Source organism: Pipistrellus kuhlii, unplaced genomic scaffold (assembly GCF_014108245.1).
Source record: "Pipistrellus kuhlii isolate mPipKuh1 unplaced genomic scaffold, mPipKuh1.p scaffold_m20_p_39, whole genome shotgun sequence".
Classification (NCBI taxonomy): Eukaryota; Metazoa; Chordata; class Mammalia; order Chiroptera; family Vespertilionidae; genus Pipistrellus; species Pipistrellus kuhlii.
The window spans coordinates 3,564,867-4,114,838 of NW_023425539.1; the positions used below are offsets into that span (position 1 = coordinate 3,564,867).

General features: G+C 49.2%; 28 protein-coding genes, 5 long non-coding RNA genes, 4 other non-coding genes and 1 pseudogene across 101 annotated transcripts in view; 19 read left to right on the forward strand and 19 right to left on the reverse strand.

Annotated features, from left to right (window-relative positions):
* The first annotated feature begins 796 nt into the window (after window positions 1-796).
* Window positions 797-46,702, forward strand: SEZ6 (seizure related 6 homolog). 3 transcript variants are annotated; one of them, XM_036408606.2, is made up of 17 exons: window positions 798-1,061; window positions 22,381-23,037; window positions 23,494-23,627; window positions 33,533-33,728; window positions 38,243-38,428; window positions 40,707-40,875; window positions 41,026-41,192; window positions 41,765-41,959; window positions 42,207-42,345; window positions 42,457-42,653; window positions 43,248-43,442; window positions 44,130-44,321; window positions 44,428-44,625; window positions 44,903-44,941; window positions 45,166-45,283; window positions 45,366-45,468; window positions 45,634-46,702. In XM_036408606.2, exons 1-17 carry the CDS (start codon window positions 1,007-1,009, stop codon window positions 45,664-45,666), a joined length of 2,973 nt encoding a protein of 990 aa, XP_036264499.1. In that variant the 5' UTR covers window positions 798-1,006; the 3' UTR covers window positions 45,667-46,702. The 3 variants fall into 3 exon arrangements, with proteins under 3 accessions (XP_036264497.1, XP_036264499.1, XP_036264500.1); XM_036408607.2 differs by having other exon boundaries at window positions 45,650-46,702; XM_036408604.2 differs by lacking the exon at window positions 45,634-46,702 and having other exon boundaries at window positions 797-1,061; window positions 45,366-45,540.
* Window positions 46,703-50,035: 3,333 nt separating this feature from the next.
* PHF12 (PHD finger protein 12) lies at window positions 50,036-93,919 on the forward strand. 6 transcript variants are annotated; one of them, XM_045571074.1, is made up of 15 exons: window positions 50,036-50,188; window positions 51,414-51,595; window positions 73,037-73,109; window positions 75,939-76,332; window positions 77,851-77,971; window positions 79,216-79,348; window positions 81,198-81,362; window positions 85,512-85,670; window positions 86,278-87,076; window positions 88,246-88,371; window positions 89,064-89,207; window positions 90,091-90,189; window positions 91,132-91,214; window positions 92,171-92,309; window positions 92,657-93,919. In XM_045571074.1, the coding sequence occupies exons 1-15, from the start codon at window positions 50,051-50,053 to the stop codon at window positions 92,989-92,991; spliced, it is 3,090 nt and encodes a 1,029-aa protein (XP_045427030.1). In that variant the 5' UTR covers window positions 50,036-50,050; the 3' UTR covers window positions 92,992-93,919. The 6 variants fall into 6 exon arrangements, with proteins under 6 accessions (XP_045427030.1, XP_036264488.1, XP_036264495.1 ...); XM_036408595.2 differs by having other exon boundaries at window positions 50,103-50,761; XM_036408601.2 differs by lacking the exon at window positions 50,036-50,188 and adding an exon at window positions 73,229-73,320 and having other exon boundaries at window positions 51,540-51,595.
* Window positions 93,920-97,846: 3,927 nt separating this feature from the next.
* On the forward strand, window positions 97,847-102,686 carry DHRS13 (dehydrogenase/reductase 13). The gene is made up of 5 exons (XM_036408619.2): window positions 97,847-98,127; window positions 98,217-98,335; window positions 99,897-100,020; window positions 100,220-100,531; window positions 102,049-102,686. Exons 1-5 carry the CDS (start codon window positions 98,001-98,003, stop codon window positions 102,498-102,500), a joined length of 1,134 nt encoding a protein of 377 aa, XP_036264512.1. The 5' UTR covers window positions 97,847-98,000; the 3' UTR covers window positions 102,501-102,686.
* A 561-nt stretch (window positions 102,687-103,247) lies between these two features.
* Window positions 103,248-120,592, forward strand: FLOT2 (flotillin 2). Of its 8 annotated transcripts, XM_036408609.2 has the most exons (13): window positions 103,248-103,418; window positions 109,984-110,065; window positions 113,342-113,432; window positions 115,552-115,642; window positions 115,879-115,946; window positions 116,632-116,755; window positions 117,185-117,303; window positions 117,592-117,705; window positions 117,810-117,929; window positions 118,018-118,232; window positions 118,624-118,807; window positions 119,082-119,231; window positions 119,345-120,592. In XM_036408609.2, exons 1-13 carry the CDS (start codon window positions 103,370-103,372, stop codon window positions 119,381-119,383), a joined length of 1,446 nt encoding a protein of 481 aa, XP_036264502.1. In that variant the 5' UTR covers window positions 103,248-103,369; the 3' UTR covers window positions 119,384-120,592. The 8 variants fall into 8 exon arrangements, with proteins under 8 accessions (XP_036264502.1, XP_036264504.1, XP_036264503.1 ...); XM_036408611.2 differs by lacking the exons at window positions 115,552-115,642; window positions 115,879-115,946 and having other exon boundaries at window positions 103,250-103,418; XM_036408610.2 differs by lacking the exons at window positions 113,342-113,432; window positions 115,879-115,946 and having other exon boundaries at window positions 103,251-103,418.
* LOC123651138 lies at window positions 113,350-114,688 on the reverse strand. Its single transcript, XR_006739635.1, has 2 exons — window positions 114,416-114,688; window positions 113,350-114,166 (listed from the first exon to the last, which is right to left on the reverse strand). It is a non-coding gene; the product is annotated as an uncharacterized LOC123651138 (long non-coding RNA).
* Window positions 120,593-140,386: 19,794 nt separating the features above from the next.
* ERAL1 (Era like 12S mitochondrial rRNA chaperone 1) lies at window positions 140,387-145,185 on the reverse strand. Of its 3 annotated transcripts, none has more exons than XR_006739636.1 (11): window positions 144,865-145,183; window positions 143,798-143,925; window positions 143,605-143,682; window positions 143,152-143,198; window positions 142,926-142,987; window positions 142,646-142,758; window positions 142,306-142,554; window positions 142,019-142,168; window positions 141,824-141,904; window positions 141,479-141,709; window positions 140,387-140,398 (listed from the first exon to the last, which is right to left on the reverse strand). XR_006739636.1 is itself a non-coding variant. In XM_045571076.1 (11 exons), exons 1-10 carry the CDS (start codon window positions 145,151-145,153, stop codon window positions 141,456-141,458), a joined length of 1,167 nt encoding a protein of 388 aa, XP_045427032.1. In that variant the 5' UTR covers window positions 145,154-145,185; the 3' UTR covers window positions 140,900-141,250; window positions 141,427-141,455. The 3 variants fall into 3 exon arrangements, 2 of the variants coding, with proteins under 2 accessions (XP_045427032.1, XP_036264511.1); XM_045571076.1 differs by lacking the exon at window positions 140,387-140,398 and adding an exon at window positions 140,900-141,250 and having other exon boundaries at window positions 141,427-141,483; window positions 141,882-141,904; window positions 144,865-145,185; XM_036408618.2 differs by lacking the exon at window positions 140,387-140,398 and having other exon boundaries at window positions 141,451-141,709.
* A 7,263-nt stretch (window positions 145,186-152,448) lies between these two features.
* FAM222B (family with sequence similarity 222 member B) lies at window positions 152,449-207,192 on the forward strand. Of its 3 annotated transcripts, none has more exons than XM_036408742.2 (3): window positions 152,449-152,581; window positions 197,097-197,218; window positions 205,107-207,191. In XM_036408742.2, the coding sequence occupies exons 2-3, from the start codon at window positions 197,137-197,139 to the stop codon at window positions 206,711-206,713; spliced, it is 1,689 nt and encodes a 562-aa protein (XP_036264635.1). In that variant the 5' UTR covers window positions 152,449-152,581; window positions 197,097-197,136; the 3' UTR covers window positions 206,714-207,191. The 3 variants fall into 3 exon arrangements, with proteins under 3 accessions (XP_036264635.1, XP_036264636.1, XP_036264638.1); XM_036408743.2 differs by lacking the exon at window positions 152,449-152,581 and adding an exon at window positions 169,960-170,195 and having other exon boundaries at window positions 205,107-207,192; XM_036408745.2 differs by lacking the exon at window positions 152,449-152,581 and having other exon boundaries at window positions 197,095-197,218; window positions 205,219-207,192.
* LOC118702618 lies at window positions 163,213-163,319 on the reverse strand. The gene has a single exon (XR_004982780.1). It is a non-coding gene; the product is annotated as a U6 spliceosomal RNA (small nuclear RNA).
* Window positions 206,924-208,327, reverse strand: LOC123651139. The gene is made up of 2 exons (XR_006739637.1): window positions 207,599-208,327; window positions 206,924-207,199 (listed from the first exon to the last, which is right to left on the reverse strand). It is a non-coding gene; the product is annotated as an uncharacterized LOC123651139 (long non-coding RNA).
* A 4,373-nt stretch (window positions 208,328-212,700) lies between these two features.
* Window positions 212,701-219,135, reverse strand: TRAF4 (TNF receptor associated factor 4). The gene is made up of 7 exons (XM_036408748.2): window positions 218,877-219,135; window positions 215,403-215,454; window positions 214,770-214,874; window positions 214,543-214,704; window positions 214,296-214,457; window positions 214,064-214,219; window positions 212,701-213,804 (listed from the first exon to the last, which is right to left on the reverse strand). Exons 1-7 carry the CDS (start codon window positions 219,017-219,019, stop codon window positions 213,172-213,174), a joined length of 1,413 nt encoding a protein of 470 aa, XP_036264641.1. The 5' UTR covers window positions 219,020-219,135; the 3' UTR covers window positions 212,701-213,171.
* A 594-nt stretch (window positions 219,136-219,729) lies between these two features.
* On the reverse strand, window positions 219,730-229,236 carry NEK8 (NIMA related kinase 8). 5 transcript variants are annotated; one of them, XR_006739638.1, is made up of 16 exons: window positions 229,106-229,185; window positions 227,215-227,493; window positions 226,743-226,975; window positions 226,390-226,521; window positions 224,958-225,166; window positions 224,723-224,802; window positions 224,459-224,640; window positions 224,222-224,372; window positions 223,489-223,565; window positions 223,047-223,164; window positions 222,001-222,151; window positions 221,541-221,704; window positions 221,286-221,444; window positions 220,941-221,099; window positions 220,270-220,361; window positions 219,730-220,110 (listed from the first exon to the last, which is right to left on the reverse strand). XR_006739638.1 is itself a non-coding variant. In XM_036408741.2 (15 exons), exons 1-15 carry the CDS (start codon window positions 229,150-229,152, stop codon window positions 220,333-220,335), a joined length of 2,097 nt encoding a protein of 698 aa, XP_036264634.1. In that variant the 5' UTR covers window positions 229,153-229,236; the 3' UTR covers window positions 219,730-220,332. The 5 variants fall into 5 exon arrangements, 4 of the variants coding, with proteins under 4 accessions (XP_036264634.1, XP_045427035.1, XP_045427033.1 ...); XM_036408741.2 differs by having other exon boundaries at window positions 219,730-220,361; window positions 227,215-227,420; window positions 229,106-229,236; XM_045571079.1 differs by having other exon boundaries at window positions 219,730-220,361; window positions 227,215-227,545; window positions 229,106-229,225.
* A 1,427-nt stretch (window positions 229,237-230,663) lies between these two features.
* On the forward strand, window positions 230,664-233,338 carry TLCD1 (TLC domain containing 1). The gene is made up of 4 exons (XM_036408764.2): window positions 230,664-231,757; window positions 232,066-232,148; window positions 232,240-232,322; window positions 232,610-233,338. Exons 1-4 carry the CDS (start codon window positions 231,564-231,566, stop codon window positions 232,991-232,993), a joined length of 744 nt encoding a protein of 247 aa, XP_036264657.1. The 5' UTR covers window positions 230,664-231,563; the 3' UTR covers window positions 232,994-233,338.
* A 217-nt stretch (window positions 233,339-233,555) lies between these two features.
* RPL23A (ribosomal protein L23a) lies at window positions 233,556-236,736 on the reverse strand. 2 transcript variants are annotated; one of them, XM_036408770.1, is made up of 5 exons: window positions 236,583-236,736; window positions 235,841-236,024; window positions 234,344-234,520; window positions 233,824-233,893; window positions 233,556-233,596 (listed from the first exon to the last, which is right to left on the reverse strand). In XM_036408770.1, the coding sequence occupies exons 1-5, from the start codon at window positions 236,605-236,607 to the stop codon at window positions 233,582-233,584; spliced, it is 471 nt and encodes a 156-aa protein (XP_036264663.1). In that variant the 5' UTR covers window positions 236,608-236,736; the 3' UTR covers window positions 233,556-233,581. The 2 variants fall into 2 exon arrangements, with proteins under 2 accessions (XP_036264663.1, XP_036264662.1); XM_036408769.2 differs by having other exon boundaries at window positions 233,556-233,893.
* On the reverse strand, window positions 233,709-233,781 carry LOC118702621. The gene has a single exon (XR_004982783.1). It is a non-coding gene; the product is annotated as a small nucleolar RNA Z17 (small nucleolar RNA).
* Window positions 234,589-234,659, reverse strand: LOC118702620. The gene has a single exon (XR_004982782.1). It is a non-coding gene; the product is annotated as a small nucleolar RNA Z17 (small nucleolar RNA).
* LOC118702619 lies at window positions 236,103-236,169 on the reverse strand. The gene has a single exon (XR_004982781.1). It is a non-coding gene; the product is annotated as a small nucleolar RNA SNORD42 (small nucleolar RNA).
* Window positions 236,737-237,640: 904 nt separating the features above from the next.
* RAB34 (RAB34, member RAS oncogene family) lies at window positions 237,641-242,567 on the forward strand. 4 transcript variants are annotated; one of them, XM_045571081.1, is made up of 11 exons: window positions 237,641-237,765; window positions 238,653-238,877; window positions 239,105-239,196; window positions 240,811-240,879; window positions 240,982-241,083; window positions 241,191-241,255; window positions 241,365-241,416; window positions 241,607-241,688; window positions 241,762-241,852; window positions 241,981-242,088; window positions 242,171-242,567. In XM_045571081.1, the coding sequence occupies exons 2-11, from the start codon at window positions 238,824-238,826 to the stop codon at window positions 242,236-242,238; spliced, it is 783 nt and encodes a 260-aa protein (XP_045427037.1). In that variant the 5' UTR covers window positions 237,641-237,765; window positions 238,653-238,823; the 3' UTR covers window positions 242,239-242,567. The 4 variants fall into 4 exon arrangements, with proteins under 4 accessions (XP_045427037.1, XP_036264653.1, XP_036264654.1 ...); XM_036408760.2 differs by lacking the exon at window positions 237,641-237,765 and adding an exon at window positions 237,856-237,979; XM_036408761.2 differs by lacking the exon at window positions 237,641-237,765 and adding an exon at window positions 237,857-237,979 and having other exon boundaries at window positions 240,814-240,879.
* Window positions 242,568-245,990: 3,423 nt separating this feature from the next.
* PROCA1 (protein interacting with cyclin A1) lies at window positions 245,991-254,549 on the forward strand. 6 transcript variants are annotated; one of them, XM_045571083.1, is made up of 5 exons: window positions 245,991-246,438; window positions 250,945-251,031; window positions 253,065-253,221; window positions 253,504-253,749; window positions 253,836-254,549. In XM_045571083.1, the coding sequence occupies exons 1-5, from the start codon at window positions 246,351-246,353 to the stop codon at window positions 254,497-254,499; spliced, it is 1,242 nt and encodes a 413-aa protein (XP_045427039.1). In that variant the 5' UTR covers window positions 245,991-246,350; the 3' UTR covers window positions 254,500-254,549. The 6 variants fall into 6 exon arrangements, with proteins under 6 accessions (XP_045427039.1, XP_045427040.1, XP_045427042.1 ...); XM_045571084.1 differs by having other exon boundaries at window positions 246,004-246,438; window positions 253,080-253,221; XM_045571086.1 differs by having other exon boundaries at window positions 246,004-246,438; window positions 253,091-253,221.
* Window positions 254,550-256,879: 2,330 nt separating this feature from the next.
* SUPT6H (SPT6 homolog, histone chaperone and transcription elongation factor) lies at window positions 256,880-288,403 on the reverse strand. 3 transcript variants are annotated; one of them, XM_036408728.2, is made up of 38 exons: window positions 288,253-288,403; window positions 286,178-286,180; window positions 281,918-282,056; window positions 281,057-281,209; window positions 280,880-280,956; window positions 280,326-280,518; window positions 280,004-280,088; window positions 278,976-279,249; window positions 278,484-278,585; window positions 278,111-278,227; window positions 277,689-277,778; window positions 277,356-277,498; window positions 275,526-275,674; window positions 275,277-275,375; window positions 274,669-274,798; window positions 274,435-274,585; window positions 274,116-274,270; window positions 273,537-273,732; window positions 272,828-272,967; window positions 272,591-272,708; window positions 270,855-270,931; window positions 270,487-270,622; window positions 270,072-270,209; window positions 269,826-269,993; window positions 268,322-268,449; window positions 267,000-267,207; window positions 266,381-266,528; window positions 265,358-265,500; window positions 264,381-264,521; window positions 263,158-263,353; window positions 262,530-262,768; window positions 261,338-261,451; window positions 261,044-261,168; window positions 259,094-259,206; window positions 258,771-258,848; window positions 258,512-258,678; window positions 257,928-258,115; window positions 256,880-257,677 (listed from the first exon to the last, which is right to left on the reverse strand). In XM_036408728.2, exons 3-38 carry the CDS (start codon window positions 282,024-282,026, stop codon window positions 257,491-257,493), a joined length of 5,175 nt encoding a protein of 1,724 aa, XP_036264621.1. In that variant the 5' UTR covers window positions 282,027-282,056; window positions 286,178-286,180; window positions 288,253-288,403; the 3' UTR covers window positions 256,880-257,490. The 3 variants fall into 3 exon arrangements, with proteins under 3 accessions (XP_036264621.1, XP_036264622.1, XP_045427046.1); XM_036408729.2 differs by lacking the exon at window positions 286,178-286,180 and adding an exon at window positions 283,861-283,863 and having other exon boundaries at window positions 288,253-288,390; XM_045571090.1 differs by lacking the exon at window positions 286,178-286,180 and having other exon boundaries at window positions 288,253-288,397.
* A 157-nt stretch (window positions 288,404-288,560) lies between these two features.
* SDF2 (stromal cell derived factor 2) lies at window positions 288,561-296,762 on the forward strand. 2 transcript variants are annotated; one of them, XM_036408767.2, is made up of 4 exons: window positions 288,561-288,851; window positions 289,301-289,333; window positions 293,009-293,205; window positions 296,081-296,762. In XM_036408767.2, exons 1-4 carry the CDS (start codon window positions 288,701-288,703, stop codon window positions 296,366-296,368), a joined length of 669 nt encoding a protein of 222 aa, XP_036264660.1. In that variant the 5' UTR covers window positions 288,561-288,700; the 3' UTR covers window positions 296,369-296,762. The 2 variants fall into 2 exon arrangements, with proteins under 2 accessions (XP_036264660.1, XP_036264661.1); XM_036408768.2 differs by lacking the exon at window positions 289,301-289,333.
* Window positions 296,763-297,967: 1,205 nt separating this feature from the next.
* On the reverse strand, window positions 297,968-321,626 carry LOC123651140. The gene is made up of 3 exons (XR_006739639.1): window positions 321,583-321,626; window positions 305,714-305,721; window positions 297,968-298,094 (listed from the first exon to the last, which is right to left on the reverse strand). It is a non-coding gene; the product is annotated as an uncharacterized LOC123651140 (long non-coding RNA).
* On the forward strand, window positions 300,730-330,957 carry KIAA0100 (KIAA0100 ortholog). 11 transcript variants are annotated; one of them, XM_036408717.2, is made up of 39 exons: window positions 300,731-300,896; window positions 301,679-301,802; window positions 302,279-302,328; window positions 302,650-302,797; window positions 302,976-303,094; window positions 303,346-303,406; window positions 303,593-303,782; window positions 305,161-305,284; window positions 305,432-305,556; window positions 305,800-305,867; window positions 305,972-306,117; window positions 306,765-306,883; window positions 306,978-307,141; window positions 307,287-307,545; window positions 308,038-308,243; window positions 309,604-310,699; window positions 311,120-311,311; window positions 311,448-311,650; window positions 311,798-311,916; window positions 312,027-312,247; window positions 312,747-312,937; window positions 313,078-313,177; window positions 313,313-313,515; window positions 314,394-314,688; window positions 318,510-318,667; window positions 319,164-319,370; window positions 324,092-324,191; window positions 324,426-324,608; window positions 324,966-325,087; window positions 325,806-325,961; window positions 326,046-326,167; window positions 326,973-327,153; window positions 328,075-328,161; window positions 328,362-328,472; window positions 328,612-328,747; window positions 328,857-328,987; window positions 329,170-329,271; window positions 329,542-329,676; window positions 330,134-330,957. In XM_036408717.2, the coding sequence occupies exons 1-39, from the start codon at window positions 300,829-300,831 to the stop codon at window positions 330,314-330,316; spliced, it is 6,705 nt and encodes a 2,234-aa protein (XP_036264610.1). In that variant the 5' UTR covers window positions 300,731-300,828; the 3' UTR covers window positions 330,317-330,957. The 11 variants fall into 11 exon arrangements, 9 of the variants coding, with proteins under 9 accessions (XP_036264611.1, XP_036264614.1, XP_036264615.1 ...); XM_036408719.2 differs by lacking the exon at window positions 330,134-330,957 and adding an exon at window positions 329,787-330,060 and having other exon boundaries at window positions 329,542-329,749; XM_036408718.2 differs by lacking the exon at window positions 329,542-329,676 and having other exon boundaries at window positions 300,730-300,896.
* A 32-nt stretch (window positions 330,958-330,989) lies between these two features.
* RSKR (ribosomal protein S6 kinase related) lies at window positions 330,990-338,680 on the forward strand. 5 transcript variants are annotated; one of them, XM_036408749.2, is made up of 12 exons: window positions 330,990-331,443; window positions 331,831-332,070; window positions 332,169-332,252; window positions 332,384-332,452; window positions 335,409-335,478; window positions 335,699-335,803; window positions 335,983-336,029; window positions 336,278-336,305; window positions 336,419-336,508; window positions 336,596-336,684; window positions 336,799-336,909; window positions 337,365-338,680. In XM_036408749.2, the coding sequence occupies exons 1-12, from the start codon at window positions 331,318-331,320 to the stop codon at window positions 337,584-337,586; spliced, it is 1,281 nt and encodes a 426-aa protein (XP_036264642.1). In that variant the 5' UTR covers window positions 330,990-331,317; the 3' UTR covers window positions 337,587-338,680. The 5 variants fall into 5 exon arrangements, with proteins under 5 accessions (XP_036264642.1, XP_045427052.1, XP_045427053.1 ...); XM_036408752.2 differs by having other exon boundaries at window positions 330,993-331,443; window positions 335,983-336,023; XM_045571096.1 differs by lacking the exon at window positions 335,699-335,803.
* A 2,516-nt stretch (window positions 338,681-341,196) lies between these two features.
* Window positions 341,197-356,780, forward strand: SPAG5 (sperm associated antigen 5). Of its 5 annotated transcripts, XM_036408734.2 has the most exons (25): window positions 341,198-341,365; window positions 341,538-341,663; window positions 343,528-343,883; window positions 344,145-344,885; window positions 344,992-345,175; window positions 348,780-348,854; window positions 349,365-349,457; window positions 349,540-349,674; window positions 349,870-349,989; window positions 350,337-350,429; window positions 350,532-350,645; window positions 350,989-351,082; window positions 351,232-351,379; window positions 351,459-351,561; window positions 351,755-351,888; window positions 352,069-352,207; window positions 354,377-354,488; window positions 354,646-354,732; window positions 354,980-355,100; window positions 355,203-355,314; window positions 355,703-355,783; window positions 355,941-356,096; window positions 356,177-356,251; window positions 356,382-356,462; window positions 356,584-356,780. In XM_036408734.2, exons 1-25 carry the CDS (start codon window positions 341,321-341,323, stop codon window positions 356,653-356,655), a joined length of 3,597 nt encoding a protein of 1,198 aa, XP_036264627.1. In that variant the 5' UTR covers window positions 341,198-341,320; the 3' UTR covers window positions 356,656-356,780. The 5 variants fall into 5 exon arrangements, with proteins under 5 accessions (XP_045427050.1, XP_045427049.1, XP_045427051.1 ...); XM_045571094.1 differs by having other exon boundaries at window positions 341,197-341,365; window positions 343,528-344,885; window positions 350,406-350,429; XM_045571093.1 differs by having other exon boundaries at window positions 341,197-341,365; window positions 343,528-344,885; window positions 349,368-349,457.
* Window positions 356,781-357,374: 594 nt separating this feature from the next.
* On the forward strand, window positions 357,375-361,723 carry ALDOC (aldolase, fructose-bisphosphate C). Its single transcript, XM_036408759.1, has 9 exons — window positions 357,375-357,534; window positions 358,617-358,738; window positions 358,821-359,032; window positions 359,143-359,197; window positions 359,292-359,452; window positions 359,565-359,648; window positions 360,594-360,768; window positions 360,897-361,096; window positions 361,234-361,723. Exons 2-9 carry the CDS (start codon window positions 358,627-358,629, stop codon window positions 361,327-361,329), a joined length of 1,095 nt encoding a protein of 364 aa, XP_036264652.1. The 5' UTR covers window positions 357,375-357,534; window positions 358,617-358,626; the 3' UTR covers window positions 361,330-361,723.
* On the reverse strand, window positions 360,224-360,640 carry LOC118702614. Its single transcript, XR_004982776.1, has 2 exons — window positions 360,568-360,640; window positions 360,224-360,328 (listed from the first exon to the last, which is right to left on the reverse strand). It is a non-coding gene; the product is annotated as an uncharacterized LOC118702614 (long non-coding RNA).
* A 3,211-nt stretch (window positions 361,724-364,934) lies between the features above and the next one.
* On the forward strand, window positions 364,935-375,963 carry PIGS (phosphatidylinositol glycan anchor biosynthesis class S). Its single transcript, XM_036408747.2, has 12 exons — window positions 364,935-365,037; window positions 365,320-365,459; window positions 365,546-365,657; window positions 367,596-367,685; window positions 367,963-368,054; window positions 369,378-369,585; window positions 369,858-370,000; window positions 370,711-370,825; window positions 371,958-372,103; window positions 372,949-373,049; window positions 374,101-374,311; window positions 374,656-375,963. Exons 1-12 carry the CDS (start codon window positions 365,004-365,006, stop codon window positions 374,929-374,931), a joined length of 1,668 nt encoding a protein of 555 aa, XP_036264640.1. The 5' UTR covers window positions 364,935-365,003; the 3' UTR covers window positions 374,932-375,963.
* Window positions 375,964-376,744: 781 nt separating this feature from the next.
* On the forward strand, window positions 376,745-382,499 carry UNC119 (unc-119 lipid binding chaperone). Its single transcript, XM_036408766.2, has 5 exons — window positions 376,745-377,041; window positions 380,516-380,629; window positions 381,109-381,211; window positions 381,372-381,544; window positions 381,795-382,499. Exons 1-5 carry the CDS (start codon window positions 376,816-376,818, stop codon window positions 381,905-381,907), a joined length of 729 nt encoding a protein of 242 aa, XP_036264659.1. The 5' UTR covers window positions 376,745-376,815; the 3' UTR covers window positions 381,908-382,499.
* Window positions 382,500-386,144: 3,645 nt separating this feature from the next.
* Window positions 386,145-409,772, reverse strand: FOXN1 (forkhead box N1). 6 transcript variants are annotated; one of them, XM_036408571.2, is made up of 9 exons: window positions 407,674-409,768; window positions 400,563-400,714; window positions 399,703-400,158; window positions 397,321-397,431; window positions 395,381-395,511; window positions 393,959-394,055; window positions 390,365-390,572; window positions 389,697-390,188; window positions 386,145-387,660 (listed from the first exon to the last, which is right to left on the reverse strand). In XM_036408571.2, exons 1-9 carry the CDS (start codon window positions 407,852-407,854, stop codon window positions 387,341-387,343), a joined length of 2,148 nt encoding a protein of 715 aa, XP_036264464.2. In that variant the 5' UTR covers window positions 407,855-409,768; the 3' UTR covers window positions 386,145-387,340. The 6 variants fall into 6 exon arrangements, with proteins under 6 accessions (XP_036264464.2, XP_036264463.2, XP_036264468.2 ...); XM_036408570.2 differs by having other exon boundaries at window positions 399,703-400,161; window positions 407,674-409,767; XM_036408575.2 differs by lacking the exon at window positions 393,959-394,055 and having other exon boundaries at window positions 389,697-389,919; window positions 390,368-390,572; window positions 399,703-400,161; window positions 407,674-409,772.
* Window positions 409,773-424,362: 14,590 nt separating this feature from the next.
* On the reverse strand, window positions 424,363-448,794 carry SLC13A2 (solute carrier family 13 member 2). Its single transcript, XM_036408568.2, has 12 exons — window positions 448,621-448,794; window positions 432,693-432,821; window positions 431,798-431,934; window positions 431,480-431,685; window positions 430,741-430,921; window positions 430,505-430,627; window positions 428,143-428,361; window positions 427,816-427,904; window positions 427,424-427,545; window positions 426,172-426,333; window positions 425,409-425,546; window positions 424,363-424,906 (listed from the first exon to the last, which is right to left on the reverse strand). The coding sequence occupies exons 1-12, from the start codon at window positions 448,720-448,722 to the stop codon at window positions 424,748-424,750; spliced, it is 1,767 nt and encodes a 588-aa protein (XP_036264461.1). The 5' UTR covers window positions 448,723-448,794; the 3' UTR covers window positions 424,363-424,747.
* An 18,498-nt stretch (window positions 448,795-467,292) lies between these two features.
* LOC118702543 lies at window positions 467,293-467,745 on the forward strand (annotated as a pseudogene).
* A 17,258-nt stretch (window positions 467,746-485,003) lies between these two features.
* Window positions 485,004-498,695, forward strand: SLC46A1 (solute carrier family 46 member 1). 2 transcript variants are annotated; one of them, XM_036408549.2, is made up of 5 exons: window positions 485,006-485,290; window positions 485,935-486,787; window positions 490,107-490,190; window positions 491,957-492,113; window positions 498,504-498,695. In XM_036408549.2, the coding sequence occupies exons 1-5, from the start codon at window positions 485,054-485,056 to the stop codon at window positions 498,559-498,561; spliced, it is 1,389 nt and encodes a 462-aa protein (XP_036264442.1). In that variant the 5' UTR covers window positions 485,006-485,053; the 3' UTR covers window positions 498,562-498,695. The 2 variants fall into 2 exon arrangements, with proteins under 2 accessions (XP_036264443.1, XP_036264442.1); XM_036408550.2 differs by lacking the exon at window positions 490,107-490,190 and having other exon boundaries at window positions 485,004-485,290.
* Window positions 490,898-498,300, reverse strand: LOC118702540. Its single transcript, XR_004982756.2, has 3 exons — window positions 498,024-498,300; window positions 491,228-492,170; window positions 490,898-491,025 (listed from the first exon to the last, which is right to left on the reverse strand). It is a non-coding gene; the product is annotated as an uncharacterized LOC118702540 (long non-coding RNA).
* A 2,142-nt stretch (window positions 498,696-500,837) lies between the features above and the next one.
* SARM1 (sterile alpha and TIR motif containing 1) lies at window positions 500,838-519,831 on the reverse strand. Its single transcript, XM_036408544.2, has 9 exons — window positions 518,665-519,831; window positions 511,898-512,516; window positions 509,766-509,978; window positions 509,368-509,459; window positions 509,037-509,272; window positions 506,166-506,268; window positions 505,900-506,089; window positions 503,215-503,336; window positions 500,838-503,131 (listed from the first exon to the last, which is right to left on the reverse strand). Exons 1-9 carry the CDS (start codon window positions 519,132-519,134, stop codon window positions 503,002-503,004), a joined length of 2,175 nt encoding a protein of 724 aa, XP_036264437.1. The 5' UTR covers window positions 519,135-519,831; the 3' UTR covers window positions 500,838-503,001.
* Window positions 519,832-521,685: 1,854 nt separating this feature from the next.
* Window positions 521,686-524,659, forward strand: VTN (vitronectin). Its single transcript, XM_036408548.2, has 8 exons — window positions 521,686-521,850; window positions 521,944-522,063; window positions 522,143-522,481; window positions 522,562-522,701; window positions 522,965-523,121; window positions 523,296-523,448; window positions 523,876-524,226; window positions 524,467-524,659. Exons 1-8 carry the CDS (start codon window positions 521,787-521,789, stop codon window positions 524,580-524,582), a joined length of 1,440 nt encoding a protein of 479 aa, XP_036264441.1. The 5' UTR covers window positions 521,686-521,786; the 3' UTR covers window positions 524,583-524,659.
* Window positions 524,660-525,703: 1,044 nt separating this feature from the next.
* Window positions 525,704-532,021, reverse strand: TMEM199 (transmembrane protein 199). Of its 3 annotated transcripts, XM_036408558.2 has the most exons (7): window positions 531,777-532,021; window positions 530,467-530,540; window positions 530,072-530,161; window positions 528,926-528,968; window positions 528,606-528,718; window positions 527,850-528,055; window positions 525,704-526,111 (listed from the first exon to the last, which is right to left on the reverse strand). In XM_036408558.2, exons 1-6 carry the CDS (start codon window positions 531,982-531,984, stop codon window positions 527,897-527,899), a joined length of 687 nt encoding a protein of 228 aa, XP_036264451.1. In that variant the 5' UTR covers window positions 531,985-532,021; the 3' UTR covers window positions 525,704-526,111; window positions 527,850-527,896. The 3 variants fall into 3 exon arrangements, with proteins under 3 accessions (XP_036264451.1, XP_036264452.1, XP_036264450.1); XM_036408559.2 differs by lacking the exon at window positions 525,704-526,111 and having other exon boundaries at window positions 526,644-527,992; XM_036408557.2 differs by lacking the exon at window positions 525,704-526,111 and having other exon boundaries at window positions 526,644-528,055.
* Window positions 532,022-532,098: 77 nt separating this feature from the next.
* On the forward strand, window positions 532,099-545,324 carry POLDIP2 (DNA polymerase delta interacting protein 2). Of its 2 annotated transcripts, XM_036408551.2 has the most exons (11): window positions 532,101-532,347; window positions 533,718-533,799; window positions 535,510-535,607; window positions 537,238-537,334; window positions 537,502-537,577; window positions 537,999-538,106; window positions 539,913-540,049; window positions 542,498-542,524; window positions 542,722-542,847; window positions 544,046-544,125; window positions 544,871-545,324. In XM_036408551.2, exons 1-11 carry the CDS (start codon window positions 532,190-532,192, stop codon window positions 544,983-544,985), a joined length of 1,104 nt encoding a protein of 367 aa, XP_036264444.1. In that variant the 5' UTR covers window positions 532,101-532,189; the 3' UTR covers window positions 544,986-545,324. The 2 variants fall into 2 exon arrangements, with proteins under 2 accessions (XP_045427056.1, XP_036264444.1); XM_045571100.1 differs by lacking the exons at window positions 542,498-542,524; window positions 542,722-542,847 and having other exon boundaries at window positions 532,099-532,347.
* A 2,945-nt stretch (window positions 545,325-548,269) lies between these two features.
* TNFAIP1 (TNF alpha induced protein 1) overlaps window positions 548,270-549,972 on the reverse strand; it is a 9,124-nt gene continuing 7,421 nt past the window's right edge. For all 4 annotated transcript variants that reach the window (XM_036408552.2, XM_036408554.2, XM_036408556.2 and 1 more), the window contains one exon: window positions 548,270-548,979. In XM_036408552.2, coding sequence (XP_036264445.1) covers window positions 548,743-548,979 — 237 coding nt within the window. In that variant the 3' untranslated portion in view covers window positions 548,270-548,742. The remainder of the gene's footprint in view (window positions 548,980-549,972) is intronic.

Below are 549,972 nucleotides of genomic sequence, written 5' to 3' on the forward strand. Positions count from 1 at the left end.
TTCTCCATGTCCTTGAATGGTACAGTGTTCTGGCTACCCTCCTGAGCCTCCTTCAAGTCTCTATGTCAAATAGCCCTAGGAACCTGGGCAGGCGTAGGCACAAAGGTTTGGCTCTCACGTGCTGGAACGTGTCTTCTCTGATCCTGTCAGGGTGGGGAGTTGTCAAGGCAGGGTCCTGGAGATCCAGGGCTGCATGGGGACTCAGGGACACTACCTTCAGCTGCCCACAGCTTGGCCCAGGTCGCCTCCTGCCAAATGAAGAATGTCTTCCCAGGACACAAGTACCACTGGCTTTTAACTATAATATCAGGATAATTAAGCTTTTCTGTGAGCACAGTTTGCTGCTGATGCAGCTGCCTGGAGCCCTGGCATTTATTGAGCGCAAAGTAATAATTTATTGTCCTTTGTACGTTCAAAGCCATCTTCATTATCGGCCCAGGACTGAGCTGTCACAAGGCGTGCGGGCCTCGCCACGCTGCCTCACTCGCGGTCTTCTTCCCTGGTCACCCTCGGTACTCTCAGGTACCAGGAGGAGGAGAGGTGGGGAGTGTGGGGAAGAGGATGCTCGCTTGTGGAGAATCAAGTTAGAACCCCATCTCTTTGGCAGGCTGCTAATGAGGGAAAGGGTGACTGGGCTTGGCTGGGCGTGGGCAGCGCGGAAGGGCGGGGCCGCGTGCCCACATTAGCAGGGCAGCGCTTCCCCGGAGCTGGAAGCAGCGGTGCCCTGTGCTCCCGCCGCTGGGTCTTCTGCGCCTTTGCTTGAGACTTTACGGTAAGCCGCTCCTCTCGCGCCCCCGCCCCCAGGCCCGCTCGGCGATCCCCGGCGCCGACGCCAGGCGCTGGCCGTGGTGCTGATTCTGTCAGGCGCTGGCGGCGGCAGCGACGGCGGCGGCCCCGCTCCCTCTCCCCGCCGGACCCCGCTCTGTGCCCCGCGCCGCCCCGCGCCCCACCGAGCCCCCCGCCCTCCCGCCGCGGCCCGGACCCGGGCGCGGCTGCCACCAACACCATGCTCCCGGCAGCCCTGCTGCTCCTGCCCTCGCTGCTGGCGCTTCTGGCTCACGGTAAGGGACCCCGGCGTCCGGCCGCAGGACGGGGACGAGGACGGGTCCCGGGGTGGGAAGGGAGGACTGTCCGGCGCCCTGCTCCGCGCCTCTGGCTGTTCCGCCGGCTGCGCTGCCCCCGCGCCGGCCAAGCCGGGCGGGGCGCGGGCTCAGCGGGCTCCGCGGGCGGGAAGCTGCCGCGGCTCCCGCCATTCGCGCCGGGCCGAGACCTCGCCTTTAATCATCTTCCCGGATCTAATGGGATTTCTCTGCTGCAATTCATCACGCCACCCCCACCCCGCACTCACTCTCGCGCTCACCCGCGCGCTGCCTCGCCACTCCGGGGAGGGAGGCCACGGGGCGCTGGGGCTGGACGGTCCTGCTCGCGGCCGCGGTCCCGCCTTTCCCGCCGCCCTCCAAACTTCGCTCTTCTTTGCCGCCGGTTCCATAGGCCCTCGCGCCCCTCATGGTCGAGGGACCGGACGGGATGGCGGCCGGACCCGGAGTTGGGACGTCGCTCACTTCCCTCGGTCTCGCCGCTGCCACGCCGGAGTCGGAATCTCGTGTGCAATTCCAGGGAAAGTCGGCGGCTCTGGGCCCGGCAACCGGCTTCGCGCTGGGCCCTGGGCTGCGGCGGCTGAGGTCCTGGGATAGACACTTTGTCCTCCCCAGGTCCTTCCCGCGCGCTCATGCACGCGCGCGCACGTGAAAACACACACACACACACACACACACACACACACACACACACACACACGTCCAGAGTTCTTCCTCCTTTCAGGCCAGCCCTCGGGCTCAGCTCCCTCCCACCCTATGTGGGAAGACTCTGCCTCCCACCCTACCGCCCCAGGCCCCACCAGCAGTGCAGTTCGATTTCCAACTTGGTCTGTCCGGGGTTGAGGGAGTGTTGGGGAGAGGTGGGGGTTCTGTGCCTTTGGGAAGAAAGGGTTCCGAATCTACAGGGGACCAGCTGCCTGGGCTTACACAAGCGCTCACCAAAGCTACCGACGCCCAGGTCTTTCTTCCACTGCATCCGGGTGGGCTGGGACCTTGCTTGAAGTTGGGACCTGCTGCCTTTCCCGGTATGGTTTGTAGGACGAGGGAGAACGTAGAGGCTTCTAAACCTCCATGCTCAGTCTTTCCAAGCCACTTTGGAGGTCAGGGCAGCCGGCTGGGGTCAGAGTCAGCCCCTGGATGGCAATTTTCTTCACTCTGCGGCCCCAGGGCACAGAAACCCTCCTCTGAGCCTCTGGCTCCAGTTGCATTCTGCCTGGCATTGGGCGGGTGTCCTCACCCCACACCTTAGCTGGCCTCGCAGGGTGCATACTTGGTGCCCAGAATTCAGAACCTGTGTGTTCGTATTAAGGGGGTTGTAGCCCCTTAAGCCCCACCCCATCTGGGGCAGACCGGGAGGGGAAGCCAGCATCCTAGCCCAGCTATCCCAGGAGTTAGGACCTGTCTTGGGATCCCACCGGACTGTCGTTGGACAGCTCTCCTGGGGCACAGGGCCGGTGTGTGCCCCCTCCCCTGCGTGTAGTCCGGAGCCTTGTGTGTGGGTGTGTCAGTCTGAGTGTGAATGTAATCGAGGCCCAGCGTGTCTGGAGTAGAGGGCCCAAGGGTGTCTGTGCTCCAGGAGGTCTGCATGTTGGGTGAGAGCTCGGCTGTGAGCAGGTGTGAGGAGTGTGTAAGAATGCCAGTGTGCAGTGCAGCCTCTGCCAGGGAGCTCTCTCGCTGCAGGGCTGGGTGAGATTGCCTGCGGGTCTCCAGGAGAATGGCTGGTGTGGCCAGGAGTCCAGGGAGCCCTCCTGAGGGTGAGGAGTGAGGGGTGAGAGTCCACTCTGTGGCTGAGGGTCTGTGTACCACTGGTCAGTGTCCCTCCCTGACCCATCCTGACCTTTCTAATACCTGCGGGGCCACCTGCCCACGGGATATGTACGTAGGGGCACATCTTTATTTTCCCTCCTTAAGGGAGACGAGGAAGCAGCCCTGCAGTGCCCTGCCTGAGGAGAGAGGGCTTGCACCTGGGCTGCCCTGGCGCCCTCTTCCCTCCCAGCAGGTGTGAGGTCCCAGGTGGTGAGCTACTATAATAAGTCGTCTCATTGGGGTCAGTGTATTGGGCTGTCTCTGAGCTCCTGGGGCTGCAGTCAAGAGAAGGCTGAAGGGCTGTGAGCCTTTGTGAGCCTTTGCTGCCCAGGCGGTGCATCCGCAGCCTCGTGGCCTCAAGAAGGGCCCTTAGAGCTTTGCTCTCACAGAGACCAAGGTACGCTGACCCTGGGATACGGCCAGGAACAGCCCAGAATCAGGAGGTGGAGCGGGCAGGGAAAGAGGTCTCCGGGCCTGGCTCAATCTGATCAATTCAGTCCCCTATTCCACACCTTCCCCCACCCCCACGCCAAAGCTGCCGGGCTAATTGTTCCCAGCCGGGAGGGTGTCAGGGGCTATTGGTCACACTCCCAACCTGTGAGAAGGGCCCGGAAGATCCTGCCACAAGTAGGAGGAAAGCGGTGCAGGAGGGGCAGCACCGTGCAGGTGCCCGCGCCAGGGCCTGCTGTGTCAGTTTCATGATTTTTAATGAGTAATTACCTTTAGTCATTCTCCTAATTTTTGAATATCAATAAAGTTAATTAGACGCTGCATGTGTGAATGTGGCCTGGGGAGATTGCCAAGGTGGTAGTGGCAGAGACAGGGCTGTCGTTGAGTCTCCAGGGGCAGAGGCCGCCTCCGTGGCTGTGTGACCTTAAAAGGGATGCTCTACCTCTCTGAACTCTGAGTGCCTGGTGGAAAGAGGGAGGGAGGAGACGACAAGGAGGGGCTGCTCACTCTGCCAAGAACTTGGAGCATGATGTACGGAGGGGGAGAGAGAAGGGGAGGAAGAGGGCTTGGCATCCAGCACCACAAGGGTTAACACACCCGGGCTGCCTTAACCTAAAATGGTAATTGCTGCTTCCTGCAGACTCCGTGCTGGGCTCAGGGTTCTGAAAGAACATTCCTGAATCTGGGGGGCTGCAGCCAAAGCCAATACCAGCCCTGCTCCCGGGCCCCCAGACTGGCATTTTGGAGGCAAAAAAGTGGGTGCTGGCGACAAGACTGCATGGGAGCCAATCGAGTTTCCACACAGAGCCCCAGAGGTTGACATGGTGGGCAGGAGGCTCTCCTGTGCTTCTGAGGAGACTGGAGGACCTAGAAACTGCCACGGACGGAGGGGAATTATGGGTTGATTTTTTTGCCCCTCACAGGCCTAAGCTCTTCAGGCTTGGCAAGCCCTGGCAGCGGTCCCAGCGTCCTCAGCGGGGTGGCAGCTTAAAATGCCTTGGGGACACCATGGGGAGCTAATGGGGATCGAAGAGACACAGGGGCTGGGCTTAATTAGAAACTGGGCTTAATTAGAGCGTCTCTACCCCTCCCACCATGGCTGCCTGAACGGTGGAGGGCATATCAGAAAGCCTGCTTCCTTAGCCCCTCCTCCCACCCTGCCCTACGTGCCCAATCCCTCCAGTCTCCTCCCACCCTCCTTGTCCCCAACTCTCCAAGCCCTTTCAGGCCCAGTTGCCAGGCTGTGCTCAGCTCAAGGATGCTGCGCCCCCACCTGGGCAGAACTATCAGAGCAAGGCACCCCACCCAGCAAACAAGAAAGACTGTGGAAAAGAGCCTTTACAGGTGGAGGTTACTTTAGTGAAGGGAACTCTCAGCCCAGACGGTTAAGAGTCCAAGCTCTCTGTGTGACCTCAGGCATGCCTGGGTCCTCTCTGTGTCTCTACTAAATACATTTTTATTGATTTCAGAGAGGAAAAGAAAGGGAGAGAGATAGAAATATTGATGATGAGAGAGAATCACAGATCGGCTGCCTCCTGCACTCCCTACACTGGGGATCGAGCCTGCAACCCTGGGCATATGCCCTGACCAGGAATCAAACCTTGACCTCCTAGTTCATAGGTTGATGCTCAACCAATTGAGCCACGCCAGCTGGCCTATGGGTCTCTACTTTCTGCAACATCCAGTGTAAGGCTGCACCACTCTGGTGGTTGCCACGACTGAGATCGCACCAGGGCCTCCACGGGCTGTCAAGTCATGCAGATTTCTGGGTTCTCAGCTTCCTCTCAGGGATGAAGAGCCAGGATCTGTATGTAAGAGGCTGGGGGAGGCAGAAAGAAATGCTGCCCAGCCTGGCATTAGCTTGGAGGTGGACAACAGACACTAGGAGGTCTTCAAGGTCTCTTCCAGACTAATCCTAGCAGGAAGCTGACTCACCCAGCCAGACCAATCAGTTCCCCAAACTAGCCATGTTCTCAACAGCCCTGGGCTCTTGCCTGGAATTCTTTTCTCCCCCTGGGCCAACCTGCCTCACTCCACCTCCTACTATAGGTCTTGGCTTAGTAGGCACTTCATGTAATTCTTTAGCACATATGAACCATCTGTGACATGGTTTTCAAAGGAAGCCTCGCCTGACCTCCAGTTGGGTTAGGGGGCTCCTGTGCTCCCACCATCCCCTGGCTTCCCCCATGAAGGTACTCATCGTGTTGGGTCATGAGCACATAATTGCTTGATGCTCCGCTCCAGGCCACCACGTCTGTTTTGCTCTCCCCCCTCCATCCTGGGGCAGCTCCAGAATTCCTATTTGGGAGAAGTTTAGGGTCAGCTGCCCACTTAGAAAGGAGTGAGCAGTGGGTGTGTGGCAGCTGAGACTGCCTCTTGAAGCTGAATTTGCATAACAACCACACTATTTTTACATGGATTTCCTAACGGTTGACCAATTATCCCTACTGGCAATTATAGCCTTTACTTAGTTTTTTTCCTCCACAAATTAAGGTGTCACACCATCAGCCTGAAGTGGCCTGGAGACGGGGTGCTGATGGCCATTCTGAGAGGACTAACACCTCCCGCAGCCACTTCTTACTGCTACCATTGCTCATGTCCCCAGTGGCAGCATCTGGCAGACATTAAATACATATTGAATAAACTCATGAGAGTTGCATGGTGGCAGAGTTAAGCCTGAAGTCCAGCTCTCTTGACTCCCCTCTCCAATCCCTACCCACGACCTTTGGGATGCCCTGTATGAACTTAAGGACGGAGGTAAGGGGAAGGCAACCCCATGCCATCTGGCTTCATAGCCCCCTCATTTAGCTCAGCTTCACACACCCTCACAGAGCTTGGAAGGACCTGCATAAAACCATGGGGACAGCTCTGAGCCAGTCCTGCTCATGAAGGAAAGGTGGGGGTTAATATATTATTCAGGGCCACACTTCATGCCCACAAATCTTTCACATCTCCTAAAAGAACAGTCCCTGGGGTCCACCCATCTAGGGTTCATTCACTTCACAAACATATATTCAGATGTGAGGTGTGGCCCAGAACACCCAGGAGCCAAACCTTCCACACTCTTTTTCTATTTAATACAACAAGAGACAAGTTATCCCCCACTTTACAGATGGGAAAACAGAGTTTCAGAGAGATTAAGTCAGTTATTCTGGGTCCCAAGCCAATAAGACTCCTCCAAATTGCCTGCCCATTTTTTAAAAACCTGGCTTTAGCCAGTTGGTACCTACACCCAACTGCCAGCCTGAGGCAGAGCCTCAGGCAGTAGAGGCAAATGGGAACCCGGGAGAGTATCACTATCCTAATAATGACAATAACAGCAATAATAAAATAGCAGCAACCATCATAGCAAACATTCACTGGGCATTTACTATGGGCCAAGCACTGTACTAAGTGCTTTACATACATTCATTCATTTAGTCCTCATATCATTCTACGAGATAGAAGCTATTATCTGCATTTTATAGGCCAGTTCAAGCCCATGCTGCCAGACAGACCCAGGACATAAATGGCCCCTAACTTTCTTCCAGCACATTTCTGGTGATGACAGTGGCTTATCTTCTTGATGTCTACCCTCAGTCCTTACTGCTGTAGATTAGAGACATGTTATCTTGCTCAGTCCTTAGTAGCAAAGCAATAAAACTTCCTTCTGACACTTGGAGACCAGGGTAGAGCACAGGGCTGGGAGTCAGGTGAACCCTAAATCTTGATCCAGAGGTCAGTGACCTTGGGTGACTCATCCTCTCACCCTTCGGGAGCCTTTGGAGAATGATAGGCCCAGTCACTCTAGTCTTGGCATCCTGGGCTGCCCCCCCTCCCCTTAACCCCCTTCAGCCCCCCTCAGCCCCAGTCCCGAGATGAGAAGACCCAAGCTTGCCTGAAGCTCAGCTCCTGGATGGGCTAGGTGCCAAGCCTGCCTACCTATACCCAACTGCCAACCCTGGCATAGAAGGGCTGATCGATGCCGAAGCCGCCGGCAGTGTTGTTGGCCATTGATTGTTGAGATTTCTCGGCGGGCTCCGGAGCAAACAAACCTGCCACTTTTCCAACAACAATCCAGGACTCCGGCTGCAGAGTCTGCAGTCTTGCTGGCAGGCAGGCTGGCGGGAAGGGATGGGGGTGGGAGGTCCTGGCTGGCCCAGCAGGGACCAGGGGCTCTGCCAGGAGACAAAAAGGAACTGAGTGGGTGTGGGAAGGGGGACAACAGAGAGATTGGGTGAGGACGCTAGAGTGACCCCTAGGCCCTGTATATGCCTTGTGCATCTGTCATTTTTTGCTCAGGCATTTTTCCATACCTAGCATGCTGCTCTGAACCCTTTGGCTTATTTCGGTTCTCCCGTGCTCTCTTTTCCTGAGCATTCAGCCCAGAGAGCTTTCTCTGCCCCCTGGACACTAAATAGTTCCCATCAGGAACTTAGCCTGTCCATCCTTCATCCATCCATCCTTTCCACTCTATTCAGCACCTAACAGGTACTCTCATAGGCAGGAAAACAACATAATCTCTGCCCTTCAGAAACTCAGGCTAGCCAGGGAGCTGCCTTCTTCTTCTTCTCCTCCTCCTCCTCCTCCTCCTCCTCCTCCTCCTTCTTCTTCTTCTTCTTCTTCTTCTTCTTCTTCTTTTTTTAATATATTTTATTGATTTTTTACAGAGAAGAAGGGAGAGGGATAGGGAGTTAGAAATATCGATAAGAGAGAAAATCGTCGATCAGCTGCCTCTTAAGAGCACACCCCCTACTGGGGATGAGCCCGCAACCATGGTACGTGCTCTTGAGCAAAATTGAACCTGTCACCTTTCAGTCCACAGGCCAATGCTCTATCCACTGAGACAAACCGGTTTCGGCAGGAGCTGCCTTCTTAATAAGCTCAGCTGTGACTGCCTCCCCAGCTAGACCTAGGACCCTCTGATTTTAATTAAATGAGATGCCAATAGCACCTACAAGGTCCAGACACTCACCTTCCTAAGAACAAGAGATTTCTTGCCAAGAAGAGATTTCTGGGCCTCAGTTGTTGTTTTTTATCTCTAGCAAGAGGTCTCACTTTTTGGTCTTTGAGGGCCCAGCAAGCCTCTGGGATCCCTGGGCCTACATTCCCACAGCTCTTCCCTTCTCTGCAGAGTCTAGATGTTTCTTAATCCCCCAACAAGGCAGAGCAGGTGCAGGGTCCTATTGCCACCAAGCCACATGTGCTGCAGAATCCATACAATGGGCCTCTCCCTCCACCAGTGCAGTCCCCAGGGGCCCAGCCTGTACCCTGGCATCATCCTCAGCATCTCCTCCAGTACCCCACTCCTCCCTTCCCCACAAGCTCCTCTCTCTACTCTCAGGACCCTCCTTCCAGCTGGTCATCGGGCTGAGAGGGCAGAACTGTGAAATGTGCCTGAGCCACAGATCACCACCTCCCACAGATGCTCATTTGTATGCTGTTTTACCCCGCTTTGCATGTTGGATCCTTATTAAAGGCACAGAGGCAGGCCCTGCCCCTCCACACTCCCAGTCCAGAGTTTCCTCCTCTCCATAGTTTCTTCCTCCCTCCCTCCCAGACCAGCAGCTGAGCACCAGTTCCTTTGTCCCCCTAGCAGCCACCTGCTGAGTATCTGGCCTGGGTCCCACCAGCCAGCAGGTGCCTAGGGAGATCCAGAGCCTGGGAGGGTGCAGTGTGGGGAGCCAAGTTGTGGGTCAGGAGGAGGGTGTAGCCCCATAGGAAGGATATAATTAAAAGTGTACTGGTCAAGTATTATATGAAATGCTTAAAGGTTTTCTTTAAGAAGAGGAGGAGGAAGAAAAAATATAAAAATTATGATCAACAAATACATATACATCAACAAGTGAATCTAAAAATCAAGTGAATTAAAAATCTGAGGAACAGAATAAACTGGTGAATATAATAGAATCAGAGGCAAAGAAAGAGAATGGATTAATAATTATCAGGGGGAAAGGAATGTGGGGTTGCAGGAAGAGACTGGATTAAAATCGTACACCGAGCCAAAGCCGGTTTGGCTCAGTGGTAGAGCGTCGGTCTGCGAACTGAAGGGTCCTGGGTTCGATTCCAGTCAGGGGCATGTACATTGGTTGTGGGCACATCCCCGGTAGGGGGTGTGCAAGAGGTGACTGATCGATGGCTCTCTCTCATCGATGTTTCTAACTCTCTATCTTTCTCCCTTCCTCTCTGTAAAAAATCAATAAAATATTTTTTTTTTAAATAAATAAATAAATAAAATCGTACACCGATGGATGAGGACAATGGTGCGGGGAGGAGGGAGCAGGTAAGGGCAGAGGGTGGGGTGGGAACCGGGTGGAAGGGAGCTATGGGGGGGAAAGGAGAAACAATTGTAATAATCTGAGCAATAAAGATTTATTTTAAAAAATAAAATAAAAATGAATAAAAATAAAATAAAAGAGTACTGGTCAGGGAGCCAGAACCCCAGGGTTTCAACCCAATATTGGCTCTTACTGGCTGAGTGATTTGGGGCAAGCTGTGTCTCCTTCCCGTGCCTCAGCTTCCTTGGGTTTCGTGGTACCTGCCCCACCTCTTCCATAGAATAGCATCAAGAGCAAAGGAAATCAGAAGGGTTGGTACTGGAAAGAAGCCAGAAGGCCTGTTTGAAGGGTGGATCCTCCAGCAGCCAGCGCTGTCCATCAGCAGGAGGGGCTGCTTTTCGGGTAGTTGCTGGAGGGGCTGGATCAGAAGCTGGAAGAGCCCAAGGCTGGACAGTGGAGTCAGCTGGTCCAGGTCTGACCAGGAAGGTGAGACTAGAAGTGCAGAGCGATGAAGGTTGGGTTCGGGGTCTTTCTAAAGGCCTCCTCCTGCCTCATTGCTCTTATGGGCATTGTCTTAGACATCATTTACATCCAGCAAGGGTGGTTTGAAACATCTGGTCTGGCAGCTGGCAGGCTCCCTCCTGTCCTATTTTCTGGCTGATCAGAGGAAATGGAGTAGATGGAGGAGTCACCTTCTTCTGAGAACAGAAGAGCCCATAGCAACTTCAGGCAAAGGAACCAAACAAAGCACGCACGAGAGGTCAAGAAATCATTTGTGCATTTGCTTATTCAGCCCTCTTTGTCCTTCTTCCTTCACTGCCCACTCAGTTCTTGCCAATCTACTGGCAGAGCCCATCCCTGCCCTACTGGGTCTGGCCACCCCCCTCCCACGTCCCTCTTTCCCCCCACTGCCTGCCAGCCCAGGCTCGGAAGACGCCTGCTGATCAGGTTGAGGTGGTGCTCGTGAAGCCCCAGCCACCGGAGTGGTGCCCCGAGTCTAGTCCCTGTTGCATCAGCAATGCTGATGCTGCCTCTGGTGCCCCTGGTCCTTCCCTGCTCTGGGCCTCAAGCAGAAGAGTCCAGAAGAGACTGGGAAGGGGAAGGGGACCTAGCACTCTCACCTCAAGGTGTCCACACACCAAGACTGGCAGGGTCGTTGGAGGTCAAAGCAAGGTTAGGGTAAGAGAGAAGACTGAAGGGTTGGAGGTACACCAACTGGGCCTATTTGGGGTTCCTAGGGGTCTCAGGGAGAAGCCCCAGATATGCAGGTAGACATGTCTGTGCACATCTCTGCCCTGCTTGTCCACCTATTCCTGGGGTGTCTGTGTCCACATGTCCCTACATATTGTGCCCTCTGTCTCCGTATCTTGGGACTGTGGTCCTTGGTGTAAGCACAGCAGGCCCCAGCACAGGCCTGTCTGTCCCTCTCCCAGAGCGCCTTCCTCTCTTCTTCTCCACTCTTAGGCTCTACTGATCCTTCAAGGAGACTCATAGCTGGAGCTGCCACTGCTATTTTTAGCAGCTCTGCACCCCTCCCCTCCCCCACTCAGACTTGCAGGGGAAATGGGGTTGTGGACAGGCCAAGCCGGGGGAGCCTCACAGGCTGAGGTGCTGGGCAGGTAAGGCCCTTTCCCCTCAGTCTAACAAGGCCATGGTGGCAAGGGGATCCTGGGATTGACTTCAGGCGCGGGGCCCACACTCTGGGGCAGGGTAGGCTTCCTTCTACTTACTTACCTGAGACGGGAGAAGGTCCCAGGCTGTCCTCCCTCTGCCACCTCCAAGTCCCTAAGGACAGAGCTCAGGCCTCCAGTGACTGTTCCCCAGGCCATTTGGAAGTAAGGCCAGACCTCCTGGGTCTCCCCCATGGAAGCTGGAGAGGCAGAAAAGGGCCCAAAGTGTCAGGAAGTCAGGGGGAGGGAGGCATACCTGGATGAGACTCCCACCTCACCCCGCCCAAGGACCTCTAGTACCGCCCTGGCACTTTCCAGAGGGGTTTCTGATTCTTGCTAAGGCTCAACTTTGCCAAAAGGCCACCCTTTAGAACTCCTTACTCTCCAGACTCTTAGGGCTTTTGGGTTCCACTCCATCACTGTCCCAGCTGATCTGAAAACCGACACCAGCTGGAGGGTTAGGGTATAGCAGTACAAGGAGCCTGAACCTAGAGACCAAGAAGGAAGCAGCCCTGGCCCCCTCAGAGTCGGTGTTTGCCCTATGGGCTTAAGCTGCCCTTGCTTTCAGAGGACTTTTGTTCCTGCCTCTGTCCTCCTATCTGTCTTAAGGCTCTGCAGGGCAGGGACAGCTCCAGGTCAGTCTCCTGGGCTAATGGTTGCCCAGCTAGACCTCTTCTCTCAGCTCTCTGATCCTATTTCTCTATCTGTGGGATGGGGAAGATTAATCAGATAGTGTGGACCAGCAGAGCCTGGCACACAGTAGGTACTGGAAAATGTTTAATCTCTCCCTAGTTCTTTTTCTCATACCTCCATCCCCCACCTCCCATCTCATGCCGCCCCAAGCACATGCATATATATGTACACTTGCATACTTGCATGTATGCACCCACACAGCCACGCCCACCAGATGCTCAGCAAACCCTGACTAGCAGGTAAAGATGAGACTGGGGTCTAGTGCCATACAGAAGTAAGGCAGCAAGTCAACAGAGCACAGTCCCCCACCTTGCCAGGACCCTCCACCCTTAGCATTACCTAGCATGAGGCTCCATTAGCCCCTGCAGTTGGACACTGATAACAGAGGAGCTGTGGCTCTCTGTCCACCCACCCAAAGACTTTCTAAAATACCTGAGTAAAAAGCCAGACAGCCTGGCCAGCATGGCTAAGTGGTTGAGCGTCTACCTGTGAACCAGGAGATCATGATTCAATTATCAGTCAGGGCACATGCCTGGGTTGCAAGATCAATCCCCAGCAGGAGACCTGAAGGAGGCAGCCCATCAATGATTCTCTCTCATCATTGATGTTTCTATCTCTCTCTCTGCCTCTCCCTTCCTTTCTGAAATCAATAAAAAAAAATATATGGGGGGAGCCAAAACCAGTTGGCTCAGTGGGTAGAGCATCAGCCTGTGGGCTGAAGGGTCCCGGGTTCGATTCCAGTCAGGGGCATGTACCTTGGTTGCAGGCATATCCCCGGTGGGGGGTGTGCAAGAGGCAGCTGATCGATGACTCCTCTCATCGATGTTTCTAACTCTCTATCCCTATCTCTTCCTCTCTGTAAAAAATCAATAAAATATATATTTTTAAAAATATATGAAGGCAAATCTTGGGACTACCAGATTGGTCATTCATCTCAGATGTGGACACAGGTGCTGGGACAACCTCAATGGGAGCTGGCTTTTGAACTTCAGGGTGGGGGCTGGGAGGAGGCAGCAGCTCAGAGCTGCTGATCAGGAGCCCAAGATGGTACCTGATCTCAAGCCCTAACACCTTATGGCCCTGTCTTGCTGGGCTCAGTGACTGGGAAGGACTGTCCTTGGCAGATGCTTAGAGCTGGGCAGAGATAAGAGGATGGAAGGGATGGTTGCTCCTCCTTAAATCACTCCCTGCTCCCAACTTCATTACTGGGCTGGACTGAGCCAGCCCTGGTCCTAGCTCCAGGGAGAATGCAGCTCCTGCTTTCACAGCCTTCCTCATCCCAGCTGACATTTCCAAGATTTTTCATTCAGAGAAATATGATCCCTGCTGCTGACAAGGTGGTGGCAGGAGCTGTTGGTGCTAAGGGAGGACTGACCTGAGCACCAGCTCAGGGGCCTTATCTGTCCCCTGATTGACCACGCTACTGAGAGCTGGCATAATTGGTGGAGCATGGTAAATTGATTAGTTACCTTGTGAGTGAGGGAGGCGGTGCCAAAGGAGGCCCCCACTGTTCCACTCCTTTCAGCCTTCCCAAGGGTGGGGGTCGATTCCACTATCCCCACCTCCGCTGCCAGCTCCTTTCTCTTCCCAACCCCCACTCCAAGCCTCCAGCTCCTGTACCACTTGCCCAGACGCAGGAACTGTGGGCAGGCCGAGCCGGGACCCCCAAGTCCCCAGGGCCAGCAGGCAGGCAGGAGGGGGAACACACGCAGGCTGCAGGGGAAGGTGCAGAGCGCAGCAGGTGACTCTGTAGCAGAGGCCTCATTAATCACCTCTCCAGACCCCAGCTCTGCAGCGGCAAAACTATATTAGATTTTAAATTGGAAAGCGGAGAACGTGGCAGTTAGCTGGGAATTCCCTCTACTCCGGGCCCCTGGTCACAGCCTCGTGGGAGGGAGGGGCAGTAGGGAGAAAAAGGCAGGCCCAGCCATAGCTCAGTGCTGTGTTCTTCTTCCCCTCCATGCACCCAGAGCCTGAGGGATTGTCCAGGCCACATGGCTCCAGGAAAGATCAGGTTGGAGTCCAAGAAGGCATCAGAGTGAAAAGGAAGAAGCAGAGCAGTTGCCTTGGGAAAAGGGACATCCTTTCTGGGAGCTTTTCTGGCCTTGAGGACTGTGTGAAGCCATGTTCCAAGGTGTGGTGAACATGGGCAAAGACAAATGGTAATGACTTGTTGGGACCTACTAGTACACACACACACACACACACACACACACACACACAAACACACACACACACACACACACGTGCTCATGTGCACACACAGGCCCACATGCTCACATGCACACACACATCTCTATATATAAAAGCCCAGTGACCGAATGACAGAACAACCGGAACAACCAATCGACCAGTCACTATGATGTGCACTGACCACCAGGGGGCAGATGCTCAATGCAGGAGCTGCTTCCTGGTGGTTAGTGTGCTCCCACAATGATAGCACTGCTCTACTAACCAGGATAAGCAGCTGCTCCCATAGTAGGAGCAGGCGATTGGCTGACCTGGATGAGTGGCTGCTCCCCACAGGCCATACCCACCAGTGCACAAGTCTGTGCACTGGGGCCTCTATTGTTAATATGAAGCAGCAGCTCCGTGTGGTAGAAATATTGAGTTCAGCCTGTGAAACAGGCAGACCCAGTTCAAACCCCTTATTTACCACTTTTCTCCTATATGAACTAGGACCATCAACTTTGTTTCTCAGTCTCAGTTCCTTCATATGTAAAGCGTAAAATATGGCCCTCACCAGTGGGGTTCAGTTGGTTGGGTGTATATTGGGTGCTGTCCCATGCACAAAAAGATTGCATATTCAATTCCTGGTCAGGGCACATGCCCAGAGTGTGGGCTCCATCCCTGGAGGCAGGAGGCAGCCAATTAATGTTATGTCAATCTATTTATCTATCTATCTATCTATCTATCTATCTATTTCTATCCCCCTCTCCTGTTCCCTCTCTCTAAAAATAAACACTATTCTTTTTTAATGTTTTAATGGAAGACAGCTCTCTCGAAGGTCCATGCCTGGCCTATAGCAGGTAAATGGGAGTGTGTCCCCCACCCTGGCCAGAGCAGGCCCAGTTGCTCTTGACAGCAGAGAGATAGTGGCAAGTCAGTGGAGCACATCAGGAGTCATCAGGGAGCAGCCACACACCGTGGGCCAAATCACACAAGGCCAAGCATTCCTGGCTGTCCTTCCCCCTTAAAGTCCTCCTACACTGGCTCTGGCTGAGCTCCCCAAATTGCCCATCAAATACCCATCCCTCAGCATACCGGTGCTCAGCCACGACTGGGAAGCGAACATCATTGGTAGATGCCACTAATCCTCCCTAAGGAGTGAGTGGCTGGTGGGCCCAGCTGCCTGGGGCCTTTATGAAACATCTAAAGTCCCAGGGCTCCTTCTCACCTTCCCCTCGCCAACCCAAGTGCCCAGTTTTCCCAGGTCCAAAGGAGGGGAGCAGACACCACCACCCTAACTTAACTCCTCCCTGGGAACCCCCACTCCAGGCTCTTCCCTTTGAGAGGTGGCAAACACTGCAAGCAGTGAGAGGTCTTGTTATGGGGCTGAGCTTTCCATTTTGGTAACCGCTAACTGCATGTGGCTACTTAAGTATAAATTCATTAACATGAAATAAAAATTTAAATCTGTTTCTCAGTCTCACTAGCCACATTTCAAGTGCTCAATAGTCATGTGTGGCTGCTGGGTCTCACATTGGACACAGATATAAAACATGCCCACCCTCGCAGAGAGTTCTGTTAGACAGCGGCACGCTGGGGCTGGCCAACCTCTGGCTTTAAACATAATATATCAAAACTGGCAACCTGGGAACTGGGTCCCCCGTTTCCTCACCTATAAAACGGGATAATAAAAGTTCATATCTCAGAGTTATAGTGAGGATTAAATGGATTAATTCTGGTAAAGCACTTAGAATGGTTCTATTAGTGTGGTAAATTCTCAGTAAATAGCAGCATTCAATATTTTTACTCACTGAGCTGTTTGTGGCTCCTGGGATCCTATAATATGAGAGCTGGCAGGGCTCTTAGATACTTAATCCATTCTACGGTTGGGGAAATAGAGGCTCAGGCTGGGGAAGTGATTTGCACAAAGGGACCTAGTAAAGGGGCAGGACCAGGACCAGTGGGCTGCTTCCTGCCTGTTACCCACTACCCTCACCCATGCCTCCATCTGGCAAGGAAACCCCATTCCTGAAGACGCCAAAGTCCAGGGTTATCCACCTCCCACCGCAGCACAATGAGGGAGATGGCTGCCCTGGCAGCTCAGGAAGCAGTGTCCTCTCTGTCCCTGGAGATATATGCCCATGGTTGATAGCCAGCCCAGAGCACTGGAGAGCTCATGCTTCAGAGCAGTTGGACCAGATGTTCTCTGAGCACCAATATCCTAAGTCCCAGCCATGCCCCATGTTTGCTGTGTGACCTGGGACGCAGTTGCCACCTGCATAAATGAGGGAGGGATGAGATGCTCACAGAGACTATAAGGATTCAGATTCTAGGATCAACTACTTCCTTGCTGGGAGCCTGGCCAAGCCGAGATGCCCCATTCATAGCTGCACTGCATATTTGACTGGCTGCCAGGGGCTCACCAAGAGAGGGTAGTAAGAGGTTGTGCTGGGAGGTGGTCAGAGGCAGGGGAAGGGAGGGTAGTTGGGGCCAGGGGACCAGTCAGCTAATGCCAGCAGACACTCTTCATCAGTTGCCAGCTGGGGCTATCCTGGGACACTGCTGTAGATAGCTGCCTATCTTCTCCCTGCAGGACCCGCCCCTGCCCATCCCTATCTACCCTGCTGGCTAAGGGCGGGTGCATGGGGGAGTAGAGAGCCTGCCTAATGTGCAGAAGGGCCAAATCCCAGCTTGGAAGCTGTGTGCCTTGAGTCCACCCTTCACTGTGCCTACCACCAAGAGTCAGCTATTGTGGCCAGAGATGGAGGAAAAGAGAGATGCCTCAGGCTGGGTCCTTGTCCAACAATGCAAGCTGTGCATGGGCTGAGGTTCCGTCAGGAGGTCGGGAGAAGGAGCTATTGTCACTCAGCGGACCAGGCAGGGATGGCTCCCCAGAGCGGGGTTAGGGGGTGGGCCTGATAGGATGGGGAGAGTTTGAAGGGGCATATTGAGCAAATGGGCCAGAAAGAGGAAGAGACGATCCCTTTGAGTGTATCTCTGTGCCCACTCTAGTAACTGCCCCTCCAGGACACGATCAGGACTTCCTTCCCCATCACCCTGAGATGCAGAGCTCCCAGCACAAGTGCTTCAGCTGGTGGTGGCCAGGCTGGTGGGCAGAGAGTAGGAGGCCCCAGGAGCTACAGCTGAGGGCCAGTGGGGGCAGTGCTCAGAGCTGAGCTGTGGAGCTGCCCACATCTGGGTTCTGCTCCCAGACTGGCCACTCATTAACGGTGCGACCTCAGACAAGTTAATTAACCACTCTGGGCCTCAGTGTCCTTATCTCTAGGGACCTCCCTGGGGTAAGGAGAGGAGAAGAGAGGGCATGTTAGGGTCCTGAGGGCATCGTCCACTCAGTTAGCACTGAGTAGTAGCAACTGTCACCAGCCCCAGCTGCCTGGCTTCAGACCACAGGAATGTGTCCATTCTGGCTCTGCTGGATCTTCTAGGGAACCTTAGAGAAGCCACATCTCAGCCCCGGGTCTCAGTTTCTCCATTTGTCATAAGAGCCTTATGTTATTGCCTTCCCTGTTGATATAAGTAGTCAAGCAGCAACAAACCTACCTCAGATGCAGAGACGCTGTAGGGATAGTTTTTCCAGTAGAAGTGGAATTAGAAACCTCTAGAACTGGACATCGCCTAGGGCTTCAGAGATCCAATTTGGCCCCACCAGCCTCCAGCTGGGACCCCTCAAGGCCAGTATGTGGGGCTGCCCAGTGAAACCCTCACTGCAGAGACCAGGCCCTGGCTCTGGGGAACTCAGGCACTCTCACTCCCAGGGCCCTTTTCCCCTCCCTTGGGCTCTAGGATAATGGGGGTTCTGCTGGGGCCAGGCCCTCACTAATCCCCTATTAAAACTTCAAAGGGGCCAAGAAACCTCTAGAATAAACTCATTAACTTTTATGGGCTAATAAATGGATCCCATTAAATTCTCATTCTCCCTGTGCTGGGCCAGCTTAACCTCCAGAACCCAGCTGGGTGGGCTCCTTGCCCACTGCATCCCCCCCAGGCTCCCCTGTGCCTACTTGCTGTCCTGCCGCCCTCACCCCATCCCAGAGCTGATGCCACCACAAGGAGGGAACCAAGTCTGACCTCAGAGCTCTGGCTTCTGCTCCTGTGTCTACCTCCAAGGGCCAGCTGCTCAGGCCCTGGAAGGGGAATACCTGGCACCCCTTGCAGAGGACGGGGTGGGGCTGGCAGATGAGAGCATAGATGATCCGCACCAAACTCAAGATGTCCCCAGTGCACCGATGAAGAAACAGGTCAGTCAGCGAGTGAGGATTGGAACCTGAGGCTTTTCTGACTGGGAGGTGCAGAAAGATCTGCAGGAAAACAGCCCCGTGGGGACAGCCCCATTGGCCCTGAGATGGCATCCGTAAACTGTTGCCTGGTCCACACAGACCAATTCCAGCTTCACTGCACTGTGACCCTTGGCAGCCTCCTGGGCCTCACTGAGCCTCGGTTTCCCCAACTATAAGACAGTGACAATAACGCCTACCTAGCAGGATGCTCTGAAGAACAGTCCCCCCCAAACATTCACTAGACACCCCTCCTCCCGTTCTAATCTGAGTCTGTCAGGGCATAGAACACGCGGGCCCTCAGCTCTACATTTCCCCAGCTGGGCCCTGGGAGGAGGGGCAGAGCAAGAGGCCTTCCCTGGGAAGCCCAAGCTGGGACTGTGGGGGAGGGGCATCCAATCCCCAGAGGGGTGGCATGGGGGGGGGGGGGGGGAGTGGCAGGGCCAGGAGGCAGGAGAGGGAGAATCCACCGGGGAAGCATCCTGAATGGCTCATTAGTGCCGATGAAAGCCTTTTTTCATTTCGTCTAAATACTTTAAACAGGGCTCCCTCCGATGTCTATTTGCATAGCTTAAGAGCTAATGCAGAGGGAGGGCCCGGGAGTCTGCAGGGCCACTCCAGGGCTGGGGCCAGAGAGAAGCTCTGGGCAGCCTCTGCATCCACGATGGTGGGGAATGGGGAGTGGTATTTCCCAGCCCCAGCCCTAGGATGCTGCCAACCCGGGGAAGGGGGGAAGGGGGGAAGGGGGAGGTACATTTCTGTGTTCAGGCTCTGGGTGGATGGTGGATCGGGCAGTTGGGGACCCTCATGGGGACTGTCTTGCTGTGGGCGGCCCCCCACAGACATGCAGGCCTTGAAGGTGGCTGCATTTTGCAGGGGTGGCACCACATTGTCCTCCACATTCCAGCCACGCAATAAAGAACATGGATCCCAAGAGGAGAGGCTTCCCCCTGGGCCAGAAGCCTGCCTCTCAGTGTTACCCTGGCAGGGGGCTGCCCAGCCTCGCAGCACTATGGCCTCTTCCTTGGTGCCCCCAGGAAACTGCAATTTAGAGCTTCAGGGTCTCACAAAACCCCTCTGAAGCACCCGCTTTATAGCCAAGGACAAAAAAAAACTCGCCAGGTTCGCATGGTGTTTAAGTGGCAGAGTTGACATTTGAAGGAACCCGGGTAGGTGAGACTCTGTGCCTCAGACTGTGGAGCAGTGCTGTTGGGTCTCTGGTTTGCGTCCCCGACTCAGATGTGCTTCGGGAATGGGGTGGGGCCTCCCTGGGTCGCAGCCTCGCTTGGCTGTGACTCAGCTCGGGTTCCAGATGCCTGAGGCTGTGGCCCCAGCTCCACTTCTAACCCGTAGGAACCCTGGGACAAGTCCATTCCTCTCTCTAAGCCTTCGCTTCCTCCACTGGCTGCAATGTTCTCTGCTGGGTAGCTCTAGTCTCTTCTGCGAGGCAGGCTGGTGTGGAAAGACTGATGCTTTGAAGCCAGATCAGTGCGGGTTCAAATCCCAGCTACATCACTGTGTCGAGAGGCAAGTCCTCACTCACCTCTCCAAGCTTCAGGCTCTTTGTCTGTAATGTGGGACTAAGATCCTCATCTGCCGAAACTGGTTTGGCTCAGTGGATAGAGCGTTGGCCTGAGGACTGAAAGGTCCCAGGTTCTATTCCAGTCAAGGGCATGTACCTTGGATGCGGGCACATCCCCGGTGGGGGTGTGCAAGAGGCAGCTGATCAATGATTCTCTCTCATTGATGTTTCTAATTCTCTGTCCCTCTCTCTTCCTCTCTGTAAGAAATCAATAAAATATATATTTTTTTTAAATTCTCATCTCACAGAGGTGTAGTGTCCATTAAATAATACAGGTCTGGGAACAGCCTGACTCAGTGTGTGGCACACAATAGGTACCTGATGAGACTGGGCATCCGGGTCCCTGACATCTCCTGCATCACACACTCTCCGCCTTTGTCAGTCTCTGCACCTTTGAACTCGGTCAGCCCAGGCAGAGAGACCGTGGGGTGGGGTGAGGGGAGTAGGGAGGGGGAGTGTCACAGGGCCTCAGGCTTCCATTGCAGTTAACCAGGGCGTCTGAAGATGCCCTCTTCCCAGAAATGGCTTGTCTCCCCGAGATTATCGTACGGTCTCTGACAGTGGGTGGCACCCTCTGGGACCAAGTGGCAGCTGATTGCAGAATCAATTTGCCCGTTTGATATGCTATCTCAATCCCATTTAACCAAGTGCTCCGTGCCCCCAGATAACACAATCAGTGCAATCGACAGTGACGGGAGGTGCCCATTAGCTCTGCTCCATTGCCCAGCACCCACCTGGCAGCCAGCGGGAGGAGCTGTGTCCACTCTGGACCCTTCCTGAGAGAAAGGATCTCTTTGCACTCGCCCAGGGAAGAATCCCACAAGTACTGATCCTGGGAGCCATAGGCCACGTCTTTAAGTGGGCAACCCTGGAGGCTTCTCCTCCTCCTGCCACGCTGAGATCACCTCAGCTCACCTGGCAACGGCCATGTGACATCTGCGGGGGTAGGTGAAAACAGCCCCGGCATGGCACTGCCTAGACCTCCCATCACCGGCTCAGATGAAAGACACAGGGCACTGGCAACCATCTGCTCCAGGGGGTCTGGGCCTGGCCGGACGTCCACTTTGGGCACCGTGTTGACAGGGCCTGGCACAGAATGCCTAGGCACAGATGGGCGGCTTTCGTGGGCGTCTCGGGAGATAGGGGTTGGTCCTGGTTTCTCCGGGCTTTAAGGCACCGAAAACCCAGAGGAACGGAGAGCCCTCTGACCTGTACCCACCTTCCTCACCCCGATTTCCTCCCTCCTCTCATTTGTCTGACACATCGGAGCTGCCATAGACTCCTGAACAGAATGTAAGCCATCTGCCGCTTCCTCACGCCTGCCAATCCATGGGGTGGGTGTGAGCCTGTGGAATGACACCCGCCACCAGACATGCAGAGGAGCCAACGTTCTCCTTGCAAACTATCTCGCCCTGCCTGTTTCCATTCAAGTCTTCCTGCGGCCATTTTGAGACACGTTAGAATCAGAATTTTCTCCCAGCTTTCTCAGAGCTGGCAAAATGATAGATAGATAGATAGATAGATAGATAGAAATAGATAGAGATATGTGGATATATATAGTGAGAGAGAGAGAGAAAAGAAATGACTGAGAAGTGAGAGAAATGGGACAATGAGACAATGAAACACATGACGGAATCTATAATAATAAAAGCGCAATATGCTAATTAGACCGTAATATGCTAATTAGGCCTTCTGGACCAAGCCAGGGCTGCAGCCGCGTTGGCTGCGAGGGAGGGATCCAGGCAGCAGACCCCAGCTTTGAAGGCCTACTCTTGCACGGATTTCATGCATCGGGCCTCTAGTCTAAAATAAAATTCCAAATATATCAAGGTTTGTTGTGCTAGTGACCAGCAGCTTCACTGAGAACAAAAAAATGAACTGTTATCGCAGGCAGAAGAGTCACTGTGTGGGGATGGCACTCTTGCTAAGGGTATCATCTCAGGTCACCCGACCGATATGACTTTGAGCAAGTCACCTCCTTTCTTTGGCTGTTTGCTCATCAGTCCGATAAGCCTGGCAGCTACATTAGGCATGGCAGATACTTATTTGTCATCGGTCTGAGGAATCAAGCATGGCTGCCTGGAGTGCTGTGTTGAGAAGGATTCTGAGCTGAAACTGAGAACGGGAAATAGTGCAATAATAGACAGTAATGTCCACTGCTAGTGCTGGAGGGGAGAGGATATCTCCTGTCCGTTCTTGAAGTATGTGATATCATCTCATGTCCACCTCTAAAATGCTGCAGTTCCGTGATTCTCCATGGTGAGCACACTCCACAAGATGAGTCTCCTACTGCTGGACTGAGTGTGATGCTGCTCTCCAGGGGGCAGGGGGCGAACCTCTGATCATCCATTGTTATTTCAGGACTCTCCTCGGAGGCCCCAACCATGGGGGAAGGCCAGGCCCCAGGCATTGAGGAGACGGATGGGGAGTGGACAGTAGCCCCCACACCTGAACAGCCAGAACGAGGCATCCACTTTGTCACAACCGCCCCCACCCTGAAGCTGCTCAACCACCACCCCCTGCTCGAAGAGTTCCTGCAAGAGGGGCTGGAGACAGGCGAGGAGCTGAGGCCGGCGCTGCCTGATCCACCTACGCCACAGACCCCAAGTCCCCTTCCCCGCCTGGCCAACCAGGACAGCCGCCCGGTCTTCACCAGCCCTACTCCAGCTATAGCTGCAGCACCCACTCAGCCCCTGTCCAGGGAAGGACCCTGGAGCCTGGAGTCAGAGCCCCCTGAGCTTCATGTCACAGCTCCCCTCCCTGCAGGGCCCAGCATGGCAGTGCCCACCACAGGCCCAGGGGAGAAGCTGGGTACTACACCCCCTAGCAGAGCATGGACTCCAACCCAAGAGGGTCCTGGAGACATGGGCAGGCCATGGGCTCCAGAGGTCATGTCCCGGACCACGGGGCTTGGGAGTGAGGGGACCATCACCACCTCCACGGCTTCAGGGGATGATGAGGAGACCACCACCACCACCACCATCATCACCACCACCATCACCACAGTCCAGCCACCAGGTCAGCTACTTGCTGGCTTGCAGATCTGGATATGGGGGAGCTGTGGGGCCCTAAATTCCTCTCTGCACCACTGGGCCAGTTTGCCTTGCCCTCTAATACCAAGGGCCAGGATGCAGGAGGCATGCAGATTGGAACCAGATAGACCTGGGTTCAAATCCTGATTGGAAGCAACTACACCAGGCCCTTGGAACTTTAACCTCTCTGAGCCTCATTTGTAAAATGGCAGTAAGAATACCTGCCTCATTGAGCCACTGTGAGAACTGGGATAAGATTGTACACAAAAGGTGCTCAAGAGAAGGTGGTCCCTTTCTTTCCATAGGGGAATAGAGATCCCAAGAGGTGGGCTTCACACACACACACACACACACACACACACACACACACACACAGATCAGCCTTGGCTGCACCCACTTCTCCAGGGCTGGGCTTAGCCTTGTGTCTCCTCCTGCCTCTCAGGCCCTTGTAGCTGGAATTTCTCAGGACCAGAGGGCTTTCTGGACTCCCCCCCGGCTCCCAGTTCACCCCCTGATGTCGGCCTGGACTGTTTCTACTACATCTCTGTCTACCCTGGCTACGGGGTGGAAATCAAGGTGAGTGACCTGGATTGGGTAGGGGCAGAGCTGGGGCTAGTTTGTTATCTTTCCAGTAAGATACCTGCTATGGGAGAAAGGGGGGTGCTCAAGGGCATCAGTTGGAGGGAAGGGCCCTGGGGCCAAGGCTAGGCGATTGGCCTAAAGTAGGGGTGTCGAACTCAATCAGAGAAGGGGCCAAAATCTAAAATCCAGCCTAAATCGCGAGCCGAATGGTTTACTGAACAGTCATAAACTGTCATTGTGATGGAAACGCAGCGGAGTGCAGTGATGACAGCGCAGTGCGGGCCACATTGCAAGGCCTGGCGGGACGGATTTGGCCCGCGGGCCTTGTGTTTGACACATGTGGCCTAAAGCATGGTTGGGTTCTGGACCAGTAAGCAAAGAGGCTACTGCTCCCCTCAGCGATGTCCTAGGCTAAGAGGGGCTGTGGTGTGCCCCTCCTCTTCCCACAGGGGTTTGGTCGGGGGCTTGGGAGAACCTGAGGAAGGGGCTCTTGCCGCAGTGGACAGGGCGTTGGGTGTCTGAATCTGTGTAACTGAGGAGAGAGAATACAAGGCTACTCGGTCATTCACTCATTTACTCACTCGTTCATTCCTTCAGCAAATACTCCTTGAGCAGCGCCTCTGGGTGCAGAAGTGTGGAAGACAAACATGGCCACACAATCAGAGAGGTGACCAGTTGGCTAGGGAGTCAGACCCACAGCCCCAGCCTCTTGCTCCCACCTCCCTGGCCCATCTCATCCCTTTTAAACCCCAAACTCTCTCTTAACCCCAAAACCTGAGCCTGCAGGTCCTCATGAATGTGCCAAAGGCTCCTTGACCTCCACATGCCCCAAACCCAGCTCTTCCTTTTTGTTCCTTCAACCTGCTTAGCATCCCACGCTTTCCTCAGAGACTGACCCCTGATAAGAACCTGGAGCAGGCCAACTACCGCACAATGTGGATGGCATCCCCGGGACAACGTGAGGTCAACTTGGCCCTTCCCTCTCCCTCTTCCCTGAGTCCCATCAACTCACACCCAAGTTCTATCACCATGACACTCCCCACAACCTCCAGGCCCCCTCCATCCCACAATCACTACCTGCTCCAACTCCACCAGCCCTCCCCCACGTGATGTGGTGACCGCCTCACTGGTCACCCCATTCACGCTTGTCCTTACTATCCCTCGTTCACCTACATGGCGGTCACTTCTCTCAAACAAAATTAATCCCACCCCCACACCTCCCAGGTTCCTCTGAGTCCAGGCCAGGCCTCTGGGCCCATCTTGAACCACTTCCTCTCTTGTTCTCTACTCCCCCTTTTCTCTAAACAACTTGCTACTGACTGAATGGGCCAAGCCCGCTGACCCCTCAAGCCCCAACTGTACATGCTGGTCCCTCTGCCTGGGAGAGCCATCCTGCTATCCCCTCCCTTAGGATTCAACCCTGGCATCCCTTTCTCTGGGACTTCTCTCCTGATCCCCAAAGCCTGGGGCATCCCCCATCCCATGTCTTATTACTCTGCCTCCTATCCATCTGTTTACGCCTGCCCATCTCCGCAGCTAGATTGTGAGTGCCTTGGGCAGTGCCTTGGAGTAAGGGGCCCAGAATGTGTCCTCCACATACTAACTGAGTGATGGATAGTTGGAAGAAGGAAAGAAGAAAGGAAGGAAGGAAGGAAGGAAGGAAGGAAGGAAGGAAGGAAGGAAGGAAGGAAGGAAGGAAGGAAGGGACTGTTGAAGGCAGTCAGGAAGGTAACTGAGGAGCACAGGGAAGGGGCAGAGGAAGAGTCCAGGGAATTGGGCACTACCTGGTCCCCACTTCCAGCCACCTCCCCATCCACTCCAAAGCCCTTAGATACGGGCCTACAGGCAGCTACACTTATCCTGGGGTAGCACCCCCAGCCCTCCCCTGGGGATGTCGGGTCCAGGTCTATGAGACAGGCCCTGTGGAGGAGGGACCGTCTCTCACCACTGATGGACCCCTTCCCTTCTTTTTTCAAAAATATTTTTTTTATTGATTTCAGAGAGAGAAAGGGAAAGGGAGAGAGAGATAGAAGCATCAATGATGAGAATCATTGATCAGCTGCCTCCTGCATAGCCCCTTCTGGGGATCAAGCCCACAACCCAGGCATGAAATCAAACTGTGACCTCCAGGTTCATGGGTTGACATGCAACCACTGAGCCACACCGGCTGGGCCCTCCCCTTATTTCTGTAACTGTTTGCTCCCGCTCCGCAGAACACTGTGCCCCTCACTCTGGGCTGACTGGGAGGGTAATTAGGAACAGTCACCATCCCCCAAGCCATTAGCACTCAGTGCCGCTTAATTAAGGTAATTAATGTAAAATCATCACTTAATGAGAGGTGGCACTGGCTGTGGCTCACCAGGTGGAAGGCACCAGCTGCAGGTGTGGGGAAGGGGGCAGGAGGGGCTGATGCCAGGCTGGGTGCCCCCCTGCAGGCCTAGGCTGGCTCTACCTGACCCCCAAGCCTACCATCCCCACTGAAGCCCACTGGGCCAGGCTGGGCTCAGTCCTGAGACCCTCCACAAAGGAGCAAGCTGTTGGCTCTGCCTGCCCCAGCTTTGGCCCAGGCACAAGCCCCACCCTAGATGCCCACCCCCTCATGTAAGCCCTGTGACTGTTGTTTGCTGCTGCCTCATTTTTTTTCATCAGAATGCAAAAGCCGTTACCAGGCAACCTTGAGAGGAAGACCTGCCACAGCCCTGGATTGCCATCAGGAAATGTGGAAGGCAAACGCCCCGCCCTCCGCCTCCACAGCGAGGGGAGAGCCTTGATGGCCCGAGACAGAGCCTGAGGCCTAGGCTGGGAGGGTCGGAGGGAAAGGGATAGAATCAGCCAGAATGAAGCAGGATATAAAGTTGTTCCTGCCTGGCCAGTGTGCTCAGGGGTTAGAGCATCGGCCTGTACACCGAAAGGTCACGATTTCAATTCCCAGTCAAGGGCACATACCTGGGTTGAAGGTTTGATCCTTGGCTCTGGCTGGGGCATGTGCGGGAGGCAATCAATCTATGGGTCTCTCTCACATCAACCTTTCTCTCTCTCTCTCTCTCTTTCCTCCCTCCCGCCCTCTCCTCCTCTCTCTAAAAAAATAAAAATAAATCAATGGAAAAACATCCTTGGGTGATATTGAGCCCCTGCCATGTGACCACAACCTTAGCTAAAGGCTGGGGCCCTGAGCAAGACCCTTTCAATGTCCTTCTCATGAGAATAGCCTCGGGGTTCCAGAATCCCTGACAGCCCAGTTTGGACCACAGCCCCTCCTAACCTGCTCATGACCAGCCCCACACCTCCCTTCAGGGCACTGCAGATATCTGTGCTAGCTAAGGCCAGGGTCTGAGCTGCCCACAGCACAGAGGACAGCTCAGAGAAGTCTTGCCCGCTTCAGCAGGGGTTCGGGCACTGGGCTAGGCTCTTTCTTGAGAGATCCAGAGAAGTCCTTTTATGATGAGTGGGCACAAGCCCATTCAGGTCCCATCCCTTCCAAGCAGTCATTCTCCCCCGAGGGCTCCAGGTCTTTCTGGGCCTGGCACATGCCTCTGACTGTGCTTGGCATTCCAAGAGCTCTCCCACTGCCAGCCTCCATCCTGGCTTGGTTGCTCCCTATACCATCTGGAGCCTGGGCACAGCTGCCCGCTGTCCCTGCCCCAGTGCCCCAGGTGGCCCCATTGGAACACACTTCTCTCCTGCCAGGCCAGCTGCCAGTTTAATGGCCAAAGCACCCAGTTCTTCCCTGACATATCAAGAGGTGTTATTTCTGACAACCTCCTCTTTCATGAAAGGCCCATTTGAGGGGGGCTAGAGGGGTACAGGCAGCTCTAGCCCCTCCGCCCACCCTTAGAGCAGACCCTGCCCCGTAAGAGTTTATGAAAGAGAATCAGTTCAGACAGAGCACAGAGGCTGCTGCGGGCTCCAGAACTGGAATTGAATTTCCAGTCCTACCCAGCTCTGCAGCCCATCTTGGTGACTGGGCTAAGCTCCTGACCTTCTCCGGACTTCAGCCGGAGATTGAAACAGAAGGCCCCTCCCAGCTACTCAGTCTGAGTCTGGCTCCTTTCCTTGGCTCAGAAAGCTCCCGCATGGGCCATACTGGGCAGTGGCACCTCAGGCCCTTCACCCTGCTTCCAGGCAGCTACAGAACCTGGGCAGGGTAGGGTGGCTCCCAGGCACAGTGCTTCCGAGGCAGAGCCCTGGCAGGCCGGCGGGCGGGGTGGGTAGACAGCCAGCTATCATCATGGCAATGGCATGGTCTTACCAGAGGAGGGTGCAGGTCTCCTCAAGAAAGGGAAAGAGGCCTGCTAATGCTACGCCCACTCTGTGCTGAGCCCCTTGCAGGCGGCACCTAACTGAATCCTTACAGCCTCAGGAAGTGGCAGGATTATCCTATTTCACGGGTGAGACTGGGACTCAGAGAAGTCATGTAACTTTCCCAAGGACCTTTCAACTTATCAGTGATAGTGCTTGGATTGATCCCGGGACTCAAGAACCCGTCCTTCCACTAGCCCAGGAGTTTGGCCTGGGTGTGTGATAGAAGTGACGGGATTCCCACGTGTCCTGGTTCGGCAGGGTTCCAGAGGTATTCTGAACGGGCCAATCAACTCAGGACCCTGCCACCAAGCAGGGCCAGAGGATTTACCACGTTCACCCGGATCTGAGGCACCATCATGATAGATTAAATAGAGAAGGTAGACCGGAGACCAGGATGGCAGGACACAGGCTTTATTGGAAGGAAGGGTACCCCTGCCGGCTGTTTCCACGGAGAGGTGGGGAAGAGAGCGAGCGAGGGGCTTACAAGCACCTTTAAGGATAGAAGGCGGGGCTTAGGGCACTCAGCACACGCTGATTGATTAGGGACCTAGGGACTTAGGAATGGTGTGGGGTATTTGGCAGGTGCTGATTGGTGGTTCAGAGCTCAGGAATGTCTGGCTGCAGGTGGGGTTTATGTCTGTCCATCAACTGAGGGAAGGGAGGATCTATCAGTGTGGCAAATCCAAAGAGGGGGTTCAGGCTGGGACAGTAGGGGAGGGGGGGAGGGGGTGCTCCATCTTTGACCCCTTCTCTCAGCCCAGCCCTGCCAGCTCCTTTAGGACACCTACATGGAATTCTCCCAGATTGGAGGAGGGGCTGGGGTGCTGTGCCTGAAGACAAAGCCCTGGACCAGGAATCAGGAGCCCTGGCCTGGAGTCCTGGTTTTGTCCTGGAATTACTGTGGGACCCAAAGAGGAGCTCTCAACTTCTCTGATTACAAGTTTCCCTCAGCTCTGGAGTTGGAGTAAACACAGCCTGACCTGCTTCCCTTACTGAGATTTGGTGAGATCTGAAAGGATACTGGGTGTGAACGAGCTTTTGAACTCACGGTGGAAATTGTGATTATACTATTGGCATGAAAGAGCACGTGAATCTTGTGCCAGGCCATGTGTTTGAGGGAGCTGTGTGCATGCAAGCGGGCCTATGTCAGAGTATACACGTGTGTGTCAGTGGCCAGGAGAGTGTAATGGTGCAGGGGCTGTGGTCAGTTGCAGGGGATGGGAGGCTCAGGTGCTAGGAATGGGGCTCACATACACGTCATCCTTGAGCTCATCCACCTATGCATGGTTGTACTAGGGCAACTGTGTGCAAAGCCTGGTGGCACCATCCCACCTCTGAGTCACACCCTGAGGGCCCGTTCTGGAGACCCGACTGGTAGCTTCTATGGGAACAGGTCAGGCCAAGGGACTGGGGATGGCAAAGGACAACCTGTGTCCTCAGCACATCCCATCCAGGAAAGAATCAGTCTCCTCAAAGTGGCTATATTTCCTTCCTTGAACTGACCCTTTGGTCAGTGTTAATCTGGAGTCCTATGGGAATTTCCCTCATCTCCCTCTGCTTCTCTCTGCCCCCTGCTTGGCCCCCAGCTCTCCTCTTGTCACTGGCTAGGAGTGTGAAAAGAGAGTCCTTGTGAGCAGAACTGACATTTCAATCTGTCTCCCAAGTTCTTCAGAAGCCTGCAAATTGCATCAAGGCTTCATCACCATCCTTGTCCAACACCCAGGCCAGTCTGGCTCCTGTCAGGCCTGGCCCTCAAACAAGCGACAAATTACATTCCAGCTACTGCAGCGGGCCTGCACGTAGGTGTCTGAAACCTCAGGGACCAGACAGTCTCTGGCCAAGAAAGGGGTGCTTTGTGGATGTGATCCCCAGGGAACCCAGTGGCCTGGAAGGGAAATTGACACAGGATCGGGTAACCTGCTGCCACTCATTCATTCATTTATTCATTCATTCATTATACTTTTCCTAGGCATCTACTCCTTGCCAAGCCTGTGCTGGACACTGGAACTATCAAGATGAACCAGCCAAGCCCTTGCCCTCAAGGAGTTAAAAATCTCTGGGGAGACAGATACTTAAAAAGGCAATAACCCAGGCCCTCTCAATTCCATGCACTCATCACAACCGTCACCACCACACTGGGCTAGGAGCCAGGCCAGCTTAAGGGGGCATTGCCTTCCCCAGACCAGAGGCCTCAGCTCCCAGTGTTCCCAGCTTGACAGGCTTCTGAGAGGAAGAATGGCTGGTGGGAACACAAATCTCAGCATCTTGGAAAAAGCCAAGTCAGGCCAAGTTCCAACTCCCTGCTGTACCTGGCAGGCCTGGGGCCTGGGAATAAAGATGTCTGCAAGTCTATCTGCGGCAACAGTCCCATGAGGTCCGGAGGAAAGGAGCTGCCTTTTCCTCCAGCAAAGCAAGACTCTGCTGTGTAACACTTGTGTGTGATCTTTTGCAAGTTCCTTAGCCTTTCTGTTTACTTTATGGAGATTTTACCACCTACCTGATACCTGTGGGGAGGCTGAAATAATATCCATAAATAGTACAGGCTTGGCATGTTATGGGTGCTCTGTAAATGGTAATTATTGTTGTTGCAATGATGCTGTTGCTGCTAGCAAAACCAGCAGGGTCAGGAGCTGGAAGCTAGAGGTCAAAAGGGTGTTTATGGGAACTGGGAGAAAATGCTAATTCGTTTCTACTTCTCTGCCTTTGCTTCCAGAGTAATTTCTCAGTAGAGATGTCCTCCCTTCCTCCTCCTCCTCTTCTTTCTTCCAGTCCATCCCCCTCACCCCCCACCACCACCACCCCGCGCTCCCTCCCCCTCCCCTCTCAGTCCCACCTGCTCTGTGCGCTTTCCCTCTGCCTGCAACTCCTCCACTTCCCCCCTAGAGGATTCCTGCTGCACGTGTTCAGTGCCACTTAAGGCAGAATTATATGCTGCCTGGCATCTCTCGATAATTACAGATTCCACGTGTGTGAGTCTTGTTTGCCCAACTCTGGAATCACAAAATCTCCAAGTTTGAAGGGGCCTCCTCCAGCCTCCGCCTGCCGCAGGAATTCCCTGAGGAATGTCACCAGCAGATGGCCAGGCAGCCTCCACCCAAATGTGCCATGGCGGACAGCTCCTGGCGGAGGAGGCACTTCTGCCCAGCACCCTCTCTTATCATTCTCTTCAGCCCCAAAGACCCTCCAGGTCTTTTCTCCCAGCCAGGGGCGTCCTCAGGGCACATCTGTTCTCAGAACCCACAGTCTGAGGGGCCCAGAGCCTAATGTGGCCGTCTCTGGACATGGCTGTGTTCAGCCTCCTCTGGCTTCTCAGTTCACAGGACTCTGGGGAGGACTGTACCTCCAGCAGCCCACACATTCCCTCTCTCCACCCACCTTGATTGAGAATGCCAGTGAGGAGGAGTTGTGACCCAAAATGCCACCCTGGGTAGAGGACAGGTGGGGAGAGCCCAGAGCAAAGGAACTGACTGGCCTGGCTTGAGAGGCAGCGGGTGATGGCCCCGAGATCTGAAGGGAAGAAGGGAAAGCAGTCCCTGGGCAGGGTCCTGCGTAGGCAAATACCCAGAGGGCAGGTGTGAGGCAAAGCCTGTGGCTGCGGTGCAGGTATGTGAGGCTGGCAAAGCCCCCGGGGCCAACTGCGAGCTGGCAAGTTTGGACCTTGTCCTCTGAAGTCACAGACAGGGTTTGGGTGGGAGAGAGACATGATCTGATCTGAGGCAGCCGAGACCTGGCAAATGAGTTGGGGATAGGAGGTGTGAAGGCCATTGTCTAGGTGAGAAACAATAGGGGAGATCTGAGCCAAGACAGTTACAAAGGGAGGAGAGGAGAAACCAACCGGAATATTTGGAAGGTAAGACTGGGAGGGACCTGGTGACTCACTGGACACCACTTAACTAGCCCACGTGGTTAACCCTTGCAGGCCCTACCTCAGAGCAACATGGTAGGGAGCCTGGAGATCCTGTAGGTGAGTGTTTCTGAATCACCTGGGGATCTTGTTAAAATGAAGAGTATGATTTAGTAGATCGGAGGTGGGGTCTAAGATTCTGCATTTTTTACAAGCTCCCAGGTCATGCTGATGCTGCTGGACCACATTTTGAGTAGCAAAGGCCATTTTATAAGATGAGGAACTGAAGCTCAAATGGTCAACGTACTTGTCCAAGATTACGTGGTTAGGGTGAGGTCCTAGATTTCTGGGCTCCCAATCCAGTGCTCCTTGTACCAGGCCACCCTGCTACTTCCCCTCTGGGTAGAGGCTGTGCTAGTCCATGTTTGTTTGACTGAACGGAGGCTGGGGCCTAGAAGGATGCTCCAGGGATTAAGGACTTGAGGACTGGAGTGGTGGCAGAGCGACCTGTGACAGCCAGAGCGAAGGATTGGAAAAAGAGGTTACTGAGAATAGAAGAGAGAATAGAATGGTGGTGACATGAGGAGGCTCATGGTATAAAGCCAGGGGTCAGCAGGGGCCACATTGGGCAGGGCCTTGAGGGCCACAGCAAGGAGTTTGAACCAGACACTATGGGCTTTGTGGGCTCATTGGAGAGCCACCAGGGGATTTAAACACAGAAGCACCATGATTGGCAACGGGATGAGACTATGACCTGGCTGTAGTTCAGAAACATTGATGTGGAGGGTGGAGTGGGTTAAGCCCTGCAGACGGAGAGGCTGGCCAGGAGGCTGCTGCAATGATCTAGGTGAGAACAATAGTGAAGTACCAGGGAAGTGGCAGTGGGGATGAAGGGTAGTGAACAGATTTGGATCCACATGACAGGACTGAATGACTGATTGGATGTGGGAGATGAGGAAAGAGGCAAGGTGCCAGTTACTGAGTTGGGCTTGCAGGTGGATGGGGAGGTCATCCTGAGATGGGGAGCCAGGGGAACGGCTGGCTGGGGGAAGAGGGTGGCTCAGTATGATGCAGATTGGATGTGGGGTGCCTATGAGGCACCTAACAGAGGAAGTCCTGGGGAAGCTGAGCACATGATCTGACAGTTAAGACTTCACAATGCCATCCTGGCTAGGTAGCTCATTTGGTTAGAGCGCCATCCTGATATGCCAAGGTTATGGGTTCAATCCCCTGTCTGGGTGCATACAAGAATCAACCAATGAATGCATAAATAAGTGAAATAGCAAATCTCTCTCCCGTTCCCCTCTCAAATCAATTTTAAAAATAAAAATAAAAATAGTACCTCACAATGTTGGCCAGGCTTTCAGACACCATCTAGTTCAATGCACCTACTCCATCCCCACTTTACAGATGAGAAAACTGAGCCCAGAGAAATGAAAGTACAGGAAGCAGCAGGTGTAGCTGAAGAGCTTTGAGACAAACATGCTTACAAATCTTGATTCTGCTAATAATCTCTGTGTGACCTTGGATAACTTGCTTACTATCTCTGAACTTCAGGTCCCATCCCACAAGATTACTGAGAAGGTAAAATGACCTCCTTCTGTACTAAAGTGCCCAGCTCAGACCCTGGGGGCACCAATGCCCAAGGGACACTGAGGATTGGCCAGGCCCAGGGCCTGCAGGAACCGACAGGCAGTAAGACTCAGCAGGACAAAGCCTGACTGCTCTGCTTTGCTGTCTCTTCCATCGGCAGGTCCGGAACATCAGCCTGCGGGAAGGGGAGACGGTGACTGTGGAGGGCTTGGGAGGACCTGACCCATTGCTTCTGGCCAACCAGTCCTTCCTGCTGAGGGGCCAAGTCATCCGAAGCCCCACCCACCAAGCATCCCTGAGGTTCCAGAGCCTCCCACCACCTGCAGGGCCTGGCACATTCCATTTCCACTACCAAGGTAGGCCCAGGCAGCAGAGGAAGAACCAGCCCAGACTGGCTGCCTTCCTGGGGTCTCTGGTGCTATGACAGCATGGGGGCATGGGGAACAGGGAGAGGCTAGTAACATACAGCACAGACGCCTGGTGGAGCTGCACACAATTGGAGGTGAGTATTGCACATCTGACCCTTCCAGAACCTTCCCTCCTCCACCTGCAGAGAAGTGGTCTGGAAGGGAAACTAACACAGGATCAGGTAACCCCCAGGTGTGCCTACTGCCACTCATTCATTCATTTATTCATTCATTCATTATACTTTTCCTAGGCATCTACTCTTTGCCAAGCCTGGCAGTATCAAGATGAACCAGCCAAGCCCTTGCCCTCAAGGAGTTAAAAATCTCTGGGGAGGCAGACACTTAAAAAGGCAATAACATTATAAGCTTTGCCAAAATGCAAAGGGGTCAAGGTCAGGGACCATGTGGAAGTGCTTAGCTACTGGCCTGGCCTTCCTGAGCTGTATAACCCACCCTAGCCCTGGCCCATGCCCCAGTCAGCTCAGAACTGGAAAGACCGTTGAGACAAACATGCTTACAAATCTTAATTCTGCTAATAATCTCTGTGTGAGCTTAGAGAACTTGCTTACTATCCCTGAACTTCAGGTCCCATCTCACGAGATTACTGTGAGGAAATAGAGAAGTGGCATTGTGTAATGGTGACATCACAGACCAGGCAGATCTGTGTTTGAATCTCTTCCCCGCTGGCTATTGACTTTGGACAGAACCTCTTTAACTTTCCTTTTCCTCTGTTGTGAGATGAGAATAAGAAGCTCCACATTAAAGTCAATGATAAAGATTAAACAAAAACGGTGCATGTCCAGTGCTTAGCCCATGCTCCACGAAGGAACCAGAAACATTTTAAAGAGCTAGCAGGATGGAAAGGGAGAAGGGGCTTGGAACTGTACCCCTTCCCATAGGCATCCCTCCCAGCACCCCCTTCCCCAGGCAAAGTCTTCTTTTTTTTCTTTTTTAATATATTTTATTGATATTTTTTTACAGAGAGGAAGAGAGAGATCAGCTGCCTCTTGCACACCCCCTACGGAGGATGTGCCTGCAACCAAGGTACATGCCCTTGACCAGAATAGAACCTGGGACCTTTCAGTCCACAGGCTGATGCTCTATCCACTGAGCCAAACCGGTTTCGGCAAGACAAAGTCTTCTTGATCTCTTGTGCTGCTGCAGGAGGATAGCGGGTTTAGATTGGGGCATGCTAATGGGGAAATAATTGGTGTGAACAGTTACAGGATTGCTTTGAATTGTCACGGACCACTTCCTTGGCCCTGTGGGGGGCCGCAGCCGAGGGAGGAGGGCAGGCCCTCCTCTGACGATGCAGATGATGCAGACGATGCAGACGCTTGGAACCCACCTGAGGAGCACTCACCCCTTCCGGACTTGACCACCCAAACTGGGAGAACAGCCTGGCGTGGCAGCAGGGGTTTGGTGGTGGGGCTGGCCAGGGGGTTGGCAGAAGCAAGAGGCCAGCTGAGGAAAGGGTGAGCATCTAGGCAGCCCAGTCAGCCTCCCTCATGGCTCATCAATCCTCCTAAACAGCAGGCATAATTTCACACCATGGTAACCTTCTCTCCTGCTGCAAATTCCTTTGCGCAAAAACCCCGGACCTCCCCTCTGTTGGGCCAAAGGTGGCTGAAAGGCAGCAAGTTGGAGGCCCTTCAGGGGGAGCAGACCCACGGAGGGGCTGGGAGAGCTAGCCCAGTGCTGCCTCCTTCTCAGCTCCCAGAAGCCCTCCCTCCTCAGCCCAGTTTTTGTCAATGATCAGCTCTTTCCCTAATGAGTGTAATTCCCCTAATTATAGACTGTAATTAGCCCTGATCCCAGAGATGGGAACAGGAAGAGCATGTGCTCACACGTGTGTCTCCCTGGGCTGGAGAAAGAGGGTGCCAGCAGAGGGGGTAAGGGACCCCATACCAACACTCCTGCTGGACCTGTCCAAGATGATACTGGAGATCACAGAGATGGGGTCCCACAAAGGCCTCCACTGCAGAACCACGTCCCAGCTCCCCTCCCACAGCCTCAGGCAGGGTGAGCAGGCAGGGAGCCCTGCCAGGCATCCCCCTCCTCCCTCCTGAGCATTCCTGGCACCGGACTTGGCTCCAGAAACAGACACCAGGGAGAAAATAGCTCAACAGATTGCAGTGGTGAAGGCACTCCAGGAGCCGTCGTCATGGCAACAGGAGGAAGCTCGTCCTGCAAAGTGGCACTTTACCCACTGTCAAGTCCGGGGGCTTTGTCATCCGCCCCCAGCATCCTGCTCTCACCTCATCCCAGCCCAATTTCCTAGTCTGTGAGACAGGGGGCCCTCCCTTCCCAGAGTTGTGACAAGAACTCACAGAGAAGATGTAAGTGATGAGCATGGCCTCTGGCTCATGGCCTAGAACTCCCCGAGTACCACGCCCTCCGCTCTGGGTAAAGCGCCCCACACCCTTTTCCCCATCCCACCCTGGCCTAGAGTTTCTTCCCACATCATTGTGAGTGGCTGCCCTGAACTGCCCAGGTCAGCCTTGTCTTGTTCCGCTCAGGTTTCCTGACTCCTAAGCCCAGGTCTCTGTTTCCCTGACTCCTAAGTCAGGGGAAGTAGGTGGGAGAGGGGAGATGCAAAGCAAGTGGGCTCTATAGCTAGGAGCCTCAAGGGCCCACGCTACCACCTATTGGCCGTGTGATCAGGGCAAGTCCCTCAGTCTCTCCAAACCTTAGTTTTCCTCAGCTGAAAACGGATTAATACCCCTACCTTGCCTGCCTTCCTCCTAAGCATGTTGTAGACATCAAGTAAGAAGAGTATGAAGATATTTTAAGAGCTGGAAGGTGAATGCCAATGTGAGGTGTTTTTATGAATCAAGATTATAAACAACAGCAGGCTGGTGTGTTCAGTATTTGTTCTGTGCCAGGCACTGCACATCTGTCCTCTCATGTAACCTCTCATGAAACAACATTGTATGTAATATTCTAGATAAATGGATGGACAGACAAGGAAATGGGCACAGAGAAGTTAGGTAACTTGCCCAAGGTAGCACAGCAAGTGTAGAGCCTAGGTTCAAATCCAGGCCGTCTGACCCCAGAGCTCACTTCCTAAGCCCTGCCCTGTACTGTCTGCCAATCACAAGTAACCAATCATTGGCCATTCTCTTAAGAACCCTGTGAAAGGTCAGCCAGCATGGTTCAGTGGTTAAGCATTGACCTGGAAACCAAGAGGTCAGGGTTCGATTCCTGGTCAGGCACATGCCTGGGTTGTGGGCTCGATCCCTAGTGTGGGGTATGCAGGAGGCAACCGATCAATGATTCTCCTTCACCATTGATGTTTCTATCTCTCTCTTCCTCTCCTCTTTTCCTCTCTGAAATCAATAAAAAATATTTTTTTTTAAAGGAACCCTGTGAGAGAGGGAAGAGTAGGTATCATCCTCCCCCTTTCAAGACCTAAGACCAGAACAGGTGGGAAAAAAATCACTAAATTTGATTCTGGACCCTGGTCAGCCCAGAGGCAGCTCCTTTTCCTATTCACACAAAGGCACACAGAGGCTAGCGGAGTCCCTGCCTGGACCCCTCTTTCCATCCACCTGGTGCCATCAGTAGGGTCACCCTCCCATCCCAAGACCTAGGAGTGGTCAGTCCCCATCCCTTCCCCTGCCCCCCAGGGGTCTGCAGACTCTGTAGCCCAAGGCTTTCCTTTCAGCCTTTCTCCTTGACCCCTCCAGATCTCCCTCCCCACCTCAGACCCAAGCCCTGATCCCCATTTTAGCTACCACCCCAGCTTGGCCCCAAGTTGGAATTGACCAGGTTGTTCTGTAGGATTTGCTGCCACCATTTGGTTGTATTTGGTATGACAAATCTAAAAGCTACCACGTTTCCTGGGGCACCTTGTCCCTCCCCCAACTTCCTGGAAGGCGTGCCTTACCTCCTCACCCTTGCCTATCCTGTTTTTTTAAAAAGCGCACTACCTTGCCACTGAACTTTTTAGCATTTCTCAGTGAACATTGGGAAAGTTTTTACTGTCTGGCTTCAGTCTTTCCTGCTGCCATTCATATTTGTCCCCTATGGGAAAAAATAATATAAATACATTAGTATAGGCTTTTCACTGTTTCAATGCTTTCACACCTTCAAGTCTTTCAGTAATATTTTTTGAAGATGTACGACCAACTGGATTCCAGGGATGACAAGCTGAATAAAAACTACCCCATTTATTCTCACAATAACCCTGTAGGTGGGCTTTCACCTCATCTAATAAATGAGGACACTGTGACACCGATAGGCCAGGTAACCTGCCTGAAGTGTTAGGAACCTCGGAGCCCTAGCTGCTGGGAAAGGGTCAGTCTCTTTTCCGGAAACTCCTGATGCTTCCTCTGGCCCCAAGTGACACCACCAGGCAGGCTGGCACTGACCCCTTTTGCCCTGGCTGGGACCCAACAACCCCTCAACACACACACACACACACACACACACACACAATGTCACCCAATCTTTCTCTGCAGCCTATCTCCTGAGCTGCCACTTTCCCCGACGTCCAGCTTACGGAGCTGTGACCGTCACTAGCCTCCATCCAGGAGGCAGTGCCCGCTTCCATTGTGCCACTGGCTACCAGCTGAAGGGTGCCAGGCTCCTTACCTGTCTCAACGCCACTCGGCCCTTCTGGGATTCCCGGGAGCCCATCTGCATTGGTGAGTGGCCCCAGGGGACTCAGAGCTGAATGGGGGAGTGAGATTGGGGGAGGGGGGGGGTCAGCTCTGTGCTCTGTTGCTACGTAGTACCGTCACAGGCTCCCCATAAGGAAGCCAGAAAATGGTTTCACGTGCCATTGGAAATCATCCAACCCACACTTAGCGAGCACCTACTCCATAGAGGCACCCCAGGTAGAGAGACCGGAATTCAGCAGGGAGCGTGCCCTCAACGAGCCACCCTTCCAGGAAATGGGGGAAGAAGAAAGCATGTGAGTCATCAACTCTCACAGCAGGAAGTAAAAAATACCAATGAAGAGACAGACGTGACCTGGAAGGAGAGAGAGCAGCCACTCTTAGCTGGGCATTGACAAGTGGCACTGAAGGTCTGACATTTCAGTGGACAGTGACACAGAGGAGAGTGAAGGGAGTGTTTGAGGCCTGAGGCTTGTGAAGAAGACAGAAGGAGCGGGGCGCCTTGAATATCAGCCCAATTGCTGGGGTGGGAGCTGTTTAAGGTTTTGGAGAGGAGGAGAGAGGAGCTCAGAACTATTCCCCGGGAAAGCCAATCAGGTGGTGTCCAGAGGCTGGGAGGCCAGCCAGGCAAGCGGGTTTGAACTTAGAGACTTTGGAAATAAAGAGTAGGGAAGAGATTCCAGAGACACGGATGAGAGAAAGGCCGGGAGTGCAAGGAGCGACTCCCAAGTGCTGCTGGCAGGAAAAAGATGGAGTGTTTAGTTTGCAATAGGAAAGGCAGTTTGAGCTCTTTTCCTTTTTTTTTTTTCTTAGCATGGGCTTTTGAACCTTATTTCCTTCTATACACTCTTCCTGGCATAAGCAGAGGTGAGTGAGCCAGGCATGGGCTGGCCAGTGAGACCAGCAAGCAGCTTGGCATGTCAGGGCAGACACAGCTGGGATGGGACAAAGTAGAGAGCAGAGGGCAGGCTTCTCCAAAATGAGGAAGGAGTCGAAGCAAGCTTCTCAAGGAGGTGGCATGGAAGGATGACAAGAATGTTAGCCTGGGAGGAGGGGTGGATTCCTGGGCAGCACGTGCAGGGGTGGACTTGGTGAGCTGTGTCTAAAGAAGGGGGGAATAAGGAGAGGCTGAGGCCAAGTCCAGAGATCAGCTTCATAAAGGGCTGAATGTCATCTTAGCTTAGCCTCTGTCCGGGGGTCACGGGGAGCCACAGAGGAATTTAAGTGTAGGGCGGGGCACGGTCAGATGGGAAGGAGAGCAAGCAAAAGGTGGCTGTGCCCTCTCTGCAGAGAAGCGGAGGAGACCTTCACCACAACCCCCTCTCCACGCGGCCTACTCAGTGAGAGCACTCTGCTGTCTTAAACATTTAGAGACCAAGGCCCTGTGTCTTGGCAGCGGCAGGGTCCGAAGTGCTCTGTCCGGGAGAGGAAAGTGCTGCCTGAACCAGCCACGCTCCTCTGGCCTGAGACACCTTCACTGGCCCCTCTTGGCAGCTGGGCGTCTGTGGCCAAGGCACTGAGCAGTCCTTGGGGATGGGGACAAGTGAGCTGCTCAGCCGCTCCTTGCTAAAGAGGACAATCCCAGGCCGGAGGAGGCAGTGCTGGAAAGGCCCTCAAGGGTTAGCCCAGGAATGACGGTGGCAGTGATGCTATTTCACAAAGTGTTCGAGGCCATCACCTGACTAGTCGTGTCTAATCAGGGCACAGAATTTGGAGGTGAATGGCATGCACACCATGTTTGTCAACCCTGATCTAGAACTACCCCCCTGTTTACACTGACAATCATTTGATTCAACAAATACTGAATACCAACTGTGCCTGGCCTGAGAAGATGGGCCCCTCCCCCAGGGGATCCTAGTTAAGGGACATACACAAACAGTAACTGGTTTTAGGAAGTGGCATGAGGTAGTAGTAGATACACCCAAGAAGGTTGGAGCCTGGGTAAGAGGCTTTCATAAAGTCCACCTGGGGGCAGTCAGGGAAGGCCTCCCGGAGGAGTTAGCAGAGAAGGAAAATGACTCACCCAGGGCCACACAGCCAGGCCATGGCAGAGCTACCACATTCCAGGGAGTTGTATGTATATGGATAGTCCCAGAGATGTGAACGGTTAGGAGGCAGATTTCGGAGTCCAGGCTGCCTGGAGCTGCAGGATTACAGGGGCAAAGGATTGACCTTCAGCACCACGAAGGCAAAGATGGCTGCTGCCCCACGCACAGGGCATGGAGCTGGGGAAAGCAGGAAGGCTTGGTAGGCTGCCAGGGATCCAGCCAGGGGCCGTGCCCACAGTTCTGGCCTTGTCTCCCAGCTGCCTGTGGCGGAGTGATCCGCAATGCCACCACCGGCCGCATCGTCTCGCCTGGCTTCCCGGGCAACTACAGCAACAACCTCACCTGCCACTGGCTGCTGGAGGCTCCCGAGAGCCAGCGGCTGCACTTGCACTTTGAGAAGGTTTCCCTGGCAGAGGATGACGACCGGTGAGGGGATGTCCTGGAGGGAGGGGAGCACCTGGCTTGGTAATACCCTTCTGGAGGGACAGTAGTACACAAGCATGGGTCACACCCCACACGAGTCACACCCCACACGGGTCAGCAACCAGCCACACAGCTGCCACTCTACTGACCCAGGCTCATCATCCGCAATGGGGACAACGTGGAGGCCCCGCCCCTGTATGATTCCTACGAGGTGGAGTATCTGCCCATTGAGGGCCTGCTCAGCTCCGGCCGACACTTCTTCGTGGAGCTCAGCACCGACAGCAGCGGGGCAGCTGCAGGCATGGCCCTGCGCTATGAGGGTGAGCCTGATGGGGCCTGCCCAGGGGTGAGGGGCTAGAGTGGGGGTTTGGGCCCAGGGTCTCTTCTCTCATACCCTCCCCCTCCATGCCATCATCACCTCCTTCCAACTCAGCCCTTGCTCACCTGGCACCAAGGCCCTCTCTCTCTTCATCCCTTCCTTCAAGTCCAGGATTCCTACTCCATCTGCAGGAGACCCCTGCCTGGACCCAGGCCCTCTGGTCCAAGTGAATGAATTCTCTAGAATTTTAAGAGCAAAAAAGACCCAATTCTTGGGGAAGGAGAATTGCTACGAGACATTCTAGAACTACTCATGCATGCATGCATGCATGCATGCATTCAAAGCTTGAGTGCCTTCTATGTATTAAGCACAAAATTAGGTGCTAGAAATATAACGGTGATCAAGAAAGCCTCGTGAGCATAATAGGGATGGTGCTCTGGGCTGTTCCTGCCCCCTGCTCCAAGCCCAGAATAGACATTTGTAGTCAGAATGGGGAAAGCCTAGGAAGGGAAGTAGGAGGACATTTGCCCCGTTTGTCCCAGTGAAGGCTGAGCTGGGCTCTGTGGTTTGCAGCCTTCCAGCAGGGCCATTGCTATGAGCCCTTTGTCAAATACGGCAACTTCAGCAGCAGTGCGCCCTCCTACCCTGTGGGCACCACCGTGGAGTTCAGCTGCGACCCTGGCTATACCCTAGAGCAAGGCTCCATCATCATTGAGTGTGTTGACCCCCATGACCCTCAGTGGAATGAGACAGAGCCAGCCTGCCGAGGTTAGTAGGCACAAGCAGAGATGGGCCTGCCATGGGCAGGGAGCAGGGTGGGCACCGGGGAGCCAGCCACAGAACCTGGAGCCACAGGGCCCCAGGGACTTGTCATTCAAGCTTCCCCGAGGGAACGGTGGGGACTCCCAGCAATGGGTAGGCACTCCTGTGGGCAGATGGCAGCTCCAGGACATGGCACTGGGGGGTGGGGGGAATGCGGAGGGGATGTGCCTCCCGGGCCTCCCCTGCCTTCCAGCTGTGTGCAGTGGGGAGATCACAGACTCAGCTGGCGTGGTGCTCTCCCCCAACTGGCCGGAGCCCTATGGCCGAGGACAAGACTGCATCTGGGGCGTGCACGTGGAGGAAGACAAGCGCATCATGCTGGACGTCCGAGTGTAAGTGCCCACTGGGCTCGGCCACGCCAGCTCCTAAGCCATGGAGACATCTCTTGCCCAGCCCATCCTGGGGCCCCCAGGCCCACCCTCCCTGACAGTCCTACTCCATAGGCTGCGCATAGGCCCTGGTGATGTACTTACCTTCTATGACGGGGATGACCTGACAGCCCGGGTTCTGGGCCAGTATTCTGGGCCCCGAGGCCACTTCAAGCTCTTTACCTCCATGGCCGATGTCACCATCCAGTTCCAGTCAGACCCTGGGACCTCGGTGCTGGGCTACCAGCAAGGCTTCGTCATCCACTTCTTTGGTGAGTTTGCCTTTGCCCCACCCTGTGCCTGAGGGAGGAGGGATGCTAGAATGCAGACCCCAAAGCATGCAATTCAGAGAGGCCAGGGTGATGAGGAGCCTGAATGCTGTTGTCTGACAAGGCAAAGCTCAAAATATTCTGGGCATCACCTGAAGTTCGCCTTGCTCTCCGTCTTCCCCCAAGGCCCCGTGGGAGAAAGGGACCTTCTGTTGCAGCAAGAGGGATTGGGTGGGCAGCAGGCAGAACTTCCTAACAAAAATAGGGAACTAAGGGAAAGTATTCCATCCTACCTTTCTGATCATCTTTAATAGAAGTAACAATTTTCCCACTTTACCCGGCCTATCTCTCAGGACCGAGAAACTGGCCAACAAGTATTTGGAGCTAAGGTCAAAGCCAAGGTGATAAACCAGGAATCAAGGAGACAGTCATGTCAGGGACGAGGAAGGAGGGGCACTTGAGTGGGGAGAGTGAATCACTGAGCCGGCCCAGGCCAGGCCCAGGACAGAGTGGCAGGAGTCGAGTGTCCTCAGGAGGAGGGAGGCCAGCACTCTGGGACTGGCGGAGGGTCTACATCTTTTGCCCCTGTGCCCCTAGAGGTGCCCCGCAATGACACGTGTCCAGAGCTGCCTGAGATCCCCAATGGCTGGAAGAGCCCGTCACAGCCTGAGCTGGTGCATGGCACTGTCGTCACTTACCAGTGCTACCCTGGCTACCAGGTGGTGGGGTCCAGTATCCTTATGTGCCAGTGGGACCTAACCTGGAGTGAGGACCTGCCCTCCTGCCAGAGGGGTGAGTGTACCTGTTCCCCACATGCTCCTCCCAATGCAACTACAAACCTCTCTCTCAGACTATGAACCAGACTCCAACTGTTATCAGCTGGTATCCTTGAAGTTCTTCCACCTCTCATAGCCTCAGTTTCCTCATCTGTGAAATGGGACAATACCTTTCCATAGAGTTATCTACAAAGTACTCCAAGTATTTTGTTCCTGGTAGCTGGCCAATCAGTGTTTGTTGTCATTGTTTTAATCTTCATTGTTGAAAGTATTACATATGTCCCCTTTTTCCCCCATTGACTCCTTCCAACCCACCCCTCCCCCCACCCCAGGCCTTCACCACCCTATTGTCTGTGTCCAAGAGTTAAGCATATATGCATACAAGTTGTTTGCTTGATCATCTCTCCCACCTTCCCTCCAAGACTCCTCTCTCTGTTCCTTGCTTCCACATCTCTGGATCCTCTCTGCTCATCAGTTTATTTTGTTAATTAAATTCCATCCATCAGTGTCAGTTGATTCTCATGGATTGGAAGGGGACAGAGGTGGGGCCCCACAAGCAAAACGGTAGTGACAGATAACTGGAGGGTGAAGCTACCTGGCATGAAGATGTTGGCCGCCTGGCACAAAGCCCAGGAGGACTGGCTTTTGCTGCGTTCTTCTTGAGCTACTTCCTCCCCATCCCCCTCCCCCCACACACCCCTAGTAACTTCCTGCCGTGACCCTGGGGATGTGGAGCACAGCCGACGCCTCGTATCTAGCCCCAAGTTCCCCGTGGGAGCCACGGTGCAGTATATCTGTGACCAGGGTTTCGTGCTGACGGGCAGTGCCATCCTCACCTGCCATGACCGCCAAGCCAGCAGCCCCAAGTGGAGCGACCGGGCCCCCAAATGTCTCCGTAAGTGTCACATGGGTAGGAGGGGAAGCCTCTGGTAGGCGATAAAAGATGCTGCCTCCGGAGGCTAGGGGCTTGGCACCCTCACTAGGCTCCGCCTGCTTTGCAGTGGAACAGCTCAAGCCATGCCACAGCCTCAGTGCCCCCGAGAACGGTGCCTGCAGTCCTGAAAAGCAGCTACACCCAGTGGGGGCTACTGTCCACTTCTCATGTGCCCCTGGCTACGTGCTGAAGGGCCAGGCCAGCATCAAATGTGTACCTGGGAACCCCTCACACTGGAGTGACCCTCCACCCATCTGCAGGGCTGGTGAGTGACCTGCCCCGCTAAGCCCCCCTGCCTGGCCCATAGGGTTGCTCTGGCAAAGATGTCAAATGCTGAGAACCAGAGCCCACTGCCCACATTCCCTTCATATTACCCTTGGTCTCCCCAGTCTCTGCCCGATCTTCCTGACCTGGTGACACCAAGACAAATGCTGGGGTGGGCTCTCCTGGACAAAGCCTTCCCATGACCAGCCCACTCCCTGCCTTAGTGGTTAGGCCTGTTGGACTCAATCACTGCCCTTGGCCCTCCCCTCTTGTTCCAGCCTCTCTGGATGGGTTCTACAGCGGCCGCAGCCTGGATGGTGAGCCCCTGCGCTCGAGGGCCAGGAAAGTAGTCTCTTCCGCTGGTTCTGATAGATCCCAGGCCATTGGGTTCCCCAAGGAGGGTGGATTGGAAAAGAGAGAGGTCTGGGACTAGCAGGGGGAAAAGAAGGAGCTGTTGGCTGGATTTCCCTGGGCAGAGGGGCAGGGCTGTGAGCTCTAAGTGACCAGACCTCTGCTCCAATCCCACCCTCTGTGCTTTCAGTTGCCAAGGCACCTGCTGCCTCCAGCACCCTGGATGCTGCCCACATGGCAGCTGCCATCTTCCTGCCACTGGTGGCAATGGCGCTCTTGGTGGGAGGTGTATACCTCTACTTTTGCAGGTGAGTCTGGCTCCCATTCCTATCCTGCACACCTGCCTCACTCCTGCCCCGCACTCTACGCACAGGCTTCTCTGTCCCACAGGCTCCAGGGGAAAAACCCCATGCAGCTGCCCAGAACACGACCCCGCGCCTATGACCGGATCACCGTGGAGTCAGCATTTGACAACCCAACCTACGAGACTGGAGTAAGTACCCAGGCCAGCCCTGACACCCTACCCAGCACCCGATGCTATGCTCCCCTGGGCAGGTCCCCCTGAGGGCCCTTATCCAGTCCTCTTGCTCTTTTCCTTTTCCTCGGGAAGGTGGATTGCGGGCTGGCAAACTTTATGCAAGTTTCCAACTCCCAGCAGTCTCTTTCCTTTGCAGGAGACGAGAGAATATGAAGTGTCCATCTAGGTGCAGGGAAGCCAGCTCAGCCCTGCATCACAGCCCAGCAGCGGAGCCCCCAGCTTCCTGCTGCCCCTCCACCTCCTGTACATACCACCTGGGAAGAGACACCACTAATCTCTCACGAAGTTGTGCCCTTCTCCACCTGCAATGCCCACCAGGACCTATTTTCTTGGCACCACTGCCCAAGAGGGCCCTTCCTTGGGTCCAAGTCAGGGGGCATCTGCCTCTGGGCAGAACACAGCTGGAGCATATGCATCAAGAACCAGCATTTCGCCTGACCCTCCTTCACGCCCTGCACCTCGAGACTGGAATTCAGAGGCAGAATGGAAGCGCCTTTCTCCACGTGACACCGTCCAGCCCTGGCATAGAGCACTGTGCAGCGGCGTGAGTGTGATGGCAGAAACTGCGCCACGGTGCTCCTCACAGGGCCAGCACCAGTGGCCAAAACTGCTCTCAATAGTGACCTCTGGGTGGTCCCGGCCCATGCCAATGTCTGCCCCTTGAGAAAGCCACTAGTCCTTCTCTAAAGCCCCAGGAATGGACAGACAGTTCTGCCCCTGTCCCTTCCCAGTGGAGGCAACAATTCTCGGGGATCGTGTGGGGCTTAGAGACCTTACCCAAGCTAAGGTTGGGGTTCCTTGGGTACTCATGCTCCACACCAAAGCAGGAAGCCCCCCTGCTCCCCTACCCTGAGGAGAGAAAGACCTCCTCCTGATGGCCAGTCTGGCTGTTAAACATCCCCTTTCCCATGAATCCCTTCTCCAACTCCAACCACTTGCCAGACTCTCTCCCTGGTCACCATTTTGGGGTAAGGGGAGTGGGCAGGCATAATCTGGAGAGGTGTAGAAGTCAAGGAATTTGGCACGGAGCAGGGGGTCAGCGGCCCAGGAGCTGGTTATAGGCCACTTTGTATATGTAATGTATCATATGCAGTCTGGCCTCCAGCCAGAAAATAATCTTCTATTTCTGTTGTTTCCTTATTAAAATGGTGTTTTGGAAAAAAAAAAAAAAAAGCAGTGGCCATGTGGATGGTGCTTTTTTGAAGGGAAAGGAGGTGGGAGATAAATGGGATGTGGGCTTCAGGAACATAAGGCATGCTGGACAGCAACTAATAATCCTGGCTGATATGGTTCAGTGGTTACGCATCAATCTCTAAACCTGGAAGTCACGGTTCAGTTCCCCATCGGAGAATATGCCCGGATTGCGGACTCAATCCCTTGTGTGGGGGTGTGCAGGAGACAATAATTCTCTCTCATCGTTGGTGTTTCTCCCTCTCTCTTCCTCTCTGAAATCAATACATATATAAACAATTATAGGTGCTACAGAGTTCACTGTCCCAACAAGGTCAGTGCAATGGATGACAGTGAAATATGAAGTCCAGGTGTGAAAATCCAAGAACCCAATTGTTCATCCACCTCAAAGCCTCATTCCCCCTCTTTTCCAGATCTAGAACTACAGGGCAGCAAACACCCAAGCTCCTTCTCAATGTCACTGTATTGCTGACAAGGCTCAGGAAGCCTGACACATACATCTCTTCTTCCTCTTCTTTCCCAGCTAGTAAGACTTAGGAAATTGGAACAGGAACCAGAGACAACTCCTAAATATGAGGCTCTAGTCTGCCTTGGCCTCAGAAAACATCCAGACTGTCAGGAGCAGGAACAATGCAGCTTAGAGGTTTGGCTCCTACTTTAGCAAAAGCACCAGACTCCAGAAAGAAGTGGCTGGATGGGATCTGCTTACGTTAGCCAAGCTGGGTCCCTTCCAGCCCCTGTGCCCATTACCTGTGGCCCCAAGCACCTCCTGAAATGAAAGTGTTTGCCCAGCCTTGATCCACAGCACGCACGTCCATACTTAGTGTGTGCTCTGCATGGCTGCCTCCAGAATAAGAGCAAAAAACAAGCAGCAGGGAATTAGGGGAACTCAGAAGCCAAAAGACAAATCTCTGAAGGAAATAACAACAGCAACCAGCACCTTCTGCTTCTACAGTCTTCCAAAAGAGAAGTCTTAACCACTTATGGCTGACCACCTCTTGGCTCTAGCACAGGCCACCTTGAAGAATGGGGTAGCTGTCCAGGCAGAGTGCAGTGCCTAGATTAGCCAAAAGAGGTCACTTCTGATGGTATCTGTATCCCACCTGCTCTCTCTCTCTCTCCCCTCAATCCTCCTTGAATAACCATGGCTGGCGCTCTCTAAGGTGGCACCAACTCCTGGCCGGGTTGGGCTGACCTCACTCACTCCAAGTTCAAAGAAGAAGGTCTGTGTCCCTATCCAGTGTTGCTCATTGAAGGGCATGGGTCCACCTGCGCACTGAAGGGCATGGATTTGATTCCCAGTCAAGGGCACCTACATGGGTTGTGGGTTTGATTCCCTGCACGCAGGAAGCAACCAAGCAATGTGTGTCTCTCTCACATCAATGTTTTTCTCTCTCTCCCACTCCTCCCTCCCTTCTTTCCACTCTCTCTAAAAAGCAATGGGAAAAAATATACTCGGGTGAGGATTAACAAAAAAGTAGGAGGAGGAAGAACAGGAGGTGGAGGAGTGTGGAGTGATTATTTCTCCTGGCACTTGTCAACAGAGACAAGTATCATTTCCCTCATTAGCTCACAGCCTGTTCCAATTCTCAACTGCAAATGATGGTGTTGATCAAAGTAAAGCTTTGCTTATTGGGCTTGTGCCAGTGGCTTACTTATCTGTCCCATAATGCCTTCAAGCTGACACAGCAACACAACTAGGTCCTGAGCAGTAGGAAGGAATCCAGTAAGAGAGAGCATATGAGGCTCCAACTTCTGAGGACATGAAATATATCCCCAGAAAAGATGAAATCTGGCCACTTCCATGCACCTAACTCAGCCCTCCTCTCTCTGAGGGCCACATCTCTGGCCCACAGCCACTATAATTGGCTTTCTGAAGTTGGTAGAGAGCAATGATAAGGCCCATGACCTTATAATTCTTCCCAGGCACCAAGAGGATCATCAGAAACCAAAGACCACACACTGACATACCAACCCATCTAACTCATCCTCCTTACTATTTTAAAAGAAGGAACAGCAGCAACTCCTTACAGGCAGTGTCCTGGCCTGGGAATCAAGAAAGCTGTGTCATTCTATAAACTGAACTAAGCAAATCACTACTCCCTTCTGTGCATATGGAAATTAGGGGATTAATACAGATGGTCTTTAAGCCCTTTCCAGTTCTCCGCTTCTGGCAATGGTCAGTATACCTCCGCAGTGAGCATTCCCAGCGACCTGGGGACAGTGCCATCTAAACTAGTGTCAAACACAATGATGCCACTCCCTTCTTCACCGCTTCATCTACAGTCGACAGGATAACTGGCCATCTCTGAAAGAAATACCAGGAGGAAGGGCGGGCACCGGAGACGTAGCATGAAGCCCTTTTCACAGAACTCGAAATGAGGCTTTCAGACTACAAATAATCCAGCATGCAGAACTGCAGCTCCCAAAAGAAGTCCTTCCTAGAAGGCAAATCACTCTTCCCCGAGTCCATCCTACCGTACAGTGCATCGCACGCACACAGAACTACGGCTCCCACAATCCACCAGAGCCATCGCGAGCATTTCTCCCAGGGTGCAATGCGCTCCCGTTAGCCTTTTGGACCCCTTGCGCATTGCAAACTGGGAGCTGAAGTCCACTGTAGGCAGGTAGCTGGGCGTTGTCAACATCATAAACTCTTGGCTTTTGGCTTTCTCTTTAAGAGCATTTCTGAGGGACAGAGATCAAAAGAGTGTACTAACAGGCATGCAAAATTCCCCATGGTGTTACCACTATGCAAGGCAGAGATGCTGAGACTAAAATTAGCTGTGAGGAACGGGAGGGAAGTGATAACAGGAGCCATCCAACCCGACACCAAAAGCATCGTTTTCCGTCGCGATGGCTTTTCTTTTCTCTTTACGAATATGGCGCCTTGTCCAGCCACACCTAACGCTGGGACCAAACAATCCAGCGCAACATCCCTAGGAGTACTGCTGTCACCAACAGCCTACCAGCTCCAACCAGCACCACACCTTATCCTTCCTGTGCATGCCTGAGAGTTCCAAGGACATGATAGTTTATGTCCCATTACCAACATGGCGAAAGGAGAAGCATTCTTGTTAGGGCCTGCAGGTGACAATACGCCTGCGTGAGCGCTAGCTGTGTTGTTGCAGGCGGGAGAGGAACAGCCTCAACACGCCTGCGCAGGAACAGAGTAGTCTTGATCCAGCTACAAACCCCAATGGATGAACCGTGCTCATGTTTCTGCGGCTGCGCTGTGACCCTTACGCGCTCTCCCAGGCGCCTGCGCGATACCTCAGGTCCCGCCCTTTTATCTCAGTGCGCAGGCGCAGGGGGGAAAAAGCCAGGGTTTCGGCGCTTCAGAAGAATGCCAGCGCGGCTGCGCGCTGGGGGGTACCCCCTCATTGCGGCTGCGCCGGAGCCCGGCCGCCGGCTGTCACTGCGGTTGCGCGCGGCGAGCAGCGATCCCCGGGCGCCTGCGCGGGTGGCTTTGCGGGCGCTCGCGGTAAGTTTGCGCCAAGTGCGCGGCAGCCGGGACGCAGACGGCGGCGGCGGCGAGAGGCGGAGCCCGGGGACCACCCCTCATCACCCTCCCCGCAGTCACCTCACGTACCACAACCTCACCTAACCTCTCACCCCCCCTCCGATCCCCCAACCCCGGGATGGCAGCGCCCGCCAGCCTTCCCTGCCGGACCAGCGGTCGCCAGCGCCGGCTCTAGCTTGCGGGACTAGGCCCCACCGAGGCCTGACCCCCGGAGCCGGGACCCACCGTGCAGTCAGCCACTGGGCCGGGGCTGAGGGGCCGCTCCCCCCTCACGGCCCGTAGGGAGGACGCTGCCATCCCGGGGACTGGGGGCCGGGGGGTGGGGGGGAGCCAGGGCGAGGAAGTCGGGACCTGTGTTGAGAAAAAAGAAGGGGACCGGGGTCAGGAGCGCCCCCTCCTCCCGCTTCCCCCTCCCCCCGGGGTTGGGGGGGGCCCGAGCAGAAAGCGCCCGGCCCGGGAGGTGGATGAATGTGGGAGAAAATGGAGACCAAGACGATCGTGTACGACTTGGACACGTCAGGGGGGCTGATGGAGGTAAGAGTAGCCCTCCTCATCCCCTTCCCCCAACGCCGGGAGGGAACCTCCGCCCTCCGCCCCACAAAGCCAGTCCTGAGCTCGCAGCGCAAGTGGGCCGGGGGGAGGAGGGGAGTTCTTTCCACCCAGACTCTCCCATCTTTGCAATGTGAGGGGGCCAAGCTCAGCCTCCGAGGACGTTTGCAGCAGTTTATCCACCCGCCGCCCTCGATTTGCTCTTCCCGAGGCACCAACCCGCTCCCATCTCGTTGCACCGGCGGGCTTCCCCACCCCCTTCTCGTCGGCCCCTTTGTGCTTCCCCCAGCACGTCCGGGTACCCGGCTTCAGGCCTCTCCAGAGCCCAGCTCCGAGTCCCCCACTGTCCATACAAGGAAGTGTGGCGAGCTGGGAACCGCGCACCCTTCTCCCCATCCCCCTACCCTGATTCTCCCCATTTGGAAGAAGCTGCTCTCCTTGTTGTGCTGCAGGAACACGGTTAGGGGGTGGGCTCCCCCTGGTTCCGGGGGGCTGAGAGGTTCTGGGAGCAGCCTGGATGGGAGGAAGAAGGACAAAAGGGGGGAGAGGGGTGGGTGACGGAGAAGCCGCGCCGGAGGGGCGACGGACAGCCCGGGAGCTCCGAGTGTGCACACACGCCGTTTGTATGTGTGTGCAGCAAATCCAAGCCCTGCTGGCACCCCCCAAGACGGACGAGGCCGAAAAGCGGAGTCGCAAGCCCGAGAAGGAGCCCCGGAGAAGCGGCAGGGCCACCAACCACGACAGCTGCGATAGCTGCAAAGAAGGTGGCGACCTCCTGTGCTGTGACCATTGCCCTGCCGCCTTCCACCTTCAGTGCTGGTAAGGCCTGCGGACGCCTTTTGGAGCCCCGTGGTGGGCCCTGGTTGGCGCATTCCTTCACCCGGCCTACCCCCTGCCTGCCAAATAACGGGCGCCTGTAGCCGCTAGATGACTTTCTGTCGCCGCCGGGGCGAGCGCCTCCTGGCCCCAGGTGTATGCGGGGCTCTGGCCGTTTGCGGGGGAGGAAGGGGAGGAGCGGCGATGGGGTCGGGACCCCGAGATGGGGATGGGGAGGAGAAGGGAGAACCCCATCTGAGACTGCAAGTGGCCAGGGAGCGGGGACTGATCCTGCCGGGCACGGCTGGCCGGGGCCGGGAGGAAGGGGAGGAGCTCCGGGCCCTGTGCCGCTCGCTTGCCCGCGCGCCCGCCGCCCTCGGGCTCGGGCCAGGCCGGGCCGGGCTCTCCCCGGGGTGGGTGCGCGGAACCCTCGGCCGCCAGAGATGCCCGGGTCCAGAGCCCGGGACCCGACGTCCGGGCGTTTGCGGCTGTAGCAGGAATCATGGAGGGTGTCTTTGAGTCCGCCTCTTCTGTCTCTCTGTTTACAATATGGCGACCTGTCTTTAAATTATATTTTTATTCTCAGCGCCATTTTGGCTGCATATATGATTTGCAAACGCCTCCCGGGGAACAGTGGGGTTAGCCCCCGACTCCTTTCTGCGGAAGCTCCTCGGAGGCCGAGGCTGGGATCTCACCGCGTTGGTCCCTTTTCTCTGCTGCCGCCTGCCCCCTGTTGCCTCTCGGAGCTGCCTCCTTCTTCCCCGCCCCGTGCGGCCGCCTCTTAGGAAATCGGGCCCTGTTAGACAATTAAAATTGCCCTTGGGCGCCGATTTCTCTTATCCGCTCTGGATCGGCGAGCCCTTCACTGCAAAATTACTTGCTGCTGGGGCTGGATTGTATGCGGTGGCTCCGCAAGGACATTTTTAAGGAGCGGAGGGATGGAAAGCTGTGCGCTTTTTTACACCACCACCCCCTTACTGAGCTCGAGGGGAGGGGAGAGATCAGGGGAAGAGAGGGAGGGACCTGGGTTGATGGCCTGATGCTGGATCCTCCTCAGCAGCTCAGCCCTGAACAATCAGGCCAAGGAGAGTTTATACTCCAGCTTCTGCCTGGAGAAATCACCTCTGCCCACGACAAAAAATCCCATATTTGCTCACGGAACCCAGATTGGGTCTCATTCTGGTTTTCAGCAACAGTTGACCGAATTGGGTGATTGTGGAAGGAGACAGGCTGCAGAGAGAGGGGGAAGGAGAGGGTCTGTTTGTTCCCACCCATTTTTTCATGTTGTCTTGTTTAAAAACATTTTTTTTAATGAGGTTTTTCCTTAAGTACTGTACACAGTTCCATTCAAATTCCTTCTCTCCGTTTGTGGACTAGCACCTATTGTATATTTACACTAATTGCAGGTTTTGGAACACCTATTAAACAGATGATTGATACTGGGCAAATTAAGTCTGTGGTCAGAAGGTATGTAGGAAGCTCCAGTTACTGTTCCCAAGATACTTTTGTCCAGGAGGGCACCCCATCTTAGCTTGTAATGTTGCAGAAACAAAAATGATTACCCTGGAGGAAGCTTTGCTGCTAGCTTTAAATTTTTTATTATGAAATGACTAATACCAGTAGGAAGGGTTTGTGAGTTTTATCCTTTTTATCCTATAAGTTGTAATTCACCTGGAGGGGAAAAAAATCTCTGCAAGTTTCCTGTTCTGTTATTGCTAATGGAAACAATTTGTACCTAAATAAGATGAGTTTTTTACAAATTATTCCCAGTTGCTTACTTTTTTTTTATTGTGCTTACTTGATATATACACCAGGACTGAATTGTAGATTGTTTGATTTTAAATATAGCTTAATGTTTTACCTAAGTTCTTAAAGTTAGTGTTAACCATATTGAGGGAAATTTGGTAAGCTCTTTATTGTTTTTAGTCTCATTTGTTTAATAAAACTGAAATTGTTTATTAGAAGCTTCAGGCATGGAAAAGTGTAATGTTTTGCCTGGCATTGGACTTTTTAAACTCTAAAATCTAACCTCTGAATCTTTTAATAAGATGAGTCTAAGTCTTGTCAAGTTGTACAATTAACAGTTTCTGCTTCAGCTGGGAGGAGAGGGGGAAGGACTTTTTTTTTTAGCTGTTGGTGAGACTCAGGCTTGCCCAGACTGCATTTCATTGAATACTTTTTATAAGACCATGAATGGGGACTGATAATCAGAGATTTGAGAATCCTAGTAAATGAGACAGGGCATGTTTCACATCCCCAGTTGCGCTTTTAAGATGCTGGTACTAAATGTATCATTAACTTATCTTGAGTTATTATATAAATCACAAAACATTCTAGATAACGGTACAAAAGCAGGAAGCCTTCTTTTAAGTGTGGCTTATCCCATTTTCCTGCCTCCTACCCTGGGCCCTTTCCAGCACAAGTGAAGTCCTTCATTAGCCATCTCAACCAAAGTGGACAGATAGATCAAGAAATTAGTGGTCTCAGATAATTTTTTGATTCCTGAGTGTGCTCTCATTGCTTTTTTGTACCATGTGGGAGTGAGGTTAGACGATATGGTTATATTTTCCCTTGCTTCCCTTTTTAACTAGCTAAGACTGGGTTATTTAGATAAACATAGGGTGATAATTTTCCTCATGTATAGAAAGTACAAGAGTGAAGATGGAGTTTTGCAAACCCTGTAGGTCATAACTGCAGTGCTGCTGTGGGTCTCCATTCAACTCTCTGAGACAAGTCCTTTTTCAGTCTCTCTAGTGTGCCTTGCCAGCTTGCCTCACCGTGAACCCGATCTAGTCAAATGTTCCAGAAGTGATTCTAGGCAAGCTTTACCTCCTGGGTTTAGTGACAGACACAACCACCAGGGATTTTTCTAAGATAAACTACTGGAGGAAATGACTGGTCAAATAAGCTGTTTTAATTGTCTTGTCTTGTCTCAGGGTCAGAGCTTTATATGAAGAATAGTCCTTTTCCCAATTAGACTAGGAGTCCTATTTGAGGTTTTCTGTAATGATCTGGCTGAGGAAATGAATTTCCCTGTACTCGGCACCATTAACTCACTAAAGAATTAAACTTGAGGAGCTAAGGATGTTTTCATATTTGTTTAAGTGATATTGTAATCATTTTATCCAAGTTTAACTGGTTATAAATTATTCAGAGTGGTAGCAGGGGTTACTAAACCTGCCCCTGGAGAATTGGAAAGCGGTATGTTTTTAAGTGTTCCCTGGTGAGCCTGACCTTTATTATGATTGTCATGCCATAAGCTGAGCCTTCTGAAAATACTGGTCTTGGTGGACTGGTCCCTAGAACATCAGTGAAAAAATATTAGAATAACTGATGGGGCTTTATTTGCCACTGACCCATCTTTCTGTTTGAGATGGATAGAATTATTCTTACTGATAAAGTGAGTAACATAGGGCATTGATAATGAGGCTGACTAGAAACTGGATGGTTTCCTCTGATTGCTTTCTCATGGCATTTTGCTCCAGACTGAGGGACCAAAATGGTCTGATTAAGAAGTGCATCCACCTCAGCAGACCTCAGCATGGTTGCTTCCCGTCAGACAGATTTCTGTAGCATTTGCCTCCGCATGTTATATTTGGAATTGTTGGCCGCTTTCCTCTCTCTGGTGTTGGCAGCAAGATCTAAAATGAGGTTTTCGAAGAATGAGAGTAAAAAGGTCTCTGTGCACAGGCAAAACTAAGCTCAGCTTGGAGTTTTGCATATTTAATTTTCAGTGAGTCACAACAAAAAAGGTTTTGCTCTTAGAGTAGAAAGCTGCCTTACAGAAAATATTTGCCATGTGAACTTTAAGGAGCTGGTTTTTCTGATTTTGTTGTATTTAGCTCCTCATTAGGATAGTGTCAGGCAAGAGATTAATTAAAATACATTTATGTTAACATTATCTTATGAATCTGTTGTTTCTGACATCGTAAGTGCTTAGAAGCCTGGCACTGAAGAATTGGAGGTGACAGCATCAGGACTGCCTCCCCTTAGCCTATCCCCTCAATAGTAAAATGATTGAACAATAAACTAATTTGGTTTTATGTGTATTTTATGTTTTTACTTTTGCATTTGCTAAGTTGCATTGGAAGCTGAGTTTGTAGTATTGTTAAGTGGTCCACTCAGACAGGGAGGGTCCATTGCCAATCAACTTCAACTCAATATCACATGTATGCTTTGTAAACCTATGGTGGGGCTCAGGGACTAATTCTTGTTACATGAGTGCTTTAACCCAAGGATAAAAGATAACCACTGTTTAAAAATATAAAAATAATATTTGGTATGAGTTGTTTGCTCACAACTGTTTGTGACCCAAATGGCTTTCATTGAGAAAGCCATGGGAAGTATTAAAAGTGGGAAAGTAAGTAATACTCCTCAATTATATGCAAATGTGTAAAGATATGTTTTAGGTACAGCCTTTATTTTTAATATGGAGATGGATTTGTGTTTATTTTAAATTCTTAAGTATATCTCCAAAAGAATTTGTTGAAAGACAAATCATATGCCGGGACTGATTTGGCTCAGTGGATAGAGCATCGGCCTGCGGACTGAAACGTCCCAGGTTCGATTCTGGTCAAGGGCATGTACCTTGATTGTGGGCACATCCCCAGTGGGGGGGGTGCAAGAGGTAGCTGGTCGGTGTTTCTCTCTCATCGTCGTTTCTAACTCTGTCCCACTCAATTTCTCTCTGTGTAAAATCAATAAAATATGTTTAAAAAAAGGGAAAAAAAGAAAAAGACAAATCATAAAATGCCCCCAATATGCCGAGATTGCAGGTTTGATCTTCAGTGAGGGAAAATACAAGAAGCAACTAATGAATGCATACTAAATTAATGGAACAACAAATCTCTCCTCTCTCTTAATCTCTCTCAAATCAATAAATAAATTTTTAAATAAAGTAAAATAAAAAATTATTTTATTTGGACTGAAAAGGGATTCAAATAGTCCTGTGTTAAATGAAGCAGTGATTTTTATTAAGCTCTGAATGAAATTGCAAGTGATACTCAAAAGAGCTCAGTGGGTTTTCAAGGTTCATCCTTGTAGGATTTATCAGTACTTTCAATGGCTGAATATTATTCCATGTGTGGATATGATACATTTTATTTATTCATTCATTAGTTGGTGGAAATGTGGGTTTCCACTTTTTGCTATCATGAATAATGATGCTATAAAACATTCATGTGCACATTTTTTGTGTGAACACTGCTTTCATTTCTCTTAGGTGTGTATATTGAGGAGTGGAATTGCTAAGTCACTCTTATGTTTAACCTTTGAAGAACTGCCAGACTATTCTCCAAAGTGGTTGCACCATTTTACATTCCCACCAGCACTGTATGAGGGTCCCAGTTTCTCCACATCTTTTCCAACCCTTGTTATTATCTGTCTTCCAGTGGGTAAAGCCATCCAGTGTATACAACGTGCTATGTCATTGAGATTGAGATTTGCATTTTCCTGCTGGCTAATGAGTTGAACATCTTTTCATGTGCTTATTGGCCATTTGTATATTTTCTTGGAATAATGTCTGTTCAGATCCTTTGTCCAAGTTTAATTGGGTTGTGTTTTCTTATTATTGAGTTGTAAGGGATATATATATATATATAATATATTCTAGATACCAGTCCCTTATCAGATACATGATTTGCATGTATTTTCTCCCAATTTATGGGTTGTCTTTTTATTCAACTTTTAAGTCTTACCGAGAAAAAGATGGTAGATTTAATTACACGTTAGTGTCTATGCCTGTTTAATCTATGTAATGACAGTGAGTAAAGGGTTTCTTCTGTGAACTGCAGTCAAGATGGCACGTCTCAGTGGAGAGAACCTTACAATGTGCTTTGGTGTTTTGCTGCTTCAACTTTTCTGAGTGACCCTTCTCAACAAAGAAGTCTAAGGCTGGAAGTTAACCTAGAGGAAATATAAAAAAATCCACCACCTGCCTTAAGCAGGATGCCCACCCAGCACCCACAGCCACAATAGAAAATGTCTATGTGTAGACACTTCTCATACTTGGGGGCTCCTAAGGAAGATTCTAATTGCCTCGGTATGATTGGTAACAGGTTGGGGTGGAAATAACTCCAGATCAATAAATGAGCTGTCTTTTAAACCAGTTAACAAGGACAAAATGATTTTTGTACACTGGTGAACTCACCTGTTTATATATGTCTTTATGTAAGCCCAGGTAGCAATAAATAGGGAGAGACTATTTGCCTGCAGGTTTTATATAACTTGTAAAAAGAAACCGTCTGCTTTGATGTTCCCCAGAGGATTTTGTTGCTACCTAGAAATGCAGGTGTCCCGCTAATTAACAGAAATGGGTACATCTTTTCTTCTCCAAGTGACAGGGCCATAGAATATAGATGAAGCTGAATGTTGTTTGCTTTTGATTATAGGTAAGAATGTTGAAATCCATCTCTGAACTGGCACATATGCAACAATTCCTTGGGTGTGCAGTTAAGCAGGTCACCCTAGTAGAATATTCTGGTTGGGATTATGATGGACTTATTATGATAATGCAGCACAAGCTCCCGGAAATGCATTATTTTAAGGTACCAGAGTTTTAAGTCACCAGAGCACGGCTGGGGGAAAGTTTGTTTTTCCACCTCCACCGTGCTTTTCCTTCTACTTAGAGTCCCCAGTGAGCACAACATGGCCAGCTGCAGTGCCGTTGAATGAGTGACACTTATAAGAGCACCTCTGCATAATGCTATCCTCCCAAGAGATAGGACAAGAGTACAGCTGTCCCCCTGCCAGTTTCCTGAAAGAGGAGGACATTGTATTCAGTGCAAGTCCTAGACCAAATTTCAGAAAGGCACTTTGGTATTGCGGATTTGTCACCATGCCCAGGACGCATGCACAGGTCACTGGCTGGCTGCTTTTCCCATGACTCGAGAACAGTTAAGAATAAGGTGACTTCTTTTTCTGCTTACCTCTTATGGATATCAAAATCCTTATCTTTTAATCCTGAGGTTATTTCTAAACCTAGGTCTCAGCAAATAAGAATAAAGATGAAGTTTTAGCTGGCACATTTGTGTGGGAGGCAAAAGACGCTGAAGGAAACAATAGACACTGATAATAGGAGAAATCATTGATTTTACCCATCGGCAAAGAGAAACTTGGCTACTATATAGAGCTGTTGGTGAATCACAGTAAGCAAATACCAAGTACACCTTGCAGATTAATAAAATTATCTAAGTAATAAACACTCAACTCATTCAAAGAGCTCCTTTCCCTTTTCCTTAGTAGTGTACTAAATGCTCACTAAACTACAGTTTCTGGCTTACAGTGGTACAGTGGTCAACTTATGATTGTTGTGTACTTTATATAGTGCAAAAGCAATGCACATTCAGTAGAAACCAGGTAGGCTATGGTTGGGTTTATTAAATGCATTTTTGACTTATAATAGCTTCAACTTAAAATGGGTTTATTGGGATTTAATCCCATTATTAAGTCAAGGAGCATCTGTACTTGAAAGCCAGAGGCTAACCCATTTTTCTCTGCTCACCAGTGCATAATATAAATGAGAATATGCAAAGATAAACACTGTTTGGGGAACAGAAATTATGTCTGGGTTCTTCCAACTGGATGGTATCTTTGTTAATACAGACACACAGTGCCCTAGCCAGTTTGGCTCAGTGGTTAGGGTGTCGGCCTAAGGACTGAAGAGTCCTGCATTAGATTCTGGTCAAGGGCACATGCCCGGGTTGCTGGCTCGATCCCCAGTAGGGGGCGTGCAGGAGACAGCCAGTCAATGATTCTCATCATTAATGTTTCTATCTCTCTCTCCCTCTACCTTCCTCTCTGAAATCCATTAAAAAAAATATAAACACAAAGTGACCCTTCCTTTCCCTCTTAATTACATTTGCTTTCCTGTATGTTTTTTTTTTTTTTTTTTTTTTTTTTTTTTTTTTTTTTTAATATATTTTATTGATTTTGTACAGAGAGGAAGGGAGAGAGATAGAGAGTTAGAAACATCGATGAGAGAGAGTCATCGATCAGTTGCCTCTTGCACACCCCCTACTGGGGATATGCCCGCAACCAAGGTACATGCCCTTGACCGGAATCGAACCCGGGTCCCTTCAGTCCCCAAGCCGACGCTCTATCCATTGAGCTAAACCGGTCCCGGCACATTTGCTTTCCTGTATGTTAATGGCTTTGGTGTTTAATCTTTGCCCTTCCTTTGTTTTCTGACAAATTGTACAGCATATCTCTCAGAAAATGTTTCCCAGTCTTGAAAGGACAAAAGACAGAGAGTGACTGCAGGGCAGAGGAAAACTCCATGCCTAAACCAAGCCATCAGTCCACTGATTTAGGCTCTGCATGAGGCGCTCTTTGAAATAATCTTGAGTGAGCAAAAAAGGACTCTGCAGGGTTTGAATTTAACCATAACCCAAAGACATCACTTCATCTTTAGACCAGGCGGGGAAGGGGGAGGGGGGGTACAGACAGGACCCGCTCAGAACTACTAGCAAGCTTGAGTCCAGAGTGGAATCCTGTTTTGGGCAATACAAGCACATTTACAGGCTTTTATCCAACTGTGATATTCAGAGGGATGTTGAGTATTATTTTTCTCATGTCTGCAAGAAGCTAATGAAATGTACAGCACTTCAAGTGCATTTAGACAAATCTCGACATTACAAACCTGGGCATTGTGGAGCTACTCCTGTTCTGCTTTCCACCAGTTATGGGCTCCTGTGACAAGCTGGTAGCTTTTTAGTTCCCATGTTTATTAGACATGGGAATTAAATCAGTAGAGTTTTACTGTTTTAACGAAACTCTGGAAACATTGGAGAGAAACTCTGCAGTGTACTTTTTCCATTGAATTTATACACATTTAAGGGTGTATAATTTTCATAATGTATTTTAACCAATAATTGGTTATTGGTTAAAATACATCAATTATTGGTTAAAATACATTATGAAAATTATACACCCTTAAATGTGTATAAACCTGTAACTTTTCATAGATCTATACATAAGTTTACTACATTCAACTTTCTTTGATCTTGCTTGCCATTTTTTGAAAGAGCATTTTAAATTAGGGAGAATTCTGTCACTAATTTTAGCCTTTTTGTGAATATTCTTTTGCTTTTTCTATCCCTTTGTTTTGCTTTTTTTATCCCTCTGTAGCCCTTATGGTTTTGCCTGGCACAGATGACACTTCGCAATTCTAACTTAATTCTAATGCCTAATTTTATAATATCTGACATCTCTGAGTGCTGGCTGTAGATTGTAGGTGTTGGGGATGTAAGCTGAATAGTAAGAAAAGTGTCTGCAGTTTAAGTTATGGGAAGAGTTCATGTCAAAGGCTTGTGTGCTTACTGCATACAAGCTTTTCTCAAATCTTATCATTTTTGTGCACACATTCAGATCTTCAGGATGATCGTTTTTTGATTAGGGACCATCTGAGAAGAAAACTGGGCCAAAGGGAAAAGTCCTGGTGCTCTCTCTCTGAGAAGTATGTTCAGCTCCTAAATAGGTCGCTGTGGGTATAACTGGAAGGCTTCAGCAGCCCAAGGCAGCACTTAGCTGTGGCATCAAACCACGACAGCACAGTTTGACAGCATGCCCAGGAGATTACTTCTCCAGTCATGGAGGGCGGGGGAAGCGGTCAGGTTTATGAGGAGAATTGGGGGAGGGGAGAAAGTAGTGGTCAAAGAAGGAAGGAATAACCTCTGTGCTGTTTTGGCCCAAATAATAGCATTATTTTCTCTCCTTTTTTTTTTTAAATAGAAAACCCTGTCAGTAAATGAAGCAGAAATCCTCCTTAGGGAAAAGTAGCTGGGTCTTAAGTAGAAACCTGCTCTCTATATACAAAGTGAGCAAAAGTAGGCTCCCAGTTTCTATGGAAAATAATACAATAATTAATAAATAATAATACAAGAATAAACGTTCGCATATTCACAACTGTAAACCTACTTTTGCCCCACCCTGTATTTAGTAGGATTTCAAATAAAGACATTGTTCATATTTTCTTAGTTTTCCCAGCCTTTATAGAATTTTAGGTTCAATATCTGTAAGAAGTAAATTGGTCCAGATTCCCTGAGCTATGTCTGTAAGAATAGTGGGGCCTGAGTATTACCTTGTTCTTGATAGACCACTAAAATTTGGCCACAGAACAGTGCTCAGTTTTGTTGGTTCCTCTGTTCCTCTTTCCAATGGAATGTTCCCTAGAAGTGTTACGCAGTGACTGTTGAGGCCAGAATGTTGGCTCTTCCAGAACAGGTGGGCTCCTACAGCTATCATGAGGTGGATGAATAGAGCCCATTTAAAAAATGTTTGTAGCAAGCCCGTTTTCCATTCTAGAGAAGCCAGGATTGCAAGAATAGGCAAACTAGTAATAATAGGTCAGGCCCTGTAAGCACCCGGGCTCAGCTTAGAGAGAAGTTAGCAGAAGCAAACACTTGGTGTAACTATTGGTGCTCTACCCTCCCTCCCTCCTCCTTTCCTTGCACTAGCTTATAACCCTCTTCTCCAGGTGTCCTTCACTGGGAGGATGTCACAGGCCAGCTTTACTTAGAAGGCGATAAAATTTGGGAGCACAGTCAGCTAGTTTGAAAGGATTGTAGCCTGTGGAAATGACGCAACTAGCTAAGTTTCTCAATGGGGTGTTTGTAATGGCCTGGCACTTCATTGGTCTTTTTGTTAACATTGCTACTGAGGCTTTGCATGAAAACCAGCAGTCCTTGTACTTTTTACTTTGTGGCGCTAGCTGTATTTGAGTCAGTAGCTGGGATGAAGGAGGGTAAGATATTAAGGTTCAGGGACAATCCTCCCACCCCCATGAACTTTCTCTGTGCTTTCATCTCCCCAGTATCCTTCGGTGTGACCATCTCTCCTGCCTTTGAAAGGCATGCCATACTTGAAGATGAAAGCTGGTGACCACACAAGTGTCAGGAAGCCTACTATTTCTGCTGCCATTTACGTTTCATTAAATTTTGTCCCCTCAAAACCTAAACCAGCTGAAACCGGTTTGGCTCAGTGGATAGACTGTAGGGGTGTCGAACTCAATCAGAGAAGGGGCCAAAATCTAAAATCCAGCCTAAATCGCGGGCCGAATGGTTTACTGAACAGTCATAAACTGTCATTGTGATGGAAACGCAGCGGAGTGCAGTGATGACAGCGCGGTGCGGGCCACATTGCAAGGCCTGGCGGGACGGATTTGGCCCGCGGGCCTTGTGTTTGACACATGTGGGATAGAGCATCAGCCTGCGGACTGAAAGGTCCCAGGTTCGATTCTGGTCAAGGGCATGTACCTTGGTTGCGGATACATCCCCAGTAGGGGGTGTGCAAGAGGCAGCATATCAATGTTTCTCTCTCATCGGTGTTTCTAACTCTCTATCCCTCTCTTTTCCTCTCTGTAAAAAATCAATAATATATATATATATATATATATATATATATATATATATATATTTATTAAAAAAACTAAACCATTAAATTTGAGTATACTAGTATTAATCCAGCTTTCAATTTACATTTTAAAGTTAAACTTTACCCAGAGCCTCTTAGCTTTTGCAGAACAGTAGCTGGTTTCAGTTTGTAAAAGGCTTGTTTTCTGTGCTCCTAGGTCCCTTTATAGATCAAGATGTCTGTTCGGAGCCCAGCCAGTGTTGCTCAGTGGTTGAGCACTGGCCTATGAACCAGGAGGCCATGATTCGATTCCTGGTCAGGGCACATGCCTGGTCTGTGGGCTAGTCCCCAGTGGGGGGTCATACAGAAGGCAGCTGATCCATGGTTCTCTTCATTAATGTTTCTTTCTCTCCCTCTCCCTTCCTCTCTGAAATCAATATTTTTTTAAAATTTTAGAATAAACTAAAAAAAGAGGGGTGCTGGGAGGCTGAAACCTGATTATGGTTCTGCTAGTAGTCACCTTTATTCCCATTTTGGCTGGTACCAACACATTTCTGTAGCTAGCAGAGGGCAGCGGGGCCAGTTAGAGGGAGTAGTCCTGTTCTGCACATGCATGGTATTGTCTTTTGCAGTTGGTATTACACAATGCCACTAAATATAATTGTAGGATTTTTATCTGGTAGAGGACCTCGGATGAATGGAATCCATGAACTATGAAATTAAAAATCAAAACTGTTTAGTGCTATTATTTGCTTGCTGAATACCCCACCACCATCAAAAAAGGGAGGTGGTGCCCTAGCCAGTTTGGCTCAGTGGCTAGAGCATTGGCCTGCATACTGAAGGGTCCTGGATTCGATTCTGGTCAAGGGCACATGCCTAGGTTGTGGGCTTGATCCCCATGGGCTTGATCCCCAGTGGGGAGCATGCAGGAGGCAGCCAATCAATGATTCTCATCATTGATGTTTCTCTTTCCCTCTCCCTTCCTCTCTGAAATCAATAAAAAATAAATTTCTTTTTAAAAGGAGGTGGTATACAGATAATAGTAGGGGACCAGTGAGATCTTTCTTAATTTAACTGATGTTTTATTTCAACTCTAACTGCCATATGTGGCTTGAGAGCTTCTGTTGCTTGGTGAATGATGGGTTCTGACAGGAGGGACTCCAGCAGTTCATGTAACTGACCTCTTTTAGAATACAACCCGAATGGAAGGCTGTTGGTATATTGTGTAGATTTGTTGTCTACATAGTGTTCCTATTAAGTATTTGTGTTAAATAATATTTTGTCAGTCTGGGAAGATAAAATGTAGTGTGTTTTTTTTAAAAAATATTTTTCACTATTTGCTTCCTTTTGTCCTAAGACATACACTAAAGTTTTTATTTTTTTTATTTTTTATTTTTTAAATATATTTTATTGATTTTGTACAGAGAGGAAGGGAGAGAGATAGAGAGTTAGAAACATCGATGAGAGAGAGTCATCGATCAGCTGCCTCTTGCATACCCCCACTGGGGATATGCCCGCAACCAAGGTACCGAACCCGGAATCGAACCCGGGACCCTTCAGTCCCCAAGCCGACGCTCTATCCATTGAGCCAAACCGGTCCCGGCATACACTAAAGTTTTTAATTTGATTAAGTGATATTGTCTTTCTGGCTGCCTTTGGCTCAAGTTTTAAAATGTCAGTGTCACTTAGCTAGATGGACAGTAACCTAATATATTTTTTTTAAAAAAAAAAAACAACGCAACACCAATCTTATCTGCAAGTTATAATGTAAAAAATAGGTCTTTGAAATAAGAGGCAGTCTTTCTGCTTCCCTATCTTCCTTTCTTCCTCCACCTCTCCCTTCCCCCCTTTGTTCTTTTGTTCCCTTCTCCCTTCCAGTTCCATATTGAAAAACTGCTTGCATTGGATGGATAATTAACGCAGAGCAACAGGTCCCGCTGGAGGGGACTAAATCTGAAGTAAATGTTAATATTGAGCAGGTTCACGTGTTTTAATAAGCAAGGGAGATGAGTGAGGTTAGACTCAGATCAGCCATACTAACGTATGACTTGAAATAGGTCCTCTTAATTAGAGAGCCAAGAACCATGACAACTACCAATATCTTCCACCTGCAGTGGTGAGCCGCAGCCTCATTAAGGAATGAAAGAGGCATTCTGAATTAAAATAGGCTCTGTCGGTTTGGCTGTAGTGGAGTCATCTGGCTGTAGGCTTTGAATATTTGACGCAGAGGGCTCTGTCAGTGCAGGCTTTACAGTTAACTGAGAGGTGTGTATGTGGTTTTCTCTCCAATAACTCCTGAAGTAGACCTATGTAGACACCCTTATCAACAATGGAAACAAGTCATTTATATTTGTTTATGGGAGTCTAGATCACGTGTCAAACACAAGGCCCGAGGGCCAAATCCGTCCCGCCAGGCCTTGCAGTGTGGCCCGCACCGCACTGTCATCACTGCACTCCGCTGCGTTTCCATCACAGTGACAGTTTATGACTGTTCAGTAAACCATTCGGCCCGGCGATTTAGGCTGGATTTTAGATTTTGGCCCCTTCTCTGATTGAGTTCGACACCCCTAGAGATGCTAGAGTCCTACTGCAGAGGTTGGCTTTAAGAGTTTTACTTTTGGCCGAAACCCGTTTGGCTCAGTTATAGAGCCTCGGTCTGCGGACTGAAAGGTCCCAGGTTCGATTCCGGTCAAGGGCATGTACATTGGTTGCGGGCACATCCCCGGTAGGGATTGTGCAAGAGGCAGCTGGTCGATGTTTCTCTCTCATCGACGTTTCTAACTCTCTCTCCCTTCCTCTCTGTAAAAAATCAATAAAATATATTTAAAAAAAAAAGTTTTACTTTTGAAAAATTAATGTTCTTGACCAGCTTTCTAGTTGGTTGGTGAATCTGTAGATATTACTGTTAATAGTTTATAGATTTCTTAGGCCTTACAGAGAACCACACTAAACTCTGAGACACATATACTTTAATTGTACAATGTCTGAAAATTTAGAGTTCTATTGTTACGAACTATTTTATAGCTAACAATGTCTTTAAGATCAAGTAGTGGTTACAGTGGACAGGCACTTTCTAGCCAGGACTTGCAGTCCAGTGCTTTTCAACAAGTGATCTGGAAGGGAATATCCACAGGCAGTGAAGGTGGGAAGGCATTCTGCAGAAGCTCCTTCCTCACAGGTCACTCTTCTCTGCCGTGGAGAAGAGTGCCTATCTCAAAGGACTATATAGGCTATATTCTCTTTCTTTTTTTTAACAGATTGATAAAAATGATGACTCTCTCCCATCGATGTTTCTAACTCTCTATCCCTCTCCCTTTCTCTCTGTACAAAATCAATAAAATATATTTTAAAAAAATAATAATAAGCAGCACAATCTACAATAGCCAGAATATGGAAACAGCCTAGGTGCCCGTCAGCAGATGACTGGATCCCAAAACTATGGTACATCTACACAATGGAGTACTATGCTGCCATAAAAAAGAAGGAATTCTCATCATTTGCAGCAACCTGGATGGAATTGGAGAACATCATGCTGAGTGAAATAAGCCAATCAATGAAAGAGAAACACCACATGACCTCACTCATTTGTGGATAATAAAGAGCATTATAAACGGATGAACCAAAAGATGTATATAGAGACAGTATATATCAACAAGCAGACTGTCAAATTACAGCGGGGAGGGGAGGAAGATCTGGGGAATTATTAGATCAACCGAAGGACTTTTATACATGCATACATGTACAACCAATGGACATAAAACTCTGGGGAGGGAGGGGATGTGTTGGAGGAAGAGAGGGGGGCAAAAAAAAATCAATAAAATATATTTAATAAAAAAAAAAAGAAAGTGAATTATGAAATTCAGACCAGTACACCTAGTAGGCAGTTAATAAATGTTCTTAAAAATAAAATAAATAAATAATAAAATAAAATAAAAATATATATTAAAAAAAAGAACTAGAAAACTGTGACTTGGGTTCTAATTCTGCTGCTTATTGGCTACATGGCTTTAGATGAGTCAGTTTCCTCGCCTGTGCAATGGGAATAATAATTAGTTCTCACAGTATGGTGGTGAAAAGCAAATAAGAGCATCTGTGAAAACATTTTGTGAACCTTGATACACTGTCTAGATGTAATATCACTGTTATTTCTAGCTTTAGTGATTAGGAAGCATTGTCCTTACAAGCAGCTCTGGCTCATTATAGTATTTTCATGGTTTTCACTGCTTGCAGAAACTCGGATAGAATAATTTCACCTTACGTTTAGCTTTTAACTATTTTCTTTAGTAGAAAATGGCTCTTGGCACCCTATCTTCGTTGATATATGAGGATGAAAAGGAGCTGGGACAGAACCTTGTTTTTCTTGACAAGCATATCATTGATTTTAAAGAATCTGACATACATGTATAGGTATTCCTTGTTTTATTGTACCCCTCTTTCTTGCACTTCGATACTGTGCTTGTTTTTTTATAAAATGAAGGTAAAACCAGCAGCAAAAACACGGCAACTTGTTGAAGGTTCAAATAATGGTTAGCATATTTTTTAACAATAAAATACTTTTTAATTAATATATGTATGTAGTGGTTTGGTGTTGTTTTTTTTTTTTTTTCTAAACTATGCTATTGCACCCTTAATAGCCCTGGCTGGGGTAGCTCAGTTGGTTAGAGTGTCATCCTGATATGCCAATGTTGTGAGTTCAATCCCTGATCAGGGTTTATACAAGAATCAACCAGTGAATGCATAGATAAGTGAAACAACAAAATCAGTGTTTCTCTCTCCCCTTTCTTCCTCTCTCTAAAATCTAAGTTAAAAAAAAAAAAAATAAAGACTATAGTATAAGGTAAATATAACTGCTATATGTACTGGGGAACCAAAAATTTGCATGACTCTCTTTATTGTGATACTCATTTTATTTATTTTTTAATAGCAGCATTATTGTGATATTCATTTTATTGCAGTGGTCTGTAATTGAACCCACAATATCTCCAAGGTATGCCTGTAATTATTTCAAAGTTGTACACTAAACTTAGGGGCACATCATTCTTATGGGTGTAGGAGCTTAAGGTGGGTGGATGAGGTGGGGAACTCCTCAGGATGTGTACATGAGTCCCCTGAGGCAGAATTTCCTTTCTCTCTGGAATCCTTTCCTTGTTGATAATATTTAATGTGGAACAGAACAAGTTTATTTGCAAAGCAGCCTTTTTCTGGAACTAGTTCCTGAGCTTTTTATCCCAATGACAGTCTGTCTTTCCTGGAGGCATTTCATGAATCCTTTTCCTTTTGAATTGAAAAACTGCCATCTAAATTGCTTGAAAGGAATTGCTAGTAGCAAAGAGGAATCATGAGAAAGCTTTATGATGGGCAATTCCTGTGTTTCAGCTATGCCTGTGATGACCATTTTCTAGAAACATAGACCTTCCTTCCTTTTCAGTCACATCTTAGGTATTATTACCATCTCTCTAGATAACCACATTTTCAAATGTATTTCAAGATGCATGTTCTGTCTCTTAAGAAAGCAGCAAAATCCCAGCAAGGCCTTATTGTTTTAAGTGTTCTATATTAATCTTGGAAATAACCCTCTAACTTCCCTGCATACTCCCTAAGCTCACAGTCCTCACCCCATCCTTTAGGGCAGACAAGAGGAGCCTGTGGCCATAATCTAGAATTCTGAAAAATGTGTGTTCTTAAACTTGGTATCTCTAAAAGTGATCTTTTAGAAACCAACCTAGAGCTACTTTTAAAAGTCTCTTAATAGAAATTTTAAGCATTTTACCCTGAATTAAAATATTTTAAACATTTTACCCTGGCCAGTTTGGCTTTGGATAGAGCGTTGACCTGCAGACTGAAGGTTCCAGGTTCTATTCCGGTCAAGGGCACGTGCCTGGTTGCAGGACTTGATCCCCAGTAAGGGGGTGTGCAGGGGGCAGCTGACAAATGGCTCTTTTTCCTTCTCCCTTCCTCAATAAAAATATATATATTTTAATTTAAACTGATTGCATAAAAATTAAACACACAGACACAAAAGAGAGAGAGAGAGAGAGAGAGAGAGAGAGAGAGAGAGAGAGAGGGGGGAACCAGAGAGAGAGAGAGAGAGAGAGAGAGGAACCAGGCCCTGGCCAGATAGCTCAATTGGTTAGAGCAATGGTTGGCAAACTGCGGCTCTGTTGACTAATGAGTTTGCTGAACACTGCTAGGGAAAAACACTTAAAAAACATTTTAATAGTGTACTAATGTCTTTAACCTGAAGTCAAAACTTCTGGGTAAGGGTAATACCTTATGCAGTGGTTGGCAAACTCATTAGGCAACAGAGCAGCAAACCTCGGCTCGTGAGCCACAGTTTGCCAACTACTGGGTTAGAGCATTGCCCAGATACACCAAGGTTTTGGGTTTGATCCCCTGACTGGGATTAACCCATCTTCTATATATGTAAAAGGCTAATATGCAAAATAACACCTCAGGAGTTCAACCAGGAGACCAGGAGTTTGATCGCTCACTCTGACTTGCGTTGACCACCAGGGGTCGGCACTGAATGAAGGAATGCCCTAGCCAGCAGTGGCAGCTGGAAAGCTCAATCGGCCCTGATTGCTGGCCAGGCCTAGGAACCCTGCCTGTGCATGAATTTTGTGCACCGGGCCTCTAGTGAATGCATAAATAAAGAGATGTTTCTCTCTCTCTTCTTCTCTCTCTCTCTCTCTCTCTCTCTCTCTCCCTTTCTCTCTCTTTAAAAATCAGTTTTATTTATGGATATAGACAACAGTGTGGTGATTGGGAGGGGGTGTGGAGAGGACATAGAGGGGATAAATGGTGATGGAAAACAAATAAAATAAAATAAAATAAAATAAAATAAAATAAAATACCTCCAAGTTCCAAGAATAATGGAAGGTCACTAAACTTAGTTTCTATAATAAATTGAAAATGTTTTGGCTCAAAAAAAAAAAAATCAGTTTAAAAAAAAAGAAATAAGAAAGCACCTGGCCAGGTGGCTCAGTTGGTTGGAGCATCATCCCATACACCTAAGTTTGCAAGTTTGATTCTTGTAACCTGGTTAGGGCACATACCTAGGTTTTGGGTTTGATCCCTAGGTTGGGACAGGTACAGGAGGCAGCCAATCAACATTTCTCTCTCTCTTTCCCCGTGTGTGTGTGTGTGTGTGTGTGTGTGTGTGTGTGTCCCCGTATGTATATACATACACACACACACATATATATCCATCCATCTTCAGGTGAAGCTATAAAATAGAAATAAGATACTAAATTATTTAAAGGAGACTTTAATAAGTAGGGTGCATAGTTCATCGTGTAGTTGAGATTTCAAGTGTGGATTTTGATGTCGTCTTGTTGTTTTGTGTCTTAGAAAACATAAATAATTTTATATGCAATTTAACCACAAAATAAGTACTTGTCCAATTGCATTGCCTTGCCTCATGACTTTGGAGGGGTTACCTTCACTTTCTAGAAGCCCATTCTTTTAATGTTCTTCAATCCTTAAAACTTTATTGAGTACCTGCTGTGTGCCAGGCATTGTGCAGAGTGTGGAAATACAAAGATGAACGAGGCATAGAGAAGGGACTTAGGTACTTAACAGTTTCAATGTGGCACAAAACTGCTATAGAGAATCAGGAACTGTCAGAGAAGGCTTCCTGGAGGTAACACCTGACTTCAGCCCGTATAACAGATGAGTCCACCAGGTGAAAGGATGTGGCTTTAGTGGTTGTGAGCAGTGGCTCTGGAATGAGCAGACAGAGTTGAGAAACAGTATAGGCTGTGTAGGGGGCCACCAGACTTAATGGAGCTGGAGAAGGAGGCAGGGTTCTAGTCATGGAGTCTTACCTACAACACAGGAGCTTGAACTTCATCCTGTAATGGATGGGGTGATATTGAAGGGCATTTTAATTTAGAGAGTGATATAATCAGAATTGTGTTTTAAATATATCATTCTGCCAGCAGGGTTGGAAATAGATTAGGGGAAGCATGAAGGACCAGGAGGCCATTCACATCTTGGTAAAAAGACATAAGCCTGTACCATCCTGCCTTGCCCTTCTCTGTTTTACATGTGGGGTAGGGTATCTTGGCTCAAAGCCAGTAGGCAAATGAAAAGAAATGATGAAAAACAGAATCAGAAGTGACAGCCTTTTCAGGGTTAATTTTAATATAACAGCTGCTGAAGCATAGCAGAGTCTGTAGACCTTTGCAAATTACATGTGTGCATTTCATTAGTTTGGGTGTAGTCTATGTAGAAATGCATTGGAGAGAATAAAGTAGACATTACAGATGATGTTCACCTGTGGCCCTGCAGGGATTAAAGACCTATCCCCACAGGCCAACGTGCCTCCAGTTTTCCACTTCCTGATAAGGGTCCTCCTGTGATTCCACCAAGGTAACAGGGAAGAAAGGGAGTAATGGGGCTTGCTGGGCATCCTGACATACACAGAGCAAGGAAAATTTGCCCACCAAAGGCTATTAGGTAGAAAAGATAAAGCAGGATAGCATTAAGCCCAGGACTTAAAGGAAAGGTCCTTATACATTCAATCTTCGAGTGGGTGTTGTGTGTGTTTTTGTAGTTTTCTCAGATTCTTTTAAGAAAAATTTCCTACTTGCCATTCCAAGTAAAATACCTTCAGGAACCAACTGTAAGAATTTCTTAAGCATAAATGTAGCCTGTTCTATATAGCAGTGGTTTTCAAACTTTGATATTGAGCATAAATTGCTAAGCCCTATCCCCAAAATTTATGATTCAGTGGGTCTGGAGTGAGGTCTCAGAATTTTATTTTCTAATAAGTTCCCAAATGATGCTGCCAGTCTGGAAACCACACTTTGAGAACAACTACTGTATAGGCATTATAAATATGAGCCTCCCAAGGACTTAATAAAGTCTCATATGGATCTTGGTGTAACCTTAATGGAAATCAATGACCTTGGAGAATCAGTAAGGCTAGCCCTACACAGTTTTAATTTTGATTCAGTATTGACTTAATTGAGTAGTTACTATGTACACATCTTACAAAGACACAAAGAGGGATGAGATTCAACCCTTGTCTTGGTCACTCTAATAAAAGAAATGGGAGAACTATCACATAAGGGAAAGCATGAGAAGTGCCAGAAGTGACCCAAAGCCATGTAGCCAGGGTCTAGGACGTTTGAGTAATCCCAGAAAGACACATGGAGGAGCTGTCCCCAGTATGCCATTGTTGCCTGACAAACTGCCCCAAAACTCCGTGGCTTAAAACACACACTACCGTGTTTCCCCAAAAATAAGACATAGCGCATGGAAAGATAAGACATCCCCTGAAAATAAGACCTAGGGCAACTTTGGGAGAAAAAATTAATATAAAACACTATCTTATTTTCAGGGAAACAGGGTAGTTATTATCTCTCACAAACCTTTGGGTTATTGGGCTCAGCTGGGTGGTTTTCTGTTATATGTGCTGTTGTCTGGTACTGCAGTCATTTGGAAGTTCATCTGGGCTGGCATAGTCCAAGATGACTCAGTCACACGGCAGTAGTGGTGCTGGCTGTTGGCTTGGATTTCAGCAGGAGCTGTTCATTGGAGTGCCTGTGTGGCCCCCCCACAGCACAACATCAGGGCTCTGAGATAGAACATTCCAGGCATGTAAACATGGAATCTTCAGGTCTCCTAAGAACTCTGCTACATTCTGTTGGTCAAAACAAGAAACAAGAACAAGCCCCAATTCAAGAGGAAGGAAATAGACTACTTCTGGATGGAAGGAGTATCAGAGAATTTGTAATGATCTTTAATCTACCATAGGCAAATTGTAGCAGGCCTTACAGGCATACAGGCATGGCTTTCTAGGGGGAGAGTGTTCTAGAGAAAGAAATTATATCTTTCCCTGTAAGCCCAGTATTAATAGTCTGGATTTGGCTTCTCTTTCTAAGATGAGGGAGGGGCTCACTCTTTAGGTTACTGTAAAGGATGCCAAGTAAGCATTTTGAAAGATGTGAGAGTCCAAGCAGTGCTGTAGGGCTGGCCAAAATAGAAGTTGAGGGACATGCGGCTTTGTGCCAGACCTAGGAAGGCTTTTTCCACTGCTTCAAAGGATTAGTTAGTCACTTAGTCTTGCCCTTGTCTTTTCCCCCGCAGTAACCCTCCACTGAGTGAAGAGATGTTGCCTCCTGGGGAGTGGATGTGTCACCGGTGCACTGTTCGTCGAAAGGTAATAATGCTGTTTTCTAAAGGCTTTGCTCAGAATGCTGGATCTAGAGTACTGATATTCTAGAGCTAAGATGGCCTAGCCCTGAAGGTGTTTTTGTCCCTTCTTCTTGTCTCTTCCAGCCCTGGAATCACCCACATTCTCCTCATGGTGACTGTTTGGAATCCAATAGGGCCTAAAATCCAAACATGGGCTGCTGATATGGGCAGAAGAGGTGTGTTAATTTACTAAGCCATGTATCATTCACTAGTGACAGGAGTAGTTTGATCTTGTAGACCTCCTGTAGGTGGCCTGAATGTGGCAACTATATCCATGGCTAAAAGTGGTTGAAGAAAAAACAAGCTGCTTTTCCAGCTTGATGGAAAAAAGGGTTTCTCTTACCCCAAGACAAATAAGTTACTAGTAACCAAAGGCTTAGCCAGGTGTATGGGGTAGGGGGACTTTGAACTCACTTGTACCCCAAATTGCCTAATCTCTCTTTAGTTTCCCTTACCTTGGCTTCAATAACTCATTACTGGCTTTGAGAACATTATTTTCTACATTGAGAGAACTGCTGTGGAATGCAAAAGCTAAATTCTCCTTTATCAAAAAAGGAAGTAGGTGTGTTTCCACTCAGATTAAGAGAGAGCCAATCCTCAAATTATAGACTGGATTACACTTGGCAAATTATAAAGCCACACACACACTAATTATACGCCAAATAACTTGCTTTTGTTGTGACATCACTTCTGTTTTCCCTCCCTGTATACATGATGTCACAATGAGTGATGACTTCCTTGGTTGCAGAAACAGGATGAGATGATTCAGAGATTGTGGTTTATGTGTGTAACAGTTTTCAACCTTTAAGAGGAAGGTAAACAGTTAGCTAGACATTCTTTTTCAGTGTGTTCACAAGGGTTCCTGTTAAAAAGCAAGCTAGGGCTAACTCAGCCACCTACCACAGTTGTAGTTTGATTTCTCCTAAAATCCACAAAACAGGCTGTCCCCCAGCCTGCTCACCTCCCCAGATCTCTTCCTGTGCATACTTGGTTAGATTAGAGCAGGGCCAGTTAGAGATACCTGCCAGCCAGGAAGCCTTTCAGAAACTTGCCACTCAAAGAAGCTGGATGCAAAAGGTTTAGGAACAGTGGAGGGAGAAGAGGTAAAGCCAGGAAAAGAGGGTAGAGGAGAGAAACTGTTGTTTCAGTTCCCATCATCTCCTGGGTATTTTATGTGCCTTATCTTATTTAATCCTTGTAGCCATTTGTGGGTGTTACAAATGGTGTTAGTGTCTCCATTTTAGAAAGGAAGAAACTGAGGCTTATAAATGCAGAAAAACTTTCCCAAAGAAAAGGAATTGACAGAGCCAAGATAGGAACTAAATCCTGTCTCATTCCAACACTCTATTACCTCTTCATCAATTTTCTAGAAGCAGAAATACTTGCTAGAGATTATAGCACACTTTTTTCCTAACATAGTATGTATTTTCTGAAATTTCACTCTGACCTTCTCTCAGATGGCCCTCTTTGCCTACCAGAGCCAAACCTGTCTTTTCCACCACCACCACCAGTTCCAGGCTTTGGCCCTCTGTAGTTACACTGAAGTGGATTGAAATGATACATCCTCTGAGCCTCATCAACCTCCAATGTTCAGGTCCTATTCCTAGTGGAGGCTAGATTCTCCCAACTCAGAGCCATCCCTTTCATATATATGACCCTCTTGATCATCACCATGTCTCTGAGAAAAGAAGAAAAGTTTTACTGGATTAATTTTACAGATAGAGAAATTCCTGCCCACCAGCCTGAGTCACCCAATGTCATAGGAAATCAGTGGCAGAACTGGGACAAGACCCCAGGTCTTCTGACTGGAGACCAATGTAAAACTTTCATTTGACCACTCAATTTGGAGTCCTGGAGGAAAGTGTATTGTCAGTCATCTAGTCCTACAGAGTACATTTAGTCTCCTTCCACTTCTCCACCTTCCCATTCAAAGAAGTATCACTTTCAGAGTTCTAGTTAAATTTGAAACATTGAAAGCCACCATGATGATTAGAGTCTCTACCCTTCACACACACTCCTTCCACAGTTACCTTCCAGGCCAGCACCTAGTGTCCCTAGATAGGGAGCTATGCTTGCCTATTTTACATATTACCTTTGTTCTTGCAGACTGTTATATATATATAATTTTTTTTAATTTTATTTCAGAGAGGAAGGGAAAGGGGGAGAGAGAGAGAGAGAGAGAGAGAGAGAGAGAGAGAGAGAGAAACATCAATGATGAGAGAATCTTTGATCGGCTGCCTCCTGCAGGCCCCACACTGGGATTGAGCCCACATCCTGGGCATGTGCTCTGGCTGGGAATCAAAACATAGGTCGATGCTCAGCCACTGAACCATACCGGCTGGACCAAACTTTATTTATTTTGACCAGTTAAAACCATTCATTAGGTCAGGCTGCCTCTCCAAGGCAAACTACAGTAATCTTATTGGTTCCCACTGTTGTTCTCACTGTCCTCAGTCTCACTGAGCTTGTTCTCACTGTGTTAATTGTTTATTCCTTTACCCTCTACTTGTATAGAGATATTCTGTATCATATGATGACTTAGAGGAAATGATTTGTGATTTATATAATAGTTTCTAATTTCCATGCCTTTTGGTGATTCCCTGCTACAATAGTTTTGCCAGCTTTAGTTCAGCTATAATTTTGTCATCTTCAACAGGACTGTGTGCCAAGTCCCCAGGTGGATGAATCTGTGACTTTCATAATTTTGGTTTATAGTCTAATAGGATTTTATAGCCCCTATTTCTTTCTCTTTTGTGGTACTTTATATGATGGGCCCTCCTGTTCATTTGCACAGAAACGAGAACAGAAAAAGGAGCTGGGCCATGTTAACGGACTGGTGGACAAATCTGGCAAACGGACTACATCCCCCAGCAGTGACACGGACTTGTTGGACAGATCAGCTAGCAAAACTGAACTCAAGGCTATGGCCCATGCCCGGATCCTGGAGAGAAGAGCCAGCCGGCCTGGCACACCCACGTCCAATGCCAGCACAGAGACCCCCACCTCTGAGCAGAACGACGTTGATGAGGACATCATTGACGTGGATGAGGAGCCAGTGGCAGTAGAGCCTGACTATGTGCAGCCCCAGCTAAGGCGGCCTTTTGAGCTGCTGATTGCTGCCGCCATGGAGCGGAACCCCACCCAATTCCAGTTGCCCAATGAACTGACTTGTACCACTGCACTACCAGGTTAGCCAAACCATTATATCTCCTCCCCCACTCCACCTTCCGAAGGATTATTTCCAGCCAAAGAGGAGTGCTACCTATGGCATCACTGTATATCTACTGTCGCATATTGTTCTTGGTTCTTCCTGGAAAGATCTTTGAAGGTTTTAGTTTTTATAGTGCTTATTCAATTTTCTATTTCCACCCTTCCCAGTATCACTTTTTTAAAAAAGGTAATGTATTCACATTGTTCAGAAATCAAAAAAATATAAAAAGGCATACATTGAAAAATTTCCCTCCTACTTCTGCCTACCATTTGCCTAATTTCCACCTTCCTACCCCTCACAGATAACCACTGTTTTGTTCTTGTGTGTTTCTTCTAGAATTGCTTTGTGTATGTATAAGCAAATATAGATATATGCTCATTATTTCCCCCTTAAATAGCATACTTAATATACTGTTCTACACATTGCTTTTTTTTAACTTCACATTGTGCTCAGGATAGAGATCTTTCCATATGAATATAGACATTACTCAGTTTCTCTTAATGATTGTATAATGATCTATCATATAGAGGCCCTATAATTTATTTAATTTCCTGTTGATAAACATTCAAGTTTTTTCTAAACTTTTGTTTCTGTAGATAGTGCTTCAACAGATAATTCTGAAATATATCATTGTATACTTGTGGGTGTGTGTCTATAGGATAAATTCTTAATAATATAATTGCTGAGTTAAAACTTTATAGTTGTGGGATATTTTGTTTTGTTTTGTTTTTAAGACAAATTACTTTCTCTTTTTTTAGTATATTTTTTACTAATTTCAGAAAGGAAAGGAAGGAAGAGGAAGATAGAAACATCAATGATGAGAATCATTGATTGGCTGCCTCCTGCACCCCACACTGGGATGAAGTCCACAGCCCAGGCATGTGCCCTGAGCAGGAATCAAACCATGACCTCCTGGTTCATAGGTCAGCGCTCAACCACTGAGCCATGCCAACTGGGCTGTATTTATAGTTTTGATAGATACTACTAAATTACCTTCCTTATGTTTTATTTGTTTGTTTAATCGAGTTATGGCTTCTTCTTGATACCATGAAGCTTCTAGATCTTATTTTTCTTTCAGATGGGGTGAAATTGGCACACTTAAGAAACCTACTGGTCAGTAGGATGCAGAATCAAAGCTTTTCTGATTTCTGTTAAAATGCAGTAAAATTGCAGTTTTCCTTATCTACCTCCATAGAACAGGCTTTTTGACCTATTTATCTTTCATAGGCTTCTGGCCACCTCATGTTTACAAAACCTTTAGAGGTATTGTGCCACAGAACAGTGGCTTCTGATCAAGGTTCTGACTTATGTCTCAGTCTCCCTTCTAATTCTTTTTCTCACTTGAAACCAGACCAGGGGGAGGCCAGAAAGAGATCCATGTCTAGGCCACAGCACATGCTTTTGTTAAGAGATTTTTCACTTACTGTTGTGTCCCTATCTGAGGCCAGGAACTCTGTACCTAGAGAAAGTTCAGCATCACCAATTTCTCTTCTAGGTTCTAGCAAGAGAAGAAGAAAGGAGGAAACCACAGGTAAAAACGTTAAGAAGACACCGCATGAGTTAGATCATAATGGTCTCGTTCCCTTACCGGTCAAAGTCTGCTTCACGTGTAACAGGTATTTTTCCTCCATACTAAGGGGCTTTTCCTCATATTCAGCAAATGATGTATTTTCTCTTTTTTCATCACCTCTTTTAAACCATGTATGTTACATGTACATAATCCATATTTTGATCATCTGAAAGCAGAGACTGAGTGACTGATTAGAGCCTTGAATATTTTAACAAATATTATAAACTGTAGAGGCAAAACAAGAGAAGTTGAAATTAAACTAAAGTATGAAATATTTAGACTACCTATCGGGAAGAATTCTAGCCAGCAGCAACACAAGTCCCTGGAAATAACAAATAATTTTTAATACGCTAAAGTTTGGTTTAAAAGTAGTACAGGTATCCAGGGTATGTATTAGACTGGATGACTTCTAAAAGCCTCTAGGTTGCCCCAGTTGTAGCTTCCCTGTGATACTGGTTTTCTTCAAATAGGATCTTCTCAGTGACAGGAACCAGCTGCTACTGGAGGTGAACTTGTTGTTTAGATATGTTAGAAGGACAGGATAACAGGAGGGAAAAAATGTGAAAATGAAATGTTTCACACCACTATAGGGGACTAGATAGAGTGGCAGGACTCTGAGCCCAAACTGTGGCTCCAGTGAATTTTGAGGACCCAAGGGGTATCATGGTTACAAAACATAATTGGCATTTGCTTAAGCCCCCTCCCTTTAGTTATGCTTACATTGATACATTACAAAATCATTTTCCCAGCACAACTCTCTCTCTCTCTCTCTCTCTCTCTCTCTCTCTCTCTCTCTCTCTCTCTCTCTTTCTCTCTCTCTCTCTCTCTCTCTCTCTCTCTGGTTGTCAGTTTCTCTGAGTGCTTCACGCAGAAGAAAAAGTTCTTATTGTAGTAGATTTTAGAAAGGTTGCTAGTATTTTTTGTTGTTTAATGAAGTAGATGCTTTTTTTTTTTTTTTTTTTTTTTTTTTTTTTTTTTTTTTTAAGGAGTAGAAAGATCAAGTAGAGTTGGCTGTCTTCCCCCAATGGGTACAATGATCATTCATGCTCCAACAGCCACATTAGCATACTCCACATAAACATTCACTTCCTGACAAGATACAGTTCTCTTAGAGGAGAGAATAATGGAGAGCCGCGTGGTAGCCCCCAACTTCATCCATCTTTCTAATCGTGAATGTAACTGAGTCATTGGGGGAGGAGGATGTGGGAGAATGTTGTTAGGATTAAGGAGGGGAGGTTGTTTTGAGTTCTCCCATCTTGCCACAGAAATGGCCTAATCTCTTTTTTGCAGGAGTTGTCGCGTGGCCCCTCTCATCCAGTGTGACTATTGCCCCCTCCTGTTCCACATGGACTGCCTTGAGCCACCACTCACTGCCATGCCCCTGGGCAGATGGATGTGTCCAAATCACATCGAACATGTGGTGGTAAGTTCAGCAGTGTCTCTTCAGTCCTCTGTGGGCACAGTGGAGAGTGGACTGATTCAGTAGAAAGCATAATAAGGTCAGCTTTGTACGAGAATTCACTATAATCTCTCCCTTCCTGGTTTCTGCAGACCATTCTACTCAATTCCAATTATTTTGACATATGTTAGCTGTGCATTTTGCCTTTTATCACAATGCCTTATTTTAGCTTCACAGACAGATTCAACCCACTAGCATTTGGTTATTCATTAATATTTTCCTCCAGAGTGAATCAAGCAGATGTTATCGCCCTAAACTGGGGTATATTAGATCCAACACTATGGAAATAAGTGCTCTCACAGTAGTTGCTTCCATATTTTCCTGCCTCTTGTTTTTAGAGGGAACAAAGAAAATTTTAAGATATTTATTCTTATATCTCAAGAATTAAATAACTGTGCAGTAACTTTAGAGAATTGGCATGGATATATGATATTCCAGACAGTCAACCATTTATTGAACACCTGATCTTTTCTAGGCTCCAAATGAGGTTCTTACCCTTCTCTTACTTTAATTCTTGCCATAACACTTATAGGTATTGAGTAACTAAAGTGTTGAATGAATGTTGTTAGAGTATCATTTATTTCCCAGAAGTCTTGGGTTACATTTTCCAGACTGCTTTCTGGGGCCAAACAGAACTGTAGTTTGCTATTTCCAAAGACATTTAAGACATTTCCTTATAGGCACTTAGAATAGTGACTCATAGATTGAATAGGAGAGAGCTTCAGGAGAAGCAGGTCCCTCATAAGAACAGCCTTTCCAAATTAAAAAATGTTATTGCATAAGACATCACCTATCAAATGATGATAATCATGGAATGACTGTTGGCCCTCAACATGGCAATGTGCTTCCCTCTTTACACTGAGGGAGCCTCAGTTATAGACTTGCACATATGAAAGAAAATAGTTGCTTTGTCCTTTTATTTAGCTAATGCTGTTCAGAAAGATTTATCTAGAAGGAAGCTTCTCTCTGGGGCTCAGTGTGTGTGTCTTGTTTTGCCTCTTTACTGAGCCAAAAAAAAAAAGCAACCATGAGCAGTTTACCCAAATATGAATCTTAAAGGCCACCTTTCCAGCAGATGAGAAATTGTTAATTGGGTAATATTTTATTAGCCACTTAGGGCTTTTTCCTCTTTTACTAATTAGGAAGCTGCCACATATTTTTTTTCCTTTTGAATTAAAGTGTATGGGACCAGTTGTAGAAAAGGAAATGTGACATAATTTCTGTGTGCTGCTGCACAAACTACCTTTTCTCCCTTTGGCCCCTTAAAGCAGTCCAAGTTTCCTGCCTCCTAAAGAACAAGACTGGGATGCCAGAGGGTTTGCTCCCTAGTTATATGGAGGAGGAATAGGGCAGGGCACACAGGATTTGGGTGCTCATCCCAGCTGTCAGCCAAACTCCTATATAGGAAATAGTCCTGCTTCCTGTGGGAGAGGTTCTCTTGCTAGGAATGAAGTCTGAGTCTCCTGAGGGCCAAGGCCTGCATCTCCTCAGAAACCTGTACACTAAAAGAAAAAGAAAAGAAGCATGTAAACTTACAGAGGGTGGTCTGAGCTGGACAGAAGACTGTCAGAGGCTGAATTTGGAAGGTCACTTCTTAGATAATTCACTATTTCCTGCCACTCTAGGGAATAGAAACATACCAGTTGCTCCTTGCTGGACTGGTCAGGACTGAGGGAGAAAGTCTTATACAACACTGACAAGAGTGTTGACATACCAACCCCTGATAGACAATCCCATGTAGTCCATTTATAGTTAGTTGGGAGACGGATGTCTTTTGAGGTTCACCACAGGAGTGTTTCTGCTTTGATTCTAGCTGAGCCAAAAGAATATGACACTGAGCAATCGGTGCCAGGTGTTTGACCGTTTCCAGGACACCATTTCACAGCACGTCGTCAAAGTGGACTTCCTGAACCGAATTCACAAGAAGCACCCTCCTAACCGCCGCGTGCTCCAGTCGGTCAAAAGAAGAAGCTTGAAGGTGAGTCCCAACCTGGTTCAGGCAGGATGGTGGGTTCTGATTCCTTCATGGGATAGACAGAGGGCCCTGGTCCCACTCCACAGAGAGGGAAAATGAAGGCTTGTCTGTGATATCGGCTATACATTTTAATACTTGAGGAGGGTGGTCGGGATTATGAATGCCAAACCCCATAGTAGGCATTCAAACTGCAGGTCTCTAGTTCTCCTGAGGATAAACACTCTTTAGCCCCTTCCACCAAATGTGGTTGTGCTCTGCTGTTACTGCCCCTCACCTGGCACTCAGTGCCATCTGTTTCTGTTAGATGGCCCCTTTCCTAGAGCTGTCTGAGGTGAAGGTAGGGTGATTAAGCAGAGGGCCATGTGGAAAGTGAGTAATCCCAAAGTGAGGAATTTAAGAGGGAAAAATGTCTAAAGGAAAGTTAAATCTCTTTTCCCAGGCTGCTGTTAATATATTAGCAATACATTTTATGTACTTAGCAGTTATTAAAGTGTGTCCACAGAGATTGACAGAAATTTTCTGTGTTGAAGAGTATTTGGTGGTGTTGAAGCTGGTTCTTATAAATCATTCAGTCCCCTCATTCATTTAACTTAAAGAACCCAACACTATATATAAACTGTTTTTCTTTTGAAATAATCCCAGATTGTCCTATGTATCAATAGGAATCAGCAGTTCTCAAATAGGCCACTTGGGGGCAGCCATACTTTAAATCACACCACTCCAGCCCTGGCTGATGGTGCAGCTCAATTGGTTGTCCCATGCACTGAAAGGTTGTCGCTTCTATTCCTGGTCCAGGCACATAGCTAGGTTGCGGCTACAGGAGGCAACCAATTGCCGTTTTTCTCATACATATTCAGCCAGGTCCCCCACTCCCCCCCACCCTGTCCCTCCCTTAACCTCGCTCTAAAATTAGTAAAAACAGCCCTAGCCAGTTTTATGGATAGAGCATCGGCCTGCGGATCAAAGTGTCCTGGATTCAGTTCCAGTCAAGGGCACATACCTCGGTTGCAGGCTTCTCCCTGGCCCAGGCCCTGGTCAGGGTTTGTGCAGGAGGCAAACAATAGATGTGTTTCTCACATTGGTATTTCTCTCTTTCCCTCTCTCTGCCACTCTCTCTAAAAATCAATAGAAAAATATCCTCGGGTGAGGATTTAAAAATAATAATAAATAAAATTAGTAAAAACATATCCTCTGGTGAGGATTTTTTTTTTCTTTTAATCATACGCATTTCCAGTGGGTGTCAGCACCAGCAAAATGTTAATTGTTGAAAGTTGGATAACAAACTCTTAACTGTGTAAATATTTATACTTCAGTGGAAACACAAGTTTTCCAAAATTAAATTAGGTGTTTTCAGATGAGGGTAAGATATATTACAGGTGAACAAGCCTCATACCTTAGTTAAACAAATCTAGGAAAAATCTGTGCTATAATTCACCATATAGGTATGGAAGAGAGCCTGGCTACCGAAATGAACAGGCCAATAGGCCTTGATAAAACCCTGTCGTTTATAATGTTTCCTTTTTTAAATGTTTCCCTATTCTTGAAGAAAATCCAAGGGCACAAATTTTCTGAAAAGCATTTTGTAATTGGACAATTTGAGAGTGAAATAAGGACAGGGAGCCCTAGCTGGGTGGCTCAGTCAGTTAGAGCTTCCTGCCTACATCAAAAGGTTGCAGTTTCAATTCCATTCAGGCCACATTCCTAGCTTGTGGGCTCAATCTCTGGTTGGGGCATATACGCGAGGCTACTGATCAGTGTTTCTCTCTCTCTCTCTCTCTCTCTCTCTCTCTCTCTCTCTCTCTCTCTTTCTCTCTCCCCTCTGCCCTCTCTAAAATCAATAAAACAGCCGAAACCAGTTTGGCTCAGTGGTAGAGCGTCAGTCTGCGGACTGAAAGGTCCCTGGTTCGATTCTGGTCAAGGGCATGTACCTTGGTTGCGGGCACATCCCCGGTAGGGGGTGTGCAAGAGGCAACTGGTCGATGTTTCTCTCTCAAGGACGTTTCTAGCTCTCTATCTCTCTCCCTTCCTCCCTTCCTCTCTGTAAAAAATCAATAAAATATATTTTAAAAAAATAAAATAAAATATGCCAAGACCGGTTTGGCTCAGTGGATAGAGCATCAGCCTGCGGACTGAAGGGTCCCAGGTTCGATTCCGGTCAAGGGCATGTACCTTGGTTGCGGGCACATCCCCGGTGGGGGGTGTGTAGGAGGCAGCTGATCGATGTCTCTCATAGATGTTTCTAACTCTCTCTCTCTCCCTTCCTCTCTGTAAAAAATCAATAAAATATATTTTTTTTTAAAAATAAAAATAAATAAAATAAATAAAGTCAATAAAACATATCCTCAAATGAGGGTTTATAATAATAATAAAATAAGCCCTAGCTGGTTTGGCTCAGTGAATAGAGTGTCAGCCTGTGGACTGAAGGGTCCCAGGTTTGATTCTGGTCAAGGGCACATGCCCAGGTTGTGGGCTTAATCCCCAGAAGGGGGCGTGCAGAAGTCAGCCAATCAATGATTCTCATCGTTAATGTTTCTCTCTCTCCCCCTTCATTCCTCTCTGAAATCAATAAAGATAAATAAAATTATATTAAAATAACAATAATAAAATAAGGACAGGCACCCATTTGGGGCTTTTTCTTCCCTTATCCTCCCTAAGAACCTGCTCACGAAATCTCTTGGTTCTCCCAAAATATTTAACAAATCTACCAGATGCTTTTACATCTCTGCCTTAGGTACTGCTTCCCTACCCTATTCCCCCTTGGTCCGCCTGGAAGTTCCTTCTTAACTGCCTTCCTATAAAATCTCTGATCCCAAGTTTCTGTCCCCCAGGTAGAAACAAACACTTTTCTCCAGGTTTGTTTGTGTTTTTCTTTTGGTTTGTTTTCTTTTTATAATTTCTTTATTAAGGTATTACATGTGTCCTTATTCCCCATTTCCCCCCTGGACCCCCCTCCCCCATTCATGCCCTTACCCCCCTGTTGTCTGTGTTCATTGGTTAGGCTTATATGCATGCATACAAGTCCTTTGGTTGATCTCTCCTCTTACCTTCACCCTCCCCTACCTTCCCTTAGGTTTTTACATTCTGATCCATGATTCTCCTTCTCCATGTTTGTTTGTTTTTAAAATACATTTTATTGATTTTTACAGAGAGGAAGGGAGAGGGATAGAGAGTCAGAAACATCGATGAGAGAGAAACATCTATCAGCCACCTCCTACACATACCCCACTGGGGATGTACCCACAACCCAGGTCCATGCCCGTGACCGGAATGGAACCAGGGACCCTTCAGTCCCCAGGCCGACGCTCTATCCACTGAGCCAAGCGAGTTAGGGCCTTCTCCATGTTTTTAATAGCTATTTAGACATGCCTTTATTCTAGGATATATTACATTGTATTATAATTTTTCTGTGTTTATCTTCCCTACTAGACTGTGCGCTCCTTGAGGGCAAGTCTTGAGTTTTGTTCATCTGGATCTCTAGGAATTGGCACAGTGCCCAGACTCAGGAGATGCTCAATAAATGTTGGTTGAATGCATGAATGATTCTTTGCTTGTGTAGCTCTTTCATTCTTACATGATGTGATTCAGAGTGTGTCTTCTGTTTGTGCAACAAAGAGGTCTTCAATTGTTTTATGAGTCATGAATGAATGAAGAAAACTGACATTGAATGAGTGATTATCTGGAGCCAGACCTCATGCTGAGCATGTTACTGTGACTGTGACCTCATTTTAACTTTTTATCTCTTCAGATCTTGTTTACTTATTTTCCAAACTTGATCTTAAGCAATCAGAACCCAGGATACCAGTCTGGAGCCCTGATGGTGTCAGTCTTCCACTTTGTAGACCAAAGCAGAAGGCAGTATGCAGTGATTTCTGGCTTCCTCAGTCCTTAGACCTCAATGAAGAAAAGTGGAGGGCATGCCTGCTGGTTCCAGTTTTGTGCCTTCTCAAGCTAGTGTGCATATGTGTTAGGCAAAGAGATGGTGGCATGGAGCAGTTGCTGCCTACCAAGCCACCTTATCCTCAATGAACCCCAGAGTGGATGATGGTCCCCTGGGCATCAGCACCAAGGACAGAAAAGCATGGTCAGAGCAGAATCAACTGGTCATGTTGGCACCATCTCCCTCTCCTTCCTCCTTCTATCTGTTCTGAACAGGTTCCTGATGCTATAAAATCTCAATACCAGTTTCCACCCCCACTCATTGCACCCGCGGCCATTCGGGATGGGGAGCTGATCTGCAATGGGATCCCTGAGGAATCACAGATGCACCTTTTGAACTCTGAGCACTTAGCCACCCAGGCAGAGCAGCAAGAGGTGAGTGAAGGCAGGGCTGGGATTCCAAATCTAATCTTCCATCCCACTGCAGCTGTTATGGAAATAGCCTCAGTGTCATTCCCATCCCCATCTTGTACAACCCCACCCACCCTTACTCTCACCCCCCAAGAGTTGAATATTTCAGGGAGAACCTCTGGCTCAGATCTTGAGGCAAGTAAGAGAACTACAAAGTCAACTGGTCTGCTTCTCTCCATCGGTCTCCCAGTGCACTATGAGATGGGCAAAACTGTCTTGTAGAAAGACCTCAGTAGACCCATAGAGAGGCTAGGTGATAGTGCTGGACACACAGCTGATGTTTAGGGTACTTGCTGAATATTGGTCACAAGGTGAGCCTTAGGGGCAAAACCAGGACGGGAATCCCAAGCTCTGCTGACCAGGGTGTTGTCTGCTGAGTGTACCAACAAGTCTTGCTTGGGAATGGAAATGGAATCCTATCAGGAGTCAAGCACACCCTTTCTGGGCATTCGCAATGGGACCTCGGAAACAGTGTTTATCAGCTCTGCTGTAGCCCTGGCCACTGTGGCAGGAAGGACCAGCGCCTCCCAGGCCTCTTACCCTCCTCTCCTCTCCTCTCCTTCCATTACAGTGGCTCTGTAGTGTTGTTGCGCTCCAGTGCAGCATATTGAAACATTTATCTGCTAAGCAGATGCCTTCGCATTGGGACTCTGAACAGACAGAGAAGGCTGATATTAAGCCTGTTATTGTGACTGACAGCTCAATCACCACCTCCCTGCAAACAGCTGACAAGGCACCTACTCCACCTTCCCACTATCCCCTGTCGTGCCCCTCAGGGATTAGCACCCAGAATTCCCTGAGCTGCTCTCCACCCCATCAACCCCCGGCCCTAGAGGACATCAGCTGCAGTTCTTGTGCGGAAAAATCCAAGAAAGCCCCCTGTGGGACTGCCAACGGGCCAGTGAACACAGAGGTGAAAGCCAATGGCCCACACCTCTACAGCAGCCCCCCTGATTGCACGGACCCCCGGCGACTTCCAGGCGCCAGCACCCCCCTACCAGGCCTCTCACACCGGCAAGGCTGGCCCCGGCCCCTCACACCACCAGCGGCTGGGGGGCTTCAGAACCACACCGTCGGCATCATTGTGAAGACAGAGAATGCCACTGGCCCCAGCTCTTGCCCCCAGAGGAGTTTGGTTCCTGTCCCAAGCCTGCCCCCTTCCATTCCCAGCTCTTGTGCCAGCATCGAGAACACCAGCACTTTGCAAAGAAAGACTGTCCAATCACAGACAGGACCTCCGTTGACAGATTCAAGGCCACTGGGCTCACCCCCAAATGCCACCCGGGTGCTCACTCCCCCCCAAGCAGCAGGAGACAGTATCTTGGCCACGGGAGCCAGCCAAAGTTTCTGCTCACCAGCACCATCTTCAGGTAAGTGCTACTCAGCCTGAGGGTGATTTGGAGTAATTTTATGCTCTTCCTGACAAATAAGCTTTCAAAAAACATCTGTGAATATTTCAGAGTGCTTTGATCTCTGTATTATTTGTCCTTCCCCCATTTCTGTGAGGAAAGAGAAAGTACATGTTAACTTGTCTTAATCTATTCAATGGGACTGCTTAGGCTCTGGACGCTTAAGTGATTTCTTTAAGGTGATCTAACAAGTCAGTGGCAGGATTGGAACTATAGCCTGGGTCTCTTGATTCCACCTTCCCATTGGTCTTCTGCCTGTTTTGTCCCATCACCCTAGAGAAAGGCAGCATGTGCTCTGAAACCATTGTGATCAGCCTGAGGCTCTGAGTGACAACCTCTGGTTCACTTTCCACACCAGAGGTTAGATTCTCAGAGCCAGGTTATTTTGAAGGAACTTTCATGTCAGGAACACTGCCTTTAGAATTGCTGCAGAGCGGGATGGCCATAGAGGTAATTCTGGCCCAAAAGCTTGCCCTCATGTCCATACTTGACCTAGTGTGGACCTGCACTCTCAGCTAGCTCCAGTCAGCACTCAGGACCTCGAGGTTGCTGACCCCAGCATCTGAACCAGGTGTCAGATGCTGCTGAAACCCTCTGTGGGCTCTCCTGTCTCAATGGAAGCTGGCCTCCCTAGCCAGCTGGAAGTCTTGGTAACGAGGTGTCTGTGACTTCTCTGCATGGGGCCCCTGATCCCAAGGTGGCCCCTCTTCTCAGGCTTTTTTCCTGGCTCTGTTTATTTCAGTACCAACCTGGGTAGATTCTGCACCTGTGAGTCAGAATTCAGTAGGCAGGGGTTTTAGGGTCAGGCTCCACTTATTTAAATGAGTAGAGGTAGCAAGAAGGTAGTCATGGCTCAGAAAATGAAGTTACCCCACCACATTCCCCAGAGCAGTAGATTTCACTGGTTCTCAGTTCTCTGGAGCCTTCTGCATGCCTGGGTGCATTGTCGTTCCATCTGCCCTTCCTCACCACACGTTTTTAGCTCTAGGAGTTCCAGAGCCTATGGGGTGAGAATCGAGAAGGGAACATCACCTTGGGTCCGAAATCCAGACCTGTCTCGGCAGTGGGGGATTGTACCGGTGGGTTTCCCTCAGGCGACGTAAGTAACAGTCTTCCTGCTCCGTCCCCAGATGGCAAGGTCAGCCCCGGCACGTTATCCATAGGAAGCGCTTTAACCGTACCCTCTTTCCCAGCCAACTCTACTGCCATGGTGGACCTCACCAACTCACTTCGAGCATTTATGGATGTCAATGGAGGTGAGTGAATGAGCTGCTGCTCCGCCACTAGCTGCTGTGGTGAAAGTGCTGTCCCTATGCAGCATTCAGCTCATCTCAAAAAGGGGCAGACGGGATGGGATGCCTGATCTCAGAGCTGGAGAGGGGAGTGGTGCAGGAAAGAAAGCCCCTTCTGTCTCTGTCTTATGCATATACACATAATCAAAGGTGAAGAGAACAGAGCCAAGCTGGCCAGTGAGAAAAGAAGATAATCACCGTAGGCAGATTGTTGGAGACCGGGCAGATCACCTGGACTTGCAGAATAAAATCAGGAGGCATCTCGCTCCCAAAATCAAGGAGAAGCAGTGCAGAACTTGATCTCTGTAAACAGAGAATGGTAGAAATCCAAGCTCCAATATCAGACGCCCAGGCCCTTCCCCCTGCACAGGCAAATGGTTTATCTTGCTCTACCTTTCTAGGACCACTTTACCTAAAATCCAGCTACCCAGTGGCAGGAGGCATCTGTATAGTCTGCACTGGGGCTCTCTCACTGCAAATGACTAGTGAGGTGCCCAGCCAAGATCCTTGTATCACTTTGTGCTATTAAAAAAAAGAAGAAGAAAAGCTCTTGGCTGGATTTTAGAATTGCTGCACTATTTGCTCGGTAACCTTAGCCTACTTCTCATTCCATTTCCTCCTCAGCTGCTTTTTTAATCTTTCTCTTTGGTTAATAGAAATCGAGATAAATATGCTGGACGAGAAGCTGATCAAGTTTCTGGCCTTGCAGAGAATACATCAGCTTTTCCCCTCCCGGGTCCAAACTTCACCGGGCAGTGTCGGGGCACATCCACTGGCTTCTGGAGGGCACCACACAGAAGGTGCGCATGCACACCTGCCCCACACCCCGCCGTCAGACCTCTGTGTGAACGGCCGTCTCCCCTCCGTGGAAATCTCAGCTTTCAGTGTGTGCCTTCAGTGGGCTTAATAAAGCACCATGGCTCTTTTTTTCTCAGAAAATATACAAAATGGCACCCACAGCTTTCAGCTCAGACTCCAGGAAGTGCACTGTAACTTTCATACATATCCACTTTGAGACTCAGAAAGCAGCTACAAGTGCCTTTGGGTGTATGTAGTGTTTTCTGCTCAATTGCTGTCAAATATTCAAGTTAGAAGAATTTCTCACCAGGTGAGAAACAGAATAACAGTTGGGCTGGCCTCCTGGAAACTCTTCCCAAGAGGTTAACTCTGCTCAGGATACCCCTTTGAACATTAGCTGTTAAAAGTTTGGTCCCCAGACCAGCAGCAACAGCAGCATCTACGAACTTGTTAGAAATGCAGAGCTTTGGCGCGACCTTATCGTTATCTGCATTTTAACAAGATTCTAGGCAATTCATATGCACCTTAAGTCTGTGCCCTTTTTTGCACAACCTCCCTATAGGATCAGCTAGTTTTCCCTGACAAATCAACCAGCAGCTAAGAGCTCATAAAGGACTGTCATCTTTAAATTCTGTGACCATTGTCAAAGCTCTTGTCCTTCTTACCCATGTGAGGACTGCTGTGTGTGGGACAGAGAGCCTCACCCTGAAGCAGCCCAGTGTTAGATGTGAACTGGTAAAGGTCACTCATCCAGTGGGATTGTGTTCTTCAGGCGATGCGCCAAAGGTCTGGGTTCTGTTACTGTTTGAGCCATAGGTTCTGTTGGTTGGCATTCAGTGCCAGGCTCTGAGTTTCTGAATAACCCTATCCTTGTTTGTCTTGTAGTGCAAAGAAAGGAAGTACAGGCCCGAGCTGTGTTCTACCCTCTCTTAGGGTTGGGAGGAGCTGTGAACATGTGTTACCGAACCCTCTACATCGGGACAGGTGAGCCAGCTGGGAGGTGCTGAGTCTGTTCAGCCCTAAAGACTAATACTCTTACCCTCAAGGCTAGAAAGGGGCAGATGGTTTTAACTTGATGGATGTCCCAACCAGAGGGGCTAAGAAAGGAGGCCATCCGCTGTTTGTCTTCCCTGTTCTCAGGCCTGTTCTTGATTTGTGTCCAGTGTGACATCAGGAGAGGTAAAAGTTCTGACTGCTGCTCAGTGAGGCATTTAAGCACTGCAAGAAAATATCCAAGGAGAGAGCAAACTTTTCTCCCTGGAGGTCTTGGAAAAAGTTATGGGGCTCACATTTACCTGAGCTTTAGTTAGCCCTCTAACTTGTACAGAAGTACAGACAGATTAGCCCCCAGCCTAGGCATTTCCCTTCTTTCAGGTGATATGATTTATAGGCCCTGCACCCCATTTTGTGTTTTCTTGAAAACATCCCATCCTCGCCCTAGCCATTTTGGCTCAGTGGATAGAACATTAGCCTGTGGACTGATGCTCCAGTCAAGGGCACATGCCCAGGGTTGTGGGCTCAGTCCTCGGTAGGGGGCATGCAGGAGGCACCCAGTCAATGATTCTCTCATCATTGATGTTTCTATTTCTCTTCCTTTCTCTCTGAAATCAATAAAAAGTATACTTTAAAAAATCAAAAGGAAATATTACATCCTCTTCAGTAGCTCACTGTACCAGTCTGGGCAGCAGCCATATGTTCTAAAGCAGATCAGCTGGCAACAACAACTGTTCTTTAGCAAGAGGTTGAAAAGACATCAGCTTTAGTTTAAAAATACAAGGAGAGGGCCCTGAGCTACTTGTCCCTCGGGGTCTCCTAGTGCCTCCCAGAAGCTAACGCCCTCCCCCATCACCACCACCACCTTCCCCACACATGCATCTAACAATTTGTTCTCTGCCCGCCTTCTCCTCTATTCATGTCACCTTGCAGGAGCTGACATGGACGTGTGCCTTACAAACTATGGTCACTGTAACTACGTGTCCGGGAAACACGCCTGCATATTCTACGATGAGGTGAGGGCTGTTGATGGGGTAGAGGGAGCTCTCCCCACCTGAGGCCACTCCCAGGCACTGGGTTTTTGTTCAGTGCCCTGGGTGAGAAGAAGGGGATTGGGCGTCTTCTCCTTTTCCCTCCCCGTCACCTGGGGAGGAGAGGAGTCTTGGTGTGAAAAGGGCATTCTACCATGGCCATCTGCTCCCCAGGAGCAGAGCTACCCTATCCCCTGAGGTTGGTCACAGGCTCAGCTGAGGTGGGGGAGGGGTGGGGCTAAGCAGGGCAAGGGAATCCCTCTTAGTGCAACCCTGTGAGTTTCGTCATCTCATGTGCCCGTGATTTTAGCAGGATCCGGTGCTGAGGAGGCAAAAAAGGAGTGAGGAGAGGGAGGGTCTAAAAAGGAAGGATTCCCTGAAGGGGTGAATCTTTTTTGTTTATGTTTATATGTTTTTGTTTTTTATTTTGAGAGTATATTAAAGCCGGAGACAGTGAAACAAGGAAGGGCTTAGGACAGAAGAAGCTACAGGAGAGAGCCTAGGCGAATCTGCTTTGGCTCTGGAAAGTCAGAGAAAAGAGGGCCTTAGAGAGCGGTTCAGGGGGTTAGCCTGGGACATGGTTTTAACTTGATGGATGTCCCAACCAGAGGGGCTAAGAAAGGAGACCGTCCGCTGTTTGTCTTCCCTGTTCTCAGGCCCTTTTAACTGACACTGCCCATTGCGCCCCTGGTTGCAGATCTCGGGGTCCGTTAGAGTTTAGGAGATGCGTGCCTGTGGGAGAAGGAGAGGGGAGAGGAAAAGGCAGGAGCTTGCTCCTGGGAGGGAGAGCCCCAAACAAAAAGTACAGGGAAGGGAGCCCGATGGGGAAAGAAAGCGAGTCCCCAGGTAGAGCAGCACAGCCTTCTCCATGTGTCCTCTCTCCCCTTAGCCCAGGCCCCACGCAGCAGACCACACATCTTACCTTCCCTCCTCCTCCTCAGAATACCAAACATTATGAGCTGTTAAACTACAGTGAGCACGGGACAACGGTGGACAACGTGCTGTATTCATGTGACTTCTCCGAGAAGACCCCGCCAACCCCCCCAAACAGTATTGTTGCCAAAGTGCAGAGTGTCATCAGTAAGTTGGAGCAGAGGCCTGTGGCCATGAAGCCTGCCATTTTTGGACACATTTTCTAAGGCTCTGTCATGGTGGCTCAGGCTTGCTGCCAGTGATGTGCTGTCTCTTGCCTTCCCGGTTGCATTGGCCACGTGCTTACTCCTGGGCCCAGGGAGGGCCACGGAGAACCCAGTGCTGTGCACCCACTTACGTGTACAGCACTTCAGACTTGACCAGTCCTTTCTGAGCATCCCTCACCCCAGTCACGCAGCATTTAAAACGGGGAGGTACAGAGGGCCTCTGGCAAACAGCCCAGATGATCGGACTGCTCACTGTTCTTCTCCGGTGACCATCCCCTTTTTCCCCAGGGCGCCGCCGGCACCAGAAACAGGACGAAGAGCCAAGCGAGGAGGCACCCATGATGAGTTCCCAGGCCCAGGGGCCACAACGGAGACCCTGCAACTGCAAAGCCAGCAGCTCGAGCTTGATTGGGGGCAGTGGGGCCGGCTGGGAAGGCACGGCCTTACTGCACCATGGCAGCTACATCAAGCTGGGGTGTCTGCAGTTTGTCTTCAGCATCACCGAGTTTGCGACCAAACAGCCCAAAGGCGATGCCAGTCTGTTGCAAGATGGGGTCTTGGCCGAGAAGCTCTCTCTCAAGCCCCACCAGGGCCCTGTGTTGCGCTCCAACTCCGTTCCCTAGGACTGGTGGCCACCCCATCACCCGCCTCACCCACCCAAGACTCCTGCAATGCAAAAATGTACACAAACCAAGCCCGGGTTTTTTCTATACTCCACCAGAAACCCTTCAACTACAATCTTTGCATGACATGAAGAAAACCTTTTGACTGTTTTTTAAAATCCTTTTTCTTTTCTCAAGTTCTAGGGGGCATTTGCACATATATTTGTACTCAACATTTCATGGAAAAGCGGCAGACCCGAGCTGAGGAACAGCGTGGGCAGGGAGGGGAAGGCCAATGGTCTGGACTCTTCCTCCAACACAAAACCGTTCTCCACCCAGCTGCTCCCTCCCCCTCGCCCGCCGTTGTAAAATAATCAGAAACTTGTTCTATTTTGTGGCAGTGACAATAGTTTTATATTAAAAGAAAAAATACAGTTTTCATACAGCAAAATCTATACAATATCATTGTTTTATTTAATATAAAAATCGCTACCCACCCTCCTTCCATGGTTCCCACCCTCCAAGTTATTTTCCCTTTCTGCAGCGGTTGCACTACAGGTAGCTACTGTGTATTATGGACAAATGAGAAATGAATCCTTTTTCTGGCTGTCCATCTATTTTATTTCGAATAAGGAAAAGTGTATTTGGATTTTGTGTAAATACATCTAGTGATGACATTTTTTCAATGTTTTTAAAAACCGTGTACAGTACTACATGTGGTAGAGCGTTTTCTTCAAATTGTCTATTGTAGCAAAAACGTTTTTTGTCGTAAACCTGTTTTGTCTCCTTTTTTTGTTCTCTTGCCACTTCTCTCCTCTTCCTCCCACCCTTGGCTCCCTCCTCTTCTCCTACCCCACAACTAGTACCAATGTACATAGTAATTGTAATGTTTTAGACTTTACAGAAACTTTCCTGTATTCTGTATATAAAAAAACAAAAATACTTCAAATTATGTTTTCTGCCTGTCTGTCCTACCTGTCATCATCCTTGGAAGGGACCCTCGCTGAGATCTTGGTCCCACAGTCTCACTGAACAAGGCACATTCCTCAAGGGAAATCTGGGCGGGGGGGGGGGGGGGGGGGTATTGTAGGAAAGTGAGCCTACGGAGCATGGGGAGCATCTGCTAAGGGGAGCTGTTGTATGACTTTGTGGGTGACTCAGAGTTTAGAGGGTTTGATTATTTGACATGATCAGATTCTGTACGGTTTTAAGAATGTTCAGGCTCCTGCTCCTATTGGCTCCAAAACCAAGGCATTAAAACAAGCTGGCAGGAGTGAGGCCTCTGCATTCTGGTCTAAAAGCTTTAATCGAGAGAGTTGAGGCTGCCTTTAGTTCCAATTATCTGCTCTCATGCTTTATTCATCTATTCTGGGAAGTCATAACACCTGGTTTTTTGTTTTTGTTTTTTTTTTTAATATATTTTATTGATTTTATACAGAGAGGAAGGGAGAGAGATAGAGAGTTAGAAACATCGATGAGAGAGAGTCATCGATCAGCTGCCTCCTGCACACCCCCTACTGGGGATATGCCCGCAACCAAGGTACATGCCCTTGACCGGAATCGAACCCGGGTCCCCTCAGTCCCCAAGCCAACACTCTATCCATTGAGCCAAACCGGTCCCGGCAACACCTGGTTTTGTCCTTTCCCTGTCACCTTAGCTGGGCATGGAGCAAGTCAAGTACCACTCGCCCCACTGTGCCTGGATCTTGGTCTGGCTCACTTACTATGAGCACTTAAAGCAGATGTGGCCCCTGTGTCTTAGAATGTAGTGTGGAGCAGTTTGTTGCTTCAGACATCTCTGGGGAAACGTGAAAAATGAGAAGTCCAGTCTCTATCCCGGCTGTGCCACAGTTTATATGACTGCATTCACCACTCCCCAGCAGCAATTCCTCAGGAGACACCATCGAGAGCATTACCTTAATTCTAATCCCTGAGCCCTCATTAAACCAAATCCCATCCTTTCCTCTGAAGGCCTTAATGAGAAACTTTACCAGGAAGTTTTTCCTAAAGACAGTCTCCCAGCCCTTGCCAGATGGCTCCATTGGTTAGAGCATTGTCCTGGTACATCAAGATTTCAGGTTTGATCCCAGGTCAAGGCACATACAAGAAACAACCAACAAATGCATAAATAAATGGGACAATAAATCAGTGTTTCTCTACCTCCCTCTGTCTCTCCCTAAAAAGTCAATAAATAGCCTGGCTAGCATGGCTCAGTGGTTGAGTGTCAATCTATGAACCAGGAGATCACAGTCCAATTCCTGGTCAGGGCACATGCCAGTGTTGTGGGCTCAATCCCCAGTAGGAGGTAGCCAATTAATGATTCTCATCATTGATCTTTCTATCTCTCTGAAATCAATCAAAATATATGAAAAAGGCCGAGACTGGTTTGGCTCAATGGATAAAGCGTCGGCTTGGGGACTGAAGGGACCCGGGTTCGATTCCGGTCAGGGGCATGTACCTTGGTTGCGGGCATATCCCCAGTAGAGGGTGTGAAAGAGGCAGCTGATCCATGGCTCTCTCTCATCGATGTTTCTAGCTTTCTATCTCCCTCTCTGTACAAAGTCAATAAAATATAAAATAAAAATATATATATATATATATGAAAAAGGAAAGTCAATAAATTAAAGACAGTCTCTGACTTAGCTGAAGAGCATCTATGTGTCTGTCCCAACACTATTCAAGTTAGGTGGCCTGTTGGCCTGTCAGGATCTTGTTTCAGGGATGGAGAAGGCATTTGTGTTCTTAATATTTCATCCCCATAAATGGAGCAGATTGACAATTCTTGGGGAGAGGGGAGGAGGGTGTGGAAAGAGATTGGACAAAGATCTGATATGCATGTATGCAGTACCTATGGACGTGGGAAGTGGGATGGCAAGGACCTGGGGTGGGGTGGGAACCGGATGGAGGGGAGATATGGGGGGGGGGGGCAGGAACACCTGTAATCTGAACAATAAAGATTTTTTAAAATATATTCCATCCCCAGCCTCATCCCACAGCACCTACAGTTGAACTGTGAATCCACAGTGCGGCTAAATAGGAAACGCCTGAATCTGAGATCTTTTCCAGGCTTCCACCTACCTGTCTAGCTTTGCCCCTGCCCTAATGGGCCTCCTGAACTCCCTACAAGAAGAAACATATCTGTTCAACTCCATCTTTCCAAGGCTAACCACACTGCTGGCACACCATAAGTGCCAAACAATGGATACTAAATTGTACTGGATTTCTCAGACAAGGTCCTTTCTCTGGCAAGTCACCTGGCCAGGAGCGCCCTTACCCTTGCCTCCCTAGCTGTTCCCACCCACCTTGACATCAAAGTCACTTCTCCCATTGAGTGATGGAGTTTCTTTACCCATTTCTACCACCTGTGAGAACCATTCTGTGGAGAATTTCTTCCTGGAAGTCAGATAAATATTACACTCTCTTCCTACTTCCCTTCAGAATTGGAGGGGGTGAGGAGCAGAGACAGACAGATACAGACAGCTAAGGAAAATGAATCCTGACAGCCCTTAACTGATGTGCCATGCTGAACACTGTATCACCTCCTTTGCCTCCAATGGGGAAAATCCGAGGAGCTGAGGAGGAGTTATGAGGATATGAATGAAGGACTTGTTTATGGAGGATAAGGGATCCAGGATGGAAGTTGCTTTCAGATATAAGAGTGTTCATGTATGAAGGCTTCTTCAGAGGGAACCATTCTTACACACTGCCACTCAGAGGGCTCACACACACCCTGTTAGCCTTCCTGCAAGCCTTCAGTTATAGGGCACCACACAAAGGACACATTTTATATTCATTCAAAGGTACATTTTATATTCATTCAAACACACACACACACAGACTACAGATGCATGCACATGCCTGGAGGGGCTCTCGGCAACATGGACACAAACACATAAAAGATGCACACACAAAAAGGACCCAGCCCTGGCCGGGTAGCTGTTGATTAGAACGTGGTACCCATATGCCAAGGTGTACATGGGTTCCATCACTGGTCAAAGGGGAGTCAACCAATGAGTACAAGAATGAGTGGAACAACAAATCGATGTTTTTCTCCCTCCCTCTCCTTCTAAAAGGAGGGCGGCCCTGGCAGGCCAGGCTCAGTGAATAGAGTGTAGGCCCACGGACTGAAGAATCCTGGGTTGGATTCCAGTCAAGGACACATACCTTGGTCGCAGGCTCCATTCCTGTCCCTGGTGGGAGTGCTTGGGGGAGGCAACCAATTGATGTGTCTCTGTCACATCCATGTTTCTCTCTGTGTCTCTCCCCTCCCTTCCACTCTCTAAAAAAGTCAATGGGCCAAAACCGGTTTGGCTCAGTGGATAGAGCGTCAATCTGCAGACTGGAAAGCCCCAGGTTCGATTCCAGTCAAGGGCATGTATTGTACATTGGTTGGGGGCACATCCCCGGCAGGGAGCGTGCAGGAGGCAGCTGGTTGATGTTTCTCTCTCATTGATGTTTCTAGCTTTCTATCCCTCCCCCTTCCTCTCTGTGAAAAATCAATAAAATATATATTTTTTAAAGTCAATGGAAAAAACAAATAAAATAGAAAAATTAACATAAACAATAAATAAAAGGAAGTAAAATTAACATAAACAATAAATAAAAGGAAGCGGGGGAGGAGGGATCACAGAGGATCCAGAGGCACAACCTGAAGCGTGTTCCCAGAGCCCATGGGTTCATTAGCCAGCCAGAAAATTCATTCACACGCGGTATGTGGCTGCATGTACAGACCTAGAGGGCACCCACACCGGCGCAGGCACACACCTAGAGGGCGCTCCCAGGGCCCACAGGCACACACGCACCTCGGTGTTCACACACACACACATCCAGAGGGCACGGACGCCTGCCTAGGGGGCGCTCGCAGGGCCCACGCACGCTCACACCCCTGCCCGCCCGCCGCCAGTCTTCCCCGCCGCCTCCGCCTTCCGGGATCCTCGCGGCGCCCTTCGCAGCCGGTGCGGGGCCGGTGGGCGGCTGCCAGGCGGCGGCCCAGGCGGCCGGGCCTGGGCGGGAGCCGGAGGCGCGGCGGCATGGAGGCGCTGCTGCTGGGCGCGGGGCTGCTGCTGGGCGCCTACGTGCTGCTCTACTACAACCTGGTGAAGGCCCCGCCCTGCGGCGGCGGCGGGAGCCTGCGGGGCCGCACGGCGGTGGTGACGGGTGAGTGCGGGCCGGGGGCGGGCGCGGGGCCGGGGCGGCGGGGGCGCCGGCCGCCGGCTCAGCTGGGCTCCCGCCGCCCTCCTCCGCAGGCGCCAACAGCGGCATCGGGAAGATGACGGCCCTGGAGCTGGCGCGCCGGGGAGCGCGCGTGGTGCTGGCCTGCCGGAGCCGGGAGCGCGGAGAGGCGGCGGCCTTTGACCTTCGCCAGGTGCTGGGGGGGAGAGGAGGGGGGCGGCGAACAGAGGACCGAGACTTCGGGAGACGGTGGGGTGAGCAGAGGAGCTCCGGGTGATCCAGTTCAGAGAGGAGAGTTCGTCTCGGTTCCTTTAGTGCAAAGGGGCGTGCACCTGTGCTCTGAGGGAGGGGAACAGACCCTAGCTGGGGAGGGACTTCCTGAATTGCCTTTTTTTATTATTATTATTATTTTTATTCCAGAGAGGAAGGGAGAGGGATAGAGAGTTAGAAACTCTCTATGGATCAGCTGCCTCCTGCACACCCCCTACTGGGGATGTACCTGCAACCAAGGCACATGCCCTGAACGGGAATAGAACCTGGGAACCTAGAGTCGATCCTGACGCTCCATCCACTGAGCCAAACCGGTTTCGCCAGTAATAGCTGTTTTAAGATGTGTAAGAACTAGTAGAAGTTGCATTAATGAAAAACACTAGGGAAGGGAACTTCCCTATGCAAAGGCCCTGGGCTAATTTAAGAAACTGGGGACACATCGCACTGGGTTGGGAGGGAATGAGGCTGGAGCATCGGGAAGTTCTGAAGGAAGAAGCAAAATGAAGGGGTCAGGGCCAGGTTTAGGAGGCCCTTACGGACCTCATTGAGGGGCTGATTTTATAGGATGGGCAGTAGAGATCCAATGAAGGGCCTTCAGCAGGCACCAACCTTTGGTGGCAGTGTGATGCCTAGACTGGAGGGGGCAAGAGGTTTGAAAGGAGACCAACAGGAAGTCTACTGTAGATTTTAGAGTAAGATAGAGGGAACAATAATAATAACATAGTAATAGCAAGTACCCACAGAGTGCTGTGTGCCAAGAACTATTCTAAGCATTTTACGTATATTAACTCATTTATATTAACTCATTTATATTAACTCACAACTCTATGATATACAGGCACTAGTATTCTTCCCATTTCACAGTGAGAGAACCGAGACAGATTATCAAGAGAGATTATCTTGCCCAAGGTCACACGTGAGTAAAAAGCTTAGTCAAGATTTACATACATCCTGCCCTGGCCGGTTGCTAAGTGGTTAGAGCGTTGGCCTGTGGTTTCGATTCCCGGTCAAGGGTGTGTGCCTCAGTGGCAGGTTCAATCCTGGTTGGGGCAAGCAGGAGGCAGTGAGTCAATGTGTCTCTCTTGCATCAAGGTTTCTCTCTCTTTCTCACCCCTCCCTTCCTCTCTCTCTAAAAATCAATGGAAAAAAATACCCTCACCTCTTGGGTGAGGATTTAAAAAAAAAAAAATCCAGAGTCTACACTCTTATTCATATTACTCTAATGCATAGGGGCAGATCTTAGTAATACCCTGTTTCCCCGAAAATAAGACAGTGTCTTATATTAATTTTTTCTCCCAAAGTTGCGCTAGGTCTTATTTTCAGGGGATGTCTTATCTTTCCATGCACTAGGTCTTATTTTTGGAGGATGTCTTATTTTCGGGGAAACACAGGTAGTAGGAGGTAGACTCTCAGAATTTGGTGCCTGGGGATAGGGGAGAGGAGAGAGGTATCTGGTAACAAGCCCAGCCCTTGCCGCTCCACAGGAGAGTGGGAACAATGAAGTCATCTTCATGGCCTTGGACTTGGCCAGTCTGGCCTCAGTGCGGTCCTTCGCTACTGCCTTCCTGAGGTCTGAGCCGCGGCTGGACATCCTCATCCACAATGCTGGTGAGATGCAGGCCCTAAGGGGGGCGGGGAGTGAAGGGGGTTGTTGGAGGGGCAGCCATCCCTTCCAGCCAGCCAGGCATTGCTGGGGGTCAGTGGATATGTGGGAAGGATGTCCCCAACTCCATCTCACAGATCAGGGCCACCAAGGCCTAGGGGGGTTCACTCCGGAGCAATTGCTCACACCTCGTCCCTGCCCCAGGGATCAGTTCCTGCGGACAGACCCGGGAGCCCTTTAACCTGCTTCTGCGAGTAAACCACATCGGCCCCTTCCTGCTGACACACCTGCTGCTGCCCCGGCTGAAGGCCTGCACCCCCAGCCGCGTGGTGGTGGTGGCCTCCGCTGCCCACCGGCGAGGGCGCCTGGACTTCGCGCGCCTGGACCGCCCGGTGGTGGGCTGGCAGCAGGAGCTGCGAGCATATGCCGACAGCAAGCTGGCCAACGTGTTGTTTGCCAGGGAGCTCGCCACACAGCTTGAAGGCACTGGCGTCACCTGCTATGCAGCTCACCCAGGTGAGGCCTGGCTCTTTGGCTGTTTTGATTCCCTCTCCCCATCCCTGCCTCCTTCTTGCTCCCCCAGCCTCTCATTGAGCTGCAGGATCTCAGAGCAGGAAGGAAGTGTGGTCCGAGGAGAGACCTGCTCTTTGCTGATCTTGAAACCAGGCTCTTTTTGTCTGGGTTCTTGCTCTCCTCCCACAAGGTTGGATGCTGACTGCTGGGTAGGGTATGGCCATGAATAAGGCCCAGGTTCTCAGCCCAAGGAGCCATCTGTATGACTGAACTGACTATACTATGATGATAATAGCTAATAGAGGCCCAAAGGAGATGAGAGAATGGGCCATGTGGCTTTCTGGGGAGAACAGTGTAAAGAACAGAGCAAATAGCAACTTCTGCCCCATGCAGAAGTGCCTGCTGGGCTTGAGAAAGACCAGGGAGCCGGGTGTGGCCAGGGGAAAGTGGCCCGCGGTGTGGTACAGAGATGGGCTGGGCCATCAGGGTCTGAGGTTTGGCTTTTACTCAGAATGAGTTAATAAATAAGACCTACCCTTCCTTCAGGGAGCAGGTTCCTGGAGAACAAAATCTGCCCTGCCCACATTACCATGCTGCATTCTAGATAGTCATTGCCTGTGGCTAATTAGTAATTACAAGCATGACAATAATAATCACAACTAGTAATTATAGTAGTGAAAATAATCATCACCACAACTAATCTTTATCAAGCCTTTATTACCCTCCATATCTCCAGTGTCCCAAAGTGTGGCTGGTCTACCATAGGAGTTAATAAATGTTTGCTGGTAATGTTGTGGGGTCAAACCTTGGGTTCAAAATAAGACCACCAGAGGCTGATGATTGATTTTTTTTAAAAAAAAGCAGGCAAGGGTTTATTGAAAAACTGGCCAGGACGCAGCGGGAGCACCACACAGGTGGGCCCCACATGACCGCACTGATCCAGGTGTAGGCAATCCCTTTTAAAGCTTCAAACCACAGGAACTTCCCTTTGTTCTAAATTCTAAAGGCTGGGATCATTGGAATGTGGCCCTATCTTGCCCATAATACAAAAACAGAACTCAGAGGTTAATCTCGAAAAGTTATCTATAGTTTCTACCCCTGAAGCTACTGAGTCGGTGGGAGTCCATCTCCTGTAACTACCCTCTTGTTTAAGCAAGTAATCGAAGGTCGAAATCAGATTGCAAGGTTAAAATTCAAACAGCAGTTTTTACCCAAGTTTGATTGCTACCATATTTCAGTTAAACAAAGGAAGATGGAGACAGGATTGTCCCTCACAGGGGACACCACATGAGCTCAATCTGGGAGGTGGGGATGTGCGAGGAGTTTGGATGGAGGAGAGGCGTGTTGTTGGAAATGAGTGAGGTCGCCTTGTAAGGGCCCTGAATGCCCAGTAAACACTACCCTGGTTCCCCTGGAACGGGAGCCTGTTCCCCCCACTCTCTTCCAGCCCTTTCCTCACAGCTCTGACCCTGGGCCCTCACCCACTGTACTCCCCACTCCTTCCTTTCTCCTGTGCACAGGGCCTGTGAACTCGGACCTGTTCCTGCGTCATGTTCCCGGATGGCTGCGCCCACTTTTGCACCCACTGGCTTGGCTGGTGCTCCGGACCCCTGGAGGGGGTGCCCAGACGCCCCTGTACTGCGCTCTCCAGGAGGGCATTGAGCCCCTTAGTGGAAGATACTTTGCCAACTGCCGTGTGGAGGAGGTGCCTCCGGCTGCCAGAGACGACCGGGCAGCTCACCGGCTGTGGGAGGCCAGCAAGAGGCTGGCAGGGCTTGGACTGGGAGAGGATGCCAAGTCTGATGAAGACCCCCACCCTGAGGACTCAGGGACCCCATCTTCTCGGAGCAGCCCCCACCCTGAGGAGCCCCCAGTTTCTGAACCCCATCCCAGCCCGCAGAGCTCACCAGACTTGTCTAAGGTCACACACCGAATTTGGGTTAAAGCTGCACCTGAGCCCCAGGCCTCTTAATCCCTCGCTGGATGCTTGGTATGGCACTTGGTGGCTGTGAAACACCTAGCTGTGTGCGGGTCCATGGCCTGGCCATCGAGGAGTTTGCAGTTTTTACCTCCTTGGTTACTTTTGGGGTGTCAAGGTGTGACCTGGACAGCTCTTTTCCTAGTGGAAGAAAATATACTAGGTGACTTTCTTCCTGAGTTTGAGAAGTAAGCCAAGTTGAAGGAGAAGCTGTGTGTGTGTGTAGTGTGCCAGACACTGCTTCTCAGGAATTTACATGTCTTATTTGTAAGGTGCACCCTCAGCGATGCTCAGTAGCCTGGATGAAGGCCAGGGAATCTGTCACTTGGTGTACTGCCAATACTGGGAATTACTGAACTGATAGCAACCTCGTAGCTGGATGATCGGATCATCCCCGTTTTGCATAAAGGTTAGGCAACAGGGGTAAGGGACTCGCCCAAGGTCTCCCAGCCGGGAAGAGCAGGAACTAAAACTTGAACCCAGGTCTGGCTCCAGGGCCAGCTGCTGTAAGGTGTGTGGATGCCGGAGCGGTGAGGCAGCGCAGGGCAGGGTGGTTGTTATCTGGGCGCCTGGTGGGAGCGGAGGGGTGCTTTCCGGGTGCGTTAAGGCCGGCCCCCGCCATCCCGACCCGACCCGCGTGCAATAAAGCGCGTTGCCTTTCGCAGCCGCTCACCGCGCCGGCCCCGCCCCCGCCGCCCCACTTCCGGCGGCGCCGCGGCCGCGAGGGGGCGCTGGCGGGCAGGCCGGGGGCGGCGCGCTTGGCTGGGCGCGGCCCACGGTGCGGCGGGAGCGGAGTGCGGGCTGCCACCGCCGTCCTCCCGGTCTCCGCCGCCCCTGGGGCCTCCCGTCCCGCCGGCGGCGCCATGGGCAACTGCCACACGGTGGGGCCCAACGAGGCGCTGGTGGTTTCAGGTGAGGGGGCCGCGGGGGAGGTGGGGCTGGGGCGCCCCTGCGGGCGGTGTGGGGGGTCGGGTGGCGCTGTGCCTGGAAAGGTGGGTGCGCAGGGGGGGTCTCGCGCTGGGGAACGCGGGGAAGAGCAGACCAGGGAAGGCCCCCGAGGGGGGAGGGCAGTGCCGCGGTCAAGACCCCGAGAATCGGGCCTGAGTCTGCTGCGCTCCGGGCGCCCGGCCCCCGAGACCTTCCCATAGAATTCCTCCCCCCGCACACACACACACACCCCGTACTCACAGCTCCGGGGCTCGGCGCCCCCAGGGCTCCTCCCCCACAGCGTGTTGTCCCCATGTTGATCCCCTCCTTTCTCCGCCTCCCCTCCAGGCACGTGTGTCCCCCCGCCGTGGCCGGGGGGGGGGGGGGGGGAGAAGGGGGGGGCGGGGGCGGGCGGAGATCCCGAACTGGAGCGGTGGGGTTCCGGGAGGGAGAGCTTTGGCCGGATTCCAGCGCCCGGGACTCGGGGTGGGTGGGCCGCGCGCTCTGGAGAGCAGGTGCCTCCGTGGGGAGCGGCCCTGGGACACGTCGCTTCTCCGGCGCTCGGAGGCCCGTTAATCCGCAGCAGGCTGGGGCTTGCTGGGATTTCCTGGCATCGAGCTGGGTGTGGCCTCTACAGGTTGAGAAATCGGGTTCTGGTTTGTGCTGTTCCCTGTTGCAAAAATGCTGCAGGCTCCAGAATTTCTGTGCGCCTAGGTGGGGCCTGGAGACTCTGCAGTATGAGGGGAGGGGAGAGGTATCTTGTCTGAAGGCTGCCTGTTACATTGTATATGTGTGGGCTTCTTGGAAGGTGGCTGAAGCAGCCCTGGATGGCAGGTGCCAGGGAGGGTCCGCGGTTCCTGACAGCTTGGAGGAGGCCTCATGTCTTACTTTCCACTCTCAGTGCCCATTTTAAGCCTGTGCACAGAGTTTTACAGCTGTCTGCAGAAGGAGGTAGAGCGAGGAGGCTAAGCCAGGTGTTACAGCTGCCCACCTTGGGGAAAGATTAATAAACCCACTGGAAACTTTTACCCCGGAACCTGGCTTCTGGCACAGTCTGGATCTTAAAATCAATCTCTTCACTGGGATAGGAAATCCCTGCTCTCGCTGATCAGGCTCTTATTCCTGTGGGGGGAAATACGATACTTCACTTTCCTATAGACCTGAGATAGCCTTGAGGTCAGGAGGGAGATCCCCAGAGAACACTGGGGCCAAATGTTTTTATTGATTTCAAAGAGGAAGGGAGAGGGGGAGAGAGATAGAAACGTCCATGATGAGAATCATTGATTGGCTGCCTCCTGCACGCCCCCTACTGGAAATCAAGCCCAGGACCCTTGGGTCCGCAGGCTGACACTCTGTCCACTGAGCCAAAGCTGCTAGGGCGACTGTATGTTTTTATTGGTTTTTAAAGGCAGAGGGATAGAGGGAAACCTCAATGAGAGAGAAACAGAAACTTCATAGATCGTCTGCCTCCTATACGCCTCCTACTGGATATCCAGCCCACAACCTGGTATGTGTGCTGACGGGAAGTCAGGCTGGTGACCTTAGTTCATGGATTGATGCCCAACCACTGATCCCCACCAGCAGGACTTCCTTTTTTTTTTTTTTTTTTTTTCCCCTCGTTTTTTTTTTTTAAGAAAGAAAAATATCAACTTGTTGTTCCACCCATTTATGCATACACTGGTTGATTCTTGTCTGTACCCTGACTGGGAACTGAACCCACAGCCTTGGCTTATGGGGACAATCCTTTCACCAACTGAGCTACTTTGTTTCTCTTGTGAGTTTCTTTCTGGAAGCCTGGTCTCTGAGCCACGGAGACAAAAGCTCCAATCTTCGGAGAGGGGAACCCTGAGATAGGCTGCTCCGTACCTTCCAGTTGTCAGAAACGAGGTCCTCTTGCCAGAGGCTGATGCAATGCTAATATGGAAGCTGTTTTAGGGGGGGGGGGGAGGCTGTGCTGAGACTTCAGGGTGCTGGAGTCAAGGAAGGGTGCAAGAGAAGAGGGAAAGATGATGCCCAGCATAATAGTACCTTGGGATTTGAAGGGACCAAACTGGGATGCAGCTCTCTCTCGCACATGGACTCCCAGGAGAACAGAGGGACTCCTCCCAGCCCGCCTGCCTGGTTACCTGGCCTGTACCTCAGTCCAGGAGCATCTCACCACGCCCAGTTTCAGAAGGAGGAGGCTGATGTATCTCCTGGTCATCTTCTTCACCTGAGCAGTCTGGAGGTTCTTCTGATTGTCTAACCTTTCTCCTCCATTCTGTAATATAAAACCTTGGACTCTTTCTATTTTGGGATTTTTGAAAGGGGAATCCAGATACCGTACATAATTCTCTCATCTCCATAATAGGTCAGAGTTTCTTAACCTGGAATTGTGGATAGAACGTAGACGTCTGTACATTTATATTTAGTGTCTCCTATGATTATGAATGTCGGTGACAGTCCATAATGGTATTAGCAGATATTTTCCTACTACACTGCATTTGTCGTAATACCTTAACCATCATCTATGGCCCAGCTGGCATGGCTGAGTAGTTGAGTGTCGACCTTTGAACCAGGAGGTCGAGGTTCGGTTTCAGGTCAGGGCACATACCCGGATTTCTGGGCTGGATTCCCAGTGTGGAGCATGCAGGAGGCAGCCGATCAATGACTCTATCATTGATGTTTCTTTTTATTTTATTGATTATGGTATCACATAATTGTCCTCATCCCCCCATTCCCATCCCAAACCCCTCCCCACATATGCGCCCACCCCCCTGTTATCCATGGCCACTGGCTAGGCCCATGTGCATGCACACAAGTCCTTTGGTTGATCTCTTCCCCCTTACCCCCACCTTCACCTACTTTCCCTCTGAGGTTTAAGAGTCTGATCACTGCTTCTCTTTCTCTGGGTCTGTTTTTGTTCATCAGTTTATGTTGTTCATTATTTCCTCTAGATGTGTGAGATCATGTGATCCAAGAAATACCCTTGTAAGAACCAAAACTGAGACAAGCCATAATGGTTATGCTGAGAGGCAAGTGAATCAGTCTGTAGTGAGTTCCTTTCTGGGCCAACCGTTCTTTTGAGTCCCGATTTCAATGTCAAACAGTTCCTTATGTGTACATGTCAGCCGTGATATTTCAGATCTGGTTGGTGGGCATCTTTTTTTTTTTTTTCCCATCATTGATGTTTTTATCTCTCCCTTTCTCTTTGATATCAATAAAAGTATTTTTTAAATCATTTATGTTCATCACTACTTTGAAATTAAGCCAATTATAGATCTACCATAGACCTTATTTTATGTATTACATGTCCCACTATACCACATATTTGGTGGTTTTAATATTTGTACAGCTTTTAACATAATTTGTTTCTTATGAATTTTATTTTATACATTTATGAACACTCCAGCATTGCTGGACTCCTAAGGATGTTTGTGGCTAAAAAAAAAGGCTAACCTAGGAAGAAGAAGGTGGGAGAGGGGAGGAAGGAGGATAGGAAGGGAAGGGTTTTCCTGAGAGGGCAGCATGTGTCTGGGGAGGGGCTAAGAGTGGGGCGGAGGTGATCTAGGTGTGTCTTGTTATTCTTCAGCGTGGAGAAGGATAGACAAAGAAAGCAAGTGGGCTTAGAAAAAGTGAGATCACATTAGGGAGAACTTTCGGGTCTCAGAAGCGGGAATGACAGGCGAGGAAGGGACCCCTAATGTCCTCTTTTGGGACTGGTGCTCAGGCCCGGCGTGAGCAGGAGGCGGGAGGAAGATGCCGTCCAGAGAGGAGGCTGCTGGGGACGGGGCAGTCTGGCAACCCCAGCTTCCTGTTGTTGCTACTTCCCCCGGGAACCTGGCCATGGTGCTCTTGGCCAAGGCCCAGCCTGAGCTGTGTGGCAGCCTGCTCCCAAGGTCAAAGACTGAGTTAAAGGTAAAGGGTGAACACTCCCCTAACCGTCACCCCAGACCTCCCCCCAGCCCACTCCACCACCACTCCCTCCTCCCCCAGCACAAGGAGAAGCGCCCTGGAGCTGGTGGAGGCAGCCAGGCCGAGCCCCCAGCAGCCAGAAGAAGTGAAACAAGCTGTGATTTTTGAACTTCTTCCAACTTCATTGGATCCTGAGACGGTTTAGGTTTCAGATTGACTGCTTGTCCTTACAGGCCTCCCATTCCCCACTCCCCAGGGCAGAGAAGCCTGCAGTGGCTGCCACTGGGCAGCGGCCCTGTGAACAGGTGTTTGCACCACAAAGAAACAGAGACCCAAGTCCTCTTCCTACCACTACTCACACGGGGGCTGATCTTCGCTCCCTGGACCTCGGGCCCAGCTCCCTGCCCACTGTGCACAGCAGCGGCCCCAGGAAACCGATGTGGCCGTTTTGTGCTCAGTCTCAGAGGCCAGCTCACGAACCTGCAGGCCCTCCGCACTCCTGGAGACTGTCCCTTCACCTCCACTCATCCGACACTTCTCTCCAGTGAGGTTCTCTCCGTTGTGTCTGTTTGGTCGCTTCACGACTCACCCAAACCTGGACTGTAAAGCTACACCATATGGCATCCAGTAGCCACAAATGGCTACTTCAGTGTAATTAGTTAAATTAAAATTCATTTCCTCGGTCGGAGCAGCCACATTTCAAATGCCCAGTAGCCCCCTGAGGCCAGGGCTGCTGCTGTTCACAGCGCAGCTCCAGAACCTTCCCCTTGCACAGGAAGTTCTCCGGGAGCTACCCCTGGACCACGGCACAAGGCGTCTGAGCCCGGCATCTTCCTCCGTATGCAAAGGAGTGCTTCCAAAATGCAAATATAATTTTATATTTATAAAACTGAAAATAGGGTGTTGGTTTTTTAATTTATTGATTTTTGAGAGAGGGGGGAGGGAGGGGAGAAAGAGAGGGAAACATCGATTTGTTGTTCCACTCTTTTATACATTCACTGGTTGATTCTTATAAGGTTGCTGGGGATTGAACCCGCAACCTTGGCATATAGGGACTACACTGTAACCAAATGAGCTACCCGGCCAGGGCTTGTTGCTCCCCAGTTTAAATCTCTGTGTGGCCATCTCTGTCTGTCTGTCTGTCTGTCTCTCTCTCTCTCACACACACACACACACACACACACACTTGGCCTGATACCTGAGACACTGTGATCTGCCCTCCCCCCCCTCCAGCTTGTCCCTTGCTGTGGTTCCTCATAGACACTGTTACTCAGCTACAGGGAACTATCCCTGACCCTTGACCTTGGGAGGCAAATACCCTAAGGCTTTCCTTAAAACCCCAGTTTGTGAACATGGAAATGAAGGCATCCACTGACTTTTTTTCCCCCCGAATCATATTTCCTTTGTGTGTTTTTTAAATAAACAATCAGATGTCCTTTGAGTCATGTTTCCTGTACATTTCTTTTCACTACAACCGAACTGCCCTTCCAGCTTTTATGCAAATCTTCTTGAACTTGAGTAATTGTGGCCTTTGCCGGAGGGCTCACAACAAGAATTTCAGGACTCGGTTTTCCCGCTTTCTGTGCAGTGAGCAGGCCGAGCATGTCCACGGCATGAGTCTGGGTCCCGGCCAGATCCGCATTCTGTTTGGTGGTTCGTAGTTTCCAGGAGCACTTTCTTTTTAGACCTTTTCCCTTTATTTCACTCTTTCCATTGGTGCCATGAGTTGGCCTTTGTTTTGAGGTCTTGCCTTCTCTCTCTGCTCCACCAGAGGAACAAAGTCACTCTGAACCCCTGGGAACACAGGAGCAGCCTCACCGACATGTGTCTGCCAGGCTTGAGAAAGGCTCCCACCGGGGGGCGGGGGGGGGGGATGGAAAGATATGTACACGTATAATGCCTTAATTAAAATAAAAAATAAAAAAAACTCCCACCATGGCTGGAGTCTGCCTTCCCTCCCTGTCTGCACCTGCCCTGATAATAGGTGGATTGCATGGTATAACAGTCTAAAAAAAAAACAGCCGAGACTGGTTTGGCTCAGTGGATAGAGCGTTGGTCTGCAGACTGAGGGGTCCCAGGTTCGATTCCAGTCGGGGGGCATGTACATTGATTGTGGGCGCATCCCCAGTGGGGGGTGTGGTGGGCAGGAGGTGGCTGGTCGATGTTTCTCTCTCATCAGTGTTTCTGGCTCTCTATCCCTCTCTCTTCCTCTCTGTGAAAAATCAATAAAATATTAAATAATAACAATAAATAATAAGTAGGTCCCTCCTCCTAGTCTTCTCTCCTTCAAGACAGGACCTATCACCTTCATTTCTGTATTCCTAGCAGAGAAAATGCTTGCTAAACGAATGGCTGACTGAAAGATGAAAGCTTTTGCTGCTCACCCCTGCCCATGAGCCTCTCCTGTTCTCTGACAGCACATGTGTTCCGATCTACTCACTAGATATCCTCCTTTTTATGCAAACGGCCTATTGAGCTACCTAGATTCCAAGACCCTTACGGGCAGGTCTCCCATTTATGTGTAACCTCAGCACCTGGCACTCAAAATGCGATTTAAGTGTCTGAGCAGGTAAAGGCCCGGGGCTGCTGTCGGAGGGGTTGGGGATAGACAGACCCAGGAGCGGATGGACCAGCGGCGTTTTGCTTTGTTCCCCAGGGGGCTGCTGCGGTTCGGACTATAAGCAGTACGTGTTTGGCGGCTGGGCCTGGGCCTGGTGGTGTATCTCTGACACTAAGAGGTAAGGACCCGGGGGCTCAGGGAAGCTGGCATCCTGGTGGGCAAGGGAGAGGGGGTTTCCAGCTTTCCCCTATCTCCCCGCAGATCAGCTAGAGCACCTGCCACTTGCCACAGGTCATTCTGGGGGCGGGGGCCTCCGGAGAAGCAGGCAGGATGGGTGGCACAGGGACGCTGGAGGTCTGTCCACGGGCACCTCCTCCTTAGGGGGCGCACTTTTCTCCACTGGAGGCCTCGCTTCTGGCCCAGAGAATCCAGGGTCCTGCCCAGCCGGAACCCCAATGCCCTGATTTTAGCTCAAAAGTTATTTGTGAAGCTTTCATTCTAACACCCTGCTCAGAGGGGGTCTAGGGAGGGAGAGAAGGCTGAAGAGACCCCTAACATGCACCCTCACCTTTACGGGCCCCGCGAAATGCAGGCAAGGGCTAAGTAGCGGAGAATACATGTCCAGTCTGAAGTGGCTCTCCGGTAGCAGTGGGTTAGAGACAGGAGTGGAGAGCTCAGGAATTAGTGCCAGGGTGGGCCGGCCAGGTCTGGACTTCCTAAACCAGTGTGGGAAGCTAGAGGAAGAGACAGTCCAGCTCCCCACAGGGACTATCATAAGGCCATGCCTTCTGGCTCCTCCAGAGCCCCTGGCAGGGCCAGATCCAACCTGGACCTTCCCTGCTACCCTCACTGCCCACCCAGGAGGAGGAGGAGGCATGCCAGCCACCTTCCCGCCCTCACCCCCTCCTGGCTGTGGGAGGTCAGGGGAGGGACCCAGATCCCTCCAGGCCAGGACCCAGACCAGAGGGCAGCAGAGCTGTGAAGGTCCGGGCATGTGGGGGCCGGGGGTGTCATCCTGAAGGCGACGTGATGGAGATTCCAGTGGAATTCCCTCTCCGTCCCAGCCCCACCAGGCAGCAGATAGAAGCCGCATGGTCGGTCGGTCAGTGCCTGTGGTTCCGGGGAGGCTGAAAGTGTCAGCTGGGGTCCGGGGCATGGGAAGCACGTCACAGTTTTTAACTTCACTGATTGCCCTGCACCCCCTCGCACTTCCCCATCTCTCCCCTCACTTTGCTCTGCCTGAGTGGGATCCCCAGGCCAAAAGCGTCAGGGAGCAGTCAATACGGGTCACGGCTTCCTCTCAGGAGGCTCATGGGCACTTTGGAGTGGGCCAAATGCCCTGTCAGAAACCAGGGGTTGTCCTCTCCAGAGACACCGCCACCCCGTGTGCCCTGCAGTCCTGGGACCACAGAGTGTCCTGTCCCAGCACCTCAGTGTACAGCGAGGCCCAGAGAATTCGCAGCTTGCCCGGAGATGGGTCCTGCATGGGCAGCCACTGCTAGAGCAACACTCTGCGCTCTTTGTCCACACTCTCGGCCCCCCCCACTCCCCCACACTTCCTGCTCCTGGGATCAGAGCCCCGAGACTGAGCCAGGCTTCTCCGACGGCAGGTTTGGCAGTGAGGGTGGGAGACCTTGTGCTTTGTCCTAGGAAACCATCTCACACAGCCAGGCTCCGCGTTCTCCCTCTGCTCCCACTTGCTGGGCAGTCTCAGTCTGCAGCCCCTCTCCTTCTTGGGCCCTGTTCTGGGGTGCCTCTTTCCCCAACCCCTAGCCTGCTGGGGGGACATCCCTACAAGCCCAGGCCTTCATTTCCCTAGACCAGGAGGAGCCTCTCGGCTCAGAGGAGAGGCTGCTAACCAGCCTGGACCCTCAGCCTCCTTTTCGAGGTGCTTTCCACAGCTGTCCTGATGTCACCCTCTCTGGGGTCAGCTGTCTTCCCCAAGCTCTGTGAAGTCCCTCTGCTCTTTGCTGCCACGTCCCATATCACCCTCATGCGGGCGGCTCTCTCCTTACCTGAGCGATTCCTCCACCTCTGGCATCTGAGCTGCAGCCTCCTGCCTTCCCTCCTTCCCTCCCTCCTTCCTTCCCTTCCTGCTATCCCCCCTCTCCTCCTTCCCCAGAGGAGAGCTTGGTGGTTTCCCGTCTGAGCCAGGTCAAGAGCTCTCTCCGGCCTTAGGGTGCCAGTGGTGGGAGCCTGAAAAAGGCAGCCTTTGCACATCTGCATGGCCAGCGCCCCCAGGGCGGCATGTGAGAGTTGAGGTGAGGGTTTCCTATCACCCCAAACTACTCGCTTTTGCTCCTTCAGCCTCAGACTCTGTCCTCCCTTCCGCTGGTTCAAGGCAACCTTCCACGCTGTCCACAGACTGACCTCTGCCTCGACCACGTTCCCGTGCACATTCGCACGCACACGCTGCCCTGGGGAGGCCCCAGGAGCCCAAAGGGGAGGGCCCTGTGGCTTAGATGCTCCTTGTTTTCTCACCATGAGTCTTCTCTGCCTGTGCCCAGCATTGGGAATGCCAAAGTGAGCTGCTCGTTGTCCCTGTGAATATTCCGGCAGGGGCACACTTTCTCCGCCAGCCTTCCTTGACACCTGCACCCCCAAATCAGAAAATCCAAATTTTTCTTTGGACTTTTCTGGCCCTGAATTTTATTATTCTTTAAATCCTCACCTAAGGATATTTCTTCCATTGATTTTTCAGACAGAGTAAAAGGGAGGAGGGGGTAGGGGAGAGAGAGAGAGAGAGAGAGAAGAGAGAGAGAGAAGAGAGAGCAATTGGTTCCCTCCTGCACACACCCCAACTGGGGTGGGGATCAAACCCACAACTGAGGTACATGCCTTTGACCAGGAATTGAACTCGAGACCCTTTCGTCTGAGCCGTGGGTCAGTACGCTAACCATTTAGCAACCGGCCAGGGTCCTAAATTGCCTTCTTAGTGATCTGTAGTAGCACAGACCTTGAGCTTGTGTGCCCCAAGCAGGATTGGGTATTTGCTATGGCTCGTCAAGCCCCAGAATGACCTCCCTCCCCCAGTTTCTGGAAACACGGGTTTCCCTGTGTTTGGAGCGTGGAGCTGGCTAAGTCTCCTTGATCATGCCAGAGGTCTCCCGGGGAGCAGGTGGGGAGCAGCCCAGGTGCCCGGTGCACAGGCCTCCTGACCCCAGGTCATAGGTCCAGGGCATCAGCAGGCTCCCTTCCCAGCCCTGCAGCAGCTCCTTGGAAGAGCATGGGGGCCAGAGAAGAGACCCAGAGGCGTCAGGCCAGCCAGTGGGTGTCTTTGGCCGCCTACAGCCCTAGGCTGAGCTGGCAGTGGGGGGCTGAGGTGTGGAGAGCTACCCTGCCCCCAGGCATCAGGCATCGGTGCTTATCTGGTAACCACTGTGTGTGTTTGCTGTGTCCCCTCCTACCCCTTCCTGCCCCTACCTCTCCCTACCTGCCCCCGGCTGCTCCTCAGACTGTCTCTGGAGGTTATGACCATCCTGTGTCGCTGTGAGAATATTGAGACGTCGGAGGGGGTCCCGCTATTCGTAACAGGGGTTGCACAGGTAATAACCCACCTGCTTCCTCCTCTGTGTCTAACCTTCTCTCTTCCTGCCCTGTGGGGCCTGGCAGGCAGGACAGATGGGCTGCCCTCCTGAGAGCGGGCCTCTCTCCTCTGTTCCCACCTCCGCTGGTCTGAGCACCAGGACAGAGCCCTGTAGGTCCCCCGCGCCCGCGCCCTCGCCCGCGCCCACGGGGCTGCTCGTGGGGAAAGAACAGAGGGTTCCGGAAGCTCTGTCAGTCTGCCAGTCAGTGTCCTTGGATGGAAGCCTAAATTGGGAGTGAGCTGAGGCAGGAGACACAGCCCTTACGTGACAGAGCTGGGCTGTCCGGGCTGGGAGGGTCAGTCCTGTCGCCGCTGATGGAGTCCTGGTCCTCCGGGAGGTACCTCAGAGCCCCTTGCTAGCCTCTTCTCCGGGCTGACGCCCTGTGTCAAGCCCTCGCCCCCCTATTGCGAGGCCAGAAGGTAGGTCTCATGGGGAGATCTGTTCACCCAGCCCCTTTGACCCCTTCAGGCTTCTTGACAGGCCCGAGCAAAAGAGCCTCGGCCATTCCCGGCCCCCGATGCTTTGCGGAGAGGCCCTTGAGCAGAGCGCTTGTCACCAGGCTGTTTTCCCGTCCGCGGAATGGATGGGAGAACCGGGTCCTCGCGGTGCCAGGCAGGGATATCGGAAAGGCAAGTGGAACACTAGGAGGGCACGCTGGGGACTTGGGGGAAAGAGTGCTAGAGAAACCCAAGCTTTATTTTTTTAATATTCTAATTAAAATATGAATAAAATATTTTCAATATTTTTAATTGATTTTTTAACAGAGAGGAAGGGAGAGGGATAGAGAGCCAGAAACATCAATGAGAGAGAAACATCGACCCGCTGCCTCCTGCACACCCCCCACAACCAAGGCACATGCCCTTGACCGGAATCGAACCCAGGACCCTTCAGTCCGCAGGCCAACGCTCTATCCACTGAGCCAAACCGGTTTCAGTAGAAACCCAAGCTTTATGATGAATATAGTGTTTACTCTGAAAAGCAGGTAGCCTGGTGTCTCCCTCTTCGTGGCCACGGAGCTGCAGCTGATGGAATTCATCCCTTGGCCAGGGCGTTTAGTAGCCGCAAGTGCTCTCTCTGTCACGTGCAGTTCCATCCCCTTCCCTCTGCGCGATGTTGCCCTTCAGCCTTTTCAGGCAAAAACTGCACCACTGCTCCCTTCCTCACCCCCCAGCCCCCACCCCCACCCCCGCCATCTCTAATTGGGAAGGGGACCGCCCCTTATAGCCAGGGCCGGCCGGGCTTCAGCACAGAGGCCTGGGAGCTCAGAGCCCTTTAGGCAGGGCCCTGGCCGCCTCATCTCCTGTCTAAAGCGGCCCGCCTGCCTCCAGATCCACTGCTCTGCTTGAGATAACTGCAGGTGCCTACGTCCTTTTCAAACGGGTGACGTGGACCCTTGAGGCCTCAGACAGTCTGGGTAGAACGAGCCTTTCTAGCACTTCTTGGCCAGGAAGCTCTAGTGTGGCCTGTTCCCAATTTGACCCCCTGGGCCCAACCCCAGAGGGTAAGCATCACCTCGTCGTCCGCTGGCAGGCGGAGAGGCCAGGCAGGCTTCCCTGGCCAGGGGCGGGTGCAGGATCCCCTCGTCATGGCCCAGCAGCGGGTACCCCCAGCCAGGCAGACCGGGGTGTCCTGGAGTGTGAGCACACCCAGGGAGCAGGTGAGGGCCCCATGAACAGCCTACACAGCACAGCCTGGAGGACCAGCTCCTACCTGCTCTCCCGGGATGTACACACACAGCTGCTCCCGGACCCTCCCCACCCTTCCACCAGCCCAGACCACCACCACCTCTTCTCTGCTTCCTTCTTCCACTCTGAGCCGGGCTGATGCCAGCAGAGGCAGCACACACACGGAGAGCACACTCACAGACCCCTGGAGGCACCTGCATCCCCCTGCCCTGCTTCCCCACCCCCACCCCCTACACACACGTCCAGCCACGACCCCTGGGGGGTCCTCCCCACCCATCTCTGCAGCAGGACCGCTGGCCAGTCCCAGCCGGAGCAGTGAGGCGTTGCACTCCTCCCCCACACCCAGGCCCTGGGCCCCCGGACCCATGCCCCTGTTTTGCATTTCTTGGCAGGATTTCCCTAGAGATTATGACGTTGCAGCCCCGCTGCGAGGACGTAGAGACGGCCGAGGGGGTAGCTTTAACTGTGACGGGTGTCGCCCAGGTATAGTAACTCAGCAGCCCCGCGCATGACCGTTGAGCTGCCTCATCCTGTGCTGGGATTCGGGGGGAGGAGAAGACAACAGCCAGGGGCGTTCTCTCTCCAGCACCACTGCCCCCGCCCCCCCCCCCGCCCCCTTCCACAAGAGGGTCATCGCCACTGGAGCCACTGGAACGTGCTGTGCTCTCCCGGCCCCTTGGCCACCCAGCAGGACTAACAGACACCCCTTTTCTCCTCAGCGGGCCCGCGAGGGACGGAAGCAGTGCGGAGGGCTCCTGGCGCACTAACCCAACCCCGTTCTTTGCAGGTGTCCGAACTGCCAAGCCCCAGAAGCCAGGCCCTTCCCCGTTCCCTGGGTAGGGGGCTGGCGGGGTGGGGACCAGAGGATGAGGTCATGTCAGGCAGGCCCTGGAGTCGGAGACTGTTATGTTCCCCACTTGGTGCCTGGGTGAGGGGCTTCCTGCCCTAGTCCCCCTCTCAGCCTCACGGAGCGGAGGTTCGGCCGTGCTGTGGGCCTCCGGTGTGGGGGTGTTGGCTTATTATCTCAGGAAGGGTCTGGGTGGCACCCCCTGGGCCCACCCCTGCCCTGTCTAGGCTCTCCTTCCTAGTGTGTCTGTCTCTGTCCCTACTGTTCGTTGTCCTTTTGGCATTCTCTGCCCCTCAGTCTTCAGGTCTCCCGCCCGTGGGGAGCCTGCAAGGGAGGAATTGGCTAACGGGGGACAAGCACGTGGCCTGGAATGGGGAGGGGACACGGCCCACGTGCCCAGGAGGGAGGCCACATCCGGGCCTGGGCTGCCAGGAAGGATGAAATCTCTCAATGTGAGCATCCTTGTGTGCCCTCCCCACTGGAAGCCTCAGACAGACTCCACCCCCGCCCCCAGATCAGGTCTGAAGAAGGAGGGGCGGGACATGGCCGCCCTCCTCCACACTGGGTCTGGGGCCTCCGTCCGCTCCCTGCATCCTGGCTCAGGCCCCTTTGTGCCCACTGGCAGGTGAAGATCATGACGGAGAAGGAGCTTCTGGCCGTGGCCTGCGAGCAGTTCCTGGGCAAGAACGTGCAGGACATCAAGAACGTCGTCCTGCAGACCCTGGAGGGGCACCTGCGCTCCATCCTCGGTGAGCCCCTGCCCAGCCCAGGGACCCCTCTGCTGCCCCGGAGGAGCCTCGCAGGGCCCCATACCAGGCCCAGGGAGAAGTGCAGGAGGGGGCAGGGGTCTGTCAGACCACCAAGGTTTCTAGATGAAAAGCTGAAACATTTTCCCTCGAGTATTTCCTTTGAGTGAAGGGGAGGGCATTGAGTGAAGGGGGTGAGAGGGGGAGGGGCTGCCAGTCTGATCAGGCACCTAGTGCTGCTTAGAACACTTTTCTTCACCCAGCCTGGACTCTGCAGAAGGAGGCTTGGCGCTAAGCAGTTGAGAAGAAACCAGGAAGACCGAGCTCAGAGTGCACAGCCCTGCATATGCTCAGACCTCTCCTTGCATGCCTCCTCCCTTTCCTAGCTGGCTAGGTCCCTGGGGAGCCAGCCCATGATCCTTCTGCCCCCAGGGACCCTGACTGTGGAGCAGATTTATCAGGACCGGGACCAGTTTGCCAAGCTGGTGCGGGAGGTGGCAGCCCCTGACGTCGGCCGCATGGGCATCGAGATCCTCAGCTTTACCATTAAGGTAAAACTGTAGCCCCCTAAGTCTGGGAGTGGGGGACTTGGCAGGAGGGGAACCTTTGTGCTTATAACTGTCCCTAGGGAGCCTTGGCCAGGTAGCCTGGTCATTAGAGCGTTGTCCCCATATGCCAAGGTCACGGATCCGATCTCTCAGGACACATACAAGAAGCAACCAATGAATGCATAAATAAGTGGAACAACAAATCAATGTTTCTCTATCAAATCAATAAAAAATAAAAATAAAAGCTTAAAAACTGTTCTAGGGATGACTTCCTCTACCTTCCCTCCCCAGGATGTGTATGACAAAGTGGACTATCTGAGCTCCCTGGGCAAGACGCAGACTGCTGTGGTACAGAGAGATGCTGACATCGGGGTGGCCGAGGCCGAGCGAGATGCAGGCATCCGGGTATGTGGGTTCTCCTTCCCGCCCCCAGGGACCGGGAACTGGGGATGGGGGGGGGGACCATGGTTTCTCAGAGGACCCTCAGCACATGCCCCTCCTGATCCCAGGAAGCCGAGTGCAAGAGGGAGATGCTGGACGTGAAGTTCATGGCAGACACCAAAATCGCCGACTCCAAGCGAGCCTTCGAGCTGCAGAAGTCGGCCTTCAGTGAGGAAGTCAACATCAAGGTGAGGAGCCACAGGGCCCCTGGGTTGGGGCTTAGGACTCCAGACGTGGCAGCTGGCCTCTGACGTGCTAACCACACGTGTGCCGCAGACGGCGGAGGCCCAGCTGGCCTACGAGCTGCAAGGGGCCCGCGAGCAGCAGAAGATCCGGCAAGAAGAGATTGAGATCGAGGTTGTGCAGCGTAAGAAGCAGATCGCAGTGGAGACGCAGGAGATCCTGCGCACAGACAAGGAGCTCATCGCCACTGTGCGCCGGCCCGCCGAGGCGGAGGCACACCGCATGCAGCAGATAGCCGAAGGCGAGAAGTGAGTGCTGCTGGGCGGCGGGGGCTGGCAGCGGGCGGGCAGGCTCCTCTGCTCTCCTGGCCTCAGTGTAGAAGCCAGTGCTCCTCCATCCTGTCGACTCACTGTGAAGAACCTGGCTTTATTGTTAGGATAACCGAATTAGATAAAGGAGGCTCTGAGGGCCTGGAACGGTGCTTGACACAGCATCCTGGTTAACCTCCTCTTCCGATTGCATCTGGAAGCCCATACCTCTCCCTGGCCAGAGCCAGAATGCCAGGGCACCCCCTTCACGGGTCCCCCACCCTGACACCACCTGCCCGAGCAGAGGGCTTGAGGGTTTGCTGGCCCCCAGACAAGGCTCGAGGGACCCCAGGTACTTCTCACTGATCCTGCCGCCCCCGGACTCCCTCAGGGTGAAGCAGGTCCTCTTGGCTCAGGCAGAGGCTGAGAAGATCCGGAAAATCGGTGAGGCGGAGGCGGCGGTCATCGAGGCGATGGGCAAGGCAGAGGCCGAGCGGATGAAGCTCAAGGCGGAGGCCTACCAGAAGTACGGGGACTCGGCCAAGATGGCCATGGTGCTGGAGGCCCTGCCCCAGGTGAGGCTCCCACCCAGGCCGGGACCAGCGGGGCACGTACAGGAATTTCTCGGGGCCTTGTCGGGAACATAGCCACGGGCTGGCCGGAAGAATTAAATGGGGGAGAATTCAGCAGGAGGAGGAGCCCTACAACAGGCATCCAGAGTATGGCTTTCAGAGAAGGGCCACCCAGGCTGCGTGGGGGTTTAGGAGAGATGGGGAGGGGAGAGATGCCGGGCAGGGCAAGTGGACGGAGTCAGAACCAACCAAGCTCTCCTCTCACCCAACCTCCTAGATCGCTGCCAAAGTCGCAGCCCCGTTGACCAAAGTCGATGAGATTGTGGTCCTCACCGGGGACAACAACAAGGTGACATCAGAAGTGAACCGACTGCTGGCCGAGCTGCCTGCCTCCGTGCACGCCCTCACAGGCGTGGACCTATCCAAGGTGTGTGCTTCACTCGCTGTGATGAGTTTGCCCGGGTAGCCTCCTGTACTGGCCTCAGTGGAACGGTCGTGGGCCCCAGAGCCACGACCTCATGGCGTCTCCCATCCTTCCAGATACCCCTGATCCAGAAGGCCACCGGCGTGCAGGTGTGAGGAGCCCACACCCTTCAGCAGCCGCCCGCTCCTCCCTCCAGCGCCTGTGTCAACACTGCAGGAACAACGGGGATGTACTGACTCTGGTGCCTTAGTTGTAGGGACCAGAAGTGCTGCGTGTTCAGGCCTTCTCTGGCTGTCGTCCCTTCTCCTGTCCGTCTCCCTCCTCTTCTCCTTTACCCCACACCCTCACGTTCACTGCCATATTCACCTGGTGTGTCTCTTCCACCCTCATCTTCCTGTACATAGGCCTCTTCCTTTGTCTGTCTTTTTCTCTCCCCCTTCCCGCCCACCCATCCTGTACACACATCATGTAATTTAAGCTGAAGATGTTTATTATAATCACTGTCTGTAAGGGGTGGCCCTGCTGCTCTTCAGAATCCTGGTGCCTTGAAGTTCCCTGTGCATCTTCCCTGTGGCCTTGTCCAGACCTCAGCATGGGTGCAGGGGGTCTGGGTAGAATGGCCACCTGCCCCTCTCCTGGCCTGGTTTTCCAGCCCTAAACCCTCCCCTGGGAAACCCCAGCCTCAGTCACTCTAGCCCCTACAGACCCAGGCCATTGCCCTTCTCTTCACACCTCCCCAGCCCCAGGTCTGCTCTCATCCCTTACCTTCCTACCCCACGCCAGGGGCACAGAAGCAAGGCCTCCTGTCTGTAACAGCTCTCCATGGACTTCTGCCTTAGGAGGCCCCTGCTTGTGCTCAGGGAAGTCCCCCTCATGGACACGTCCCTGCTGGAGTGAGGCTTGGTCCCCACTCTGCTCAGTCTTTCCGGGATCAGGGTCTAGCCCTGTTGGGGACTAGGAAGTTCTGTAGACCCTCTTCCTGCTAGGGCTGCTCTGTTCTGGGTGTGAGGCCAGGCCCTTCCAGTGGGCAAGGCTGTGCCAACCCTGTACAGAATCGAGTGCTGTAGACTGGCCAGACTTCCTACTCCTTGTGCCATCTTTCTTCCTGGCCAGAGTGATAGGATCCCAGCCATGGGAGCAGCCCAGCCCTGTCTCCTTCCTCTAGTGGAGGCAGGGAGGTCCAGGGGCCAAGCACCCAGGGGTGCTGTGATGTCCTACGGTCCCAGTCCCCCACCCCTGGCACGGCCCTGCCCCAGCCTGTGTAGCTGTTCCTGCATGTGGATGCTGCATGTTTGGTCTGGGGCTTGGATGCTGCACTGCCCCACTGCCTGTCCCTTCTGGTGAAATAAAGGTCTGTTATGCCAGTGCCCTATGTTGTGTCTTCTGTGAGGGGAGAGGCTGGGAACCAAGAGCTAACATACCCCACCCATATACACCTTCAGCCTGAAGACTGCGCTTTGTCTGTCTTCCCCACCCTGGCCACTTGGGGGCATCAGCACACTTGCTGTGTCCCCAATGGTATCCTGAGACAGGGCCGCCATTGGCCCAGCTGCTGAGGCCAGACCTGAGCGCTGGGAGGCCGGCTCCATTTCAGGCAGAAGAATAGGGACTCTTCAATAGGGTCCACTGTATCTCTCTGCCCATCCTGAGCCCCACTCAGTAATGGAGTCCACTTCTCAGGCTTAAGAGCATGAACTCTGGAGTTAGGCTGCTTGGTTTAAAAATTTTTTTTTAATATTTTATTGATTTTTTACAGAGAGAAAGGGAGAGAGATAGAGAGTTAGAAACATCAATGAGAGAGAAATGTCTACCAGCTGCCTCCTGCACACCCGCTACTGGGGATGTGCCCGCAACCAAGGTACATGCCCTTGACCAGAATCGAACCTGGGACCCTTGAGTCCGCAGGCTGACGCTCTATCCACTGAGCCAAACAGGTTTCAGCTTGGGTTTAAATTTTAACTCAGTTGTTTAGTATTACCTATGCCATCTTGAACAAGTAACTTCATCTTTCTGGGCTTCAATATTCTTATTCAATTTACAAATTTAATGCTTCCAGGTATTGTCCTAGATGCTGAGGAGATTGCAATGAACAGAACAAATCCATAGCTTTTATAACTTGCACTCAAATGGGGGAAACGAAATAAGAAAAATTACGTATACAGTATGTTACATGGCGGCGTGTACTAAGAAAAAAAATTAAAACTAAAAGAACTAGGAAGTTTGGGGGGGTGTTGAAATTTCAGGATGTTGAAGGAAGACCTATTTGAGAAATAAAGGTTAAAACTACATGTATTGTGAAACAATTTCTCTATACTGCTTATTTTAAATATATTTTATTTATTTTTTACAGAGAGGAAGGGAGAGAGAGAGAGAGCTAGAAACGTCGATGAGAGAAACATCGACCAGCTGCCTCTTGCACACCCCCCACTGGGGATGTGCCCGCAACCAATGTACATGCCCTTGACCAGAATCGAACCCAGGACCTTTCAGTCCCCAGACCGACGCTCTATCCATTGAGCCAAACCGGTTTCGGCTATACTGCTTATTTTAAATTTCAAAGGTGACATCTCTAAGAATAAAACATTTTTCAAATGAAAGGTAAAAGAATAAGCAATGCAGATGTATGAGGGGCAGAGCTTCCCAACCAAAGACCTCCAGGGTGGGATTGTGTCTGTCATGATCGAAGGACAGCAAGGAGGTCAGTGTGTTGGAAGTGGTGAGTGAACGAGCAGCAGGGAGGTGGCAGTAGATGAGGTCAGGATGGAAATGTGGAACCTTCCTGTAACGGCTTATTTGGGTCAATTACTCTCAGACGGGAAACTACTGAAGGTTTTTGAAAGAGGAGTGATGTCCTCTGACATTTAAAAAGGTCATTCTGCGCTAGCCGGTTTGGCTCAGTGGATAGAGTGTCAGCCTGCAGACCAACGGATCCTGGGTTGAATTCCAGTCAAGGGCCCATACCTCGGCTGCAGGCTCCCCCCTGGTCAGGGCTCATGCAGGAAGCAATCAATGTGTCTCTCTCACATTGATGTTTCTGTCTTTCCCTCTCTCTTCCACTCTCCCTAAAAATTAACAGAAAATTAACATTGGGTGAGGATTAACAAAATAATAATAATAATAAATAATAATTAATAAAAAGATCATTCTAAGCACTGTGAAGATTTGTCTTCAAGGAAAAAAGACAATTTTTTTTTAAATGGTGCTAGAACAACTGAGTCTGTATGAAGGGAAAATTTCATCACAACCCCCACCTCACTCTATCAACAAAAACTAGTTTGAGATGGATCATAGACCTAGAGTCAAAACTCAAATCACAAAGCTTATAAAATAATGGGAATGTCTTTATAACCTTGGCATAGGCAAGATTTCTTGGGGGAGGGGGGGAAGAAGACTATTAAAGATGAAATTGATAAATAAGAGCATATAATTGAGTTTGTTCATCAAAAGAAACTTAAGCCCTAGCTGGTTTGGCTCAAAGGATAGAGCGTCGGCCTGTGGACTGAAGGGTCCTAGGTTCGACCCCAGCCAAGGGCTCATGCCTGGGTTGTGGGCTCAATCCTCAGTACAGAGCATGCAGGAAGCAGCCAATCAATGATTCTCTCATCATTGATGTTTCTATTTCTCTCTCTCTCTCTCCCTTCCTCTCTAAAATCAATATATATATATATATATTTTTTTTTTTTTAAAGAAACTTAGGCTGAAACCAGTTTGGCTCAGTGGATAGAGCGTCGGCCTGCAGACTGAAATGTCCCAGGTTCGATTCTGGTCAAGGTCATGTACCTTGGTTGTGGGCACGTCCCCAGTGGGGTGTGCGGGAGGCAGCTGATCGATGATTCTCTCTCATCGATATTTCTAACTCTCTATCTCTATCTCTCTCCCTTCCTCTCTGTAAAAAAAAAAAATCAATAAAATATATTTTTTTTAAAAGAAAGAAAGAAAGAGAGAGAAAGAAAGAAAGAAAGAAACATAAGCCCAGCAGGCTTGCCTCAGTGGCTGAGCTTTGACCTATGAACCAGAGGCTGATAGTTTGGTTCCAATCAGAGCACATGCCTGGTTGCAGGCTCAATCCCCAGTGTGGAGATATAGGAAGCACCCAGTCAATGATTATCTCTCATCATTGATGCTTCTATCGCTCTCTCCCTCTCCCTTCCTCTCTGAAATCAATAAAAAATATATTAAAAATAAATAAGTACAGCCGAAACCGGTTTGGCTCAATGGATAGAGCGTCGGCTTGGAAACCGAAGGGTCCCAGATTCGATTCCGGTCAAGGGCGTGTACCTTGGTTGTAGGCACATCCCCAGTAGGGGGTGTGCAAGAGGCAGTTGATCGATGACTCTCTCTAATCGATTTTCTAACTATCTCTCTCCCTTCCTCTCTGTACAAAATCAATAAAATATATATATTTTTAAATGTTTTTTTAAAAAGAAACTTAAAAAAGCAAGTGCAGTCAGAAAAAAATATTTACAATGCATACATCTGGTAAAGGACTTGCATCCCATAATACCAAAACACCCCAATAAGAACATTGCTCTAAACACCCTCCTGAGAATAGATGAAGAGGGGTGAGCGAGGCAGCAGGGAGACCAGCTGCTTCTCACCAGTATTGCAATAACACAGGTGAATATGATGGCCATTCTGACCAATGCGGGTGGGAAAGAAGCACTCAGAATCTGTATATATTTTGAACTAAGCAGAATTGCTAACATACTGGATATGAGAAAAAATGAAATTTAAAAAAAAATGCCTTCAAGATGCCACATTCATGAATTTGAAGACTCAGTATTGCAAAAATATCAACTCTCCCCAATTGATCTATAGTTTCAATATAATCCCAATCAAAATCCCAAGAGAGTTTTGGGGTTTTTTTTTGACAAATGACTTTTTAAAATATATTTTATTGATTTTTCACAGAGAGGAAGGGAGATGGATAGAGAGCTAGAAACATCAATGAGAGAAAATCATCGACCAGCTGCCTCCTGCACAGCCTCACTGGGGATGTGCCCACAACCAATGTACATGCCCTTGACTGGAATCGAACCTGGGACCTTTCAATCCGCAGGCCGACACTCTATCCACTGAGCCGAACCGGTTTTGGCTCAAGAGGATTTTAGTTGGCAAACTGATTATGGCAGATGCACTTCGAGCCTGCCTACTCTCTTTCCCTCTCTGAGAGTGTACTTCCGCTTTAATAAATTTTGCCGCTGTCACTTGAACTCCTAAAAAACAACAAACCTAATTATGAAAGTTATAGGGAATTGCAAAAGGACCAAGAATAAGCAAGATAAACTTGAAAAAGAGCAAAGTTGGAGGATTTAACTATCAGTATCAAGACTTAAAGTTTTAGTCATTAAGCCCTAGCTGATTTGGCTCAGTGGATAGAGCATCAGCCTGCAGACTGAAGGGTCCCTGGTTTGATTCCAGACTAAGGGCACATGCCCGGGTTGCAGGCTTGATCCCCAGTAGGGGGCATGCAGGAAGCAGCCAATGGGTGATTCTCATTGTTGATGTTTCTCTCTCTCTCTCCCTCTCCTTTCCTCTCTGAAATCAATAAAAACATATTTTTTAGAAGTTTTAGTCATTAAGACAGTGCAATTGATATTGGCACACAGTAGATCAATGGAATAGGAGGGAGAGTCCAAAAACACACTTGTTTTAAGACAAAATTGACAATATAGAGCTATGTGGAAAGAGTAGTCTTTTCAGTAAGATACTGGAGCCGAAACCGGTTTGGCTCAGTGGAGAGCATCGGCCTGCAGACTGGAAGGTCCCAGGTTCGATTCTGGTCAAGGGCATGTACCTTGGTTGTGGGCACGTCCCCAGTGGGGTGTGCGGGAGGCAGCTGATCGATGATTCTCTCTCATCGATGTTCCTAACTCTCTATCCTTCTCCTTTCCTCTCTGTAAATAAATAAATAAAATATATTTTTTAAAAAATAAATAAGATACTGGATATCTGGGGGGGAGGGATGGTTCTTGCCCATGAACCTCACATTGTATACAAAATCAACTCCAGATCAACTCTAGATCTAAACGTGAAAAGTAAAATAACAAAACATGTAGAAAAATAATATCTTTATGACCTTCGGGTAAGCAAAGATTTTTTAAAACAAAATGAAAATCAGTAACTACAAAAGAAAAGATTGATAAGACATTAATCTCCAGGGAGCTTTGCTAAGCAAAAAAAGCTAATCCCAAAATGTGGCATACTATATGATTCCATTTATATAACTTTTTCTTTTTAATTGCAGTAAAATATACAGAATAATAGACAAATGATAGGCTCAAGCCATACCCAGAATGGCCAAAGGGTGTATGAAGATGTGTTTGGAAGATTGTATTTTGCAAAGATAGTGGCAACGATATCTTCGGTTCCACCTGTTCCTCTTACAATGTTACTTTGACTTCCAATTAGAAGCAGAGCCTATGCCACCTTCCCTTGAAACTGAGTGGATTTTGTGACTATTTACGTCATGAAAATATAGTAAATGCTGTGGCTAGACCATGACAATGTAGCTTCTAACCACTAGGGAAGCAGTCTAACTGTGCTGTGAGGAAGCCCGAGCAGATAGACACACAGGCCCTGAGTTATATGAAGAGAGAGAGAGAGAGAGAGAGAGAGAGAGAGAGAGAGAGAGAGAGAGAGATTCCTGGCCAGCCCCCAGCTCTTCCAGCCCCCATCTGACAGACCTCAAGCAGATTGGGCCCAGCCTACCTCCTGAAATCCTGACCCCTGAAATGGTGAGAGCGAGTTTACGTTTCCATGTTTGGGAGGATTTATCACACAGCAATGGGTGATGGAATTCACACGCATAACTTCACTAGTCACCAGGGAAATGCAAATTAAAACCAGGATATCACTACACACCCACCAGAGGGGCTAAAAGGGAGAAGAGTAACAATACCAAGTGTAGATGAGGCTGTGGAGCAATTGGAACTTTCCTGCACTGCTGGTAGAACTGTGTGCCAAGACAACCACTTGGGAAATATGTTTGACAGAATGTGGTTCAGCTGAACTAGCATAGGTCTTGACCCAACCATTCCACTTCCTGCAGAAATATACATACATGGATGCACAAGAGTATTCATAGCAGCATTATGAGTAATGACCCTCAAAGTCAAACAACCAAATGTTTATCAATAGTAGAATGAATACAGTGTAGTATAATCAGGAAATTAAATACTACACAGTAGCCCTGGCTGTGTAGCTCAGTTGATCAGAGTGTTGTCCCAATACACAGGGCTGTGGGCTTGTCCTCCGTCAGGGCACATACAAAAATTAATCAATGAACACATAAGTGGAACAAAAAACTCTGGGTTTCTCTCTCTCTCTCTCATCTCTGTAAAAATCACTCAATAAGTAAAAAAGAAGCCCTAGCGCATCAGCCTGCAGACTGAATGGTCTCAGGTTCACTCAGGTCAAGGGGCACATACCTCAGTTGCAGGTTCCCCTGCCCTGACCCAGGTGCATCCAGGAAGCAACCAATCGATGTGTCTCTCAGATTAATGTATCTCCCTCTCCCTCCCACGCTCTCTAAAATATCCTTGGGTGAGCTGAAACCGGTTTGGCTCAATGGATAGAGCGTCGGCTTGGGGACTGAAGGGTCCCGGGTTCGATTCCGGTCAAGGGCATGTACCTTGGTTGTGGGCATATCCCCAGTAGGGGGTGTGCAAGAGGCAGCTGATCGATGACTCTCTCTCATCGATGTTTCTCACTCTCTATCTCTCTCCCTTCCTCTCTGTAAAAAAAACAATAAAATATATTTATTGATTGATATTTATTTTTTAAATATATTTTATTGATTTTTCACAGAGAGGAAGAGAGAGGAATAGAGAGTTAGAAACATCGATGTGAGAGAATCATCGATCAGCTGCCTCTTGCACACCCCCTACTGAGGATGTGCCCGCAACCAAGGTACATGCCCTTGACCGGAATCGAACCCGGGACCTTTCAGTCCGCAGGCTGACGCTCTATCCACTGAGCCAAACCAGTCCCGGCAAAAAACAATAAAATATATTTTTAAAATAAAAATAAAAAAATAAAATATCCTTGGGTGAGGATTAAAAATAAATAAATAAATAAATAAGAAGTTAAATAAATAAGTACTACACAGTAATGAAAATAAACAAATTACTGATACATAGGATAACTTGAATGAATCTCAAAATGGCCCTAGCCGGTTTGATTCAGTGGAGAGAGCGTCAGCCTGTGGACTGAAGGGTCCTGGGTTTAATTATGGTCAAGGGCACCTGCCCAGGTTATGAGCTTGATCTCCAGTAGGGGGCATGCAGGAGACAGCCGATCAATGATTCTCATCATTGATGCTTCTATCTCTCCCTTCTTCTCTGAGATCAATAAAAATACATTTAAGCCAAAACCGGTTTGGCTCAGTGGATAGAGCGTCGGCCTGCGGACTGAAAGGTCTTGGGTTCGATTCCGGTCAAGGGCATGTACCTTGGTTGTGGGCACATCCCCAGTAGGGGGTGTGCAAGAGGCAGCTGATCGATGTTTCTCTCTCATTGACATTTCTACATTTCTAGCTCTCTATCTCTCTCCCTTCCTCTCTGTAAAAAAATCAATAAAATATATTAAAAAAAGAAAGAAGTCAAGATAGAAGGTCATCTTTGGAGAGAAAGAGGGTCATGACCAAGAGAGGACACAGGCGGCTCCTGGGAATGTGCTGGTAAGTTTTTCTTTCTTGATCTGGGTGGTTCGTACATGGGTGTGTTCACTTTGTCATAATTCACTTCTGAGTTGTGTACTTTTTGAATGTATGCTGTACTTCAAAAAAAGTTAACTCAAAAATAAATTGCCACATGAAATATTACTTGGTCATAAAAAAAAGAATGAATCTTACTATTTGAGACAGCCTGGATGGACTTAGAGAGTATTATGCTAAATGAAATAAATCAGGCAGAGAAAGACAAATACCATATGATCTCACTTATATGTGGAATCTAAAGAGCAAAATAAATAAACAACCAAAATTGAAACAGGCCCAGCCAGTGTGGCTCCGTGGTTGAGCGTTGACCTATGAACCAGGAGGTCACAGTTCAATTCCCAGTCAGGGCACATGCCTGGGTTGTGGGCTCAATCCATAGTGTAGGGCATGCAGGAGGCAGCCGATCAATGATTCTCTCTCATCATTGATGCTTCTATCTCTCTCTCTCTCTTTCTCTCTGAAATCAACAAAAAATTTTTTTTAGCTGAAACCGGTTTGGCTCAGTGGATAGAGCGTCGGCTTGGGGACTGAAAGGTCCTGGGTTCGATTTCGGTCAAGTGCATGTACCTTGGTTGCGGGCATATCCCCAGTAGGAGGTGTGCAAGAGGCGGCTGATCGATGACTCTCTCTCATCGATGTTTCTAGCTCTCTAACTCTCTCCCTTCCTCTCTGTACAAAATCAATAAAATATATTAAAAAATAAATAAATAAATAAATAAATAAATAAATAAATAAATAAATAAATAAAAATATTTTTAAAAAATTGAAACAGCCAAAACCAGTTTGGCTCAGTGGATAGAGAGTCGGCTTGGGGACGGAAGGGTCCCGGGTTCGATTCCAGTCAAGGGCATGTACCTTGGTTGCGGGCACATCCCCAGTGGGGGGTGTGCAAGAGGCAGCTGGTCAATGTTTCTCTCTCATCGACGTTTCTGGCTCTCTATCTCTCTCCCTTCCTCTCTGTACAAAATCAATAAAATATATTTTTAAAAAATTGAAACAGACATATAGATACAGAGAACAGATTGATGGTTGCCAGAGGAGAGAGGGCATAGGGAACTGGATAAAAAAAGATTAACTTGCCAAAACGGGTTTGGCTTAGTGGATAGAGCGTCAGCCTGCGGACTGAAAGGTCCCGGGTTCGGTTCCGGTCAAGGGCATGTGCATTGGTTGTGGGCACATCCCCAGTGGGGGGTGTGCGGGAGGCAGCTGGTCGATGTTTCTCTCTCATTGATGTTTCTAGCTCTCTATCCCTCTCCCTTCCTCTCTGTAAAAAATCAATAAAAATATATTTTTTAAAAATTAAAAAAAAAAAAAAGAAGTACAGCCCAGCAGAAACTGGTTTGGCTCAGTGGATAAAGCGTTGGTCTGTGGACTCAAAGGTCCCAGGTTCGATTCCGGGCAAGGGCATGTACATTGGTTGCAGGCACATTCCCGGTGGGGAGGGGTGCAGGAGGCAGCTGGTTGATGATTCTCTCTCATTGATGTTTCTAGCTCTCTATCCCTCTCCCTTCTTCTCTGTAAAAAATCAATAAAATATATTGAAGAAGAAGAAGAAGAAGAAGAAGAAGAAGAAGAAGAAGAAGAAGAAAAAGGAGAAGAAGAAGAAGAAGAAGAAGAAGAAGAAGAAGAAGAAGAAGAAGAAGAAGAAGAGCCCAGCTGGTGTAGCTCAGTGGTTGAACGTTGCCCTATGAACCAAGAGATCCCCGGTTCAATTCATAGTCAGGGCACATGCCTGAGTTTGGGGTTGATCCCGGGGTGGGGGTGGGGGGAATGTTGGAGGCAGCCGATCTCAGTGATTCTCTCTCTCATTGATGTTTCTCTCTCTCTTCCTTCCTCCTGAAATCAATTAAATAGAGGGAAATGGCTCTCAGGGTTGACTCATGGATTAAATAAGTACAACATATATGTCATTTTAGTAGTCAGTTGGAAGACAAAATTAAAATTTTTAAAAATGCCTGCGAGAAGACTTTATACTAGTAAGCTGGCTACCAAGTAAATACATGCTAACTGCTCACAGAGTGCCATGCTTGAAGCTAATATGAACTCTGTCATTTAGTTATTATAATAACTATATATAACCCCAGGCTCAATTCTTGAACCTCAATCACTGAGCCACACCAGCTGGGCCTCTATTTTATAAAACGAGGAAACTAAAAATAAATAAATAAATAAATAAATAAATAAATAAATAAATAAATAAATAAAAGGAGGAAACTGAGAAGCATGGAAGTGACGGAACTTGCCCAAGGTCACACAGTGTCTGAGCCAATACCAGTACTGGAAGCCATACTCCAAGGCTCTGAGGTTCCTGCTCTTTTTATTATTATTATTATTATTATTATTATTATTTTATTGATTGATGAGAGAGAGAGAGACATTGTTCCACTTATCTATGCACTCGTTGCTTGTTTCTTGCGACCTGACCAGAGATTGAACCCACAACCTTGGCATATCAGGACAAAGCTCTAACCAACTGAGCTACCAGGGCCCTGAGACTCCGACTCTTTTTACTACTTTCTGTTGCCCCTCAGGAAAGGGAGGCCTGGGGAGCTGCGTGGGGTCCAATGAGGAGGTGGGCCTCATTAGCCTACGTGTCAGGGACAATGGCTAACAGAGGAAATGCTCAGAGGGGCCTGGGAAAGGCAGCCTTTTATGCAGGAACCTTGCGGAAGGAGGCCTGAAGGGTGCTGGAGAGGAGAAGGGGCAGTAATTTGGGAGCAGAGGGAGGGGGTGACACACCTGCATTAAAGCCAATGGACTCCGGGAATGGAGCGAACCAGGCCTCCATCCCCAGAGCCTGGAACCAGGAAGGGGGACGGTGGAGTACAGAGCCTCTTTTTTTTTTTTTTTTTTTTTTTTTTTTTAGGATCTAAATTTTTTCCCATTTATTTATTTATTTTATTAAATTATTATCTGTGTACATATACCATTGCCTCCCCCCCATATATGCCCTCCTTCCCCAGAGTTTTTTTTAAAATATATTTTATTGATTTTTTACAGGGAGGAAAAGAGAAGGATAGAGAATTAGAATCATCAATGAGCTGCCTCCTGCATACCCCCCACTGGGGATGTGCCCGCAACCAAGGTACATACCCTTGACCGGAATTGAACCCGGGACCTTTCAGTCCACAGACCGACGCTCTACCACTGAGCCAAACCGGTTTAGGCCCTCCCCAGAGTTTCGTGTCCATTGGTTGTACTTATTACAGAGCCCCTTGTCTAAGCGCTTAGCGCCCTCCCAGGGACCTGGGATGAGGCACAAGAGTGCAGACTGGGCTCCTGGAGGGCACAGGGAATGCTGCTCCCCCACTTCCTTGTGCTCATGGCTCCAACCTTGAGAACTGGGTATGGGGACACAGGGTCCCCCTCCCTTCTCTGTCCTTTCTAACCCCTCTGGGCCTGAGGCCCAGCACAGAGGGGGTTAAAGGCCCTGGAGCCTTTGCCTGACAGTGTGGGGGGCAGGGAACTGTAAAGGAACCTTGCCAGGCCTGATAATCCAGGCAGCCTATCTCTCCTGGCAGCTGTGGCGCAGACAGGTTGTCCTGGCAGGGAGGGTGGGTGGTAAGGGCCTGGCTGATGGCGGGAAGGATTTGAGGAGAGAGGGACATCCAGGCTTCCTGGGGATACTTCCCCATCTAACAGCTACCTTTAGGACTGGGCACGGAGACTGGAGAGGCCAGGGCTGGAGTCTGGCTGGACAGGGGGATTCCCACTGACCCAGGGAACAGGAGCTGGGAGCTAATGAACAGACTTAGGGAGAGGTTAACTGAAAAGGCTCTGTTTCTGACTCAATATATGCCCGGGCAGGTGTGCACTCTCATGTACATCTGCACAGGTGTGCGAGTGAGCACACATGCCCCTGGTACATGCCCCTCTGGGAAAAGCCTCTGCAAAGCCAGGACGTTGAAAACACGGCATTTTAAGCCCATTTTCCTGAGAAGGAAGACAGAACTCCAAGGGGAGAGCCCGGGCCCACACTGCAGGTAGAGCGGAGCCCTGGCTCTGGCAGATCCAGAGCTGTGCTTTCCCCTTCTGGCTCTGAGTCTGTCCTGGCCAGATGGTCTAGAACCGTGGTCGGCAAACTGCGGCTCGCGAGCCACATGCAGTTCTTTGGCCCCCGGACTGTGGCTCTTCCACACAACACCACGGCCTGGGCGAGTCTATTTTGAAGAAGTGCTGTTAGAAGAAGTTTAAGTTTAAAAAATCTGGCTCTCCAAAGAAATTTCAATCGTTGTCCTGTTGATATTTGGCTCTGTTGACTTAATGAGTTTGCCGACCACTGGTCTAGAAGAAAAGCAAGGACTGCTAAGGCACAACCCCTGAACCAGAAAGGCTCAGGCTCTCTCTGCTGGTTCAAGCCCAGGAGGCCTGGGATTGCAGGGCATGTGAGCTCCATGCGAGGGCCTGGCTCACAGCTGCAGAGGTCTGTCAGAGAAAGAGAGGGGATTGTTGTTTGGCTGGAGTTGGCCAAGAGCAGTTTGTGGAAAAGGCTTTAAAAGGAGGCAGTGGAAGCAAGGATGGAATTCTTGCATCCCGCAGTAGCTTCCCACACTTTCTTTCATGGACTCTTCCCAAGGATCTTGTGATTTTGCCATCCCCATTTGAGAGAGGGAGTAAATGTTATACTCAGAAGCACATTACTGTTAAGTGGAAAAACTCAGGTCTGATTCCATTGCCTCAAAGGCCCCACAGAGCCAACGCTGGTTTTGCTCAGTGGTTAGAGTGTCGGCCCACAGACTGAAGGGTCATAGATTCGATTTTGATCAAGGGCAACCTCAGCCGCAGGCTCAGTCCCCAGCCTAGATCAGAGTGCATGTGGGAGGCACCCAATTGATGTGTTTCTCTCACATTGATGTTCCTGTCTTTCCCCCTTCCTTCCACTCTCTAAAAATCAATGGAGAAGGTATCCTCAGGTAAGGATTGACCAAAAATTAATTAAAAGCCCCTCAGAGACACATACACAAAATCAACTTCATTCAGAGCAGGTCTGTGCACAGAACCTGCAGTGGAGTCTGGAGAGTAGAGCTGCCTCTTTTTCTTTCTTTCTTTAAAATTTATTTTTATTGATTTCAGGGAGGAAGGGGAAGAGAGAGAAAGAGAGAGAGAGAGAGAGAGAGAGAGAGAGAGAGAGGGAGAGAAAGAGAGAGAAAGAAACATCAATAATGAGAGAGAATCATTGATCAGCTGCCTCCTGCACACCCCACAGTGGGTATTGAGCCTGCAACCTGGGCATGTCCCCTGACCTCTTGGTTCAGAGGTTGAAGCTCAACCACTGAGCCACACAGGCCAGGCCTGCCTCTTTTTCTGACTTACTGTGTGATTCAGGGCCACACATTTTCTCCAGAAGCCTCAGTATCTCTACTATAAAATTTGCATGCAGCCATCTTTTGGAGACTGGTGGACATTGGCAAAGCCCCCAAGGGCCCCACTGCATCCGGGTTCATTGCTCAACATGTGCACTGGCTCACGGGGCCAGAAGGCATGGAGAGTGTAAAAGCACTTGAGCACACGTTGGCCCTGTCTGCGGGGCTGGCATCTATTCCGTGTGAGGCATCCTCTGAGCACCTCCCAGAACAAAGCCCGCGAAGGGTGCTGGAGCCACAGAAAGTCACCAGACAAGGTGTGGCTCATGGAGCATTAGAGACGAGCAAGGAGCAGTGAATTCTCACAGGGTAACGAGGAAAACAGAGCAGGTCCAAAGTCTGGACCCAGAGGGGCAAGTGTCAGGGCAGGTTAGAAACTTCAGAGGCTGGTCATGATGAAAGGAAATGGAGATTAAGCTGGGATAAAAGGCAGTCGCCAGCACTGTCTCTGACAAACCCCTAGATCTCAAGCTGCCATCTATCGCACGGGAGGAAAGATTAGAAGAGTTTCCAGCTTTTCTTTTTCCACACCTCTTAAGCTGCTAGAAGCTGGCTCTTGCTTTGGGACTCCTGAATCTAAAGCAAAACAGGAGAGCAAGAGCCTCCCAGAACTTCTCAAAGTCCTCAGTTCCAGGATGGGTTTTGCTGCTGATTGGGCTAGGAGTGAGACATTGAATATTATTGAGCCTTTTTTATGTTTGCCAACTTCATGAAACTTAATAAAGCAACCAAGAAGAAATTAAGAGTAATTTTATTATAATAAAAACAAACAAAATGGAGGCATGCCAGCCCTCTCGGGAGTATGCCTGCCTTTCCCTGCCCTTTCTCTCTCCCCCAGGAGCGTTCCTTTTGCTGTTCTCTCTCCTCAGCTCCAAGGGCCCTCTTTTGTCTCAGTAACTTGTTTCCTGAGCCCATTTCTTCTCGGGCTCACTTTTACTACCTCTGTGACTTTCTAAATGAACTTCTTCTTATCATTTTTTTTTTGGGGGGGGAGAGTAATTTTACTCAATCAATAGAAAATTAGTAGTAAATTTACTAGCTAAACCTATTCTTTTTAAAAATATATATTTTATTGATTTTTTACAGAGAGGAAGAGAAGGAGATAGTGAGTTAGAAACATCGATGAGAGCTGAAACCAGTTTGGCTCAGTGGATTGAGCTTCGGTCTGTGGACTGAAAGGTCCTGGGTTCGATTCTGGTCAGGGGCACATACATTGGTTGCAGGCACATCCCCAATGGGGCGGGTGTGTGTGCAGGAGGCAGCTGGTCAATGTTTCTCTCTCATCAATGTTTCTAGCTCTCTATCTCTTTCCCTTCCTCTCTGTAAAAAATCCAATAAAATATATTTTTTAAAAAGAGAAGAAAAAAAAAGAAACATCGATGAGAGAGAATCATTGATCAGCTGCCTCCTGCACACCCCCACCTGGGGATGTGCCCGCAACCAAGGTACATGCCCTTGACCGGAATCGAACCTGGGACCTTTCAGTCCACAGGCTGATATTCTATCCACTGAGCCAAACCAGTTTCAGTTAAACCTATTCTTTTAAAAAATATATATTTTTATTGATTTTCTAGAGCACATGTGTCAAACACAAGGCCCGCGGGCCAAATTCGTCCCGCCAGGCCTTGCAATGTGGCCCGCACCGCGCTGTCATCACTGCACTCCGCTGCGTTTCCATCACAATGACAGTTTATGACTGTTCAGTAAACTATTTGGCCCGCGATTTAGGCTAGATTTTAGATTTTGGCCCCTTCTCTGATTGAGTTCGACACCCCTATTCTAGAGGAAGGAAGCCATGCCTCACTCTGGGGATTGAGCCTGAAAGCCAGGCATGTGCCCTGACTGAACCAGTGAATTTCTGCATGGATGGTGCTCTACGAGCTGAGCCACACCAGCCAGGACTGAACATTTTTTAAAAATATTTTTTTAATTGATTTCAGAGAGAAAGGAAGAGGGAGAGATAGATAGAAACACCAGTCCTGAGAGAAAATCATTGATCGGCTGCCTCCTCCAAGTCCCCCACTGGGGATTGAGCCCATAGCCCAGGCATGTGCCCTTAACCAGAATCGAACCTGGGATCTTTCAGTTTGCAGGCCAACACTCTGTCCACTGAGCCAAACCGGCTAGGGCTGAACAAATATATATTTTTTAATATATATTTTATTGATTTTTAACAGAGAGAAAAGAAGAGAGATAGAGAGCTAGAAACGTCGATGAGAGAGAAACATCGACCAGCTACCTCTTGCACACCCCCTACCGGGGATGTGCCTGCAACCAAGGTACATGCCCTTAACCGGAATCGAACCTGGGACTTTTCAGTCTGCAGACCGATGCTCTACCACTGAGCCAAACTGGCTTCGGCTGAAAAAAATCCAATTTTTAAAAAATATATATTTTATTGGATTTTTTAATGAGCATCCCCATATGTTGTATGTCTATGTGGGCATCATACATGTGTTTTACACATTAAGTGTGTGTCTGTGTATCTGTGGGCATACACTGTTGCCTTTCTGTTCCTCTTAGGGACCTAGGTCCCCTGATGCCGAGAGGTAGAGGGAACACTGAAGGAGTGAATGATTCTTTCCCCTCCTCTGGGCTTCAGTTTCTTCTCCTATATACATGAGGGACCTGAACTCCATGATTTTGAAGGACTATAACTTCATAACTTGCCACATAGTTTAAAGACTTCATTCAAAAGCCTGGTGGGTTTGGCTCAGTGATTAGAGTGTTGGCTCGTTGACCAAAGGGTTGTGGATTCAATTCCTGGTCCAGGGCACATACCTGGGTTGTAGGTTCAATCCCCAGCCCTGGTCAGCAGGAGGCAACCGCCACTGTGTTTCTCTTTCATTGAAGTTCCTCTCACTTTCCTCATCCTCCTCCCTCCCTCCCTCTACTCTCTAAAACAGCGGTTGCCAACCTTTCTGACCTCACAGACCACCACTGGTTGACAACCGCTGCTCTAAAAATCAATAGAAATAATATCCTTGGGTGAAAATTAAAAAAAAAATGTCTAAATAAGAGTCAAGGCCTAAAAGTTGCAATGGAAAGGACTAGAATTAGACTTGAGAAGGACAAGGTCCCAGACTAGTCCTCAGGAGAGCCTTGCAGCTCCTAGTCTAGCTCTTAGGATGCAAGGCTGAACCCAAGGTCCCCACCCCCATGCTAGCCATGCAAAGGGTAGCGTCTCCATCGGACTGGGAGAAAGGAAGGACCCCCGCCCAGACCCCCCTTTAGGGCTGAAGGAGGCACAGGGATTACAAGCAGCCTTCAGGAGATGGCGGGAAGTGTCCTCAGGTCCTACCTCGGCCCCAGCTGGCTACGGATAAGCAGAAAGGCCCCCACCCTGATAACCACACGTCTGCTTATCAGGGCCCCCAGACCACCCCACCCAGGCTCACTCTCCTCCAGTCCACACCCTGAGCACAGCCCCCTCCGCCCCAGCCTGGGGCCGCAGCCACACACCTCTGCTTGGCTGAGATACTGTTCTCCTGTGCCTCCAGGACCCCTGGGTTCTGTCCCTGCTCACCTTTGGAGGTCAAGCACGAGGCTGGACTGTAAATGACAAAGTTTAGCCCTAATGCCTGAGGCCTTTACTCCTCCGAGAAAGGAGCTGAACTCTCTGGGGAGTCTCTGAGTAGAAGGGGTCACAGGACAGGAAAGGGGGTCAGAGAGAGGCAAGAATAGACACAATTCCTCACTTGGTTAGAGCACCTGGATTTACAAAGGCTTCTCACACTTATTTCTCACTTAATTCTTACAACTCCGTGAAGTGGCACTTTGCCCCCAGTCACATGCTCATGGGAGAGAAAAGGAGGGATGAAAACTGACATTGGTTCTCTACAGGGTAGGCTCTCATCTGCGTCTGAAATGAATGCTGTTAAAAACAACAACAAACAAACAAACAACACAAAATTCAACCAAGTAAACTGCAAGGTCCAGTTGGCTTTAAGGGATTCATGAATCCCATCTAGCAACTAGAAAGGCTCTCTGAGGGGGTTGTTATAGGACAAAGAGTAGAGCAAGGGAGCTAGTAACAAAAGAAAGGAATATTCGGGGTCCTTGACTTTTTTAAGGGGAGGGGAGGATGAGAAGGGTTTTTATCATGTGGATTGCCTCTTCTTTCTATGGGGGGAAGGGGGAATGGAGAGGGCTCACATGACAGATTACCTTACTGATGCATGACCCGGAAATTCCAGACTGATTACTGTATTTCTGGGAAAGGTCAAAACTTCAATTATATCAGATAATCTAGGTTTGCTATCATGGGCTTTTAGCACAGTGACATCATTTTGGGCCGGGGATATTCTCTTAAAGTGCTCATATCCATCATCCTGGCAACCAGGAGGTGGGTATGGATCGCTCCCATTTTATATTTGAGGAAACTGAAGCTGAGGGAAACTTGGGTCCAAAGTCACAGAGTTGAATGCAGTAGAGTTGGGACTGTCACTCAAGGCCTGTTACCTCTAAACCTGGGCTCTCTCCATGGCCTTGACCTGCTTTCAAGAATATTTCATGTACCCTGGCCGGGTGGCTCAGTTGACTGGAGTGCTGCTGTCCTGTCAATTCCCAGTCAGGGCACATACCTAGGTTGTGGTTCCAATCCCCATTTGGGCTGTGTATCAGAGGCAACTGATGGATGTTTCTCACATCCATGCTTCTCTCTCTCCCTCTTCCTCTCTAAAAATCAATAAGAAAACATATCCTTGGGTGAGGACTGTAAAAAATAAAAAAATAAAAAACAAATAAGAATCTTCTAGCCTGGCTGGTTGAGCACTGACCTATGAACCAGGAGGTCATAGTTTGATTCCCGGTCAGGGCACATGCCCAGGTTGCAGGCCAATGGGGGTGTGCAGGAAGCAATCAACAATTCTCTCTCGTCATTGGTGTTTCTATCTCTCCCTGTCTGAAATCAATAAGAATAATTTAGCCGAAACCGGTTTGGCTCAGTAGATAGAGCGTCGGCCTGCGGACTGAAAGGTCCCGGGTTCAATTCCGGTCAAGGGCATGTACCTTGGTTGCGGGCACATCCCCGGTAGGGGGTGTGCAAGAGGCAGCTGATCGATGATTCTCTCTCGTCGATGTTTCTAACTCTCTATCCCTCTCTCTACCTCTCTGTAAAAAATCAATAAAATATATTTAAAAAAAAAAAAGAATAATTTAAATTAAAAAAGAATATGCTATAAGCTTTCAGATGTTCAACAACAGGCCTCACCTGTGGCCTTCAGTGAGCCTGTGGGAAGAGGGTGAGGCAGGAATTAACTTGCTTGACCCCCTCCCGTGGGCCGGCACTAGCACTGTGTTAAGTGTTTTACTGGTAGCTAAGCACCTGCTCTCTGTGAACTGGGGGCTGTTATCATTGCTATTTACCAAGGAGAACAGGGACAGTCCAAGAGAGAAAATGACCTGCCTGAGAGAGCCAACACCTGGGCTTAGTCCTTCTGTCTTCTCAGGCCAAAGTTTCTCTCCTCCCCCACATTACATCAGATTCAGTTCCATGTCAGTCATTTGACATGAATGTCTAGTCCCTACTCTGTGGTAGAGATACATTAGTTTATGAATAAGACCCTCATAATTATTTACTTAATGCAAATAATCATACAAATAAATGAGCCCATAACTGGGGGGTTTAACTAACCAGGGAAGACTTCCCAGAAGAGGTGACCTTTAGACATCTGAAGTGGGAACAGGAGCTACTAGACAAGAAAGGAGGGGAGATCATGCCAACCAGGGAAAAACATGCGCCAAGGTTCTGTGGCATCAGGAACTAGGACACCTCCAAGGAACCAGAAGGTTGGGTCTCGCCTCCCACTCCCCATCCTGGCCTCATCTTCCCCTGCAGAGAAGGAGGGTAACTGCCTCCCAGAACACAGACCAGATTGTCTAGGAGAGGAAAGATGGAAGAAGCAGATGTGTGTCCCCCAAGAATGGGTTCTTAATAGAAGCCCTGCTTTGAGGAGTCTCTACCCCAGGAGTCTCATCTTCCCCAGAGGCAGAGAACCAAACACTGCCAGGCTAAGTGCCTTGATCTAAGTGCCCTCTTATGTGGGCTCTCACAAGAGTTTGGGATTCAGCTGCCTTCAAATTTCCCAGCAGGGCACATACCTAGAGGACCTTGCCATGGCTGAGGTGGGCCAGGGGTCTGCCTGCCTAGGTCTAGCCTCCTTGGGCTTAGCACAAAAGTAGACAGGGACTTCGGGACTGAAATTTAGGCCAGAGCATGTCCCAGGAATCTAGAGATCCAGCTGTAAGGATCCTCCCTACCTTACTGAGATTCAACTAACAGTCCCATGAAAACACAAAACAAAACAAAAAACCTCCACCAGCAATTCTCATAAGCCCTGAAAAATGGGGTGAGGCTGCTTTTTCTCCTCCCTGACCTGGCAGATAGGTGACCAGCTTTATGGGATGAGAGTAAAGAGTGGATCCTAGGCTTAGCAAGGTCCATAAGAGCATGTGAGAAAGGGCAAAATAGGGAGAGGGGCCAGGGACCTTCCTTCCAGGTGTTCAGCAGGGAAAGGGTTAAGAGGCAGGGCCTTCGCCAGGGGCAAGTGCCACACCCAGGGGAGGGGCCAACAGATTAAAAGGCGAGCACTTGGGAGTAGAGGCAGGGACAGCGCCTCTTCCTCCCCAGTCTGCAGTTCCTGCCTAGGTGAGTGCCCCTTCTTTGGGTCTGTGGGTTGGTCTAACCAGAGGCGATCTTCTCCCTCATTAAGAGATCTCAGGTTTAACGCTGTGCTGGGTCCCTAAGGCCGATTTCATTCAGGTTCTTGCTCTGCAGCGTTCCCTGGGCCAGTTCCCTTCCCCGTACCCACATGGGAAACTTTTTTTTTTTTTTAATATATTTTTTGATTTTTTACAGAGAGGAAGAGAGAGGGATAGAGAGTTAGAAACATCAATGAGAGAGTCATCGATCAGCTGCCTCCTGCACGACCCCTGCTGGGGATGTGCCTCAACCAAGGTACATGCCCTTGACGGGAATCAAACCCGGGACCCTTCAGTCCGCAGGCTGACCTCTATCCACTGAGCCAAACCGGTTTCGGCGCACATGGGAAGCTCTTGACTACACAATCAAAATGCTAGGCCAGGCGCTGTGGAGCCAGAACAGGGGAGCTCTGTGTGTCCTGACCCGTCCTGCTCTGCCCCCAGGCCCTGGCTTTCCCCGCTGCAGCGCTCTCTCAGCCGCTTCCTGTGACCCCTGCAGGGCCCTGGCTGGGATATCATCGTATACTGTAAGTTTGCAATGAGACACTACAGTATAGATGATGTACTAGTCCGGGCCCCCTCAGCTCTGGAGCCCGATGAGAAGGGCGGAGGATGCCACAAGCCCATCTCGCTCACCGATCGGCCTATCACAGCCTGCCTGCGGACAGGGCACTCGGGAATGGCGAGGAAACCGTTACCATTACTGAGTTTAGTAATGGTAACGGTTCTTTTGCTGCACCCAGAAAACGTGCCAAGAAGAGAACTTGGGACCCTGGAGCAGACGACTGGAAGGGAGGGAGACTCCAGCTCAGACAACAGGGTGGGGGTGAGGGGATGGGTAAGTTTTCTCTTTTCTGTTCTAAAGAAATAAAGGTGAGAAGCAGAAGGCTTGTCTTTTAACTTTATTTGGATCCAAGAATGGGGAGCATGAGGGGTGGGAGGTAACAAGGACTTGGGGGGAACAGGTGGGAGGCACCACCTCACTCGGGACACATGGGTTCTTATGTGACTTCAGGTGGAGGATCTGAGAGGGAGGAAAAGATCTTTCTGGGGGGTGGAGGCGGCTGGGGAGAGGTCAATGGGGGGAAAAGAAGGGGGAAATGTAATACTTTTAACAATAAAGAATTAAAAAAAATAGATCTCTCTGCTACCCACTGGCAACTCGGGGAGAAACTTTGGGCCCAATGACAGGAGGAAGCAGGGTGCCACTGCTCCCACCAACGGGCCAACTTCTAGACCAGGCGTCCTCAAACTTTTTAAAGTGGGGGCCAGATCACGGTCCCTCAGAGAGCTGGAGGGCCGGACTATATGAACTACTAATTCCTACTGTAACACCTCGGGCGGGCCGGATCAGACTCCTCTGCGGGCCGCATGTGGCCCGCGGGCCATAGCTTGAAGACGCCTGTATCTAGACCAAAGTGCCTGTGTCCCCAGTGAGAGGAATTAGCTGGGGACTGAGCTAAGACAGGTTCTAGTCAGTACCATGCCCCCCACTAGTCTCTGCAGGTTCCAGGCAGGGACAATCCTGGTCAGTAGCTCCTGCCAGAAGCATGGGCTGCGAGAGCAGAGGGTGGTCCATCGGAGAGCTTCACAGAGAGGCGGAGCTGAACATCACAGAGGAAGATGTTCATGAGGTCGCGGCCCACCTCATCTGCAATCCTGGAAATCAGGCTCCCCTTTGGACCAATCAGGATCCTCTGAGGGTGGGATAAAAGAGAGGGACCCTGAGCTGGCTATCAGAGCTCCCCATCAGGAAGAGAGCCCCTGCCTAAGAGAGCCTTCCTCTCTCCTCCAAGCCCAGCCCTGCTTACCACATGTGATTCTTTGTGTACCAGAAGCCTCTGTACGATCACCAGCTGCCCACTTGGCCCTTCCTCCCACACAATGGTTTTCTGCACGAGGAAACGTCAGTCAGACAGATCCAAACCCCTGCCCCTCCAGCACCCGGCTGTCTTGCTCTGAGTGCAGCTGGTGGAGAGCCCCAGGTCCTCCCCCCGGGCCTGTACCTGCTGCACGTTGTAGGGCATCTCCAGGGGCAGGTGTTCTAGGAGTTTCTCTCGGATGATGTTGGAGCAGATCTCCTCAGGTGTCTGGCTCGTGAGGACTTCACTGTGGAACTCCCAGGGCCCTGGCCGGGCCCGGGCCAGGAGGTATTGCTGGGGGTACAGAGGGAGAGTAGGTGAGCATCTCAGTTCCAACCAGGACTTTCCTACTCACTCTCGCTTCCAATAGGAACTCCGAGGCTTGACTTCACGTGGTGGAAGCCAAAGGCCAGGCTATGGCCACGACTGACCTTTAGTACTTTCACATCCTCCTGGCTCAGGGCTGACAACATGAAGATCTCTTGGAAGTGGGGCCAGCCAGTCCTCCGAGGGCCTCTCCCAGACTGTGTGTTTGGGTCCTGAGCTGCTGGGCTGGGGCAGCCGGTGCCTGGCCGGGACCCGAAGGCCTGCCTTATCTTGAGCTTCTTGCCATTGACCACCCCTTCGGTGAGGGCGGCCGTGAGCTCCAGGAGAACTGATTTCTTCTTTAGGCAATCTACCTGGGCATGGGGAATGAGCAGAGGGTGTGTGGTCAGCAAGGCGGGGGCCTGGGAGGAAAATAAACGCCTTCATCAGATATGTGGTGCTCACCTTGTTCATGACAAGGATGCTGGGGACTTGGGAGAACTGGGTCAAGCACTGGAGCACTTTGGGGCTGAGCTGGTTCCGAGTCCACTTGTCAGAGACATCCACAAGGACTATGACTGGAAGAAGGTGGAAGGGTGGGGAGAACAAAGATATGACCACTCTTTTCCTCACCCCCCAAGAACTTCCAGGGTATGAGCTCTGGCCAAGCCCCTCTCCCAAACGATCAGGAATGAGAGGCCACAACGGTGAAAGTTGGGCTTCAGATTCCCATCTTGAGCCTAACCCAGATCAGCAGATTCCATGCTCTTCCAGGGATCTTCCAACAAAGAGAGCTCCAGATTGTGCCTGAGGGACAAACGTAGATAAGTCAGGAGGGGCCTTATGACTGATTTACCCCTGATGAGGGATGGGATGTGATAAGGGGCTTTTCCAGCCCCAACGATGGAATTTCCCCATCCACTCTTCAACACGTTCCCCCCCTGCTATAACCTTATTTCCATAACAATTACCTTTTTTTTTCAACAGGGCTGATCAGGCCAGGTGTGTCAAGTAGAATCTAAAATCAGAAAAGAAGGTTTCTCAGACCCCCTGCCCTGAGGAGGAAAGATTATGACTGGAAGTGAGAGAAAGGCCACCCTTCATGCCAGGAGCCTGCTTCCCCTACCTCCTGCCCCCCACTCCTTGGCCAAGCTGACTAGATATTTACCCTCTAACTTTGCTGAGATTGTAGCTGGGATCCAGGAAGATGATGACTGTGATTACACAGAAGATTAGTAGGCAGTGAAGAGAAAATGAGACCTTTCTGACTAGATGCCGGAGGGGAAAGGTACAGAGACAACTGCTCCAGGCCTTAATGAAAGGAGACCCTTTTTCCTCACAGGAGTCTAAACGTCATTTTTTTCAGGCCTAACACTAGGGGAGGTCCTTTTGGCTGCACCCTCTGTCCTGTTGCAGGTACCCACCACCTGAGCTTCTTCCTCCGTGATGACCCCCAGAGCCTGGCAGCGGGTGGTGTGCACCTTCTTGGAGACAGGAAACACCTGACAGAAACAAAGAAGTTCCAAGTGAGGTCCCAGTCCCTTTAAAACAACACATGGAGAGATGAAAAGGGGAGGGGGGAGTGGGGAGAGAGGGGTTGTCAAGGATGTAGCATACTTTTCGGCCCAGCAGCTGGTTGGAGAGCGTTGACTTTCCTGCATTCGGGGCACCCAGAATGGCCACTCGTAGGATGCGGGGATTCGCAGGCATGTTGGGGGGATGAGCCAAGAGGTGATTCTGCTCATCTGTATGTGGGGACAGGAGGGGAATGAGGGAGAGTACAATCTAGATCCTGTCAGGCACAAAGTCCTACCCACCCACAAAGGGAGTAGGGATACAAGATTAGGTTCCAGGTTGAAGCTGAGACGTGGCTTTGAGACTTTGCCCATTAATTAGTTTATATGACTTTATCAACTCCTCTAACTTCTCTAAATTCCTTAGATTTCTCATATGTAAAATGATGATATTAACAATACCTACTTATAACCTTCTTTAGACAATTAGAAATTGTGTAAAACCACTCAGCACAATCCCTGGCACTTAATACTCAATTACTAAAAAACAAACCAACAAACAAAACTCAATTACTGTGTGGAACTACCCTGTGTGGTTGTGCCTGTAAATACATATGTACACGAGAACACAGACCAGATAAAGCCAGACATCCCTCCATCCCTGGCAGTCACACCTTCCTAAGGGAGTAATGAAGGCTCTGAAAGCATTCTGAGCCTTTTTTTTTTTTTATCAGTTTTTTGTGACCTTGCTTTACAATGACCAGTTTATGTGTCCAGACTCCCTACCAGATCTAGTCTATACTACTCCTCTACAATAGAGGGTGCTATTTCCCAGGTGTAGTTCTGTGTCTTGACAAGTACAGAGGGTACTTATTGGATAGAGTCAGCTTCCCACGTGGGGTCAGAGAGCTACAAGTCTGCCTGGCCTGTGGTCCTTCAATCTCGTGTTTTGTGAGTGTTTCTGGTTGTCCCTCTGGCTTCCAAACTCTTAGAACCTAGTATCTCTCCCCTCTGACATCTTTCACTGCTCCTCTCTCGCTAGGTCTTTAGGTTGTTTTCTATAACACAGGGCCAAAACATAATATCCCCAGATTGAGGGTTTTCCCCGATACGGTACTTTCACTGATAAACACCGTGACAGTCTCGGGCAAATCTATCTGAGCCCTTTACCTCTGTTCATGGACACGGCGGGGACGCGAGGAGTCAAGGTTAACGAACTGTCGGGCTGAGAGAGTCCGAGGATGCGATCCAGGGCCGAGTTCGGGCCATAACGCCTAGAAGCTGAGGCCAGGAGGGGGCCAGAGGAAGTGGCGCCTGCAGCACAGGACACGCACCTCCGCTGAAAGCCCAGGAGGGACGGGAACCGGGTCGCCCATTCCCTCGCGGCGACAGGGCCCAGCTGCCAAAGCCCTAACACCGCTGGGAAGAGCGCAGCCCCGCGCCGGCCGGGGGCAGCCATCACAGCCGCAAAGCACTCTGGGAATTGACCGGGAACTCCCCTGCGATTGGCCAGAACGGCAAGGAGGCGAGCGAGTGGAGAGAGCTGGATTGGCCCTCAGAGGGGCGGCACCGGCGACGTGGGGAGGGGGTGCGGGAGAACTACTCAGGAAACTGGCCGAGACCCAGGAAAGGGCGAAGTAATTATTTAGAGTGAGAGCATGATGATCGTTTTTGGAGTCCTATAAACATCGTGTTTTGTTTTGTTTTTTTTCTTTTCTGCCAGCTTTATAAAAGGCCCTTCTAGCACAGTCTCCCGAAAGACTACAACTCCCACAAGGCCATGCGGCAGAAATCGTTCCCCTAGCGCCAGGTTTCACCCAGCTGGAGAAACCCGCGCACCGAAGGAGTCGTGGTGGTGGTGGCGAAGCGGCGGGCACTGACCCACCGGGCTCCGTAAGGGTCGTTTTAGTCCTCTCCAGCCTCAGGCTTGCAGGATCCTCTCCCGATTCCACACTGAACTCGTCTCGCGGTCGGGAGCGGCCTCCGGCCGCCTTCACTTTCACTGTATGCGAGCCTCCTGCGAGGAGTGATGCCTGGGTCGGTGTTCCTGATGAGCAGCTCTCCCGATTTCCCGGCTGGAAACCTCAGCTACCGTCTCCTCCCTGGGGTCCTTCCATTCTGGAGAAAAGGCAGAGAGTCTGCAAAAGGAGAAGAAACTGTTTAGTCATCTAGGCTCCCCCAGACTGCCTTAGCGGCCTGAGGAGCTTGATTTACCTTGGCGGATTTGTGGCCTAAAGCCCTCTTCATCCTTTGGAGTTTCTTAATCAGACTCTCGAAATGGAGAGAGAACTGCTGCGGGAATTGAAGAGGATAGGAATTCATTAAGTATATGCTGTATACAGGCCCTGTCAGGATTCTGAGGATACACCAATAAACAAAACAAAATTCTCCCATCGCTTGCATCCTGGGGGCTGTGTGTGTGTGTGTGTGTGTGTGTGTGTGATGTTGGTGACCTGACCGGAACAGTTCGGTAGAGTGATCTGGATAAAAGCCTAAATGGAATAGGTTTAAGAGAAAATGAGAGGGGAGGAATTGAGGATAGCCAGAATATATATAAAACTCTTCCTAGAGATGCAGAGCAGACGGGAGTGGTAACCGAAGAGGGGAGAAAGGAGTAGGGTTAAGAGAGAGTTTTATTTTTTTTTTAAGATGGGCGATTTTGTTTGTTCATAGCAATGACCTCATAGTAGAGAGGAAAAAATTGATGATACAGGACAGAGAGGAGAGAATGATTGGAAGATGAGAACCAGCTGGCTAGGCTGCTGTTTTAGGAATGGAGGCTGAGTGTCCAGTGAAGCTGAGTGACACAGTATTGACAGAGCCAGGGCAGCCAAATACACTGATGGTTTGCACATGGCACCAGGTTCCAGCTTTCAGGCTGCCTGCTCTATTAGTGGAAGAAACAGCTTTTGGGAACATGATATTCAGCATGTTCTTTGGGCACCCATATGCCCAAAAAGCAAGACGCCGCTAAATACAGGACAGCCAGCACTCAGGAAAATACAAAATCTTTCATGGACAGTAAGGGGAAATGCATTTTCGCTGCAATTAAGGTGAAGGGAATTTCAGGTTAAACAGTGAATGAGGAGTTTAATTTCATAAATGCAAAATTACTCAAGGAACACATATTAAATACTACAGTTCTGGCAATAGACAGTACTATGGAAGAATCCCAGGGAGGATAAAAAATTAGAGGAAATGAGTCAAAGTGTCTTGTTAATTCTCTTCTTTCCCAGAAAATTTCCCTCAACTGACATTGGGGGAGAATTTGGTATTTTGTGAGGTTAGGAGAGGCTAATCAAATGAAACACAGGCTGTCTAGGTTCATATCTCAGTTTGACACAAGTTATGTGATTTTTGGATAAGTATTTAAACTTTTCAGGTGTCAGTTTTCTCACCTGTAACATGAAGATGATAATAAAAATATATGTTCATGTGAATCTAGAATTTAACACAATGCAGGTTGTCAATAAATGTTCATATCTTAAGGCTAAATGTTCTTGCACCTTCAGAAAACTTTTTCCATAAATTTATTTTCTGTATGGACAGTTTATCTTTGTGCTGTGTTCATGTCAGCATTTAAAAAAAAAATGCTTAATCGCTTTCATCTGAAAAGCAAAAAAAAAACAACCCTGATTCAAAATCTTGTTCCAAATAGGTGTCATTTTATTTTACTTAAATAGTGCAGTGACAGTGGAAAGATTTAAGGGGATAGAGTTGGAAGGAGATGGTGCCTATGGCCTCCTCTTCCAACTAGATTAATCCACAGTCCTTGCATATATTGAGGGCTTACTCCTAAGGCTTCAGCCACATTGGCTTTTCATCTCTTAAATATACTAAACTCATTTCTGCCTCAGAGTCTTCAGGGTCTTTGATCTTACCAACCTCCTCATGGCGCCAGTCTACCAAGTCACTCCCAGTCCCATCTTTTTGTCACTTGATTCAAGTGAAATTTTTTCAGCTCAGTTGAATTTTTTTCAGTCCCCAATTGCCTGGTATTCTCTTTTTCTTTTTAAAGAAAAAGACTGTTCCTTTTAGACTGTTCCTTACAAGATTGGTTAAATTTTCTCATAGGACCTTTCTTCCCTCTTGACAAGGTAGTTTATAATATGGTGAATAAGCACACAGGTTATTGAGCCAAACATCCTAGATTTGATTCTCAGCTCCATTATTTATTGCGTGACCTGGGGAAGTAACTTCTATCTACTTCAGTTTCCTCATATTTTAAAATAAGGATAATGGGCCCTGGACGGTTTGGTTCAGTAGATAGAGCATTGGCCTGCGGACTCAAGGGTCCGGGGTTTGATTCTGGTCAAGGGCATGTACCTTGGTTGTGGAGTCCTATAAATACATAGGACTCCAGTAGGGGGTGTGCAGGAGACAGCTGATTCATGTTTCTCATCGATGTTTCTAACTCTCCTCCCTTCCTCTCTGAAAAAAAAAAAAAATTAAAAATAAATAAATAAAATAATGATGATAGTATGCTGTTAGGATTGTTACTATTACAAGAATTGATATGTGTAAAGTGCTTAGAGTAGTGCTTGACACATAGTAACTGCTATGTAAGTGTTTGCTGTTATTGTATGTCCTCTACTAGATTATAAATTCTATGAATGTAAGGAATATATATTTCACCACTGTAGTGCCTGCACTTAGACCAGTGTCTTTTTAAAAAAAATATATTTTATTGATTTTTTACAGAGAGGAAGGGAGAGAGATAGAGAGCTAGAAATGTCGATGAGAGAGAAACATCAACCAGCTGCCTCCTGCACCCCCCCCAATGGGGATGTGCCCACAACCAACACACATGCCCGACTGGAATCAAACCCGGGACCTTTCAGTCTGCAGACCCACACTCTACCACTCTACCACTGAGTCAAACCGGTTTCAGCTAGACCAGTGTCTTGTACAGAGTGGGTACTCAATAGATTTTTGTTCAGTGAGTGAATAAGTTACATCTTCCTCTGGATTGCCTCTTCCTTTGTGGCATCAACATATTTGCAGCAGTTCATATTACATCTTCTTATCTCTAGTCTTAGTGGGGAGGAACAAAAGACTTTCATTTTTGGCTCTGTGTTATGTGCCCGTCCCTGAAACAATCACTATAACTTAGGAAATGTTAGGTGCTAATTTACTTAGGTCTGGGTTCTGTGTTTATCCACATGGTCTGAAAGTGGAATAAGGGTGGTTTCTCTGAATGATTTCATTAGATATAGTGAATGAATACTTGGCAGGAAAAAAAATCCACTATTCTGCCCTTGGTAATAAATTTAATTAGGGAAATGGCTCAGGAGACAGTTATGGTTCAAATATAAGAAGATATGCTGCCCTAGCCAGTTTGGCTCAGTAGATAGAGTGTCTGCCTGCCAACTGAAAGTCCCAGGTTTGATTCCGGTCAAGGGCACATGCCCAGGTTGTGGGCTCGATCCCTAGTAGGGGGTATGCAGGAGGCAGCTAACCAGTGATTCTCTCTCATCATTGATGTTTCTATCTGTCTCTCCTTCTTTCTTCCTCTCTGAAATCAATAAGAATATATTAAAAAAAAAAGAAGTATGCTATTGCTCTGCCAGTGTGACTTAGTGGTTGGACTTTGACCTATGAACAAGGAGGTCATATGTGGAGCATGCAGGAGGCAGCCAATCAATGATTCTCTATAATCATTGATGTTCTATCTCTCCCTCTCCCTTCCTCTCTGAAATAAATAAAAAATATTTAAAAAAAATATTTTATTGATTTTTACAGAGAGGGAGAGGTATAGTTAGAAACATGGATGAGAGAGAAACATCGTTCAGCTGTCTCCTGCACTCCCTTCACTGGGGATGTGCCCGCAACCAATGTACATGCCCCTGACTGGAATCGAACCTGGGACCTTTTAGTCCACAGGCCGATGCTCTATCCACTGAGCCAAACTGGTTTCGGCTAAAAAAAAATTAAAAAAAAAGAAAATACAGATTTCAGCAGATCTTCCTGGGGGCTGTATGTGGTGTTGAGGTTGGGAAAGTATAGTTCCCACAAGCTTCAGGGTCTGCTACGGCCTTCTTTTCAGTCAAGCCAACTTAGCCAGGTTTGGTGAGCCTGAGAGGGGGTGGTGAAGGATTGAAAAAAGACAAACGAGAAAAAAGCTGGGCCTGGGTGGGACGCTGTCCTCTCTGATGGAGAGGCGGCACCATAGCCTGTAAGCTGTGTCTATTTTATAGCCAGATTCCATGAGGCAAAGTAAGGGGTGGTTACAACATTCTCATGGGTTTCAAATCTATTCAATTACATACACCTGAACACTATTACACCCACATCACTGAGACACGTGGGACCACGTGTTCGGACTCTAGGTTCAAGCTTACAGCTATAGCTATTGGCTATAATTGTGCTAGGAGGGCTCTGCCCTCCAGGCTGGGATGTGGCCATGAGAGGACTGTGCCCTCTCATTAGTCTGAGGCTTGAACCTGTCCAAACACTGTAGCCGCTCTCCAAAATCCATTCATCAGAACATAATGTCTATATTAATTCTTCCTCCTTTCTGACTTTGCAATTTCCCTATGGTGCCAAATGTGCTCTCATTTCCAAGGGTAATATATTGCAAGTAATGACAACTCTTCTAAGCCAGAAGCTAGCTTCTGGGATTGATCCAGAGCCATATCCACAGGATGTCCATCACCCTGTTCTGTTACTGTTATATTTTACTCTACATATCCTATATAATAAAAGACTAATATGTAACTTGTCCCCTGGACCAGGAGTTCAACCAGGAGTTCAACTGGGAGTTTGATCAGGAGGAGGGGCTGGCCAGCCAACTCCCCCATGGCCCTTCCCCTGGGCCTGCTGGACTCCACCCATGCAGGAATTTGTGCACTGGGCCTCTAGTGTCAAAGTATAATTGTGTAGGTGGGAGGCAATTCATACATGAGATCTGTACATTTTAAAAATATATTTTTATTAATTTCAGAGAGGAAGGGAGAGGGAGAGATAGAAACATCAATGATGAGAGAGAATTATTGATTGGCTACATCCTGCACACCCCTAGTAAGGCATGTGCCCTGATCTGGAATAAAACCAGTGACTTCTTAGTGCATGGGTGGACACTCAACCACTGAGCAACACTGGTCAGGAAATAAAAACATTTAATACAAAACAAAATATGCAATACATAACTAGTTGGGGGCACTGACCTCTTTCCCCCTTGATCAGGGGAACATCTGGCCTATAGGCCGTACAAGGCTTGTGAAATCATTTGGTCTGGTCCTGCCAAGGCGCTAACAATGGGTTAATTAAATGTTTGACCAAATATAGCAGGTTAGTTTTAACATTCATCCTGGGACCAGGCCTAGAAGTAGAGAGAATTTAACACCATTCACAGAAAAGAAAAAAAAAAAAGGAATTTCTTTTTTCTTCTTAATTTTTTGCCTCCTGACATTATATCTTGGTACCGATCTTTCCAAGCTCTGAATTGTAGAGGGAGACTGGGTTAGAGGTGTGATGGAAGAGTCAGAGTGCTAAGAAGACTTTAGTCTTTTTTTTTTTTTTTAATATATATATATATTTGTATTGATTTCAGAGAGGAAGGAGAGGGAAAGATAGAAACCTCAATGATGAGAATCATTGATCGGCTGCCTCCTGCACGCCCCCTACTGGGGAAAAGATCAAGCCCACAACCCAGGCATATGCCCTTGACTGTAATTGAGCCTGTGAGCCTTCAGTCCGCAGGCCCAAGTTTATCCACTGAGCCAAACCGGCTAAGGTGAAAGCATAGTCTTGCGCCTCTTCTTCCCTTGGACTGTAGTGCATTACCTGTAGCTTTCAAATTTGTGTTGTCGAATTCCAAGGAATCAATTGAGCCTAGACTCTTGTTGGGCGATGCCAAGGCAGCACAGTTGTCTAGGGCCTGATAGTTGGGCCTCCTTAAACTAAAGATCTGTTTGCAAAGGGTTCAGGCTCTACGGTGAGAGCTGGAGAGTAGGGGATAATTAGCCTGCAAGCCCGTCAGTGGCACATATGAGATGCCTAGGAAATTTTCGTCCAATAAATAGTATGTGCTTGATAAATGGACTCCACGTAGGCCAGATGTTCCAGTGTATTCTAGGTGCAGTCGCCTCTTTGACAAGTGTGCTCTGGGATGTCAAAGTTGTCTCTTTAAAAAAAAAAAAATTAAAAATATATATAATTGATTTTTTTTATTATTATTTTTTTTAACAGAGAGGAAGGGTGAGGGAGTTAGAAACATCGATGAGAGAGAAACATCCATCAGCTGCCTCTTGCACGCACCACACCCACCTGGGGAATGTTGTCCGCAACCAAGGTACATGCCCTTGACCTGGAATCGAACCCGGGACCCTTCAGTCCGCAGGCCGACGCTCTATCCACCGAGCCACACCGGTTTCGGCCAAAGGTGCCTCTTATTTAGTTTTCCACGATGCATTCTAGATGTGCTCATCTTGAAAGAAACTTCAACTTATCAGTGCTCCCCTCAGATCACCTGAATCCCGGTCTTCAGGTGCGAGTGGGATCCGGAATCCTGAAAGTGCCATTAGTCTATATAACCCTTAAGAGTCCGAACGTTTAGTAACCTAGGCAAAGTATTTTACAGGCCTCCATCCGGGGGCAGCGGCCCAAGCCCCGAAGCTTAGCAAGTCCTCGAGGCCAGCGGCCATATTTACCTGAAGACCTAGGGCTGCAGGGCATCAGGCACTGAGTGAGGCACCCCCGAAGCGCACTGCGCAGGCGCAGGCGGCCCGCGAAGGCCCCGGCGCTCGAGGCTGCGCATGCGTAGGAGCGGCTGCCGGCGAGTCCCGACGGCGGCGGCGGCGGCGACTGAGGGGCCGGGGCGTGGAGCAGCGGTGGCGGTGGCGGGCGGCAGCGGAGTAGCCATGAGGGCCGGGCCCAGTCACCGACAGTGAGTGGTCGATGGAAGGAGGGGAGGGGCGGCTTGGTGGAAGGATATTCTGACTTGGGGGGGTGGGGGTGGCGGTGAGCTCTGCCTGTCGGAAGGGAAGGGGCGTGGGGGAGGGACAGTTTGAGGTAATGACGGGGGTAATTTGGGGCGCGGGTGGGCAGGTCGCTGATCCAGGACCCGACCGCTTTGTGGAGGAAACGGGGTGCGCGTTGCAAAGGGAAGGAGCTCCCGGGCAGGGCCGGTGCCCCGTGCTCCCCCGTTTGTCATCGTCCCTTCCCCCAGGAGCTTTCTCTGTCGCCTCTCCCTTTCCGCTTCTTTCAGAGAATGGTCGCGGGGGGAGGGGGGTGGAGGATGAAAGCCCTGCCGGAGCTGAGGAAGCCAACTCTGATCCAGGCAGGGAAGGGCCGGGTGGTAGGGGATGGAAACCGGGAGCCCTCTGTTTGAAGCTGGCACGGACCTGGAGAAAAGAGCTAGGGGCTCAGAGTTCGACAGGTTCCAACCCACGTCCACCACGGATTAAAGTTGATAGATCATCGTGGGCAGGTCCCACTTAACATCTCTGAACCTCTGGAAGGTGGAGTGATAGAATGGACTATTGTGAGCATCACGTATGTGATTGAGATTGTAAGAACTAAGCTGATCTGACTAGATCACTGACAATATTACTGGATTTTAGACTTGACTGTCATGAATGGAATGACTAATTTCTTTGTCAAGGTGAAGTGTATTGTTTGTAAAACCTCAGTAGAGCACATATGTGTGTTCTACTTAGTAGGCACAGCAGATCATGTGCAGAAATACCAGTTCTGTGATGTGACAAATTAGTCAGCAGGCTTATGTAGGAAAAATCACCATACTCGGGCATTTTTACAAGCTCCTTGAGAAAGGAAACAGAGAATGGAGGCCCAATATGTTAAATGCTTTCTGAACATAGTTCATTCAGGTTAGTTCCCTCAACACAGTTGGCACTAACGTGTTTTACTATGAGTTGAGAAAACTAGTTTGAGACAACCTGGAAGGGTTGCACAGTGAGGGATGTTTCATATACAGTTGTTATTTTTAAATTATTGAAAACTTTTCTTTGCAAAGGAGTCTGCTTGCCCCAGGTCCCTGTCTCTGTTTTGGAAGTCAGATAAGCATATACTAGAAGCAGCTTTTCAATTCCACTTTCTGTTACTCTGTTACGGGTGGAGTGTCTCAGAGAAAAATAGAGGCAGCTGTACAGGAGCCCAGGAGGCGGCTGAGGGTTCGTTTGATGGGCTGAAGCTGTGTGGTTCTAATTGTTTAGGGTAGGCACACCAGAGGACCGAGTTAAACCGTGTGCTTGCCGAGGAAGAAGATGGCTTTCCGGCCACATCTTTTTGAAAGAGAGGTGAAACTCTTTTCAAAAGAACAAAAAGAGATCTATGCTTGCCCTAACCGGTTTGGCTCAGTGAATAGAGCGTCGGCCTGCAGACTTGAAGGGTAAGGGTCCCAGGTTCGATTCCGGTCAAGGGCATGTACCTTGGTTACTGGGGATGTGCAGGAGGCAGCTGATCGATGTTTCTGACTCTCTATCCCTCTTCCTTCCTGTAAAGAATTAATAAAATATGTTAAAAAAGAAAGAAGAGACCTATGCTTCAGCTTTGTTGGCTCTGAAGATTGAGAGCCTGAAATGGTGAGGCCTCTTGGAAATTAGTGAGTGATGTGCCAAGGTAGGAAGTGGCGGCTGTACTAGATCCTTAAAGATTCACAGATAAGAAAAATGAGTTATTTTATAGGAATGAGGAAAATGAACTCTAGTTGTCTATAACTTCTCTATCTGGTAAAATGTGTTTTGCTTCTCTTTCACAGTCATATATCATTTTTAACTCTTTGCTCTCACAATAAATTTTCCGGCGTATAAGACGACTTTTGAAATGAAAAAAAGTCAACCGAAAATCGGGGGCAAAAGACCAAAATTGCACAAAAATTACCTGCAGATATTGACGGCAAAGTAAGTTTTTTCTTTGAAGTGTGTGTGTGTGGGGGTGTAGTCTTATACAGCGAATATAGGCCTAAACCTATGTTTTAACTGTAAAAATTAGGGGGTCGTCTTATACGCCGGAAAATACGGATAGTTTGAAAAAGCAAGCATAGCCTGGCCCAGTAGTTGAGCATTGACCTATGAACTATGAACCAGGAGGTCACAGTTCAATTCCTGCAAAGGCACATGCCTGGGGTGTGGACTCGACCCTGAGTGTGGGTTGTTTAGAAGGCAGCTGATTAGTGATTCTTTCTCACTTTCATCAATGATGTTTCTCTCTCTCTCCCCCTCTCCCTTCCTCTTGGAAATCCATAAAAACATATTTTAAAAAGTAAAACCTATAAAAAATCAAGCATTTGTTACTGTTGTCATAGGTCATTTACAGAACACAAATTTATTCTGTCTTTGCCTACCACATGGAAGATGAAGTAGAGGTACAAAATGTTAGAACTGGCGTAGCCATCTTATTTTTAATAATTGGACATCTATTTTTAATTTTGGTAATGAATTTTTCTTCTATTGGAAATTTCCATCAATTCAAATAAATTTATAAATGCCATTTGTGTTACGTTAAAATGGTAGAGGTTTGTTCAGCTGTGATGAGAATTTCCTGTCCTTTCTTCCTCCTTCTATTCTCTTTCCTATTTGTGGTTATTTTTATGTAATAGGTGACTTTACTAAATGAGGAGTCTTCCCCTGGGGCAGAGAAAGGTGATGGTCAGTGCTGGGATTGTCTGTTATGTGAGCAGTCTGTCTGAAGTGAGAATGTAAGGGCTTCCCATGCACCCCTGACATAGCAAGGACTAAAATAAAAGGAATAAGGTTTAGTAGTTCATTTTTAGTCTGATAAAATGAATCATTTTTCTTAAAGAAGCATCTTCTGCCTCAGGGAAAACTTATTATTTAAAAATTATATTTCATTTTTTTTATTGTTTAAAGTATTACATATAAAGTATTACATATAGCATTACATATGTCTCCTTTTTCCCCCCATTGACTTTCCCCCCACTGTCACCCCCACACCCCCTGCACATGCTCTCACTCCCAGTGTCTGTGATCATTGGTTATGCTTATATGCATGCATGCATACAAGTCCTTTGGTTGATCTCTTATCCCTACCCCCCCCTTACAATATATTCTTATTGATTTCAGAGAGAGAGGGAGAGGGAGATAGAAACATCAATGATGAGAGAGAATCATTTATCTGCTGCTTCCTGCACGCCCTTTACTGGGAATTGAATCTTCTTTTAAAATTTTTTTACAGAGAGGAAGAGAGAGGGATAGAGAGTTAGAAACATCGATGAGAGAGAATCATCGATCAGCTGCCTCTTGCACACCCCCTACTGGGGATGTGCCCGCAACCAAGGTACATGCCCTTGACCGGAATCGAACCCGAGACCTTTCAGTCCTCAGGCCGACGCTCTATCCACTGAGCCAAACCGGTCCCGGCAATAAAATATATTTTTAAAAAAATGAATGAACTTATGGTTTAGATTAGCCTCCTGAGAAACAGAGTTTGCTTACCAGGGTTTAGCACAGTAGTTGGTATAGAGTAAATGCTTATTAAATATTTGATGAATGGAAAAATGGTAACAGTGTCTATCATGATCAGTGAACATGGGTTCAAATCTTCTGCAACTTTGTGTTTCTTTGAATAAGCTTACTTATATGTTTTTACCTCAGTTTCCTTATCTTTAAATGAAGATTATTTTTTAAAGGATTTTTAAAATTGATTTTTAGAGGGAGAAGAAGGGAGATCGAGAGAAACATAGAAGTGAGAGCCAAATATCTATCAGCTGCCTCCTGCATACCTCCTACTGGGGATTGAGTCTGGAAACCTCTCCCACTCCCTCATGTGTTCTGACTGGAATTGAACTGGAAACCTGTCAGTGCACTGAACGATGCCCAGCCAACAGAGCCACAGTTTGAAGATAATAATTACTTACTTCAGGGGGTTTTTGCAAAGGTTAAGTGTGTTAATACATGTAAAGTGTTTAGAATACTAATTATTAAATGCTAATTATTACTACTATTTATTGGATACACTTTCTCTTTGTGTCCAAATTTATGCCAGCCAAAGATGATTATGATATAGCCCCTGCCCCTTGGGGGTTCACAGTCTAGTGGAAGAAAAAGAAATACTATACAAAGTAATTTTAATATAATACAATACCTTACTTCGTCAAATTTGTGCTGCCAGTGATTGTAAGGCTCACAATTATTTTACATACCACTAAGAAGAAAGAAATGCTGTTAAATGAGACTTGGCATGCCATCAGTTATAAGATGTCTCCCCCCCCCTCGAGAAATGTGGGGGAGGGGAGTGTGTCTTGGGATTGATGAAATACAGTAAGCTTTCTATATCTAGAGGGAGGTTAACTTGTGTGGCGATGAAAGGCTGGGTGTAGCTATTGTTTGAAAAGGCCTTCTGCATTGAACCTGCATGATAGACCTTCACAGTGAACAAAGGAGATGGGGCATTCTAAGCAGACAATAAAGTCTGAAAATGGGAAGGGAGAGGGCATTATTGATGTGTAGCACCATATCAGGACAAGCAGGCAGAGGAAATGAGTTAAGACTTTGGCAGAGTAACATTGTATGATATAATGCAGCAGAGGAGGATAGGAAACTTAGAACAGGAGCCTAATTCTTGGATTTAAACTCAAATATTATAGAATCATCTAAAAAGATGATTCTAGCCCTAACTGGTTTGTGTCAGTGGATAGAGCGTCGCCCTGCGGACTAAAAGGTCCCAGGTTTGATTCCGGTCAAGGGCATGTACCTTAGTTGAGGGCACATCCCTTGGGGGGGGGGTGTGTGCAGGAGGCGGCTGTTGATGTTTCTCTTTCATTGATGTCTCTGGCTCTCTATCCCTCTCCCTTCCTCTCTGTAAAAAAAAATCAATAAAATATATTAAAAAAACAAACAAACTGGAAACTGAATGTCTCTCAACTTAGAATAACCAACTGTGATATGCCCATACAATGGAATACTATTCAGCCATAAAAAGGAACTATTCATATAAATGAATCTCAAATGCATGATGGTAAGTGAAATAAACAAAACTCAAAAGGCTACTCACTGTATGATGGAATTGCTGTGATATTTTGGAAAACTCAAAACAATGGGGCAATGAAGCACAACTCAACGATTACATTTGCTTAAGATAAGTGGAATGTTTGACTGCACATGAGGAAATTTGTGGGTGTAGAGGGGTGGCAATGGAACTCCTCTGTATCTTGATTTGGTTATACAACTTGATGCATTTATGAGAACTCTTAGAACCAAACACTGAAAAATGAATTTTACTGTGTAAAATTAAAAAAGTCTTTATTGAGCCGAAACCGGTTTGGCTCAGTGGTAGAGCGTCCGTCTGTGGACTGAAAGGTCCCAGGTTCGATTCCGGTCAAGGGCATGTACATTGGTTGAGGGCACATCCCCGGTGGGGGCGGTGCAAGAGGCAGCTGGTCGATGTTTCTCTCATCGACATTTCTAGCTCTCTATCCCTCGCTCCTCCTCTCTGTAAAAAATCAATAAAATATATTTAAAAAAAAAGTCTTTATTGAGATTGCTAAGGCACTTGACCTTCTTTTGTGATTCAGTGTCTATTATATTAAATCATGAGTTCCCTCAGTTTCAAAAAATAAAAAAAGTCTAAGGATGCAAGAAGGAGATTTTAAAGAATATCAGAAATGTGATTTCCGCCGAAACCGGTTTGGCTCAGTGGATAGAGCGTTGGTCTGTGAACTGAAAGGTCCCAGGTTCGATTCCGGTCAAGGTTATGTACATTGGTTGTGGGCACATTTCCAATTGGGGTGTGCAGGAGGCGGCTGGTCGATGATTCTCTCTCATTGATGTTTCTAGCTCTCTGTCCCTCTCCCTTCCTCTCTGTGAAAATAAAATATATTTTAAAAAAATGTGATTTCCTAAAATATTTGATTTTTTAGCTTAGTTTTATTTTTTTGGATATATCTTTTCCCCCCATTGATTTTTTTTTTTTTTTTTTTTTTTTTTTTTAGAGAGTGGAAGGGAGGCTAGGGAGAGATGTAGAAAGAGGAGAAAGAGAAACATAGATGTGAGAGAAATACATCAATTAGTTGCCTCCTACATGCACCCCAACCCAGGTGGGGAACAAACCCCCAACTCAGGCAAATGCCCTTGACTAGGAATTGAACCCCAGACCCTTCAGTGCATAGAATGATGCTTTTAAGTATTTACTTAAATGAAAGGACAGCCTATGACACAAAAACCTGTATGTGAATGTTTACAGTAGCTTTATTTGTACTCACCAAAAACTGGAAACTGAATGTTCAACTTAGAATGGTCAAACCAACTGTGATACATTCATACAATGAATACTATTCAACCTAAAAGGGAACTATTCATATATGCAATGACATAAATGAATCTCACATGCATTATGGTAAGTGAAAGAAACCAAACTCAAAAGGCTACTCACTGAGCCATGCTGATATTTTATTTATTTTTATATTTTATTGATTTTTTACTGTGAGGAAGGGAGAGGGACAGAGAGCCAGAAACATCGATGAGAGATAAACATCAACCAGCCACCTCCTGCACATCACCCACTGGGGATGTGCCCAAAACCAATACACATACCATATTTTCCGGCGTATAAGATGATCCCTAATTTTACAGTTAAAACAGGCTTAGGCCTATATTCGCTGTATAAGACTACCCCCCACTTCCGAGGCAACAATGTCTTCCCAAATCTGAAAATCCACACTCACCTGGAAGCTATAATACACAACCTCTAAGAATATTAAGGATGTCTCCTGCCACAATATTCTGAATGTCCAAGTTAATAGACCGCCTCTCTAACTCAGCCAATCCAAGCAGGCTTTTTATGCATGCAAATTATACATGTTCTGTACCCGAAGCTACACTGTGTTCTAGTAAAAAGCCTGCTCAGATTGGCCAGAGTGAGATTGTTTTTAAGAGTTAGGTCCCCTGCCCTAACTGGTTTGGCTCAGTGGCTAGAGCGTCGGCCTGGGGACTGAAAGGTCCCAGGTTCGATTCTGGTCAAGGGCATGTACCTAGGCTGTGGGCACATCCCTAATAGGAGGTGTGCAGGAGGCAGCTGAGAAATATTTCTCTCTCATCGATGTTTCTAACTCTCTCCCTTCCTCTCTCTCTCTCTCTTAAAAAAAAAAAAAAAAATCAATGAAATATATTAAAAAAAAAAAAAAAAAAGAGTTAGGTCCCTGGTCTTGGAAAAGCACCCTGGCTTGACCTTGATCTTGCCATAGATGCATCAGTTTTCTCAGCTGTCAATGAGGATAACAGGACCAGGTTAGCTCAGTGAGTAGTTGTGAGGCATGACTGTTAATGAAAATAATTGTAAAACACTTTGGCAAGTGTGATATAAATGCTAATAGTTCTTTATTGGGATGTTGTGAAAATTAGCAACATCCTGTTTGTTAGAGGCCTTAAATTCCTTTTGAGAAAGGTGATGTATTTTTATAAATATAGTTCAGGATTTGGGAAAAGATATTGCTACCCCAATTTCTAGAATGTAACAATTATGGATTCATAATAAAACAATTTTTTATTAAAGAGAATAATTCCAAAATTTTTTTTATAATATCACTTCGGAGGATTCAAATCACTAGAATTTTTACCATCTTGGTTTTTTGGTTCGTCATGCCAGTTATAATACTGAATGTTTAAAGGACTAGTGGGTTGATTTATTAACTACTAGGGGCCCCATGTATGAAATTTATGCTTTTTTTGGGGGGGGGGCGTTGTTCTTAGCCCAGCATGCACCCTCTCCAATCTTGGATTCCTCTCACAATCCAGGACTGCTGGCTCCCAACTGCTCGCCTGCCTGCCTTCCTGATTGCCCCTAACCACTTCTGCCTACCAGCCTGATCACTCCCTAACCACTTCCCTGACAGCCTGATTGATGCCTAATTGCTCCTCTGCCAGCCTGTTTGCCCCTAACTTCCCTCCCCTGCTGGCCTGGTCTCCCCTAGCTGCTCTCCCCTGCAGGCCTGGTCCCTGGTCGCCCCCAACTTCCCTCCTCTGTCGGCCTGGTCACCCCTAACTGCTCTCCCCTACAGGCTTGATTGCCCCCAACTGCCTTCTCTTGCAGGCCTGGTCCCTCCCAACTGCCCTCCCCTGCTGGCCTAACTGCCTATAACTGCTCTTCCTTGCAGATTGGTCCCTCCAAACTGCCCTCCCCTGCTGGCCATCTTGTGTCCACATGGGGGTAGTCATCTTTGACCACATGGGGCAGCCATCTTATGTGTTGGAGTGATGGTCAATTTGCATAATACTCTTTTATTAGATAGGATAGAGGCCTGGTGCATGGGTGGGGGCCAGGTCGTTTGCCCTGAAGGGTGTCCCGGATCAGGGTGAGGGTTCCTTTGGGGCATTGGGTGGCCTAGGCAAGGGGCCTGTGGTGGTTTGCAGGCCGGCCACGCCCCGCAATGACCTAAGTGGAGGCCCTGGTATCTGGGATTTATTTATCTTCTATAATTGAGACTTTGTAGCCTTGAATGGAGCCAAGTCTCATTCTCGCTCCTTGGCCACAGCCATTTTTGTTGGGATTTATTTATCTTCTATAATTGAAACTTTGTAGTCTTAAGCGGAGGCCAAAGCAGGCCAGGGCTGTGGAAACTTGGCTTCTTCCATGGGGGGTGGGGGGCAAATCAAGCCTCCTTCTCTCTCCATGGCTGCAGCCATTTTTGTTGATATTTATCTTCTTTTTTTTAACCCTTTGCACTCCGCTGTCCCCTCTCAGGGGACATCGGAATTCTAGCATATCACTCGGATGTCCCCTCTCAGGGGACGTTGCAGTTTATTAGTGATTACGGGGAATTGAGTTAATTCAACGCACGTGTCCGCCGCAAAGTAGCATCGAGTAGCTGGTAGCCAATGTCCAGAATGGTTTGGAGTGCAAAGGGTTAAATATATTTTATTGATTTTTTACAGAGAGGAGGAGAGGGGGTGGATAGAGAGCTAGAAACATCGATGAGAGAGTAACATTGATCAGCTGCCTCTTGCACACTGCCTACCAGGGATGTGCCCACAACCAATGTACATGCCCTAGACCGGAATTGAACCAGAGACCTTTCATTCCGCAGACCGACACTCTACCACTGAGCCAAACCGGTTTCGGTAATATTTATCTTCTATAATTAAAACTTTGTAGCCTTAAACAGAGGCCAAGGCAGACCAGGGCAGGCAGAAAGCTTGGCTTCCTCCATTGCGGAGAAAACCCAAGCCTCCTGCTCCCTCCACGGCCACAGCCATATTGGCTGGCTTAATTTGCATACTTGCTCCTGATTGGCTGGTGGTCATGACTGTAGCAGACGTATGGTCAATTTATATATCACTCTTTTATTAGATAGTATATTTAAAGCATCACAGCCAATCAGTAGAACCACTAACAAAAAAAGCATTGAAAAGGGCTTTTTATATTTTAGGCGACACCATATAGACACCTAGGTGATGGTTGTAATTAGGCTTTGACAAGGGACATGGTGCCATTACAAGCAAAGCTAGCACTTCTTGTTCCATACCTGAGTCTAAATATAGAATGGGTGATGTGGTGTACTTAAAAAATGCTTGATATTTGAATCTCATGAACTAAATTTTTCTTAGCTTCTAAAGTGGCATTAACAGAGAAAAATTGGGATGTGATTCTTTTGATGTATAAAACTGATAAAAAACTGAAATGGTTAAGCAGTAGTCTGCTGGCATGCTCAGAACTTGAACTTGTTCAGTTGAGATCTTATGCATTGTATTTTTTATTTTTTTTAAATAATATTTTTATTGATTTTAGAGAGGAAGGGAGAGGGAGAGAGTGATAGAAACATATCAAGCCCATAACCTGGGCATGTGCCCTGACCAGGAATCAAACCGTGACTTCCTGGTTCATAGGTCAATGCTCAACCAGTGGGCCACACCTGCTGGGCTGTATTCTATTTTTTTTTTAAATACATATTTTTATTGATTTCAGGAAGGGAGACAGAGAGAGAGATAGAAACATCAATGATGAGAGAGAACCATTGATTGGCTGCCTTCTGCATGCAGGGCCCCCTCCAGGGATCAGGCTCGGGACCTGGGCATGTGGCCTTGACTGGAATCCAACCTGGGACCCTTCAGTCTGCAGGCTGATGCTCTATCCACTGAGCCAAACTGGCTAGGGCTGTATTGTATTTTCAATAGGGACCTGTGTATTGCTGATTTTAGAACAAAGTGACATGAAGTTCTTAGCTTTACATAGGTTGGAATTGAATTTTTTTTCTGGAATTTAAGTTCTTTCACAATCCATTATCTTTTTGTATCAAGGACAAGTAAAAGTCTTAGGTTTCTTTTCCTCTTTGATGGGAAGACTATACTTGCTTTGCAGTACCGGGCATTATTTGCTTTTATTTTGCATTTGGTGTAAAATAAAGGGGTCCCTGAATGGCCTGCTTCCATAATAAAGACAGTTGAGTAAGCTTCCTTTTTGGAGGTGCATTACTTCTATGGTTGTATATTTAGACTTGACATTACTTACTTCCATCATCTGCCATGTTTATTGTGTACCAGCTTCAGCTGTTTTATGCTCATACCTAAAGATTCATTACATATATATATATATATATATATATATATATATATATATATATATTTTTTTTTTTACGTCATCCTATTGCGCAGGGGCCATGCTAATCTTTTCTGTATCATGCTAATTTTAGTATATTTGCTGGCTGAACTCATATTTTGATTTTAGTTCCTTTGGATTTGGTTTGTAGTTTTCTTGTATGCATTCTACTTAACATTTTTCTTCCCATATTAGGTGTTTCACAAAACTCGTATCTTAAAAAATATTTTTAGGAATGTATTGTTTGTGCTAGGCACCCTTATCTTCTCCCTCCCAACTTTATTAAAGTATAACTGAAAAAATAGTAAGATATTTAAAGTGTATAACACGATTTTATGCACCCATATCTATTTTTGTTTTACTTATTAATCAGTAGCCAAGATTTCTCTGGAAGCTTGCAGATAGCAGTACTATCAAGTCAAAAATACCTTTAGTACTATATGGTAAAAGTACTTTCCACCATTTCCTAACAATGTGGAATATATGTAATATTTGCTCTTGTGTATTTCTTCTATGACTACTAATTAATGCCCTTTGAAAATTTCCTTCTTTGGTTATATCCTTTTTTTAATTGACTTGTAAAAGTTCTTTGTATTTTTGTGGCCATGAACTCTTCTTCGTAAATGTTGTAAAGATTCTTTAAGACTGTGAATAAGAAGTGAGAAAGCAGGTGATTGCATCAACTACTTATTCAACGTGGTATTTGTTTAAAATGTTTGCCTTGGTTATTTGAGCAATAGTAAGCTGCTTCTTTTGTCTCCCTCCTTCCAAAGATGCATAGAAAAGCTCCTTCTGTCTGAAGTAAAGTGTTGGCTCTGTATTGGTTATAATTTGCTTTTCTGGCTGGCAAAGCCTTCTTTTTGTTTTCTGTCTTCTGACAGATTATAGGATTGTGGGGAAACAGTGTCCAGGGCTTTTTCAGGAACTGTGCCATTTTATCTGCAGGAGAAGCCATTGGCTTTGGCACAAGAAGAGAATTGGCTCTTGTTTAAAATTGCCAAATCATACTTGATTCACAGGTTTGCCGTCTCATTTTGTATGTGTTTGAAACTTTTTTAGGATGTTGGCTTTTAGTATTTCTACCATGTATACCTCATCAGTGTGAGAAATTAACAACTTGTTCCTTCTCATCAACTCCCCACCCTGACACCCACAATCCAAACATCCCAAACCATAGCAAATGATGAAACAGTCATTTGAGGATTAGGGAAAAATACACCACACAGATGTTACCATTTCCCTTATGGTGACTTTGACCTTTAATTCTAGTTTATCAGTTAAACCCATGGTCTGCAAACTGCAGCTCACGAGCCACATGCTGCTCTTTGGCTCCTAGAGTGTGGCTTTTCCATAAAAGACCACGGCCTGGGCGAGTCTATTTTAAAGAAGTGGCGTTAGAAAAAGTTTAAGTTTAAAAAGTTTGGCTCTCAAAAGAAATTTCAGCCATTGTACTGTTGATATTTGGCTTTGTTGACTAATGAGTTAAATCCTTCGTCTTTCCAACGTAGGCTTGAATTATTTAGGTGTGTAAATGATTTGCCAACCAACATGTCTCTTTATGCAGGCTTTTCAAAGGCAAGAGTGAAAGTTAATTATCAGAGTACTTCTCTTTCCTAACTTGGAAACTTACTTTGTATAAGGCAGAGTACATTTAGGAAATTTAGATTTACTCATTTACCCTTGACACATTCTTTTTATTTTATTTAAAAAAAATTTTTTTTTTTTTTTTAGCCGAGACCGGTTTGGCTCGGTGGATAGAGCGTTTGGACTGAGGGGTCCCAGGTTCGATTCCGGTCAAGGGCATGTACCTTGTTTGTGGGCACATCCCCAGTAGGGGGCGTGCAGGAAGCAGCTGATAGATGTTTCTAACTCTCTATCCCTCTCCCTTTCTCTCTGTAAAAAAGCAATAAAATATATTAAAAAAATGTTTTTCTTTTAATTGATTTTTGTTTTTAGAGAAAGAGGAAGGGAGAGGTAGAAAGAAACATTGATGAGAAACATTGATTGGCTGCCTCCTGCATGCCCCAACTGGGGATTGAGCCTGCAACCTCAGGCATCTGACCTGACTGTAATCAAACAATGACCTCTTGTTTCCTGGGTTAATGCTCAACCACTGAACCACACCGGCTGGACAGTCACACTTTTTTAGGTGGGTGTAGCATAATTTATTCTGATTTTAAGTGAGAATTTTTATCATCATGTAAGCAGTCTTAACTCCAATTGTATGTTACCTTCAAACTTTTAATATTGTGTAAAATTGATTTTGAAATTTAGCCAACTATATATTTTAGCAAATCTTCCCCACCTAGCCTTAGCTGGTTTTGCTCAGTGCCTCTGCCTGTGAACTGAAAGGTCCCAGGTTCGATTTTGGCCAAGGGCACATGCTCAGGTTGTGGGCTCAATCCCTAGTATGGGGCATGCAGGAGGCAGCCGATTAATGATTTTCTCATCATGTTTCTATCTCTCTCCCTCTCTCCCTTCCTCTCTGAAATCAATAAAAATGTTTTTTAAAAAATCTTTCCCACCCAATAAGGCCTTATATCTTTATTTTCTATAGATAACGGGTGTAGGTTATTTTCATTTAGATTAAGGTAGGGGAGATAGTTAATAGAATAAGCCAGTTTGAATAAGCTGGTTTATCTAGTGTGAATTATTACATGTATGTACATGTAATTTTTTTCCTCCCTCTGCCAGAAATGCTTCTCCTGTCCTGCCTCAAACTGGCAGTCTTACAAAAGTTGAGGTTTGGTTCTCATGTGCATTCTTTTTTATTTTATTATTTTTAAAAATATATTTTTATTGATTTTAAGCAGGCGTCTTCAAACTACGGCCCGCGGGCCACATGCGGCCCGCAGAGGAGTCTGATCCGGCCCGCCAGGTTTTTTGGGCAGTGAGCGCAGCTGAGGTGTTACAGTAGGAATTAGTAGTTCATATAGTCCGGCCCTCCAGCTCTCTGAGGGACCGTGATCTGGTCCCCACTTTAAAAAGTTTGAGGACCCCTGATTTTAAGGAAGGGAGAGGGAGAGAGAAACATCAATAATGAGAATCATTGATTTGCATTTCCTAAACTGGGGATCAAGCCTGAAATCTGGGTGTGTGCCCTTGACCAGAATCGAACCTGGGACTCTTTGGTCCAAAGGCCACCACTCTATCCACTGAACCAAATTGGCCAGGCATTATTATTATTATTATTATTATTATTTATTATTTATTGATTTCAGAGAAAAAGAGAGAGGGAGAGAGAGAGAGAAACATCAATGGTGAGAATCACTGAATGGCTGCCTTCTGCACGCGCCCCTCAAGCCTGCAATCTGGGCATGTGGCCTTGGCTGGAATCGAACCTGGACCTTTCTGTCAGCAGACAGAGGCTCTATCCACTGAGTCAAACTGGCTAGGGCATCACGTGCACTCTTTGTTATAATTTGACCTTTTTTTTTTTTTTTTTTTTTAACTGCTGTGTCTCCTCTTACTAAGTGCCTTAAAGACAGGGACTAGCTTTTTCTTCTCCTCCCTCCTCTTCCTCCTCTTCTTCTTAGTCGTCATCTGCTTCATCTCCTTTTTCTGTGTCATCTTCATCTTGGTTGTTTTCGTTTCCTATCTTTGGGGTCTACTAGAGTTCCTGCTATATAGGAATGAAATAAATATGTTGTGAGTGAATGAATGAAAAACTTGAATTCTTTAAAGACACTATGAATGGATTTTACAGTTCCCTCTAGTGTCTGAAAGAGAAAGTGCAGCCAGTTTAAAAAACTTAAAGGACGCCTTGCTATATTGAAATAATAGTTCAAAGCATTGCCTTTTTTTTTTTTCTAAATATATTTTATTGATTTTTTACAGAGAGGAAGAGAGAGGGATAGAGAGTTAGGAACATCGATGAGAGAAAAACATTGATCAGCTGCTCTTGCGCATCCCCCACTGGGGATGTGCCCGCAACCAGGATACATGCCCTTGACTGGAATTGAACCTGGGACCCTTCAGTCCGCAGACCGATGCTCTATCCACTGAGCCAAACCGGTTTCAGCAAAGCATTGCCTTTTTAATTTTAATTTTTCTAAACTGAAAAGTTTGTTTTTTAAATTGATTTTAGAAATAGGAAGGGAGATGGGGAGAGAGAAACATCAATGATGATAGAGAATCATTAATAGGCTGCCTCCTATATGGCCCTCACCTGGAATTGAGCATGCAACCCATGCATGTGCCCTGACTAGGAATTGAACCATGACCTCCTGGGATGCCCAACTACTGAGCATCACTAGCTGGGCAGCATTAACTTAAAATTTTTTTTTAACAATTGTGGGTTTTCAGGTTTTTATGGGAGAAATGCCTTTTTAATAGTGTTCAGCTTCTTTATAGATCATTATTATGGTTTTGTCTTTGTTATGCAGAGCTACTAAAAACTATATTTATTTGATTGGAGTCAATGAAGTGTCAAAGGCACCTGTTTTTGCTTTTGTGTTTTGTTTTGTTTTTTTGTTAATTCTCACCCGAGGATGTTTTTCCATTGATTTTTAGGGAGAGTGGAAGAGAGATGGAAAGACAGAGAGAAACATCAATATGAGACAAACACATCAATTGGTTGCCTGCTGCATGAGCCGTGACCTGGGTTCAGTCCAGGGAGGAGCCTGCAACCAAAATATGTGCCCTTTGGTCCTCAGGCTGACACTCTATCCACTGAGCCAAACCTGGTAGGGCAGTTTTTTGTTTTGTTTTGTTTTGTTTTCTTGGTATAAATTTCATTAGGGAGCCCTGGCCAGTTTGTTCAGTGATTAGAGTGTATCCTGTGGTTGGATTCCCTCTCCCTCCTTCTCTCCCTCCTTTTCTCCTCCCCCTCCCCCTCTCCCTCTTCCTTTTAACATCTTTTACTGATTATAAAAATAAGACAACCTGGCCGGTATGGCTCGGTGGTTAGTGTTGACTTAGGAACCAGGAGATCACAGTTCAATTCTGGTCAGGGCACATGCCCAGATTTCTAGCTCAATCCCCAGTGTGGGACATGCAGGAGGCAGGCCATCAATGATTCTCTCTCATCATTGATGTTTCTATCTCTTTCTCCTTTCCTCACTGAAATCAATAAAAAAATACATCTTTAAATAAATAAATAAAAATAAGACATATTCAATATAGAAAGTTTAAAAACTATAAAAATAATCTATAATTGTATTAGTCAACAAATCTATTAAAATTATAAAAATGCATATTTTTTATTTTTTAAAAGATCAAATCAAATATTAAAATTTTTTCTCCTTTTTTCTTCCCTTCCCCTCCTATCTTTCTCTCAGTGGTAACAACTGTTGACTTATTAGTGTATGTATACACATCTATATATCTTCTTGGACCCTATAGACATATACCAGGTATACTGGTTAATAATGCGGATTTTTTTCTTCTTCAAAAGATGGAGTTACACATATGTTGATATATATGTGATTTGATATGTATGCTGTTTTGTTGTATTGGCAACCAGCTTCAAAACTTCATATGTCAGCCCTAAGGTTTGGCTCAGTGGATAGAGCGTCAGGTTGCGGACTGAAGAGTCCCAGATTCGATTCTGGCCAAAGGCACATGCCTTGGTTGTGGGCTCAATCCCCAGTGGGGGGCGTGCAGGAGGCAGCTTATCAATGGTTCCTTCTCATCATTGATGTTTCTCTCTCTCTCCCTTCCTTGCTGAAATCAATAAAAATATATTAAAAAAATAAAAGGCTACTAAATTTGAAGTATTTTTGTATTATTATTATTGTAGTACTTGGGGAACTAAAGGGGGATTATAGTGATTTACATATATAATATTAGTTGCCAGAACTCTGGATGAAAATGATCATATTGGTGGTAATAGCTGGCTTTTCCCAATACCCATTTCTCTTGTATCTTAAGTGAGCCCCACTATGCCTAAGAAAATATCCTACAATCCTTAGCATATTTTATTCCAGCAGTGTTATGTCCCTAACGTTGGCATTTGTGATTGATGTATTGATGCAACCTGCCTGCTATGTCGTGGCCTGGCAATTGCTGAGGGTTTTTCACATATTAGGTGGATGGCTTGAACAAGTCTTAAGAGGTTTGTTTCCTGGTTTTACTCAAGAGAGTGGTTAGCTTGGATTTAATTGAATGTAGATGTCTTGTGTCTGAACTGGGTCAACTGTGTGTGTTTGTGGTGTTTCTTTTTTGCAGATGATTTAATATATTCCCTCTTCTCCCACCAACATACCTTCCAGATACATACCTTCCCAATATGCCCCGCACCCCTTAATTGATTGATGTGTGTAGCTGACCTAATAAGCAAACCTAAATCTATACACGGTTATGATTAGAATGAGAAAAGAAGGGCGAGGCATATAGACCTGGGGAGCATTTTTTTTTTTTTTTTTTTTTTACTGTCGTGTGTCACCAGGTGGCTGTTGCTGTGGAAGTCTGAGGCACTCTAGGGTACCGCCTGGGTGGTTAGTGGGCAGGGGAGCGGGAGAAGAGGTGGGGCATCACTTGGCCCAGCTATGGGATACTACACTCCGGGCTTTGAGGTGGGGGTCCTGGGAGATGGGGGCAGCTCTAACAAAGAGGAGCCGGGCCCGGGCCGGGGCCGCAGGTAGTTGGCCTATCCCCGGCAGCTGACCTCCCAGTGGGCCTCCCCAGTTGGCTGCTTTGCGAGTCGCTCTTCTGGCTCCCTGGCTCGCCATTGGTTGTGAGGACGGGAGGGGGCTCTTGGAGGGCCGGGATGGAGTTGAGGGGGCGGGGCTGGCTTCCGGCGGCGAAGCGGGACTAGCGGTCTCAGACTGGGGGAGGGGGTGCCGGCGCACCTCGGAGTGCTGCGCTCGGAGCGCCAGGCACCCGGAGCAGCCGCCCCCTCCCCCGCCAAGACCGCTGGAAGCCCCTTCTCTTTCATCCTCTCGGGCGGGGCGTCCCCGCCCGGAGAGTTGAGCTACCCCAGGCGGGAGGGGCGGAGCCGGAGCCCCACCGAGCGCTGCAGAGCGAACCTCACCTCCCTTCTAGGGTTCAAGGTGTGTGTGTGTGTGTGTGTGTGTGTGTGTGTGTGTGTGTGTGTGTGTGTGTGTGCGCGCGCGCGCGCGTGCGCGCGCGCTTTTACTAACGCAATCCTGACTTCTGCCGACTTAACCTTGAGAAGAAATGGAATGGGAAGTAAGAGCCCCTCATCTCTTTTTACTGATGTCGATGTCGGTCGCGTAGTAAAATAATAGAGGAAAAAAGAGGAGCCTTTCTAATGTGGCATCTGACGCAGTGAACCGCAAAAAAAGAAAGAGAAAAAGCTTAGAGTGTTTTTGGAACTGTACTGCATCCCTGTCTATTAAAAGCTGTCTTCATTTTCCTTCTCGGGACTACCTTAATCAGCAAAAACTGTTTGAAAAGGCAGAAGGTGCTCGTGGGAAGAGGGAGAGCCCCCGACAAATGGTGGTTAAAGGAAATCCTGTTAGTTGTTAGTGATTGATTAACTCTGCTAAAGTCTCTTCCCGAGTACATTTTCCCCGGTCTTGTGTAGTACTAAACCCTGTTGGAGACTCCTAACTAGAGGGAGCAAACTTACCTTGCGGTACTGAAACTTATCTGTTTCTCCACCAGTCTGCTTCTTATATCCATAAGTTCTCAGAGGAATTAGTTTTGGCTATCAAAAACCAAAAAATAGGGCTGGCTTTAGCTCAGCGGTTCCTTCGAGTACAAAAACCAAAAAATACCCAGATGAATTTTAATTCGTTTATTTTTTTAAAGCCCCTTCCTCCCAACTTTATGAATTTTAACGATTGTAGTATTACAATTTAAATTATATTTTTCTCTTTTGAGTTCTTTTGCTTCTACAACTTACGAGTCTCTTCTTTCTGAAGGATGCAGCACTCAGCCTCAGCCAAAATCAGGAATCCTTTATAGATTTTTAATGAAGAAGAAAATGATCAGTTGATGATAGAAAACCTCAAATTTTTTATAGAAGCAAAGGGTGTGAATTTGTGTGTCGTCTGCATGTCTGTGTTGAGTGGCAATTTTATGGTGAACTTGTTTTAACTGGGCATTTTTCACCAAAGGTGTTTAGACCAGATTTATGTTAATGTTGATTAGCTAGAATGTCTGAAGGGATAAATATCAATTTTTTGTCAGCATAAAAAATTTTTTTTAAAAGATCGAATTGCCTTGATTAAACAGTTCATGAATTGGACAGCATCTCATTTAGCAACTAGAAGGACATTCCTGGATAAATATTAATTGAAGTGATTGGGAGTTTATTCTTGAAATTTAGGTTTAATTTTCAGAGACTGTTCTAACTGGAGTTTAGTGTTGACAGAATTGATAAGCTGCAGGTATTTTACAGTTTTGCTAGATTAATGTTTTTTTTTGCATGGAAGTATTGAATCTCTAACCAATAAGGAGCAGTTTAGAAAGCAAGTACAGTATTTTAAAGAATAGGGATGATGAGATAGGAAACTATCTCGTGAAAACTTATTAGGGCCAAAACTGGTTTGGCTCAGTGGATAGAGCGTCAGCCTGCGGACTGAAAGATCCCGGGTTCGATTCCGGTCAAGGGCATGTACCTTGGTTGCAGGCATATCCCCAGTAGGGGGTGTGCAAAAGGCAGCTGATCGATGATTCTCTCTCATCGATGTTTCTAACTCTCTATCCCTCTCTCTTCCTCTCTATAAAAAATCAATAAAGTATATTTTAAACTTCTTGCTCTTTAGGGCAAGAGCTATTTTTTTAAAAAAAATATATTTTATTGATTTTGTACAGAGAGGAAGGGAGAGAGATACAGAGTTAGAAACATCGATGAGAGAGAGTCATCGATCAGCCGCCCCTTGCACACCCCCTTCCGGGGATATGCCCGCAACCAAGGTACATGCCCTTGACCGGAATCGAACCCGGGACCTTTCAGTCCCCAAGCCGACGCTCTATCCACTGAGCCAAACCGGTCCCGGCGATAAAGTATATTTAAAAAAAAACTTATTAGGGATCAGAAAACTTATACTTAAAAAAAAATTCTCAAACTTAGTATAGAATTGTGCAAAAAAAATAGATTCACAGTATACCTTTGTTGGATTTGGGGTTTTTAACTTATTACCAATTTATCCCTTCAAACTCCATGAATAATATTTAAATTGAAAGGCAAAGAAGAGGGGATCCAAGATGGCTGCGCCCAGGTGAACACCTAGCCGCAGCCGCACACAACAATTTCAATAAAATACAACTAAAATATAAAACGGACATTGCCCAGAACTACAGGAAGGTTGACTGACTGGAAATTCTACAGCGAGAAGCAAGGAGAAAACCAGAAGGAGGCGCGGAGGAGCTGGAAAAGCCCAAGGTACGGAGACGTGGCGCGCGGAGAGGACGGAGCCGGAGAGGAGGGAGGCCGAGTGCCTGGCGGGCGTTCCTGAGCGGAAAGGAGAGAAAAGCTCCGACTGTGCTGGGCCCCCAACTGCTCTGAACCCCGGTTCTGGGCCAGACCCCGGGGACTCAGGCTCAGCCATAGGGAGCCGGGCTGTAAGGCGGAACCCCGGGGAGAGGCGAAAGGAGGTCCCGGAGGCGCGCACACTGCGCGCAGAGAAGGGACGGTCGGCTGTGCAGCGGGATTGCCCTGACGGGAAGGAGACTGGGGCTCCAGACTGCTCTGAACGCCACCTCCAACTCCATTTCCAACTGAACTGAACCCCAATACCGGGCTCATTAGGGGAGAGCATAGACTGTTTGGCAGCAGGCGAAAATCGAGGGCACCTTTCTCTCAGAGGCGCTGGCAGCAGCGAGCACTGAAGGACCCGCATAGGGCGGGGCTGACAGAAGCCAAAGCTGCAGGCTCCACCCTGAAACCCCGTCCCATCTGTAACTGCGAAATGCGACAACAAAATAGATCACAAACGAAAGAAATGGAGGACAAAAAGCGTCTGGATATAGAGTTCAAATCTACGCTTATAAGTTTTTTCAAGAATTTCTTAGAAAAGATGGATAAGGGCTACGAGGATATGAAAAGAGATCAACTAGAATTAATAAGGAGTCAACAAGAAATGATAAGGGATCAACAAGAAATAAAGAATACATTGTCTGAAATAAAAAATATTTTACTGAGTCCTAAAAACAGAAGGGAAGATCGCAAGAATCAAGTCAAAGATTTGGAACATAAAGAGCCAGAAGACACTCCTCCACAGAAGCTAGAAGGCAAGAGAATCCAGAAAATTGAAGATAATGTAAGAAACCTCTGGGACAACTTCAAGCGAACCAACATCAGAATTATGGGGGTCCCAGAAGATGAGAGAGAGCAAGATATCGAAAACATACTGAAAGAAATAGTGACAGAAAACTTCCCCTACCTGGTGAAAGAATTAGACTTACAAGTCCAGGAAGCGCACAGAACTCCAAACAAAAGGAATCCAAAGAGGACCACACCGAGACACATCATTATTAAAATTCCAAGAGCAAAAGACAAAGAGAGAATATTAAAAGAAGCAAGAGCAAAGAAGGTAGTAACCTACAAAGGAGCACCTATACGATTGTCAGCTGACTTCTCAACAGAAACCATGCAGGCCAGAAGGGAATGGCAAGAAATATTCAAGGTGATGAATAGCAAGAACCTACAGCCAAAAATAATCTACCCAGCAAAGCTATCACTCAGAATCGAAGGCCAGATAAAGAGCTTCACTAATAAAAAAAAGCTAAAGGAGTTCATCACCACCAAACCAGAATTATATGAATTGCTGAAGGGGGTTCTTTCAGAAGAGAAAGTAAACAAAGATAAAAATTATGAACAACAAATACATAACTATCAACAAGTGAATCTAAAAACCAAGGAAATTAAAAAAATCTGATGAACAATATTAACTGTTGAATATAATAGAATCAGAGGTATGGAAGGGGAGTGAACTGACGATTCTTGGGGTAAAGGGGAGAGGGGGGCGTGGGAAGAGACTGAACATAAACTGTGCACCTATGGATGAGGACAATGGGGAGAGGGGAAAGGGCAGAGGGTGGGATGGGAACCTGGTGGAGGAGAGCAATGGTGGGTGGGGGGAAAGGAACATTTGTAATAATATGAACAATAAAAACTTATTAAAAAAAAAAAAAAAAAAAAAAAAAAAAAAAAAAAAAAAAAAAAAAAAAAAAAAGAAAGGCAAAGAAGATCTCTTACCTAATGTTACTGAGAATGAACCTTTAAAATTCACTGATTGAATCTTTGACAGCCAGCCTGGTACAAAATGAAATACAATTTGGATAAGCTATAGCAAGCTGAGGAAGTGACAAAAACCACTTGGTGGCCATATTAAAGCATATACATTTGCTTCTACCAGAAAACAGGTTGCCATCCTATTTGATATTTATCCTAGGTGGTTTTTTCTTTGTCTACCCATAGGTGATGTTATAATGCACTTAGATCACTTCTTTAAAAAAAAAAAATTATTGCTTTGAGAGAGAGATGAAGGGCGAGAGAATGAGAGAGATAGACAGATACATGGATTTGTTGTCCCACTTATTTATGCATTCATTGGTTGATTCTTGTATGTGCCCTGACCCCGGATAAACCCACAACCTTGATGTATCAGGATGACACTATAACCAACTGGATGAACTACCTGACCAAGGCTACTCACCTACTTTTTATATATTTTATTGATTTTGTACAGAGAGGAAGGGAGAGAGAAACATCGATGAGAGAGAGAGTGTCATCGATCAGCTGCCTCTTGCACACCCCCTACTGGGGATATGCCTGCAACCAAGGTACATGCCCTTGAACCGGAATCGAACCCGGGACCCTTCAGTCCCCAAGCCTACGCTCTACCCATTGAGCCAAACCGGTCTCGGCTCACCTACTTTTTAAATACTTGTTTTCTTGGCTAACTTTTATAATCAGTATTTTGCATGGTGCAGTGATTTCCCCAAAGAAATTTTCCCAAGAGACAAAAGGCTATGTATAGAGCTAATAGGTGTATCTACACTGATCTTCAAATATCACTTAAGGGAGATGGAAATCCGCAGATTTGGTCCTCTGCAAGGAAACATGAAGCTGTGACTCTCCTATTTCTTAAGTTGAAGGGATATGCTGCTGCTGAGGTTAAAGTGGCTGCTTTAATTTTCTTTAGTAGTCTGTTTTTATCCATTCTGCTTATTTTTGTAAATTACAGCTTGGAATGTGTTAAGGGGTCCTATATTTTCTCTAAAGGGAGACTCAACTCAATCCTGCATTCACATCTGAAGTATAAAATGATCCCCTTAAGAAGGTGAAGGAAAGATTGGGCCCTTGGCGTTGTTTGATTCTTATAATAATTAGTTTGAGTGTTACCAGATTTGGAAAGAGAATTATTTAGAAACAATGAAGGTATTCATGTGGAGGTAGTTTGTAGCTGTTCAGCTTTGTCAGGTGTCTGAGAATATTTTGTGTGTTTAAACACCACCCCTCTCCCAGGGGTTGATTCTTGGCAGCTGAGTCTTATGAGGAAGTTGTTTGCTATGAGTCTGAATCTAGAGGGTAGAGGACTTGGTGGAGTCTGCTATCTGTATATGACCCAGATAAGCTTGTGGAATTGGTTGCTGGTGAATTACTGAACTCTTCCTAATGAATGGTTGCTAGGCAAAGTGCATCTCAATCAGTTTAATCCTCAATAGTTTACAGGTCTGCTTTTGTTGAGGGCCTGGACGGTCTTTCTAATTGCCCTTTAAGAATCCTTTTGGATGTGCATATAGTAGTATGTTGCTCAGTGGCTTAAAAAAAAAAAAAAAAAGGACTAGAACAATTTAGGGAGATCACTTTATTCATTTACTTACCTTTTGGTAATCTGGATCAGCATTGTCATTAACATCTCTCCTGGATCAAGTGGTAGTGGATGGGGTTTGCTCTCCAATATTAAGATTCCACTGTGTTTGATTATCTTCTGTTTTGTAACTAGTAAGGCAGTGAACTAACACATTCATTGTTAGTTGGAAACAGGCCAGTGATAACACTGCCCTTGGGCCTAGATGGATGGAAAATAGGACACAGTAAACAATTGAGGGCATAAATAATGAATCTTCCAACTGAGCCCTGGGAGAATGAAGGAGATTATCCTTAGAGCTGTTCAATCTGGCAGTGAAAAGGAAAGAGTCCACTGAATTAATTACCCTGTGTTTGATGCTGCACTTGGGATTGTAAGAGCCATTCAAAACACAGTTGCCTTTTTCTTTAATTTTTAAAAAAATATGTTTTATTCATTTTTCACAGAGAGGAAGAGGGAGGGATAAAGAGATAGAAACATCCATAAGAGAGAGACATCGACCAGCTGCCTCTTGCACCCCCCCACTGGGGATGTGCCCGCAACCAATGTACATGCCCTTGACCAGAATCGAACCTGGGACCCTTGAGTCCACAGACCGACGCTCCATCCACTGAGCCAAACCGGTTTCGGCAAACACAGTTGCCTTTTAAATGTAAACTTTGAACCCATCTTTTTGTTTATTTTGATTTTTTAAAACCAAACACACAAGTTAAATTGTTCATTTATTTTTAGAATCAGGCCATTGCTCTCTCCCCCCAATTCTTTCTATATGTTAGCATTCTAACATACTGGTCAGTTCTTATATTTGGCCAGATCTTAGAATTTTTATTAGCGATTTCATTATCTGTAAATATAAAGGGTAATAGAAGAAAAAAAGAGAAGCCTGAGGTGGTTTAAAGGAATTCTTTGGTACCTTGAGTACATAGTATACTTCTAAATTAAATGTGGGGCTAAAGAGTATCTTACCCAATAATAAAGAAACATGTAAATTGAGTATACCTCTGCTATGCCTACTGCCAATCAAGTGAGAATGCAAATTAACCCAACAAAGATGGCGATTAATTTGCATACAAACCTGGGTCTGGGAACTTCTCGGCACCCAGGACACTCCCAGCCGGCCATCGGGGCAGAGGCTTTAGGCTTGGACAGGGACCGAGCCTGGGATTGGAGGGAAGGGGAAAAAATTCAATGGAAACATATCCTCAGGTGAGGATTAAAAAGAAAAAGAAAATAAGAAATGTCATATCCTGTGAAAGACACATCTTGAAAATGCCTAAAGAAAGTTGTCATTTTTTCATGGTGAAGGGACTGGAGTTCATGTTGATGAAAACACCTTGGTGGCTGCGGTGACTGGCAGTGACTGCAGCAGTGGGGTGATGGGGCTGGCGCCTTCCCCTGATCAGACTGGTCGCCTCCTGCAAATGGAGGCCAGACTGCAGCTTAGGTCCACTCCCAAAGGAGAGGGAGCCTAACCCATCAGTAGGACATCCCCTGAGGGTTCCCAGTTTGTGAGAGGGGGTAGGCTGGGCTGAGGGACCCCTCTCCTGTGCATGAATTTTGTGCACCGGACCCCTAGTAATTATATAACAACTCACAAAAGGTTAAGGTTAAGACAAGAGTTTCTTCAGCCCAAGAATCATTTTCAGTGTTAACATCAGTACTTTTACTTTTGGGTTTTATTCAGTGAATTAAATAAGCAGTCTCTTGTGGTGTCATCTTTTCACTAAGGTAGGCAAAACTAATGCCCTGAGAATGCCTAAATAATAATGAGTTGGCAGTAAAGCCACTGCCAGAGCCAAAGTCTCTGAATTCTTGTCTTTTCTGAATTTCTAATGTATTTAGGTTTTTTTCTTTAAGAACTCCTTTTAGGATTCTTATTTGAAACTATTGTCCCAGTGTACGGATTCGTGTACATTGAAAAGAAATTAATTAGAAGAAATATTTTCATATTGCTATTCACCCTTTCTCTATAATAGCAGCATCAACCAAATTCACGATAGACAATGACAGATCGAAACACATGCATGTGATTGGTGCCAGTGAGAGCTTTATATGTATCCTGCATGCGCCAGTCAAGTTAGCCTTTTGTATATATAGATAAACTTGCTTAATTAGACCTGCTTTCTGATTTAGTTAAACTTTTTTCCAGCCCAGTAAAGCACCCCAACTTCTCTTTCAGGTAATTGTTAGCAACACAGCAGTAAATATCAACATGAAGCAGATTATTATTGTAGATCACGCAGGGAGAACAAAAGGTAAAATATTTAACTGTAGCAGTATTTGACTATATTCTGTGCAGTGAGAATACCTGAAGTAATTTTCAAGTTCCACCATTTCTTCTTTTCAGTGGGGTCGAGTTTCTAAACTTTAAACATCTCCGTTGTCTTGCTTACGAAAAGAAAATAGGATTCTACTCAGTCTCCTATCTACCTACTCCAGGACTTCTCTGAGGATTAAATGAGATGAACACAGGAAAACGCGTCACAAACAATTGTTCTCTCTCTCCTGACAAGCTGGTGAAGGAAATTCAAAGACCAAAATGCTATTAATCAAGAGAGGGAGGAAGGTTCAGGGTGAAGTATTGGAGGAATAAAAGGTAGACATGTAAAAAAAAAAAAAAAAAAGGCCAAATTGGAATGTTGTTATATTTGGTGCCGATGGGTCCCAGGGAGGGATCATTGGATTGTTTAGATCAAATCTGAGGATTGAGTTTGTTAATTTTCAGCCTAGCCTGAAAGGGAAGAAGGTGTCTTTGCCAGCATATGTGCAGAACTCTAGTTAAGGGTTCATTCCCAATCAGATATAATCAGTTCTTCATTATTCATGCAGAAGGACAAACAGGCAAAGTATAGACAGGTAAAAAAAAAAAAAAAAAGAAAAGAAAAAGAAAGATATTCCTAGTCCACATTGTTAAGCAATATTTTTAACTTCCTCTACTTTTTAACTAGGATTTTCTAGCTAAACAAACTGATTAGAGATGTTTCTTTGGTCACTCAAGAGACCAATAAGCAAGATAGCTACACACAAGCTTGGATTTCAGTTAGTTTCTTAATCATCAGAAGTAGTATATAACTCAGTATTGGACCTAGAAAAGTTCAGCTAAGTTTAGTAACCTTGGGACAGTTTGTTTTACTTAATATTTTATTACTTAACCCTTGTTACCTAATTACACTGAGTTCCTATGGTGAATTGAGATCTTCCAAGTAAATCATAAATAAATTACTAGTAGTTCTTGAGACTGGTATATCTTCTTCTTTGGCTTCTTCTGTCCCCACAGTATATGCAAATCATTCATCATGTGGGTGAGCTGTAGATAGCCAAGTCAAAGAACTATTACGAAAATAAACCCCTCTTTTTTTTTTTTTTTTTCTTAAAAAAGCCCCACAAACAAACAGAAACATCAATGATGAGAGAGAATCATTCATCAGATACCTCTTGCACACCCCGGCATATGCCCTGACCAGGAATCAAACCGTGACCTCCTGGTTCATAGATTGACACTCAACCACTGAGCCACACCTGCGGGGCTAACCCTCTTTTCTTTAAAAAAAAATTAAAAAAAAAAAGTTTTTGGTTTAAGGGAAATATAGAGAAAGAGAAACATTGAATTTGCTGCTCCACTAATTTATGGTGTCATTGGTTGCTGCTTATATGTATCCTGACTGGAGGTTAATCCTGAAACCTTGGCATATGGAGATCACAGACAACCAACTGAGCTACCTGGCCAGGTCACCCTCTCTCTAAATAGATTTTAGAGAGAAAGACAGACAGATATTGATTTGTTTTTTTTACTTATTTATTCATTGGTTGATTCTTGGATGTGCCCTGACCAGGAATTGAACCTGAAACCTTGGAGTATCAGGAGGATACTAACCAATTGAGGTACCAGGGCCACAAACCCCTCCTATACTGAGCTGTATATACTCTAATGATGAGGGCTGTTGACCAAAATGAAATCTATTTAGAAGTCAGATTCTGCTCAAAGAAGTACTGTAATAAAACCTAGCTGAAGGTTTTTTTGTTATTCCTGGGATATTTCCCCCTTTTTTTGAAGAGAACGTAAGGGTGGGAGGGTGAGAGAAAGAGAAACATCAATGGAGAGACACATTGATCTGTCGCCTCCTGATTGGGGCAGGGGATTGAAGCTGCAACCCAGGTATGTGCCCATGACTCAGAATCCAATCCATGACCTTTGGGTAGGTGGGGGTCGACGCTCTATAACCACTGAGCACACAGGCCAGGACTGAGGTTTTTATTGATCTTAGAGAGGGAGGAAGGGAGAGGGATAAAGATAGAAACATCGATGACAGAGAAACATTGATTGACTGCCTCTGCATGCCCCCTATTGAGGATTGAGCTGACAGCCCAGGCATGTGCCCTCACCCGGAATCGAACCAATGACCTCTTGGTTAATTCTCAACCACTGAGCCATACCAGCTGGGCTGAGGATTTCTTTTAAGTGCTATTTGGTGGGGAAAATGTTGCCTCTCTCTCAACTGAATTATTACATAGTTTTAAAAGGCAAGGTTTCATGGCCAATTGCTACTTCTTTGCATTCACCAAAGTGATTTGAAGGATCAGTTTCCTATCTAAGTGAAAATCAAATTTTATGCTACTTGCCGAATTGAAATGATTTAGCCAGCATCCCTTTTGCTTTGGAGGAGAAGCATAAGCATTATTAACCATAACTTAAATTTTTTTTTTCTCCCCAAACCTTCTACCATTAGCTTTTCATTTATCACTTGTTATGAAAAGGATAGGACTTAATCTATTTTGAAATGAAAGGGGTCTCAAGACTACAGAAGTTAAAGGGCAGCTTATCTCAGGTCACAGTATGTCAGTGGAAAAGTCACATTTCCTGGGTTCCTGAATGAGCCTCTGAATTACCCAGCTATTCAGCTGGAAATGGTTTACTATTGTGAAGACATTAACTTTTTAGCTGTGAAGGTACTGGTTTGGCTTTTGCTTATCTTATTCTCGTAGAATTTCTCTCATTCAACAGAAAAAAGGACCAGTGGATTAATGAAGAATCTATATCTTGGTTTTAACCTATTCTGCCAGGTGTTACTGTGCATTCACTAAAGTGCTTTACAAAAGATTTTAGTATTTAGGCTTTTAGGTTTTATTCAATCCCTGTGAGGTATGGTGCAGTTAGAATATGATACTGTGTTAGAACATCTCCCCAGAGAGACAAAAGGAACCTTTGCCTATTTCCATAGTCAGAGGCAAAATTAAATTGGAACAATGAAAAAAGATTCTTAAAAATTCAGCAGTTGAATGGTTGTCTTTTCTAGGGTCACAAAGTATCGGGTCTAGTAATAATTAATGTCGTTTTTAAACATTCGTTTAAAATCTTGCTTGGCGTTGACTTGTATTGACATAACCTTCAAACACGTGGTATCTACAGAACGTGTGAAGTGCAATTAACAAGTTTTGCTTGAAAAAATTTGTGTTTGGTTTGGTTTTTGTTGCAAAACTAGGGCTAAGAAGATGGTGGATGAAGAGCATATTCGGCACTGCATGCTTTACGAGTTCCAATTAGGAAGAAAAGCAAGTGAGGCTGCAAAAAACATCTGTAGTGCTCTTGGTCAAGATGCAGTTAGCGCCAGAAAATGCCAGCGTTGGTTTGAGAAATTTCGCGAGGGAAATTTTTCGTTAGATGACAAGAGTGGTCGAGGCTGTGTGTCCAATTTTGATCAAGAAGCTCTTCAAGCTCTTTTGGTGCAAAATCCTCAAATTACCCAACAAGAGCTTGCGACAACTTTAAATTGTTCACAAAAAACAATTTCCAATCAATTGCGTGCACTTGGCAAAGTCCAAAAGTTTGGAAAATGGGTTCCTCATGAGTTGACCGACAACAACCGTAATCAAAGAGTCACAATTTGCAGTTCGCTCCTCTCTCGTCAAAACCATTTGCCGTTTTTAGAGCAAATTGTTACCGGAGATGAAGAATGGGTGCTGAATGTTAATTTGAAAAGGTGGCCTCAATGGTTGGACAAAAATGAGGCTCCGCAGCCCACGCCAAAACCTGACTTGCATGCGAAAAAAGTGATGATGTGTGTTTGGTGGAATTTTTTTTTTTAAAATAAATTTATTGATTTTGTACAGAGAGGAAGGGAGAGAGAGAGAGAGTTAGAAACATCGATGAGAGAGAGTCATCGATCAGCTGCCTCTTGCACACCCCCTACTGGGGATATGCCCACAACCAAGGTACATGCCCTTGACTGGAATCGAACCCGGGACCTTTCAGTCCCCAAGCCGACGCTCTATCCATTGAGCCAAACCAGTCCCGGCATGTTTGGTGGAATTTTAAAGGAATTCTTCATTATGAACTTTTACCATCTAACCAAACCATTACAAGTGCAGTGTATAGTGCCCAATTGGAAAGGTTAGCCCAAGTTTTAAGAGAAAAAGAACCCGCGCTGATTAATCGGAAGGGCGTAATTCTTCACCACAATAACGCACAACCGCATACTGCAAGAATCACTGCTGAAAAACTGTGCCAGTTGGAATGGGAAGTTCTCCCTCAACCTGCATATTCTCCTGATATTGCCCCTTCCGATTACCATTTGTTTCGTTCTTTGCAAAACTTTCTTCTTGGAAAAAAATTTAATAATGAAGAATGCCTCAAAAATGCATTGAGCGAATTTTTTGCATCAAAATCACAAGAATTTTACAACAGAGGGATTAAAATGCTTCCTGAGCGTTGGGCACAAGTAGTAGAAAAGAACGGCAACTATATTGTTGACTAAATTTTGTTGTATTGTTTAAATAAATTCGATTTAAAGTATTAGAAAACGACATTAATTATTACTAGACCTAATACTAACAAAATCAAATCTCTTAGGTAGTGCTCAAAGAAACCCGGGAGCTTGTACATTTAGAAACAGTTCCTCACTGTCTGTGGTTCCCAGCAACAAGTGTCTCCTAGGATTCTACTTACACATACAATTGTGGATGTTGGATCCATGCTACACATATTACCTTTATACTAACATAGTGAATGTAACACTAGAGAAGCATATGAACAAGAGTGATGAAGTAGTAATATTTCCTTGTTGCCAAAAAAATTAAATAAGTTGCAACGAGTTGCTCTTTCAGCAAACTGTATTTAATTTTTGCCTCTTCTCTAGGATGAACAAATATCCTAACTGAAATGTGTTGTGTTTATCATTCATATAGCATGTTTTGGGGAGATTGTTCTGTAGTGCACCTAGAAGTGAGAGGCTGGTACAACTTTAGCCTGCACATCAACTTTGTAGCTCTTTAAAATACTCTATCATCTCCCTCAACACCCTGTCCGTCCGTGTGTGTGTGTGTGTCCCCCCCCACACACACACACACGTCCACACCTACTCATCTCTTGGCTTCCCACAACTGGTTCTGAAAGTTCCATTGCTCAACTATGGAAATGCTATTCTTTTTCAGAGTTGCATCTAACAGCAATCTTTGGTTGTGTTCAGGCTTACATTACTTTGTTGCTTTATTGCTTAAAGAGTTTTTCTGTATTACAGAAACAGGATTCCACTCATTAAAACAAATTGATAAATTGCTTTTTATTAATTGTGCAAGTGTTTAATAGTTAAACTTGAGCCGAAACTGGTTTGGCTCAGTGGATAGAGCGTCGGTCTGCAGACTGAAAGGTCCCAGGTTCGATTCCGGTCAAGGGCATGTACTTTGGTTGCGGGCACATCCCCAGTGGGGAGTGTGCAGGAGGCAGCTAATTGTTGTTTCTCTCTCATCGATGTTTCTATTAATAGCTTCCTATCCCTCTCTTTCCCTTTCTGTAAAAACTCAATAAAATATATATATATATATTTTTTTTAAAAAGTTGAACTTGAATTGAAGAGAAAAAAACCCTATATTTGTTATAGTTCCCTTTTTTAAAAATCTGTTATGTAATTACAAGCTGTGCTGCTCCCCGGCCAGTGTGGTTCAGTGCTTGAGCATAGACCCATGAATCAGGGAGTCACGATTCAGTTCCCAGTCAGGGCACATGCCTGGTTGCCATCTCTATCCCCAACAGTGGGCGTGACAAAGCAGCCAATCAGTAATTCCTCTCATCAGTGATGTTTCTATCTCTCTCTCCCCTTTCCTTCCTCTCTGAAATCAATAAAAACTATTTAAAACAAATATTTTTTAAAAAGCTGTACTGCTGTCTTGCACGTAAACTAGCAGATAAACCATGGAGAAACTACAGTTGCTCAGTGAGGACCACTCTATGCTATTTAAAATTGTTACCCTACCCAGTACTCCTCATCATCTTACAATTCTTTCTTTTCTTTTCTTTTTTTTTTTAATTCTTTGTTGTTCAAAGTATGTCCCTTTTTTCTCCCCATTGTCCTCTCCCAGCCTGCCCCTGCCCTCCAGCTCTGGCCTCCACTCCCTCATTGTGTCCATCTCTCCCCCCAATAGCATTTATTACAGTCTAAGCGTCTCTGCAACTTAACCTGTTCACTAAGTTTATCTTACTTGCCTACTCTACCCCATGTAAAAATGGAAGCACTGTGAAGACAAAGTTTTGTGTTTTTTTTGCTCATTGCTGAGTCCCTATTTCCTGGAGCATTGTCTTGCTACATTGTAGGTGCTCAATAACTACTGGTGTGAATTAATTGGAGAGGTATTCTTTAGTACAGTGGTTGCCAACCAGTGGTCCGAGGACCATTGGTGGCGCGTAAGGTCCAAAAGGTTGGCAACAGCTGCTTTGGTATGTATCTGGGGATTAGAATTGGAGTGCATGGGAAGAGATTATTGTCTTCCTAGAGCTATTAGTAAGTTAGGGATCAGATTACTTAACTAGTTTAAGAGAAAGAAAAAACTCAAGGCACTGGGATTAATTGGTTTATCTTTTAAAAATGATGGGCATTTTATAGTATACATATATGAAGAAACATTATATAAAGATAGAAGACTAGCTTTTATTCACTTTGAAGGGGATAAAGGAAGTTCCTGAACAATGAATATAAAACACTCAGAAGAGGCCCTGACCAGGTAGCTCAGTTGGTTAGAGTATTGTCCCGATAAACCAAGGTTGCAGGTTCAATCCCCCGGTCAGGGCATATACACAAAACAACCATTGAATGCATAAATAGGTGGAGCAACAAATCATTCCCCCTCCCCTCTCAAATCAATATTTAAAAAAAAGACATAGAAGAATTTCCTGACTTTTAAAAAATAAATTTTTATTGATTTCAGAGAGGAAGGGAGAGGGACGGAGGGGAGGAGGGAAGGAGAGAGAGAGAGAGAGAGAGAGAGAGAGAGAGAGAGAGAGAGGAGAAACATCAATGATGAGAGAAAATCATTGGTTGGCTGCCTCCTGCACATCCCCTACTGGGAATCAAGCCCACAACCTGGGCTTGTGCCTTGACTTGGAATCAAACAGTGATCTCCTGGTTCATAGGTTGACGCTGTACCACTGAGCCACATCAGCCAGGCTTTTTCACCTTTTTTTTTTTTTTTTTCTTTTTTTTCTTTTAAATCCTCACCCCAGGATATTATTTTCATTCATTTTTAGAGAGTGGAAGGGAGAGGAAGAGACAGAGAGAAACACCAATGTGAGAGACACACATCGATTGTTTTCCTCCTGTGTGCTCCCAATCAGGGCCAGAGCCTGCATCGGAGGTGCATGCCCTTGAGCAGAATTGAACCTAAGACTCTTCAGTTTGCAGGCCAATGCTCTGTCCACTGAGACAAACCAGCTAGGGCTCATCATTCTTAATGAACAGTCATTGCTTTTGCTTCAGCTTTTCTAATGCTATGCCACTGTTGAACAAGTTCAATTTTGTTCACCTAAAATTGCCTTTCTTCAGACTTTATTAACCTATTCTGATGTCTGGAGTTCAGTGATAAAGCTACTTCCTCTTTTGTGTAACAGCTCTCTTATGACACCCTTATTTGAGATCATCATCTCTCACCTTCAAATTACTATAGCCAATTAACTGACTTTTGCCATTTCTCGTTTGTCTTTGACACATCCAAAAGATTTATTTAAAATAGATATCCAATCACATTACTCTTCTTAAAAATCTGTCCCTATCTCTCCATGGCTTCAGGATGAAATCTGAAATTAGCTAATAATAGTTATAACTACCGTCATTGAGCATAGGCACTGTACTAAGCAATTTATAATTTCACTAGGGGCCCAGTGCACACTTCCGTGCACTGGTGGGGTCCCTCAGCCTGGACTGTACCCTCTCACAATCTGGGATCCCTGGGGGGAGATGTAGTAGTACGTGAAGTAGCAAGCGGCCAGGAGGAGCCCAAGCCCAGGCCAGCGCCACACCACTCCCACTTATACCGGCCCCACTGCGCCTGCTGCTGACACTAGGTAAGTTCGCTGAGTGGCGTTTTCCATGTTGAACGTCTGCCCCCTGGTGATAAGTGCACATCATAATGACCAGTCAAATGGTCAAATAGTCGCTTATGGTTTTATATATATTGATTTAATCATCACAATTACTCTGTAATGTGTTGGGGCTAACTTTTTGCTGATTAAATGGTCATATCATTGAGCTATTATTGTTCTAGTCTGTCCATCTATTGTACATATATAAAAGCCGAGACGACCGAACAGGCTGCATGGGGTGATTAGGCCGGCAGGGGGGTTGTTGTGGGGACCAAATAGCAGGCTGCATGGTGTGACCAGGCTGGTAGAGTGGGGCAGTGAGGGGTGACCATGCCAGCAGGGGGATGCAGTTGGGGCAAACAGGCTGGCAGGGGGGGCAGTTGGAGGTGACCAGGCCAGCAGGGGTGGCAGTTAGGGGCAATCAGGCAGGTAGGCAGTTAAGCAGTTAGGTGCCAGTTGTCCCAAATTGTGAGAGGGATGTTCTATTGCCAGCTTAGGCCCGATTCTAGGGATCGGGCCTAAATTGGCAGTTGGACATCCCCCATGGGGTCCCTGATTGAAGAGGGTGCAGGCTGGGCTGAGACACCCCCCACCCCACCCCCGTGCACAAATTTCATGCACGGGATCTCTAGTCTAATATGAAATAAAAGGCTCTTTATAATTTGGCACATCAAACTCATCCTCCAGGTTTAGTACCAACATCCTACTCTCTATAACAGTCCACTTGTGATTCCGCAAACATGCCATTTAGTTTCACAACTAAAGGCTTTCGTTTTGTTAGTTTTCTGTGCCTAGAGTGCCTATCCCACTCAATTTGTTAAATTCTTTTCTTCCCTTTTTTTTTTCTATTTGTTAAATTCTTGCTTGCCTTCAGTGACCCATAATGTTGTTCTCTCTTCTCTCTCACTGTACTCTGGAAGTATTAATTTTGTTATTTGAGTTTTCAAACAACTTAACTCACTTTTTCTTTTCTTTTGAATTGTATTGATTTCAGAGAGGAAGGAAGGGAGAGGGAGGGAAGGAGGGAGGGAGGGAGGGAGGGAGGGAGGGAGGGAGGGAGAGAGAGAGAGAGAGAGAGAGAGAGAGAGAGAGAGAGAGAGAGAGAGAGAGAAACATTAATGAGAGGTTAAGCCCACAATCCGGGTATGTGCCCGTCTGTGAATTGAACTGTGACATCTTGGTTCGTAAGTCGACGCTCAATCATTAAGCCACACTGGCCAGGCTGTACCTGCTTTTTTCTCTTTTACCTTGTGTCACCTCAGCGAGGTACCTGTCTTCTGCCCTCTTTACAGGTCATTTGTGATACAAAGACCACAAGATAAATGGTCTCCTTAGACTCCACAATACTCTTAGGAGTCTTTTGGTCTGTAGACAGTTAAAAAGCAGAATTTGATACTAAATTTCAGGTAAAAGCGCACAGTTCTTGTCCAGAATTAAAAACAAATAATTTATACAGCCGGAATCTACTAACTCCAAAGTCAATTCAGAAGTGATTTTATCTTTGCTATTGAAACAGATCAGCAATGCCATTTGCCTGTCTAAAATTAGAGGCCCTGGAATCTCATAGAAGAAAGTAAATTATTTTATTTTATTTTTTAAAATATTTTATTTTTTTACAGAGAGGGAGAGAGGGATAGAGAGTTAGAAACATCGATGAGAGAGAGTCACCAATCAGTTGCCTCTTGCACACCCCCTACTGGGGATGTGCCCGCAACCAAGGTACATGCCCTTGACCGGAATGGAACCTGGGACCCCTCAGTCCGCAGGCCTATGCTCTATCCACTGGGCCAAACCAGTTTCTGCAAAGAAAGTAAATTATTAATGTAATTTTAGTTCCTGGCCTTATATAATGTCTTTTTACTACCGCATGCTGGTCGCACAGGGCACACCTAGTACATAGTATTGGGGTATGTAGATAAAGCCACATTACCTTACTTAGGGTGTCGAGAGGACATTTAACAATTCTCAGCAACCCACTGTCTTAATGGACTTGATTATTAAAATTAATTTTTCTCTAAGGAAGCTTTACTTAATGATTTTTCTTCTGGCCCAACATTCTGGGCATTAGCTGGAATTGCTGAGCGATTTACAGTGGAGAGACCATGAAAACAATTTCTTATTTGTCCACAAATTTTAGCAGTTTCATTTGCAGATTGAAGGAGCAGGAAGAGTGGGCTCTTCACCAGTTGCAGCTTCCCTCTGATTAGAGTGTTAGTTCAATTATGCCCAATTAACTTTTATTACAGCTAGTGGTGATAATTACTTGCAAGTCAGTTTTTGGCCAGTTATACCAAGGCTGAAGTATGAACTTGATGGATTTTAGTAACCAGAATAACTGACACGTTTTATACCCTCCCTACACTGCAGTTGATTTCTTTTTCCACACCTCTTTTAGATAGGTCAAAGAATTACAAAAATTAACCTTAAGTTAAAACATATTGTTCTTTTGAAGAGCTGTATAGGATCATATTTTATTTTGTGTTTTATTTTATTTTATTGTTTAAAGTATTACAAATAGTAGTACATATGTCTCCCTTTCTTCCCCCATTGACCTTCCCCTGGCCTTCCCTCCCCCCACATGCCCTTACCCCCCCCTCACCCCCAGTGCCTTGCGTCCATTGGTTATGCTTATATGCATGCATACAGGTCCTTCGATTGATCTCTTACCTCCCCCCTCCCCCAATGCTCCCCAGCCTTCCCACTGTGATTTGTCAATCTGTTTGATGCTTCTCTGCCTCTGTATAATCTATTATCTCTATATATTTTAATACATTTTATTGATATTTTACAGAGAGGAAGGGAGAGGAATAGAGATTACAAGCATCGATGAGAGAGAAACATCGATCAGCTGCTTCCTACAAATCCCCTACTGGGAATGTGTCCGCAACCAAGGTGGTGTCCCTCAGCCCAGCCTCTATCCTCTCCAATCTGGGACCCCTCGAGGGATTTCCGACTGCCCGTTTAGGCCCGATCCCAGTAGGAATCTTCTTAACTTTCAATAGATTGAAGTTGATTTCAACTGGGACTGTTTTTAGATCTCCATGTGACTTGGTGCTGCTTTTATTTCAGATGCTCACCTTAGTGTCCTCTGTTGTTAGGCTTTCTTCCCAAGAACTGATCAATCTCCTGCGATTGTATGGCAATGCATTTTCAGAGCCTGTTTTTGTTAGTATTTATTTAAAGTAAGAAAAGAAAATTCATGGCTGCTTGGAGAAGAGCCATAATATACTTGGTCCTCCTCTAAAACTTCTGTGGTCGCACTAAATAGGAAAGAAGAGGAAAGGATAAGTGATAAATATCATCCTTATACTTCAAAGCTCTTCATTGATTGTTACTGAAAACCTTTCTGCTGTTGAATAACCAAGAACCTGCCCGCCAGCTGCTGTTGGTGTGAAAATGGAGAAGCTAGTTATAGTTGATGCTTTTCAGGAAGTCTGGAGATAAAGCTTATGATGTTATTTGAAACTTTTTGAATAGTAAGAGAAAAAGAGTGTCAAACTCCACTTCACTCCAGAAGATATAACGAGGCTTTCCTTTATAGTATAGGGGAATTTGGAATATAAGGAAGCAAAAGACACCCACCAGAAGAGCAAAAAGATTAAAAAAAAAAGGGGGGGGGCGGAGGGGGAGAGCAAAAAGAAAAAAAGAATCCAAAAACATGAAGACAGTGCAAGGAGCCTCTGGGACAACTTCAAGTGTACCAACATTCGCATTATGGGGATGCCAAAAGGAAAGATTACCCAGCAAAACTCTCATTTTGACTTAAAGGTCAGATAAAAAGCTCCACAGACAAGAAAAAGCTAAAGGAGTTTGTGGCTAACAAACCAATATTACATGAAATGTTGAAGGGTATTCTTTAAGAAGAGGAAGAAGTAAAATATAAAATATGAGCAATAAAATGGCAATAAATACATATCTATCAGCAATTGAATCTAAAAATAAAAATAAGGAATCTAATGAACAAAATTAACTGATGAATAAAATAGAATCAGAGGCATGGAATCTCAGAGAGTGGGGTTGGGGAGCAGAAAGAGATTAACCAAAGATCTTATATACCGTATTTTTTGGACCATAAGACGCACTTTTTTCCCCCCAGAAGTGGGGGGGAAAAGTCCCTGGGTCTTATGGTCCAAATATGGCCTACACATATACTTTAAAAAAAAAGTTTTTTTACTTGCCCGGCTCTGTGTGGTCTCTGTGTGCTTGCCCGGTTCTAAAATGGTTCTAAATGCTGCTGTTTACTTTACAGGGTTGATTACATGTGTTTATGACTGTGATGTTGGGTTTTAATGCACATAAAATATTTTAGGACACTATTTGTTTCAGAATCTTTTCTTCTTCATTTCCCTTCTCTAAAAACTGGTGCGTCTTATGGTCCGGTGCGTCTTATGGTCCGAAAAATATGGTACATACTAGAAGCCCATTGCATGAAAACAATCTTTGGTGTGTTAATTTGCATACTCATTCCTGATTGGCTGGTGGGTGTCATGGGGTACAGTCGATTTTCATATTTCTCTTTTATTAGTGTAGATATGCATTACCTATGGACCTAGACAATAGGGTGGTAAAAGCCTGGGGTAGGGTGGAAACGGGGTAGAGGGGTAAAATGGGAGGGGCATCTTAGATTTGATAGATTGGTAAAGTGATAGTCAACATTTAAATAATGTTCACTACCTGGCTAGTACCAGTATCCTAAGCAGTTGATTATATATATATATTTTTTTTTTTTTAATAAGTTTTTATTGTTCATATTATTACAAATGTTCCTTCCCCCCCCCCCCCATTGCTCTCCTCCACCAGGTTCCCACCCCACCCTCTGCCCTTTCCCCTCTCCCCATTGTCCTCATCCATAGGTGCACAGTTTATGTTCAGTCTCTTCCCACGCCCCCCTCTCCTCTTTTCCCCAAGAATCGTCAGTTCACTCCCCTTCCATACCTCTGATTCTATTATATTCAACAGATAATATTGTTCATCAGATTTTTTTAATTTCCTTGGTTTTTAGATTCACTTGTTGATAGTTACGTATTTGTTGTTCATAATTTTTATCTTTGTTTACTTTCTCTTCTGAAAGAACCCCTTTCAGCAATTCATATAATTCTGGTTTGGTGGTGATGAACTCCTTTAGCTTTTTTTTATTAGTGAAGCTCTTTATCTGGCCTTTGATTCTGAGTGATAGCTTTGCTGGGTAGATTATTTTTGGCTGTAGGTTCTTGCTATTCATCACCTTGAATATTTCTTGCCATTCCCTTCTGGCCTGCATGGTTTCTGTTGAGAAGTCAGCTGACAATCGTATAGGTGCTCCTTTATAGGTTACTACCTTCTTTGCTCTTGCTTCTTTTAATATTCTCTCTTTGTCTTTTGCTCTTGGAATTTTAATAATGATGTGTCTCGGTGTGGTCCTCTTTGGATTCCTTTTGTTTGGAGTTCTGTGCGCTTCCTGGACTTGCAAGTCTAATTCTTTGACCAGGTGGGGGAAGTTTTCTGTCACTATTTCTTTCAGTATGTTTTCGATATCTTGCTCTCTCTCATCTTCTGGGACCCCCATAATTCTGATGTTGGTTCGCTTGAAGTTGTCCCATAGGTTTCTTACATTATCTTCAATTTTCTGGATTCTCTTGCCTTCTAGCTTCTGTGGAGGAGTGTCTTCTGGCTCTTTATGTTCCAAATCTTTTGACTTGATTCTTGCGATCTTCCCTTCTGTTTTTAGGACTCTGTAAAATATTTTTTATTTCAGACAATGTATTCTTTATTTCTTGTTGATCCCTTATCATTTCTTGTTGACTCCTTATTAATTCTAGTTGATCTCTTTTCATATCCTCATAGGCCTTATCCATCTTTTCTAGGAAATTCTTGAAAAACCTTATAAGCGTAGATTTGAACTCTATATCCAGACGCTTTTTGTCCTCCATTTCTTTTGTTTGTGATCTATTTTGTTGTCGCATTTCGCAGTTATAGATGGGACGGGGTTTCAGGGTGGAGCCTGCAGCTTTGGCTTCCGTCAGCCCCGCCCTATGCGGGTCGGTCAGTGCTGGCTGCCGGCGCCTCTGAGAGAAAGGTGCCCTTGATTTTCACCTGCTGCCAAACAGTCTATGCTCTCCTCCAATGAGCCCGGTATTGGGGTTCAGTTCAGTTGGAAGTGGAGTTGGAGGTGGCGTTCAGAGCAGTCTGGAGCCCCAGTCTCCTTCCCGTCAGGGCAATCCCGCGGCACAGCCGACCGTCCCTTCTCTGCGCGCAGTGTGCGCACCGCCGGGACCTCCTTTCGCCGCTTCCCCGGGGTTCCGCCTTACAGCCCGGCTCCCTATGGCTGAGCCTGAGTCCCCGGGGTCTGGCCTAGAACTGGGGTTCAGAGCAGTCGGGGGCCCAGCACAGTCGGGGGCCCAGCACAGTCGGAGTTTTATCTCCTTCCCGCTAGGGAACGCCCGCCGGGCACTCGGCCTCCCTCCTCTCCGGCTCCGTCCTCTCCGCGCCGCCTCCGTACCTTGGGCTTTTCCAGCTCCTCCGCGCCTCCTTCTGGTTTTCTCCTTGCTTCTCACTGTAGAATTTCCAGTCAGTCAACCTTCCTGTAGTTTTGGGCAATGTCCGTTTTATATTTTAGTTGTATTTTATTGAAATTGTTGTGTGCGGCTGCGGCTAGGTGTTCACCTGGGCGCAGCCATCTTGGATCTCCCCTAAGCAGTTGATTATATTAACATTAAACCTATTGAATCCTTATAATTCCAGGAAGCAGGCACATTTTTGTAGATGAAATTAAGTGTCTTGCCGAAACCGGTTTGGCTCAGTGGTAGAGCGTTGGCCTGCGGACTGAAAGGTCCCAAGGTCCCAGGTTCGATTCCGGTCAAGGGCATGTACATTGGTTGTGGGCACATCCCCGATGGGGGGTGTGCAGGAGGCAGCTGGTCAATGTTTCTCTCTCATCAACGTTTCCAGCTCTCTATCTCTCTCCCTTCCTCTCTGTAAAAAATCAATAAAATATATTAAAAGAAAGAAAGAAATTAAGTGTCTTTTCCAAGTCACACAGCTAGTAAGTAGCAGAGCTGTGATTAAAATCCAAAATCTTATCTTAACCACTTTGATATAGTTCTCTTGTTAATCCATATTCCTAAAGGTAATTTGAGCTCCAGTTGACATTTGTCTTTATAGGCATTCCTCAGGTTCAGTTCCAGACCACAGCAATAAAGCAAGTATCACAAAAAAGTAAATTGCATGTTTTTTTTTTGTTTCCTAATGCATATAAAACTTATGCTTACATTATACTGTAGGCTGTTAAGTACACAATAATAGCATTATGTCTAAAAAATGTACATCAATTTAAAAATACTTTATTGCTAAAAAGTGCCAACCATTATTTGAACCTGTTGGAAAATGGCACTAATAAACTTGCTTAATGCAGGGTTGCCACAAATCTTCAAAAAAAATTTTTTAGTTTATTTTAGAGAGGAAGAGAGGGGGAGAGAAACATCAATGTGAGAAAGAAATATTGATTGGCTGCCTTCTGCATGCCCCCTACTGGATATTGAGCCTGTAACCCAGGGTATGTGCCCTACCCAGGAATGAAACCTCAACCTCTGGGTGCACAGGAGGTCGCCCAACTAACTGAGCCACACCAGCCAGGGCCAAACCTTTGATTTGTTGGGAGAGGAGGGGAATATCTGTGAGCCAAAATAGAGCAAAGTGCAATAAAAGTATGTTTATCTGTGGATTTTCCCCTTTGGAAAACTCATAAGACAATGATTTGCCCTTGCTATGCAGTGTTACTTCTTTGGCTCTGTTGGTTTTATGTTCAAGAAATGAAAACTAGCCCTGACCGTTTTGGCTCAGTGGATAGAGCATTGGCCTGTGGACTGAAGGGTCCTGAGTTCGATTCCTGTCGAGGGCATGTACCTTGGTTGTGGGCACATTCCCGGTGGGGAATGTGCAGAAGGCAGCTGATCAATGATTCTCTCTGACGTTTCTGGCTCTCTGTCCCTCTCCCTTCCTCTCTGTAAAAATCAATAAAATATATTTTTTTAAAAAGAAATGAAAGCTAATTCGAATATTATCGTAAACTAGATACAGTAGTCAGTCTCTTGTTTAAGAGGTAGCTTATAGATGACTATCATCGATGTTTGCACACATCAAAATTTAATACATATAAAAGAGATTATGGTGGTCAATTATAGATTGGTTCCTTTTAAAAATTACAGGGAGAGAGTGTTACTTGCAAGACTGCTGAGTGAATGTATTTGTACTTTAATCATTACAGCGTGTCTCAGTTATCCAGATGAAGTACAAGGCCTGGAGGTGGGAGTGTGCTCCGCTCCTTCAAGGACCTGCAAGGAGAACACTGTGGCTAAAAACAGAATCAGCAAAAGGGGACTGGGGGTTAGAAGATGAGGTCAGAGCCCTAGCCAGTTTGGCTCAATGGATAGTGTGTCGGTGTGCGAACCAAAGGTCCTGGGTTTGATTCTGGTCAAGGGCAGGTACCTTGGTTGCAGGGTCCTCCCCAGCCTGGGTCCTAGTCAAGACTCGTGCAACTAATTGATGTGTTTCACATCGATGTTTCTCTCTGTCTTTCCTTCTCTCTTTCACTCTCCCTAAAAATCAATGGAAAAATATTCTCTGGTGAGGATTAATCAAAACAAACAAAAAAAAGCCGAAACCGGTTTGGCTCAGTGGATAGAGCGTCAGCCTGCGGACTGAAAGGTCCCAGGTTTGATTCCGGTCAAGGGCATGTACCTTGGTTGTGGGCACATCCCTAGTAGTGGGTGTGCAAGAGGCAGCTGATCAATGATTCTCTCTCATCGATGTTTCTAACTCTCTATCCCTCTCTCTTCCTCTCTGTAAAAAATCAATAAAATATATTTTTTTAAAAAGAAGATGAGGTCAGAGAGGTAGGATTATGGAAGGCCTTATGGGCATGTTAAGATTTTGTATTTCTACAAAACGGGAAGTTATTGGAGATTTTTGAGCTAATAAGATTTCCAATTTAAAAAATTAATTACTCTGGCTGCTGTGTGGAGAATAGATTGGGTTACAGGAGCAAGTGGGGGTGGGTGGACAGAGACTATGCAGAAGACTATTGTAGTCCAGGCTACAGATGATGAGATGACATATGAAATTATTACCTATTCCAAGAAAGGTTGAGAGACCTAATTAAAACATCACTAGAGTCCTTCATACAGCCCATTTCACAATATTAGTCTCTAGTATTTGTTAATTCCCTTTCCTTGGAGTTTGCGTTCAGCTATATTAGAACCAGAGGAGACAGGTTATTAGGTAGAGATCAGCATTCACAAGGAATGGGATTCTGAGCACTGCAGTCATTTGATCCCAACAGGAGACTTTATTCTTGGCATACTATTCATTCTGTTATCCTACCTACCAGAGGCCTGAAAAGACTGAATCTGTGCCAGAACTCTGGGCGGCTCTGTTCTCATTGAGGCATTCAATCTTTAGTTCTTTCTGCAGTTGCTATCTTAGCCACAGTGAGCAGCCTCTTTTACAAAGTATCTTTTCAGCTACCTGGACTTGCAAGTTGGAGCTCTCTGATACTCATCATGTCAGGGTAATTCCACATACCTGAGAGGGCCCTCTAAGAAAAAGAAGAGCTTTTGTGATCTTTGGTTAACATTTGAGCTTTTCCTCCACATATTATGATGTAAAGCCTTAACATGCCATCTTGACTTCTTGGTTTTTCAGTATGAGAAAAAAATTTCATGTGTGTTAGCACATTATACTTCTTTGGAAAAAACTTGGTCCTTGGTATACAAGTAACTTGCTTAGCATTGTTGACAAGGTTTCCTTCCCTACTCAATGTTTGTTTGCTTGAGTTGTGTATATCTTATTGGTAGACAGCACTGATGAAACAATGCCATCTTGACATAATGTCAGGATTGCCTGTCCTCTAGCCGCCTACTACTTCTTTAATTTCCTTGGGGTGCAATACAATTTTGGGGTGGGGTGGGGTGGGGTCCAGGAGGTCTAATTGTGTCACAGGCAATAGGAAAGGTGAATCACCAGAAACTTACAAACAGAATTTGCTTTAACAGTAGTTAATTGTGTCTCCTAGGATATTTTGCTTTCTCTTCCTTTTAAAAGTGAGTTCAGGTTACTGGAGTGTCACAGTGAAAATTTGGATGCTTTTGCAACTCAAGTACTGTACTGCCTCTGGAAATGACTGACTACCCCGGCTCCAAACCAACCATGTACATAGACTATGCCAGGCCCTATGAGGACAAGGAACTCTGTTCTATTTTCAGAGAGAAATCATTTTCCCCTTCACCTCAGTAAGAATGTGCCCTAGCCTTGCTGCTCCCTTCTTAGCTGGGACACAGATGAGAGCCAGCGTGCCATTCATTTGGCAGCCCCCTGGGCCTTTCCAAAAGCCCATGATAGAGGCAACCTACAGGAAATGGAAATGCTAAATGAGTGCATCTAATGCTTGTAAGCATAAAAGACCTTACAGCCTAAACCGGTTTGGCTCAGTGGATAGAGCGTCTGCCTGTGGACTGAAGGGTCCCAAATTTGATTCAGGTCAGGGCATGTACCTTGGTTGGGGGCACATCCCCAGTGTCTGTACTTTTCATTTAATTATGTGAATAGGTAGATTTTCTTTTCCCCACTCACTCATCTGTGCTGACTGAAATATTTTATCCTTAGTAATAGTTTGGAGCAAATTGTTGCTTCAGATAAGAACATAGATATATTTTCTGCCAACATGCTAATTAAATTGCTTATCTATCTAAACTTGGGCCTGTGCTACTCATATCAGATATCCCTGGTATCTTCCTTGAGTGAGTGGCCTTGTATTCCATGACCTTGTTTTTCTTTGTTCATTACAGTGTGAGTGACTGCCCCATGTTGTGTTGATGCCGGTCTGCCATGCTAGCCTGTCTACCAGGGCCAGGTGACCTGTCCTTTCAGCTTCTTTCTCACACGCAGATGAACACTGGACTTCAGAAATGTAAGTAATCTGGATCCCAGGGAAGAATGTGATCCTTTATTTTGACCCTACATTTGAGCTGTTGCAGAGGGGTACATTGACTGTGGACTTTGATATCTTCAAGATATCCTGCAATACAGACAAAAGAAAGCAATTGCAAAAACTTGTCAGCAATGTGAGATACCTTTGATCAGAGAGATCCTCTAAAATACTAGAATTTCCCAGTGTATATAGCATCTTAATTTTAATTGTTGCTAATAACTCTTTTGCGCGCTATAAGGAATTTTGCAGGAGATATATAATCACCCTTTAAAAAAAAGTATCTCAAATTGAATCCCCACGAGGAATTGAATGAAAATACACAGTTTCTATTACTTATTATATCTCAGAAACAAACTATTTACATTGTTCTGTTGTTTTGAGCTCTCTGAGTACTCTCTACCATGGAAACAGACAATTCCCTTTGGCTTTGCTGTCTGCCTTCTGAGCCAGTGACCTCAGTTCACAGCAAGTAAAGAAGCTTCTGCCTTCAGAGGGATAAAGAGCTAGCTCTCTCAGTCTTTTTGGTATATTCCTGCTAATATACTTGATAGAGCTTTTGAGAATTGTCTGTTAGATTTTTGTCTCAAATTCGCTGAAATTGGGGCTTTGTACTTCATGCTTTCCCAGATTACTACCTTCTATCCTTGAACTGCAGAATGTGCAAGGAATTATTCTATTCCTGGTTCATTACCATGTACAGCATCTTCAAGTGTCAAAATGGCCCTAAATTTGGAATAGACTTTCCTTTTAGAGCAAAAAGGGGAAATCAATGAAACATCTACACTTCCCCTTTACTAGAAAAGGTGCTTCAGCATCTTACCTGAATCCTTTCTGATAGGGTTCTGTACAGGGCCAGATAGCAAAAGTTTTAGGCTTTGTGGGCCGTGGTCTCTGTTGCACCTGCTCAGCTCTGCTATTGTAGGGCAAAGGTAGCTTTAGACAATATGTAAACAATGCATGAGACTGTGTTCCAGTAAAAATTAAAAACAGCAGCTGGATTTTGGCCCACAGACTATAGTTTACTGACCCTGCTCTATGAGATCGTCTTCAGAAGTTAAAATAATCTAGCTTCTGACTTCCTTTCTTTGAGGAAGAGTAAGACTCAGAGCCTGGCTAGTTCTAGGATTGGCCAATGAATCCAACTTGTATAATGACAAAACTGAAGGTAACTGTCTTTCTTCTGCAATAGGCAAGCTCTGCTGTGCCAGCTTTTCCCCCAGCCTTTCTCTTCATAAGTGATGATGGGTGAAGTTGTATGTGTGCTCCCTGGCCACCCAAATCTCCATGCTTACTGCATTGTGACTGATTATGGGTTCCAGAGAACACACTGGAAAGGGGATGTACTTGGAAGCATACAATAAAATGATAAAGAGCAGTTCACTGTCTTCTATATTTCTTAGCTTACTTTGACAGCTTCACCTATAGATGTGATATCAAGGGATGAGCCATTTGAGAGGAAAGGCAAATTGGCAGCTTTATCTTGGATGCTGACATTGAGATCTCCACTTTTCTTTTTCCTCAAAGAAGCTCCTAAGTAGCCTCTGCCAACCACTGTCCCTAGTCTATATTGGAGAATTGAGATATCCTTCTTTCCTGGTTTCAGACTCACCAGTCCACTTGGGGGTCAGTGTATTTTAATTTCTTTGACTCTCTTGTTGCTATCCTTAATTAAATCCACACCTTTGCAGAGGAGAAATCCTATTGGTATTTTTAAGCCTGCTTGCTTTCTTCTCCCATCTCCCAGAAGGTATTTAAAAAAAAAGAAAAATCTTGACTCACAGCTGTTAGTGTTGAATATTTACAGTTAAGGTGAGAGAGGGCATACGCTGTCTTCTTTAGGAGCCAACAACTAAAGAGCTGCTTAGAACACAAGCTTACCAGTTATAGAAACTTTAAAACCAGTTTGTGACTTGTAATTCAGCTTTTCCCTACACCCATTCTTAGAAGGGTCTTCTAAGTTCCTAGAAACCCAGAGCTTGATATCTGGTGGGGTGGGGATGATATACGGATGTTGATAGCTTACTGTGCTTTATGTTGTATGATAAGAGTCAGCTCAAGGCAAGAGAATTGGATCAGGAGTCAGTATATGTGGCTTCTTGGCCCAGCACTATAAGTCACCTGGCTAATCACTTTTCCCCAGGTTTGAGTCACCACATGTATAGATATAGTCACAGGATTGATTCCTTCTAACTCCACATTTTCTCTTCTCGCCTTCCTGTTCGGTGTGTGTAGGAGAATGGAATGTGTTTCCCATCCTAGATGTATAATTTGCCATAGGGAAGGCTGGATTAAAGAAGTCTTGGTTTGGTGTGGGTCCTGTATTTGGTAGAGGTCCAGAGTTAGGGTTAGCTGGAGGCCTTCCTAGAGCTTTTCTAGATTATATGTATTCCGTGATGTTACTTGCTTTGAGAGTCCTAACCATTTTGGAATTCTGTACTTAGAAATTTGTTTTCCTCTGACCCATCTTCTCCTAATCACCCAGAAAAAATGTGTTTTTAAACATTTTTTTAAAATATATTTTATTGACTTTTTACAGAGAGAGGGGAAGAGAGCTAGAAACATCTGAGAGAAACATTGACCAGCTGCCTCCTGCACACCCCCCACCAGGGATGTGCCCACAACCAAGGTACATGCCCTTGACCGGAATCGAACCCGGGATCCTTCAGTCAGCCGGCCGACACTCTATCTACTGAGACAAACCGATTTCAGTGAACATTTTTTCTTTATTAACTCCAAGCTCAGTTTATGGTCAGGTATATAGTAGTGGCTCAATAAATACTTTTGGATGAATGGCTGAAAAGATCAAAAGACCTTGGTTTGCCCTAGCCAGTTTGGCTCAGTGGATAGAGCGTCAGCCTGCAGACTGAAGGACCCCAGGTTCGATTCTGGTCAAGGTCACATGCCTGGGTTATGGTCTCTATCCCCAGTGTGGAGTGTGCAGGAGGCAGCCAATCATTGATTCAATCATCATTGATGTTTCTATCCTTCTCCTTCTCTCTTCCTCTCTAAAATCAATAAAAATATATATATATATATATTTAAAGACCTTAGTTTTCAAATCGTCTTTTAGATAATAATTTTGACCTATTTTATTGCAGTTTTGGAGCTGGAACAAATGTCAAAGTTCTTTTACTGCTTCTTAGTATGTCTATCTGCCCCCTAGTGGAAGGGTCTGGAAATTATTAATTGGCCCAAATGATTGAATAAACTCATAGAAATATCAGCAATATTAACTAATATCTGTTCCATCTGTTGAGTTGCTAACCATGTGCCAGGTACTATCTTGAGTTTTTTATTTTTATTTTATTTTATTTTTTCCATCACCATAAATCTCTTCTATTCCTTCTTCCAACTCCACTCACTCCCCTCCTACATCACCATACTGTTGAACATTTTAAAAATATATATACATTTTTAAAATACTTTTTATTTATTTCAGAGATGAAGGGAGAGGGATAGAGAGATAGAAACATCAACGATGAGAGATAATCATTGATCAATTGTCTTCTGCACACCCTCTACTGAGGATTGAGCCCACAACCCAGGCATGTTCCCTTGACCGGAATTGAACCGGAGACCCTTCAGTCCACAGGCTGACACTCTATCCATTGAACCAAATTGGCTAGGGCCTGTTGAGTATTTTTATATTTTTTTAAATATATTTTTATTGATTTCAGAGAGGAAGGGAGAGGAAGGGAAAGATAGAAACATCAATGATGAAAGAGAATAATGGATCAGCTTCCTCCTGCACGCCCCACACTGGGAACCGAGCCCACAACCCAGGCACGTGCCCCTGGCCAGAATCAAACCAGGACCCTCAGTCCACAGGCTGATGCTCTATTCACAGAGCCAAACCGGCTAGGGTCTGTTGAGTATTTTTATATATGTTGTTATTCATTCCTCAATAATTCTGTATGGGAGACACTCTTATCTTTCTTTTAAGGATGAGGCACAGAGTGTTTGCCACTTGCCAACATGACATTACAGTTCAATGATGGGGCTAGAACTCACACTTGGGTCAGGTTCCAAAGCTTGTATTAGAAATATACTGCTTGTGCCACTCCACCTATAGATAGAGGTTTCTGCTGTATATGCCACCCTTGTCATCTGACCTTCAAAATAGGATACATAGGGAGGTCCCTGTGGGGAAGCTGTATTCAAGCAGATTTCCCCCTAGTCCCAAGAACAGACAAAAGTGCTTTCGGCTACACTTAACTCTCAGACTCAAGTCCAGGGTGTCCTGCAGTTGGAGCTTCCTTTGTCAGGTTACTTTGTCCTATATTTGGACAGACTTAGCCAAAACTGATATCCTTGAATGATAAATATCGACAGTCATTGTTCCTGTCCACAGATTATTTTCCCGTTCATTGGATCTCTTGATCTTAGTAATCCTCTGAAGCAGGACAGTAGATATCATATACCTTTTTGTTATAAATGAGGAATGACCTGAGACTGGGTAGTTAGATGATAAAGTCAGTAGTTGAATCTGGATCTCTCTTTTTTTCTAACCACATATTCCCTACTTTTTATACTGCCTCATGTTTGATTAATGACTCAGTTGGCATTTGATATATAAATAATTTGCTTACAAAGCTGTGGTATCTATGTTAGCTGTGCACAGTGATGTTATAGAAAAAAGAGAGACTTTAGGATGCTTGTGTGTGAGGACTGAGATAAAAAATATTGACAGCTGGCTGGAGTGGCTCGGTGGTTGAGCGTCAACATATGAACCAGGAATTGATGGTTCAATTTCCAGTTAGGGCACATGCCTGGGTTGTGGGCTCAATCCCAGTATGTGGTGTGCAGGAAGCAGCCAATCAATTATTCCCTCCCATCATTGATGTTTTCTTTCCCTTTCTCTCTGAAATCAATTTAAAAAATTTTATTTTTAAAAAGTATTGTAAAGAACTTGACCTTTTAATTAATTAATAATAATATTAATAATAATAATTATTATTATTATTATTTTAGAACTTGACCTTTTTTAAAGGGCTGGGCTTAAGTCTGATAAGTGAAGTGGTTGGTACTGAATTCCCAGAATATGGCCTCTTGTCCAATATACTCATCTCATCCTTGAGATTCTTCCTTAATAAAAATACTGTAGCCTGTGTCTCCCTTCCCCTCCATCCATTACTTCCCTTTGATTCCTGTTCCTTTATTTGACTACCCTCATCCCTGCTGTCACCATCAGTGGAGGCAGGACAAGAAGAACTAATTAGCCTTGACCTGTGGGTGGAAAAACTAATCAATGTCAGTGTCATACTCCTGAATGCGTCCCTTCTGCCTCTGCTAAAAAAACAACAACCTGAGAGTTGGTACTGACTTGAAAAAAGGAACTCTATTGATCTCCGGTCAGGGTACATACAAGAACCAACCAATGAATGCATGAATAAGTGGAACAAATCTATGGCTTGTGCCCTCTCTCTTCATCTTCTTCCTTTTTCCTTCTTTCTTCTTCCTCGCTCCCCCCTCCACCCCACCTTCCTCTCTCTCTCTTTCTCAAAATAAATAAATAAATAAATAAAATTTAAGAAGGAACTCTGTTATTCAACAAGCCTAACTGTATTCCTCTCTCTTGGCCTTCAAGGAGAAAAGCCGACTAACATGGAGGAGAACCCAGGGCAGACCATTATTTCCTGTCTGAACTAAAACTCCATAGCTTCAAACTCCCATTCCTCAGCCCATTTGTTCAGTCAGACAGTCCCCATACTGATGGTACTTAACAAGTATTTGCTACGTATCTGCTCTAGCTAAGACACTGAGCTAGGAGTGTTACATGATTTTGACCAGTCAGACAGACACCTAAGTCCAGTGGTTGGCCAGGCCAGTTTCTAATGGAATTCTGGTACCTTGAGTATAGGAACTATCTCTCAGTGATTCTAGGCTTTTTTATTTTTAATTTTTATTTTTTTGTCTTATTGTCAAGGAGAATGTAAGAAGGGTCAGAAAATGTCTCCACTTTATGGAGACTGAAGCCCATTAACATTTGTATGTGTATAGATGCAATTAAATTCAAAATATCATGGAGTGTGGAGATAGTTTCTGTTTTGGACGCGTGGCAGTTAAGGGAGAGTGGCCTACAAAAAGCAGAACTCAAACTCTGCTCTCAGAGCTTTGACCCTCCTCAGCAGCTAGTGCTGCCTAGTGGATGGGTACGATTTCTGAGCCTCTCTGCCTTCCTCTCCTTCCTACCCCAGTTGTCACCATCACATTCATCATTTTAAGATGTTACAGACATTTCCTTTATGAGTAGAGCATTTATTTGGTAAATAGGGCAGATCCTTAAATATGTTTACCTATCTACTAAGTTCAAGGCATTATTCCAGTATTTGAAAGCATTAACCTTTTCCTTTCTGTACTCTTTTTGCTAAGTTCTACATTCTTGAGTGTGGACCTGAATTATCTGCCCATCCTAGACTTGAGCTTTCTTTTCCTGCTTCCAAGAACAGCAGTTTCTAAGCAGTTGTTGCCAACTAACCAGCAATGCCACCAAAGGATGGCAGCTGTGCCCTCATCTTTAGCACACTCACTAGCCTACTTCTCTTCCAGTTGATGCCCAGTGACATGATTTTCAAATAAGGTCTCCTTGAGCCAAGCCAGCTGAAGTCACAAGCCCAGCATTCAGTCAGCCTAGTCCCTGCTCTGTATGGCTGCCTTACGCAAGAGGAGGAAGTAGGGAGGGAATCTGCTCGCTGAGCCTCGGTTCCCAGCCAAGCCCCCTTCCTTCGCTTTGGGCAGTTTGTGTACTTAGTCACTCAGCAAGCCTTTATTAAGCACCTTCTGTGTAAACTCAGGGAGATCCTCCCTCAGAGTCAGGGATAACAGAGCAGAGACCCCTTGCAGGAGCCTGGCATCCTGAAAGAGCGCTTGTTCTCAAGAACCTTTTCCTTTTTGACTGGAAGCACAACATCCGCTGGAGCCCCCTGATGGGAGGCAACTGGAGCTGGGAACAAAGAGACTGTTAACATTAATGAGGCGCATTGAGTGAGTAATTCTGCAGTCTCCAAAGGAAGTCAGATTTTTCCTCTTTCATTTTGGAAAGTGACAGCTGACAAGGGCCAATACAGACTATTTTTGGCTCTCAGGACTTAAAAGATTCTCTGAATCCTTTCTTCTCAAATTCCCTTTCTGCTGCCCTGTCATTATTGTCACCCCCCTCAAGGAAGTAAAGCCTTTTGATCTTTACCAATCAGGCTGAAAGTAAGCTGTAAACAAAAGTGAACTTGTGACATGGGATGGGAGAGTGATGTTGGCAGCTTATTCCTCTGCTCCTAAAAAAGAAGCATCCTGTCTACTGTGCCAGGATGCCCACCCAATGGGCATGATGCCCCAGCTGCCAGTGCTAAGGAGAAAGCTGATGCCTCACTGGCCACTGCAGATTGAAGAGTAGTCACTCTGGCTGCCCTCTTTACCAGGATGTCCTGGGGAAAGGGACTGAGGGCTCTCACAAGCAGCTCTGCTTAGAATCGGCAGTACCCAGGCCAGCGTGGGCTGGTAGGAACTTGGAGAGAGCTCAGTGTTTAAGAACAACTCTGCGAGAATTGGCCAGATTCTCTCTGCCAGATACTGGACTTTTGAAAGTTGCTCTGCTATTTCTGTCTTTAGTGATGTCATTTGTAAAACAAGCATCATGATGAAGCAGGTACTAAGTATTCGTTGAGATAGCCTGACACTTAGCACAAGGCCTGGCCCATTATAAGTTCTGATGGGGCCTGAGGCTGGGTCTGACTCGAAGGCTAGGGAGACAGCTTAGCCCCTCCCCTCCCCACCTTTTACACCCTCAAAAGGGGAATCCAGAAGGCTGGTTGGCTTGGCACTGATGAGCTCCCTCTCCTTCTTTGCTCTCCTTCCCCTTCTCTCTCTCTAGGGGACACTACACAGAAAATGAGAACTGCTCACTATCCTACCCCAGCCGAATTGGATGCGTATGCTAAGAAGGTCGCAAACAACCCACTGACTATAAAAATCTTCCCCAACAGTGTGAAGGTTCCCCAGCGGAAACACGTTCGTCGTACTGTGAACGGCCTCGACACATCAGCCCAGCGCTACAGCCCCTACCCGACTCAGGCTGCCACCAAGGCAGGCCTGCTTGCCATTGTCAAAGTGCCAGCCAAAAGCATACTCAAGGACTTTGACGGCACCCGAGCCCGGTTGCTCCCTGAGGCCATCATGAACCCCCCAGTGGTGCCCTATGCTACTGTGGCACCCAGCACTTTAGCCCATCCACAGGCCCAGGCTCTGGCCCGCCAGCAGGCCCTGCAGCATGCACAGACCCTGGCCCATGCCCCTCCCCAGACGCTGCAGCACCCTCAGGGTATCCCGCCACCCCAGGCGCTGCCCCATCCTCAGAGCCTCCAGCAGCCTCAGGGCCTGGGCCACCCTCAGCCCATGGCCCAAACCCAGGGCTTGGTCCACCCTCAGGGTCTGTCTCACCAAGGTCTCCAGCATCCCCCCAGTTCCTTGTTGCATGGAGGCCGGAAGATGCCAGACTCAGATGCCCCCCCGAATGTGACTGTGTCTACCTCAACTATCCCCCTTTCAATGGCGGCCACTCTGCAGCACAGCCAGCCCCCGGACCTGAGCAGCATTGTGCACCAGATCAACCAGTTTTGCCAGACGAGGGCAGGCATCAGCACTACCTCAGTGTGTGAGGGCCAGATTGCCAACCCCAGCCCCATTAGTCGCAGTCTGCTCATCAATGCAAGCACCCGGGTGTCGACCCACAGCATCCCCACACCAATGCCTTCATGTGTGGTCAATCCCATGGAGCACACCCATGCGGCCGCAGCCGCATTGCCTGCTGCAGGCCCTGTCAACCTGCCCACAGGCATCTCTCGAGCCCCCACTGGCTATCCTAACGACCTCAAGCCAGTTGCCTGGAACCAGCATCAGCTGGCCCACCTACAACAGATGTGCAGTGAGGCTGGTGGGACGCCGGCCCCTGGTCTGACAGGCAAGCATGCAACAGGACGCGAGTTGGCAGGGCCTGGCTTTGTGGGCAAGGCCCCTGCCTACCCGCAGGAACTCTGCCTGGCACAGTCCTTCCATTTGAAGCCACCCATGGAGAAGCCAACCCCATCCCCACCAGTCAACGGCCTGGCAGCCCCATTGGCCTACCCCAATGGTCACTACTTCCAGCCCCTGTGGAACAACATTCTGCCCACTCCCAATAGCGACAGCTCGGGGTCTCAGGACCTCGCCATGCCGTTCCACGCTGGGCAGCCCACAGGCGCACCCCTGGACTGTGCGGCAGCTGCCGGGGCCCACTACCGAGCAGGGACCGGGGGCGTTCCGGTGGCAAGCCAGAACAGCTTGATGCAAACAGTGGATTACCTAAGTGGGGATTTCCAGCAGGCCTGCTTCCGAGAACAGAGCCTGGCCGTGCTAAGCAAGGCTCATCGAGCCCCTGGCGGCCGAGCCCCAGACCCCCCAGAGAGTCGAAGTCTTCATATTCAGCACCCGGGATATAGATAGGTAGTCCCGGTGCCCTCCGGGAGCTTACGTCCTGCAGCCCTCCTAGGTGTAGTCTTACTTTTGAGTAATTGGATAGTTTCAAATTTTTACTGCTCCAATGTGATCATTCTTAGATTTCTAAGAAAGGGAATTTAGTGGGATCTAATTGGGGACGGGGGGATTCTCTGTGCCCTCATTCTTTCCCCTCCACCAGCCCTAGCAGTTTTTGGGGATTTATGTTAGAACCTAATCCCAATCCCAGGCTTTTTTCTTCGCTGCCTGCCTGTCAGTCCTATTCCAAGTCCATCTCCCTTCCCCCACTTTGCATTTCCCACCAGCCACCTCCAGTCTTTTCCTGCTCTGCCTTTTTCCCTTAGGACTGAAGTGAGCTAAGGGCCCTAGGTGAGGTCACTATAGGTGCCCAGCCTCCTAAGCTAGACCTCTGTCTGTTTTTCTGTCTCTCTTTCTCTAGGACTAAAAAGCCAGGCTTCCCAAGTGCTCTGGAACCTATTTTTTTTTTTTTTTTTTTAAACGTCGTACAAATGTTTATTTTCCTTTTCATACAAAACCCGTCAGAGCGGGACGGGAAGGTGCCGGCCCACCACACACTGGGGGGTCTGCACCCCGTGTACAAACAGGGGTGCCGTCCGGGACCGCGGTGAACCGGCTGTAAAAATAGAAGCTGTAGTGACGGACACAGGGCGCGGGGAGCGGTGTGTGTGGCTCAGGGCAGGGGGGACCCCAATCCCGGGCCGGGCCTGTGGGGCGTCCGGCGGGTCCGGCAGCGTCTGCGCTCCTGGCCGCCCCCTCCGCGTGCCCAAACCCCACTGGGCGCCCCGCCCGGGGGTCCCACCACCGGCCCGGCCGACTGGCCGCCCCCGCGCAGGGCCCCCCGCATGTTGGAACCTAATTTCTTATTCACCGCAAAGACCTCAAATCAAAACTGAACAGTCTTCATCTCTGCTCAGCCTCTCTTCATTCCTTAAGGCGTTTATGTCTACATTGATCCCAGAGCCACTGAGCTGAACCTTGCCACACTTCTCAAGGGCATTCTGCAGACACTTGGCCGTAGCCTTGAGACATGGGAGGGAAAAAGTGTCTTTGTGTTGGTATCTTGGTTTTTTTTATTCCCCTTTCCAGCCTAGAGAAATGCAGTGACCATGCAGCATATCTTAAGATCCTTTTCTCACTGTTGCCACTCATAACTCATCTGCTGCCCTCATTCTCCACCCCCATCCAAAAAACAAGTATAACAAAAAAACTGATCCTACTTGAGGAATTAGGTAGATAAGGGATGATCACATTGGAGTTTGGAATTAACACCAAAAAAAAAAAAAAAAAAAACCTTTTGGTTCTCTACACTGGCTAAGAATATTGCTCTACACTGTAAGTTTTATGTCATGTTTCTGTATGAATGTAGTGTGGATTTGAGTAGCATTGTGTGCGAGTGGCCCCACAGGTACATACACCTTCTAGACACCTCCTTTTGCAGCCCCTCAGTTTGATGAAGAAAGAAAGAAAAACACAAAGCCTTAAGCTCTGAATTCTTCCTTTACCAAATGAGCATGGTTCTAACAGCTGAAGATGGGTGTACATTGGAAACAGCCCCTCTCGCCCCTTGCTCACTCTTCGCTCATACCCACTCCATGCTCAACACATCTAATTCCCAAGAGACAATTAGTTAGCTAGAAATTCAAACTTTTCTGTAACTTTAGATTGTTTTGTACATTTTTTTTGTACCCTCCTATAGTTGGGCTCTGCCTTTTTTTTTTTCTCCCCTTAACCAAATAAGCCCCTTTTCCTCTCTTCTCTGGGGAATGTGAGCTGATGGTCTTATTTAAAATTTGGGGGTTTGTTTACTATCCACTGTTCTTTAGCCAGAATTCTCTAGTGATCTGAATCAATGTGACTGAAGACCAGTTTTTAAATTATGTGTTGGCAAGTTGCCTTATATTTAAAAATAGAAGAAAAAAAAAGCCTGATTGTGTTATGCCAAATGATAGCAACATGAAGTCCTAATTTATTGTTCCTGATTGTTTTCCTGACGTCTGTGCACACTGGTACCTCCCTGTCCCTGAGCCCCCAGGAGCGCCTGATGCTTCTGGTGCAATGCCTTCTCCTGAGGTGTTGGCCACCATCTCACCCAAGGCCCCCTTCCAGTTCTTCCTTCTCTGAGTTCAATCGAAAGAGCACTACTGTCTCCCCCTAACCCTTGCTTGAGCTCCAAACCAGATACTTTTGCTGTGATTTTTTTCCTAATGCCTCTCCCCAAAAGGTGAGCTGCCATTTTAGAAAATTGGACCAGACACCAATGTGGGGGCTTTATATCAAACCTCAAACCCATCTCTTCCTGTGTGGGGGTACAAATCTCTGAAGCTCTCACTCCCACCCCTAATCTGCATGGAAAATGTACTGTGACCCCCCACCTTTGTCCCCAACTGCCCTTGCCTTTGGTGTGAGATGTTTCCTAGTTCACCCTGAGCTCCTCACCCCTCTGCCAGCCAACCCCCAACCAGCAATAAGAGGCCAGACCAGGGCCTCCTATCTATAATCCCTGCCTCCACCCCACACTGCCCCTAGGGAATACTGTTTCCCTGAGCTGTCCACATACTGTAGCATTCACTCTCCATCTCTCATCTTCTCACCTGTGGTGGTTTATGGGTATGATGGGGTTTTTAAGATTATTATAAACGAGTAAAAAGAAAAGTCACCTTTCAAACTTGTCCTATTTGTTTATAGTGGTTTCTAATGTCTCATTTACTGGAAGGGAAGTAATGTCTCATTTTTAAGAGGGGGACCCCTGTTCATCCCACTCAGAATCCCCCCCTTCCCCCAATCCATTATTGAAGAAGAGGTTTTGGGATTGTAATGTAATCAATCCCTAGGAGGTACCCAGGATCTCTTCCCTAGGCAGGACAATTAGGGCCTTGATGGGTTAGTATGTCTTCGTGGAGGTCTGAAGGATACTGCCACTTTCACTCCAAGGATCATAAGTCACTGAAAAATGGGTAACTTGCTAATAAGCTATTTAAGACTAAATGTCCCTCCCTCCACTTCTCCTACCTCCAACAGGAATTCTGAGGGCCTCTGACAGAGGTGGAGGTAATAAGTGCTATAATCTGTAAAATGAAAAGTAACTTTTAAAAAATATATATTTTACTGAATCTTTACAGAGAGGAAGGGAGAGGGATAGAGAGTCAGAAACATCGACCAGCTGCCTCCTGCACACTCCCCACCGGGGATGTGCCCACAAACAAGGTACATGCCCTTGACTGGGATCGAACCTGGGACCCTGAGTCCGCAGGCCGATGCTCTATCCACTGAGCCAAGCCAGTTAGGGCTGAAAAATAACTCTTGGTGAATCTTACGGGTTTAGTATTGGAGAACTTTTCCCTTTTTTGTCTGCAAGGGGGGTGTGGGGGGGAATCTGAGAGCAACTTACAGCCCTAGTTGGTTTGGCTCAATGGATAGAGTATCGGCCTGTGGACTGAAGGGTTCCAGGTTCAGTTCCAGTCAAGGGTACATGCCCAGGTTGTGGGTTTGATCCCCAGTAGGAATCGTACAGGGGACAGCCAATCGATGAGAGGGAATCATTGATTGGGTGCCTCCTGCACATTGGACTGAGCCCACAACCCAGGCATGTGCCCTCAACCAGAATCGAATCCAGGACCCTTGGATCTGCAGGCTGATGCTCTCTCCACTGAGCCAAATCAGCCAGGGCATCATCATTGATGTTTCTATCTCCCTCTCCCTCTCTGAAATCAATTATATATATATATATATATATATGAAAATATGAGATACTTACAGTTGACCCTTGAACAGTGGGGGTGGAGAAGTTAGATGTGCCTCTAAGTACCCCCATTCCTACATAGTCTAAAATGACTCTAGCCCTAGCAAGTTTGGTTCAGTGGATAGAGCATCAGCCTACAGACTGAATGGTCCTAAGTTCGATACCAGTCAAGGACTCATGTCCAGGTTGCAGTCTTGGGGGCGTGCAGAAGGCAGCCTATCAGTGATTCTCATCATTGATATTTTTGTCTCTCCCACTCTGAAGTCAATAAAAAATATCGCTCTATATAAAAGCCTAAGCAACCATGACAGCCGGACAACTGGCTGGTAGCTATGACATGCACTGAGCACCAGGGGGCAAACGCTTACTGCAGGAGCTGTCCCCTGATAGTGCGTTCCCATAGCCAACTCCCAAAGTCCCTCCCGTCACCCACCAGGTGGAGGGACCCACCTGTGCACAAATTTGTGCACTGGGCCTCTAATGTCAAAATGACTCCAAAGACTTTACTAATAACCTGTTGACAGGAAGCCTTACCAACAACAGCCGGTTATGCATATTTTGTATGTTACATGTAGTATATGCTCTATTAAAGTGAGCAAGAAGAAAAATGTTTAAAAACAAAGCAATATATTTACAGTACTTATTGGGGGGGAAATCCATGTATAAGTGGACTTGTGCAGTTCAAACTTGTGTTGCTCAAGGGCCAACTAGATTCCCCGGTCCCCCTTTTGGTTGCTTGAACGTCATCCTGTGCACTGAAGAAGAGTTGCCAGGGCACATACCTGAGTTGTGAGTTTGATCCCCAGTTGGGTCACAAACAGAAGACAACAATCAATTTTCCTCCTCACATTGATGTTTCTTTCTCTAAGTATGTCCTTGGGTGAGGATTAAAAACGAATTAAAAACACAAAAATAAAACCTGGCCTGAGTTCCACAGGGCAACTATGACTGCCTGTAACACCACTGGAATGAGGGCTAGGCCTGAGTATGGAGTTGACTGCAATGCACCATTGTTGCACACAACTCTAAAAAGCACGTTCCCTGGAATGGTGCAGAGACAGCCCAAACTTGATCCATTGTATCTGACTTCTCTTGGAAAGATGGTTCCATCTGTTGCCTGAAGCAAGTGCGTAAGACATTTCTTCTGCTAGAGCAGTGGTCACCAACTGGTGGCCCTAGAACCATTGGTGGTCAGTGAGGTCTGAAAGGTTTAAGGAAACCGATTAGAGCATATGGTTGTCCCTATTAGCTTCCAGAGTCACTGTATCAGGGTGGTTTTTATCTGACGAAGGGGCCACCTTTATTAGGCAGCCAGGACCCGTTTCTTCCTAGATCTGTGAATTTGACCTTTTGAAGGCCAAGCTGGTGCTTGTTTCTCTGTGAACTATAGCCCTTGAACCTTCCCTTGACTAGGTAAGTTTCCATCATTGGGCCTCTTTTCAGGGCCAGCCAAGAGTAAGGCACTTACTTAATGCTGATTAGATCATCTTTATAGTAAATCAAAGTGAGCAGGATTACTCTCAATCCCGCACATAGTTTCACCAGCGAGAGCAAAATGCCTCTCCATACAGCTAAGTAACTTGCCAAAAAGGAAGCAAGGTTAAGGATCCAAATCTAACTATGGCAAAATTAAAAGAAAGCTATATACATCTAGGAATTGCTGGAGCTTGAAACAGAATCCAGGCCCTGCCTCAAACCAGCTGAAGTCAATGCACTCTTTTGTTCCTATTTTTTCTGTTAAATGTGGATAATCATAGGCACCCACTGAGGTGTATATGAAAAGCAAATGAGTATGGATGAGAAAATTCAAGCACTTTATACACCCCTTGTTCAGCTTAGTCTCTGAGTTTGGGCTGGGCTTTGGAGTTAATATTCATCAAGCACTTATTCTGTGTTAGGAACATGCTTTGTCTCATTAAATCTTCAACAGAACTAAAATAGGTGCTGTTATGTTGATAAAACGATTTCACTTGATTTATTAAATGAAATAATGCATGTAGTGCTTAAGTGTCACCACCAGAGGGCAGCAGCAGGATCTCTTCCACACAAAGCCTGGTGCACTTCCCCTGTAGTCCACCAGAGGGAGACCCATCAGGGCAGCTGATTCTAGGGGTAAAGGCAGCAGCCGCCGCCAGTCTGACTGGTCCTTTGCCTTCCCAATTGGGCCCAGCCTTCCAGGGCCCTAACCACCCAGATGAGTCAGACTGGAACAAAATTAATAAATACAATTCAGGATTTATTAAAAATCAGGGCTCCCTGCTGTGCCCTCCTGGCACTAAGTAAATAAATAACCAGAAGACACAGAGGGAAGAGAAATCAGATTTCAAGACATATTCTTTACCCGACTCCCCCTCCCCCCTATGGCTCTTGGGACATAGCACCAGCAGGCACCTCGGTCCAGGTAGAATGTGGCCGGCACCAAGGCATGTCTGCCCTGCCCAGGAGAGGAGACAAGCCCTAGGATCACTTGTTTCCAAGCCCTTGATGACCCCAAGACCTGCTCGGCCAGGGCTGAAGCACCAATAGGAGGCACCTGAGGGTGGTAAGGAAGGGGGGAGGGGAATTAGGGTAACAGAACCTAGGCTGCAGAAGCAGCTGAAAGGGGGTCCTGCCCCCTTCTCCAGGTTCAGCCAGTGCCTGACAGAGGTCGTGTCCCACCCCCCCTTTGTCCTGGAGCCGTCTGTGCTCAGCTGAGGATCTTCCGTGGCAATTCAACTGAGGCACGGATGAAGACTGCATCATCCCGCACATAGTTTCGCTTGCGGATATCCTGGTGGGAGATGAATTTGGGGTAACCAAACCCCAAAGAACTCTCATCCAGGGAGCCCCGCCAAGTGCCTGGTTTTTGGAAATTCTTCCAGTGTGGGTCAGGGTGAAAGGTCTCAGTGACATGCTGTGGCTTAGCCAGCCCAGGGTCGCTCTGATCCAGCAGGGAGAAGGTGACGCGGCGGGCAAAGGGCCACTCCAGGAGATTGTCAAAGGCGCCCGGCAGCACGCGAATGTACAGCGAGAGGTGTGTGCCCTCTCCACTGCCATTGCCGTTGAGGAACGCAGACACCTGCAGCTTGTAGCCATACTTGTGTGTGTAGAAGGCGGGGCTGAAGCACTCCAGGTTGGGCTTGGCTTTGGCCTCCTGTAGCCGGCGCCCATAGCTGCCAATCTTCCAGATGAGCACACCGTCACTGCCCACCGACAGCTCCTCCAGCTCCCGCCGCAGCTCCTGAAGCTCCTGCCGCTGACGGCTCACCAGGGCGCACATCATGGCCAGATGGGGCTTCACACTCTCCTCGACATGCCGCGCCATCGCCAGCTTCGGGCACTGTGTGGGCAAAGCCCGGCCGTGGGGGAAGGGAGGAGAGTGAGCAGGACGGCAGGCCCAGGGTGGAGGGGGGCAGGGGGCAGGGTGGCAGGCACTCGGTTCAGACTGAGGAAGGCTGAGGGCACTGGGAGGATGAGGCTGGCCAGCAGGGGGAAGGATTCAGAGCAGCAGAGCAGGGACGGCCAAGGGCTCAGGCCCCACGCCTAAGTCGGGCTTTACGGGCCAAGAAGGGGGTTGACGGGAAGAAGGGGCGGCTCACCCTGTGCTTGCAGCCGGAGTCTTTGAATGGACACAGCACCAGGGCAGTGCTACAGCTGTCCTTCAGGTGGCCTGGCAGGTCCTCCCTGGCCACGGTGCCCACGCCACACTGGTTGGGGCAGGGCACAGGCAACCTCGGGCACTGGTACTGGTGGCTCTAGGGTGGCAGAGACAGGGTCAGTAGCCGGACTCCCTGCCCCCTGCCCCACAGCCCCGCTCAGGAAGGGCCTCACCTGGATGGTGTCAAAGACGAACTCCTTGGCACAGTAGCTGCAAGGCTGGGTGCGCTTCGGGCACTCGGAGGAGGCATGCTGGGCCAGCAGCCGCCGCATCATGCGGGCACCACACTTGTTCTCGCAGTACACACTCTCCTGGGGACACACGCCCTCGTGGCTCTGTGGGAACGCCAGAGGGGCTGAGTTAGGGGTCCCGGGCTATCCGGTGCCCCACTCCCTCTCCCCTCAGCCGGGCCCCACCCACCTCAAACGCCTCCCCGCTGAAGTCGCAGCCACAGAACTCGCACTTGAGGCGCCGCTTAGGGCAGTCGTGTTGCAGGTGTGCAGGCAGGTCCCGGCGGCTCAGCTTGGTGGGGCAGCGGTTGGGGCAGGGGACTACATTGAAGCTGCAGGTGTTCAGGTGACCCTGGCGGGAAGAGTGGTGGTTAGCGCCCGCCAGGGAGGGGAGTCCCTGCCCCACCGGAGCCTCACCTGTAGGTGACGAAGCGGCCCGCTCCAGCGGCAGCCCTCCTCGCTGTGGATGCAGCGGATGGGCAGGCCCAGCACCTGCACCTCCAGCTCTGGGTCCGGGTAGATCTGGGGACGGGAACGGGGGAACCAGGGCAGGGTCAGAGCCTGCTACAGCCCCCACTTCCTGCCTCCTCATTCCCCTGATGGGCTAGCTCTACCTCAGAATCAGTAACAGCCTCTCCTGGGCTTTATTCCCCTGTGCCCAGCGGTAAGGGGTACCGCGGGCAGTATGTGCTCTATTGCTGGATCCCAGGGTCCCCAATACGCCTGCACATGACAATCAGCCTGCGTAGTTGCAAGCAGCCCTCAAACCCCCTGCTTCCTTCCCTCTGGCAGAGGGGGCCTGGCCCTCAGCCACGGGGAGGGGAGCACTTCTTGTGACACAGAGCAGCTCTGTGTACCCCACAAGCTGGGCATTGTGCCTGCCCTCCAGGGCAAATGCGGGCCTCATTTGCAAACTGGCCTGGTGGGAGGGAACAGGCCACCTTGGTGGGGGCACAGGATTCGGAAGTACTAGGCTGACACTGGCCCTGAGCCTACTGGCTGCCAACCTCCACCACGGGCAAGAGCCTCTGCCTGCCTCTGTGGACCCACCTTGGCATAGTCCAGAGGCAGCTGGTCCTCAGGGCATTTGAAGACTCCTTCACTGAAAAGAGAGGAGACAGGGTCAAGACTCCACACCACAGCCCATGTGGCCCCGTGGTTGGGCGTCGATTTCCCCCAGGGCCCAGGCCAGGGCTGCGGGCTCCATCCCCAGGAGGGGGCGTGCAGCAGGCAGCCAATCAATGATTCTCTGTCATGGCTGTTTCTACCTCTCTATTCCTCTCCCTCTCTCTAAATCAATAAAACATTTTTTAAAATAAAAAAGAATTCTGTGTGTTTAAGAAAGACTCCACTCTATGGGAAGGGAGAACCCCAGGCCCCACCCCCTTAATGAGGGCAGTCTCTTGCCCTCACCAGACCGGTTCTGGGGCAGCCCCACCAGGAGGGGGAGCAGAGTCCTGAGGGTACCGGACCCCAGAAAACCCCAGCTCTGGTCCTGGGAAGGCGAGTTCTGGGCCCAGAGGAGGCGGAGACAGCTGCCTCAGACAGCATTTGGCCAACAGGTGGCAGCTGGCACCCCTCCCCCAGGATGGCAGCTGGACTGGGAAAGAACAGGCTGCCCAGCCATCCCCTCCCCCCAGGCTAGTTTTCACTGGCTGGGCTGAAAGCTGATTGGGGGGAGGGAGGAAAGCAAGGTGAACAGGGATAGGCTGAGATTAAGTGCCAAAGCTTCCCAACCCATATGAGGGTGCCAGCCAAGAACCATGGGCAAAGGTCAGCTTGGGGCCACTTCACCCCATCCCTTCCCTCCTAACGAGGGTGTGTCTCCTAAAGCAAAGAGGAAAGGCTCGCTCCGAGGCACTGTGTTTACACTCCCAACCAGCCCTCCACCAGGTGTCTGAGGGGCTGCCCATCCCCAGTCCTGCAGGTGAGAGAACAAGCCACAGCTGAAGCACACCTGGCTGTGTCTGAGCCCACCGCTCTGGTGGGCGCTGTTTCACGGAACAGCACGCAGAAGAGAGGCCAGGACAAGGAAAACTGTCCATTATAAACGGATGAACCAAAAGATAGATATAGCGACAGTAAAGCAACAAGCAGACTGTCAAATTACAGCAGGGAGGGTAGGGAGATCTGGGGGAGATAATAGATCAACCGAAGGACTTGTATACATGCATATAAGTACAACCAATGGACACAAAACTCTGGGGAGGGGGGTATGTATCGGAGGGGGCGGCAATGTTAAATTACGCACACAGATAATAAATGAATAAAAAAAAAGTGGGGAAAAAGAAAAACTGTCCAGGCAAGCACCGCCAAGACTCCGCTCTAGCACTGCACGCACCCCGAAGCCCGCTGATCCTGCCCGCTGCCTGCCCTCCCCTCCGCCCATCGCCAGCAGGCGGTTAGCACTCGGGAGCCTGTTAGCATGCCTCCTTCCGCCAGTAAGACCTTGCTGACCCTAGCCGGGACCAGTTACACCTGGCAGGGCCTGGGCGGAGCGAGGGCTCACCCAGCAGGACTGAAGGCCCTCAGGCGTGTTTCTGGCAGATGTAAGTCGTGGGAGGCAGGCAGGAATCAGGCCGAAGCGGAGGCCACATGGCAGCCCTGTCCATGTGAACTTTGCAGAACCTGGGCCGTTCATGCCCCAAATGCCCAAAGGATTCCTAGCACCCACCTCCTCTCCTGACCCCACTACGACCTCTGGCCATGCCACCACGCAGATACATGCCCAGGCACTGATGAGCTATGTCTATGCCCACGGGGCAAGCAGCCTTCCTGGACCAGCCTGGCAGGAGCGGGAAAGAGGGGTGGGCCATGGGGGAGGGGGTCTGCTTGGCTGCTTCAGGAATGTGCTGACTTAATGGTTTTGGAGACAGGGAGGGGTCTGAGGCAAGTCCCCAGGCTTCGAGCTGATTAGCCTGGGCAGCTTTGGGCCCAGCCAGGACAAAGGTCCCGTCCGCGCTATGGACACCCTTGCTTGTGTGGTATCCTGCGGTGGTGAGAGGCAGAGCCTGTCCACCACCTCTTCCCTCCTCCCTCCAGGGGCCTCAGCAGCAAAATGCAGGCACTAGGGGAAAGGGGGAGGCAGGGGCAGAGACTGCTTCAGGCTGCGCAGTGGAGGCCCAGGCCCAGGCCCAGGGGAGAAGACAGGAAGGGGGGAGGGGGCTGTGGGAGAGGAAGAGGGGATTTCCGGGAGGAGGAGGGGCAGACGCAGCAGAGGGGCGGTGGAGGGAAAGGGGCCTTGCAACCCCCTCCTGGATCCTTCCTTGAGGCAGTGGGGGTGGGTCAGCTGGGGGGGAGGGGGTGCTCAGCTGGCCTCATCTGGAAACCAGAGGGCTGGGGAAGGGCCTGAGAAGACAATGGGGCTGTGTGTCTGGGGGAGAATGTGTGTACACTGAAGGGAGGAGGGAGGGGGTGGGGGATTGGAGGAGGGGGCAGCACAGCAGCTTGTGCAGGAGCATATGTGAGGGCAGGAGCCGGCCCAGGCAGTGGGGAACGGAAAACAAAGAGCCTGCTGAGATTTCCGCCAGGCTAGGGCTGCAGAGGACAGAGGGAGGGAGGGAGGGACAGCGCACTAAAGGCAGGAGCCCTAGAGATGCTCTCCCGCCCGCACCCTCAGCAAACAGCCTCCTGACACATGGCAGTGGCTGACCAGCCTCTCCTGTGATCTTGGACCTTCCCTGTGACCTCCCCAGGTTGCCCGAGCAGCTCCCGGCTTGGGCAGGAGAGTCGGGACCAGAGGGCGCCCAGAACTCATCGGATGCCAAGAGCCAGGCGACCTGAGTCCTCAGAGAACGGGGGACGGGGTGCGATCCTCCCCCTCCCCCCTAAGATCTATAGGCCACCCCAGGTCCCCAAGACCCCCAGGCAGGAGGGCCACCCAATAGGTTCCTGCTTCATTGGGGTCTGAGCGCCACAGTCCTTCCTCTCTATTGTGTGACCACACACAGCCCGGACTGCACTCCCAGCCTTTAAGACACTGTGCGGCCGTGGCCAGTCACAGCCTTCCTCTCAGTTTCTCGCTCCATCATCTGTGAATCGGGAGGACAGCTGCCGTTCCCGCAGTGTTCGAAAAACCCAGAGGCTGGCTAGAGGGGTGGAAACTCCGGAAGTTTAAGGTGCAGCGCGGGAGGGAGGGTTCTGCCCTCCTCCTCCCACAAGGATCCAAAGTTCAAGGATGAGGCCACCGTGGCTCCCAGGTGAGGGGGGAGGGCCGGCCACGGGTCGGGCCCGGCGTCTTTGCCCCCCGCCGCTCCGCGGGAAGGTCCTGAATTCTCCCGACCGGGCGCGGGAGCCCCTGGCACCCGGAGCCCCGCGGACCCGTGCGTGGGGTTCTCCCTCCGGGCCTGACATCATCGCCGCCCCGTGATGTCACGGCGGCCGCCCGTGAGGTCACCGGCCAAGGCGCAGACAAAGGCGCGGCGTGCCCCCGGGCTGCGCCCCTCCCCATGCGGGGGCCCCCCGCCCCGGGCCGGCCCCGGCCCCAGCCCCGGCCCCGGCCCCGGCCCCGGCCCCGGCCCGCACCTGAGGAACTCCTGCAGGCAGGTGTCGCAGAAGCGGTGGCCGCAGGTGGAGACCTGCACGGGCTCCCGCATGGGCTTCCCGCACAGCGGGCACAGCAGCCGCCGCTTGGGCTTCTCCAGGAACTTGTAGTCGAAGCCGGGCATGGCGGGCGGGCACGGGCGAGCGGGGCCGGGCACGCGGCGGCCCCACAGCCCGCGCCACGCTCGGGCCGCGCTCCCGGCTCCGGGCGGCGCCGACTGTTGGCTGCGGCCGGGCCCGGCCCGCCTGCCCGCGGCCGGAAGAGGGGGCGGAGCCGCGCCCGCGCGGTCCTAGCGCCCGGCCGCGCCGCGCTCCCCTCTCGCCCGGGGACGCGTGGCTCTGCGGTCGGCGCTTTGCCAGGCTTGCCCCCTCCCCGACACGGGGGCTCCTCTTTCCGCTAGAGAAGGGAGATTGTGGCTCCGCTTCCCCCCAGAGCAGGGAGCTGAGGACAGGGGGCGGGGGCGGGGGGGTGGCCCTGACGCTAGATCGCTAGATGGGGCGGAGGGACCCGGGGTACGGGCTGGGCCGCGCCACAAAGGTTTGCTGCTCCCGAGGGTACAGCTCGGGCCCGGGGGCCACGTGTCGCCCTGGAGCCCGGGACTGCGGCTTCCAGGTGCTAGGCAGCCGAAGCCTGGCAACCAGATCTCCGGAGCCCGGCTCCGGAGGAGAGGCAGGGCTGGCGCCGGGCCAGAGGAAACTCAGCCGTCTTAGGCTGCGCCCACATTCCTTCCTTGACCGGGGCCGGCCCTGCAGCGGAGATGGGGGTGGGGGCCCAGTCCAACCCTGGGGTGTTGGGCAGCCACTCCCCGCTCCTGAAGAGACCACACTCCAGGCAGGCAGCTGGTGTTTTTATTGGCACCTCTTCCAGTCATCTGGAAACTGGTCTGGCCAGCCAGTTACCCTTTCCCCCAACCTGTTTTGGAGAAATGGCAGAGGGCAGGGGAGGGGGAGCAGCTCCCTAGCCCGCCCTGCCCCAGGCAGTGCACGGGCGGGCCGCTGGGATGACCACTGGAATGGCCCTCCAGGCAGGCTCCACCTTGACCTGCTCCCCGCGGGCACCGGGGATGCATTTTCTAACCAGGCCGGAGGAGGAGCAGGGCCTGGGTGGCGCCACATCCACCTCCAGCCTTTTTCTGTCCAGCCTCTGAAGACCACCTGCTTCCAAGGGTTAGCGCTGGCTTCCAACTCAAGGCAAGCTGGCCCCTGAGGGCACGGACCGCAGAGAAGAAGGGTGGGAGGGAAAGAGGAGTGTTAGGGGAATAGGGTGGGTGGAGTTTTTCGTATCCAGGGCCAAAAGCAGCGCAGGGGCTTGCTTCATCTTACACCCCAGGACATAATCCAGGGGCACGGATGCAGACAGTCATGCTTCAGGCACCTGTGCTTTTCAAGAACATTAGGAGCAGCAACATCCGGGTGGTCCAGAGGTGTGTCCCGTACCTCAGGGGGGGACTGGCTCATCTGTGACGGCTGGAGAGCACAAGAGAGAAACCTCTGCAGCTTCCCAGAGAAGAGCCTCCAGCAAGCACCCCCCACCACTGCTCCCAGTTCCACACCGGCCCTGGACTCTGCCAGACCAGAATAGAGGCTCAGACTAAACTGGGCAGCCCTGCCGAGACCAGTTTGGCTCAATGGATAGAGCGTCGGCTTGGGGACTGAAAGGTCCCAGGTTCGATTCCGGTCAAGGGCATGTACCTTGGTTGCGGGCACATCCCCAGTGGGGGGTGTGCAAGAGGCAGCTGATCGATGATTCTGAATCTCTCATCGATGTTTCTAACTCTCTCTCTCTCTCTGAAAAATCAATAAAATATATTTAAAAAATAAAAATAAATAAATAAACTGGGCAGCCCTTCAATAAGGCCCCAGAATACCCATCCTGGCCCACCCCAGGCAGGAACGTCGGTTTTATCCCACAGCTTCTGCTTTCATTTACTTGGGGGCTAACGATGTGTTTTGGTGATTTGGGCTGTGGCCACTGGGGATGGGGGTGTGGGCAGGATCCAGCTGGGTTAGCCCCGTGTGGGTGAGGTGGGAAAAGGTGTCACTCACGGCGGACAGCCAGGAGAGTGTTTCCATGGCAACAGGACACAGACGTCACCGTGTAGGGATGTGTCTCATCTAGCTGCACTGGACGAGGGAGCGCCACATCCTCGTCCCTCCTTCCAAGCCGGCCTCGGGCCCCTTTGCCCCAAGAGTACACCTCACCTTCTGCCAACGAGAACCCCAAAGAAGGAAATGGGAGGAGAATACATCTTAGCCAGCAGAGCAGGTGTCCCTCCAGATTGCCCTACCGGCCAAGGAGGCTGCTGAGTTCAGCAGATCTGAGCATGATAACCCCCCAATGCCCATGGCCTGTCCATGCCCATCTCTGCCCCCATAGTGCCCACTAATCACCTGCCCCAATGGCCACCGTGAAGGCGTCCCCACAGGCCACCATCGCTATCTTGATGCCCTGCAGGCCTTGCACTTGACAAGGTGCCCGGCTGCCTCGGCGAGCACTGGTACCCAGTTGACCGTGCTGATTGCTGCCGAAAGTGTAGCAGTCACCAGAGGCTGGAAAGGAGGAAAGGAAGACAAGGGGTGCCTCCACTGAGGTCCCAAAGAGGCGGGAGAGTCCCCTTCCTGCCGCCTTGCCCAGGTCCTCCTCACCCGTCACAGCCGCGGAATGGGCAGTACCGAGGTCCACACTCAGCAGCGTCTCCTGGTCCAGGGGTGCAGAGCACAGGGGTGCGAAGCTCAGCACCTCCTCCACTTGCTGGTGGGGGGCAGGCTCCTCCCCCAGGGAGAGGTGGTCCAGGCCCAGCTTGTTGAACCTAAGGGCCGAGCCAGAAGCCAAGCCCAACGGACACAGAATGTATAGACCAGCGGCCGGCACCCTGTGGTCTGCGGACCACGGACGGTCCGTGAGGTCCGAAAGGTTGGCCACGGCTGGTATAGGCGGTCCTGCCTCCCAGCTATCTGGGCAGGAGCTGCTGTTCCAGGGGAGAGCCCACCACAACCCCAGCCCTCCTCAGGTCTAACCCCTGGTGGGAAGCAGGCGATGACAGACGGAGCATTAACAGCCAAAGGTGGGGAGGGGCAGTCTAGTCATCCCCAGGCACCTCGTTACCTGTTGCTCCCGCAGGCCAGGGCTCGGCCAGGCACAGTGAGGATCATGGAGGAGTCAATGCCACAAACAACCCGCTGGGCTTCCTGTCCCGGGGGCATGGGCACCTGCTGGGGGCAGTTGTAGGACTCCCTGGTGCCTAGTCCCAGCCGGCCTACAAGGAGAAACCAGGACGGGGCGAGTTTGGACTTTAGGGTTGGTGATGCCAGCCCCAGGCGGGAAACTCAGGCGATGAGCTGAGGACCCTGGAGAGGCGGTAATGGTGTGAGTGGAGGCATCCCATCCTCAGCCCCTCTTTGGGTCAAAATCCTACTCCTCCTCTAAGGACCTGTTCGATGTCTCCGCTGCTCCTCCAGGTGAAGTCCCTTGCCATTCCTTCAGTTTCGACACCTCTGGACCTGGGGTGGAGCCCTGATGCTGTCTGTCCTCTGTTTAATGAGGTATCATCCCATCCCTCCCCCACCCGCGTGCCCCACGAGGACAGGATCCCACCTACGTCAGCTCTAGTTTCAGTGCCCAGCCTGATGTCTGACCCGGAGAGAGCCACAGTGAAAAGTGTTGGGCCGAAACCAGTTTGGCTCAGTAGATAGAGCGTCAGCCAAGGGACTGAAGGGTCCTGGGTTCGATTCCAGTCAAGGGCATGTACCTTGGTTGCGGGCACATCCCCAGGTGGGGGCGTGCAAGAGGCAACTGGTCGATGTTTCTCTCTCATCTATGTTTCTAACTCTCTCTCCCTCTCCCTTCCTCTCTGTAAAAAAATCAATAAAGTACATTTAAAAAAGAAAAGTGTTGGGTGAATGAAATCTCCCTCAGAAGTACCTGAAGGAAGTAATATCTTGTTCCTCTTGTCTTAGCACCCAGCACAGGGTGGGCACATAGTGGGTGGGGGTACAGTAAAGATTTGCTGAGTGAATAAGTGAATGGAGTTGGAGAGGAAAGAGGGGGGAGAACACGGGCCTTGGGGTGGAAGGTGGGAATGAGGGGGACAAGTCATGGCCGGGGGCTGCTGTGAGATGGCGCGAGAGGCTGGCACTGGGGAGAGAGCTTACCCCCATCTCCGCGGCCCCAGGCAAACAGTTCTCGCTCAGTGGACAGGGCCAGCACGTGAGAGGCCCCACAGGCCACCTGCACCATCTCATAACCCAGCAGGGCCTCCACAATGGTGGGCTGGAGAGAGAGAGAGAGAGAGAGAGGGGAAACTGGGCAAGGGGCCTGGACCCAACATCCCCCGTCGAGACAAAGTCGGAGGCTCCATATTCTCACGAGATGGCGGTTTCTGTAACTCACCGCCACCGTCACCAGCACTGCAGCCACGGGGAAGCCCGGTCCTTCTGTACTTCCCCTGCTGCTGCCCAGCACAGGTGCAGCCTGGGAGCCAGCGGGGCCTGTGGTTGCTGAAGATTCCCCTGCCCCCACCCTGGGTTTCAGCTCTCAGGCTCCTTGCCATCTCTCTCCCCAACTTCCTCCTCCCCAGGCACGTGCGACACCCACCTGGCTGATGTCGTTGAGGCTGCCATGGCCCAGGCACCCGTTGCTGCCGCTGCCAAAGGTCATGATGATGCCTCGATCTTGGGAGGCGGGCGTTGAGGAAAGGAAAGGGAGAGAGATTAGGCTGTTTTTCCGGATAGACCAGTCCAACCTGGAGTTGGAGAAACAATCAAATATTAGTTGGAGGCCGAGGCTGGAAGAAAGAAATGGAGGACAGAGGCGGACAAGGGTCTCTTTTCCCAAGTGTGTGACTCTGGACAAGTGACTTAGCCTCTGAGCCTTAGTTTTCAGATCTGTCGAATGGGAAACTATGACTACTTTGCCAAGCCTGTCGTGAAGGGCAGAAGAGACTGTGTGAGCAACCCCTGGTACTCAATAACTATCGATAATAGTAGATAGGAGCATTACTATTTTTTAAAATATATTTTTATTAAAAATATATATTTTTATTGATTTTTTTACAGAGGAAGAGAGAGGGATAGAGAGTTAGAAACATCAATGAGAGAGAGACATCCATCAGTTGCCTCCTGCACACCCCATACTTGGGATGTGCCTGCAACCAAGGCACATGCCCCCGACTGGAATTGAACCTGGGACCTTTCAGTCCGCAGGCGGATGCTCTATCCACTGAGCCAAACCGGTTTTGGCGATAGGAGCATTATTAAGTGAGCATTCTGCAAGTGACAGGCAAGGAGAGACGTTGCCCACGGCCCCCTCCCCTCCTCTCCGCACTAACCAGTCAGGCAGGCTGTGAAGAGGTCCCCGCAGGCCACATGCTTGATGGTCACACCTGACTGGCCCTCTAGGAAACGGGAGACGAACTGGGGCTGCTGCTGCTCCACGGCCCCCGGGAGGAGGGCGCCCCCTCCGCCGCCGAGGGGCGGGGCCTGGGGAGCAGATGGCGTGGGGAGGCCCTGAGCACCCCTCCTGAAGGTACGCCCTGCCCCGCTCCTGACTCCCCCACCCCGCTCACCTCCCACAGGATGAGGCGCCCGGAGCGGGTGACCCCAGCCTTCTGGGTGCGCCCGGCGGCCACCTGGACCACCTCCGTGTTGAGCATCGGCAGCCGCAGAGGAGCGCTGAGCCCCCCGCCCCAGGCGTACACGGAGGACAGAGGCGGCGGGATGGCTGGCCGAGCGGGTCCCCGGGGGACGCCTGTGGGGACGGCCATGAGGTCTATGACACTGGTGGGAAGGGCGTGGTGTCTACGGGGCCCCGGAAGGTCGGCTGGACTTACCCCTGCAGCGGGCACTGGCGGTCCTGCTCCCGGAGCTGCCTGGGGCTGCGGGGGGCCCGGTGGCCAGGGACTTCTCTGCCCTGTGGGCCAGACGGACCGCCCCTCAGCACACGGCCTGACCCTCCTTGGTATTCCCCCACACAGGGATGATTTGCCCTGAGATGTCCCAGTCTTACTGAGCTCCCACCGGGTGCCCCCCACTGCCCAGGGCCCCCGCCCAGCTCCCCGCACAGGCCTCCGCATCCGGACGCTGCCCAGGTCGGTGTGGAGGTTGAGGAGGGCGCGCACGCAGAGGGGCTGCGCCATGATGTGGCCGAGCGGCGGCCTCTGAGCTGGCTCCAGGCTGAGCAGACTCAGGACCAGCTGGCGCAGCTCGGGGCTGTACCGGTCCGAGATGGGCGCAAAGGTGCCACTCATGATCTTCAGCACCAGCGCCGGCAGGTTCTGCGGAGGCACCAAGTTTTTTTGTTTGTTTGTTTTGTTTTGTTTTAATATATTTTATTGATTTTTTTACAGAGAGGAAGGGAGAGAGATAGTTAGAAACATCGATGAGAGAGTGAGTCATCGATCAGCTGCCTCTTGCATGCCCCCCACTGGGGATGTGCCCACAACCAAGGTACATGCCCTTGACCGGAATTGAACCCGGGACCCTTCAGTCCACAGGCTGACGTTCTATCCACTGAGCCAAACCGGTTTCGGCAAGGCACCAAGTTTTGGCCAGAGCCTCAGGTCAGGCTCTCAGGTGGTTTCAGCCCAGACCCTCATCTGATGGGCGGTCACAGCCTTGTGCTCAGGAGACTTCAGTCTGGTGAGGGGACTCCCAAAATGACAGGGGACCCAAACCCTGCTTTCAAGAACCTCTGATAGCCGAAACCAGTTTGGCTCAGTGGATAGAGCACTGGTTTTGGACTGAAAGGTCCCAGGTTCGGTTCCGGTCAAGGGTATGTACCTTGGTTGCGGGCACATCCCAGTAGGGGGTTTGCAAGAGGCAGCTGATCGATGTTTCTCTCTCATCAACGTTTCTAGCTCTCTATCTCTCTCCCTTTCTCTCTGTAAGAAAAATCAATAAAAATATATTATTAAAAAAAAAAAAAAAAAAAAAAAAAAAAAAGCTGAAACCGGTTTGGCTCAGTGGTAGAGAGTCGGTCTGCGGACTGAAAGGTCCCGGGTTCGATTCCGGTCAGGGGCATGTATGTTGGTTGCGGGCACATCCCTAGTAGGGGGTGTGCAAGAGGCAGCTGGTCGATGTTTCTCTCTCATTGATGTTTCTAGCTCTCTATCTCTCTCCCTTCCTCTCTGTAAAAATCAATAAAATATATTAAAAAAAAAAAAAAAAATAAAAAAAGGAACTTCTGATAGGGGAACAGCAGCTATGTCCTCTGAAACCCCAGGCTGTGGGGAAAACGTAAGTTTTGCCTTCAGGAGGATCCCCGATCTGATGGGGGAAGTCTGCCCGCAGGAGCCCTCAGTTTAAAGGGAAGACCAAGCCCTACCCTGGGGAATTCACCGTCTGAGGGAGCCCACAGCCCTGCCGTGGGCTAATCCTCCAGTCTGTACAGGGAGCCCTGACTCAGCCACAGGGAAGAATCACGCAAGCAGGTGGAACCGGGGATTTCAGGGGGAGGGAGACAGATTTTCCAGTTGTCCCCTTCGGGGTGGTTACTCACCGCAGCCTCAAAGGCCCTCTTGAGGCTGGCCAGCTCGTAGAGGACGCAGCCCAGGGCCCAGATGTCGCTCTTCTGGTTGTAGGGCTTGCCCTCGCACAGCTCGGGGGAAATGTAGCATGGCGTCCCCACCACCTGCAGGAGGAAAGCTACTATTGCAGCCCAGGGCGGGAAGACAAGGGCCACGTGGAGACCGCTCCCCCCCAAGCAGGCCCAAGTGCTTCCTCCTGCAGGGCCACCCCGGCAGGAGCTACGGGGCCAAGGCCTTGGGGGCGGGGCGGGGCCTAGGGCTGCAGAGTGGGCCGTGGTCCTCAAAACCTCCAGCGCCCTTGCGATTCCCTTCCGCGCCCAGGCACCGTGTAGGCCTTGCTCTTGCTGCTGAGGATCTTGGAGATGCCAAAGTCGCCGATCTTGACGACCATGCGGTGCTTGTCAAGAAGGATGTTCTGGGTCTTGAGGTCGCGGTGCAGGATGAGGTGGGTGTGCACGTGGTGCAGGGCCAGCAGGATCTGCACGAAGAAGTGCAGGATGGTCTCCTCCTCCAGCAGGGAGTTACAGCGCTTCTGGATGAACTCGGCCAGGGTGCCGCCTGCGGCAGCAAGGGCCAGGTCAAGATTCAGTCTTTCCCAAGCCCGAGATTTTCCTTTTATGTAACTGAACACCCGGACAGGGCGAGTGCCTCCCGCCATCGCACTACTTGGATCTGAATTCTAAACCTCTGACCCTCAGCCTAGCTCATTCCAAGGAGGGACACTGGCTACTCCGTGTCTGTCTGTCTCAGAGGTGAGAGGCCCTTGAAGCCGGGCCAGGGAAAGGAATGGGGCCCACCTGGTGCGTATTCCATGGCGATCATGAGGGCCTTGTCCTCCAGGAAGTTCTCGTAGTACTCAATGACGTTGGGGTGGTTGAGCAGCTTGAGGACCTGACACTCATTTTGGGCTGCCTGCCGCTCTTCCTTGGTCATCTGCTCCACCGGGATCTGCTTGATGATCACCAGCTTCTGGTCCGCCTTGCGCAGGCACAGGTGCACAATCCTAAGGGCGCAGAGCACAGCAGTGGGCACCGGCTGAGCCTCCAGCCACACATCAAGCTGGGAAGACCTGGTGACTGGACGGTGACTGGACTTGAGAGGGGAATGGCATGCACACTAAGAGGTCATCTCCCTGCACAGAACACGGAGTTTAGGAATGGGGAAGACTAACACAGACTCCGTGAGACCTTATTTGAAACTCAGTTTCACCACAGGCACAATGAGGCCAAATTAGCCTTCATCTATTTGTTTCCAGACTCTGAAGTCAATTGCCTGGATTCAAATCCTAGCTCCTTCTCTTACTAAATATCTGGCCTTGGATTATGTAACATCATCATCTGGAAAACAGAATTGACTTCAGTATTGTCAAGGTGACCAAATAAGAAAATGCAGCCCTAACCAGTTTGGCTCAGTGGTTAGAGCATCGGCCTGCAGACTGAAGGGTCTCAGGTTAGATTCTGGTCGAGGGCATGTACCTTGGTTGCAGGCACATCCTCAGTAGGAGGTGAGTATGAGGCAGCTGAGCGATGTTTCTCTGGCATTGATGTTTCTAACTCTATTCCTTCCTCTCTATAAAAAAAAAATCAATAAAATATATATTTAAAAAAAAGAAAAGAAAATGCAGCCCAGCTGGCATGGCTCAGTGGCTGAGTGTGGACCTATGAACCAGGAGGTCATGGTTTCATTCCCCGTCAGGGCACATGCCCAGGTTGGAGTTGATCCCCAAGAGGGGCTGTGCAGGAGTCTGGAACCAGGAGGCAACGGATGGATTTTTAAAAAGATATATATTTTATTGATTTTCCACAGAGAGGAAGGAAGAGGGATAGAGAGCTAGAAACATCAACCAGCTGCCTCCTGCACACTGTCTACCGGGGATGTGCCTGAAACCAATGTATATGCCCTTGACCAGAATCAAACCCGTGTCCTTTCAGTCTACAGACCGATGCTTTATCCACTGAGCCAAACCGGTTTTGGCAACAGATGAATGTTTTGCCCTCACTGGATGTTTCTTTTTCCCTCTCCCCTCTGTCTCTAAAAATCAAATATATATATTTTATAAGAATAGCGTTATATATATATATATATATATATATATATATATATATGGATAGCATTCTTTATTTTGCCCACTACCTCCCAACTATACCATGCTTTTCCTCAGTTTCTGAATACTCTGAATTTTCCCCACTTGAGGACCTTCATCTATGCTGCTTCCTCCACCAGAAAAGCGCTGCCTTCACCTTCAGACTATCCCTCATTCCTCCAGTCTTGGCTTGAAACTTCACCTCTCAGAGAACTTTCCCTGACTACCCCAAGTAAGTACTTCCCTGCAATGTCTTGTTTATGATACATTTTTTCTATAGGGAGAAAAGACCACGCCTGTCTTGATCTTAACTGTACACTCATCCAGCGCCGAGAGCCTGACACAGGGCCGGCGCTCAATATTTGTAGAATGAATCAAGTCCGGCATCGAAGACCAGCGCCCTGCGTGGGCGCACACGCTCCCGGGGGCGTGGCCTCCTCCCGAGTCGAGTCCGCCAGCGGGCCCGGGGCCGGAAGCTGGGCGGGGCTTCCCGGAGTGGCCCTCCCGCCTCGGGGCGGGGCTGGCCGGGCGGCGATTTCGCGGACGGAGTTGGGGTTTGTGTTCCCTTCTCCCTGAGTGCTTTCCTCCCCCGAGTCCCGGCTCACCCAAAGGCACCTCTTCCCACCACGCGGATCCGCTCGTACTTCTCCATCTCATGTCTCAGTCACATTTCCGGGACCCCCTACACTCAGACGCAGCGCATGCGCGGGCCCGCCCCTCCGGGGCCACGCCCCAACCCCGGAGCCACGCCCCCCGCTCCGCCAGCTAATTGCCTGGAGCAAGTGGAGCTACAGTACTTGTTGGTTCTGCCTGGTGCCTCCCCTGCAGCAGCCTGGGTCTGCAGGGTTGCTTTCTTGGGGCCCGAGGAAGGAGGGCGATAGGCCATTTCTTGGCGCCCCGAACCCTCCCACCCTCGGGACCGCGTCCGGTCCTCGCAAAGCTTCCTAAGACGGGAGAGGTGCTCTTCGCAGGCCGAGTGGGGATGGGAAGCGAGGACTGACCTCTCTCTGCCCCCTGTTTGCCCACGAGTGACTGTTTTCGGGAAGAAAACAGATTCTCCTTGCTACGCAAACGATACACAATACCAAAACTGAACCGGCGCTCTCGGTCTACCGGGCCCGGGCAGTTTCTTGTTTGCCTAGGGAGGGACGAGGGAAAGCCCGGCCGGTGCACGTTGACCCACCTGCGGGAGGTGTGACGCGGTTTCCAGGCAGCCCAGGCCAGTGAACCGCGCGGTCGTCAGCACCGGAGCCCCCCGCGTCACACACAATGCTGCCGCAGGGGACCCTGCCGCCAACATTCGGCCGGGGAGAGCCTCCTTGAGGGAAGATGGGAGGGAGGTGGACCACCATCTCACTAGTAACAGCCTCAGGGAGAAAAGGAGAGACAGCCGTTTGGCCTATATGGGCTCTAGGCTTCTGCCCAGAGGTCAGTACGATCGTTTAGGGTCTTGACCAGAAATCAGTTTAATTCCAGGTGTCTCCCGGGCACCTCCTGATCTTCATGAGTCAATAACCAGCTCAGTTAAGGAGCCAGAGGATGGTGATTAGCGAAGGGATGGCGTCCCGGTTTCCGAGTGGGTGAGGAATGTGAGTCATGGGGTGTGTACCTCCTGCTGCCATCTCACCCCTCGAAAGGTGTCCGAGCCTGCCCGCGTGGAATGACCACTCTGAGGGCCCCGGGTGGGCCTCTCGCGGACTCAGACCGGTGTTGGCTGCCGGTGAGCAAAGGGGGAAAGAAAGCCGCTCACCTGGGACAACACTCGTGCTCTCACCTAGAAACCGATCGGGCCTTGGTTGACCCAGGAGCCCCACCGGGTTTAATGTGTAACCTTGGAGCCATCAGGGGAGGCAAAGCAAACACCCGAACCTCTCAGCCCCTGGGTATCTGGCGCCTCTGGTTTCTGGCTTTTCGGCCCTCCCGCCGCACCTTTTCCCCCGTCCCCAACTACTACTTTCCTTTCCTCCACTACCCCCCTTCCCTTTTCTCACCCTCAACCCCTCCCTACTCCAGACCCGGCTCTTAGCTGCAGCTCGGTTCGCCAGAGTCCTGGCTGGCTCACCCTCCCCCAAAAGCAACAACCTCATTTCTTGCGGGCGGGGGTGGGGGGTGGGGCTGAAATGGGGGACTGGATCCCAAGCCACGGTGAGTACAGGCTGACATCTAGTGGCCACAAACTGCAACTGCTCCCGGCAGCTGGCCTGAAGAGTAAGGGTCACCCCAGCCGCCTGGGCAAACGGGCCGCCTGCCCCGCTGCGGCCTCCAGGGGGCCGGGGCTGTCGGAAGGAGGTTTGTCACCGCCGCCGGGCCCCAGGCGCCCCGAAGCGGGCGGGGGTGGGGGTGGGGGGGTGGCGATGGGTTAGTCCATAGTTTCTAGGCACCGACTCCGTGCGGGGGGGCGCTGTGGAGGCAGGTAAACACATCCGTCTCCAGCCAGAAACCAGGGATCCAGGGAAAGAACAGGGACGGGGCAGAGATCACGGTCCGAGGCGGGGCGGGGCGGGGCTCGGACCCGGACCCAGGACCCGGGTTTAAAAGTCGTGGGTGTGTGCGGCGGATCGTGCCAGCTCTGCCAAGAAAGGAGTTGAGGGCGGGGAGAGTTGTTGCAATACCCGCCCGAGCGGGGGAGCCGGTGGCCCCGAGGAAAGCGGGGGGCGGGTGAATGAGGCCAGGCGAGCGAGCCGGCGGTCGGGAGGCGCCAGCGAGGGGTGCTTCGGCGGCGGCGGCGCCTCGGGACGGCCCCCCAAGGCGGCGGGAGGGAGGCGGGGCGCGGTAGGCCCTCCGGGAACAGGGGCTCGCGCCCTCCGCTCCGGAAAGGCGCCGGAGGGGCGGGGGCAGGCGGGCGGGGCGGGGCGGGGGCGCGGGCGGTTAGGGGCGGAGGCAGAGGCCCGCGGGGAGGGGACGGGAGGAGCGGAGGGGCCTAGAGGGCTCCGAGAACAACTGTGAGGCTGCCGGCCGGCAGGAGAGGCGCCCGGGGAGGACTGGCCCGAGAGGGAGCCCGTTCCCCAACAGCCCGAGGAGGCCGCCTAGAGGGCGGACAGACCGACGCCGGGGAGGGCCAGCATGCTCCCACTGCTGCACCCCGCCCTGCTGCTGCTCCTGGGCGCCACGCTGACCTTCCGGGCGCTCCGGCGCGCGCTCTGCCGCCTGCCCCTGCCCGCGCACGTGCGCGCCGACCCCCTGCGCACCTGGCGCTGGCACAACCTGCTGGTCTCGTTCGCCCACTCCATCGTGTCGGGGATCTGGGCTCTGCTGTGGTGAGTGGAGGGCCGCGAGGGGGGAGTGAAGGTGACTAGGGGATCCCGCGTTACTTTCCCCATCCTTCACCGGCGGGCTGAGGCCACGCAGTCTCACATGATCCCGTCTGGAAAGCTGTCCAATCCGGAGCCGCAGCGGCCCCAGGGGAAGGGGTTGTCACCTGGGAAAGGGAGACGCCTGGGTTTCAGCCAAGCCCCTCCTTGCTCCCCAGTTAATAGAAGCGAGCCCGGACTCCTCCGGGAGACTGTCAAGTTGAAGGTCCCTGGGAATGGGGAGATGAGCACCTGCCTTCTTCCCTCCCTTTCAGTGTATGGCAAACCCCCGAGATGCTGGTAGAGATTGAGATGGCTTGGTCGCTATCTGGCTATCTGCTCGTTTGCTTCTCCGCAGGTAAGCCTTACCCAGTAAACATTTCACTAGGTGGGGGAACAGGGAGCTTTTTATAATCCCCTTCATGACTTTCCCCCCATCCCTCTGCTAGGTTATTTCATTCACGACACGGTGGACATCGTGGTCAGTGGCCAGGCTCGAGCTTCTTGGGAATACCTGGTCCATCATGTCATGGTGAGAAACGGGTGTGGCATAGCCCTGGCGCTAGCAACTTCAGTCTCAGACCTGCCCATCAACTCCATCTTCCCATGTTGGGATGCTAATCTGTGTCCTTGGTTCACTATGAAGCCCGCAAACCCTAACTTCATCTAGTACCTCAAACACTATAAACTAGTGACCAAAACTTAATCATGTTGAATTCACTGTAAAGTATATCAGAAGCAAATAGGGGAAGACTTCCCAGTCCTCAGATAGCTGAAGTCTTGACATGTATTTCCTAACTTGTTCTCTTTGCCTTCTAGGCCATGGGTGCCTTCATATCTGGCATCTTTTTGGGCCGCTTTGTAGGTGGGGGTGTCCTGACACTGCTGGTAGAGGTCAGCAATATCTTCCTCACCATTCGCATGATGATGAAGATCAACAATGCCCAGCATCTCCTCCTCTACAAGATCAATAAGTATGTCAACTTGGTCATGTACTTCCTCTTCCGCCTGGCCCCTCAGGCCTACCTCACCTACTTCTTCCTGCAATATGTGGGTCAGAGGAGCCTGGGCACCTTCCTGCTGGGTATCCTGATCATGCTGGACATCATGATCCTCATCTACTTTTCCCGCCTCCTCCGCTCGGACTTCTGCCCCGAACGTCTGCCCAGCCCACAACACAAAGACAAGTTCTTGACGGAGTGAGGGGCAGAGCTTGGACTTGAGGCAAGGACAGCAAAGAGCCACGAACAGCCTCATGTATAAACTGAGATGAGCCCCAGTCCTGGGACATCCAGCCTCTCCACCTTTCAAGTTTGAGTCCACTATTGAAAACACTAATGAAAGCACTTCTCTGAAGTCCTTGTCCTTTCTTGGGCAAGGGGTGAGGGAAGCAGACAGACCGGTTGGACATGGTAGATGGGTGTGGGGACAGTGCTACCCAAAAGCCAGTGGACCCATATTGCCCTGAAGTGGATGATGATGAAAACTCTGGGTACTGGTTTCATTCAAAGACTTCTTCCAGTGATAAAGGAAGGGGTTCTTATAAAACTTCTTGTTGTTTGCTTACTCCTATGACACAGGGAAGTTCTATTGTAGTTGTGCAAATATCTACTAGCTGAGCTACAACCGTCAATGTTATAACAAGTATGGTGAAGTGCTAAATGTTTCAACAGGGTAAAGAGGCCAAGTCTTGCTCAAACTCTATTTAGTGTTTGCCCAGCCCAAACAGAAATCAACATAAACAATACAGTGTAAAATTTTTATATTTAGAATTAGGCAGCTGGACTCAGTTTAGATGATTCCAATCTGAAAAACAAAAAGGAGTTTTGTTACTGGAAGTTGAAATGTGAAGATTAAGCTAGAATGTCATGATTAAGAAACAAAACATGGGCTTAGGGTAGGACCTATTAAGGAGAAGGGTGCAGTCAGTCAGTTAAGACTAATCAGCAAAAGTCAGGCTTTGGTCGCTAACAAGACACATCATTTGCACCCAGGGGGGTGGGGTGTTGAGTTTTGTGGCAAAGGAAGCTTACTTTGTTGGCAACATCCAAAGCATCATAGTCAGGAGCCAGTCGAACATATGCCTTCTTCTCGCCATCAGGCCTAGGGTGGAAAGGGCAGCCTTAGTCCCTGCTGTCCTCACTGGCCCTATACCCTCCACCCGCCTTCCAGGGCACTGAGTCCCTTTGTTCATGTCATTCTTTTGCCAGGAGTGGTTTGTCTATCATCTGCACATAGGAAGCAAGGGAAGCCACTAGGCTACAAACAAAGCCAATTCCCTTTTATGGGAAACACCACTGGACATTCAGATCCAGATAAGCTGACATAAATTTTCTCTTACTCTAGGGCCTGTCTAGAGGCAGGAATCAGGAAAATGAGTGTCAACCCCATAAATCAAGTCCTATAGGCAGGACAAGCTATTGATTCCTCAAAGTCCACACTCCATACAAAGGACCATAATTACAGCAGGGGCTGCTCAACCCTGACCCCAAAGCAGCATCAAGGAATTTCATGCTGTTCAGGTTTCCTCGGCTTCTGAGAAGCCCCACTCACCTGATCAGGGTGTTGACCTTGGCCACATCAATGTCATAGAGCTTCTTCACAGCCTGTTTGATCTGGTGCTTGTTGGCCTTGACATCCACAATGAACACAAGTGTATTATTGTCTTCTATCTTCTTCATGGCTGACTCAGTAGTCAGGGGGAACTTGATGATGGCATAGTGGTCAAGCCTGGGGGAGGGAAAATGGGGTCACCTGGCCTGAGCCCAGTTTAAGAATGAGCCCGCATTTGGAGCCCAGGTGCATCAGATGATGAGTAGCAATCATTTCTGTCAGACTTTGGTCGCTGCACATTATCATCATCTGCACCCTGAAATCTAGACCTGGAGCCTCCGCCTGAGAGCAAAACCAGGAGCTCTTTCACCTGCAGGCTTTCATCCTTTAAGTGATTAAATCACCCAAGTCCCCAAACCCCTTCATTCTTTATTTGACCTCGACATTTCTGAATAAAATTTAAGACCTGAGAAGTTAAAACCAAAAAGCACAAAGCTAGAATACAGCATCTTGAAACTCAGGTTAGAATTCCAAAGAATGTTGGAATTCACTACGAAGCTGGGGAGGCCAGCCAGCCATCCATTTTTGAGAGCAACTTACCCTTACAGCAGTTTCCCCTGACATTCAGATAAGCAAGGCGCTGTTCACTTTAACACTACTATCCCATTTTGAAGCTACCCTAAATTCTAGGTCCAAATGGGGGTAAAAAGCCTGTCAAGTGTTTCCTCTACAGCTGGACCCAAACCACTCCCCTACCTTTTTCTCTGGAAGCAGTGGGAGGAGCAGAAACCCATCAGTTTCTACCACCTTGGTTCTACTCTAATTGGTGGTTCCTAAGGTCAGTTATTAACAGCAGCACTCCCCAACCATTACCTGAGTGTAAACATCTGAGTGAATGAAAAGGTGTTTCCATACACTGCTGCAGGCCCTCATGGTCCAATACGAATGAATGAACCTCGCTATAAACCTAGAATCACCACACATCCTCACCTTCAAGGACTCTTCCCTAAAAAGCAATAGGTGCTATGAGGGATGAATTAAATCTGGAACTCCAAACAACGCAAGTCCTATTTTATATTTCCAAGAAAGTGGACTTTAAACCTCTAGCATATAAAGTGATTATGAACCTAACAACTAATTCCTGCCAATGGTATAAAAAGTCTCTTCTTGTTCTTTAAGGCAGTAATCTCCCCACAACCCTATCAACAAGTACCTCAACATGTTTTGAAGAAGCCATGTTCTAAGTTTGGTCAACTTCACATCCGAACATCTTTTCAAGAGGATGGCCAGTGCCCTTCCCTTCCCCTGCTCCCCAGGTGCATTACCTTTGCCTTTCTCTCTCTCTCTCACCCCCCTAAGCTCCAAGGGCCTTTCTGTCTCTGCCACCAAGTTGTTTCCTGAGCTTACACTGCCCAGCTAGTCCACTTCTATTACCTATGTAACTTTCTAAATAAACTTTCTCTTATAATGGGGGCAGGAGGGAGTGGCAATACTGACTTGTTTCTCCTGGGTGCGCTCTTCCGAGGATATTTAGGTTGCCTCCGGAGCCTTAGTGTCTTTGGCCGTCGGAAGGTGGGTGACGTGCGGATCTTCTTTTTTTTGTGGCTGTGGACGCCTTTCAACACTGCTTTCTTTGCCTTCAAAGCCTTTGCTTTGGCTTCGGCTTTGGGAGGGGCAGGGGCTGAGAAAAGAGAATGAGGGATTCAGAAATCGGATCACTTCCGGCCTAAAGGACGGTAGCGGGCGCGCCAAGCCACATGTGCATCAGTGGTTCCTTTGAGGAGACATCACAAGTCTCAGCTTAAAAGTTTTTCCATCATATGCACAGTTATTGGGGCAAAGTTGGAGTAACTCCATGGAACGCGTGCTAGGAGTTTTACGTAGAACATCTCACAGCCACCCCGGGAGGGTATAGAGCCGTATGTAATAAGAGTAAAAAAAAGTAAAGTCAGGAAAGTTGAGAGCACTGATTCCTTACAGGTCTGGAGACATGGAGTGGCGGCCTGTGGGTGCGTGAAGTCCCCACAGTGGCTGTCGGCTCCCTCCCCAACCCCCTTCGGCTGGAGCCCAGCCCATGTGGCTGGGCCCACGCGCGCCGTAGCGTGGCCGGAACGAAACGGGAAGAGCAGCTCCAGAGCTGACACCCCAAGTCTTAGCACAGCCACCGTCCTTTCAGTTTGTTCACCCTGCGGGGGCCCCAGGCCAGCCAGTACTGTTCCTCCCCAACCCCACCACACACCTTCCTTCTTCGCTTTCGGCGCCATCTTCGTGAAAAGGGTTTACGAGACTTACTCTCACGGGCTTATAGAGCTAAGTATCACCGAAACCTCGCGATGTTTTCTACTTAAAGCTGATTGGATAATCTGTAGCGCGGCGCCCTCTGGGAATAGTAGTTAGGTTTAATTTTCTCAAGAGGGACTAAGCATGCGCCATCCCGCCCTTCGTAGGACCTATGCTTCTTGGGAGTTGTAGTTTATTTATCTGCTGTGGCGGTTGGATGGTGTAGCGGACAGTCTGGCCCTGAGCGCTTCCCATCTTCAGGGAAAAGGATTGCAAGTTCCAGGAGACAGTAGCACTGCAAACTGTAATGCATATAATTAGGTTAGCTCAGGGAGAGTGAAGCAAAGTTCTAGAACGTTTAGAGCAGGATTTGTCAGGCCCAACTCCCTCAAACAACATTGTGTAAATTGAGGTCCCGAGAGGATACGTAGCTTATAAATAATGGTGATTTGGTGGCAAAAAAAATAAAAATAAAAATCGAGTCAAGCAGAGGGGAGGAGAAAAGTCCCAGAGGACGTAGAAGGTGGCAACATCTCCTCTCTTTACCCATGACAGTGTGGGTTCATGTGTTTTCCTGACAAGACTCTTGGAGAAATTCCAGCAATATTCCAAACACCCAGCGCACAGGCTTCAGCTTTCGCTAATTCTTCTTGGGAATAATCCCGTTCACAATTCCTTCCCTTTAAGCAGTCTTCCCTTTCGTGCCCATGGTTGCATCCTCAGATTCAGTTCCAGGACACAGAGCAAAGTTTAGTAAAGCTCCAGCTTGCTTCTCTGAGGGTCGCTGTCCTCCTGCCTTCACCTTTCCCTTTCTGTCGTCTCTCTGGCCTCTGGGTACCTGACTTCCCCGCTGACGGTGAGATCTGCTGTGCGTTACCCGGTTCTGTCTCCCACAACTGCAAAATGCAAACGTGGTTCTTGGGACGATTCCAAAGGGGATCGGCGTGAAGAACGCCCCTACCAGAGGGGAGTCCTCGTGTTCTGGAGCAGTGACCTCCCCAAAGGGCGGAGTTCCCGGCCCATCTAGCCCTCTTTTCTCCTCCGTCAAGGCTGGCGGCTTGGTCTTCAGCCTCCGCACCCCTCAGTCTACACCGGGGCCTTCGAGGAAAAGACGCCTCACCTCGGACGTCTCTCTCCCCAAGGTGGGCACCCAGCTCCGCCCCTGGCACCCCTGGTACGCTCCCCCCGCTCCCCTCCCGGGGCTGAAGGGCGAGCGGGGGCAGACTCTATGAGTCACGTCCCGGGCCTGCAGTCGAGGAGGGAAGCACCGCCTCTCCTTGGGCCCCTTCTCTCCCCCTCACCCCTCCTCCCGGCGCCGCCAGATGCTGCGCAGCAGCCACCGATCCCCCATCACAGGTTCGGCTGGGTAAGGGGCCCCGGGGCGGCGCAGCCCCCACACAGGTGCCGGGCAGAGACACCTAGGCCGGGGGTCCCTATCTGGGCAGGTTCCAGCATGTGTGGGGGCGGCCTGGGGCCCCGATGGGGCGTCTGGCGGGGCAGCCTGAGCCAGGGCAGTGCCGCCTGGAGGAGAGGATGGGGAGCCCCGGGCGGGGTGCGAGGCCGGAGCGGCGGGAGAGGGGCTGGGGGCGGCCCTTCTCCAGGAATTTCCGGGGATCGGGTTACAGCGCCGGCGGAGGGGGGGCGGCGCGGGACGCGGGGCCCTGCGGCGGCGGACCGGGCCCCCCGCCCCCGCTCCCGCCGCTCTCGGACTTCGCGTCGCGGTCCCTGCCCGCCCTGACCCCGGGCGGTGAGGCCGCCCCAGCCCCGGGCTGCTCGGTTATGGTGGGGCCGCCTCCGCCCCGAGCTGTCGTCGGGTCTCCGAGGCCTCGGGTGATTGTGGGGAGTATCCGGCCCCGGGTGATCGTAGGGTCTGCGCGGGCCCGGGATCCCCCGGACGGGACTCCCCGCCCCCCTCTGGCGGCGGCCGAGGGCTCTCCCCGCCCCCGAGTGGTCTTCGGGACGCCCCGGGCCCGGGTGATCGTGGGCTCGCCGCAGTCCCGGGCGACCGACCCGTCCCCGTGGCCCGCAGCGCCCGGGGCGTCCCCGAGGCCGCGGGCGGCTCCCGCAGGCTCCCCGTGGCCCCGAGTCATCGTCGGGACTCCGCGGTCGCGGGTGATCGTCGGGTCTCCCCGGGCCCGGGCCGCCGGGGCGGACCAGGCCTCCGCGCCTTCCCGGGACGCCCCCGCAGGCCGCAGGCAGGATGAACCTTCTGGCGCCCGTGCGGAGGGACCGCGTCCTGGCGGAGCTGCCCCAGGTAGGCGCGGCCCCGTGGGGCATCGCTGCGCGGCGTGTGGGCGGGAGGAGCGGCCGGGCCCGTTAGCGCTGGCCCGGCCCCGCCGCCCAGCCGGGCCCGCGGCTCCTGGGTGGTCCCCGCCCCACCCCCAGCCCCGGGCGGGAGGCCGCGGGCCGGGGGCCAGGCCGGGGTGAACCTCCTCCTCCTCCCTCCTCCTCCTCCTCCCTCCTCCTCCTCCCTCCCCGCAGTACCTGAGGAAGGAGGCCGCTCTGCACACGCGCAGAGACTTCCACCCCCGGGTCACCTGCGCCTGCCAGGAGCACCGGACCGGCACCGTGGGGTGAGTTGGAGAGAGACCCCAAAATAAAGACAGCAAGTCCCAGGACACTTTGTAGTCAAAGCAATGGGGCTCCATTTGCTCGCTCTACCAGCTCTATGGTTGGTTATTCCCTTCATTTCCAGCAGGACTGTTGGCCGGAAAGGTGACGGTTCAATTCTGACACAGAGAAGGGGGTGGTCCTCAGTTCACCTTCCACAAACCACCCATCTGAGCCCCAGGTCCAAGGCGGGGGCTGTGCCTACACCTATGAGTCCACCTGTGGGAATAAAAGGGAATACTAACAGCGGTTGCCACTATTTTTTTAAAAATATCTTCTTACTGATTTTGGAGAAGAAGGAAGAGGCGGAGCTAGAAACATCAATGATGAGAGAGAATCACCGATTGGCAGCCCCCTGCACCTTGCATCCCCTCACTAGGGATTGAGCCCACAACCCCAACCTGGGCTCAGGCCGGCATATTACCCACTGAACCAAACCGGCCAGGGAAATAATTGCCACTATTAATATAGTAGTGACTGTGTGCCAGGAAGTGTGTTAAATACTGTTACTTTAAAAAAAAATAATATATTTTATTGATTTTTTTACAGTGAGGAAGGGAGAGGGAGAGAGAGTTAGAAACATCGATGAGAGAGAAACATCGATCAGCTGCCCTGCACACCCCCCACCAGGGACATGCCTGCAACCAACGCACATGCCCCTGACGGGAATCGAACCTGGGACCTTTCAGTGGGACCTTTCAGTCCACAGGCCGACACTCTATCCACTGAGCCAAACCGGTTTCGGCTGGATACTGTTACTTTTATTAAATGAAAAACATCATCATTTTTAAAGATGTATCCTGGCCGGGACCGGTTTGGCTCAATGGATAGAGTGTCGGCCTGTGGATTGAAAGGTCCCGGGTTCGATTCCGGTTGAGGGCATGTATAATACCTTGGTTGCGGGCACATCCCCAGTAGGGGGTGTGCAAGAGGCAGCTGGTCGATGATTCTCTCTCATTGATGTTTCTAACTCTCTATCCCTCTCTCTTCCTCTCTGTGAAAAATCAATAAAATATATATTTTTTAAAAATAATAAATAAATAAAGATGTACCCTGATTTCAGAGATGTACCCTGATTAAAATGTATGTGTGTGGTGTGTGTGTGTGGGAGGCATGTTTTAGAATATAGAACATTTATCTCATTTTAACAACAACCCAATAAAATATGTTCTTTTTTTTAATTTTATCAAACTCATTGGGGTGATATTAGTCAACATGGACATAAGGTTTTAGGTGTGGGTTTCTATGTTACAAGATCCGTGTATCATACCATCTGTTCACTACCCAAAGGAAATATATTCTAAATCTCCACTTAAATGTTGAAACTGAGAGAGACTAAGTAATTTGTCCTAAGGTACGCAGCTAGCAAGTGTGAGAGCTGGGATTCAAGTATATGTCTTTTTTATACGAAAGCACAACACACTCCTAGCCAGCACATCTGTCCAGAAAGCTGCCCAGGAGGCTGGTGCCTGGCAATGGCCTGGGTGTGTCTATCCTGGCAGACCTCTTCGGTTGCACTGGGACTCCCTTGGGTGAAAGACCTAGTGCCCATGCCTCTCGCCGCCCCTTGTGTCCAGCAGGTTTAAGATCTCCAAGGTCATTGTGGTGGGGGACCTGTCGGTGGGGAAGACTTGTCTCATTAACAGGTAAGGGGGTGCTGGAGCTGAACTGGGTTGGGCTGGGCAGGGAAAGGCCAAGGCTAGCCAGATGGGCTGGGCTAAGGACCAGAGCATCCGGTGCCCCCTCAGGTTCTGCAAAGACACCTTTGATAAGAACTACAAGGCCACCATTGGAGTGGACTTTGAGATGGAACGATTTGAGGTGTTGGGCATCCCCTTCAGTCTGCAGCTGTAAGTGCTCCTTCCTCTCTCCCTCTTCCAGCCATTTCTTCCTCTGGCACTTACACCCGCCCTATCCCCTACCCCCATCCCTCTGTTTCACCGCTCCTCCCTCCTAGCTGGGATACCGCTGGACAGGAGAGATTCAAATGCATTGCATCAACCTACTACCGAGGGGCTCAAGGTGAGGGCCTGGGTGAGGTGGGGTAGGTGGCTGCCTCTGACTTAGAGCGGGGGGAATGAGCCAGGCGTGTCTCCCTGTCAACCTGGGACTGCCTCTGCCCCTCTTCCAGCCATCATCATTGTCTTCAACCTGAATGATGTGGCCTCCCTGGAACATACCAAGTACGTGGGGTGCTGACATATATGGGGGAGGGAGACACTGAGAAGAGAGGATTTCAAGAGGAGGAAGGAGGGGTGGTCAGGGGCATGGTAGGGAAGGCAAGAACACATCTAGGAGCGGAGGATAGTTGAGCACCTGAGTGACCGGGGCAGGAGCCTGCCCTCCTCATCTGCTGTCCACCATCTGTGGCAGGCAGTGGCTGGCGGACGCACTCAAGGAGAACGACCCTTCCAGCGTGCTTCTCTTCCTTGTGGGTTCCAAGAAGGACCTGAGTGTGAGTGTGCCAGAGGGGGACCTTCCCGTCTCAGTGAGGGAGCCCTCCCCCCCTGACCTTGACTCCCCTGCAGACGCCCGCTCAGTATGTGCTGATGGAGAGAGACGCGCTCAAGGTGGCCCAAGAGATGAAGGCCGAGTACTGGGCAGTCTCGTCGCTCACGGGTGAGGAAGAGGGCGTTAGGCCTGCTGTGTGGCGTCCCTGCTTCCCTGGCCTCTCACCCCTACACCCCCAGCCGCGCCAGGGACCCCAGGCCGGAAGGGCCCCTGAGCACCCCTCTCCCTTGTGTCAGGTGAAAATGTCCGGGAATTCTTTTTCCGCGTGGCGGCACTGACCTTCGAGGCCAACGTGCTGGCTGAGCTGGAGAGATCAGGGGCCCGGCGCATTGGGGATGTCGTCCGTGAGTTCCCGCCTGGATGAGGGTGGCACAAAGCGTGGGGAACCTGCCCTCCCTGCTTCACTTACTCCTCACTCTTCTTCAGGCATCAACAGTGATGATAACAACCTCTACCTGACTGCCAGCAAGAAGAAGCCCCCATGTTGCTTGTGAGGGGCTGCCTAGCCCCAGGGCACTGTGCCATCTCGACTCGCCTGGAGCTCTGTCCCTGGACAGCTGCACTGACTGTTACCCCAAACCAAAGAGCTGCCCGTTGGTGGCAGTACCCCCAGAGGGGTAGTTGGGACCATGCTAGTCACTTCCTGCCCCTGGGCACCGTACCAAAGACTGGATGCCCCTTGATCCAGCGACTCTCCAGGGTGCCCGGTGGTGGGAGGTGGTGCCTGCCGCTTCTGCTCAACATGCTGGGCCTTCGGGTAGGAGGATGCTTAGTGGTTCCAGCCTCTACTGTGCCTTATGCATTAAAGTCTCTGTTATCAGCAGCCTGGGGGTGAAGTCCTTTGTTGGGACGAGGGCAGGGCTGTCTGGTGATCTTGGGACTGGAGCCTCCTGCCTGGATGCTGGATGTCTCTGGCCCCTGGGCAAGCCTCAGACAGGCGGGGAGCTCAGGGACCATGTTTGGGGGAGTGAGGGGCTGCACTCTCACGGGTGAGATCTGAATTGTTGGCTTTGAGAGCCCTTTCCTTTCATCCTTTCCCCCAAAATGTGTCCTCCTACTTGGTGCTTATACCCAAATTTCCACCATTGTATAATATTCTTTCCTTCCTCCCTTCCTTTCTTCCTTTTCTTCTTCTTTTGCCTCTTCCTGTCTTCCCTTTTATTTATTTTGTTAATCCTCACCCGAGGATATTTCTCCATTGATTTATAGAGAAAGTGGAAAGGCGGGGGGGGGGGGGGGGGGATAAAGAGAAACATCATGTAAGAGAAACATCAATTGGTTGCCTCCCCAACACATTCCCACCAGGGCCAGGATGGAGCCTACAACTGAGGTATATGCCCTTGACTGGAATCGAACCCAGAACCCCTCAATCTGAGGCCAATGTGCTGGCTGAGCTCTAACCGCCGAGGAAAACCAGCTAGGGCCCGCCTTCCCTTTATTTTTTATTTTTTTATATATTTCTTTATTGATTTCAGAGAGGAAGGGAGAGGGAGAGAGAGAAACATCAATGATGACAGAGAGTCATTGATCTGCTGCCTCCTGTATGCCTCCTACTGGGGAAGAGCCTGCAACCCGGGCATGTACTTTTGGCCAGAATCGAACCCAGGACCCTTCAGTTCATAGACTGATGCTCTATCCACTGAGCCATACTGGCTAGGGCCCACCTTCCCTTTAAAAAATACTTATCTGAGAACACAGTGAGAAGTGGATTGTGTTTTTGACACTTTTTGGATTGATCATGAGGCCCAAGGAGGTAGGGGCTGGACTATTATTCAGAAAATATGTTACCTAATACCTAATTATATTAGGGGTATAAACATAAAATTATGAGTGGTACCTTTTTACATCTAAAAGCATAACTAAAGAACTAAATGGAATAAAAAATAAAATGTGGCCCTGACTGGTTTGCTCAGTGGATAGAGCATCAGCCTGTGGAATGAGGGGTCCCAGGTTTGATTCCATGCCTGGGTTTCGGACTTGATCCTCATTGGGAGACATGCAAGAGGCAGCCAATCAATGATTCTATTCATTGATGTTTCTATCTCTCCTTCTCCCTCTCTGAAATCAATGAAGATATATTAAAAAATAAAATGTGTATTTTTCCTTCTTCAAAACCAAAGACACATACTCTACGGAGGACTTGCACTTGAATCCTTACTTGCCTCCTCTTGTGTCCTAGGACACTCATGCAGATCACTTATCCTCTGTGCCTTGCTTTCTTCATCTATAAAACAAGGCTGATAATACTGCTGAGGTTTCATGGATGAAATAAGGCACTACTAAGTACATAGGAAGAGCTCAAAAACCTCAACTAATAATTATTTACAGGAGGAGTGACCAAGAACCCGGCTCATTGTTGACACCTGACTCGGATCTATACATTATTGGAAGCATCTCAGCCGTCTGGACCAACAGTGGAGGGACACGTGGCCTGGCGCCATCCTGGGAGACCATGGGGCGTCCAGATTAGCATGCAGGTCCTGGCTCCCAGGCAGCAAGTGCTCTGTCCATTCTATGCCTGCTTTCATTCCCCGCTCCTCTGTGCTGGGAGGGTTGACTTTTTGCACACCCCCCTTTTGCCCTGGCTTCCCCATCCCCTGCTGTGCCTACAGCTGGAGGTTCTGGGCGGTGGTCCTCCCCAGTCACGTGGCTGGGTCTGGAGGAAAGTGAAGGTTGGCCTCCTGAAGAGCAGCAGCAGGAGGGGCCCTGGGTTTCTCTGGAGAAAACAAAGGTTAAATACCATCCATTCCTTTCCATCCTGTGAGGCATAACCTCACTTTGGAGCCTGAGACCAAGAAAAATTGAGGGGCGTGATGTGTGGAGTGCTGGTTATGGGGCTCTCACCTTCTTTCACACTCTCCTGGAATTGTTTTTTGTTTATCTTTGGGCCCTCATAGGACTGCACTTATCAACTCTTTCCTTGCACTGAGCCTGTAACTGTGTGTGTGTGTGTGTGTGTGTGTGTGTGTGTGTGAAGTCTGTACCACAATACTGTTGTGGAGTGTTTGTGCTGAGTAAATGTGGGGAGCAGGGGCTATGGTTCTGTCTTCTGGATAGCCTCTGTGAGGGGTGTATGCATACTGTATTAGTTTGTGTGTGGTGAGTAGATTTTGTTATGTGTGCTATATGTGTGATACAAGCATGCGCAATGTGCATGCTATCCTGAAGGGTGTGAGGGGTGTATGGTGGAGGGATGTGTGTCGTAGGTTACTATGAATACAGTGGATCCTGCTTCCAGCACTGGGCAAGCCTATGGAGACACATAAGGTTGTGTGACTGAAGTAAGACAAAGCACTAACATAGGAAGAGCTTTATACATAGGAAGAGCTCAAAACCCTTAACTATTATGATAATTTTGGGGGGAAATTGAACAAGACCCTGCCTTTTGTTAAGTTCTTTTAAAAAATTTTTTTTAAATTGATTTTTTACAGAGAGGAAAGGAGATAGAGAGTTAGAAACATCAATCAGCTGCCTCTTGCACACCCACCACTGGGGATGTGCCCGCAACCAAGGTACATGCCCTTGGCCGGAATCGAACCTGGGACCTTTCAGTCTGCAGGCTGATGCTCTATCCACTGAGCCAAACTGGTTTTGGCTAAGATCTTTTTAAAAATATATATATATTTTGTTGATTTTTTTTACAGAGAGGAAGAGAGAGGGATAGAGTTAGAAACATCGATGAGAGAGAAACATTGATTAGCTGCCTCCTGCACACCTACTTGGGATGTGCCCTCAACCAAGGTACATGTCCTTGGCCGGAATCGAACCTGGGACCTTTCAGTCCGAAGGCCGATGCTCTATCCAGTGAGCCAAACCGGTTTCGGCTGTTAAGATCTTTATTGAGGGAAAAAAAAAAAGATCTTTATTGGGCTGCTAGTATTCCTCTGGGTCTGGGTGCCTCATGGGGGCTGGAGGGGAATACTGGTAAGAAGCTCTGGCGGTGGGCGCCACCTTGGGGCTGGGATCGGCCTCCAGCCCTCATCCGAGGACTCTGCTGGCGGAGAGAGGGCAGTGATGGGCCTTCCGCCAGGCCTGGAGGAGCGCGAGAGAGCCTGGAGGGCGGGTTGGAGGGTGGAAGCGGGCCGCCCTGGCCGCGGGGAGGGCGTCACGTGGTAGATTGGGGGCGGAGCTGAGGGCCGGCGGGGTTCGAAGGGACTGGGAGGGGCCGGGAGCGGAGCGAAGTGTGAAGGCGGGAGAATGGATGGGGCGGGGCCAGGGGCGGGGCCAAAGTCTGGGTAGGGGGTAGGAAACAATAAGAGCTGGGGGTAGGTCTGGAGAGGAACTAGGATGGGCCAGAGCGGCCTAGCTAAGGTTTGGGCCTGAGGTGAAAGGTGAGGTGCTGAGGTGAAAGTGGAACCCAGAGGGAAGGAAGAGCCTGGGAGGCGCTGGGTGCCTGCCCCGGATGAAGAGCGTGGCTGAAGCTTAGACTTGGGCTGAGGAGACACCGCAGCTGAGAACGGGGCTGGGACAGGGGGCGGCGGGGTGGCGCCAGCATGAGGCAGAGCTAAGGGGCCGCGCTGAGATTGGGGTTGAAGCCAAGCCGAGGTTCAGGTTTGGACTTACGCGGGGCAGAGCCTTGTAGAGGGGAAGAACCGGGCCGAGAGCGATGTGGATGAGGACGACAATGACCATTGAAAGGTGGACTAAGGAAAAGACTGAGGACAATGCCAGCTTCTGGGATGAGAGCAGCCTTGGTAAGGCGAGGGCGGGGCAGAGGATTAGGGGAGGGCTCCGACCCGCGTCCGAGGCCGAAGGACCCACCGAAGGACCCTGTGAGCCAGGCAAAGGAGGCGGGGTCAAGGGCAGGCGGGGGCGGGGCCAGCGCCTGGGGGCGGGCTCACGGCGAGCCGCGGGCCAATGGTGGAGGACTGGCGTACCGAGGGCCTGCGAATGAGCTCCGGGTCTGGCGGGAGCGGGAGCTGTGACTCCTGTCCGTATGGCCAGGAGCCTTCGCTCGGCAGCAGCCCGGAGCCCGGGCAGTAGCCCGATTAGTGCGGGGCCCGGCTGGAGCCCTCGGCCCAGCGTCCACCCTGTCGCCGGGGCTTGGGAGGACGGTTCTATTGACTCTGAGGGCACGGAACCTGGTGCTCCGAGCGTGACATCACAATCGCGGACAAACGTGGGCGGGGCCGGGGTGGCGTTGCCTAGGAGACGCGTGCACGCTTGGGCGTGCGCTGCTCCCTCCTCTTCCCTCCTTCCCTTCCTTGTTATTTCCCCCCCCACCTTTCTTTTTCCCTCTCGCCTTCCCTCCCTACCTCCCTCATTCATCTGCTCCAGCGTCGAACCTGGAATCCCACGGGAGCTCCTCGCCCGCAGGACGAGGAGGATTTTGTACAAATGAGCATCACCTGTGAGTTTTGAGAGGCTTCTGTACAAATGAACATCTCCTGTGAGTTTTGAGTTAGGTCTCTGCTCCCTGATTAATGCCTTATGGAGAAGGAGGACACACACCTCCCTCTTTCTTTTAAGTCATTACCCTCATTCATTATGAAGTCCCCCCTCCCAACCCCATGTCTAACCTCAATCACTTCGGCTGCAGGAGCTTGGACCCTTGCTTCAGTGGGCGCTCCCTCGTTCTGCCTGTGAAACTAGAGAGCAGATTGCCTCCCTCAGATGTGAGGAGAGTTACTAAGTCCCACCCCTTGGCAAACACGATTGTCAGGATTTAGAGGAAGTTAGTGGAACCTGCATATAGACTTTTTTAAAAAACACATTGAATACAGTAGTAATTAAGAAAATTTGCCGAAACCGGTTTGGCTCAGTGGTGGAGCGTCGGTCTGTGGACTGAAAGGTCCCAGGTTCGATTCCGGTCAAGGGCATGTACCTTGGTTGTCGGCACATCCCCGGTGGGGGGTGTGCAGGAGGCAGCTGGTCGATGTTTCTCTCATCGACGTTTCTAGCTCTCCATCTCTCTCCCTTCCTCTCTGTAAAATATCAAAATATATTTAAAAAAACAAAAAAACAAAATTTTTTATGGATTTCAGAGGGAGAGGGAGATAGAAACATTAACGATGAGAGAGAATCATTGAATAGCTGCCTCCTGCACACCCCCTACCGAGGATGAGTCCTAACCCAGGCATGTGCTCTGAAGGGGAATGACCTTTTGGTTCATAAGTTCATGCTCACCCAGTGAGCCACACTGGCTAGGCTCATGTATTTTTTTTTTCAATCTACCAATATTTACTGAGAATTTCCTTTTTATTTTAATTTTTAATTTTTTTTTACAAAGAGGAAGGGAGAGGGATAGAGTTAAGAAACGTCAATCAGCTGACTCCTGCACACCTCCTACTGGGGACGTGCCCACAACCAAGGTACATGCCCTTGACCAGAATTGAACCTGGTACCCTTTAGTCCACAGGCCGATGCTCTATCCACTGAGCCAAACCAGTTAGGGCTTTCTTTTTCTTTAAATCCTCATGCAAGGATATTTTATTGATTTTATTTTAGAGAAAGAGGAAGAGAGAGAGCAAGAGGGAAATATCGATAGGAGGGAGAAATACTGATTTATTGTTCCACGTATTTATGCATTAATTGGTTGACTTTTGCTGTGCCCTGACCAGGGATGGATCCAAAAATTTGGCATATCAGGATAATTCTCTAATCAACTGAGCTACCCAGCTAGGGCTTACTGAGTGCTTTCTAGATCCCAGGATCTGTAGAAGCAGAAACAGATGAAAAACGGGTCTTGTGCTCAATTTGCCATAAGTGCAGAGGTACCCTGGCAGGGTAAAGGGGTACAAGACATGTGTGACCAATTCTACTTTGATAGATAACATTGTTCTTTCCAAGCTGAGCAGGTATTTCTGGGAGGCAGGAGAGAAGGAATGGAGAAAGGGATGGATGAGTGGGAGGAGCTGATAACTGAGAAATGAACCAGGACCCTGGTTCTGGGGTGGGGACAAGATAAGGACATCATCTTGAAGGCAGTAGAATGCTATTAAAGAAGAGGAACATGGTAGACCAGTTGGCACCTAGAAACTCACTTTGGCTGCATTGTGAGGACTGTATGAGGATAATGAGGCAGGAGGTGGGAGGCCGCAGGAGGCTGCTGCAGTTGTCTTGGTGAGAGATAATGAGGGTGTGAACCAAGTCAGAGGTAGATGTGGGAACAGAAAGGCAAGACAAGACTTGGTCATCAAGTTAGTATAGAAGTGAGGGAGAGGGTGACTCTTAGATTTCTAGCTGTGGTGTCTATTGCTCTCTGAAGTGGAAGATATAAGAGGGAGTGGCTCATGGAGTGTAGGAAGAAGATGGTAGGTTCATGTGGGATATGTTGGTCTAAGATGTTTGGGAACATCCAAGAAGATATTGGCACCTGCTCAGCAGAGCAGTCTGGATTGGAGACCCATCCAGTGTTGTGTTATTTTATCGGTGGATGCTGAAACCATGGAGGTGGATGACATTATCCAAGACAAGTACTCTGAGAAGTAGAGTAAAACAGAAACCTGGTGATCATCAATTTAAGGGGTACAGTAGAGGAGTTAGGCAAGAACTAAAGAGCTTGTCAGAGAAAAAAGAGGAATGAGGTTTGCATGGAAGTCGAAGGAATAGAGCATACAGAAGAGATTCACTGGTTAGCAGGGTCAAGTGAGATAAGACAAAAAGAAGGCCACGCCAGGTGTGGCTATTGGGAAATTGTCTTGGGCTAATCCCATAGAGGGGTGGGGAGGCTGCCACTTGTAGGTGGCTGGAATAGAGGCAGAGGTGAAGATTCTGAGCTCACTGAAGGTAAGGTCTGTGCCTCCTCTGGTGTCTAGTAAAGCTACTCAACATGTCTGTTAAATGAGTAGACAAACTTGGATTGAAAAGGAAGAGGAGTGGGATATAGAGGGAGAAATAGGGTTCATAGAGCTTTGTTTAAAGTTGTTCATAGTCTATAGGGGGAAACAAACCATTAAATTAGGAGATCAAATTCTGGCTGGGACCTAGAGTTCAGGTGCCTTGGGCAGGAGGAAGGGACGCTTCCCCAGGCTGGAGGGGAGCTGACGAGGGTGGGAGCAGCCACAGATAAGGCTGGTGAAATGATCCGCGGGAAGGAACGGCAGCAGGAAAGGAGTTTCCAGGGAAGTGCTGCGGAAAGCAGGAGGAGCTGACCAGGGAACTGTAAAAAGATGAGCAAGTGCCACTGAAGGCTCACTTTAAGTCCCCAAGTTATCAGCTTCCTTTTTAAAAAATATATTTTTATTAATTTCAGAGAGGAAAGGAGAGGGAGAATGAGAAAGAAACACCAATGATGAGATAGGATTACTGTATCCTGCATGCCCCCACCCTGAGGATCAAACCCACAACCTGGACATATGCCCTGACCGGGAATAGAACGGTGACCTACTGGTTCATAGGTTGATGCTCAACCACTGAGCCACCCTGGCTGGGCTCAGCTTCTTTTCTGAAGCAGAACTCAGCTCCCGATGCCCCACAGGAGAAGCTAAGCAGGCTCTCCCCTGTGGCTGTTGATGCAGCTGCTGCCCCGGTTGAAGTTCTGCTGGTGGACAACCCCTGACCCAGCTCCACACATCCCATGACAATTCCTGGAACTGTCTGTCCTTCCTTGTCTAGGTTGGCTCCCTCCTACACTTTAAAAATATATATATTTTATTGATTTTTTACAGAGAAGAAGGAAGAGAGAGAGAGAGCTAGAAACGTCAATGAGAGAGAAACATCGACCAGCTGCCTCCTGCACACCCCCTACCGGGATGTGCCCGCAACCAACGTACATGCCCCTGACCAGAATCGAACCTGGGACCTTTTAGTCCGCAGACCGACGCTCTACTACTGAGCCAAACCGGTTTCAGCTCACTCCTATTCTTTCGCCAGATTCAGCTCCTGTTAAGCTTCTTTCAAGAATCCTATCCTAATCCCAACCTACACTAAGCAGGTCAGACTCACTCAGACCACATGAGGTTGACATGCTTGCCCCTCACCCTCACTGTCTCTAGGTGCCCTTGTTCTCTGCTTCCACAGGCCTCCTTCCCACCATTTCCCTATCAGTGTCGGCATCACACCACAGTCATGAACTATCTACATACCGCCCCTGCGCCTCTTCTCAAATCCTCTCCCAGCCCCTTGAAAGCAGGGACTGTTTTTGTAAATCTGCATCTTGGATGCAGCTGGTCCCTGACACCTGTGGCATCTCAGGAAATCTTTGATGAACGAATAGCAAGGGGAGAGATGCTGCCTGTGGCCACTCTGTTCTCTCTCAGATGTTAACAGGTTACCCAGCTGGGAAAGAGGACATCTGCTGGCTGGAGTGGCGTCTAGCACTGATACATCTATCTTCTCCTCTGAAGGTGAGTCTGGGGGAATCTCTGGCCCCAGAGGTCCCACCACCCCTAATGTGGGAAAGCTGGCACCTAGTGGTAGGCAGAAGGGAGGAAAGCGTTTGGTTCTGAAGGGGTTACCCTGCAGCCCTACCCTACACCACCCCCTACTCATGCCAGAGAGGGCCCGCTTCTGGAGACCACAATCACCCCTTTGTATAACACTTATGGTGCACAAATATCTGACATTTGAACTGAGTCCTCCAACCACCACCATCCCCACTTAAAAAATTAATTTATTGATTTTTTTAGAGAGCGGGGAGGAGGAGAAACATTGATTTGTTGTTCTACTGTTCTATGCTTTCATTGGTTGCTGATGTGATTGAACCTGAAACCTTGTGCAAATCTTGGTATATCAGGACAATGCTGTAACCAACTGGCCAGGGTGCCATCACCCCCATTTTGTGGGCAGAAAAATGAAGGCTTGGAAAAGTAAAGTGACTGGTCCTTAGTAACCCACCTTGTGACAGAGCCAACACTTGGACTCATGCCTATCTGATTTCAAGGACACTTGCCACTATGCTGACCTTTGCCCCAAATGAGCAGTGCTGAAGAAAGCTGAGGGTGTGGTGGTATTCCAAAGTCCTGCCTCACGTACTTATGAAGAAAGGACACGAGAGGAGAGGAAGCAGATAGGGAGGCCACCAAATGGGTCAAGGGTATATGGGGACCTGGGACCCTCGCAGCCTGGTAGGGAGGAATGTGGGGCAAGGCTCAGACCATGCTGCTGTCTACCCATCTCTCAAGTATTTAAGGCCACCTGGCCTTACACCCCCCCCAGCCAGGGTTTTATGAGATCTTGCCCCAGTTCCTCACCCTGTAGGGGCTGGATAAAGATGCAGTCCTCCTGGCCTGTTTGGTGGGGAGTAGCCATCATGGCACCCCATGCCAGACTGCTATGGAAGTCATTGGTGTTCACCCACTTCCCCCTCCCAACCTGGGTCGTCAGAGTCCAGGGGAGACCTGCAGGGAAGGTTCCTTGTCCTGGCCTCTCTGCCTTGATGTGTGAGGTCCTGGGCACGTGGAGGCATTTCCTGGGCTTACCTTTTGGAGGGTGGCCTGGGAGAGATCCATCGGTGGGCTGGCGTCTTAGGCAGGGTCAGAGGTGAGGCAGTACAGTAGAGGCTGGGAGGCTCCAGGGTGTGTCCAGGACTTGCATTCCGTTGAGTAAAAGAGGTGGGAACCTTTCTCCAGGGCTTTCCTGTAATCCCAATTCTCACCCCAGCAGCAGCTCCCTGCTCCCTGGCAAAGCGGACTTGGTATCTGTGCTGCCCACAGGGAAAGGAGGACTCCAGTTGGGGGTGGGTGGTTCAAGTCTGTGGCTCCAAGGACTGGTGAGAGTGGAGTGGAAGTGGGAATTTGATGATTAAAGAGCAGGGAAAGAATCCAGAGCGAGCGAGGGAAAGGGGAGAGATGTGAGAAGAGTGCCTGGAGAGAGGAGGAGCCTGGAGGAGAGGAGGAAAAAGGGAAGGACCAGAGTTAGGAGAAGCAAGGGGGCATGACAGTGGTAGAATAGGCGTTAGTTCCCTCCATGTTTGAGCCACCATGCTGTGGCCATCCTTGGGGCTGGAATAGCATGAGAGGCTGCGAGGGGTCAGATGAAGCGGGGCTGGCAGTGCGCAGGGCAGGCACAGAAACTGAGGATGCTGTATTGCTTGCTCTAATCACTGGGGACTCGCAAGAGCCAGTGGAGGGCTCCAGGGAGATAGGTTCCCACAGAAGGCAGGAGAAGGGAAGAGGCAGGTGTCACAGGCAGCAAGGGGGATTTGGTGAGACATCTTCCTGGGAGTGTGATTCATGCAGTGGATTGGGGAAAGCCTAGTGCTGAGACCTGGTGACTGCGGGGCTGAATGACTACTATGAAGTGGAAACAGCTGTTTGCGGTGTGTGTGTGTGGTGAGGGGAGGAGGGGGTGGTGGCAGGTGAATTTGGTGAAGCATGTACTGAGCAGTAGAAGGAGAGACCCACAGATGTGCTGCTACCGCCACTCGTATGTGACCCAGACTCCGACCCCTCAGGCGAATTCAAGGACACTGACAGATGCTGCTGGAATCACAAGCAGTGCACTGGGCATGTCATCCACCCCTTCACCTCTGATTGTGATTGTGATCACTACAACCTGCACCTGCACTCGCTCAGCCACTGTGACTGTGACTCTAGGTAAGGACCCTCCTCCTTGGGAGATCCACAGCCCAGGAGACTCCAGGGCGGAGCCAGGTCCAAACTTTCACTGCGGTCCCCTGCTGTAGCTGACCAGGCACTGCCAGCCCAACCCCGGCTTTGTAAAGCTGGCTCTGCCCCAAGAGCAATGGGGAGGAGGTCATGGCAGCCTGGGCTGAGCTGCAGTGACTACTTGGAAAGCCTACAGTGCTTCAGGCTTCTGGCTCTGGGCCCCTGGGGAGTCCCGGAAGTGTGGGAGCCAGGCTGAGTTCTGTGTGGCAGGGTGAAGGAGTACGCAGAGAAGGCAAATAGCTCCCAAGATGTAGGTGCAACCTGTTCCCGAGACACAACCTATTCCCGAGACACAACCTATTCCCGAGACGCAACCTGTCCCCGAGATGCAACCTGTTCTCGAGATGCATCCTGTCCCCGAGACATGGGCCCATCCTGTTTCGACTTCATCCAGACCCCTTGCTTTGAGCTCATTCCGGAGGAGGAGGAGTACGTGGAGCGGTACTGGTATGGCTGGTGAGTGCCGGCAGGCTGATGGGGGCGCCGTGGGGCATTGGCCCTCACTTTCTGTCAACCTTCTCTTTCCCTGTCTTCCCTCCCAGGTGCAAAGGCTTCAGGCCTATCTCTGTGGCAGTGATCCACCACCCCCTCCACCACGAATTTAGAGATGACCTAAATGAAGAAGAGGAAGAGGAAGAGGAGGAAGACAGCATACCTCCCATCCCTTCCCAGGTGGGGCCCACTGCCACCCCCGCCACGGACAAAGGCATAGCAATGGGCACGATCACTGGTGCACCAGACTCGGCGGCTCCCATTACCATCTGGCGCTCAGAGAGTCCCACAGGGAAGTCCCAGGGCAGCATGGTTATCAAGAAGGTTACCAAGAAGAAAAAGGAAAAAGAGAAAGATGAGGAGACAGATGAGAAGACAAAGCTGAAGAAAAAAATCAAGAAGGGCAAGTTGACTAAAAAGAAAAGCCCAGTTAAATTGGAATCTTCACCTCCAGACTTGAGCAGATCATTAAGCCCAAGGGAGCTGGTCAGGCTGTCGGAATCCAGCCCAGACAGCCGGGAAGACCTGGAGAGTGAGGACAGTTACAATGACCCCAGGCAGGAGGGGCCCTCCAGCGAGGATATTGTGGAGTCATCACCCAGAAAGAGAGAGAAGAACTCGGGCCAGTGCAAGAAACTTGGGGCAAAACCCTCTCCAATCAAGAAGGTCAACAAGAGGAAATCCCCCCCAGTATCCAGCCCCAATCTCAGTTGAGGCCAGGGCGACCAGGGTGAAGAATAAATGCCATCATGCCTGTCCCAGACCCCCTGCTGCTGTTCTCTCTCTAACATGGCTACTTCTGTGGGGAGGGGACGGGGTCTGGGCATAGCTGGAGCAAAGGGGCTAGGGGCCTCAGCCGTTTCTATAGGGCAGTCGTCTTCCAAGAGGAAGTCCATGGGAAGGAGGTGGAAGGGCAGGGAGGGCCACTGTAACAGCCTGTTTCTTTGTAACACCCGAGGCCCAGGGCAGAAGAGCACATCTGGGTGAGGAGGGAAGGAGGCTTCCCGTCTACTGGAGGCTGGTCTGTGTTAGGGTTAAATCCACTCGGACAGGCGAGATTATCTTTAACGATACCCCTAATAAACTGAACCTTTTAACCTCTGCCACTGTGCCTGCCCTTCCCCTCCTTTAAGTGGCCCTGGAGAAGGTGCTGGTAGCACCAGCTCTGTGGACCTGCTCCTACGAGGCCCTCTTACCTTTTGTGCTAAAGGGAACTGAAGGCCCCCCCCCCCCCCCCCCAACTCTTGCCAAAAGCTGGAGATCTTAAATGAAGAAAAAGTCCAGTGTGGCTCAATTGGTTGAGTGTCATTCCATGCACTGAGAGATCCACCAGTTCGATTGCCTGTCAGGGCACAGGCCATGGTTACAGGCTCATCCCCAGTGGGGGAGTTGCAGGAGGCAGCTGATTGATGCTTCTCCCTTTTTCTTTTCTTTTTTTTTTTTCAGACTCATTTCAATTACATATTAAAATTTTAACATTCTGAACACAAAATGTTATAAAAGGGGAGTGGAGCCCTCATCTCTTTCACAGAAGCCAGCCTGCCCTCTTTATAAGCATTTCCCAGGTAAAGTGGTCCAGCAAACTCATTCACTCAACTCCAGGAATACAGTTGTGACATGTTTACAGTAAAACTAGTTAAAATTTTGCAAATGCTACTGACTTGCCATCCAAATTTACTTTGAGATGGGTCTTACTCAGCGAGCCGTGGGCTCTAGCTGTCTTCCTGCCTGCTTCCTTACTAACCGCTTACATAGTTAACCAACCATGTATGTTCAGGGCAGTTAACAACAATGCCTGAAATGGATGCTTCTCCCTTTTTCACTCTCCCTCTCTCAAATAAAAAAAAGGCAAGGAAGGGAGCTCACCAAGTTTGGGCAGCAGTGGCTTTTTTTGACTTCTCTGCTGAGCCTCAAGCAGAGGAAAAGAGGGAAAGCCTCACTATCCCAGCAAGGACTCAGAGCTATGAGACAAAACCTTTGGGAAGAAACAGGGAGACCACAGTCCAGAATAAAAGGACCAAGGCCTGGGAACTGGCCTGCAACAGCCCAGCTCCCTCTTCCAGGGCCAGTGTTTGTGTGTAGCAGGCAAGTGTGGGCCCATCCTGGGTCAGACACACTTGACTGGTGAAGAAGTACTGCCAGTCATCCAGGCCCAGCTGGCAAAAAGGAAGAGATGTGCAGAGGGGAGAAACCCAGATTTACTTGTGGCCTTTCTCAACTGTGCCAAACAAGTCCACAGGTGCCCCATGACTTATGATGGGTTTACGTCCTGATAAACCCATTGTAAGTTAAAAATATCGTTAGGTCGAAAATGCACTTACCATACCCGAACACCACACCTTAGCTCAGTCTCCTTTAAACGTGCTCAGAATACTTACATTAGCCTATATTTGGGCAAAAGCATCTAGCACAAGCATGTCAAAGTCAAAGGCTAACAGGCCACAGAAATGAGGCATGTGGCCCGTGGGCCAGAGTGTGACATGCTTGCTCTAGCACAATGAACACACTGTTGATCGGTTGTTTACCCAGGTGATAGCTCACTGCTGTGCTGCCCAGTATCATGCAGCATCAGGAGAGTATCCTACTGCCTATCACTGGCCCAGGAAAAGAGCAGAATTAAAAACTTGAAGTACAGTTTCTACTGCATGTATATAGCTTTTGCACCACCGTAAAGTAAAAAAATCTTAAGTTGAATCATTAAGTTGGGGACCATCTGTAACAGGCACAGTGGCTGGCAGTGGCTGTGTGTGAGCGGGAATGATAGCAGCTAACGTTGACTGAGGCCTTGTGAGGTCCCAGGCATTGGGCCAAGCACTTCACACATTCTATCTGTCCTCACAGATGCTCTGATGAGGTAGGTATCACCATCTCCTTTGCAGACAAGCTGGCTTAGAGATAACAGGAGTGCGCTCAAGGTCATAGGACTGGGAAGTGGAACAGGAATGTGATCTCGGGCAATCTGGTGCAGAAGCCACCTGCTTCTGAGTAACTTGCCTTTCTGATGGCCTGGAGCAGGGAGTCGGAAGCCCTCCGAGCTCCAAACTCTGCTTTGAAAGCCACCCCTCAAGGACCAGAGAGGGAGAGAGAGGCTTTGTCAAGTGCTCTGTAGAAACACTGTTTATTCAAATGACAGGCAGGAAGCAGCGGTGGCAGCAGGTGGGTGAGGGTGGCCAGGAGGGGGCTGGGCAGGTTAGCACTGCAACCGTATGTCCCCTACAATCCTGCTTCGATAGCCACCAAGTTGTTGGCATTAAGGTCAGAAACACTTCCCGTCCTCTTCCTCCTGCCACAAACTGAATAAATAGCATCTGTCTCCCCGTAAGAGCTGGGGGAGACTCATGTGCTGAGCTTGCTGCCCGGTCACAGCCCAGAGTCAGGTAAGGGCAGAAGCTCAAAATGGCTTGTAGGGAAGTAGAATACAAAACTGTTCCACTCTTATTCTCATCTTCCTCCTCTTCCTCCCTGCCACACTCCCTTCCCAGCCTGGTCCCAGGAAAGGTGGTCGGTGAGGGCCTGGGATGGGAGAATTGTCGCCTAGCGTACATTGAGCTCAAGTTCAAAAGGCCATCCAGCCTGTCACCCACCCAGGCTGACCACCAAAGAGAACGTCAACTCACGCCACTTTATGGACAGAAAAGGAGAGGCAGGGAAAGAGGCAGGCATCTCCCAGCCTCAGAGGTAATCAGAGTCCTGGGAGCAGGCCCCCTACCGATCCATCTCGTCCAAGAGCGGGGTGGCATCGCCAGCAATAGACATGGGGGTGCTTTCAATCATAGGGCTGGGGGACGGCCGAGGTGTCAGCCGCTGCTTCTGTTTCCGTCGCTCAGCCTCCTTCTCCTGAAGCCACTGCTCCGCCATCTTCCCCCAGTCGATGGCTGCATGGCTGTTGGACCTGGAAGAGAGAAGAGGGCCTTTCAGATTGGAACACTAGAAGGCTCACCAGTCACTGGTGAACATCCACCCTTGCAGAAGTGGACTTCATACCTATGATCAGTAGCTGTGGCCAACTGCCACACTGCCCTCTTCTGTCATCTCCCAGAACGCGTCATGGGAACATCACCTGGGTCACAGCTCTCAGAAGATCCAGAGCACCTGCCCTTACTATTATAATAACCTGCTCCATGTACCACCCATATACTTACTTTGGCTGTTGCTGCCGTTGCCGAGAGCTGGAGGAGGGCTGGGGCTGGGCCTGGGCAGACTGTGGGGTGGTGCTGGCCTGTAGCTGGTGGTACTGAGGTGTGGTGATGGGCTGGCTCGGGGTTGTGTAGGAGTAGCTGGGGGTCATCAGTGGTGTGGCCACTGGCTGCTGGGCTGGCGTTGGGAACACCTGGAGAAGAGTGATCAGTTAAACGGGGATGGGTTTGGGGCATACTTAAGGTTCCCATGACTTTCTGCAAAGCTTTCCAGTTGGCCATCTCCTGAGCAGATAGGAGGCCAATGGAATGGGACCAGGCACAACAATAGGGCCTCCTGGTCCTGACCAGTTGAGGATTCTAGTGGTTTGAGGGGTCCAAAGATCCCAAGGACTTTGCAGAAAGATCAGACCTTCTCTTATTCCCTTTCACCCTCAAATGGGTCTGAGGAGAAGGATGATCTGTTGTAGATAAGGCCCATCTGTGCATAAAGGTGGGCACCGCCAGCAGCCAGTCTATGGACACAGGATGACTGTTCCCTTTGATTTCCCCCCACCCTCCACGAAGAGCTTCCCGTCCAAGCCACGTACGTGGTAAGCGCTACTGCCCCCTCCACTGCCACCATAGCCATACTGGCTGGAGGCCCACTGGGCTGGGGTGGCATTAGGGTTCTGTCCTTGGCCTGTCACAGCAGCAATGGCACTGAACATCTGTGAGGTCATGTTCTGGGGCAAGGCATTCACAGCCCGTGTCAGATCTGTAAGCACAAGGAGGTGGAAGAGGACACATTAGAGGTGCAAGTCCTAGCTTCATCCCTCTGAGTCACAGTCCTAGGCGGGAGCTCCTTACCCGCAAGGTTGAGGTTCGCTGGGGTAGCATTGATAGAAGCAGGTGTCCGCGTCCTGCTGCTGCTACTGGGAGTGATTCCTACAGGAAACAGGCAGAGTCAGTTATGTTTCTGGTTTCATAATTCAGGGAACTGAGGAGGTACTGAGAAAAATTAAGTTATGTAGGCAAGCGGATGGAAGAACTTCCTGATGCTAAGCGGGGCAGTAGAAACAGAGCTGCAGTGACAGCCTGTCCGTCACCCCCTTTCACAGGCTAGTGATGCCCTGGCTCAGAGCCAAGGCATCCTTCCAGCCACAGCCCTGAAGTCAGAGAGCGCAACTCACCCGGCACAGGATCCTGGTAATGATCCTTAAACCATCTGAAAAGTCCATTCACAGTTGGGAAGATTTGGCCCCGGTACCGGAATCCTTCTGGAGTCACCGTTACATACTCTATCCTGGGATTTTGGAAGGAAATACGCATCAGATACCACTTGGGGCCAGCCGTGAGAAAGCGGCCAGAACAGATCTCCATCACGTGAAGTAGTCACACTGGGTGCTAGGGGAAAGAAGAGATGAAAGAGCCGGCCCCTGACCCTGACTTTGGGGAGGGGAGGTGTGCAGAGCAGAGTACAGTCAAGGCCAGGAGTCAGTGGCCCCTGGTGTGCTACATACAGGCTGCCAGAGGAAGCCTTCGGGGGCTGGGCCACCATCCTTGGCCACCGTGTGATGGCAGCACCCTGCAGGTCAGGGTGAAACTGAAGTCACAGGCAGTCAGGGTTGGAAAAGGTCTCCCAAGGCAGCAAAACACAACTCCCCATGAACCGGAATCCAAAAGTACTTCTAGAAGATGGTTAGTCTGCCTTTATTCAACACTGCAGACCAGAGTGTGGAAAAGAGGATGGGCTCTGGGTTCATACCCAGTTCTAGTTCCAGTTTGTCTCTGCCATTCATCCCCTAAATGATTGTCCGAAGTTACTAAATACAAATCTCAGCTTCATGGCCCTAGCTGGTTGGCTCAATGGATAGAGCGTCAGCCTGCGGACTGAGGTGTCCCCAGGTTTGATTCCGGCCAAGGACACATACCCAGGTTGTGGGCTCGATCCCTAGTAGGGGCCATGCAGGAGGCAGCCAATCAATGATTCTCATCACTGATGTTTCTCCCTCCCCCCTTGCTCTCTTCCTCTCTAAAATCAATAAAATATATTTTTTTAAAATCTCAGCTTTATGTGTAAAATGAGTTTAACAGCACTTAAACCCATAGAGTGGGAGTGAAGAATAAATGAGACAGTGCATGTAAAGCACGTACCACACAACACCTAAAATAGACGCGAGCTCAATAAAGGACAGCTGTCTACAGACAATGCTAAGTATGACCAAGTTCTCATATTAAACTGAAACCTGTTTCCTAAGTCATCTACTCAAGTGTTCCTTCAGCCACACAAGGAGTCTGTGCCCTTTTCCACAAGAAGTTATCACATTGCCTCTGCTCCTGGTTAAAGGTCCCGTTTGCTCAACTGTTTCTCATGGGAGTTTCCAACCCCAAAGATCCCTGGCTGTGAACCTCTGAAAACATGATAGGTCAGAAAAGGCTTCTCTGAAATGAGCGCGGTATTTCAGTTGTGCCCAAGACGATGCAGGGTCAAGGGTCCAGAGCTTCTTGTCACCTGGCCGCTGAGTCCCTTACTGATGTTGCCTGTGCTGCGCCTCACGTGCAGGCATAGGGATTAGGGCAGAAATGCATAGGCCTTGGCTAAGGGCCAAAGGGAGGATGGGGGAGTAGAGAAGGCTGAGATGAGCACTGGAGTCCCAGATTAAAGAATACCTAGGAAGGCCAGCCTGTTGGTCAGACAGAAGGAAGCAGAGCAGGTGAATGGTAGGGAGAAGAGATGCTCTCCTGACCTAGCCCTTCTGTGTGAGAAGTCAGCACATTATAGCAACAGCAAGTCACTGTGTACAGAAGCCCTGGCGAGGGTGAAGCAGACAGTGGAAAGGAGAGACCGGTGTGCTGGCCCCCTCTTTGACAGCCAGGTGGATGGAGCACCTGAGGATTTCTATCACTCCTTGCGAGAGGGAGAAGAGGCAAAGGGTTGAGAAAAGCATTTTTCTTAGTGAAACTTTGCCTTCTGCCTCTAAGTCATCATTCTCTTACCCCACCTCCAACCTCCGCTTCTATGCTAAACGGTGAAAGGCAGTTAGGCAGAACCAGAGAGAGTACGACTCCAGGGCCTCCGGCTCCCCTGCTAGCCTGTCTGTGGACCCCAGCGGCAGCACCTTCTCAGCACCAGTGCTCACCTGGGTTTACCCCGGGGCTGGTATCCCAGTAGGAACTTGCCGGGCAGTTCCTTGCAGGCACAGATGAAATAAGGGATGAAGGTGGGCTTCTCCTTCTTAGTTTTGATGAGCAGCTCCTCTAATTTCTGGGGGTAGAATGAGGGGGAGAGGTTGGGATAACAGCATGCTTGGTAGACAATGTCTGGCGCATACATGTCCACCTCCTTCACCAGCTGAGGGACCCCTACACTGAAGGGAAATCATACATTCTGAAGTGACTGGGTGATGTCTTCCCTCAAGGGGCCCTGGGCTCACCTTACGGTCCCCACCGCTGCAGTCCTGATAATACTTGTGGTTCAGAAGGTCCCGGGCAAAGGATGCCATGGGCTGGACATAGCGGGCAACAATCTCATCCAAGTCTTCAAATTCCTGTGGGAAGAAGGTAAAGGGCCATCTGTCATATCTAGATCTGAGACGCCTGGCCCTTCATCAAATCTACTTCAGAATAAAACTCCTGGGAGGGGGTGAACTTCCCAGGCCTGCTGTAGCCTCACTCCACTGCAAAGCCTCTTCAATTTATCCATCTGTTTGAGTTGTGCTCAAATTTAAAGCTTACAAGGCACAAAATCATTTAAGCTTTGATTCTCCCTCATGCTTGGGAACAACAGAGAACTTCATGAAATTTCACCCCATTGAAAAAAGGACAGAGAAATTTGATGTGTGCGCACGTGCTTGTGCCTGCATGTATTTTCTCCTCTTCCACTGGCTCTCTTAAGGTAGTCTATTTTATTATTATTATTATTATTATTATTATTATTTTAAAAACATAGTTTTACTAATTTCAGAAAGGAAGGGAGAGAAATAGAAATATCAATGATGAGAAAGAATCACTAATGAGCTGCCTCCTGCATGCCCCCCACTGGGGAATGAGCCTGAAATGCTGGCACGTGTCCTGACCGGGAATGGAACAGTGACCTCCTGATTCATAGGTCAACACAACCACTGAGCCATGTCAACCAGGCTTTACATAGTCTATTTTAAAATTTGGAGGACAGGGCCGAAACCGGTTTGGCTCAATGGATAGAGCGTCGGCTTGGGGACTGAAAGATCCCGGGTTCGATTCCGGTCAAGGGCATGTACTTCGGTTGTGGGCATATCCCCAGTGGGGTGTGTGCAAGGGGCAGCTGATTGATGACTCTCTCTCATTGATGTTTCTAACTCTCTAGCTCTCTCTCTTCCTCTCTGTAAAAATCAATAAAATAAAAATAAATAAATAAATAAAAATAGAATAAAATAAAATAAAATTTGGAGGACAGGGACGAAGGGGCAAATCTACAAAATTATTATCAAATGACTCATTTCACAACCAACCTCCTATTTGGTGTTCTGTGTAGCTAAAATACATGCATGTGATGCATACAAGTTACTAGTGTTAGGTGAAGTGGCCAGAAATGGCTTGTTTCTGAAGCAGGCATAGGGATGGGAAGTAAGTGGGGCTGGCTCTCACCTCACTGTTGATCCACAAGGTGGCTCCCAGGCTGAAGGCATTTTCCTTGCCCTCTTCCCGCACGTCCACATGCTGGTAGATGCCATCACTGACCTTCCAGGTCACTGTCAGGTGATTTTCACCCTTGCTGCTTGGTCGGATGATGACATCTCCCTGGTCCATGGTCTCCATCATCTTTTCTGCTTGTTTGAAATTTATATTATGGAAGGATGGATGTGCAATTACCCGCTTGATATATGCTGGAGAGGAGAGGAAAGAAGTACAGATCAGGTGATGGAACTGGGGACCAACAGCAATGAGGCAAACCAGGGCTTAATTTCTGGCCCCCTATTAAATTCTGAGACTCTTTCACCCTCTCTGGGCCTAGACTTTCTGATGTAAAGATGTGTTTATTTGGGTTCTAGGGTACTGACTGGAGTCACATGCATTAGCCAAGAAAATGTGACTCAAGCAGACCCTGGTTTCCAGCCCTGCCAACGACTCCTTGTGATGCCTCTGGGCCTCAGCACCTCCAAGCTGAGCACTCACTCCCATCGGGAGGCTGAGCAAGGGAACCTCCATTAGCACGTGCATCCTGAAGAGAGAGGTGCTGAGACCTCGGTGCACAGGCGTGGTAGTGGGCACTCACTGGTCCGCTGTTGTTTCCGTTTCATGTCCTCCTCCTGCTTGTGGTCTGCAGCTTCAGCATCAAAGTCATAGTAGGTATCCTTGGGCAGTTTCCACTCATTGTTCCTGTCCATGAGGTCTGAGGTGCGGCAGGTCAGGTCTGCGCTAAACTTCTCGATGTCAATCTTCATGATGCGGCAGTGAACAGTCATTCCCACCTAGATCCACAGAACATGTGAGCTGTAAGGGACAAAGATGATCTAGCCCAATGCCCTATTTTACGAATCAAAGTCCAGGCAGAAACATGAAATGACTTGCCCAGAGCCAGCCACCTGCTGAATAGCAGAGGAGTTCAGGGTTGAGTCTGATCTGCAGACTACTGGCTGTGTCTTGTAGATGCCTCTGCTCTAGGCAGGAAAACCACCTGGAGTCTACTAGGGTCTAGCCTACTACTGGCACTATTCCCTTTTCCCACAAAGTTGCCTAGTTACTGCTCCTAGGAGGTAGTCAAAGTCTGGCTGCCATTTTTGGAGGGGAAGAAAAATAAGAGCTGGTTTTTATACTTTACCTTTGATTTGACTGAACCCATCTGTCTAAACAGTGGCAAAAGCCAAATCACTCTGCACAGCTTTCCTTTTGAAAGTCTCCCTAACTTCATTTGTCAGGAACAGAGTCTTTGCCCAGCCTTCCCAAGTCTACAGTTCTCGGGTTCACAACTCTTAGAACAAGAGAACTGCCAGATCCAGGACAAGCCATGTTACAAACTGAGTAATCCTGGAAATTTCTAGAATTTCTCTGAAAAAGAGAAGGTACTACTTCCTTACCCATCAGGCGGTGAGATTAGAGACAACCTATGTAAAAGTCAAGCGCTGGTGCCTAGTGTGCATATACATAATTAATGGCAGGAGAATACTAGAACCGGAAGGAAACTTGGCTTTGTATTTCCCAGCTTTTAATGCTGGGCCCTGCTTCCTGCCCCTTGCACTAAAGCACAGCTTCCCACACAGGAAGAGAGAACCCTCTCCCAACGGGCTGGCAACTTGCTGTTTCACAAGGCAGTGAACAAAAACATTCAAATACTTCTTGCCCTGGCTTCTTTCAGCTAGTTATAAATCCCCCTGAAGTTCTCTCCCTACCAGCAGCCACTGGGAACAGAGCCTAACTTCTGATGTGGACAGCCCCATGTTAACGAGAGCCCGATTTAGGCAGCTGAAAACTGATGCCTTAGCCTAGTCATTCATCTACCTTCACTCGCTCCTCTGGCCGCTTTACCACTTTGTCACTGAGGAACTTGGTGGGGATGAAGCCGGTTACACCATTGTCTAGCCGTGTTTTGACACCAATAGCCTGGCCTGGGCATGAGCCGCTGTCGAAGTGGTTCCAGACCTAAAGAGGGCATCGGGAGAGAAGCTTGATCATTAAGATTCTGGAGATGACACATTCAGGAAAGAGCTGCCAAGGGTGTTATAATTTATTTTACCACTGACACCTGGTATCGTGGTCTGAAAACACAATGAGTTAGCCACCTCCTACCAACATAAAATGTGAAATTCCCCAATGTTACTTGACTCAAAAACTCATGTTTGGCACCACTGGCCAATAGATCAGTCTTTTATGTTTACCTAACCTATACATTCTTCTAGATGAAACGGAGGCCCTCCCTCCCATTTTGTTCTACCTCGTTGGCATGAGAAACATCAATGTCAGTCTCCTCAGAACTCATTTCAGTGAACCAGTTGCCCCTTGGCTTTCTATACATTCTGGACAAATCCCAACAGCTTCTTTATTGGGTAAAGTAGAGAAATGGTCTTTTACAGTCTGCCTAACATTTGAAGACCCAGAAAAAGCTTTCAGGGTAGCTTTAGTAAGTTCTACCATGAGAAGAGGCAGATCATGTCTAGAAGAATGTGGGAAAATTAAAAAATGTGCTTGGAGAACAAAAAAATGAAAGGGAGTCTCTAACTAGCATAGGGACACTATGCCTACCCTGCAGGTAAGAAATGCATGTTGAGCTAGATGCCCAGAGAATGGGAAACAAAGATTAAGGGCTGAGCCAGAGTAGAAAAAAGCATATAGACCTGTATATGTTCCAATCCTTTTCCCCTCCCTGTATTCATTTGGTAAAGCATTATCTAAACACTCCGCTTTCCTACTCCTTTTGAGGGCACTAAGACTATCAACTCAAGAAAATTTAGTGACCATGGTAACACTGCAGCACATACCTCACTTAGTTCAGGGAAATTGTCCTGCTGACAGAAGGGGCACTGCCATAGCCCTGTCTCATCATTTCGGATTGCCTGGTCGTAGCTCTCACCCTGTGGACGTCTGTGGGCAATGCCAGTGACATTGCAGATGATGAGCTTTCCTGGAGGAAGAGGTGAGAACAGGGAACACAGGTTGAGAGAACTGGAGAGACAACTTCTTCCCACCATCTTTTAATGACAGAACACTTGTCTTATAGCATTTGAACTGATTTTTCTTGCATCTTTGAAAAGGGAGGTCTTCCCTTGATTTGACATGAGAAAATCAGGCTTTTAAAAATGAATTCATAAAGATTCCACAGCAAGTTAAAAAACACAATGTGATTGCCCTATCTGGTTTGGCTCAGTGGATGGAGCGACAGCCTGAAGACTTAAGGGTCCCAGGTTTGATTCTGGTCAAGGGCATGTACCTTGGTGTGGGCACATCCCCAGTGGGGGGTGTGCAGGAGGCAGCGATTAATGTTTCTCTTTCATCAATGTTTCTAACTCTCTCTCCCTCTCCTTTCCTCTCTGCAAAAAAATCAATATATTAAAAAAAACACACCATAATGTGATCTTGAACTCGGCTTTGACTTCCAGTCTAGTGCTCTATAATCTTTTTTTAAAAATGTGTTTACTGATTAAAAAAAAAAAAAAAAAAAAAAAAATATATATATATATATATATATATATATATATATATATATATATATATATATATATTTGTTAGAGAGGAAGGGAGAGGAAGAGAAACATTGATCAGCTGCCTCCTGCACACCCCATAATGGGATTGAGCCCGAATGGGAATGAATTGACTGTTTAGTGCATGGGATGATGCTCAACCAACTGAGCTGCACTGGCCTGGATAGGGCTCTATAGTCTTTCTAAGAGCTCCCCAGCTACAGTGAAAGTTGGAATCATGGCTTGATTTACATGTGTACTGTAAAGCACATATTTCTCACCCCTACATATCCTCCTCCACTTAAAAACAGATCCAGAATTTACCAATGTAGAAGGTCTCTGGTGTTTCTTTGGTTAACATATTGAAGATTTCCTCCGTGTTGGGAGAGCGGTAGGCTGTCCGGAGGTCCTTATACCGACAGCTCAGCTCTGCCCGGATGTCGTACAGGGTGATGTGTTTATCACCATATCCCTAGGGAAGAAGCCCATTATCAAGAAGAGCCTTAACCTGTTCCCCAGTCTGAGCCTGAGTCTTTCAATGAAAGGAGTAGGCCAGGTGGTTCCTGTCAGGGCTTCTCTTTCCCTTAAAAGTAACTAAAGGTTTTCAAATCTTTTCTTACCCATGGAACACTGGTCTACGATAAAAAGGCTTCACAGAACCCCAATGTATAAGAGAGAAACACGAAGCTGCACTGTTGGCAAGGTGGAGGGCCTAGGAAGAAACTCTACTACTGAACCCCTGCAAGCTCCCTCCCACCCCACTGAGAGTAGTGGCTGACTCCTTAACAAGTAGACTGAAAACTTCTTTGAGAATCCCAGTACGGCCTGGGGAGGGAGAAGAGAAAATCAGGTTTCTCACACCAATAGTATTGGGGATTTCTCGTCCTCCCAACAATGCCACTTGGGGTGGCTTTTATGCCAGGCTTTCTACACTATCACTCACCTGCCTCTCCAGTTCTTCTGCAAAGGCATCCAGGTCCAGGTCCTTGAGTCGCTCTGGGTTTTCCAAGATCTCTTCAAGGGCTCCTGCAGGATTGGCATCTTCAGCTGATTCATCATATTCCAGAGCATCCACTGCCATCTTCCTGGCCCACTCATAGGTCTCAGGATGGACTCGAGAACCATCAAGGACTTCAATATATGAGTCAGTGCTGAAGGAAAGGCAGAAAAGGGACAGGATATAAAACAAGAAGCTTCTAATAACAGTCTAAATATCCACCAATAGGTAACTGGGAAATAAATTAGGGTACCTCCATACAATGGAATATTATACAGCCATTAAAAAGAATGAGGTAGATCTATGTGTGCTGACATGGAAAAATGGCCATGATATATTGATATGTGAAAAATGCACTGCAAAACACTATGAACCAAATGATCCCATTTTTTTTTTTCTGCAGTAAATGGGTTAGTAAATGCATAGCAAAAATAAAATTTAGAAAAGTTGCAGTATACATCAATTATTATAGTACTTGTCTCTGGGGGGTGGGATTATGGGGGACTTCCACTTTCTGCATAAAGTTCTATATGTTGAATTTTATATAATGAACTTATGTAAGTCTCTTAATAAGATAAAGCAAAAAGGGGGAAAAGACCTTTGAGAATTTGCTGAGAGCTATTTTCCCCCATAAAGCCTTCCCAGGCTGGTCTTGCCCGTGCACTCACATGGACCTATGTTATTCGTGGAGTGTTACAGCAAAGCTGGGTGGAAAATGAAGTTTTAGAACTTGAGCCTATTTCCCCACTGATTTCCATTACTGAATGAGGAGCTATGTGCCCGTGGAAAAGATCCTCCAAAGACTGAGTTGATAACTTCTGGAGAGGAAGAGGTCAATAGTGAAGTCCAAAGTCCAAGCGAATAGAACTTTCTCTCAATAACATCATCTCAAAGCATACCGAATCACTTCCCCCCTTCCTTACTTCCTCATCTCCCCACGCCTTTTCCATTGCTCCTGCTATTCCCACCCTTACAAGCCACAACACACCACAGCAACAACAAATTTGTGTTAAATGAACAAAATCTTATGTTTTCTGTTCTTAATTTATAAACTAAGTTGGTTCTTATATTTCCCTCACAAAAAAGCTTCACATAATTGAACTGATCTTTTCCATAGGTCAGAAGCTCTTACTGAATAAAGGTTCCTCACCTTTAAAACATTTCCTAATTTAAATAGGCTGGCGGCCCTTTGGCAGCCCTAATCCCCTCAAGTCCCCAAACCAAACCCAAGGGATTTCCTCCTGGTTTATCCAGGGAGAGGGCATCACCTGTCCCCCAGGGAGGCTGTGTCGATCTTCAGGAAGCCAGCACAATTCATGAAGACTTTAGGACCCATGTGGCACATGGTAACCAGCTGGGTCCGGCTCTCAAGCCTGGTGTTGTTCTGCTTCAGGATCTAGGGAAGAGGTCTGGAGTGAGCCAGAGCAGTGGGCAGGCCCCACCTCCCAGCCTGCTTTCAGGTTTCTGGGAAACGCTCCCGGTAGGAACTCTGTCCTTACAGCCCACTACCTAAATGAGCACTAGACCAGACTGCTATTAAACATTTATTTTACTTACTTATTTTTTATTGTGAGAGTGCATTTATTTATTTAAAATATATTTTATTGATTTTTTTACAGAGAGGAAGGGAGAGGTATAGAGAGTTAGAAACATCGATGGGAGAGAAACATCGATCAGCTGCTTCCTGCACACCTCCCACAGGGATGTGCCTGTATCCACAGTACATGCCCTTGACTGGAATAGAATCTGGGACATATCAGTCCGCAGCTCTATCCACTGAGCCAAACCAGTTAGGGAGTGAGAGTGCATTTATTAAAACTGGGAACTGAACCAAGAAAGGGCTTATGACAAAAGCAGCAACAGGAGAGAGCCTAGGCTGGGCCGCTTTGGCTAACTGGAAAGGCAGAGAAAAGGGGTCTTGGAGACAGGGTCAGAGGTTAGCCTGGGACTAGCTGTCACTGCCCATTGCTTCCTGGTTGAGTGGTGTGGAGACCTTTAGTTTAGGAGATACACACCTCAGAGGGAAGAAAGGTGTGAGCATGCTCCTGAGTGGGATAGCACACTAAAAAATTATTTTAATGAACTACGTTATAATGTATGGCTTAAAAGTTAATGAGAGCCCTAGTCAGTTTGGCTCAGTGGACAGAGCATCGCCCTGCAAACCAAAGGGTCCTGGGTTTAATTCTGGTCAAGGGCACGTACCTCAACTGCAGGCTCCTTCCTAGCCTGGGGCCCTAGTTGGGGCCATGCAGGAGGCAACCATTCAATGTGTTTCTCTCACATTGATATTTCTGTCTTTTGCTCTCTTCCACTCTCTCTAAAAATCAATGGAAAAATATCCTCAGATGAGGATAAAAAAAAAAAAGTTAATAAGATATATTCAAATACCCACCACTCACCTTAAAAAAAATGATTATCAATACTTTTGAATCTCCCTGCATATACCTGATTGAAATCCTTTTTCTTCCCATTGGGAAAAACCCCATTATCCTAAGGTTTGTGTCTAGTACTTTCTCACCTTCTTCCAACTATTTTCAATCATGGTTAATGAATACTTTTTTCCCATGAGCCACTATAGTAATGTAGTGAAGAGCATAGCTGTGGCCACCTCGTCTGAAGTCTGACCTTGACTCTTACTAGCTGGATGACTCTGGGCAAGTTCCTTTACCTCTCTGAACTTGGTTGTCTTGTCAAATCATTCTGGCAATTATTAAGTAAAAAGGCTCAAGGGTATGGAAACTTCTCCAACTTTCTGATTCAACTCAATCCTACCTTCAGAAGATGGGTGCCTTTTCGAGGTCCCAGGCCACACACATACTGGATTAAGGCCTGGCTATATGGGTGGGCAATGGCACGGTTAACATCGACCCCAACCTCATTGACTCGGTTGATAAATTCACAGTACAAGGCGTTGAGCAGCTCCTCTTTCACCACATGCTCCTGTTGATACACAGCAGGCAGGGATAAGGTTACTGTGCAATTCTTCCCACCCACGCCCGCCTGGCAAATCCTACTCACCTGCAAAGGGTGAAACTTGAGACACAGGATGTCTTCATCAGAGCTGCACACCTGGGCAAATTCAATGAGAGGGTCCTGGATACGCCGGGCCAGGGAGACGGCTTGTCTCAGCACCGGAGGATAATCCCGGAACTCTGCCTAGAGTCAAACAAAGGTCAGCAAGGCCATACGGTCCCCTTAGTGCCAACAGCAAGAGAAAAATCAAAACCGATCTGACTCTAAGTCACTTTCTTCTTTCCTCTGGGACTGCTTTTTTGGGACTCATTTAATCTCTGAGGTTCCCAGTCTGAAACAGGACTGAATGGAATGTCTCTCATGGATTAAGTGCCCTGGTAATCTTTGCTTCCATATTAAGTCTCTCTGGGATTGATAGCTCTTGGCTGTTCAGGTCTTAAGGGTAGGGATCCAGCATTACCTCTGATTTCTTGCTGTTCATATAGAGAATAGCCAACTCGTTGTCAACCAGTTCCACCCCAATAGAGGAAAGCTGTTGGCCCTGGTCCAACTCATGCACAATGCGCTTCACATCCTCAATCAACATCTGGGCATCCCTGGAGAGATAACAGGTGTTGATCAGAGCTATTTCTGTACAATTTCTCATGGCTGGAATATGGGGAAGGGGTGGGGGAGAGAGCTCTGGAGACAAAGTAGTACAATATTCCCAGGGATATCCCCCTTTGGTGGGGGTATTATCCAGGATCTACACAGGCACATGATAGATTCAATAATAAAAGATGAGTGACATTAAACCAGGCCTAGCCCAGTCATCTGGTGCCCTCCTACCTGTTCTCTCCTGCAACTGTCACCACATGAGGCTTTTTGTTCAGAAGAAATTTCTTCAGGGTTTCAATGTCTTGAGCCTGGATTGAAAGAAAATTGGAGTTGAATGGCTCTGAAGATGGGGAGATTTTAGGAACTTCTCTCTCAATAAGTTGCTCAGCACCTTACAAGACCAGAGAATAATGATATATCACACGTTGTCTAACTGGTACAAAAAACAAGGGGATTATAGGATCTCTGGGTGGAATCCTATATAATAAAAGCCTAATATGCAAATTGTCCCTTGGACTGGGAGTTTGACCAGGAGTGCTAACGATGTGTGCTGACCACCAGGGGGCCGCGTGGAACATGGCGGATGTGGAATGGGCCCCAATGAGAGCAGAACCTCAGTGGGATGGTGGAGCAGATGAGCGGGCAACATCAGGCCAAGGCAGGTGCAAGCAGGGCGACCAGCAGTGGTGGCAGGGCTGCCGCCCAGCTCCCAGGTGCTCAGGGAGCCAGGATGGGGGCCGATGACTCAGGTGGAGCAGGATGTGCGGGGGGCCTGAGGGCCCAGGTGCTGCCCAGGGCACAGAGGTCAGCTGGGACCTGCCCTTCCACACCAGATGCTCGCACTTCGATCACTGGCCAGGGCTAAGGACCTCACCTGTGCATGAATTTTGTGCATGGGCCTCTAATATTATATATCTGTTAATAATTTCTAAGATTACTATACTATGGCTTATACTTGGGTTGTGGTTAACTGAAAATAGTTTACTTTGCCACAAATGGCAGTCAGGACTATTCTCACCTCCACTGCAAGAGTCTTTTGTATTTTTTTTTTTTTTTTAATATATTTTATTGACTTTTTACAGAGAGGAAGGGAGAGGGAGAGTTAAAAACATTGGTGAAAGAAACACTGATCAGCTGTCTCCTCCCGTAACCAATGTATTGATACATACCCTTGACCGGAATCAAACCTGGGACCTCTCAGTCCACAGGCCGATGCTCTATCCACTGAGCCAAACCGGTTGAGGCCACTGCAAGAGTTTTATTTCTTTGTATAGTTGTTTGTTAAAAATTCATTTTTAGGCCCTGGACAGTTCGGCTCAGTGGATAGAGTGTCAGCCTGCGAAATGAAAGATCCCAGGTTTGATTTTGGTTAAGGGCACATGCCTGGGTTGCGGGCTCGATCCTCAGTGGGGGACTTGCAGGAGACAGCCAATCCATGAGTCTCATCATGGATGTTTCTATCTCCCTCTTCCTTCCTCTCTGAAATCAATAAAAAATAGATTTTTTTAAAAAATTAAATTTTTAGAATGGGCACTCTCAACAAAATTGAAAGATGCCATTAGGTTAAAAAAATCAGAAGCATACACGAGATGAATTCAAATTTTTTTCCTTAGAAAAACAGACCCTGAAAGACTAAAACAGGGAAAAATTTGGCCTAATGCCTCAGTGGCTTTCAGCTCCTGGAACAGGCTGACCCAGATGCTGTAAGAAAAGAGGCAGTAAGGGCAGCTCCCGAGCACACAAGGCTTAGCAACTGGCCTCAAGCCAGAAGTCAATTATACACCAGAACTTGAGTGCCATCTACTGCCTGTGGAAGTGAGACTTATCCCAGGACTGAGGGCTAAGTGACCTGGTCAGAGACAATCAGGGTCTTGCATGAAATGTTGCTTAGACCATAAACTCTTATCCCCACTGAATTATAAGATGTACCCAAGATGTGAACTTGGTAACCTGCGCCAGCTACTTGCCTTTCTTTCCCGTTCTTCCTCTCTCCATGCAGTCCGCCGTTTGGTAAAATGGGGCAGCCGGAGAAAGTCTGTCACTTCTCCTTCGCCATTGACCAAGGCACAGAACACAGGGTGATCTCTGCCAGCCAGACAGAAGAAAGAACAGAGTGATAATCAGCAATATGAGGAGATGAATAAGAGAATAGGATTAGGAACACAGGTAAGGGTGATGGCAGATGTGCAGGAACAGGCAGTTACCTGGCAGAGGAGAAAGCAATGCCTAGGACTCGGATGCCCTTCCCTTGGTTCTCTTCCATAAAGTCATCGTCTTCTTCTACCTGTTGATCTGGCCGGTAGGGTGCCACCCTCAACCAGTTGTAGAGCTTTCGACTACAAGCCTGGGGAGGAGACACACCAGACACTATAACCAACAAGAACTCACCAAGTGTGCTAAGGAAACAGACGCAGGCACACGTATGCAAAGATTGTATTTGTATGTGCAGTTTCCTAGCACTTGCTTTTCAAACTGGAGAGTATACAGAGGACAGCAAAATAAACAAAGAATGTTTGGATTGGGGGTGGTGGGAGAAAGAGGCTCCTTAAGCAGGGAGGTCTTGCAATGAGCAAAGCCTCTCAGCTTATGCTCTGCCTGCCACCAATGTTTCTCCATTAGCTACTATTAAGGTGTTTCCTTTTCTTTCTTTCTTTTTCCTTTCTCTTTCTTTCTTTTGCGGTGGGAGGGAGAGAAACATGAATGTGAAAGAGACACAATGATTAATTGCTTCCCATATGCACCCCAACTGGCGACTGACTCAGGCATGTGCTCTGACAGGGAACTGAACTCACAACCTTCCAGTGCACAGGACGATGTTCCAACGGAGCCACACTGGCCTGGGAAAGGTTTTTTCCTTCTCAGCTCCAGTTTGGGGAAATCACAGAACTAAAGATCATGAGTTTCAGTTCTCACCTTGATGACATATTCTTTGGCTTCGACCAGCAGCTTGTTCTTGAGTTCTTTAGCCATCTGCACGTAGAGGAACTGTTGCAAAGCTCGCTCGATGGCCATGGTGCGCTGCCGGTTCCACTCCTGTACTTGGTGGCTGAACTCATCTCGGTAGTAGAACTGTTTAATTTCTTCAAAATATGTCTGGTCATTGCCATAGCTGAGAAGAAACAACACTGTAGTGTTAGGGATGGAGAAAAAGAGATGCCCAAATGTGCGCAAATACTGCAAGCAAGTCAGGGACAATGGCTTGCTCAATTCTGAAATTGTGCTTCACATTTTCTTTTTAATTTTTATCCCTATTGGTTTTAGAAAGAGAGGAAGGAAGAAACATCAATTTGTTGTTCTACTTATTTATGCATTCATCGATTGCTTCTTGTATGTGCCCTGGATACAGAAGAACTAGCAGCCTTGGTGTACTGAGATGACACTCTAACCAACTGAACTACCCAGCCTGGGCTATGGTTCACATTTCTGAGGGACCCCTTCCTCCCAAAGACTCATCACCGAGCCCTCCCCAAGAGCCCCCCGAGCTTTGCTTACCCTTCCACCCCCTTCATATCTATGCTGATGTCAATGGTGAGCAGCCCTTCATCTTCAGCCAGGCATATCTTGAGGAACTGGTCATCTCTCAGTTCCTTAACAGGCTTGTTCTTTAGGTACTTGAAGGAGTAAGCGTAGTGGGCCTCATCCACATCCTGTGTACATCAAGAGGGAATCATCAGCCTGCAGATAGGCTGGCTTGATCCTGGGAGAAAAGATTGCCTCTCTGTTCTCAGGCAGACAACTGAGCTACAACAAATTCAGTTCAAGCAGAGAGCTGGGCCACACGTTGGATTAAAGCCCTTTACCCAGAGCTCACCTTTCTACCTTTCTTGGTGGGGGTTATATTTAGTTTGGCTCTCTCCTGAAACGTTTGCCTTAGCACCTGCCGGACGAGGGGTTCGCGGGCAATCTGCAGGGCTACCATGTAGCGGGCACCTTCCAGCACAGCTTCTGGTGTAGGGAACTGGCTGTGGGGAAATCGGAAGAGCTCAGGATGTGGTATCTTTGGCTTCGGGTCCCTCCTCCTGACAGCCACCTGTTGCAAGCCTACCTGCAAACATAATCCTTGGCCAGCTCCAAGGGCTCTGCAGGAAATTGCTCTGTCTCGTGTCGCTGGTAGCTGTCCCGGAGGTTTTCCCCAAACTGCTCAGGAGTAAGCCCAAACTTTTTGGCTAGGCCATCTAAAGTAAACAGGAGAGTAAGAGGTAAGGCAATAGCTGGAGTCTAGAGTAGCAATTCTCAGAACTAGACTTTAATGGGGTCATGAGTGAACAGGACCAGGATGTCTTACAAAGAGCAATGAAAAAACTGACTTTAAACATCTGATGGGTTGATATGAGGCAGAAGAAATAGAAATTTTCTATGTAACTCCTGGGTTCAGAACTAAAGTGGAGGCTACTAATAAAAGAACTTTCTAAAAATAGAATGGATTGGCTGTCTTCCTTTAACCGTGTTGAGTTTCCCATTCCTTCAGGAATTTAGGGAGAGACTGGACCATTACTGTGGGGTGAGCGTGGCACACGGGAGCAAGCATTCAGAACTGGATTGGTGATTCACTCAGATGTCCCAGTCCTCACCCCACAATCCTCTTTCTACCCACCAGTGACTGTCAGGGAACTCCCCTTCCTCAAGGCCCAGATCATAGGAGCTAGCTTTTACCTAGGCCAGCACTCTGGCAGATGGTATACATGTCTCGCCGGGAAGCCTGCTTGAGCTCTGGTCCCCTCTGCTCCTCATCTTCTGCCTCCTCACCTTCACCTGGGAGGGAAAACGGAGTTAGTGCTCAAGTTTCCAAACACTCCCAAGGATCTGACACACACAGAGAAGCCCCAAAGGGCACTCAGCCAAGGACATCCTTGGAGATGCCATGGCCATCAAGTTTCCTGGGTTTTCTTTCCCAGCACTCACCTTCCTCGTCTCCCTCTTCCCTTACACGCTTCAGCTTCTTGCGGTTGGCCTTGGCGGCATTCTGCATCTTGGGGATGTCACGACCATAATAAAGCAGGAAATGACTGTAGACATCTTTCAGCTCATCCATCGACTGTACATCCTTGAGTCTGGAGGAAAGGGACATAAGACCTCGATTGTTACAGAGGAAGAGAACACACCAGTTCTGGTACAAGAGGTCCAACACCCATGTGGCAAGAACCCAACTAGAATGGGTGCCTGTATTCTATAATTTTTATAGACACCAAATGGCTCCAGACCACAATGTATCCAGTTATTTCATTTCTTTTATTGATTTCAGAGAGGAAGGGAGAGGAGGAGAGAGAAACATCAATTTGCTGCCCCCGTTTTGTGCTCTAATGGGAATGGGATCCTTAACCCAGTTGTGTGTCCTGGCAGGAAATTAAACCTGCATTTTTAGATGCATAGGACTATGTTCTAACCAACTAAGCCACCAGGCCAGGGCATAACCAATGTATCTTAAAGGAAGAATATGTCAAACAAATGGTGGTTGGTGGCTATTAAAAGTGAAAACAAAAAGGGAGAGGAAGACAAGGCAGCATGTCTCTAGCAAAGTTCAGAGTCCTTAAGACAGTCCTTGTCTCTTCTCCCCAGTTTCATGATGCTGGCCACTAAAATAATCTAGTCCCCTCTCACACCTCTTCTGATTCCAGGCTCCCAAACTACTTTCTGGTTATAATTTGGTTTCCCGTGTAACTTTATATACATGTACTGATAATTTTGCAAGGTTACTCTCTCCCCAGGGGGCTCGCCTTTGATCTAAGGCCGTGGTTGGCAAACTGCGGCTTTTGAGCCACATGCGGCTCTTTGGCCCTTTGAGTGTGGCTCTTCCACAAAATACCAAGGCCTGGGCAAGTCTATTTTGAAAAAGTGGCGTTAGAAGAAGTTTAAATTTAAAAAATTTGGCTTTCAAACATCAACAAATCAACAAACGACAAGTGTTGGCGAGGTTGCGGAGAAAAAGGAACCCTCGTGCACTGCTGGTGGGAATGCAGACTGGTGCAACCACTGTGGAGAACAGTGTGGAGTTTCCTCAAAAAACTGAAAATGGAACTCCCATTTGACCCAGTAATCCCACTTCTAGGAATATATCCCAAGAACTAGAAACACCAATCAGAAAGGATATATGCACCCCTATGTTCATAGCAGCACAATCTACAATAGCCAGAATTTGGAAACAGCCTAAGTGTCCGTCAACAGATGATTGGATCCAAAAACTATGGTACATCTACACAATGGAATACTATGCTGCCATAAAAAAGAAGGAATTCTCATCATTTGCAGCAACCTGGATGGAATTGGAGAACATCATGCTGAGTGAAATAAGCCAACCAATGAAAGAGAAACACCACATGACCTCACTCATTTGTGGATAATAAAGAGCATTATAAACTGATGAACCAAAAGATAGATATAGAGACAGTATATCAACAAGTAGACTGTCAAATTACAGCGGGGAGGGGAGGAAGATCTGGGGGAGATAATAGATCAACCGAAGGACTTTTATACATGCATATAAGTACAACCAATGGACACAAAACTCTAGGGAGGGAGGGGATGTGTGGGAAGGAGGGGGGCAAAAAAAAAATCAATAAAATATATTAAAAAATAAATAAAATAAAATAAAAAATAAATAAAAATAAATAAAAAATTTGGCTTTCAAAAGAAATTTCAATCGTCGTACTGTTGATATTTGGCTCTGTTGACGAATGAGTTTGCCGACCACTGATCTAAGGGTTCCCTGTTGTGCAATAAACCTGCATACGTTACCTCTCCATGTCGGTGGTGTCCAGAGCCCGGATGCCATCAGCTAGAGGTTTGTCAGGATCAGCAGAGATTTGCTCGTACTGATAAGCCTGCATCTTCTCAAACAGCCGTGTTAGATTCTCTTTCCGGATTCTCAGCTGCGTCCACTAGGATAGGATAGGGCAGCAGTAAGGGCTGGTGTTCAGCCTTAGAGTCCCAAGGCTGTTCTGTTCCTTACCAGGAGACCCTGGGAAACTTGACAGGCCTGGTGGGGGTTTGGGTTGCTGAGAGGTTGGGCCTGGTGGTAGTGTGCCCAATCCAGCCCCTAGCCCGTTGGGGGGCATGGATCAATATTACCTTTTCATCCCACTGCCACACCCTCCACAGGTCATTGATATGCAGCTCAGGCTCCACATACTCCTTCCGGTAGAAAGCAATAAAAGGCACCTAGAGTGGCAAGGAGACTATAGTCAATCAGAGGGGAAAGATTGGTTCAGATCTCCTTGCCAATGGGATAGATAGCTCCAGGATATTCATCAGTTTGGAAGTGTGGCCTCCCTCACAAGCCCATCCAGGATGCATGCTCTCCAGTCACAGGGCAAGAAAATACTGCAGAGAGGGTAGCATTGTTCTCTTGATCACTAGGGTCTCCTTTAGTCCTCACACCTTTTGAGTCTAGGGATCACTGCTGAGGATAGGAAAAGGGGGTAATCTATACTCTCATCCTCTAGACAAATTTCTAACCACTGGAAATGGGCCACTAGAACTTGAGGTGCTACCTCAAAATGCTGATTTCGCATGAAGCCCAGGGCCTCTTTAATCTTCTGAATTGTACTGGGCCCTTTCCGACTGAAGCTGCTGGCTGGCTGCCCTCTGTCCAGGTAATCACAGCTTTCCTACAGTTGGAAGAAAAAATAAACAGCAACAATACTGTTACCTGTTTTGTCTCATGTTACAGGATGATTCTGTCAGATGAAATCTAGAAAAATCTCTCATACAACCACGTGTGGACACACACACACAACACACAACACACACACACACACACACACACACAGAGTTTTGAATTAGGCATATATAGATATTTGGGGCAGGGGAGGAGCAGCTCAATTTCTGGTTCACATCAAACATAAGGATCTTTTTGGGGGGTACCTGCAGAGAAATAGTTGGTGTGGCAAAAGCATTCCTGTAGATCCAGTCAGCTTCTTCTTCTAGTTCATCATCTTCAGCCACTTTGACTGGGATAGAGCGGAGCTGCGAGGAATAAGACAAGAGAGAGAGACTGACTTTTTCTTAGATCCCACCCAGGAAAAACATACACCATTCTGGGCAAGAGTGTGCTCTGCAGGCACACATTTCCAATACCTGGAAGAGTGTTACCCTGGCAAAAAGTAGGTAAGCATTTCACATTTTGCTAAAGAGAGAGTGCCATTTCAAGAACCACAAGTATTATTAAAGTCTATCTTCCCTCCTACAAGAGCTGGACTCCCTAGACCTCTTAGTCAGATGAAGTTCAAAGCTGACTTCTTAGATACCATTTGTTATCAGGTTGTTGTTAGGTTGTTTCTCTGCTACAACCTCACAGCAAAGATGCTCAGGGAAGGTGATGAAAGCTCAGCAGGACAGAGGCTCGGGGTTTCTTACCTGGAACCTCTCGGGCAGGTCAGTGGCTCGGATTTCATTGTCCTGATCTGTGAGGTGACTGCTTTCCAGCTCGCTGGGCTCATACATCTCAAAGATGCTCCTGCGGCTCACACGTTTCTTGGTGGTCTTCTTGGGACGCACTCGGATCTCACCCTCAGCTTCATCATCCTCATACTCATACTCTTCCTCCAGTTCTTCATCATACTCATTGTATTTCTCAAATTCGTCATAGTCGAAGTCCACACCAAAAATCTCTTGGGCTTCTTGCAGGGCCCTGTGAGTGACAGCAAAAGGCCATTGGCCCAGGTTCTGATGAGAGGAGAGAAATGCAGCCCCTGCATTGATCCTTTACTTGCTCCAAGGCAACTAAGAAGGTTGAGGCAAATAAAAAAGCATAGGTAGCCTGGGCTGTGTGGCTCAGTGGTTGAGCTTCGAGCTAGGAACCAGGAGGTCATGGTTCCATTCCTGGTCAGGGCACATACCAGGATTGTAGACTCAATTCCCAGTAAGTGGCGTGCAGAAGGCAGTTGATCAATAATGTTTCTCTCTCCATGTTCCTATCTCTATCCCTTTCCCTTCCTCTCTTTCTCTCTCTAAAATCAATAAAAAGGCATATTCACTGTGGAATAAAGGCTTAGCTGTGGGATATTTCTACGGGTATGATTTATGGAGGATAAAAAGCCCATCTTTGACAAATGCTAGTGACAAGGATCAAACAGCAACAGGGCAAATAGGTTCATATCCAGTTCAGTGGATTTGTTAATCCTTACCCCAAAATACTTTTCCCATTGTTTGTTTTGTTTTGGAGAGAGTGGAAGGGAGGGAGACAGAGAGAAACATCGATTGGTTGCCTCCCACACGAGCCCAGATTGAGTCCGCAACTGAGGTACAGACTAGAACGGAACCCACAACTCTTCAGTCTGTAGGCCGATGCCCTGTCCACTGAGCCAAACTGGCTAGGGCTGACCTCCTTCTTGACTAGCTCACTCAAATGCCATTATCACCACCTTGTAACAGATCCCACTCACGCATCTGTGTATCCAGGAAGCTTTTTTCTCCACTTAGGTTTCTTCAGAGGCTGTCCATCATCATCCACAATGAAGTCGTCAATGTCTGGGCAGGAAAGGAGGGGTTAGTGCTCAGAGGCAGAAGATGAGCCAGAACTAGGTGTCTTTAGTTTCTACTGTGAGTAGATTTGGGTGGTGAGAGGGAAGAGTAGGGAGGCTCCTAAAAAGGAACTTTTTTGTGTCTAAGGCTGGGGGCCTGTATCTAGTTTCCCATCCTATTCCTAGGGGCTAGGAAATCCCAACACTCACCCAAACATTGACTTCTTTGTATGATGCCACATACCTGACTCTTCATCATCTTCCTCTTCCTCCTCTGCAGGAGCCATGGGGGCCTCCAAGGCCTCCTGCCCTTCTTCCCCTTCGCCATCTTGGAAGATTTCCTCTGCAATGGCCTCTTTTTCATGTTCCTCCTTGCCATATTCCTCCTCGTCATCATCCTCATCATCTGACATTTTTTTGACACGGCGGTATTTTTGCTAAGGGTGGGAAAGCCTGCTTCATCAAGGTCTGAGGGGACCTGCATGAGGATGCCTGCTCTCCAGTCTCACTCACATTTCCCCATCAGCTACGCTGACCAAGGGAGATGGGAGAGAACACTTTAAGTGGTATTTTCAGCCCTAAAGCCTACACTTGAAATGCTGACAAGCCTTTTTCTAACAGACACCCAAATCTCAAACATAAATCTAAGCCCCATAGCACAGCACAACAACAGTGAGCAACTTTCTCTTCCCGGATGTTCCTCAAACTATTCTGAGTGTGTCTCCTTCCTCAGGAGTCACTGGACTTAACGAGCTTTTTCCTTCACTCCCAGGGGGAGAAACAAAGAATGACACTTACTCCTCTTTTGACTTTGACACCCAAATTCTCCTCAATGAGATCAAAATCATCATCTTCCAGGCGGTCATCAAAAGATGCTGGAGAAAACAAAGTGTTACCATGGTGACAGTGGGGCCTCCTTCCTCACTGCAACTTCCACCCCAGCCTCACTTCACTTGAGGAGAGACTGCTACTCACTGCGTTTTCTCTTTTTGTGACCAACATCATCTTCTGAATCACCAGAGTCGCTACCCTCATCCTCTTCCCCTTCATCTTCATCGTCATTGATAAAGCCTTTCAGGTTGCCTTGCTCATCCTGATCATCTGGGTTCTCCTCCTCCTCCTCTTCATCTGGAAAACATGCACTTTCAGGTATGGAACTTGGGAAACAAGCTGGGGGTGGGGCAGGGCCACCTGTTGAACTGATTCCCCATCTGCTCTGAACCTAACAACCTGGGTGCTATCCTAACTCTTCTGCCTCATCTAAAGATGCAGAAACATGACCACTGACTTAGAACAGAAGCACCTGGAGAGGACTCTCTCTCTTCTATACTTACCACCTGTCTTTAGGCAAGATGATCTTCCTAATTACTTTGGTTCTTTACTAGAGGTTTTATGGACACCAATAACCTTAGCTTTCCTCTTAGTTTATAAGAGCTATATTCCCTTTCCACCTTTAAAGCCATCTCATGTTCTACACTGCTGATAACCTTAATGATTGGATTTGTGGAGAGAAATAGGAAACTGAGTGCATATATGTCAACATTAGTTGATATCTAAAAGAGGGTAACATTACACTACATATGTATTTACTGTCTGTTTCCCCCCCATAATATAAACTGTATGGTAGTAAGTCTTTATATTGTATTCTTAGTTCTAGGAACAAGGCCTGACATATAGCAGACTCAGTAAATATTTTCTATGAATGACTAAAACTTCTCAAGCTGGTACTTCATGTATGATAACTTTTGTGCTTTGCCTGAGCCTCTCATCAGCAAGAATCCAACTATCCAAAGCTCAGCAATGGTGGGAAGAAGCCTGAGGCTGGGGGCTCCTCACCGTCATCCTCTTCTTCCACAAATTTCTTGGTGACTCGGGACACCACCTCGCCTTCATCGTTGTACTCTTCTTCGGACTCCTCAGCCTCACTTTCTACAAAATCAGACATTGCTGCAGCTTCTCACAGTCTGCCTGAAGACTAGAGAAGAAAGGGAGATGGTGATAAGAGAATGAGACATGTAATGTAACAGAGGGCCCTTTCCACAAACAGGCTTTTACCCACATGCCACTGCTCTGCCTACTCAATCAATTCAACCTGGGGAGGAAAGAGTAAGACTCAGATGACTCCATCTCCTCTATTTTCTTTCTTTTTCTAAAAAATATATTTTTATTTATTTCAGAGAAGAAGGGAGAGGGAGTGAGTGATAGAAACATCAATGATGAGAGAGAATCATTGATCAGAAATCAATCTGAATCACTGGCCTAATTTTCCTTAGCATTCTGTAATTTTGTATCAACCACTCCCAACTCTGTTTTCTACTTCCCTGATTTCAGACTCATCGGAAGCCTGAAAATGGAAGTGGAGACTGGACTGTCAGAACCACAACATGGAGCTTCCTGTGCATTGAGTAGGACTTTAAAAAACAGCACATATCACAGAAATCATACCATCAAGATTCCATTCTGGAATCCTGAAGCTGGCTGCTGTAAATGTCTCTTTTCCCCACTTAGACTATAAGCTTCTGGAAGTCAGAGACCATCTCCAATTGAAGGGCTATTCAAAATCATGAAAACATAAATGGCAATTAGAGAGGCATCATAAGATACTTTGTGATTCTGTGTCAGATTAAGTTGTATCCTTCTTTGGGCTCTGCACAAACCACGAACTGCTAAATATCCATTAAATAGTACTTCCCTTATCACATTGTTGCCATCTTCCCGGTGAAAGTTGGCAGTGGGAAGGGAGAGAAGACAATAGGAGTGTGGCTACCCGAAGTGATTTAAGTAAGCTCTAGCAGGAGCTTTAGGTTCTGTGGCTCTAGTTCTCCAGAAAATTGCCCTTACTGATATCAACTGATACATAACCAATTAACTAAGCAGTAGGAAACAAAACTAAAGGTACTGAGTTCTGGTGGAAAGGGAGGGACAGTGACATAGTCTTATGTTCATTTTAGGCTGAGGTTTAAGATGTCATTCTTTTCAAACTTTATTGAATGCGTACCATGTACATATGGTCTGCTAAGAGCTGGGGATTTGAAGAGAAACAAGATTGTTGGTTCTCAAAAGGTTTACTTCTAGTAGGAGAGATATGAAAGCAAATAAGGACCACAAAATAATTTTATGTATTATGACATTAAAATAGAGTAGGCACAGGAAGAGAATTGCAAAACAAACAAACCCATAATACCAACACAAAACCCAACCAAAACTAATAAAGACCTTACTGGAATACTTTAAGCAATTTAAAAAGAAGAAGAAGAAGAAGAAGAAGAAGAAGAAGAAGAAGCAGCAGCAGCAGCAGCAGCAGCAGCAGCAGCAGCCGCCGCCCCGAGAAATAATGTTTACTACACACCTACCAAATTCCAGACACTTAACAAATAACTTATTAACCCCTAAATTGTCCTATTAATTACAGCACACTTCTCTCTTCATTCAACAGAGAAAACAGACTCAGATAGATGAAGTCACTTGTTCAAGGCAACACGACTAACAACTGTAAGCTGAGATCTGAGTTAAGATCTGTCTGACTCCAAAGTCCCAGTTGTTTCTACTGTTCTCAGTGTAGTCCAGGGACCATCCCCTCCTTTCTCTCGTGAATGAAACGGCGTTTTCCAGAGGTTAAATGAAATGTTTTATTCAACAGACTGAATGCAGAAACAGATATGAGAAATTCAGCTATATTCTATTAAGGCAGACATTAAAACAGAATGTCTGTGAATTCTTAAATTATTTTGGGGCATAAAAAGAGGTCCCAAGATCACAAAGTTTGAGAGCCACTATACAGACTATTGTACAGGCCCTGCGAGGTATAGGAAACCTTGGGTTTAGGATCAATGATCTCTTCCCTCCTAAATCTATCGTTAGGTCATATACAGCTTGACTTAAGATCATACAGAGGGAGAGAGGACTACTGCCAAAAGTATCTAAAACTTCTGCCACTTAAATCTGGTGCTCTTGCCAAAACCGGTTTGGCTCAGTGGTAGAGCGTCGATCTGCGGACTGAAAGGTCCCAGGTTCGATTCCGGTCTAGGGCATGTACCTGGGTTGCGGGCACATCCCCAGTAGGGGGTGTGCAAGAGGCAGCTGGTCGATGTTTCTCTCTCATCGACGTTTCTAGCTCTCTATCTCTTTCCCTTCCTCTCTGTAAAAAATCAATAAACAATATATAAATCTGGTGCTCTAATTTTAATTTTGACACTGCTTCCCCTCAGCCCTGAACTGAGCCCTTTAAAATAAGATTTGGGAACAGCAGCCCCCACTATAGTGTGCTCTAATTAGGCTATCAGACACACAAAATCAATCTGGAAAAGCACCAACATCTTCAAATTAAATGCTAGCTACTGCAGACCAGATGCCCTACAGCCTACTCAACAGAGAGAAACAGATAGCCTACCTGATGCAAACAACAGCTTCTCTGTCGGGTGGGGGGGCGAGGGGGGGGCTGGTACTGTGCGCTGCAGGCAGCTTTCCTCTCATTCCCTGCGCTAGCAATCAAGTACACACTGTGCTATAGCTGGAGAATGCCTCCAATCTAGCTCACTGCCAAGACCTCCAGTTAAAAGATGTGTGCCAGACGCAATCCTGACTTGCTGCAACTTGCAAGAACTATATAGATGTGCAGAGGGTGCTGCAGCAGCACTGCAGGCTGAAATGGCAACGATTGCAGAATAAAACACCACATATTAGTATATGACTGTTATTACTATATGCTACCTTAGATGAGCCTGATACAGTTTGTATTTAATTCTTATGCCCTTGAATTTTCCCCATATTCAGACTGTAAGTTAAATTTGCTACTGAAACAGGTCTGTAAGGGGAGTGGGGTGGTGAAGGGAGGTTTCTTCAGACAGAAGCACAGCTGCAGTGTAAGATGGGGCTCAAAGGGAGAGGCTGGCGGTTACCATGACATTCTCTGGAAGAGGAATGGAGCTGGGATCAGATTGCCACCGGGGAGGCCCTCAGCAGTCCCTCCCTTTGAACAAGATGATGTAGGAGGCAATTAAAAGGAGACCAGAGAAAAAGAGATGTCTGTTAATTCCCTCCAGTGGCAGCTTCAATTAACATTTATCTTTTTATTTTTGGGGTCAAACTCTGGGCTGGGATTTGGATATATAAAAAGGAGTAAAATACGCTTTTTACCCTGGAGGTCACAATCTATCACAAAACATTTATAAAGTTATAACAAAACATAATACATGTTATATGGTAGATACATACCAAGATTATGAGAGTGATATGAAGAGGGAGGGCAGGAAATGTCAGGAAAAGGTGAAGCCTGAGTTGAGAGGAGTTGATATAGCCTGGAAAAAGACATCACGAGCAAAGGCTTAGGTTTAAAAGGGCCTAGTGGTCTGGAGAACAGCGCTGGAAATCTGGTGTGGAGTTTAAACTTTCTGTATTTTTGTTTATTGATTTTAGAGAGAGAGGGAGGGGGAGGGGGAGAGGGAAAAAGGAAGGGTGCAGGTGAGAGAGGGAAGAAATCCTCGTGTGTGAGAGGAACAGTGACTGGTTGCCTCCCTTAAGGGCCCGGACTGGGGATGGAACCCACAACCTAGGTATGTGCCCTGACCTGAATCAAACCTGCAACCTTTTGGTGTATGGGAAGACGGCCACCCCACTTAGCCACAATGGCCAGGACAAGACATTCTGTATTTTATGAGTGAGGACCTAGGACTAGTCCAAAGATATTCATTAATGGTACCTTGGTTGCAGGCACATCCCCAGTAGGAGGTGTGCAGGAAGCAGCTGATCAATGTGTCTCTCTGATCGATGTTTCTAACTGTCTATGTGGGAAAGATATCCTCTGCTGCATGAGACTCACAGCTCAGGAAAGTTGGGGTGTCTGTTATCTGACCTCTATTTTCTGAGTACCCAGTCCTGGCTTCTGCTCTCATAGATCCAATCCACTTCACCCTCCCTTTGCCGGAGCACAAGATGGGTGGCTCCACAGGGAATTTTGTGCATTGGCCCTTTAAGAGGGTGCCTGAATTTTTAGCTGTTACTCTCTGACAGACAGCATCCCGCTGCTTTTCACAGCTTTTATGTGGGTAACCTCCTTAGTTTTGGTGCTCTCTGCTGGGGGGGCCTAGCTTGGTCCACAGGCTGATGCTCTATCCACTGAGCCAAACAGGTTTTGGCCCACGATGATTCTTAAGAGTTCTGGCTTTGGTAACCATGTTGATGACAATACTACTTTAGTGATATAGGGAAGATCAGGTTTGGAATGACAGGAAAACCAAAATTTTCTTTTGTCATGTTAGGTGTGGGATATTTACTGTGACCTTGATAAAAGCAATTTCTACGGAGTGATCACAAGAGAAACCAGATTGGAATAGAATGAAAATTGAATAAAAGCTGAGAAAGTTGACACAGGAAGAAATCTGGCTATAAAGGTAAATAAAAAAAGTAGGGTAATAGTTGGAGGTGGATAAGAGGAATACCAGAAAGAACATAATTTGTATGTTGTTGAGAACAGGTTTTTACAGAGGTAGGATTTGGTAATTGGTTTTTTAAAAATATATTTTATTGATTTTTTTACAGAGAGGAAGGGAGATAGAGAGCTAGAAACATCGATGAGAGAGAAACACCGACCAGCTGCCTCCTGCACACCCCCCACCGGGGATGTGCCCGCAACCAATGTACATGACCCTGACCGGAATCGAACCCGGGACCCTTCAGTCCGCAGACTGACGCTCTACCACTGAGCCAAACCTGTTTCGGAGGTAAGTGATTTTACTGGGAATAACAGAGAGGAAAAAATCTAAGGACCATACACCCAGGATTCTGACTATGGTGCCATTATTGAGACCAAGAATATGGGAGCAAGAGCAAATTTATTTGTCTGCAAAGATCATATGCTTCCACAACATTGGTAGGCTTCTTTACTTGTCAATGTCTACTGAAGGAGAACTATAAAATGTTACTGAGCCTCACTAGTCTGCACCAGTTCCTGATGTGATTAATCTCTTGAGTAGGTTTAAACTTAGGGAGGAATAATTCTGTGCTATTAGAATCTAGCAGCCAGGTGAACCAACTGAATAAGAATGGGCTTGTATCGGCTGAAGAGACACAAATTATGGAAAAGGGTTCTAAGTTCAAGCTGATGGGGAAGCAATCCTACTTTTGTAATCAATATAACGAAGACTTAAAAACTGGTAACTTTCAGATAAACAGTGGAACTAACCCCCCACCTCCCAAGAATTTAATAAAATCCAAATTTGTTTATACGCTGCATGTCTATTAATAGCAGTGGTGTAACTTACTACTCCCTTATTCCTGATATTACAGTGAATTTCCATGGACATATTTGCAGACCTTAGGCCTCCCCTTAAAGAAACTAAGTATCAGTTCTTGAAACAACCAAAGGAAATTAACGACTTCAGCTAATTCAGGGAAGTGCCTGGAGAGAAAGGCAGAAACTGCAAGAAAATAAAGTTTGTTTTTAATTAAAAAAATGTATTTTTATTGATTTTAGAGAGGGAAAGAGAGGAATAGAAAGAGAGAAACATCAACGATGAGAGAATCATCAATCAGCTGACTCCTGCATGCCCCACTCTGGGGGTCAACCACAACCCGGGCATGTGCCCTTGACCAGAATTCCAACGCTCTATCCACTGAGCCAAACCAGCGAGGGCAAGAAAATAAAAGTTTTAACTTAATAGCCCATTCTGATGTTTGTGATAGGCGTTTGTGGATGTAGGTAGCCATTTACAACAAATTCTAACTCTACTATTCAGCACTACGGAAAGAGGTGGAATTTGGCATAAACTCTCTAGGCCTAATGGTCCACAGTTATCACATCCTCAGAACAAACAACTCAACCAATTGATCGTGACTCAGAAGCCCCAGATCCACTCCATTTCCACTCCTTTCGCGTGGCCCAGTTTTCAGAAGCTTCGGCAGAAGGACGGGATCCGAGGAAGCCTGTTGATCCCACAAGCAGCCCAATTCACGGGCTCTGGGTGGCCCAGGGTTGGAAAAGCCTTGAGACTCTGAGCAACTACCCCGCTTTCCTCCTCCTCCTCTTCCTGCATACGACCGGGAGGGCCAGGGGGCCCCCTTCTTCCTGCATACGACTCCCCAACACCTCTTTCCTTACGGGACCAGGCCCTAAGAGCCTGGCTCCCCACCTGCCCCATGCGAGGAGCACGCTCTCCAGTCCGACCTTCACCTACCTGAAGTCTGCCGCTTTTCCGTCGCGCCAAGCCCCCCACCGAGGAAAATGGAGTCGTCAAACCCAGGCTGGGAAAATAGTGTAGGGATCCACCGCCCGGACCCTCGGCCGCCGCCGCCGCCGCCGCCGCCGCTGCAGCTGCGTCAACGTGCTACGTCACTTCCTGCTCCCTGTCACTGGGAGTGGGCGGGCCATTTCTTGCACTTTTCTCCCCCGCACCCGGCTCCTCGGGGTTTGTCCCGGTTCAGGAAGGCAACTTTCAGAACTGAACGAGCCGATTGGAAGCAGCCAGGCCTAGCCGGCTCCTCGGGCCGCTCTGGCCAAAGGAACCGTAGAGACCAAACGAGGACTTCTTCATTTCCTCCTCTCTATGGTTCCTCTTGTCACTTCCGGTTCCGGGGCGGGGCCAAGCTGCTGCTTGGGGTTGGGGACTCTGTGGCAGAGCCAGGATGGCTGTGGTTTCGCTGCTGTTGTTCGGGGGCTTGTGGAGCGCCGTAGGAGCGTCCAGTCCGGCTGTGGTCACCTGCGGGTCTGTGGTAAAGCTACTCAATACGCGCCACAACGTGCGACTGCACTCACACGACGTGCGCTACGGGTCAGGTACGGTCCCCCGGTTCGGGTGGGCTAGGAGGGCTTGGTAGGCTCCGGAGGTGGCGGGGCCTGGAGACAGTAAGGGGTGTGGTCTGGGAAGGTTAGGGGAGCCCTGGGAGGTTCTTGAGGCCTAGAAGCAGGGAGAATTGAATTGTAATGCATCTTTTTTTTTTTTTTTAACTTAAAACTTTTATTGTTGACACTTGTAGATGTCCCCCATTTTTCCCTCCTTTGCCCACCTCCACCCAGCCCCATCCTCACACTGTCCATGGGCTATGCATATATGTCCTTTAGCTAATTCCTTTACCTTTCTTTATCCAGTCCCCCCATCCCCATCCCTTCTGACATTTGTATCCGCGCCTCTGGTTCAACTTTGTTGGTCATTTAGGTTCCACATTAGCGAGGTCATCAGGTATTATATTTATCTTTCTCTGACTGGCTTATTTTGCTTAGCATAGTAATCTCCAGGTCCACCCATGCTGTCCCAAAGGGTAAGAATTCCTTTTTTTATGGCTGTATAATATTCCATTGTGTAAATGAACCACATCTTAAGAAGAAAAGCATGTGTGTATATGTATACATATATTTTTTAAATATATTTTTATTGATTTCAGAGAGGAAGGGAAAGAGGGAGAGGGAGAGGGAGAGAATCATTGATTGGTTGCCTTCTGCACCTACTGGAGATTGAGCCCCCAACCTGGGCATATGCTTTGAATAATTTTTAAAAATATATAATTTATTGATTTTCTTACATAGAGGAAAGGAGAGGGATAGAGAGCTAGAAACATTGATGAGAGAGAGACATTGATCAGCTGCCTCCTGCACACCCCTTACTGGGGATGTGCCCGCAACCAATGTACATGTCCTTGACCTGAGACCCTTCAGTCCCAGGGTGAAGCTCTATCCACTTAGTCAAACTGGCTACAGCTATATTTTATATATATATATATATATATATATATATATATATATATATATATATATAATTTTTTTTAATTTTATTTATTTTTTTGATCAGCTTCCACCTGCATGCCAAATTTTTTTAAAAATATATTTTTATTGATTTTGTACAGAGAGGAAGGGAGAGAGATAGAGAGTTAGAAACATCGATGAGGGAGAGTCATCGATCAGCTGCCTCTTGCACACCCCCTACTGGGGATATGCCCTCAACCAAGGTACATGCCCTTGACCGGAATCGAACCCGGGACCCTTCAGTCCTTAAGCTGACGCTCTATCCACTGAGCCAAACCGGTTTTGGCCATGCCAAATTTTTTAAACTTAAACTACATAGATAGGTACATTGTTATTAATTTAATTAGGATACTCCTTCAGTTGCACTGTACGTGCGTGCCCACACGTGGTATTTTGTGGAAGAGCCACACTCAAGGGGCCAAAGAGCCGCAGTTTGCCGACAACTGTTCTAAGGCATCGAAATGATAATACCAGCTTCATTCTGGTGAGCTATGTGCCAGGTACATACATTACATACATATCTTAGATTTATAACATTCCTTAAAGGTAGGGATTATTGTTATCCTCATTTTACAGATGAGGAAATAGGCTCAGAAATAAATGGCATGCTCAAAGCTTTGCAGCTAATGAAAGACAGAGACAGAGTTCGATCCAAATCTGTCTACGTTCAAAGCCTGCTTTCAACTACGCCAGGCCAGCACTAGTCAACTGTGGGAGAGGCATACATGCAGAAAAATTACTCTGAGTTCTGTAACTCTGAAGTTTTGAACTCCAAGAACTCACTCTTTGACCTTGACCTCTGTTCTAGCTCTTTTGCATAGTAATACTTGTTCTTCAACTCTTTTCCTTTGTTCTCTTTTTATTCAAACTTTTCCCTTGTAAAGAATTTAAACTAAAGCACTCACTGGAATTGGAGAGGAAACTGTTTTGAGGGTTTTTTATCAAATGAAATGAAAATGCTTAGTTTGTGTTCATTTATATTTTAACAATTTGTGATTTCATTCAGCATAAATTAATGAGCTGCTACGCCGAAGCCGGTTTGGCTCAGTGGTAGAGCGTCGGTCTGCGGACTGAAAGGTCCCAGGTTCGATTCCGATCGAGGGCATGTACATTGGTTGCGGGTGCATCCCCGGTAGGGGGTGTGCAAGAGGCAGCTGGTCGATGTTTCTCTCTCATCGACGTTTCTAGCTCTCTATCTCTCTCCCTTTCTCTCTGTTAAAAAATCAATAAAATATATTAAAAAAAAAATTAATGAGCTGCTATTGTGTGCCTATTATTGTTCTAGATACAGGAGATATGGTGCTCAGTCAGCAAGTTCTAAGAAAACAAAAACAGACAAAAAGAGAAAAAATTAGTGAACTAGTGAGAGGAGAGCCATTTAAGAGGACTGTTTGGTGATGCTAATAGCTAAGAGAGGAAGGAGTTCTTTCATGATTCTCAAAACCTGCTTGACCAGTTAGACTTGGAAAGGAACTGAGTTGTCATTGTTGGGATGTCTTAATAATACTAGCAACCATTCAGTGAACACCTGCTATGTGTCTGCTTTATTACTTTGTTGTTAATTCTCACTCGAGGATATTTTCCCTTTTTTCTTTTTTTAAAGAGAGAATGGAGGGGATGGGGGAAGGAAAGAGAGAGAGAAACATAGATGTGAAAGAGACATATTGAAACTGGTTGCTTCCTGATTGGGGCCAGGGATCTAACCCACAACTCAGGTACATAACCTTGACTGGTCTTGAACCCAAGACCCTTCGGTCTGTGGGCCAACACTCTAACCATTTAGCAACACCTACCAGGGCCATTTTATTATTTTTAAATTTGACCTAATTTGCTACTTTGGATCTACTAAATCAGAGTCCTGCCAATGGGAAGCCAAGTTTAAAAAGCTCTCTGTGCCCAAACCGGTTTGGCTCAGTGGTAGAGCGTCAGTCTGCGGACTGAAAGGTCCCAGGTTCGATTCCGGTCAGGGGCATGTACGTTGGTTGCGGGCAAATCCCCGGTGTGGGGTGTGCAGGAGGCAGCTGGTCGGTTTCTCTCTCATTGACGTTTCTAGCTCTCTTATCTCTCTCCCTTCCTCTCTGTAAAAAATCAATAAAATATATTTAAAACAAAATAAAAAGCTCTCTGTAGCCCTAACTGGTTTGGCTCTGGATAGAGCATTGGCCTTCGGACTGAAGGGTCCCAGGTTCGATTCTGGTCAAAGGCATGTACCTTGGTTGCAGGCACACCCCCAGCAGGAGGTGTGCAAGAGGCAGCTGATCAATGTTTCTCATCAATGTTTCTAACTTTCTATCCCTCTCCCTTCCTCTCTAAAAAATCAATAAAGTATATTTTAGAAAAAGCTCTTTGGATGCTCCTGACATATAGCCAGATTTGAGAACCAGAGCTCACAATAGAGATTGTGCTGAGCCTGAGATACCAAGTTAAGTACAGATGGTTCCTGCCTTAAAACATTTTTACTTTACCACGGTGTGAAAACAGTTTTAATTCTATAGAAACCATTGAGGGTAAAATTGGATGTTTGGTATGTTAGGTATTAAATGCATTTTGATTTATGATATTTTTCAGCTTGTGTTGGGTTTATCAGGACTAACCCTCTCATAATTGAGGAGCATCTCTTCACCATCATTGTAGAGGTGGTGGTTCAAAATGTGGGTAGAGTAAATGTGATTGCCCAGAATGAACTGTGGTTCAGGCAGAGCCAAGGGACTGAAGGCAAAAAGTAGGAGGAATAGGCAAGAATATCTGGGAAATATGGAGTGCCTTTCAAGAATTGTGTAGTGGCCGAGACCAGTTTGGCTCAGTGGATAGAGCGTCGGCCTGTGGACTGAAAGGTCCCAGGTTCGATTCCAGTCAAGGGCATGTACCTTGGTTGCGGGCACATCCCCGGTAGGGGGTGTGCAGGAGGCAGCTGGTCGATGTTTCTCTCTCATTGACATTTCTAGCTCTCTATCTTTCTTCCTTCCTCTCTGTAAAATATCAATAAAATATATATTAAAAAGAAAGAAAGAATTGTGTAGTGAATGAGGCCGAGAGAAGAGAATATCCCTGTTGTTTATATGCAAGTGGCCTATTTGGGGGAATTTGACAGAAAATAAAAATAAAAATAAAAATAAGGCCATGTGGTAGAGGGGTCCAGTTGAACTTACCTCTTTTTTTTTTTTTCTTTTTTCTTTTTCTTTTTTTGGTTGCAGGTAGTGGGCAGCAGTCAGTGACAGGTGTAACTTCTGTGGATGACAGCAACAGTTACTGGAGGATACGCGGGAAGACCTCCACAGTTTGTGAGAGGGGAACACCCATCAGATGTGGCCAGCCCATTCGGCTGACACATGTCAACACTGGCCGAAACCTCCATAGTCACCACTTCACCTCACCTCTTTCTGGAAACCAGGTAAGTGGCATCCTGTGGGTCATTGCTGTTTTGTGTTTACTCAGTTGAGTCGTTTGATATCTTCATTCTTAGTCATTTCTTTTCCAGGTGTAGATGTTCTCTCTTTTTAAAAATAAATGTTTTTTGGTTGATTTCAGAGAGGAAGGGAAAGGGAGAGAGGGATAGAAACATCAGTGAAAATAAGAGAACCATTGATCAGCTGCCTCCTGCACGTCACCAACTGGGGATAGAGCCCACAACCTGGGCACATGCCCTGGCCGGAAATCAAACCACGACCAGGATCCTGGTTCATGGGTTGATGCTCAGCCACTGAGCACACCAGCCGGGCAGACGTTCTTTTTTGTACAAACCTGGAGAATTGGCTTTGTCTCATACATGTGAAAGAAATTGTTTCCTGGAGACTTTACATCTAGACCGAATGAGGAGGAAAGACAGAATAGATATATATTAGCTCACGGCTTAAAAAAATGGCATAATACCTAATTCATTTTCTAAACATAGTCAGCATCATTACAATAATAATAATTTTTATTGCAAGTTTGGAAACCAATATGTTTCTTCATTGTAGGATTTAGATAGCTTTTGGGGATTGTGGGACCCTTTTTTTTAAAAATATATTTTTTTGATATTTTACAGAGAGGAAGAGAGAGGGATAGAGAGCTAGAAACATCGATGAGAGAGATACATCGACCAGCTGCCTCCTGCACACCCCCTATGGGGGATGTGCCTGCAACCAATGTACAATACATGCCCTTGACTGGAATCGAACCTGGGACCTTTTAGTCCACAGGCCGACGCTCTATCCACTGAGCCAAACCGGTTTTGGCGGTTGTGGGACCCTTTAATGACTGCTTCCCACTCTCACTCTGTACATAGTTTTCTCTATTAACTTAGTATGGTAGATTTGCTGGTGATTATCTGGATGACTGGACAGTTAATTGATAATATTGTTACATTGTTATCAACTAAAGTCCATAGGTTGTTCCGTTCTTGTTAATTTTTACTGCTATCCTTTCTCTGTTCCAGGATCCCATCCAGGACATCACGTTACATTTAGTTGTCACATCTCCTTAAGCTCCTCTTGGCTGTGACAGTTCTCAGGTTCTTCTTGTTTTTGATTACTTTGACAGTTTTGAGGAGGGCTGGCTAGGTATATTATAGGGTACTCCTTTATAGAAATTTGATGTTTTTCTTAAGATTAGACTGGATTTATAAAGGTTTTTCAGAGAAAGATCACAGATAAAGTGCCATTTTCATCACATCATAGTAAGGATATATATACTATCTACATAATTTATGACTGTTGATACTGATTACTGAATTAGTGTTTGACAGGTTTCTCCTGTAAAATTACTCTTCCTTTTCCTGCTGTCCATACTGTACTCTAGAAATTAAAGTCTTGCACAGCCCACACTTAAGAATGGGAAGTTATGCTCTTATGCACTCCTTTTTTTTTTTTTTTTTTTAACTGTAAGAGAAAGCTTATGTAGAAAGTCACAGAGGTAGAAGAAGTGAGCTGTGAAAGAAATGGGCTGAGCCGAAGCCGGTTTGGCTCAGTGGTAGAGCGTCGGTCTGTGGACTAAAAGGTCCCAGGTTCGATTCTGGTCAGGGGCATGTACATTGGTTGCGCGCACATCCCCGGTGGGGGGTGTGCAGGAGGCAGCTGGTCGATGATTCTCTCTCATCGAGGTTTCTAGCTCTCTGTTTCCCTCTCTGTGAAAAATCAATAAAATATATTTAAAAAGAAAAGAAAAGAAATGGGCTGCGGAAACAAGTTTCAGAGGCAATAGAAGAGACCTACAGCTTAGGAGAGAGAAAGGGAAGGGTAACACGCCTGGGGGAAGGATTAGGGGGAGGGAAAGGCACGGGTTTGCTCCCCAGAAGGAGAGCACCTGTGCTTCCCCTCCTTCAGGAAGGAGTAGCTACATGATTTATTTGGAATTCTTCTGTATGGGACATTCATCTCTTTTTACTTATTTAATATTTTGTTTATATCAGTATGGACTTATGGGTGTTTATATGTATGTACTAATATATTAACTTAGACGTGAGTTCTTAATCATGTCTTCAACTCGAATCCATTACCGCATAGATCATTCTAGTCTCCTCTCTTTGTGAAGTCACATTCTAACAGTGAGATATCTGGCTCCACTGTCATCCATTCACCTACTCATTCACTTCTAGTATACATACATAGTAGAATTGTTCATTTTGTGCAGTTCCCTTCGCTTTAGTCTTAGTCTGACTGCTTTTTATCATTTTACATTATATAGCTAGCAGTGTATATTTAAATTATACATTTCTGAATTAATTTAACTTTTTTATTGTGATAAAAACTCTGAATATTTCTCCCTAAGGGGGATGAGATTAGGAGTAGAAGATAGAATATGCTATAATTTGCTCAATATTTCTTATTTTGTTTAATTCTTATAATTATTCTGTAAGGTGATATTGTTATCATTTTATAGAAGAGGAATTGCATAGCAAGGGATACAGCTGACATTCAGGGTCTGCTGGTCTCCAGCTTGTTTCTCACCAGGTCATTTAAAATCTAGTTAAGGGGATAAGGCAGGAATATTTCAAGTCAAATGACAAGAGCTATAAAGTATTTTAAGACTATAATAGAAAATATAAGGCAAATAACGAGTTACTTGTAAAATTAGTGTTTGGATCATAATCTTATGGCAACTGCTTTTGTGTTCTTTATGTCTTATCTTTTTTCCACAGTTTAAATTATTTATTTACTTCTAAACAACCCTGAAAAGCCTCTTATTTTTCACTTTTGGGTAGCCTTATTTTTCTTCCTATTGCCTATCTCCCCTTTTCAAGTCTATGTGTCAGCCATGCTAACATTGGCACCATCTGTGTCTTCTAGGAAGTGAGTGCTTTTGGTGAAGAAGGTGAAGGTGATTATCTGGATGACTGGACAGTGCTCTGTAACGGGCCCTACTGGGTGAGGGATGATGAGGTGCGGTTCAAGCATTCTTCCACCGAGGTCCTGCTGTCTGTCACTGGAGAACAATATGGCCGGCCCATCAGTGGGCAAAAAGAGGTGCATGGCATGGCTCAGTCAAGCCCGAACAACTACTGGAAAGCCATGGAAGGCATCTTCATGAAACCCAGTGAGTTGTTGAAGGCAGAAGCCCACCATGTGGAGCTATGAGTCTGGAGGCTGTGAGCCGCTGTCACCACACAGTGTTCATAGACATCTGCTGCTGCTTCGCCCGGGGACGCCTGACACAGGTCTCCCGGCATTGGCCATGTCACCACGAGATGAAGATGGTCGGCAGAAAACAGTGACTGTGTTTGGAGGCTTCAGCCTTTTACAGTTGAAATGGTTGTTCTCTCAGACTTGGATCTGTTCTTTTTTGAGTACAAGACTTGTTGGTGAAGGAGCAGGTGTTTGTAATTCCTACTGATAAAACAGAAACCAAGGGAGCCATCCTTCCCAGCTGGGAAATTTTTACTCTTCAAAAACTTGGCATTGTGGATTATTAATATGTGTGACTTTTCCCCTGCTTGCTTTCTCCAATGATAAAAAAAGAATTTCATTGTTAGCCACTGTGTTGTCATTTATTAGGTGTGCTATTTCATGATCTGATTAATTTTTTTAATAGGTCTTTATTTTGTGAGGCAAGTTATTCCATTGCTTTTATTTTTATTTATCTTAAATATATTTTTATTGATTTCAGAGAGGAAAGGAGAGAGACAGAAACATCAATGATGAGAGTCACTGATTGGCTGCCTCCTGCATGCCCCCTACTGGGGACTGAGCCAACAACTTAGGCATGTGACCTTGACCAGAAGCCTTCAGTCTACACGCAGGCGTCCTCAAACTTTTTAAAGTGGGGGCCAGATCACGGTCCCTCAGAGAGCTGGAGGGCCGGACTATATGAACTACTAATTCCTACTGTAACACCTCGGCTGCGCTCACTGCCCCAAAAACCTGGCGGGCTGGATCAGACTCCTCTGCGGGCCGCATGTGGCCCGCGGGCCGTATTTTGAAGACGCCTGGTACAGGCTGACAGCTCCACTGAGTTCTTTTTACTACACTACAATTATGTTAGCTCTTGGTAATAACTACTCTTTTGGGGACAAATGTAGGGATATCTTTCTCTGAAAAGGTGGGTAGAAAATTTTTGTCCTCTGCTCATCTCTTTTTCCTTTCCTCTGCTGGTGAATTCCAGAAAATTTGCTCCTGTCCTTCAAGCATGCAGTGGTAAACATGGGTTTCTGCCATCTACTAGAATTTAGTGACTAGCAGGCCTTTTTATTTTTAGAAACTTTCAGATTTTTTTCTCCTTGTTTTGTTGGGGAGTTAAGGTAGAAAACATCTCCAAAAGTCCCTGTTATACACTACTTTCCTTTTACAAAGGCCCACATTAATAAGTGATGACTTTTCATCATTTTGGTTAGTGAAAATAGGTAATAATAGCCCTGCGATGTGATTTGGTCCCCAGTAGGTGGCGTGCAGGAGGCAGCTGATCAATGATTCTCATTGATGTTTCTCTCCCTCTTCCTCTTTGAAATCAATTAAAAAAAAAAAACTAATGAGAAATTTTTGGAAAGCAGTGGCTAGTTTGCGCCATTTCAGTTTATGAAAGGTTTCATAGGTACACTCTACTTTCAGATAGCTGGGGACACCTGTATAGATCTGTGCTAGACATGGATTTATAAGACACGATTTCTTTGCAAGGACTTGTGTCATTGAGACCATAAACCAGTTGAGCATTATTTACATCCACTCCCCCCTATTCAGATTCAATTGCATTGATCCCTTAGAGCTCTCCCGAAAGTAGACAAATGATAAAATCAACATTTCAGGCTACTGAGGTGATTGGGAGAAGAATGTTAAGAGTCTGGGAAGAAAAAGAAATGTTGGAAATCAGCTGACTAAAGGGAACAGAATGGACAAGATGAATGAGAGTAGGGAGCTGTGTTGCAAAGTACCCCTCTTGGCTTGGACAAAGTTTTCACTGAGTCGTTGAGTCTTCCCTAAAGGTTCACAGACAAAACGTACCCTGATGGGAGGCTGCAGGTTATAAGGAGAAAGGCAGAACGATAGTCCTTGAGGGATACGTATGAACTATAAAGTAACAGCACAGCGGTGGAGCCCTGGGGAAGGTGTGAAATTAGTGAAGAGAGGACTAGATTAGGAAGGAAACCAGGTGGAGTAGTAAAAGTAACTTGGGGCAACCCAGGTGGAAGTTGAAATGGTGCTTTATCTGAAGGAATGGAAGAGTCTCGATTAAAATATTGGAGGACATTTATGGAGATTAGCATGTGAGAGCAAAGGTTTGTGAAGTACTTATTTTGAAATCCCCAGAATTTCTTCAGCTTGTACTGTATTAGCATCACTGTAATAGAGTTGGAAAAGACTTTGTCCAATTCCCTCATTTTATAGATAAGGAAACAGACAAAGTAAAGTTGACCTCAGGGCAAGAACAATATCCTCTACTTCCTCACCCCACCCCAAATGTACCCAGATTGCACTATGCACAGTAGACATTGAAAACTACAGCCCTGGCCGTTTGGGTTCTGGGTCAGGGCATGCCAGTGATGCTCGTTCAGACACAAGTAGGGGGTGTGCAGAAGGTCTATGGATGTTTCACACATCACACATCAATGTTTCTTTCTCCCTCTCTAAAAATGAAAAACAAAACCTTCCAACGAAGAGTTCAGAATTGTACTGCTCCAACAGGTCAATACATATAGGGTGTCCCAAAAAAAAAATATACACTCTAATAGCTGATAAATCACTTAATTTTGACTCCTTTTCAAATTGAACTGATTTGAAATAATGGGTGATGCCAGACTAAGTTTTGAACAAAGAAAATTTATCCTAAAGTGCCATTAGACTTTTTTCTCCCCCCGCCCTTTTTAATTAAGGCATTATATGTGTACATATCTTATATTGTCGTCCCCCCACCCCCAGCCATTAGACTTCTTTCCATGGAGATACATAAAATATAAAGTTTACCATATAAAACCTGGCAATAGTTGATGACTTGAGGGTGCACAAATACCAAAGGAAATGATTCTTTAAAAAATGTATATATATATATATATATATATATATATATATATATATATATATATATTTTATATATTTTATTGATTTTGTACAGAGAGGAAGGGAGAGAGATAGAGAGCTAGAAACATCAATGATAGAGAGTCATTGATCAGCTGCCTCTTGCACACCCCCTACTGGGGATATGCCCGCAACCAAGGTACATGCCCTTGACCGGAATCGAACCCTGGACCTTTCAGTCCCCAAGCCGACGCTCTATCCATTGAGCCAAACCGGTCCCGGCTATTTTTGTTGATTTCAGAGAGGAAGGAAGAGGGAGAGCGAGAGAGAAACATCAATGAGAGAGAATCATGGATTGACTGCCTCCTGCACGCCCCCTACTGGGGGTTGAGCCCACAACCCTGGCATGTGCCCTTGACTGGAATAGAACCTGGGACCCCTCAATCAGCAGGCCGACGCTCTATCCATTGAGCCAAACCAATTAGGGCAGGAAATGATTCTTGATGTTTGAAATCCTATTGCTTTGTGTTATCAGTACCTGGCCTGGAACAGTCATCAGTTTGCAAAAAGGCATTGACAAAAAAAACTATTCATTTCTGAGGGTTCTTTTAAATTTTGAAAATGAACTGTATGTTAATAAACACTGACATAATCATTCAAAGTGTGTATACATTTTTTTTGAGACATCCGATATTTTACATATTGATTTTCAGAGAGAGTGCACGGGAGAAATATCAATGCGAGAGAAAGACACATTCATTGGTTGCCCCCCGTTGGCCCCCTGACTGGGGCGGGATGGAACCCTAACCCAGGTAGGTGCCCTTGACCAGGAATCGAACCGGGACTTTCCTATGAGGGCCCACGCTCCAACCATTGAACCACACCTGCTAGGGCTGGGGACACCCTGAATTAACTGACTAGAGAAGTATTCATACAATGAACGAATTAAAAAGTCATTCCTTAGTGAATTAAACACATTCCTTTGAGGCCTTATAATTAATTACCTCTTGGTTTTCTCAATGATTTTCAGACAAGGCTCTTGAATAAGACAGGAGAGCTAACTTCGTCTGACTCAGGGGTGTCACTTCTGCAGTGTCCTCGCTCGGTCCAGACCCTAAATGGTCAAGCCAACTCTGTAACTATCACAAGGAGAGTGCTTTGTAAATGGAACTCTGCCGCCGGCCAGACCCACTGCAAACCCGGGAACCGTTCAGACTCCGACCCCAAGCAAGTCCGCCGCTCCGCGTTTCCGGGCACCGAAGGGTGCGCCCGGGGTGGGGCGGGGCGTTTGCGTCAGTCCCCACGAGGTCCGTGCCGGCGCTCCCTCTCCCGGCCACGCCTATACTTCGGGCTTGCAGCCGGTCGGCCCTGCCGGGGAGCGCGCACGGGGCGGGGTAACGGGCCCGCCGCTGGCTGGCCGGCCGCGAGGGGCGGGGCGCACGCGCGCCAACGCTTCCTGGTCCCGTGCCGTCCCGGGCGCGCAGCTGGTCGGCCCGCGGCGGAGCTGCGGGAGCCGGAGGCGGGGCCCGGCTGGGCGGGGGCCGGAGCCAGGCCGGGCCGGGGCCGGGGCCAGGGCCAGGGCCGGGGCCGTAATGCCCCTGTTCTTCGCCGCGCTGTTGGCCTTACTCTTGGTCGCTCTGTTCACCCTCTTCCTAGGCCGGTGAGGGAGGATCCCGGCTTCGGCGGGGCGGGGGGTGGGAGTGGGAGGAAGAGACTTAGGAGGGGGCGCGCGGGAGGGGGAGACCGAGGGAGGAGAGGGCTAGAGGGGACCGGGCGCGGGCTATGGCGGGCGGCGACGAGGGAGGGGGCGCGGGGTCGGAGCTGGTGAGGAGCCGCTGGGATTGAGGAAGACTCAGGGATCGGCGAGGCCTGAGGACATGCCGAGGCTGGGAGCTGAATCGGGGTGGGAGTGTGTGAGGAGGGGGGCCGGCTCGTGGTCTCCCTGGACCCCTCCACACGCCCCGGAGCGCCCCTTCCAACGGACGCAGAGGCACCTGCAGCCTCGCCCCGGGGAGCCAGAACAGGTCTGACCGCCCTGGGAGAGCAGCCTTTGAGCTGGCCCGGAGTGACCCCACAGTGCCTTCTTGCGGACATCTGCCTGCAGGGCGAAGACAGAGACCCTTTGGGGAGTATGTGATGGCACATCTGACTGGGCTGCCAGTACTTCCGACTCTACCTTTGGGGTTCCTAAAGATTTGGGGGGTTGCTTTCTTAGTCTCCAACTCAGAAGGTGGAGTTTAATTTGTATGATCACGTCTGGGGCTACAGTTCTGATCACTGTGGCTCAGTGTGCATGATAGAGCAGTGTTCTGGAAGGCTGGAGAGTTGCCCAGAAGACTCAGCTTCTGGATTTGACCCTTTGCAAGGGCTTCTAGGATCAGCGAGGGGTAAGGGACGCCATCATTGGGAGAGGGTCCAGTGAACTCAGGGATTTCTCTGCAGGTGGCTTGTGGTCCGGTTGGTCACCAAGTGGTGTCAGCGGAAGCTGCAGGCAGAGCTAAAGATTGGCTCCTTTTTTTGGATCCAGAATGTCAGTCTTAAGTTTCAGCAGCACCAGCAAACAGTGGTGAGTCCTGCGGAATTCCCTGGGTAGGGAGGTGTTGATCCAGCTTAATTTCAACTTGTTTCTTTTTAATTCTGGGTGGCTTCCCTAGTTGTCTCAGTCTTGTCACCCCTTTGCCAAGATGATCTTTGTTTGGGAATGCTGGGATTGATGTATGTTTTTCGGTTAAAAATGCTTCTTAGGCACAGTGTCCAGGGCACATAAGAACGATACAAAGGTAAAAGCACAGAACAAAGATAACAGGAAATAAAAGAGCTTCTAATTTAAGAGGGGAAACAGGGTAGTCTGTCCATACAAGAGAAATACAAACATCCCTGTGAGGAGCAGGATATAGTGTGGCGGAGAGAAGCCAGTAGAAATGGATGGAGAATAATTAGTGGAAGGGCTACTTCCGTCTCTTCTTAGAACCTTTCCTGACGTGTCAAGCTGCTCATGTCTTACCTAGCAGCTCATGTACAAACCTTTCTTCCATGTTTTAGGAAATTGATAGCCTGTGGATCTCCAGCAAACTCCTTAGCCATGATCTGCCGTGAGTACCCTATAGCCTCGCTCTTCCTTTGGGGAGTCTTTGGGATTGGGGTTTGTATTGTAGAATGGGATTCTTCTACAAAGGCCTCAAAGAAGGGAAGTGGGTTCTTGGCTTGATGTCTCCTGGAAGCTATTATCTCTAGTGAGACAGATATTGATAACTACTATGAGACTATCCTCCAGATTTGAGATTTGAGTTACATTTTTTTTTTTTCTTTTGAGCTGCATTTTTAGGGAGGATGGGAGAGTGACTGTGAGGGAGGGGAAGAGACTGCTATGGAAGGGATGGGCCCGATGGCAGTGAGGTTTCTCTTCTGGGCAGGCGCTATGTGGCATTGTGCTTTGGAGAAGTGCGTATCAGAACTGACCTCCAGAAGGTTTCTGGCCTGTGTGCTCCATTCTCCCAGAGCACAGGAGTGCAACCAAAAGAGCTGCCCTTCAGCCCAGCCTTATTGAAGATCATCTGCCAGGTGAGACGACTTCTCCCTTTTTCGTGGACTGTGTTGGGAATGACTGGCTTTGGAATCATGGGTGGGTTTTTCTACTCTTGGGGGGCATGATACTAAGAGCTGTCTCTTCTTCTCCTCCTGTTAGAAAGAAGGGGAAGTGCCTTGACATTAATTACTGTTCTTTGTTCCTTCCTTCCAGCTATTCTCCATTCATGTAGATTCTATAAACATCATGGTTCTCAAGGTAGCTACCTCTGAGTCCCTGTGGCACGTTCAGATCAGAGAAAGCAGCTTTCTTTTGGATAGTGATGGGAAAAGGTAAAGTCTGGGTAAAAAAGGGTCTAGTAGGCCCATTCTTGCCTTACAGTTGTTTCGGGGGAGGAGGGTGTGGATGCCTGAGCCTTATCAAAGTGTCAAGTTCTTATTCTGTGCAACTTGAGGAGAGGCTGAGATTAGGCACTTCTGCTTGCCTTGTTCCTTCCAGCCAACAAAGCTTGATTGAAGGTAAATGGTGAGGAAAGGGGCCTAGTGCTTTTAATTTTTTTTTTTTTTCTTACCCCCTTTCTCAGGCTAAAATGTGAAGTGAGCCTAAGTCAGATCAACAGCAAAGTTCTAAAGAGTGGCCAGCTGGTGAGTATGCCATGGTCCTTCAGATGCTTTGTTTCCTTCTGGTCATAAGAAGGAGCTTAGGGCTTACCCCATAGATTCTGTGTCCTTATGGGCTTCTCTCAAGGTAGTATTCCAGACCACTGAGTTTTTGACCCCAAACTCCCAGACTCTATACATATATACCTTAGCAGCTTATTCTTTCTGCAGGAGGACACCTGCCTAGCAGAGCTCTCCCTGGCTCTAAAGCTGTGTCTAGAGGTGGGCATCGGGAGTCGGCAACTGAAGGCAATTAATGTGGATGTGTGGACACTCCATGCTGAGCTGCACGAGGGCCTCTTCCATAGTCAGCTGCTGCAGCAGGGCTCAAGCCTGGCCCCTAAGCCTATTCCCGGTTCAGGTAAAGCCCCAGTCAGTGAGCTTCTTGGCTGTCCTGTTCTCAGGTTATTTTGGAAGTAGAATAAAATAGTGGTATCACTGCTCATTTAGGTGTGATTTGTTAGTCACCTTGGCCTTGGATCCTGAGGATAGAGGAAATAGGACATTTGCTTGTGGTGGGTAAAAGAACCAATGTTTAGTGGGTAATTATCATAAACTAGAGGACCGGTGCACAAAATTCGTGCATGGGGGGGGGGGTTCTCTCAGCCCAGCCTGCACCCTCTTCATTCCAGGACCCCTCGCAATCCTGGACCACTGGCTCATAATCGCTCATCTGCCTGCCTGCCCAATTGCCCCTAACAGCCTCTCTTGTCCCTCCCCCGCACTGCGCTGGCCTGGCACCCCTTACTGTCCCCCCTGCTGGTCTGGTCGCCTCTCACAGCCCTCCTGCCTACCAGGTTGCCCCATGCAGCCTGCTTGTTCAGTTGTTTAGTTGTCCCTCACTAACCCCCCTGCTGGCCTGGTCGCTCCATGTAGCCTGCTTGTTCAGTCTTTGTTTGTCCCTCACTAACCCCCCTGCCAGCCTGGTCGTAGGCAGCCATCTTATGAGGACATGATGGTCAATTTGCATATCACCTCTTTATAGGATTAGATCTGTACTATGTGCTTTATAAATGTTCTCTCACTAAATCTTCAGCATTGCACCAATGAGAACACTGAAGCCTAGGAAGATTTCTAAATTATAAGAGAAAGTTTATTTAGAAAATCACAGAGGTATTAGAAATGGGCTCAGGAAACAAATTACAGAGGCAAAATTGGGGGTCCTTGGAGCTTAGGAGAGAGAAGGGGAAAAACTAGTAGGGGTGTCGAACTCAATCAGAGAAGGGGCCAAAATCTAAAATCCAGCCTAAATCGCAGGCTGAATGGTTTACTGAACAGTCATAAACTGTCATTGTGATGGAAATGCAGCGGAGTGCAGTGATGACAGCGCGGTGCGGGCCACATTGCAAGGCCTGGCGGGACGGATTTGGCCCGAGGGCCTTGTGTTTGACACATGTGGACTAGGGCATGCTCCTGAGAGGGAGAGCCCCTAGACAGGTATTTTGGCAGGTCACACAGCTAACTGATATTAAACATGGGGTTTAAATTATTTAACCCTAAGTCCATAGTCTTTCTATTATACTAATCTATTTTTATTTAAAAATCATACTATTTTTTAGACTTTGGGGAACGAATTACAGCACGTTCCTGAATCTCTGGGATATTTGCCTTTTAACCTAAGATTGGGCATTTGGCTAGTCTATTTTATATAGGAGCTTTTGGTCAAAGAGGACAGGGCATTTTTTGAGACTTGAGGGTGTTAAGGATTGATGGCTTTTGTATTCATTGCATATTTTCAGATGTGACAAAAAATGTGGCTGAACCAACTCTGCCTGGCCTCTACCTCCTTCAGCAGCTGCCAGACCAGGTGAAGGTGAAAATGGATATCACAAGTGTGGTGCTGTCCATGAATAGTCAAAAGAGGTGAGATCTCTTCTGCCACCGAAGTGTGGAGAGTGATAGTTGAAGTTATATGCAGGGTATATATGCAGCAAGTAGCTGCACTGAGCTTGTGTATGCGGAGAATGGGAACTCCACATATTTCTAAGCTAGAGTCTGTTTCTGGCTCAGGCATCTGAATTGGACACTGAAGCTGTTGCATTTCCTGTACCACCGTGATGAGGATCAGCTGCCCCTCCGTAGCTTCACAGCAAACTCTGATTTGGCACAGATGAGCACTGAACTCCTACTAAAAGGTTTGGGTGGGGATTCCGGTACTGAGAGAGAATGGGAGGACCAGACACTCTTTTCTGCCCCTTGTCCCATGGTTTTCTTAATTTGAGATCAGTGGGGAGCGGGAGGAGGAACCATACTGAGAGAAAATAGCCCCAACTCTTGAGTGTTGGTGACAACCTGTTTAACTCCTTGCCTGTCTCTGACACTCCCCTAGTTTCACCTTTTGCTCCCAGTGTTCTCTGATCTATCCTCTGCCCTCACAGATGGGTTGTTGCTGTCCCAGAGCCGCCAGCGCATTGTCTGCCTCAACTCCCTCAAGGCTAGTGTGCAGGTATGATGACTGTGGTACCAAGAATTACTCCTTTCTCTGTTCTCTTCCTACATCATTGCCTTATGAGACAAAACCCAAGTTCATAGTTCTGGTCTCTTTTTTAGGTGACTACCATTGACCTCTCAGCCTCTCTGGCTGTGAACACTTGTATTATTCATTACCGGCACCAAGAATTCTCTCACTGGATGCAAATGCTTGCACTTGAGACCCAAGGGTCTAGTTCATCTGTTCTTAAGCAAAGGAAAAAAAGGTCAGTGCAATCTTTTTCAATTACCATTTCATCAGATGGACTATTTTGGTTTAAAGTGGTGTCTTATGTGTAATACGTATTTGACTGTTTGATCTTTCTAAATTTCAGTTTCAATGCCCTAGTCTCAATAATAATCCTATTTTATATATCTTCCCATTAGATTAGGCTCTTTAATGGAAGGATGATGTCTTCTTCTTTTATGTCCTCAGTACCTAGCACAGTACCTTATACAAAATAAATGTTTGCTAAACTGAACTTAAATGTTGAACAGTATCTTGTCTACCTCAGATGATAAGATGTCAAATCATATTAGCAGTGCCATATCTTTTTTTGTGTAGTGCTTGCCTTGTGTTGCATAGAAAACTTAAGGTTAATAGTTTGGAAGTGATGCTCTTTGGTTGTAGAAGTTTGGATTCTGTGATATTCTGATGTTCACCGTATAAGACCTATGAAATGGCAGTTTCATATGGTTCAACCTAATATCTTTCTGGCATCCCTGCAGATTAACTGTTGGGAATAACACTGAACTGACTAGTTGCATCCGTTCCTAAAAATCACAACAAAACTCATGCTGATTTTTGAGAGCTTCCATGATAGGAAGCTGCAATTCTTCCTTTATCAAACAATGATGTCTTATCCCTATACAGAACTTTCCCCCAAATCCTGGCTCCCATCATCTTTAGCACTTCCATCTCCAATGTCAACATTTCCATTCAGCTCGGAGATACACCGCCCTTTGCCTTGGGATTCAATTCCATCTCTCTGGGTAAGGTTCTGGGATGTAAAAGGAACAAGACCTGGACCCAACTGATGGTCACAGTGGCTCCATAGAATGCCTCTCTCCTTCCTTCTTTGTTTAGATTATCAGCATCTGCGGCCCCAGAGTATCCATCAACGGGGCATCCTAACTGTGGACCACCTCTGCTGGCGGGTGGGCAGTGACTCTCACATTCAGCGGGCACCACACCCACCCAATATGCATGTTTGGGGTGAGGCACTTGTCCTGGACTCTTTCACACTACAGGTAGGTGAACAGGGGCCCATGCACTTTCCTCATCCTGCCCTGCTTTAGAGCATGTAGCACCTTTTTGGCAGCAGGCAATGCATTAGGGCATTACAGAACTGTGTGTCTGGATGCTCCTAATGGAGTCCCTCTGCTTCTTTTCCAGGGTAGCTATAACCAGCCTCTGAGCCTATCTAGCACCCAATCGGATACCCTCTTTCTTGATTGTACCATCCGAGGACTGCAGGTAGAAACATCAGACACCTGTGCCCAGTGTCTCTCTCGGATCTTATCCTTGATGGGCCCACAATCTGGGAAGTCAGCGGTGTCTAGGGAATCTTCATTTGGGGAGTCTGTGTCATTACTGTGGAAGGTGGACTTGAAGGTGGAGGACATGAACTTGTTCACCCTTTCTGCCCTCGTTGGTAAGTAGGACAGGAAGTCTATACCAAAGTGGGTAGTTTATAACCTAAGCACATTATGCAGATTCAATCTGTTCTTCTAATTTAATGGAGCTTATTATTTGGATTTTTTCTGAATTAGAGGATGAAATACTAGAATTAGGCTTCTTGGTATTTCTTAAGGGCTTATAAAAGGCAAGTATTAAACAAGAAAAAGAGAGCCTTGATGTCTAATCAAGAGAATGAGATGCATGTAGTATTTTTTTCTTTTTTTCCTTGTGTGATTGGTAACTGTTGTATTTCTGGCAATTTGTAGGAGTTAGGGAACTTCTTTGGCCTTGCCAAATGTGTAGGTTAAGATGGGAAAGGGAAATTTTCCCGTAAACATGAGAAACGAAGTTGGGGAGGTGTGGGGAATAAAGATAACTAGAGTGAAGAGAATAGCAAAGGAGCGTGAGGACTGAAGTTGCCAGTAGAGAGCTGAGAATCAAGGCTGGCATGGTTTCTGGATGTTAGGTGCTTCAGAGGTCCGACTAGACACACTGACTGTCCTGGGAAGTGCTGAAACCTCCACTGTGGGTATTCAAGGACTTGTGCTTGCACTGGTAAAGTCAGTGACAGAGAAGATGCAGCCCTGTTGCAAGGCTCCTGACATCCCTGCTCCAGTGCTCAGCCTCTCCATGCTCTCCATCACCTATCACAACAGCATCCGCTCTCTAGAGGTAATGCTTCTGGGGGGAGGCTGAATCACATGGGGTTTTCCTTAGACTTAGAGCATTTCCCAGTCTTTTGAGTCATGTAAACCTTATCTGTGAGAAACACAGCACCTTGTGTTCTTTTTTCCTGGCTTGTTCTAAACATTTTAAACTCTTCATTATAAATTTTTTAAAATATATATATTTTATTGATTTTTTACAGAGAGGAGGAGAGAGGGAATAGAGAGCTAGAAACATCGACCAGCTGCCTCTTGCACACCCCCTACCAGGGATGTGCCCGCAACCAATGTACATGCCTTTGACCGGAATCGAACCTGGGACCTTTCAGTCCGCAGGCCGACGCTCTATCCACTGAGCCAAACCGGTTTCGGCTCTTCATTATAAAATTTAAAGAATATGTAAAACTAAGAGATTATGTGGATTTTCGTGTATTCATTCCCAGCTTCAATAATTAGCAGCTTATGACCAATTTATTTCATCTACACTTCCACCAATTGTTCCTGCCTTCTGGCTCTGGGATTATTTTGAAGCAGATACATAATATCCACTGTAAATATTTTGGTGCATAGCTCGGGAAAATAAGGGGCTTTTTAAAGATCATAATCTTGTGTCATGTTGCTGAAGCTCTCAGCTCACCCAAAGGCTGGAAGATGGAAGTGCTGGTAAGTTTCCGGAGGCTTTTCAATACCTTTCTCTCAGGGTGTTAGATGGACATGGGACCCTCTCAGGAGGAGAGTGGGATAGCTTCCTGTTTGTTAGACTTCAACTTCCTCTGGGAACTGAAGAGTTTCCTTTTCAGAGGCTGGAGCTCAAAGGAATTTTCCTGTTCTGGAATTTAAATTTCCTCTGCCCACTTACTCAGAACCAATTTTATTTTTCAAGCTGCTCCCTTCTTTGAGGCATACTTTCACATAAGTCAGTTTGCTGTATTGATTTATGTGTTCATTACTTTTATACTAGAATTTAGTAAAAATGTGCATGAAACATTTTCAGATTGATTGTTGCAGTGGTTATGATATAGTGTGGCGGTTATTGAAAGATAACTTATGAGCAGAAACATAAAGTCAATGGTTTAATGAGTATGTGCTGTATATACTGGATATACTTTGGTAGGTGCCAAATAATTAAAACACATGGCCCCTACTCTCAGGCAGCTTAGAATCCAGTTGAGGAGAACTTTGGTGTGAGTGCTCTTAAGTGCTCTTGGTGCTAAGAACACGGCAAGGGACTAATTCATGTGGTTACTCAGGAAAGACTTCTAGTTGGAGATGGTCCTTGGGTCATATATGCATGTATAATAACCTCTGTCTTACCTTCTGTTCTGGGACATGGTAATTGACAGATCCTTTTCTCTTGCTTCCTGAAGGTTCAGTGTGGTGCAGGGCTTACGTTACTCTGGAGCCCCCCAGATCACATGTACCTGTACCAGCATATCCTGGCCACCCTGCAGTGCCGAGACTTACTGAGAGCCACTCTCTTTCCTGAGACTGTTCCACTCCTTCCACTAGAGACTCCAGGGCCCACTTCTGAGCGAGAATGCCCACCTCCCGAAACATCTCCCTCAAAGCGGCTGCTAAACCTGACACTAGAGGTGAACACAGCCAAGCTGACTGCTTTTGTAGCCGAAGACAAGTTCATTACTCTGGCTGCAGAAAGTGTGTCACTGAGTCGGCATGGAGGTTCATTTCAGGCTTACTGCCCAGAGCTGGCTGCTGGCTTTGATGGCAATAGCATTTTCAACTTCAAGGAGGTGGAGGTGCAGCTGCTACCTGAGCTAGAGGAGATGATCCTCCACCGGAACCCCTTGCCTATGCTGCAGACCCTCCGGAACCGTGTTTGGCTCCTCTCCCTCGGCTCAGTCTCCGTGGAATTTCCTTATCAGTATGATTTTTCTCAAACTCTGGATGAGGCTGTGGGAGTTCAGAAATGGCTTAAGGGGCTCCATCGAGGAGGAACTCCTGCTCAGGCCTCTCCAAGCCCTGCCCCACTCCCACCTGACCTACTTTTGAAAGTTCAGCACTTCTCATGGGTTTTCCTGGATGACATTTTTGAGGTGAAACTTCGAGATAATTATGAACTGATGAAGGATGAAAGTAAGGAGAGTGCCAAAAGATTGCAGCTGCTGGATGCCAAAGTGGCTGCCCTTCGCAAACAGCATGGGGAGTTACTACCAGCCCGCAAAATTGAGGAGCTCTATGCCTCTTTGGAACATAAAAACATCGAAATCTACATCCAGCGCTCCCGTCGACTCTATGGCAACACACCCATGCGCCGGGCACTGCTCACTTGGAGCGTGGCAGGGCTAGAGCTGGTGGCTCTGGCAGATGCCTCCTTCCATGGGCCTGAACGTGTGATAGAGCAGGTTCGAGAGCTTGATCCAGGCAGCCCTTTTCCTGCTGAGGGAGTAGATCATGTTATTCAGTGGTGCCGTATGCTCAAGTGCAGCGTCAAGACTTTCCTGGGTAAGTCTGTATTTGCAGAGCCTGGTGTTTGCCCTTGGAGCTCCAAGGAGCTCTTTGAGTGATTACAGAGAAGCTTGGTTATATTGGGAACTGTCGCTGCTTTTGGATGGGTGGAGTGGGATGGGTGTGGGCTCTTCATACCTTTCTCTGTTCCTAAATTTCACTCTGAAACTACTAGGCTAACTTGAACAACTAACTCCGTCATCTTTAGGGTTAGTGTGGCTCTTAGATCTGTCTTATTCCTCTCACCATCTGTTCAGGGTCTCAATGCCCTTTTTCAGCTTTTCTGCCATCTACTGGGTTGTTTTTTTCTCAGTTGAATTTGTAAAATAGGTGGGTAAAAGTAGTGGCAGGGGAGAAAATGCCTGAGTTTGCTGACACTGTCCCCTGAATAGCCAGTGTGTATCTTTCTTATAACAGTTCGGATAAGAGACTACCCCCGGTACCTGTTTGAGATTCGTGACTGGCGGCTGATAGGTCGACTTGTGGGCACAGAACAGAGTGGTCAGCCTTGCTCCCGCCGGCGTCAGATCCTGCACTTGGGGCTACCATGGGGTAATGTGGTAGTAGAGAGGAACATGCCCCCACTCAAGTTCTACCACGACTTCCGCTGTGAGTAGAGGAGGGCAGTTGGTTTGGGATCTTCTGGTGGCTGGGGAAGAAGATACGCTGAGGCCCTTCTGCAGTGAAGGAGGAGGAGAGGGATGAAGGTGTGTAACAAGCTGTACCCTTTGCCCCTCTACCTCAGCGGAAATCTTCCAGTACACAGTGGTATGGGGCCCATGCTGGGATCCAGCCTGGACACTGATTGGCCAGTCTGTGGACCTCTTGACGAAGCCCTCAGCAGACCCCAGCCCACCCTTGCCATGGTGGGACAAGAGCCGTCTTCTGTTCCATGGGGACTGGCACATGGATGTTGAACAGGCAAACCTGCACCAGCTGGCTACTGAGGTAAGGGTTCAGATGAGTGGTTTTCTTTTTAGGATGGTATGGTCGGGGCTTGAACAGCATTTGGAGGAAGAGAGAAAGGTACTGATTTGGGAGATGAGGGTGATATTCTTATCCATGTCTCACCCAAATTTTTGGGGGTGGATATAGGATCCATACAACACAACTGAGAATATGCACTGGGAGTGGAGCCACCTGTCATTTCACTGGAAACCTGGACAGTTTGTGTTCAAGGGTGACTTGGATGTCAACGTGAGAACAGCCTCTAAGTGAGTGGAGAGATGGTGGGGCTTTAAAGGACTCAGGGTGGAGGGAGTGGGGAACAGCCAGGGGTCTACAAGTGACTGGGGCACTGAAAATTGGGATTGTTGTGAGGCAGGTATGATGACTGCTGCTTTCTGCATCTGCCTGACCTCTGCATGACACTGGACCTTCAGTGGCTATGCCACGGGAACCCCCATGATCACCATGGCGTCACTCTTCGGGCCCCAGAATTTCTGCCTGAGGTGCCCTTGGGCCAGCTCCATGACTCCTACCGGGCCTTCCGCTCTGAGAACCTCAATCTCTCCATCAAGATGGATCTGACTCGGCACAGCGGGAGTGAGGCTTGGGTCTGGGACAATGGGGAGGAAGAGCTGGGAGGGTGGGCTTTGACACTGAGGACTTCAGCTCAGTCTTCTGGGAAGGAAATTGGGGTTAGCATCTTTTCGAAGAGGGTTGCTGAAAGCAAAGAAGTTGGATCTTTGAAAAGAGAGGGTATTGCCTTATCTGGTTTGGCTCAGTGGATAGAGATCGGCCTACAGACTAAAGAGTCCCAGATTCGATTCCAATCAAGGGCACATGCCCAGTTGCGGGCTCGATCCCTAGTAGGCACATGGATGTTGAACAGGTGATTATATCTCATCATTGATGCTTCTATCTCCCTCCCCCTCACTTGCTCTCTGAAATCAGTAAAATTAAAAGAGAGGGTGTTGAGGATATTTAGTGTGAGGCTGAGTGCTGTTTGGGTTTTTAAATCTAGAACTTGAGCTAAGGAAGGATTTCGATTCATCTCTGTATTTTAACTGTAGCTAGGAAATGTCTATCCTTTCCTTTGCAGCAATATCCCAGCCCCGAATTCTGCTGTATAGCAGTACCCTGCGCTGGATGCAAAACTTCTGGGCAACTTGGACTAGTGTCACAAGGCCCATCTGTAGGGGAAAGCTCTTCAATAACCTGAAACCCGGCAAGAAGAAACTTGGCCAGCACTACAAGCAGCTTTCCTTTACGGCACTCTTCCCCCAGCTCCAGGTCAGGCTCTGACATCCCTGCTGACATCTTCAGTTCTGTTCCCCTTTCATTGTTTACTTGTTTTTTCTTTTTCTTTCCTGGTTGCTTAGTCATCTCTCCAGTGCCATTCTTCATTCAGTGTTAAGTTCTCTTGTTACCAGGTGCATTATTGGGCCTCATTTGCTCAGCAGCGGGGTGTCCAGATTGAGTGCAGTCAGGGTCATGTCTTCACTCGGGGAACTCAGCGGCTTATACCTCAAGGTAAGGTAAACCCCTTTATTTCTCCTAGCCTATTCCTTGTCCTTTTTGGCTTTCTCAGTTCCCTTCCCTTTCTTTCTGTCCCACACTATTCTTCTGTGCTGGTCTTCATGGACTCTGTATGCCTCCTTTCCTTAGCGGGCACAGTGATGCGGCGCCTCATCTCTGACTGGAGTGTGACCCAGATGGTTAGTGACTTAAGTCAGGTGACTGTTCATCTGATGGCCTCGCCCACTGAAGAGAGTGCTGATCACTGCCTTGATCCCTTGGTAACAAAGACCCACCTACTGAGCCTGTCCTCCCTCACCTACCAACGGCATAGCAATCGCACAGCAGAGGAGGTACCGCCTGAAACAGTCGCTTTACTACCTGTCTTAGTCTGCTCGGGCTACCATAACAAAGTACCATAGACTGAGTGGCTTAAACAGTCCTAATTTATTTCCCACAATTCTGGGAGCTGAGAAGTCTTAAGATCACGGTGCTAGCATGGTCAGCCTCTGGTGAGGGCTCTCCTCCTGGTTTGCAGATGGCTGCCTAGATTTCTCTGTATCTTCACATGACACAAAAAGAGTACAAGCTCTCTGGGCACAAATCCCATCATGAGGGCCTCCCCCTCATGATCTAATCTAAACCTAATTACTTCCTATAGGCCCCATCGCCAAATATCATCACATTGGGGATTATGGTCTCAAAATATAAATTTGGGGGTGGGGGTGCAATTCAGTCTATAGCAATACATTTTAGACTTAAGTCCCTGGTAATGTTCCTAACTACATTCTAAGCATATATGTCATTACTCTTATCATACACTCACTTGAATCAGCTGTATCAGCATTACTCTTTTTGAAGATTATTTTTCTCTCTCTTCTAAGGATAATTTCTTGCCCTTCAGGAAATAGAGTACAATATTCCCTAGCACTTTATTTGTTCCCCAACCCCGAATTAAGGAAAGATTTTAAGTTGAAATTCTCTGAGTCATTTAAAATACAGTGGATATATCTAATGTACATGCTAAAACCACTTAGGTTTTTTTTTCCTCCCGGCCATCCTCCCCCACCCCACCACCCCTTATCTTTCTCCAGGGCCTTCTTATCTCCCTCAGAATGTTTTTTTTTATTTTTTTTATTCAATAAGATTGTTTTCTTATTTTTGCATTTGTGGTCCAAGAGAAATGGTGGGGATTTCCATGCTACCCTGAGGTTTTCTTCCTGTATCTTAGGAGCTCTCTACTCGAGTTGGGGACCCTGCCTTTCATACACACCAGCTGCACTTGGTAGATTTACGGGCTTCCTGGACAACCACTAATCGGGACATTGCCTTTGGTTTATATGATGGCTACAAAAAGGCAGCTGTACTCAAACGAAATCTCTCTACTGAAGCCCTGAAAGGGTTAAAGATTGATCCCCAGATGCCAGCCAAAAAGCCAAAGCAGAGTGTCGCAACCAGTACTCCAGCTCCACCTCCTGTCAGCAGTCCAAGCTTTAGCGGACAGCCTGATAAGGGGTCATCAGGAGGTAAGCGAGGACTCCATTGGGTTAAATTTAGAACAAGCATGTCAGACTCACGGCCCACGGGGCAGGCTGCATGTCTCATTTATTTGGCCCGTGTTAGCCTTTGAGTTTGACATGCTTTGTAGATTATATACATTGGCTTGGACAGGAGTTTGAAAGTGCTAAATCATGGCTGGTTCCATCTAGGTGTAGGGATGAAACCATTATTTTTCCATATCAGGCCACCCAAGTCTTACATAGCATTGATATAGTGCATAAAAGGGTCTGGTCCTATGGCAAGGAGGAAGATCAGGAAGAAATGGTGGGTCAACACAGAATGAATAAGGGAAAGAAGCAAAGAATTAGAGAATTGTTTTGTGTTTTGATGAATTACTTTGTTCAGTCAACAAATATTTATTGAGTATTTAACAGGCACAGAGCACTGTGCTGGGTTCAGTGATAGATATAGAATGAATAACAGTCTATGTTCCTTAACAAGTTGTCATACCTGGATGAGCTAAGATTAGTTCATTCATTCACTCAATCACTCATTTATTCATAGATTCTTTTTAGTTTTATTTTAGTTTTATAATACACCAGACATGACCCTAAACCTTAGGGATACAAAGGTGGGAGGAATCTTAGAAACTAGTAGATTAAAGATAGGCAAGTTATTATTTCATTATGAAAATGCTTTGTAAGAATGTTCAAGAAGAAAGTATTTCAAGGGAAGTCAAGAAAACCTTCATGGTGAAGATGATAATAAAGATGGGTTCTTTTAAAATACATATTTATGTATTTTTATTGATTTAAGAAAGGAAGGGAGAGGGAGAGATAGAAATATCAATGATGCCCTAATCAGTTTGGCTCAGTGGATAGAGCATTGGCCTGTGGACTGAGGGATCCCAGGTTCGATTCTGGTCAAGGGCATGTGCCTTGGATGTAGGCACATTCCCTGTAGGGGGTGTGCAGGAGGCAGCTGATCCATGTTTCTCTCTCATCGATGTTTCTAACTCTCTCTCTTCCTCTCCATAAAAAATCAATTAAAAAAATATATATTTTTTTAAAAAAAACATCAATGATGAGAGAGAATCTTTGATCGGCTGCCTCCTGCATGCCCCCCCACTGTGGGTTAAGCCAGCAATGACCTGGAATTGAACCGTGCCCTCCTGGTTCATAGGTCGACGTTCAATCCTTGAGCCATGCTAGGTGGGCTTACTCATCTTTTAATATCCATCTCAGAGGTTGAGCATTGAGCTATGATCTATGCAGGAGGCAGCCAATCAAAGATTCTCTCTCATCATTGATATTTATATCTCTCTCTCTTCCTTCCTCTCTGAAATCAATAAAAATATATTTTTAAAAAATTAGTAAGAGTTTTGATAGGTGAAGAAAGAGGAGAAAAGGGCATTTTTAGGGAGAGGGAATAGCAAGTACAGACAGGTGCAAGTTCATGGTGAGTTTAAGAACAAGATGAAATGCCACAAGAAAGAAAGAATATGGAAGTTGTTCTTGACTGGAGTGAAGGAGGGAATGCACTCAGGGAAGGTTTTATTGAGGAAATAATATTTGAGCTGGATTTTGAAGGCTTAGTATAGTTTGAACATGTGGAATTGGGGAGTGATGGGCATTGAAGACAGAGGGAATATACTGAGTAGGGTGGGATTGGTAAAGCTTAGTGCACATGTGTCAAACACAAGGCCCGCGGGCCAAATCCGTCCCGCCAGGCCTTGCAATGTGGCCCGCACCGCGCTGTCATCACTGCACTCCGCTGTGTTTCCATCACAATGACAGTTTATGACTGTTCAGTAAACCATTCGGCCCGCGATTTAGGCTGGATTTTAGATTTTGGCCCCTTCTCTGATTGAGTTCGACACCCCTAGCTTAGTGTGTTCAAAGGAGAGTGAACAGTCTATTTGGTTGGCTAGAGAGTAGCTAAAAGAGGAATGAGAAGATGCTGTTAAGGAAAGCTGGAGGTAGATTATCAAAGCCATTTCATGCAAGGCTAAGGAGTTTTGGGTCCTTATTTAGTAGACAATGGTGAACTACTGAAGGCTTTTTAATAAAGATGTGTCATCATTAGATTTTTACTTTTAGGAAGATAAATATGGCAATGGTGCAGAGGAGGACTGGAAAAGAAGGAACTGGAGGTGGAGTGACAAATTAGGAAATTATTGTGGTGTCTCAACCAAAGGCAACAAGGGCCTGAACTAGGTAGAGGCCATGGGAATGAAGATGAGGGGATAGATAGAGAAGAGATTTGGAAACTGTTTGGAAAAAGGAGTTAAAACAGGAGGAAAGCAAAAATGAGGCTAAACAGGTTTGGGAAAGTATAGAGTTGTTGATTTAGACATATTGAGTTTTTGGTGCAAGTAGTACATCAAAGTAATGTTTAGCTAACAGCTGGAAATGAGGGTTTAAAAGCTTAGGGCTAGAGATAGACTTGGGAATTATAGGATAGAGCTAAGAGTTCATGCAAAGGAGATAATAATAGTTGCTTACTGTTCGGCAGGTACTCTGCAAGATACATTTCTATGTTCTATTACATTCTCTCAACAACCTTATGAGATAGTTTCTGTTATTTTACTGACAAGGAAACTGAGAACACAGGTTAAAGCAAGCTGCTGAGGATCGCCATCAAGTAACTAGCAGAGATGGGATCTTGAACAGAGGCAGATTAGACTAATTCTGGAGACTGTGCTTTTAACCATAACACTGTCAGACAAACTCATTAGAAGAAAGAGTAAGAAAGGGATGGGAACATGCCAAGGATAGACCTTAGGAGACCTGGGGAAGTAGAGGCTAGAACACAATAGCATTGATGGCAAGAGAGTGGTTTCACATGGAAAGGAATGGTTGACAAACAGCATTTCAAATAATTTGAAATTAAAAATAAAGGAGCAGTCCTGACCGGTTTGGCTCAGTGGATAGAGCGTCAGCCTGTGAACTCAAGGGTCCCAGGTTCGATTCCGGTCAAGGGCATGTGCCTTGGTTGCGGGCACATCCCCGGTAGGGGGTGGGCAAGAGGCAGCTGATCGATGATTCTCTCTCATCAATGTTTCTAAGTCTCTATCCCTCTCCCTTCCTCTCTGTAAAAAATCAATTAAATAAATAAATAAATAAATAAATATATTTTATTGATTTTATACAGAGAGGAAGGGAGAGAGATAGAGAGTTAGAAACATCGATGAGAGAGAGTCATCGATCAGCTGCCTCTTGCCCACCCCCTACCGGGGATGTGCCCGCAACCAAGGTACATGCCCTTGACCGGAATCGAACCCGGGTCCCTTCAGTCCCCAAGCCGACGCTCTATCCATTGAGCCAAACCGGTTTCGGCATAAAATATATATTTTTAAAAATAAATAAATACAAAATAAAATAAGATAAAAATAAAGGGCATGTACCTGGGTTTCAGACAATCCCCAGTAGGGGGTGTGCAAGAGGCAGCTGATCAATGCCTCTCTCTCATCGATGTTTCTAACTCTCTATCCCTCTCTCTTCCTCTCTGTAAAAACTCAACAAAATATATATTTTTTAAAAAAATAAAGGAGCAAAATGGGGGGCAGTGGAGATCCTAATCTAGAGGTGGATATGCCTAAGAGAAAAAAATACTAACACTTTACATAGTTTCTCTTGGGAATCTGTTCTTTTTATTAAAAGTTAGGGGGAAACGAAATGACAACCCTATTTTACCCTCAGGAGCCAAGGGTGGAGTGCGCTGGGCTGGAGTTGCAGATTAGGGAGAATATGTCCTAGCCCTTGCCTAGCTAGAGAAATTGAAGGAAGATCAGTTTGGATGTTATCCCTTTGAAACTGACCTTTCCCGCTTCCTATTTCTCTGCCAGGTGCCTACATGTTGCAGAAGCTGATTGAAGAGACGGATAGGTTTGTAGTGTTCACAGAAGATGACTCAGGTGTGAGTGACCAGTTGTGTGGCATTGCTGCCTGCCAGACGGATGATATATATAACCGAAACTGCCTAATTGAGCTGGTCAACTGCCAGGTATCATCTTTTTACCAGAGCACTTGGACACGGGTTAGGTCCATGGTCGGCAAACTGGGGCTTGAGAGCCACATGTAGCTCTTTGGCCCCTTGAGTGTGGCTCTTCCACAGAATACCACAACTGAGGCGAGTCAGTTTTGAAGAAGTGGCGTTAGAAGTAGTTTAAGTTTAAAAAATTTGGCTCTCAAAAGAAATTTCAATTGTACTGTTGATATTTGGCTCTGTTGGCTAATGAGTTTGCCAACCACTGGGTTAGGTCATAATCATGTGTTTACCTTCCCCTACCTCTAAATAAGAATGGGTAAATAGAACTCCAAAAAATTATTCCTTCCAGTAGGTATCAGAGATAACCACTCACTACGATATCTAAAAGCCAGTAGAGTTCACTCAGTAGGCCAGAATTAGACCCAGCTACAGTTATTGGCACAGTTCTCTAACTAATCTCATCTTTCTTGGTGGCTCTGGTGCTATGACTCTGCTTCTGTCTCTGGTATAGATGGTTCTTCGTGGAGCAGAGACAGAAGGTTGTGTCATTGTGTCTGCTGCTAAAGCCCAGCTGCTGCAGTGTCAACATCATCCAGCTTGGTATGGTGATACATTGAAGCAAAAGACATCCTGGACTTGCCTGCTGGATGGCATGCAGTACTTTGCCACCACGGAAAGCAGCCCCACTGAGCAGGATGGCCGACAGCTCTGGTTAGAGGTTAGTCAGCAGGGCTGGGAAGGCCCATTACATCTCTTTTTCCATAATTGGCCCCTTCCAGCAGAATAATTACAAGAATCTTGACAGAACATATTGCTACCATGTTAGCAGAAGAATGATAACACCTTAATGTAGGAACTGTAGCTCTGGTCTGTGTCTGTGAATACACAGATTTTTATGTTATTTTTTTAAAATCTCATGCTGTTCTTTGCATTGCAAGAGAAATTCTCATTGCCCAGCACTAGAATAAAATGGGTTGGAACTTCATTTACTTTTGAAAAGTTTATTGACCCCATTAATAATATCACTCTAATCAGGCAGCTTGAAAACAGGCAGTAAGTCAGAATTTTATTTTTTTTAGAAGTAGGAATTTTTTTAGAGAGAAAGGGAGAGGAAGAGAGAGATAGAAATATCAATGATGAGAATCACCGATAGGCTGCCTCCTGCACGCCCCCTACTTGGGACTGAGCCCACAACACAGGCATGTTCCCTTTACCGGATTCAAACCCAAGACCCTTCACTCCTCAGGCCGATGCTCTTTCACTGAGCCAAACTAGCTAGAGCATATGTGTCAAACACAAGGCCCGCGGGCCAAATCCGTCCCGCCAGGCCTTGCAATGTGGCCCGCACCGCGCTGTCATCACTGCACTCCGCTGCGTTTCCATCACAATGACAGTTTATGACTGTTCAGTAAACCATTCGGCCCGCGATTTAGGCTGGATTTTAGATTTTGGCCCCTTCTCTGATTGAGTTCGACACCCCTAAGCTAGAGTGTAAGTCAGAATTTTAGATAAGCTTTATGTCTTTTCTCTGATCACTTTATTTACACACACACACACACACACACACACACACACACTCACTCACACTCCAGAGGCCGGTACATGGCTTTGTACACTGGTGGAGTCCCTTGGCCTGGCCTGTGGCTCTTCGAAATCCTTTGAGGCATCCCGGATTGCAAGAGGGCGCAGGCCAGGCCGAGGGACCCCACCGGTGCACAATTGGGCCAGGGAGGGACCATGGGCTGACGTTCTATCCACTGAACCATATTGGTTAGAGCTCTGATCACTCTTAATGAAGATGATTGAGGGGTTCTTTAAGTAAGGCAATAAGTTTGATTAGAAAGACTGTCTAGGAGTCAGATTATGAGAGTTCTCGTGCCAGCTTTGCCATGATAGTAGCCTTGAGTAAGTCACCTTTATTTGAAAAATGGAATTCTAATATTTCATCTTAACAAGATTGTTGAAAGGATTAAATGAGTAAGTATTTTGAAAAATAAAAAGCTTTATTCAGTGGAAAATAGTATTTTTTTAGTCAGTATGTCTGGGGAGGTATGTGTAAGATAATCTTTTTGTTAGATGGTGAGATTGTGAGCAGTGGCTGTAAATTTTCTTCTTAGCTTCTTGGTAAAATTTGTACTATAATTTCTAGGATATATTATTATTATTCGGAAATCTAATGGTTGTGAGATGTACCTAGTCAATATTCTGCATTGTCGTTACTTATTTAACGGGGTTAAGTGTTCACGTTGTGCTGGGTGTGGTACACCCAGTGAGTTACTAGATCTAGCTCTGTCTGATAAGGACCAATGTGATAACATCTTTGGATATTCTAGTCATTGGGGTTAAAGCTTATCCCTTCTTTCTCCCTGGCTACTGCTTCTTCGTCCAGTGACCTTAGGGCTCAATCCAGGAAACATCTAGTGTAATTATAAAAAGTAGTAAGCATTTCATCAGATGTCAAGCCAAGTAGTTAGGTTATTGATAATATGAGAGGACATGCCAATATATTACCGCTGTAGTTCAGGCAAGCAGTGCTCTTTACCAGTAGTCTCAGAAGATAGGCACAGAAGGTGTTAACTATTCACACAGCATGAGCTATGCAAGCTCTACCAACCTGGCATTTTCTGAGCCTCTGCTGCTTTTAGGTATGCCTTCTTTTGCAAGTGAACCCTTCTTTTCCCCCTCAGGATGTGATATTAGTATTAGATTAGCATGTCCTTGGCTTAGATGAAAGAACCTTTGATCTTGCTTTTACTATATAATTTTTGTGTGACTTGACAGATCTGCTTATGGTTTATATCACTCATTCTCTTATTCAATTTGACTTCAGCTAGGCAGTCAAAATAATTCAGTCCCTTTCCCTGATGACAGTATTGTCTGCGTGATTTGTCTGAAGACAGAAAACAGCAAGAACACAAAAACATGAATACCGCCGAAACTGGTTTGGCTCAGTGGATAGAGCGTCAGCCTGCGGACTGAAAGGTCCCAGGTTTGATTCCGGTTAAGGGCATGTACATTGGTTGCGGGCACATCCCCGGTGGGGGGTGTGCAGGAGGCAGCTGATTGATGTTTCTCTCTCATTGATGTTTCTATCCCTCTCTCTTCCTCTCTGTAAAAAAAATCAATAAAATATATTTTAAAACAAAACAAAAAAACAACATGAATACCAAAGTGGGTGGGAAATTTAGTCTTTGATGAAAATTTTACTCATGATATGATTTGATTTTCCCTCCAACTTTTTAATTTGTGATAAAACACATTAACATAAAATTTACGCTCTTAACCATTTTTAAGTGTACAGTTCAATGGTATTAAATACATTCATAATGTTATGGGGCCACCCGCAAGAGACGACCACCAGAGACGGAGATCAAAATTTATGAGCCTTTAATAAACTGGCCAGTGACTGCAGTTGCAGCACTCTACCGCGGTAAAGGCCGAACTGCAGTGCAGATTACAGGTGTTAGAGCAGATTTATACTCAAAAACCACAAGAGGGAGTTAGGACATTTACAATGACAACCCAAAGGTTACAAAAGTTATTTCAGCTGTTTCCAAGAAACTTGGGGCATAGGTGCAACGCCTGGGCACGCTTGGCCAGAGCTTGAACCTCTTAACTCCCTCTAAACTCCAACCAACCCATTGTTCAGTGATCTACTCTACCTCCCTCTGCCCTAGGACATCCTGCTCCCTGCATCAGAGGAGCTGTATAATGTTTGCAGCCCAGAAAAATGTTATACATCCATTACCACAATCCATCTTTTTCTTTTTTTTAATATATTTTATTGATTTTTTTTTATACAGAGAGGAAGGGAGAGGGACACAGAGCTAGAACCATCGATGAGAGAAAAACATCAATCAGCTGCCTCCTACACATTCCCCACTGGGCATGTGCCCACAACCAAGGCACATGCCCTTGACCAGAATTGAACCTGGGACCTCTAAGTCCACACAGGCTGATTCTCTCTCCACTGAGCTAAACCGGTTAGGGCCACAATCCATCTTTATAACTCTTTTTTTTTTTTTAATGCTTTTTTTTTTTAAATTAAATTATCTGTGTACATATCTTACTATTGTATAACTCCAAACTAAAACTCAGTACCTATTGCCTGGCTGGAGTGGCTCAATTGGTTGAACCTTGACCGTGCACCAAAAGGTTGCCATTTGATTCATTCTCGGACACATACCTGGGTTTCGGATTCGATTCCTGATTAGGGCTTATATGGGAGGAATCAATCAATGTTTCTCTCTTACATCAATGTTTCTCCCCACCAAGCTTTCTCTCTCTAAGCATGTCCTCAGGTGAGGATTAAAAACAACAAAAAACTATATGTGTTAATAACTCCTCACCTTCCCTTTTCCTGAGACCTTGGCAACCACCGTTATACTTTCTGTCTCTGATTTTAACTACTCTTTTCCCCCCCTTATTTTTTAAAGTATTGCATATGTCCCCTCCCCTCCCCATTGACCTTTGATTTTAACTACTCTTAAGTGCCTCATGTAAGTGGAGTCATACAGTATTTTTGTGTGTGTGACTGGTTTATTTCACTTAGTATATTGTTCTCAAGATTCACCCATGTTATAGCATGTCAGAATTTCCTTTTTAAGGATGAATGTTGTTCCATTGTACGTAAATACAATATACTGCTTATTTATTCATCCACTGATAGACACTTGGGTTGCTTCCATCTTTTAGCTATTGTGAATAATGCTGCTATGGACATGGGTGTACAATTATACCTTCAAGCCGAGCATCAGCCTGAACACCGAAGGGTTTTGGGTTTGATTCCTAGTCAAGCAAGGGCATGTACCTGGCATGCAGGTTCAATCCCTGGCCCTAGTTGGGTGCATATAGGAGGCAGCCAATCTATGTTTCTTTCCCCCGCCCCCTTCCACTCCTGAAAATCAATGGAAAAAGTATCTTTGCGTGAGGATTAACAGCAATGTATACATATATCTTCAAGATCCTGCTTTCAATTCTTTTGGGTATATTACTGGATCATATTGGAATTCTATTTTTAATTTTTTGAGGAACTACCATACTGTTTTCCACAGTGGTTATACTATTACATGTCCACCAATGGTGCATAAGTATTCTAATTTCTGGACAATCTTGCCAACACTTGTTATTTTTATTTTATTTACTTTTATAATTAGCCATCCTAATGGGTGTGAGGTAGGACATGATTTTATTTTAACCTAGCTTGTTTTTCTGGTCTGAGGCCTGTGGGTCTTGCAAAATGTGCATGTAATTCAGAATTTGGGTGATTAGAGTCCAGAGAGAGAAACATGTCTTCTACACTGGGAGATCTTTCAAGTTATTCCAGGAAGTGGAAATCCACATAGTGGAACTACTTGATATCATGGAGATCTTAGCCTAGTTGGCCAGAACAAGGTACTGATTCCCAGGAGTGAAAGGTGCATGTCTCTCTGTCTTCAGGTGAAGAATATCGAGGAGCACCGGGAACGCAGTCTGGACTCTGTGCAAGAGCTGATGGAGAGCGGGCAGGCAGTGGGAGGCATGGTTACCACCACCACAGGTCAGCTCTCCTCTCTTCCCCATCATATGATTATGTGGTTAGGAGTAGATATGCATCCCAAAGGGTACTGATTTCCTTACCTACTCCTAATACTGTAGTAGGACCATTTTGTGTTAGGCTAGATTGAAAGCAAGTATATGGAGTTCCCTAGACATCACATATAGCTAGCTGGGGGGCTCTTCCAATACCTCTGTTGAGAATGTCTTTCTCCTTCTCTTTTCCACCTCTTCTCAGATTGGAACCAACCAGCTGAGGCACAACAAGCCCAGCAAGTCCAACGGATCATTTCACGCTGCAACTGTCGAATGTACTATATTAGTTACAGCCATGATATTGATCCTGAACTGGCAACTCAGATTAAGCCACCTGAGGTTCATGAGAAACAGGAAAAGGAAGATCTCCTAAAGAAGCATGAAGGTAGGTATTCAGGGCTGGAAATGCTTTTAGGAGGGTACTAAGGAACTTATGAAAACAGTTATTTGAGGTTTTGAGGCAATGTGTTATTAAAAGTCTTACTCTGTACTGGACATTAACATTTCATTTTGGTTTACATTTTGTAAATTCTTCTATGAGAGAATAACCTGTGTTCTTGGAGGGAACTGGGAAGAATGGATATTTTTTTATTTTGAAATAAGCAAAGATGTTTCTACCCATGAGCATTTCTCACCAGGCCCTTCTATGGGGTTAACAGAAGTGGTTCCAAATGGTTTAGGACATGGGTATATATTTAAGGAGAAACTTGAGCCTCTTATTTAGCTGCTAACAATTACTTAGGGGCTGTGGATACCTTCACCCTCATCCATCATGAGCTGGAAATCTCCACCAATCCAGCTCAGTATGCCATGATCCTGGATATTGTCAACAACCTGCTGCTCCATGTAGAACCCAAACGGAAGGTAAGCATGGGCCCTTGTAGAATGCCAGTTATCTTCACAGGAACACTCAGACCTTGTACTTTATTTAGATTCCATTAAGAAAAGCCATGAACACCCTAGCCAGTTTGGCTCAGTGGATGGAGTGTTGGCCTGTGAACAGAAGGGTCCCAGTTTCGATTCTGGTCAAGGGCACCTGCCAGGGTTGCAGGCTTGATCCCCAGTAGGGAGCATGCAGGAGGCAGCCAATCAATGATTCTATCATTGATGTTTCTCTCCTGTCTTCTCCCAAATCAATAAAAACATATTTAAAATTAAAAAAGAAAAGAAAAGCCATGTTTCAGACTGAAAAAGGGCCTTGTGTTTGGTACAGCATCTATTAGTCAATAGCAGCAGTTGAAGTTTCACTAATCTAGGAAATAGTCTGAGTGCCCCTGAGACTCATGTGGAGCTTGTTTACTTGTCTTTCTTGGTCAGTTCTCTATTCAGTCATTTAAATACCTCTAAGAACAGTAACTGCTCCCCACTCCCACCATCCCTACCCTATGGGATTGGCTTATTGTGAAATATACATTACCAGATCTTCTGCATTGGCCTACCCCTTACTCTTGCTACTAATAATGATAATAGGTAAAGGGGAGCTTTCCAGAGGAGATCCTCATTTATTTTCATTTCTCTATTTCAGTTTACTTCAAGACTTGTCTGTCAGAAAATCTTGTTCATTTCCTTTCTTTTCCTTTAGGAGCATAGTGAGAAGAAACAGCGGGTCAGGTTCCAGCTCGAGATATCTAGCAATCCTGAGGAGCAGCGCAGCAGCATATTACATTTGCAGGAGGCCGTGCGGCAGCATGTGGCCCAGATACGGCAGTTGGAAAAGCAGATGTATTCTATCATGAAGGTAATCACCGGGCAGTCTGAGGACAGGGAGGCCTCCTAAGATGAGGGAGATCTTCTCTCAGTTTCTACTGTCCTGGCTCCCTAGTCTTTGCAGGATGACAGCAAGAATGAGAACCTTCTTGACCTGAACCAAAAGCTTCAGTTGCAGCTCAACCAGGAGAAGGCCAATTTACAGCTTGAAAGTGAAGAGCTTAATATCCTCATCAGGTGAAACAGCATACTTTTCTGCCTTTTTCCACTTCCCCAGCTGGAATCGATTTCTCTTTGCCCATATTCTGATGATAGTCTTTACATCTAGTGAGTATTATCAAAGGCTGATGTAGTAGATTCAGGCATCTCTTCCTGATAAGCCTTACTTCACTTCGCCAAGAGGTTGAGAACAAGAGAACCCTTCCTTTGGATCATCAATAGAGTACCTACTGGGAAAGGAGAAAAAGGCTAGTTGGGAAAGATCACTTTTGTGGTCTTAACACTGTGCGGCTGAGCTGAAAATAAAATGTCTTTAAGTGATTAGAAAGGAACACAATTATAGATAGAATCATATGGGTCATTAATGCAAAGAGATTACTTTATCAAGAAGCTGTAGAACTGCTGAAACTGGTTTGGTTCAGTGGATAGAGCATCAGCCTGCGGACTGAAAGGCCCCAGGTTCGATTCTGGTCAAGGACATGTACAGTACTTTGGTTGTGGGCACATCCCCAGTAGTGAGTGTGCAGGAGGCAGCTGATTGATGTTTCTCTCTCATCGATGTTTCTAACTATCTCTTTCCCTTCCTCTCTGGGGAAAATCAATAAAATATATTTTTAAAAAAAGAAAAAAAAGAAAGAAGAATCTGTAGAACTGAAAGATGGATTTGCATTCCTATGGCAGGATGTGAGAAGCGATACTTTGAAAAAAAAAAAAAAGTAGAGGATAGCTGTTCCAGAGTAGATTATATCATGCATCATTCCATCCCACCCCCAACCCAAATGCTATTGCCTGTATTGGCTTTGATCCTCCTGTCCATTTATAGGTGTTTTAAGGATTTCCAGTTGCAGCAGGCCAACAAGATGGAGCTGCGAAAGCAGCAGGAAGATGTGAGCGTGGTTCGTCGCACTGAGTTCTACTTTGCTCAGGCACGTTGGCGCCTGACAGAGGAAGATGGACAGCTAGGAATTGCTGAACTGGAACTGCAGCGGTTTCTCTATAGCAAGGTATTGGGTATATACAATCATACTAAGGCAGCTGTATTGAGAGACACTGGCCTATCTTAGGAGTCTAACTCACAAAAAGAGAAACAAAAAGGAGCTAGTTTTTATATAACTACTAGAGGCCTGAGTGTGGGGGTCCCTGAACCCAGCCTGCATCCTCTCACAGCCCAGGACCCTTTGCCTAAGCCCTCACCTAAGCCAGCAGTTGGACATCCCCCAGGGGTCCTTAGCACTGCTGGGGAGGCAGGAGAGGCTTCTGCAACTGCTGCTGTTCTCGCCAGCCGTGAGCCTGGCTTCTGGCAGAGTGGTGCTCCCCCTGTGGGAGTGCACTGACCTGACCACCATGGGGCAGCTCCTGCACTGAGTGTCTGCCCCCTGGTGGTCAGTGCGTGTTGTTCCACCATTTGGTCAATTTGCATATTAGGATTAATATGATGTTATTAAAGGTTACTAATGAAACATGAGCAGAGTTCCCCTTAGATACATGCAATTATAGATGAGAGTGGTCAAATGTTTCCCTCAGTGAATAAGATTATCCCTAGAAATGTGGCCCAGAGGGAGGTATTCTAAATACTGCTTGAAATAGAACCTTAATTCTGTACTGGCATTCAGCTTCCTGCAATTACCCATGGCATAGAGGAGAAGACATTGTTCATTTCTCCCCGACCCTGTCCCTTTCCAGGATGTTTGGGAATGAATGAGACTATTTTTGAATGTCATAGTGACTGGGAATACTACTGGTATTTAGTGCCCTGGCCAGTAGGTCCCATGAAAAACAGGATTATTTGATTTCAAAAGAGATATTAAAGGTTGGGATTAGGCATATGGAGAACCTGAAAACAAATACGTTATGTAGCAATTCTCTAGCAAGCTCCTGAGAAAAGGCTTATTATAGTGGATTGGGAGGATAATCTTTCTTTATAGGTGAATAAATCTGATGATACAGCAGAACATCTTCTGGAGTTGGGCTGGTTCACTATGAACAACCTCCTTCCCAATGCTGTCTACAAGGCAAGTCTTATTTCCCCATTCCTAGCCCATTCACATACTTTCTAACACGGGCCTTTTGTAATGGCCCTTCCACATAAACCCACTATGGGAAACAGTGTGGTGATCTGAAATGGTAAAAGTTTGCTTATCTTAGCAAGACTATTGCTTCTCCTTTTAGTCCGCAGAGGATTTGTGGGCTGATTTGTCATTCTATCCTACAGGTAGTCCTGAGGCCCCAGAGCTCCTGCCAGTCTGGGCGACAGCTGGCTCTCCGTCTGTTCAGCAAAGTCCGGCCCCCTGTTGGGGGTATATCTGTTAAGGAGCACTTTGAGGTTAGTAGATAGTCCTTTGGAGATCCAGGAATAAAGGGCAGTCAAAAGCTATCTGTGCATTGTATTATGCTGTTAGGGGTAGGTAAACTGAGGGATGATGTCTGAACTTAATTGCTTCTTCAGCCTTTTTCCTCTTTAGGTAAATGTGGTGCCTCTCACCATCCAGCTGACACACCAGTTCTTCCATAGAATAATGGGCTTTTTCTTTCCTGGTCGAAATGTGGAAGATGATGAGGTTGGTGATGAGGAAGATAAGTCCAAACTGGTGACTACTGGTGAGAACTTTTACGGTGGTGCTCCAGAAGACTGGGGTAGCCTAGCAGCCTCAGAGAGAGCTGAAGCTCCAGAAAGAAGGCAACAGCTGATGTGCTTGCTTTTTCATAGGAATACCAGTGGTGAAGCCTCGGCAGCTGATTGCAACAGATGATGCAGCAGCACTGGGCCCTGGGAAGGGTGTGGCACAGGGCTTGAATCGGAGTTCTGGTGTCAGAAGGTCATTTCGCAAAGCCCCAGAGGTATTGGCCATGCCCCTGATGATAGAAAAATGGAAGTCCTAGGATTTCCATTAAGCTTGGCTGGGGATTTCTTCTGTTGCCTTTGAATTTACTCCAGGGATGGAAGGAGAGGGAGATGTTTGGGGGTCCTAAATTTCTTCAGATGGTTTCAGGGGCTCACACTCCTTTCTTGCCTTTCCTAGCACCCTGTGGATGATATTGACAAGATGAAAGAACGAGCTGCCATGAACAATTCCTTCATCTATATAAAGATTCCACAGGTTCCACTGTGTGTCAGCTACAAGGTCTGCTCCTCTCCAGCACTTTCTAGAACAGGGTGGGAAGGGAACCAGATAAGATCATCATTAAAGACAGGGAGATAGTCTAGCTTATGAAGTTGGGCCATTGGTGATTAATCTGTGTTGCTTGCTTCCATTGTCAGCCTGAGATAAGGGGGAATCAATAGTTTGCTGCTATATGGGAAGGTATTAGACTTGGATTTAAGTATTAGCTTGGACTAAAAGTGGCATATGATGTTTTCCCTTCCTCTTTCTCTTCCCTCCCCATTCTTGCAGGGTGAGAAGAACAGTGTGGACTGGGGTGACCTCAACCTGGTGCTGCCCTGTCTGGAGTACCACAACAACACATGGACATGGCTAGACTTTGCCATGGCCGTCAAAAGGGACAGCCGCAAAGCCCTGGTTGCCCAGGTATCCCGGCAGAATTCATGGCTGTTTGGTTAGCAGGATCTGGAAAGCAGATCCTTTGCTCAGGAGCATTTCATTGTAGTGTTTTTTTGTTTGTTTTTTGTTTTCTTTTTTTGTAGTGTGTATTAACAAGCAGCCTTGGGATGGGACAGGTGGATAAAGTGAACAACTTTTATCCCTGCTCTCTCCATGACTTTGTTCAGAAGATTAAATTGAATGTTTATGGTTTCATATGTTAACTATTGACTTCTTAGGAAACTGAGAGCTGACACAAACTCAGGTTTAGAATGGCTCTAATTAGACTGTAAGCTTCTTGAAAGCAGAGATCATTTTAGGATTTGAAGGACTCCATTGTGCATGTGTATAAATTTAATAAATCTTGATTGATTGAGTCAGTATGACTTATTTTGTCTGTCCCACTAATATTTACCTTCCCTTTTACTCCTCTCTGACCTATCAGGTAATCAAAGAGAAGCTAAGGCTGAAGCCTGCAACAGGGTCAGAGGTCCGGGGAAAGCTAGAAACTAAATCAGACCTCAACATGCAACAGCAGGAAGAAGAGGAGAAAGCGCGGCTCCTCATCGGTTTAAGTGTGGGCAACAAGAACCCTGGCAAGAAGTCCATTTTTGGCAGGCGCAAGTGACCCGGCAATTCAAGAATGGCTGCAATACAGGATCTGACTCTGACTCAGGACCCAGGGACTTGTGGGGTGGGAGGCACTTCCCTTTATCCACCAGGACTTGTTGGGGTAGGAGCCCACAGGGTACTGCAGAGAAAGACACTGCTCTTTAGCAGCTGACCTGTTCTCTGCAGAGTATGGTGGGTAATAATGCTGAGTACTACCTCACACTGATCAGCTGGCCGAGGGCCAGAGAGGCGTCAAGAGAGCAAGACCCAGGGAATGGCCCCAGGACTAGGATCTGGTTCCTTTGGGGTCAGCTGACGGGATGGGGGACAGTTCTGATCAAGTGTGATAAATTTTTATAAATAGACATATATAAATATATATATATATATATATTTCTCTAAATGTAACTGCTCTTCCCATGTGCCAGAAAGTTGGGGGGGGGGGGTGCCAGAGGGCTGATCTGTCCCTCATTCCACTGCCTTGTATAAAAGAGGTATTAGTGTTATGGGGGGAATCAGCCCCTCCCCCAATTTATGCCAAGGTCACTTGGGGAAATGACAACAGAAGCCAGGGCTGGCCATAGGTCCCCTCTGGGGTATGCTCTGGAGAATGGTAAGAAAATGATTTAAAGAGAAAAAAATATATTTTAAATTTGATGCTGTTTTTTTTCTGTGTTTTTGTTTTGTTTGTTTTTGTTTTATTGTGTTGAGTGCATGGATTTAACCTGTATGTATCCTTCCCTCCCCATCAACCTAAGACACATCCTCTAGCTGCCACTCTTGTGAGAGGTTGGCTTCTTCCCTCCTGCCTAATAATGTATCACAGATATTTCCCATCCCAGCTCTGGTGTGACACTGGCTCTATGCTGGTAGTTCTCTGCACATTTTAGTTCTGGTTATAAACCTCTTCTTAACCAGGGATGATAGGATTTGGGGATAAAGGTGAGGTTTGGTTGTATCACTTGCATCTCTAGTTATGAACAGCAAGTAAGAGGCGGGGCTCATGTGTAATGCAGCATGGGGGGAGGAACTGCTTATGTAACTGGGACAGCAGATTTAGTGAAAGGAGAGAGGCAGAGGCTGGGAATGGGAACAATTAACTGTCGACAGGGGCAACATGCCCAGGTGGCTCTTCCTAATAAGGTAGGCTGTGGGGCTCTGGCAGCCTGTTTAGGGGAGGTGAAGGAAATCGGCTTGAGGCTGATGTGGCGAATGTTAGTATGCCCCTCCCCTGAGGGGGGGAGGGGGGGAGGCTATACCGTGAAAGTATTCCTCCATACTGGGAGGGGCAGGCTGAATCTTCGATGCCTCGTGGGGAAAATGTCCAAATACTACTTTCCTAGATGATTTGAATTATAATCAGGAAATCTCGACCTTACTTGGTCCCAAGCAAGAGTAGTAGTGGTGATTTTGCCTGGTCTCAAAATTATATCTCTAGGGTTGAGATTAGAGAGAGCATCTGCTGAGATGGGCAGAACCTGTAATGCCGCAGGGAGGCAGAAGGTTTAGAATGGCTTCCTTGGTTCTCAGCAAGGTAGCAACATCCAGGGCCCCTGGGTCCGAGGCTGGAAGAGCCTCTGGTCAGGTGTGGGAACCACCAGGTCAGGCCTGGAAGAACGGTGGGGACTACGGGGGCATCAGTGCCAACATCAGGAGCCAGCTTCACGGCTAGTAGAGAAGCCTCTGTCTGCATGGCCAGTGCCTCAGTTCATCAACCTCTTTCTGCCGGAGTTTCCCATTAGGCCCCTTAGAGGGCATCAGCAGCTGAAGGTAGGTCAAATGGAATCACTGGAAGGGGTCTCAGTCTTGGTGAGAAATTTGGAAACAACCAGAATCTCAATTCCCCTGTTCTCCATTTTTCTGTACAGGTTTTAGGCCTTGTGGCTAAAGGTTCCTTTGGAACTGTCTTCAAGGTGCTAGACTGTGGCCAGAAAGCAGTATTTGCAGTGAAGGTAGGGACCTAGATATTCTTCCACATTATTTTCTAATCCCTGCCTCATTTTGGTTCCAGAAAGGTTGGGAGGAATAAATAATTCAATAGCACTATTTCCCTCTAGGAGTCATCATTTCTATCCTTTTATAGGTGGTGCCCAAGGTCAAGGTCCTCCAGAAGGACATCCTGAGGCAGTGCAAAGAGGAGGTTAGCATCCAGGTAGGCACAGAGCCCTGGAAAGGATCCTAGTAAGAACTATGGTGGAGAAAGCACCTCTCTTGTCCAACTGTCCTGGTATTCCTGGTTCTGCCCCTCCCTTGGATTCAACCAAGTAGATCCTGGAAAAAGTAGCTACCGTGTTTCCTCGAAAATAAGACCTACTTACAGGTTTCCTTCTGAGTGAAATATAAGGCATCCCCACGAAAATAAGGCCCCTCCTAGGCTAAACATGAGAGATTTGGTCCACTGATTCTGAAAGAAATGGAGTCACAAGAAATTCACCAGGAAATTCAGGAATTGGATTGTTATGATGATATTCCAGAAGATGATGACATGATTGTCATTGAATAAATGAGTAAATTCTTGATACTGTAGGATTCACAGTTTGTCTGGTTCGTGTTAACAACTACCGTACTACCGTACCGTATAGAGGTAATAAATTTCCTTTATTTTCATTTAATGATAAATGTGTACCGTATTCTTCTTTATGGAAAAATAAGACATCCCCTGAAAATAAGACCTAGCGCATCTTTGGGAGCAAAAATTAATATAAGATACTGTCTTATTTTCGGGGAAACGGTATCAGCAGAGTTAGTCTAAGTCCTTTGTTTGTTTGTGGTTGGGAACTTTTCCCACTCATTTTCTGAAGCCAGTATAAGCCTGGCATGGACATTATCAGAGATGGAAAACTATAAGTCAATCTCACTCATGAAAGTAGATACAAAAATTATAAACAAAATATTAATAAACAATAAATAATGAAAATATATCACAACCAAGTTGTATTCTAGGAATATGAGGTTGGGTTTTACACTTTAAAAAAATCAATGTAGGCCCTAATCAGTTTGACTTAGTGGATAGAGCATCAGCCTGTGGACTGAAGGGTCCCAGATTCAATTCCGGTCAAGGGCATGTACTGTACCTTGGTTGCGGGCACATCCCCAGTAGGGGGTGTGCAGGAGGCAGCTGATTGATGTTTCTCATCAATGTTTCTAACTCTCTCTATCCCTTCTTTGTAAAAAAAAAAAAAAATTATATATATATATATATATATATATATATATATATATTTATTTTAAATCAATGTAGGAACTAATGCTTCTAGTAAAGACAGAGTAAAGGGACTGGATTTACCCTTACCCATGAAACAACCACAAACAAAAAAGAAACCAGTTAATAGAAAATGAAGAAAGGAGCTCACAGGCACTTCACAAAAGCAGATATCCAAGTGACCTGTATGTATGTGTATACATACATACTTACACATGAAAAGGTGCTTAATATCCTTAGCACCAGGCAACTGTAAGTTCAAATCAGAATAAGATATCCCTACATTCTTACCAGAATAACTAAAATAAAGGAAAGGTCCTGGAGAGAGAAAATAATTATATAATATTTTTATAATATGTAGAAAAAATCTTTTAGGATTTCCATTAAGGTTATCTATATATATAAAAGCCAGCGACCAGAATGGCAGGACCAGAAGGACCAGAACCACCAGTGGCTATGATGCACACTGTGGCAGCCAACCAGCCTAATCTGGGCTCTGATCAATTCCCCCTCCCCCTCCCTCTGGCCAACCTCACCTCCGATGATTGGCCCCCAACACCCCAATCGGGGGCAGAGCCAGCAGGCCAACCACCCGTGGCCCCTCCCTGCAGCCGGCCCAGCCAGATGGGCCCCCATCAGGGTGGGCCAGTCAGATCCCACCTGTGCATGAATTCATGCACTGGGCCTCTAGTTAACTATAATTCTTAATTTTTAGTGGACTCACCAGTGTTTATATTGTTTTGCTCATCTGAATAAAAGACATATAGCTCCTATATCAATTTTTTTTTCATTTTTAAAAAATGCAAAAAGAAAAACATAATGACACTCTTAATGTAATAACATTTTGAGAATAATTTTAACTTTAAGCTTAAAATATGAATTACTGATTAACAAAATTTTATGTCAAATATATCTTGCAAAGAATTTTATGACAATGGTTTTCTATATTATGATTTGAAATATTAAAGAAAAACTACATGAGCACATGCAGACATGCAATTAATTTGTTAGCATATAAAGAATTGGAATGTCAAATCGTTCAACACTGAGTAATTAGTTTGTAAGTACTTAAAACTAAAATATCTGCCCCCATTTTAGTTTGGTGATAAAATACACAAATATGTCCATTAGACAAAAACAGCTAAACAAACTTGAAAATGAAGATTATGATGAATTTGACAAATGTTAGGTGACAATTTAGCAGTCAGGGATGATACGTGAGGAAGCAGGATGAATGAACATATACTTGAAAATTTTAGGTGACATTCAGCTTTTACTACAAAAGGGGGAGCATTTCCTCCATTACAGAGGCACTGATACACTGTACTCTGTACCTGGCACATCCTGGGGGAGCTCAGATGCCACCCTTTTCTCTGTCATGTTACTGCTATCATGGGTTGCTGAGACACCCCACAGTGTCTTTAGAGGGAATAGTCTCTTCTGAAGAAGCATTTGTTGTGTTGTCACCAAGATTTGCTGACACAGTTACCTTTATCCCCAACTTCTGTTGGCCTACAGTAAAATGCATAGTAAAATCTTTCTCCTCTCTATCTCCCTCTCCTCCCCCTCTTCCTCCTTGTGCTGGAAAGGGAAGCATGGAGGGAGGACACAGCAGCAGCAGCTTCCTCCAGCATTGCTGCCCCTCCTGGGTGAGCTCAGCCTCATATTGGGCATCACCTCAGCCTGTGGTGCCAGGGAAATCTCTCCAGCATGTCCCAGTGCGTTCCTTAGTATTATGCTGGTTCCTGGATTACCAGGCAGACAGCCCCAATTTAGTTCACCTACTAGTAAACTGAGAGGTGGGACAGCAGCTCGCTTTCTGCACATGTAGGTATATTGACTTCTTGGTTGCCTTGATCCTCAGTTATCTTGTTTTCCCCTAATTTCCTGTTTTCTTTGTCCATAGCGACAGATCAACCATCCTTTTGTACATGGTTTGGGAGACAGCTGGCAGGGAAAACGGCATCTCTTCATTAGTGAGTGGTCTCTCTCCTCATTCCCAAGGACCCTCTACCATTCTCTCCATATCCCTTTGGCTTGTTCTGCCTTTGCTCTGTTCCCTTTCTTACAGCACTTCTCTCCCAAAGGGAGAGGGAGCATATAGCACGTGGCATCAGGTTGGGCAGGAGGCCTATGATGCCTTGAGCCCAGGCCCAGTAGCCCTCAAATATTGCCTAGACTTCTGGTACTTTGCAGTGTGCAGCTACTGTAGCACAGATCTGTACTCCCTGTGGTCCGCTGTTGGCTGCTTTGCTGAGGCTTCCATCCGCCTCTTTGCTGCTGAACTGGTCCTGGTGCTGTGTAAGTGAAATGGGAGTGGTATTGGAAATGAGGGAAGAATTAATTGAATGGGGGACAAAAAAAATATTTATATTAATGCTAGAGATGAAGGAACGGGGATAGGGATGGGGTGGGGCTACCAGAGAAATTGGAAAGGACAGGAGTGCTTCAGCATACTGCCTGCTTGCTGTCTTCCACAGGCTATCTCCATGACTTGGGCATCATCCATCGGGATGTGAAGGTAAGAGTTAAGTGCTTTTCTTTTCTTGGTCTGAGGAGGTGCCTGAGTAAGTTCCACAGATCCAAGAAGGCATGGGGGAGCTGAGAACAGCTCATCTTGGGACACTCATGGGTGCTAAGGATTTGGGCAAGGACCTTCCATGTATAGACCTGAATGTTGAGTAGGGCATCTTTTTCAGTTGGGGGGTATACATGATGAAAGAGAGTTGAAATGAATAAGATGACTAATACTTTCTTATCTGCGATTTTTTTCAGATGGAGAATATCCTCCTGGATAAACGAGGTAAATCCTTTTCTTTTTCTAGCCCTGGAATGTGAGTTACTTCAAGTTTGGGAATGAGCCAGGGCTGGCGAGGGATGGAACAGAGTGGTGCTGTTGCATTATCTTTTATATAGGTCATCTGAAACTGACAGACTTTGGTTTGTCCCGCCACCTGCCCCAGGGAGCTCGAGCCTATACTATTTGTGGCACTCTTCAATACATGGGTAAGAAAAAGGCCAAAGCAGGTGGATAAGTATTGGGCAAGAGGATAGCCAACAGATGTCAATGACAAGTATCTTTCAAATCTGTAGCCCCAGAGGTCCTTAGAGGAGGGCCTTACAACCATGCTGCTGATTGGTGGTCCCTGGGTGTTTTGCTTTTCTCTCTGGCAACTGGAGAGGTGAGAGAATGGGCAGAAAAGAGGAGTTTTGCCCAGTGGTGGGAAGAAGGAAGACCTTAGGAAACCTTGCCTTTTTCTTACTAAGAAATGACACCCTCCCACCCCTCAACTTAGTTCCCAGTGGCCGCAGAGAGAGATCATGTGGCCATGCTGGCAAGTGTGACCCACAATGACTCTGAGATCCCAGCTTCTCTTAACCAGGGGCTCTCACTTCTGCTCCACGAGGTAAGGATGAACACTGCTTTCCTTTTTGACTACCAAACTAACCATTCACTCTCTCCTTTCCCTATCATTGAAGTGGCATTTCCCATTCCTGTAATTATTTGGGGGGAAGGTGGGGCAGATGGCTGACTTCAACTCAGTAATATGTCACTACTTGCCCTCTAACCAGCATTTCAAATTTCATTCCTGAGTTCCTGTTCCTCCAAATATCCTAGCCATCCATAACAGGTCACTTCTGAGAGAGTGGGCCAGTGCTGCTTTCTTACCAATACAGTTCCTTTATTCCTGCCTTTGCCCCCAAATTAGCCTGTCTCCCTCTTTTATAAGTCCCTTCCTCTTTAGGGTTCTTTTTTCTGCCCTCCACAGCTCCAGGAACTTCTCTTTCCCCTTTTAGCTTCTCTGTTAACAGCCCCTTTCCCATCCCAGTCCCTATTCCTTGTTGCTCTGTTTCCCTTCAGCTCTTATGCCAGAATCCCCTCCAGCGTCTACATCATTTGCATCACTTCCAGGTCCACCCTTTCTTTCGGGGTGTGACCTTTGACCCAGAGCTCCTACAGAAACAGCCAGTGAACTTTGTCTTGGAGACTCAAGCTACCCAGCCTAGTCCATCAGAGTCCATGCTGTTCAAGGACTTTGACTGTAACCTGGAGTCCTATCTGGTCTACCCTGGACTTGCTTGAACCCCTCTACTATAGACTGGGGCCCATCTGGGAACCTGAGCATCTCCTCCATTGCCAACTCAGTATGACCACCTTGATGATCCAGTTTTTATTTATTTATTTATTTATTTTAATATATTTTATTGGTTTCGGCAACAGTTGTTTTTAAATAATTGGATCCCTACAGAACTTAATTCCAAATACATTAAGGCTTTAAATGTGAACATCAAAACATTAAGAATCTCAAGAACATTTGGGAGACTAGACTTATAATCAGGGTCTAGAGGAGATAACTAAACCAAGAAAGAAAATGAAAACACTTTAAAAAAAAAAAGGAAAACATTTACATACAAAGTTGATGAATGAATCACTCAAGAAATCCAGATGCTCTGGAAGGAAAAATAAACTTTGTGACCACATAAGTTGGATCTTTGTATGACTCAAGATTGCATTAATAAAGCCAATGGACAGCCCAGCTGGTGTGGCTCAGCATTGAGCATTGACCCAGAAAGTAAGAGGTCACTGATTTGAATCCTTGTCAGGGCACATACCCAGGTTTCGGACTCAATCTCCAGCAGGGGCTTTGCAGAAGGAAGCTGAATGATGTTGATGTTTTTTTCTCATTGATGTTTTTATCTCTATCCCTCTCCCTTCCTCTCTTTCTAAAAATCAAAACATTTTAAAAACTAAAGCCAATGGACAAAAAAATAGATCCTAAAAAATACAATGTGATGACAGTTAATGTCTATAACACAGTCTGGCTGTAGTGGCTCAGTGGTTGAGCACTGACCTATGAACCAGGAAATCACATTTTGATTCCTGGTCAGGGCATATACCCGAATTGCAGGCTTGATCCCTGAGGCAGCAGAGCAATGATTCTCTGTCATCATTAATATTTCTATCTCTCCCTCCACTTCCTCCCTGAAATCAATAAAGATATATACACATTTATTTTTATATTTTAAATGTCTATAACAGAGTTCTTACAAATCAGAAAAGAACCCTTATTTTTAAGGGCAAGGAATATGAAGTGACAAGTCAATTATATCTATATCAGTTGACTTAGAGGCTCTATACAAGACACTGAGAGAGAAATACGTGTTAAGAAATAGTCATTTTTGCCTACCCTGCCTCCCGCCTCTGGCTCCGCCACTGTAGCTGTGGGTCTGGGGTTATCGAGACACGCCACGCCAAGTCTGAGGGCCTCTTGGCCCGGCAGTGGAGGAGATGGAGAGGGCACATGGAAGGTGAGCACAGGCTGAGGCAGGTACATGCACCAAGTCAAAGAAGGACAGGTACAGCCACATAAACTCAGACGCCTGGCAAGTAAGCCCCCAACTGATGAAGGAACAGTCAAGGACACACGGAGTGAATCAGGCACAGAGTTTGCAGGTTCATAGTGATAAAGACAGGAGCACTCAACAGGTAAGCCTGAGGGGCAGGCACAGAGAGGTGGGGCCACACTCAGGGCCAGGCACGCGTTTTCTGAAATAGGGACCACACCAGGAGAGGAAGGCAGGCGCAACTAGGAGATCCAGTGACGAGGGGGGAAAGCTGGCAGCGGAGGTGCACTGACCCCAGTCACCCTGTGAATGTTCACAGAATGCTGTCTCACACACAGCTCCGAACTGAGGCCGCCCCGGCCTCCAGAGGATGCTTCGAGGTTCCCAGGTCAGCCAGACTTGATCCCACAGGAGCAAAGCACTTTATAGTATCTACCCTTGGGCTTAGCTGCAGGAGACAGGTTATCATGCCCCTTTTACCTAGGGCAGCAGTCGGCAAATTCATTAGTCAACAGAGCCAAATATCAACAGTACGACGATTGAAATTTCTTTTGAGAGCCAAATATTTAAAACTTAAACTATGTAGGTAGGTACATTGTTATTAACTTAATTAGGGTACTCTTAAGCTGGCCTTTGCTAAAAACTCAAGGGGCCAAAGAGCCACACATGGCTCGTGAGCCGCAATGTGCCGACCACTGCCCTAGAGAAATTCAGAAAAGGCTTTATATCCTGGCTGGAAAGGCTGGGAACCGGGACTGGGAGCTGCCATTCCGGGGCAACAGGTGCCATCTTTGCCACTTTTGAAATCACCAGGGACCTAAGGCAGAGGGGACTCTTCTGGCGGAGTTAGGCCTGGAACCTACCTCCGTGTGTGTGTGTGTGTGTGTGTGTGTGTGTGTGTGTGAACAAAGGGAACACGGAACCCATAGCTGGAGGACCAGTTCATGGCAGTGCCTCTTTGCAGAGGGGAAACTGAGTCCCAGGGAGCCCAGTACTCAATACTCGGTACTCAGTACTGAGCGCCCTGAAATAAAAAACATTCTTTTTTATTTGTTTGTTTTTGTTTTGGTGCGTTTTTATGTGTTTTTTGGGGGAGTGAAAAATACATTCTTTTTTAATACCAAGTCTTTGAAAGATAGTTTGTATTTTATGCCTATAACATCTTTTTTTTTTTTAAATGCCTATGCCATCTTAATTTGGGTTGGCCACACTTGAAGTGTTCAGTAGCCACATGTGGCTGGCTGCTACAGTCCTGGACAGCACAGTTCTGAAGGAACACTTCCCCTGTGGGCCCTGCAGTTCATAACATTACAGTTCCTCCTCTTTGGATTACATATTGCCTTTTCCAAATTCATACAGACCTCAGAGTGTAAATAAGGTGCTGTAAGTGTTCAAAGGAGCGTACTTCATCATAAACTATTATCTCTAAACTAGAGACCCGATGCACGAAATTCGTGCAAGGGGCTTCATCCGGAAGGTTGTGGGGAAGGACAAGGATGTCCGGCTGTCCGGTCTATAGCATATTATGCTTTTATTATAGATACTGACCTTTAACTGTTTCCAAAACTCAATTCTACCTTCAATAGCTAGGCTGGATTTCCCACCCAGAGGGGACTGAAGTGGCAGGAAATGTAGTTGGCAGTGTGGGTTGGAATCTTGACTGCCATTTACTACCAGCGGGTCTTGGGCCAATTTCATGGTCTCTGACTCAGTTCCTTCGTCTGTAAAGTGGGGATATTTTACAGCACCTACTTTATCGATCCCTATGAATGAATATTAAAGGAGCCAATATATGTAAAGCGTCTGTAACAGTGCCAGGTACATAGTAAATGTTCAATACCTGTTCACTATATTGTTCCAATCAACTCGCTGCGGGCCCTGAGGGAAGTTCCACGAAAACAAGAGACATTTGAAACGACGCAATTACTGCGCGGGCTGAGAACTCCACCTCCATCCATTTCGGACGAGCGAGGCGAAGTAAAAAAAAAAAAAAAAAAAACCCGCTCCACTCACCTTTCCCTTCAAGACTCCAGGCTGGTTTTCTGGTTAAGGCTGAGGCTGAGGTAACTGAGGGAAACCAACTTTTCTGACTGGGTGAAAAGGCTGGCCCAATGGCGGCAGAAGGGATGGACCCCCTGACTTTCCAGGTACCGAGGTCCCCTCCGCGAGGTGAGGCTGCGAACCGGCCTCAGGGGGCGCGCGTCCGGTTCCCCCGCCCGCGTCTGTGGTGAGGAGTCGAGAACGCGCGCGACCGTGAGCCTGGGGGCGGGGTCGGAGAGGGGGCGGTGCCTGCGCTGGCCCCGCCCCTCACACCGCCCACCAGTTCGGAGCCCCGAGAGGATGCGCCAGACTGACGCACTGGAACTTGGCAGCCAATCCGGAAGCGCGGAGCAGTTTTAAAATGAAGGCGGCGGGTGCGCTAGCCGTCACCTCTCGGATAGCGAGGTGATCTTTCCGTGTTCTGTGTTGAAGATGTGGCGGGTGAGAAAACTGAGCCTGTCGCCATCGACCCAGCCGGTGAGCGGGAGAGCCTCAAGGAGGGAGACTGCTGGGTCCAGCCTGGGGTGGGGGCAGGGGCAGGAGCGTGTGGAGCTTCCGCAGCGCCTCTTGGATAGGAGCCCTGAGCTTCTTGGGGAGGGGGGACGGGGAGCACAGGCTTCCTCACACTGTCTCATTCTTTGTTTCTTAGGGAGAACCACCTGTGCGAACTCCTCTCCGAGAACTTAACCTGCAGCCCGAAGCTCTCACCAGCTCTGCGCAAGGGCCTGGGATATGCTACTCGCTGACCCCATCGCTGTGCAAACTGGGGCTGCAGGTGAGATTCGTCTGGCCGGCTTCTCCACTGGGCTCTCCGCCGAGGCCGACAGCTCAGAGGAACTGAGGGCCAGTGCTGGAACGTAATTAATAACGATAATGAAGTCTTCTACTTTAGTGACATCTATTTACAGCTATTCAGGCCAACAGAGAGGTGCTCTAGGGTGGTTAAAGAATATCCGCTGAGAATCTGGACCTCTATTTAGCTGTTAGACTTTATCACCTCCTCCCCCGTTTAATCTTTACCAAGTTGGAGAAAAATACTATCATTTTGGTTAGTAGTCTTCCTCTAACATGGACTCACATACAGAGATCAGACAGCTAACAGAGGCAATACTATATGTACAAAGGTAGTTATGTTAGCGTGGCTTGTAGAAGCAAAACAAAAATGGAAACAAATAACCAGTTGTGAATGAATTATGATTCATGCATACCATAATAGCTTATAGATTAGTTCGAAACCTACTATTTAGTGCAATGGTTTTTACATTTGTGTGCTTTTGTTGACTTGGAGGGATTTGCACATGTTAAATGAGAAAAGCAGCATGCGGAGAAATGTAGACAATCAAACCTTATTATTTTTGGATTCAGTATTTGTGAATTCACAAAAAGTTATTTATAATCCCCAAATCAATATTTGCAACACCTTTGGACGTGCAGAGAAGGAAAAAAATAGGAATCGCCTTAAACACCTTCCTAGCAGAGGTTGAACAAGGTGACATTTTGTCTTCTTGTTTTAGTGGTCATACTGTAAACAAATGTCTTTCTCGTGATCTATTTTAGTGCCATGGTTTTCGAATTTTGTGGGGGTTTTTTTGTTTGTTATTTCTCTGTTTTAAATGTCCACAAACATAAGTGTTGAAGTGCTGGCTAGTGTTCTAAGTGCAAGAAAGCTATGATGTACGTTATCTGAGTTAGACAAGCTTCATTCAGGCATCAGTGCTGTTGGCTGTGACTTCAATGTTAAAGAATCAACAATATATTTTACATACGGCGTTTTAGAACAAAAAACACATAAAATAAGATTGGACTTAATTGGTTAATGAAAATGTTTGCTAGGAAATTTGCAGGAACATACCCTGTGTTTCCCCTAGGAGCAGCAGTTCAGTATTTGCTAATTAAGTGTTCACAGAGACTTTATAGAACATAACTACTACAAATAATGAGAACTATTTATAATCTACCAATAAAGTAATTTTGTATGTTGTATATTATTAAAAGAACAAAGAGGAAATATGGAAGGATATACATCAGGAGATTAAAATGAGGTTGTTAGTCCCTTATTAGGGCGCTAAGAGGAAGTCTCTGCTCTTTATTCTCCTCTGCTACAAAGACTAGAGACCTTCAAATCCCACTGTTCAATGGATTCAACCCATGTATTCAGGGTTGAGGTCAAGGACACTAGGTTCCTGGCACAGGTTGATGTTGCCCTTTCTCCCTGGGGTCCTTGGATCTCTGTGGGCCAAGTGCTCTCTAACTCTGATGGAGAAGGAGAAAAATCTTGGACCAATTCTAGATTCTAACAGAGCTTGTGTCTAGGGACCGCCTCTTACCTGTTCCCTTTAGAAGTGAATTGGAGTTAGAATTTAAGAGGAGTGGGGCCACTTTGATGTAGATAAATTATCTCAGCCCTGTTTTTTCTATAGGTAGGTTCACTTGGAAGGATCCAAAATAGCTTCCTAGCTTTTCTTTCCCAGCTATTGGGTCCCTGCAGTGAGAGGCAAAGCTTAGCCAAGATCTTACCTAAGCAGAGGTCATGAGAACTCATATTCTTTTCCAGATTTGGACAGTATCTTTCACCCATCACTGTATGTTGAGAACCGGACTTGATTGCCTTAGTCCACTACTTTTGTTTTCTTTGGCAGGAGGACGGCAACAACTCATCTCCATTGGATTTTGAAAATGCTAAGATGACAGACTCCCCATCAGAACAGTTCAGCCATCCCTCAAAGTGGCTAGAAGCTTGTCAACATGAATCAGATGAGCAGCCCCTAAATCTGATTCCCCAAAACAACTCTACTCCCAAAACTTCTGGGGAAGCAGTAGACCCAGCGGAAAACAATGTAGTTGAAACCATGGTCCTTGTACCCTCTGCAGGAGGGCAGCAGCAAGACATTACATTTGAGGCCCATTTAAATACCACAGCAGAGATAAACAGTTTTCCTCTGGATGAGTCTTTGAGGCCAGAAGATCTGCTAAGAAAGGGGGTGGAACCCTGCTTTTCAGAAGTTGTCTCTGCTATGCCTGAGAAAGACAGCTTTTCAGAAGTTGTTCCTGTTATGCCTGAGAAAGACAGCTTTTCAGAAGTAGTCCCTGCTATGCCTGAGAAAGACAGCTTTTCAGAAGTTGTCCCTTCTATGCCTGAGAAAGACAGCTTTTCAGAAGTTGTCCCTGCTATGCCTGAGAAAGACAGCTTTTCAGAAGTTGTCCCTTCTATGCCTGAGAAAGACAGCTTTTCAGAAGTTGTCCCTTCTATGCCTGAGAAAGACAGCTTTTCAGAAGTTGTTCCTGCTATGCCTGAGAAACTGACATTTCAGGTTCCTCCAGCCCATCTGTTGGTGTGTCTACCAAATCCCTGTTCTGAGCAACAGCTACACTGTTCCAAGGACAGCCTGAGGGACAGTGAACCTGAGGCTGCGCCTGAGGACTTGGTGTCTTCTGAAAGTAATGCCATCTTGCCTTCCTCCATGCTCTGTCTTCCCCCTTCAACTGCCTTTCCAGCGGATTTCCCTGTCGGTCATGTGGACTCAGGGCAGGAAATTGTAGAGCAGGGAGCTATAGAGGAAAGAGAAGTGAGCTTTTCCACACTCCCAGAGGTGGCTGAACTGGGAGATCAAACACTTGTCTCAAATATGCAAGATATTCCGTCCACATGCCTGACCCCAAATCCAGGAGAAATGGAGTCCCGGCCAGCCCCGGGCCCAGCAGTAGAAGAGGCTGGTAGGATTCCCATCTCTGACACAGGGCCTTGGATGTCCCCACTGGCCTGGCTGGAGAAAGGTGTGGATACTTCAGTCATGCTGGAAAATCTCCGCCAGAGCTTATCCCTTCCCGCTGTGCTTCAGGATGCTGCAACCGGCACTGCTCCTTTCTCTACTTGCTCAGTGGGGACTTGGTTCACTCCACCAGCACCACCACAGGAGAAGGGTACAAACACATCCCGTACAGGCCTGGAGGGCACCAAGGACAGTACTTCGGAGAGGGAGCATCTCCTGTGGGGGAAGTAAGTGTCCCAGTATCCTGCTGCCTCCTCGGCTTCATTAGCCTGGATCTGCCACTCCCATCCCTTCCCCTCTATGTTTTCTCCTCACGTTCTCTTTTTGCTGCAGCCACCCTCCAGACCTGACTGCCTTATCTCGCCACGACCTGGAGGATAACTTGAGGAACTCTCTTGTCATTCTGGAAGTTCTCTCTCGCCCGCTGCGGAATTGGAAGAGCCAGCTGACTGCCCCTCACCCGGAAGTTCGTGATAGTAGCACACAGACTGACACAACTGACACCTGCCGCAGGGGGGTAAGAAGGTCACTTCCGAAGTGCGGGAGATCCCAGTGGGCCCTCCTCAGAATTTAAACTGATAAACTGCCAGAGGGCAAAGGAGGTGTCTTAGAATATGTAAAAGCTGTGGATCTAGAAAATTCGTTAGAGCTTTAGGTACTCACTATACCCCTGGGGTTCATCAGGACTTTCTAAGGGAATACAAGCAAGGATAGTTTTAAAAGAATCGGTTTCTATATCTTCATCTTCCAAATGTATTTTGCTAATTTTTTTTTGCTTTCCTATTTCTCCTTTCTCAATTGCCCTTGCCCACTTATCATAACTAAAGAAGACCATATTTACTACCTATCCTGAACCTTACATTGTCAAGGGATAGCAATCAAATAATTGAAAATATTTGTGGCGTGGCCGGTGTTGCTCAGTGTTGAACGTCAACCCATGAGCCGGGAGGTCACAGTTCAATTCCCAGTCAGGGGACATGGCCAGGTTGCGGGGTTCCCCAGCCCATGTAGGAGTGCTGCAGGAGGCAACCAATGTGTCTCTCTCACATCTATATTTCTCTTTCTCTCTCTCCCTCTCCTCCCGCTCTTTCACTCTGTAGAAATCAGTGGAAAAAATATCCTTGGGTGAGGATTTAAAAAAAAATTTTACTAGGTATGTTTTTGATTTTATTAAAATTATAGTACAATGATTAGTATACAACTGTTAAGAATATTTATCTAAAGGAAATTTTCACATAAAAGCTTATGGTCAGAGGAATTTAAAAGTAATTTAAATTTAAATGAACTTTTGCTGTTGCAGATATATTGATTAATAACAGACTTTAAAGTACTATAAGATACAGTATAGGATAAAATTCTGAGAGGAATAAAAGTACACATAAAGAAGAAAAAGGGATGATGTAAAATTTCTGACTTAAAAAAGTTTGTTCATGTATTTTTAAAGGTATAAAATGGGTATTAAATCATTCTGGTGTATGTATTTAAGAGTGATTTCATAGTTTTATTTCAAACTGTCAATATTTACAATATGGTGGAAATTACAGCCTTTATAACAATTTAAACTTAAGGGCACTCATTCTTCAAAATTATTATAACAGATATGAAAAGAAAAAGTTTAAAGAACAGTGTTATAGAGGGCTCTAGCTGTGACAACACAGGCTGAGGAAGGGAGGGAATGGTGTCAGGGGAAGGAATTGAGAGTCTCAGTATTGTGGCTGGTGAGGTTAATAGGTAGCTGCTGCTAAAAAGAGATGTTCTCCAGGTGTGCTCTCCCTCCTAGCATACCTGCCCCTTCCCCTTCTTCCCCTTCCCCTTCCTTCTCCCCCTATCCTAAACTCTAAGGGACCTCAGGAGACTTGCAACCGTTGCGGCAGTGGGAGTGGCAGCTCGTCTTGGGAAACCCCCTAAACTTGTCCCCAAGACCCCCTTTTCTCTGACTTCTTAGTGAGCCAAAGCAGACCAGCCTAGGCTCATTTCCCCAGCCCTTTCTTGTTTCACTGTCCCCAGCTTTAATAAAAGTCCTCTGAAACAAAATAATAAAAAAAGAGATGTTCTCCAAATGCCCAAAGATCTCCTCTGGGTTGAAAATATCCTCAATTACTTCACCTTTTGCCCAAATCCTGGAAACCATAGGCTTATCCTTTCTTTAGCTGCTCAGTTCTCCTCCTGTGTTTCCTTATTTTTGTGTCCTTTACTCTTGTCTTTGACCTGGTTCCCTCTCCCTGTGTCAGCCTTGTACCTCTTCCCCTGAAGCTTTCCAAATCCCTTTGGAGGCCACTGAAGCAGAACCAAAGCGGAGGAAATGACAGCACCTTCAGCCATTCCCATCTCAGTGCCATGTCCTTGCCGCTTGGCTTCCTCCTTCTCACTAATCTGATCTCCTGCCTGACTGCTCAGCTCTGCACAGTGTGTGCGCCTTGTCCTTGTCTGGGGCTCATGGGGTACTCCGTGCCTTACTGCACGACACGGGGAGAATGATGATGCTTTGCTGGGAGAGGTGCCTGCCCCCTTAAGTCCAGACTGCTCTAGCATCGTAACTCAACACTCCAGCAGTTGTGTTTTCCCAGATGATGGCTGCCTTTCAGCAGTAATGAATGCTCCTCACTTTTCTCTCAGAAGTTTTAAGTCTTTCCATAGCTCTGCTGCCTTTGAGATCATGTGAGTCTGTTCTACATGGCACATTAAGATTTTTGTCTGCCCCAAGATAATGAACACTTGGAGAATAAGGAAATAAAAGTGATTAACACGTTAAGCGCCCAGTCAGTCACTGGTGTCTGCCACTATACTTTCCATCTGGGCTGGGTGCTTAAACGTGTTAATAAATATTTGATTGGGGCGGGGGGATGGGGAGGGGGAAGGAGAAACAATTGTAATAATCTGAGCAATAAAGATTATTAAATTTGAAAAAAAATATTTGAGAAGGTTATCATTACTGATGATCAGAGAAATGAAATAATGATGTAGTTTTCTTCTGACAAAATAGCAAAGAATAAAATAGATAATGCTGGTAAGCATGGCCTTGCTGTCAGTAGGATATAAGTTGGTTCAGCTTTTTTTGAAAGACATTTAAGTAAGACCCTCAAAGGAGTTCAAACTTTTTACTGGTCACTTCACTTTTTAGGGGTATATATTCTGCATAGATATGGTAACTTAAAAGGAAAATATTCTGCATAAATATGGTAACTTAAAAAAATAAAAAAATATAAGAAATAATGGTATATCCATTAGATGGGATATTCTTCAGTCATTTAAAAGTATGTTTATGAAGAGTTTTTAATAACATGGGAAATGAAGTTTAATGTAAGTTCAAGGTTTTTAAAGAAAGGAAATCAGAGTTCAGATAACCTCTGAGGGGCTTTGAGATGAGGTAAAATATCAGCAGAAGTTAAAAATGGGTGGTACTTCACTTTGATAGGTCCCATTAAAGCAAATATCCCAGTTTCTGGCTATTTCAATAAGGAGAGTAAGTATAAATTTAGGGCTAAATCACATTAATGTAATAAAATGAAGTAAAGCAGGACCCCAAATTTATTTACATATATATGTAATCTCAATTGTGTTTTTTTTCTGAAGCAATTGTCTTTCATAAAATCTGGCACTATTAATATTAAGGTGCATCCCAATTTTAGTGGTATTAAAATATAAAGAGATAATCATCTTAGAATTTAGTGAATATTATAATTTCTCTCTAAGTCAGTAGTCTACAACTTTTTTCTCCCCCTGGCATCTAAGGGAAGTAATATACTCATCAGTTATAGCAAATCCCTATAGCAAAATCTGTAGTGTAGAGATATATCTAAATCTCTTGAAATAGGTGCTATCCTAGTGGTTAAAAATCACTGCTCTAGGTGGTGAAATTATGTAATGATTTCTTTTTCCATTTTAGTCATTTCTGTATTTGCAAAATTTTCAATAGACATTGTCTTTATAATTAAAAACTATTTTAAAAAGGACATTTTTACCTACATTTGTATATTTTTCTGACTCGACTTTATCAAACTGTGACCTTGCTCCTATTTTTAATAGAAAAGGCTCCTGTATCTCAGTGGGTAGGAGGGGAAATGAGGTACTGGTGGTGCATGCTGTCTATGAAAAAGGAACAACTCTGTTTCTCTGCCTAGATAAATAAGAAACTTGAGCTTCTTCAGGGAAACCGAGAGATTGGACAGTCTTTGCAGCAGACCAGGAATATCATGGTAAGAGTTGACTGACCTTATACCACCACTGGGTCACCAGTGAAAATCAAGAATGGAGCTAGTGGTGGTAATCAGCCATGATATGAAGGGAGGAAGATCTCCAAACCTTTGTTAAGAACATCTTCTCCTTGCCCTAGCTGGTTTGGCTCAGTGGATAGAGTGCCAACCTGTAGACTGAAGGGTCCCGGGTTTGAATCCTGTCAGGGGCACATGCCCGGGGTTGCAGGATCGATCCCCGGTGGGGTGCATGCAGGAGGGGGCTGATCAATGATTCACTCTCATCATTGATGTTTTGATCTTTCTCTCCCTCTTCCTCTCTGAAAGCAATAAAAACATATATTAAAATATATATATATATATATATATATATATATATATATATATATATATATATATATATATTTTTTTTTTTTTTTTCCCAAGCTCCTTATTGGAGCTTGAAATTGGGGTTAGTGGTTTTCCTGCTTAGTGACTTCATTTGATTTAGCCTAACCATCTTTTCCTCTACAGCAGTCATGGGCTCTGGTCTCCAAAGAGTTGATATCCTTGCTTTACCTGTCTCTGTTGCACTTAGAAGAAGATAAAACTACTGTGAGTCAGGAGGTAAGCAGTATGACGGTGAAGGCCCAGGCCTCTGGTGGGACCGAAAGCCAGGACCAGACAGCATCTGATTCTTATCTTGTAGTCTCGGCGTACAGAAACCTTGGTCTCCTGCTGTTTTGATGTGCTGAAGAAATTGAGGGCAAGGCTCCAGAGTCTCAAAACAGAAAGGGAGGAGGCAAAGCGCGGAGAGGAAATGGCCCTCAGAGGCAAGGATGCGGTAAGATGTCAGGCTTTTGTTCTTGGAAGTGGATGATTTTTTTCCTCAGGGTTCCTGCAGGAACACAAATTTACTGGAGACAATTGCCTGCCCTGGAGAATAATGAATTAAACTACTGATGTGGCAGATAGCATGGCTTTGGGTGCTGTTTCCCTCCTCTGCCCACCGTATCCTCACAACCCGTTCCCTAAACAGGCAGAGTTGGTGCTAGAGGCTTTCTGTGCACATGCCAGTCAACGCATCAGCCAGTTGCAACAGAACCTGGCATCCATGGGGGAATTCAGAGGACTCTTGAAGGAGACCCAGACCCAAATGGTAATTTGAGTGCATTTTCTTTATTTTTTATTTATTTATTTAAAATATATTTTATTGATTTTTTACAGAGAGGAAGGGAGAGAGATAGCTAGAAACATCGATGAGAGAGAAACATCGACCATCTGCCTCTTGCACACCCCCTACTGGGGATGTGCCCGCAACCAAGGTACATACTTTTGACCGGAATCGAACCCGGGACCTTTCAGTCTGCTCTACCACTGAGCCAAACCGGTTTCGGCAGCATTTTCTTTATTGAGATCCAGGCTGATTCACGGGAGCTTGGTCATTTACCCCCACTTTGTTGTATCCAGAGGAAGAGATCCCCTCCATAGGCACTTCTTGTATAGGTAGGTCTTCATACTGAGCAGGAAGAGATGGCTCAGGAGACAGCAAGTCTTACCTCTGTCTTGCAACAGGACTGGACGTCCATGCAACAGGATGTGAGTATTTGGGACCATCATACCACTACTTTATTCACAGCCAACCCTGTTAGGAACCTTGCCTCAAGGGTGCTTGACTGACCTGCTTGCTTCCCCTGGTAGTATACAACATGGACAGCTTTGCTGAGCCGATCTCGAGAACTCACAGAGAAGCTCACAGCCAAGAGCCGGCAGACCCTACAGGAACGCGATGCTGCAGTTGAGGAAAAGCAGCAGGTATAAACCAGGGAGGGCAACTGCTTAGGCCTGGTTTCCTCCTCCTCCACAGAAGGCCTTTCTAATGAGTAGCCTCTTACTCTGCACTGGGCTTTCTACCCTGTGGGTTTGGAGACTATCCAGGTTCCTTCCCTGAAAGATGGCATTGGGTCTAGTAATTTCCTTTGTCCTTCAGCATCTTCTTCAACAACTTTTCTCCTGTTTCTATTTTTTCCTGAGGATCAGCCTCATTTGCTGCAGGGTTGCTACCCAGGAGCTGTTCTGTCCAGAAAGAGAAGCTGGACCAAGTCCTGGGACTCAATTCTGGAAGAACAGTGGGAGGAAAACGATCTTTTCTTCCTAGGTTTCCAGGGAGCTGGAACAAGTCTCTGCCCAGTTAGAGGACTGCAAAGGCCAAATAGAGCAACTGGAGTTGGAAAATAGTCGCCTAGCAACAGGTGTGTGTGCATGCATGCATGCAAGCATTTGTGCCCTGCTAAGGCTTGGGGTGTGGCAGTAGAACAAGAAATTGCTCTAGTTAGAGCACAAGAGTGGGGAGGTTCTGGCCTGGTGACCACATGGCGTGATTAGGATACTTTTGGTTTAGATCTCCGAGATCAGCTACAGATTCTGGCCAGCATGCAGAGTCAGCTACAAGAGCTACAGAGTCAGCATGCCCACTGTACCCAGGACCTGGCCATGAAGGATGAGTTGCTCTGCCAGCTTACCCAGAGCAATGAGAAGCAGGCTACTCAGTGAGTTCCTATCAGGTTATTGTGGCAGTAGGGGCCCAGGGTTTAGGGCCAGTGGGATCTAACATAAGGTCTCTGGCAGATGGCAAAAGGAAGAGATGACACTAAAACACATACAAGCAGAGCTGCAGCAACAACATGCTGTCCTGGCTAAGGAGGTGCAGGACCTGAAGGAGACTCTGGAGGTAAGGAATAGAGCTTGGGGCAGGGGAACTGGCAGGAGTATGACCCTTACCTGATGGTATTGAAGTAAGGTTTGAGACTGGAGACTAGAAAATGCTTTCGTCTCAAGGGCTCTAATAAGTCCCACTTCGATTCATTTTCTCCCTTCTCTTTCTCGCTCCTTCCTTTCCTTTCTTCCTTCTCCCATCTCCCCAGTTTGCAGACCAAGAGAACCAGGTAGCTCATTTGGAGCTGGGCCAGGTGGAGTGCCAGTTGAAAAGCACACTGGAAGTGCTCCGGGAGCGCAGCCTGCAGTGTGAGGACCTCAAGGACACCGTAGAGAACCTGAAGTAAGACCTCTACCTTTTGGTGCTTTTCCTGTAATTGCTTATCTTTCCCAGAAAACCCTTCTAGAAGCTTAAGTCTCCAAGGATGGAATTGTCCAGGAGCCTTTTTGCTTCCCTCTGTGTGGGCTTTGGGAGAGGTGTGCAGAGAAGGTCACATGGTCTTCTGTTCCTTCCTTATTTCAGGGCTAAACTGGCTAGCACCGTAGCAGAGACCCAGGAGAAAGACCTGGAGAAGACACACCAGTATTCCCAAGAGCTAAGGGTGCTGACTGAGCAACTACAGAGCCTGACTTGCTTCCTGCACACAAAACTAAAGGACAAGGTAGCATCTGGGGGTCCTTCTCTTCCCTTCCAATCATATCCGAATAAAGATGGTTTCATTTCTCCTCTTCCAATCTGCATATTTCTTGTTTCCTTTTCTTGTCTTACTGCATTAGTTAGAAGTTTCTCTACGATGTTGAAAAGGAGTGAAAGGGGACATCCTTGCTTTGTACCTGATTTTAAAGGGAAAGCTTTGAGTTTCTTACCATTAGGTATGATGCTAGTGTAGGTTTTTTGTAGATAGTTTTTTTTTTTTTTTTAATGTTTTCATTGTTTTGAGAGAGAGAGGAAGGGAGAGAGAGAGATAGATAGAAACACTGATATGAGAGAAATATAGATTGGCTGCTTCCTGCACACCCTCTACTGGAGATCAAACCAGTTAAGGCATGTAGATATTCTTTTTTTTTCTTTTTTTAAAATATATTTTATTGATTTTCCACAGAGAGGAAGCCAGAGGGATAGAGAGCTAGAAACATCGATGAGAGAGAAACATCAACCAGCTGCGTCCTGCACACCCCCTACCGGGGATGTGCCCGCAACCAATGTACATGCCCTTGACCGAAATCAAACCTTTCAGTCCGCAGACCAACACTCTATCCACTGAGCCAAACCGGTTTTGGCGCATGTAGATATTCTTTATCAAGTTGAGGAAGTTCCCCTCTTTTCCTAGCTTTCTGAGATTTTCCAGTTGTATCTTTATTGTATAGAATGATTTTCCTAAAACACTACCCTTGTTCCATCTCTGTGGCTTTCAGTGACTTTCATTCGGCTACAGGATCTCTTTGACCTGTCACTCAAACTTTTATTTATGTGTCTCCTACCTCCCTGTTAGGAACCTTTTGTTCCAATTAGACTAGACATCCTATACACTACACACATGTCCCATCTCCATTCACACCTAGACTTGGGCTGTTACCATATCCATCTTCTCTGTCTTCAAAATGGAAATACCTTTTGCTTTCCCATTAAAATACTCTCTAGTTCAGTGGTTGCCAGCCGGTGGTCCGCAGACCCCTGGTGGTCCGTGAGGTCTGAAAGGTTGGTGACTGCTGCTCTAGTTCACCTTCTTTGAAATGTTCCCACATCACATAGACTTAGTGATCTCCTGCATTTGTATTAATTTTCCTTGGATGTCTGGTCTCTTCAACTAGATTGTGTTTAAAGAAAGCAGAAATTTAGTATTACTTCTTTGGCTTCCCTGCAGTGTACTCTAAACCATAAAGAGTTAACGTCTTTCAGAATACAGAGCTAATTAGCTTACTCAATAGCTAAAGATACAACCAAAATCTTGAACTCTGAAGGTGCTTCTGATCTGACCCTCTTCCCTACTGTGTACTGAATGCAGGAAATACAAAAGAATCCATAGTCTTGCAGGGAAGACAAGCAGTGATCATAAAGGAGGTCTGAATGGATGATCACTGTGGGAGCACAGAGAAAGGAACATCAGTTCTAACTTTGAGAGTTAGGATGTCTTCTCAAAACAGGTGACCCTTGGGCAGTTAAGGCTTAGAAGTTTGTCAAGGGTGTGTATATAGGAAGGCCCACCAGGCAGAGTGAACAGTATATGAAAGTCATAGAGGCACTATGCATACTTTTTTGTGGTGTTTACCTTGTAACAAGATTTGGGTGAGGTGCTGGGACTGTAGGTAAACAAGGCAAGGCACTACTTGCATGGAATGTGGCAAGTTTGGGGACTTGGAAGTAGCTTTTTATAATTGGAGTGTAGGAGTTTTGGGGGTGAGAATGACAAGGAGATAAGGTTGCAAAAGTAGGCAGGATGCCAGATTTGAAGGATTGAACTAATGGCAGTTATAGACAGGGTAGAGAGAAGGGGTGGTTTGGATGAATCCAGTACTTAGGAAGTAGAAGTAATAGAACCTTGTGACCAATTTGATATAGGAATAAGGTGGAAGATTGGATGATGATGTCTAGATGGTTGGAAAGATGATGACACTCTCCAGAACTGGGGTTGGCAAACTTTTCCTATAAAGTGAAATGTAATAAATATTTTAAACTTTGCCAGCCATGTGGTTTCTGCCTTAACTACTTAGCATTGCCTTTGTAGTTCAAGAGCAGCCATAGACAGTATGTAAATGACTGTGTGAGGCTATGGTCCAGGAAAATCACTACCCTGAAAAGTAGCTGATGTTTTGTTGTGATTTGCCCTTAGGCTGAGCCAGAGACCCTCCTGAAAAGCACAGCCTGTGCTTCTACCCAGGAGCACCCTCCGTCCACTGACAGCACCTTCTTGGGAAGCATCTTGACAGCAATGGCAGACAAAGGTTAAAGGCTTTGGAATTTAGGGATGGGGCAATGACCCTGCTGATATCTTCAGCTGTTAAAGATGCCCACCAACAGACCTCTCCCTGGCTTCTACTGCGGCAGATTCTTGACTGGATCACCAGACGGGCCCTATACCATGGTTGTTTTTTGTTTTAGAGCCAGAACCAGCTCCTGTGGCCTTGCTTGGAAGTGACAAGAGTGCTTTCACTCGAGTTGCATCAATGGCTTCCCCTCAGCCTACAGGTTAGGATGGGCTCCAGGGATCCTGCCTCATTTCTAGATCAAGTAGTGATGGTAAAGACGAAAGCAGTGAAAAGTGCTTTGCTCTAAAAACCTCAATTCTACTTGGGCTCATTTCATTTCTGTCTTTTGGGACCTGTGATGTCCTGGACACCAAATCCTATGGGTGAGAGTTGCGGAAATAATGGCTACCCATTCCTTCCTTTCAGAGCTCAAGGGCTCTACCTCTACCTAGGACTTTCTCTTCCAGAGGTCCCAGGCATGGAGAAGAGCCTGGAAGAAATGCATACTAGGATTCTAGAGCTTCAGAGCCTGTGTTCCCTGCTGCAAGAATCTAAAGAAGAAGCTGTCAGGACTCTGCAGCGAAAGATGTGAGTGGAGTGCAGTCTTGGTGAGGAAGGTCAGCCCCTTACATCAAGACCCAGCTAGCCCTCAAGAGGACAGGAATAATACCGAATTCTTCTCTCCCCTAGTTGTGATTTACAGGCAAGGGTACAGGCCCAAGAAGAACAGCATGAGGAAGCCCAGAAGGCAAAGGAAGCGGACATAGAGAAGCTGAACCAGGCCTTGTGCTTGCGCTACAAGGTAAAGGAGGGGCTTAGAAGTGGAGCGATGAAGAACTGGGGCAGCGGTACTGGTCCACTGGGAACCACGGTCTCTCCGGGAATCTGGGTGGTGGGGATTTTCCAACCACTGCCCTAGTTTTGCCCTTCCTGGGGTCAGACATTTCACATGTTTGGGAATTAGCTATGGGCTGACCCATCTCCTAGGCCGACCTAGAAGTCAGGAGCTCTAGCAGAGCGCTCTCAACACTGAGATGTGCCTTGGCTGACTCAGCTCTAGAGGAAGAAAAGTGTTTTTAATTGGTAACAATCTGGGCTGAGCATGGGTCAGGCACTAAACCCCATCTTCTGGCAAGGGCTACAAGGAAGCCAGCTCTCTCAGCGCCTTCTTACCTCCTTTCCCTTCACAGAATGAAAAGGAGCTCCAGGAAGTGATACAGCAGCAGAATGAGAAGATTTTAGAGCAGATAGACAAGAGTGGCGAGCTCATAGTACGTTCATCCTGATGCTGGCCTTCTGTGCCACTGGTAGCCAGGATCCCAAATGTGGGAATTGGATCCTCTGGTCTACCTTCTTCACAGCATGGGATAGGAGTGATGGAGAGGACCTTTGAGGGCTACCTATACACCTTTCCATTCTCATCCCCAGAGCCTTAGAGAGGAGGTGACCCAGCTTACCCGCTCACTTCGGCGTGCGGAGACAGAAACCAAGGTGCTCCAGGAGACCCTGGCAGGCCAGCTGGACCCCAACTGTCAGCCCATGGCCACTAACTGGATCCAGGAGAAAGTGTGGCTCTCCCAGGAGGTGAGTTTGTATTAACAGAGGAGCTGGGTGGCTGGTGGAAACCCTAGGCTGTGCCCCTACTGATGTGGCCATCTCTGCAGGTGGACAAACTGAGGGTGATGTTCCTGGAGATGAAAAATGAGAAGGAAAAACTCATGGTCAAGTTCCAGAGCCATGTAAGAATTCCCATGCCATTGGAATTCACTTCTCACCACACCTAGCAGGAGCCCTGCCATATTTTCCTTGCCCCACTAGCTTTGCTGTTCTTTTAAGCGTAGGACTTATGCAACTTAATTTGCTTTCCAGAGAAACATTCTGGAGGAGAATCTTCGGCGCTCTGACAAGGAATTAAAGAAACTAGATGACATTGTTCAGCATATTTATGAGGTAGAGGGAGGGAGTTGAACTAATGCAATGTTGCAGGCTTCTCTGCGGCTTTTTTCTCCCCTCTAACTCAGTGGGTGCTTCCTGGGGCTATGACTGAACTGCCTTTTCTGTCTCTTCACAGACTCTGCTGTCCATCCCAGAGGTTGTGAGGGGTTGTAAGGAGCTACAGGAATTGCTGGAATTTCTGAGCTAAGAAACTAAAAGCTGGAGTCTGTTTTACTTCTCTTTACCTGCAATACTCCCCTACCCCGACACCAGGACCAATTGGCATGGAGCCAGTTAGGTTTAATGCTATTTAAATAAAGTGTATTTAATGTATTCCCGCAAGCTCTCTGAATCTTGTTTCTTGGATGAGAGTGGGTGGATAAAGTCAGGGGAGAAGCAGCTTGGCACTCCTGCCTGGGCGCCCTCCACTCACCCCTTCTGCTGCATCCCGGGCCAAAATCGGCTGCCCCTCCTCCCTTCTCTGGCTTCCCTAAACATGCTGGGCACTGACTGGACTGCTTGTTCCCTGGCTCACAGCTTGGGGTGGGGGTAGACAAGGCTTCATTCTCCAGTAGGCCCTGGTGAATAAGGGGGTGAGGACGGAGAAACTCTGCCAGGACTCCCACACTTTGTTGGTGCCTCTGCCCTGCTACCTGTTGTGACTGTTTAGGTGACTCTCCTTCATTAGACCAGGCTTAGTCCTCCTCAACATCCAGTGCAGTGCCCAGCACATGGTAAAGGCAATTGTGACAGAAATGAGGGCAAGGCCATTTCCTGCCTCTGGGGGCCCCCATGGCAGGGCTCCACGAGGTGGGAGGAGGACAGCCCACCACAGCCTCCGAGCTCTTGGCAGGGTAGTCACTCCACCTCGTTGCCCCGCCTCTGTGGGCGTGGCCTTGCCAGGACACCAGTCCTAGTGAGGGGCGTGGCCCGCGTGGGGCGGTGATGGCCCCGCCTCCCGGGGAGTCACGTAGCTCTGCGGCATCCTCAGCCTCATTTACAGGAGCCAGGGCTGAAGAAGCCACGGCTGTTTCAGACCTGAACCCAGGCTGTTCTGTGCTGCCGCCACTTAACTCGCTGCTCACAGGTGAGGCCCGGGTGAGGCGGGAACTGCTCAGCGTCTCAGCCTCCTCTTCCTGACGCTCCCCCTTCCATCTTTGCTCTGCTCCCTGTGCCCTTGGATGTGCCATCTCAGCTCTCTCCTTCAATCTTTCTCCTTTCTGCCCACTCTACACCCCATGATTCAGACCTCCCACAACACTCCTTCCTCTCAGCGCTCATGCTGTTACCTCAGCTTTTCCAGTCCCAAATCTTCTGCCTACTGGGGTTTTTCTTGGGGTCAGCCTCTTCCAACAAGACCATTTTAATCTCATCTGTTCCCTCTCCTCCACTAAGGTCCCTCTGTACAGTTCTTTTGCTTTCTCTGTTCCTCTGATCTAGGTCCTTCCTCCTAACTAGTTAGCCTGCCTCACTATCACCATCCAACAAATCTGCTTTCTCCTCCTGCATCTTTCCCTCCCTTTCTCAGCCTCATTACTCATTCCTTTCCATCTCAGCCCGCTGCTTTCATCTCCTAACTGCGGAGACATCAGGTTTGGGGTATGGAAAACTGGTTAGAGAAGCCTGCCATTCCTACTCCCTACCTGCGCCCCTCCTCCCAACCTTTTCCTCCACTAGCCCGGGAAAGAGGGTGATGTGTCCTTTTGCCTCACTGTGATGGCTTGGAAGAAAGTGCACTTTCCCTAGGGCCCTGCTGAGGACCAGAAAAGGGAAGTTGGAAAGGTCAGGGCTTATACCTACCTGAAGAAGGGGCCAAATTCAACGAGAGAAGGATTGGCATTTTCATTTGGGCAGTAGTTTCATAAGAAGACCTGTAGCTTGAGGGCGACTGAACTCCCCACCCCCACCCTGCATCTTTTCCTGGGGCTGGGAAGGGTGCCCATCAGAGACAAAAGGAGATGTGGGAACTGGGCCCCTAAGCCTGCTAGCTGTCAGATAAATTGGTGCCACTTTGATGCCCAGGACCCATGCCAAGGACTGCTACTCTTTTCCCAGCCCTATGCTTACCGGGGAGCAGTGGGGAGGGCCCTTTGGCCCACATGACCAGGAAAGGAAGCAGAGGAGATAGTGGGTGGGGTCCAGCGTTTATATCTTGTCTCCGTTCCACAGAGCTGTCACCATGCCCCATTCATATCCAGCCCTTTCTGCTGAGCAGAAAAAGGAGTTGTCTGACATCGCCCTCCGGATTGTGGCCCCAGGCAAAGGCATCCTGGCTGCAGATGAGTCTGTAGGTAGGTGGGGGGCCTGTGGTTGGTTAGGGCAGAGGTGGCCGGGGAATGAATGACCTTGTCACCCCTCTTCGTTTGCCCCCAGGCAGCATGGCTAAGCGGCTGAGCCAAATCGGGGTGGAGAACACAGAGGAGAACCGCCGCTTGTACCGCCAGGTCCTGTTCAGCGCCGATGACCGAGTGAAGAAGTGCATTGGAGGTGTCATCTTCTTTCACGAGACACTTTACCAGAAAGATGACAATGGTGTCCCCTTCGTCCGTACCATCCAGGATAAGGGCATTGTCGTTGGCATCAAGGTGCAGCCACTAGCCCTGGGGGATGGAGCATGGAAATAGGTGTGTGTGTGTGAGGAGTATCAAGGGGAATCCTGCCTGGGTTCAGCCTTCTGCCTTTGTTTTCCCTTCAGGTGGACAAAGGTGTGGTCCCTCTAGCTGGGACTGATGGAGAAACTACCACTCAAGGTACAGGCTGGGTGGGCGTTAGGACCACAGAGTTGGTGGGTGATGGATGTTGGCAAAAAGGGGCAGAGTGATGAGACCAGCACTATGCCCACAGGGCTGGATGGGCTCTCAGAACGCTGTGCCCAATACAAGAAGGATGGCGCCGACTTTGCCAAGTGGCGCTGTGTGCTGAAAATCAGTGAACGCACGCCCTCAGCCCTTGCCATTCTGGAGAATGCCAATGTGCTGGCCCGCTATGCCAGCATCTGCCAGCAGGTGTGTGTATGCATGCGTGAGGGGTTCGGATGGGTGCCCTATGCCTGGTGGAGAGAGAACTTTCTCCCATCCTAGTACCACCCCTGCCAAGTTACTCCTCTCTCACCTGCAGAATGGCATTGTGCCTATTGTGGAACCTGAAATCCTGCCTGATGGAGACCATGACCTCAAACGTTGCCAGTATGTCACCGAGAAGGTGAGTCCACACCTGGCACAGACACATACCACAGCGACAGCCTGACAGGGAGCTTGTTCCCAGTTCCTGGCTCAGATGCAGGCACATTCCCCAAGCACTTTTTTCCCCCGTTTGATAATTTTTATTAGTTTTCTTATTTGAGTAAATTTACTCTAATTTTTCTTTTTTAATTTTTTAAAAATATATTTTATTGATTTTGTACAGAGAGGAAGGGAGAGAGATAAAGAGCTAGAAACATCAATGAGAGCTAGACATCGATCAGCTGCCTCTTGCACACCCCCTACTGGGGATATGCCCGCAACCAAGGTACATGCCCTTGACCGGAATCGAACCCAGGACCTTTCAGTCCCCAAGCCGACGCTCTATCCACTGAGCCAAACCGGTCTTGGCTCTTTTTTATTTTTTTTTATTTTTTTTCCATCACCACCTTCCAGCCTGCAAGAATACCAAGGTTTCAGCTTCTAGGATAGGAATTACTTTTCTTAGGAATATGGAAAGTAGACAAAAATCTGATATTCTAGCCACTTTCAATTACTCTCCTTGTTGTCAAACTGAGCAGCACTTTTATTTTTTTAATCCTAGAACAGACCTGTGAGTCTGAGCCTGTACTGACCCTCACAGTCATGCCCACCCACCTCTAGTCAGAGAACATAGAGCAGTTAAAGAGGCAGGAATCAGCCCTGACCAGTTTGGCTCAGTGGATAGAGGATCAGCCTGCGGACTGAGGGGTCCCGGGTTCGATTCCGGTCAAGGGCATGTACCTTGGTTGCGGGCACAACCCCGGTGGGGGGTGTGCGGGGGGCAGCTGCTCGCTGTTTTTCTCTCATCGATGTTCCTAACTCTCTGTCCCTCTCCCTTCCTCTCTGTAAAAAATCAATTAAAAAAACAAAAACAACAAAAAACCAGGCAGGGATCAGACCTTAGTAAACCTCCTCTGATCCTCAGGTCCTGGCTGCTGTGTATAAGGCTCTGAGTGACCATCATGTGTACCTGGAAGGGACCCTGTTGAAGCCCAACATGGTGACCCCTGGCCATGCCTGTCCTATCAAGTACAGCCCAGAGGAGGTTGCCATGGCAACTGTCACTGCCCTGCGCCGCACTGTGCCTCCAGCTGTCCCAGGTACCACCCAGCTTCCTAACGGACTCCTGTCCTTAGACCGATCCTCAGGTTCTTGTGGCCTTCAGGGGTCCCTTACCCTGGAAAAACAGGGAGTGACTAATCAGTTTGTCTCCTCTTTTTCTCTCTAGGAGTGACCTTCCTATCTGGGGGTCAGAGTGAAGAGGAGGCCTCGCTCAATCTCAATGCTATCAACCGCTGCCCGCTTCCGAGGCCCTGGGCCCTCACCTTCTCCTATGGGCGTGCCCTGCAGGCCTCTGCACTCAATGCCTGGCGAGGGCAACGGGACAATGCTGGGGCTGCCACCGAGGAGTTCATCAAGCGGGCTGAGGTTGGGAGCTAGGAGTGGTGTTTGGTTTGGGGGTAGTGGTGTGTAGCTAGGCAGGGGGTAGCACCCAGAGACTACAGCCTTTGGCACCTGTGGGCTGGCTCAGTCAGCTCATGCCTTACCTCCTCTCACTTTTGCAGGTGAATGGGCTTGCAGCCCAGGGCAAGTATGAAGGCACTGGAGACGATGGAGGAGCGGCAGCACAGTCCCTCTACATTGCAAACCATGCCTACTGAGCACTCCATTCCACAGCGCTTGGCCCAGCCACCCAATTTGCCTGTAGTTACAGCCAGGGCCAAATAGCTTTGCAGAGCAAAGATGCCTCCATCCAGCAATGAGTCATCTTCCTTTTTTTCTCTTCCCCTTCCCTCTCCCATTGCTTCACCGGGACCATTAGATGGGAAGATAGGGAGCCTCTCATGGCTGAGGGCAGGAGAACTTGCTAGAAGTCAGAGCAGGATGCCCGGGTCTCTCCTTGCCTTTGCCAGATACTCTTCCCCTTGATGGAGTAGCTTCTCCTTGGGCTCTCCTTGCCTGCCTTTTCTCCTGGGATCAGAGGTTAGGACTCCGGACCTGACTTATGCTTTGGGTACATACCACATAGCAAATAAATGATAGCATAACATGCTACTTTGTCTGTCTGTTTTACACATCAGATCCCCACCTCTCAGTTTCTGATCTCTGCTGACTCTGTCTGTGGGCCCTCTGACTGTGGAGGTGAAGAGGATGGGTTTTGATTCACTGGGTTTTAAGTTTATGGGGAGAGGTACACCCAGCCACCATTCCCATCTCAGGCTCTTGCCTGTTGCTCTCCAAGGCTAGAGCATGGCAGTATGGAGGGCTGCAAGTCTCTCAGGAACTACCATATCAGAAGCACTAGGCTCCCGCAGTAGCAGCACCTGAGCCATTCCTGAAGGCAGCTTTTGTGCAAGGCCCCAAACTGGGACAGGAAGGGATGGAGTCTCACTTCTCAGCTGTGTTGAGCCCTGCCAGGACTTGACATATTCTTTTAGGGGGAGCCACTGCCGGAGGAGCACCTGGGCTCCTGCCCAACAAGGGAGAACCCCAAGGCTTGGGAATGCCAAACTGAGAATGGTATCTAGGAGGTTGCCAAGGGCTATTTCCACTCCCATTTGGGGTAGATGGGGCACAGAGGGGACCCATTTGAGGATCTGGGCAAGGGCAGACCTGTGTTCTCATGATGAACTTTGACCATTTGGCTGGGATGTGGGGGTAGGCCAAAGACCTAGGTCTATCTGGGCAGATAAAAATGAAAGAAGCTGCCGGTTTGGCTCAATGGATCGAGCGTTGGCTTGGGCACTGAAAGGTCCCAGGTTCGATTCTGGTCAAGGGCATGTACCTTGGTTGTGGGCACATCCCCAGCAGGGGGTGTGCAGGAGGCAGCTGATCGATGACTCTCTTGCATCGATGTTTCTAACTCTATCTCTCTCCCTTCCTCTCTGTACAAAATCAATAAAATATTTTTTAAAAAATGAAAGAAGCTGCTAGATATGTTCTGTGTGAACTGGGAGGCCATAGTATGTGTAAAGTGCGCAACCAATGCTACATATACCCTTACAGAATAGGCATGTAGGCCTAGTGTGACCTGACCTTATATTAACAAAAATAGCTACTATTACCCTGGCCTGTGTGTCTTAGTGGTCAGAGCATCAGTCTGAGCACTGAAGGGCTGGGGGTTCAGTTCCCAGTCAAGGGCACTGGATTGCAGGTTCGATCTCTGCCTCAGAGGGCAGGGGTGTGTGAGGGAGGTAACTTATGTGTGTCTCACATTATGTTTCTCTCCCTTTCCCTCCTTCCCTTCCACTCTAAAAAAAAGAAAAAAAATCAATGGAAAAAAAATATCCTCAGCTGAGGATTAACAAAAACAAACAACTAATATTTATATAGTACTTTCTATTTTAAAATTTAGGGCCTGTTCATTCTAATCATTTTATGTTTACTAACTCATTTACTACAACATATAACTCTATATAAAGTAGTTACTATGCCGAAACCGGTTTGGCTCAATTGATAGAGTGTTGGCCTGTGGACTGAAGGGTCCCAGGTTTGATTCCGGTCGAGGGCATGTACCTTGGTTGTGGGATGTGCAGGAGGCAGCTGATTGATGATTCTCTCTCATTGATGTTTCTAACTATCCCTCTCTCTGTAAAAAATCAATAATATATATATATATATATATATAAAATAAAGTACTGTAGATACTATTACAATATTTTATTTAATTTTTGTTGATCCTCACCTGATATTTTTTCCATTGATATATTTTTTTAAGAGAGAGTGGAAGGGAGGGAGGGAAGGGCAGAGAGAGAAACATGGATGTGAGAGAGACACATCATTGGTTGCCTCCCATACACACGACCTTCCCCCCCCCCCCCCCCCCCCCGGGCTCTGGGAAAGGATGGAACCTGCAACCCAGGTAGGTGCTCTTGACCAGAACTGAAGCCACAAGCCTTCAGTGCACAAACAGATGCTCTAACCATTGAGCACACATGCCAGAGTTATCCCTATTTTATTTTAATATTTATAATTTATCCCAATTTTAACAAGAAAAAAGGCACAGAGTGCTTAATGTCTCAAGATCACTCAGGTGAAGAGGTGAAGGCCAGAATTAGAACCCAAGTAATCACAGATTTTATGCTGGTGAATTTTAAGTGAAGTCAAACTTTTATAAGTGAGAAGTGAATTAAAATAAGTTAAAAAAATACTGAATGAAATAAAAATACTGAATGAGCGCTAGCTGTTTTGGCTCAGTAGAGCCTCAGCCTGCATACTGAAGGGTCCCAGGTTCCATTCCAGGCAAGAGCACATGCCTGGGTTGTGAGCTCGATCTCCAGTAGGGGGCGTGCAGGAGGCAGCCAATCAATGATTCTTTCTCATCATTGATGTTTCTATCCCTCTTCATCTCCCTTCCTCTTGGAAATCAATACAAATATAAAAAAAAATACTGGGGAACCCTTCTCCCCCTCCCCACCTGGGAGTCCGTTCTGTGGGACTCTTTTTCCTCCCTAAGTGGGAGTCTGTACTTGTTCTTCAATAAATCTCCACCTTTGAGATATATATATATATATATATATATATATATATATATATATATATATATATATATATATATATATATAATGAGTGCCCTCGAGGTAGCTCAGTTAGATAAAGCATCCTCCTAATACGCCAAGGTTGACGCATATATGAGTCAACCATCCCTGGCCGGTGTGGCTCAGTTAGTTGAGTGTTATCCTATCCCAGCCAAAGCTTGGAATGCCGCATTGGTTCCCCAGAAGGATGTTTCACTCTCCTTCTCCCTTCCTCATTCTAAAAATCAATCAAAGATCTCTTTTTTTAAAAAAACAACAACAACCACCACCAATAAATGCATAAGTGGAACAAATTGGTGCTTCTCTCCGCTCTCCCTGCTCTCTCTCTAAAAATCAATCAATCAAAAATTCTTAAAGAGGTACCGAATGAGCCAAATCGCTAAAAAGATACTGCGAACCTGCTAGCTCGCCACCTCCAGGTTTGAGGCTTGAGAGGGTGCCTGGAAGAGGAGTTCCATGAAAGAGATCATAAACAATAATGACGATATAGGTGACATTCGAACGGAAGTTCTTTACATGAATGACCTCATTTTGGTAAATATCTCAAAAAAATTTTTTTTTTCCGGATTAAAAGAGCTGCCCGTTGTCACCCAGATTAGTAGTTAAGGACTGCAGGGTTTGCACTCTAAACCCCTGGTGAACCCCGCTCACAGCTCGCCGGATTTCTTCCGCCTTTGCGACTGGAGTGTCTCTCGCGATTGGCCACAATCGCTGCCGTTGTCCCGCCCCCTCGCTGGTTTCCGATTGGAGGAGGCTTGCGCTGCCCCGCCCCCCGGCTAGAGCCCTCGGGAACCAGCATGGCGGCCGCCGGGGCCGCAGCTACAGACTTAGGTGCAGTGGTGCACGGATTGAGGCCTGCGATTCACGGACTGGGAGGGAGGAACGAGGGGGTGGGGGTCGTGGGGCGCCGCAGGTCCAGCAGGCGGGGTTCGGGGGGCCGTTTCAGACGTGATCCCTTCAGCCTTGGGCCCGGGCGTGTCGTCCGGGGATCCCTATGAACGAGGGCCGAGAGCCTCTGCCGCCGGGTGGCCGGGCTCCGCGTCAGGGGCGGGGCTGGCACCTGCGCCCACCTCTGGCGTCTCAGTCTGTGCCTCCGTACCTCCTTCCCTCCAGAGGTGGTCCGAGGCAAGCGCGCCGCCCTCTTCTTTGCTGCCGTGGCCATCCTGCTGGGGCTGCCGCTCTGGTGGAAGACCACGGAGACCTACCGGGCCTCGCTGCCCTATTCCGAGATCAGCGGGCTGAACGCCCTGCAGGTGAGACCTTGGACGCGGGAGGGTTAGGGGACGGCTCCTCGGCCAGGCTCAGACTCAGGCGATGGCCCTGATGCGCCTTCCCGCAGCTCCGGCTCATGGTGCCTGTCAGTGTCGTGTTTACCGGAGAGTCAGTGCCGCTGGACGATCAGGAGAAGCTGCCCTTCACCGTTGTGCACGAGAGAGAGATCCCTCTGAAATGTGAGTGTGTGTGGGCTCTGGGCTGCCTTTCCTCGTCTGAGCTCAGCTCAGCTATGCATCTGGTTAGGAATGTGGGTGTCCCATAAAGATTGTTAAAAACTTGTGAAGAGGCCTCTGTGACCGAACAGTGTGTTTGGTTAGGAGGAAAGCAACTTTAAATCCAGAGTTCAGCATAAAGGTGACAATTTTATGCATAAAACAGTATGCTACCTGATCAGAAATAGTTAATGTTCATTAGAGGACAGGGAGGAAGTGGTATGTAGTGGAAAGAACACAGGATTTGGAATCAAGTTGGACTTCTATACAGACTTGACTCGGTTCAACCTTAAACGCTTCACTAAGTGTTAGGTACTTTTCTTTTTAAATATTTTTATTGACTTTTTTATAGAGAGGAAGGAAGAAGGAGAGAGAGTTAGAAACATCAATGAGAGAAACTTCGATCAGCTGCCTCCTGCACACTTCCTACTGGGGATGTGCTCGCAACCAAGGTACATGCCCTTGACCAGAATCGAACCTGGGACCCTTGCTCTTGGGTCTATCCACTGAGCCAAACCGGTTAGGGCAAGGCACTTTTCTTAACTAAAAAAAAATAATAGAAAAAAATGTGTGTGTGTGTGTATATATATATATATATATATATATATATATATATAATAATAATAATAATTATTATTATTATTATTATTTTTGTTTTGTTAATCCTTACCTGAGGATATTTTCCCATTGATTATTAGAGTGGAAGGGAAGGGGAGAGACAAAAAGAGAAACATCAATGTGAGAGATACATAGATTGGTTGCCTTCCTCACATGACCCCACTGAGGCTGGGGATAGAACCTGCAACTGAGGTTTGTGCCCTTGTCGGGAATCAAACCCACGACCCTTCAGTCCATGGGCCGATGCTCTATCCACTAAGCTAAATTGGCTAGGGCTCTTTCCTTTCCTTTTTTTTTTTTTTTAATCCTCACCTGAGGATATGTTTTTATTGATTTTTGGAGAGAGGAAGAGAGACATTAACATGAATATTTGGAAGAGACAAAATAGCTACTTTTTGAAGCAGTATAGCTATTTTCCAAGAAAAACCAAAGAGAGTCAATGAGTGAGATGACTAGGAGGTGCACCAAGAGCAAAACCACCATTCCCTCTCCCTCTGGCCCCCACAGAGTGCCTAAGCCACCCCTCCACCTCCCACTGACACCCACCTGCCACTGTGGGCAGGCCTGGCCTTCAGTGGCCCAAGATGAAACACATCTCATTCACAGCTTTCCCAAAGAGATTCTGGAGTTAAGACAAGGTATGAAAACTTTTTGTTGTTGTTGTTCAGTGAGATAACTAGGTACAAAAATCAATAACATACATACCAGCAATATCTAACTAGAAAAGCAAGTATTTAAAAAAATCCCAATCACAATAATAATAAAAAACCAAAGATACTCAGGAATGAATGTTCAAAACTGTAAGAAAAGCCTGGCTGGCATAGTGGTTGAGGGTCGACCTCTAAACTAGGAGGTCAAGGTTTGATTCCCAGTCAGGGCACATGCCTGGTTTGTGGTCTTGATCCCAGGATGGGGCATGCTGGAGGCAGCCAATCAATGATTTTCATCATTGATGTTTCTATCTCCCTCTCCCTCTCTCTTCCTCTCTGGAGTCAATAAATTTAAAAAAAAAAAAAAAAAGTCTTAAAAAACGAATAAAATGTTCATAAGCTTTTTCTCCTTTCACCTGTTTGTGCAATGACTATTGTAATAGATTTCCCTGTGGGAGAGTACTTCAGATTGAAGGCAGTGTGTACATGGGCAGAGGCAAAAGCTGGGCAAGTGGCAGAGGTGGGGTGTTTGATATCATCCATGTAGAAATCATTAGAATTGGCTATAGCTTCTTGGTCTTTCTCCGCAAACAATCATTGTGCTGTCCTCATGCTTCTCCCTTTTCTTCTCAAGACAAAATGAAAATCAAATGCCGCTTCCAGAAGGCCTATCGGAAGACTTTGGTCTATGAGGAAGAGGCCTTATCAATGGGCAGTATACAAGGTACTGGAAGGGAGGGGTCATACTATTTAACAAGAAGCCCTGTTTTCCCTTCTGATCCCTGAAGGTATAGTTTTCATACCTTGTCTTAACTCCAAAATCTCTTTGGGAAAGCTGTGAATGAGATGTGTTTCATCTTGGGCCACTGAAGGCCAGGCCTGCCCACAGTGGCAGGTGGGTGTCAGTGGGAGGTGGAGGGGTGGCTTAGGCACTCTGTGGGGGCCAGAGGGAGAGGGAATGGTGTTTTTGCTCCTGGTGCACCTCCTGCTCTTGTCCCCAGAGGCAGAAGCCATGTTAGCTGAGTCACAGGAGCAAGCAGAGGGCTCCCTGACTGTGTACGTGATCTCTGAACACTCCTCACTTCTCCCCCAGGTAGGGTGAGCAGAGATGCTGTGGCCTTGCCCAATCCCGTCAGCTCTTCCTCTCCCTGTCACCTCCTTGTAGTATTGCTGTCCATTTCTTCCATATGCTATGGAAAACTCTCCAAATATATTTTTTTAAAGAATGCTAATAACAATTTTTTTTACTGACTCTGGTTTTCTAAATCTAAGACTTGTGTACAGTTAAAGTTCCAATGACCATTTAAAGTGGGGGAAATAATCAGTAGGAGTAAAAGAAGGAAGCTGGTTTCAATGGGTTGTGAAGATAACCTGGACAATGATACATTGACTTTTTCATGAACAAAAAGGCTTGGTGGAAGTCATACCGTATACCATTTTCTTTATGAATTTATAATGGAATATTTTAAAAAAAATTAATGTATTGATGAGAGAGAGAGAGAGAGAGAGAGAAACATCGTTTTGTTATTCCACTTATGTATTCATTGGTTGTATGTACCCTGACCAGGAATCAAACCTACACCCTTGGCAAATGGGACTGTGTTCTAACTACTGAGAAATCTGGCCAGGACTATAATGAAATATTTAATTATTATAAAAAGAGGAGAAAAAATTTTAATAAATGTCATGTACCCAGATACAGTTTATAACAATACAGCAATATAGTGGGGGCTCCATGTGTCTCCCTGGTTACATCCCACTCCTGTCAACCCAAGGCAGCCATATTGTATCATATAATTTTCTTATTTTTCTTTCAAGTCTCCTCATATATGCTGTGTCTCTATGAACAATATATTTAATTTTACATATTGTTGAACTTTATATAAATGGTATAATATAGTACATGTTCTGCAACATTTATGTTTGAGAGAATCATCAATGATAATATGTGTAGCTAAAGTCTAGTGCATTCATTTTTAATTCTGTCTAATGTTTCATTGTATAAGTATACCACAATTTATCCATTCTGTTGCTGATGGGCATTTGGATTGTCTCCAGTTTTTTATTATAATAATGCTGCTGTGAAAATTCTTACACTTGCCTCTTTACCCTGTGCCATTTATTTAGATCAAACTGTCCAGTTGTTTGTTTATTCTGCTTTTCTTGTTCAGCATGCCATCTGTTAGTTTCCAGCCTGAGAAGATTTATGTCTACTGGGAAAGAGAAAGGAATGGAAATGAATGAAGACACTCATAAATACCCACAGCTCAGAAATGCTGAGATAATAGTTCACTATGGCTCTAAAGAGAGAGCATGCCTATTGGTCAGGGCAAAAGGCCAGATTGTCAGAAATGAATCAGAGTGCTTTCCTGTTTTCCTCCCTGACCATGGGCGTTCTGTTCCTTGCCCCTCACAGGACATGATGAGCTACATTGGGCCTAAGAGGACAGCAGTGGTGAGGGGAATAATGCACCGGGAGGCCTTTAACATCATTGGCCACCGTGTAATCCAAGCAGTCCAGGCCATGTCTTTGACTGAGGACGTGCTGGCGGCGGCACTGGCTGACCACCTTCCAGAGGACAAGTGGAGCTCTGATAAGAGGCGGCCTCTCAAGTCCAGCTTGGGTAGGGTGACCAGGCTTTGCTTGGGGGCGGGAGAGGGAAATGAATTATGTGGGGGCGTTGGGGCAGGAGGTGAATCTGCATGCAAACCCTTTACTTCTTTGCCTGGGGTTTCAACTTTTTCTTAAAGTGTTTCTCATCCCACTTTTATCCCCATTGGTTCCATGATGACAATCAGCCTCATTCTAGAGGAGAAACAAGTTCAGCTTTGCCAGGGGCACAGGCTGTGCTCCATCGACAGAAGCCACTGGGTTCCCTGACTCCTGTTTCCACAGGCTATGAGATCACCTTCAGTTTGCTCAACCCAGACCCCAAGTCCCATGACGTCCACTGGGACATCCAGGGAGCTGTCCGGCGCTATGTGCAGCCCTTTCTGAATGCCCTCAGTGTCACTGGCAACTTCTCTGTGGACTCTCAGGTGAGACAGGGAGCAAGTTGAGGAGTCCTTTTCCTGGCTGCACCATCCTTTTCAAAGTCCGTCCATATTTAGTGTTTACAAGTGTAGTCAGTTCTAGTCCTTTGGGCTTGCTGATTTGTTAGGAATTTCCCGTGTATGTATAAAGTTCTGGTGTCTACTTTCTCTCCTTACGTCCAGCTCAGGGAGTTTCATCAATGCCTGTTAAAAAAACGAACTTCCTTATGCTTCTTCCAGAACTGTGTTCACCAGTTATGCCATCCTGAAAGCACTTATTTAAACAACAACAAAAAATTCCCTGAAATATGTTAACGTAGTAACAAAGATGTGAAGAATGTAGCTTTCTGTGTCACACAGTGTTCTTTGAGGGAAAATGTGGGAGAAATTTTTATTAGATCTTGGTAGTGGGAGTAATTCTAAATAACTGAGACTTGATTTGATTTTGTGAACACTGAGTTCTGCTATTCTTTGTTTCCCTCCTTGTTTCGGCTGTGAGAAAACCTAGGAAAATATGTGGTTTTTCAAAGAACATATTTACTGTTTTAACTTTACCCGTTGCTTTGTGATTTTCCCCCCCCTACACCTACTTTCCCTTAGCCCGCTCTGATATTTCATCCTGTTGTAATTGTATCTTTTTAAGGCACCTCAAATATTTTTTGGGACAAAGTGGAATACAAACCAATAAACAAAATAACGCCCTCTTTGTTCTCTAGATCCTTTACTATGCAGTGCTGGGGGTAAACCCCCGCTTTGACCCAGCTTCCTCTAGCTACTACTTGGCCGCACACAGCCTCCCCCATGTCATCAATCCCGTGGAGTCCCGTCTAGGTGAGCTGCTGAGGTTGAGGGTCTTTCTGCTAGCCCAGGCAGGGACCTGGCAGGCTCAGCCTGGGGGTGGGGGTGGGTTGTATATAGCGATGGTTTCCAGATTAGGTGGGTCTGAGGGATACGAGGAAGAGGAAGTGTTGGGCACTTAGGCTCCTTTGTCATGATACTCTGCTGACATCTCCATCTCCACACCATTCTATCCAGAAGCAATTATTAAACATGCTTCCCAGCACATTTTATAAAAGAATGGATAGGGTATAGGAAAGATAACAGCAAAAGTACATGAAGGCAGAATGAGGAACCTTGAAGCTAGGTTCCAGTTTTTAATTTTTGGGGTGGTACCTAGGAAAAGTAGGTGTGACCAAGAACTGCAATACAGACAAACTACAATAAATTGAGTGTATCATTAGTTGTGGGATTTAAGACATCACGGCTAGGCCAGGGGGGCCCCGAGGGTGTGTGAGAGGCAGGGTGGGGGACCTGGGTAAATTCCTCCTGTCTTCATTCAGCAAACAAAGTTCGAGGGGCTGTTCTGTGGCAGTGCTGAGTGCAGAGATAGAAAGGCATTTCAGGCAAGGGACCTAGGAGCTTAGAAGTAGAAGAGTAAGAGCACATAGACGCTCAGGAAGCTCAGAGAAGTTTAACATGGCTAATTGTGGGAGGGTGACCAGGATAATGTTGGCAAGGCAGGCAGGTAGCAGGCATCAGATCATAAAGGACCAGGTTGAGGAGTTTGAACTTTCACCTAATGTGAATGGCTAGCCATTGAGAGGTACTAAGTGGGGAACTGACATGAGGTCACTTGTGCATAAAACGAGTTACAGTAATATGGGTCAATGTGGCAGTAGCCACGAGAGCTGACGTAGATAGTTAAGGGAGGCCTGTTGGAGGAGGGGAGATTCCAGGGGCATTTTGGGGCTAAGGACTGCACTTCATAGATATGGTGTATCTTGAGAGAATGTTTAGAGGTTCTTTGCCATAGAAACCCAGGGACTGGAGGATATCCTAGCGATTATCAGTTGGGAAAAATGAGACCCAGAGTGAGTGACCGGCTAGTTAGAGGCTGATCTGAAACTAATATCTAGACCTAACAGGTTTTCATATTCTGACTCCTCTTCTCTTTGTACCACAGGATCCAGCGCTGCCTCCCTTTACCCTGTGCTCAACTTTCTACTCTATGTACCTGAGCTCGCACACTCTCCCCTGTACATTCAGGACAAGGATGGCGCTCCCGTGGCCACCAACGCCTTCCACAGTCCCCGCTGGGGTGGCATTATGGTAATGGTCACACTATGCAGACTCCAGAACCCAAGATTTCGAGACAGACATATTCCCTGAGACTGTTCTTCTCTTTCTCTGGTGTCCTCCATGGCCCAGCCTGAGGCAGGGCAGGCACCAAGGAAGTGAGGGTGCTGTGAGCTCGTGCTCCTCCTCTGCCAGCCCCACAACTTCTTATTTTGTCAATATTTTCTTTTTTTAAAATTTTTATTTTTATTTTTTATTTTTTTTATTGATTTCAGAGAGGAAGGGAGTGGGAGAGGGAGATAGAAACATCAATGATGAGAATCATTGATTGGCTGCTTCCTATATGCCCCCTACTGGGGATTGAGCCTGTAACCCGAGCCTGTAACCCATGATTCCTTGACTGGAATCCAACCTGAAACCCTTCCATCTGCAGGCTGAAGCTCTCTACATTGAGTCAAACCAGCCAGGGCTGTTTTGCCTGTATTTTCTATAATATAACCCTTTTGCATGTAGTAGTTTGCACTTATTGAGGACTCTTCTGTGTACATCTTAGATCTTGGTCCTGTTTGTGGAAGTCTTTGCAAAGTTTGAAACTTTGTCTTCCCTATTAGACTAGGAGTCTCTCAAAGGTAGAAATTCTAAACTGGAATAAAAAATGTCTCCTTTAGAGGACTTTTGAGAGGGTAAGAGATAATTTATGGAAAGCTCCTAATAAGTATTTAAAATATATAAAAAAACAACCTATTATATCATCAGCTTTGTAATTTCTAAAGAGCACAGAATATGTCTTCTTTTTCTTTCATGGTCTTCAGTGTGTGTGGGGCACAACTATGTATAGTCCTGGCATGATATTGAGGCAACCTCATTTCCCCTTGCAGGTATATAATGTGGACCCCAAAGCCTACAATGCCTCGGAGCTGCCGGTGCGTGTTGAGGTGGACATGGTGCGAGTGATGGAGGTGTTCCTGGCTCAGCTGCGGTGAGGTCCTAGGTGATGCACTGGGGACATGGCCCCTGACTCTGACCACGGTCTCCCGGGCTGCCTGGAATAAAATCTCACCTGGCAGGGACACCTTGGCTGTGCCTAGAGCCTTAGGAAGCAAGAGAGGTTGCCAAGGATCACTTCATTCTTCTCCTAAGAAGAACTAGTTGGTGACAAAAACTCCTAAGAAAAATAGACTCACGAGTGTCAGGTCCATGGGATGTGATTACTGGTGCTTAAGAAAAATAGCTGTTAGTTCTTGTGCTAAGTAATTTATTTAAAAAAATATTAAAAAAAAATTGATTTCAGAGAGGAAGAGAGAGAAACATCAATAATGAGAGAGAATCATTGATTGGTTGCCTCTTGCATGCCCACACTGGGGATCAAGCTCACAGTCTGGGCATGTGTCCTGACCAGGAATCGAACCATGAGCTCCTGGTTCATAGGTCAATGCTCAACTACTGAACCATGCCATCTGGTCTAACTAATCTATTGATAATGGCTTCCTGATGGCCCATATTGAGGATTCTTTGGGCTGATCAGGAAAGAGGATTCTGATTGATTTGCAATGCCTGCCATGGGTGCAGGATTGGAGAGGCACAGCACACACATCTTGTTAGAGGTGGTCCTGGATCATCCCTTCACTAAGGCTTAGTGGCCCCATTTGTCCAAAGAGAGAGTAGACAGGGTGAGAGGATTAAACTAAATCAGAAATATTTTAGCCATGGAACCTTTTGTCAAAAATATAAAAAAAAAAACACACCTATTATATCATCAGCTTTGTAATTTCTAAAGAGCACAGAATATGTCTTCTTTTTCTTTCATGGTCTTCAGTGTGTGTGGGGCACAGCTATGTATGGTCCTGGCATGATATTGAGGCAACCTCATTTCCCCTTGGAATATAGTCCAATATAGAAACAGGTAAAAGCTAAAACCTAACAGCCTGAGGCATTTTCCTGCAACCCCTGTGGGTATGGATAAGACTGAAAATCTTAGCCGTCTTCTCCCACCTTCTAATCTCAGCCTTTGACCTTCACTGTTCCTGCAGGCTGCTCTTTGGGATTGCTCAGCCCCAGGTGCCTCCAAAATGCCTGTTTTCCAGGCCTAAGGGTGAAGGGCTGATGACTTGGGAGCTAGACCGGCTGCTTTGGGCTCGGTCGGTGGAGAATCTGGCCACAGCCACCACCACTCTCACTTCTCTGGCCCAGCTTCTGGGCAAGATCAGCAACATTGTCATTAAGGATGATGTGGCATCTGAGGTAAGTGGACAGGGGATGGATTCTGGGGCCCAGGTTTGGAATGACCATTGAGGGCCATGGTGTGGTGAAACTAGTACCAGTTGAGGTCCAGGGTATGTGTGGGCATGCCAGGCTTCCTCTAGAAGGCAGTGCCAGCCCACAGCAGGAGTCCAGATTGGGGGGATGTGAGGTTTTAAGCAGGAACATGGAAAGCCCACCATATCCCTTTTATACTAGCTGCCACATATCCTGGGCAAACTCCAGGCAACCTGTCTGGGAGATGGTAGACACAGTAAAGCTCATCCCTCCCTCGCCACCTTCATTGGTACAGAGGACTAATTGGTAATCCCCTGCCCCCTTCCTAGGTGTACAGGGCTGTGGCTGCAGTCCAGAAGGCAGCGGAGGAGTTGGCCTCTGGACACCTGGCCTCTGCCTTTGCTGCCAGCCAGGAAGCTGTGACATCCTCGGAGCGTGCCTTTTTTGATCCCTCGCTCCTCCATCTCCTTTATTTCCCCGATGACCAGAAGTTTGCCATCTATATCCCGCTTTTCCTGCCTATGGCTGTGCCCATCCTCCTGTCTCTGGTCAAGATCTTCCTGGAGAGTCGCAAGTCCTGGAAAAAGCCAGAGAAGACAGACTGAGCAGGAGAGCGTCTCAGTAGGAGGCCTTTCTTTCTGGCCAACATGGGAGCTGTTAGATTGAGAGGCACCTAATGGTGCCTGCCATGAACATCTGTCTTGAGCCTCCTCTGTTGCCTCTCCAGCAACCAAAGTGTAACACTCCACGATGGATTCATCTTTCCTTCTCTTCCCATTCCTCTGGCTCAGGGGTCCCACCCCCATCTTGAAAGATGCATCATCTGGGTCTCCTCTGGCTTGAACTTGAAGAAGGGCCTTTCCTATCCCTCTGGGATAAGGGCAGCTTGTGCTTCTGCCCTGCTTCTCACAGTCCTCTTGCACTGAGAGGGGGCGGCAGGGGAAAGCCCTAGTTGTTTTCTAGCCCCTTCCCCTCCACGCTTCTCTACCCCTCAGGGGGAGCCCCAGCACTGATTTTACGGAGGGGGCCAGGCACAGGTCGCCTCTGGGGTCTTCTCCTTTACTCCTCCCCTCCTGTCTAGCTATGCCTGTTGGGCACAGCCTGAGTCTGTGTGGCAGAGGTCCCCTTCACCCTTGCAGGGGCAGTGTGGTGCAGTGGAGAAAGTTCCAGACTTGGGTTCAAACCTGCCTGAATTCAAACCCTGGTTTCTGTACTTATCATATGGGGAATTCTGAATAAGCTACTTAATCTCTCTGAGCTTCAGTTTTTCATTTCTTAAAGTAACACCAATGATATCTCCTTTAAAAGGTGGTTGTAAGGATTAAATGTGGTAAGCATTTGAAAGCGGTATATTCTAGGCTCTCAATAAACATGAAATGTGAATTGGAATTATATGAAGTATGAGCATAGCTTTTGTTCCTCATTCATGTGTAAGTGATGGTTTCCTAGTATCTATTCACAGCGTCACGTTGCTTTCGCACTGTGGTGACTTAGTGAGCTAGACAGTTGTCCCTCGGCATGATCGAGTTTGCCCAATGAGTCTCTTAACATCTACTTCTGCTTTTTTAGCAAGGGGTCTGGGAAGGAATGGCTTGTACCAGTGTAAGACCTCTGATACTAAATCATTCATAAATTTATATATATATATATATATATATATATATATATATATATATATATATATATATATATATATATATTGTCCTGGCTGGGTAGCTCAGTTGGTTAAAGTGTTGTTCCAATATGCCAAAGTTGAGGGTTTGATTCCTCCAACAGGGCACGTATAGGAATCGATTAGTGAATGCATTAATAAAAAATTTGTTGGAACAACAAATCGATGTTTCTTTTTCTTTCTCTTCCTCTTTAAAAACCATTTTTTTTAAAAAATTAAAAAATATATGTATTGAGCACAGGTACTGTGCCAGGTGGTAGGGTATGATAACAAAACAGGATCCCTGTTTACCTGGAACCGTTCGTTTAGGGGGAAGAGTCCGTGAACAAATAAAACTAATTTGGGGTAATGCATTAGAAAGAGAAACCGGGCTGATCAGATAGTGGCTGGGGTTAGTACTGCGGGTTGGGTGCGGAGGAAGGCCTTTGAGCAGATGACATTTGAGCTGAGACCAGAAGGACCAGAAGAGGCCACCTGGGGGAAGAGTATCCACGCAGAGCCCTAGAGATGGGAACTGAGGGAGGGGCAGAGTGGCGGGAGCACCGGAGAGGTAGCCAGGACCCTTGGAAAAAATGAGGGAAGCCCAGGGCGCGCCCCCACCCTGCCCTGGGGGAGCAGCCCTGGTCCACGAGCGAGTCTCCAGCCTTCACCGGGTGGGCTGGCGGTGGGCGGGCTCGGGGGCGGGCACTCCTCCGGGGCGGGGCGGGGCGGTACCTGGGCCCCGGCCGGGGGTGGGGCTGCGGGCGCTCCCCTCTCCGGGCTGCAGCCGGCGCTGGCAGCCCCGGCGGCAGCAGGCGAGCCGCGGCCCCGCGAGGCCATGAAGGTGAAGAAGGGCGGCGGCGGGGCCGGGACGGGGGCGGAGCCCGCTCCTGGGGCCTCGGGCCTGAGCGTGGAACCAAAGCCGGAGCCGCCACCGCAGGCGGAATCCGAATCCGGGTCCGAGTCGGAATCGGAGGCAGGCCCGGGGCCCAGGCCAGGGCCGCTGCAGAGGAGGCCACCGATCGGGCCGGAGGACGTGCTGGGGCTTCAGCGGATCACGGGCGGTGAGCACCGGCGAGGAAGCGCCGCCTGCGGGAGGGAGGGGGCCGTGGCGGCGCGCGAAGCCCCGGCTCCCGCCCCCTTTCCCGTCCTCCCCCTGCCTCTCCTCCCCCACCGGGCACCCCTTGCCTGAGTGTTCTACCTTCTGCCTCCCAGCCTGAGCTCTCCATGTCCCTCCTCCCTCTGATCTCCTGTGCCCCTCCTCCTGATCTCCTGGGCCCCCTCCTCTCCCTTTAGAGATGTATTTCCACCCCTTCCTTCCTTTTTGCGTCCATCCCCTTTTCCTGTGGTGGAGGTGAGGCAGCCGCTGAAACTGTGACCCCTTCCCCAGGTAGTTTTTAGAACCTTTTGAATCCTTTCTCTGCGATAATGAGGAGGAGGCTGAGTGCAGTTTGTCCTCAGCCCCCAGCCTGGAGGCTAGGTAGAGGCGGAGTTACTTAGGTGGCATTATTAAGCTGTCCCTGACCATTAAATGCCCTCACTCTGGCTCCCCCAGGAACTCTCAACCACCCCATTCAGTTGGTTGGGTCTGTGCCCTCTTAAGGGAATAGGTTAAGCCCCCCCTTCCCACACCTACCCCCCTCCCATCTTAGCCTGGACTAGGGCCACCCTGGAGGCCTGGAGGTCTCCACTGTGGGTGAGTTTCTGGGCTGGACTGCCTGGGCTGTCCCAGCTTTGCAATGCAATGGACTGTTTGGCCTTGGGCAAGCAGCTTCACCTCTCTGAGCACGCTCACCTGTAAAACGGGGACAGGACTTCTTAGAGCTATTGTGAAAACACATCTCCGGTTTTGCACAGCGCCTGGCATGCTGTGCATGCTCTGTAAACAGGGCCCTTTTATGAGTGGTACTGAGGGCCCCGAGGACTGCTGATGGCTGCTGTCTGGAAGCAGACAACTGAGCATTCAGAGCAGGAGAGGGGCGTCACCAAAGGCAGGGAGCGAGGGCTAGGAAGCCTCATGGCAGAAGCGGTGGCTGAGCCTCAAAGAACAGAAGGCATTGGAGGCCTCTCCTTGGGGATGGGGGTTCGGGTGCTGGAATGGACCTGAGCTCTGGTCAGAGCAGCAGAGCCCAAGGCTATCAAAGCTGCGGCCGAGACCGTGATGGCAGGTCTAGGCCTGTACGGCTGGGTCCCTAGGGGGCCAGCTTCTCTCTCCTCTCTGAGCCAGGCGGCAGCCATTCTTGGCTGGGCCCTCGGAGTGCTGAGTGGCCTTGCCCAAGCAGGCACCTGTAGTGAGAGGGGGTCTGGACCAGTCTGATGTTGGTGCCAGTTGGGCTGTAATTGACAACAGCAGCATGTAGGATTCAGGTTAGCGGTTGGCTTTGGGAAAGAACTTCCTTATAGGACGATCTGTTCAGGTCCTAGGTAACTTTAGCGTTTATTTTGCACTTTGGGGGTATGTGTGTGCCACCATTTGTCTCCTAATTTGGAGGAAACTCATAGCCTTAGAGATGGGGCATCTGTGAGGGAGGTGGGGAGGGGCTTCCTGGGAGCTCCTTCCTCTATAGAAGTTGAGAATAGGGTGCCACGGCTTTCCATCCTGGCACCTCCTGGTCTCCTCTGACCCTAATCACATAGGTCTGAGGTTTAAACCTCCTGGATTACTGAATCCGGCTTGGGAAGCTATTAGTGGCTGATGGGAAGGAAGCAGTTGTGTTCTGAGCCCTCAGCCACTCTTCCCTTCTCTGGCCTCACCCTGGGTCCCCGGCCTCACCCTTCCCTGGTGAAGGGACGGGGGGCTGTGGTGCCCTGAGTCTTTGGCATCCCCACTCCCTCAGCGGGGTTGGTAGATTGAATTTGCAGTGGGAGAGACAGACTGAGGTCAGACTGCAAGAAGTTGTTTCTAAGGGAGAGGAGGAGCTCCAAAAGTCGGAGAATAGAGGAAGGGGGTGCTGAGTGTGCCCAGCACCTTCTTTCCACACCTTTGGACTCTCTGTGACAATACGGTGTGTACAGGGTGAGGTAGGGGCTGCCCACTGCCATTTCTTCTTTCTGCCTTCTCTCCGCCACGGGCTCTGGTGGACTGTCCAGAGCTCAGACCCCTTCCCAAGCCTCTGTAGTTTCTGCTGGACCCCAGGGTGCCGGGTGGCTACCAGGAGGGCTTCGTGGAGGGGGCTGGCCCGGGCTTGGGGAAGAGAGAACCACTTTACATTTACTTCCTCTTCCTGCCCCAGAGGAATAGGAGGTGGCCCTGGGGCCTGGAGGGTAATTTCCGGGCCTCTGCGGGAGGGTGTGATGCTGTGCAGGCTGACAGAGCCCCTCGCTGCACCTCTGTCTCTTCCTATTTGTTGCCAGGGCGGCCCTGAGCACTTGCAGTTGCTGCAAGCAGCGAGGGTTGAGAGAGGCCATGGTATTCCTGAGCTTCCTCAGGCGGGGCCCACCACTGCTCCTGGTTCCCCTTCTGGGTACTGAGGGCTCCCCTTCATGCCCCCTGCGCGCCCTCTGCTGCACCCACCACACCCTCTTCCTGTCCTCCCCCGTACTCTTCTCTCTGGGAGTGGCTCCGCGCCAGAGCTGGGTGCATGACCTTTGAAGGGGTTCCCTCTGTTTGCTGAGACTTCCTCCCATGTGGAGATCAACAGGGGATGGGAACAAAGGTGGCTCCCTTCCCCCCAAATTCCAGGCTCTGGGTTTGAGTCAGCAGAGCTTTGGCTAAGCTGCTTAAGGGAGCTGGGCTTGTATAAGCTGCTTATGGGGAAGGAGGGGACCACGGGTTGGGGAAAAGGCTGAGGAGGAACAGGGAAGGGGTTGTTCCCCTGCCCCAGCACTACCCACCAGGTCGGGGAAGTCCTTGCCTGGCACACCTAGATGTGGCGCCAGGGACAGCTATGTGGTAGGGGTGGGAGTATCAGGAGACTGGATCTCCTGAGGCCAAGCTGTGTCACTCCTTTTATTTACTTTTATTTTTATTGATTTCAGAGAGGAAGGGAGGGGGAAAGAAAGAGAGAGAAACATCAGTAATGAGAGAGAATCATTGATCAGCTGCTTCCTGCACACCCTCTGCTGGGGATCAAGCCCACTGCCTGGGCATGTGCCCTTGACCAGAATCGAACCTGGGACCCTTCAGTCCGAAGACTGATGCTCTTATCAGCTGAGCCAATCCAGCTAGGGCTGTGCCACTCCTTTTAGAGTGAGGTTCCCAAAAGCAGGGCAGTATCTTCCCTGTCATGCTGGGGGCTTCTACCAAGCCAACCCTGGCAGAGGCTGGAATAAGGGCCCTCAACTCCAGGGTAGGAGGGAAAATATGGGGGAGGTAACCACCTTGTCTGCCACCCTTCTCCGCCTGCCCCTCCCTGTCCCCAGAGGCCACTAGGTGGAGATGTTTGTTTCTCATTCGATCCCATGATGAGCCATGTCTCCCCCACACTGTGGGGTTCCTCCAGGGCAGGGGCTCAGTTCTCTCTTTCTGGAGCAGAGAGGTGTAGTTAGTGTGGGGTTCCCACACAAGCTGAGCTGGAGCAGCCACCTGTCTCCCCTAGACTACCTGTGCTCCCCGGAGGAGAATATATATAAGATCGACTTCATCAGGTTCAAGATTCGGGACATGGATACAGGCACTGTCCTCTTTGAAATCAAGAAGCCCCCGGCTTCAGGTGAGTGGCCAGGGGGGGCGGGCCATGGGCAGGGAGGTGGGTGCGAGCTGTGAGGTGGGCTGCCCAGGGGCTCCTCGGGCTGCAGAGGGAGCAGAGCACAGCTGGGACGGGGACTCCATCATTCCCAGGAGTCATCTGGCAAGGGGGCCTCTTCTGTTCTTTCCCGTCTGCTCTGGGATTGGACATTTTGGGACAGTCCTGTCCCTTTCGTCCCTGCCAGCCTGCCCTCTGCAGGCCTTCTTGGGAACTGCAGTCCTGGAGGCCCCAGGCCTCTGTGTGTTTCCTTTGGGAACCTCACTTGGAAATTTTGACCGGTTGACCTAGATCTCCCAGGTGGGACTTTTCTGAACCTTCCATGTGCATCAGAATCTCCCGGGAGTTTTAAAACTTTCCGAGAGATGGGAGGCCTGGGGTGCGACCCGGGATGGGCATGGGCCCCACTCTGAAGCCCACTGAGCCCCAGCTGGGGTGCATTGCAGAGCGGTTGCCCATCAACCGGCAGGACCTGGACCCCAATGCTGGGCGCTTTGTCCGCTACCAGTTCACCCCTGCCTTCCTCCGCCTGAGGCAGGTGGGAGCCACGTGAGTCACTGGGCCTGCGGGGGGAAGGGCTGGGGGTAAGGGTGGGGTGGGAGCGAGCCCTTCCTGAGTTCTTACTGAGCCTCTCTTAGGGGCAGTCTGTCCTGAACCTGGCTGGTTGACTTCAAGGCCAAGCTCAGCCCTGCCCCCTTCTCTCGCTCAGGGTGGAGTTCACGGTGGGAGACAAGCCTGTCAACAACTTCCGCATGATCGAGAGGCACTACTTCCGAAACCAGCTGCTCAAAAGCTTTGACTTCCACTTTGGCTTCTGCATCCCGAGCAGCAAGAACACCTGCGAGCACATCTATGACTTCCCCCCTCTCTCTGAGGAGCTGAGTGAGTGGGCAGGGCCCTGTGGAGGGAGGGGACTCAGAGACCACGCTGCGGGGAGTGGGGTCTGACCCCCTTTCTTCCCACCCTGGGTCTCCTGTGTCTGGCACCTGTAGGGACACTCAGGCTCAAAGAGGCTGGGGGGATTCTTGGAGGTTGTTTAGCGTGTCCCGCCCTGCCCCCTAGTCCTGAAGGCCCTGCAGTGGCCTACCTCTGGCCCCTGACCTTTGCCCCGCTGGGCTGGGCTCTCTTGCAGTCAATGAGATGATCCGTCACCCGTACGAGACACAGTCTGACAGCTTCTACTTCGTGGATGACCGGCTGGTGATGCACAACAAAGCAGACTATTCCTATAGTGGGACGCCATGACCGCCCAACTGCCTCCTCCCCCAGGAGGGTCCTGGGCCCTCAGCTGTGACTTTCCAGTGCTCACTTCTCAAGCCCAGGGCTTCTGCCCGGGAAGAGTCCCAGGGGCCCTGGTTCCTGCGTCAGTGTTGGGAGGGAGGGTGCCTGAGGTCCCCAGCCCAAGTCTATAAAGCGCACGGGGCCTGGCATCTGGGGTGGGAGAGGGTGGTCAGGGGGCTGTTTGCCTCCATATCCAGGAAGGCCTCCTGTGAGAGGAGTAGCCAGAATTTCTGGACAGCCTCACTGGGCCTCTTGGGCCCAAGTTTCAGAACAGTGTTCCCCTACCCGGCTCTGACTAGGTCAGGCAGAGACCCATTCTTTGTTTCCTGCCCACCACTGACAGGCCGTTTAGGTTTGTGAATTCACAGATGAAAATCCTGGCTGTCAAGACTCCCATGTGGGGTTTAGGCTCTGGCCCCAGCCCTAGCCCCCATCATCAGGGGCCAAGAAACTGCCTGAGGTGTGGGAGGGATTGGCCCCGACTGCCACCGCTGCTTGGGGCTGGACCAACTGTATATAGTTTTCAATAAACTCTTCCTCCTTTTCTGTTCTCTGATTGTGGGCCAGCGTGTGTCTCTGTTGGGGAGGAGGGGAGGGGAGGGGAGCAGGCAATAATGTGATCCCCAAGTCCTCTTGTGTCCTAATCCTCTTGGTACCTAGAGTCGGCATTTAGTACATGTTGTAGCAGGAAAGGGTTTTTCCTTTGATAAAAGGAGGCGATTCAGGCCCCGAGAGGGGAAGCTTTAGGCCAAAGTCATGGCCTCCTGACAGGACAGAGGATGGGACTAGGGACCCCAACTCCAGAATGGGAAGGAAGGTATAGGGAGGTGGTCTTGTTCTTTACCTTCTCTGACCCCCTGAGGCCACTAGGACCCCCAGGTTGTGCTTTTAGCCCTCATCAGAGAGAGAAGGTGGACAGGTTTGTGACTAAGAACTGGAACGCTCTTGTTTTTTTTAAAATATATTTTATTGTTTTTTTCACAGAGAGGAAGGAAGAGGGATAGAAAGTCAGAAACATTGATGAGAGAGAATCATCGATCAGCTGCCTCCTGAACACCCCCTACTGGGGATGCGCCCGCAACCAGGGTACATGCCCTTGACCGGAATCAAACCTGGGACCTTTCAGTCCACAAGCCGATGCTCTATCCACTGACACTCTATCCACTGAGCCAAACCGGTTTCGGCTGGAGTGCTCTTGTTTTAAGCTGCCTTGGGGAGCCCCCTGGATTGGCCGTCCTATGTATAACACTGCCCCCAGCCCTGCTTCATTTCCTTAATGGAGAAAATTGAAGAACTGAGAGGTAGATGGAGAACTTATCCCAGGGTTTTATTGATTTCACAGAGAGAAGGAGAGAGATAAATATCAATGATGAGAGAATAATTGATTGTCTATCTCCTGCACACTCCACACTGGGGATGGAGCCCACAACTCTGGCATATGCCCTGACCTGGAATCGAACCATGACCTCCTGGTTCATAGGTCATTGCTCAATCACTGAGCGACACTGCCTGGGCCTCCCTGCCTCCTTTTAAGTCTTCATGTCTCTGCATCGGTCTGGCTGCTAAGGTGCTACTTGTTGTATTTAGTTCCTCGCACTTTCCTTAGGAACCTAAGAGATTCCTGAGCGGTAGAAGGAGGAAGAGAAGATGGGTGTGGGATGGTGTAGGGCAGGGGGTACAGCTAGTCTGACTGTAATTATGATGAGTTGTTGATTTTGATCTAGACTAGGCTGGGTCTGACCATGCTCAGATTCTGTCTCTGATGTCAGCTGGAAAAAACCCTGCCACAGGGTTGAGCAGGAAAGCCCTATTTGGAGGAAGACAACCTGCTCATGTCACCCCAGCCGGCCTGCAGGGTGCGCTTTGGGACTGCCCAGCCCACTGAAATGCTGAGAGGTTTCCCTTCCAGCGGATGAAGAGCTGCTGTGTCAAGTTCGTAGGGCTTCCTCTCTAGCCTGGCCCAGCCCCTAAGAGCCACCCTCCACTTCCCCAACATCTGGCACCAAAAGTCAAGGGTGCTTGACTTTCTTTTTTTTAAAGCACTATTGTTTTTTATATTTTATTGATTTTTTTATAGAGAGGAAAGAAGAGTGATAGAGAGTTAGAAACTTTGATCAGCTGCCTCCTGCATACCCCTTACTGGGGATGTGCCCGCAACCAAGGTACATGCCCTTGACTGGAATCAAACCTGGGACCTTTTAGTCCGCAGGCTGACACTATCCACTGAGCCAAACCAGTTTCAGCAAGGGTGCTTGACTTTCTTGTGTGTCATTGACCCTTTTCTTATTGTCTACTGAAGCATATGGGCAATACGGTTTTTATGTACATAAAATATATTGTAATCCGATATTTTACGTATTAAACACTATATATAGACACCTCTATCTATATCTGTTCTGCAATACCTGTAATGTAATATGAAAACATCTGTGCTTTCTCTTCTTTTTTTTTTTTTTTTTAAATATATTTTATTGATTTTGTACAGAGAGGAAGGGAGAGAGACAGAGAGCCAGAAACATCGATGAGAGAGAGTCATCGATCAGCTGCCTCTTGCACACCCCCCACTGGGGATATGCCCGCAACCAAGGCACATGCCCTTGACCGGAATCGAACCCGGGACCCTTCAGTCCCCAAGCCGACGCTCTATCCACTGAGCCAAACCGGTCCCGGCTGTGCTTTCTCTTCTTAATGGCAAAGTCACAGCTTCTACTAAAGCCACTGTGCTTTGTTGCTGATTCATAATCAAGGGAAATGCTAAATTTGAGGTAGAGATGAGTAACAATGAAGGTGTAATTTCTTGCATTGGACCCATGCATTCTAACCAGTTTAAATCCAGGTTTAGAGCCCCTGAACAAAAGGAATCATTTCCCCCAAAGGGTCTTCCAGACCCTGCATCCATTTAGACTGTTGCTCACCTAAAATGGTGGTTGAATACTTGGTGCAAGGTGGCCAGCAGAGGGCAGCATATGAGCGTGAGTGGGGAGCTCAGCTCAGAGAGGAACTTGCCCAGAGGGCCACGTCTGGTTACAAACAACAAAAGAAGCTCAAAGTCCTATCAACTTGCTGCCTGTCTTAGCTGCGTGGGGGCCAGTTCACTCACAGGTGTGATGAATGGGCCCCTGGGACAGAGGTCTGACTGAGGAGCCCTGGACCTGTCCTCTGCTCACCAACGAGGCTGGAGGTGTAAGTAGGTTTGTCTGAGGCCCCAGGGTTCGAGTCTGAGGCAAGGAAGCAGGTCCCAGTAAAGTTCTCTCATTAAACACTTGCCTTGTTCTTGGGGGCTTGGACATTCAGACCCAGGCCTAGGGTTGGTCAGAACTGGGGTGTAACGTCACCTGGGGCCTGACATTGACCCTTTACCCCCTTCCTATACAGCCAGGGCTGGGTGGGTCTTCCTCTTGGGGGTATGGACTGGCCATGCCTTCCCCCACTCCTCACCCTACCCTACCCCTCTAGGCCTGGACCTAGCCTTAGAGTCTCTTCTGGGAGGTACTGGTGTACCTCCATTAGGAGATCTGCAGAGCTGTCCTCTGGGGCAGGCAGGCGATGTTGGCCGGCCCCAGGCATGGCCCCTTTAAGAACTTTCTAAGCAGAGGCCCCACCTGTGGCTGTGGTAAGACTGAGGCTCCTGTAAGTGCTTATGGCTCCTACACCTTCCCATGCCTGTTCAGGCGGAGTAGGGGGCTGCCGCTCAGGCTGCCCTTTGGCGACAGCAGCCTGTCTGCAGGTGGCGCCTGGGAGGTGAGCCTGAAATGGGGTGGAGTAGGCCCCTGATCCTCCAGGGACCATCTTCCAGGGCCAGCACCTGGCTATCCTCTGATCCGGGTTCCCCAGCACCTGTAGAAGGCAGAGCCCAGCCAGGGAAAGATGGGAGGCAGGAAGGCACAGCCTGGACAGGGAAGTGACCCCTTCTTGTGTGAGGAAATGAGAAGAGTGGGTGGATCTCAGAGGGGGGACAAGGGAGGGCATCCTCTCCCTCTGGGCAGGGCAGCTGCTTCTTTGCATCCCTTTGAAAGTTCTCCTGGGAAGGCACTCCACCCACATTCCCCCTCATCCTCTCAGGCTGGTCAGAAGTCCTCTCAGATGCTTCCCAGTCCTGAGTGAGGGTGGGGCGAAGTCACAGGCCCAGGAGGACATCTACAGTCAGTGCGGCCCGACCGTCCTCCCCAGGGAGAGGGGTTCAGGAAGGAAGGCTCACAGCTGAGACCGCATGGCACTTGCTTTATTGTTCCGGGGTAAGGGACAATGGCAGGCCACGGAGGGTTCTGCTCGTGCCTCACCGGAGGCCAAACTCTGTGGGCTCTTGTCGTCCCCGGGCCCATGGTAGGCTGAGGCTCCCACGAGGTGGGGGTTGGGCTTCCAGGTAGGGCATGGCGGGGCCACAGGGCCACATCCCTAGCTCCAAGGGCATCCCAGGTCTGTCAAGCAGTCAGAGAGGGGACACGGGTGCTCCCCTGTCCGCCTGTGCCAGGCTTCCCTTCCCGGAATGCCCAGGCTGCCTTAGGCAGTGGGAAGTCACTGGTAAGCTGAGGCCTAAACTACACGAGCTTAGAGAGAAGGAGTGAGACCGCGGTGACTCGGAGGGGCCCTTCCTAGGCCCAGGGCTGGGAGAAGAGGACTCTTTCAAGTTTCCAAGGGCGGGGGCGTTTCCAAACACTGTGTGTCGGGATTGGGCTCAGTTTGGGCCTGGGGTGGACGTGGTCCCTCCTGTGTGTCACCCTGGGGCTGGACAGAGCATATGCGGAGGATGGGCAGAGCCTGGCAGAGTCATTGCTGCTAAAGAGCAGCCCCCCGGGGGGTCCCCGGGCAACTTGGGGAGAGGCTCCGTGCCTCCTGCTCCCTCACAGGCTGCTGGAATGAAGATGGGAGAATAAATACCTCGACTTCGGGGAAGATCATGCCTAGAGGGGGCCGGGCCCAAAGAGAATGTGGGCATCAGGGTGGTCTTGGGCCTGCTGGAGGCTCTGAGCTTTCGGTCACCAAAGCCCTCAGCTCCCAGCTGCCCCAGAAAGGAAGTCAGGCTCTGTGATGCAGTTCCGGTTCCTCAGGATATAAGGCGTGTGGGTGGGTGTATGGCTGAATGACGGTGGATGCGCACGGGCACAGGCGCATGAAGGCTTGAGTGTGGATGAGTGAGAGTGGGTGACGTTTTCGCCCAGACACTTGTTCTCGGGGGCTCTGAGTGAGGAGCTGGCCCACCGGGCAGCAGAAATGTGTGCGGGGTAGCATCCTGGGTGGTGTCTCCACCCCCCTGGCTGTCAGCTAACAAACAAGTTGGCTTAGTGGCATAGGGGACAGGGAGAGTTTTCCTTCTTTGACCTTTAAGGTGAGCCCGGCGTGGGCGGCCAGCTGGGACCTCCAGGCCAGGCCGAGGCTGGAGCTGCTGCTGGGCATGGCTCATGCCAGGGCCATGGGCTTGGAGCTGGGGCTGAGGTACACGGAGGGGCCGGCGGGGGCCGTGGGGGGTGGGGGCTCCAGCTCCATGAAGGCCGAGTAGAGGGTGGTGAGGTGCAGGTCGCCCAGGGCTGCCGAGCCCCCGCTGCCTGGTGATGCCAAGTCGCCCGCCCCACTGCCCGCCTCTCCCAGACAGGGCCCTGGAGGGAAGCAGTGGGGAGGCGGCGGAGGTGGCAGCACTGCAGATGATGTCGGGGATGAGGTCACCAGTACCAAGGGGTCGAGGGCCAAGCTGTCATCCTTCAGCTGTTCCCACAGGTTTCCTAGTTGGGGGATAGAACAGGCATCACTGGGAGCCACCAAAGGGGCCCCGTTCTGCCCCCCCACCCTGTCTCTCCCATGCTAAACAGAGCACCATTTGGGTAACATTTGCTGGGGAACAGACCCTGGCACTAGCTGTGTGACCCCAGGCGGTCGCCAAACCTCTCTGATTCCTCCTCCCATGTATAGTCTGAAAGCCATAGCCCGATGACTGTGTGGCTCTCTTTTGGGGGGCGGAGAGGGTGAGGACTTGAGAGCTGCCTGTTGGAGGGGTTGATGCAGGTACTGTGTGCTCCAGGGTCAGCCTGGGGAGGGAGCCCCAGGAACTCTTCACCCTGGCTGCCGCCCAGGCTCCGAGGAAGGAGGATCTGCAGCCCAGACCACGATCTTCCCACAATGCACCGCTCCACCCGGTGAGACGGCTGGACGCGGCTCCCTGGGCCTCCTCTCCTGCAGGGCTCAAGGGACAGGAGCAGAGCCAGGAAGCGCCCCTTACTCTGAGGAGATAGCGCTTCGGCCGCATAGCCTTCTTTATGTCATGTGACCTGCATCTTGGCAGGCCAGGCCCTGGCGGCTGCCCTGGGTATCTGATGGAAGGATCCTGGACTAAATACTGAACTGAGTTGTCCGGATTCTAATCCCAGCTCTCCCTCTTTCTAGCTAAGTGACCTTGAGTTAAGTTACTTAACCTCCATGCTTCTGTGAAACGTGTTTAATAATCCCTCCTCTCCTGCAGGCCCATATAAGGAAGCACATGTAAGGCGACTAGCGTGCCGCCTGAGAGTAGGGGTCAAATACATGTTTACGGCTAGAGTTTCCTCGGAGGCCGCTGAGCCTGCTTCCCACTTCTGGAGGGGGGTGAGGATCTAGCTGCCTAAAGCCTGTACCATCTCCCCATCAGACAGGGAGCTCTCGGAGGGCTGGCTGCCTCCACCTGCCTGTGGATATTCCCTTCCCAGTGTACGCAGGGGGTCGGAGGCCTGGCTTAGCACAATCCACCAAACCCCCCCTGTCCAGTCCCAGGGCCTGGGTGCACTGGAGTTCAGAGGGACACATTTGGGGCTGGTCACATGCAGAGACGGAGCAGACAAGGTGGAGTGGAATGGATAGGACCTCCCCCGCTGACTCCTACCCTCAAATCTCTCCTGGACCGGCCTGCTTCTGAGGCCTCACATTCTCTGGGGCAGTGTTTCCCAAACTCCTCTCATGATGAGAATCACCTGGTGGAGATGTTAAACTACAGATTCCTGAATCCCAACTAAGAAATGCTAAACTAGAATTTTTGGGAGCACTAGTTAAGTATACACTTTTACCTATATGTTCCCAAAAATTCTAGTTTAGCACATCTTAGTTGGGATTCAGGAATCTGTAGTTTAACATCTCCACCAGGTGACTCTCATCATGAGAGAAGTTTGGCAAACACTGCTCTAGGGGGAAGATCTCTTTCCTTTTCTGCGTTAAAAGATGAACTCAGCCTGGCTGGTGTGGCTCAGTGGTTGAGCATCGACATATGAACCTGGGTGGTGTCTGGAGGCCACAGTTCAATTCCTGGTCAGGGCACATGCCCAGGTTGCAGGTTCGATCACCAGTAGGGGGAGTGCAGGAGGCAGCCGATCAATGATTTTTCTCCCATCATTGTTGTTTCTATTTCCTTTCCTCTCTAAAATAAAAATATATATACTTAAAATTTAAAAAGATGAACTCAGAAGTTGCAACTGGTTGTGGGAATGCTAGGACTATCAGTCGCTCACAGCCAAGTATGGAACGAAACATCAGGCCCCTCCAGCCTACCCAGAGCTGAAAGGAGTTTGGCGACGGGGTTAGTGGGAACACGTTTGGAGGCACCAGGAGGGGGACGAGGGCATTCCTCTTTGCCCCCCTGACACCCCCTGTCTGCTTTGCTCTGGCCTCCCTGCTTCAGTGCCTGGAAACCCGGCAGAGAGCAGGCTGCAGCCTGGAGACTTGGAGGGGACGGGCCACACCGCCAGGTGTATCTCTCCAGCTTCATCCCGCCTCCCCTTTCCCACCCCCAGCTCACCTTGGAAGTCAAAGTCGGTGAGAGAGGGATTGATGGCATCCAGGTCCGTGCCGAGATCTCCGTCAGGCAGCAGCGTGTCATGCATGGTCCTGGCCGGGGAGGGCTCCGCCAGCAGCTTGGTGCTGTGGCTGGGTGGGGTGTGGGCGGGCAGAGGTGAGTCCTGGGGGGTGCCCGGCTGGGCCCGCAGCTCAAGGTGCCCATCTGGCTGCGGGAACAGTGGCGGCGGCGGTCCAGGAGGGCCCAGGCCCGGGGAGAGGTGTGAGTATGTCTGCCCGTAGCAGGAGGGCGTGTGGCCCCCAAGGAGGTCCTGCAGGGAGTTTTTGCCAGGCATGGGGCCTGGAACCGGGTGGATTGAGTGCAGCGGCTGGGAGAGCCCAACCGGAGGTGCCAGGGGCTGGATGGGGCCTGGGCCTGCCAGCCCAGGGGGTGGGCAGCCCAGGAGCGGGGTGCCCAGCTTCTCCCTCTTGTCTCCAATGAGGCTGTCCAGCTCTTCTGAAAAAGCCCGAGAGAGAGGGAGACCATGAGACCTCCCTTTCCCCCACAAGCCCTCCCCAGCCCTGGTCCTGCAGGCAGGCCCTCTCCTTACTCCTCCGTCCTCCTCTTTCAGTTTCCCCTCCCTCTCTCTGTTTGCTCTGGGAGCCCTGGGTCCCCCTCACCGCCTGCCTCACCCGGCTTGGCCATGCTCTTGCGCACAGCGATGGGGTCTTTCCTCTTCCACTTCTGCAGCTCCTCCTGCATCTTGTCGATCTTGGCTGGGTTGAGGGCCCACAGGCAGCCCTTACGAGAGGAACTTCCCGATTTGTTCTCCACCTTCTCAAAGCATTTGTTGAGAGAGAGGTTATGGCGGACAGAATTCTTCCATCCATCGGGCGCCGTCTGCCGGGGCAGAGCAAGACAAGAGATGAGGCCGGGATCGGGCAGCCAGAGCTGGCTCTGGGTCTGGGCTTCAGAAAACTCCACCGTGCACAGGACTGCCGCCTTCTCTGGGCCTGGTCCTCCTCAGCACCCAGCCCAAGCTGGTGGGGGAAGGGCTGGGAGAAGGGCTGCAGGAACCTTGACCACAAGTTATTCTCACCTAAAATCTGCCTCTCTCCTACCCAACCCTGGATGGTCCGGGTGACTCATAAAGAGGCCTAGGCCCCTCCCGCCCCTGGAATCGAACCACTCCCCATGGAGCCTGTGCTTGGAGCCCTTTGTGGAAAGGGAACTCTTAGCTCTGAGGCCTCTGGTGCCAACTTAGGAGAGAGAAAGAGGAGGAAGCTCTGGAATGTTCTCCTGGGTCGGCCTCATCCCCCCTGGGGCAGATGCAGGAGAGAAGAAAGCTGGGTGAGGTTGGGGTTTGGGGGTGTGCCCTGTTGCACATACATTTGTGTGTTTACCTGAGTTTTGCTCTGTGTGTGTTTGTGTGTGTGTGTGTGTGTGTGAGGGTGGAGGTGTTGTATGAGCTCCCACATGTCCCTAAGTGTGCCTCCCTGGTGTGAGCTTGTCTCCTGGGTATGAGTCTGTAAATTCCCGAGCGTGAGGATGTGTCCCTGAAGATGAGCGTGTGTGAGAAAGTCTCTGCCGTGTGTGGGCATCTGTGATTGCATGTGTACGTGGGTGTGAGTGTGCCCAAGGGGGCGTGCCCTGGTGGGGAGGCCAGCCCTCAGGGTGGTGGTGCTCGTGCCAACAGAATAAACAGCCATTAGGAGGCCTGGTCATGTCACCGGTGCAGTAATTGTGCCCAGGGAGGGTTGTAAAAACCATTAGGCTGACTCAGTGGGGTGAGAGGCGGTGGCGGGGGTGCCAGGAGGCACCCGCAGTCCTTCCATCTCAGCTCAGTGCCAGGCTCTGTGCCGGGCCTGGGCCCAGAAGGGGTGACTGTGGACAGAGTTTGCTCTGGCCAGTGGGGCCCCTCTCCCTTTCAGGGCCTAGTTTCTGCTGAATGAGGGGCGGCCACTCCCTCTTGCCCGGCTCACTCGCCCCAGGGAGCAGCCGGGCTGAATCATGCCCAGCAGAACTGGGCTCTGATGCCAGCGACACTGCAAGCTGCTGGCAGGAGCCACAGAGTTTTTCTTAAGGGCAGCTGGTCTGGGGCAGGGGGCTGGTTGAGATGACCTACCCCCCCAAGGCTCCTGGGGTCACAAGGAAGCATTCTTGAGCCACCAGATCAGTCACCTGGGGATTCACCTTCAACTCCCATGACAGTCCCCACTGGTAGAGGCTGTGTCGTCTGATGGGCAGAGTTAATGGGCACTGGACCCTTTTACAGCCCCATAAATCTGTGAATTCAGATGCCAGGGCAGCTCCCACCCCGGCTACTTCCTGTTTGGAAGATGGATGGTCAGCACTAGCAATTACGTCCAGTGGCTGGACATGTCCCCAATCCCACAAGCCTGACTCATGGGGCTACAGGACGCCCACCTCAGCTGCCTCGGGCATGAGTGCTGCCCACTCCAGGGTCCTCTCCGTCCTTGCCTTCCAACAGGGAGTGAGAGGCAGAAGGGGCAGGGAATCTTGGATGAACCCCTTAGGTGGTTCTGAGAGGAAGTGTCCGAACGGGAGAGAATCTACGCGCCGACTGGTTCAACCGGACCATTTTACAGATTGGGAAACTGAGGGCTAGAGAAGAAAGGGCCTAGCCTGAGATCACACAAGGAGGCAGTGACAGGAGCCCAGGCTCCAACTCTGTCCCCTAGTTAAAGGCCCAGCCCAGGTCACCCCATAGGGTGGCTTCACCATCTGGGCCCGCCCCATCCTCAAAGATGCTTTCTCTCTGAAGTCAAATGTAAACGAGGGAGTGATGCAACTGCTAAGAACAACAACTGGAACAAAAAAAAAAAAAAAAAAAAAAAGCTGTCAGACCTCTTCACTCTTCGGCTCTATAAAACAGGGATTACACGGCTCCCAGGAAAAATAATTAAGCCAGGAAGATGAGATGCAGGGAGGGGCTGGGGGCCAGGTCGGGAGGAAGACTGAGAGGAGTCGGGCAGGGCCCTCACTTCCCTCTCTCTGGCCCAGCCCCTTAAAGTCTCAGGGGAACCTCGAAAGGCGGTAGAGGTTAGGGAGACTTCCGCTCCCTGGCCCGCTGGGGCGAAGGGGAAACCCTGGATATCGGCTTTTCTGCTTCTCGAATCCCAGAGACAACTCTCTTCCCCTCTTTCTCCTTCCAGAACCTCTAGTAGATGGCCATATTTTTCCATTCCTGGCCAGACCACTCTGGCCATCATGCCCACTACTCATCGGATGGCCGCTCAGCAAGTACAAACTTGCTTGAATATCAGCCTCAACTTATCCCCAGGCAGGGCAGTCGGGAAGACATGGGCCTGGGCATCACCCACTGGCAGGTGGAGCTGAGTTCTGATTGCCGGGGCCTCAGCTCCCGCCTGCTGCCCGAGTAGCAGACAAGATTGTACCCGCCAGGGTGCAGAAGTCCTTACAAGCTCTGATCTCCCCTGCACCCACCTCAGGAGAAACGGTCTGTGCTCAGGTGTCTGGGGGCGTGCAGAGAAGGGAAATTGGGAAATTGTGCTGTGTGAAGCCAAACAGCTTGAATTAGCAATTAGTCCCACCTGCTGAGTGACCTTGACCAGATGGGTCACCCTCTCTGATGTGTTCGCCCATCTGGAGAGAAGGGCATCTATCCTGCCTCCAGAGAGGGAGTCGGATAGAGACCCCAGAAGCCCGTTCTGTGAGTGACGGGTACTGGATCCTGGTCATGGGAAGGTGAGGCGAGCCAGCCAGTTCCCTGGGACTCGCAAAGACCACGAAGCCCACACCCCGCTTTTTGGCAGAACTGCAGCTGAGCCTGCCGCCCACGGAGGCAGATCCTAATCTCTCCCTGGAAGGCAATGGGTTCTGCGGTCCCAGCATCCATGTCACCTTGGCTGGCCAGCTCCTGCCCAAATTCCTCCAGCCCTACGGCATCCTGGGGGCAGGGGTGGGGACAGCCTCTCGTTTCTCCCTCAGCTCCCTCCCCGCTTGGGGTAGGTGGATGTACCTTGAAGCCTAACAGGACTGACATGGCCACCTTCTGCCAGCATGGGGTCTGACCCCAGCCTGCTGTGGCACCTTGCGTGCTTGGCTTGAGCTCTCTGTTCTCCACTCTGTCCTTCAGAAGTAGAGACGAGGGGAAGCATGGGGGGAGGGGGGGTGGCGGCAAACCCTCTCCTGGATTTCATTCTCACTCTTCTCCCACCTTTCAAGGGAGTCCTCTGGCTCCAGAGAGGCCTGGCTTGCTCAGCCCCTAGGCATGTGGGGGTGGGAGTGGGTCTTGGGCTCACCTTGAAGTACGGGAAGTGCTCCGTCATAAAATTGTAGATCTCGCTGACAGGAAGGCTCCCAGTTTTGCTGTTCTTAAGGGCCATGAAGATGAGGATGCTGAAGGCAAAGAAAACCCCGAGTGTGTTAACCTCGGACCAGGCCCGGAGTCTCCCCCAAACCCTCTGCCCCCCGCTGGAGTAGTTGAGGAGAGAGTATCTGCTGCCGAATGAATGGGCGAGAGGCTCTGTGAGGTTGTAAAGGAGAAGGGATGAAAACCTGTTTACTGGAGCCAGGAATTACAGATATGAGGGTCCTGTGGAGTCTGAGAGACCTGGGCTGCCATCCTGGCTCAGCCATTCACTAGCTGTGTGACCTTCGGTGAGTGCCTTAACCTCTCTGAACCTCCGTTTCCTCCCGCTTTGAAGTAAAGAATGTAATAGCTACCTCAGAGTTGTGAGGATTAAGGGTGATGCCTAGCACATAGAAGCACTCGTTAAATGGAAGCTGTCATTACCAGTCAGCCCTCAGCCAGCTGCAGAAATGCTGGATAGGTAGCAAGGGAGGGAATGAAGGTTGTTTTTTTTTTTTTTGAGCCTCTACAATGTGCCAGGCATATTTTTGCACTTAATCCTTCCAGAGGCCCGAATATTGCTGGTTTTTATTTTTAAAACAAATAAACAAAGGTTCAGAGAGATTAAATAATTTGCTTGAGGTTTCACAGCTAGTAAATTCCAGAGCCTGAACTTGAACCCAGTTCTGCTGGACTGCGAGGATTGCACGTGCTCCTCTCTGCATATCATCCCACCTTCTCGCCAGCTCCTCTGTTCTTGGCTGCTGTTTAGTTCCTTTTCCTTCCCCTGAGCTCACACTGGCTAATGACCTGACCCCACGTGGGGCCTGGCACATAGGAAGTCAATGCGGTTGAATGAAGGAAAGTTCAGATATACGGTCTCCCAGACAGGCTGGGTGCTGCTGGCCTGGCGTTTGCAACCCTGGCCCCAGAGAAGGTGCACCAGATCTGGAAGATGCTGGATAACTGAGTCCCATCTGCAGTCCTCATTCCTCACTTATTCCCAGCAGAGCTTTGGGGTGGGGCTTCTCTCTGTATCTGGGGAGGGAGGGTGGGAGTAGGGGGGCAAGCATCCCTCCTAAACTCTCAGTCCCCGGCCCTGGGCCCCAGGAGTCTAGAACTGTGTAGGACATCAGATCTACTGTTGAGCCACAGACATGGCTCCCCGGGGTTAGACAAGTGATCAGAGGGGATCTAGTCTATCCCTTTGTCCCCATGAAAAAATCCCTTCTCCAACATACTCTGAAAGCCTACTGGCTATGACTTCCTTCTACCCTCCCCCCACACACCATTACCCGTATACCACGAGGATTCAGTTTCCCCAGGGTCCTCTCACCCTCTTTGTTCCACCCAGGAGGGCTGGGAGACATACCTGTAGGAGTAGATGGGCTTGGGGAAGAGTGGCTGGTGCCCATCAGTGCTGGCCTGGGGTGCAATCCGCTGGTACGGATAGTGTGGGGAGCCCAGATAGGGTACAGGGTAGCTGCCGCCACCTGGTGAGTACTGTAGAGGTCAAAGGAGGCAGAGTGGTTGCCATGGTAACCATCCTTCCCAAGGATGGAGGGTGGGGGGGGCCCCTTCCCTCATTCTTGTATATATATACAGAGAGAGAGAGCTGAGACTAGATTCTTCTCTCCCTGGTCCTAGGCTCCACCACTCATGGTCATAGGCTCCTATGGCAGAGCTACCTGAGAGGCTTGGCTAAGGGGGGTGGACATCCTGTGAAAAGATCCACATTCTAGAATTCGGGATCTCAGAGGCCTCAAAGCTCCCTTGGTCCAGCACTTTCCTCTGAGGCCTTCTGGGTACCCTGGTTGCCATGGTGATGGGATAGCCGCCTGGCTGCTCCAGAAGGGCGATGTGTAGTTCCTGGTTTCCACGCCCTCCTGGGCAGGTGCTCCGGGCCTCCCTTGAATCTCCTGGAGCGGCTGGGCCGGAAGTGGGATGTCCAGCCTGGGCGTTTGCTGGGCACTGCCACCTTTTATGAGTTTCAGTGGCTCTTTGAAAGGGCCGGTCATGGTGGTGGGCAGGTGGGGGTAGGAGGTGGTTTTACAGCAAAGGGAGTGGCTGTGGTGCCAGGGATGGCGTTTTATGGGGGCCAGGGGGAAGGGAGACTCTGACTCCCCCATCTGCTTCAAGCCGGTGTGCTTTTTCCAGGTCACCCGAGCAGCACGTAGAGCCTGAGTCACCCTCTCGGCAGGCCCCATAAAGTCCCGGGTGCGGCCATCTTGGAGGTCGGGGTGCGGAACGCAGAGGGCATCAAAGCAGGGCGGGCATGGTGAGGCCATGTAAGGTCTGGGAGCCCCTTAGCCCTGCTGTGTGATTCCCTGGCAGCCCAGGCTGCCTCAGGAGCACCCTCTCCCCCGGATCAAACCGGGGGCCTCAGGAAGGCTGTGACCATTCCAGTTGGGGCCCCTCATGGGATGACTCCTCCTGTGTCCCCTCTGCTTCCTGCCATCTCTTTCTGTTTTCCCACAAAGCAAGCAGCCTGGCTACTTCCCCCTCCGCCACGTGCCTGCCTCCCTGGCTGGGCCAAGATCAGGGCCAATGCCAAAAGGCTGGGAGTAGAACCTGCTCCACAAGCAGGGCCTGTCTCAGTGCCAGGCTGCAGGTGGATGGAGCTGGGCGCTGGGCAGCCACTTGCTCCGTCTTGCCCGGTGACTCCTGGGAGCTGCTTACCTGCTCTGGGGCTCTTTCTTTCTCTTTCTAAAAACCACCATCCCATGCCAGTGTGGGGCAATTACTTGGCATCCTGTACATCTAGGAGGGGCTGAAGCTGGGCAGTGAGGTGAGGAAGGGGGGAACGGCTGAAGGTCATGGGGACTTGGAGCCTCCAGGCGGGAAGGTCCCCTAACCCGATGCCTAGTCCCACCCTGTCTGAGCGGAAAGGAGGTTTGAGGCCAAGGCCACATGGGAAGATGGTGGCCGACTGGGGTGGCAGTCCGCTGTTCCCCGCCCTGCTCAGCCTTGTGTGTGTCACCCCACACACTCCTTTTCTCTCGGCCTCATCTTTGTCTGCGTCTCCTCCTCCCTCCCTTTTTGGTTCACATCTGGTCCCTGCCCCAATCTCAGCCCCATTCTCTTCTGAGACCTCTCAGGTACTGCCTGGGTCTCAGAAAAGCCCCGCCCAACCCCCTACAGAAGGGCAATTGCTTCCCTCCCCATGAACCCTGCCCCCACCCCCATTGGCCCAGCCTGAGGATTAAGGAAGGCCCTGCTGCCCACCCAGATGTATACAACCCCCGTCCCCCACTCATACCCACACAGGATCCTGAGACTCTGGGGAAGCATGCCCACTTGCCCCAGACCCACCTGGTGGAAGGGAGGCTGCGAGGGACAGTACATGTGCTGCAAGGGGGGCTGGAAACAGTACATGCCAGGACCAGGCTCCAGAGCTGGGGGCTTGACCTTGATTTCCGACCCCTGTTGGAAGAAAAAGCAGATGATTGAGCTAGGCCTTATTTTTCTCCCTTCCTCTGGTCTGTGTCTTAAACCTTCACAAAAACAGCCCCTTCTCTGCCTCCCCCAAAACTTATTCCTGGAGGACAGAGAACAGAGAAGACGGGGTTTTTCTGAGGGTACTCAGCAAATTAGCGGTGGAGCTGGGGCTGGAACCAGCAGTGCTCTCTGCAGGTGAAGGGCTGAGACTGGGCTGTCCAGAGAAGTGGGGAGGTTTGTCAATGGTTTCACTGAGGCTGGGGTAGGGCAGAGATCTCCCTGGAACGGCACAAGCCGAGCTCAGGGCCTGCTTGCTGGTTCAGAGCCCCAGCCTTTTAGAACAGGTCTGAAAAGGACACTACGGGAAAGGCCCAGCTCTGGAATTCCCACTGCAGAGCCATGGTGAGGCCAGCACAAGAAGTGACCAGAGAGAATGGTCCAGCTGAGGACTCAGGCCTTGCCACTTTCTCTTTTGCAAAGCCCAAGGAGGCTCCAGCAGGCTCCCTGGAGGGGGCTAATGAGTCCTCTCTCTGCTCTGTCCACCAACCACCCCCCACTCAAGCCTTTGCTCCCTGCTCCCGGGAATATGCCCCATTGCTGGTCTGCATGAGCCTGTGGCACTCTCTCAGACTGGCACAGGGAGCCTGTAGCTCCTGCCAGTGGTGGTGGCCAGACTCGGGCTTCCCATGAATTGTGAGCCCCTCAAAGAGCCCTCAGAAAGATTCCCCAGAGCACAGAGCGAGGGCCAGGGAGGTCTACAAGGTTGGAAGGTCAACAAGGCCTGGAGGAGGTGGACCGCTGTTCCTGGGGTTACGAGGGAACCGGGAACCAGCATCTGGGCCCAGAGGGTCAAATCAGCTGTGAGCTCTTCCTGGGTGTGCCCTGGGGTTGCTGATGCAGAGATAGCCATAATCATAGAATCTCAGGCCTGGAAGGGCCAAGAGCCTTGTGTCCAAACCCCTCATTTGGCAGATGACGGGGCTAAGCCCATGAAGGGGAACTGATGTGCCCAGGTCATCTAGGGAGTCGACCAGCTAGCTGTGGGCCTCTGGACCTGAGCTTTTCTCCACTGCGCAGCGGGTAAGGGCGTGGGCTCAAGTCTCAGCCTCACCTCTTACAGGCCAAGGGACAAGTCACTTGGGCCTCTACGGAGCCTCAGTTTACCCCTTTGCAAAATGGAGATAGTGGAGGGTTGGAGGGTTGTTGTGAGGATTAAATGGGGCGCTTGAAAGAAATCGCCTGGCAGTGTGACCAGGGGCCGACGCTGAGTGGACACTGGGTGTGGGTATGACGGTGCCTCCTTAGGAGCTGCTGTCGTGTTCCATAGGCCTGAGGGGAAGCCATCAAAAGGCTCCAGAACTGGAAAAAGGTCCTGTCTTGGCCACACCTGGTAGGTGCCCAACCCTTTTCCGTATCTTCCCAGCCTGGGAAGCAGGTCTTTGTTGGGGTGGTTGGGGGGTGGGATGGGAGCCTATTTGAAAACAAGAGGTGGGGAGGGCTGGTGGGCATCTAGAGTAGGCATAGCCCAGGCTGTGCCAGCTCAGTGTGCACCCCCTCCGGCATCTCCAAAGCTGGGGAGAAGGGAGCAAAGATCCTTTTAGCTTTCTCTTCCCAAGGCAACAAGTCTATGAGGCAGATACTAGCAAGCATACTTTTTGAATGAGGCTCCGATTTGCCTAAGGTCACACAGCTGGAGGATGTGGCCTTGACCGACATGCTGACATTCCCAAGCGCTTTCAAGATATTTCTACAAACATACCCAGGTCCCTCTCTGGGCAAAGAATGGGGCCAGGAAGTACCCTTTGAGAAGACTTAAGTCCTCTCTCAACTCTGCAAGCTGATGCTGGAGAGGGGAATATTGTATTCCGTGGCTCCTCCCTTAACCCTTTCTCTTGGTCTCTGGAATGTGTTTTTCTCCTCACATTTGCATATGGGTGTATCTTTGTCTGGCTGGGGATTCTTGACACTTAACAAACAGAAGTCACACACTGGAATCCTGACTCAGGAGCCACTGGGAAGCTGCCAGCTAGCTTCCTTAGCCTGACCTGCCTACCCCACCTTGTCTCCTCGATGCCGGCCAGGCCCTTCCTAGCTGACCTGGAGGCCCCAAGTCTCTGAGCTTGCTTGATACACACTGAACCTGAGTGAAAAGGTCTGGGAAGAGAAGGCGGGGAGTTTTATCTCTGAGGACTCATCTGGGCTGCTGGGAGCGGGCACAGAGGATAAGTGGGCTGCCCACTGCCCACTGGTACTTACCAAGACCTGGGGGCTGTGCTCTTGGCTGGAGTAGGGGAGCCCATTGCACCAGACCTCTGCTGAGAAGCCGGGCAGGAAGGCCTCAGCCTCCCCCACATCCACGGGCATCTCTTCAAAGGCCTCCAGCACCCCTGGGGTCTTAAAGGTGTGTCCGTCGAGGGCCAGGGCGGTCTGGGCCTCGGGGAAGATGTCCTCCTGGAAATGCCGCTTGTATGGGTGGAAGGGCACATGGCCCCCCTTGAGGAAGCGCCCGGGGCTGCTTGCTGGGCCCTCTTCAAAGCTGAAGCTGGGGTACTTGTCTGCGGGTGAGAGCCGGAAAGGGCTGGGGCCAGGACCAGCCGCGCAGTGGACTTGCTCAGGGCCTGGGGATGCGATGCTGGGGCTGTGCGGCGGCAGTGAGGGTGCCCTCTCCGGAGGGCCATCGGGCACAAATGACGAGCAGCTGAAGCCGGCGTGCTTCTGGGAGGACAGAGGGCAGAGGCCTGTGAGTGGAGGCGGGACCAGGATCCTACTCCGTTGTTTGGGTAAAGGGGGTCTGAGGCTGAGCTCTGGGAGCCTCCATATGATAGAGGAGACCTAGTCTGCCCTTGGGAGCCCCAATACGATGAGGGTACACTGCTCTTAAGTCTGGGGCACCCCAGTTGATGGATGCACGTTCCTGCTCTGGGAAATCCCCAGCCTGAAGGAATAATTATATCTGAATACTTCTGGGTCTTGGAGTCACTGGGTGGTTGTTTGCTGGCGGAAGGAACAAGACAGACCCCAGGGAGGTCCCCGGAGGGAGGGGGTGATGGTTCACCTGTTTCCCACGCAGCCCTCGGGGCTTGGCCTCAGCCCGGGCCCAGGGGCCAGGTACTTACGCTCTGTGGGGCAGGGGAGCCTGGGAGGCCCGGCGCCTGCATGAGGTCCCCTGGGGGCTCGCCCTCCAGTCTGGTGGAGCCCTGCAGCGTGACGTCAGACTGCGGCGGGAGTAGCGACACCATCACCCGGTCCTGGCCTCGAAGAAAGCCGGCTGTGATGAGAATGAGGGCCAGTGTCCCGGGGTGACCAATCCCAAATCCACCACCTGCACTCCCACCCCGTCCCTGGGCTGGGATCCTGACTCCAGCCCAACATCTTGATGAGAAAGACAGACAGAGAAACTGAGAGAACATTAGAAACAGAAGTAAGCAGGTCACGTGAGAGAGAGAGCAAGGAAGACACCCAGAAAGAGAAGACTGGTGGGGAGAGAGCAAAATGAAACAATGGGAGCCTCCCCCTCCCCCCTCGGAGGGAGGGCTGGGCTGCTCTGGACTCTGCAGCTGCAGAGTGAACGAGACCCTGCCTCCGGCTCCTTCTCCACAATGAAGGACCGGGCTAGTGGTCTCTGTGCAGTGGCTGAGCAAGTGGGTGGTCCTGAGGGGAAGGGGAGCTGGAGAAGGAAGGAAGTGGGCCAGGCCCAGGTGGGAGTGACCCTCAAATTGCAGATGACCAGCCCTCGGCAGAGGCCTGTGGTGCCATCCTCGGGCACCCTGGTCTGGCTCTCAAGACCAGTGTACAGCCCGAGGGGACCTGATTGCTGCTGGCACTGAGAGCCTGGCCTGGCCCAGGGCATGTGCCGCTGGTCCACTGTGGACCGTCCGGCGTGTGCTGTTTCCTCCTGTGTCCTTCACATGTGGCTCTGGCTGCTGCCCTTTCTGAGCTGTCGTTTCACTGTTCGAAACCCTAGGGACTTAGATTCCATGATAGCTGGGGGCTCTTTCTGCTCAGACCTTCCAGAATTGTACGAGAACTCTGGCCCCAGCATAGCTGTGTGGATGAGGACTTGGCTCAAAGCCAGCCTTGGCTTTCCCTGGCGAGCTGTGCCAGCGAAGCTCTCTGAGCCTCAGCATTATCACCATCACACCAGGGGGAGCGCGAGGGCCTCCCTCCCGGGCATGCTGCACCCACGGAAATGCAGTCGTTAGCCCAGTGCCCAGCACATGGGAAGTGCTCAGTCAATGCCAGCTCTCGTTGTCACATGGCTGACTAGTCTGGCTCTTACTATCACAACCTTTCAGTTCTCTGCCTTCCTTCTCCACCATCTGCCAAGAGCAGCTTCTCTTGATTTTGCTCCTCCTGACCTAGGTGGTCTCTGCTAAAGGCTACCATTTACAGCTGCCTGCTCTGGGCTGGCCGCTGTGCACAGGATTTGGAGAATTTTCTCGTTGGTTTGTTAGAACACCGGTGAGGAAAGCACATTATTAATCCCACCTTTCAAAGGAGGAAACTGAGGCCCCGGTGGGGTTATGTGGCTGGCCCAAGTCACATAGCTAGTCCTTGATAGAGCCAGGATTCGAACCCAGATCTGTCTGACTCTGGAGTCTGTCTTACAGCTTCCTCATGTGGTGGGGGTCAGAGCGGGGAAAGCTGGGGCGGGGCAGGCAACAAGAAAAGCATGAGGTTCGTACTTATCCCTCTTCCCTGACACCCACTCAAGCAGAACGGGATAACTGCTCTCTTAGGAGCTGTGGGAAGGAGGAATGACCTTGGTGACTCCGTGTGCCCAGCTTGGGGTTAGAACATCTTTGCTCAATTGTCTCCTTTGATAGGAGGTTAACAGGGACAAGGAAGGGGAAGCATTTGCCCAAAGCCCTCCAGGGATCCTGGTCGCTGGGGTCCAGGCGGGGGCCCCGGGGGAGGTTCCCCCGCCCCTTCAAGAGTCTCCCCCGCCCCATCTCCATGTCCAGGCGCCCGCTCACTCGGCAGTGCTAAATGTGGCGTGACCGGGGAAGCGCCGAGCTGGCCGTAACTGGACACCGAGGTGGAGCAGGCATGGGGCCCAAGGGGCAGGGCAGCCCATCTCTGGCTCCGCATGACCGCCTGGTCTGGCCCCCGGCTCCCTGGACAGCTCCTGGACCGCGGGGGCCTGCCTGTCACACTTGGCCCTGGTCCAGAGTTGCTTTCCCGAGGCGTTCTCCCGCTCCTCCAGCGGCAAGGCTGGGACGGGGGCCCTCCCCCCACAGCGAGCGGTGACTGGTCCCCTCTCCGGAGGCAGAATAAAATGTGGTGGAGAGCAAGGGTTTAGGATTTCAGCTGACTCGAGTTTGAATCCTAGTGGTGTCACCTCCTGGCTGGGTGACTTGGAACAAACTGTGTAATTCCCTCTCTCTCTCTCTCTCTCTCTCTCTCTCTCTCTCTCTCTCTCTCTCTCTCTCTCTCGGCTCTTCTGGTACATGGGGATTGTGCACCCACCTCAAAGGGCTGTCAGGAAGATTAGGTGAGATGATGGGTCTAAGGTGCCCAGACATAGAAAATGCTTAAAGACACATGTCACACGTCTGGCCTCATTGGCCAACTGTGGCCGTGGCCTCTGACCCCAGACTCTATGTTTCGCTGCTTCAGGACTGTCAGGCCTGGGGAGATTGGCTTATGGCCCTTGCCCAGGTGGCAGCTGCCCTGTCAGCCTGGCCTTCACTCAGCTTGACCACAACGGGACTTAGACCCCATCTCTGCTCCTGAGACATGAACTTCAGGAGGCCTCTCTGAGCCCCAGGTTGGGCCGCACCGCCTCCTGAGGGTCTGGCCTTCCCAGAAGGACCCTTGTAGCATCTGCCTCCCCCCCATCCTTGCTTTAGTCCTATGTCCCAGGACATTGTCTGGAGCCCCGGCTGAATTCCTGCATGTCAGAGGCCTTAGCTGAAGGCTTCTGTTCAGTCATGACTTTCATACCCTGGCTTGGCCAACTTCTCCCTCCCCCCTCCACCTTCCAAGCTCCCAGGACAGGATTAGAGAGAGCTGAGAATGTAGATGTCCTTGAATGGTCCTCAGTTCAGGGCTTCCTCTAGGAAGGTTTTATAAACAATGGCATCCCCCCCCCCCCCCCAAACCGGTTTGGCTCAGTGGATAGAGTATTGGTCTGCGAACTCAGGGGTCCCAGGTTCGATTCCAGTCAAGGGCATGTACATTGGTTGCAGGCACATTCCCAGTTGGGGGTGTGCAAGAGGCAACTGGTCGATGTATCTCTCTCATCGATATTTCTAGATCTCTATCCTTCTCCCATTCTCTCTGTGAAAAATCAATAAACTATATTAAAAAACGAAAAAACAAACAAACAAAAACAATGACCCCCGATTTGGTGACTATGGAACCCCTTTGGTTGCCTCAGCCAAAGCTCTGTTTCACAAAGAAGGAAGGAAGGTCCAGAGAAGAGGTCAAGTGACTTGGGTAAGATCACAGAATCCTGCAAAGAGGGGTCCTTCACCACCTGCAGGCCAAAGGACCCTCCTGTCTCCGGGGTGAGGCTGAGGGGCTCTGTCTGGTGTAGAGGGGGCTCCTGTCCAGGGAGGGGAGGGCTCACTGAGAGGGAAGAGGCTGCCTTGGCTCCTGACCACAACCTGGAGCAGCTGGTGGAACTCCTGAGGTTGGATGAAGTTGGATGATGTAGTTCAGAAGCCCTAGAGTCAGGATTGGATTTGAATCCCAGTAACTGTGGGACTTTGGGTGGACAAGTTGCCTAACTTCCTTCCCTGGGCCTCAGTTTCCTCATTTGTAAAATAGGGCTAATAAAACGTATCTTCCTGGAGGATTAGATGAAATATTGCTTGTAAATAGCTTAATGCATAGTATGTGCTCAATAAATGACAGCTATGATTAATAATTAAGAGTGGGACAGAGTTAATTTAAAGCATAAACTCTAGTTATGGGAGCAGGCAGAGCAGAGGAAATTCCTCTTCCTGCCGTCCACCTCCATCTCCCTGACATCCTCCTACCCTATTTGCAGAAGCTAAACTTCCTTCCTCTTGATTCTCTGACCTCAGAGGTCATTTTAGCCATTCCCCTCAGGTGGGATGGCTGTGGAAACTCCCAGGGATTAGCCCAGCTGGCGTGGCTCAGTGGTTGAGTATCGACCTATGAACCAGGAGGTCATGGTTCGATTCCAAGTCAGGGTACATGCCCGAGATTTCGGTTCAATCCTCAGTGTGGGGCATGTAAGAGGCAGCCAATCAATGATTTTCTCTCAGCATTGATGTTTCTATCTCCCTCTCCCTCTCCCTTCCTCTCTGACATCAATAAAAATAATTTAAAAATATATATATATTTTTTTATTTTTTACAGAGAGAAAGAGAGAGTGATAGAGAGTTAGAAACATTGATGAGAGAGAAACAGCGATCAGCTGCCTCCTGCACACCCCCCACCGGGGATGTGCCCACAACCAAGGTACATGCCCTTAACTGGAATCGAACCTGGGACCCTTCAGTCTTCAGGCCGATGCTCGATCTACTGAGCCAACCGGTTTTGGCAATAAAAGTAAATTTTAAAAAACAAAACAAAAACACAATAACTCCCAGGGATTAGAGTAAGAAGGAGGGAGTGACTGTTGCTTTGGATCTCTCAGGAGGCCTCTCTGATGGCACCTGCATTCGGAAGGAATCCTTTTCTGACGGCTGACCTTTATCTTACATGCACAATAGGATGTGCATGTGCAAACACCAGCAAACCAATGCAGGAGGTCCAGTCAGCTCTTCGCCTTTCTCAGATCCCGGGAGCTACCCCACGATGGCTCTCATCACCCTGCCATTTAGTGTGGGCACCCACACCCCCAATCCACAGGCTCCCCCTTCCTGGGCGGGAGCCAGGCCAGGGCTCTCGATACGCCCTGGGGTCCCTTCCTCTCTAAGGTTGGTCCTTATCACCACTCCGCATTTGTAGTTTATGGAGTGCTTTTGTATCTATCACCCCCTTTCATCTGCCCTTCGCCCCAGAGGGGAGCAGGCAGTGGTGTGCTGCAGCCAGCAGCTGTGGGCTTGGAAGAGCCAATTGTGTCCATCTCTTCCCAACCCCACGTTCAGCGAAATCAGCCCAAGTTGGCCGTGGCGGAAGTATTTTCCCACAGAAATTAGCAAATACTATAAATGATAAATCAAAGCCCCCCTTGTCCCCCTTCCCCATTTTTCAGGGGAGAAAACTGAGGCCCAGGGAGAAGTGACAAGCCCAGGACCACAGAGCTAAAACTGAAAACCACATCTATCGATTCTCAGGTCTTGAGAGCTCCAACCACATCCCAAAACACACACACACTCCAGGGGTACAACCTTGGTAAACCTTTCAGTATCTGGGCATTCTGTCTACCCTCCTCGTTCCTTCCATGATCCTTGGGGAGTGGGAGGGCAGGGATGGAGGTGAAAGAAGCAGACTTGATCTTCCCTGGGGTCAGAGGGAAGAAAGAAATGGCTGTCTCACCTGAGTAGGGAACATGACAGGTAAGAAATTTCCCAGAATGCCTAAATCAGGATCGGCAATGAATCGTATTGAATCCCTACTCTCTGCCTGTCTCACAAGCAGCCAGGCCTGCACCCCCTCTACCCAGCACGTTTCCCCATCTCTCAGACCATTTCCCTCGCGTGTCAGGGCTCAGGCAAAAGGGGCCATTTGGGTTGAGGGTCAGAGGGCACAGGGTTTGATGGTTGTGTGACTTTGGACAAGTTACTTCCCCTTTCTATACTCGGTCCCTTATAAGTAAAACGAGGCACTGGGATTACTTGCATCTAAAGATGCTGCAGCTGGTCCAGTGGATGTGTCTGTGGTCCACGGAGCTGTCAGCTGGGCCTCTCCCTGCTCTGCCTTCCGGACGGGCCTCCCTGAGGACCTCCTCAAGGGGACCAGGAACGGTTGGGTGAGTTATTATACCCTAGAAGGGAGGTGCTGTATCATCACCCTCATTTTATAGATGAGGAAACTGAGGCCCAGGGAGGTTCACCAAGACTTGTCCAAGTTCACTCAGCTAGTAAATTACGCTCCCCAGAACTCAGACACAGGCTTCAAAGCTAGGATGCTTTAACCACCACACCACACGGCCCCACCTGGGGAACACCTCAGCTTCCTTGCTCACAGAGTGGCAGGTGGGGGGCAAGGTTGGAGGTTCCCTTTGCGGGGGGGGGGGGGGGGGGCTGTCCTTGAATCCCCTGTGGGCAGCTGAGTCACAGGGACACGGAGGGCCTCCCTGGGCTCTCCACACTCCCTCCCACCTGGGGTGCATCCTACCTGGGGTGCCTCCTCCCCGCCCTTTATGAGTGAGGTGGAGACAGTGCAGTTCCGCCTTAATGGTTTCTGTTGCTGGCTGCGGCAGCATGTTTTACGAGGGGTGGGGCCCCTGCCCAGTGCAGCCTGTGGCCCCACCCGGGGCTCCGCCCGCCTAGCTGCTGGGAGGGGTTCCCTGGAGCAATTAGCTACTCAGGGGTGGCAGGGAAGGGCCTGGGGGCTCCCTCCTGAGGCTTGGGCACCCCAGGATACTCAGAATCTGAGAGTGCCAAGGAGGAGGGGATTTCTAGCTTCTCTCCTCTCACCAGGATTGGGGTTTCTGAGGCCAAAATTCTGGCCCCTCTGACTCTTGACTCTGCCTGGGTTTCAGGAAGCTGTTCCTGCCTTGAAATCTGATGAAAGTGCCTTGAAGAAGTGCTACAGACAGACAGACAGATAGAAGGGGGTGGAAAAGAACAAAGGATGAAGAGCAGCTCTGTCCTCCATTGGTTGCTTTCCTCAAATCTGAGCCCCTGACACTGGTAGCCGAGTTATTTCCATCCCCCGATCAGGGCTCCCCCAAAGCCATCCCAGTCGTCCTCCGCCTGCCCTGTCTCTGGAAGCAGGCTGGTCCTGGAGCATCACTCAGTATGCCCATCCTGAAAACGCTCCCAAACTGCCTTCCGTGCCCGGGGCTGACCGGGAAGTTCTTCCCGATATCTAACCTTAATCTCCCTTGTAATCTTCGTCCTTTTGCTCTGTCTTCCTGCCATTTGCCAAGGGACCCTCCAGAGGCTAGTAAATGGCAACGGACTCACCCCTCCTCCCCCTGTTGCGGATGCCTGACCTCAACAGCTTCCTGCTCTCCTTTGCCTAGCACCCCTTCCTTTCCACCACCCCTGAACACCTCTGGGCAGCTTTCCATTTCTCCAGCCGGTCCCCAGCCCCTGCCACCCAGCCTGGTCCCCAGTGGAGCTGGATCCAAGCACTCACAGTGGGCTCTGGGCCATGGCCACCATCTCGGCTTCAGGGAGTCATCAGGCCAGCAACACCCTAGCAGCCTCCATGGAGGTATAAATACTCCCACATGCCTGGACCAGCCCCCTGCCTGAGGGCTGGGGCGGGGCTGCTTCCCCAGGCCTGGCAGGCAGGTCACATGCCCCATAAATGCCATGGGACCACAGGCCCTTCCCAGCAGCTCTGGGGAGACCAACTGGGACCTGATCTCTCTGGATGGATGGATGATGGATGGGTGGATGGCTGATGGATGAATTGGTGGGTGAATGGATGGATGGATGGATGGAATTGACAGGTCAATGGATGGGCAGATTGATGGATAGACAAATGACTGGATGGAAAGGTGGACACATGGGTAAACAGACAGGCAGATGGATGAACAAATAGCAGCTAGTGTGCTTGGATAAATAGACAGACTGATGGGAATCCTTGACCTGCCTGTGGATGCTTATTGGTAGATGGGAAGGAAGGAATGCTTGGTTTCAAGGGGGGCAGGGGGAAGCACCCATTCATCCTTTTTAAAGACATATCTACCAGGACCCCTTCTCTGCTCTGCTATGACCACCTAGTCTGAGAGATTGACTCTACTGGGTTCCCCCTACTCCTTAGACGCCCTTTTCTGGAGACCTCCCATCTAAACACCCCCAGTCCCCATAGGATCTTTTGCTCTTGGATATCATTCACGGTCTGCCTTTTCCTCCCTCCCTCCTGCCTACTCTGGAGTCCAGGCTCTGCAGCTGTGAGCCCACCTTCAGATCTTGCTCCCAGAAGCAAGGTCAGCTTGCCCTCCAAGATTAGCGGGTGGAGGGGGAGGCAAAATTAAAAAAAAAAAAGTGAAACCCTTAGATGGGCAATTTAGGGAGAAGATGCCACTAAGCTCCCACCTCCCCCGGGTATTTTTAAGGGCAGGCCTGTGTCTGACAGCGAGAACAGGCATGGCAAGGCCCTTGTAGGTGGCCAAGGTGACCTAGAACCATGGGGGGCCTGACTGGATTGCTGGGCTCCTGAGGGTGGGGACTTCCTGTCTGCTTAGTCCTCCCAGGATTAGCGCAGTGGTCTGGGGATTTAGACAATGATTTCCAGGGAAGAAAGTTCTTTCTAACCCTCAATCTGTCCAGCTGTGAAAAGGACCAAAGAATAGATGGTGATGTAGGGAGAGACTGAAGGAACAGGAGGGTTTTTTCTTGGATTATGAAATATTGCCTTCATCCTTCTTGAAAACAAGCTTCCTCCGGCCACATTGGCTGAAGAGAAGTGACAGAATGGGATAGGGAATGGGAGGAAGCTCCTTAAGGCTGAGTACCCATTAACTCTGCTGATCCGTGGTCCAGAAGTCCTTCCTCCATGTGAAGTCACTCAAGGCTGAGCCTGGTAGTCCCACCCCCAGCCTCCTGTGGGCTGTATTGGTCACTGGCTGCAGAATTGATTGGCTGTGGTGCTGATTGGCAGCTGAGCATTTGAACTGTATGACCAGTAGGGATGCCAGAACCCTTGTTTCACCTCATACTTTAGCCTGACATTTATCATCTCAGAAGGCTCCCCTCCACCCCCCGTGGCCCTCACAAGTAGTCCTTCTCACCAAGGAGCACACAAACATCCTCTCCCAGCATCAGCGTGGGCCAGTCACAGGAATGAACCTCATTTCCTTCTTTATAAAATAGGAACCTCATCATTTCCCTACATACCTCACCTGGCTGTCCTGGGAACTGAATGAGAAGCAGAAAAACCGACACCATCTTGTCTGCTGCTCCTGCCTCCTTTATTGGGGTCCCCGGCACGTGGCACTTCAGGAGAGGAATGGTGGCTGAGATCGTTCCTCTTCAACCATTTGCCCTTCCCTGGGTGCTCCCCATGGGGGTGGTCAGGAATGCTTATACCCAGCTGCATGCCCACCTTAGTGAGGGCATACGACGGCACGAGATTCTACTATTTCTTCGGTTACAGGCCTTTCATGCTTAGACATATCATTATCAGAAGGAATGCTCATTATTACCCATCTATTTTTAGGGATATTAATTCCGCCACCACGACTAATAATACAGATCTAGTGTAAGACAAACACATACCGGCAGAGCCCCGCCCCCACACCATCCAGAGCTCAAGTTAGCACACACACAAGGCAAGCAGTAAGTTAGCTGCCTGGACTTAGCAAACTTTGGAGTGAGAAGAGAACTGGGAGGCCCTCCCACCCAAGCCCCTTCTCTATTGGAAACTGAGGCCCCAGCAGCGGGAGGCACTGTTCTCTGCCATGCAGGTGTCTGCCCACTGGCCCTTCCTCCAGGCACCTGGGCTGGGTGAAGCCAGCTCGGAGCACCTAAGCATTTTCTTGCTCACCTCAGTAGAAGGAGCTGGATGTGAACCTTCTCTGAACCTATCCAGCTCCTGGACTCCAGACCCCTCCTTTCTTTCTTGAACACCGTCAGATCCTCTTGGCCTTGGCACTGTCACTTCAAAGGTTTTCCTCCAAAACCCTCCCCACCTCTGCCAGACTGGATGTGCTCAGGGGAAGGCCCAGAGAGGCACAGCCTCCTCTTCAAAGCCATGTGCTCTGTAAGGCCCATGAGGGGCTGGGAGCACCTCTGACGGGGAACCTGTCTGTGGTCCCTCTGGCTCTGTTGTGGGGAGACTGCTAAACACAGAGCCTGATCATTGGGTTTTCTGATGACAGCAGTGTGTGTGTGTGTGTGTGTGTGTGTGTGTGTGTGTGTGTCCCGGTGCATATCCAATGCCTTCCAAGACTGATGAGCTTGGGATAGTCTGGGACATGGCTGTGGAATTTACAAGTGTAGGTGGGATCTCCAACTGTCTCCCGGCAATCCGGTTCCAGAGACACACCCCATTCTGTGTGTGTGTGTGTGTGTGTGTGTGTATGTGTGTGTGTGTGTTGGTGCCCAGGACAGCTGTAGTTTGTCAGAAGCAGTAGTTTCAGGATGGGGAGGTGTTGGTGGTCAGGGTTGGAAGCCGACTGACCTTGAATCCTCCTGTGAGCAAGAGGTAGAGTAGGGGTGTCGAACTCAATCAGAGAAGGGGCCAAAATCTAAAATCCAGCCTAAATCGCTGACCGAATGGTTTACTGAACAGTCATAAACTGTCATTGTGATGGAAACGCAGTGATGTGCAGTGATGACAGCGCGGTGCGGGCCACATTGCAAGGCCTGGCGGGACGGATTTGGCCCGCGGGCCTTGTGTTTGACACATGTGAAGAGGGTTAGGTCAGACCTCCCTGTGGGCCCTCTGTTGCATCCTTGGGGATCTTCAGGGGTGCCCACACCCTGGAGCTTCCAGAGTAGTCATGAGAGCATGGGATCCCTTTTCTCTGTGACTCACGGATGGCGCTCTCGTCAAGTTCCCTAAAAGATCACGATTCAGCTATTCTCTCCTCGGCCCCATTCATCTGAGCTGACGAAGCAAGAGCTACAGGCAGGGTAGAGACCCGGGGGTGCTAGCGATGGCAGTCATTCCTAAACAACCCCTCAGGCCTCCTTGCTTCAGCTGCTGTCCACCTCCCTGCCTTGGGACTGGCCATGCCGAATTGGGTTGGTTACACTCCCAGCCTCCCAGGAAAGGTTGCCACTGCCTCCTTTGGGGGCCCTCTGCGCTTGTCTCTCCACTTCCCCCGTACCTGTCACCCACCTACAGTGTAGAGAGAATCCATCTGGACATCAGACGTCAACTTATTTGGGTGGGAATGAGTTCATTTTTACTGTTTGGCCCGCATCCAGCCTGTAAGGTCAGATAGGATCAGGAAGCGAGGGCCTCTCCAGGGATGATGCTATTGCATCCGTTTTGTCCTAGTGGCATGGCTCTAGGCTTTTCCTGAACACTGGGGGAATGTGGAGGACAGACCAGGACTTGATGAGGGGGGGCCTATGGGGGATCCATGATGCATGGAAAGATCCATCCTAGAGGTGGGGATGGTGTGAGGTGGGGATATGGTATTAGGGATGAAGATGGAGGTAGGGCTGAGGAGGTGAGGAGGAAAGAGAAGAGAAAGATGGGGTTGTGAAGATGGGGGTAAACCCTGGCTAGCATGACTCAGTGGTTAGAGTGCTGGCCCAAGAATCATAGGGTCTCGGGTTTGATTCCCGTCAAGGGCATGTACCTGGATTGCAGGTTCCTGATCCTGGTTGGGGCGCATGTAGGAGGCAACCAATTGATGTGGTTCTCTTTCACATCGGTGTTTCTCTCTCTCTCTCCTCTCTTTCTCTTCCCCCTTCCATTCTCTCTAAAATCAATGAGAGAAAAACACACACAAAACAATGAAGATTAACGAATTAAAAAAAAGATGGAGGTGAGATTGAGGATAAGGAATTGGATAGGAAGAGAGCTGGGTTGGGGTTGAAGATGGGAATGGGGATAGGGTTGGGTTGTGAAAGAATTAGGGCTAAAGTGGAGGGGTTAGGGACAGGATGAGAGTTGAGGTTGGGGATGGGCAGAGAGATGGAGGAAGGGACAAAAGGTGGAAATGGATCCAGTGGAAAGACCAAAAATTACTCAGGGACCTTTGATGGATGCTTCTGAGATGCACTCCCCTGAAGGTCATCTTGTCATGCCCCTGCTCCCAGACAAGCTGCCAGCCCAGCCACACCCAGCCCAGATCAATGGCTGCTTCTCCACTCAGGAAACCACCTCCTGTGGTCACATAATCCAGCCACGTCCATTTACAACACTGAAACACCTGCTGGAGCCTGCCGGGGGAGTTCAACAAGCCGAGATTGGCTTCTGCTGCGGGAGAGATTGACATGAGTTCTTAGAGGAGGGACGGTGGACTGTGATTGGGGAGGAAAGAGGGCAGGGCTTACCTGCGGGACCTCTGTGCCCTGAACCCCTCTGTAACAGGAGGGGGACCAAGGAGGCAGGCGAAAGTGGCTCCCAACAGCCCCCTCCTCATTCGACTATGGAGATGGAGAGACAATAGAGGGGCTGTGGGTGAGGGGCCCTCTTTCTGTCCCTTCTCGTACACAAACTCCCAGGAGATGACCCGTCTCTGGCTATGTGTCTGAGCCCTGTGCAGACAGGAGTGTTCTTCTGGTCCATGAAAACTCAAGCTGGGAGGAGGGAGGTTAGACATCAGGAAGGACTTCCTGGCTGGGAAGGATGGGGGACCCACCGGAAGGGGTGCTGTGCTACTCTCTTAGAGGGCAGAGGAGACTCTGCATGAAAACGGAAGGAAGGCTTTCCCTGAGACCAAGGAGGGGACACATGGCGGCGTCCCAGGAGGCACGTGCCACCAGTCGGCTTTCCCCTCGTCTCGAACTGTAGGGAGCCTTTTCCCTCCTCACTTGGGTGAGGAAAGCTGTTGGTTGGGGGCCACGTGGGGTCAGTGTGTGGATGAGACAAAGATGGGAAGCAGGGAGGGGCCCCAAATCCCTATGTTGTTGTTTTTTTCTTTTCTTTCTTTCCCAGGAGCAGAATCGAGAGGATTCTGGGGCTCCTTGAGCCCCTGGGAAATAAAACCCTCTGAGAACTCCCTGGCATTCCTGGGAGAACAGGTTCCTGGCCCTGGGAGGTGAGTGAGGCGCCGGGCCTGGGGGGGCAGCGTGCCTCGGCAGGCCCTGGAGCCGGGAGCTGAGCTCTGCACAGGCAGGACGGGCGGGGCTGGGCGGGAGCTGGGAGGACATGTGCCTCTCCCCATGGCACCTTCTCTGAGGATCCCTAGCCCGGCCTGGCCTGCCACAAGAGAGGGGCCGGGCCCGTTGGGGATGCCCTGCTACTGCCTGCATCCTGGGGGTCAGGGAATAACCAACGGGTTGCAACTGCCGGAGCCAGGCATGATGGAGACCGGACTGGAGTGCAATGCCACCCTCCCATCACACACACACACACACACACACACACACACACACACACACACCCATCAGCCCAGAGAACTGGTATTTTTCAGTGGGGAACAGAGAAGGTTGTGAGGCCTGGCAGAGCTGGACCCTGTAGCCCTGAGTCTTCAGACTCCAGAGAGGACTTCACGGCTGTGAGGGATTAGGAAAGCGAGGAGGGGGCAGTCCTGTCTGGCATGGAAAATGACCAGCTGAGAGGCAGCGGGATGGATGAGATGGCTTCTCAAGAGAATGGGCCCTCTCCACCGGGTCCTTTCCCTGCGATCAGCTGTGTCTGGCACGAAGCACATACAAGCACATCCCCCCGCACCTGTAGGTGCAGAGAGAAGAGGCAAACACGCCCACTTGGTAGAGTCTGTTCTTAATCTAACGTGCTCTTTGGACATTCAGGGAGGGCCTGGGGGACTCCACGGGGAATGCCAGGACCTTCCCTGACCAGGTAGCAGGTGGGGAGGAGACATGGGAGCCAGAGGGGGCTTCCTGCTGCCCCAGCCAATTCTCTATGGCGTTCCCTTCCCAGCCCCAGTTCTAGGCTTCCAGAGTCTGAGAGCTCCCTGCATGTCCCAGGTCTGCTCCCTGGGCCACTGGGCTTCAGGGTTCTCCGGGGAGAGATGTTTCTGGACCTCCGAAGGGGTTCTGCCTCCAGCTCAGCACCAGGGACCGGCCACAGCACCTGTTTGCCACCTGTCCGCTTCTCCACCAGGTGCCCTGCCTCCTTCCTGAAGCCCAGGCCCCCCTGACCCCAGGCATCTAGAACCAGCCCAGGCGGCTCGAGATGTGGAGCGATCCGTCGGCCAACGCACACCCTTGGCACCAGCAGCCCCCAGAGCTGAGAGCTCCCCTTTCTACTTGGAAAAAACAACAACAACAACAAAAAACCCCCCACTAAGTTGGGCATAGGCGTCCCTGTCTCTCAGCTCAAGGTTTTCAGTTCAGGCTCTCCCGAGTCCTCGAGTTTCCTCCCAGCACCCAGAGGCACCCACCAACTCCAACCAAGACCAGAATGAAAAGCCCCGCGACAGCAAGAAGGATTGAAGTCAGACAGCCTGAAACAGGAACAAGAGGGAGGAGCATGGAGGAGAGGGTCCCCTTTGGCCTCCAGGCACTCACCCACGTCCCTAGTCTCCCTTGAGCTGCAGCGAGGAGATGGGGAGGACCCCGGTGCTCTCAGTCACTCCCCGGCCCCATTAAAAAAGCGATCCCTCCCACCCCCGGCCCTGGCCGGCCCTGCTGGCCTCCACGGCTGACTGGGGCCAGGTCTCCTCTTACCTGCTCAATGAAGCAGGTCGGCGTGGGGGCCCGAGGCTGGGGGGCCAAGTGCTCGGTCCGTCTGTCAGTCCGTCAGCTCGGCCGCCCCGGGTCTGCGCTGACATCAGGTGAGGGGAGGCAGCTGCTGGGTGAGCCAATAATTATGATATCAGCTTCCCCTTGCCCCGAGGGGCTGCTGCCAAAACGGGGAGAAGAGCAAGGTGACTAAGAAGCTAGTTTGCTCCTTGGCTCTCGTTTGACAGGTACGGGCTCTTGTGCCCGCCCCAGCCGCGCCCTGGCCCCCCCAGCCCCTCCCTCCTCCTGAGCCAGCCAGGCCCCCTGTCTCTGCCAGCAGGCACGGCCTGTGGCCTGCCAGGGAGGGGGTTGGCCCCTGGCCCCCACCTGCACTCGAGAATGGGGATGTCGGCCCCCGGAGGTGGGGCACTGGCCTGTTGGGACACGCACACATGTGTCAGGAAAGCCGGGCCACCACATGTATGTTCATGGAATCAGTGAGAAGGTTCTGGGGCGCAGCTCTGGGTGGTAACCCAGGGGTCTCTGAGTGTGGACGAGTGGTAATTGTGGCTTCTTCAGGGGCCAGGCACAAGCACAGATGTGCTGAGAATGCTCTGTCCATGGAGCCTGGCCATCTCTCTGTCTCTCTAGGATCCCTCTGACACCTTCAGGGTGTCTCCTTGTGTGTGTGGATGTGGATGTGTGCACCCATGTGTACATGTGTCGTGATTCCCTGCATTTATCTGTGGGCACGTGTGGCTCTCTGTGTGTCTGTATGTTCATCTCCTGGTTGGTGTGCATCTGCACCTAGGTCTTTCCCCTGTGCCTGTGTGGGGAGCCATGTCCCTGTATCCAGGCCATGTCCGTGTCCTCTTGTGTGTCCTCTGTGTCCATGCACATATCTGTGCTCTGGGTCAGCAGTCCTTCCCTGTGTGCATATCTGTGTCACTGAGTGGGTGAAGATGGGGCCCCGGGTTCTGTGTCACGACCCACAGCCACTCTTTATGGTCTAGCTCAGTGGTCGGCAAACTCATTGGTCAACAGAGCCAAGAATCAACAGGACAAAGATTGAAATTTCTTTGGAGAGCCAATTTTTTAAACTTAAACTTCTTCTAACGCCACTTCTTCAACATAGACTCGCCCAGGCTGTGATATTTTGTGGAAGAGCCACACTCTGGGGCCAAAGAGCCGCATGTGGCTCGGGAGGCGCAGTTTGCCGACCGTGGGTCTAGAGAATGGAAACAGAAACCCATGTGATTGTGGCCTCGGTCCTGGCCCCCACAGTCCACCTCGAGAGTAGAGAGCCTGGTGAGCCCTGGAACTGGCCCACTGCTCCTGCCTGGACTCAGCCCTGGGGCGTGCCCCTGGCTCCCTGTCAGGCAACCTTCCCTGCTTCTGCCCAGACCCTGTCCCTACCACTTCCTCACTGCTTCCCTTTTCATTATCTCTGTCCCACCTGTCTCCTGTCCCTGTCCCTTTTTTCCCTCCTCTCCTTCCCCTTCTTGTCTTCTAAGCCCACTTTTATGTCTTCCTGGGGCTAAAGGCTCTAGGGACATAGTGGTAGATCTCCTGCCCAGCAAGATCTGGGATTTGGCTTCTGGCCTGAGGGTGTGGACAGGCCAGCTCCTCCCCTCTTACTCTAGCTCATTCCAAGAAGGGTGTCATGCCAGCCTTGGCTAGGATGGGGGTGGTGATCTTTTGGTGCCCGTGAGGAGTAGACTAAAACTTTTGGAGACTTCTTTGTCTAGGCAACAAATATGCATTTCAGCAATATGCATTGCTCCCATCTGTGAGTGATGGTGAGCTGCGTCATCTTCCATACGTATCACTCTGAGCCTCCGTCTCCTCGTCTATTAACAGGGAATAATATTATTCGCCCATCGAGTTGTGAGGATTAAGTAAGATTATATTTAAGGTTCCCAGCACAATGCCTGCTATATAATAGATGCTCAATAAATAAATGCATACCCTCTTTCTCTTCACCAAGCCCCATGGTGCTGGGTGGGACATGAGGAGGTGGTGGTTTGCCCACTTGGGTATAGTCATCGTGTTCTGGGGCTAGAACAGCGGCCCTGGCTCAATCCACCTTTCCCTGGGTCTCACAGCACCAATCAAAACCCTGATCCCTTAACCTAATCATTGATGAAATTTCACAGTGACAGAGCAGCTGTCAGGACCTACGAGTGTGTTTGCTATTTGCTCCTTTCTGATATGCATAGGGCTAATTGTTTCTTCTGGACTCCCGGGTAATTCCATATGGATAATCTGGGCACAGAGAACCACGGAAGTTATCAAGTGGAGGCTGCTCTCATTGCTATCAATCAGCATTATTCTGAAGGCCCTAACATTGCAATAAGATAAGAAAAAGAAATAAAGGACATAAATATGAGAAGGACAGAGGCAAAATCTTCAAGAATGACCAGTGATGTCATTGTTTACTTAGGAAACCTAAGAGAATCAACTGAAAAACTATTAGAACTATTGAGAGAAATTAGTAAGGTAGCAGAATCAGAATGTACGTTAAGTATAGAAAAGTCAAAACCATTTCTATACAACTGAAACAACTAATTGGAAAATATAAGAAGATATAACATGCAATTCACAGTAGCAACAATATTACAAAATACCCAGGAATAAACTAAATAAGAAATGTGTAATATCTACAAGAGGAAAACAATAGAACTTTACTGACAGACACAAAATAAGACCTAAAAAAATATAAAGGAATTTCATGTTCTTGAATTGAAAAACTCAGGATAATATTGTAAAGATGTCAACTCTGCCTTCAATAATCTATAAACTGAATATAATTTGAATCAAAAGGCTAATCCTGCCCTGGTCAGTGTGGCTCAGTTGGTTGGAACATCGTCCTGAACACTGAAAGGTTGTGGGTTCTATTCTGGTTCAGGGCACACACCTAGATTGTGGGTTTAATCCCTGGTTGGGGTGTGTACAAGAGGCAACTGATCAATGTTTCTCTCTCACATCAATAGTTCTTTCTCTCGCCGAAACCGGTTTGGCTCAGTGGATAGAGCATTGGCCTGCGGACTGAAGGGTCCCAGGTTTGATTCCGGTCAAGGGCATGTACATTGGTTGCGGGCACATCCCCGGTGGGGGGTGTGCAGAAGGCAGCTGGTCGATGTATCTCTCTCATTGATGTTTCTAGTTCTCTATTCCTCTCCCTTCTTCTCTGTGAAAAATCAATAAAAATATATATTAAAAAATAGTTCCCTCTCTCTCTCTCTCTCTCTCTCTCTCTCTTTTCTCTCTTTCTCTTTCTCCAATGAACAATGATTTAAAAAAAAAAGTCTAATCTCCCTCCCCCAACTTTACAAATTGACTCTAAAATTTGGGGAAGAGCACATACATGAGACTAGCTTAGAACTTTTTAAAAAGAAGACTAACAGGGGAAACTTGTCTTGCCAGATTTATAGATGTTCAATATTCCTTCTGCAATTAAAACGGTGTGATTTTGGTGCAAATTAGCAAATAAATTAGTGGGGGATAGTTCAGGTTAAATTTGGGTATTTGTGAGAATTGAGTATATTATAATATAATGTTTTAAAGTAGCAAGAAGACAAAAATTCTTCATTAAATGGACTTGGGATAATGGGCTTTCCACTTGAAAAAATAAACTTAAGTCTTACTTCTCACTATACATAAAAAGAAATCCAGATGGACTCAAGATATAATATAAAATGAAAACCATACAAATAAATTGAAAAAAATATATAAGAAAGATTTTATTTATTTTATTTTTTTTTAATATATTTTATTGATTTTTTACAGAGAGGAAGAGAGAGTTGGAAACATCAAATAGAGAGAATCATTGCTCAGCTGCCTCTTACACACCCCCTACTGGGGATGTGCCCACAATCAAGGTACATGCCCTTGACCTGAATCGAACCCGGGACCCTTCAGTTCACTATCCACTGAGCCACACCGGTTTCGGCTATAAGAAAGATTTTAATAATTATGGAGTGGAAATGGCATTTTTAAAGCATGACCTCAAATCCAGAAGCCATAGAGGATTATATAACTTGACTATAATATATAAAGAGCTCTTCTGAAGAAGTAAAGAGAGAGACAACCTCAGAGAATAATGGATAAAGGATATGAATAACCAGTTTACCGATAAAATGCAAATGGCCCATGAGCAAGTGAAAAGACTTGCAATTTTATTAAAAAAATCAAGGAATTGCAAATTAATTCCGGGCCCAAGGGTCCCAGAAAGGTTGAGATGGGATGATGGGACAGATTGTGGTTTTGTCTTCTCACAGTGAAACTCAGCTTCTGATGGGTGAGACGAACTTCTCTCTCCTCTGAGAGAGACTCCACCTCTGCCCGGGGAATGGGTGTGGACCCTGGCTCCCTCTCCTTTGGGAAGCGCTGCTTCCTCATTGCAGGCAGCCTGGGCGTTGGAGCGGGAGCCTCAGGAATTCCAGAGAATTGGGGAACGGAAGGGGTCTGTGAGGTCCTTCTCCTCGTTCTCTGCCCTGAAGCAGGACCATCCTCTCCTCACCTCACACCAGCGCCTCAGCAGTCTCTCCCGGATCCAGAGAGTCTGTCCTGGTGCCTCGCTTTACCTCTAGCTGCTGTAAAGTTGGTCTGCTCCCCTTGGAAAGGACTTCAATCTGGCGGCTTGGAATAAGGTGACCAGATTGCCCCGCTTTTGGCGGGACAGTCCCGATTTCTAACAAATTTTCCCGCGTCCTGTGGCGTTTTAAAAAAGTCCCGATTTTTGGAAAGATTGGAAAGATTCTTTCCAAAAATCAGGACTTTTTTTTTAATTTTATTTTTTTATTAAATTATTATCTGTGTACATATTTTACCATTGCCCCCCCCCCCATACATACCTACCCTCCCCAGAGTTTTGTGTCCATTGGTTGTACTTACATGCATGTATACGAGTCCTTCGGTTGATCTCTTATCTCCCCCAGATCTCCCAATCAGGACTTTTTTAAAACGCCGCGGGATGCGGGGGAAAAACTGTTGGAAACCGGGACTGTCCCACCAAAAGCAGGACGATCTGGTCACCACACACTCCTGCACCCTAATTTCAGGGCCTGCATCTGTCACTGAGCTGGCCTCTGGCCTGAAACAGACTGGGGCCCGGGGAGCTCTGTCTTTCTGGAGCCTGAAGGTCTAGAACAGGTTCGCTCTCTACTGCTGGGCTCTGCCGTGGGCTGGGTGACTTCGAGCCAGTAGCAGCCCTGACTAGGGAAGGAAATCCCTGGCGCCAATGTGTGCCATACTCCACTCTGAGGCAAGACTCAGGGAGAAGGAAGAGCATGTGCCCACCCTTGGGAGCCCCAGTGTTCTGGTGGAGGCCCCTCCCTGTAGCCCATATCAGGACTGGCCACATTCTGTCCACTTCTGCTCAGTGTGAACCAGACTTGTCTCCCTAAGTGTGTCTCCAAGACGGGCCTGCTACTTCCATCTCCCTCCATGGGCATGGAAGGCACGTAGGCACGTCTGTGGAGGCTCTGGGCCTAAGCACAGCTGCCATGAGCCTCAGGACCTCAGGTAAAAGGCTTGGAGCCCAGCCAGTGTGGCTCAGTGGTTGAGCATCAACCAATGAACCAGAAGGTCACGGTTTGATTCCTGGCCAGGGCACATGCCTGGATTGCGGGCTCGGTCCCCGGTAGGGGTATACAAGAGGCAGCTGATCGACGATTCTTTTTCATTATTGATGTTTCTATTCCTCTATTTCTCTCCCTTCCTCTCTTAAATCAATACAAACATTAGGAAAAAAAGAAGAAGACTTGGAGAGGTCTGGGATTAATCAGGACGGGCTTCTAGGGGGAGACCAGGCAGCTCCTTGGCTGTGGATGATAGTGTGCTGGCCAGAGCTGTGGAGGGTGTGTGTCAGGGGCCCTGGTTTGGGAGGTCTGAGCCTGTTCTGGTTGGCTGACCCTCTGGGAAATCCAGGGAGTTTCCAAGCTCAGAGCTTGGGGGGCGGGGGGCAGGTGGGGAGGGACATAGCTAGAGACCTGCTGGGTGGGGAGGGCAGGCTTCTCCTGTCTTGTCTTAATCTCTCCTGCTACTGGGAGGAGCAATGCCAGTGCATGTGTGTCCCCTGTGTGTACTTACATGTCTGTTCTCATGCCCACATGTGTCACCATGGGTATGCAGCTGCAGCTAAATTGTGGAGTTATGATAATGTGATGCTGGGCATGTCCGTCGTACCAATTCTGTGTGTGTGTGTGTGTGAATGATTGGGTGTTTGAAGAGCTGTGAACCCCTGTGAATAACTACACACATGAGTGTCCCTGTGTATATGCAGCATCTATTGTCTGTGCTTGTGTCTGTGAGTTGTTCTACATGTACCCAAGAATCCATGGCTCTGAATATACATGTCTGTGGGTCTCCCACCCTTAAGAGCAACTCTTCCCTGTCACAATCTTTAAAAAATATGTATTTTTATTGATTGACTTCAGAGGAAGGGAGAGGGAGAGAGAGAAACATCAACGATGAGAGAGAATCATTGATCAGCTGCTTCCTGCACGCCCCCGACTGGAGATCCAGCCCTCAACTCAGGCCTGTGCCCTGACCAGGAATTGAACTGTGACCTCCTGGTTCGTAGGTCAACACTCAACCACTGAAACACACCAGCTGGACCTGTCACAGCCTTTCCAATCAGGCTGCTCTGTTCCCTTCCCTAACCTCCCTGTCCCCTCGTCTCCCTGCTCCCTTCCCTGAGGCTGATCCAGGGCTTTTGGAGGCCCTCAGACTCCCTGCTCCAGTAAAGCCTCAGCACTCTGCTGATCTTGACTAATGGAGCCCAGTCTTGGATGAAGGCTGTAGGGGGCACCCTCCTCAGCTGGCTCCCACCAGAACCTCGAACAGCCCATTCCTACCCCACCCCTCACCCAGAACTCCCTCCTGCCCAGCTCACCCCTCCCTCTGCACAGCTCACCCCTCCCTCTTCAAGAAGCAGCCTCTCCTCAGGGACTTTGGAGAGACAGGGAAGTCATGGCCTGAGTCCCGAAGGGGTCTACTCTGGGGCTGTAACCCCCAGAGCTGTCCCTCACCTAAGCTCAAATCAGGGTGAACCTAGAGGATGGAATCACTAGCCTGCTCCCACCTTTTCCATCTCATAACAAATGCCCCTTTTCTACCTGCCAGGCTTCTCACGGAAAAACTTGGCTTGACATCTTTTCCCTGGGCACTCTGGCTGCCAGTTGCCTCCGGCGGTGGTGTTGGCCAGCAGGAGGAGAGGGAGGCAAGCGGGAGGAACAGGGGCAGGGGAAAACTGTAGGAATTGGCTCAGAAGTCTGGACCTATGCCGAGCCTAAGATGACATTGGCCCAGAGAGGCCAAGGCATTGTTTCAAGGCCACACAGCACTCCACACACAGCAGTCTGGAAAGGGGCTCTGAGGGCAGCATGTCCAACTCTCCTCCAGGAGCAAGAAGCCCCCGACGCTTCTGGTACATTCGCTTATTTGTACAATAACGGCAGGGCCGGGCCCTGTGCTAGGAACACACAGCCGTCTCAGGCGGACTGTCCTCGGGTGGTTTCTGGCCTCCTCGACCCCCTTCAGCAGCAAGGTGCTCACTACCACAGCTGTGCCCGAGTCACAGCACTGCCCAGATTCAGCTGGTAGGGGGCCCCAAAGTACCTCGACTTTTCTGGAAGCCGTGAGCGAAGGGGTGCGGGTGCCCAGGCAGAGAAGATGCAGACCCTGGTCCCAGCATTGCCCCATCCACCTGCCATAGCCCAGGGAGTGTGTGCAGGAAGGCCGAGCTGCTGGACTGCTCACACAGCCTGACCCGGGCTGACAGGCCCTTCCATCAAAGGCTGGCCGGTCCAGGCCGCTTTACTGCCCAGCTAATGACGATGATTATTGGGCTGACAGGTGCCGCCTGCCTCCCGTCCGCCCTCCCGCCTGCTGAGGAGAGTGGTTCTGAGCACCTGGGGGAGGCCTGGCCCCCAAGCTCTGCCAGGGCCCCCACCACAGCTGACCCCTCACCCCTCAGGCCAGCTTTTGTCTACTTCCTGCCCGGAGAAGGCAGGGCCAGCTCCGTCTTTATCCCCTGAGACTGCTGTGTGACCTTAGTCCACACACGACCCTCTCTGAGCAGGACCGAGGGAGACGTGGAGGGCGGGCAGCGGTATGAAGGGGGTGAGCTGGTAACAGCGGATGGGGCGTGTGCCCCTGAGAAGCACACCCCCTTCCCCAGCCACGGCTGCACGAGGGTACCCAGCCAGGCCTAGAGAGAGCGGCGGCAGAGGGTCCTCACGCCGTGTGGCTGGGCTGCTCCTGAGGGAGCCCTGCGCTGTGGGTGAGCCGCTGGCCGGGTCCCACCATCCCGGGGCGGGGCTGGCCCATTCCCATGGTGGAGGGGCCTGGCCTGGGGCCTCGTGGGGTCTCTGTGATTTATGACGCGCTTCGTAAGTGAGGAATGCCAGCCTGGGGGGCTGGGGTGGGGGCGGGGCCACCCCTGACACTCCTCACTCTGCGGGATGTCTGGCATGTCCTGTCAGGATCCCCTGTCCCCGGGGGACAGCCATGTTCTCCTCATGCTGCAGCCCCCTCCCATCGGCGCCTGCCCGCCGCCCTCGAACCCCCAGCTCCAGGAGTAGTGAAGGAAGGCCCAGACCAGGGGGGAACCCAGGACGCAATCCTTTCTGGGATCCTCTATTCACACATCAGCCCTCTTTTTTATTGGGCAGGAGAGTGACAATAGACATCTATTTTCCCCTCCCACGGCAGCAGGAGGGAGCTGGATGAGACTCTGAGAAACTCCCATCTGTGAACTTGAGACTCTCATGCCACTGGCCACAGAGAGACTCCGGGTTGCTGCAGAGATGAGCGTCCGGCCATCCCAGCTCACCTTGCCAGAGAGACAAAGCTCAGGGTTCCTGAAGGCGGAGGCAGCGAGGGTGGGGGGTGGGGGGTGGAGGGGAGCGGGGGAGGCAGAGCGGGGGAGGCAGAGGGTTGCCGGGTCCTGCACTCTGAAGGCCGTGCCAGTTTTGAACCTGCTGCTGCGGGGAGCCTCGCCTGCATCCTCGCTGCCAGGTCGGTGAGGGTCCGGCTCTGCGGGCACTCAGCGCGGTCAGCCTGCCTCCCCTGGCCTAGCGGGACTGGTTTTTCCGGCTGGAGGAAGGGTCGGTGAGGAATTGGCAGGGGCAGAGGGTTTTATGTAAATGCCCAGGGAGTGCTCTGGGAACCGGAGGCCGGTTTTCCCAAAGGCACGCAGCGACTGGCAGCTCCCAATTAGCCAGGCCCGGTGATGTCAGTGCTGCTTTCCTGGGTGGCTGCGCCCACTCCGATCGGCCTTGGCAGGGGTCCTCGGACATTCCCTTCTCTCTAGGGTGGCAAGGGTGGCAGGGGGGGGGGGCTGCCATACAGGACAAAGGCAAGCTCCCTTCCGACCATAATTCCTAACCTAGGGCCTGAGCCATGTGGCGGACCGGCCCTGGAAAGAGCCGTGAAAAACCATCCCAGACTCTACTGAAAAAGACTTTAATGTACCTCGTCTCCAAGCCCTTCCCCTGAGCGGGAGAGGCTGGGGCATGCTGGGCTGGTCCCAGAGGCTGTACCCATGGCCACCCACCCTTGCGTTTCAATAAATACAGTATAAAGGGGTCTGGTCACCCATCCGGCTGGGGAGACCAAGATCTGGCGTGCTAGAAAGGGCACGTTACGTTATTTGTGAACTCACCTACATGCACGGCTGAGCACACACACCTAAGATCATAGGCACGCACACACACACACCCCCTCTCAGACATCCTCACGTGACACAGAGACGTACATACCATCTACACATTTTCTTCAGACACACAGGATTGAGTGCACACGCACATCCCTCAGGGACACACGAGGTAATGTGCACACGCATGCCATCCTCGCATTGTCTGGCTTGGAGCCTGGGTGTCTCCTCCCCACCCAGAGGAGTCAGGATGGCTTGGGTCTTCCCGGTGTTGGCCAGCTTGTGCCCTGGTCTAGGGGCTGGGCATGGTGGCGTTCTTCAGGCAGTGGGTTGCGTTGGTGATGGCCCAGGAAGGGAAGGTGTCCAGGCTGAAGATGGGGTAGCTCCAGGTGTTGATGGCCAGCATGATGACCAGCACGCCCATGATGTTGAGCAGGAATCCCGCCCGGACCTGGGTGGCAGAGAATCGGGGTGAGTGAGCAGCTGCTGGGCGGGGCCAGCACGCACCCCTTCGGTGCCCACGGGCGCCCAGACGCTGTCACTAGCAGACCTCCCTCTTGGGAAGTCCTTCCTTGTGTCTAACCTGCAGCACCAGGCAGCGCCCTTGCCTCTGGCTTTACTCCCAGGGCTCAGGGGAAACGGAAGCTCCTCACGAGCTTCCCTGATCCTGGGCCTCGTCCGCTCGGAGTCCATCTCCCCGCGAGAGGCTGCTCGGCACCTTGGAACCTTCCCTACATCCCTCACCCCTTTATCTTCCTCTCACACGGCTTGGGCCTGGCAGGGCCTAAAGATGCTCGAGCTGGGGGTCATATCCCAACCTCCCTGTGTCCCCCACCCGAGACAAGGTCCATTCTCAGCTGAGTCTCCGGGCCTGCTAGCTATTTGGTAGTCCACTGAGATGGGAAGACGGAGCAGAAAGGGGTGCCAAGACCTTTGGGGGCCCTGCCACTCACCATGTCAGACACTTTGATTCCTCCAAAAGAGAAGACGATGGCATTGGGTGGGGTGGCCACCGGCAGCATGAAGGCCAGGGAGGCGGCCAGAGTGCAAGGGAGCATGACATAGAGAGGGTGGAGGCAGATGACCTTAGCCTGGAGGGGGAGACAGCGGGCTGAGTTGATGGCAGTCCCCTTCCCAGGGGGAAGGTGTGGCTCCCAATACACCTGCTCCCCACCTTTGAGAAATAATCCCCACCCCCACCCCCAACACATACTCTGGGTGTGAACCCACCACTTCTGCCAGAAGGTACTGGGTGACCTGGAAAGGGCCCCTTGACCTCTCTGGAGGGAATGACTGTGTGGCCCTGCCCTGTGGGGTGTGGTGAGGGGAGGGGCCCATAAAACAGATCTCAAAGGGGCCTCGAGTATCTTCAAAGGCTGTGGGAAGGGGCTGGGGACGCTCCGGGGAGCAATTTTACCCCGTCACCTCAGGAATGGCCAGAGCAGGGGCTGGGCTGGGGAGCTGGGGGAGGCCGCCAGTGAGCCCCATCAAGATACTCAAGGGGTGACGTCACCAGGGATGGGATGAGTCAGGGGCCGGGGGCCTTTGGAGCCCAAGGTAGCTGGAGAGCCCCGGGAAGCGTGGAAGCTCAGAGGTCCCCTCCCGGAAATGAGAGGAGCTGCAGGCAGGTCATTGAGACTCACAGGCGGGGCCCTGTGTGGGGGGAGGGGGACAGGTGGGATGCCTGGAGGAGGCGTGTCTGCCGGGCCGACTCACCATGGAGGCCAGGATGGGCAGGAAGAGTGTGGTGGTGGCCACGTTGCTGGTGCACTCGGTGAAGGTGGCCACTAGGAGGCAGAGGATAAAGGCAATGGCGGGAGGCGACACACTCTGCAGTGGGGTCAGCTTGTCCCCCAGCCACTCAGACAGGCCTGATTCCTGTGGGCAGAAGAGGGTGGTGTGAGAGAGGTTGGGCTGCCTGGGGTCCCCGAGTCCCCTGCTGAGGTTCTGGGAAGGTCACCTTCCTGTTCATACCTCTCTAGATTCTTCAAAATCAAGAGCAGCTTGGGAGGGAAGAACCAGCTAGAACCCAGGGGCCCCCTCTCCTGCTCTTGAAGAACAGTTGGGTGTGGGGAGAAGGGTCAGATGAGAAGCTAAGAAAGGGGGCCCAAGGGTCTTCTTTGGAAACCTGGGGCTTGTGGGAGTAAAGACTTCTCCCGACCTCTCTCGGCTCACACAGCTGCTCAAGGAGGGAGAGTGGGGACGGGGAAGAGGCTGGGAAGAGGCTGACAGGCGGGTGGGGACTGTCCACAGGGTCAGAAGAGCTCCAAGGTCTTGTCCCGCCCACTGTGATGCTAGGTTGTGAGCCAACACTGCCTACCGAGCACCCAGCACCCAGCACCGAACTTGGCACAGCTGATAAACGCTTGACGGATGAACTAACCTTAGACTTAGGCGTCTGCAGCACCAATCCCTGACCCAGGGATTGTGCAGCGCATGAGCTTATTGGGAACACTGAGGCCCAGGTGTGCACGTTCAGGGATTTCTCTCTTGGATGGAGGCTCTGAGAATGATGCCCTTGTCTCCAGAGCCTGGTTGGGTGTGATTACAGCGCCCCCTGGTGGTTATAGCAGGCTAACCCTGTCAACCCCAAGCCAACAACTCCCAGATGCTAAAGACATATTCTCTGTCTAGAAGGGGTGAGGAGGTGGAGTGTGTGTGTGTGTGTGTGTGTGTGTGTGTAGGGGTGGGGAGGGTGGTCTCGGAGAACAGTCCCTGCCCACGAGTGAAATCTGCCTCCCCTTTGGCTTTGAGAACCCAAGTGGGGAAAGGTCCCTTTGGCTTGTTTCTTCCGCCTCTTTTACAATAGATGACACTCTAACCTCTCTCCAGCAGCTGCGAGGCTTGGCCATCAGGGGGCGCCTAAGCAGGGATCAAGTCTCCCCTCTGAGGGACTGAAGCACGGCCCCTCTTTCCCTGCCACAGGGTCTCCCTCAAACAGGCTGGGAAAAGGGCAGGGGTTTCTCACCTCACTGCCCTTGGCCAGGGCAAAGCCACCACCCAGCAGGAAAACGATATTCCAGGGCATTTTCTCATTCACTGTCTTCCAGTTGAGGAGGGCAGGAGGGGCCTTTAGCTTCCCCGGCTTTCCTACTCCCCAGGCAGAAGAGGATGGGTCAGCGGGAGTCAACAGGCCTTCCCTCTCTTCCACGTGGGGCCTCCTCCATGGGTTCCTCTCAGAGCTTAATGCGTGCGGGAGGGGGATCCCAACTTTGTCCCCGAGTCCCTGTGTCCTTGATAAGTCACACCAAACTCTCAGGGCTTTGTCTAATCCTGCCAAATAGGGTCTAAGAGGCACAGTTTATGCCGGAAGGCAGGGGCTGCCCGGAGGCCCTTCCCTGGCCCGGTCCAGGTGCTTACCTGGCTTCTCAGTCAGCCCTGGGATGCTGGAGGGCACGATGAACATTATGACGCTGATGAAGATGGCCACTGTCCCATCAGACACCACGCTACGGGGGAGGGGGGGCAGGGAGGGCAGGCTTAGTGGCTCGGGGCTGCTCAGGGATGTAGGGGGAGGAGGTGACGGAGAGGAGCCCCTCCCACCGAAGGGCCAACCCCTTCTGACAAGTGTCCTCTCCCCCACCCTCCAGGGTTCCCTTCTGCTCTGCTCTTGGGGCCCTGCTCCCTTCCCTCCTCCTTTAGCTAGGTGAGCCCCTTAAGTACTCCCCTCCCCCCCAGAATGCTCACCTTACCCCCTTGGCATCGGGAAAAGCCAGGTTGCCCCAACCGAGGAAGAAGCCTGGCTCTCGGGTGAACCAGAGCACGACCAGGAGGACAAAGAGAAAAGTGACAGCTATTTCCGCGAAGGTCATGGGGCCCAGCCGCCTGTGCTCCGTTTGGATGACTCGGAAGGCTGCCTGCTGTTGACCTCGTGCCTCTTCGCCCATGCCAAAGTTCTTCCGGAAGCTGCAGGGAGAGGGGCGGGGCAGCTCATGAGGGCCTTGCACCGGGTAGGGGTTGGGGGGGGAACAAGGACCTCTGAGTGCCTGTGATGGGAAGGCTGAGGCCATCCCAGAGGCCTTCTTTGTTACACGAAGGCTCCGAATCCACCCGTTTCTGGAAGAAGAGCAGAAGCCTTGGGGAGGGGGTCATGAGGAAGAGACGAGGTTGGAGTTGGGGGGGCCCCCATGCTTAGCCCGGCTCCATTTGCCCCACTGACCCCCTGTCCCTCTCTTGAGCCACGCCCTCCCTTGCCCAGAGTGAAGAGGTCCTAGAGGCATGGACCCTATGTCTCCTTCTGGCTCTGACTCACTGCTCCCCTCCTCCAACAACTTTTCAGGAAGTCCTCCCCTCCCTCTCCGACCAGGTTCTGGGCATCCTCTGCCAGTCTGAGCCCCACTCTGATTGTCCCCTGAGGCACAATTTCTGTAGGCCGCTTCCCTACTTCATGTTCACTCTTCACTTCTCACTTGGGCAAATCCCAACTTCCTCAAGGGCAAGGACCATGTTTCACACATAGTTGAATTCCCCCATGGTGCCTGGCACTTTGACTATCATTTTGCCTGTACTAGCCCCCAACCTCAATCCATTCTCCTCACCCATGCCCATGAGATTTTTCCAAAGTACAGCAACAAGGCTTTGGGCAGGAAGAGCAAATAACGCATGCCATAGTACCACTCATATCACCACTTTTCTCCTGTACTCAGAGCAGACATGACTAATCACAGACTCTTCCTACCAAGCCCTAGCAAGGTCTCACAGTGTTTTCAACTCAGAACGCTAATGACTACAAGTAACGGAGGGTTGTTAGTAAGAATAAAACCTATTCACTACTCAGCGTCAAGGACAAGGTCCTAACTCTTTATATGGCACACAAAATCATCCAAAATCCTACTCCCACTTATTCTCTAACTTCATCTCCTGGTATTCCTATTTGTTCTTTTTTAAAAATATATTATTTGTTATTAATTTCAGAAAGGAAGGGAGAAAGATAGAAACATCAATGATGAGAGAGAATCACTGATTGGCTGCCTTCTGCACATCCCCTACTTTGGGGGGGGAGGGGCGGGCGGGAATCGAGCCCGCAACCCGGGCATGTGCCCATGGCCGAAATAGAACCTGGGACCCTTTACTCCGCAGGCTAACAGTGTACTCACTGAGCCAAACCGGCTAGGGCTTCCGATTTGTTCTTTAGGGTTCACTCACACTGAGCTAGAGTTCTCCCAAACGTGGCAAGTTCTTTTTTGCCTCTGTGCATTGGTACAAGGTGCCTGGGCTGCCTTTATTCCATTCTCTACCTGGATGACTTCTAGTTTTACAAGATTCAGTTCTGACACCGTCTCCTCCAGGAGCCTCTGGAATCCCCATTCACCTGGGCTGTTGCTCCCACAGCACCTGGCTTCCCTATGTCATGGCCCCACCACACCATCACCCACCAGAGGGTGAGCTCCAAGGACAGGGACTGCCTTCCGTGTTTAGTATTCTCAGTGCCTAGCACAGGGCCGGGAATCCAGTTGGGGTAGGACAAATTCCCAGCGTGTTCTCACTCAGCACTTACCAAAGGACTGTGGAGGGTTGTTGTGGAAAGGGACCTGGCCTGGCCATGAGACCTGGTTTTCAATCCCAGCACTGACAAATCTAGTTGTGTACCTCTTTCCTCAAGCCTCAGTTTACTCATCTGCGAAATGATAATGATACTCTTGGGCTGAAACCGGTTTGGCTCAGTGCATAGAGTGTTGGTCTGCGGACTGGAAGGTCCCAGGTTCGATTGCTGTCAAGAGCATGTACCATGGTTGCGAGCACATCCCCAGTGGGGGGTGTGCAAGAGGCAGCTGATCGATGTTTCTCTCTCATCAATGTTTCTAACTCTCTATCCTTCTCCTTTTTTCTCTGTAAAAAAATCATTAAAATATATATATTTAAAAATAATACTCTTGGGCCAGTTCATTACCTCACATGGGGGTGGGGAGTTGCCAAGTGCACAGAGGGGCCTTGGGAGGGAGAGACCTTCTCACTGAGATGGTGATTTGGTCATCTCCACAATGGCTATCTGGGTACCCAGGGGATAAGGGCAGGGCCTAGGGCCTCTCTCACCCATTCTGCCACTTACTTGAACCCCAGGAAGAGGAACTGAAGCCACACCCAGGCAAACAGCAGCAAGATGATCATGGCGGGGAAGGCAAAACCGAACCAGGAGGCAAAATTCACCACATTGCCGTTGTCGGGGAAGATCCTGAAGAGGGGATGGATGCAGTTGCTGAGTGACAGTGCCTGGCGACCATCAGGTCTCCTCCTCCCGCCCCCCTCCCACGGGGAGTGCAGACGCCCCATCTGTCAGGCACTCACGAGTTGATCTGGCCCTGCAGCACCAGGTTGGGTGTGGTGCCAGTCAGTGTGGCTATGCCCCCGATGCTGGCCGAGTAGCACACACACAGGCTCATGCCCTGGGAAAAGCGGATCTGTTCCTCGGTCTTCTGTGCCTTTGGCTCCAAAGGGCCAGGTGGGACAGGGTGGACCTGCCCATTATCTGGGAACAAGGGAGAGCTCAGGTTGGAGAGTGGGTGCAGGTCAGCTCCGGGGATCTGGCTGGAGCGCTGTGGTCCCTGGGGTGCTGGTAGGATGCCTTGTCAGTGAGCAGCCCCGATTCCTCTAGGAGCTGAGGCTGTCTCTAGGCCTGCGAGGGCTCAGCATTCCCTGGAGTCTCCGGTTAGGATGACCTCAGACACCATTGGGCCCAATCTCTCTCTCTCTCTCTCTCTCTCTCAGCTGAGGCATAGAAAAGGGCACAGGATTGTCCAAACCACACAGGAAGAATGGACCCTGAACCCCTCACAGCCCACGCAGACTCCAGCTCTCTGGTTGCCAGGGTGACCTGACATCTTGGTTTTCCCAGGACGGCGAGGGTTCCCATGGGACTCTGTTTGAAAACCAGGAAAATCCCAGGAAATCCAGGACAAGTTGGCTACCACACTTGCCTCCCTCTTTCCCTAAAAGACCCAAGACGACCAGCCCTAGGAAGGGGTGTCCCTCAGACCCTCCCAGCGAGTGGAAGGGTTGGAGCAAGGTCCAGCCTCATCTTCCTCACCAACGGTGGTCCCTTCCTTCGGGGGGCTTTTCTCCTGAAGTTCGAAGGTGGGGTTGTCCCTGCCCTCCTCGACGTCCTTGCCCGCGGGCGCCTTGTGCAGCTGCTCCAGGACGGCCTGCGCGATGGGCACCATCATGGCCGTGGTGGCCGTGTTGCTGATCCACATGGACAGGAAGGCGGTGACCAACATGAAGCCCAGCATCAGCCTAGGGACGGACAGACAGACAGACATACTCGTGTTCCGGGGCCCCGGCAGGGATTGGATGCCCAGAAGGCCACTGGCCTTGGGTTCTCCTGCCCTGGCTTGTGGGAACTCACAGAGCAGGCCGCACCCCGATGATGAGGAGCACGCCGAGCGCGATGCGCTTGTGCAGATTCCAATGCTCAACGGCAATGGCCACCAGCAGCCCCCCGATGAACAGGATGTTGGTGTCGTTGAAGTACTCGACGCAGACCTGGGAGGCAGGGACAGCTGAGAGGCGGGAAGACCCTGGGGCCTCCTACGGCGCCCCTGGGCTTCCAGGGCACGGCCGCTGACATCCCCACAAACCGAAGTTGGTTCCTGGGCTCTTGGAACCAAATGGAAGTGGTCTTTGGATTCGGCATTATGTAATATTAACCAGGTTCCTCTCCTCCTGCCAAACTCATTCTTTCTCCCCGCAGGAGTGATTGGGAGGGAGATCATCCAGCCCGAGTCCGCTCGCGTTTGCAGCCACGGACCGGGAGGTGATAATTTAGCGTTGTTTCCAGAAACCAGAGCAGTGGTTCGTGGAATTTGCTAGAAATGAAATGCTAGGCCCTGCCCCAGATAGAATGAGTCAGAGACTCTGGGGTGGGCCCTGTGTTTTCACTAGCCCTCCAGTTGAAGGACACTCACGTTTAAGGGCCGCTGAACTAGAGGAGTCAAGCTCTTCAGCTGGACTTCAAGGCCCCTCTCCCTCGGTCACCAGGCCTTTCCACCTCCCTGGCTTAAACCTAACCCCCCCTCACCCCGTTTTGAATTAACTCTCGACACCAGCCCTGCACTTGGCACTTCTAGAATGTCCGGCCCACTTGCCTTCTAGCTGACTCCTCTCTCAGTACTCTGACCTGCAGAGCAGAGACAGGGTGCCTCTGGGCTCTGCCTATGGTAAGGCCTCCTGGGTCAGGAGCATCCTAGAGTAGACCTCTTCCTTCCCGGAAACCCTCCTTCCTGTGGATGGGGGAGGCTTACCTTGGAGGCATCCATTATGCCCATCATGGGGAAAAGGAAGAGGGGGAAGAGGGCGGTGACAGCCAGGGGCAGGGCCTCGACACACCAGAAGAGCGCCATGATGATGATGGTGTAGGCACAGTAGGTTTGCTGTGGGTGGGAAGAGAATGGCAGAGTTTTAGAAGGGGGCAGGCCTGGACCCCAAAATTGTCACCTCCTGCCCCCGCAGAAGACAGGCTATTTGTAAGGGCGTAGAGAGAGCCACAGACACTGATTTTTGAGCCTAACATCCCATTTCAAAATGGAAATAAAAACCAAAACAAGGCACTCATCACTTTGACCTTGGGGAGGGCCTGGTGAGGCCCCACCCAGCCCAGGGGACTGTGGAGGGCCCAGGTGAGGAGCCCTAGATGAGATGGGGGCTGCCAGACTGGGGCCAGGAGAGTGTGGATTCTGCCTGGTACCCAGGCTCTGACAAAGAACGGATTTATTTGTATGATGATTTAATTAGCATTTGTTCTCTCTGGTAGGAGGTAAGCTTTGTGAGGACAGAGTCACTTTTGTGGCATCCAGATCCTTCGAGCTCAAGACCCAGCAGGCTTCAGAGCAAATCTATTCTTGTTTTTGTCTGCTTGTTTTTGTTAATCCTCACCCAATGATATTTTTTAGGGAGAGTGGAAGAGAGAAAGACAGAGAAACATCAACATGAGAGAAACACATCGATTGGTTGCCTGCTGCATGAGCCCTGACCTGGGCCCCGGGCCAGGGCGGAGCCTGCAGTTGAGGTATGTGCATTTGACTGAAATCGAACCCAGGATCCTTTGGTCTGCAGGGCGACACGCTATCCACTGAGCCAAACTGGCTAAAGCGAGCAAATCTATTCTTAATAAACGAATCATTGGAGAGTTTGAGGAATGGCTGTCTCCTTCCTAGCCATCCTGGCATGATCACTGCACTGCACAACTCTAGGAGGCGCCATTCACATTTTGTAGAACATGTGAGAGCCCCACCCCATCCCTGCTTTGTGCTGAGTCCTAGGCGTGTGAGTCTTTGGGTACCAGAGGCTCTCCTTCACGTGACGAGGCTCCAAGTCTAGAGAGGTCTGGCCTCAGGCCTGGAGCAGGAATGGAAGTCAGTCAACTCCCAATGTCAGAGCCGTCCCCGCCCCCTCTCCCCACACACACTCATTGGCAGAGCCTCTTTGCAGGGCTGGAAGGGAAGGCAGGGGAATCATTAGCCAGAAGGAAGTCTGCGGGAGCCGGGTGCAGAGAACGGTTCCCACATCCCAGCCTCCTCAGGGGCACCTGCCAATTCTTTGCCAAAGGAAAGGGCTGTACGCGGGGCTACGGGCCTCTCCTCTCTTGCCTGTCTCAATTGCCCTTCCTTCTTGTTTTCTCCACCTGCTACAGGCTGCGCTCACCCCTTTGTACCTCATGCCCTCAGTACCCTGAAGCTTGGGTTTGGGGTGGGCCCCGGGGAGGGGGAGGAAGAAGAAGCTGCTATTTATGGAGCATTTTTTAGGAACTGGTTGTTTGTTTGTTTGTTTGTTTGTTGAATATATTTTATTGATTTTTTACAGAGAGGAAGGGAGAGAGAGAGTCAGAAACATCGACGAGAGAGAAACATCGAGCAGCTGCCTCCCGCACACCCCCCACTGGGAATGTGTCCGCAACTAAGGCACATGCCTTTGACCAGAATCGAACCCGGGGACCTTTCAGTCCGCAGGCCCACGCTCTATCCACTGAGCCAAACGTGTTAGGGTAGGAGCTGGTTGTGTTTGTGTTGTTGCATAAACTCAAACAGCAGTTAGGGTGGGTGTGGTGGCCCCCGTTAGAGACGGGCTTGAGAGGGTAAGTGGCTTGCTCAGGCCCGCAGAACACGGGAGTGGCAGAGGCGGAGGCGGCATGGGACCGGGCCAGGTGTCTGGACTGCAGAACTCCAAGAGTTCTCTCTCCCATCGCCCGCGTAACGGGCTCCCGGAGCGGGACCGCGCTCGGCCCTGCTGGAGAGCCACGTCTGTGCGATGCCGGCCTCACTTTCTTTCCAGTAAGCCTCCACCACCTCTCCTTACCCCAGACAAGGACTCCTGGACTCCAGGGGTGGGGCCACCTTGACCCTTGACCAGAGACCCACTCCTCCCCCAGCAGGAGGCTGATTCTGCTGAAGCTGCAGTTTCCTCAACCATTTTTTCACCTGCAAAGATTGTCCCGGCCAGCTACTCATCCCCCCCTTGGGCTAAGGGCAGGCCAGCCCCTCTGGTCCTTGGGGACCCCAAAGAGGAGGGTCGGGGGAGAACATCACTGCTGAGTCAGAAGGAAGCTCCGCTAATCACGACAGCAGGAGAACGCTGAGGACCACCTTGTGCCAAGCACTGTGCTGTGCTTCAAATATTTTGTTGTTGTTGTTAAACCTTTGATTTTTTTTTAAAGGGAGAGAAATTAACTAATATTTTGGAGAGGGAGAGTCAGAGACATCGATGTGAGAGAGACACATCAATTGGCTGCCTCCCGCACATGTTTGACCAGGGTTGGGGATATGTCTGCCACCAAGGTACATGCCTCTGACCAGAATCAAACCCATCAGAGACCCTTCAGTCCACAAGCTGAAGCTCTATGCACTAAACTAGGGGTGTCGAACTCAATCAGAGAAGGGGCCAAAATCTAAAATCCAGCCTAAATCGCGGGCCGAATGGTTTACTGAACAGTCATAAACTGTCATTGTGATGGAAACGTAGCGGAGTGCAGTGATGACAGCGCAGTGCGGGCCACATTGCAAGGCCTGGTGGGACGGATTTGGCCCGAGGGCCTTGTGTTTGACACATGTGCACTAAACCAAACCAGCTAGGGCGCTTCGGATGTTTCTAATCGCATTTAGTTGCTCTGTGAGGCAATGACTATTGTTCCCATTTCACAGATAACAAACAAACGCACAACTACATTAAGTAAATGTCTCGAAGTCACACAAGTACATGGAGAAGCCAGGCCATCTGGCTCTTGAGCCCCAGCTTTTACCTTCTACCCTGCACTGGATCCCTTGCATTTGAAGGGTGTGTCCAGCTTCAGGCTCCCTGTGGCCACTTGGGTGCATTTGCTCTTTGCACAGTGGGGCCTGCTATTTCCTGTCGCCTGGCTCTGGGCAGGTCCCTTCGCTTCTGAGAACCCATTTCCGCACTCCAAAGGGAGCTGCTAATAGTCAAACCAGCCCCTGTGAGCTCCAGGGTGTTCAATCTATGGCCCCTTTACCCCATTACAATGTCTCTGTGACCCTCTCTATGCCTGTCTGTCTGTCTCTGGACCAAAACCCAAAACAGGGCTCACAGTTCTATCCAGGAGCCTTCCTTGGCCAGGGGCCTGTGGCTCCAGGTCCCCCTCCCATCTTCCTGGGGAGTCTGTCCAGCTGTAGCCTCAGGACTTGCTGACCTGCTCCTCCTGGTTCATGGGGATCTTCACTGGGGCGTGGAATTCCAAAAATCCGTAAAGTTCGATCGGAAAACGATTTTACTTTTCTGCTAACATCTAACTAAGGTTATGAATGTAGCAACACAACCGTACAACTGCTGTGAATGGCGCCGCCGGTGATTTTGTCCCAGAGGTTTGACTGGCAGTTAGCTCTCAGATAGCCACACCAACCAGTTGCCACGGCTATCTCAAAGTAGTGTTGACATCCATCGCTACTTTGAAATTATGGTAGTTCTGACGCCAACGCTAGATCTGATTCCATGCAGTCATGACGAGGCACCTACATTTCTGAATTGCAATGAGTTATTTTCCTATCGTGATAACTGGGTTTCAAGCATATCGCTTTCCTTTGTAACCTGCGCGTTTCAGAGCAATCTCCTGAGAGAGGCCCACAGCTGTCACCGACAACCAAAGGCAGTCGTGGCTCAGAAATGGGTTGGAATCCCCGAGGAGAGAAAGGAATTACCTCCTACTAACCCCTGTGGCCACCCTGAATCACCTTGGGAGTTTTCTAACCTTCCAGGCCCACCCCGGTGTAAGAGGGAGCAGGGGCCTCTGTAAGTTCCAGGAATGCAGAGGGGAGACAGGACAGAGCGGGAGCAGAGGTTACAGTGACCTGCAGAGCCAGGGCGGTGCTTTACACACATTTTCTCGCTTATTGGTTGGACCTTCGAGCACTGGGGTGTGAGGTCAGGGAGCTGTTTGTGTTCCAAGTCAGGCGCCAGCTCCTTGGGTCCCCACTGAGGAGAGCGCCCTGGGGATCCTTTTCCCGGGGTCCCGCGTGTGTCCTATGTCAAGGTCAATATCCACACTGTTTGAGAACTTGGGAATCAAACCTGTTCATCAGAATCTCCTTCAATAACCCCCCCCCCTCCAGGTCTCCAGTCCTGCTGGACCTGTGCCTCAGTGCTCCCTTTTACTTCTCTCCAGCTTTGGGCCGCCAGCCTGGTCTGAGCCTCAGCATCTCTCACCAGGACCCCAGCAGAAGACTCCTTGTTCACCTCCTCGTTTCCCCCTCGCCCTTGAAATCTCTTCCTGCTTCGGTCAGAGTGATCTTCAGGCGCACATCTGTTCAATCCACTGTCAACTTCCCAGCCAACATTCACACACTCACCTCAATGCAGCTCATATCCCTTCAGGGCTTCCTGCTGCTCTGAGGAGAAGTTCAGGGCTAGTCTGTACCTCTCCTCCTTGTTCTTTTTTGCTGCAGCCACATTGGCCCTCTTCCAGCTCCTCAAATGCTTCGTTGTCCCTGTAGCCACACGACCTTGGGGCGTACTTTCCTCTCTTCCCGCCCACTTCGCCCAGCGGATGTCTACTCCGTTTTGAAATCTCAAATATTTCTTTTGAAGGAAGCCTCTATGGCTTCCAGGCGGGGGTAGGGACAACATAGTTTTACACCCTAAGCCCCTGTACCTCCTCTGCACAGCACTCATCACCATCTGTAAGGCAACATTGAGTTTCATGAATTTCTTGATTACCATCAGTCTTTGTCCTCAGACCATCCTCCCCAGGGAGCAGGGTCCAGGCCTGTATCTGGTACCTCAGGAGGGTGCCTGCCATCCAGTTGGAAATGAAACTCTGAATGAATGAGTGTTGGACACTAGAGGTATAGGCATGGTCAGGCCCAGCCCTGGCCCTCGGGGAGTCTGAGTGTGAGTTGGCCCATAGGGCCGTGGCATGGGGGCGGCCCTGCAAAGCCAACGGGGGACAGAAGAAATAAACCCTCCCGCCCAACATGCACACCCTTACCTCAACGCAGCTCCTATCCCTTCAGAGTTTCCCGCTGAACATTTAGTTTCACAAATTTCTTGATTGCTATCAAGAAATGTCTGCTCAGAGGGCTGACGGCTTGCTTCTTTTGTAAAGGGAAACACAGGTCAGAGTTCAGAGAACCTGCTTTACTGCTGTGTGTCCTTGGGCAGGTTACTCAACTCCTCTCAGCCTTTTTCTTTTTCTTTTTTGATACAAGCAGCACTGAGCATTCCCAGCTGTACACACATGTATCTCTTTTATGAGGTTTCCTTATCAACAAATCAGAGACACGCCCACTTTGCTGGGTTATTATTATAAGGGATGAGGGATGTGACGATGTGGCGATAAGCTGAAAAGGACTGTGGATGGCAGTGCGCAGGTGGCAGGGTTGGCATCGGGACAGACAAGAGTTCTTGGGCTTCTGGGAAACCAGGGTGAGTGCAAGAGGTACACATGAAGATGAGGGTGCCGGGGAATCCAGGGCAGACTCTGGACCCTAGGTGTGGGCAAGGTGTGGGCTATGCGGGCATTACGGCCTTTACCCATTAGGGTGCAGAGCGGCCTGCGGCTGTTGGGCAGCAGCAAATATGCCCGCAGTCTCAGAGGTGTCAATCACCAGGCTTACTTCTCCTGGTGATTGAAGGTTAACCCGGGGGTGGGGATGGGCTAGCACAGAGCGGGCCACTCCCACTGCTCCTCGGCCCCTGGCAAGTAGGGGTGTTGCTGGCAGCAAGCACTGCTGGGTCTAGGGAGTGAGGCGAGGCATTGAGTGGCAGCCTGCCAAGCATCATTGCAAAGGAGAGACCAGAGAGTGGGATGTAGGAGAAGGGGCCATTTCCCTCCCTCCTCCTCGGCGGAGGAAGGCCTCCTGAGAGGAGACACCGAGGGGGCACTGAGGGATAAATAGGATAAATAGGGATAAATAGTGAGTGGGGAAACGGTGTTGGGGGTGAGAAGTAAGCACAGAGGGAACAGAATGAGGCATAAAAGATCAAGATGAATTCTCAGAAGGGTAGAATGCTTGGGAAGATCCTTGCCTGCCCTGGGAGGGATCAAGGACTTCATCAAGAAGATGGGGGTGGAAAAGGGAGGCCCTTAAAGGTTTTAAGCAGAGAGAGTAATGCGGTTGGGTTAGTGTTTCTATTAAAAGATTAAACTGATGCTATCATATGTGACTTAAAAAATATGTGTACAAATATATATATATATACACACACTTCTTAGAATAATGTTTTTAAACTCTTAGAATAATGTTTTTTAAATTTAAATATATTTTTTATTGATTTCAGAGAGGAAGGAAGAGGGAAAGATATATAGAATCATCAACGATGAGAGAGAATAACTGATCGGTTGCCTCCTGCACACCCCCTACTGGGGATTGGGCCCGCATCCCAGGCACGTGCCCCTGACCAGAACTGAACCCAGGACCTTTCAGCCCACAGGCCGACACTCTATCCACTGAGCCAAACCGGGTAGGGCTAGAATAATGTTTTTAAATGCATTAAATAAAATGCATAGTGCCCTGGCCAGTGTGGCTCAGTTGGTTTGAGTGTTGTCCCATGCACCAAAAAGTTGTAGGTTCGATCCTGGTTGGGGCACCTACAGGAGACAACCAATCAATGTGTGTCTCTCTCTCCCTTTCTATCTCTAAAAATCAAATTAAAAAATAAATAAAATACATAGGCTTATAAAGAAACCAACTATATTGAAATACAGTGATTAAAATATGAAAAAAATGAATAAGATAGTGATATATATGTGACTTCTTCTTAGCTAATAAGACCATCACTGGCTAGCAGCTACTGTAATTGCAAAGTTATGATGAACGTAAACAATATTTCAAACAACAGCTCTAATGGGATGTAAAAATATTTGTGATCTCTACTTTACTGGTGGCAAAGTCAAAACTGTCATTCTACTATTGTGATTTGTTGTCTGCATTCATAACAGAAGGAAATGCTATATTTTCTTTAGAGGTATTGACAATAAAATGTAATTTTTGCCATCCAAGTCCACAGATATCCTGAGTTATCCCCACAGATCCCCATGGGTGTGGAGTCCCCACTCTGGAGCACAGACACCATGCTGGTCACCGGGACTGCCCGCAGAGAGGGCACTGGGGCAGAGGGTGGGAGGGGGCCACTCCACTTCCCTTTTTTATATGCTGTGCATGTAGTGCCTAAATCAATCAACCATGGAAAGATGAAAATAAGGAGCTCACACCTGCTATAGCATGGCAGATGGATCAGAAGACTCAGGCTGGGAGGCGTGGAGGCCACAGGAGGTAGTGTTAGGGAGTCCCAGGGATAGATGACAGGGGCTCAGAGCAGTGAGGCAATGGAGGTGGAGAAAGAGGATGGACTCTAGAGATGTTAGGAGTTGGAAGACAAATGTTTGGGAGGTGGCTGATGAGTTGGGAGGAGGAATACACGCAGGGCCTGACTTGGGTGTCCGAATGGCAGTAACCACAAGGAGAGAAGCCAGGCTGAAGAGACTTGGGGGAGGAGGTACAGAGTGGGCTAGAGGTGTGGGATACCCTTTCTAGGAATAATAGGCCCATGCCAAGTGCCTAAAACCTTTGAAAGGCTGAGATACAAAGGGAACAATGGCCAGTCCACATATAAAAATGCAACCTCTGCAGGAACCAGCCCAGGCAGCCCAACCACAGCCTCTACTGCAGTTGGCCCAGTCAGGACTAGCTCAGTGACCACCAGCTTCCTCCATTAAAAAAAAAAAATTATTGATTTTTTTATTTTTATTTTTATTTTTACAGAGAAGAAGGGAGAGGGATAGAGAGTCAGAAACATCGATGGGAGAGAAACATCGATCATATGCCTCCTACACACACACACACACACACACCCCGCTGGAGATGTGCCCACAACCAAGGTACATGTCCTTCACTGGAATCGAACCTAGGACACTCTATCCACTGAGCCAAACCAGCTAGGACCAGCTTCCCTCATTTTTGCCCTCCAGTCTCTACCCCCACTTCCAAGTCAGAACCAACCAGTGAAAGCCAAATATGCTCCCCTAACCAATGACATAGGATGGATGCCCTGCTTCTAGATAGCACCCCTCCCGGCTCCGCCCACCCCCCTGCCAACGCCTCTAATCAGGGAGTGCCAGAGGCCTTCCCCTTTTCCATCCTGAAGTGTCCCCAGCCCCTGCCTGCCTTTGAGACTCTGCCCAAAGCGAGTGATGGTGGCTGCCTCCCTTCCTATTCTCTGCCTGATCTCATTTGGGTTGTCTCGTTTATTACCCCAGCACCTTCACGGTTATGAATATGTCCTTGACCGAAATCGAACCTGGGACCTTTCAGTCCGCAGGCTGAAGCTCTATCCATTGAGCCAAACCAGTTTCGGCAATACCTTCTGCTCTAGGAGGCTGAAGGGAAACAATGGGGTTCTGAGTATCAGAGAAAACAGAGGTGGGGAGAGTCCTGACCTCACGGTCTGAGCTGGGGCCAGGCCTGCCTGCATCCACCAAAGAGCCACACAGCAGGCGGAGAGATGGTGAGCGAAGCATTCCCACACTCACTCCTCCGTGCACGTGAGCCTCACACAGCCCTGCACCTCACTGCTGGCTCCCATCCAGGAAGCTGTACAGTTGAAGATTCTTCCTGACCTCCACTTAGCAGGTGCCAAAAAGCAGGGACCCCATTTGGTAATTCTGGGGACAAAGTTCAAGTTGGGGAACTTTTTCTCTCTGTTCCAGGGATTCCCCTGGCCCAGGAAGCTGGCTTCTTCTTCTAATTCTACTCCCACGCACCCCAGAAGCCAGAAGGTTCGTCTACGCACAGTCCCAGTGCTGCCCGGGGACACACTGAGGGGCCACACCTCACCGTTCCGGTGGGAGTGACTAGGGACGCCTCACCTTCCGTTTCATAGGAATCACTGAGGACCACAGTGGCTCGTTTAAACAAAAGAAGTCATCTATTGCCGAAACTGGTTTGGCTCAATGGATAGAGCTTCGGCCTGCGGACTGAAAGGTCCCAGGTTCGATTTCGGTCAAGGACATGTACCTTCATTGCAGGCACATCCCTAGTAGGGGGTGTGCAAGAGGCAGCTGGTCGATGATTCTCTCTCGTCGATGTTTCTAACTCTCTATCTCTCTCTCTTCCTCTCTGTGAAAAATCAATAAAATATATTTTTTTTAAAAAGAAAAGAAGAAGAAGGAGAAGAAGAAGAAGAAGAAGAAGAAGAAGAAGAAGAAGAAGAAGAAGAAGAAGTCATCTTTGGAAAAGAAGCCAGGCATCTCTACAGGGCCCGAGACTCATTGTATTTTCCAGGGGCTAGACTTTCAGACAAGAGGCCACGGGCACAGGGAGTCATCCCAGGGCCAGGTACTCGATGCCCTCAGGTTACCGCCTTTCATCCTGACACTAGCTCCTCCGGGGTGAGCGGCTTGGACACGGTCACACGGCTGAGCATGCTGCAGAGTGGAGTTTGACCCACAGCTGCCCGGCACCCAAGCCCCCGTCTTGTTCCCTGGACTCTGCCTTCTCAGCCGAGAGCCAGGACGTTTCTAAAGATAGCGGCGGGGCTCAGAAGTGAGGTCCAAATTCCTCGCAGTCTTCCTGCCCACAGTGATCACCCGAGTCCTGAGTCTGTCTCTGGGGTTCAGGAACAGCTTGCAGGAGGGCAGTGGTCGGCAAACTCGTTAGTCAACAGAGCCAAATACCAAGAGTACAGCGATTGAAATTTCTTTTTTTTTTTTCCTTAAATATATTTTATTGATTTTATTTATTTATTTATTTATTTTAATATATATTTTATTGATTTTTTTACAGAGAGGAAGAGAGAGGGACAGAGAGATAGAAACATCGATGAGAGAGAGACATCGACCAGCTGCCTCCTGCACACCCCCCACCAGGGATGTGCCCGCAACCAATGTACTTGCCCTTGACTGGAATCGAACCTGCGACCTTTCAGTCCACTGACCGACGCTCTATCCACTGAGCCAAACCAGTTTTGGCACACAGAGAGGAACTGAGAGGGATAGAGTTAGAAATGTCGATGAGAATCATCGACCAGCTGCCTCTTGCACACCCCCCACCGGGGATGTGCCCACAACCAATGTACTTGCCCTTGACCGGAATCGAACCCGGACCACAGTGGCTCCTTTAAACAAAAGAAGTCCGCAGGCCGACGCTCTATCCACTGAGCCAAACCGGTTTTGGTGAAATTTCTTTTGAGAGCCAATTTTTTTTTAAGCTTAAACTTCTTCTAATACCACTTCTTCAAAATAGACTCGCCCAGGCCGTGGTATTTTGTGGGAGAGCCTCACTCAAGGGGCCCAAGAGCCGCATGTGGCTCACCAGTCGCAGTTTGCCGATCACGGCAGTAGGGCATTGTAGTCGCACAGGTTTCTGAGTGTGTGTGGGCGGGCACACATACTGGTTTTAGGAGTACAAGTGATTCAGATTAAGGAATTCCACCTATTGTTCTCACCGTAAACATAATATAGATTTTACCTGAGCTCTGTCCTGGCAGACAGTGTGCCCCTGGGAGACTATGTTCAGGTCCCCTTGGGTCCTGGGCGGCATTCCTATTTTTTATTTGAACTTGCCAGCTGATTGATCCCTGAGCAAATATTTACACCTCGTGGGTAAAGCCCTCGCTGCCTCCCCCAGCCTTGGAAGGCTGCCCTGGGCTGACCTCTCCCCACCTCTCTAACCGGAACTCAAGCCCCTGAGGCCCCGGTGCCACAGTGGCCCTGTTTATCCTCCACCTCCCAAGCTCAGCCCTGGCCTCAGGCCTTGGCATGTTTTTTGCCCAGAGCAGTGCTTGGTTGGCTGTTCCTTGCCATTCTGGTCTTCTTGCAAATATCACCACCCAGGAGGCCTTCCTTGACCATTCCATCTATAGCAGTCCCTCCCGAGGCACAGTCACCGCCTGCTGCATGGTTTTCACAGCATAGACAGTATATGCTTTTTAAAAATATATATAATTTATTGATTTTTTACTTAGAGGAAGAGAGAGGGATAGAGAATTAGAAACATCCATGAGAGAGAATCATCGATTGGCTGCCTCTTGCACACCACCAAGGTACATGCCCTTGACCGGAATCGAACGTGAGACCTTTCAAGTCCGCAGGCTGACGCTCTATCCACTCTTTCCACTCCCGCTCCCTACCACCAAACCTAAACAGTGCCTATCACAGAGTATGTGTTTCTTAGGAAGCAAATGAATGGATGAATGAATGGATGAATGGATGGATGGATGGATGGATGGATGTAGGATTTCTGGCAGACTGATGGTGCTTCTTCCCTCTGCTTGTAGGTTCGGAAGAAGGCCTCAGATGGTGAGCATTTCAAGGATTCTGTAGCGATTCCTCTAGCACACCTACTAGTTCCAGCCCCTGCACCTGTGTTCCTGCAGTCCCTCCACTGGCCTCCCCTCCACAGATGCCCCTGACTGTTGGAATCTCACTCCGTCTCCAAGGCCCAACTCCAATGCCACCTGCCTCGATCCTCCCTTGCTCAGCTGGAAGGACTTTCTCTCTCCTCTGAGCTCCAGCCTTCTGCTCCACCTCTGTGTAAACACGGGCTCCTCGGCACCCCGAGGGCGGGAGCTGTCTGCATTCCTTTCTGGAAAACTGCAGTGCAGATCAGGAGCTCAACAGACACCCCGACTGGCCAACAGAGGGCGGTTTGGCTGACAGCTGGATGGATGTGAGGGCAGATGGCTCAAAGCATGACTCACAGCAGGGCCATCCCCAAGATCAGGTTCCCGTCCACATAGTGCCTTTCTCTAGCTGGGACTTTAGGCAAATCACTTTGCTACTCTGGGCCTAAATTTGCACGTCGGTAAAAATGGAACCAGTAGTAGTAACTTCATTGTAACTCGGAGGTTATTTTGAGAAATAGATGGATTAGTGCTTTGAAGTGCTTGGCACGGTGACTAGCATACAAAAAGAACCCTCCATAGATACACTGTTATTCTATGGACACAGGTCTGAGCCCAGTCCGGAACTCCTTCTTCCCAGGTCAGCGGCCAGGGGCATGGAGGCAAGCTCGGGCCTCACCACAGGGAGCAGGGATGCAGTAGGAATTCAGGAGAGGGCTCTCTTTGTCCTCATTCATTCATTCATTCACCTGACAGTTATTTGTTGAGCACGTACTATGTGCCGGGCACTGGGGATTCTGTATGGAAAAAGACTAAGTCCCTGTCCTCATGAAGCCTGCATTCTAGTATAGGAGGCCAGAGATAAACAAATAAAAGATAAATAAAAATGAACAAATGCATCATTTCAGGCAGTGAAAGTCCTATCAATAAAATCACAGCATTTTTTTTTTTTTTTCCAAAACCGGTTTGGCTCAGTGGATAGAGTGTCTGCCTGCAGACTGAAAGGTCCCAGGTTCAATTCCCGTCAAAGGCATGTACCTTGGTTGCGGGCACATCCCCAGTACGGGGTGTGCAGGAGGCAGCTGATCGATGTTTCTCTCTCATCGATGTTTCTAACTCTCTATCCCTCTTTCTTCCTCTCTGTAAATAATCAATAAAATATATATTTCAAAAATCTTTTTTTTAAAAAAATCACAGCATGTTTGTAATAAAGAGTGAGTGGGTGTGGTCCGAGAAGGCTTTTCTGAGGAGGTGGATTTGAGCTCAAACCTAAGGAATGAGAAGGAGGCATTTGGGAGAAGAACATTCCAGGCAGGGAGAGGAGCAAGGTGAGGAGCAAGAGAAAGCTGGTGGTGGGGCTGGCGCAATGTGGACAGGAGGTAGGACATCGGCCTGGGGACCAAGAGGTCTGCAGGGGTGGAGCCCAGGGACTCGGGGCTGCCGTAGAGGGCTTGGAATTTAAGTTGGATGGAAAGCCTGTAAGGGGTGTTAAGCAGAGTAGCGATGATCTTACATTTTGAAAAGACCCGGCAGTGGAATGAAGAATGGTCTGGGGAGGGGTGAGAACAGGTGAGGAGCGATGGTGACCCAAATGACAGAGAAGGCAGTGGGAAGTGACCGCATTCAAAGTATTTTTGAGTCAGCAGGACCGGTTGGTGCATGTGGAAATGACAGAAAGAGAGGAATCAGGAATGGCTCCCAGGTAGAGTTTGAGTCTCCATGGATGAGTGAGGCTGCAGGAGGAGCCAGCTGGGAAAGATGGGCGTGAGGGTTTTGTTTTGGACGTGTGAAGGGTGTGCTGCGGAAGAGAGAAGATTCGGGTGGAAGTGTGTAATGTAAACCGGATAACACAGGTTTCCAGGTTAGGGCTGGGGTGACAGATTGGGGAATCATCAGCATAGAGTCAATTATTAAAGCCGGAGACAGCACAGGACCACCTGAGAGAGGGTATTCGAATAGGGAGGAGGAGCCAGGAAAGTGGCTGGGTGAGGAGGAGAACCAGGAGAGGGTGTCACCAAAGCCAAAAGAGGAGAGCATTGCTAAGAGGGGTGACCAGCGGTGACAAATGCTGCTGGGGGTTGAGGAGGGCGAGCATGGACAGGACTTTGGAGACATGGAAACTGGCGGGGACCTAACAAGAGCTCTCGGGTGGGGAGCCTCGGAGGCTGGAGCTGTCTTAGGAGAGGCGTATGCAGGGCAAACAGTCTCTGAGGCCTTCTCCGTGGGAGAGGGAAGACAGAGGAGGCATATGTAGAGGGGATGTAGGGCCCAAGGAGTGTTTGCTTGTTTTTTTTTCTTCTTTTCAAGATATATATATATATTTTAGTTGATTTCAGAGAGGAAGAGAGAGCATAGAAACATCAATGATGGATTGGCTACTTCCTAAGTCCATAACCCAGGCATGTGCCCTGATGGGGAATCGAACCATGGCCTCCTGATTCATAGGTTGACGCTCAACCACTGAGCCACACTGGCCGGAGGTCTGCTTTTTTTTTTTTTTTTTTTTTTTTAAGATGCGAGATATTACAGCCCGTGTGTATGCTAATGGGAGAGATCAGGCAGAGAAGGGGGAACTTGAGGTAGGAGAGAGACAGGGTAATTACATGAGCAAAGTCCTAGAGGGGCTGGCTCCACAGATAGGACGGGGACAGTTTGAGTCGGGACGGGGAGGCGGCAGGGCTGGGCGCAGCACCGGGAAGACAGAGGCTCCTGGCTCGTTGCACTCCCATCAGGAAGCCTGGCTTTTCTACTGACCCAGGCTTTCCTGTGTGACCTGGGGCGAGTGACCGAACCTTTCTGGGCTGTGCTTTCCTGGGGGTAAAGTGAGAATCCCAGGTCCAGTCCGTCCTCTCTCCCGGGGTTCACACACTTGGCCCAGCCTGTCTGAAAGCCCATCTGATGGGTTCCCAGTACAGAGATGCCACTGACTTTGGCCTGAGACCAGGGTCATCTCGAAGGTCAGCCAAGCCTTGTCACTTAGCAAGTGTCAGGGCCCAGGGGTTGTGCCCTCTTAACCCCAGTCTCCCGCCCCTTTGGAACGGCGTGAATCAAAAGCCTGCCTCGCCAGCTGCAGTGGTTTCAGTGATTGAGCGTCGACCTATGAACCAGGAGGTCACAGTTCGAATCGTGATCAGGGCACGTGCCCGGGTTGCGGGCTCGGTCCTTGGTATGGGGTTCGCAGGAGGCAGCCAATCAATGATTCTCTCTCATCATTGATGTTTCTATCTCTCCCTCTCCCTTCCTCTCTGAAACCAATAAAAATATGTATTTTTTAAAAGCCTGCCTCAGTTTCCCTATCTGTGACAAAAGGAAGCCAGTGGCTCCATGGGCAGTCCTGGGGCTATTGTCCCAGCCTCCGGGAGGCAGTGGGGAGAGAGAAGGTAACACAGGCTTTGGAACTAGTTCACACCCCAGCTGTGCCACCTTTTTAAAAATATATATATATATATATTTTTTTTTTTTTTTTTTTACAGAGAGGAAGGGAGAGGGATAGAGAGCTAGAAACATCGATGAGAGAGAAACATCGATCAGCTGCCTCCTGCACACTCCCTACCGGGGATGTGCCCCCAACCAACGTACATGCCCTTGACGGGAATCGAACCTGGGACCTTTCAGTCCGCAGGCCAGCGCTCTATCCACTGAGCCAAACCGGTTTCGGCTCCTGCCACTTTTTAATTGTGTGGCCTGCTCTGGGGAAAGGTTTACTGTGACGCTTGAGTTCCAGGCCCTTGTCCCCAAGCCCTGTGCTAATTTTAGGTTTACAGTTTTGTGTTCTTTTACATATAAGAGCCCTCTCCACCTCACCCCTCCGAGTGCATAATGTCTGGGGTTCGGGGAGGCAGGGAGCAGTGGCACCTCCCCCTCTACCCAGAGTATCTATGATGCCCATTGGCAAGGTCCCAGCCTCCTCCCCAGCAGACTTAGCCCTTAGGCTCACAGGTGAGCGCCTGCTCTTTCTGTTTGTGTTCTTCATGGCACACACTGCCCGAGGCCGGCTTCATCCCACTCCCTTTCCATCCCCTCCAGCAGCCAGTCCTGCTCAGTGGCCACGAAGCTTATCCAGGGCAGGGTGGGCACACTGTAGACAGAGAGCCCCACCTGCTTCCGCCTGCATCTCTTTCACTGACCTGGCTTCCTGGCTCCCGAGGAAGGAGATGCCAAATGCACCTAAGCAATCTACCTTGGGCCCGAACTCCTGGTGCCCAGCAAAAGCCCCCTTTGACCTTTTAGCCCTCATCCCTCGGGAGGACCAGGAGATGGTGGCCTCATTTCCAGGCTAGGAGAGTCAGTAGGTTAAGCTGGTCTTAAGGATCCCCAACCTGGGCCCAAACAGTCCCTCTCCTGCCCCCCAAAAGCTTCTGTGTGCCCAGAGCCCCACGTCCTTACCTTGGCGGGGATGAGGATGGGCAGAGGCAGCAGGATAATGGGCAGGATGTACACAAACAGGTAGAAGCGATAGGCCCACGGGCCCTGCCACCAGGTGGCCATGGTGTGGACCCTGGAGTGCTGCTGGAGCCAGGGGAATCCAGGGAACTGAAGAACTGACTGAGCAGGTAGCTGGCCGGGGCAGGCTTATATAAAGCCCGGGGAGTGTTAACCATTGACCCACCCTGGCAATCAGAGTGTTTTTGGAGTCCGGGGGTGAGAGTAAGGAGGAGGGACTTGCAGGAGGTATAAAGATCAGGAAGACTTTGCGAGGAAAGGGAGGAGGGTGAGATCAAGGAGTAAAAGCTTCAGGTTCTTTCAAGGAGTGAGGCCCAGAGTTAACCCCTTCTGTGCGTGCCAGCTGGGAGGAGCTGGGAAAGGAAGGGTGCCTGGGAGGCTGCCCGGCTGGCCTCCGGAGGGGAAGTCCCAGAGCCGTCTCCCCAGCCCAACCTTCCCTTCCTCCTTCTAGTCCCCAAAGCCAGGTTGTCCGAGAACTGTTTATCCAGGGCCATGATTAGGGCAGCATTCCTCTAAAGAGGCCCTGCCCTCTAGGAGTTTCCAGTCTCAGACTGCAGGAAGCCCAGGCCCGCAGCAAGCCGTCCTCTTCCTGCCAGGTGTCTAGGAAAAACAGGCCTGACTGTCTCTTACTCATGTTGTGATGTTGGGCCACTGACTTAACTTCTCAGCACAGCCACTTCCTTGTTCTGCGGTAATATCTTCCTATTCTGAGGTTCAGATTAGGCAAGATATGGTGTGTTGAGCCTTGATATGTGGTAGGTATACAATAAAGGTTAAGGCTGCTGAGACCGGTTTGGCTCAGTGGATAGAGCGTCGGCCTGCGGACTGAAAGGTCCCAGGTTCGATTCCGGTCAAGGGCATGTACCTTGGTTGCAGGCACATCCCCAATAGGGGGTGTGTGTGCAGGAGACAGCTGATCGGTGACTCTCTCTCATCAATGTTTCTAACTCTCTGTCCCTCTCTCTTCCTCTCTGTAAAAAATCAATTAAAATATATTTTTAAAAAATTTCCCCCAAAATAAAGGTTAAGACTGTGTTGATTTTTTTTTTAAAGGATTTTCCCTAAATTGCCATGGAAGACCAGCAAAAATTGTCTCCTATTTTGGAAAAGATCTCGCCATTTATTCATCATCCATCCATCCATCCATCCATCCATCCACCAAACAAGTAGTTGGTGCTGACTAAGCATGTAGCCCCATTCAGTGCTAAAATGCTGCTGGTAAGAGTTAACATTTGTTCAGCATTTGGCACGCAGTGGTTAGGGTGCTGGTGCATTTACCCGGTAAAACCACACCGTGAGTTAGGGGCCATTATTCCATTTCATGGGTTGGGAAACTGAGGCCCCGGGACACAGAGACAGCCAGAATTCAAACACGGTCGTGAGTCATTTAACACTGGGGATGCGTTCTGGGAAAGGTGTTATGAAGCAATTTTGTCATTGTGTGAACATCATAGAGCTACTTACACAAACACGGATGGTCTAGTACAAGCTATGGCCCCCAGGCTACAAACCTGCACAGCATGTTACTGCACTGAATACCAGGGGCAATTGTAATGCATTGTGCTATGGTGTTACACTGGCTATGGCATCACTAGGAAATAGAAATTTTTCGACTCCATTATAATCTACTAGAGGCCTGTTGCACAATATTTGTACAAGAATAGGCCTTCCTTCCCCTGGCTTTATTCCCAGCTGCCAGGGAGCTGCCAAGTCCCTGCTCCTGGGCCACCTGGGAGCCTCCAACTCCTCGCTCCCAGCCGGAGCACCGCTCCTGTAGCTCCCTCTGCCCCCTCCCCCTCCCCCTCCCCCTCATAGCAGGCATCCTGCCCCACCCAGCCTCCCTGCGTAGGCAAATTAACCCGCCATCTTTGTTGGGTTAATTTGCATATTCAATCCTGATTGGCTGTGGGTGTAGTGGAGGTATGGTCAATTGACATGTTTGTCTATTATTAGGTAAAGATAATCTATGGCAGCGTTTTTCAACCGCTGTTCCGAGGCACACTAGTGTGCCGCGAGATGTTGCCTGGTGTGCCGTAGGTGCAGACAAGACAAGAATTTTATAATTTTTCACTATTTTGTTTACTTAATATTTCATAATAAAGTAATTATAAAATACTTTCTTTGTGTTTATTTGATTCCTATTCAAGAGAATTACTTTATATATAGTCAATATAGGCACAGAGTTAAATTTTTTAACATTTTCTAATGGTGGTGTGCCTCGTGATTTTTTTCATGAAACAAGTGTGCCTTTGCCCAAAAAAGGTTGAAAAACACTGATCTATGGTACCAGTGTTAGATGTGTGGTCTGTTGTTGATGGAAACATCTTTTTTGCTGTTGTTGTTAATCCTCACCTGAGAATATTTTTCCCATTGATTTTTAGAGAGAGTGGAACTGAGGGAGAAAGGGAAGAGAAGAGAGAGAGGGGTGGGAGAGAGAGAGAGAAACATCAATCTGAGAGAGACACATTGATTGGTTTACTCCTGCACATGCTGGGACCAGGGCCAGGGATTGTACTTGCAACCCAGGTACATGACCTTGACCAGAATCAAACCTTGACTCTTTAGTGTATGGGCCATCACTCTAACCACTGAGCACACCAACCAGGGCTTGATGGAAACATCTTTAAGCAGTGCATGACTGTGCTTTATGAGTGCCCAAACCAGTGCCTGAACTCCAGGCGGAAGGAGGGTACTAGGACCTTGGGGTAAGGGCTCTTGGAGAAGGTGGCATCTAAGCTAAAACTTGAAAGTTGAGCCTAGTTTGGCCACAAGGTAATGGAGGAAGGATCACAAGCAGGTGGAAGAGTGAAATAGGCCTGGAGGATGGTGCGTGTGTGTGTGTGTGTGTGTGTGTGTGTGTGTGTATGTGTGTGTGCTGGAGGTGATGGTTGGGGGTTGGAAGAAATTACCGGTTGTCTTTCAAGCCAGAACCTCTGCCTCTTAGTACCTTCACCCCTCCCCACCCCCAGTACTGCACACAGTAGAAGCTCAATCTATGTTTCTGTTGACTATCATAGGGGGATGATGAGTGTGCCAGGATAAGAAGGCAGAGTGCCAGAGCAGGTGCCTCAGGAAGTAAACAAAGCATGTAAGTCTGCTGAAGTTCAGAGAACAGGAGCTTCTGTGTGGCTGAAACATGGCTTTGTGGAGGGCAGGATTGAAAGCTGATCTTCAGGTTACACAGTGATCGGGCTGATATGCCAGTGAGATCTGAAGCCACCAAGGTCTGTGTGAGAGCCATACAATGCCTTCTGCAGGATGGGCAGAGAGCTCTGGGTAGATCCAGGCGGCAGGACTCCTGGCACCAGGCTGGGTGGGAAGCTACAGTAAGACAGGAAGGACTGGCCACCCCCATGGCGCCATTCAGGCTGTGGCCTCTCCATTCCCAGGCCACCTATTGGCCACCTGCTCAGGGCAAAGGGGAGGAAGAGTCAGGAGGCACAGGGATAGACAATGGGTTTCAGAGACCCGAGACAATACCCCGATTCTGGTTCCCCGTGGACAAGGCCTCTCCCATGGCCCCAGGCTTTGGAGAAGCCACAAGGGGACCGTGGTTGGGCTCCCCAGAGAAACAACATCCACTCTGTGTAATCTGCACCCCAATTCTCCCACCTGTGGTGCAGGCTCCGAGCAATGCAGTTACTTGCCCAGGGTCACACGGCTTGTGGGTAACAGAGAAAATCCAGATTCCCATCCAAGCCTGTCCATGCTCTTGGCCTAGCCTTCCCTGGGCCCCTGTGATGGCAAACCTTGGTGTTTCCAAATTAGATGGCTACTCTTTTACTGAGACACCATCCCCCCAACCCCGGCTTTGCTTCTATAACCCCCTTCATGGTCATAGGCTCTTGGGACCCTGGCTGATCCTCTTTTGGGGACCAGTGTTGGGGTGCTATCACATCCCCAGCAGCAGGTGCAGTCAATGATGACTTCATGTCAGAAGCAGGTCCTGAGTCTGGTGGGAAGTCTCCAGCAGTCACAGAACTTTTTCCTCGCAGGTCACAGCCAGGGTCCCACTCTGCTAGACCTCGTCCCTTGCTCCAGTCTGCCTCACCTCCTTTTCTCTCCATGAGCCCTACAAATAACTGTTCCTTTGTTCATGGCTCCTAGTGGACTGTGAGCAACCCGCGGCAGGTGCTGAGACTGTCCTTCTTCAGCCTTTCTTGGGGGTCTTTCCTGTGACAGGTCTCTGCACTATGGCAGGGAGGAGTCATAACCAGAAAACGCCTCCTGGAGAGGACCACCCAAGAACAGCTGAGAAAGTACTGGGGAAAGAGGAGATGCTCCCAGATTACAAGAACCAGCTTATCCTCAGAAGCAGGTGGTAGATAAACTAGAGATAGAGCCGGGGCTGGGGAAGTTCAGACCTGGACACATGAGACAGGCACCAGAGGGAGGCTCCTGAGACAGTGGGGGTTGAACAGGCTTGGCCTGGAGCCCCCAGGGGGCACAGCCCAAATGGTCCTGGAAAGACGAGAGGATTGGCCATAGCAGGGAGCATGATTTGTGAGACCGAGGACTGACATAGAGGAGAGAAGACAGGGTATAGGGACAGTTGTGAAATCTTGATTGAAGAAGAGGGCAGGAATATTCTCATGCTCAGAGGGCCACCGGGAGCAGGGCTAGGGAGGCACACTGAGGCTGTGTACAAGGACACCTCCACCCCCACCCGCACCCCCGCCCTCACCCCCACCCCAAGGTGAAAGGTGATGCATTCCCCAGCACCTGAAGTGTCCTTCTTGGGTGGCTAGCTTGCCCTGAGGCAGTAGGAAGAGGTGTTCCACACTGAGTAGGTGGGCATCTTGCCCAGAATCTGACTCCAGGGTTCCTGACTGCTTCCCACATCTGACACTACCTCTCCAACTGGGTCCACTCATTTTGTCTCAAACCCCGCTTAGCACCTTGGAAGGTGCTCCATATGTGCTTAAACGAGCCAATCCAATCCTATCTTTGCCTTCCTCTTTCCCCTCAGCTCTCACCATTCCTGCCTCCATTCAACCATTTTCAGATCCTCACCTGGCCGCGCGTTGTCTAAAATCTCTAGGACGTGGCCATGCTCCTGCTTCCCCTTGACATACTTTCCCTGCCTCCCTCTCCCCACTTGATTGGTTAAGTCTTGCTCATTGTTCAAATCAGCCTAAGACTGATTGAACTTCCTTCATGAGCTCTCATCACAGACTAACGCAGGTCGCCCGCTAAGTGTCTTCTACACCCACAGCACACATCACACTGCATTTATCTCTCCTGATTACCTGCCCATACCCCCACCAGATGTCAGCTCCAAGGGGATAGAGTCTGTCTATATGTACCTCGTCAGCCCCGAGTTGATATCCAACAAAAATATGTTGAAAGAATGGATGGATGGATGGATGGGTGGGTGGATGGGATGCCCATAGGAAAATCTATAAACTCCACATCAGAGCGTCTTCTCCCAGCATGTTCTGGAGCTAATCCCTGGTTCTTTAGCGAGGACAGATGAGGGCCATCTATCAGGTAACAAGGCGAAGAAGTGAATAGGGAGGGGCGAGTGCTTCCGGATAGGAACGAAGTGACCTGACTGCCACAGGAAGCAGCCATGGGGCGCACCTGGCCAGGCACTACCTGGGCGATTCCTCAGGGGAGCCAGACCCCTGCGGATGCCCCCTCCCCCCGACTACAGCTTCCCCAGGTGCAAGGAGTGCAAGATGGTGGCCACACACCAGCAGATGAACAGTGCCAGCTGGTGGCTCAGCACTGAGACTACTGGGCCCACTCCCTTCTGCTGCTCAAATGCAAGCACGATAGCTTCCCAACTTCCTGGCCTGCAGCACCACTAGGACTTCTGCGAGCAACTCCACTCCATGATGCGAATGAAGGCGTTTGAGCTGGAGCAGCTGCTGCTCAAGTGGAAGAAATGGCGGGAGCAGAGGGAGGCGGATCTGGCCAGAAGTCAGGGGTCCAGCCAGGTGGCTGTGTATTGGGGCCCGCACACCATCCTTGAATGAGTGGAGACATAAAAGCCTCCAGGCCCTTAGCGCCCACCCCCCCCCCCCCCCCCCCCCCCAAAAAAAAGAAGTGAATAGGTTTTCCCACAGTCAAGATTGTGAAGGGGAGAAGGGGAGACAGGGAGTAACCCTCCCAGAGTTGGCACTGCCCTGGCTGCTGGAGGAGATGCAGGGATCCAGCAAACGCTCTGATGCTGGCCATGAAGACTTGGAAGAACTGGGGACAAACTCACTACCTGGTAACACAGGGAGGAGATTCTTGGGCTGACTGTGTCTACATCAATTGGTTGCTTCCCACACTGGCCCAACTAGGGCCAGGGATCAAACCTGCAAACCAGGTAACATACTCTTGACTGGGAATCGAACCTGAGACCCTTCGGGGTGCTGGCTGACACTCTAACCACTGAGTAACATGGGCCAGGGTGATGAACCTTGCATTTTGCATGACTGTTTGGAGCACCCTTCTAGATGAGATGCTGCCCAATTCGTGACTTACTTAATAAAGCCAATTCGATATTCAAATTTACTCCATTGAATTTTGTTCTTTAACAGATATGGTGGCAGCATTGAGACCAAAGTAAACGACTGATAGTTTGGGGGGACACAAAACATAAGCATGGCACCCCAAAAGCCCCACTTCAAGCTCACTCGTCTTTCTCGCCGTTTCCTAGGGCTGCTGATGAGCCCCTTGCCTTTGAGCTCCATTCTATCTTGTGTTCAAGCTCCCGATTTGAATGATTTGCTCATACAGGGCAGGTAAGCGTGAGCTGGCAGAAGGTTCTTCCCAGAGTGCCCTAGACAAGCAGGTTAGTAAGAAGCTAGAAAAATTCCTTGGCAAGTGGAACTGGGAAACAGACAGATAGTTAAACAAGGCCAAGCAATTTACAGCCAGCTTATAAATTACTGTCTTGTCTTCCCTAACCAGGTAGTCTCGCTGCTGAACCACCAGCTGGGCCTGTGGTAAGGACACTTAGGAGCAAGTGGTTTACACATTCCAGACCGTGCCAGGGGCAGACCCGCCTTGGTCCCGGTTCTTTTCTGCTGACAAGACCACAGTTTCCCAGTGGAAAACCCCAGGCCTGAGCTCTGTCCTTGGATTCCACCATGGGAACTGCTGACGATTCATGTGTTTGGAATCAGCCCCCAGATTCCACGTTGAGAACGGTTGGTGGCAGCTGCAGTTCTCCATTTATTCTGAAATCAGTCCACAGTCCTCATTCCTTGGGATTTTTTGGTTCAATCCTTTCCCCAATTCAAGGTCCCATGGGAATTGGTGGTGGTTACCAGCCGGAGTAGACTGGGTCCAACTTAAGAACTGAACTGGGTTCAATTTAAGAACCAGACCGGGTCCAGGATTGGACTGGGTCTGATTTGAGCTGTACTGGGTCCAGCAGGAGGTCTCAGGTGAATATTAAGAAACAGGATCTGCCAAAACCGGTTTGGCTCAGTGGATAGAGCATCGGCCTGCGGACTGAAAGGTCTCAGGTTCGATGACAGTCAAGGGTATATACCTTGGTTGTGGACACATCCCCAATAGGGGGTGTGCAGGAGGCAGCTGGTCGATGTTTCTCTTTCATAGATGTTTCTCACTCTCTATGCCTCTCCCTTCTTCTCTGTAATATTAAAAAAGAGAGAGAGCCGAGACCGGTTTGACTCAATGGATAGAGCGTCGGCTTGGGGACTGAAAGGTCCCGGGTTCGATTCCGGTCAAGGGCATGTAACTTGGTTGTGGGCACATCCCCAGTGGGGGGTGTGCAAGAGGCAGCTGGTCGATGTTTCTCTCTCATCGATGTTTCTAGCTCTCTATCCCTCTCCCTTCCTCTCTGTAAAAAATCAATAAAATATATATATATATATATATATATATATATATATATATATATATATATAAAAGAAAAAAAAAGGGCATGTACCTTGGTTGCGGGCACATCCTCAGTAGGGGGTGTGCAAGAGGCAGCTGATTGATGACTCTCTCTCATCGATGTTTCTAACTATCTCTCTCCCTTCCTTTTTAAAAATATATTTAAAGAGAGAGAGAGAGAGAGAGAGAGAGAGAGAGAGAGAGAGAGAGAGAGAGAGAGACACCAGGAGGTTGCAGTCGATTCCCCATCAGGGCACATGCTCTGGTTGTGGGCTCGATTCCCAGTAGGAGTTATGCAAGAGGCAGCCAATCAATGAATCTCTCTCATCATTGATGTTTCTATCTCTCTCTCCTTCTCCCTTTTCTCTGAAATCAATAAAAAGAAACAACTTTTATATCCAAAGAACCGAATGTACCACCTTTTAGCATATCTGCTTATTTTATGTTTAAGAACCACAGTCCTAGAAGCTGCAGATATTTGCAAAGGAGGCAAAATCTTGCTGGACACAGCCTAGAGTTGGCAATGCCCATTACAAGGACTGTTCCAGTTAAACAAAATCATTTAAAAGCTGCACTTAGCCCTAACCCGTTTTGCTCCGTGGTTAGAATGTCAGCCCTGGGACTGAAGGGTCTCAGGTTCGATTCTGGTCAAGGGCATGTACCTTGGTTACAGGCTCCATCCCTAGTCCTAATCAGGGTACGTGAGGGAGGCAACCAATCAATGTTTCTCACTCACACATTAATGACTCTCTCTCTCCCTCTCTCTCTCTCTCTCTCTCTCTCTCTCTCTCTCTCTCTCTCTCTCTCTCTGGATAGATCATCAGCCTGCAGACTGAAGGGTCCCAGGTTTGATTCTGACCAAGGGCATATGCCTGAGTTTCGGGCTTGATCCCCCAGTAGGGGGCATGCAGGAGGCAGCCGATCAATGATTCTCTCTCATCATTGATGTTCCTATCTCTCCCTCTTCCTTCCTCTCTAAAATCAATAAAATATATTTTAAAAATAAAAATTAAAAAGCAAATTAGATCTTCAAATATACTCATTTGAATTTTGTGGGTTTTTTTTAATGTTATTTGTTTATTTTATTGGGAAACCAATGTAGCAAACCTAGGCTTACTGAAAATGGAATCAGTAACTAAGGCTGCAGTAAATTTGGTTCTTTAACAGAATCACACAGGCCTGGGTGTGAATGCTGACTTTGTAACCTTAGTAACTACGGGACCTTGGACAGAGAACCTCTCTGAACTTCAGTTCTGTCTCTGTGAAGTAGAGAAGACACTGAAAATGGAGCCAGAAGCGAGGACTCAAACCTACGTTACAGAATTGTTGGAAGAACTAGAAGCAGTGGGAAGGGCCCACCTTAGGTGACACTCAGTAGATGCCAGTCATTGTTATTTCTTGTTGGCCAGCGCTGAGTGGATACAGCCCTTCTTCAGGTTTCCTTGAGCCTCAGAATCAATAAACCAGTATGCCCTCTGGGGATCCAGCTTCCGTTTATTTGCCCAAGGAATCATTCGTTTTGACAAATGTAGGCAGGACTCTGCCTAACCAAGCCTCTCCCCGTGGTGATAAGTGACAACGTTTCCCTCTCCTCACGTGGCCTGACCTTGAAGGCTGGGAGGTGGGGAGCGGGCCGGCCTGCTAGGAAGAAAGGAGGCACGTGTTTGCAGACTGCAGAGCCTTTTGTAGGAGAGCTTTCACTGATGACAGCAGGATTTAATCAGATTGTCTTGGGTGTGGGCGTGGTGATAAGGCTAATAGCGTGGCCCGGTGCTTGTTTGGATTATGGGACTTTCTGCCTAGGAGAGCAACTGGAAGGCTACCCAGAAGAGGGACGCCCTCTCGGTCCTTCCTCCCCCTCCTGCCACTCCTTGAAGTTGAGGAGCAGCTTGCCAGAGGTTTGAGGAGGGAGGAGGGGCTGGGGTTCTGGCCTCAACTTCCCATCTGAGCTCTGCCCTTCACCAGTTGTGCCACCAGATCTTGGTCTTTCTGAACCACAGGTACCTCCTCCACAAAATGAGCATGAGAAAACCCACCAGGAAGGATTGGGGTGAGGGTTGTGTCAGAGGATACTGGGTGCTCAGGAGGCCCTGGGGCAAAGGTTGGCTTCATTCCTCTCCTGCCTTTCCTCATAAACTGCTGGCTCCTACTCAGCTCTTACACCTCCACAGGCGGGTGCAGGTGTGCACCCCTCCTGGCTAAACCTCCTCAGGGCACCACACGCCCCCACTCCCGCAAGGCCGAAGGGAGACTGGACTACTGCAATAGGCTGCCCGCCTCCATTTCTACCCCACAAACGCTCTTCCCCATCGCTCGAGCCCACATTGTGCCCGCCACCCTTGCCTGACATCATGGCCCGTCTTGACCAGAACACTTTTAGGACCTACTCTGGTTTTTTAGTACAACCCATAACATTTGTCTCGGCGTGTTCTCAGTAGACTGGGAGAGCCTGAGGAGCAGACGGGGTCTGATCCGCCCACCTTGGTTGGTAGTTCTGTGTGTAATCCAGTGCTCTTCTCTCTTCTTGGAGCAGAGGTCTGAAAGGGATGGCTCACAGGCAATACATGACTGACAGATGGACCCACTGGATTCCCTTATCAAGCATCCAGCACTCGCCCCATATACTGACCTATTTCCTTCAAAAAGATGTCAAAGTGTTGTAGGCAGAGGGAAAGGTACTGAGTGTTAGACCCAAGGGGTCAGACTGGACTGGGTTCAGCAACCGCGGTACTTGGGTTCTGGCGAGGGAAGAATTCAGAGCCAAGATCTAAACTATTAAAGAACACTTATTTATAAAATCACAGAGGTAGGAAAAAAAAAAATGATTCCTAGAAGAAATGGGTTTAGGAAACAAGTTATAGAGGTAAAGGAAAGTCTCTTGGAGCTTGGGAGTGAGGAAGCACTGATAGGTTGGGTAGCGGGAGGGGCAGGAGGACGGAGGAGAAAATGGAAAGGCACAGGGGTGCTCCTCGGAGGGAGATCAAGCTGAGTCCTCTGTCCTAAGGGTTTTAAGGGTAGAAATGTTAGGGGAGATCCCAAGGAAAGATCTCAATAGAATATTCATCAGTATTCCCAGTGTGTCCTTTCAAGGTTGCAGTCTCCACTGATTGATTGGCTGGCACCAGGGGGTCATTATTCAATGGGGCTGGTCCTGAGGGCCACCATGGATTGCTGGTCTGGTTTTATTGCTTCTCTGGTTCTGGAGCTGAAATACAATCAAGGCATAGATAGTATCTCTAGGGAGGAAAGGTCAAAGGTCAGGAGTGCAAACTGAATGACTATCCATAAGCCAGGGGAGGAAAAGTCACCCCGGGGGCGAGGTCCCACCCTACAATTGTCCATCACTAGGGGTTTTCCACCATGGTGACCTGGACCTGGCCCCTAGTCTTTGCTCTTCTCGTGTCTGTCACCTACCACAAAAGCAGTGCCCCTTACTGTAAGGTTTGAGGTGCAGGAAAGTGACCACCAAGACATATGAAAGTAAAGTAAAGTTTATTCCCCAGTAATTGTTATGAAGCGAGTTCCCCAAGAGATGAACCACCGGAGCCAATTTGATTAAGCATGCTAGAGTTTATTACAGATTCGAATCCGGGTTCAAACCTTGGCTGACGCAGCAGCCGGCAAACACCCAGGTGAGAGCCCCGATGGAGGGGCAGTCCCTCCTCTTATACTTCTTTTTCCCATCCCATCCCACTGTTGGCCTGTCACTCCCTGATTGGCCCCTCAGGACAAAGAACTGGCCGTCCTTAGGTATTCCTTAGGTGGTTTACACAACCTGGCCTGTTTTGCCTCAAGCAGAATGTGTTCTGACTCCAAACAGGAGTGCAGGATGCTGCGGTTTTGATGAGGCCAATCTCCTAGCCAGATCTAGAGGAAGGTCTGCATATCTTACTACAAAGGAATTCCAGGCACTGAGTTACAACTGACTTTTTTTTTTTTTTTTTAACTTTTCCCCCCTGGCCTGGTCTGTCTCCGGAATCTTTATCTCTTGGGCAGACGAGGCGACTGTCACAGTAATGAGCCGGACTCATTAAGGAGGTAGAGAAATCAGAATTGAAGGAGTGGGGAGAGGAGAAAGGACCCAGCCGGGCTGCCTCCACAGATGGAGATGGAGAGAGCAGAACATGGAGGTCGTCTGGGAAGCCTTTTGAGGGGATGAACAGGAAAGGGTTGGACCCAGGGCAAAACAGAAAGGGGTGGGCTTCAGGGCACTTCGACCCGCGCTGATTGGTGGTTCAATGTCTTGGGGATGTCTCTGTGGCAGATGTCAGTAATGTCATAACTCCGCCCACCAGTTGGAGGGAGGGAGAATCTCACACTTACCATTTAATTTGCAAAGCATACAGGTCTCTAGGGTGGGTGGGGACGTCCTCCTCTGTGTATGTCCCCAACTTGGACACTCTTCACACTCTAGGTAGATGTGTGCGCTTCGGGGATTAGAGGAAGATTTCTGGAATCATTGAGCTGGAAGGAAGGCTGGGGATTATCCAGGTCAATTTTCTCATTTCATGCTGAGGAAACTGAGGGTCCTGAGAGAAATTAAGAGACTTTCCAAAAGTCATACACATTTGGCACTTCCAGGTCTGCACACTTTCTACAGGTGTCTTTATTTGTTTGTTTGTTTTTTGTATCCCAAGTGTTTAGCAACATTAATAAGTCCCCACTGTGGGTCGAGCCCTAGCTAAGCATTTTCATGTTCATTCTTACATTGAATTCTTACTACACTGCTTGAAGTGGCCATTATCATAATTGAACAGAGGGCCAAACTCGGGGTTCAGAAAAGAGAAATGTCTGGTCCAAGACCTTACAGTTAGTAAGTGGCTGAGATAGAACTTGAGCCTAGATCCTTCAACTGTCCACTCAGCTTTCCACCAAGCCTGCCGTCCCTTCTCGGCAATACTGAGACGTTGGTGGGGAAGCTGCCACCCATGCCCAGAGGAAAGGGTAAGGCTTAAGACCCACTGGAGACATTTGGGGGCACAGATGTTGGACTTCTGGAAGAACATGGCCCTCCTCGGCGTAACGTGCAAATCCGGACTCGCAGTCCCCAGGAATGCTGCAGAGCAGCTCGGTACAGTTGAGAGAAGGCCGAGTTCCTGACAAGGGCTTCCTGATAGCAGCTGAGTCTAAGTCTGCACACTTCCTACAATGCAAATGTCATCCACACTCACTCCTGGCGAATACGTTTACTTCTTGTGGGCCTTGATTTCCTGGTCTCAAATGGGTTGCTGATGATAATGATCGATATGAAGGTTATTTTCCTGAAACATCACTTCGTGAAGGTCAAAGCTCCATTCATATGCCTTTAGTCCCCACATACCTCATAATAACAACAGTTTTTGACTTGTTATTAAGCACCTAGAACATTCTGGAACTTAATCACATTTTTACAGCATCTCATCTTATAAATAAGGAAAGGGAAGCACAGAGAAGAGGAGCCACCTAGTGAATGGCAGAGCTGTGATTTAATCTCAGGGTCATCCAATTTCAAATCCAGGGCTCTTTCCATGACATCATGATGACACTCTTGTTATTTACTATCCAAAGTCCTTCCTCCATAACCTGCCTGAACTTCCCTTTCCAATCCCAGATTCATCCACACAGGTCTACTCACTGGTCCCATCAATGTTTCCCCAGCTCTCCAATGGCCTAGATGTACAGTATATATATGAGACACATGTATGTATAGTACATCTGTACTTGTTTGTAATGTATTCATTTATGTGGTGGTTGCCTGCACATGGATATTAAAATGCATGTGTCTACAGGTATATTTTCTAGTGGCTGGTAGGATGACAAGTACCTAGTGGAGGAAAAAAGTCCCAAAAGTTGGTAGCTTGCCAATAGGGTAACCAAATGTCTAGTTTGCCTGGGACTGTTTCAGTTTTTGCACTAAAAGTTTTACATTCTAGATAAGTTCTCAGTTGTAGGCAAACTGGGATGGCTGGTCACCCTACTGGCAACTGTTCAGCAGGCTGTGTTCCATGCTGAACATAAACAATTTCACACAAGATCAATAATAGATGATGTCACTCCATGACCATGATAGAACAAGACAAAGATAAGGACAGCCACACTCCTCTCACCGCACTCTGCTCTGCTCACCCAGCCCACCGCCCCTGCCTGCCTGGCCACCATTCAGCAACTGGCAGAAAGACAGGCACACTTACATGACAGAAGTAGGAGGAATGGGCCGAAACCAGTTTGGCTCAGTGGATAGAGCGTCAGTCTGCGGACTGAAGGGTCCCAGGTTCGATTCCGGTCAAGGGCATGTACTTTGGTTGTGGGCACATCCCCAGTAGGGGGTGTGCAGGAGGCAGCTGATCGATGTTTCCCTCTCATCGATATTTCTAACTTTCTATCCCTCTTCCTTCTTCTCTGTAAAAAATAAAATGAAAAAGAAGTAGGAAAAATGGTTCTGCGGAAAATGGGCACCATGGCCAAACCAGACTGCGTCATCACTTCTGATGGCAAAAATCTCACCACAAAAACCGACAGCATGGTGCCCTGGCGGGGTAGCTCAGTTGGTTAGTTGTCCTGGTATACCAAGGTTTCAGGTTCTATCCCCAGCCAGGACATATGCAAGAATCAACCGGTGAATACATAAATAAGTGGAACCTCAAATCAATCTCTCTCTCTCTCTCTCTCTCTCTCAAAAATAAATAAATAAATAAATAAATAAACAAACAAATAAATAAATAAATAAAATAATAAAACAAAACAAAACTGACATGTTGAAAACTGCACAATTTTCATGTAATTGGAAAGAGAAGTTTGAAGAAACTATAGTTGATGGCAGGAAAATGCAGACTGTCTGCAACTTTACAAACAGTGCATTGATTAAACAACAGGAGTGGGTTACGAAGGAAAGCATAACAACAAGAAAACTGGAAGATAAGAATTAGTGGTGGAATGCAGCATGAACAAGGTCACCTGTACTTGGGTTAATGATGGAGTAAAAACTCCATCATCCTCCTGAACAGGAATCAGCTGTGAGGATAAACAAGCTCAGTTCAATGAACAAGTCTCTTCATGCCCCTCCCCCCCATTATTGTGTTCAGTTATCTTTATCACAAACATTTTACATGCAACTATTTCTGAGTGTTGGTTTAATTAGAATCCACCTTTTAGTTCATAAATAAATGTGTTTATGCTAAAAAAAATAATAAAAATTTTAACAGTATGCAATTCAAAAATGACCAAACTACTGCTTCATTACCAATGACACCTTTTGCCCTGCTCTTTCCTCCTGCCTCCTAGTGAAAAATTATTAAGATGCTCAATTATTAAATTTCCCTTGCTTTAAATATATATATATATATATATATATATATATATATATTTATTTATTTTTTTTTTAATTGATTTCAGAGAGGAAGGAAGAGAAAGATAGGAACATCAATGATAAGACAACGTCATTGATTGGCTGCCTCCTGCATGCCCCACACTGGAGCTTGAGCCCATAACCCAGGCATGTGTTCTGACCATGAATCGAACTGTGACCTCCTGATTCATAGGTGGACGCTCAACCACTGAGCCACACCAGCCAGGCTTCCTATGCTTCTTGACAGCATTCAGCCCAGAACAAAGTTGTGTTACCTTAAGCACCCTCCAAAACTGCCCAGCACAATCTCCGATCCTGCAACAAGCCCACCCTGTTTCTCACTGAGATGTCCCACAGCTCCCCTCGGCGTGCGGGCCCCTGCTGCAGTGAGTAAATAAACCCACCTTTGACGTCAAGGACTTAAACCAAGTTTTAGGTCCTGAGCCTTATCACTAAGTGAGAGTCTAGCAAAATCTCAAGTGGGAAGAATGTAAAAAACGCAACTTTTCGTTGCTCAACAAATAGCCGCTGAGCACTTAGCATGCGTCAGGGACGGTGCTGGAACGTGGGAACAAATCCATGCCTGGTCCCCGAGGAGTTCACAGTGGGCGAGTGAGATAGACCGTGTAACGAAGACAAAAATAACGACACCTTAAAAACCATGCTCAGTGCTAGGACCCACATTTAGTGGGTCAGGGGATGTTTAACAGCACCTAACCCAGCCCTGCCCCCAATCAAAGAAGTACCCCGCTGAAATCTGGATTCTCCAGGCCTGGCCTTGCAGCCTCCCAAAGTGCCTTGGGTTGTTCAGGTTCTACCTGCAACCCCAGATCTGTGTGGGGTTGGAGGCATAAAGCCAGTAATGTCCTTTCTCTCCTCCCTAAAATCAGTTTATCGGAGCCCAGTTGGTAATTCCCATCCTAGGCGGAGGTCCGGGTCTTAGTAGCACCTGGAGACTGGGAAGGAGTCTCTGGTGAGGTAAACCCTGCTGGGTGGGCGGGGTCATCCACGGTGCCTAGGACTTTTCAACAGCCTATGAAAACGCTTGAGATCTGAAAATAAACTCACAGTGACACCAAAATGAAACATCAAGTTACAAAATAAAATCAACTTAAATGTTTTCTCAAAAAGCAAATTGTCACCCTGGCCGGTGTGGCTCCGATGGCTGTAGCATCAGCCCATACACCGAAGGGTGGCGGGTTCGATTTGTGGTCAGGACACATAACCAGGTTGCGGGTTCGATCCCCTGTCAGGGTGCATAGGGAAGATGGCTGATTGATGTTTCTCACTCACATCAATGTTTCTCTATCTACCTCTCTCTCTCTCTCTCTCTCTCTCTCTCTCTCAAAATAAATAAATAAATAAACAAACAAATAAATAAATAATTTTAAAAAGTGAATTGTCATGGCAACTTCATTTAATGTGCAAGCTTTATTTATGGGAGATGGATGTCTGTAAGCTGCCTGACCTGGGCTGGGCAGGACTCCACGGATCACTTCTGCCAGGTGTGTGTTCCCCTCGGAGAGACTTGCTTGAGCTCCAGCAGCCGCTGCAGGTAGGAAGGGTGGATCCTGCTATAAGATAAGATCCCTGGGACATGCTGTCACCCCAGATATCTCTGAGTCACTTCGCAGCCCCAGTGGCCTTCACAGCATTTCCGCCTTGGGCAGCTCAGGGTGTGGCGGGTGTGGTGGGGCACGGTGGAGAGGCCCTGGCAGCCTCCCCACCTGACACGTGAGAGAAGTACCTGAGGGGAGGAGACTTGCCACGGCCTCCATGCCTGCCCCAGCAGGGCTTTCCTGAGCAATGCATGGACTTGTGCTGCCCCAGCTCCACCAGTGGGCATCTGTGGCCATGAAGTTGTCTTGGGGTCCCATCTTTATATTCCACCTCTAGTCTGTCTTTGCCTGTTCTTATTCTTCAATTTTAGCCCTGTAGGTTCTTTTTAAATAATAAAGAAACTCGGGATTTAATCTGTACTTAATAACAAATATTTAAGATTCTTTAAGGCTAAAGACTCTATAAACAAAGCTGACATTGACTGGCTGGGGAGAAAAGTACATGGGACATCTATAACAAACACAATCTATACTAATAAAAGGGTAATATGCTAATTAGTCCGGGAGACCTTCCGGGTGTCCTTCTGGACAAAGCCATGGTTGTAGGGCAGAGGCAGAGGCGGTCAGGGGCGATAAGGCCAGTAGGAGAGGGAAGTTGGGGGCAATAAGGCCAGCAGGGGGGCAGTTGGGGGTGATCAAATCAGTAGGGGGGCAGATGGGGGCTAGAAGACTGGCAGGCAAAATGGTTAGGGGTGATCAGGCAGGCAGGCAGTTGAGCAGTTAGGAGCCAGCAGTCCTGGATTTCAAGAGAGATGTCCGACTGCCGGTTTAGGCCTAATCCCCTGAAGGGTCCCAGATTGGAGAGGGTGCAGGTCAGGCTGAGGGTCACCCCTCATGCACGAATTTCATGCACCAGGCCACTAGTTTTTACATATAAAGTATTTAAAACTACAAGTCACTAAGAAAAAAGTCAAAATGTCCAATAGCAAAAAGGATTTGGCTCAGCTGGTATGGCTCAGTGGTTGAGCATGGACCTATGAACCAGGAGATGTGGGTTCGATTCCTGGTCAGGGCACTTGCCCCAGTTGTGGGCTTGCAAGAGGCAGCCAATCAGTGATTCTCTCTCATCATTGATTTTTCTCACCCTCGCCCTTACTCTCTGAAATCAATGAAAATATATTTAAAAAAGAAGAAAAAGAATGAAAGAAAAAAAGGATTTGAATAAGTAACTTGCAGAAGAAAGCAAGTGACCCACAAACATGAGAAACTACTGAATTTAAGCATCAGTCAAATAAATAGTCAAGTAAAGCATTCTTTATCCAACCGATTACAAAATTTTTTCTTAACCAGGTAGCTCAGTTGGTTAGAACACCGTCCCTTTAGGCCAAGGTAGAGGGTTTGATCTTTAGTCAAGGCACATCCAAGAAGCAACCAACGAATGCATAAATGCGTGGAACAACAAATCAATGTTCCTCTCTCTCTCTCTCTCTCCCCTTCCCCCTTTTTCTCTAAAACCAATCATGGTAATAATAAAAAAGAATTAGTGAGTTGCCTGCAGGTAGGTGTTAGAGCATGGGAGTGCATCCTTTCCCTACCACAAGGGCCTGGTTTCAGAGCTGGGCTCCACGGCCCTGGCAGCACCTTCCCCGGGAGCACCCACTTCCCCCAGCGGTAGGGTCAGGAGCACCGAGGGCAGGTGGCGTCCACAGCCCACGAAGGGGTGGGAATGACCAAGCACAGAGGGGCTTTGGGGGTCAGGACCCACTTGGCCTTCCGCAGGGGCCAGCAGGCTCCGGGCCGCGGGCAAGAGATGAGGGCTAGGAACCCTTTGTGGCCCATTTGAGGTGTAAGCAAAGGTGCGGCCCAGCAGGCCCCAGCACTCCTGGGAGGATGGTGCGAATCTAGGCCAATGGGGAAATCATGCAGGATGACGACCCCCTGCCCCACGCGCAGTAGCACCCCTCGGCAGAGCTTGCTCAATAGGGGCCATGGTGGCCCCCTGGGGGTCCTGGCCTCTGACGGCAGCACAGCAGCGGGGAGCCAGGCTAGGCGCCGCTCAGTCCCCCTTCAATGACCTCAGCCCGCAGCTGGTGAACACGGGCTTTCCCCAGTGGCATCTCGGACACCACGCCCTGGAGCCGGTGCCCTCCATCCTGCTGCTCTTCCTGCTCATGATGCTGGGCGTGCATGGACTCCTGCTGGTGGGCCTCCTCTCCCCAGTGTCCCACCTGAGTCAGCCGTGACCTCTGCGGGGGGGCAGGCGTGGGGAGAGGGAGCTGCCAGGCCTCGAGGTGAGAGCAGGCACACGGGGAGGGGAACCTGGTGGAGCCCTGAAGGTGTGCTCAGAGAGGAAGGGAGAGGGATAGAGAGCTAGAAACATCAACAAGCTGCCTCCTGCATACCCCCTACCGAGGATGTGCCCGCAACCAATGTACATGCCCTTGACCGGAATTTAACCTGGGACCTTTCAGTCCACAGACCGACACTATATCCACTGAGCCAAACCGGTTTCGGCTCCCCTGAGATGTGTTTAGGTAGTATCAGGCCTGCATTAAGCATGACAAGCAAGAACAGGATTCCCTTCCCATTCTCTTGCAACCCTTTTATGCCAGGAGACGGTCCCGGCATGGTGCCACTAGGCTCTCAGGCCTCTGGAACCCGGGCTGACGTCCCCTGTAACTGGAGAACAGGCCGCGGGCTTAGGGCGGGTGGGAGAAGTGTTTTAAGGCCCTGTTTTTACCGGCTACCTTCTATTTGTGACAGATGGTATCAGCATTCCATTTATGGTGGTGGTGTTTTCAGTAAGTTAATCCAGTAAACTTGGAGAGAAAAAAAAGAAGTTTTGGGAGTCTCTTATTTTATCTGTTTCAAATTGAGTGGGAGCGGGGTGAAATGGGCTGATTTTAAAGGGAGAGTATAAATTTGTATACCTTTTCTGAAAACAGTTTGTGGCCAATGAGCTTGGGATTTTGACTTCTAATATAAAATAATTTAGCTCAGGTGGTGTGGGTCAGTGGTTGAACATCGACCCGTGCACCAAGAGGTCTCTAATTCCAGTCCATTCAGGGGTCAGGGCACATGGTCAATTCACAGCAAGGGGATGCAGGAGGCAGCCTATAAATGCTGATGCTTCTCTCTCATCAATGTTTCTACCTCTCTCGCCCTCCTCCAGGTTTCTCTCTAAAATCAGTAGAAACATTAAAAAAAAAAAAAAAAAGAATTTAAACCAGGGACACTGATAAAAAGCAAAGGCAGATCAATGGAGGCCTTGCAGAGGGGGAGAACATGAGATAGCTTCCCAGGTACTGCACCCGGAATGAGGACTTAGGGGTGGGGTTAACCAATCAGGGTGGAGGGTGGCTGGCTTTTTTCCTTTTTTAGAACACGGAAAACTAGAAGATGTCAGCAAAACAAGGTGTCCTGGGCTTGTACAGCACTTATTATGGGGTGCAGGAAGTGGCTTGGCTTTAGATCTGAAAAGCAAACTTAAAAGAAGTCAGGGTAGCCCTAGCCGGTTTGGCTCAGTGATAGAGCATGGGCCCGCGGACTGAGGGGTCCCGGGTTCAGTTCTGGCCAAGGACACATATGTTGGTTGTAGGCTCGATCCCTGGCCCTGGTCAGGGTGTGGGGAAGGCAACCAGTCGATGAGTCTCTCTCACGTTGATGTTTTTCTCTTTCTGTCTTTTCCCCTCCCTTCCACTTTCTCTAAAAATACATTAATGGAAAAATATCCTCTGGTGAGGATTAACAACCACAAAAATGAATAAAAAAGGGTGTACAAATTTATACTCACCCTTTAAAATGTCAGGGTAGTTACTGGACCACTGTTTTACAGCTACTTATTGATAACTGCCTTAGTCTCAGCAGGGCATAACTCGATGAGCAATTTGTTCTGGTAGGGCTTGACTCAATGGAGTAATTTTGGGAACCATCTGATTTTATCTGCTTCAAATATAATAGTAACCATCCTAATTTTCAAAGCAAATCTCTTTGACCAAGCAATCTTCCTTCTATGAAATGTATTTTACAGAATTAGTCAAATGTCAAAACATGTTATACAGGACATCCATATGACAACATATATAAGTTATGAAGTATCCATATAATGAAATACTATGCAGCCATTAAAAAGAATTACCCATATGCCCTGCCTGGTATGGTTCAGTGGTTTAGCATTGATCTATGAACCAGGAGGTCACAGATTGATTCCTGGTTGTTTTGTCCAATGTTGTTCCATTGTAATGATAAAAAGAAGAAAAAATACACACACACACACACACACACACACACACACACACACATACATACTAGAGTGCTGTAAACTGGAAGATCCTGGGTAAGATTGTGGTCGAGGCCGGGACCGGTTTGGCTCAATGGATAGAGCGTCGGCTTGGGAACTGAAGGGTCCCGGGTTCGATTCCGGTCAAGGGAATGTACCTTGGTTGCGGGCAGATCCCCAGTAGCGGGTGTGCAAGAGGCAGCTGATCGATGACTCTCTCTCATTGAAGTTTCTAACTCTCTATCTCTCTCCCTTCCTCTCTGTACAAAATCAATAAAATATATTATAAAAAAAAAAAAAAAAGATTGTTGTCGAGGGTACATGCCCTGCTTGCGAGCTCCATCCCCAGAAGGGGGCGTGCAGGAGGCAGCTGCAGGAGGCAGCTGATCTATTATATGATTCTCTCTCATCGTGAATGTTTCTATCTCTCTCTCCCTTGCCTTCCTCTCTGAAATCAATAAAAATATATTAAAAACAAAACCCCAGACCCCCCTTCCTCCTCTAGCCCCCTCTCACCCCGCCCCTTGACCCTCATAAAAGCAGAAACCCAGGCCTGTGCACTTTCTCTTTACCTGTGACCTTGCTGCATGGCTCCAGGTGTGCTGTATATTTCCTGGTCCTGTAAATAATAAACCTTTATTTTTTTCAAAGTTTCTTTATGGTTATTGCTGAGGTGCATCTTGCAATCATAATAAAAGCCACAAGGGCTGGCCCAGCCAATAACAGTGGTTATTAATAGGCTGAGACCAGCACAAAACAATTTGGCATAATCGCAGGATTGCAGGATTGCTCTTGCAGTTAGCTGAGGGGAATGCCCTTACCTGCAACTTGCTTACTAACCACCTAACTCAGGTGGACGGCACCGCCAGGGAAAGGAGCACAGCGTGCTGGAGGGGTCAGTTTCACTTCCATGCATTGCCTCTGTCTGTGTTGCCTATAGTACCCAGCCCTAAAGCCATGGTTTCACCCTAGCTGGTTTGGCTCAATGGATAGAGCATTGACCTGTGGACTAAAGGGTCCCGGGTTCAATTCTGATCAAGGGCACATGCGTAGGTTGTGGGCTTGGCCCACAGTAGGGGGTGTGCAGGAGGCAGCTAGTCGATGTTTCTCTCTCATCGATGTTTCTAACTCTCTATCCCTCTCCCTTTCTCTCTATAAAAAAACAATTAAATATATTTTAAAAATAAAATAAAAAATAAAATCATGGTTTCCATTATAATCTAACGACCTCCCCAGAGCAGTGTAATCGAGGCCATATGTCCTGCCGAAACTGGTTTGGCTCAGTAGATAGAGAGTCAGTCTGCGGACTGAAGGTCCCAGGTTCGATTCCGGTCAAGGGCATGTACATTGGTTGCAGGCACATCCCCAGTAGGGGGTGTGCAGGAGGCAGCTGGTCAACGTTTCTCTCTCATCGATGTTTCTAACTCTCTATCCCTCTCCCTTCCTCTCTGTAAAAAATAAACAAACAAAAAAATATATATATATTTTAAAAGGCCATATGTCCTAATGAGAAGAACAGACCACTAGTTATATGACTATTCATGTGGGTAAATGTCATTCCCACGTCAAGGCTAAGGAGAGCTGAGGACCGTGGAATGCATGGCCACGCTAGTGTCCCTGCCCAAGCACAGGCTCTGGGCTAAAGACACAAATAAAAGATTCCTTCCAGTAGGGGAGGAGGATGGTGACCACTGTACTCAGATGACGTGTCCTAATCAGGAAGAGTGAAATGGCTTTGCAAAAGGAGCCAATGGCACCACCCTCTGGCCCAAACTGGTTCAGTGGGTGCTGCCATTTTCCCGGGAAGCCTCCCACAGCCCTACCCTCTACTCCTTGTTTATGGGAGTCCCTGTCTCTTGTAGCTGGGGGGTGTCTGGGCCTGCCCCTGTAAAATGGGGGTGTCCACAGGTCTGAGTTAATGTTGTGAAGTGTTTAATACAGTAACTACCCCCCTCCTCCTTCTCTTCCTCTTTTCTTTGTGGATGACGTCTAGCCTGTCTTCTGGGAATGCCTACTCCATGGGGGCTGCAAACGGCAGGCACAGGCGGTGGACCAAAGGCTGCTGGTATCTGGGGAAGAAATGCTGGCAGACACGTCTGAAGGTGGTGAGAGGTCTTGCTCGGTCAAGGAAGCCCAGGACATGGGATGCTTGTGCTGATACGGAAGTTCCTGCTAGAAGGGTGTGTGATGTGTTGACAGGCTGACACATCAACAGGGTATGCCTCTCTCCCCAGCGCAAAGCCCCCCAGTCTCGGAGGTCACTGCCACTGTGGTCTGGCAGGGAGCGTCCTTGTGTCATGCACTTACACTCTTTTCAATCTAAATGACTGGGAACAGAGCCCACAGGATATAACTGTTCATGCTTTCATAGGACTTGTAATTACATTACTTGAATCAATCTATGGTGGAGCAGAGGCGGATTCTGTCGATAATTCTTTTTTTTCCTTTTTCTTTTTTAATATGCTTGCTTGCCGAAACCGGTTTGGCTCAGCGGTGGAGCATTGGTCTGCGGAGGTCCCAGGTTCGATTCCGGTCAGGGGCATGTATTGGGTCGGCAACTAAGTAATTGCGGGTTTCACACATATATGGCTTCAGTTGAATTTTTAGGTTTGCAGACGTAGTACAAATGTAAAACACATTTTGTTATTTGATAGTTGGCTATTCAGCTGTTAATCAGTAAAAAAAGTTTTTTGATCTGTTTTGTAGTTTTTGTTTGGTGTTCGTTGAAAAATGGAAAATCAAAAGGAACATTTTCGTCATATTTTGCTTTTTTATTTCCGCAAAGGGAAAAACGCATCGCAAGCTCATAAAAAGTTATGTGCTGTTTATGGTGACGAAGCCTTAAAAGAACGGCAGTGTCAAAATTGGTTTGCCAAATTTCGTTCTGGTGATTTTTCACTCAAAGATGAAAAACGCTCTGGTCGTCCAGTTGAAGTTGATGATGCCCTAATCAAAGCAATAATCAATTCGGACTGTCACAGTACAACACGTGAGATTGCAGAGAAGCTTCATGTATCACATACATGCATTGAAAATCACTTAAAACAACTTGGCTATGTTAAAAAACTCGATACATGGGTTCCTCACGAACTGAAAGAATCACAGTTAACGCAACGCATTAGCAGCTGCGATTTGCTAAGGAAACGTAATGAAAATGATCCATTTTTAAAACGACTGATAACTGGCGATGAAAAATGGGTTGTTTACAACAATATCAAGCGGAAAAGATCGTGGAGCAGGCCAGGTGAACCAACTCAAACAACATCTATGGCAGGGACTTTTTCCTTTAAGACCAGAGAGCACTGTCATACCAGGCATGGCCACCAGGGAGCAAACAAGAGCAACTCAGGCAGGATCTAAGAATTTTCATTAGAAGCAGGACCCAAGGAAAGAAGGAAGAAGGGGACAGCTAAGGCTCCTAGTCGCCAGAAAAACCTCCTGGGCCCTGGAGATTGACATTGTCTTGCTTCTGAAACCTGTCCCTGGGTGCTAACTGCAGGGTGGTGAGCACTGAGCCCACAAATACTCCTAAGTCCCAGCCTGCCCCGTGGTGGGGTCGGCTCTGAACTGACTGGTGCCATAGTGCCTCAGAGCTGCGCAGGTACCTTCAGGGTCACCTGTCACGTGCTCTGCTGCTCAGAAGAAAACCTTGGGTGACTCTGCTGGAGCCTGACCTAAGGTTACCCTTTGCATGCCACACTGACTCTTCCCCATCTTGGCTTCCTTTATCTCTAGAATTTGTGCAAGTTACAACAAAAGGACAGCAGAATGGAGACCAGTGTTTCCCCCTGACTAGCAACAAACTCAGCATTTGATGACAACAGCTAGCTCTGCCCTCCCCACTGGCTGCAGCCTTGGAAGAATTGAGGTGCCTCCCTCCTCGCCAAGGGGGAGGGACGGTGGTGGAGGGGGAGGAGCATAAGGCCCAGCCAGGCCAGCCAGCCTCTGTTTCCTGGGAACCACAATCTTGGGAGTGACAGACTAGGGTTATAGCTGATTTCTCCCGACAGCAATGTCCTGTAAAGTGTGTCTGATGGTTCCTGCTACCTGGGCTTCCGAAGTATCTTGCTTCTTGTCCTAATTGTGACTCGACTATTCAGCGCCTTTTTTTTTTTATTATTATTATTGCACTTCCAGAGCCTCCAAACAAATTATTTTTAAAAAGAGGAAGTGGCAATGCTCTTGTTTCTCTTCAGACCGCATAAATCTTTCGCCTTTGACCAAAAAGCGGAGGTGGCAGTGTGAGGGCTGCTGCACAGCTAGTAGAGACACGATCCAGGCGGCAGCACATGTTCCAAGCGCTCCGGCACCTCCGCCTGCCACCCGGAGGCAGCCTGAGCCCAGCGCGTGGCCCCAGCAGTGCCAAGGCCAGGTGGAGCGCCTCATGGCAGATGGGACCTGGCAGGAGGCGGCCATGTGGGCTCTAAGGTCTCGCCCTCTGTCTGAGCTGCCCTGGAAAAACTTCAACATTACGCCAGCTGAGGATGTTGTTCTAGTTGGCAAAGACCAGGCCAAGTTTTTTGTTGTTATTGTTTTTTGTTTTGTTTTGTTTTCTGAACGAGCTGACAGTTGGGGATCAGAAGTGATCTGTGATCTGGAACTCACTGCTGCTGGATGGGGAATTTACCATGTATATTCTTCATATCAAGAGCATCTGTGGACGCTCCCACCACCACCTTCAACATCATTGTTACCATGACTGCCAAGTTGCTAGTCCTGCTGATGGGCAAATAAGGTGTCCATGGTGGTAACATTCAATAAGAAATGTTATGCAGCCGAAACCGGTTTGGCTCAGTGGATAGAGCATCAGCCTATGGACTGAAGGTCCTGGTTCGATTCCGGTCAAGGGCATGTACCTTGGTTGTGGGCACGTCCCCAGTGGGGGGTGTGCAAGAGGCAGCTGATCGATGACTCTCTCTAATCGATGTTTCTAACTCTTTATCTCTCTCTCCCTCTCTGTAAAAAATCAATTAAAATGTATTTTTTTTAAAAAAAAGAAAGAAATGTTATGCAATGACCTCCCACCTCCAGCGTTCCAAGTATTGACCTCACCTTTCCCTTCCCACCCCTCCCACCCCCTCCACACACGCACACACACTGCTTCTGAACCCCTCTCCTTTCCATACACATACAAACACCATTTTTATTTGGGGGGCCATTACTCCACACCCCTTATTAATTCTAAAACCACATGGACTGAGAGTCAGGGCTGGATAGGCAGACACCTCCCCCTAGCCAATACCCTACCACTGTATTTTGTCTGAACAAAAAAAAATTTCTAATAAAAACAGCCAGAATTAGTTTATTTTCCTTGCAAACAGAGATTGCTAAGAGACACTGATGGGCTGACTCTAATGAGGTGACAGTATAGAAAAGGGGTAGTTGAATGGGCCTAAAGTGGGCCCACAACCACCTGAACGTGGGTCAGATAGTGGAACGGAGCCAGGCAGGGGCAGAATGCCAGGTGGGAACTTGGGGATTTCTGGAACAACACAACAGGAGCCAGCGAGGCAGTGAAAGTGCCCTTTCTACCCCAAATTATGGCTTCATTCACGGGGCCTTGCCCCACGGGGACAAGCCAGGTTATACGTACGCACGTGGTGTCCTGCGGAAAGCTTAGGAAGGACACCCCGGGGAGAACCTGGAAATCCCACCAATGGAGAGGAAATTGAAGAAGCAGAGTTGTTCAGCCTGCAGTGGAGAAGGCTTGCTGCCTTCAAAGGCTGCTTTCTCAGCCACCTGACTGTTACTCCTGGCACGTAAGTCACTGCTAGATAAGGCAAAGCATACTCTCCTCCAGAGAACGAACAGTCTAGTCCCCCAAGGGGGAGGCGCAGGGCTCTGTGACAGTGTGTGCTCCGAGTGGGGAGTGGGCTGCCTGGAGGAGGGGGTACTTAAAGGGAGTCAAAAGGATATATGGGGCCGAAACCGGTTTGGCTCAGTGGATAGAGCGTCGGCCTGCGGATTGAAAGGTCTCGGGTTCGATTCCGGTCAAGGGCATGTACCTTGGTTGCGGGCACATCCCTAGCAGGGGGTGTGCAAGAGGCAGCTGAAAAGGCGTTCCCAGCTAACTGACTGGGACAGGCTACCTAGGGTGCTAGGTGTGAGAATGAAAGTGTCCAAGCTCCTTGGCGGGTGAACTCCCCAGAGAACGGGAGGACCTGTGTGCGGCTGTCATCCACGTGGGGTGAGCTAGCACAGCAGCTTTCGCTTTTCACCCCCCTAAGTTCCAGCCTCAGACGCGCTTCTCTGAGTTTCCACTGGTCACGAGATCAGGCCTGCCTGTTCCTCAAGCTCCTCAGCCCGCACTCTGGGGCAGGAGCCAGCTGCCCCACAACGTGTTACCTCCTGCTTGTTACATTCCCCAAGGGTGAGCTGACCGAGGGGCCGCTTCGCTTCATCCCTCAGTATTAAATGTCCAACTGATCCCGACACAACCCTCTGGGGTCCGATTTCTGTTTTCCTTCTCTGACCTCACTTGTTAAACCTCTGGGGTGCCCAGGGCTGGCCCTTCATTGCCAATGCTTCTCCCTTTATTGGCCCCCCTCCTGCCTGCAAATTCTATTCTCTCCTGCTTCTTCTCCCCTCCCCCCTCCCTCTCTGCCTGCTCCATGTCCGCTGTCCATCGGAATCAGCTGTGCTCCTCACTGACGCCTGCCCAGGCTTCATGTCATTTTTCATCTGTCTACTCCCATGACTATCACACATATGTGGGTGACTCCCCGCCCTGCCCTTCCTGAGCTCAGGGGGCAGCCATTCACAGGATGTCACACAGGCACCTCTAACTCATTAACTGCCAAATTGGACTCCTTGGAGGCATAATGTGGTCCCTGTTGACTTCTCTGGCTTCACACTCTCTCTCTCTTCGTTGCTATAAGGCACATGTGTCAAACACAAGGCCCGCGGGCCAAATCCGTCCCGCCAGGCCTTGCAATGTGGCCCGCACCGCGCTGTCATCACTGCACTCCGCTGCGTTTCCATCACAATGACAGTTTATGACTGTTCAGTAAACCATTCGGCCCGCGATTTAGGCTGGATTTTAGATTTTGGCCCCTTCTCTGATTGAGTTCGACACCCCTACTATAAGGTGTAGCGATACAAGACTGGAAACTGAGGTGGCCTAATAGCCAATTAAATCAACCTAAAATGGGAGGAAACAGAATGTTCTTCAGACCCTTGGAATAGCAGCCTGCTGTGGTGTCACAGTGATTCTGTCTGCTTTACTACGCTCACAAAACCACCGCACAGGCCCATGGAAAGTACGGGGTCCTATTCTCAGGCAACAGCAGAGACGAGAACAGGGCTGCACGTGGGAGAGCCCACAGGGCCAGGCAGTTTTCCCATGGGGAAGGGGAGTGGTGAACTGGAGAACATGGGCCCACCTCAGCACAGGGCACAGTGCCGAACAGCTTCAGCCAGGTAGAGGCTGTGTGAACATTGCCACAATTTCTGCGTTTTCAGGAGAATCCAGAAATCTGGCTTTTCATGTGACTGGACCCATTGGTAAATGTTGGCAACTAATCCAAAATATAAAATATGCTATGAGCCAACTAATTAAAAACAAAACACTGTTGTTGTTGTTGTTGTTTTAAATGTATTTTTATTGATTTCAGAGAAGGGAGAGGGGAGAGAGAAATAGAAACATCAATGATGAGAGAGAATTGAGAGGGCAGGGTGGGGTGAGGCTAACTCCTGACTCCACTGTGGGGCAGGGCAGAGCTATCCTCCATTTTGTGTAACTGGACCCTAGCCCTCACCCAGCCAATCAGGGTCAGCCAAAGCAGTGACATCACCACCCCTATAAAACCCCTTGACTTGTCGAAGTTCGGTCTCTCGTCTGCCATGCTGTCGGTGTGAGTGGGACAGAGCCCATGCTGGCATGGAATTCAGGCTTTCTGCAATTGCATCGGATTCGGCTCCCTGATGGTCCTTGGGGATCACGAAATCTGGGCTCAACAGAATCATTGATTGGCTGCTTTCTGCACGCCCTCTACTGGGGATCGAGCTGGCAACCCCAGGCATGTGCCCTTGGCCAGAATTGAACCTGGAGACCCTTCAGTCCACAGGCTGACGCTCTACCCACTGAGCCAAACCAGCTAGGGCTAAAAATACTGTTTGAATCCAAGAAAACATACCTGTGTCTGTGAGAGAAGATTGTGTGGATGCTTGGCAGGCCGGCAGACACCAACCCCAAGACCAGTTCTGCTACTCCGTGGCCGTGTGCTTTGGGCAAGTCCCACCACCTCTCCATTTCCTCGTAGGTAAAGCGGGGATAAGGATACCTCCCTCGCCATGTGGCACTGAGGACGAGGGACACATTTGTAAAATGGCAAGCTCAGAGCAGTTCCCTCGGTGGGAGCCAATGACTCAGCACTGGCCACACATCTATGGAAAGAACATGTTTCTGTCCTCAGCACAGGGAACTAGGGGATACGAGCACCACCGAGGAAGAGGAGGGTAAGCCTGCTGACAGTGCCCCAAGCACTTCAGTCCCTAAGGAGCAGCGCTCAGTGGTGGCCTCCCTTGGGCATAGAAAAAATGCCCCCAAGCCATCTTCCTCCGGGGGCTCTGATTCCCGGCTTCCCCAGCACCTCTCTCCCTTCCTTTATAAAACATGTTTTTATTGGTTTTAGAGAGAGAGCAAGGGAAGGGAGAGAGAGATAGCAACATTAACGCAAGAGAAACGTCGAGATTGGGTCCTCCTGCACGCCCCCTACTGGGATCGACCTGCAACCCAGGCATGTGCCCTGGCTGGGAATCCAACTGGTACTTCCTGGTTCAGGGGTTGACGCTCCGCTCCTGAGCCACAGCAGCACCTTTCTGATCAGGAAGTCCTGGTGCATTTCCTGGTGCTGGGGATGGCAGCCCTAGATGAGCGATGTGGCCTTTACAATCCGCGAACAGTCCTTCTGACCTGCACCCCAGGGTCATTTGAGTTGAGTTCTCTGTGGCACCTAGAAAACCCAGGTGTCCAGACCAACCATCACAGCGGCCTAGTACCAGAGGGAGGGCCTGACTCAAAGACACTGCCTAGCCAAAACCGGTTTGGCTCAGTGGATAGAGCGTCAGCCTGCGGACTGAAAGGTCCCAGGTTCGATTCTGGCCAAAGGCATGTACCTTAGTGGTGGGCACATCCCCAGTGGGGGAAGGGGGTGCAGGAGGCAGCTGATTGATGTTTCTCTCACATGGATGTTTCTAGCTCTCTATCCCTCTGCTTTCCTCTCCGTAAAAAAACAAAACAAAACAAAACAATAAAATATATTTTAAAATAAAAATAAATAAAAACAATAAAAGACACTGCCTCGATGTTGCTCTCCTTGGCACCCTCACACTGTGCCAGCCACTGGGAGCTCCCGCAGGGCCTCCTCAAGAGCCTGGGCCCCGCCCTTATTTGAGCTGGAGAAATTAAAAAGGAACGCTTGCCAAGACGGATTTTTGTAGTATAATTTAAACATTTACCTGTAACAAATTAACACATTTTATTTGTGCCATTTCACTGTGCTATTCGCAGAATAATTACACGGACCTGCCTCTTCCCATAGTTCAAAAAGCCCTTATTCACTTCTCCTCAGTTCTGATAACTCCTTTCATCATCTCATGCTTCAAAGGTCCTTGTGCTGGCTGGGGTGACTCAGTTGGTTGAACATTGTCCCATGCACAGAAAGATCAGTGGTTTGATTCCTGGTCAGGGCGCATACCTGGGTTGCTGATTTGATCTCCAGTCATAGTGTATACAGTCAGCAACTGATTGATGCTCCTCTCTCTCCTTCTCGTTAATAAAAACATATTTTTCAGAAATTCAGCTCCTCTGCTGTCAAATTTTTTTTATTTCCTCTTGAGGACACTTTGAACTGCTGGAAGCGACTGTATACTTTTATTATTGTAAGTCTGGGCTCGTGGTGCTGTTTCCCACTGGCCTGGGAACTCCTTGAGGAAGGGATGGTGTAAGTTGTCTATAACCCCAGCTCCTAGGAGTGGGCCAGGCAAGCAGCAGATGCTAAATGAATGGATGGAGGGAAGAGAGATGAGAAGGCTCTATCAAAAGCAGTGTTCAAACTGAGAGCAAGGGTAGAAGCCTCAAGACAGAAAGCGGTTGGAAGAGTCTCCCCTTTGGGTATGTGGTTGGGGAGCTGCGTCTCCAGTCCTGCACTTCTTTGGATCCTGGATAGCATTTTTCTCCCAGCCTCCCCTGGCCCTCTAAGGCTCTGTCTGACCCTCACTTTGGATGGCATTGCGTCTTTGTTTTCTTGGTGTCATGTTTTTTGTTTTTTGTTTTGTTGTTGATCCTCACCTGAGGATATTTTTTCCATTGGTTTTTAGGGAGAGTGGAAGAGCGAGGGAAAGACAGGGAGAAACATGCATGTAAGAGAAACACATCGATTGGTTGCCTCCTGCATGAGCCCTGACCAGGGCCCAGGCCAGGGAGGAGCCTGCAACCAAGGTCACTGCCCTTGACTAGAATCAAACCTAGGACCCTTTGGTCTGCAGCCCAACGCTCTATCCACTGAGCCAAACCGGCTAAGGCCAGCGTTGTTTCTTTGTAGTGAAATTCCTCTCCATCTTCAAGTTCAGCTCAACAGTAACCACCACTCTGGTACCTGGACGTGCCACCAAAAGCTCAAAGCCACTTACAGTTTCTCACTTGATCCTAATAGCACCCTTTGGGTAGATAGAATTACTTCATTTTTCACAGACAAGGAAACAGAGGCCAGAAGTTATTTCATAGATGAGAAAACTGAGGCCAGAAAGGGACTTGGCTAACGTCTCGCAGTGAGATGGATGTAATCGCAGCTTCTAAACGGTACTATGAACCCCTTTAGCGATGACATGAAGGCTGCTTCGACTTTCAGAGTTGTCCTGGGAGAGGTGACAACGCAAGACAGGAAGTGGCTTTCCCCTCCTGCTTTCCCCTCCCTTCTTCTTCAAGTCCCTAAACACGATCAACAACTTATATGTGATTGCCACTTGTGGAGAGGAAGCACAGGGTGTAAGTTATTACCAGACTGCCGTTTCCATGAGGAATCCACGTGCCATCACTTCTCACAGAGGTTGTGCAGACGGGGAGCAAAGAAACCATTACAGCTTCTGAGCACTTCCCTCAGCTTCTCAAGAAAACTAACTAATGCCCTGACCGGTTTGGCTCAGTGGATAGAGCCTCGGCCTTTGGACTGAGGGGTCCCGGGTTCGATTCCAGTCAAGGGCATGTGCCTTGGTTGCAGGCAGATCCCCTGTGGGAGGTGTGCGAGAGGCAACTGATTGATATTTCTTTCTTTCTTTTTTAAAGAAAATATGTATATTTTATTGATTTTTTACAGAGAGGAAGAGAGAGATGGAAACATGGATGAGAGAGAATCATCGACCAGCTGCCTCTTGCACACCCCTATTGAGGATGTACCTGTAACCAAGGTACATGCCCTTGACTGGAATCAAACCCGGGACCCTTCAGCCCACAGGCTGACGCTCGATCCACTGAGCCAAACCGGTTTTGGCAGCTGATTGATATTTCTGACTCTCTATTCCTCTCCCTTCCTCTCTGTAAAATAAATAAATAAATTTTTTTTTTTTTTAAAAAAAGAAAAGTTACTGAGTGCATATTCCAGGGTAGGACAACACTGTCATTACTGCCAATACTTTTCTTTCCTGAGCCCATGTCAGACATACCCAAGGGATCCGGGACTTCTTCCCACCAGACCAGAGATTCAGCCCATCTCAATGTAGCAATCCAGGCAACTGCAATCAATGAACTGGAGTTGGTGCATTCCGTCATACCTATTTAATGTTTCATGTTATTGCATGCCAGCCCTGCTGCTAGGAAATGCAGAGGTGAATAAAACATAATCTCTGCCCTCAAATCCGGAGGTAGGACATGGACATGGGTTGCGAGGAGACTAATCTGTAATCACATATTAAGTACAAATGTACGGGGTTACATGTAGGAACACGGTATTGTGGAAACACACAGGATGCAATAACTAATTCTGCCTAGAAGTATGACACAGAGGTGGGTCTTGAAGGATGGACAGGAATGGAATAGGCCAAGCAAGGCGGGAAGAGTATTCCTGACAAAGGGACTCACATGTACTCATCTTGGGTTCCAGGAAACTGGGACAGGTATGAGGAGATAGCCTGTGCTCAGAGTGGGAAGGACCGCTTTCCTGCATCTCTCTAAAACCATAGATACATCATCCAAGGTGTGGTGAGGACTGAATAAGATAATGTGTGTAATGACCTCATGTAGTGCCTGGTAATAAAGTCAGCTCTTACTGGTGCCTCCAGGTACTAATGGGCATGAAATTGATCTTTAGTAGTTGAGTCAGAATAGGTGTGAACTAGAGGAACATCATCTGACTTAAAACATTTTTATATGCTCCATGATTAAAAACACAAGTTTAGCCGAAACCAGTTTGGCTCAGTGGATAGAGCGTCGGCCTGCAGACTGAAAGGTCCCAGGTTTGATTCCAGTCAAGGGCATGTACCTTGGTTGCGGACACATCCTCAGTAGGGGGTGTGCAAGAGGCAGCTGATCGATGTTTCTAACTCTCTATCCCTCTTCCTTCCTCTCTGTAAAAAATCAATAAAATATATTTTAAAAAACCACCACAAGTTTATATTAGAAGAATTAGAAATACTGTATATATACTAGAGGCCTGGTGCATAAGTTCATGCACTGGGGGTGTGGGAAGCGCATCCCTCAGCCTGGCCTGCACCCTCTCACAGTCCAGGAGCCCTTGAGGGATGTCTGACTAACTGCTTAGGCCCACTCCCCACTGGAAGTGCTAAGCCATCAGTGGGACATCCTTAGCACTACCTCAGAGGTGGGTGAGGCTCCCAGCACTGCCACTGCGCAGGCCAGCTGTGAGCCCCGCTTGGGTTGAGAGGTGCTTCCCCCGTGGGAGGGCACTGACCACCAGGGGGCAGCTCCTGCATTGAGTATTTGCCTCTTGGTGGTCAGTGTGTTTCATAGCGGCTGGTCCTTCCGCCATTCAGTCGATTTGCATATTAGCCTTTTATTATATGGGGTAATTCTAAGATTTTAGCTAGGTACTCCTCCCTCACTATAGGTGACTTAACTGGGCCAAACTTTTGTGTAGGTGGTGGAGAGGAGAGGGAGACAGCCCATGGTTTCTCATATTTCAGGTGGACTTTCCTATGTCTAGGAAGACCATAGGGTGGCAATGGTCCTATGAGGGGCAGGCCATCACTCAGTCCATGGTAAATAGCCAACATCTTATTCTGAGCATGGGACTCTCCCTGACTCCTGGAGGTGGGGGATTGTCAAAAAGCCAGCAACATTGCCAAAACCAGTTTGGCGCAGTGGAGAGAGTGTAGGCCTGGGACTGAAAGGTCCCAGGTTTGATTCCGGTCAAGGGCATGTATCTTGGTGTGGGCATATCCCCAGTAGGGGGTGTGCAAGAGGCAGCTGATCAATGATTCTCTCTCATCGATATTTCTAACTCTCTATCCCTCTCTCTTCCTCTCTGTAAAAAATCAATAAAATACATTAAAAAGAAAGAAAGAAAGAAAGAAAGAAAGAAAGAAAGAAAGAAAGAAAGAAAGAAAGAAAGAAGGGAGGGAGGGAGGGAGGGAGGGAGGGAGGGAGGGAGGGAGGGAGGAAGGAAGGAAGGAAGGAAGGAAGGAAGGAAGGAAGGAAGGAAGGAAGGAAGGAAGAAAAAGAAAAAAGCCAGCAATAAGGCCACTCACAATTGTGGTGTCCAGAAATGGAGCCCTGCCCACCTGTCCCCAAGAATCAGGGCTCACCTCCAAAAATCCAATCAGCTGCCATGTAGCCAGGGAAAGCAATCATTCCTGGCTCTGCTCCTCTCAGGCCAGGCCCAGCCCCCTGAATTAGCACCCTGGGAGTCCCACAGCTCCTCTCCTGAGAGCACTTGCCACAGCTGAAGCCATACATGCATCAGTAGGGTTCTTGGCTCTCTCCCTCACCATTCTAGAAACTACAGGGCCTGTTTGCTTCACTGCTGTGTTTCCAAAGGCTCCCCAACGTGGTCCCTGACCCTTCAAGGGTACTCATTAAATGCCCAGAGTAACTAAACAAGGGAGGAAGGTAGATAATGCTGTTCTCTTTCACAGGCAATAAAACAGGCCTTCTGGCCTAATTCCTATGGAATACAGAGCCACACCCAACAGCTCCAAGGCCTTCACCACCTCCTCCGCCTCTGTCTCTCCAAGATCACCTCAGAGCCAGCTTCCAGCCCCCAAACAAGACTCATGTTCCGGGAAAAGATCTTAGAGCAGAAGTGGATCAAGTGAGGGCCTACTACCCTGTTTCCCCGAAAATAAGACAGTATCTTATATTAATTTTTGCTCCCCAAGATGCGCTAGGTCTTATTTTCAGGGGATGTCTTATTTTTCCATGAAAAAGAATACAGTACACATTTATTGTTAAATGAAAATAAAGGAAATTTATTACCTGTATACGGTACGGTAGTACAGTAGTTGTCAACACAAACCAGACAAACTGTGAATCCTACAGCATCAAGAATTTACTACTCATTTATTCAATGACAATCATGTCATCATCTTCTGGAACCTCATCATAACAATCCAACTCCTGAATTTCCTGGTGAATTTCTTGTGACTCCATTTCTTTCAGAATCAGTGGACCAAATCTCTCATGTTTAGCCTGGGGGGGGGGGGGGGGGCTTTTTTTTGGGGGATGCCTTATATTTCACTCAGAAGGAAATCTGTAAGTAGGTCTTATTTTCGGAGGATGTCTTATTTTTGGGGGAACACGGTAGTACCAATAATAGCGCCTACAATTGTACCAGACACTGTTCTTCCACAGCAAAGCACGCTTCGAGGCAGGCTCTTCACCATTTTAAAGGTGAAGAAACGTCAGCCCAAGGGAGGTACTGGTTTGTCCAAGATAGTAGCGGAGTTTATGCAACAGAACGAAGTCAGTAAATAGAGCTCGAGGCTGCACTGAGGTACAGCGCAGGACTTGTGCATAGGCCGCAGAAGTCATGTGTTTTATCATTGGGGCCTTGAGGGCCCCATGCCCTGGTTCCCTCCTCTACCCATGGGGATCTTTAATAGCGGCTAGTCCGTAGAGTTATTGGGAGGTTAAAGCGCACAGTTTCATACACAGGGAGCACCCAGGAAACGATCAATAAATGTTGAGTACTGATGTTTTCCTTATTGCCCGTCTGGGTCTGGAAAGGAGGGCTGTAGGGCAAGTGTCCTTGCACAGTTGGCAGGTGAGGCCACCGGTGAGCAGGCACGGGGCGAGACTGCACAGAGGTCTGGCCCCGCCCCCGCCCCGGCCCCCCGCCCCACCCCCGGCCCCCCGCCAAGCCGCGCGCAGGCGCAGAGAGCCGCGCCGTCTGCCTCGCGCCAGCGCCGAGCCGCACTTGCATGGAGCGCTCCGAGCGGCGCGCGAGCTCCGCGGGCGCCCCCCGCGGCCGCCCCGCGGCGAAGGTGCTGTTCCGCGGGCCCGTGGGGCCGATCGTCTTCCTTGCCAACTTCGCCTTGGTCCTGCAGGGCCCGCTCACCACGCAGTACCTGTGGCACCGCTTCAGTGCCGACCTCGGCTACAATGGCACCCACGATAGGGGCGGCTGCGGCAACCACAGCGCGAACCCCATCTTGCAGGTAGCGGCGGCGGGGGCGTTGGGAAGCGGGGAGCGGACCCTGCGCTAGCGCGGGCGGGGGGTTGCGGGGAACACAGATGAGGGGTTGGGGCGGAGCGGTGGGGTGGGCGGGAAGGTGGGGCCGCCAAGGCGGTTATGGGTGCTGGGTGGTGGGCCTGCCCCATGACTGCAGTAGGAAGGATGCGTGAAGTTCCTCCAGCCTTTAAGAGTTAACATAAAGATCATCATCCCGAAACCGGTTTGGCTCAGTGGATAGAGCGTTGGCCTGTGGACTGAAGGGTCCCCGGTTCTATTCCCGTCAAGGGCATGTACCTTGGTTGCGGGCACATTCCTGGTGGGGGGTGTGCAGGAGGCAGCTGGTCGATGTTTCTAGATAACTCTCTATCCCTCTCCTTTCCTCTCTGTAAAATATACTTTTAAAAAGTTAACAAAGGAGGGGAAAGGGCCTAGGCCCGTTTTCTATAACCCTCCCTCTAGTGCCAGTTTTTGAGAGTTGCACTAAAATTCTCTGGAGTTTAGGGCTCCAAAGAAAGCCCGCCTCCCTGCGTCTCCCCCCAAGCTGGTGGTAGTTGAGCGGAGAATGGGGGTGCAGGGAGCTCAGCGTGGGGAAGAGCACCCTGGTGAGTGAGACTCATGCCCCCACAGGAAGTGGAGAGCCTCACCTCTCACTGGACCCTCTACATGAACCTGGGCGGCTTCCTGCTGGGGCTCTTCTCGTCCACCCTGCTGGGAGCGTGGAGCGACTGTGTGGGCCGTCGTCCCCTGCTGGTGCTGGCCTCGCTGGGCCTGCTGTTCCAGGCGCTGGTGAACATCCTCGTGGTGCTGCTGCAGCTGCACGTCGGCTACTTGGTGCTGGGCCGCATCCTTTGCGCATTCTTCGGCGACTTCAGTGGCCTCCTGGCTGCTAGCTTTGCCTCGGTGGCAGATGTCAGCTCTCACCGCAATCGGACCACCCGAATGGCCCTGCTGGAAGCATCCATCGGGGTGGCAGGGATGCTGGCGAGCTTCCTTGGGGGCCACTGGCTCCAGGCCCAGGGGTATGCCAACCCCTTCTGGCTGGCCTTGGGCGTGCTGGCATTCATGACTTTCTATGCCGCTTTCTGCTTTGGTGAGACTGTGATGGAGCCCGAGCCAGCCCGGCTCTTCACGTTGCGTCACCACCGGTCCATTGTCCAGCTCTACACCTCTTGGGCCCCGGACAAGTCCAGGAAGCATTTGGCCCTGTACTCGCTGGTCATCTTTGTAGTGATCACTGTGCACTTTGGGGCCCAGGACATCCTGACCATCTATGAGCTGAGCGCCCCCCTCTGCTGGGACTCCAAGCTGATTGGCTACGGTTCTGCAGCGAGACACCTCCCGTATTTCACCAGCCTGCTGGGCCTGTGGCTTATGCGGTTCTGCCTGACAGACACCTGGGTGGCTGAGATCGGCTTGGCCTTTAACATCCTGGGGATGGTGGTCTTTGCGTTCGCTACCAGCACGCTCCTTATGTTCACAGGTAATGTGTGTGGGCTCAGGCATAGTTTATCCCAGAGGTGCAGGGTGGAAATTGGGGGACAGCCACTTGCTGGTTTATGCCTTTGGAAACATCGTTATGTTTCTAGTTGGCACCGGAAGACAGACAACTAAGAAACTTCATAAAAATGGCATCTTTTTAAAAATACGTATTTTTATTGATTTCAGAGAAGGGAGGGGAGAGAGAGAGAAACATCAATAATGTGAATCATTGATCGGCTGCCTCCTACACACACACACACACACACACACACACACACCCACTGGGGATCAAGCCCACAACTTGGGCATATGCCCTGACTGGGCATCTAACTGTGACTTCCTGGTTCATTGGTCGTAGCTCAACCACTGAACCACGCCAGCTGGGACGGCATCTTTGTTATATGTAAAGTGTTGAGCTTCGGTAGCCAAAGTAATTAACCCATATTATCAATCATAAATATTGTTAGTGAGACAGAGCCACGGACACAAGTATGGCTCATGCACTAATTGCTTCATTCCGTGGCCTCCCATAGCCAATATTCATGATGCTCTCAGACAAAGTCCATGCTATCACTGTCTTAATATTCACTTCTCTCATAATCACGGGACCTACCTCAAGTACTCTTAGTCAGCTGCTTTGGGTGTTTAAAAGTACCAACCTTTCATACCACAGATTTCAAGTTCCTGTTTGCTCAGTTCTTATTTTGGTGTGGAGCGGGGCAGCTGGGAATGGGGAAATAAACTTTTTTAAAGGGACAGATTTATTTTGATAAAGCTGTAAGGCTTAGAGCCTGAACTGCATAGTGTACAAAGTGAGCCATTCGGTAATCACAGGTTTATTAACTTGGCTGCTTGCCTGGACAGTGAGGCTGAAGGGGACCAGGTACCTTTCTCTCCTGCCCGCAGCATCTCCCATAGGCCCGGTGCTGGGCTCAAAGCCCTCCGGGGCGCAGAGATGATGGAGACCCTGTCATTGCTCTGGGAGCCTGGCACCCGAAGGGGCCCTGTGGTGCCTCATCATATACCCACTTGGAAGGATCTACTATCCTCTAGGACAGTGTTTCCCAAACTTCTCTCATGATGAGAATCACCTGGTAGAGTTGTTAAACTACAGATTCCTGAATCCCAACTAAGAAGTGCTAAACTAGAATTTTTGGGAACATATAGGTAAAATTGTATACTTAACTAGTGCTCTAAGCTTTTTACAATATTTTAAGTAACCTGGATAACTAAGCTTAGAGCACTAGTTAAGTATACAATTTTACCTATATGTTCCCAAAAATTCTAGTTTAGCACTTCTTAGTTGGGATTCAGGAATCTGTAGTTTAACAACTCCACCAGGTGATTCTCATCATGAGATGTTTGGGAAACACTGCTCTAGGGCAGTGGTCGGGAAACTCATTCATCAACAGAGCCAAATATCAACAGTACAACGACTGAAATGCCACTTCTTCAAAATGGACTCGTCCAGGGTGTGGTATTTTGTGGAAGAGCCACACTCAATGTGGCTCTCGAGTTTGCCGACCACAGCTCTAGGGCAGCCATTTTTAACCCTTTTCATCTTATGGCACATGTAAACTAATTACTAAAATTCTCAGCACACCAAAAAATGTATTATATATTTTGCCAATCTGACAAAAAAAAAAAAAATAGGTATAATTTTAATTTGTTCATACTGGATGGCTCTTGTCACTTTTTTTTATTTGGCAGTTAAGGGAAAATAGGTCAGTGCCCCTGACTACATAGTCAGGTATTGCATGTCTTAAAAATTCCTGTGGCACACTGGTTGAAAATTGCTGCTCCAAGGGTTTGCAGTTTTACGGAGGAGGCAGTAGTCACACAAGAGAAAGAAATGGTTGGAAAGGAAATAGTGTAAGCCTGTGAGTGACAGAATGCAAAGTGAAAAGGAACTACCGTATTTTTCGGACCATAAGACGCTCCAGACCATAAGACGCACCAGTTTTTAGAGAAGGGAAATGAAGAAAAAAAGATTCTGAAACAAATAGTGTCCTAAAATATTTTATGTGCATTAAAACCCAACATCACAGTCATAAACACATGTAATCAACCCTGTAAACAGCAGCATTTAGAACCATTTTAGAGCCGGGCAAGCACACAGAGACCACACAGAGCCGGGCAAGTAAAAAAACTTTTTTTTAAAAGTATATGTGTAGGCTATATTTGGACCATAAGACGCAGGGACTTTTTCCCCCCACTTCTGGGGGGGGGAAAAGTGCGTCTTATGGTCCGAAAAATACGGTATGTGTTTCCTATGCCATGCCCTTCATGGATGTTTCCTGATGTATCCATTTCCCAGGGCAGCTATAACAAACCAGAGGCCCGGTGCACAAAATTCGTGCAAGAAGCTCAGCGCCCCCACCCACTATGGCTGCCACCTGCCTTGGCCTCAGCCACTATAGCTTCGTCCAGAAGGTTGTCTGATCTAATTAGCATATTGTGCTTTTATTATTATAGATTACCACAAATTTGGTGGCTTAAAACACAGAAATTTGTTCTCTCACAGTTCTGGAGGCCAGAGGTCAAGAATCCATATCACTGGACCAAAATCAGAGTGTCACGAGAGCCATATTCCTTCCGTAGGTTCTAGGAGGGTATCTGTCCCTCATCCCTTCTGACTTCTGAGGGCTGCCAGCATTCCTTGGCTCCCGGCTGCATCACTGTGATCTCTGCCTCGGTGATTACATTGCCTCCTCTTTTGGGTGCCTTCTCCCTCTGTCTGTGTCAAATTGTTTAGGGCCCAACTTATCAGGTTGTCATCATCCAGAATAATCTCCTCATCTCAAGATTATTAACTTATCTCATTTTCCAAATGAGGCAACACTTATAGATTCCAGGGATTAGGACCTGATATCTCGGGCCATTATTCAACCTTCTACCACTCCAGAATTGTTCTGTGGGGCAGGCCTTGTTATCTTTTACAGATGGGAGTCAGGCCCAAGGCCACCCAGTGATAGCATCAGGTTTTGAACTCAGGACTGCCTCCCAAGTCCCAGGCTTGTTTTATGTGCCCTGCCATCTCCCTACTATGTGGGTGATACCCGCTGGGACCACAAGAGGTGTTCTGACAAAAACGCCACTGGTGGGGAATCAGCGGCGTTTAATCATAAAAGAGGAAGCAGGTAGGCCAAAGCTTGAGGAGGGTAGTTTCCATTCCTCCTCAGTCCTTGTGTCCTTCTCTACCAAGGAAGTTCTTCCTGTCTAACCTGAGTTCCATCTGGGGTGGTCTAGGAGCTCTGCTTCCATCTTGCTTGGGCACCCCCCTCCTTAACCCCGTTTTCCTAATGATTGTTTCTCCACAGGGTACGGGCTCCTCTTCCTGTCTCTAGTCATTACACCCATTGTCCGGGCCAAGCTCTCCAAGCTGGTGAGCAAGACAGAGCAGGGTAAGTGTCATGGTCAACCAGCATCTGGTTCCTTATACCCCAATGTTCTCTGAACAAATGGCCCAGGGGAAGCAGAGGACCACGGCCTTGGGCTTTCAGACCACAGAGTTGGAATTTACAGTCAGCAGAGCACTATTTTGTTCCTTGGGTCACCCAGACAGAGGATTTGCCCTCTCCAGTCCTCAGCTTTTCCATCTGTAAAATGGATGCGGTGACGCCAGCGTGCCCTGCTTCACTGGGGTCAGAGCGTACAAGCTCAGAGGGAGTGGGCAGCCTTATGGTGTGGGTTTCATTGTCCCCAAGTGACAGATGAGGAAGCCAAGGCCCTGAGGGTTCAACTGACTTACTCAAGGTCACTCAGTAAGTGGTGGAGCTAGGTGCAAGCCCAGGTCTTTTAAGAGCAGCAGGTCTTGGGATCTGGGTTTTAGTCCTGCCTCTGTTACCCACTGGCTGTGTGATCTTAGGCAGGTCCCTTTTCCCTTTCTGGGACTGTTTCCTCGCCTATACAAGAGCGTTTTGTTGTTGTTTATTTATTTTTTAATGTTTTTATTGATTTTAGAGAGGAAGGGAGAGGGAGAGAGAGAGAACCAATGAGAGAATCTGATCAGGCTGCCTCCTACATGTGTCCTCCTGGGACCAAGCCTGCAGCCTGCGCATGTGCCCTGACCAGTGCACGGGACGATACTCAACCAACTGAGCCACACTGGCCAGGGCAAGACTGGTTTGTTCTTGATGACATCGACAGGCCCTTCCGACTCTGATGGTCTGACATTTAATCTCCGCTTCTGTCGGATTATTGCCCCCTTCACAAAATTTGGGTTCTGCTGGCATAACTCTAAAGTAGGGGTGTCGAACTCAATCAGAGAAGGGGCCAAAATCTAAAATCCAGCCTAAATCGCGGGCCGAATGGTTTACTGAACAGTCATAAACTGTCATTGTGATGGAAACGCAGCGGAGTGCAGTGATGACAGCGCGGTGCGGGTCACATTGCAAGGCCTGGCGGGACGGATTTGGCCCGCGGGCCTTGTGTTTGACACATGTGCTCTAAAGAATAGCTTTTCTCAGGCCTCTGGGTCTTTAGACCCCAATATAGAAACATCTGGCTCATCCGCTTTCCCCATCTGCCCCTGGAGTCCCTATCAGTTCCCTTGTCCCAGGGCCCAGGTGCTTCCATTCATTCACTCAGTAAGCTTTTTGTCCAGCACCTTCACTGTGCCCGGAGGTGCCAGGGGAACAGGAAAAAGACAACAGCCCTTACCAGCTGGCTCCCTCCAGGGGGCAGGCCCCGTGATAGCAGCTGTACATGGGAATTCAGTGTTGCCACCCATCTATGAAATAGGTAGAATCCTTATTTAACAAAAGGGGAGCAAAACCCCAGAAGGTTAAGCACTCATGCACCACACACAGCTACTAAGTGTTGGAACTGGGAATTAACCCCACAAGTAACCTCACGCGGAATATGATTCTGAAGGGGTTAAGCCAAACACCATTTTTCTCAGGCTTTTGCTAGAGGATAGTCACATGCACTTTTTACGCGTGGATTTAACAACAGCCATTTGTTTCATCGCCCCTGTGTGCCAGGTGCTTCCCATGCATGACCTCATTGAAACCTTTTCACAACACGTGGTGTAGGCTTTACAGGTGAGGAGGGTGAGGCTCCGAGAGACTCAGGGACCTGCCCCCGTTCACACAGCTGCGAGTCGGTGGTGTCAGGACTCGAACCTACGTCTTTCAGACTCCACAGTGTGGTGTTTCTTTCTTCGCAGGTGCTCTCTTTTCTGCCGTGGCCTGTGTGAATGGCCTGGCCATGCTGATGGCCTCCAGCATCTTCAACTCGCTCTACCCAGCCACCCTGAACTTCATGAAGGGGTTTCCCTTCCTCCTGGGAGCTGGCCTTCTCTTCGTCCCTGCCATTCTGATTGGGTAACTAAGGGCTCTGTCCCAGGCTCCTATTATCCCAAAGGTTCCCTCCCCCTCCTCCTCCTTACTGAAGTCCAGTTCCCTTCCTGTAGGTATCAAGTCTCCTCCTGGCCTGCGTGGAGCCCAGGCTAGGGATCTCACAGGTGAGGCCGTTAGTTGCCAGGATCCAGGCTATTTTCTGGTGTAGGAGCTGGGAGTGGTGTAGCCTGGTCTGGGTGCCGTCTACTTCAACAGCCGTGAGCGTGCTCAGGGTAACAGTGTAGCGTCCCTTTCAGGTTGGGGTGAGTCCTTGGGCAGTGAACTTCTTTACCCACACTGAGTCCCCGGGCTGGAAGGGGTGTACAGGGTCTGTGGTGCGCACTGGCAGTGCATCTGGAACAAGCTTATGGGTGGCTCTCTGGGTAAACTGCAGAGCTTGTAAGGACTTGAGCAAGGGAATAGTTATGAATTCCAACTTTCAGTTTCTCCCTGCTGTTGGGAAAGATGGAGGGAAGTCTACCATACATGATCTCAAAAGTGGGGGGAACCCTTCCCAATAGGAGGTATACCTGGCCCATAAGAGGGCAAAGGGCAGGAGGTTGGTCCAGCTTTCACTGGTTTTTAGGACATGTTTAGTTAAACTCCTTTTTAGAGTCTTGCTCATGTCTGTCCTAAGGCGTGAGCTATATGTTCGGAGATACTTTGGCTACAAAGACATGGCTGTTATCTGATCCTATGACTACTGGCAGCCCAAAACTAGGTATAATCTCCTGGAGTAATTTCTTGACTACTATAGAGGCAGTTTCTGTCCTAGTGTGGTATGCTTCAACCTAATCTGAGAAGGTGTTTATAAAAACTTGTACCCTGATGCTGGTGGCTTAATCTCTGAAATCTACCTCCTAATGCTCTCCTGGGGAATTTCCCTGGGGCCCGAATTCCCAGGGGGACCCTCTTATCTTGCTTAGTATTTACCTGTATGTAGACAGTACTTCTAGTGACTATGCTTTTGATTACCTTATCTAAGCTTGGTAGTATCTGCCTTGCAGAAGTTCAGAAGTCTTGGTGATGCCTAAGTGAGTAACCTGGTATAACGGGCAACTATCGTCCAACCTAGAGCCTCTGGGACCAACAGTCTGTCATCTGGTAGGGTCCATCAACCATCTGGTCTTTTAATGGCTTGCTTCTGTTCTGCCAATTCCTCCTTTTGTTTGGTGTAGGAGGGGGTCCATCGTAGGTCGGGGTCCAGCAGGGTTACTAAGACTTGTAAAGGCCCTATTGGTTTGGGGGCATAATGTCTCTTTCCCTGTGGATAGCACAGTGTCTCCATCAAAGGGCCTGGATTAAGGCCAAAAGTTCAGGAACTGTGCCCAAATGGTGTGGTCCAGGGTGACTACCGCTGCCCCTGCATATTAGATACCATCCTGAATGTAACTGCTCCCATCCGTGAACAGTTCCTTGTCATTTGTTACCTCTATGCAGTCATGAATGGGTTCCTCTGGATCATCTGGAAGCAGGCTGGCAGGGTTGATGGTCAGTGTCTTATGGAACCAGACGCAGGGCTGGTCCAGGAGAAGAGCTTGGCACTGGGTGATTCTGGTGTTTGACATCCATCTCTCTGGAGCACCTCGAAGGAAGGCCTCTACACCATGGGGTGTTGTCAGGGCTAGCTCCTGGCCCAGAGGCTGCTTATCTGCCTCCCTCACCAGCAATGCTGTGGTGGCATTGCCCGGAGGCACACTGACCACCCTGCTGCCACAGGGTCTAGTCTCTTAATTAGGTAACAGGTCTCTTCTAGGGACCTAGAGTGAGAACCCCTTTGATAATGCCCCTTACCTCACTCACGTAGAGGTGGAAGGGCTTCGTGACATCTGGCAAGGCTAGGGCAGGTGCTGAGACGAGAGCCTTCTTTAGCTCCTCAAAGGCCCGTTGTTCCACTTTGGTCCAGTTCAACGGCCATGTTCCCCCAGTACATGTTCCTTCTGAGGTCCACAGTCTTTCTTGATGTCCAAGGAAAACAGGCAGTTTGTCTGGTGGCTCCCTGGACTGACGTTTTCTTAGAGGTTATGGGTCCCATCAGCTCTGTCAAGATGGATAGGCTATCCTAGTGTCCATCAGGAAACTAATAGGTTTGCCCCCCACTAATAGGTTACCCTGGGGGCTTAATGAAAAGGAGGCCCGGTCCTGTCAGTCCTCTTCCTCTAAGTTAAAGACCTTTGGAGTCTGAGTCTTACTTTTTGCTTCTCTAGCTGTCCTACCAGGATATTCTCTTTCAGTGCCTCTGCTTCCTAAAATAAGTATACTAATTCCTTCTTATTTGCTGTTGGCTTTTTCTTCCTTTTAACTCTTTCTCTGTTCCCCTTCTCATTATATGTATAACCTTTATAAAAACTTTTACTATTTTAAATTAGCCTTTAAATCTTTTTTATGTCCTTTAAAAATGTATACCCATGCCTCAATTTTTTTTATTATTTTAAATATTTAGAAAAAGGCAGAGGGAGGAGGGAGCAGGTCCAGTGCCCTGTTCCCAGGCCTCCAGCCGCTTGAAATTTAAAATACCGTTTTTTCCTACAGATACGGGTCTCAGATTCTGATAAGCCTGAAAAGGGGAATGGGAGAATTTCTAGCTGTACCTTTAAGCCCCCTAACAGAACACGGTGAAAAGTGTCTAAGGGGTCGCTGGGGGTTCTTGGGTCTCATTGGGGCACAGGGGTCACAAAGGAATTTCTCTCTACGCCACAGCCCCCCAGCTACTCTAAACAACCCCTGGAGGGGATGGACACCAGGTGGGTGGAGGCAGGGAGTGCTGCTCGGGTCCAGGTGGCAAAGGAGATGCTCCCACTAGGGTGTTTTTATCTGGCGGCCCGCTGGGAAAATCGCTTGTCTCCTGCCGACGAAGGTGACCTCTATACTGTAATCAGACTACCTGACCTTTTTGAAAAGCTCCTCTGCTTGAGTGTGTTACTATTAATATTACTGATTTTAAAATTATAACTTAAGAGTTGATATACATATACATAAGGACCAAGTGGCCCATAAAATATTTTCCTTTCCTTATAAAGATTTTACAATGTACTGTAATCATTAATCATATCAAACTTAAATAGCCAATTGAGATAAACAGCTCTGAGACCGTTCCTCCACCACTGATTAAGACTGGGTGGTGGTAGGTGTCAGAAATAAGATTTATTTAGTTTTTGAGCTTGCTGGGCAGACTTGGTGACTTTGCCAGCTCAAGCTTCCTTCTTGTAAATAGATAACTTTAGAATCTGCTCCCTGCTTTTAACCTTTTGAACCACAATTGTTATAACTCCATACCTTTAAATTAATAAACATAGACAGAAATTTTGTTAGGTGGGCCGATCCCCCTCTGACAGAGAGCAAGCACCCCTGGGAAAAAGGAATCCCACTGGCAACTTGGGGCGGTTTGCTATGTGTCAGAGCACTCAGCCTTAAACAAATTAAAGATTTTTTTCTTTCTCTTTTTTCTTTTTCTTTTTTATAGATTTTCACACTTAGATGAACAAATAATTATACCCAAGTAGACATACAAAATATCAAACAAATGTCTGTACTTATACCCTTTCAGTAAACAAGTACTATTACAATGTTTCAGCAAAACAGAAATGGCACTCATGTTGGACAAAGGAAACAAGACTAATACTCCAGGAACTGTGAGGGGGAAGTTATCTTACAGACCGAGTTATCCTTGCGGCTCTGTCTCCGGCTAAGGTCCCCGAAAGGAGGGAGAGCCTCCTGCCCTTCTGAGGGGTCCCTCTCTCCTCCTCTGCATTGCCCATTTACTCCGTCCTTAGCAGGGGAAATAAGGCAGGCAGTCTATCTAAATCTGTAACCTTTGTTTTCCTCATAGATTTTTGCTCTAAGCCCCTTGACTCTTAGAGGATCTTAAATCCTCCTTTACTACTCTTGATTTCTCCGACCACCCCCTCCCTATCCTGTCCCGTCCCCCAGCCCAGTTGCTTGTCTCTCTTTCCAGTTGTGAATCAGAGGAAGACAATTTCTGCAGAGGGGGAAATAGAAACAGGGGGAGTTTCAGAGAAAACTGCAGACTACCGCTGTAGCAGTCCTCCCTTTCCAAGGCTGAGTTCTGACCTGTGGGAAAATGACTATTAGTCAGCCTGGAAAGATAGGGAGGAGGAAGATAAGGGTGTGGGGGGAGATTTCTTGCGAGCTGAAAGCCTGGATGGCCTCCTGAAAGAAAAGATCTTTAATCCAGTTATGGATGCTGTTAGAATTGGGGCTCCATAGATGGTTAATAATAATTCCGGCCTTGGTTCCACACTGGACTATGATGTCACAGGCAGGGACAGGGCCTGTACATCTCTCCGCCCTGCAGAGCTGTAAGCTCTGTCCTTGAAAAGTTTCCAATTACCAAAAGAGATAAAGATATAAATAAAAGTTCTTTGTTCCTTGAAATATAGTAAATTTACAAATCAGAGCACACGAAACCCCTACTTATACAAACAGAAATTTTTATTAGCTAAATGGCCTGATTCCCTCTACTGTGATAGAGAGCAAACATCTCTGAGAAAAATAACTCATCAGCACTGTTTAGATGTTTACAGACCATCACAGTAGGACTGCCCTATTTTCCAATAATTTAAATAACAAAGATAATAGAAACTCCCATGTATAACCAGACAGCACAAAATAGCTTTCATTTCATACAGACCGTTTAATGAGTGGATAATTATGCTAAGACAGATAAACAAGGGGCCCCAAAGAACAGCCTTCCAACCCCATGGAAGCAAAGCCAAAAATCAGATGACGGCCTCACGCCGACCGGTGGAAGCGACCCACCTCGTCCCAGAGGTTCCAGGGGTTCTGAGGACCCCAGGTCAACAGAAGGTCGGTAGAGTTCAGGAAATCAGAGAAGTTAGAAAGGAGACATTCGAGCAGGGTGCGTGGTGTCGATCCGCCTTGACCCATCCTGTGGGAAAGCAAGAAGCCGGCACACAAAACGAATGACACAGAGACTGAGACAAGGGAAAACGGGTGGCCACACTCACACTCCAAATCCAAATCCAAAACAACGGCCTGGAAGCAGCGTCCCGTCCCCACCACGGGGGAGGCAGTTATGCCGCGTCCCGCCTGCCTCCACTCACCAAACCTCTAGGATCCAACCCAAACCAAAACAAAGAGAGTTCTCTCTTACCGACAGACGATTTGCAGGCGCTTGGAGCCAATTGTAAAACCTTTGAGGCGGAGGGAGGGAGGCACCCTCCTCCGCCGCTGTCCAAGGAGGTCGACCCAAGAAGGGGACCTCGGTTATCTCGCAGCTGGGGCCTCCAAATGTTGTAACCCAGGAGAGACACCTCACTCGGACACAGATAAAAAATGTTTAGAAAACCGCGTTTATTTCCTGCGCAGTGTCTGCCCCTGTCTCATGCAGGGAAGACGGACCGGACTGCAGCACCAAAATCTAGAAGCCTTTTGCTTATATAGGCTTCTCATCCTTAGCAAGCAAGCAAGCTACGTGTACAGAAGCGGATATCTGCCTTTAGCCCATCAGCGATTCCTAATTAATTTTTTACATTTAACACGTCAGTTCTCCCTTCCTCTTCCCGCCACCTGGCCTTACCACTCTAGTATCAGATAGTGGTCAGCACATCCTGCTTTTAGTGAGCTTGTTTTAATTTAATATATTTTATTGATTTTTTACAGAGAGGAAGAGAGAGGGATAGAGAGAAACATCGATGAGAGAGAATCATCAATCATCTGCCTCTTGCACACACCCTACCGGGGATGTGCCCACAACCGAGGTGCATGCCCTTGACCGGAATCGAACCTGGGACTTTTCAGTCTGCAGGCTGACGCTCTATCCACTGAGCCAAACCGGTTTTGGCTTAATGAGCTTGTTTTAAGGAGCTGTGCAGCGGCTGCCTCACTGGCCTTGGGAATTTTTCAGTCCATAACATCCTGACCAGAAATGGCTGCCTGGAACCCTTCCTGTGGGGGTTTCAGGCCCAGCCTGACTCTCCCCTTGCAGATGGCTGCCTAATCCTCTGGAGCCCCTTTCTAGACAGGGGGGCCCTAGGGGAAGGGTCAGGCAAACATTGCTTCTTGCCAAGGTTGGTCTCTCCCCTTGGTCCCCCTCCATTCGCATTTTGCATTTTATGGATGGAACTACGATGACGAATCTGCCAGAGGGAAGCTGGAGAGCTTCCTTGGCTAGTTGTGGCTGGGCCGCAGGCTAGCCTGCCCCACCGACTTCTTCCCCCATAGCCTTACGACTCACTTTCCAGAGCCCTCTCCTCTGGACATTGCCTTTCTCCTCTGTGTTGGGAGGGAGGATACCTGTACCAGCCCGCCCAATCATGCCTGTGTCGCTTCTCCAGGAGCTGAAGAGGGCTCCCCCATATGTCAAATCTGAACACTCTCTCTGGTCTCTCACAGGATTCTTGGAAAGACTGAGCCTCACTCTGAATTCCAGCAGTTTTCCCAGAGCCCCTGACCTGCCTAGACGAGAGGACAGAGGCCAAGAGGAGCGAAGTGAGCGCTCACCAGCTGGAAGGATGCCCCTGGGACCCACCCACAGCAGCACGAGCAGCTCCCCTCAGAGGCAGTTCCCCCTGGATAAGGTCCCCACCTCCATCCACAGCTTGCCAGCCTATGTCTCCAGGATCTGGAATTGTAACCCAGACAGTCTGACTCCAGGGCAGGCAGTGGCGGGGGCGACATTTGGAACAGGGGCCTGTTTAGCCTTTCTGCAATTACATAACACCCTCCAGCGGGGAGAGGAGGTCCTGACGGAGGTGATGCCTCAGGGACCAATGGGAGCATGAGGGCTGTCTCTGCTTCCAACCCAAACGGTACAGCTCACCGTTCATTGTGAGCAGCCACCAGCCACTCCTTACTGATGGCTGTTTGAGGGGAAGAAGGGTTGTGGGAATGGAGAGAGTGCGCTACTGACTCTGGAATCAAGCCCCTGGGCTCAGCCGTGCCAACCATAATAATAAATCAGTCTAAGCACACTGACATGAACCTTCTGGTACCCCAGGCTGGGGGGGTTGGGGAGGCCAGCTGAGCCAGGGGGGACAAGAGCCTGAGGCACAGCACCAGGCATGGGGAGGACAGAAGGGCAGTAGGGGAAGGGTCAGACAAACATTGCTGGCAGCCCTTGGAGACATGGCCGTCCCTGCCCAGGCCCAAGCAGGGAGTGCCATGTAGCTGTGAGTGCTTCCAACCCAGCTGCAGCTGCAGACCAGCCAGAGCAGGGGCTGGCTCAGCCCAGTCCCAACCCAGGACGTGGCAAAAGAGGTTGTGCCTCAGGGAGGCCGGGAAGGGACTTGGGACCAGGCCAGGTCAGCTAAGGACACAGTGATTACAGGGCAAGGCCACAGGGCGGCAGGAGGGGGTGAGCCAAGGGACCAGCACAGTGTAGGTGGAGCCACAGTGTAGGTGTGGGTCCTTTATTTACTGTCCCACCTGCCCCCATAGGTCAGACAGGCAGCTGCTGGGCTGGGCAGAAGCCCCTGAGCTGCCATGGGATTGGTCCTGGCGAGGCCAGCCCAGACCTCATCTGACTGCCCGTTCTCTTCTGAGCTGCTGGGAGATGAAGGGCTGCCAGCAGGGGCTCTGGGAAAACTGCTCCATGGCTTGGAGCAGAGCCCTGGTGCTCGTTCTGAGAGTTAGACCCACTCCCTGAGGGGCCAGTACTGGTCTCCCTGGCAACGACAGCCCTGCAACGCCTCCCATCGCCGGGTATTCCTGCCAGGCCTTGTGCTGAGACCGCCCCTCAGCCTGGATTGTGGGAATCTCTTTCACGGCCGCGTGGAAAGAGTTCCAATCCAGGGTTCGGGTTCTGGAGAAGGGCCGCACACAAATGAAGAGACTTGAGACTTGAAGAAAATCAACTTGGCGATATGGGGGGCCAGGCGGTAGTCCAACTCTAGTGGGAGAACCACTCCTGCTCTGGCCCTGCCATCCCTTTTATTGAGGCTTTGGGGAAAACATCTTAGGCAACAAAACAGAAATTTACATGTAGCCCTTGGGCCAGAAATAACAGAAACTTACATGGGACCAACAAGGTGGAGGCTGCTTCAGCTAATAATACCTCAACTAAAGGTTAGAGCAATTAAGGTGGTTGACCAGCCTTCCTGGCCTGTCAACATCTCTTTGTTAGTGAAACTGGTTTGTTTTCCAGCACTGGATCTGAAGTTGAAAGGCAAAATTGGATTTAATATTAAGGTATCATAAGCCCCCAAGCAGACCCAAATCAGGCCGGTACTTGACTTTCAAACCAGACTTGGCCACAGGGTCCAGCCCCCTAATGCTGTTTCTACCCCATTCTCTCTGACCAGCCCTGCCAGTCAGTTTTCTGGCTGGAAATCACTCAAGTAAAGTGGGTGTGGCCTACGGCAAACGAAGGTCAATGTGGCCTTTACAGCCCAGGCCTATTTCTTCATTCCCACCTCACTGTCCCTTCTGTCATTGGAAGACTGGAGCAAGAAGAGGACAATCCAGTGATTGTCCCAGCAAGAGGCCGGAGCGGGGCAGCATAGGGGAGGAGGGGGCTCAGGTCTGGGCTCTACTCCAGCTACTGCCTGGCTCACGGGTGACCTTGAGCAAGCCCCTCTTTGAAAGGCTAGATCTGGTCATGGTTGGACAGGTTAGGAAGCACTGGGTTAGGTAACATTCTGAGATCCTTTCGGCCTCGTATGTTCTAGAATGAGATGCCTCTCTCCATGGGCCTGGGGGAAGGGTCAATGAGTTGGAGCTGGACTTTTGATCTCTGAGTGTCCCTGAGCAGTTCTTGGTCCCTGGGGAGGCATGAGGTGAGGTGGGGTAGGGACCTAGTTGACTCAGCTCCAACGTGGGGACAGCAGCTACAGTCCAGCCAGGCAGAAAGCCCTGGCCCTGCAGGCCTGCGTCAGAGCAGGCTCTGGGGGAAAGGCTAATTCTCAGCTGTCTGCTTCAGGACCAGCCCTGTGAGGCCAGGCCCACGTGGAAGGTGAGGGCCAAGGTGCCTGCCCTGTCACGGCAGGGAGGCAGTCCCGAGAACACAGAGACTTGGCTGGGGTGTGGGGAGGCTGAGCTCTGATTCCCCAAAGACAGGAGGGGCAGCATTGGAGGGTGTGCCAAACAGAGGAAAAACAAAAAAACAGGGCTGGAAACCTCTCTGAGCACTGTCCACGGAGGACCTCAGGAGGGAGTGGGATCGGGGACAGAAAGCTGGAGAATATTCGCCACACTGTATTGTTACTGTCTGCTCTGTGAGGGCAGTGTCTAGTCTGCCTTCATCACCATCAGATCCAGGGCCCTGCAGCAGTGGGACCCCTGGTGGCATGGAGGAGGAAGTACAGTCAAAGCCAGTGTTGGAGCGAGGGCCAGCTGAACAGTGTCTGGCAGGGAGGGGAGTGAAAGAAGTACCAAGGTTGGAGTGAGACCTTTGACTTCCTGACCATGTGGCTCAAGAACTAAGAGTGACCTGGCCAGCACCTGCAGGGGGCGCTCTGGGAGCTGAGCCAGCCTCAAGGCGCAAACACACTCCTCAAGAGGGAGGAGGCAGGCCTGGAGCCTTCCTACCCTCCTGAAGGAAGGGGCAGAGGGGTATTCCTGCTCGTTTGTTTCTGTACAGCCCCTGGATCAACACCCTGTCCCCACTGGTAGATTCTTGGGGGCGAGGAAGAAGCCAGCTGTCTGGGGAGCAGCAGCCCAGCCGGGGCTCAGCCTCCAGGATGACTCTCCGGAGGGCAGTGCCACCCGCCGAGGGCTGAGCACAGGAGGCCAGGTCTGGGTCCTGGGCTGCCACTCGTGGCTTAGAAAACGGCACATCATTGGACTCCTCTGTACAATGGGATAACGCGGGGTGAGGTGAAATGGCTCTGATGATTGGGGAGACCGTGGAGTGGGGTGCTGGGGACTGGTAAAGGGGAGTGAGGGGGTTGTATTTCAGAGCCTTGCTACTTAAAAGTGTCTTTTCTTGACCACCTTCATGGGCTCACCTGGGAATCAAACATGCAGAAATCTAGGCCTCACCCCAGGTCACCTGAATGGAATTTTAACAAAATCCCCAGGTGGTTGGATGTACCTGCCCTTCCTCCCAAGGAGCTGCAGGTTCTGCCCAGGCTACTGCTGGGAGGAGTATCTGGGCTGGGAGGAGTATCTGGGCGAGCCAGGTGGGGCGGGAGCCTGAGGCACACCACCAAGCATGGGGAGGGGAGCTGGCAGCTCTTGGAGACATGGCCGCCCCTGCCAAGGCCCACACAGGGAGTGCCGTGTACCTGTGAGTGCTTCCAACCCAGCCGCAGCCGCAGACCAGCCAAAGCAGGGGCTGGCTCAGCCCAGTCCCAACCCAGGACGTGGAGAAAGAGGCTGTGCCTCAGGGAGGCGGGGAAGGGACTTGGGACCAGACCAGGTCAGCTAAGGACACTGAGTGATTACGGGGCAAGGCCACAGGGCGGCAGGAGGGGGTGAGCCTAGGGGCCAGCACAGTAAGTGGAGAGCCATCACGGGACTTTTATCCCTGCTGGTTCCCAGGCCCAGGCCGCTTGGCTGGGAGGGCTGGGCATTGCCTTCATCCCTGTCAGAGGCTGCCTGACTTCCCCTACCCAAGCCGGCTGATGTCAGGGCAGGAGAGGGGGTTGTGTGCAGCGAACCCTTGCTCTTCAGTGTCTCCAGAACTGATCCGTGACCCTCCCACACCTGAGCCAGAGAACCTGGCGGCAGGGCTTAAGGGTGGTCTGACCCTTACCACCCCCAATGCCTAGCTTCCCTTTCTGGATACGGAGGAAGCTGGGTTTGGGGTGGCCCATGGGGTCGGGGAGAGGGAGAGCCAATTCCTGAGAAGGGCCCAGGCTGTCTCGGGCCAGGGAGGCCAGTGTGTGGAGCTGCTCCTTCCGGGAGACCATGGAAATGGGGGTCACAGCAGGACTTGGGGACTAGGGGCTGGTTAAGTCGGGCCCATGTGTGTAACACCCTCCAAACTGGTGTCAGAGCCTGCCGACGAGTCCCGGGAGGAGCGGCCCTGCAGGAAGCGGATGATCTTCTCAATGGTGGCCTCCTGGTACTCGTGGGACCACCTGTGGGCACAGGCCGGTGGGTCAGAGGGCTGGGAAGGGGGCACTGCTGGCTGGGGGCCCGTGTGCCCACCCCCCCTCCTCACTTGATGCCGTTGAAGGTGAGCACGGCCTGCATGTCCTCGGGCAGGGCCTGCGGTTCTGGCCACTCGAAGCCATCAATGATGGGCACAATGTTCTTTCCACAGCTCAAAGCAGTCACGATTTCCTGGAGAAAGCGGGGAGGAGGAAGGGGTCAGGGTCCCCTAAAGTCCACCTCGACTTCTCGCTTACCCTTTGTGGAAGAATAAAAAATATTTAGTTCTGCCGAAACCAGTTTGGCTCAGTGGATAGAGCCTCGGCCTGCAGACTGAAAGATCCCGGGTTCGATTCCGGTCAAGGGCATGTGCTTTGGTTGCAGGCACATCCCCAGTGGTGGGTGTGCAGGAGGCAGCTGATCGGTATTTCTCTCTCATCGATGTTTCCAATTCTCTATCCCTCTCTCTTCCTCTCTGTAAAAACTCAATAAAATATATATATTTAAAAAAAAAAAAAAGAAAATTGAATTGAATTGTGGGACACCCAATTGGTGGTGAGTTGGAGAGCTGGTTATAGGTGTGGGAATAAACCCACACAATTTGGTGTCAGAAGGAAAACATCACACCCCTTGCATCCCCGTTGATCCACCACAAGCCCTGCAAAATGTACTCCTTATTTTTCTTTCTACTTTTCAAATCTACCCACTTTTCTCACCTGTACCCCGCCACTCTCCTGCTCCGTCCTCCTCGCTTATCTTCATCCCCCTCCAGGTCTGTTCTCATCCATTTCTTGCTCCCTTCTAATTTGTTCTCTACATTGCCCCTTCACCCAGCTACTCTCAAAATGCAAATTTGAGCATGTCTCTCCTTCCTTAAAGTTCCTCAAGACTTTAGGTAGCTCAGGAAAAAGTTCAAACTCCTTAATGTCTGAAGGTCCTGCATGGCTGGCCACAGTTCACTTCTCAAACCCCATGTCTGCCCTGTCCTCCCAGCCATGCAGCCCCTTCGATTTGCCCTCCTCCCTGCACAGGGCCTTTGCACATGCGTTTTCCTCCGTCTGGAATGCCTCTTCACCGTGCTAATGCCTACTCATTTTTCTCATCTGCAGCCAATCAACACTTTCCCAGAGAAGTCTTCCCTCACTTTCCTGACCAGGTCCGATCCCCTTATTACAGGCTCTCATAGTTTCTGCAGCACAAGCTAGAGTTGCCAATTTAAGTTAATTAACGAGTAATTTACTTCATATCTGTCTTCCCCACCAGACAAAAGGGCAGGGATGAGGTTTGGTTTTTACTCAGCTTATATCTCAGTATCTCCCGCAAAGCCATGCCCATAGCCAGCCCTTGCTTAATACTTAATGGGCGGCTGGATGGATGAATGAATGAGACAACGCGGGACAGCAGTTAGGGAGCGTACTCTGGAATCATCAGATCCGGGTTCACATTGAATTGACCACACAGACTTTGTGACCTAAGGCAGAAACAGCTGGTTCTCAAAGCCTCTGTTTTCTCACACATAAAATAGGGTTGCCCCAGCCAGTGTAGTTCAGTGGTTACAGTGTCAGCCCGCACACCAAAGGATTGCGGGTTCAATTTCTGGTCAAGGGTACGTACGTACGTATCGGTTGCAGGATCCCCAGTTCTGCGCTCAGAACTTGTACGGAAGGCAACCAATTAGTGTGTTTCTCTCACATTGATGTCTCTCTCACCCTCGCCCTCTCTCTCTCTCCCTCTCTCTCTTTCTCTTTCTCTCTCTCTCACTCTCCCTCCCTTCCACTCTCTCTAAAAATCAATGGGGAAAAAATAAAATAAAATAAAATAAAAATCAATGGGAAAATATCCTCAGATGAGGAATAACAACAACAAAAGAGAGTTAATGACAGTCCCTATCTTGCAGGATCAATGAAAGGAATAACTACGATATCCCATGGCAAGTGGTTAGAACAGCTCCCAGCATGTAGAGTGAGCTTAATAAATAATAGTTGCTATTATTTCCTCCCCTGTAAAGTGGGGATCATAAACCCACTTCGCAAGGTTGCTCTGAGAATACTACTTACTATTAATGGGTGCTCTGGTAAGTGCTTATTGGACGGGTTTTTTTTTCCCTTTGAAAGGGGAACCACAGGGATTGGATTTCCCTGAGTGCAGTTCACTTGTGGTTTTCCATATTGATTACCCACCAAATGTGTCTTCGGGGGAAGGAGTTTTAAAACCAAAGGCAATTAAGCACTCAAAGCAGCCAAGGAGCGAAGATGGAGCCTTTGGGACTCGTCCAAGGCAAAGGCTCCCAGCACCAGCCTGCCTCCCCCCTCCCTGCAGACCGCGGGGTGCCAAGACCCTTGAGCACAGCCCTCCTGGGAAAGTACCTGCAGAACTTCCACCCTGACTGACTCTTGATGAACCTCTCCATTTTACAAATGAGAAGAAAGTCTGTGTTCTTAATTCCATTGTCTCTCGCTGTCACTATGCTCCCCTGCCCCTCTTCCCTCCTGGAGGCTATTTTTCAAAGTATTTTCATATCTCTCTCTGACCCTCACAACAATCCTACAGAGTGAATAGGGCATTTATTTTGTAGATGAGAGACATGGATTCAGAGAGTCTAAGACACTTGCTAGACTCCTATTACAGTCAGAGTCGTGACTCCTGACTTCCCGCAGGGCCACGGAGGTGGCTGGGGTGTGCAGATGAGAAGGAACAGGAGAATCTTGTCCCTGGGCCACAGGCCAATGCTGGGACCACAGAGGCCAGCACTTACCTTGTGCACCCAGTCCTTGCAGTCGTGGTCCTGCATGCACTTGTCCAGGGCCCCCGCTGACAGCACCAGCACAAAGTTGCGGGCGCCCATGACACTCTGGATGAGCTTGTCCTCAAACTTGCCGGCCTCCAGCTTCTCCACATCGATGAAGACATTGAAGCCGTGCAGCTGCAGGTGCACCTTCAGGAGGCTGTGAGGGGGCCGTCTGTCACTGCGCTGGCCTCACCCAGAGGCCCGGGGCTGCCTGCCCGCCCCCTCCTCCTCACCTGGCCAGCTGGGAGCCCGAGCTGCGGCGGTAGCTGATGAAGACATCCGGGATGTCCCCACTCGGCTTGCCGCCGGTGCAGGGCAGAGGGGAGTGCAGCATTTCTGAGGGGGACAAGAGACAGCTCGGTAAGGGTGGCCCCTCTCCGTTACTCACAATGAGGTACATCGTCCCTTGCCCATCCAGTCTTCTCAGTCCAGTCCAGCCCAGCTCAGGCAGGTGCCTTGCTCCAAAAAGGGTCCCTGAAGCAGAGAGATGGGGTCTACAGGAAGGAAAGCCGCTAACTTGTTGAGTCCCTCTCAGGAGGCAAGCGTTGTGTTTTAGGGACATTGAAATGCCACCTCCAGCCGAAACCGGTTGGGCTCAGTGGTAGAGCTTCGGTCTGCGGACTGAAAGGTCCCAGGTTCGTTTCCAGTCAAAGGCATGTACCTGAGTTGCGGGCACATCCCCAGTAGGGGGTGTGCAAGAGGCAGCTGGTCGATGTTTCTCTCCTATTGACGTTTCTAGCTCTCTTTCTATATCTCTCCTTTCCTCTCTGTAAAAAAATCAATAAAATATACTAAAAAAAAGAAAAAAAGAAATGCCACCACCAGCCCTGCCCTCTCTCTGGAGCTCAGACCTGCACAGCCAGCTGCCCAGGGGCACTCCAAACCCAACATCCTAAATCCTTCCTCCGAGTTTCCCACCACAGTCAGAGACCTGGGTGTCAGCCTCAATTCCTGCCTCTTGTGCATTCATTCACCGATGTTTACTAAGCACTTACTGTGTGCTAGGCTCCAGTCTTTTCTTTTTTTTTTTTTTTTTTTTAATATATTTTATTGATTCTTTACAGAGAGGAAGGGAGAGGGATAAAGAGTTAGAAACATCAATCAGCTGCCTCCCACACACCCCTCACTAGGGATGTGCCCGCACCAAGGTACATGCCTTTGACTGGAATGTAACCCGGGACTCTTCAGTCCACAGGCTGATGCTCTATCCACTGAGCCAAACTGGTTTCCGCTAGGCCCCAGTCTTAGTGCTTGGGATACAGCAGTGAGCAGAACAGACAAGCCCTGCCCTCATGGAGCTGATGCTCAGTGCTCAGCGCCAAGGACCATGCTTTGTGGATTCTTCCTACTAAACAGCTAGACTCCAGCCTCAGGGCCCTTCTTGTCCCCCAACTCTAGCTCTCTCAGTGGTCTCCCCAAACCCACACTCACCCAGGCTAACCTGTTTGCACAGCTACCAAAGGGATCTTTCTAAAATCCAAGCCTTAGCATGTCATTGCTCCCTACTCCCTGTGGAAGATAGATTTGTAAGCTATTTCCCTCTGTAGAATCCCTTTAAAAAAAAAAAATTATTCTTAAAGCTTTCCTGAGAGCTGCAAAGTAAAAATGACCAAATTTGACTTGCTTTGGTTGAAGCAAAACATGGGGCAAAGCTCAGTAAATACTTGCTGAATGAATACATGAATGAAAAAAAAAAAATCCATCCTATAATATAATCCTACATAATAAAAGGATAATATGCAAATCGACCAAATGGTGGAACAACCGATCACTATAACATGCACTGATCACCAGGGGTCAGGCGCTTAATGCAGGAGCTGTCCCCTGGTGGTCAGTGCGCTCCCAAAGGGAGACAAGCCAGGCTGGTGCAGTGGTGGTGGAGGGAGCTAAGGATGTCCCAGTGGCGACTTAGACCCACGCCCCAAGGGCTCCCGGAATGATAAAGGGCGCAGACCGGGCTGAGGGACCCCTGTCCTCCCCCCAGGGCATGAATGTCATGCACCGGGCCTCTAGTCTTCTCATAATATTCAGACTTAATATCCACAGACAACATTTACGAAGCAGGAAGAAAAGGTTTCAAATCCTAATTCTGTTATTTAATGGCTTTTAAACATTGGAAAGTATTTTTAAATCTTAGTTTTATCATCTTTAAAATCAATACCCTTGGTGGGAAATATTCTTTATCTCTGATTATGATGGTATTTACACAGGAGTAGACATGTTTCCAAACCCTTCAAACTGGACACTTTTAAGTTGATTATACTTCTTTCATCCTTTAAACAGCTGTAAAAGTTGATTAAAAAAATAAAAAAAAGAAACATCCACTTCATCAAATGGATGTAGAGTTTAATGAGACAATAACTGTTCAAAACTTAATCCCGGCTGGCGTGGCTCAGTGGTTGGGTTGACCTATGAACCAACCAGGAGGTCATGGTTCAATTTCTGCTCAGGGCACATGCCTGGGTTGCAGGCTCAATCCCCAGTATGATCAATGATTGGCTCTCATCAATAATATTTCTAGCTTTCTCTCCCTCTTCTTTCCTCTCTGAAATCAATAAAAATTTATTTTTTTAAAACTTAAGACAGGACCTGGCATGTAATAATTGACAATAAAGTTTAGCAAAATAGTAAATTAATAAATTAAGTAGTAAATAAAGAGGGTTGCTAAAGCCGTCAGGACCCCCCTAAAGACCCCCCGAGCCCCTACTGTGCAAGCTGCTGTCTAACAGAATAAGCCGCCTGTCTTCCCACCCATCTCTCACATATGGACTCCCCATGCTCTGTCTCACCTGCACATGCGGCTCCCTCTGTCCTGCGGCTGCTACCCCGATCCCCACTCACCCAGTATATCCTTCAAGACCTGGTTAGGCATCGTCCAGATGCCTAGACCTGGTGGACAGGGTCTCCCTCCTGTTGTGGTCATCCTCCTGTTTATATGCCTGCCTTACTCCTACCCACAGCAGACTGGGAACTTCTTGAGGACAAAGTGCATCTTCAGAATCCAGTCTAGCTCAGCGTCTGGCTCCGAGGCCCCACCACGCGCCTCCCCTCGCCCCTCCAGGGATGGAGATGGGACAGGGGCGGTCTCACGCGGGCAGGCTGACCTCTGGCGGCCATGAGGATGCGCATGCGGTGCACGCCCAGGCGGACGCCGCAGTCCTCCAGCAGCTGCTGCTCGGACACGCGGTGCAGCAGGGAGCGGTCCAGGCCGCAGCTGACCAGGCCGTAGGTGTACTGGCGGAAGCGCGGGTCCAGGCTGCCCAGCCAGTCAGCCAGGTTGCTGCGGTCACACGTGGCGTAGTTGGCAAAGGTCTTGAGCTCCCTGAGCTCCCTAAAGAACCTGCACCCCAGGGAGGAGAGGTCACTGATGGGCCGGTGGCCAAGGGGGTGTTTAGAGTGGGTGGGTGGAGGGGAGGCTGGCAGGAGGCTCCATACCTCTTGCGGGTGATGCTGGATACCATGCCCAGGTCAGTCTGCAGTTCCTCTTCCGTGAGCCGCAGAAGCAAGTCGCCATCGACCTGCTGCTCCTGGGGTGGAGTCAGAGATAAGAGAGAAGAAGGAAGGGCCCCCCCTCTCAGCCCTGGACCCCAAGCACACGATGCAAGGGGAGGGGACTGGAGACGGCGGGTAGGGGAAGAGGATAAGACCCCCGATTAGAGCCAAGCGACCCTGAAAACTGGACAGGCTCTCCACCCCAAAAAGGCCACGCTAGCGCCTCGGGCCTGCGGGACAGGAGGGGCAAGGTCGCCCGTGTGCATGGCGCCCCTGGGAGCCGCGCGTCCTTGGGCGTGCGCAGGCTCTGACTCCGGAGGCAGCCCTGTGCGCCGTTATACCCGGAAGCGTTCGCAGTACTGGGAGAAGCCGATCTGCTGCAGCCACGTCAGGACCTCGGCCTCCTTCCAGCTGGGCACGCAGGGCAGGATGGGCCTCGGCACCTCCTCGCCCAGCAGGCGCAGGGCGCGCTTGGCCAGCGCTGAGGTGGTGCCGTTGGTGGAGTAGGAAACCAGGCGTTTCAGGCTCTGGATGGCACCGATGTCACTGAACACCTAGGAGAGGTGAGGACAGGGTGCCTTATAGTCACTAACTTCCCAGCCAGCCACCCGGCAAGGGGCCCTGTCTCTCCTCTGTGCCCAGCTGCTTCTCACGGTTGGAAGTCCCACCATCTGCCCTAGCCCTGCCTTCATCCAGTAATCATGGAGTCTGAACTTCTCCTCCTGAAGCTCTCTCAAAGCTCTTGACTCTTCATGCCTCCCCTCTACAGCTTCCATCTGTCCCGCGGATAAAGTCCGAGCTCTCAATATGGCGGCCAGGCCTGGCACAGTGCAGCCTCTGTCCACAACTCCAGCTCACCTCCCCTTCCACCAACCCACACTTGTCTGACACCCCCCACAAAGGTTCTCCCCCCGTGGCCTTGGCCCAAGGTGTGTCCAGACCCTTGGTTCCTCCAGACTGTTCTGGGGGATCCTATTCATCCGCTGGAATCCAAATTGATTCCTCCCCCAGTTTGGCCCACGTCTCCAGTTTGACTTTGTACCACACTCTGAATGCCACTGCCATTAGTTGAGAATACAACTTCCCCTGGGTGATGAGCTGAGGTCATGTCTTAGTCACCCCGGGAGTCCTGTGCCTGGCACACTGCAGGCCACGTGGGGGGGGGGGAGGCTTCCTTACTGTGTCTTTATGGAACTGCACTCACCAGCTTGGCTGGGAAAGGGGTGCAGAGCTGGTGGTCTTAGCTGCTGCCCAGACCCAATACTTCCTACTCCCAACTCCCCTCAAGCTCTTCTCCCAGAGCAAAATGACCTGCTCTGTAAAGCCAGTCCTCCCATGGCCCACTCTGGGGCAGGCACAGAGAGGAGAGTCAGAAATTTCTAGAACACTGGACCTTGTGGGAGGCCCCAGAGTCCCCTTAACACCAAGCGTCTCCTTGATCTGTGAGGACACATGCGATGCATGACTATCATCTGAGACACACTCTGTGAGCAGCCCCAGATGACAGCTGTGGTGCAGATGGGGGGTTCATGTGGTGTGATCCACTCCCTGTCCACCAGCTGTCACCAACCCCCCAGATTCCCAAAGGAACAGAAAGTAGGGAGGGTGACATTATAGAGATGATCTTGATTCTGTAATATTTTGAAAAATAAAATTTTAGACTTTTGATCATTTACTACTGTTAATGAATTGTAATGTAAATATCTGTGTTTCCCGATGGTCTTAGGCTCTACAGCAGCTCCTGTTGCGACACACAGGTTGAGAACCGCTAGCAGGGTGGCCTAAGACCATGGGAAAACACAGATAATTACATTACGATTCATAACAGTAGCAAAATTACAGTTATGAAGTGGCAACGAAAATAATTTTATGGCTGGGGGTCACCACAACATGAGATACTGTATTAAAGGGTCACGGCATTAGAAAGGTTGAGAACCACTGCTCTAACTGGTCTTCTCTCCTGCACCTCAAATTGAATCTGTCCCAGTGAACTCACTTGCGTCCCCTCCAGGACTCTAACCTGCCTCTCACACCTTATTTCACCTTATTTCAGTCCCTGCTGCCACCATCCACTGGGTCGCCTGTGCCCAAAGTCAGGAAACATCCTCAGCTCCTCCCTGTCCTTCACCGGGCCACCCACCAAGTCCTGATTCTAGCTCTTCAGCACCTCTGGAACCTGTCTACTTCCCTCTGCCTCTCTATGGACTAGTCCTGACCCCCACCACCCCAACTGCACTCCTGTCATGGCCTCCTATCTGGCCCCCCTCCCCCCAACCTCATCCTTGCCAAACCCATCCTTGCCAAACCCATCTACAAAACACGTGCCCCTCTGTTTTAAAACCTTGGTCTTGCCTTCAAGACCAAAATAACTGGTTCCTCACCCTTCTCCTTGCTTTGGGAAGCCTCCCCAAATGCTGTCCAACCCGGATCCTCAATCCACACCCGCACCCGCACCCGCACCCTCTGCACCCACCTTGGTCTTGCCCTGCAGACTCTTGATGGCAGCTTCTGCGCACAGATAGAAAGCCCCGATGCACTGGGCCTCCAAGCGTGAGGAGTCGAGCAGCGGCACCAGGCGCTGCAGGTCGTCGGGCCCGCGGCCCTGGCTGGTGTCGCTGGCGTCCACCAGGCAGCGGGCGAAGCGGCCGGGGTCCAGGGAGGCCACGAGCGGCTCCACGAGCTCCAGCGTGCCGGAGCGCTCCACCTCGCGCTCCACCTCCTTGTTGGTGGCCAGCACCGCCACCGCGAGGCAGGCGTGCAGCCGCAGCAGCTCGTCCTCCTTGGAGAAGGCGAGCGGGAAGAGCCACTCGGCGGCGCGCTTCTCCACCATGCGGCGCTGCGCCGCCTGGCCCCCGTGCAGCGCGCAGTTGCCCAGCGCCAGCGCGCAGTGGCGGAGCAGCGCCGGGTCCGTGCGGCGGCACCAGAACAGCACCGCGTCCAGGCCGCCGGCCGCCACCAGCCGCTGGCACGTCTCCTCCGAGTGCTTGAACATGTGCTCCAAGATGCCCGCCACGCTCCGAGCCAGCTCCACCGGCTCGCGCTCCTTCGCCAGGTTCAGGATGACGCCCAGCCCGATGCGTGCCACCCTGTCTCTGCGGGAAGAAAGGGGAGGGGACGGTGCAGTTGCCGGGCCTGCGGGGTCTGGCTTGCCCCCAGGTCACTTATACTCGGTGGGCCTCATACAAGACATGAGGGAGAGCATTATTCTCCCTGCTTTCTTCAACCCCCCCCCCCACCTCTTGGCTGGGAGGACCAGACTTCTCTGATTGTAAGGCTGCTTTCTCCTGGCCACACCCAGTTCCCTTCCTGTACGCTCCCCTGGAGAAGCTATACAGGTCCTGGTTAAGAAACCTAGCTCTGGAGCAGATCCCCTGGATCCTGGTTTCAAATAAATTCTTTGCCATTTTCTAGTTGCCAGACCCTGGGTACCTCCCTTTATCTTTCTACCTTAGTGTTGTCATCTCATAAACAGGATTATAAATACCTACTTTATAGGTTTATTGTGAGAATGAATGTGATCATCTGTGTAAAGGTGCTTGCCACAGTGCCTGGCACATAGGAAAGACTCAACACATGTTAACTTCTTTATCGTCATTTGAAGTGTCACTTGCACACCACTCCTGGCCTTGAATACCACTTCATGCTGCATGACTGGGGTGTATTTATTCATTCATTGAACAGACATGTATTGAGAACCTACTGTGTGCCAAGCACTGATCTAGTAGCTGAAGTTAAACAGTGACTAAGAGTGACTCAGCTAATATGGAGACAAACAATAAGCAAGTAAACAAGGAATTAACAGGGTAATAATGATATGGCCATAATGACAGCAAAACCAGGTGACATAATGGAGAGTGCTTAGGTTCAGGGATATGTCTGAGGAGATGCCATCTGAGGGTTAAATGTCCAGAAAGCCCTGCCTGCAAGTATCAGGGAGAACATAATAGGCAGAGAAGACAGCCAGGACAAAAGCCCTGAGGGCTGATGAGCCTGGCATGTTTGAAGAAAAGAAAGCTCGAGATATTTGCAGTGTCTAAAACCAACAAGGGATTCATATATAATATATATATATATATATATATATATATATATATATTATATATTATGTAAATATTCAAATCCACAAGAAAAGAGGCAATAAACCCAATAGAAAATGGGCAAAGGACATAAACAAGCAACTTATAAAAAAAGTGGAAATCCAAAATGTTAACAAAGAGATGTTCTAACTCATTATTAATCAGAGAAGTGAACATGAAAACAGCAATGACTTTACACCTATTAGACAGGCAAAAGCAGAAGCTGGGCCACACGAAAGATTAGTGAGGTGTGGGGCCATGAACACCCTGAAGCTCTGTGGGTGGACATACAGGCTAGGACAGACCATTTGGGGAGCAGGCTGGGAAGAGTGGACGACACACACCGAATGGGCCAGAAATTGGGGCTCCTGGGTTTCTACTTTGAAGAGATTGTGACACAGATCCACAAAAGGACATAGCCAAGTTCATTTGCTGCAGTGTTATTTGTGATGGGGAGAACTGGGGACAGTCCAGCATCAAGCCTGGGAGAGTGGAGAGGTAATATGGGCAGGTACCCAGTCTGGAGGACCGTGGAGCAGTTACAAGTAACTGAGCAGATGATAACATAGCAACCTGAAGGATTTTAACCTAACACTGAGTGGGGGGAAGTAAGAAATAGAATATAATTCAGCACAATTTGTGTAAATTAAAAATAAATGCACAAAACAAGAACAAAGATTTTAGGAGAACATAGATAGGAAGATATGTATTATATATTGAATGGTTGCCTGTGGGATTAAGTCAGAAAGATGGTGGGGACATTAGTCAAGACAAGGGGAACTTCTGGTCAAGATGGCAGCATAGGATCAGCCAGAGGACTTGTACGCATGCATATGAGCAAAACCAATGGACACAGACTGCAGGGGGTGAGGGCTTGTGCTTGGGGAGAGGGTGGTGGGGGAGAGGTCAATGGGGGGAAAAAGGAGACTCATGTAATACTTTAAACAATAAAGAATTTTTTAAAAACTAACATAATAAACTGAAGAAAATTTAAAAAAAAAATGATAGCAACAGAGGAAAACATGGTGGTACTCCCCTCATCCCAAGCCCACATCAAAATTATGTACAACTAAACTACGAACAACCATCATTCAGAACCACCTGAAATCAAGCTGAATGAAGGCCCTACAGCTAGGGAATTAAGAAGGTGACACATCGAGACTGGTAGGAGGAGCGGAGACTAGTATGAGCTGGTCCCACACCCATGTGTATCAGGTAAAAATTGGGAGGAATAACTCAGCTGTGGAGGTACTCCATGGGGAGTGAGGTGTCCCAACCCCACACCAGCTCAGGGCTTCAGTTCTGGGAAGAGAAGACCCTGTAATCTCTGGCTATAAAAACCAGTGGGTATTGAGGCTGAGGGAGACAGAAGCTGTTGGAGTCCCAAGCAGTTCCTCTTTAAGGGCCTGTGCACAGACTAACTTGAATTTACTCCTTCTGAGCTCCAGCATGGGGGTTGGGAGGCAGCAGCTTGAAAGGCACCAGAGACAAACAGGGAGGAACTGAATTGACCAGCATCAGGGAATGGGGAATGCAGCTTTCTCTCCCAGGCAGAAGTCATTGTTCCTTTGATGAGCCCTCCCTCCACAGAGCCATATCTGAGACCCCATTAACCTGATTCCCTGAGGCTGTGCCCCACCCAATTTTCAGGCCCACTCAAGTTGTTCCTGGTGGCTTTTCCATAGATTGGCCTGTCCTGGTTCTGCCTAAAATCTTTGAAACAAGCAGCATCTGGCCTCAGTGAGCCCTATATCTCTCACTAAGTGGCCTTAGGCCCAGCACTAGCAGCAGCCAACCTTGGTTCAGACCTTGGCACCTCCAAGCCCAGCATAAGTAGCAGTCATATGCATATTGCTTTGTAGCTCATGCCAGGTGGCCCGGGGCAGAATACTGTGGTGGCTGACATTGGCCTGTACCTCTTGGGAGGCCCTAGAGCCATCACACCCAGTGGACAGCTTCAGACCATGTCGAAGGACCATCCCCCAACCATCTCCACAAGCAACACACTCATGGGGTAGACTGAGAGGGCACCAGAGCCCTGTTTAAGTAAGCACTTCGCAGCTGATCCTCCATAGTGGTTGAAGGTCACAGCCAATCCTTATAGCTGACCGACCTGGGGGTAAATCCCTCCCATTAACATGCCAACAGCAATCAAGGCTCAACTACAGGAGGAAGCTGTACGCAGCCCACACAGAGGACTCACCTTGAGTGTCCAGCTTGGGTGACTGAAGAGTCTGTGCCACTGGACCCTATAGGGCACTACTACACTGGGCTACTCTATCTAGCCTGGGAGACTTAGCAGCTCTACCTAACATAGGGGTGTCGAACTCAATCAGAGAAGGGGCCAAAATCTAAAATCCAGCCTAAATCGCGGGCCGAATGGTTTACTGAACAGTCATAAACTGTCATTGTGATGGAAACGCAGCGGAGTGCAGTGACGACAGCGCGGTGCGGGCCACATTGCAAGGCCTGGCGGGACGGATTTGGCCCGCGGGCCTTGTGTTTGACACATGTGAGTCCTAACACATAGAAACAAACACAGAGAGGCTGCCAAAATGAGGAGACAAAGAAACATGTCCCAAATGAAAGAACAGACCAAAACTCCAGAAAAAGAACCAAACAAAACGGAGACAAGCAATCTACTAAATGCAGAGTTCAAAGCACTGATTGTAAGGATGCTCAATGAACTTAGTGAGCACCTCAACAGCACAAATAAAGGACTAATAATAAATTAAAGACATAATAACTGAAATGAAGAATAATTTACAGGGAATCAATAATAGAGTAGATAAAGCTAAGAATCAAATCAGCAAAGGGAATAAAAAACATCCAATTGAAACAGAAAAAAGAAAAAATATACAAGAAAACAAAAACCACCCAATCAGAAGAGAAAAAATAATATATAAACACACACACACACACACACACACACACACGAAAAAAAAAAACGAAAAAAAAACAAAACAAGGACAGTGTAAGGAGCCTCTGGGACAACTTCAAGAACACCAACATTTGCATCATGGGGGTGCCGAAAGAGAACAGAGACCAAGAAATGAAAAACCTATTTTAAAAAATCATGACAGAAAATATATCTAACTGGGAGGAATTGACATTACAAGTCCAAGATAAATCCAGAGAGGCCCACACTAAGACACATCATAATTAAAATGCAAATGTTAAAGGCAGCAAGAAGCCCTGGTCCTGGCCAGGTAGTTCGGTTAGTTAGAGCGTCGTCCTAAAACATCAAGGCTGCGCTTATCCTGATATTTGAGGTGAGGGAAGCTGACACGTGGGCTCCTGGGAAGTGGGTGTGGCAGCATCTTGGGAAGGAGAGCTGCAGAACTGAGAATGGAGAAAGGAGTGGGGAACTGATGGAAGAACCCTCTTTAAGAGGAGCTTGGTTGGCAGAGGAAGAACAATGTTTCATAAACACACATTATCTGTGTGTCACTCCCTGTTCTTTCCCTTCCAGCCTCCTCCAGGCACGGACAGTCCAGAGGAGTGAAGCGCTGTCCTTGGTCCTGAAGTGATGCCTGACCCAATGCCTGAACCAGTGCGTGGTTTCTTAGGACCAAGAACACTGATAAGTGGTGATGCCTCTCTCAGTAGTTCTGAACCGTGCGAGAAATGTTATTTCCAGCCTTAAAAATACCAGTGCTATTTGCTATCTTGTAGCCTTCCTCTTCCTAGGGTGCTAGCAGCCCTCACTCTCCAGGAATTCTAATTATAGCTGCCCCATCCCGCATACCAGGCCCACAGGGCTTCACCCACCAACATGGGCCCACACATCCAGTGAGCACCCACTCCGTTTGCTAGTCCTCTAAATTTATGGTCCATTCCCATCAGGGTGCCTGGTGTTAGATGAGAGATTAATGAATGCTGAACGAGCAGAACCAAAACTTGGTTTCTCAATTTAAATGTCTTCATTCATGCAGTTTTGAGAGTTGTGTAATGTCCATCACCCACAAAATTATTTTTACTTTTTGCAGATGGCAAGGAAAGCACCCTACCCTATGATCATCACACTTGTGAGAGCTGCATGAACTGAACAAGACTCTTCCAATCCCTTTGAAACCTGAGGGGCCTGAGAATTCAGGTTGAGACAGAAGTGTGACATCTGATCTGCTCTGGCATCAAAGGAGAGAGAACGAGAGTGCTCAGGGGTTTTCATATTCTAGGGGAGATCCCGAGAGGCAGCCAAGAGAGTGGCAGCCGGGCCTCCATTGGACCCCACCTACTACACCTTGACACAACTTGGGAAAGGGGAAAGAACATACACTCTGGCCCCTGCCTAGCCCTGCACCTCACTTTCCTGTTCCCCCACCCATGCATCTCAGGAGAAAACCACCCCCCCCCCCAACACCTTCTTTCAGCCCAGCCTGTGGGGAGACCATTTCCTGCTGCCTTCATTGGGAATCCGTGTGTCTCTTTGCTTGCTGGTCAGGGGACTGTTTGAAACAGAGAGGAACTCAGATGATGTACCAGCACCCTCAGTGTCTCAGCAGAAAACCTTCTGATTCCTAACAGCAGCTGCAGAATGAGATCATGGCTGGCTTGTTACATGGACCAAAATGAAGGAGCAGGAAGCAGAAGGTGGGTTTGGGACGGCATGAAGAGGGTAAGTAACCCTTACATTGGCATTCATTTCAGCCTAGGGAGAGAGGAAAAGGGGGTGCCCTTCCCCCATTTTCTGAGCATTGTGTTCTCTCCCTCTCTCAGGAGGAGGGAGATGATACAGAAGAGAGAATGTACAATAAAAAGGCATTCAGGCTTGTGGGGAGGAGGGCTGCTGGTTTCAGGGAGTATTGGCCATAGGATCCTACCTCCATCCTCAGAATCAGGGACAGATTCCTGTGCTACTACCCCATTCCTCCTCTCCCTGTCTCATTCATTCCTCACCTCACCAGCCCAGGGAGTAGATCCAGGCTGCATCATTATTTCTCTGCATGACCCTGGGCAAGTCACTAAACTTTCCCATTCGTTTTCTCATTCATACAATGGATACGTTGATCCCCACCAGGGATGTAGTGAGGCGAGGCAGGGAAGGAGGGCACAGTGCGAGGCACCCTGGCGAGCCAGGCACCCCACAGCCCTTGCTGCCCGCCTTCCCCTTCACCCCCCACACCACCACCACGCGGCGCCCTCCCCAGCCGGGCACCCTCACCGGTTCTCAGCCACCAGGATCTGCTCCAGCAGGCGCGCGGCCTGCACCCGCGTCTCCAGCTCCGTCGCCTGCAGCAGCCGCAGCAGCAGATCGAGGCCGCCGTCCAGGCGGATGGCGTCGCACAGACCCTGGGCTACCTCTCGGCCCACGGCCGGTAGCAGCCAGGCCTCCTCCACCAGGTGCAGGACCTCCGCCAGGCCGGCGCCCACGGCCCGCGCGCTGCCCGCCAGCCTCAGCGCCGACAGCGCCTGCTGCAGCTCGGGCAGCGCGCGCTCCAGGGCGCCCCGCACCTCGCTGCCCACCCCAGGCGACACCTCGCGGGGCCCGCGGCCGCCCGCCACCCACCACGGCTCCGCGCTGCCGCTCCCGTCCGGCCCCGGCACCACCAGCCGGTCGGCGCCCGGCCGCGGGCCTGACATGGCGAAGAAGCGGCACAGCTTGTAGGCCGAGAGCAGCAGCGTCAAGACCATGGGCGCGGGGCTGCAGAGGGCATCCCTGGCCTGGAGTGACCCGCCCCTTGGGGTGAAGGGGACCCGAGAGGAGGTCCGGGGGGAAGAAGAAGATGCAGGAGGGAGGGATGGAGAGCAGGGTACCGGGCAAGGGCGCTGGCCAGTGGTTTGGGGAGAGGTAAGGACAGGATCCAGGACGAAGCGGTTGGGAGAGGGAATGCAGGCCCAGGTCCAGGCCCAGGGGATGGACGGGAGCAGGGAACTGGGAAGCGAGGGGTGGACACAGACGCCGGAGGATGCAGGCAGCAGTCACCAGAACAAAGCGCGGCTCCGGCTCGGCTCGCAGAGGTGCTCGGCAGCAGCCCCGCCCCTTAGAAGCGGGACCTGAGCCGACGCCCCGCCTCTGGGGCTCACGGGGCTCCGCCCCTGCCTCCCGCGTAGCTCCACCCTCAGGTCTTGCCCCGCCCCGCCCACGCCCTCACCAGACCTGTCCCCCCCTAGGCGGACTCCCCCCTCCCCTTCCCCCCACCACCTCCGCCGAGTGCAGGGGCAGTGGGTGAAGAGTGAGAGGACCGCTCCGGTTTTAACCGTGACACTGGTAAGGTGAGGGCAAGCAGCGCCCTTGTGTGTCTCCTCCCCTACTACCGTGTTTCCCCGAAAATAAGACATCCTCCGAAAATAAGACCTACTTACAGATTTCCTTCTGAGTGAAATATAAGGCATCTCCCGAAAATAAGGCCCCCCTAGGCTAAATATGAGAGATTTGGTCCACTGTTTTTGAAAGAAATGGAGTCACAAGAAATTCACCAGGAAATTCAAGAGTTGGATTGTTATGATGATGTTCCAGAAGATGATGACATGATTGTCATTGAATAAATGAATACATTCTTGATACTGTAGGATTCACAGTTTGTCTGGTTTGTGTTGACAACTACCGTACTACCGTACCGTATACAGGTAATAAATTTCCTTTATTTTCATTTAACAATAAATGTGTACCGTATTCTTCTTCATGGAAAAATAAGACACCCCCTGAAAATAAGATCTAGCTCATCTTTAAGAGCAAAAATTAATATAAGACACTGTCTTATTTTCGGGGAAACAGGGTAGTAGTTAAAACAATCATAATAGCTGAAACTGGTTTGGCTCAGTTGACAGAGCGTCGGCCTGTAGACTGGAAGGTCCGGGTTCAATTCTGGTCAGGGGCATGTACCTTGGTTGCGGGCACATCCCCGGTAGGGGGTGTGCAAGAGGCAACTGATCGATGATTCTCTCTCTTTGATGTTTCTAACTCTCTATCCCTCTCTCTTCTTCTCTGTAAAAAACTCAATAAAAAATCAATAAAGCGATCATAATAATGATTCTGTACCACTCTAGAGGCCGTTTATGCCTGTTTCCCAATTCAGCCTTACAACCTGCCTCTGAGGGAGGAATTAGTGTTCCCATTTAATAGGCGAGCCAGCTTAAGCCTAAGGAAAACAGAAGTCACACTCCCCTCTGATCAGAGAACAACAACAAAAAATCAGCTGGAAACTCTGAGGATCACTTTCTCCAGGTGGCGGGAGGACTTCAGGAATTCTGTGGACCCCTGAAAGTAGGCACAAAATCAGGCATTCTATACTAGTTGGCATTTTATGGGTAGAGGGTGAGTCTTTTTTTTTTTTAATATATATTTTATTGATTTTTTTACAGAAAGGAAGGGAGAGGGATAGAGAGCTAGAAACATCGATGAGAGAGAAACATCAACCAGCTGCTTCCTGCACACCCCCCACTGGGGATGTGCCCGCAACCAATGTACATGCCCTTGACCAGAATCGAACCTGGGACCTTTCAATCCGCAGACCGACGCTCTATCCACTGAGCCAAACCGGTTTCGGCTAGAGGGTGAGTCTTAAAGTGGGAGGAATGGGGGGAACCAGATCTCTCTTCAGGGTGGGGATAAGGGAGTGGCCTGCTCAGGAGCAGTAAACTAGTGGGAGACTCAGGAATCAAATCCAGTCCAAAGGGTTCATAGTCACTCAATTTCCTGTGTTGTGAAGACCAGCTTGGGAAAAATCAATATACCCAAGGGATGAACCCAGAAATGAAACTTTGTTCCTTTCTGAGAAAAAGATTTCCCCAGCATTCCTCCTCCCCTGCCCACTTCACTGCCCTAAATACACAATGAGTGGGTGTGCCTGACCAAATAAATCATAGATCAATGCCATGTATGGAGATTAAAGTTGGGGCTACTCTAGGCATTGGGCATCTGTCTGCTTAACTCATATAATCTTCCAAGTATTATTAGTCTCATGTTACCAAAAAGAGAACTAAAGCAGGGAAAGCAGATTGCTCAAGGTCACATAGCCAGTAAGGGGTGGGCTAGGCCTTCTATCTGCCTTTCAGACACACTGTACTATTTCCCTCATGAAATAACCTCAAGTTTGGCCAGGATCCTGTTTTGGGCTCTCCCAAGCACAGAGTTTCGGGAATGTGACTCTGTGCTACAGCAACCTCTCAGGTCAAGGCCTGGGGGCTGGGCCAGAGGTTGAACAAACAGACCAGCAGGAAAGGCAGCTCCTCTCCTCTGGTTCCCTCCCTCTCCCCCTCCCCCCACCTCTCCCTTCCTTTCTCAGGCATCAGAGCAGAGAGCACAGAACCCAGGAAGCCAGGCTCACGGCGAGAGGCCCTGCCATGGCCCCCGCTAGGTCCCTTCTGATGCTGGCCCTGCTGGCCTGGGCTGTTCTGGCTGACCAAGGTGCAGGAGGGTGCTGGTGGCCAGTTGGGCTAATGTAGGGTGGGGAAGAATGGGCCAGTCTTGGCTGTGCCAACCGACACTCCCTCCCCACAGAGTCATGCAAGGGTCGCTGCACCGAGGGCTTCAACCCGGAGAAGAAGTGCCAGTGTGATGAGCTCTGCTCTTACTACCAGAGCTGCTGTGCCGACTTCGTGGCTGAGTGCAAGCCCCAAGGTGCGTTCGGAATGGCTGGGTGGGCCTGGGGTCCCCCCTGCAGCTGGAGACTCACTCACACCACCCACTCTGCCTGCAGTGACCCGCGGGGATGTATTCACTATGCCAGAAGATGAGTACTGGGTTAATGGCCTCGATACGGAGACGGAATATCCCAGTGTCCCCACACAGACAGAGAGCACCCCCCTTGACAGTAACCCACAGGCCCCTGAGAATACTCCTGAGCAGGGACCTGTTCTGCACGCTGAGGAAGAGACCCCACGACCAGAACAGGAGACCTCAGGGCCTGCCGTGGAGGCTCTAAGGCCTGAGAGCACCGATCAAGAGATCCCCGAGTCCTCAGCAGAGGAGCTGTGCAGTGGGAAGCCCTTCGATGCCTTCACTGACCTCAAGAATGGTTCCCTCTTTGCCTTCCGAGGTGACTCCAGGGGCAGGTCTCTGGGGCGGGGGGTCTGCCCCAGGAACATCCCCTCCCTCACACAGCCTCCTCCACTCTAGGGAAGTACTGCTATGAGCTGGATGAATATGCAGTGAGGCCTGGGTACCCCAAGCTCATCCAAGATGTCTGGGGCATCGAGGGCCCCATTGATGCTGCCTTCACCCGCATCAACTGTCAGGGGAAGACTTACCTTTTCAAGGTGCCAGGCCCAGGGGTTGTGGGTCAGGGGCAAGGGTATCAAGGCAGGAGTTGAGAGCTGTTGTGCCGACGACCAGGGTGGGCAAGAAGGCTGAGGCCCAGCCTTTGGTGTCTGGCTGAAGCTCTGTAAGGTCAAGGAAGCCCAACGTTCCAGGTCCTGGGTGACAGGTCTAGAACTGAGACTGCTGGCATGGATTGGGGACTCTGCCTCTGTGCCCAGCCAGCCACCTCCTCACCTCCCTCCTCCTTCCCTACCCCCTTTAGGGAAGTCAGTACTGGCGCTTCGAGGATGGTGTCCTGGACCCCAATTACCCCCGCAGCATCTCTGAAGGCTTCGCGGGCGTTCCAGACAACGTGGATGCAGCCTTCGCCCTCCCCGCTCACAGCTACAGTGGACGGGAGCGGGTCTACTTCTTCAAGGGTACTCAGGGGGCAGAGGGGAGAATGAGCAGGCAGTGGAGCAGGCTCAGTTTTTTGGGGGGAGGGAGACTGGCCTAGATGATGCCTATGTCCGTCCTCCCTCCACCCTGCCCTGGCCTGGAGCGCCTAACAGCCTCTGGGCTTTCCAGCCTTGCTCATGCGCATCCCTCCCCAGGGAAACAGTACTGGGAGTACGAGTTCCAGCAGCAGCCCAGCCGGGAGGAGTGTGAAGATAGCTCCGTCTCAGCTGTGTTTGAACACTTTGCCATGATGCAGCTGGCCGGCTGGGAGGACATCTTTGAGGTTCTTTTCGGGAGCAGACCCTCCGGTATGGAGGGAGGGCAGGTCTTGTGTCCCCTTCAGGAGGGCTGGGATCCCCGGAGGGCTGGGATGGCCAGAGGGGGGAGTGACGGTAGACCAGCTTGTAGAGCTATCGATCGAAAGCTGTTTGCTCAGGCCAGACTTTGCATCTGTTTTGACCTTTTGGGGGAAGGCTTGCCTCCACCTGGACCCCACACCTTGGACTTTGCCTAGCATGGCCAAGGGCACAGCCAGCAAAAAGGAGGGGCTGTGGCTGAGGTAATCGGGGAGGGACATGGTGGAGGGAGGCCAGGGGAAAGGGCATTAAACAGGGAGTCAGAAGGCCAGGGTGCTGGCCTCTGCCGCTAGCTTGCTGTGTCCTTGGTCACCTGATGAACCACCCTGCGGGGGGTCCAGGCTCTCAGGGTTCCCCATGAACCCCTTCCCTGCTACAGGTGGTACCAGACCGCCCCAGTCCATCAGCGAGGACTGGCCTGGTGTGCCCGAGAAAGTGGATGCAGCCATGGCTGGCCGGATCTACATCTCAGGCTCGGCTCCGCGCTCCTCCTTGACCAAGCGCACTAAGTCTAAGTCTAAGCGTCGCAACCGTAAACGCTACCGATCACAACGCGGCCGCGGCGGCGGTGGCCACAGCCCCAAGTCCCACCGGAAATCCCGTTCAATCTGGCTGTCCTTGTTCTCCAGTGAGGAGAGTGACCTGGGAGCCTACAACTATGATTACGCCTTGGACTGGCTTGCGCCTCCCAAATGCGAGCCCATCCAGAGCGTCTACTTCTTCTCCGGAGGTAGGAGCCCTGGCCACCTCTGGAGCGGGTTCGGCCGTAGCCCTCCCTGATCTCTCTGGTTCCCATGAGCTCAATTCAGCCCCTGAGCAGTGACTCCAGAAAGCCAGGCCAGGAGTCCTGGCCTGCATTGTGATGTTCACTTACCCTTCCAAGAGGGACCGGGTTTCAGGGCAGGCTTGGGCAGGCCCTGGCTGCGTCTCACACATTCTCCCCCCCCCCCCCCCCCAACCTCTCTTCCAGACAAGTACTACCGAGTCAACCTTCGCACACAGCGAGTGGACACTGTAAGCCCTCCCTACCCACGGAACATCGCCCAGTACTGGTTGGGCTGCCCAGCCTCTGATGTAGGAGTCTGAGCCCATAGAGCTGGGCCCTCCGCTGCTTCCTCCTCGAACCTCCTCCCCCCAGCTCAATAAAGATCCCTTGGCGCCGAGTTTAAGATGATTGTCTTGTCTGGGGTAGACAGGAAGGAGGCCAAGATCTGCCTGGGTAAGGGAGGCTTGGAGAGAAGAGCCTTCCTGTGTCCGGCCCACGGCCTCCTAATGAACCACAAAGCTGCGGCTGGAGGAGGCCTCATGGGTGCTACTCCTCTTCCTGAGCTAAGCAGCCCCAACAACCCGCCAGTAGCTAGGCAGGAGCGTGAACCCCTCTGATGATGACAGGAGTCACCAAGTGCCTCCTCTCAGCTCTGGGCTTGATGTACCTCCTGGAATTGGCCTCTAGGGTCTTGGAGGACAGAGAAGGGGTGAAGGGGATGGGCTTCTGGTTCAGTTTTCTGGCCATCTTGAGCCTCAAATGTGATTATCTCAGACACCCGAGTCCCTAGGGGACTGGTCACTGCTCCCCTAGGCACCCCTATCTTGGAGGACTCTGTCTGGGGTCTCTGGGTGCAAGGCGCTGAGGTTAGGAGAGAGAAGGCAGGGACCCAGAGGAAATGCCAATGTTCCTACATCTCTTAGAAAGTGGCCCAGAAGATTTCCAAGGACCAGTGCACTGTAAATACAAATATCTTTCTCTTTCTTTAAAAAAAAAATATATATATTTTATTGATTTTTTTACAGAGAGGAAGGGAGAGGGACAGAGAGTTAGAAACATCAATGAGAGAGAATCATCTACCAGCTGCATCCTGGTACATCCCCCACTGGGGATGTGCCCCCAACCAAGGTACATGCCCTTGACCGGAATCCAACCTGGGACCCTGCAGTCTGCAGGCTGACGTTCTATCCACTGAGCCAAACCGGTTAGGGCACAAATATCTTTCTTAAAACTCCTCAGCTGTCCCTGTGGAACCTCCTCTGGTTTCAGGTTCTTGGACTCTAGGAAGCCCACCTGGGCTTTTGAGGGGCGGGAGAGAAAGGGTTAGATGAAAGCAGAGCTCTAACGCAGACCTGAGGGAGATCTCGTGGTGACAGCTGCTTCCCAGCCCTGCTGCTGTCCCGTCATCCTCTGCACCCCGTCCAGCCTCAGCAGGAACTCCCCCCGTAACCTGGAGAAAGGGAATCCTTTCTGCTTGTTTGGAGGCTTCAGAACGAAGTTACAGGCCAGCGTCCTGTGGAACAAGACTGCTCTGTACACTTGGGCAAGTTCAGGCAGCATGGCCCACTTCCGGGAAGGCCTGGGTTCTATTTCCTCCCGATGGAAAACCCCAGGCCCACAGTGCCTGGACTGGACCGGAGAAGGCAGACAGGCATCAGGACCAGGAGAAGGTACCCACAGACCAGTTCTGTTCAGTTGTCAGTCTCCTCTACTGCCACCTCTGGCAGTTCACAGAGGATGAGGCTGCCCACAGAAAGAGCAGGTGGCCTTGGCGTGGCCCTGACTAACCAGAGCTGAGTACAAAGAACCTGATGGACTGACAGAGAGTCAGTGATTGGCAGCTGGGAGCCTGGAGCCCCTCCAAACATGCCTGGGGTTTTGGGTTCAATCCTGGGTGAGGCATGTAGGAGGCAACTAATCAATGATTCTCTCATCATTGATATTTCTCTCTCTCCCCGCTCCCCCTCCTCCTCTTTGAAATCAATGCAAATATTAAAAAACAAAAGTTTAGGTTGCCAGAAACACTGTAAAATGCGACCTACATTTTTCCCCCCATTTTCATTCCTGCCAACCAAAAACAGAAATCCTAAAAATTCTCAACGTGATCTATGGTGAACAGAAGGGCCTAAAAACCTCCTCCTCTCTCATGCAGAATACTGCCACGACAGGCTCAGACTTGCTATAACTGGCAGACATGTGGAGGGAATGTCTACTGAGCCAATGAGGATATAATTTCTAAGAATAGAGGAGTGCCAGGGGCCGGAGAGGGGGAGACCATGAACAAATGGAAAGATGGACTCTACCATCAGAAACACTCCGCACAATTTTCAGAACTATGAAAGTCTTTGGGCTTTTGTATTCTCAGAGATTTGAAATGAAAGTACACTGAATACAATAAATATTTATTGTGCTTTATACAGATTCTATCACACTACTAATCTAAGTTCCGGAAGTTTAACATTACACAGAGACTTCAGGACCATCTTGGAGTTTTTGACTCCATTTACTAGAGGAAGGAACACAGTAGATCATTTGATCTCTCTCGGCCTCAGTTTTGTCATCTGGAAAAGAGCCTAAGACCATTTCCTTTTTCTAACCTACAGGACTGTTGTAAAGACCAAAAGCAACTATGTAAAACAATTAGTCAACTGGGAGCATTTACATACTATTTTCCACACTCACCTAAACATGTTTAAGAACCCCACAGAAAACATCCTGTATTAGGCTCACATATAAAAATGTTTACATATTCATAATGTATATATTATGCAGATACTCATGTATGTTTATTCATATTCATATGTAGTTAAATATGAAAATCATCCCTGTCCCTCCCTTTACTAGTTGAGGCAATCTCACAGTAGGCATGCTCTCCCCATAAACACAAACAAGCACAAGGGATTTTGCAATTAAAAGCAAAAACTGTTTTGTGACCTGATTGTTTTCATTTTTGGAGACAGAGCAAAAGGGGATGTGAAGATGGGAAGTTTAAGAAGGTGGGTGATAGAGACAGGCAGAAGCATATAGAAAACCTAAAAGGCAAGCAGAAGGAAGAAAATGTAGACAGAAACTAAGATTCCAAAAAGATAGCTGCCTTATTTCCAGTTCTGCTGTTCTGTACAGACCCATCTTCCTCTTCTTGTTTTATGTCCTCCGATCAGTTCTTCCCCATAACCTGGAGAAAGGGAATCCTTTCCGCTTGTTTGGAGGCTTCAGAACGAAGTTACAGGCCAGCATCCAGGATGTGTGGAACAAGGGTGACGACTGCTCTGTACACTTGGGCAAGTTCAGGCAGCATGGCCCACTTCCGGGAAGGCCTGGGTTCTATTTCCTCCCGATGGAAAACCCCAGGCCCACAGTGCCTGGACTGGACCGGAGAAGGCAGGCAGGCATCAGGACCAGGAGAAGGTACCCACAGACCAGTTCTGTTCAGTTGTCAAAGTCTCCTCTACTGCCGCCTCTGGCAGTTGACAGAGGATGAGGCTGCCCACAGAAAGAGCAGGTGGCCCTGGCGTGGCCCTGACTAACCAGAGCTGAGTACAAAGAACCTGATGGACTGACAGAGTCAGTGATTGGCAGCTGGGAGCCTGGAGCCCCTCCAAACTGTCTCCAGACTTTGATGATGAAGCACCAGTTATATCTCTCCCAACTCGCCTTCCATCACCCGCACCATGACATACAGCTCAGCCAGACCCACCACAGAGGCGACGATCACTGCAGCCAGTATCCGCTGGGGAGGGAAAACACCGGGCTCAGGGGATGGCCAGCCACCAGCCCTGAGCCTCCAACCCCTCTAATAAGGATGAAGAGAACCCCAACCCAGCCCATAAGTTGGCGGGAAAGAAAGAGGATCTGAATTCTCCAGAGGTTATTAACCACCCCCAAGACTATGAGGCTCAAATGCTCCTTTTCCCCCCCCCCTTTATTAAGGTATTACATATGTGTCCTTATCCCCCAATTGGCCCCCTCCCCCCCTCATGCCCTCAACTCCTGGTGTCTGTGTCCATTGGCTAGCTTATATGCATGCATACAAGTTATTTGGTTGATCTCTTCCTTTTATCCCCACCCTCCCCTACCTTTCATCTGAGGTTTGACGGTTTTGATCGATGCTTCTCTGTCTCTGGATCTGTTTTTGTTCATCAGTTTATGTTGTTCATTATATTCCACAAATGAGTGAGACTATGTGATATTTATCTTTCTCTGACTGGCTTATCAAATGCTCCTCTTGTTTATTGCACAAATATTTGTTTATTACCTAACTTATGCAAGGCATTTTCACATACATCCTCCCTTTCCCATTAACCCTCACCTGGAGCACCCTACCCTGCCCAGTGCTTACTCACCGAGGCCATTTCTGTGAAGATGTACTGGCTTCCAAGGTATGTGCAGACAAAGGCAGCTGCCACCGTGACAATGAAGTTGAAGATGGTGATCACCACAGCTTTCACTGACCTCACTAAGGGGAGAAACCCAGGGAAGAAACCTTAAGCTCAGCGTTCTCCAGGAGGTCCTTATCTCTATATCTCCTCCCCCATCTACTGGGTCTCCCTTAACCAGCAAACCCGAGTAGCTCAGGCTTAACCCCAGAGCACTGGGGTGGGAAGGAATGCCATGACAGCCCTCCCAGGGAGAGACTTTAGCACCTAATATCCTAGTCTCTCACCTTCCTTGCCCAGGTCATTTAGAATCCCACCATGCCTTGAATCCTGGGAAAAAGAAAAAACAAATGATTTCAGAATGGAAGCAGATCAGAGGCAGCCCAGAAAGTATCCATTTGTTAGTCTGGGCTCAGCCCTTTTTATTCCCCAAAGCATTGTAATTCTTTCTTTCTTTAAAAAAAAAAACAACAACAACAAACACACATACACACACACACACACACACACACACACACACAGCCGGGACCGGTTTGGCTCAGTGGATAGAGCGTCGGCCTGCGGACTGAAAGGTCCCGGGTTCGATTCCGGTTAAGGGCATGTACCTTGGTTGCGGGCACATCTCCAGTGGGGGGTGTGCAAGAGGCAGCTGATCGATGATTCTCTCTCATCGATGTTTCTGGCTCTCTCTCCCTCTCTCTTCCTCTCTGTGAAAAATCAATAAAATATATTTAAAAAAAAAAAAAATAAAAAAAAAAATAAAAAAACAACAACAACAAACACACATACACACACACACACACACACACACACACACACATATATATAAAATTGATTTTCTACAGAGAGGAAGAGAGAGGGATAGCGAGTTAGAAACATCGATCAGAGAGAATCATCGATCAGCTGCCTCTTGCACACCCCCTACTGGGGATGTGCCCGAAAGCAAGGTACATGCCCTTGACCGGAATCGAACCTGGGACCTTACAGTCCCCAGGCCAACGCTCTATTCCACTGAGCCAAACTGTTTTTGGCTGTAATTCTTTCTTATCCATGGATTCTTTTGTCTGTGACCAGTTGGATTCTTTTCTGGACCACAGATCAAGCATTTCAAAGACAGGACACAGGATCCCAGTACTCATCTACCCCTCTACTCTTCTAGGACAGGAGCATGCCAGAGAACAGTACGGAGCCTGCTGGAAAAAAGGCTCCGATGCTCATTCCCATCTCTACAACCTTTAAGAATCAGTCACCACCTAAGCTCAGAGTCTCAGTGAATAGGTTGGTAATTATATTTGGTTTTTATGTAACACAGAGCTGCTTTGATCCCTGAAGAGTATACAAACCATGTTGTTTCTTTCCTCTGTGCCTCTTCACAGCACAGTGCCCTCCTTTCTGGGGCTACTCAGTCCATGTATTTAAGAGCAGGCCCTTACCTGACAGGTGACATTGCGGGTGATCCGCTTATATTCGTCATTGGCCAGCTGTATCTTAATTTTCTCCAGACGGGCAACTAGCTCTGGGTTCTGAGGCAGGAAAATCAAATGAGAAGAATGATATTCCCAGGTTGCTAGAAAACATGTCACAGTCATTGGTTTCAGGGGACAAAGCACTGCTAAGGGTACTAGGAGACCCATGTACCAGTTCACCCGCCTCTACTGCTTTGGAAACTTTTATGTCAAACATGGAGGACCAATGTCTGGTTCCCCTCAACCCAGCTCCCAAGGATTTAAAAGACAAAATTTGAACTCAAAAGTTGACCTATAAATCTGGTTGTATCACAAATAAGCTCAATTCAAAACCCACTCTCACAAATATACCCCTTACATACCCTGGGAGGCTTCACCACCTCTGGGAGATAGATCTCACTGCCTTCTAGGAGCTCATGAAGGTACAGTGTGGAACCTGGGGAGAAAAGATTTCCACAAACATAATGATCCATAGAGCTGAGGTCGAAGGATTAAGGATTAGAGAAGGATCTAGTCTTTCTGCTAAAATAAAGCATGGCCATTTCGATGCCCGTTCATCTTCAATGGGGGAAGAATACAAGACAAGGCCACATAATCATCTCCTACTGCTGCACAGCTGAGTTTAACTGTCAGCACTCAGTTACCCTGGCAATGTCACAGCTAACACATAAGCCATTTACATTTGCCTGCAGGGTAAGTCATTTCTGTGGCCACCATAGAACTGCCCTCATTAAGTTAACGTCACAGTGGTGTGTACTACTCAGAGGACATTGTACTAGAGGATCTCTAAGGTCCTTTTTAGTTCCAGTAGTTAAGCAGTCTATCCTTTGTACCTCTGGGTAGGCAATGCTATTTTTAGCAAAACACCTTACAAGCCCGTGTGTCCTATTTCCTCCCTTTACGGTTAAGGAAACTGAGGTCCAAGGAAGAGAAATGATTCCTCCAAAGGGAGTCAGTGGCAGAGCTAGGATTAGAGCTCAGGTGCTACTCCCAGTTCGGACCTTTCCACCAGCTTTCCATCATCCTATTTAACGCCAGATTTGCCTGGCCAGTGTGCTCAGTGGTTAGAGCACCAGCCTGGAGGGTCTCGGGTTGGATTTCCGGTCAAGGGCACGTAGGTGGGTCCCAGTCGGGGCGCCTGGGAGAAGGTAACCAATCAATTGATGTTTCTCTCTTTCCCTCCCTTCCACTCTCTCAAAAAATCAATGGGAAAAATATCCTCCATGAGGATTAACAACAACAACAAAGAGTCAGATTTGACTACTTTTACTTCTGAAATGGAAAGAAATCCAGATTCGCAAATAGGCCAAGCTCACTACGCTTAATGTGGCCTAAAAGAAACTGAACCTGTGAAATGGTACTGGGTTTGGACTTGGGGACTTTTTCAAAGGTCAGGTGGGCCTACTTGGGCCTGGACGTGAAGTGGAGGTTCCCAAGAAAGCAGAAACGGCACAAGTAAACGTTGCGATCCAGCGGGAACCACCATAGACGTTGTGAAGGGATCAGGTTGCCCTGGGATTTATGAGCCGAGTCTTGGGTTGGCTCCATGATGACCGCTCCGCAGGCGAAGGAGAATGATGGATAAAGACGCCTGAGGTGCGATCAAGACCTCAAGAGGGAACAGGCTCTGGGAAAAAAAGGAGGCAACTCCGGACTGGAGACTGGGTCTCACCCCTTTCCCTCAGATACTGGTGCAGATCCCGGATCAGGCGGAAGGGAACCAGGCGTGCGGAAGCCCTGGGGCGGTCACCACCCTTGTGCTTCTCCAACGCGGCCTCAAGCTCTGCCCGCAGCTTGCGCGGAAGGTGCTCTGGCTCCAGCTCCCCGCCAGGGGCCAAAGCGCGCACCAGCCGATCGCCGGCAATCAAGCACGACGCCATGTCTAGTCCCCTGTACGGTCAGGTGACCCTCCCCAGCCGGGACTTCCGCCTGCAGTGCGCCGGAAGGAGCTCGGGGCTGGCGGGGCGGGGCGGGGCGGGGCGGGGCCAGGCCCGGCGCGGGGCAGTGTGGGGCGGGGGCGGGACGCCGCCCGGCCGCGGGTCGGGCCCTGTTCCAGCAAGCAGCCCAGCAGGCGCTCAGGGGGACATGGCGGGCTGTGTGGCCCGGCGGGTCCTGGCCGTGGGCGGCCGCTGGTGGTCCCGGTCGCTGTCCGGGGCCCGGGGCCCAAGGCCGCTCTGTGCGGCAGGTGGACCTAGGGCCTTCCTACCAGCGGCGACCACGACGCGGAGGCACCTCTCGTCCCGGTGAGGGACCGGCCGCGGGGCAGGGGCCCGGCGCCTTAGGGAGCGTGTTCCCGGCCGGCCGGGAAGGAGGCTAGGAGGTCCTGCCCCCGAGGGTGTTTGGAGTTCGACCCGGGAGAGGGTCCCGGCCCGGAGCCTACCTACGCCGCCTGGGATGTGTGCCAGGAGCAGAGGAGGGAGCGCGATCCGAGCTCTGCGCTGTGCGGGGCTGGCTCCGGGGGCGGGGGCGGTGGACGGGGGTGGGGGCAGGGGACTAGTAACCCTCCCAGAGTGAATCCTACCTCCGGGATTGGGGATTTTCGAGTGCCGCTGTCAGTAGGCAGCCTTTTCATGGAGCCCTAGGGCTTTTGACTTAGAACAACCCCCCCAGAAAGATGCTCGAAGTTGAAAACAGGACTCTCTTGAGTTTGAGTCCTGCAGGGGGTCCCCGGTTTCAGTGTGACCTTGGGGAGACTGGGTCTCTGTATGATTTGGGAAAGGGGGCTTGAGGTTATGGGAATGGTGTGAATATTGTCATAAGCAGCTTAACTTCGGGCCAGTGAACCCAGTGGGAGGAAACACAATGTTCACATGTCAACAATGGTCAGAATAACGGCGCTTTACAGAGCCCCCGCCTACAAGAAGCACCTGTCCAGAGAGGTCGCCGGGAGAACTGACCTTTTAATGGCCGAGATGAGACACTTACATTGGGGAGAGATGCATTTTTGAGCCCCCTGTGCAAATTGATGTAAATCTGAACAAAAACTAGATTTCAAGACCACTAGGTGCAATGTAGGGAGGGACAGTAGGAAATCTAAGAGAGGACCATGAAGCCCTTCCAGGGTAGAGGTGGGGATGGGGGGGGGGGGGAAGATGGACTTGGAATTAGAACAAATATTTTTTGAGCTCCTGGTATACACGAGGCTTTGAGGGGCAACACCAGCTAATCAGGCACAGGCTCCCAGGGAATCTAGTTTCTAATGGAGATAAGACATGGATACAAATAACTGAAATGCCAGGTGGGAAGGACAGTTAAAGTGCTGTGGGAGGTCGTGAGGGTAGCTGAGCGAAGAAAGGGAGGTGAGGAGCACAGTTGAGCAGGGTATGAAGGCAAGATATGAAGAATGAAGAGGAGAAAGACACCTGGGAGTTCAGACCTAACCTGGAAACCAAGAAAGGGCCATCGCTGGACCTCCGAGGAGGACAGGCAGAAGCTGTGTGGGGTGGTGATCTGGCAGGACCCCTACCTGTTTCAGCTGGCCCCACTGACCTGACCCTTCTCTGCTGTCATTGCCTTGGCCCCTCGGTACCCTAGTCGCTTTCTTTTCTGATGGAGAAGAAGTCCTGTTACCTCGTCAGCTTCTCAGTTGCTTGTTCTGTTCCTTCTTAATCAGAAACCGACCAGAGGGCAAAGTTTTGGAGACAGTTGGTGTGTTTGAGGTGCCAAAACAGAATGGAAAATATGAGACTGGGCAGGTGAGTGCTGGGCTGGGTCATCTTTCATTTTCATGGTGTGTTCTGCTTCGGAAAGCGTCGGAGTTGGCCACAGGGCTGCATGTTAACGGTATTCACCCTTGGTGTTTGGTACCAGACCAGAATCATGTTTTTAAAGGTGGGTTTCTTGTTTTCCTGGATTTGAATGCTTTTCATGTGTCAGTGGGTTCTCTCTCCAAGTTCGTGTGGACAGAGATGGTGTGGACTATGGTGAGGAGAGAGCCAAATTGCTGAATAGTCAGTCCTCTAACATAGAGAATGGTGGGAAACCAGTGGAGGGAGCTTTCAGAAAAGCAAACCTGCCTGGAGGGAGTGGCTCAGGTGGTTGAGCGTCGTCCTGTGCACCAAAAAGGCTGCGGTTTGATTCCTGGTCAGGGCATGTGTCTGGGCAGCTTCCATCCCCAGTGGGGATGCATATGGAGGGCAACCTATTGAGGTTTCTCACATTGCTCTCTCTCTCTGTCTCCCTTCCTCTCTCTAAGCGTGTACTTCGGCGAGGATTTAAAAAAAAAAAAAAAAGCCCTGACAGGTTTGGCTCAGGGGATAGTGTGTCAGCCTGTGGACTGAAAGATCCCAGGTTCGATTCCGGTCAAGGGCATGTACCTTGGTTGCGGGCACATACCCAGTAGGGAGTGTGCAGGAGGCATCTGATCAGTGTTTCTCTCTCATTGATGTTTCTGACTATCCCTCTCCCTTCCTCTCTGTAAAAAACCAATAATATATATATATTTTTAAAAATGGCTTTGGTGCTTCATCATAATTGAGCTCTTCGCAGTGCAATAAGCTCTGGGTGTGAGGCTCTTTTTCTGTAGCAGCTTTGTGTTAGATCTACTGAGATGGATTTAGGCTTCTTGTAGGGAAGGATGACTTTTTGTTTATTGAACATTTTTTTATGTGCCTACAATGGACCGGGCATTGTGCATTGGCATTAAATAAGTGTATTTATTAAATAATGTGATTATTATACATTATAATTACCTTTATGACATTGACAGTTTAGAAAGGAGTCTGATATGCAAATGGTCAATGGCTGTGTATTGTGCTAAGTGGAGGAGAAGCCAGGGAACACTTTCTAGAGGCTAACATTGTGGCCTAAAGCCGTGTTCAGCGAACATGCGGCTCTTTGGCCCCTTGAGTGTGGCTCTTCCACAAAATACCACTGCCTGGGCGAGTCTATTTTGAAAAAGTGGCATTAGAAGAAGTTTAAGTTTTAAAAATTTGGCCCTCAAAAGAAATTTCAATCGTTGGCCGAAACCGGTTTGGCTTAGTGGTAGAGCATTGGTCTGCGGACTGAAAGGTCCGGGTTCGATTCCGGTCAAGGGCATGTACCTTGGTTGCGGGCACATCCCCGGTAGGGGTGTGCAAGAGGCAGCTGGTCGATGTTTCTCTCTCATCGACGTTTCTAGCTCTCTCTCTCTCTCCCTCTGTAAAAAATCAATAAAATATATTTTAAAAAAAGAAAAAGAAACTTCAATCGTTGTACTGTTGATATTTGGCTCTGCTGACTAAAGAGTTTGCCGACCACTGGCCTAAAGGATGAGCAGAAGTCCACCAGGTGAAGATGGGGTAAGAATGTTCCCTCTTTGGGTAGGTCATAGAGTTTAAGGAAAAGGAGTGGCCAGACCTTGAATGGGTCCCACCTGCATGGCCTTGCTGGATTACAGACTCACTGAGGCTTCTCTTTCCTCCCAGCTCTTCCTTCATAGTGTGTTTGGCTACCGTGGTGTTGTCCTGTTTCCCTGGCAGGCCAGACTCTATGACCGGGATGTGGCTTCTGCAGCTCCAGAAAAGTAAGTTGCCCTGCATTGTGCCTCACAGTGTTCTCAGGAGGAAGCCTGACTCTTGGCAAACATAATTTGGATCCTAGGAGTGAAGATAGCATCCTCCTGGCCCTTAGAAGCAGCCCCCACACTACTCCCCTGGCACTAATACCCATGGAGACAGAAGTGCTGAGTGCGGGGACATCTGTAATACTTTCAACAATAAAGATTTAAAAAAAGGAGAAAAAGTGCTGAGTGCCAGGGTTCTTAAGCCATTCTCTCCCAGGCTATTCTCAGTTTGTATTATAATTACCACAGAAGGAATTGGGAGATTAGACTTTTTGATTTTTAAAAAAATATATTTTATTGATTTTTTAGAGAGAGGAAGGGAAAGAGATAGTTAGAAACATCGATGAGTCATCAATCAGCTGCCTCTTGCATGCCCCCTACTGGGGATGTGCCTGAAACCAAGGTATATGCCCTTGAGGGGAATCGAACCTTGGACCCTTCAGTCCGCAGGCTGATGCTCTATCCACTGAGCCAAACCGGTTTTGGCAGACTTTTTGATTTCTTGACGGGCAGTTAGAATCTTTCCATTAACCTCTTATCATCATTAGAGTACATTAACAAAAAAAAGGCCTGCCCAGCTGGTGTGGCTCAGTGGTTGAGCCTTGACCTTTCGTATGTACCAGGAGATCCCGGGCATGTACCCTGACATGTACAGGCTTGATTCCCAGTAGGGGGCATGCAGGAAGCTGCAGATCAATGATTCTCTCTCATCATTGATGTTTCTCTCCTCTCTGAAATAAATTAAAATGTATTTAAAAGAAAAAAAGAAAAGGCCCAACTTCATTCAGTGATCATAGACAGCTCTGGAATGTAAGAAGAGGGGGGTACTCTGGGCTCTAGGGACTGAAGCAGCAATTTGATTTTCTCAATATCTCCTTCTTCCAAGAGGCAGCCAGAGAGTAGGGCAAATGATAACTCCATGCCATGGGTCCCCACGCTCCATTATTTGCCCCTGAGTGGGGAGTGGTGGGCTGGGTTTTGCTAAAAACTTCAGATCAGGTACCAGTCAGTTTATTTTATTTATTTATTGGGATTTTTATTTTATTTATCTTTCATTTTTTTATACCATAACCAAGTGGAATTTATTCCAGGGATACAAACATGGTACAATTTTTGAAAATCAATTAATGTGATACATCACATAAATAAAATGAAGGATAAAAATCTCAGGATCATATCAGTAGATGCAGAAAAGCACTCAACAAAATCTAGCACCCAGCCCTGGCTGGTGTGGTTCACTTGTTACACACTGTCCCGCAGGCATCTAACAGTGTAGATGAGGAAGGGCTGGGGTAGGAACCTGGGAAGGCACTGATTTTGTTTCTCTCCGGATGATTTTTTTAAAAAAATATATTTTATTGATTTTGTACAGAGAGGAAGTGAGAGAGACAGAGAGCTAGAAACATCGATGAGAGAGAGTCATCGATCAGCTGCCTCCTGCACACCCCCCACTGGGGATAAGCCAGCAACTAAAGTACATGCCCTTGACCGGAATCGAACCCGGGTCCCCTCAGTCCCCACGCCGACGCTCTATCCATTGAGCCAAACCGGTCTCGGCCTCTCTGGATGATTTTTGGCTTCTACTCTACAGAGCAGAGAATCCTGCTGGCCACGGCTCTAAGGAAGTAAAAGGCAAAACTCACACTTACTATCAGGTGCTGATTGATGCCCGAGACTGTCCACATATAGTAAGTAAGCAAGAAGGCTGGATCTGGGGTTCCTCTCCGTGGGAAAGGCGGGAATCCCATGGGGCACAAAGGGAGGGAGAGGACTCGGACAGCCCAGATCAGCGCTGGGCCCCAAGTCCTCAGGACTGGGTAGTGACTAAGAAAGTCTGACGCGCTTCTTGCCTTAGTCTCAGAGATCTCAGACAGAAGCTGTGACTTTCTTGGCTAACCATGATGACAGCCGGGCCCTCTATGCCATCCCAGGTGAGTAGAGCATTTGAATGGTGCCTGTCAATGAGGGGTCTAGTGCAGGGGTCCTCAAACTTTTTAAAGTGGGGGCCAGATCACAGTCCCTCAGAGAGCTGGAGGGCCGGACTATATGAACTACTAATTCCTACTGTAACACCTCGGCTGCGCTCACTGCCCAAAAAACCTGGCGGGCCGGATCAGACTCCTCTGCGGGCCGCATGTGGCCCGCGGGCCATAGTTTGAAGACGCCTGTGTGTCTCGAGAGGATTCGGATTCCTTTCTGATGTCCTTCAATCTGCTGGGAGGGATTATAGATGCTGAGAACAAAGGTACCAGGGTTATCGCACCCAGGACAAGGCCAGGAACTGTATTTCTTCTCAGCCCTGTTCCTCCCCTCACCTATGAGTTTCACTGACTCTTTGCCTCTCTGTGCCAGGCCTGGACTATGTCAGCCATGAAGACATCCTCCCCTATACCTCCACTGACCAGGTTCCCATCCAGCACGAGCTCTTTGAAAGGTTTCTTCTCTATGATCAGACAAAAGGTAATCTCTCTCAGGAAGAGAAGCTGGAAAGGGAGGGCCCTTTCTTAAAAAACAGTATCATAGAAGTAATTTCAGAACTCTATTTCCACAACCTTATTCAACCTCCCATTAGACCTGTCAGGTGAATGGCTATCATCTCCTCCAGATATGGAAACTCAGAGGTGATGAGATGGGACTTAAGATTGCTAGTTAGGTCCAGCCGGCATAGCTTAGTGGTTGAGTGTCGACCTATGAACCAGCAGGTCACGGTTTGATTCCTGGTCAGGGCACATGCCTGGGTTATGTGCTCAATCCCTAGTATGGAGTGTGCAGGAGGCAGCCTATCAGTGGTTCTCTCTCATCATTGTTGTTTCTCTCTTTCTCCCCCTTTCCCTTCCTCTCTGAAGAAAAAATAAATAAATAGATAGATAGATAAATAAACACACACACATACACACTCATACATATACCAGAGGCCCCATGCATGAAATTCATGCACGGGGGAGGGGAGGGAGGGGTGTCCCTCAGCCCAGCCTGCATCCTCTCCAATCTGGGCCATCCCTCTCACAATCCAGGACTGCTGGCTTCCATCTTCTTACCTGCCTGCCTTCCTGATTGCCCCTAACGGCTTCTGCCTGCCAGCCTGATCACCCCCTAACCACTCCCCTGCCAGCCTGGTTGATGCCTAACTGCTCCCCTGCCAGCCTGGTTGCCTCCAACTTCCCTCCCCCTGCCGACCTGATCACCCCTAACTGCCCTCCCCTGCAGGGTTTATCACCCCCAACTCAACTGCCCTACCTTGTAGGCCTGGTGCTTCCCATCTACCCTCCCTTGCTTGCCTGATCACCCACAACTGCCCTCCCTTGCAGGCCTGGTCCTTCCCAACTGCCCTCCACTGCTGGCCATTTTGTGGTGGCCATCTTGTATCCACATGGGGGCAGGAATATTTGACCACATGGGGGCATGTGTTGGAGTAATGGTCAATCTGCATATTATTATTTTATTAGATAGATAGAGGCCTGGTGCATGGGTGGGTGCCAGCTGGTTTGCCCTGAAGGTTTTTCGGATCAAAGTGGGGATTCCCTTGGGGTGTGTGGTGGCCTGGTCGAGAGGTCTGTGTTAGTTTGCCACCCCCCACCCCTCCCACCCAAGCAGAGGCCCTGGTATCTGGTATTTATTTACCTTCTATAATTGAAACTTTGTAGCCTGGAGTGGAAGTCTAGGCCAGCCAGGGCTGCAGAAGCTTGGTTTCCTCCATTGCCTGAGGCAACCCTTGCCTCCTACTCTTCCAGCTCCATGGGTGCCGCCATTTCTGTTTGGATTTGTTTACCTTCTATAATTGAAATTTTGTAGCCTTGAGTGGAGGCGTGGGCCTGCCAGGGTGTGTAGAAAGCTTGGCTTCCTCCATTGCCTGGAAAACCCAAGTTTCCCTCCTGCTCTCTGTGGCCGCAGCCATCTTGGTCGTGGTTAATTTGCATACTCACTCTGATTGACTGGTGGGCATGGCTGGTGGGTGTAGCGGAGGTATGGTAAATTTGTATATTACTCTTTTATTAGATTGTGTGTGTGTGTGTGTGTGTGTGTGTGTATGTAAAAGATTGCTAGTTAGAGCCAACTCCCAGTCCAGTTCTCTTCCCAGGATGCTACATACCTCCTCGGGCTTCTTAGAAGCAGCTCTATTCTTTCTTCCAGCTTGTGCTTTGCTTCAGTTTAGGTGTCTTATTTATCTGAGCCACCACCAGGAAGGGTTTTCCAGGAGGGGCATTTGGAAAGTGGGTATAATGCCCTGGATTCTGGCCTGGACTAATCAGTCATTCTCTTGTCCAGCACCCCCTTTTGTGGCTCGGGAGACACTGAGGGCCTGGCAAGAGAAGAATCACCCCTGGCTGGAGCTCTCTGATGTCCATCGGGAAACCACCGAGAACATCCGTGTCACTGTTATCCCCTTCTACATGGGCATGAGGGTATGTGCCCGCCGGGGGCCCCTTCCCTCAGGGCCAGTTCCCCAGATTCTGTATGGTCTTCCCAATGTGACTGCTGGAGCAGGTTCCAAATTTCAACCACGTGCCTGTGCTTCTGCTTCCGAGTCCTCCATGTATTGGGTGGGTTTGAGCAGCCTCTTGACAAGAGCTGACATCTAGATCAAAAGCAGGGAAACCTTTGGATCCCAGGAGAGTCCTCTAGGCTGACTCCTCTCTTCTGACTCAAAGGGAACTGTTTATGAAAAATATACACATACTTGTTTGAATTGTAGGCTGCTCTTCATAGTTTTTATTCATTAGTCAAACATTTTTTTATATATATTTTATTGATTTTTTTACAGAGAGGAAGGGGGGGGGGGATAGAGAGTTAGAAACATTGATGAGAGAGAAATATGGATCAGTTGCTTCCTGCACACCCCCCACTGGGGATGTGCCCGCAACCAAGGTACATGCCCTTGATCGGAATTGAACCTGGGACCCTTGAGTCTGCAGGCCGATGCTCTATCCACTGAGCCAAACTGGTTAGGGCTAGTCAAACATTTATTGAGCTACTAGAGGCCAGATGCACGAAATTCATGGGGGGGGAGGGGAGTGTCCCTCAGCCCAGCCTGCACCCTTTTCAATCTGGGACCCCTTGAGGGATGTCCGACTGCCCAGGTAGGATCAGGTCTAAATGGGCAGTCAGACATCCCTCTCACAATCCAGGACTACTGGCTCCCAACTGCTTGCCTGCATAATATGCTAATTAGACCAAGCTGGGGCTGTGAGGGAAGCCCAGGTCCTGGATGCCTGCCGGCAGCTGGAGGGAAGCTCAGGCCCCAGGTGCCAGAGGGAAGCAGGTGCCGGCAGCTGGGGGAAGGAAGGCCTACTCTTGCAAGAATTTTGTGCATTGGGCCTCTAGTTCCTATTATAAAGCACTATAGAGGCCCATGCATGAAATTTGTGCATGGGGGTGTGTGTCCCTCAGCCTGCAACCTCTCCAATCTGGAACCCTTCGAGGGATGTCTGACTGCCCATTTAGACCCGCTCCCAACTACTTGTCCGCCTGCCTGCCTGATTGCCCCTAACTGCTTCTGCCTGCCAGCCTGATCACCTGCTAACCACTCCCCTGCCAGCCTGATTGATGTTTAACTGCTCCCCTGCCAGTCCAATTGCCCTCAACTGCCCTCCCCTGCAGGCCTGGTCACCCCTAACTGCCCTCTACTGCCAGCCTCATCATCCCTAACTACTCTCCCCTGCTGGTCTTGTCCTTCCCTCAACTGTCCTCTCCTGCAGGCCTGGGTCCCCCCAAACTGCCCTCTCCTGCAGGCCTGGTCCCCTCCAACTGCCCTCCCCTACAGGCCTGGTCCCCACCAACTGCCCTTCCTTGCCGACCCGGTCACCCCTAACTTCCCTTCCCTGCCAGCCTCATCGCCCCTAACTGCTCTCCCCTGCTGGTCCGGTCCCCCCCCACCCCTGCAACAGCCCTCTCCTGCAGTCCTGGGTTCCTCCCCCTCCCCCCCAACAGCCCTCCCCTGCAGGCCCGGTCACCCCTAACTGCCCTCCCTTGCAGGCCTGGTCACTCCTAACTGCCCTCACCGGCTGGTTTGATCACCCCCACCTGCCCTCCCTTGCAGGCCTGGGTCCCCCCAAACTGACTTCTCCTGCAGGCCTGGTCCCTCCCAAAAGCCCTCCCCTGTTGGCCATCTTGTTAAGGCCATCTTGTTTACACATGGGGGCAGCCATCTTGTATCTTGGAGTGATGGTCAATTTGCATATTACTCTTTTATTAGATAAAATTACTTGCCTGGCTGTAAGCTAAGTCCTGGGGATACAGATAAAAATGAAACATTGTCCCTGCCTTCCAGAGCTTGTGACAGTGAGGGATGTCAATATAAACCACACTAAATATTGTAATAAGGTTGGGCTATGGTAGGGCCGAAGAGGTGGGCAATAGCTTGGGCCAGCAGTGAGGGTTAGGGAGCAGCAATTGTCAGGGAGGTGGTCCAGAGAAAGAGACGAGTCCTGTGGCTGATAGGATAAGAAGGAGGAAGGCCAGCGCCCAGCCAGTGTGGCTCAGTGGTTGAGCATCAACCTATGCCCCAGGAGGTCACTATTTGATTCCTGATGAGGGAACATGCTTGGGTTTTGAGCTCAATCCCCAGTAGGAGGCATGTGGGAAGCAAATGATCAATGATTCTCTCATTGATGTTTCTCTCTCTCCCTCTCCCTGAAATCAATAAAAATATATATATTTTTTTTAAAAGGAAGAAGGCCAGGGATGGACCATGGGAAGGCTGCCCCCCACAGTGGGCTTGTTGGCTATAGTTAGCATTATCTGTCTCTGCAACCTTCCTGGAATACATCTATTCCATTGGAACGATGTTGAGTGGAATAGACTTGATCCTGCCCTCTGCTCTGGGACTTAAATTCTTTCTCTTTTTCCCGCAGGAAGCCCAGAATTCCCACGTCTACTGGGTGAGTGTCTCCCTGAAGGAGGAGGAGCTCAGGAGGGGTGCATGGTGGGGCAGTTGGGAGGTGGGGGAGTTTACCGCTGGGGAGTGGGCCTGTACAATGCAGGTGTCAGCCTTTTTTGCCTTTTGGTCTCTTAGAATTCTGGGCACACTAGCCCAAAGTTTACTTTCTCAGATGTCAACTCTCTCTCACTCCCACAGTGGCGCTACTGCATTCGCTTGGAGAACCTTGACAGTGACGTGGTACAGCTCCGGGAGCGACACTGGAGGATATTCAGTCTGTCTGGCACCTTGGAGACAGTGCGAGGCCGAGGGGTGGTGGGCAGGGTGAGCATCATTAATTGGGCCAGTAATGCCCAGTTCCTGGTCCTGCTCAGCAGGCGTGGGGGTTAATGTGTGGTTAGGGACAGAGGCTCTGGGTGTGAATGCATTGGTGAGAAATCTTACAACAAACCTGTGAGATAGGTTTCAACCCATTTCACAGATAAAGAGAATGAGACTATGAAGTTTAATAACTAGCCCATGGTCCCATAGCTAGTGGTGCAGGACCTGGATTGGAATCCAAGTGATCTAACATCAAAGCTGATGTAACCGTGGCCAGTGTGGCTTAGTTGAGCATTATCCTGTGCCCCAAAGGGTTGCATGTTTGGTTTTTGGTCAGGGCACATATCTAGTTGTGGATTTGATCCCTGGTTGGGGTATGTCCAGGAGGCAACCGATTGATGTTTCTCTCACATTGATGTTTTTCTCTCCCTTCCTCTTTATATTGTAGAATCAATTAAAATCGTATCCTTGAGTGAGGGTTAAAGAGAAAAGCTGGTGTAGAGTTTTTGTAGCTAGCACAGTGCCTTTTTAAAAATCTGAATTTGAATGCCCTTGGATGGAGCATGCTCCCACTACTCCTGTTGTCCTTCCTCTACCTTTTTACATGCTTGCATCCTCTGCTGGTCCTTGAGGAAATCAGATTTTGCAATTCCTGTACTACCCCACCATTTCCTGAGAAATAAAGTCATGAGAAGTGGCCAGGGGTCACATTGAACAAGCATTTATCCAAGTTAGCAGGGTCTTGGGGAAGCAGGGTGGGATCGAGAGTAAGAATAGAGCTTTGGAGTTAGACTGGTTTCAAATGCCAGGTATGTTCTTTACTCATTGCATAGCTTGGGTAAGTTATTTAACCAAAATCTCAGTTTCTTACTGCTGAAATGGGGATTATACCTTTACCTGTGAGTACTTGGAGACTTGAGTCAGCAAAGGATTGCAGAGCACCGCCATGGTGCCTTGTACTTAGGCACTCAGCAGAGGGTTGCTGGGAGGGTATTTACAGAGTAGGTCCTGTGCCTAGCATCTTTGCCCAGTGCCCTCAGACATTTAGTCTAAGGTGATCTTTCCCAGGTCCATGCTGTGCAGTGGAGGAAGCACAGGCAGGCAGTCATTGTGGGAGGCATGAGGAGGCATCCAGTCCTGATCTGGCCACAGGGTTCAGGGAGCTTGTCGGGCCTGACCTATTTTGCTTGAACCCTAACAGGAACCGGTGTTATCCAAGGAGCAGCCTGCATTCCAGTACAGCAGCCACGTCTCCCTGCAAGCTTCCAGTGGGCATATGTGGTAAGTGAGGGTGTGCTGGGGCAGGGACAGTTTAACTCCACAGAACAAGCTGCAGGTCAGAAAAGTGGGGGCTCATAGCTTTGCAATTAATTCTGGGCCAAGTTAAGTCCTGAGATGGAGCCTTACCTGCTGTTCATTGTTGTGGGATTTGTCTGGTTGTTTGACTGTTTTCCAGTTCCCTGTGGCTTTGTGGAGTAAGGACTTCAGCTAAAGAGGTCTGGTGATTTGATGATGCAGTGTTGCCTACATAATTGATCCCCCTACCCTCCCTGGTATTCTACTCCTTAACCTGAAAGTGTAATTGAATTTTTGAAAATATATTTTTTTATTGATTTCAGAGAGGAAGGAGACAGAAATAGAAACATCAGTGATGAGAGAAAATCATTGATTGGTTGCCTCCTGCATGCCCCCTACCTGGCCTGCAACCTGGGCATGTGCCCTTGACCAGAATCAAACCTGGGACCCTTCAGTCCACAGGCCAACACTCTATCCACTGAGCCCAACCAGCGAGGACTGTAATTGGTGTTTTTTTAAATGCAGTGTGCATCTAAGGGCCAGAATCAGGACAGCTGTATTTTTTCTTCTCATGTAGGGGCAAGAAGGACTCTTGGTTCTCTGGACCAGTGTTAGGCTGGCATGAGCCAGGCCTGTCTTCTGCCATGCTTCTGGAGCTGAGGACATAGGGCTATCCAGATACTCAAGAGGGCTTCAGCCTTCCCTCTAAACTGGCTTCTCTGACCCACAGGGGGACGTTCCGCTTTGAGAGGCCTGATGGCTCCCACTTTGATGTCCGGATCCCTCCCTTCTCCCTGGAAAGCAATAAAGATGAGAAGACACCACCCTCAGGCCTTCACTGGTAGGCCAGCTGAGGCCCTGAATGGGCAGGCGCAGTCCTTGAACAGCTGTCATCCCACAATTGCTGCAGAACTCTCCATTGTGGCCACAGTGGTTGTCTTAATAGTTTTTGCTATTTGAATGTGGGGTTTTTCCTTTGGTGGATGGACTGTAACTTTTCTCCAAAGACCCATGTAGAACTCCTCCAAGGCTGACCCCTGTAAGCCCCGCCTACACCGTGTTCCAGTAGACCTTCCCACCAGAAACTCTTTGTTTGGCTGCCACAGGCTCAGAGGAGTTTCCTAGTCGGTCACCCAAGTTGTTTGGAATGTGAGGTTTGGTCAATAAACCAGTGCACGCTTGGCCATCCTCGCCATTTCTGCCCCCACGGTCTCAGGCTCCCTTTTTGACCTAGGGAGGGCGCTTGATTGCTTCCCTTTCTACGAGGGTATGTGTGTTTCCCTCTTGAGGCTTGGGGTTGGCTAGACATCTCCCAGGATCACTGTGCCTCTCAGTCAGTGGGGTGGGGGCTGGGCTGGACTAGTTCTCTACCTTCTGCCAAGTCTGGCTCTTAATGCTGGCCAACCATTGGCATCTCTGGCCTCATTGGGCCTGGGAGAGAAATGAGGCAAGCCAACCAGATTTCCTGGAGCAGTGGGCCTGCCAGCCTTCAGCACAGGTTTGTCAAGCTTCCAGACTACAAATGCAGAAATTCAGCCGAGGAGCTCTAGGTATGGGTGGTGACTAAGCCAAGCTACCTTCTGAGCTTTTCACAGATCCCCAAGAGCCAGAGATGAAACATGCTGCACTTTGCCCTGATTCTTCGGGTTCCTGCTTCCCCACTACCATAGTGATTGCTAAAGCAGTCATTTTAATCTTGAATTAATATTAAATCTCCATTCTGGCCCTTATTAGTGTTGTCCTTAATCCTCCACCAGGGGGAGTCTGTGTTGCAGAACAATTAAGTGCAATTGGACTTAATAGGGAGAACAGGAGGTCAGGTGGTGAACACAAATACAAGAACTACATCCATTGCAGCAAGCTGACCAAGCTGTACTCTCCGTAAGCACGGCTCTGTACCACTGTAGTATAACAATTTTATTAGAAATTAGTGTTTGTTTCCATCACCTGTGCAGAACAAAGAATTGTAGTTGTATGATACAGAAGTTCCCTCATGACAGGACCTGTACCATCCATTAGGCAGACCCTGGTCAGATAACAAACAGAATAAAACCCAATATTCACTCATGTCCTTAACAGCAGGCTTCTAGTGTTCGGAGCAACTGATAAGAAGATTTGACCTTCACCCACACTTTTTGTTTACATTTCCTTTGGGCTGCTCAGAGTTGAAAAATTCAGACAATCAATAGTGTTTTCTGAATGGGGCTAGGAAATGCAAAATTCTCCGTTCTTACACCATACAGTTCGATTTAAAAAGCTAAGATTACTTCATTGAGCTCAATTTACTATTTTTCTTAAGGATAAGGAAATATTTTCAGTCAGGGAGAAGTGTCTCAGAGTCCCAGAAGACTAGTCACAACTGAGCAGAGAATCTGAATGTCAAAGCAGTAAAGAGGTTTCAGGAGCTGTAATGATCAAAGGACAATCATTATAAAACACTTCAGTGGGGACCTGGGACTTTGAGTGTTAAAGGACATCAGGAGGACAGTTGAGGAAGTAGGCCAGTGGCCTCAGAATTATTCCAGGCTCTGTGAAAAAGGCGCAAAGCCAAAGCCAGAATCTGGCCAAAGAAATGGATTTGTCTTCATCTTATTACTTCGCTGAGGGCTAGAAGAACTGTTCATAGCTGATGACGAGGGTGCTTCACCTGAAACTATCCATTGTGACAAGTGTAAATACCTGATTGGAGTCACATTTTCCTGCTCCATCATGTCATTTCAGGTCCTTGTTGAGTGTCTATTAACCCTGGCCTGGCATTTGCCCATAGACTCTGTGGAATCAGCCATGAACAGCCACTTAAAGGCTTATTGTAAGAGTAGTTGAGAGCTAAACTTGATAATTTATGTCTCTTTTTGACTGAGTGGGTACTACTAAGTGGCTGTGCTGCTTTGTTATTTGTTAGGCTGGCTGAACATTCCTTCCTGATGGCATTCCTTTGGAAAATAATTCAGATAAGCAGCCTCCCAAGGGCCAAGCCAAACAATGAAAAACAGAGCCCTGAAGAGAAACTTGCATCCTTGCCCAAGAGCTGGTGCGTGGCATTGCCATGGCTAAATTACCCAACAAGACAGAATGAAGAAACCTTTTAAGGGGCTTAGGCTGCTCACATTATCCTGTGTTTAGAGACTCACCCTGGGAAGAATCTCCATCTCCAATGAGGACACAAAACCAATTGGTGGGGGGAGAGGGGATGTACGGCCAGGCACACACCATGTCTGCACAGGGCTGCGGAGAATGCAGGGGAGTGTCCAGTGGTCCTGGGCTCCACAGCCTTCCTGCTGTGCCGCGTTCTCCTGGCCCCTGAAATGGTTTTGGCCTTACAGTAAGGACATCACTCCTTGGAGCTGACAGCAAGAGAATCAAAAAGATCGCGAAGGCCCGCGGCGGGTGTTGACGCGATGTGATTTCTGCCCAGTGCTCTGAATGTCAAAGTGAAGAAATTCAATGAAGCGCGGGTAAACGGCGGGAGTAACTATGACTCTCTTAAGGTAGCCAAATGCCTCGTCATCTAATTAGTGACGCGCATGAATGGATGAACGAGATTCCCACTGTCCCTACCTACTATCCAGCGAAACCACAGCCAAGGGAACGGGCTTGGCGGAATCAGCGGGGAAAGAAGACCCTGTTGAGCTTGACTCTAGTCTGGCACGGTGATTTTAAAAAAAAAGAAAAAAAAAAAAAAACAAAAAAAAAAAAGAAAAAAAAAAAAAAAAAAAGAGAATCAAAAAGAGCAATCATGTAAGGCCTCGGAGTCAGTTATGTGACCGAAAGATGTTGGGCAAAGTGTCCTTTCTCACAGGGCTGCTATTAGGACCACAGGTCCCAACGGACACATCCTTTCTCAGCACTGGGCAGGCTGTTTGGCCAGCCTGGCAGCCAAAACTGGTCCGTGTTTTATTGCTTCTATCTCCTCCCTCAGATTGGTTCTGCAGGAAGAGGGGATTAGTGTCAGAAAAAGACAACATAGGTCAGGAAAGAATATAAATCTCCTGAACAAAAGAACAAAGTGCTTTAAAGATATAGATTCCCAAAGACGAAGACCGTTCCAGGGTCTTGGCATCCTGGAGGGGTAGCAGGGATACCCAGTCCCCTCATTATTAGACCTATAATTATTCATTTCCTAGATTAAAAAAAAACCCACAAACCTCAAGCCTGTGCTTAAACATCGTAAGAAAAAAGGAGCCCCACCTTGTAAGAAACTGGGCCTCCACAGCACCAGCAGCACCTTCTCCACAGAATGACCCACTTCCTGTGGGCCTCGGCTAAGCAAAGGGGCATTTAGCAAAGGGCCCAGGGGATGCTCTAGCAGGATGTGGGCACATTAGTCCACTCACCCCGGGGGCAGAAGCAGCTCCCTGTCACAGGAAGGGAGATGCTGAGCAAAGGGGCCAGGACTCAGCCATTTTGAAGTGCTCAGGGAGCAGGGCAAAGCAATGTGGTCCCTCCCCTACTCAGGCCCTCTGACCTCGCAGGCAGGGCCTAGCATGCCTGTGGGAGCTGGAGCAGAAGCCCAGCCAGCAGCAGCGTGGGCTGGCCAATAGGGCAGGGTTCCACAGGACGGGAGTCGGGGGGGTCCCATGCCCTGGCTCCCTGAGGGTTTTGTCAGTCACGATGGGCAGACTGGTGGCCCAGCTGGCGGTCATCGTAAGTGCTATAGCGTTTGACATGGATGCGACGGACACGGTCCCGTAGTTCAAAGGTCTCCTCGTCTTCACTGGGGGAAGCCTGGCTATGGCTACGGCTTGTGGCCTCCAACAAGGAGTTGTCTGGGACTCGCGGGGTCTCGTAGAGTAAGACGTTGAGTGTCTCCTCGTAGATCCGGGCCTCTGGAAATTCCACCTAGGGTGAGGGGACAAGAGGACTGACTGAACTGAATAAGATTTTACCCCAAAGAGGGAGCAGCATGTCAGGGCCCTGACCCTGTGCTTGCTCATAATGCCTCCTGAACTCTCTCAGGAGGCAGCTGGCTTTCTGTTTCATGAGGCCGAGGCAGGTCTCCCTTGGGAGGTGTGAGATGTACTCTGTGCACATAAGGATGCAGAAGACTAGCACCATCGCCATGTCCTCTTGGATCCCAGACCAATGGACTAGTATGTGCAGAGGTTAGGGCCTTGGCTTTGTGGTTAGCCTAGGTACAAATACAACTCAAGTACTTAATAGCTGTGTGGCCTTGGACTTAACCTTGCTAGGCCTGAATTTCCACCGGTGTAAAACCATGGTTAATATCTACCTTGGAGAGCTGTGAACATTAATTGGAAGATGGATAGGGATGCATTCAAGGCACCTGAATTCTAGACTGACTTGTGTCATCTTGAACTTCTGTTCCCTCATCTGCCAATGGGGAGAATGGCTCTAGCCTTGCCCCTCACAGGTGTGGTATGTGAGTCAAAAAGTTCAGAAAGAGAAAGAACTCAGGAAAGTAACAGGTGCTGTTGCCACTTCCACAATGTAACTAACTCTCCCAGAGACTGACCCCGAGTCCTGACTCCACTGACACCTGCACATGGGAGCTCCCACCCCAAAAATGACAGGAGGAAGCAGGGCCATCTCCCTGAGCTGTCCTTCTCCGACCCTCTACCTGGGGGTCAGAAGGTAATACATGAGATGGCTGCTTTGAGCCCTTCACATGCACAGGACTCCCCCAGATGAGCTGCCCTTCCACACCAGCAAGGCCTGGCCGTCTCCGGAACATACCCTCATGGTGGGCAGCTACTATCCCAGGAGGACACGGACCGCACACCATGTGGGAGAGCGGGTTAGCGCAGCTTATGATTACTCGCCTAACAAATCCTTCATGTGTGCCTGGCACTCTGTTGTTACTGCAGAGGCTAA

What these genes read in the sequence shown, in the direction of transcription:
- TMEM199 (XM_036408558.2), bottom strand. Translation starts at nt 531,984, where the DNA reads ATGGCGTCGTGCTTGATTGCCGGCGATCGGCTGGTGCGCGCTTTGGCC. An exon ending in CCAGTATCTGAGGGAAAGGG is followed by an intron (nt 530,541 to 531,776) that starts GTGAGACCCAGT and finishes TTTTCTCCCCAG; the next exon opens with GTTCCACACTGTACCTTCAT. An exon ending in AAATGACCTGGGCAAGGAAG is followed by an intron (nt 528,719 to 528,925) that starts GTGAGAGACTAG and finishes TTCTCCCCTTAG; the next exon opens with TGAGGTCAGTGAAAGCTGTG.
- NEK8 (XM_045571077.1), bottom strand. Translation starts at nt 229,157, where the DNA reads ATGAGATGGAGAAGTACGAGCGGATCCGCGTGGTGGGAAGAGGTGCCT. An exon ending in CGCCATGGAATACGCACCAG is followed by an intron (nt 226,976 to 227,214) that starts GTGGGCCCCATT and finishes TTGCTGCCGCAG; the next exon opens with GCGGCACCCTGGCCGAGTTC. An exon ending in CTTCACAGCCTGCCTGACTG is followed by an intron (nt 223,566 to 224,221) that starts GTTAGTGCGGAG and finishes CCGCCTCCCAAG; the next exon opens with ATCGAGGCATCATCATGACC.
- FLOT2 (XM_036408609.2), top strand. Translation starts at nt 103,370, where the DNA reads ATGGGCAACTGCCACACGGTGGGGCCCAACGAGGCGCTGGTGGTTTCA. An exon ending in CTGTGACGGGTGTCGCCCAG is followed by an intron (nt 115,643 to 115,878) that starts GTATAGTAACTC and finishes TTTTCTCCTCAG; the next exon opens with CGGGCCCGCGAGGGACGGAA. An exon ending in GTGAGGAAGTCAACATCAAG is followed by an intron (nt 117,930 to 118,017) that starts GTGAGGAGCCAC and finishes CGTGTGCCGCAG; the next exon opens with ACGGCGGAGGCCCAGCTGGC.
- DHRS13 (XM_036408619.2), top strand. Translation starts at nt 98,001, where the DNA reads ATGGAGGCGCTGCTGCTGGGCGCGGGGCTGCTGCTGGGCGCCTACGTG. An exon ending in CCGCACGGCGGTGGTGACGG is followed by an intron (nt 98,128 to 98,216) that starts GTGAGTGCGGGC and finishes CCTCCTCCGCAG; the next exon opens with GCGCCAACAGCGGCATCGGG. An exon ending in CATCCTCATCCACAATGCTG is followed by an intron (nt 100,021 to 100,219) that starts GTGAGATGCAGG and finishes TCCCTGCCCCAG; the next exon opens with GGATCAGTTCCTGCGGACAG.
- PROCA1 (XM_045571083.1), top strand. Translation starts at nt 246,351, where the DNA reads ATGTGGATGAGGACGACAATGACCATTGAAAGGTGGACTAAGGAAAAG. An exon ending in ATCTATCTTCTCCTCTGAAG is followed by an intron (nt 251,032 to 253,064) that starts GTGAGTCTGGGG and finishes TATGTGACCCAG; the next exon opens with ACTCCGACCCCTCAGGCGAA. An exon ending in CACTGTGACTGTGACTCTAG is followed by an intron (nt 253,222 to 253,503) that starts GTAAGGACCCTC and finishes TCTGTGTGGCAG; the next exon opens with GGTGAAGGAGTACGCAGAGA.
- TLCD1 (XM_036408764.2), top strand. Translation starts at nt 231,564, where the DNA reads ATGCTCCCACTGCTGCACCCCGCCCTGCTGCTGCTCCTGGGCGCCACG. An exon ending in GGGATCTGGGCTCTGCTGTG is followed by an intron (nt 231,758 to 232,065) that starts GTGAGTGGAGGG and finishes CCTCCCTTTCAG; the next exon opens with TGTATGGCAAACCCCCGAGA. An exon ending in GCTCGTTTGCTTCTCCGCAG is followed by an intron (nt 232,149 to 232,239) that starts GTAAGCCTTACC and finishes TCCCTCTGCTAG; the next exon opens with GTTATTTCATTCACGACACG.
- RSKR (XM_036408749.2), top strand. Translation starts at nt 331,318, where the DNA reads ATGGGGGGAGGAACTGCTTATGTAACTGGGACAGCAGATTTAGTGAAA. An exon ending in AGGTGGCTCTTCCTAATAAG is followed by an intron (nt 331,444 to 331,830) that starts GTAGGCTGTGGG and finishes CTTGGTTCTCAG; the next exon opens with CAAGGTAGCAACATCCAGGG. An exon ending in TGGCACTCTTCAATACATGG is followed by an intron (nt 336,509 to 336,595) that starts GTAAGAAAAAGG and finishes TCAAATCTGTAG; the next exon opens with CCCCAGAGGTCCTTAGAGGA.
- KIAA0100 (XM_036408717.2), top strand. Translation starts at nt 300,829, where the DNA reads ATGCCCCTGTTCTTCGCCGCGCTGTTGGCCTTACTCTTGGTCGCTCTG. An exon ending in CAGCGTCAAGACTTTCCTGG is followed by an intron (nt 310,700 to 311,119) that starts GTAAGTCTGTAT and finishes TTCTTATAACAG; the next exon opens with TTCGGATAAGAGACTACCCC. An exon ending in AACGTGAGAACAGCCTCTAA is followed by an intron (nt 311,917 to 312,026) that starts GTGAGTGGAGAG and finishes GTTGTGAGGCAG; the next exon opens with GTATGATGACTGCTGCTTTC.
- SARM1 (XM_036408544.2), bottom strand. Translation starts at nt 519,134, where the DNA reads ATGGTCTTGACGCTGCTGCTCTCGGCCTACAAGCTGTGCCGCTTCTTC. An exon ending in ATCCTGGTGGCTGAGAACCG is followed by an intron (nt 512,517 to 518,664) that starts GTGAGGGTGCCC and finishes TTCTTCCCGCAG; the next exon opens with AGACAGGGTGGCACGCATCG. An exon ending in TCCAGCATCACCCGCAAGAG is followed by an intron (nt 509,273 to 509,367) that starts GTATGGAGCCTC and finishes CCTGGGGTGCAG; the next exon opens with GTTCTTTAGGGAGCTCAGGG.
- RAB34 (XM_045571081.1), top strand. Translation starts at nt 238,824, where the DNA reads ATGAACCTTCTGGCGCCCGTGCGGAGGGACCGCGTCCTGGCGGAGCTG. An exon ending in CACCGGACCGGCACCGTGGG is followed by an intron (nt 239,197 to 240,810) that starts GTGAGTTGGAGA and finishes CCTTGTGTCCAG; the next exon opens with CAGGTTTAAGATCTCCAAGG. An exon ending in CTACTACCGAGGGGCTCAAG is followed by an intron (nt 241,256 to 241,364) that starts GTGAGGGCCTGG and finishes CCCCTCTTCCAG; the next exon opens with CCATCATCATTGTCTTCAAC.
- SPAG5 (XM_045571092.1), top strand. Translation starts at nt 341,321, where the DNA reads ATGTGGCGGGTGAGAAAACTGAGCCTGTCGCCATCGACCCAGCCG. An exon ending in AGGAGACCCAGACCCAAATG is followed by an intron (nt 349,990 to 350,336) that starts GTAATTTGAGTG and finishes CTTCTTGTATAG; the next exon opens with GTAGGTCTTCATACTGAGCA. An exon ending in ACAAGAGTGGCGAGCTCATA is followed by an intron (nt 355,784 to 355,940) that starts GTACGTTCATCC and finishes TCTCATCCCCAG; the next exon opens with AGCCTTAGAGAGGAGGTGAC.
- ERAL1 (XM_036408618.2), bottom strand. Translation starts at nt 145,153, where the DNA reads ATGGCTGCCCCCGGCCGGCGCGGGGCTGCGCTCTTCCCAGCGGTGTTA. An exon ending in AGGATGTGAAAGTACTAAAG is followed by an intron (nt 142,169 to 142,305) that starts GTCAGTCGTGGC and finishes CTGTACCCCCAG; the next exon opens with CAATACCTCCTGGCCCGGGC. An exon ending in TGCCCTACAACGTGCAGCAG is followed by an intron (nt 141,905 to 142,018) that starts GTACAGGCCCGG and finishes TTCCTCGTGCAG; the next exon opens with AAAACCATTGTGTGGGAGGA.
- PHF12 (XM_045571074.1), top strand. Translation starts at nt 50,051, where the DNA reads ATGCCAGCGCGGCTGCGCGCTGGGGGGTACCCCCTCATTGCGGCTGCG. An exon ending in TTGTACCACTGCACTACCAG is followed by an intron (nt 76,333 to 77,850) that starts GTTAGCCAAACC and finishes TTTCTCTTCTAG; the next exon opens with GTTCTAGCAAGAGAAGAAGA. An exon ending in TCAAAAGAAGAAGCTTGAAG is followed by an intron (nt 81,363 to 85,511) that starts GTGAGTCCCAAC and finishes TGTTCTGAACAG; the next exon opens with GTTCCTGATGCTATAAAATC.
- VTN (XM_036408548.2), top strand. Translation starts at nt 521,787, where the DNA reads ATGGCCCCCGCTAGGTCCCTTCTGATGCTGGCCCTGCTGGCCTGGGCT. An exon ending in TTCCCTCTTTGCCTTCCGAG is followed by an intron (nt 522,482 to 522,561) that starts GTGACTCCAGGG and finishes CCTCCACTCTAG; the next exon opens with GGAAGTACTGCTATGAGCTG. An exon ending in CGTCTACTTCTTCTCCGGAG is followed by an intron (nt 524,227 to 524,466) that starts GTAGGAGCCCTG and finishes CCTCTCTTCCAG; the next exon opens with ACAAGTACTACCGAGTCAAC.
- PIGS (XM_036408747.2), top strand. Translation starts at nt 365,004, where the DNA reads ATGGCGGCCGCCGGGGCCGCAGCTACAGACTTAG. An exon ending in GCGGGCTGAACGCCCTGCAG is followed by an intron (nt 365,460 to 365,545) that starts GTGAGACCTTGG and finishes GCCTTCCCGCAG; the next exon opens with CTCCGGCTCATGGTGCCTGT. An exon ending in TCCCGTGGAGTCCCGTCTAG is followed by an intron (nt 370,826 to 371,957) that starts GTGAGCTGCTGA and finishes TTTGTACCACAG; the next exon opens with GATCCAGCGCTGCCTCCCTT.
- SEZ6 (XM_036408604.2), top strand. Translation starts at nt 1,007, where the DNA reads ATGCTCCCGGCAGCCCTGCTGCTCCTGCCCTCGCTGCTGGCGCTTCTG. An exon ending in GCTACGGGGTGGAAATCAAG is followed by an intron (nt 23,628 to 33,532) that starts GTGAGTGACCTG and finishes TTCCATCGGCAG; the next exon opens with GTCCGGAACATCAGCCTGCG. An exon ending in TCCACCCATCTGCAGGGCTG is followed by an intron (nt 44,626 to 44,902) that starts GTGAGTGACCTG and finishes CTCTTGTTCCAG; the next exon opens with CCTCTCTGGATGGGTTCTAC.
- SUPT6H (XM_036408728.2), bottom strand. Translation starts at nt 282,026, where the DNA reads ATGTCTGATTTTGTAGAAAGTGAGGCTGAGGAGTCCGAAGAAGAGTAC. An exon ending in CTTCCTGGATACACAGATGC is followed by an intron (nt 279,250 to 280,003) that starts GTGAGTGGGATC and finishes TGTCACTCACAG; the next exon opens with GGCCCTGCAAGAAGCCCAAG. An exon ending in ACCTGCCCGAGAGGTTCCAG is followed by an intron (nt 278,586 to 278,975) that starts GTAAGAAACCCC and finishes TATTCCTCGCAG; the next exon opens with CTCCGCTCTATCCCAGTCAA.
- POLDIP2 (XM_036408551.2), top strand. Translation starts at nt 532,190, where the DNA reads ATGGCGGGCTGTGTGGCCCGGCGGGTCCTGGCCGTGGGCGGCCGCTGG. An exon ending in GAAAATATGAGACTGGGCAG is followed by an intron (nt 533,800 to 535,509) that starts GTGAGTGCTGGG and finishes CTTTCCTCCCAG; the next exon opens with CTCTTCCTTCATAGTGTGTT. An exon ending in GCTTCTGCAGCTCCAGAAAA is followed by an intron (nt 535,608 to 537,237) that starts GTAAGTTGCCCT and finishes TCTACTCTACAG; the next exon opens with AGCAGAGAATCCTGCTGGCC.
- SDF2 (XM_036408767.2), top strand. Translation starts at nt 288,701, where the DNA reads ATGGCTGTGGTTTCGCTGCTGTTGTTCGGGGGCTTGTGGAGCGCCGTA. An exon ending in CGACGTGCGCTACGGGTCAG is followed by an intron (nt 288,852 to 289,300) that starts GTACGGTCCCCC and finishes TGCTTAGCATAG; the next exon opens with TAATCTCCAGGTCCACCCAT. An exon ending in CACCCATGCTGTCCCAAAGG is followed by an intron (nt 289,334 to 293,008) that starts GTAAGAATTCCT and finishes TTTTGGTTGCAG; the next exon opens with GTAGTGGGCAGCAGTCAGTG.
- RPL23A (XM_036408769.2), bottom strand. Translation starts at nt 236,607, where the DNA reads ATGGCGCCGAAAGCGAAGAAGGAAG. An exon ending in AGCGCACCCAGGAGAAACAA is followed by an intron (nt 234,521 to 235,840) that starts GTCAGTATTGCC and finishes TCCCTCCCCCAG; the next exon opens with GCTTGACCACTATGCCATCA. An exon ending in AAGGTCAACACCCTGATCAG is followed by an intron (nt 233,894 to 234,343) that starts GTGAGTGGGGCT and finishes TTTCCACCCTAG; the next exon opens with GCCTGATGGCGAGAAGAAGG.
- FOXN1 (XM_036408570.2), bottom strand. Translation starts at nt 407,854, where the DNA reads ATGGCATTTATGGGGCATGTGACCTGCCTGCCAGGCCTGGGGAAGCAG. An exon ending in GCTCCCCTGCCCCACAGAGC is followed by an intron (nt 400,162 to 400,562) that starts GTAAGTACCTGG and finishes CTGTCCTCCCAG; the next exon opens with AAGCACGCCGGCTTCAGCTG. An exon ending in CACCGACTTTGACTTCCAAG is followed by an intron (nt 387,661 to 389,696) that starts GTGAGCTGGGGG and finishes TCCCCCAACTAG; the next exon opens with GAAACCTGTGGGAACAGCTG.
- SLC13A2 (XM_036408568.2), bottom strand. Translation starts at nt 448,722, where the DNA reads ATGGCCACCTGGTGGCAGGGCCCGTGGGCCTATCGCTTCTACCTGTTT. An exon ending in GCATAATGGATGCCTCCAAG is followed by an intron (nt 431,935 to 432,692) that starts GTAAGCCTCCCC and finishes CCTGCCTCCCAG; the next exon opens with GTCTGCGTCGAGTACTTCAA. An exon ending in CTGCAGGGCCAGATCAACTC is followed by an intron (nt 430,628 to 430,740) that starts GTGAGTGCCTGA and finishes TCCCCTCTTCAG; the next exon opens with GATCTTCCCCGACAACGGCA.
- UNC119 (XM_036408766.2), top strand. Translation starts at nt 376,816, where the DNA reads ATGAAGGTGAAGAAGGGCGGCGGCGGGGCCGGGACGGGGGCGGAGCCC. An exon ending in GCTTCAGCGGATCACGGGCG is followed by an intron (nt 377,042 to 380,515) that starts GTGAGCACCGGC and finishes TGTCTCCCCTAG; the next exon opens with ACTACCTGTGCTCCCCGGAG. An exon ending in CAAGAAGCCCCCGGCTTCAG is followed by an intron (nt 380,630 to 381,108) that starts GTGAGTGGCCAG and finishes GGTGCATTGCAG; the next exon opens with AGCGGTTGCCCATCAACCGG.
- FAM222B (XM_036408742.2), top strand. Translation starts at nt 197,137, where the DNA reads ATGCTAGCCTGTCTACCAGGGCCAGGTGACCTGTCCTTTCAGCTTCTT. An exon ending in GAACACTGGACTTCAGAAAT is followed by an intron (nt 197,219 to 205,106) that starts GTAAGTAATCTG and finishes CTCTCTCTCTAG; the next exon opens with GGGACACTACACAGAAAATG.
- TRAF4 (XM_036408748.2), bottom strand. Translation starts at nt 219,019, where the DNA reads ATGCCCGGCTTCGACTACAAGTTCCTGGAGAAGCCCAAGCGGCGGCTG. An exon ending in GGCCGCTTCGTCACCTACAG is followed by an intron (nt 214,705 to 214,769) that starts GTGAGGCTCCGG and finishes TCTTCCCGCCAG; the next exon opens with GGTCACCTGAACACCTGCAG. An exon ending in TCGTCTTTGACACCATCCAG is followed by an intron (nt 214,220 to 214,295) that starts GTGAGGCCCTTC and finishes CTGCCACCCTAG; the next exon opens with AGCCACCAGTACCAGTGCCC.
- ALDOC (XM_036408759.1), top strand. Translation starts at nt 358,627, where the DNA reads ATGCCCCATTCATATCCAGCCCTTTCTGCTGAGCAGAAAAAGGAGTTG. An exon ending in GCCAGTATGTCACCGAGAAG is followed by an intron (nt 359,649 to 360,593) that starts GTGAGTCCACAC and finishes TCTGATCCTCAG; the next exon opens with GTCCTGGCTGCTGTGTATAA. An exon ending in AGTTCATCAAGCGGGCTGAG is followed by an intron (nt 361,097 to 361,233) that starts GTTGGGAGCTAG and finishes TCACTTTTGCAG; the next exon opens with GTGAATGGGCTTGCAGCCCA.
- SLC46A1 (XM_036408549.2), top strand. Translation starts at nt 485,054, where the DNA reads ATGGAGCGCTCCGAGCGGCGCGCGAGCTCCGCGGGCGCCCCCCGCGGC. An exon ending in CACGCTCCTTATGTTCACAG is followed by an intron (nt 486,788 to 490,106) that starts GTAATGTGTGTG and finishes GTTTCTCCACAG; the next exon opens with GGTACGGGCTCCTCTTCCTG. An exon ending in GTCCCTGCCATTCTGATTGG is followed by an intron (nt 492,114 to 498,503) that starts GTAACTAAGGGC and finishes GGTCTCTCACAG; the next exon opens with GATTCTTGGAAAGACTGAGC.